This window comes from Drosophila virilis, chromosome X, assembly GCF_030788295.1.
Source record: "Drosophila virilis strain 15010-1051.87 chromosome X, Dvir_AGI_RSII-ME, whole genome shotgun sequence".
NCBI classification, from domain to species: Eukaryota; Metazoa; Arthropoda; class Insecta; order Diptera; family Drosophilidae; genus Drosophila; species Drosophila virilis.
Window position 1 is genome coordinate 19,729,749 of NC_091543.1, and position 568,810 is coordinate 20,298,558.

Consider the following 568,810-nt stretch of genomic DNA (forward strand, 5'->3'; position numbering starts at 1 on the left):
CAAAACTCGAGCAGAGGTCAATGCTGCGTATACTTAATATACCAACATGTGGATATAACCCATAAGACACGTGCGGGCGAGCGCAAAGCCCCTTTATAAATATGTCCAACACATTCTAATTAGCCAGATTGTTAATGAACTAGGTGTGCATTTGATAAACAGCCAATCACCTGATAGACGACTTTTTAATGGGGCTTTTCATCATAATTAGCACAACATGAGAACAGTTCCGATCGAGCTGCAGCCTGAATTTAACTAGTTGTCATTGTACTTGTTATTATTATTATTATTATTGTGGTCTTTAATTGCCTTTTGATTGCTGGCTTTTAAGCCAGCATTTTTTGTGGCATTTTTTTCTGCTGTGATTCGATTTGCAGCAATTTGTTGCAGCCAATTTCAATCGATATCACTTACAGCTGAAGTTTTTTATTTATTTTTCTTTTTTGGGCATTAACAACAAATTTGTCGTCAAATAAATACTTTATTGTAGACTCGTGCACAAGCAAGCCGTTTTGTATTGACGTCTCGAGCGTTTAAGAACTGTTCTCAAGTGCTCGTTTCCTATAAACTTAATTGCATTTAATATCCGTCTTGGATTGTCATCTGTATGGGCCGTACGCCCGACCCTCCTGCAAATCACCGCGCTCTCAATTTACCCAAATGTAGTTGGCATACTCTGTTTTTAGCGGTACGAAGAGCATATTAGGGCTTGTGTAATATTCCTAGATTCCTATATCTAGTGAACTGCTTATTTAAAACAGAACCCCGAAGTATTCCAATATATAAGCCACACCCACTCCCCCACTTGCGCCCACACAGCTACAACTGCACTGTGAACGTTCAATTGCCTCGAGTTTGTTTTGTGCCAAAGTTCTTACTCGTATTTTTTTAATGTGATTTGTTTCTTTTATTTTGTTTTTGGCAGCTCTTGAAAAACCGTTTTGCATGTTACCTTGTGGCAAGCATTTGTCAACGCGCCTTACTAAGCCAAAAATAACAAATTTTTTGTGGCATAGGGTTGTCGGGTTGTCGGGTTGTCTGTTACTTGTTGTTCGCCAGTTTGGTAACAACTCAACAGAACGCGCAACTCGAACACCCACTCGGCAGTCAGTTGCATGAAAATTCGCGCTGTTGGCTAATAAACTTCAACAGCAAAAGCTCAGCTTTGGGCCAAGCGCAACTGAAACTCAATCACACACAGGCAGAGACACAATCACATACAGAGACAGAGGCTATATAATAACGCGCAGTTACAGCAACAACTGGCAAGCACTTTGGATAAGCTCCAAAAAAGGTTTACATACTTCACACACACACACACACACACACACATGTATGCACACCCCTTGGTGTGCTTTTGCTTTTGGTTATTTGCCTTTCGTGCCGCTGAAAACTTTATTAATATACAAATCGTGCGCTTAATTGAAATTTATTGTTAATGAAAACAAAATTATGGCAAGAAACTATGGCCACTTGACACGAAAGAACCAAGATCGGCCAAAGAAAACGAAACTCTTTGCCAGTTCAGCAGCCAAAAAGTCAACAAGGTAAAAAGCAGCCCGACAAAAAGAGCAGATTTTGTCGCCCACATGGAACCAGAGCGAAACCAAAAACCGAATCAGAAACTAACAACAGATACAGTCGACCCCAAAGTATAAACAGCATTTGAGTCACGGTCCCCGGCCAAGGGCCTCCGTTGGCTGGCTCTGTTGGCATTAATTTGGCATTTAAACGCTCATTAAGGCGACAGGCCCGACATCATGAGTGACAGAATCTGTGGGTGGATATCTAACTGGACTCCATACTGCTGCTCGTAAATATCTGTTATACTCGCAGTATACTATGCTAGGAAAAAAACGTGTTGACAGTCAACTTAATTTGAATGTTCTGCTGTTAATAGCTATTGAGGCACGCTGAAAATTTGGCTAATTATTTTTGTGATTACCGCCATTAAATGCCTCAACTGCAGCATTTACTTTGTATCTGCTGGTCTCCTAAGTATGTCATCATAAGCTGGTTTGCACTGCAGAATATATCGATATCATGTGCACGCATTTCGAGTCTTTGACAGGAATTCACAATCTAAGTTGTGGTCAGAACTGAATTTATAACCCAAATTTCATCAAGTTCTTGTGTTTGAATTTAGTTTCTAAGGTCAATTTGATAATGACAAGCAAATTTCTTAATATAGCTTATAATTATTATTGTTATTAATTATGTTCATAAAATATATTGTATATAAGGAGTGTTTGTATATCTGCCACTTAGGGTATATTCTGGTCAAGGATAACAATAACTCTTCACATTTTTAATTATTTTTTTTTATTATCAGTTCTGATTATGACGATCAAAACCAAATATTGTTGATAGGAATATCGAACTAATTTTTGAAATATCAATATCTTAGCTTCATCTTAAAGTGAAATGGCAAAGATCGCAATTTCACATTTCATCAAATATTTAACATCATGTCAATTTTCTCTTATAAACGTTAGCAAAGGTAAATAAATATTCACCCTTCGAGATACTTAGTTGCAGCTGCAAGACCACCCAGTTGACTGTGCTGATCGCTTCTGTTTTAACTGGCAGTTAATAAAGCTTCTTAGAGGCATTTGGCGCACTGATATCAACAGCTTAAAAATGTAAATGCGAGAGGTGCTGCTCTCAGGTAAATATTGAAATGTCTCAACGAGCGAGGCTCAAGGCGACTTTGTTGGCAGCGGCTTCTGTTTGTTTAGGCGCCTCCAAGCTGCTTTTATTTTGTCTTAGTTTGTTTTTGTATTTGATTTTTTTGTATTTTTCTTCGTATTTAAGCCTTTCACAGTCGCAGTAGACATTGTGATGGGCTACCCTGGCAGCAGACATATTTAACATAGCCCACAGTTTGTTGCCAACTAATGCAAATAAATTGTGAACAATCACTTGCTGGCAAGACAAAAACACGCCGAATTGTCAGCGTGCTCATCATCCCGAATCGTTGACGTAGTCACAGTTTAAGTTGGCGACGTCTTCGTCTCGGTCGTCATCGTCATAGTCAATCCACAATCGTCATCCCCATCGTTGTCATCATGGGCTCAGCGAAGCAAGATTTGTGCTGTGCATTTGAACAACGCTTAACAAATGATTGCTGTGACATTATTACCCAACAAAAACAACAACAGTAACTAACTAAATCTAAACGAACTGCGGACACCCTTTTGTAAGCACAAGCACAAATCAAGTTAAAAAGAAGTCGTTAGTTCCATTCAAGGTCTTCGACCCAAATCCTCAAGCTGGGTTTTCATATCCATATACCCAACTTTCAATTATAAACTTGATGTAAGCTTTATATCAAAATAATTCAATTTTAATGTACAATTATACGTTTTACTGAAACATTACAGGCCATATGCAGCTCGTTCCTGAGATGTGGCCTCAATTTATTCTCCACACAAAATTGTCAGCTACTAAATATAGTTATTTAAATCAAATTGTTGGATCCCAAATAACTTATGCATTTATTAATCTAATAATTTTTTAATTATAACTTATTCGTTACTTATTGTTTATTTATTAAATTTACTTTTAAACATTTAAGTATTAATTGTTTATAATAAACTTTCTGTTGTAATTTATCGAATATTTAGTTAATATTTCTTATTATTTATTATTGATAATGCATTATTTACGGTTCATTATTCATTATTCATTGTCCAAAATTCAGTATTTATAATTTATTATTTGTTTATTTATAATCAACAGAAAAGCTTTTGCCAAACTGATTTTACTTCGAACCGAAAAATTCTTTTTTCGTTTTTTAGAAAAATATAGCTTGAAAAATAACGGGCTCGGTTCGGTTCGGTGCATCCTTGATAAACATAATTATTTGATTATTAAAAATTATGAAAATATTTGAAATCGGCAGTTCCAACGATATTTTTATTTCGTGTTAACCAAAAAAAAAAAGACATTCATCAAATGTGCATTGCACACACTGGCCGAAAGATGAAAAAACGTAGGCAAGTGCATGTAGCTTATTTAAAGGGTATGTGAAGCTGTTTAAATTGTTGTTGTCGATTTGCTGTTGCTGGGCTACCGTTCGCTGTTTGTTGCTGTTGTTGTTTCTGTTACTGATGCTGTTCTCGTTTAACTCTTGCATGTTTCCTCTTTGGCAACTGTCAATGTTATGCTGGAAACTTGAAAATTTCAGCAACAACAACAATATTAAACTAGCAAATTTAAATGTTGTTGCCGTTTTTGTTGTAGTTCGTTTTTGTTGTTCCTTTTGCTGCTGCTGTTAGCGTTGTTTGCGTTTGTCGCTTTGTAAATGATTTTAATGCCAAGCATAAACAATTATTTTCAATTGCAACACATTCTTATTGTTATTTTTACAAAGGCAATGGCCGCCATTTGTTGCTGTAGTTGCTGTTTGCTTTAGTTGCAATTGGAATTGTACATTTTATCTGTGTTTGTTTTTCGAACGTTTTCTGCCATCGATTGCAGATGCCGCAGATGCAACAGATGTTCAGTAGATAAACTCGCGCTCACGAGCTGCCAGCTCGGCCGTTGCGCACAATTAGCGCAGAACTGCAGCAATGGCAACTACTCGGATTCAGGCCTAGTATTGATAAACTGTCAGTCACTCAATCACTCAGTCTAAGTTAGAGGTACAGACAGAGCGCGTGGCATGCCAAAGTTCGTGGCCCAAGTCTTTTGTTTTTGATTGAAAGTGCTTAGCTAGCTGACTATTATTTTGTTCTGCTTAACTGTTTGTACTGGCGGCCTCTGCCGTGTGTGTTAATTATGCAACCGCTGTGCCAAAGACAAAATGCGGCTGTGTCAGCGCTCAGAGTGCCGCATGCCACACGCATGCAGAAAACGCTTTTTATGACAGGTCATGCAGCTCCCTAACAACTACAGGAACTTGAGCAAAGCTATGAATATGCGCTTGAATACGAATATTAATATGAATATGTATAATACTCGTAACGGACGACACAAAGGCAATCGCCCGCATTGCAGCGACCGGACCAGCAAGTACAAAGAATACCCATGCTGCAACAGCAACAGCAACAACAGCAGCAACAGCATCAACAATGCTGACAGGCAGTCTACTCTTGCATTGATTGAGAGCATGCTGCAAGTGGCAGCAGACCAGCTCGTGTTCGTGTGTGCGTGTGTGTTTGTGTTTGCGTTTGCCAAGTCGAATTCTGCATATACTCTATAATTGTTTGCGCTTTAGGCCCTGTCACTCTGTTTAAACAAGGCCCGAGAAGTGTATGCTGCGCATTTTTTAACCTTGTAGAGGGTATTATAAGTTTGTTATGAAATGTGTACCGCATGGCAGGAGATACCTCTGAGCCCATAAAATATATTCATATATTTTTGATAAGAATTACCGGCTGAGTCCGTGTGTCCGTCCGTCTGTCTGTCCCTTTCTATGCGAACTAGTCTCTCAGTTGTAAAGTTATTGCCTTGAAACTTTACGTAGTTCCTTCTTTTTGTCACAGGCAGATCATATGTCAGAAACGGCCGGATCGGACCACTATATCATATATGAACGATCGCTCGAAAAGCAGGTTCTTCTACGAACAATTTTTTATATATCAAAATATCTTCACCAAGCTCGGCAAATATTACTTTGATATGAGCCAAATCTCTTTAATATAGCTCCATGGGCAGAATCAACCGAAAAATTAGTTTTTGTATGGCAATTCTATGTATTGTGTTTTTTTAAAAATATTTTTCCTAAACTCAGAATTTACGAGCTTCACTACTTAAACATATCTGCAACACCATAAGGCATTGAATGTTCGGCGTACCGAAGATATCCTCACTTTCTCGTTTTACAAAATAATCAGCAACATAATTTAATTTGCTCTGTGTATATTGTTTTATGTTAATACCCTCAGCTTAAGTGTTTAGTTCTAAGTAATAGATACCAAGCACATATTCATATATATGTATAGTATATGTACAAATATAAACACACACGTATTTTCATGGAATTGTCTACTTGGGATATAATGCAAACAACATTTTGCTTGGCTCTGCATAGGAAATTCAGGCGGCGCTCATTGTTTGCAATGGCCGCAGCTGATTATGACGATGATGGCGATGATGCTGTTTATTATGATGATTACTCATGTCAATTATTATATAAGACTATTGCACGGTCCATCGCTGTTGCCGTTGCTGCCGCAGCCGCTGTCGGCATCGGCACAGAGCGAAAGCCTCAAAGAGATTCAACAACAACAGCAACAGCAGGAGCAGCAGCAAAATGTAAACGACGGCAGCAAAATGCAATTGATTTTGTTGTATAATTTCTACAGCTTTATCTGTCGGCAGCTGCATTCAATTTATTGAAGATGCGCGGTGCTTTATTGCTGCCAGTTGCAAAAGTGCAGAGTCCAGACACAAAGCTGTGAGTGCCGAGAGTCAAGTATGGAGAGTCAAGATTCGAGTTGTTTAACGAGCTAAAAACAGCGACACAAACACACACTAACACACACTTTGACACATCAGCTTCTCAGGGGTTTCGCAAACGAAAGACTTAAGACACGAACTTTTTTTTTGTCATTTTTTTTTTAAACGAGCCGCGGCGGCAAAAATAAATTTATAGGGCGCGCTCGTGTCATAAAATTTATCAACCATGATCTAAATTACAATGTGAGCTTGCAGTTTTTCTCTTTCTTCATGCATACACTTACGGATTGGTAGTTGTATATATACTATATTGCATATATTTGCACATTGTTGGAATTTTGCGCTTGTTATTTATTGTTGGCTGGCAAAGGACTTGCCGTGAATAAAGCAAACAATAAATATGTCTGCTTGTCTGTCAGCTGTGGCAATGAATTGCTTTAATCAGTTGTCACTTCATGACCAGCATACTCTGCCCGACAAACAGCAGCAGCAGACGCTCGTCGGGGTTTGGATGACAGCTCAGTCATGGTCAGCTTTACAGGCAGTACTCATATCCTGTTCTAGGTGCGTCTTCTTGAAATTGCACTGCACTTCATTTCTTTTACACTTTTGTTAACATAGATTTGCCTAACATTTTTCTTATTTTTCAATTGAGACATTTTTTTATGGTCATAACTTAACACAAAACTTTAGAGACTTGCACTTTCTTTCTCATTATATTTAAGTAAAAGGACAAGGAACAGCTGTCAGCTGTCAATTTAAAATAGAAACTTTCAGGCCTGGTGAGAGTTTTCAGCTAGAGCGAAAGTGAAATTGTCTGGATGATGTTGTTGGCGGTGTTGTATGAACCGCATGAGGCATGCAAATTGAAAAACTACAAAAAAGAAAATACTCGTAAATGTTGACAATTTTGCATAGTACCCAAAATAACAACAACTGGCAACACCAACAACAACAACAACAACACAAGCAATAACAACTACTTCACGATTTGCTGTGGAGCAGGAAACATTTTATGCGACTGCAAATGCAGGCTGGGACTGAAGCGGCGCAACGTGGCGCGGCACTGAACGAAGCTGAGCCGATTGCAACGTTAACCGGCCATGAAAGAGGAAATCAATGTTGCTGAGAAAAGCCGCACGACGGCCAAAAAAAGAAAAGTCGCACGCTTTTACTGGAAAGCGAAAACAATTTCACTTGCCGGCCACTCAATTGCGTTAGTTATGAGTGCAACAAGCAGCAGCAGCCGCAGCCGCAGCAACAACAAGCCAGAGACAACTAAGCAGCGACAACATAATCATGCCAATTGACAAAATGTGTCAACCCAAATAACAACAACAGCAACAATAACAACAACAAAATAGAGACGAAAAGGAAAGCGACTGTATTGCACTTAACTGCATTGCAATGCCCCAAACAAATTTCCTGTTGGCCAAAAACGCGTAAGCTGCCCCTCGTGCTGCTGCCGACGCAGTTGTTGTTGCTGTGGCTGCTGCTGCTGCCAGTTAGCAATTTTTCACAATTTGCAATTATTGAATTTCTTCGATGACATCAGCGAGACTTCCTGTCATTTGATTTTGTTTCGCTAATGCGCTATTAATTTGCATTTGCAATATGTCGTAGCAACAGTTGCTGTTGCTAATTAGTTATTGCTGATGTTGCTGCTGTTACAACACGATAATGATGCAGTTGCTGCTGTTGTTGCTGTTATGTTATAATGTGCAAGCCAATGGGAATAAACGACGCTTGATTTGCACAACTTTCGATTTGGGGTTTAGTGTGTGCTGAGTAGAAGATGTCCGTAAACTGGCTCACAATTGGTTCACAGTCATAATTTGAAAAGTTTGTTGCTGTACTTTTTATTAAGCAATCTGAAGGGTTGGCGGCTTATGTATATCTGTGCTCATCATAAAGGATTAGCCTTTTTGAGGAATCTAACACTATGGCACAGTATTCCAAATACAGAAAATTATATATGAGGTTCGGTTATTTTGGCTAACTTTTCACAAGATTTTTGTTTAAGCCTTCACTTGTCATATATTTTTAAAATTGTTCGCTACCAATTTAATTTTATCTGTTCAATGATCTTTTGTACTGAAAATATTGCCCAACATTCTCACATATAAAATGCGGGATAGATTTAATCTGTAACTCAAATTGGCATCTACCAAATATGGTTAGATAAATGCTTCTATTGGAACCCAAGCAATTTATGCCTATGGGCTGGGTCTACCTCAAACTTTTTGGATTTTATTTTGAATCAAACCATTTGCGAAAATGAATATAGTTTGGTTCGGGCTGTTTTTGGGTACGCAACCTTGAAATAGTTTGAGGAGTAGAAACGAAACCAAATGTATTGAAAATAAGCGAGCTATTTATTTTATTTATATTTATAAAATCTTATCTCAGAGTGGAAACTAAATAGTTAATTTACGAAGTTTTAACACATTTATACAACTAAACATTGTAAACATAAGTTGATTAATCCTTACATATATTTAAATTTCTGTTGAAATATCGTTGAACAACTGAGATTTGTTTAGGAATTTTCTAATATTATATGTGTTACCTAAATAAGGCTTTTCCAATGCTACTGAAGGCCGAATCCTAATATATACATTTGTTTTTTTAACTTAATTATTATTTGCATTTAAAATCTGCCCGATTTATGGGCAATAATTAAATGTTTTCTGTGAACGTTGGCAGTTAAGTATTGCGTGTGTCTAGTATATGTGATATAAAATACTTTCATGCTACCAAAGTTGGTTTTGTGTGTGAGTTGTGTTTTTTTTACAGTATTGATGAACTGAAATGGGTTTGCCGAATCATTTGACAAGGCATTGCACAAATTCGGTAAACATAATCTTGACGCAAGTTGATGTTGCAAGCAGCACTCACAACAACAGCAAGTGTCATTGACTAATGTTGCATGAAGCGCATAAAGCAAGCAAACCACAATAACCAAAACTTAAAACCAATCTAAAGGCAAACAAAACAATAGAACAGCTTCCAGTTGCCGCTCAAAGTTGCCGCAACCGTTTCTGCGGTTTATGATGCGGCCCAGGCCCAGCCCCAGCCCCAGCCCCAGTCGCTGTTGCCGTTGCTATTGCAGTTGCAGTTGCAGCTCCCCCCAAAAAAAAAAAAAAAAAAGACGACCCAGCCACTGAGTCACATTGAGCCACTGAATGGCAATTTTGATGGCATGCCTATAATTTAATGCGGCTTTGTGTGGCATGCACCCATACAAAGTCATCTTTGCCGCTCGTAGCCGAAATGTGAATAGGTTGGCTGGGTCAGCTTTAACTCATCAGCTGTAGAGAAAAGCGGGTGTGGGGGATAGGTGCTGGGTGGGGGGGAAGAGGAGGGTTACTTGCTGGCTGCTTGAGGCATGTGGCAATTAATTTGAGCAGCTGCCACGGACTGACATTTGCGGCAAACGTGAAAGGGCGCAATTTTTACAATAGAAACATTTGTCGCAAGACACCTCCGCCCCACAGCCTCCCATCCAGCACCCCCTGCAAGCACCTTTGTAAGGGGGCCACCAATCACCGTTGCCGATCAATTCAACGCAGCCAATGTGGCAACATGGTAGGCGGCTTCGATGCGCTGCGCCGTGCCAAAATGTTAAATGGGACAAGACGACAACAGCGACGGGTCGGGGCACGGCTTTGCCACGGAGATGGAGTTGGAGTCGGTGTCGACCACTTGCCACACCAGCTGCAACAGACAACAACAAATGCAACAAATATATATAGATATATAAATATATATGTATATATATTCGACTGCTGCCCGAGTCCGGGCATGTCTTAGACTTTGTTTCTTTTTTGTAAATGTCAGGAAAAAATATTTTTCTGAAAATCTTGGCAACGAAGATCGCGCCAGCAGCTGCATTCCTCAGCGGCAACATTTAATAGGCAAAATGGGTTATTAGGCAAAAGTCCCGCCGCCTACCCACACAAACCAACTCTCCAATGTGGCAACAAACCTCGCCAATGAAGAAGTTGTAGATTTGTTCACACTCGGTTCACAGCGGTTGCAAATGTTTTGTGCAATGTTTATTGCGCAGAAATTGACCTTTTTTCTTGTGACTTTTTTGTATATTTATTTATTTTTTTTTTGAGCCCTCCCTCATTATTTTTTGTTCAAGGTTTGAGCAATGAATGGGAATCCGCAATAGCTATACAAAACGCTAAAGAAAATTTCATTTGCTGCGCTCAATGCCAGCACGACAACAACAGCGTACTCCACGCCTCAAATTGATCAGCTTTGTTGGGTCTTCAACCATGGGAAATTTGTTAGCGCAGCAAATTATTTTGTTTTTTTTTTCATGTAATTTCAAGAATATTTCAACCACAAAGCTTAGGTAACTCTTGGCAATTGTGAAGAAGTTATTATCTTTAAATATCAGCTCTTACTATCTACATAAATTATACTACGTAGTAGAATTCTAATCAATTAGCATTTTATCACATGAAACTTCATTTGATTAAGTCCAATTAAAATTATTCGGAAAAGGAACATCAATCAATGGCAATAATCTTCAACTTAGACTTAAGTCACACTTGTTTGTTAATTACTTAATTCTTGCAAAGATTCGTCCGAAATGTTCAGTGTGAAGTTGGCCACTTGCCTTGTAAGTCCTTAATCCCTTGAGAATTGTCACTTAAGCTGAAGAAGTCGTTCGAAATAAAAGTAAACTAAAAGAGTCGTCTGAAAATGTGTCAGATTTTGAGTGTGAAGTTGAAAGACTGGTCACTTGCTTAGTAAATGTTCCTGTATCCTTGCTGAGAGTTTCCCTTAAGCTGAAGCAGTCGCTCGAAATAAAACAAAACCTGAAAGAGTCGTCTGAAAAGGGAAATGTGAAGCTGAAAGACTCGTTACGTGCTGCTGCTTCCTTCTAGAGTTTAAAATATAAATGGTTTTGAATCCTTGCAAAATTTTCATGTAGGCCGAACTTGTTTAAAATAAAACAAAACCCGAATGGGATAATACAAAAAGCCTGTAGAGCTCGCAAACAGAGAACATAGAACATATGATTAATGAAATAATTATAGAAATACGTTTGAGTTTGTGGTGCTTAAATGTCAAAGGTATACATATTTATTTAGTTATAAATATGATAATAAACTATAAGGACTAGAATATTGAACAAGATAATGAAAAAAGTTGCATTGACAACATAGAACGCAAGCTGGTCGTAAATAAGAAAAATAAGTAAAAATAATACGTTCCATCTCTTGGTCAATACATTTTCGATCTTATACCATGTAGCCAAAGAAAATTGTTACATACATATTATATTTTCAACTGCAAATATATTAATATTAAGCATTTATTTAAGTATTATACAAAGAATCTATTCTCGACCGTTTTTTCTATGGTGTCGCTCAGTTCAGTAATAATTGTCAAAACAAATATCGATCGGCTTTAAGCTATCAATTTTGACATTCGACATATTAACAGCGCAATTGCTGTTGGACATGGACAACAACAATTCGGTTGTCGCACTGGATGCCATCGGGGAATGTGGCCAACTGGCAAATGCATTATAATAAATGTCCTATGATTGTCACAGAGCTGTCAAATGTCAGCGAAATGTCAGTTACATGGCCGCATGGCATCGATAGCGCTTCTAGCTGATCAATGATCAGCTCAGCGATCATTGATCAGTGATCGATGAATGCTAGAAACCAAACAGACACACGACTAAGCACAAACGATTGATCTTATAACGACCTTGACTTTCAAGCGACAATCCAGTGAAATGTCAGGCCAGGCAGGCAAGCAGACAGAAATAGAGAGAGAGGGTGAGTTCAGTTGTGCCCGGGACAGTTAGAAAGAGACACTGGAAGACATAGAAACATAGTCAAGTACATAAAGCCCGAGATTAGGTAAAAAAACAAACGTCAACTTAATGAATAGGCAAAACAAAGAAGCGAACAGTGTGAGATACCATGAAAGTTGAGTCAAGTCAATCACTTGGACATACCGTACAAATTGTGTATTTTAAGCGGATTTATCCGGTTCGACAGGGACATGGACACAGAGGCAGACACTGACCATATGCCAAGTGGGTTCAATTAAAAGCACGCAGCAGCAACAATCGATGATCTCAAGGTTGTGGCCCCCGCAAAAGCGATTCTAACAATCAAAGAACCAAAAAATGTATATCCACATATGTTTATAGTATATTATACGTTCATGTATGTACGACGGCGATATCGATATGAAAAATTAATACTTATCAAACACGACAAGCGAATAACAAACAAATTACCAACAATTGCCATTAAAATATGTTTTCATTAACGTTTAATTGAGTCGAGAGGCCGAACGCCAGTAACCGTCAGTCGGCGGAGGGGGGGAGCTCATAAGATTTTTGCTCATGCCATAAGCCAATGGCCAATGATTGTCAGCGTCGACGAGTGTGATTGATTGATGTACGATAAGCGGCAGGGCAGCCAGCGACAGCCGAGATTGCGGGGCTCAGTTCATTGGAGTGTAAGCCCCCCACATAAGTCACAAGCACACACACACACACACACACACACGCACACACACACACACACACACACAACACACAGTCACATAAGTAGAGTAGCTGCCTACCCTATTGTACGCTATGGCGCACCCAAATTTGGCGATTCTAAAAGCAACAACATTAACAACAACAACAGCAACATTAACAAAGACAACGACGGCCACTTAAGCGCCCGCCGCTAAGATCAATTTGAGGCGATAAGATTAGAGGGCGGCCAAACGAATTGTGTATGGAGCCAATTGAACGCCCACGGCGTCGCCACAGCAATCCCCAAAACTCGCTACATAGAAGCATCGGACATTTCTCAATATCGCTATGCACCGTGGTGCGAATAAAAGGAGAACATATCGATTGGGTAAATCTATCTTATATTAAACTGGAGGTCTCTACAGAATAACGACAATTTTGAAAATTTTATATCATGCTCAAATAATTTTCTTTTAATCTTGTTAATATAAAACATAAATTTTGAATATTAGAATAATTTGTAAGAATATAAATAATCCTGATGTTTATTGACGGAGTATATAAAATTATATACCTCAGAGAAAGACTATAATTATATTCATGCAGAATTAAAAATAAAAAATGATTGAACGTAATAATTATTTATAAGATCATAGTACAAAATAGTTAATCAATAAACTATACAAAATCATTTCGATATGTTTGAACACCCTAACTGTGATAACCCTGTTAAGTCATACTCAGCAATCAAAGCGTCTTCAAGCCATCTGAATGATTCTAATTATCGATGGTTCATAAGCCTTGTCTGAAAGGTCACATGCAGCAAGATGCCTTAGAACTGACCACTGGGCGTCTATAAATCTCGCAATTTCAATAGCTTATGTTTTACCTGGTCATTTGAATTGATATACACTGCAATGAGAAATAAACATTGAGTATTTTATTTCGTCTTCTACACTTTCGTACCACTATGCGGCTTAGAGATCAGTTTAGCATTAGTACTTCTTTATGCCATAAGAAACCCGCATATCTCTCGATGTATGTGTGTACTTAGTTGGTTGTTTGCTTGGCTGGGCGCACAAAAAAAAAAACGAAAAACAGAAAAAAAGCTGGGGTTAGGTACAATGTACATTCAAATAAGGAAGCAATTTGCCATGGCTCTGGGCTGGCGCGAGTAGGAAACGAAATCTAAGCCAAAGCTGCGGACAAATTATGCGCGACGCCAACGCCGAACGGCAAACGTGAACGCAATAATAAACGAAAGACTTAGGCAACAAGCTGGCTGCTAAGAATTCTTTTTCGGCGCATTCATTTATTATTTAACCCGCCTGCCACACATACCAAAAGACAACCCCTTATAACAGACTCTCGACAAACGAACCGATTAACTGTATTCAAACACCAACGCAGGTTGTCACAAAAGTTGCGGCAACTTCAGCCTCAACTTCAAAATGAAACTGAAACTGAACTGAAGCGGCGCATGTCAAGGACATTGACGTGAACGCTGATGGGCCGGCGTGGGCAAAGGTGAGGCAAGAGCCAAGTCGCTGCATTCATTTGCATAACAAGCGACACGGTTAACGGTCAAAATGCCTAAGCAAACAATTGCAAATCACTGAGTTTCGAGCTTTGAGCGAGTTAAGCATTGTCGAGCGGCAGCAGGGCAGATCAAGAGGTGCGGCTAGCTGGCCCAGTCAGTCAGTCAGTCAGTCAGTCAGTCAGTCAGTCAGTCAGTAGCAACAATAGCAGCTGCATGTTGCATGCCTCAGCGCTGCTCTTCATATTTATGTATCAACTATTATTGTTGTTGTTGTGGATCGCTTATCGCGATTTACTGACCGTTTCTGACCGACTTTGTTTGCATTTTGAAACTACATCAAGTTTTTCGTAAATATTTGCCATTTTTATCGATGCGCCATTGTTATGCTCAAAAGAATGAAACAGAATGAGTTGAGGGCACAGGGGCACGGCCTGCCATTATATAAATGTTTAGCCAGTTACATCACAGATTCACAGACTCGCGTCGTGAGTCAAAACAAAGCCTAATGAACTTCCGTTTTGTCAATGATTTTCTGTGTCAATTGCCAATTAATGCTGGCAACTGAGAAGTGCGCAAAATACACAAAGACACAACAACGACAGCGACAGCGTCAGCGACAAAAATCTGATGTTAAAAACAATGCAAAGACAGGCCACGCAGCAATTAAAAGTTACGTGAGTTGGATAAAAGACGGTGATTGGAGAGGAAGATACAAGCTTTTATTACAGAATAATTAGGTTAGGCGAAATTCAAAATCTGAGCGCACGATATAATAAATTGTATACAGTAGAGACCCGAATTCAGGGTTTAAGAAATAAAACCGGCCCCCTTTTAGAAGGTTCTCATAAATTCAAGTACGTCCATTTAATCAGTTTTGTTGGCAATCAAATCATACTCTCACACTGACTCTTTTGAAAAACAATAATCTGACATTAAAAGTAATGCTAAGATAGAAGACAATTACTTAAAAGGCAGACAGACAAAGGCAGGTTAACATGTAAGAACTGCTAAGTTTTTGGTAAATGGTATAGCAGTTCACAACTGACAATTCGCATAATCAATAATCAAGTTGCTTGACTTAACAAAAGACCTAAAAAAAAACTAACAAGATACTTTATAATCAATTCATTTGTGCACATATCACATTTAAATCAAGTGCCGACTACTGAAAAACCATGAATAATTCTTCAAGTACGAAATTTGTATTTGAATTTGAATTAAATGCAGCATTTGCATACATTTAACGAGCGAATGATGGACATAAACATGAGAGCTGCTAACGCTGGCAACTTAATTATGCAGTTTACGGGCAACAAGAACTCGGCAACGGAGATCGAACGCCTACGCAGTTGGCGAAAAAACGTAGAACTGCATTTGAAAATGTGTCTCGCCCACGGCAATTGGCAGGGTATCAATTTACACAGTGATGCGCCTGCTCGGACAGCTGATCCAAAAACGAATCAAGTTCTTCTCAATTACATGCAATGTCTTTCGGCTTTTGGGTATACGGCGCTCAAGTGCAGCACTTGACAACGCGATTAACTCGCTCGAGTGTTGAATGTGGCTTTGACTGCGGCTGCGACTGTGGCAGCCACTGCGGCAATCTGCCCTCCTGGCAGTCAAGAGAGCCCCCGTCCACATTGCAGTGATTGTTGTTTTAATTAACGAGCTCGGTAGAAAAATCAATTGGTTCGCTCAGTACGTATTCGCAGTCAAGATCTTTCTTGAGCCATGTTGCTTCAATGCGCCGCCACCGCTGGCCCACTTGAGCATTCGATTTCATCTCTATAGCATGTGTATGGTGGAAGACATTGAGGCATTGAATTGCTGCTGCTCCAAATGCTTAATACACTTGCAATAAGTGTATTTGTCTTATGACTGCCGTTTGTTTTGGCTTCTTTATTAGCACAAATGAGCTCGCATTTGCTATTCGTGTAGTTACTTCATAAAGCCAAACATTCTCATAAACATGCCAAGCAAGCGAGGCAGTTGCCGTTGCCGTTGCCATTGCCTTCGCCTCCAACTCCGCCTCTGCCAACGCCCCGGGCCCACAAATGAGCGGGTAGCAAGGTTAGGCGACTGTGTACATACTTATTTGATTAAATGTAAACACATATCAAAATATATGTGCGTACTTGAGCTTGGGATGAATACAAATTCAAATACCGAAGAAGAACCCTCGATCAATGTATGTGGCTCTCCTTCATAAGCACATGAATATGTAATTCCCAAAGCTCAAATATTCGAAGAATTCTTTAAATGCAGTCAGCTCGAAAAAAAAATTCAATATATAAAATACGAGAATTACCGATCGGCCTAGCTGTTCATTCCATGAACTAATGTCTTGCCCTTTATTCTTTAATATAGAGCTAATAAGCAGCTAAGGAGCATGATGAAAATATTAACTTGGAATCGAATCATTACGATGACTATATGATTTAGTTCTCTCCGACTACCTTTTGTGGGCTCGCTGACTTACCCTCCTCCTTAAGATACCCTCAACATGGATATAAGAAAACGTATCAAAATTTTGAGTTGGTTCAAAATAAATCTTTAATTTTTTTGATTTAGAATAGAGCGTTGATCTGGTTAGCCGAGATTGTGCCGGATTCCGGGAGGTGCCAAAATATCAAGACCGTTGGCAAATGCATGAGTATAGTTAGTAGTCGTTAAGTTTGTCTTCTTCTGCCGTGTATTCTACGAGAAGCGCATACATTTCGCCTTCTGAGTGTATGTAACGGCGCCGTACTCTTCGACTATTTGATCAATGGCTATTTTGTTGAGATTCTCCAAGTACAGACGCGTTTTGCGCGATTGTATGATATAGCTGATGACGTCATGCATGTTGTTGAAGAAAAGGAAGCCGGCAGTGCCGCAGCTAAGGTCCAGATAACGGAATCGGTTCACATCGCAGGTGCATCCATCATAAAGGAAGTAGATGAAGTCATTGTTATTGTGGAACCGGAATACCACATAATTGCCCCATGGCGCCATCACAAAGACACGTTCCGCACAGCGAAATCCGGCGCGCAGTAGCTTACAGATGCTATCGTAACATCCATTCTCGGAGCCAACAACGGCCATTGTTTCCGGAATGCGCAGCAAAGCCGGGTAATGATTGGGCTGTGCACGGAGCACATCATGCGGGCCGGTGGACTCGGGACATGGATCCAATGGCTGTATCTGTTTTGGTGGCTCAGGACATGGTGGACATTCTTGAACAATAGCGGCAGCTGGCGCAACAATAGTCGCCTTCTTCTTTCCCTTCTTTCCCTTCTTTCCCTTTTTACCTTTTCCCTTACCCTTTCCCTTGCCCATCCTGCAAGGTTAGCAAACAATCTCTATCTAGAACGTAGCCTGCAACGATATCCTCCTTCTCATATTGTCCGGCAACAGTCTTCTATTGGGAGCTTAGCACCCATTGTGTACTCACAATTAGGAATCGTGGTTTTGCTACTATTGTTTAACTTACCTGAAACTGGTTGAACTCCACGCAAATGCAACGTACTATTCCAATATTTTATTTTTGGGTTATATTAAACTGGAAGCCAAACCAAATTTTTTTTTCCGTTGTAAATTTTTTTCCGTGAAAATTTTTTTTCCAAAATTTTTCCGAGATTTTTGTTTTTGTTTGTACACATGTACAACCAGTTCTGATTCTGAAATTATGAGGAATGCCATTAAGAAGACTATCCCGAATAATTACAGCTATCTGCCCGGCTACTTTGATCCATCGAAATGTACAACAATCAAAATTTTGTTGACCACTTTAATATTTGGAATTTACGATTACAACGAAAAGGTATGATACATTTTATTATATTTTTATGTGTTCTTCCCAAATGTAATATTTTTGAAAATGCTATTTGGCAATTGAGCCCCTTCTCATTTTTATAAGGAACTTTTATTTTTACATATTAAAAATGTGTAAGAGGGTATAATATAGACAGAGGGAAGCATCTCTGACCCTATATACTATATAAATTCTTGATCAGCAAAAGTTGAGTCGCTCCAGCCATGTTCGGCTGTCTGTCCGTGCGTCTATCTGTCTGCCCGTGAGGACGGACGCCTCGATGTCAAAGCCTCGAAGAGTTAGAGACTCGATATGTTGAACGTAGGCCTACCGTAGTGCCCGCGCAGTACGCTTTTTTTGCCGATAACCGGAAACTTGCCCCGTTTTCAAGCAATCGATAAGTATCGACATCGGAATCCAGTTTTGGGCAAATCTCAGCAAATTTGACATTTACGTAATATGATATTTTTAAAAGTATTTTTAAGTGGGTGTATTAAATATTTATGATATTCGCAAAGTAATGCAAAATTCTTCCTTGCCGACGGTCTGCTTTCCAGTCATAGTAAAAAAGCAATACGAATTCAAACTTTTTTTTAAATAAATACGGTAATCTTTTATAATAAGGATTCCAAAATTTAAATTACTTAGTAGCAATCATCGAGATAATTACTTATTTAAGCTTTACCTATTTGCATAGCTCAACTTGTGCATACATTCTAATTGATTCTGTTTAATAAACAAGAGGCTCACAATTGTTGACTTTGAGCAGGCGATTCGACTGTCTGCTTGGCATCCAGTGTCTGCCAGCAACTATGCAACTTGTCGTAGACGCTTGTCGGCGCATCTAACTGCATGTAGAAGTGCAATTTAGCTGCTTGTCAAACTGATAACTCACATAGTGTGGCAAGCAAATGTAAATGAAGCAATTGGCAGCCGAAACCAGCAAATGACCAAACACGAAACGCCAATTAATTAAGCTGTGAGCTAAGGAGTTAACTTGTCTGGTGTCTAGAGCGGACACTGCCGCAGGCAGACACATTCTTGGGCAATCAAACTTAAAGCACGATTGCAAAAGGATCCTCCAGCAGCAGCAATAACAAAAAACACAAAAAAAAAACCGGCAGCCACTGCAACGCAAGTGACATCAAACACGACGGTACTGGGCACTAGCAAAAGTGAATGGCTGCCAAAGCAATTAAAAGTCGTTGGCGTTAAAGACCCTTGCCGTAGACCAAAACAAAAACCCCTGAAAAACAACATGAAAATAATTAAAAATCATATGCTAAAGAAATAACTAACATGAAAGAACAGCTGCTATTTGTCAGATGCCGACGAACAAGTACACTTGCCAAGTCCACCCTCGAGTATGGAAAATTGGTGGAAAACGTTTGTTTGTTATCGATTGCAAAACAATCGACTTGTGGCTGTGGGCTAGAAATGTTATTAAATGTTCACGATTGGCAAAGGGCTGGAAGTCATGTCTGTCATGTCATGACAGGAAAGAATTTTGGCTCGGACAAAGCCGGGTAATACTTTATGTAAGCTGTGCCGCAATTTTATATTGTCCAAGGAAAGAGTATAAAAATAAATTAAGAACCTGTTAGCTGGGCCGAGGCACTTGTACAATATGAAATATTGAACATGCAAATTTGCTCACAATGGCGAAAAATTATTTATTCAATTACCAATTTGCAATTACCGAACAGCTGCTGACGCCGCACAGTGGCACCAAAATCACTTTAATTGTGAGCAATAATTAATGTTGAAAATGAAAATAATTATATTGAAATTACATATTTTTGGGGGAAAATTATATAAGATACACTCACCTAACACGAACTTAAGCTTTTTAAATTAAAATTAATTATAGTACATTATTACAAACTTCTCTTACTAATTGATGGATTTAAACCTCTTTTTCATACGTTCAAAAGAGCTATTCATAAATATTATTTTATTAGTATCATTATCATCATCAATATTGCTCTCAATATGATTATTATCATTTTTACTATTATTATTGTTTTTATTATTTTTTTCTTTAAATTATTATTATTATTATTATTATTTTTATTATTATTATTATACTTATACTTATTATTATTATACTTAACATTCTTATCATATTTTTAAAATGTTTAATAATTACATAAACAAAATAAATAAACTATTTAATAACCAGGGTTTCGCTTAATTTTATATATATTTAATATATCCGCTAAATACTGCAGTTGCATAGCCTGCTGTTCATATGGCTTTAACCATATTTCGCTTATGTTATAACTGTAAAAATATTGCTTCGACCATCATAATACTATATAACTGTCCACAATTCAAGTTTTCATTCGCCTACCCACTGTGCAAGTAAGCCGAAGTATTTGCGCACATGCGAACCTGCAATGTGTTTGCAGTATCAATCCCAATCCCAATCCGAATCCGAATTGCAAACCCAGTTCCAATCGCTGACTAAGCCTGAAAACGTGGCTCAAACATTGCCTGCAACTTGTCTAGACGAATCGGCATCTGCTATCGGCGCTTTAAGCCGCCGGCTTCAATGTTTTTATGACTGTCCGATTTGGTTTTGGGTAATTTCTTATGCACAATTTGCATCATTAATTTGCTTGGCGCTTGAATTTGAGGGGGTGAGCGGTAATTGGCAAGCGGCAAGCGGCCAGTGGCGACTGCTAGGCGACAGTTAACCACAGCCAGACAGAAGTTCAGAGCAGTTTTATGGATTAGCATGTTGATGGTGCATCATATGCTTGCCACCGGGATAGAGGCAGAGCTACTAGCCACTGCCAACTGGCAGCTCAGCTTGCCTCACACCTTGCAACTTTACCGCAAACAACTCGCATTGCGGCATCGGGTTGCCATGTCATCAGCTTGCAACTTGGCAAGCATGTGCAAAAATGTTTAAGCAGCTGGAATCATTGGAGTCATGTAGCCACTGCCTGCCACATGGCACCCACTGTGCTGCAATGTAGCATCGTCTGCCTGAAACTGACACGGCGAACATTGAAAGCCAAAAGCCAAAAGCTGAAAGTTAAAAGCCGCAGCAGCTGCAATGACAAAGCCGCCAGTTTTCGCTGAATTTTGCTTCCGCAAGGGCCCCCAACTTGGGCTCGGGTTCAAGCGCTCCCGCTCAGGTCGGTTGAGGTCTTCAGCGTCTGCGTTATCAACTCTGGCTCTGGGTTAGCTCACTAAGCGTCGACTTTATTACTTCATCTTCAACTTGATGCCGCCAGTTAGACAGAGCTTGGCTAATAGGCAGCTGCAACCGACGCCTCGTTTATGCCATGAATCTGTATTTTGCAGAGTCCGTGTTTATTTTCGTTCAACTGAAGCGGCACTTGCATATGAGTAGGACTTCAACTACCCAGTATTTGTATATCGAAGTGCGCCAGCCATTATGTAAGCGGTGGCTGTTGCATTTCCAACTGCAGTTGCAGTTAAGCCCAGGCCATTGTGGGCGTCAAAGTGTGTGTATATAACTTCCACTTTCTTGCAGTGATGAAGTCAAAGAAATGCCCTATCATATAATGCTGTGTAATTAATATCAATACTATGCACCCTGCTGCACTCGAATCTTATATATTATCCCTAAGAATAATATATGTTTCTTGACTAACTGAATGAGTAAATGTCAAACGACGCACATACGAAGCTAAATTTGTAGTTAAGTTTCTATTTGATGGAAAAAAGTCTTCACTTTGTATGGAAAACTTCAAGAAATAAGCAGCTATATAAGATATGGTCCAATTCTAGTCAGTTGCTATTTGTTGTATATAATTTGAAGTTATTTACGAAGATAAAATCAAAAATAATAATTTTATAATAATAAATGAATGTGAGTCAACACCAATAACAATAACAATAATGAGATGTCTGAAATATTCTTAAGCAGTCTCCAGCAAACACCGGCGACAATTTTTTTTAAGCTGCGTTAGTTTTCAAAAAAAAATATCGAATTGCTTAAATAAAATTAATTACTTAAAAAATATATATTTATATATTCGTCGCGTTACTTGTGAAAGGTGGGGCAAGGCAGCATGCGATTGCAAAGATGAAAATTAAACAATTTCTGAAACTAAAGAATTGGTGTACTTTAAAAAAGAAATTCAGCATAATGTTTGGGTTCAATAAGCGCTAGCAAGGCCTTTTATTGTGGAAACAGAAATGTAAATAAGACTTAAGTCTTAAAAGCTCCAATACGCATTCTTCTCAATATCTAATTGATGTAAGCATTTAAATAACTGTAGCTCAGCTTTAAGCCATGTCTCGCACCCTGTTTAGCTTTAAGCTAATGCAAAAGCTTTGTCGAAGCTGGTGCTGAATAAGTTTACGTTTAGCTTTTCGCAGGGGACACACTGCAATTGACCTACGTTTGTGCATGTGTAGATGAATGTTTCATCTCTCTCTTCATCCATCTCTCTCTCTCGCTTTCTCTCTCTCTCTCTATCTGTCTCTGTCTCTTTCTTTAACTCTCTCCCTCTTACACTCTGTCTGTCTTTATCTAACGATTGTGCCCTGTCATGAACCGACACTTTGAACTTGCTGCAATAAGAGCATTCGCAGTGGCGCAGCCAAAAACAGTCGCTCCAATTGCCATTCGAAGATGATGAAAATATGCACAAGCAGCGGGCAGGCAGGCAGAGTGCAGCGTGCAGCGGGCAGGACGAGAGCACTTTACGAGTTAGTCAACCTCATCATTACGGCGACACATTGCCAAATACTTGCCAAAAAACTGGAGCAGCAGCCAGCGCCATGGAGTCTGTGCCATGCCACAAATATAAAAACGGAGTCATTGGGTCAGGCCTGCGCGAAAACGAACGCTGCGAAGGACACAACCCATCCGAAATGCACTGAGTGCTCGAAACCCACTGCAAAAAGAAAAAAAAACAAGTACCAAAGAAGTACAAATAATAATATGGCAAACTCTGGCGCCAACATTTATATTGCAACCATTGAGTGGGTCTGGTGGGAGTGGACGGGACGGTAATGTTGGTAGGTAAGAATGAATGCTTCAGGTGGAAAAAAACGCGAAATGCAAAATGCGCTTGCTTCCAAAACAAACATCCGGTCTGGCAACGGGCTGCCTTTTGGCCAGCAAAATGGCCTACCATATTAGAAAACTTTCAAGTGAATGCCAGGCCAACGAATTGACGGTATCTGAGCTGCTTGCGGCGCATACGCACGACTCTCGCCTTAAGCGTGCTTAATCCTAATCCCAATTCAAACGCCGCTCCTACCAAATTGTATCTTTAAGTACGCATTGCCTAGTATTTGTATCTGTTTGTATATATATATCAATCTTTGTGTGTGCGTGTGTGGGTGCGTTGTTGTTGTTGTTGGCGTACGTTTTTTGGGTTTTACCGTTTTACGAGTTTCCTGTTCAATGAAGTTGCACGTGGGTGGCCAAGGAATTGTTTGTTATCGTTACGCAGCATCAGCTCTACATACATAATGTAGGTCCTGCCCTGGGTTAGCACACGAACCAACCTGACCCTAGCCGTGCCAACCCCAACTTAACTCCCTTCTCATCCGTCTGCCAGCTGAAGTTGGCCCCATGTAAGCGTCTGTTAATGGCAAATATACATAAGTCTATATTGAAAAGGGCATTCACCAAGTATAAACGGCAAGCAGTCCAAGCCATTCGGTCCCTCAGCGTCTCAGCGCCACAGCCCCATCAAGTGTGCCATATTAAAGCAGAAGACCTTGGCCAGGTCAGCAAAATTAAACAATATACACCTGAGTTTCTCATCAAGCAGATACCCTAAACCAAGTGAACATTTGGTTAATGCTGCTCTAATTTATATGTTTAAATTTAGTTTTTAATTATTTGACAGCTTTTGGACGATAGTTTGAAGAAACTAAAACATTTCGCAGCCAACAATCAGCATAGAAAATTATATAACACCATTAGTTAGGATCACGCAGCATGATATTTGCATCAGTTGGGATGGTCCGCAGCTGGCCAAGTTAAAAGTTTACTGCCTTGATAAATATAATCAAAGCTTGACGTACTCTGCTTAGAGAAAGTATAATAGAAAAACAGAAATTTCCGAATTCAGTCAATTTAATAGACTTAAATTACAATCCCATTTGCGAGGGCTGAAAATTCAAATTGTATCCAAGCCGCAGACAAATTGTATTGTGCCCAATTGCTTGACGTCATCTCGAATCTCACTGCCTTCAAGCAAATTTGGCAAATCGCTTAAATTGATGCGACAGCCACAAGTGCCGCATCGCGCAATAAACTACTCAAAGGCTTTGGCTGAAAGCAACAAGCTAAATAAATATAACTCTCGAAAAATTGAAAGAAGCGAAGGAAGGAACAATCGAGCATGTTTGACTAAGAGCTACCCTGTAGCAACCTTTAAATATTCTGCAGTCATTCAATTTCTTTTCAACTAGATTATTCCAAGCTCTTCTTTTTCATTCATGATTGGCACACTTAAGTCTCGCACACATTAATATACCATTTCTGGCCCTTGTCTTGGGTATAGGGTATTAACATGAAGCGCAGCAAAATACGCAAAAGGGAAGCCATGGAAGTATCTTCATGTACAAATAAATGATAAAAGATGCCAAATTGCCACCCGTTGCCTTTAGAATATGGCAAAAATCAGCGCACAAAAACAAATTGAAAGGCTACAGTACACAGTGCTCTGCTACAAAATACCCTAGCATCTAAATTTGCGATTGGTTTGCTTAGCTTAGCGTTTCTTTCTTAGATACATCAAAAAACAAATTGCTTAGTTTTCAGAAATACTTATGTGTGAAATACTTAAGCTAATATCTAATGAACTTTATTACAACAAAGTCCAACTGGCACAAGTTTTAATAGGCATTAAAATATGTTTAATAATGCCCATATATATGTGAAAATATTCCTGGGTATAACAACAGGGAGATGATTGGAAACTTGGCATCACTTTGCAATTTCTCCGCATGCAATTTACCAGTACGCAATATACAAGTGTGTGTGTGTGTGTGTGCTAGTGTGCACACACATGTGGTGTTATTTTAGGCGCAAATCCGTTGATGCGTAGAAATGCGCATAAGAAATAAGCAAACAGTTTGCGCACACAAACAAACAAACGTTGGTCTCAAATAAAACAAATACCAAAACTGAACCAAAAACATGACGAAAGAGAGCCAAGGCCAAGGCTGACAAGCGTAAACGTATCAATGGTAATGCCGCTAAGGGACCCATATCACTAGGCCATCAGAATGCATAAGCAGGCAAGTTTCTCAAGTCACCGCGGCACTCAGCTGTCCGCAACCCGGCGCCGCACCGATCCGCCCCAAATACAGGTGTTGATGATAAAGTGATTTGCGAAAACGCCAAACTGCTTGGCTCAGCGCAAAACCAAACGCTTCGAAATGACCCGAAATCCTCACGTGCAGTGCGTTGGCATTTTTCTTTTCTATTTTCTCTTTTTTCTTTGGTGCTTACTGGGTGGTATGCGGTGGGCGGTGCACAGTGCCCCTTGGCTGAGCAACAAGAGGCAGGGCCCAAAAAAAAAAAAGAAGGAATATACAGACGTAAGCAAAAATTGTTTGTATACGACCCGAGGGCAATTGTGGCAGGTGGTGCAGTAGGTAGTGGCTGGCGGTGCAGGTGAGAGCACAACTGAAGCCGGAGGCGATAAACTGAATGACATAAACGAAGCAGTCCTTTGTGTGTGCGTTTGCTCAAAGTAGATACGCCTGCTTCTGCCTGCACGCCTGGCCTAACAATAACTTTCATTTTCACAAAAAATTGCGCACAGAAACCGAGACCGAAACTAACACTGAAAAACGCACAGTGGTGCATAGCTAAAGTTATTGTAGAAGAGTATGTTGAGTATGTGGTAAAATAAATATATTCTGACTGATTTTAGTCCGCTGGTTGAAGCTCGGCTAGCGCCTGCGCTTGGCTTGGTTAAAAAAATTAAAGTCCAGAACTCAAATCGATCTGCAGCAATTTCTAATGCAAATTTATAAGCTGCTTTTAATGAGCAGCATCGTCTTTTTACACTGTGCCACATGAATGTGCCCATTTCTAACGATGTGACATTGGCAACAGTTTCAATGTCATTTACCATGGCAAGCGCTTTGCAGCTAATGTGTAATTAGGCTGCCAGGCCCACAGCCACTTGAGCTGGCCGTAATGATATCCTGTGCCGCTTCCTGATTCCTGACAATGCCAAACCCAAGCCCACAATCTTCCTCGATACCCACACAACAGGTATGCCAAAAAAAAAAAAGAAGAAAAATTGGAGCAGTGAGGGCGCCCGCAGAGCTGCCGACAATTAGGCGTAAGCGTCTCGATTATTTATAACATGGTATTATTATCGCGCATACGCCGAGTGCGCCACATTCAACTGCTGCCTGGCTGCGCGTCCTGATTGATGCAGACCATTTGGCAATGTCGCCACCCTTGGCTGCGCGCTTAGCCATGTCAGCCATTGCGCTTTGTTGGCACGCACCGACACACACACACACACAAACACACAACTGGCAGACGCCTCGCTGCCATCCGCTGCGCATTAATCATACGCCGCGTATGTCGCCAGACAGTTGATAAATGGAATGCAACTTAGCTTGCTCAAAATGCAACGGCTGCTAGCAGAAGCGCCATTTCCGGTGATGGCAACACACTTTCCAAGCAATAAACTACAGACCATTCTAGGAAAACAATTTGCCAAATTACAAGTACACCAAAGATTAAAGCTTACCACATTCAAGGATAAGCAGGTAACCCGGATGCTCTGACTGCTGTTGCATCTCAATACTGATTATAATTTGTTTCCAATTATTTCAGTCCTTAATCCGATTAATGGCTATAAATACCGTCAAAAGTTTCATATCACTTTAAGCCAGGGATCTAGTCTGGAGGGCACCAGAGAGCACGACTGGGGGACACTCTACGCGAAAATTCACATGCATATACACACATGCACATTACATGTAAGCTGTGCTGCTTCTTCTTTTAGCCACATACTAAGCGAAATGCATTCCTAAATTTCTTTAGTGTTACTTTAGTATAGAGTCCAATAATAATATAGATTTAGATTTTCAATATGTTGACTTTTATGATGGCTCTTTAAAAGGAATGTACTAATACAGGGTATTAAGATGTAATCCGATTAAAAATATTTTGAGAAAGCTGTGTCCGTGTTATAGAAGTGTCTTTTAGAAGAGTTTTAACTGTACTATAAATTTATGTGCTATATATGAAATCCACGTAATGTATTTCTTGTTTTCAGCTTCAAAATATGCATAAAAAACAACTTAAATTTGATATTCATTCATTTAATGGACATATCTCCTGTATTACAGCTTACTTCCCTCGCAATTGCTTTGCATTAACATCCAGAGGATTCCATGCATCAAACACCCCACCAAAATTAAGGGAAATTTACTCAGCTTTGGCTCCGGCAACTGGCAGGTCGCTTTTCCAGACCGCCCTTCCCGCCGCCAGCCCCCCCTACTCCGCCCAGCTAAGTAGCCCATTGCTCAAAATACAGAGAGCGACAGTCTGTGATTCAATTGCAACTCGCATTGCAATTGCAACAGAGTGAAATGCACATTAGCCTGGGCCCAACGTCAGGTTACCCAACAACAACAACAACAACAACAACAACAACGGCAACAGCCAGCTGTAGCGAATGTCATTGGCAGTGCAACTGCCAGAGTAACTGCAACTAATTAGAGGCGCGGGGTGCAGTAGCTGCTGCAACGGGCACAAAGTCAAAGTAACTCGAAGCTGCCACTCGAGAGAGTGGCAAGCAACAAAATGATGTTCATGTTGAGGCAGTCAAATTCAGCAGGTGCGTATTTGTGTATTGGAGTGTGTGTGTCGTAATTAGTGTGTCGATGTGTGTGTGTGTGTGTGCGTGAGTGTGCACGCAGCTGTCACAACCAGACCTCCGACGCATCCACGTATCCCGAAAAAGAGATGAGCAACCCGTAACATGTAACGAATATCTAAAAGTAGCAGTGACAACAAAAAATCACACCCTTACAAATTGTCAAAGCTATTGTTATTAATTTTTAAATATAGCTAATGATCAGGAGTTTGTCAAAAACGACGCAAGGTACCAAATATTTTAAGTATAAAGTACATTTTGTTGATAATTAATTATTACAGTATAGTTTTACCATATTTGATTTCATTAATGTATCAATTCATATTATGCAAAGCACGATTTAACAATTAATTTAAGAGAACGATTACCGATTATTTAATCATAAAAAGTCTTTTAAATTATGACGGCAATTGAATACCAGGATCCCGCCTAAATCAATTCATTGTTCCTGTACACATATATATTTATCAAACTCCTTCGATCATCGCTTGAATGTAATCCAGAACAGCTTACAATCAGTAAAGTCACCTATGTCAGCTACTTTCTTATCGGCATATTTGGTACATGTTAGAAATTATCGTGGAAAGAATTTCTTGGGTCAGCTGTAAGCCCCGTACAAAATGTCTTCTTCAGGTGCCAACATCCTACAAATATATGGCTTTTTCTGGTATCTGGGGAACTTCGAAAGAGTTCGCCACAACAATTAAAGTAAATCAAATTAATCGGCACTCCAGTCGATACAACGATCACCTGCTCCATAATCCAAATGCCCTAGCAGGAGGGCTAAGTGTGACCTCACGGCGCCGCAAACTGAAAAGGTTTCACCCTCCTGAGCTTACGTCCATATGGACATGACTATCAATATTAAACAATCAACTTTTAACTAGAACATATATTTAATTCTAGTCAAAAAATTAAATTTGTGATTTAATTTGAAAATAATTTAAAAAATGTCACTTCGAAAATTCCCGAAAAAATAACAGTTATATTTATTTCTAAAAGTACTTGGCCATTTGCTGGTCAAGGTATATTGTATATGCATAAAATGACCTAATTCTTACAAGTAAACTAAAAATGAAGAAGCTTACAGCTGCCAAGAAGGCCTTTACACATTCCAAAACAAAACATATTGAGTTGACTTGCACACATATATATAAAATACTTCACAATTTGTGCTCACACCAACTAGTCGCAATTATTAGTCACTAGACATCTTCACAGTTGTCACATTGATTTACAAATCACTTGATTGATCATCTCTGCCTTGAACCGCATGCACACGCACCCTTTCGCCATCAGCCCCTTCCACACATCCCCACACAACAGCTAGTCACACCCATTTGGCGTGCACACGTGTCTAACTACATGATGTTATTAGCGTTAATTGCGCCTAAGTGGATTAGGTAGATTTTATGAGTTGAAGCCGAGCTCTTGCTTGTCGAGCCAAGGACTAGCGACAGTATGAAGATGAACAAGAAAGAATGGCGACGACACACCGAAGATTAAATACCCTTGCGCGGCTTATTAATGGTTTTAGACATCAAAGTGGAGGTTATGGTATATAAGCCAGTTTTGTTGCATGAGTAATGAAGCTGGCAGTAGCTGAGTTTAAGTTAACACGAAATAAAAGCAACCTTTTCCAGACAAAAACTAAACGGGATTTTCTCTTACGGATCTATAGTGATATAGTTGCCCGATGTGGATACGATTTTGCACTTATGAAAGCAGGTTCGTAAAACTAGCAAATGCTGAATATGGGCAATATATCTTCAGAAAAGATCTTAAATTTTCAAGAATTCATTCCTGTTCCAGCTATATGATATGATTTTGCATGCATGTAAGAGTGAAAATGAAACTAATTAATGCCGAGTTTGTTCTAGATATCATGAATAACATATATCTTATTTGTCACCCTATTATTTATCGTTGTACAATATAGCTATCGGATCAAGCTGGCTTGAAGCAGAGAGACGGTAGCTTTAAGACTGAGAAACTAGTCCGCATAGAAACTAACAGACGAACAATATATATGTGCTTTATATGGAATCCGAGTCGTCAATTTGCATACCTGACAAAATTTGTGACATAGTTTTAATGCCCACCCAAAAACGGTATAAGAACAACAACATCAAAAGGCAACGGTAACATTGTTGCCTGTTGCTGCTGATATTGCTGTTGTTGCTGCTGCTTATGACAGCCGCTTTCTGATGTCGTTGACAGCGCTCCCAGCGCCGAGCGGCGTCTTTACAGCGTCCATAGCCTACAGGTGTTGCTGTGCAGGTGATGATGAATGCTGAGGCGCCAACAACGCGTCATTAATGTTGTTGTTGTTGTTGTGATGGTTGTTGTTGTTGTTGCTATTGTTGTTGCTTGTGGTACTTCCTGTGTGTTGTTAGCGCTGTTTAACTTGTGACATTGACGACATGTCTACGATTTCCATGACGCTTCCGTTTCCTCAGGCTTTGCACACACGCACGCACACACTCACACACACACACACACACACACACACACACACACACACACACACACACACACACACACACATACATACACACACACACACACACACACACACACACACACACACACACACACACACACACACACACACACACACACACACCACACACACACCACACACACCCGCACAAGCACGAGCACTCGCATACACACCCGCACACGCATACTCACACAACGAAGCAGACACACGCACAAACACGCACTTGAACCGAGGACACGTGCCCATTTAACTGCTTTTCACACAGTCACACACAAGCCCAGCCATCATTTACCCATCCCGGAGCGTTTCGGTCCGCTGGGCGATATGTTTAATGAAATTATTCGCATGCATTATAAATAGCTTTTGATATTTTACGTTTAATTTGGCAATAATTAATTGAATGCTGGCTTACAGTCACGAAATCTGGCCAAAATCTGTTATGTCTATTTCTATTTTCGGTCCAAATTTTATCCGGCTTTAAGCAGCCCGCAATAATTCTGAGCAACTCGGCGCACAGCTGTCTAGCATTCCAGCAAATGTCTGCTGTATGTGTTTGACTGTGTGTGTGTGCGTGTGTGTTTGCTGTGTGTGTGTGTGAGCTGGTGCGTGCTACCATTAAATGCCGCTGTGATTTCCCATTTTTTCAAGCTGCGCCCTGAAACATATCTCCAGCGCAATTGCTTTCAATTTGGATTTGGATTTGGATTTTGATTTCTCTGTCACATTTGGCTTAGTGTTACCCTGTGTAACTAAGGGATTATAAGGGGTATATGCAGTAAACACAAGTGTTCGACTTGATGTAATCGCTTACAAAACTAAATTCTAAGCGACTAGAAAATGCCCTACATAAGTTTATTGCAATCGTGAATACACCTAGCTGTCGGACATAAAACGGCCCTGTTCGCAGGCTCCAAAACTCTGAGCTATCCAGGTGAATAACGTCACAAGAGTTTGTGCAAGCGCAATTATTAGATTTTTTATACCTTATACAGTTAACATATTTCATTTCCTTTTTCGAAAAACCTCAAATTCACATTGTTTAAAATGGATGAGATCTTTGAATCACCAAGCTTCCACAATAACTGTTGCATGTTTAGGAAGAGGAAACGCTTTTTACGAAAGAATCAGCGCAGCGTGGCCACCCAATGCCCAGCATGCGTTAGATCTGGCCTGTCGACGGCAGAAGACCGTTTTGAGAATCGAAACATTGAGACGGCCAAAAAGGCGCTAACAATTCACCATCTGCGACGCGCTCATGTGCCTGTCCGACGCACACCTTCATATCTCATTCTGTCGTCAACATCCTCGGAAAGCAACGAGGAGGATCCGCGCAAAAGAAAAGTGCCGCCTGTGGCCTATCCCAGTTATATAAAGCGTCGACCACCATGCGAGTAAATCAACAAATCTTGTGGCATTATTTCATCCCCTATAGACTCGTTATTAAATTAATCGTGCTTGAAATATTTAAAAATCTTTTTGTTAGGAAAAATGCCTTTAAAAATTTGTGCAGGATTATCAACAAGAAAAATTGATCGGTAGTACCTGACTTGGAAATAGGCTAAGCCTAAAGTCGAACTTCCGTTGCAGACACACGAACTTCCTTTTGTATATACACCTAAGAACAGATATGCGCTCTAAATGCAGAACTTGTTCTTTATCCTTTCACTAGCAAATGCATTCTTGCATAGCTTCGATGCTTATATTCTGATTCTAATGAAATGGCATGTGTGTAATATACACATAATATCCAACAAAAGGCTCCATCTTTAATATTTTTTTAATAAATTTAATTAATGCTTTGTTTCTGGTTCTAAAATTGATATGTTTAGAATATACCCATAAGGAAATTTGGGACTTTGTCGTTTGACAATGAATAGAGTTTAATAATCTCGCAGCTCGCAATTGGTTAGTTTGGCTTGGATATAGCAGCTATTTGCTATTTGCAGCAATATCTGCGGAGCTCTACACCGAGAAACTCTATGGCAGCTATTTAATAAATGGGTCGCATCAGACTTAGTGTAAATTTTAGTACCGCCTGCAAGATAAATTGACCCCAATATATGGTTCGACATTGACAGATAAGTCTATTGGCTCAGCCACAAAACGATGGACTGAGAAAGATTATATTACATGCTCTCAGATATAGCCAAGTATGTGCATATATACATTTCTTGTTATGCTTTTCGTTGCTTGGATGGCATTTATTGATCACATATACGTTGCCCTTGTGCTCAAAATACTGGCCAATGTTTTCTTTTTTTTCTTTGTTGTTGTTTTTCTCGTTGTTGTTATGTTGTAGATGCAAGGGCCGCGATGGTTGCTGCATTTGAATGCCAATAAATTGGAACTGGGCCAAATATATGTGATATAAAAGCCAGTGCCAAAATAGCGGCCCACATTGATTGGCAATAACAAAATAAGCAGAGCTACTGTGCCTAGGCGCCTGCTCCTGTCCAACGTGCTTGTGCATGACGCATATCACGTATACGCAGCGTGGGCTACGTCCTTAATAAATTGCGCATGCAGCACGAGCCGTGCACTCTTGTGTGCGCGTTCATTTGCCGCTGACTGGTCGATGATGATTTTTCATATGTTTTCCACATTTCATTTCACCAAGCACAACCGGTTGGCGGGGGCAACGCCTGTGCCTCCATCCCCATTGCCAGTTCCGCTTATTATTAGCCATTACCTTTTGTTGCTTGCAACATTGATAAACAACTCTTGATTGAAAACTAACAAAGCACATGGCTCAGTATATTTTCCGAACGTACCCAAGGGTTTACCACCGCCCCACCAGCATCACCGCCCAACATTGACGTCCTTCAAGCGCAACACTAAGGCAGAAAACAGCAAAACAATGGAGGCGTCTAAATATTTTACACTGTGGCACAAGCATCCAGGCAAACAGACTGCATTCGGTTGAACGCATTGCACTCTGGGGTTGCTAATACATTGCCGCCCATACTCTCACTCGAAGATCGGCAATGCGCCTGCCCCCTCCACTCGAACGGGCCAATAGTACTCCTTCTGGCCAATCCCATGGGCAACTAATCGGCTTTCCCAGCTAACCATGCACCGCAGCGCGTGTGTGGGCGCATTTGTGTGTGTGCATGTGTGCCTGTGTATGTCTGTGTGTAAGCATTCTATTGACAAATGTGCCAACAGCTGCCTTCTGCTAAGCAGCTACAAGAACTTTGAGTACTTTCAAGAAGGCTTCTGACGCGATTTCAATCCCCATTTGTATCCTATTTATTATATCTATTTATAGCTACCTTTGAACCCCCTGAAAACCTTTAATGTGTGACGGGATATGTCCTTTACCAATTCGTAGATAGTTATAGTCCTTAAAAGGTTTTAACATTCTCATTATGCAGCTTAATATGTATTTATTAATAATAAAACAATGACAAAATGCTGTTGTGACCTGTTTAAACTCAATTTTAAAAGATCTATATTTTTGTTACTTTGATTTGTTTTGATTCCTTTTGTTCCTTTTGTATACAGTTAGCATAAGAAATAAATAAATAAAAATTGTTTAGTCTCATGTTTGCTCATTTTAGGCAAAATGCTTGATTAATAGATTAAATGTGATAGATAATTTTACAAAGTGGCTCAGTTAAAATACTGTTGATATTTTGTCAAGATTAAATAACAAACATGAGACTTGGCTCTTAAATTGTCCAAATTGGCAACACAAAGTGTCATCAGTTGTCATTTGATACTTTTGCTGGAAGAAGTCGGTTAGAGTACGCCGAACGTGACTTTAAAAATTCATCAGTTACAAAAAAATTTAAGAAAGTGCTGAAACATTTCATGCAATAATTTATAATGTTTAGCCAAGAGTTTTTTTAGCTTGCTCTGACTCGACGCAAAAATGCCCAGCCACATGATTGTGCTTTTGATAAAACTGCTTAGCCCAAGATTTGTTATCCACTTTGAGATATTTCCCCATGATATCTATGTTAATCACACAAAATTCAATTTTAAGCTTAGATACAATATATTCAAAGTTATTTATAGTTAAGTTTATATGTATTGACACGTGCATTTCAAGCTGTCCAGCTATTTATTTACCTAGCTATCTAGTATTATTTGAAAATTGTGAATTTCCACAATTGAAATAAGTCTCAAATGGGGTATAATATGATTTTGCTAAATATATACTATGTATTTAAATGGATTGTCCGTGCATACAAATACATCTATATATAAATACATTTAGTCCAGCACGTTCCGCAAACTTTTCCTGTTGCTGTTGCAGCTGTTTATGCTCAGTTAAAGATGCTGTCAAATATTTTCATAGCCACGACAGGGGACAGAAATGAAAACAGAAGCTAAAATTGAAATGTAGACTGTGTGTGCGTGTATCTTTGTATCTGTGTTTGTTTGTCTTTCTTTGGGTGCGTGTTTGTGTGTATCTGTGTGTGTGATCTCTTGTATCGGGCGTGTCCTCTGAAATCCTCTGGCGAGTGCAAAAGCTTAAGATTATGCAAATCGAAGTACAGTATGCAAAATGCAACAAAAGGCAAACAAGCGAACTCACAGCCATGATGCGAATGAGAATGATGATGAGAATAAGAATGAGAATAAAGATGAGAATGAGAATAAGAATGAGGATGCAGACGGCGATGACGATGAGGCATATGCAAACATTTGATGCTGACTAACACCACCAATATTGAGGCTGGGACAGCCGCAACAAACTGTCAGGCGACGGCCATTCGAACCGGTAGAGACAAGGACAGATGCCGAAGCAGGGGCACAGGCAGCGGCTTAGAGGCTGGGCCCTTAATGATGTCAGGGATTTAGGCAAGAAGGCGAGCCGATGCGCAGTAAAGTAATCAAAATGCAAAATATGCAGTCATAAGGGGTTCTTGGCAGGACCGGGGGTACTGTGCGGACTGGGGGCATCAGCTTATGCCACCATTGATGACTAATTTTCGAAACGCGTTCAATTGCGAGGCGTATACTTGATATCAAAAGTATACTTGATATCAAACGACAGCCGCTCTGGCTTAGACAAAAAAAATCTGCCCAATTTTCGATTCTTCTTGTTATCGACATGATGGCGGTTCATTAATCATGAGATTGGCATATTTATTGAATTTAAAGCGCCCAGCGCAAACGTAAATGCCAGCAGATGCCCAAAAGATGTCAAGATGCCAAAATGTGGGCACGACCAAAGCAGCCAACAATGGCAACCACAGCGATAATAACAACAACAGCGGCAGCAACAGCAACAAGCCTCATTAATGTTGCCCCAAAATGTCAAATAAGTGAAGGATATTGCTTTATTTTATGCGATTTTATTTGCACGCACACTCCCACACACACACACATACGGCTAGCTGTTGGTTACATACGTCAAGCGCTGCCAACGTCGCTGCCAGCAGCAGACGGCGACAGCAGCTGAAGCAACAACTACAGCCCGAAAAGGGACAAAAGCAGCGCGTAAATTGGAGCAAAAGCAAGGGCAGCCGGCAAGAACGGGAATGGTATAAGAGAGAAAGAGAGAGAGAGAGAGTGTGTGTGAGAAAAGGAAAGAGAGCCTGGGCAATAGAAAGAGAGCGAATATGTGTGTATTTGTGTGCGTGCGAGCGAGAGTGCGCGAGTTGGAAGCAAGCAAAATACAAATAATAATAAAAGAAGTTAATGAGATTGGAATACAATAAAACTTAAGCGCTTTTTTTTAAGGTTGAGTTTTACTCGACCTAAGCCAAGAAAATCGATTGTTACGTAGCTTTGCTCAGCCCCAGCCATAGCCCATGGCCATAGCAGGCATACAGAGGGATACAGAGCTCAAGGAACAGGACACAGCAGCAGCCATTGCCCCAGTGCCAAAGTTCACAGAGCAACGTAAGAGGGCTCTAGTGGGGAGTGCCCGACTAGGGTATACCCTCAACCCTTTGAGATACTTCATCTGAATATATTATTCTATAAGCAACATGTCAAGTGTAGTATCTCTTATCCATAACAGCTAAGTGACTAGCTCAAATAACACGATACCGATTTTTATCGATTGGATGGAAAGGAAACAATTAATCGATTACCAAACGGAATTAAACTCGTGCCGCGCCAGCACTGGGAGGAACTATATATACGTCCAGACGAAAGGACACACTAACGGACATGGCTAGATCGACTTGATGCTGACTGAATATATATGTTAGACTTAATGGGGTCGGAGATGCTTCCTTCTAACTTTTACGTACATTTGCACAAAAACATTATACCCTTTTAACCCACTGTTAATGGGTTCAGGGTATAAATAAAGTACGCATTGTGTTCATGCGTCTAACTTGTTGATAACTAGTTAACATGGACTTTTATCAATGCACTAACAATTCTTTGGTATTATAATTGTATGTTTGAAAATTATTTTATTTATCTTAAATATCATATTACTTTTATTAGCCAGCTGGAATAACAACTCGCACTGCAAGGACTTTTATCCTTTTTACATGCAACTTTCTGCGACTTGTTTCTGTGCAACTGTCCAAATATTGCAGAGAAAACTTAACGAGCACTAAAGTTTGACAGCTGCCTCCACATGTTAGCATATTCAAAAGCATTTCAGTTATAAGCCGTCTAAGAAACGCATCTCATAAATTGTTAGTAGTTCGTAGCAAAACATTTCTCTCTGTTTTTTTTTTTTTTTTTTTTTTTTTTGATTTCCAATTAAAAGGAGGAACATCTTTTGGCTTACTTTTATTAAAGTCTTGCGCCTTAAATTAGTATATAATAAAAGAAAATAAATTTAATTTTCATTTGTAAATAGAATTTCGCTTGGCTGCTTTATGAGTACTCAAGAGACACGCATAAACCCGGCCACTGCGAATAGCCCACAATCACTTGCACTTGGCGCAAAACTCTTAACGTGAGGAGGCGCAGGATTTCGAGCTCGCCTTTTGCCGTAACAACTGCTTGCCCTTCAACAGCAAAACGCCACCAACTTGATGAATCATGGCACTGAATTTCATTGGCAACGTTGCTAACTTGAACACTGAAACGCAGGCACTTTCCCCACGCGTCTGGAGTCCGTTGATGGGCGCATTGCGGGCTGGCTGTGCTCTCATTAGAGCATTCAAATCACATCGATTGTAACTACAAGTGACCGGGAAGTCCGGCACGGTATAACCTGGTGTTTCTGTGGTCTACGCCCGGGCAGCTGTCAATCTTAAACAATTTGCTTACTCAGTCAAGTATGCCAAACAATAACAAGCGCAGATGAGAAAAAATAAAATAAATAAATAATAATACAAATAATAAAAAAATGCAAATACTCCCGATTGCCGAAGATTGAATGACCTTCCAACTGTGTAGAAATGTATCTCTTTCTTTGAGAGAATTCTGAATTCTAGCTAGAATTGAAGATTTTGTTGAAGTATGTGAAAAATTTGTTTCATAACCCGAACCAAACGAGAGAAGGTGCTAGTTCGAACCATAAAACTAGCCCGCTGATAGTTTCATTACGTATTTTCTGCTCTTATTTTCATATTACGTCCCTCTTAAAGTTCCTGATAGGTGATAAGCATTTAAATCGTGGGTTCTACTAGTCTTTCATCATTGAAGCTTATCAAATTTCTACCTTAACAAAGCTTCTCCCACGAAAATACTGCAAATGTTCTCAAATTTGTATAGTACCCCAGCAAGCGTATCTATAAGGCAGCGGCAAAGTCAAAGAAATGCGTACAAAGTTATAGGCGTGGCACAGGCAAAAGAAATTCATTGCAGATGTCGAAACGACAGCATCAGAGCCACAGATACAGCTAGCTCTCTCCAAGCTAGTGGAGCTTGTGGATGCTGTTCTCCAAATATATGAGTGTCTGAACGTTGCTGATGCTTCTTTTTGCCGTTGTTATTGTTGGTGTTGGTTTTGGTCTACACGTTATTGTTGCTGTCGCTTGGGGTGTGGCAATAGTGGCGAGTGAAATGAAATGTCAAAGTATTGTTAGGAATTTCAGTAGCTTCCTTCCTGATTTGCTTCCGTCAGTGTTTCCGTCCGGCTAACGTTTCGATGACATGCTCAGCTAACAGACAGCTTATATCGGGCCGCCTTTTATAACCGGTCAATGTGGGCACTTGATAGACGCTTTGGCATGCGTTGATTGCCTCATGGCATTTAATCTCAGCCCCATAGCTGCTGAATAGCAGACAAACTTTGGCATCTCAAGCGTCATTTGACGTTGGGTTCTTTCTAAATATCTAGCTTAGTCATCACAAAAGAGTGTTAATATTTTCAGCTAAGCAATGCTCCTTAAAACACCCTTCATTAAGTATTTACCTTTAACGGCTGCCAAATGCAATTCAGCCCATGTTACGTACACTCAATCAATGTGTTTTGAAAAACTTGATTAAATTTCTCAATAATCGTATCTAATACCAAACAATCAAATAGTAATATCATTATCATTATCATTATCATTATCATTATCATTATCATTATCATTATCATTATCATTATCATTATCATTATCATTATCATTATCATTATCATTATCATTATCATTATCATTATCATTATCATTATCATTATCATTATCATTATCATTATCATTATCATTATCATTATCATTATCATTATCATTATCATTATCATTATCATTATCATTATCATTATCATTATCATTATCATTATCATTATCATTATCATTATCATTATAATTATCATTATCATTATCATTATCATTATCATTATCATTATCATTATCATTATCATTATCATTATCATTATCATTATCATTATCATTATCATTATCATTATCATTATCATTATCATTATCATTATCATTATCATTATCATTATCATTATCATTATCATTATCATTATCATTATCATTATCATTATCATTATCATTATCATTATCATTATCATTATCATTATCATTATCATTATCATTATCATTATCATTATCATTATCATTATCATTATCATTATCATTATCATTATCATTATCATTATCATTATCATTATCATTATCATTATCATTATCATTATCATTATCATTATCATTATCATTATCATTAGCATTAGCATTAGCATAAGCATAAGCATTAGCATTAGCATTAGCATTAGCATTAGCATAAGCATTAGCATTAGCATTAGCATAAGCATAAGCATTAGCATTAGCATAAGCATTAGCATAAGCATAAGCATTAGCATTAGCATTAGCATTAGCATTAGCATTAGCATTAGCATTAGCATTAGCATTAGCATTTGCATTAGCATTAGCATTTGCATTAGCATTAGCATTAGCATTTGCATTTGCATTAGCATTAGCATTAGCATTAGCATTAGCATTAGCATTTGCATTTGCATTAGCATTAGCATAAGCATTAGCATTAGCATTAGCATTAGCATTAGCATTTGCATTAGCATTAGCATTAGCATTAGCATAAGCATTGGCATTAGCATTAGCATTAGCATTAGCATTAGCATCAGCATAAGCATTATTATTCTTATTATTATAATAATTGTTGGTATTATTATTACTATCATTATTATTATTATTATTATTATTATTATTATTATTATTATTATTATTATTATTATTATTATTATTATTATTATTATTATATAATAATTATTACTATCATTGTTTTCATCTTTATTATTACTGTTGCTATTAGCTTATTATATTTAATATATATAATATAAATATATATATTTTTTCATTATCGTTGAATAAGTCAACCACGATCCTTGAGGATTAGTTTCTCGAAGACTTGTACAGCTCTCCTAACGATAGGTTTTCTACATATAACATCATTTATTTTCATTGTTAAAGCTATGCCAGTTGTCAATGCAAAAAATGTCAAGTATCTAGCAGTTTTAGGGTTTAGCATGGCAATTGAATCAAAAAAGAGCAGGAATAAATACCTGTGCGAGTGCCCGAGCATGGACAATTTGTAAATGAAAGTTTCAAAAGCTTGCGCGGTCAGCAGCCGTCCTTTCAAAGACAAAGTGATAGCACTTCCACTGCTTTCTGCAATTCCAACTATGCAGACACCCAGAAGTCTGTCAGAGGCGGCTGAGATAGCACATAGCCAAATAACTAGATAGCCAGATGTCCAATGTACAAAATGGCCAGATAGCTAGCGAGTGTGAGAGTAGATGGAAACTTCAGAAGTTCCTGCCAAGGGCACGCCCTGAAACTTGCCGAACAACAGATTTACATTGCCCACATGCTGGGCAATGTACTAAGGCAACAGAGCAACAAAGTTTTTAATTTCTCGCTCGTAATTGTGCAGTAGACCATGAGTACGACAATTGAATTTAACCACAGTGAAAAACCAAACAAAAAGTTTATCAGTCCGCACATAGAGTTTACCTTTTTGGGCAGAGCCAAACTTGGCCCAAATTAACAGCTACTTAAATTTACTGGCAAAGCTAATTACTCCAGTGACAGCCATTCGGAGAACCAAGAGAAATAATTTGGGAATGCGATGCGAGAAAAGTAAGTACTCTAGACATTAGTATAATTATTACATTTGCAGAGTCTAACACAATATTTGCTAAACTTTGACATGTCCATAAAGAACAGAGCATAACATCATATCATAAAAACAGTCTTCAGTTTTCCAACTTTAGTGAAAAAAAATCCTTAGACCACAAAGAACCAGTCAGACAAATCCATTTAGTTTTAAGCTACACCAGCAGGATTCCTGGGTTCATTACAGAGCTCTTTTGCAGCAGCACGCACACCTAACTCTATTGGCATAATGCCAACTGACAATCGCATTTAAGAGAGAAACGCAGACCCATAGCTGGCAACTGGCTCGTTAATTTTATTTGGTTCTCAGATGCACTGGCTCTTAAAACACCTAACTCAAATCTTATTTTCAGGCATCTGGTGACACACACTTTGCCCAAGCAACATGATTGTAATACCAAATAGTTGAAAAAATACTGCCAGCCCAGAAACGGTTTTTATCAGCGTTTCTTTTGTCTGAGGATGTACCATGCTTAAGCCATTCCCTCCTTTGTCAAAAGATGGTTCGCACTGACAAAGCACAACAATCACATCCGTTTACATGCAAATCAATGTAGGCTGCATACATGCATATGAATGAGTGTGTGTGTGTGTTTGTGTGAGTGTGAGTGTGTGTGAGTGTGTGTGAGCGTGTGTGAGTGTGTGTGTGTAAGCTGCGAGTATATGCATGACATGCAACATTATTTCCGCCTCAACGCCCAGAAGTAAAAGATGCCCCTGCGACCACCAACAAGAATGTATGCCAGCAGAATGCAAGCCCACATCTTGCAAGAATTGAGTAAGGTTTTGCTATTGTTAAAATTTACTTTATATTAAATATATATTATTATATAAAATTATTAAAATTGAATTCGCATGCATTTCAATACGCATTGAGCCTAATCCTTTCAAGTCGCTGTATTTATATAATACACCATAAATTACCGAATAAACATAAGTCAGTTTTAGGCATATTAAAAAACCGAGAGTCTTAAGGAAACTCTAGAGACATATTTTTCAAAGTAGATATAAAAAAAAATGATCAGAAGAGATTTACTTATCTTAATCTGGCCAGTGGAAAAAAAACCTATCCCAGCATAAAACTAGGTTTCCAAAACGCATTCAGGGTTAACTAGTCAGTAAAGGTAACTGTGCAAAAACAATTTACGTCTACTTGCTGCCTGTCTGGCGTTTTGCTCGCCCTCTTTCTTGCCCTCCCCCGCTCGCCCAAGCCCTCTCAATATATGTCCTTTTTAAAGTAGTGGCGAGACTCGTTTGCTTCGTTCTTTATCTTGCCACACTCTGCCTCTGGCTGCCGTTGTGTGCAGCATGTAAATGAAGTCTGCCATTGGATGACTCTATCCATCCATTCAGCCATCTATATATCTATCCATCTATCTATCTGTCTATGCATCTTTGGCTATACATATCCATACATAAGTTCATCCGAATCGGACTGTCTGCTTTGCTCTGCTGTCGCTTTGTGTGAGGATTATATTAATGCCGTGCGGGTGCCACATGCCAAGTGAAAACAGTTCAATCATAATAAACTCTGAGTAAATTTTAATGATACAAAATAAAAGCATTTCTCACACACATATATAATATATGCGTGTACGTGTGTTTGTGTGTGTGTCTGTACGGTTGATAAAATGATATAAACGGTGTTCCAAGTGTAAAATTATTTCCGACTGCGGTTAAGGCGGCGGATGATTAATTTTTATGTGATTTAAATGCTTTGCATTGAATTGTTAAGGTGAGCCCAATTCCCAAAAACACTTCCCCCTCTCTCTCTCTGTCTCTTTCTCTCTCTACACACCCACACACACACACACACACACACCAGAGACCCTGTTCGTACAGCTGGTCTGCTTTACAATAATTTTATAAAGCTCACATAAAAATTTCATTGACGCTCGTTAAATATTGCGCATACGCTACGTATGCATATATATATACATATATATATATATACATATATATATATATACATATATATAGATATTTGCGAGCATATGTGAGAATATGCATTAATATATCCATTTGTACGTCGTATACGTATAAAACTGAACGCTCAATTGATTTCGATTTCATTTAATGAATTTTGCAGGCTCAGCGCAAATTGTTGCCACGCCTTAACAAACGAGGGCAATGAGCATAATATATTTTGTCATGCAGTTGGCAGCACGCTGAGCTAGGATAATGTATACAGGCTCTTTAAAACGTATAATTAATTATTTTTGGTACCCAAATTGAATTCAACAGTCTTATTCGAATGCTTTCCTTTATGCAAGCGTTTCCTTTTTAATTTACTGCAAGCGTAAGTTACTTTGAGAATGTATTAACATTAATGCTAGCATTTGCTATAATTTAATCCACTACCCTTTGTATATTATAAGAGTTTTATAAATCGAAAATACAAAAATTAATCAATAGCAAAGTTGTTTAACTGAGCCAAGCAATGAGATTCAGGACTCGAATCCCAGGGTATTGTATGCATATGGTATTGTGTTCGCCGTAGGGAATAGTAGCCAATGCGTCTTAAAAAAAATATGGTTGATTGCTTTAAGTATATCCTATACATATCATAATTATAATAATAATAATAATAATAATAATAATAATAATAATAATAATAATAATAATAATAATAATAATAATAATAACAATAACAATGACAATAATAAAAATAATAACAATAATAATAATAATAAACTATATTATATTATAATAGTTATAATAATAACAATATTGATAATTAGATTAATAAAAACCATATATACTATTAATAAAATTAATATAACTAATTGTGTTTGCAACAATAGTAACCATAACAAAAATATATTGATAATATTAATTAATTGATAATGAATAATGAAAGATTAAAAAATTTAAATTTTAACTTAACGAATTAATTATTTATCTATAAATACATTTTTTAACATTAATATTTTCTATTTGGCTTTATAAAATATCACTAATCGATACCCTAAGAATTTATAAAAATTCATGGGTATATTGTGCATCGACAGGTCGAAAAGCAGTTTCTTGTTTATTTATGCTACTGCCGCACCACAAATTAAAATTTCAATTATTAGCTGACGCACAAACAAACAGAGTGGGTCGCCTGGTCGTTTGATGGGCTTGTGGTTGGACACAGCGTGTGAGATACAATTGCCCCAAAATGTGTTCCAAGCCCTCGGTTAGGTGCGAGTCGATGTGCGAATTTTAATATGAGTGATTGGATGTGGATGCGAATGTGGATTCGGATGGGTTGCGGATTATGCTTTCTGCAAGCAGCTTGCCTGCAAATCCAAAGTCAAGCAACAGAAGGGACCGACACAAACAGACAGCAAGGCAAAAGTGAAATCTTATTTTCAAAAAGACAATAACAAAGAAAACAAGCAATAAAAAAATGAATAAACAAACTCAAAGAAACGAAGTAAGTAAAATAATTATGGGTGAAAGCAGGAAAATTCTGCATACAAAACGAAATAAGAAATTCGCCAAAATTTAAGAGCTTAAAGTTTGCCACGTGCCGGAAATATAAAACCTAGTTCGTTCAATACAAGGTCTAAAAATATCATAAGTAATAGGCGAGCAACTCTTAAACCTGATACCTTTCATAACATACACACATATTCTACATATGTACATACGCATATCGTATGTGTATTTTGCAACAAATCAAATAATAATTCTTGAGTCACAAATGAGCTAATGCTCTGTAATTTGGTGTGTTATACTACTTAAGTGATTTGCAGCTTATAAAAAATTAAAAGCGCTTAACTTCAGATGTGGCAGGATATTAGATAGTTCTTGAGTATGTCTGCCAATTACAATTGGTATATCGATTGGCAAAGTTAAAAGCTATTTTATATTAACTAACTTAAAAAGGTAACTCAGACTGACTCAAGCACGCGGATGCTGTGCTCACAGGGTATAAAAGCAGTCATTTGAGCTTTGCTTAATGCAAGTTTGCTCGGACAGAATAGTATCGCATTTAACATTTGTGTTTGGTATGCTCGTGCAGGCAAGTGCAAGTGCGTATATTTGTTTTATGCAATGCCAGTCTTGCTGGCCTTGAACTTCAATTATATAGTTGTGTATACTTGCACATATATTGTGTATCAGTTAAAGTCTTTAAACCAGTCAGCTATGCCCAATAAAGGCGTGCCAATTCTAATAAGGTAATCTACATCTGCAACAGCCTTACTGCTGGAATAAGGAAAGGTAATGTTAACCTTGTCTGAAGATCTCAAACTCTTTGCCTAAGCGTTTTATTGGACTCTAAATGAGTATTTAACAATCTTACTTGTTGAATTGGGAAAGCTTATCTTTTGACCAAATTAATACAGATTTGGCTAAAATAGTCAAATTATATATAACTACATACACAACACACTCACATCCACAAACATGTCAAATAAGGAAACTTATGTTATAATTAACATTAACATTCCTTTCTTGATAAAGCAAATAAAATAAGGCAACATACAACAAATAAATTTAATTAAACAATCAGACAATTTACTAAAAGCTTAGCTTAGCACTAAACAATTGGCATTTGTAAGAGCCAGCATATGTTGCTCACTCAGATATGCCTTTAGGTGAGATTAAATACATAATATTTGTCATGAACAGGACATGGACGTACAGTTCAAATCCATATATACATATACACAGGCATTCGGTTTGGTATTGCAACCGTGCCACACCGTTCTACGCCGTTAGCTCTGCCAACTCTGTGCCTTATAATTGCAATTTAATTTGCAACAAATTCAATTATGCTGCACAAATTTCGTTTGAAGCATGCAATGTTGTTCATTCAATTGCTGCACAGTTTCTCTGCGTCCCTCTACCTGAGTTGCCCGTTCGTGCAACAGCAGCCAGCCAAGCAGCCTTTACATGCTACTTAAGACTGGCTACAAAACTGGAATATTAGATAAATATGTTAGGACTTTGTGTAAAAACAAAGGACAGATCATAACATTGCAAAAGTTTCTAGCATAAAATTGGGCTTAGCACAAAATGAAATTATGTAATTTTAAAGTTTTGAACACATATGTCAAGCGGAAAATATTTTAAATATTTTTATGATAAAGCAAAAATGTAGTATTTATAAAATAATACTTATATTATACAAACTGGAAACAGTGCTTAACAGAAACCCCCAACTGCCGTTTAATAATAAATGTGAAAAAATTGAAATCAAGAGCAAGGGCAAATGGATGTAAAGCAGGAAAAAATCATTTAATTAATCGAACTATCACATATTTACGATAATATATGTCTATATAGAAACACAGGTTATGGTTGCCAACGAGGCTCAACAGATGTTCAAACTCGAATGCATTAAGAGCCGACTGCCCGGCAATGGGATCAACAAAAAGCTGCAAAAAAAAAATACAAAAATGTTAAACTGCTTTATCAAATTACATGGCTGGCTTGCTATTGGCATTCCAAGCATGTGAGAATCAAATTGAATTTGTTGTTTCAGAAAATAGAAAATAACAAAAAATTGATATTTCAAATTGTATGCAACTAAAGAAGGGCGATGCCCGAAGTTGATAACCAATTCATTTTCAATTGAGCGGCTATTCAATTAATGTTCAGTTGAGCACAAACAAACAAACGAAAGTCATACGTCATATATAAACAGATATACATATATAAAAATAGGTCTGGAGAGCAACATGACCAAAAGCAATTTATAAATAATCCAATTCAAATATTAATCGACATTCAACATCATTCAACTAACAAATTTGTATAGATAAATTCAAAGGTTAGGGCCCAAGTTATTTATGCTGCGTCTTAGTCAAATGTCTTTTATTTTAAGCCAAAACATTCGATTCAACCGGTTAGACTTATTTTGCACGTATTCAAAACAAGAATTCGATTAATACCTTGTTTTATCCCAAATTTCAATAAAATAGTTTAATTATAAATTGGTCTAAAAAACTAGATTTAATATTTTCAAAGTGTAATTCTCAATTGTCGTCTATCAAAAATAAATTCATTTGTTCTTTATGCTCTGGTGCTGGGTCGCCCGAAAAAGTTGTTTTACTCAAAGCCAAACCATTTTGGCAACGAGCCGGTTCGGCTTAAACAGCTTTAAAATAAATATCCATTGTCTTATGCTGAAGATATTAACGCTGCACAAACAAGGCGCAAGATCAACTACAGTCAACGGCCTGGCCGAGACAGTGTCTTGTGTAGAAACTCGCATCAATTACAATAACCAATGGCATATGAATGTGTACAAGCACACACACACACACACACACACACACGCATTTCGCATGTACACAATTACGTATGCGCGTGTCTGTGTGAGTGTGCATGTGTGTCGGTGCATGGACATTCGGTAAATCTAATTTAAAACGAAGCTGGCGACATTTTGAATCATTGGACACGTTGAGCTGCCTAAACGTGATCTATGATATCGCCCACCTGCTTGAATATATGTACATACATATATTCGCATGTCAAGAATATGTTTTCATATTTTATTAAATTTAGAAACTAAACAACTGACTAAAATATACTACAATATGCAAATATGCAAGCATGCACCATTTGAGCCTAAGAGAATGCCAAGTTCGACGTTAACTTAAAATAACTTTGCACAGAACAAAGGCTTCACATCCAACAATTGTTTTCGGTGGCCTGGCTCTTGTATGGACAACTTTTGCGCAGTTTTTTTTTAGACTAAGTTACTTTTATGTAGATGTGCTAGAACTTACCGAAAACCTACTACTATATTATCCATATTCATAGGAAGATTCAGTCCAACAAATCAGTTTTGTTATATGGTTAACAATCGTCTTTTCCAAGAACGGTTCATCAAATGCAGCACTTTCTATTCACTGTTCAGACACATGTGCAAAACACTTAAACAAGTCTGTACAAGGGTATAAAATCTTCGGAGTACTGAAGATACCCTTACTTGCGCGATATACTTTAGCTCAGTGCGCGCTTAAGGTTTTATTTTTGTTTTCTTCTTTTTGCTTAATGTTTAACACTTGCATAATTTAAGCAACAGCAACAGTAGCAACAATTGCAATAATCACAAAAACAACAATTCAATTCCCAAATTCGATGTTATTATTTGTATCACACTACATTTCATATTATTATATTTATAGTTATAGTTGAGCCATTTCGACATTTCAACAATTAGACGTTGTTCAGATATTATTAACTATTTCACTGAAGAGTGTTTTGCTCTGCTTAGGCCGAAATTTGCTTGAATTGTGACTAAGCAGATGGCGTGACAGCGCGGTCAGCGGATAAGTCAAAGGCAGATAACAAGAACAGTTAGTTTTTATGTGACTGAAAAAGTGCCAAGCTTTGGCGCAGGTGCAGCCACACACATTGTTATCTATATGCAGATCTGCATTTATGTACAGACTTAGTTAAGTTAGGAGAAGAGCGTAAGAATGTAACAAAACTCTCACTCTCCTCCTCTCTATACCATTTACATATGTATGTGAAAATTGTGTTGAGAATATATGAAAGGCTGAAGTAAATTTCTTTATGCATTTAAATGGAAAAATAATTATTATAAATTAATAAGGGTTTAAGTGTTTACTTCTTGATTTAATATTACTTATAGAATATTAAGATACATACGAATGTCCGACCCATACTCTAGGCCCCTTGATAGGGTGTTCACAGTTCGATCAACTTAATATCGATTTATTGTTTTCCACTTAGCACTCGTTAAACTATTTCGATTTTCATCAGCTGAATGTTCTTTTTAAATTAATAATCAATACACTGCACTTAAGAAATGAAGAGAAACTTTTACTGTGCTATGCCCAAAGTTTGACTAAATGAATTTTGGGATGGCGTGACAATCAGAAGTAGAGAACAAGAACAGTTAGTTTTCAGGTTCAACACAGGTAGAGCGGCACACATTATTATCAATTTATAGATCTCCGTATGCGGCTTTATGTAAACTATGAGAAAAACGAAAAGCAAATAGCAAAAATAAAGATGTCTTACTCTTTCACAAGCTGTCGTGCCGAATTTCAATACCACTTAATTATTATTCGTATATTATGTGTATTATTCTACTCTATAGCTTTTGTAGGTTGATAAAACAATGGGCATTATTAAGTCATCTTGCCTTAGGCTCATCTTGAGCTACGCATACATATCCGAATTGTTTACAGTTCTTTGCATAATAAGGTAAGGCCTTAATCAGGCCAGTTCTAGCAACAAAATTTTGATTAACTCCATTCTGTCTAATACCCTATACAAGGCCATAGTAGAGGGCATTTTAATTTTGTCATGAAATATGTAACGCATAGAATGAGATATCTCCGAGCCCTCTGTCCTCTAGCATTTGCTCGTCTGTCTTTCTATGACAGGCAATACATATGTTTGTATGTCATAGAAAAAATCGGTGGTAATATTGTTTTTGTATGGTGAGCTTTTTTGTTTTTCAAGATATCTTGAGAAAAATCTTCGGCATGGAGAAGATATCCTTACTTTCTTGTTATTAATTGAAATTAAGCAAGGTCGCATATTTAAGGAACGAAACAGAAACTTAAGAGATTTGCTTGGTCTTTAGTGAAATGATATTTGATTGGCTAATGTTCCACTGCAATAATACAAGATATGGATCAGGAAACAGGACACAATTGACGAATCACAATTAGTAGTCAGGTACAAAGCTGTTCAGCTGCCTACACCTTTGCCACCTACTCGACTCAGCTCCTTGCCGCCTGCTGCTGCTGCTGCTGCTGCTGCCGACGCTGATGTTGCTGCTACTGTTGCTGATGTTGCTGCTGCTGTTGTTTGCTTATTATTGGATGGTAATGAAAATTTTATGATGGCGACGCAAACGACGATGGAGAGCAGTCGTCGGCGAAGGCGGAAGCATTGTGCCAGCCTGTGCTATGTTTATGTGTGGGTGTGTGTGTGTGTGTGTGTGGGAGCCAGGGCCAGAGCTCGAGCACGGTAATGATAATGAGACAATGACGATGATTGATTGATGAGTTCTTTTGGTGGTTATTGTTGTTATTGTTGCCCACAGCCGGTTGCAGCAACAACAACAGTTAATTAGTGCACACGTCTTGACTTGGCTTTTGCATATTTCAGTTCAAAATATTTCAAATGGAGCGCGGCATCAAATACAGCCAAAGAAATGAAGGCCTTTCATTTGATTTGCTGTTGTTTTCGTTGATGTTATTGTTCTCGTTCATCTGCTTTAGATATTTATGAGCATATAATAACTCTTTCAACTCATAATACGCCCACACACACACACAAAGGCGCATGAATATATAATTTCACACACACACACACACACAAATATACATTAATAGATACTTTCAGACAAAACTGGCTTTTATGGCTGCTTGTGGCTTTTGCTTTTTCACCAGGCACTTTCACTTCAAGGCGCAAAGGTTGCTGCGAAGTGGCGGGTTGCCCGGGTAGGTGTTCGGGTTAAATTTTACTTGTGTATGTAACGCACGCACACACACACACACACACACTCTCTCACACACACAGGCACACTTGATATATGCTGTGGCTGCGAACTGAACATTTAAGCAAACGTGACCTTTGATCGCCAGCATCTCCATCTCAACTTCTGTCGCTTGCTGCTTGCGCAACCCAAATCAAAATTTTTGCCAACCGAGTTGAGTAATTTATTTTATTGTTGTTCAAATTAATTTAAACAACAACAGCTACAACGTTGGCGTGACCCCTTTTCTTGTATTTTATTTTTCTTATTGGTTTTGTTCTTCTTATGTTAACGTCGTGTAGCTCACAATTTCCGGCCACGCCTTACAAGGCGAACAGCCTGCTATCTTAACCACAGCTCCTGTTGGCCTTTTTTACCCAAAAATATGCCAAATTAGAGATGGTCGGCATATGCTTTAAAGCTTTTATTAGGAAACTTTATTTGTTTAGCTATGAACAGAGATCATCAAGTCAATGAATAAAATTGCTTGGAAACTCTTTCTATCTGCCTCTCGCTCATTTTCTCGGAGTGTATTACATTGTATCAATTTTTAATAAATATATTTATTAACTTACTTTCCCTCAAATTGATATGGAAATGTCACGCACTCATCTCCAAGTTCAACTCTCAACTGGCTGCAAACAACATCAAAATTTGCTATTGTTGTCAAATGTCAACAGTTTAAAGTGTTCATTGTTGTTGTTGCTCTTTATGCGGCTCTTGAATATGGCCTTTTGTGTTCCTTTATATGCACCGCACATTGTTGATACATAAGTATTAATTGAAATTTTAGTGGCAGACCAGGACAAACATACAGGCGCACACGCATCAATACGCGCACACGCGCACATGTCCGTCCTTTAGAGACACGCTGCGCTGCTTTCAACCAGCTAACCACCCACGCACCACCCCACACAGCGAGTTCCCATTTTGGTAGCAACTTGTTATACAGTTTGTTTGACTGGCGGCTTTTGGTTTGTCTCCCATGTTGCATGCGGCATGCTAAGTTGATGCTGTTGTTATTGTTATTGTTATACCCTGTAGCTGTACAGTGCGCATGCATAAAGGTTACTTCGATCCTGCAAGCAGAGTCTCAACGATATGCCTATGCCCATCTCACTCAGAAGCCAAAATCTGTGGTTTCATCATTTCAACTTATTGCAGTTTGCTCAGACCAGTTCTTAAGATATAATATCTACTACTAAAACTAACAAGCACCGAACCTCTGGATATATGTTCACATTAAACTGACATCAATCATAATTGATAAATTAAATGCGCTCTTCTTGTCTGACATACTTATAATGCTAGAGTTTCAGCATAATTTATTAAATATTTGACATGCATCTGTATGTTTATTCCGCTCGCTTCTAAGATTGACCTAGCGTATGTTCTGGCCGATCACATTTATTGTCACCGATTTTGGCTGCTGTTGTTGATGGCGACGTCGTTGCTGCAGCGGTTGTTGTTGTGCCTAACTGCGTGTGACTAAAATCGATAGTCTATTTACCTATTTGCTCGATTTCCACTGACAGTTGGCACGTGCCGTTGTGCGATTTTGTGGTGCTGCCGCGCCGCTTGCATTTGGCACCTGCAACCAACAACAATTAATGTTACCAGGCCTTAGTCAGTTTTAATATTTATTATTGTGGCAGCTATTTCTGTCAATTGTCGTAGGCACCTCTCATGTCGAAACATGCTATTTGATTTGTCGCACATAATTAACGCCGGCAACTGTTTGATTTCAGCTCTCTTTCCGTAATTAGAATGGATCATATAGCAACTGCGCATTGTACTTTCTGCCTCAAACAAGAGTCGAATTTCGGGAGCCCGCAAAAACCAGTTTGGGTAAAGTTCTGCTGCATATGACAAGCGTGCTTTAAAGCATGGAAGTGGGGCCTGTTGAAGTCGAAGTAAATAAAGAAATTGATCATAAAAACAGTATTCACACATTTTCCGCAGTTGCGGATGGAATTTCCGAATTGCTGAATTGCCGGAAAAACTATTTAGGTTTTTAGGTTTTTATTTCAATTTGACAATAAGCTTCAAGCTGATTGTGCGAAACTTAAAGCTCCGTCCAAATAACCTTTGATTGTCATTTTCCACCCATAAAGGCGGATTTCACGAAAAGTGTGATATAAGAAATTGTAATAAATATGTCAACGCAATTCAAAACTGTACGTGGCCGTGCAATAAGTAACTAGCGCAGTTCCTTCTCACCCCCTCACTATCCTTCGCTACGGCCTCTGTCGCTGACCACATCGTTGCAAAAGCAAAAATTTCAATATTCGTCTAGAGCTCAGACAAAATGTTATTTATGAAATCAATTTACTGAGATCTAAGCCAGCGCCATTTGTCCTTACTGCTAACAAAGTCCGATAGCTATTTGGCATATAAACAGATTCCTGAGAATCTAAGACTTAGTTAACTTATGCTCGTATCAAAAAGTTTGCTTTTACAAACCGTAGAATACAGATATACATACTCATTAAAACTATTTTAAAGGATAAATTCGAAAGTTTGCAAATTAAGCACGCTGTGTATGTGACCCAAGCCAGCAGCAACGCAAAGCCCACAAAGCAGATGCACTTTGTGTTTAATTCCAAACAAAAAATATGTATATATAAATATATATAAATCAGCCGCTCCCAGTTCCATTTTCATATTAATTTCATAGAAACTGACAGAGCATGCCTAATGGAGAAAAAATAAAATGGAATAAACAGCTCGGCCTGCAGCTCTGAATTTAAAAAAAAAGTACTTAAGCCAAATGGTAAATAATTTATTATAAATACATCACGTTATGATAGTATTATTGTGTAAAAAATATTAATCAAAAAATGATTATAAGGCGAGATTGATAAGCATATTAAATCAATTGAATTATATTTCAAAATTATTATGAAAATATAAGCAAACTATATAAAAAGTTCTTCAATTCCGCGAACCAGCTGAATAAATATTTAAAAAATGGAAAGCTGACAAACATCCTTATTGAATATTTTTCCCTTCTAGTAGAAGCAATAACAAATGTTAAATGTTCTTCAATACTTGTAGAACCAATAGCGAAAATTAAGAAAATCAAATTTTACTAACAACATCTTCGAGCCATGCTTTAGACAGCTCGCATTCCTTTCAATCAAATAGTGCTCACATAACAAAATATCCGTATCTTGATAATAACAAAATATAACTTTCACATTTAGTTTTTCTGCATAATAAAGACCTGTGCATGGAAGCTGGACATATGCCCATGGAATTGATACCAGAATCGTGTTCAGAGCATGAAAATTGTTTTGCACATCGAAATTCCGAGCTAAGGGCTGATGGCCATTTCCGTGGAATCTATACGAAAGTCGTATTCAAAACATGTCTGTTGGGACTTCCTATGAAATAACAAAACATGCTAGCCTAATTATTTCCAATTATTGGTAATAACTAATGCCCACAACTATGATCCAAGCAGGGATTGGTTTTTCCATGCATATACATGTATATGTGTCTACACAATAGCTGTTTGTTTGTATTGAATGAAGCTGTTGCATCTGCAAGCACGCACGCACGAAGCCAGGCACGCACGCAGCCAGACACGAGAAGCTTTGCGAAAAGCTTTTGCATACTTTTATGCTGGTCGCTGTGCTCAGCGCCAGCATTCAGCATTGAAACAAGAAAAGCTTTCACATTGTCATTTCCCCAGCCTGGTCACAGCTGGCAACTGCCAGCTGCCATTTGAATTTTGGTTTTCTTTTTTTTTTTTTTTTGTTGTTGTCGCACTCGCCGACTGACTAGCTAAACTGACTGGCTGACAGAGCGGCAGGGTGACAAAAGCGCGAGCATGCCATGCACTTGTGGCGCTTTTGTACCGCCCGCCCGCCAGCCACCCACAGACACCCATCAGCCCGCGCCACCCACTGAGCACCTTGGCACACTCGTTCGTTTTATAGTGCGCTGCGCTTCGGATTTCGCTCGTGCGGCGTCTGCGACTGTCGGTTGTCGACAGTCGACTGTCGTATGGCAATAGCATTGGCGTTGGCTGTGGCTGTGTGGCTGTGGCCCTGCTTGAACGCATGCATCAAGTGTAACAACAGTTTAGTTTTTCCCGGGAACCTGAAGCAGCGTGTTGTTAGGCGCTGCTGCCCAGTGCCAAGCTTGACGTACACAACAGCAGGCGACGCAGCGACAGTAAAGTCAGTAACTGAATTTTGAATCTGAGCCTTGCTCAAATCGACGCTTTTGTGTGCTTAACCTTTTACTCTGTGCTCTTGTTATTGTTCATTTTTTTTTGCTGGAATTTTTTTTTTTTTTGTTGTTACGCCTAATCCGAATTTAAAATCTAAAATTTAAATTCGTTGCGTGCATTTGTTTTTTTTTTTTTTAATGTGTCATTAGAAGCAAGCAAGAACTCCATCAATATCAAGCAAAATAAACTGTTTTCGAAATTCAGCTGGAAATAAAATAACAGGTATTTAAATTTGAAATCAAGTTACAATTTCATTAAATTTACAAGCTCGAGACTTTTTAGTAATTTGCTTAAAATTGTTTTATGCTGCAATGTTAATTTACAAAAACTATGTCAAATGTGTGCATGTTGTTTTTCTGTTTGGTTTTCAACGCAAAAGTTTTTAAAAAGTTTGAAGTGAACAAAAATAAAAACGCATGAAGCTTGTGATAGTTAACTTATTTAAAAACGAAATGCAAATAACTAACTGTCAACAAGAATATTTTGTGTATGCTGCATTTGTTTTTTTCGACAGTTTCATTTTAATATTTTGTATGCTTAGTGCGACTGCCCCAAAAGGTATGCTATTAAAAATTTAAAATAAAATTTAAATAGAATTTTAATAAGCACAAGTAAACCGCATTTATAAAAACAAAACCCGTTGAAGCTTGTTAAAAATGGCAAGTTCACAAAAGTTGTATTTGCCTGACATGCAAAACCTATTTGCAAACTTGTGCTGGACAACCAAAGCAGGGCAATTAAGGGTAGGGTTTACTATAGATTTCTTATTTATTATTTAAATGTATGCACATACATATATGCACTGTGTTTATAAATATGCCAAGCAAAGAGTGTGGCCTGGTCAAGGCATAAAGTTATTAGCTTAACACAAACTCATAAACCTACCGTGTTTGAGTTCGACGGCTTTCTTATTTGGCCGTTATCATGGCGTACCATTCCGGAACTGTTAGATAGTAAAGCTCTGGCTACCCCATAATCGAACTAATCACCTCGGCCAAAACGATAATGTATTTGTAATCTACATTGATCGTAAATAAACTCATGGCTTGTCATAATTAATTCAATGAATTTCTCTGCATGTGTGTGAATTCGTGTCATAAATAATAAACGCATCGATGGTTCGATTACGATTCCGATTTCGAGTGGCCTAGGGCCAATACCACATTTTCCCCTGCAATGCATAATGTGCGCGATTCATTAAATATGCAAAACTTCGGTTTAGTTCTTTTTTTGTTTAAGCGTATTTCTCTAATCCACCTGTGCTTCAGTCTTTGTGGGTGTGTTTGTGTGTGTGTTTGATGATTTATTGTTACGTGGTTATTGCTTTACCTTATATCGCAAATGGAACCACCCTATTTTATACATTGCGCTCCAGGGTGCCTGTAAATGGAGCATAGTAACTCATCAGGCAAACATTTTGGCTCCACTTGCCCATTTCTAGTTCTTCCTTTGACAGAGACTTCACTCAATCTTCCTTATAGAGGTCAACAGCAGATTCGCAATATCACCTAGCTAGATCGTTATAAGCTCGACTTCTCTTCGAGCAGCGCGTGAGGGTATTGCATCTTCGGCATTATTAGAAAATACATAGAATAACCGCGCTGATATTTCTTTGCATTTGTTTTTATGATGCATTGCTCATCTTTTACTTTTAATTTATTTACTGATATGCCAAACAGTAATCGCAATCGATAACGTAATAAAAATATTTATACAATTTTTATTTTGTTTTGTATTGTTTTTGTTTTTGTTTTTGGTTTTGGTTTTGGTTTCGTTCCCCTCTCACACTTATTGGCATCGGAACGATAAGGATAAGCGAGGCGAAAGCATTAACACAGCCATTGCCATTGCCATTGACGCTCTGGTCTATTACTCATCAAAAATAATCATCAAACGCCCCATTGTCATGCTCTTGACATTATCATTGGCATTGGTGCATAAAAATTGGCCTAAATTAAAGTGTTGCGCCTCGAAATCGGCACTTGTGTAGATTTTTACAGAGTTCGCTTGGCTCAGTCGATAAATATTTACGTTTTCTTCAAGCACGCCCCAAAAGTCGTTGTCCTTGACTGAATCTGATGAAAAGCAAGATCATGATCTCCGCTTTGTCTCTAAAACTTATTTCATGATATGTGCTATATATTCCGCAAAGCCAATAGCTTGTACACCTCCGAATAATGCAAAACATTTCGCCTCGGTTCAACCTGCCTATTGCCAATCGTTAATTGCCCAAGCGCGTCGAGTGCTACGCTTTGAGATATGCACAAAGAAAAATTAAATGTTCTTTTGCTTTTTTATCTTCCATTTAAGAAGCCTTTTGAGGAATTCGAATTAACACAATTTGGATTCATTGCAATCCGACTTAAGATTGGCTTGATCGACGAAAATAAAAGTATCTGGTTGAAACCTGTTCCGTTTGCCAGCTTGGGTCTAGGCAAAGGCATAGAATCACCTTCAACCCTGACATTTCTGTACCTTCTCATTAATTTATATACTACGCACACACATTTTATATTGTCTTGCAACACTTTTCCTCAGCCCCAAAATGCTTTGTTCGGTTCGGCCGCTTTTAAGGCCAAAACTTCAACTTTGGCTTTGTTAGTTGTAAATAGAAAAATACACAAAGAATCCAATTTTAAAATTTAAAATTAACTAACAAATGTATCCATATTAGTCCGAGCTGTGGCTGCCTCGATAACTTTCTGGCCACTTTACGAGCACATGGCGCATGGCTCACATCAACATGAATTGGTCATGTATACAGAAAGTTTTAATCTGTTGGTCCCTGGAGCAGGCTTAACACTGAGCCCCCAGCTCAAAGATAAATCTGAAGCGCAACTTAAACAACAGACTCATATTTATTTCGGGCATAAAATGCTTGGAAGTGTGCGTAAAGTTCATATATTCATATGCATTGTTAAAGAGTTGGCAACTTATATATATTCATGTGTATGAACATAGAAAAGCCTGGCAAACAGACACTTGCCTTTGGGTAGGGGCGTGACTGTTGGCGGTTAGGGGCGTTGTAGTTTGCCAAACACTAATTGAAACGCTTACAACAGCCACAGACACACACACACACACACACACACACACACACACACAGGCGCGAGCACACAAACAATAAAGGCGAGCTAATGTGACAGCTGAAAGAGAGATGAGTACTCGCATGCCCAGAGACCCATGGACGCATGGACGCGTGGACTTGGAGCTGGGCATGAGGTCTACTTTTTGTTGCTGTGGGCAGCCGCAAAGCAACAAGTCAGAGCGACAGTTCATTAGGGATCAAATTTAAGTCAACACACGCACACGAAACTAGTGAAAATTGTCTCATTAGTACAAGTATGCACACACATATACACACACTCTAACACACACACACACACACATACACACACACACACACACAAAAGAGGCCATAATTTTCAGCCAGTCGCCTGCTAATAAAAATGTGCACAAAGTTGTCGATGTAGTCGTTGTCGTCGCCCTACACTCCCAGCCCCTCTCAATTATACCCTCTCCACACATGCCAATGGAAACCGTTTTTCTCACCAAACACACCCAATGTAAAGAAAGTGTACAAAACTATGGAAAACTAGCAAGAAGCAAAAAGAACATACACATTTTCGGGTACTGTGGTACGCAAAGCGCCAAATATGCCTATGCATATATTATTTATAAAGAATAGTTACCTTTTATGTCCAGTGAATGTTAATAATTTAATTTTTATAAATATATATGTGAAAATGTAACATTTTTAAGTAGAGCTCTGTGCCCATATAATGTATGGGTATTGTAAAATTTATGCAGTAATTCAGGCGCGCTCTTTTATGCCACTGTGCAGTGCGGTTGTCTAAGTGTAGCAACAGCCCATAAGTGATAACGGTCTACGACTGTGTGTGTGTGTGCGTGTGTGAATTTGCTGGCCTGTCATTTGGCCGTTGGGGTCGTTGTCTCTTGTAACTGCTGCTCGACTGCTTTTTTGCGGCCCGCTCCGCTGAGCTAGCTTGCTGCGACTTGCCTGGCTGGCTGGCTGCCTGCCTGATTGTTGTAGCCACTGATAAGCGCTGCCAGTTGTTGTTGTTGTTGCTGTTGTTGCTACTATTGCTTATGCTTGTTGACGCGCCGGGTGGCGGGTGGCGCATGAAATTGTTGTAATGCCTGCGGCGGCAGCGTAGCAATGTCGTCGACTGCTCTAATGCGAAACGTCAATGTTTGTGGAGCAGCACTCACATGCTTAAGTGTTTGTGTCCGTGTGTGTGTGTGCATGTGTGTGTGCATATGTGTGTGTGTGCGTGTGTGCAGTTTAAATTGCCTTTTTCGTGTCATTCACAAGGCAGACACGAATTTGTGCCAACACAAATGATAAATTTGCATGTGCCCATGTCTCCAATGCCTCCGACAACAACAGCAACAACAACCACGACAACAACAACAACAACAACAACTGCCATACGTAAGTGTATTCATGTGTTTTGCATGCGTATTTGTGTTTGTTTTATGTGTCATTCGAATTGTCTTTTGCCGCCGTGCTGGTTGCGCTTATCGCCCATGCCATGCCACAGAAAAACAAAAAAAAACAAAAAAAACAAAAATACAAACAAAAAACAATAAACACATACAAGTACAACAACAACAAATGGCATGCATAATTACTTAAGCCCCTTGGTTTTAGTGTGTGCGGCTTTCAGATTAAGCCCCGAAAATACTTGGCTATGGCGGCATAGCGCCCGATGGCCCTTAAGCCATCACATTAATTGCTTCAGCAAATAAGTCAGGCAGCACACACACATAGACAGCACACACACCGGCACAAAATATTGTATTCAGTTTTGCAGTTAGTTGACATGCATATTTTAAATCGTTTGCTTGTGGTTAACCGACAAAGCAATCAAGTGAATGTGCTCCAATCGGGCATGCACAGCTCGCACATGCTCTGTTTTTTTTTTTCAACTAATTTAATTAGTTATGCACAGCATGCATTTTATTGTACCTTAGATAGAAAACTAATATACATTTAAGTGAAGCCCAAGGCGTCTTCAGTTTAGAGGAATTATTTACACACTTGCGCTCAAATTAATAATGTATGATACACATTAACCACATTTTATGCATTCAAGCCATTCAAAGGCCAATGCATCTTTATTAAACTAGCTTTACGCTTTTCACTTGACATGAAATCAACATATTAAAATGTCAAAAATAGAGTAAAAACCAGACAATTGAAATGGCCATAGCCAAGATCTAAATTTATATCTTTTAGCTTAACGTTTTAATTGAAGCAATAATAACACGGAACGCCATTTAACTAGCTCATGCTGTTAATAAATCAAAAAATACATGTATATACAACAAAATATAATTTAAAAACATAATACAATTATAGACAACATATACAAGATATATTAAGGAGTTCTTTAAGAATAATAATACAATTCTTTATGCTGCTTTCTAGGCTCACATTTTCTAGAACATTCTATTGCTTACCACACATAGTATCATATAGAAAATAAAAAACTTGCTCAATAACTAAATCTAAGCTCAACAATATAGCAACGAGTCCAGCGAAAATGTTGATATCAGAGTACACATTAAGTTTGAAAAAATATTTGGCTTCAAAATAAATATGCAAATTTATGTGAGCTCAAAAGTCCTCTAACAAAAAAAGAAAAACTGATGCATACGAAAATGTGTGAAATGTGCATGAAAAAACTATTCAAGCAAAAATATGACTAAATGTTGCTCAAATAAAATGAAATACAAGCTGCTAGACAAACGCGAGAGCAGTGCGAACAATTTAAACGAGCCACATATGGTTTTTATTTCTCCGCATTTGTTACCTTTGTCCGCTGCGCAATAATATAGAGAATTTTTTTGTCAGCTTCGCGCTGCGATTTCTGGGAAAAAATACATTGGTTTGTCATTCATGACAAGAGCGATGCTGGACAATAGCCCATAGACATAGAGATGAGCGCGTGACACGCGTCGACACAGGCACATAAATTCGTTTGAGAGTTTTACACAACACAACTTTTCTCAAATTGTCGTGTCTTAGATTGTGTTTCGCCACATTTACTTGGCTTCCTTCAGATGATATGTGAAACACACATGCTAGCTTTTTGGACACCAGCTGAGCACACGAGATGCGCATCTCTAAACCAGGATACACATAATCCATTGAGCCAGCGTAAGCGCCATTGGGCTACCATGTGCACAGCGATTGGAATTCAAATTTGGATCCCCATTGAGCTACTCCATGAAGCAATTGAGCGTTCATTTTGTGCTTTACTCCGTGCGCGTGTGTTTGTGCTCGTGTGCGGATGTGCGGGTGTGCGGGTGTGCGGGTGTGTGATAGTGTGCGTTTGCGTGTGCTGTTTCCATTACCTTTTTCATTTTCATTTTCATTCTGATTGTCTGTTTGTTTTTCATCAGATTCCTTTGCTCTCTGATTCATTAGCATTTTTGTCGCATTAAAAAATATTTGTCTGTGCCCGTCGCCCCAAAGGCATTTTGTTTATCTTTGTTTAGTTGTTGTACTAGCTGTTGTTGTTGTTGTTGTGGTTGTTGCTGCCCGCCAGCCTGTTGCTATTATTATTATTATTATGCATTGTTGTTGCCTGTGTTTTGTTATTTCTGCCAATAATTTTGAGGCCATGTTTTGTGCGGCTTTTGTTCTGTCTGAGATTTCTCATTTGGCAAGTTTTTCTCAGCTCTTTTTTACATTTTGTTTTTGGTTTTTTCTTTTTTCGTTTTTCTTTGTAGTTATGTTGTTCAGTCTGCTTCTTCTGCTACTTCATCATCTTTGGCTGCTGCAGCATTGGCCAGGGTCGTTTTTCCATTGTGAATGCGAGTACCAGGCCGCCATAATTGCACGTAACTCAGACCGCAGAGAGACTTTCAGATATTGTGAGCATGAAAGGAACACTTTTTAATAATAAAAAAAAAAAAAAAACAACAACAAATAACGGCTGTCTGCGGCAAGCCAAAGCTTGAATACCCTTGCAGATTTGTGGCTCACAAATCCGATTCGAAACGGTTGTGTATATGTAAATATATTAGATAGGAACAACCAAATAGCCACCGTAGAAAAAAAACCTGCTTGCAGTCAAACAACGAAGCAATAGCCAGCTAAAGATCTAGAGCCAGGCAGTGGAACATGGCAACATATTAGCCCACCTATTGATACTGCTCATGAATTCTGTATATGCTTTGATTGGGCTTGAAAACCTTCTCTTTTTTGATTTTCATACTTTGTGAAAAAATCAAAATACCTTTACATAGTAAGTATATGAAGAACTATTCCTCTCTCTCTCTCTCTCTCTCTCTCTCTCTCTCCGTCTTATTCCATCAGTGCTTCAATAGCCAGCCCTCTGACCTCTATGTACATCCATTTCGTGAAAAGGCCAAAATACATGCGATCCCCTAGCGCCCAAATCCGAAACCGGGCCAATTTCAGCTTCACGATGACGCTTTTTAAGAGCGCCATTAAATTCTTATATAAACGTTTCCACATACATATGCATACACATTTACTGTGTGTTATATGCTGTATGTGTAAGACCGCATAATAACCTTATGTTCGCGGCGTTGTGCTATACATATTTATGCTTTTCAATTTTGAGTCCTGCACCTGACTCGCATTTTTCGACCGCTTTTTGCGAGCGAGCAATGAAAACAGATGTGTCAATGCATTTAAGCACACACACACACACACATTCATACACAGCTAATCTGGTATTTAGCAGAAGAAAAAAAAGAGAGAAAAAAACAAATATGTAAGCATGCTCGTGTCGAGATTACTCGACACGGATATGACCTGCATCGTTAGGCTTATCAAACTTCTACCTATATATATATTTATTTGTTAGTATTCACACACTACACACATCTAGATAAATACTGTGCAGCTGCTGCGTTAGGGTGTATAATCCAAAATCAGTTATACCTTCGTTGTAATAGATTCTTTTGATACCGTTTTATTAAACTATATAGTACAAAAGTTTTTAAATTAAATAAACTTACCATTCAAAATCGCGCCTATTTTAAGTGATATATTATGAATATGAATATAGATGAGTGGGCATGTGGTTTGTGGGCTTCAATTGCCGTCTATTAAAGTCCACAATCCACATTAGACTGCCTAGGACATTTAAGTGTGTTGTTTTTTTCTTCGAAGATTCTGATCATTCTTTAAATTCATGAAAAGTCAAAACAGCTTTAAATAATGCCAATGCAAAAAATGAAGTACATTTATGTTACAATAACTTCATCGTCAGCTGTGTTTCAATGGGCTAAGATTTTGTATACGAAATCTCTGCTTTATAATAGAGTACTCTGATCCAAACCACATCACGTAGATGTCACCTTCAAAGCAGAACAAAACTAAGCTCTCTACCAGATTTTTTTACATTCCAATTGCCTTGCCACGAATCGGCCAGATTTTTTTTAATAGGAAGAAATGTTGAATTGAATATTTGTCTTCTTTTTTTTTTATTTTTTCATATATTTGATCAACTTATTCTATTTTTTCCCAAACTAATAAACCTTATTATGCTTTAAATATATAAGTTTAAAAATATATGTTAAATGCAAGCTTGTAAGGGTATTTAATGTTTTAGGTCCCTCACTGTGTTTGCTGTGTTTGTTATCACTTTCACACACACAATCGCTTGCTCTCACTCTCTCTCACTAACTCTCTCTTTCACTCTCCCTCTCTTTACGGAAAGCTATCGTTACTTTATTATGTTCTCTTTTTTTTATATAAGCACATATATATATATATAAATTATTTTTTTTTTCATTTTCGCTTTCTGTTCTCACTTTACGATTGCAAGACTACCCGCCCATCCGCATTATGATTATTATTTATTATAGCCGGTAATTTTATGGCGCGTGGCTATTTATCTGAAAATTGCATTAACGGAACGAACCAAGTTAATAAATTATCCTCAAATTGGCCAGCACGCAACCAAAGGCTGCACGTAATAAATGCGAACGCCAAACACCATCAGATAGTCTGTTGTTCCATACAAATCAAGATTCAGCTGCAACTGAAAAGTTTACAATGTGTCGCTAAATTTTATAGCCTTTGTGTGTGTGTGTGTGGAGGTGTGTGTGTTTAACAAAGGACTTCTTCGAACCCAAAAGCTATATATAGTGCTAAGCAGCACGTCGTGCTGAAACGATAAGGCCAAATCCGTCTGTCAAGTTCATAGCACATAACAAAAGCTAAAACGAACATCTATTATTTGATTTGTTTATATAATACTTATTTGTTCACAAATATGAAACGCCTTGTTATGCGATTTTCTTTCAGCTTAGGTGTAAACGCATATAAGACATTTATATCTATTTTTAATAATCGGCATTCATTTATTAATATACGAATATACGAAACTTTCTCTGACATCCTTTGCAACATTTATGCTGAAAAAATGGTTTTGCTTAACTGGAAAGCACGCCAAATTCTTTCCGGAATTAATGTTTATTAATTGAATGCCAAATTAATGAAACGTTATAACGCGATTTTCGCATTAATTGCCATAATTTGGTAATTAAAATGTATAACATTCTTCAGGTTCAACTCAAAAGCATACGACTTTTGCTTTAATGTGTCCGTTTGATTGCTGCCATGGCAGATACAAAAATGTCAATTATTCGCACATGAAAAGGCATAATTTCAATCAAGCTGCATCATTGCAAACGGCATAGGTTCAAATATGCGGTATTTTCCAATAAAAAGTTGCAACCTGCTCACATTGATTTTTGCCATTTAACTGAACTTTATGCCAAAATTGATCCCAAATTTGCTGTAAGAGAAGCCGCAAAAATATTTGTTGACCATCGGGAATGCCATACATTCTTTCTCTTCAGCTATCTATCTGTGTCCAGCAAGCAACTATACTCTATATCCAGGTCCGGCAAGCTGTAATCCATTTACCCAACTGGCTGCAGTCAATATTCCTCAACTCGTTTAACTTGAACAAATTTTTGCGTCTAAGCCGCAACGAAAGTTACCAAGAGCAGGGCGCGGCGGGCAGTGGAGCAGGCCGGAAGTGGAACAGCAATGCTCGCAAAAACGTCTTAAGACGCACACACACACGCACGCACACACACACAAACATCCCCTCTGCCCCAAAAAGCCGAAACTTGGGCATGCCTAAGCGCATTTAAGCAACCATACCAACCAGACTCAAGATTCAAGCCTCAAGCCTCAAAATGCTTCCCTCGGCGACAAGCCCACAAAAAGCCAAGAAAAAAACATATATATATATATATATCTGTATATATATAAAGAGGAAAAACAAGTATGGCATAAAAGTTTCAATATCCTTGTGGAGCAATCCAAAAACAGTTCCCACTGGTATTCCATGCCGATTTCTCTAATACAATTATGAGCGTCTGTCAGTGACAGCAGATTCGGAGAAATGCCCACAAAAGCATGCTATGAAAAATACGCAAAATATTCTCTTAAGTACGTTCGTTCATATTTATTGGCCAAAAATTGTATGACAAGCTAAAACCTCTAATTTGGTATGAAAATGTTAAAAGCATAAACTATTTCAACAAAAATTTACAAACATTCTTTTAGTTAGGGATTACTGAAAAATTCATAGTTTAAAAATTAAATGAATAAATTTATGTAATGTAAACTTTGATAATTATATTTGTTTCAGAAGACGTTAAATGGGTCTAAGCGAGGTAAATTGTGGGTAACAAAGTTGTGATAATAATTAAAAAAGAATATGTTTTCAAATATATGTCGACAATTTATACGAAGTTCATGGGGTTTCACTCAGTTTCGACTTTAAATATATTCTTACTCTTTTACAATACACTTTTAAAACACATGCGGGTGACATATGCAAACATGAGAACTAAGAAACCAAATACTGCATATTTTGGACATTTCTGTTTGCGCTTCGTAGGCCACAAATATGCCCAATACCCAATAATTTGAGCACTTAGCAGCTTATTGGCCTGTTATCTGCGAGTCTGGTCGGGATTTGGACTGAATGCAATTTGCAGGCATTTGAATATTTTGGTCTTAAGTTTTTGTCAAAGCAATTCGAAACAACTTTTCGGATGCCAAAAGATCTTGGGACGCGTTTAATGCAAAATTAAGCTGTATAATCGTTGTTGTTGTTGTCAAAGCAGAGCAGCTGGCAGCATATCTATACAGATATGTATGCATACGCATACGCACATATAGATTTATATGTAGGTATGTGTGTACATGCACGCATGTATTTGCGTTCCGTTTTCCATGGAATTTTTGAATTTAAAAGCACCTCAATTGCTGCTTTTGATGTGACCCCCTGCTGTATGCGGCATCTGACAGTTGTGGGCGTGCACAATGGGCGTGAATCGTATGGTTCTGTATAGCTCACATTAGTCGGTTTTAATGAGTTCAATCGTTGACACGAACAACTCGTGCATATGTCAGCCAAGCAGGCTTTTCACTAACAAACACAATTTCCAGACGGTTTGCAGTGTTGGCTTTTCCAAGGAATCAAAAGAAAACTGTCATTAAAAACCTGATGTCTATTCGATTTAATACGCAGTTCAATGCTTTTTACCTATTACAACTATATGTGTGTATATAAAAAGTGCTTATTTTGAATTTTATACTTTTAATTTGTCACTTTATAGGTCTTACTTTAGAAATTCCAATTAAAGTTTTCAATGGAAATACATTTGATTGCATCTGAACAAAATAAAAGTATTTGACATATTTTGTACCATATCTGTTTTCCATTACGATTCATTTAATTAAGTGTAGGTCGTTTTCGAAGAGCTGAAATTTCAGTATTCACATGTGATTTAAATTAGAATGAGATAATTAAAATAAGTCACAATAATTCAAATTAAATTATTGTTTTACGACAAAGCTTTTCTTTACAAAAGTTTTAATTTAAATACACATATTTTCTCAAGTAATGCTTTAATGTTGCTTGGCTCTTTAATAAAACATTAGTTAAGCCTCTGAACTTTACGAACTGTTGCTTTTTGCTTTTGTGCCTTTTGCAAACTTTGCATTAAGTTGTTTTAATCGTAATATGCCGCTTACACCCCAACTAAAGGGTATGTTCAACTAATGAAAACGGCATGTTTGGCAATTTTGTTATTCCTATTAGTTTAATATTACATTCCATTCGCTCAAATACATACTACCTAAAGAAAATTCCTAGATTTAAAAAAAAAAAAATATGCTCGTTATCGCTAAATTGTCTTCCATAAGAACTCGGTGCGGGTGTGCTCCAGTCGGGTTGTCTTAATTTCATTGAAACGCGAAGAAAAAAAGAAAATGATGTCTGCAAAGCTGGCAACTGGGTTTTGTTAACCATGTGCTACTCATTTGTGCCGGATTCTCGGGGCTCTCACCCCCTCTCACAGAGCTCTCGGCAGCTTGGGTGTCGGCTTTCAGCTACTTTTGCTCAGCTTGGCAGCAAACATAAACAAAATTAAGCAGCAGCATCAGCAGCAGCTTTCAGCTGCACGCCCCACATAAATTTGTCTAATTACTTTTCGCACAACTTCAGTGCAGATGCCAACTGTTAAACTTTCGGCAAATGGTTGCGTTTTAAGTTTAATTATCTTAGTTGGCAACGACAATAATGCTTTAGCCTAACACAGGGTATTTGCTCCTTTATCATATATACAGTCCCTGGCCGCCATGCGTCTCTGCATGTGTGCATCCCATTTATGTATATGGATATTAAATTTATTAAATTAACAAATTTTAATTTAGAGGATTTAAATATTTTATATATATTCACTATCGCACTGGCGCAGCTTGAAAATATAAATAATTTTCCAAAAATATTTGCCAAATTAAAAAAAAATAATTTTTTGAACAAAAATATGCCTTCAAGCTTAGCTGTTTCTTACTCAACTTTGAAAGTTCAATATCGGCTGTTTGTTGAACAGAAGTAAATTTATAACAGAAAACAACAAATACTCTAATTTAATTAAAGTCTTTTGTAATCAGCACATTTGTATTAAGTTGTAGTTAGTTCGACCCCCTCAAAAGTTTTGTAAAGTTGAAAGCACATTTCATATCCAAAACTTAAATCTTTGCAGCTCTGTTGTGCTCTCCGATTTTTCAAGTGAAATTCAAAGCAAAGTACATGCTAAGAGCTCATGAATTTAACGTGACAACCGGCTTTAGAATTTAGCCGGAAATCGTATTTGTTGATTTAACACAGTTTTCGGAAATTGCGCTCTAGCAGGGCAAATAAATTGCTGCCCATAAAGTTGACTTTGGCAAAGTTGACAACACTTTTACGCCGATTTTGTTACACTGCATTTAATTTATATTAAATTGTGCCCGGGTATTTAATCTTTACCATGCCAAAGCTAGACGATTTTTGAAAATTCCAAAAGCCTGGCCGTCCCCTCTAGATAAACAAAACAGTTTAATAGAGCTTCGGCACAGGGCTCTGCCGCCGCCGGCCCTATTGCCATCTCTGTCTAGACACTGTTGACGGCCTGCACAACACTTAAACAGTTTGTAATTTATGGCTATATTCTTATATTTTTCTTATTTTTACATTTCTCGCACTCAACTTACGGACATTTTCAATTTGCAGGTACATTTACATTTTTGTGGAGCTGGCTGGGGCCACATAATTAAAACGAAACGAGAGCGCGCTACAAATATTTGCATAAAACGCTGTCGGGCTAATAAGTAATGAACTAAGCCAACTTACAGAGCCCGCATCGTCGGCCGCCCTCGCAAACAAACCTGACAGTTAGCCAGCACCACACAGATGCGAATTACAAAAATACATTTACAGCAACAATTACAGCAGCATTCGTGGAAAAAACGCGACAGCTTAAAAATACTTAATAAAGTGCAGCACGTCTTTTGAGCGGCTCTGGCAATTCTATGAAATTTATGCAACACTGACAGCAAAGCCACAAACCAAAAAGAATACATCAAGGAGCAGACAGACAAGCCGAGCAAAAAAGAAAGTGAGAGATAGATAAAGAGCGTGTGAGAGCGAGTTAGCAATCAACGGTGGCAGGTCCCACTGCCATATAACGGGATTTTTCGCCTGATTTACAGTTACCAACGCACATCACTCCTTTGCCAAGCTAGCACCTTTTACAACACTAACAGCAGAGAGCAACACCAGCAAAATGCGTGGCCGTCACTTGCGCCGACGTTTCAGCTTGCAGCCCTCGTTCATGAAGGATGACAGCGCCGAGGATAAACCCAAGCGTGACAAGTAAGTTATGGCCTCAAATACATATGCAAACAAACCGTATACGTGCCTACACACACACACACACACACGCACACATACACACAAGTAAAGATAAGTCGTGTCATGTCATGCCGATCGACATGAGCAACAGAAGCTAACCACGGTCTGCGGTTAAGCCGTTTGGGAATTATAAGCAAAGTGCTTGCTTTAAGTTTTTTAGAGAAATGTATTGAAGGAGTGAACTTTAAACTTCTCGCATGCATTCTTTTCTAAAAGATGGAATGAAGTGTATATATAAATGTATGTTTTGCATTTTGATTCCTAAATTATGATAGTTTATTTTATTTCGATAACCGAGAAATCAGTTCAATGCAAATATCTTGATATTATCATTATGATTATATTGTCTCTAGATATTATTTATGAGCTATTATCACACCAGCAACATGTTTAGCATAGGGTATTCAATGTTCGTTAAAGTAAATCTTTCATTTATTTTCTATTATGTTAATTAAAAACAGATTTCATTTAAAATGGGAATTTAACATTAAACCGCTGACATATGTAAGTAGGTCTGTAGGAAAATAAATAAAGCGTGGATTGTATTTTAATTATCTCCAGATTTCAAAGCATAAAGCTTGTGATTATTTATATATTCCGAGTAAATATTCCGATGCCGCGTTATGCCTGTGAAGTATTTATTGGAAATAACAGATGAATGGAATAAGCTTCAGCCGGTTTAAAAAAAAATTAATCTAGAACAGAAACGAATATTTATTTAATTATAAACATAAAATCTATCTACAAGATGCAAGTACTTTTGAAAAGCAATGTCAAATATTAAATCTATATAAAAAAGAACTATAAATACTGTTTTGTGTTTTAATAAAAAGTTTCATGGCAGAATATTAAGTCACGAAGGGCTTGAGCAAGTCTGCAATTGTGTAGAGCAGCAGCAGTAGAATCATTTTTGTAATTTCTTGTCATTTCTGTTTTCTTACTTTGTCACAAATTGTAAGCAAGAGTGGTTATAAGACCAGCTGTTGGCCAAGAAGTAGATGTCACCTGTTATGTCCGCCAACAACATGGTGGGGGCTGGCTGCCCAACGGCATTTGCCAGATTAATTTTTTTTCCCACAACAATTACCTTTTAGCAACATTTCAAGTTTTAAGGCACTTTCTTGTTGCTTATTATTTGGCCACCAAGGCGAGCCCATACCCATACCCACAATGATAAGACATTTCTCTGGCTGATTTGCTGTCCGGTGCCCGGACACGAAAGTGGACAGAGATTTGGACGCTGGCGCCCGCATCGCCGGACGAAGGGACCATCGTTTGCATACTTTCCTTTTGTTTCGTCAGCCAAGTAAAGAATTTTATGTTTTGTTGCTTTTACTGCTTGTTTTTGCTCTTGCTCTTCATTTATTCCTTTGAGCCGCATATTTGCGCTGATTATTTTCAGTTTTTTTTTTTTTTATTTATTTTTATTTTTATTTATTTTTTCTTGTATTTACTTCAACGTGCTTCAGTTCGTTGAAGAAGCGAATAATTTTATAAGTTGTTTAGATCAAACTGCCGGCTGCCAGCTGCTCTGGGCCCCAGCGAAATTGAAATTGAAATTCTATTGTCCCTTAGCCGTTCAATGCGTTGGCCAACCTCTGAAACTGAGCTGGGTTGAACAATTTTAAATTTGCAACAAACCGAAAGCTCTTTACCAATTACAGGTAAAATCAATCAATAGGTAAAATCCTTGGCAATGAAAAAGTTGAAATATTTGTCAAGCTCAAAGCAAAATATGACGATGACTCAGGGGCGAGGCGGCCCTCAAGCTTAGCAAATATAACTATCAAAAACTATCGATAATTATTACAATCGATTAGCAACATTGAATATTTTCAAAATGGAAGTATTAAGACTTACAAAATGATCCCATTCAATTTAAGGATGTCTTATTAACTTCTATACTATCGATAGCTGTGCAACTTTTCACAGTACTATCGAAAGCTGTCGATAGAGAGAGGGCACCGGACGCCCTAAATGCTGACGCATTTCCCGCGAGATGACCTGGTGAAGCTTTGGTCAAAAAGAAAGCTTTACGAATTCTAAGAATTTAACTGAAGCGAAGCGCTAATATTGCCTAAAAAGTTTAAATTATTGTCAGTATATTGCCGGGCCTGTGAAACGTTGACGAAGTCGACACAAAGAGGAATTAAAAAGAATTGAAAAGTGAAAAGGAGGAAATGAAATGGGCTCATTTGTGTGCCACAAAGCTGGTAGCTCGTTGAACACCTGAATAAATATCACTCATTATAAAACGCTGCCGTTTCAGGCATAAATCAGTCTGTAAATCTATATGCATATAAGTATATTTATGCATGCATATATATATATTTATCTCCTTATACACAGCCATACACATTCCAGTAGTCTTTGGGCGCCTCGTCTTTGTCCTGGCGGCAAAATGATTAATTTTAAATGTAGCGCACAGTTTTAATGAGTCGCTGTGGAGATTGAAGAGTTACAGCCCCCTCTGTACAGTCCCATGGTTAATTATTATGCGCCACACAGTAGCCTACGCAGTCATACATATGTATGTATGTGCTGTATGTAACTGCTGCCTGCGTATATACGATTAAATTAATAAACATGAAAAAACGCAAAAATAATTCAATTTAAGTTAACTCAACTTGCAAGTCAATACTGTGGCACTACTCACTTATTCAGTCTCGCTTCTTCCTGCTCGAACATCAACTCTGACTCACTTTCACACTAACTCGCACTCTGTCTGTCTCTCCCACAGAGTGGGCCGGAATAATGCAGTGGACGATGCCATTGGACCGGCAAATGCACGTCATAAAATTGTGGTCATGGGCGCGGCTAAAGTGGGAAAAACTTCGATAATCACACAATTTCTATACAACACATTTACCACCAAATATAAAAGGACCATCGAGGAAATGCATCAGGGGAACTTTTCAATTGCGGGCGTTAGCCTAACACTGGACATACTCGATACGGCCGGCTCCTATGAGGTAAGAATTTATATAGTTTATATACAACCCACAGTTCACAGTCCGCCGTTCCGTACTGTACCATGTTGGCTAAGTGAGTTCATTAAGTAATTCAAATTGTTTGGGAGCAGCTCGACTTGCGTGTAAAGGGCTGTGTGGGCGACACGGATTGCTTGGACTTCTACTCCGACTGTGTATGTGTGTGTGTGTGTGTGTGTGGATGTATATTTGTGCTGCTTTTAATTTTTAAATACCTGCCACTAATGGCTTTCAACACACAACACCACTGACATTTAGTTAGTTTTTAATATTTCAGAGCGACGCTCTGGCGTCGTCTCTGTATTCATGTATCCACTTGCACCCTGCCCCTGTCCCTGCGGCACCCGCAACAGCCTCGTGTTGCCCAGCTTCTTCTGCTTTTGTGTGCAGCGGAAATTACAGCCTGCGATTCAATTTCGCTGCCACTTCCGCTAAACGCGAATTGAAATGCTTGTTCATAAAACTGAATGGCAAGTAACAAACGGCAACAGCAGGTGGCAAATGAAAAGAAATATGAATGGGCATGCATACACACACACACACACACACACACACACACACACACACACATACAAGCTATAGCCATCCATTGAGTGCAAGCCAAGTCAACTGTGACTGCACCAAAAGGATATTCAGCAGCTGGATATGTCCTTGATACAGCCGCCTTGGCTACAGAAGCTGCCTCCAACATGTTTTATCATCAGTTTAAGTTATTTCTCAGCATTCACTCTAATATCCATTTTTATTTACGTATGTGAATGTCTACAGTAATACGACGCGGCATGGAACTATCAGGCATTCTTTCGCAAATTTAAATCGCTCAAATTCTCCAGCTTCAAATGGAAATTGACAAGGAGAACAAACGTGAGGCGAAGTTTCGCTTGAGAATGTATTTACTACATAGGAAAAGGAATTAGCTAGATGATAACTATTCGGCTGCAAAGCCAATATTTGTATCTCTAAAATATGACTAGATAAATCAAAAAGCATCTTTTAACAATTTATGGCTATTTATTGGTTTGTTATATAAAGTAATAAATAATATATAATATAATAAATAAATTAATAATATAGCAATGAGCATGGTCATAAATTTAGATTGAGGCTTCGGGAAGTAATTGGAAACTTCGCGTCCATCGGATTGTCCTGCATTTTAGTCTCTAAGCTCAGAGAGCTGCCCAATATATTCTAGAAATCGCTGTGAGCAATCCTAGTTAATGGACTTTTATGCAATATTAATTATATAAACAATTCGCAAGTATTATGCGGCTTTGCCCGCGAGTTCCATTCGGACTTATTTCACGCTTGAAGGAGAATTAAGAGATACCCGTTTTATCACCATCCCGCTTACGCTTAGTGAAGCACGGCTCAAATGAAATTTGATATAGGCTAAATTGATCAGAAATTAGATTTCAGGTCTATCACTTGGTCGCTTATCCATAGATTGAAGTGAACAATCGCTCTAACTTTGACGCTTAATAAAAGTATCTATATTTGTCAAGTGCAAAAGTTTACACTGTGAATTTTATTCGATTTATCTTTTGGCTTTTTGAATTCCTAATTTTTTCTGCAAATTCGCCAGATTACAATATTTTATATAATAGTTAACACTTAATAGCTCCCATACTATCTACTCTATTTATAGCTAAAGTGCGAAGAACTTGTAGGCCTATCTTTTAAAAATCCTTATTAGTGAATATATTTATGTTGATTATATTAATAAATACATATTTTTGGCCTCTCAAAGAATTTTGAAATAAAAATCCTAAAAACCTTTTTAATAAAAATAAAATATGTAATCGAAAAATTTCAAAAGGTTATGATGTTTTTTGAGATCCAAAATCAGAACACAGTTCAATCGCGCACAAACTTTACTTAAATGCAAATATAATGTTGAACCTGAAGATTCAACAGAAGTTTTTGCAATGGGCTCCATGCACAAGAGAGCTTCAATATGTGGAACGTATGCTAGTAAAAAATACAATAACGAGTTGTTGCAAGTACTTATGTATATTTCGATGGCGTAACTGTTGCCTCACGAACACCATCGCAATATCCGTTGCCCAACTGGCAAACAGCAGGCGGTCGTGTTGCAAGTAAAATGTAACAAGTACTACATGTTGCCTGTGTGGCGCATGGAAATATATTGTGTGTGTGTGTGTGTGTTTAAGCAGAAAGTACAGTACAAGTACGCCACCCCCCCTCCCCCCCTTCGACAAGTTGCTATTACATATAGGCTGACATCATCGCGTCCAAATTGAAGTGAGCCAAATTCAAACCTAATACCCGGCACTTAACGTGTATATACATAAATGATGAAGTGCCTAAACGTCCAGGCATATCAATTGTTCAGAGAGAGAGAAATCGCCACAAGTTTTTAAAGCAAATAACATTTGATTTATTAGCAAAACTAACGACAGCGACGAGCTGTCAAGCTTGCAACCACAATATAGCTAGGAAGTTGCTGCAGATTGTCTCAAGTGGCAGGCAGATAAAGATACACATGTCAGGCCAGAGAATAAGCCCTTTTATTTATACCCTGAACCCATTGAAAATGGTTAAAACGGGTATAATGTTTTTGAGCAAATGTATGTAGCAGTCAAAAGGAAGCATCTCCGGCCCCATAAAGTGCATATATTCTTGATCAGCATCAATAGCCGAGTCGATCTAACCATGCCCTATCTGCTTGTCAGTCCCATGAAGTAATATAACTTGTCCTGTTTCCTAGTAAACGATAAAAATCGATATCGAAATGCTGTTTTTTAAGCAAATCTTTTTGGTTTGAAGAGCTTGAGTCATTACATTTAACATATGCATATGTCGTTTGTAGAAGAAGGTTCAGGGTATCCCCTAGTCGGGTACTCCAGGCTAGAGCACTCTGGCTTGTTTTCTAATGCTGCACCTGTCAAAATTCATGCAACATGACAAGAAATTAAGTGTCAGATTATTTTTGGATCAAGTTATCAAATTGTGTACAATTGTCGATAGCTTGACAGGAGCATCCAGGAGCTCTGCATGTGATTCGAAAAATTGTTATATTTTATATTCAATGTGTCAATTGCAGCAAAGATTTGCTGCTACTTTGTTTATGTCAAAAGCTTGTGTAGAATAAGTACCAATAGCTTCAATAACACATGAAGTCAATTTGGGAGGCATCAAAATTCAAGACATTGTAATTAGGCCTGTGAATGCCATTATAAAAAGCAATTTAACTACATATCAGAAATGCTCGAAATGGTTACAAAACCCTTTCAACACGCACTGTTACTGATACTTAACACTAACCGCAAATGATAAAAAGTTTAATTTAGTAAATTTATTGCATATTTTATGGAACTAGATAATACATGAAGCCCACAGATATATCTGCAAACACATTTATGTGTTCTTTATAGATAGAGTTGAATGCGAATTGGTAGTAAAATGAAAGTAAACACAAAGTGTTTAATTCTTTCTCAGACTGTTAGCGCTCTAATGAAAATTATTGAAAGGTTTAGGGGCAAAGTAGTTTTTCGACAAATACAACCAGTATATGCTCCGTTTTGGCAAGCAATATAATCTAAATTATTCTCAAAAGAAATATTTTAAAACGAAAAACTAGAGATATCTTCGCCACGCCGAGGATTTAATACCCTTGTCGACATTCCCTTTTCGCAGATATGTAAGAAGCGTAAAGCTCGTTAATGTTGAGCTTGTTAAAAATAATTTTGAAAACAGAATATCTTGCCATAAATATTCCTACTACTTGACCGATCTTTTTTTTGTGCATCTATATAATATAGTAGTCTGATGTTGATAAGTTTTTGCAGATATATAGAGGGCATAGTAAAACTTTTAAATGCAAAGTTTGGGTAAGATATCTTGGTAAGGGAAAAAGTTGTTCATATACGAACCTACCTATGGCAGCTATATAATGTGGTGGTCCATTCCGGCCTGCTCCTGCTCAGACGGAGATTGCTAAATACACTTGGCTGTTGATGCTGATCTAGAATATATACATATGCTTTATGGGATCGGAGATGCCGCCTTCTATGCGTTACATATTGCATGCCAAAATTTTAATATCCTCTACAAGGGCATAAAAAGCGTTATCATGCGTATACTATGCTACAATAAATGATGCAGCAGCTTCATGGTTTCTGTGCTGGGTATTACGAAGTTGAGCACTCTATGCATAAATATTCGTACTTTTGCACTGTCTTGGAGTGTAATTCGGTTGCCTAACTTGAACAACAACAACCACAAAATGGCATAAAATTTTAACACATTTACGCAGTGCTCATAAATTTTATGATGTGTGGAATATTCCCAAGGGCGTAGACACTCGACGACGAGCGCCACATAAATCGCATAGTGCATATATGTAAGTGTGTGTTTGGTGTGTGTGTGTGTGTGTGTGTATGTATGTATGGCTAACCCCTTGCGAGTGGCTAATAATTTAGTTACTGTGCTGGGACCATGCATGGGCAGTGGCAAACAAAATTCAGCTGCCCGAATGCACCACTAAAAAGTGATGAGGGGATGGAGGGGGACATCCTTTGTTGGGATCAAATGATGGGATTGAAGTGCCCATAACCAAAGCAATGCCATTGAGTGTATGCCATAAATACTGTCTCATAAAAATGTATATGGGACAAGAGCCTAAAATCAATAATTATTACGCTTATTAACCACGAATATAAAGTGCAGCTAGTTTGAATTTTCATATTGTACTTTAGCGTGAATTTAACGATTTTTGCATTAACTAATTCTGCATTTGTGCTGACAAACAACATTATGGCCAACGACCAAAATAATATATGTATTGATAAGAAATTATATTTAAGTCGTTAATTCAATTTTGGTTACCCAAAATGGCAGCGTAATAGGTTTTGTTGTTAATTGAAAATTCCAATCACGGTCATAAAATGTACGGAAACTGATTATAAATTGAATGACAAAAGGGCACATAGCCCGCACAAAGCCGGGTAGCGATAACTAGTTTTGACAGAAAATGACAATTAAATATAATATGCACTGAGAAGCTATTAAAATAGTTAAACTCCGCAACAAGCTGGCAAAAGAGACCGAAACAGAATGAAACACAGCACGGAATTTAATTCCGTTCAATAATTTTTGTGTGCTGGTGAGGGGCGTGTTGACGGGGGTAGTGTAAGTGAAACAGGACATGCTTTCAACTGAGCCCACTTGACAAGCATAATATTTGGTGAGCGCAATGAATTTCAATTTAATCGCTGAGGTTAAACTGCTAAAAAATCATTTGATAGCTGAAAAAAAAAAAAATAATAATAAAAATATTTATATATAAATGAAATTCTTGTGCACATATATATTATACAGTTATCGTGTTGGCGGTAAACAATCATCCGGTGACCAATTGGACCAGAGCTGTGAGCATTTTCCCATTTCTGCGTGCATAAATTCGAGTTTTCGCTATGTTTGTATTGTCGCGGGCACACAGCGCGTATGCGCAATCATTTCCAGCCAAGTAGCCGCAATAAACTGCATTGTGCGGTGGCATCTAGCAAACATAACCACGACCACACAAGCACACACGAACACACACACTCATGCGACTCAGGTTATCAGCTGCTGGCGACGGGTCTGCTCTTATCACCACAGCAGCTATTGCATCTGTTGTCGCCGGACCAACGTTTGTGGGCGACTTGGGGCGTGGCATGGGCCAGGCAGTGGCAATAGTTTCCACTGGCTTAGCGCAAATGCTGCCGGGCATTGTGCAAAATGTTGCACGGGCAGCCACAGAAAACAGCGCACGGTGCACGGTATGAATTATTTCATTTTTTTTTTTTTTTTTTTTTTGCTAAACCAGGCACACAGATAACATTCGCAGGATATTTTATGAATGGCGCATTATGAGCCCACGCAACAGAATTCAATTAATAGACTGTCATATTCTTTTATATGGTGCATGGTCCATTGTTTCAAAACAAAATTTGTGGGCAACATGACAAGCGGCAGCTACCGACCGCACAATACTTTGTTTACAGTACTAAAGTAGCACAAAGAGGATTTTCTTTTTGTTTGGGCGTGGCAGCACCTGCTGGTTCCGGTTCTGTGACGTCGCCTGAGATTGGTTAGCAAAGCTAACGCTGTGCTACCTACTCGCAGACGTGTGTAATTATATAAAATTGCACGTGCTATTGAGAAGTCCAATTGAATTGCATAAGAATAAGGTCTTTAGGAAAGATCGACAGAATTATTATTGCTTGATATAGGGACAATAGCTGTTTTTGTTGTTGGTGTTGTTGTTGTTGTTGCTATGCTGCTCCCCACCTTACCTAGTTTTATAAAAAGTTTGATAAATAAATATACATAAAGAAATTTAAAATTTTCAATTCTTAACATTCTTCATTTGTCTACGACAAAAAGAGCATTAGAGCATTAGAGCTTAATTGAGCCAAGTAGATTGTTCTTTTTTCTCATTCTCCACACTATTCCATTTCTCTTTAGATCATTCACTTTTATTAGACCATTCTCTTTATACCATGAATCACATCGTATCATGAATTTCAATTGCACCAACAAAAATTTAAGAGTCAGACTTACGTGCACTCGCTCCATCTCCGACAGCGATTTAACGCGAACAGCTGCTGTTGTCAAAATTCACTACGAGTTGCACACGAAGAGAATTGACAAAATAAAGAACGCACTTTTTTTTTTAACTTTGTGTGAGTTGCATTCTCTCTCATTTTCTTCTTTCATTGCTTTTTGAACTACTTGCTCACCGGCAATATGGCGATCCGAAGAAGAGATAAAGAATGAAGAATTTAAGCCAATTGAACGAGACAAAACTTAGCAAATTAAATTATATCATGCGATTTCATTCTTTTGCTAAGCAGAAAAATAAACCAATATAAACACTTATTAAAAAAAAAGAAGACACAAATGCCGTTTCGCATTCACTTGGCAAAAATTGTTATTCGATAAAAATAAATGCAGCTGCGACTGACTTTTGGAATTTCGGCGACGGCGATCGGCTCTCCCTTATTCCACTTTCGAGTTCCAATTTTGATTTTTGGGCAGTCGAAAACGAAATCTGTTTCTCTGTTAATTTCTGTAAGCCGAGGGCATACGATATAATAACATTCTGATATTAATATATTAAACTATCGATAAGCGCCACACCTACAATAGACTTATTAAAATGCAGTTCCGATAACAAAAAAAAAAATAATCTTCAGAGGTTAAGCGCGATTTTAAATTGGCGCACTTCGAAATTACTTTGGTTGAGTCAACCTGTTTTACTTGAGCTCCGTTTGCCTTAGGGAAATCTACTTACAGTGAAAACAGGATCTTATTATCTATGCCTTTTTCTGTTTTAGTCGACACATACGATATCACGCCAATGTTGAGCCGTAGATGGCAATATCTACATTTCGATTGTCAAATAAATAATAAAAAACATTTTCTTTTAACAAGCTTCGGGCCTATAATACAGACAGCCAGACAGATGGGCACGGCCATTTCAGCTCGTCTGTTGATACTGGTCAAGAATACATATACTTTATGGGGTCAGAGATGTGTCCTTCTTTGCGTGACACATTTCTAGACAAAATAATAATTTTTTTAAAATTATTAAACACTGTTACGATATTTTTCTCATCGCTGTAATCCGTTTAAAATACCTTATCTACATTTTTTATTGCCTACTTTTGGCTATTTATTCAAATACAAATAAAATTTTCCGGCTACGTGCGCCACAAAGTTCAAGGTTCAACTATTCTTTTCCCATATATTCCATTCAAAGGTCAGGTTCATGGCATATCAAAAGTTGGCATTTCAGCTTGGGTTCAGTTCTGGTTAAGGCTGGTTTGCTGCATTGGTTGACAGTTAAATAGCTACAACTCAATATCATTCGATATAATACCATACTATATCCTGTTTTAAATAAGTTTGCTGCCCCTGGTGGCTGGCTTAACCCAATAGAAAGGGATTATTACATGTGAGAAGCTTTACTATTCGGTATAATTTAACAATATTATATTCTGTTTAAAGCTGCCTTTCTTGACAGATTGCATATAAGAAGCTATATCAGTCGATTATTGTCTATAATAGCTTCAGATTAATCAGATTACCTATAAGAAGGTATAACGTTCGATAAATGCCATATTATATCCTGTCAAAAATCTGTTTTGCTTTCTTGCTCGACAGACTAATAATAATAAAAATGTTTTAATTAATTATTTATTCCTAAAGCTGCTATTGTACGAGGCGAATTCCAAAAGTAGAAAAATATAGTCGAGTTGGTCAAAAAAACTTCTTTTGGCAGTTGAGAAAGAAACGCGTAATTTTTCAATCGCACCTCGCTGACATTTGCACTTGCAGTCATTTTTTTTTTTTATATGAGAATTGCATTGCAGCTATGTAAATATTTATTTTAATACATTTTTTTTTCTCTCTTTTTTATCTGTCTGTAGACATACTTATCTGACTCAATATTTACTTACCTTTGAGTTGTTGTTTTTTTATTTGCTTTCGATTCATTTCACATTTTGTACGTGTATTTTGTATTTCATTTTTATTTTGCAGTCAAATCAAATATGTTCTTACATTGATTAATTTGCAATTGTTTTTATTTTTTTATGCATGCTTCGTTTTCTACATCCTGTAAACGTATCGTTAAAGCGGGTAGAGCAGGGCTTTGCTTAATTTCGCATAAGGCATAGGAAGATTTAGAAGATTTATTCAAAAGTTAGCCGGCATTACAGATTGTGAGCTCTTATATAACATGCAAAGATTTATATATTAAAAATATATACCATATATTTTCGAATTCAGTTTTATATATTCATAGGCAAAAAACGTTCGGCCTAAATACAGGGTAACTCCTAGTGAAGAATTCTCCACTTTCGCTTGTTTGCTTGTTTTTAATTAATATCCATTTGATAATTTGTTGTTTATTTTATTTTCGTTTGTTGTTTATTATTTCGGCGCCGTCATTATGTATAATTTATGGTATTTGCACATTTGTTGATTGTGATTAAAGGTGTTAAGTTAAATTTAGCATACATAAATTTAGCTAATATGTTGAACTTTTAATTGTGATTTTTTATGCCATACTTTATTATTCAAACTTTTTTGCCTGTGCTGATAAGACACCAATTGAATGAGATTTAGTATGTTCCCACTTAACGATATTCCGCCTGGAATGGTACAACTTTTACAGAAAACTTTAAAAACGAATTGAAGACGTATTAAAAGAAAAGTCTAAGAGCTTGCCAACATTTAAACCTACATCAAAACAAAAGGAAACAGATCTTAAGGTCAGTACAAACAGTCGTTGGGATAGATTCGAATTAGACCTCATCAATCATTTTATGGCAATTTTATAAGACCTGCAACAAGGAGCAGAATGGAAGAGATGAAACTCAATTTTGCCGCAAAGAAATTTATATGCATATGTGTGTATAAAGCCACATTCACACACACACACTCAGGTGGCAGCTGTTGCTTGGTGTTAATAAAATTAGAAAATTTTTCTTAGTGGCTCTTGTAACATAATTTTGCAAGTTTTTGAATTTTTTTTTCGTGTTTGTATATGTGCAGTTTGAGGTTTTATTTGAACCTGCTTTTAATTAAATGAAATAACAGGGCTCAAGTCTTAAAAGCCAATAAGTGAGTTAAGCCAATGGCTAACTTTGAGACAATCGCATTTGGCTGCAGCCAAAAACATGCTACAGCAGCCGCTGTTGTTCTCTATAATCCAATTGAATGGCTGCCACCAAAATAAAAAAAATAAAAAAACAAGAAAAAAAAAGACAGTCGCAACGAAAGAAGAAAGAGTAAATGAAAGGCACACACATACAATCAGCACGACAAGTGGCAACAATTTCGAATCCATTGAGAAATCAAACAGCAAAACACATGCACAATGCGAAAGGAGCAGCAGCAGCAATTCGGGCCAATCTCATCCCTGCGGTCTTGTCCTTGGCTTGCCAGACCGTCAGTAGATGTGTAACAAGCGGAAACCGCAGAGAGAGAAAGTGGGAGAGAAAGTGACAGATGTAGAGACAGAGAGAGAGAGAGAGAGAGAGAGCGGTAGAAGCTGCGTTGATAGGGCCCGGATAGCTTTTGGCATCGCCCTGCCACCTGACTGTCTGCCTGCTGCCAATCGTCCTGGTTGAGTGTGCATAAAAATGGGTCATTCATTGACAGCTCTGTCAAGCGCTTGCTCTGCCACATCTTCCACTGCTGCTGCTGCTGCTTCTGCTGGTGCCGTTGTCGCTCCTCCAGTGGCGACCTTTATCATCCGCCTTGTTTTCCAATACAATAATATGTAATAATAACAATGGCAGCAGCTGCAGCAGCAAAAACAACGTCTTGTTTAAAAATTCTGCACTCGCGAATGACTGACTCAAAGCTACCCTGTAAGACAAAATTATATTATATCGAACATAAGTCTGCAATGAGTTCAATTTTACTTATTTTTTTTTGTCATATGCAAAAAAAGAGATTGCACAATTCACATTTAAAATTGCATTAAAAACTTGCAAGGAAAGTTAAAGTTTTACAGCATGTCTAAGTGGCTGTCAACTTTAACAAAAAGCTTCAGTTTTAAGAAATTTTAATGCGTACAGAGCACAACAATAACAGTTACATTTCGAGCACACAAATATCGAAGCATACAAAAAGCAACATGGAACGGCCCTAGGCTACTTCTTATCATGGCTGAAAACTCAAGAAACATTTTCGTTGCCTCACCTGCCGCACCTTAGGGTGCGCTTCGTGATAAGACAAGTCAAAAATGTCAATAATGCCGATGGCACAGGCGCTGCTAGATCTGTATATTCCTATAATATATGTATATTCATATAATAAGTAGCTTAATAAACACATTGAAATATTGTATTATCCATATCTAGTGAGAGATTCGTGCCTTTCAGTGATGTGTAGCTATAGGTATTATTCTTCACAATTTAATTCACATACCCGAATTAATATCTACAGAAGCCATACAGCAACTACAGCTTCCATTTTATGTGTAGCCAACTGGGCTGGGGCAAGGTCAAAGTTGATGATGACGTCGCATGTGGCATTATGCAGCGTATGCAGCAGATATACGCAGCTAACCTGTGTGCCTGACGCTGGGCAGATGTGGCTAGCGCTATTATGTGCCATTGTTTGGGCCTCCATTCTATTCATTTGGATGTGTTTTTTTGTGCCGTGTCTCATCCATTTCGATGTCTGCCTTTTTATTAACTTGTGACAGCTACAACTGAATACAGTCAGCAGCAGTTCGAATTTATACTGCAAGCGGACACAAATGCTAACCCACGCTGACACACTGCTGGGCAGAAGATTAGACTTAACTGGGTGTTATGGGTGGCATGGGTATGGCTGTGTCTCTGCCTGTGACTGCGGCCGGGCCAGTGCGCATTGAATTTGAAACCAGCTGCTGAGCGCATGATTTTGAAAGCCATTAGTGTTAGATGAAAGCAAACAGCAGCAGACGCCAGATACTGACCAAAATGTTGCGGTTGTGGCTACCAGACAGCCCTGTCACAGGGCGAATGAGAGAGAGCCGGAGACACCAGCCAGACATCAGACACAGCACCACAAACAATTTTACACATTTAAGCTCCCAACTCTTTCTTAAATTCCTATACCTTCTCAAAATATGTTTCTATAGTTCCATTCCATTTGAAGCTCTATTTTCCTTTACACTAGGTATTCCAATTTTCTCATCAGTTTTAAAATTCATTCAGTAATACGATTTATTTATTCGTAGTTCTTCATATTTACCAGTGCTCTACAATAATAAAAAAACATTGTCATTGTTTAATAGAATTTCTACATAGCGTACAATACACTGCAAGTACTAGAAGAAAAACTATGTTTTTGTAATGATGAAAAACTTTAAATTTATTATTTTGAATGCGAATACACAATTAGCCGCTCACAGAATTCTAGCAGTGTTGCAAAACGTTAAACAACTCGATAGACTCGATAATTTCTATAAACGATATGGCCTATCGCCTATCAAGAATTTTAAGTTCCAATTAAAGTTATGTTTACAGCAATTCATCAACTTTTTTGCATAACTACTTGTTGTACTTTTTGCCTTTTATGATCAAGCTACTTTACATCTCTGTTTGCCAGGGTACATGCCCTTTTAGGGAAATTTTTGTGTGTCGAAAATTTACTTAATTGAGTCCTGGACATGCGTTTCAGCTCCCAGCTGACATAGCCCTGTTTTGTTCGAGTTCATTCTGTACGTGTGCTTTGGACCGTCGGCTGCTGCTAAAAGATTCAAAACAAAATTCACAATTTGGGCGGCCAGTAAGGCATTCGGATTGACCATTCGGCCTATGGAGCTTAAGGCCAGGTCGGGTCAGTGGGTCACACAATGGTAGCCATATTAACTGGACCTCCACAGAATTTACTTCACGATTTTTTAACCGACTCTGACTCCTATTGAAAGCATTTACATCACCTATCAGACAAAATGGTATAAAAAGAAAATAAGTACATTTCTCATAAAGTTCAAATATTAAAACAAGATGCACAAAATAAAAGTACATCGATATGATCAAAACAAAGTTGCCAAAAAGTCAATATTCAAGAAATATTTAAGTGTGCATTTGATATGGAGAAAATGGCGATTTAAAAAATCTGTTTCTGTGCTTCTAGTACATGAAATAACATGGCATTAAATAGATACAAACCTATACATATTCACACACTCACATATACGCTGAGTCGCCCAACAACAATGAGAAAAGTTCCTTTTGCAACTTGACAACGTTTTAAAGGAAGGGTGTGGGGCACAAAGGCAACGCGAGGCTGCAACGCCCTGTGAAAAGCAACGAAACGCTTAACAAAATTTACATTATTATCTGTCATTATTAAAATATGTGCATAAATGTGTGCGTTGGCGTGTGTATGTGTGCGTGTGTATATGCAAATACAATAATATTATGCAAATTTTGTAACAGCATTTTATTTGCAATTTAAGCCGCTTGTTCAACACTTTTTTAACCATTCTCTTTCGCTTACACAATCCCCGCTCCTCCTTCTCTCCCTCTCCCGCTCTTACTCTCTCGGTGCCTCTTCTATCTATTAACTGTAATCTGGCTTGGTAAAACTGTAACGCCCGCATCTTGCTCTTCCAGTTTCCAGCAATGCGCGCCCTATCCATATCATCGGCAGACGCGTTCATTCTGGTTTACGATGTCACCGATGCGTCCACTTTCGAAGAGGTGCGGGCTATACGAGATCAGATACATGAGACAAAGGCGACCACAGCGGTGCCAATTGTGGTTGTTGGCAATAAAGTAGATCTGCTCGCCGAGGATGGAGAACTTCGCGAGGTGAGTGCCGACTAAAGGTCGTCGATTATCATTATTTTTATTAATATTATTATTATTATTAATATTATCAATGTTATTATTATTATCATCATTATCCTTATTATAATTTTCATTAATATGATTAAATATTATTATTATTATTTTTATTATTATTATTATTATTATTATTATTATTATTATTACTGTTATTATTATTATTATTATTATTATTACTCAATCATTGTATTTTCATTATCAATATTTTTACCGTTTGTTTTTGTATTATGTTATCATTATTTTGGAGTGTGTTTAACATTTAATTTTCAGCCGCGCCTTGTGGCCCAAATGACAACAACAAAAACAACCGCAATTTAACTGATTTAATTGTTGTTGGCAAAAGCACTCAAAGGAGTGTTTATACAACACACGAACAAACGCACCAAAGCACACACACACGTATACACACCAATACACACTCACACACAGACAACCCGTAGTAATTCGTAACCCGTTTATAAGCTATGCAAATTGCTTTTGTTTCGGCCCAAGCAATTATGTAAAGTTTGTCAAGCGTGACCAGCTGCGTTGATGGTGGGATGATGTTGGTGGTGGTGGGGGTCGTGACGGGGTACAGACTATGTCGATGGGTATAGCGATTCCATCGGGTGCCTAGTCTACACGCCAGGATCGGCCTTCGCCTTTGCGGCCAAGTCCCAAATTGCAGCGAAACTCAAATATTTGCGCCAACAAGTAGCCAAAATCATATACATTTTTTTCTTTTTACTTGCCCGCAAAATTGGTTAAACAATTGGCTGGAATTACAAATGGCGACAGATTTAATGGTATTGCTATTTTTAGCAAGGAATTAAACTGGTTTGATTGTTCGTTTGTTGCCCTCAAAGTGTCCCGAAATTGAGTTTTAGGCACGTAGCTTATAACGCACAATATTTTGGATAGTAAGTACATTTATGTAAATATTTGCATACAGTGTTCCCAAATTAATATTGATGTTCGTCTGTCCAGATAAACTGAACTGCGATGCCTAGCTTAAAAGGCTCGTGCATGCCAACAAGTAGCCAAATAAATAATAAATAAATTACTATGCTTACAAGTTTCTTAAACATACGTTTAGTTAATGCTTAAGTAATAAATCAAGCTGATTATATAAACAGATAATATAAATTGACTAGGCCACACTCAACGACTCGGACTGCTGTGAATCAGCATAAATCCATGTACATCGACTTCTAAAGAGGTCTATATGTATAGAAATTATATACTTTTTGTATACCAAAGAAATTAATTAGATTATTGGTTTTGCCGCATTCAAATGAAGCGTAAATTGAGCGCAAAAGTCACACAAATGAAATCTCACAAAGGTGCTGTCCAGCTAAACGCGCACAAAAGTATGCAACACGAAACGGAGAAGAAACTTAGCCGACTGCGTTGCACTGTGGGCAATATTCACACTATTTTTGGTCATATGTTTCTTTTTTGTGGTCAATTGTTACGATTTATTCTTTGATTTATGGTAAAAAACAAAGAGAAAGTCAATAAAATGTATTAATTATGGCAAACCCTATGAAGCAGACAAAGCTCAGGTTTGCGTTTAAAGGTTAAGCGGAAACTGTTCAAAAAATTTCGTTATTTGCTTGGGAATAGCAAATGTTCACACATATATTTTAAGAAAAATTAAATGAAATTTGTATTTTAATTAAAACAAAGCAGTTGCTTGAGTTGTTAAACTTTCTCATTCCGCTTGACCACAGTGCAATGGTTAAACTCACAATTTTGTCATAAAGTTGCCTGACTGAAAGTTTTTCCTCTTCCAGTCCAAATGCAAAGCAACACCATGTATACATATGTATATATACATATATATGCACATATAATTGTTAGCATTTAGTATATATAGAACATATTCGAATGACTTGTTTAATGTTTCAACTTTTCCGTGCGCTTTTTATCATCTAACGCCAACTTTTACCAATCGCAGTTTATTGCCGTTTTGTTTCAGTTGACAACAAGCGCTAGAAGCACACAATATATACTTATACATACATATATACTATATGAAATTCCTAGAAATAACGTTAAGTTGTGGACACACGACTTGTGCCCTGGCATATCTTTAATGATCATCGTTAGGGTAAATGGCCAAATGGAATTTTGTATTAGTTTATGCAAATTCAGGGCGGGCCAGCTGCGTTGTGTGTTTGCCTTGCGGCCAGTTCAGATCTTAAACTCAACTTAAAGTACTCAAAGTACACAACACACACACACACAAACACACACATACATCTTAAAGAACAATTCGCATTAAATGGATTTTTATAAGACTCTAGAAGTTCGAATTGAATGCACATTTTTTGTACACAACTCTCCTTGCTCCATGCAAAACGGTGCCGCGGAAAGTTTCTTAAAATTATATGACACAAACACAGCTCGAGTCCAGCAAGTCCAAGTTTTCGAAGTGAAACCAAAAATGACTTACCTTTTCTTATGCTGTGCAATTAAATAAGCTTGCAAACTTCTACGATTCAACAATGCAGCAGTTAAGCCAAAACAAACAATCTCTAATCCGGCGATTTATAGTCAGCTTTATAGAAAATATATCATATATTGACTTGGAATCTCGATTGTGTGTAAAAGGCACAGACAGTCCCAGATCAAATTCATAGTCGCGAGAAAGACTTTCTAACTGCCTGCAGTTGGCGAAAATTATTTTGTTATAATATGATGTTCAGCAACATTCTAAGACTTGCAATGCCTGGTAATTTCGTTTAGTAAGCTGTACATATAAAACTGTTGTCCTTACGGACTGACCGATTGATTGACTGATTGATAATCAACGTACATAAAAAACTAAACTAAACAGAAATTCTCATTGTGGTTATGTGCTGAAGGTGCACGCTGAGACTATGTTTTGGGTTATTCCACCCGGAAGTGTGCGAAAATCTCAAAAGACATTTGTATAGAACATTTTTGCTTATCATTCGATCGGCATTAAAGTCATTTGAATGCATTTAAGGAGTGTGTCACACATTTTGGATACATGTGTATATAAAGAGTTTGCCCGGATACAAAGTTGAAATTTTGACTGAAGCAAGACGGGGTTTTTTGGTAGTGGACGAAAAGGAAAGCAAAGTTCAACTGTGCCATGAAAACATCTAAAATAAGTAACCTCATGAGCCTGTAAGGCTTAGGCACTTTTAATTATTGTTTATTTAATTTGGTTATCATTCACAAAGCGGACACGATAACCTTGATTTTCACAGAATCATTTTTAATGGACTGTTAATTAGCATAAAGAGTGCGTAGGCACGTATTAGGCCTGAAGATGGCGAGAAATACTAACAACAATTTTGGTAGCATTTGCATTCTCTCATTTCTTCCTCTTTATATTTAATGTATGTATACAATCGTTTAGATGCGTGGTCGACATTTTACCAATATAATATGCCAATTACTACTTTGCCCGCAAGTTGAAAACATAAAATAATTGTACCTAATTAATTATAAAATGCTCATGGTAAAAGTGCACACACGACAACAAAAAGGGGGAGCAAAGGCTTTATTTGCTTTCCTCTGACATAATCATCGTCGAGTTTTGTTTGTCGTTGTTTTTAAGCCCGTTTGCAACTTTGACAGACACAACTATTCTGTAATGGCAAAGCATATATATGCACATCTATAGCTAATATATATACATATATTTACATACATAAATGTCATCCTCTATGCATTGGCCTCTATGTGTACTTGTGAACTTCCAAGTAAGGGCTTATTAAAATTCTCTGCTCAACTTTTGCTTTGCCGGCAAATTGATTTTGTCTTATGGCCATTGAAAGTTGTTTGCATAATTTTATTAAAAGGCATAGCAAAAAAAATGAAGAGCCGCAGATTAAATATACTTATAAGCAAAAATTGATTATATTGTCATTCTATGACCATATTTTGCGCTCATTTTTCAGTCCAAATTGTCAAATTGCAAAACAAATCCTCAAACATTTCTCAATTCAAACAAAATGCATGCGGGCTTAGTCAGTTCCGTGCCCAAATTTGTTTCCAATATTCGAAGTTTCAGACAACACAATTGATTTAAATGCAAAACAAAAAAAAAGGTACTTAATGTAGATGTAGCATTCGCCTGGGAACTCAGGTTGTTTGGTGCCGAGTAAATGTGCCATAAGCATTTGTAAAAAAGAAACCTACCCTAGCTTTATGTTCCACGGTGTGGAAGGGGCGGCGAGGGGGGGCTAAAATAAATCACTCTCAACTGTCAAATTAAATACAAAATAATTTTAAATTACTTTCAAATATAATCGTGCGACAATTTGCAAAAAGCCAACCCTTTTTTTTCGTTTAGTTTGTTGTATTTTTTGTGCTCCTTTTTTTGCTGGGCAGCTCTTTGGAAATTTCAATTTTAATTTATCTCTGCCTTTGTCGTTGTTGTTGCTGTTGTTGCCGTTTGGCACCAGCAGCGTTTGGTCCACTTGGCGCATACTTGATATTTCATTGTGCCCCCTTTTTTGTGCTGCGTGCCTTTTTTACCGCACCCAGAAGGAGATTTGGTTGTCTCTGTGTGTTTGTATGCCTTTCGGTGTGTATGTGTGTGTGTGTGTGTGTGTGGATGCGGTGTGTATGTGCGCAAAGCCGGCAGTTTATTGTCAATTTCAATAGTCGAGACAATGCCCGCTAAAGCAAGTGTCTTCTTTTTGGGTGTATTGACTTTAACCGAGTTCTAATATAATAAAAATGCAAATTGCGCACCGCCAGCAGCGGCAAACTGTCGCGTTTTTTCATTTTTTCTTTCATTCTTTATTTTTTATTTTGTATTTATTTTTTTTTTTTTTTTTTTTTGCTTCATTCTGCTCGCCTACCTTGCCTGGCCTGTGCTTCAGAGTGTCTTCTTTGTTTAACGAAGTGAACTTAACTTTTTGTTGGCGTTTTAGGTTTTTACTATGTATTTAGGTTAGGCCAGCATACACGCACACACACACGCACGCACACACATACTCAGTTTGTTGGCCATTTGAAAGCCAATGTTTGCCCCAGTCCTGGCCAATATGTAAAGCCGACATCTGGCCCGAGCTGGGCAGCAGCCACGCACGTTTTGCCATTTTATGCTGCTGATGCTTCAAATGCTTCTGCTGCTCTTTGGGTTTGTTCATTTGGAAGAATTTGGTTGTTCGTTTGGGCTCGAGCTTAGTTTCGATACAATTCGGTTGGTTTTTGGTTTTTGTTTCGGGCCTTTTACTGTCATTGCTGTATCTCTCCCCATCTAACCATCCTGCCTCAAAAATATATTTCCAGTCAGCAGTTTCCCTTTTCTTTTTGCTCCTCTCGGTTGACTATTATTTATTTTCACTTCATTTTTTTCCACACTTACCGCCGCAATTTAGACGTCTATGTGCGTTTCTATGCCGATAAGAAATAATACTTTTACGCAAAATGGACTCGTTTAATGCTCAATCACTTTGGGTCGCCGTCGTCTGGCATTGTCAGCCAAAGGGTTTCCCATGCCATTTACACTTCCCCGCTATTGGAGAACACTTTAATTTATATATATGTATATATAAAGTTATTTTTGTACCTATTGAATCACGAATCACTACTATTTTTTATATAGCCTAAGATTATGTAGCTTATTATAGATGTGAATCTGCAATAAAACACTTTCGGATAATGATGAAATATGCTTTGAACGGGCAAAGCTGGACATAATTCTTAGTCTAGCTTAACTTCAAATCTAAGGCTTAACTCAGGAGTAAAACGAAATAAAATACAAAAAATGTCAACTCAAATTTGATTTGTTTTCCTTTAGAAAACTACGTGCCAAGCCAAAAAATAAACAACGAGAAAGCAAGGATATCTTTGGCAGGGCGAAGACCAAATACCCTTGTGGTTTTGCTGATGGTATGATAAAATTGATATATGTTTTCCATACAAAAGTCCATTTGTCAACCGATTCTTCCTTTAGTACTACTTATTTTAAATGGTAATATCTTGATAAAACTTGGTTCATATGTGCGCAGCATAGTTCAAAGAGTAAAGATACCTTAATAACCAAAAAAGTTGTCCACACAAGAACCTGCTTGTCTTGGTCTCTTAAATTCAAAATCAAAATTGATACCGAATTCTGGTTAAATTTTCTTACTGATAGTTGAAGCACAACTATAAAATAAAAGCGAAGATATTGTACTAGAAGTATTCAGTCCATAATGTTACAATTTCGCAAGCTCATTACGTTCCAGATTAAAAACATCTTGATGCAGTTTGTTCCACGGGTCAACATTTTATGAACATTATTTAATTGGCCTTTTAAGTTACTGCCAAATTTAATTTCTTTTTTTTTTTTTTTGTTTTAATTAGCCACATATCTGGCTTTACAAAACATGTAACAAAAAGCGTGTCTGTTAAATGGATTTCAATTTGGTTTGCTTATTTTTATCTCTGACAAGCCTCTTGTTCCTATGCATGTTCTGCGCTCATTTATCGTGTATTGTTCGATATCTATTTATATATATATATTACTATGGGCGGATATGTACGTGTACTTAAATATATATTTGTTTTGTGCTCAGGATGTCCCATGCCTACACCCTTGCCCCCTGTTTCAAATGTAGATGTTTCTGTTAATTTGGCTTGACGTCATTTGTTTTTTTTTTTTTTTTTTGGATTTTGATTATTGTTGCAATTGTTTTTTTTTTTTTTTTTTTGTTTTTAGTTTGTGTTTATTGGCCAGACGGGTATGTGTCTGCTGCTGCTGCCGCTACTGTTGTTGTTGTTGTTGTTGTTACTGTTGCTGATGTTGCTGCTGTTGCTGTTGATATTGTTGCTGTTGTGGTTGTTATTGTGGTTATTGTTATTACTGGCTTGAATGTTGCAGATGATATTGTTGTGGTTGTTGTTGTGGTTGTTGTTGTGGTTGTTGTTGTGGTTGTTGCTGTGGTTGTTGCTGTGGTTGTTGTTGTGGTTGTTGCTGTGGTTGCTATTGTGATGGCTGTTGTGGTTATTGCTGGCCTCATTGTTGCTGTTGTGGCCGCTGTTGTTGCTATTGTGGTTTATGATATTATTATTATTGGCGCTAAAATAACTATTATTTTCTGGTTGCTGTAAATTCCAATGATTGGCCGCCAGCTCATGGGGCAATGCATTGTGTGTCATATACCAAATGCGAAATTTGCCAGCCTGGGCCGCGCCCGGTGGCACATGTCCATTATTGAGAAAGACGGGCGCCTTGAAATTGAGTCCAACGCACGGCTGCAACTGTTGCAGATGTTGCATGTGCTGCATCTGCTGCATTTTAGCGATCTGCTGCGGCGGCGGCGGCGGCAGCTGCTGTGACTGTGCCTGTTGTTGCTGATTTATCTGCTGTTGCAGCTGCTGCTGTAGCTGCTGCTGCTGATGTGATAGTTGATGCTGATGCTGATGCTGCTGCTGCTGCTGCTGCTGTTGCTGCTGCGGCCATGACTGCTGGCCAGGATGTTGCCATCGCTGCGGCGCATATATGAAGTGCGTGGCTGCTGGTGCTGGTCCCGGTGGTGGCGGCGGTGGCGGTGGCGGCGGTGCTGGTCCTGGACCAGGTGCCGATGCTGCGGCTGGCACAGCTCCATTTTCCAACGACTGTTCCATCTCTCTTTCTGTCTGCTGAGCTCGGCTTAGATCCTGTTGGAGCTGCCATTGCAGTTGGCGTTTCAATAGTAAATGCAGCTGTCGCAGCTGGAGCAGCGTCTGCTGGAACAGCTGACGATTGGGCAGCGCCGGCAACATCTGATCGATGCTCTGCACCAGGCGACGCGTCTGTTGCTGCGCCTGCATCAGCTGTGCGGTCAGATGCTGCTTCTGGCCCATAGGCACCTTGTCATTTTCCAGCGGCGATTTCTTCTCCACGATCAACGCTTTCTGTCCCGGCGACTTCTTCTGCTCAGCCTGCGGCTTCTGTTCGTCTTCGGTGAAACGCCAGGGCTCGAACTGCTGACGACGCTCGCGCTCAAACTGGCGTTCGCGCTGCCAACGTAGCCAGGCTTCGAGTTCGGCATTTGGTGGATCCTCCTGTCGCCGACGCTGTATGCATGGACGTATTCACCAGACTTTTTCAACTGACAAGCAAGAAATAATAATAAAATACTTACAAATTGCGCTTCGCACTGCCACAACGTCGAGCCATTCTTGTGCTCCTTGGTTGAACTGAGATTGATATTTAGGCTGTTCATCGCCGCCAGGCGCTCGGCCCGCTCGGAGCCAATTGGTGCCAGCTTGTGCCGTTCATCCATTATTATTGGTTGATTTATTTGTGCCAGTTTCCGAGTATTTCAAAACTATTGCTGTCAGAAGAAGTTGTAATTGTAATTAAATTTCCAGTGCCATGACCAAAATGAATTTAAACCCATAGCCAACTTATGATTCAAATACACTCAGGCCCACAATTTAGGCAATCGCTTTTTAATTTACTTACGTGCATGTGCTCCTCTTTATGGCTAGCACATGTTATATCTCAGTTCTCAATTAGGTTCTGTCACTCATCCAGTTTAAAAGTCTTGCAATTTGTGAACTGGGATACATTCAAGCAAGGAAAAAACCAGTTATTGATATATTTTTGCCATATGTCGAAAGCGTTTTTAACATATTTCCTATTATCTCTTCCTCTCTTACTGCCTTACACACAACTTCACTCACTCACTCGCTTTAAAAACCGCCTTTCTATACGATTTTCAAATTTTGCTGCAATGCCAGTTATTAATTCATTTGTGCCGCTTTAAGAAAGCTTATGTAATGTATCCCTTCCTTCCCTACTCTCGGTCATCCCCCCCCCCCCCCCCCCCCCCCCTCTTGAATTGACACACAATTTAAATAGTTTTCAGTGCTGTTTTTTTCTTTTTACTTATTAAATTAACTGGCCCAACGCTGGTTCATTTATAGGAGATATAACGTATCCTCTCTTGTGTTTCATTAGACCTATTTTTAATCGGATATAGTTTCTTGATTTACATCACAGCAAATTTTAAATTTATTATATCTCAAGCATCTAATTACTCTATTACCTGTTGAAAATGTTTATATTTTTACAGGTGGAATATGCCACAACCGAATCGGTGGTAACTGTTGATTGGGAAAATGGTTTTGTGGAGGCATCGGCGGCCAATAACGACAACATCACGCAGGTAAGCATTTGGCTCATTTGATTGAAGCGTTGTTAACATAGCTCTTCTCTTTCTGTTGGTGTTCTCGTTGTTTGGCAGGTTTTCAAGGAGCTGCTCGCCCAGGCAAAAATTACATACAATCTGAGCCCGGCGCTGCGCCGCCGACGCCAGTCGCTGCCCCAGCAAATTGGCAACAATGGGCCGGGCACACCGCTGCACCACCATCACCATCATCATCAGGGGGCGCACGGACAGGGGACGGCGCACGGTTCCGGCTCTGGTTCGGCCTCAACATCGGCTGGTGCCGCCGGCGGGGCGCATGGCTCGCACACACCAACGCCGGCACAGCTGCAGCATCTGCAGCGCATCCAGGAGCGCAGCTTGGGCGCCAAACGCAATTCATGCACAATTTCCTAAGCCAATTGGCGTTGAATAACAAACCTAAATGAACCTATATGCAACTGAAACTGAACAAACGGTCTCCTACAAATGGTTTTCAATGTTTCACAAATAAAAACGATTTATATTTATGTATTTACGATCTTATATAGCCTCGACTCAATCGTACCTCTTGCTAAACACTTTAGTACCTATCTTGAGCAAATTTTCGCTCTGTCTTTCTCTCACGCTACCCCCCTCTCTCTCTCTCTCTCTCTCTCTCTCTCTCTCACACACACTCTTTCTCTATGCCCCATTTCCGACTATCCATATATCTAAATCTCAACACGCCCAAAAAATGTTTGGAACCCAAAAAGATATAAATAGGCATAAGCCGTAACTAAAAGTCCCATTATAATATAAATGTTAGTTATTTCTACAGATATATATATATATATACATATATATTTACATTGAAATATGTATACATAACGATTAACAGATATGTGTACTATCTATACAAATAACTAAAGCGGAAATCCCAGCAAACTATGCACAAAGATCTGTAAATACATGACAATATCTGAAGCTTAACGCAAAAAAAACTTGACCAAAATCACAAAATTACAATTTATCTTCTTCTTATTACAAGACAATTACATTTTTTTTTTAGTTGCTTTAAAAAAAAAGTAATAAAACAAAAGTTTAACGTTTTTCGCACCTAAGCAATATTCTAATCCCGTTGCATATAAACACAGTTACTGTCCGTAGCTTAACACAAGAACAAAATGCTTAAACTCTAGAAAAACCGCAAGAAAGGCGCCCAAAATATAGACAGCTGTTGAACCGCTCCTGTGTCTAATCACAAAAGTGTTACAGACGTGTCTGTGTATGTATGTGTTTACCTAACCGAAATATAAGTAAATATGGATTCTATTAGTATATAAATATATGTATATGTACGTTTTTTTTTTTTTCAAGAATAGAAGCAAAACTTGGGCTGTTAGGCCTCGCTGCTAGGTGAAGAACAGAGCTAATTTTGCAACTTTCGCCAAATAGCTTTGGCAAGCTCAAAAGGAGTATGCGACTATGAGATACTCTGCACACTATCTATCTATCTTCAACGTACAAACTAATTTTGTAACTACCAATTTAAAGGAAATAAGCAAAATGAATGCAAAACAAAACTTAAATATCATAATTATATCTAATATGTGCACGAATATTCCCTTTAAAACAAAATTAAGTTCAATATACAAACAGCCAATTCGAAAACTTCTGTTCGTAACCGATTAGCATCTGGTTTCCCTGTGCGTGTTTTTAGATTGTGAGAGTATATATAGAGTAGTTGATGTATTCTCAAAAAATATTCGTGATCGTATTTTGTCTGTGGAAGATGGAAGCAAATGCATAGTAATTAAAATTGTTAGGATTATTTTTAAATTTCATTTTCTTTATGTTTTATCATAATATATTATTAAATGTTAGCGTGTATCGTAATGTAGTTGGTTAATTATGTGAGCTAGGCAAGCATAAGAAGAAGCAGAAGAAGAGGAAGAATAAGAAGAGACGGTTTAAGAATGAAAATGCAATGAAAACACCAAAGAAAATCAAACTAAGGCCAAACATAGTAAGAAAAAGCAACTAGAGACGAATGGAAATACCTATAACTACTTATATAGTATATATATATATATATATATATACACACACATATATAAATGGGTACAAGAAACGACTATTATGATATGATGATATGTATTGTATGCAAGGGTCTGTCGCAGCATGTTAAAGCTAAAATACTTGGTAAATATACAACTAATATTTGGTGTGTCTGTGTTAAATATCATATAAATAAATAACTAAATACATTTATTGGGGCGCCAAGCCGAATTTTCTTGCAAGCCTGAAAAAAAAACTTGCTGAGCTTAAATTGCAGGCCCCAAAGACAACTACCATATGTTTTAGAAAGCACAGTATTCAATGGTATTTACAGATTCCAGAGAGAATCTTATCAAATTAAGGACTTACACTTACTTTCAGTATTCGCTTTATTTGTAAATTTCCCTGTCTACGAATAGACATTTACACAACTACCTACTTATATATATATAAACATATATATATATATATGTCTTGATGATAACCAATTGAATGGCCAACTGATCAAGCGTTAATCTATATATTTAACATATATTATTATCTGTGCAAATAGTATGTTGTACAATGACAATTATCAAAGTCAAGCAAGGCTCAATTGAATATTATTTGAGTGCAGAGTGTTTTATAATTTAGCACGATCAAGAACAAATGAAAAACATTGAAGAACAATGAATAATAAGTATTATTATCGATATGATACAATAAAAAATAACTAACTGAATTTATATAATTACTGAAAACAGTTCGTATAATACTTATACAAAGTAGTGCGTATTCGTGTGACATTTTTGTGTGTATTTACAAAATAAAATAAAATGAAAAAAAAAAAAAAACAATATTGAATACATATATACATTATAAACCTACATATATCTATTGAAAAGAAAATGCATTAAGCAACAACTTGACAAAGCCAATGTTCTGTGTATTCTATGTAACTAGTAAATTATCAATATATAATACTTACTAAAACCAAAAGTTTTCCCAGAAAATTATAGCTAAATTTTTGTGATTTATTTAGTTAGGCAGCACACTGTGACTGAACGCATTGTAATAGATATGTTTCAACGTTTTTTACAAGATTTTCACATTTCATTTTTAGCGAATGTCATAAAATGCTGCGATGCAGCCAGGTTGGTTAGCTACCAAACCAAGCCAAAAGCAGCTGGTTATTTTTTTTTTTTTATTTGATAGTTTTTGATCCATAAATAATATTCAAGCTTTTCAGTTCACAGTGCGCTGATTAACAATACCCATTTTGGATATAAAAGCAAGGCCACATAGAATTGACTAGAGCGCCAAATGTTGGCGCTACATTAAGGCAAATACCAAATAATTTTCACGATTGGTTGGTTCTTCAGATACTTGCTACATACTCGAAAATACATACACCTATTATATATATATTTATATGTATACCTAGATTTGTACTTTAATCTGGAGCTTAAGGTTGTGTCCGATGTATACGCCGCTGCAATTTCAAATTACATTTTATTGATGTGAAAACAAAGAAAAATATTTAACACAAAACACAAAAGAAGAGGAAACCCCAAACAGAAAACAAATAATATATATATATACATTCTTATATATACATATATATATATATCTAAAATATCTTTATCAAATAACTCGTGCGCATCGTTCTCAAAAATAGTACACAAATTATTATGTTATTATGTCAACGTTTACGCGGCTTTTTTTTGAGTTTCGAAATTTTCCTAAGTTTTAAAGTTAACAATTTGTACGTATGTTAAGTGTGTGCGAGTAATTACAAAATTATGTAGCAGAGCCCAATGAATGTCATAAAGAAGTAGTAAACACCAGCAGAAGGTATCCTTAACAATTATTAACATAAATACCAAATACATACACAAATATACATGCATAAATATATATATATACATATGGTGTATACATATACAAATATATTTATAAATGTAATTAATAAAAAGCAAAACCAAAACCCAACAAAAATGAAACTTAAGTAAACTGAAACAAAATACAGAGAAAAAAAATACATTTTTTGTGCTTGTGTAGAATGTAAAAACAGAAAATCGAATGAGTTTTTTATTGGTTTACCTTTGCGCTTGGATGAGCCTTGTTGATCAATCACTTCTTTCAATATCGCACGGGCGATACTAATAAATGCCGTTGCGTTGGGTAGATAATAATTCAAATTAATTATCAAATTGTATCGTTTAATCGTATAACGATGACTAAATGCCAGCTCCTTTGCTTTGCGCATGCCTCGAGCACCATTTATCGGCAATCGACAACAGGATGTTGGCATCCTTAAAGCCGAATGCTATATATACGAAACTAGGTCAGGCTCGGCAAGCGGACGCCAGCTGGTTGCTAGAAAACTCAAGTTACATGCCCGAATGTCCAGTGCTGCCAATTTCGCTTTAAAGAAAAACCAGCTAAGATCAATGATAAATTAGCTAAAACTAGCTCACTTTCTGAGTACAATTATGCGGGTTAAATTAGCTCGGATTAAGTGCAATGTGTTGAAGTCTTCAGTATCCACTCAACCAGCTTGCAGCTTTTGTGCTTTTTACACGGTTTTTCAGATTGAATTTGCACACCGTACAATTTTAGCGTAATTGGTATACGTTTAGCTATTGTTAACAAAACTTCAGATTTCGTCAACAATTGTTGTTAGTACTCGATCAAAAAAAGGAAATGTGAAGCGGGTTCCCGTTATGCAGGCACCTGCTCTTTCCGTTAACAGTTGCGACTGAAAATAGCCACATTTAGCTAGAAAAAAGCTGAAATGGCAACACTGTTAATGTCTGCCAATGAATGCATCTCAAACTTGCCACTAAATGCGCCAACAGAATCCCACATAAACAAATATATATACATCTATAGATACACTATGTACATACATATATATATATATATATATATATACATATAATTAATAGAATGTATATTTATCTAAATATATATTTTGTAAACGGAATCTGCCCCAACTGATAACAGAAAACTTAACGGCATAGCAAGAAATTAAAATCACAACGGCATAAAATCAATATGAACTGTCACATAGTGGAATAATAGGATATTTTGGGGGTGTGTGCATTTATATATATGTATATAACTGTGTGTACGCCAGAAGCAACAATAACAGACATGAGCACAAGGTCAAACAAATAAGCGTAAAATGTGCAGAAGGACCAAGCTCAAGGTAACAGCAGATTTTGTGGGGCAAAGCCGAGCAACCAATACCCTGCAATCAACCAAAATACACAAATTTTACAACACTGAATGCTACGCTAAATATAAGCCTTGCTTTGAAATAGTGTGCTCAGTTGCACTTTGATTAGGTTCTGTTTGCGGTTCGAGGCAACTGCCTGGTTCAAGAATGTGGTGTACCACGTTCATAATAGTTCAAGCCTTTGGGGGCTTGCCACATCTTCGAACCAACCAATTGGTTCATAGCTTGCTGGTTTGCCACATCCTTGAAACAATGCATTGGTTCAAACCATGGCTTATGATATAGCTTCCAAATTTGAATTTAACAACTTAACCTTACTGTACTTTACTTTACCCAAAATCGTCCACTATAAATATAATAAATAATATAAATAAACTTAGAAAATAAGGCTAAAGACTCAATGGTTTCTTATGTGAAAGAAAAGCATTTCAAAGGTTTCGATTCGTATATTTTTGTTGATTTTTTGCCATTCGATTCCTCGAAGCGGTTCGGTTTTTAAAGAGTCTCACTTTCGTTCGTAGCTATATTCAAATATATTTATATAACTGATGCGAGTCATGCAAATGAATGTACCCTTACCCCATGCTGAGTAACAAGAAGAAAATAAGAGGCACATCAGGATATTCTATTTCAAAACAGACGCAAGCGCACACGAGGCCACCTTGCGTGCGAGGCACGTGTGAGTGAGTGTGCCACGTTGTGCTCACGTTGCGCGACTCGTGCCACAGCTGATGGTGTTTAGCGGTTGGGCCATCGGCTATTGGGTCGCTGGGTCGTGTGCACATGTCTGTGTGTGTGTGTGTGTGTGTGTGTGTGTGTAGTATGCTGCTGTTGTTTTGCGTCCGTGGGGCCATGGCCAAGCTGTCAGGCGGAGCCGAAATCGAAACCGATATCCCAAAGTTGTAAACGGATTCTCGGCGCCCGGCAGCCTGTCATTGTAATCTGACCAGCGAGCAACTCGCAGCTCAGTCGCAGCTCCGAAGCGCAATTTACTACGCAAAAAAAAAATTGTGTTCTTGTTGTTTGTTGCTTTTTATTGTATTTTTCCCCCCTTTTTTTTTTTTTGGTTGTGCTCGCGTTTGTGCGCCCTGAAGCTGTTTATTGTTGTCGTGGCTTGCTAAACTATTTTGCGCCGCCTAAAAGTATGCAGCTAATAAATTGCGCGTTATTTGCTGCTTGTGTTGTGGCATAGTCGAAACGACCGGCCGGTAAATTCTTAATTTGTTGTTTTGCTCTTTGATTACGTGCACAAGACGCAAAACCCGCCAGCGACATGGCAACAACAATTGGCCAAGTTACATCAACAGCGCAACCGGAAACCAATCAAAATCCCATCTCCCAGCACATCTTGCCTTTAGATTTATGGACGATGCCAACTTGCAAAACTGCCGTCCATGCATAACGGGTAAGCATCCCAAATCCGCAAGATCTGCGGAGAAACATGATGGGTAAGCCTCCTGTGATAAGGATTTCAATTTCCTTTATCAATTTATATATATATATATACATATATATATATTCTCCCTTATCTTTATGATAGCACAGCTCAATTAAAGATCAATAAAACAGGTATGTATGCAAATTCAAATAAGCTAAGAGAAAAGTGTGTATCTTTTGAACTTCGAACCATTCTATAAAAAAACTTTGCCATTTAAAAGTTTCGATGGAAGGTTAAAGCATATTCTAGGCCAATGATTGCAAATAACATAATAATAATAAAAGCTATTCTTATAGAAACAATTTTCTTTCCTTAATTATAATTTCTTTAATTAGCTCATAATCAAAAATAATAGTGGAAAATGGATTTGCTACATAAGAAAAAAAATAATATTCCTTTGAAGTCTTAATTTAAACATTATTCGATACATTTCCAACTAATTTTCATTCTACAAAAATAGAAACATTTTGTTTGTTTTATTAACAAGCTTTCCATACAAAGTTTACGGAGCAAAAAAAAATCTATGTTGATTATTTTCATAAGGGTGTATATGCATTAAATCCATCATTCAATGTTTTCCCGAAAGCGTGCTTATTCATTGCGATATCGGTTCGAAGATCTTGACATTTTACAGCATATATTGGTTTAGTTGTACAAATTTGCGGCAATGCTTGTGCTAAATATGTGCATTATAGGGGACCATGTTATGGAACCCACATGAACCGACCTAAAACAATTTTATAATGGTCGCCGCACACTCACAATGTCGATAAGCATCCGATCCAATGGAAGCCGGCCAAGGAAGCTGTGGCGTCTGGTGAGGCGTTGATAACAGCGACCAGAGAACCGAAACCTAAGTGGAAATGCTCACTACTCACAAGCAATATATATATAGTGACATATCCATAGTCGCACCCACCCTTTAACATAACTTAGCACATAAGCATAAGCACAATTATAAACATTTCTAATATTGTAAACAAAGAGCCTGGTGATAACATCGACATTGGTCAAGATCAAACTGTCCCCCTTTGGTAGACATAAACAATTCACCCTAAATATCACGCCACTGTCAATGTTCCCATCAGAGTACTATCCCACGCATAATTGCTGACGCAGCTCAAACTTCACTCAATTTTGACTCAAACTCTCTCAAAGCGAAGTTTGCTAAGCGACCGCAACAGTTAGATAAATCAGTTCATATTCGGGAAGCAAATCTGAATGTACTCAACAAAAGTAGCCGTTAAGTGAAAATAATAAATTGAAATATATTTTTTTATAGTAACCTAACGTGCAAAACTTAATTGGCGCAGCCGGTAGGATACGTCGGGAAAAATTAAAGATCGCTAAAGGATAATTAATTCCCAGATCTAACGCACAATCGCGACCGAAAGTGTTGTCGGAGTGTAATAAAAATTTTCTCGAATACGTATCCGCACAAGAACCTTCGGGTCATTAGTAGCTTAATAATATTGACCCTTTGGGCAATAAAGCTACTACAGTTAATAACGACTGGCTTTGCATATCGTTTGATCCCTGCAATACGTTATTACTGAGTCTTTTTAAGACACACACACAAAAAAAAAAAAAACATTTACACAATAATCCATCACAAACTTTAACTTAAAATAAAAGTGCAAAATCAAAGAACAATAAAGTTCAAACCTACAAACTCAAAACTATTCAAAAAAAAGTGTATTACACCAAGATGACAATGGAATTATCAGAACAACACCTCAACCAGGCCCTTTCACAACTTAGACAGGTGCCAAGCTTTGACGGATCAACGGATCAACTAAACGCCTTCATTAAAAGGATAGATTACATCCTACACCTGTATCCAACCCGAGATGTTAGACAACATAGCATCTTATACGGAGCCATCGAATTGCAAGTCACAGGAGATGCTCAGAGAATATCACAAAGGACAGCAGCCAACACTTGGCAGGAGCTGAGAAACGCATTGATTGAAGAATACAAAGTGCAGACACCATTTGAAGAACTCCTTCGACGCTTATACAACACGAATTACCAAGGAAACGTCCGTAAGTTCATCGAGGAGCTCGAGAATAAATCTTTTGTTATTTTAAATAAGTTAGCACTAGAAAATATACCTAGCAATACAACCCTTTATACAAATGCTATGAATAACACAATCAAAGATGTTATTACAAAAAAATTACCAGATAGGCTTTTCATGATGTTAGCCAGACACGACATTACGTCGACACAAAAACTAAAGCAAGTAGCTCAAAGAGAGGGATTATATGAAAATAGCGTTACTGAAAAACCTAAAAATAATAATGTTCAGGGAAATCCAAATAACAATCGTAGGAACATGGGAAATTATCAGCAAAATGCTAACCCAACCACCATTTCAAGTGGCTATTCCAACACGAATCAGAGTTATCACGCACAAAATAAACAGCATAATAAGTCCGAAGACAATCAGAAAGCTCACCACGAGTTCCAACAGAAATTAAGTCAAGGTAGATACCAAAATCCCTTAAACTACCAAAATCAGTCCCATTCACGCTTGAATGCACCAAACCCTCCGACTAAACGTCAAAGAGATAGTAACAGTGGGCAGATGAAAATGGATACATCCGAAAATTTTCATCAGCAAGCCTCGGAACAAACAGAAGAAATCCATTCATAAAATTGATTATGAATGACGAAGTTCTAAAATGTGTCATCGACACAGGTTCAACCATAAATCTAATGAAAACAAACCGCTTAAATTTTCCAGTTTACAACGAAACATTAAAGGTTCACACCATAAATGGTGTTATTGAATTAAAACAAAGTATACGATTAGGAGCAAGCAAAATTTGTCCGAGCAAACAAAAATTCTATATTCACGACTTCTCAGAGCATTATGATGTTCTGATTGGGAGAGAATACCTTGAGGCATGTCAAGCAAAAATAGACTATGCACAAGGATCCGTAACCTTAGGAGAATTTAACTTTTGTTTTAGATATAATGACGAAGAGGTCGAAGAGGACATGACCGCACAAGAGTGCCTTGATCCACCCTCAACAGAGGACAGACCATTTAACTTCGCTATTAATAATGAATTAATAGAAAACAATGAGTTTAGGCTAGAGCACCTAAACTCAGAAGAAAAAGAAAAAATAAAAAAAGTTTTACATGAATTTCGTGATATCCAGTACCATGAAGGTGACAATTTGACTTTCACTAGTACAATTAAACACAAAATTCTAACAAAACATGAGGACCCAATTTACAAGCGTCCATACAAATATCCTCAAATATACGATGAGGAAGTAAATAAACAAATAAGCGATATGATAAAACAAAATATCATACGTAAATCCAAATCCCCTTACTGCTCACCAGTAATAATCGTTCCAAAGAAAAACGATGCATCTGGAAAGCAAAAGTTCCGGTTAGTCATAGATTACCGCAATCTCAATGAACTAACTATTAATGATAAATACCCTATCCCGATCATGGATGAAATATTAGACAAACTTGGAAAATGTCAATATTTCACAACCATTGATCTAGCCAAAGGCTTCCACCAAATCCAAATGGATCCTGGTTCAATACCCAAGACCGCATTTTCGACTAAACATGGCCATTACGAGTACACTCGCATGCCATTCGGTCTTAAGAATGCACCTGCAACGTTCCAACGTTGTATGAACAATCTCTTAGAAGATTTAATTTTTAAAGATTGTCTGGTCTACTTAGACGACATTATTATTTTTTCCACTTCATTGGAGGAACACATTTTGTCGCTACAAAAGGTATTTAAGAAGCTTAGAGAAGCTAACTTAAAACTACAGTTGGATAAATGCGAGTTTATGAGAAAAGAAACTGAATTTCTCGGTCACATCATCACAACTGAGGGTATAAAACCAAATCCCAACAAGATACAAGCAATTGTCAAATTCCCAATTCCAAAAACCCCAAAAGAAATTAAATCATTTCTAGGATTATGTGGTTTCTATAGGAAATTTATACCAAATTTCGCTAATATAGTAAAACCATTAACACTTAAATTAAAAAAGGGAGCAAAAATCAATATAAAAGACAGAGACTACGAACTAGCGTTTGAAAAGCTAAAAGTACTCATAACATCCGACCCAATTTTAATATACCCTAACTTCGAAAAACCATTTTCATTAACTACAGACGCAAGTAATATGGCAATAGGGGCCGTCCTTTCGCAAGAGCATAAGCCTATATGCTATGCAAGTAGAACTCTCAACGAGCATGAGTTAAATTATTCAACGATTGAAAAAGAATTATTAGCAATCGTTTGGGCCACTAAATACTTTAGGTCCTATCTTTTTGGTCGACAATTTCAAATCCTTAGTGATCACAGACCACTCGTCTGGTTAAATAATATGAAAGAACCTAACATGAAATTACAAAGGTGGAAGATCAAGCTAAATGAGTTTGATTTCCAAATTAAATACGTCCCAGGAAAAGAAAATTATGTGGCAGATGCTCTGTCCAGAATTCAATTAAACGAAAACTTCTTAGGCGAAGATACAATTAGCACAAGAGCAACAATACATAGTGCTCAAGAAGACAACAGTAACCATTTACAAATCACAGAAAGACCACTTAATTATTATAATCGACAAATAGAATTTGAAAAAGGAACCGAGAACGAAACAAAAGTTACGAATTACTTTCACAAAACCAACATAAAAATTACGTACAAAGACATGACTAATACGCATGCCAAAGAATTAATAACAGAATACTTATGCACAAAGAAAAGTGTGCTATACTTCCACAACGAAGCAGATTTTCCAATTTTTCAAGAAGCCTACTTAGAAATAATAAGTCCGAATAATTCAACAAAGGCAATGAAAACTAGTACAAAATTAATAGACCTTCAAACATACGCAGAATTCAAAGAATTAATATTAAAAAAGCACAAAGAATTATTACATCCAGGAATTGAAAAAACTATCAATTGGTTCAAAGAAACCCACTATTTCCCAGATTATCAAAATTTAATTCAAAATCTAATAAATGAATGTGAGATTTGCAACATCGCAAAAACAGAACACAGGGATACAAAATTAACTTTCGAAATAACTCCGGAAATCGCTAATATCCGAGAAAAATATGTAATGGATTTTTACATAGTAGGAGATAAACAATTTTTATCTTGCATTGATATCTATTCAAAATTTGCATCATTAATAGAAATAAAAAGTAGAGACTGGCTAGAAACCAAACGAGCTATATTACAAGTGTTCAACCAAATGGGTAAACCCATCGAAATAAAGGCAGACAAAGACTCAGCTTTTATGTGTACAGCTTTACAATTATGGCTAAAATCAGAAGCAGTAAATATTAATATAACCACTAGTAAAAATGGTATATCCGACGTAGAACGATTTCATAAGACAGTTAACGAAAAACTAAGAATCATTAACAGCGACTCAGACGTCGAAAATAAACTTACAAAATTTGAAACTATACTCTACACGTACAATCATAAAACAAAGCACAAAACGACTAACAGAACACCAGCGGACATATTCATATATGCAGGTACACCAGAGTATGACACTCAAGCTAATAAAGAAAAACTAATAAATAATCTCAACAAAAAACGAACAAATTATGAAATTGACACTAGATACAAACACTCACCGTTAGTTAAATCAAAGACGACAACCCCGTTCAAGAAAACAGGAGAACTAAGACAAATCGACGACAAACATTTTGAGGAAACTAACAGAGGCAGGAAAATAACACATTACAAAACCAAATTTAAAAAGAAAAAGAAGACTAATCAAAGCAAATATAACAATTACAGGTCAACAACAGACAGCGATCAAAACATACAAGCACCAGCTTAAATTAATTATTATAATATTACTATCAATAACTGTAAACCATATAAATGCACAGAGTATTGAAATTAATCCTATCAAAGCCCATAACGGATATCTCATATTTAAAACAGGAACCATAGACATTCCGACAGATTACGAATTCCACTGTTTAACGGTTAATATAACAAAAACCGAAGAAACTTTTAACAATTTAATTGAACAAAGTAAAGAATTCAATAACCTTATACAAATCGAATACCTAGTAGAAAAATTAAACAGAGAAATAAACGGCTTAAAAATAGCCAAACGCAGCAAAAGAGGTTTAGTTAACATAGTAGGAACAGCATATAAATACTTATTTGGAACATTAAATCAAGAAGACAAAGCAGAAATTGAACAAAAAATAAGCAACTTAGCAGAAAACAGCGTTCAGGTTAACGAATTAAATTACATAATAGAAGCTATAAACAAAGGAATAGAAATCATGAACGAACTAGATCAAGAGAAACAAAAAGGAAAGAAATTAGATATCCTTATATTTAACTTACAACACTTTACAGAATATATAGAAGACATTGAGATGGGAATGCAGCTCACAAGATTAGGAATTTTTAACCCAAAATTACTAAAACATGACTATTTGTTGCATGTTAATTCTGAGAAATTGTTGAATACAAAAACTTCCACTTGGTTTAAATCAGATACAAACGAAATACTTATAATATCCCATATTCCTCGAGAAATAATAAAAAGCCCGGTATTCGAAATAATTCCATACCCGGATGAAAATAATAATATTTTGACAGAAATAGCTCATGAAAAATATTTTACCCAAGATAAAAAAGTTTATAGCAGAGAAACAAAAAAATTAATTAATAATGAATGTTTAACAGGAATTTTAAACCAAATAACATCAGAATGTAGTTATACTAAAATTTTGCAAAATTTTCAAATCAACTACATAGAACCAAATATAATTTTAACTTGGAATTTACCAAAAACTATATTAAACCATAATTGTATAAATAACGAAATAACAATAGAAGGAGACAATATAATAAAAATCTTTAATTGTTCATTGCAAATTAATGAAATTTCAATTTCAAACAATATGTTAGATTATACTCAAAGCATTTACGTAAGCAATGATGTTATAAAATTAGAACCACTTTCGTTTGTACAAACGAAACAAATTATAAATGCACATACAAAATTTAACAATGTATTCCAGATAATTACAATAACCATATTTGTAATCATATTAATAAGTTTAACACTGTATTTGACATATAAGTTCAAAAGCATACCTAAGAAATTAATTATAAAATATAAAAAACCCAAAGTAGAAGAAACACCTACAATAATAGGAGATATACCAATTGTAAAAGAAGAAAATGTTACACTATATCCAAACTTAAACACCTGAGGACAGGCACTTTTCTAATGGTTGGGGGAGTGACATATCCATAGTCGCACCCACCCTTTAACATAACTTAGCACATAAGCATAAGCACAATTATAAACATTTCTAATATTGTAAACAAAGAGCCTGGTGATAACATCGACATTGGTCAAGATCAAACTGTCCCCCTTTGGTAGACATAAACAATTCACCCTAAATATCACGCCACTGTCAATGTTCCCATCAGAGTACTATCCCACGCATAATTGCTGACGCAGCTCAAACTTCACTCAATTTTGACTCAAACTCTCTCAAAGCGAAGTTTGCTAAGCGACCGCAACAGTTAGATAAATCAGTTCATATTCGGGAAGCAAATCTGAATGTACTCAACAAAAGTAGCCGTTAAGTGAAAATAATAAATTGAAATATATTTTTTTATAGTAACCTAACGTGCAAAACTTAATTATATATATATATATATATATATATATATGTAGAAACATATATATATATTATAATTGAAAGTACAAAATGATAAATTTAATAAGAAAAGCAACTTAATTTTATATGCAAGCAGCCGGAACCAGACTCAGAAACATAAGCGTACATGTATGCGTGTAATGTAAGAATGTGGCTGTTGTTTTTCTACAATGGGTAGAATTTGCATAATACATTTATTAATTTAAAAATATATATATTTAATTTTTGAATTTGTCTTATCGATGCTATCAAAATGTGAAAACATTTTTGTAACTGAAATGTTAACATAACCAGCAGCTGTTAAGATAACAGATTCAGTACACAGTTAACAGTTTAAATGCGCGTACTTTTGTGCGAAAACAACACTTAAAATACATTCTACACGAATTTTCCTAAATATAGTTATAAATTTAATATAATAACGTGTACAAAGGAACCAACCAATAATCTCACCATATCTTGAGTTAGCACTTTATGCCACGAAATATGCCCATTAAACCCATTGTAAATTGGCGTCGACTCAAAATCTTGTTGTGTGGGTGACTCCTAACCGATAAGCTAAATGGAAGGCGATTTCAGTTTGTATATATGCATACATATATTTCTCTCTTATTTCTGCGGGCGATGGTTCCACGACAAGCTGAGATTTTCGTTGAAACATTTTGTTGCTTAGCGTTCTTGCTTGAATTTTATCAGCCTTTATCCTAATCTATATATAAAAATGTGTAAGTAAAATGTATGAAGCCACAAGTCAGCGTTTGCCGGCTGTGTTTTATAAAGCTGTAGTTCGCCTCAGCTGGCAGCAGTTCACATCGGATTGTCGCCACACTTGCTCGACCGAAGCAGCAGCTAAAGAACAATTTTTTTTTATTATATTATATTATTATATATTTATTGCCCTACGCAAGTGAAAAATAATTGCATTTTATTTATTTATTTTTTTTTTTTTTTGAGTGCTTAAAAGACGCTGGGCTATAAAATTTGGACCAAATGTGAGAGCGCATTGCATGTGAGTCCCTCATTTGGCAGGTTTAGCTGCTTTTAATACGATATTGCTAGCTGCCTTGTGAAGGGCTTACGTGTGATTGTTAAACAACTTAAACAACAAATAAATTAAGTACACCCATAAAGGATAAATGGAAACCGTACAATTTGATAAACGAATATTCAAACCTCCGCGCCTAAAACACATTGGTTTCAGCACTGTCTATTAACAGATTTGCTCCACATTGATAAACCTGGCTCCACAATGCAAAGAAATATCAGCATAACAGAATCTGAATAACAGAATTATCGATAGCATTGACCAGTGACATCGATTGTTGTGCAGCACTGGCTCTTAGAGCTAGAACAAAAAATTATATATGTACATATAAAACAAAAGAATACGAAAAAACGAAGCAACAGCAGTGCGCAAATGTAAAATGCCGCTGTGATAATAAATCTGGACGACGCAGCGGCAGCGGCGACCCATAAGCAATATCCACAACAACGTTGGCGGCGGCGTCGAGAACGCGACTCCTAACGCGCGTGTGTGTATATTTTTGTTGTCAGTTGCCAATCTTTGAATGTGTTGTGTGAGTGTGTGTATGCGTGTATACATGTGCATAAATAATACATACACACATATGCAAATGTGTATGTTATCAATAGAAAAACTCAAGCGTACCTAACTCTGAATGTTGTGGAACAGCGGATTGAGAATACATTTTACACGCAGGTGCGTACCAATTAACAAGTACAAATATAAATATATATTTATATATATACGTGTGCCTGTGCCTGTGCTTGTGTGGGTCTGTGTGAGCGCGACGCAGACGTGAAGAATTTTCGATTTTCCACTGCAATTTCGCACTGGGCCTGCTCCGCGCCAGCCAAATGCACACATACATAACATACACACAAAAAGTGTGTGTGTGTGTGTGTATATGTGTGTTTGTACACGCGCAGGGCAACGCAAAAGTTTCAGAACAGACAGCCGCAGTAAGCAAAAAGTTTTTCACGCAAAATCCAATTGACATCAAACAAAAACGTATTGCTACATAAATTTGCATGCGCCGCGTCTCTGTTCGTAGATGTCGCATCGTATTTAAGTTAATTGTGTGTAAAACTTAATTGAATAAAACAGGCGCATTCGCACAAAATGGCGTCGCGATATACATATGTATGTGTGTATGTTACAGTGGCAGACACTTTGGTTAGATAACCCGTTGTAGCCTTTGTGTTGTCTAACGGTAAATGTCGTATGTACAGGCATACAAACATAGCTGTTGTTGTTATTGTCGTTGTTGTTGCTTTTGCCCACCATTGGCAGCGGCGCTGTAGCCATAACATCAATTCCTACTGCGAGTGTCCGTAATTCAAACATGCGCCGTTCCCTGCGCAACGTTTTTTTTTTTTCTTCCGTTACCTCTTTTTTAAATGTTTGTCTGTACATGAACCGAATTCCATGTAAAATGCCCATAACGATGGTTGGCAGAGGTGAGGAGGGTGGGCATACGCAGTGGAGCCAGCATACATGACGTATACGTAATACTTGCTTTCATTTAGTTACTGCTGGATATTTGCATCTTCTCTTTTTTTTGTGCTGCTCTTGCTTCTCTTTCAGTTTTTCTTTCAATTCCAATTCCAAGTACGAATTCTAATTCGAATTTTTTCGGCTGAGCTTGGAAGAGTACGCCTGCATACATGTGACTGTGTGTTGGTGTGTGTGAGTACGCTTGGGGGTTGCTGGGCACAGCCCACCCTTGAATTGAAGGGCAGATACACACAGCAGCCGTAGCAACTGTTTATGCGCATACCATGCACTTTGAACTGGACACCACTGTTTGCAGCTGAGCATAGTCTCTTATTGGTGTGGGTTCAACAATTCTTAGTAGAACATTTCGAAGCGAGTACAGTTCCAATTGGAAACGCAGCGAGTTATTTTCGCTATGCTGTTCTACCTTTAAACAAAATTATTAACACGGGGCATGCGTTGGCCATTTGCTGCTGCTATTTTTCGGCTTAGCGTGCTGATCTGCGCCGTCGCTGTTGCCACAGCCACAACCGCCGCATGCGTAACTTAAGTTTGTTTTTTTTTTTTTTTTCTACGTATTTTTCATTTTTTGTCATCACTCTTTATCGCCATACTGTTATTGTAGACGTTGTATATGTATACAGAGAGAGAGAGAAAGCACAAAAGCGCCAGCAGCTCGCTGGCGAGAGAGTAGGAAAACACAATAGCTATCGATTATTTATAATGTGTATGTGTGTACGTGAGCATTTGTGTTGGCGGTGAGCGCGCTGACGCAGTGGGAGATATGTGCACACATACATGTACATACACATACAGCCACGTATGAATGTATTAAGAATAGATTCTAGGCGGCGGGCGCATGCACTTACAAACACAAACAAAAACACGCGAGACAAGCAGCGCAAGTCACTGAAAGAAGCAACAACAGCAACAAGAACAAATGTAGTGTAAAGAAAAATTAAAAAAAAAAATATCAAACAGCAAAAAGCAGAAAGAAAAACAACACAGCAAACGCGCGCGCTCTCTTTCTCAATTTTTCTAATATACATAAATAGCCAGCCCGATTATAGAATAACCGCAAAAGTGTGACCATAGCGCAGGCGCCAAGTGTGACCCTCATATGTATGTATGTAAGTACTTAGCTAACTGTACAATCAACTTTGAGCTGGCTGTATGCCATATGGGATGTTTACATTAATAGCTGTTGTACAATAGATCAAATTAACATAAAACAAAAGTGCATTTGTTAATTATACTACTTCTTACATATACACAAACGCACATACTGATTAAATTGGCGCTGGCGCATTTGCAGCAGTCGCCTTTACGCATTGCTGGTCACACTCACGCAAACATATCATATACAAACACAATTATCTACATGTGTATGAGTGTGTATTTAACTGCCGTGCCAAACCTTGTAGCATGCTTCTCAGCGCACTAAACCCAACTTTGTGCCGTTTTAACACACGTGCGTATATGCATATATACATTATACATATATCTATATAAATAAGCCAACTAAACATTGCGCACGCACCACCCAACAACAGTAAAGTCGAGCAGCAGACAGTGGCGGCCATAAAAGTAAGCGCAGCTGAAATATCGGACGTAAATACACAAAAAACGCAAACTAGAAGTTTAATTTCCTTAACAAAATTACAATTATGAAATTCGCTGCATTATACATTTTTCTTTATTGGTTCTTAAATCAATAATTTTATTCAAGTGTAAAAAAAAAAACTGCATTAATGCCATAATATCAACAGTTCTTATGTTTTGTAAGTTCTCATTTTCGATTTAAGCATTATATGTACATTGTATATTCCCACTGTTCGTCAAACCGCTACCGATCATGCAATACTACCAATCAAAACGATTAATGTATCGATTTAAATGTTGTATTCGATACGTAACCTATTTTTTCGCCCAGCACTGTTCAAAAACTTGCGGCCGACTGTCGGCCTGACACGCGCAAGTGAAACGAGCTTACCGCATGAACTACCCCGCATGTCTGGTGTTTATTTTTTTTTTTTTATATATATATATGGCAGGGGGTTGGTTCCAAGGGTGGTGTGCTGCTGGTGTTGGTGGTGGGTGGTGCAAGCAGTGCATGCGTAACACGTAACCATAACCATATGGGCATAATAAAGAGCATAGCACGTCAGCATAGCACAGCGTCAGCCTCGATGCCAGTTGGAAACTTCATGATTAGTGCCCAAGCGCAATGCGTTTGCGTGCCCTGTTGTTTTTGTTGTTGGTTCTGCTGCTGTTTTAGCTGCTGCTGCTGCTGCTGCTACTCTGCTGGCAGTGCTTGCGTGGGGGATGGTTCTGATTCGCTTTTGGGGGTAGCTGCGCGCAGCCCTTTTTGCTAACTTACGTCTCGCATACAAACACAAGCATACAACACACGCACACAACACAATTGACGCCCTTGCCGTTTGAAATCTACATACATATAGCTAGCTATCTCTGTTCGGTACTGGAAAAAAGTATTTTGGTGGAAGGGGTGTTAGGCTGGGTACGCATGCAAGTCACAGCTTTTGACCTGTCAAGAGTAGCTTTCGTAAAGCTTTGAAATGCGCACCTCTACCTCTGCTGTTTTGTCGCAAGCACACAAATAAGAATCCACACAGCAAGGGCAAAAACAAAGCAGCACAGAACATAACACACACACACACACAATCGCAATCACACATGCACAAACTGAGCACGTTGTATGGTCATCTCTGTCGCACGCTCGGCCTGGCAGCTGGCTGCCGTCTCACGCGTCGCAAAGCGACAACGTCGACGCATGGGCGCAGTATTGATTTTTAACTGCGTCGACGCCGCCGTTTGCGTCGTCGCTGCCGTCGTCTCCGTTACCGAAAATGAAAATGCATGCACACGGCGTCAATCCGTGGGGTGGTTTGGCGCAGTGTGGTCGGTAGCTCGTTGCTCATCTTGTCGTGCGAGTCGTTTGCTCCTCTCTTCTTCCTCTATATTTTGCTATTGCTTGCTATTGTTGTTGTTATTGTCAGTGTGCGCCGCGTCGTCGCCGTCGTCTGAGCAAACGCAAATAGAACTTCAACTGGGCAGGCGGAAAAGGCAACGCAGAGCAATCGCACGCAGTATCAGCCGAAGCAGCGACAGCGACAGCGGCAGCAGCGCCAACCTAAAGATACACAACTGCCAACAATAACAATCAACTTCAGCTCGAACTGTAACTGTAATCATATTCTCTTTACCCGTCGTGCAGTGCGTTTACAATTTTACAATATTTCGGTATCGAATTTAATTTCTATATACAACAAGAACAAAAACAAGAAGCTGATAAAATCAGCCAAACGGTTGTTGTTATTTGTTTGTTGTTGTTGTTGTTTTTTTTTTTTTGTTTTTTCGCAAAATTTGTGTGTGTGTTGTGAAGTGCTTTAAACTCGAAAATCAGCAAAAGGCAAGCATTCAAAAAAAGTGTTATATATATGTTTGTTATAAATTTCATTAATCGCAAACGAAAAAACGAAAAACTGCAAACTTTGTTAAAAGTTAAAGACCCAAATGAAAAAAGCTCAACGCGCACGTGCAGCGACCGCTTAACATATTGAAATTATATACACACATATGGCAAACGGTGGGGTAGAAGTGGGCCGTATTTGACTACAAAATAAACTGTGTTGGAAATTGCTTTGAGGAATTGTAAGTCTTACCTGCTGAGTCTGCGCATTGTGGGGTCAGCTTAAAATGTTTAAAAAGCTTGCTTAACATTATGGCTCTTGTATTTCTTGAAATCAAAACAAGAGTAAACGAAAAAGAGAGAATGAGAGCGAGAGCGAGAGAAATGTATAAATACTAGATAAAACACAATTCAAAATCCAACTAGATAGTGAGCGGCATATTTATATCGTATTCTAATTTGAACACCAACTAGAATGGTTACCTGCTCAAAGAACTACAATTGAAAACTTCAAGAGGGCAAATTTAATGTGAAAAAACCTGCCCACCCCAGGTTAAGGGGCGCCAAGTTCAAGCATTAAGGGTTGCATACCTAAAAAAAACGCGTTTCTTTAAAAAAATGGAAAAATCGGTTTTTTTTTAACTCCTGCTGCTTTTCACTTTCAATTATTGTGCAAAAAAAGAGCCAACACTCGTTGTACATATTGGGAATCCATGTTCTTATCTTTGAGTACAGTGGGAACTCACTAAAGTGAACTTTTCCGACTATATGTTCTTGGGTAATATGTGATTAATGAAAGTTTATTTTTGCTTTGTATAATTTATTTATTTTTTATGTAGTCACTAAATACAGTAAAAGCTCTCTAAAATAAACCTATCCTACAATTGGTATACATACATATATATAATTTTTAATTAAGTGTATTAGGACATTACAAAAATATCGACTGTTGTCAACTGTTCTAGGATGTCTTATTCTTTTACAAATCAAATTTGTTACGTTAGAAAAGATACTTGTCCACTTAAGAGATAGTTTTTGTACACAAAAACGTTTTTGTGTAAAGGAGACTTTGTCTAAAAAAGCAAAGAAGAAGATTGAAACTATACGTAAATGGTGCGGAAGAGAGAGCATTATTAGATAACAGAAAAAGAACTGTTCGTTAACACGAATGCCAACTGTATGAGGTGCTCATTTCACGTTTCACTCCGTTTCATTCCATTCCGTTCCGTGTTGTCGTGACCTCTAATGAGGTATTCATCAGCTATACTCGTCTCTGGCGACCGACGTACGAACTATTGACTGCGATATATAGCACACACAAATTGTTATTGTTTGTACTAATTCATTAAATATGTATATAGCGCATTTTGTTGTTTTTGTGCTTGTTGTTGTAGTTGTTCTCGAATGTTGCGCATGCGCGCTTTTGACCTGATTCATTCAGCGCTTATCAGTAATTGTTTTTTTCTTTCTGTTTTTTGTCGCTATCAAGCTCTGTACTCAGTGCAACGCACAGCACACGCCATGTGCTTAGAAACTGTGTCAGACTGGGCATATTATGGCAACAAATGCATCATCTTGAACTTTTTACAATACTGAAATGTTCGAGCCTTGAAATTAATTATTTTTGAATACATTTTTATTGGTTTCTGTGAGGTCTAAAAATACGTTGAAAATTGCATATTCCTTTTAAACGTGTTGCTAACTATTATATGTATTTGTTGTATATGTAGCAGAAAAAAAAATTAAAATCATCTCAGGAAATCTTTACATATAACTAGCTAAGTTAACAATGCAGTATGAAGTATTCCCTTTCTTTTTAATATTAAACTATAAATATATATTTGATAAAACAAAAAAAAGTCTCTTGACAGCGTGTTCTATGGGTTGTACCTCCGAAAATGCAAGAAATCGATATTTATCGATTTTGTTTCAAATCAGCTTGAAATGCATAAGCAATTAAGTGTTTGGCCATTGATATTTATCGATTTTGGGCGAGCTTGAGTAGCTATTGTTGACTTAAATATAGTCTCAGGTCGCAAAAGAGACCTTCATTGGCTCTTAAAGATTGAGAGGGCTATAAGGCGTAGAACGTTAATCTAGACGAGGTCTTCTTTACCGGGTCACTGGACGTTACTTATGTGCTCTTTCATTAGTTAATGAATAATATAAACCATTTATAATGTACCAGAAGCGATAGCTATTCTGAAAGTTGTTAAATACTCTTCAGATTTTTTTTCAAGTCCTTGAATCAGGCTTATAACTCGGCACGTATTTCAGCTATTCAGCTGAAATCTAGTATGTAAGTTGGTGGAGAAAACTTTAATGAGCTACTTAGTGACAGGCGGGACTGATTAAATACTGTGACATCTCATCGGCGAGTGACAAATTAATGTTATTTTCTTTTAAATTTTTCTCATTTGCAGATCACATCACACATTCAGATTGCGCATGCGATTGGTGTCACATAGCTTAGGAGCCGAGTCCACGTTCGAGTTGCCAAAGAGGAGCAACAGAAGCAGCAGCATCAGCACCACCACCTCGAGCAGCCACCAAGCTGGCCACCACAAGCTATCGGCTGGTTGTGGCGCCGGCTGGCAGCCAAAGGAGCGCTGGGAATGTTGTCGTTAGCACCGGCGGCACGGTTAATACGACCGTCAGCACTGGCGGCGGCAGCAATAGCTCCAACAGCGGTGGCCTTAATGTGACCACAATAACAACAACCAGCAGTGGGTCGCAGGCGCAATCGTCGTCCGGTGGCCATAGCAATGGCACCACCTACAAAATCGAGATGCTCGACGACGATATGCAGAGTTTGGCGACGGATGATGAAGACGATGATTTGATAAGCAGTGAGGGCAGTTTATATGATGGTGATCTTAATACATTAGCCAACGATGACGTTGCCCATCAGCTGGCGGCTGCTGGGCCAGTGGGCGTGGCAGCGGCCGCTGCCATTGCCAGCTCAAAGAAACGCAAACGACCGCACTGCTTCGAAACGAATCCATCGGTCCGTAAGCGGCAACAGAATCGTCTGCTGCGCAAATTGCGCGGCATCATCTACGAGTTTACCGGTCGTGTGGGCAAGCAGGCGGTGGTGCTGGTGGCTACGCCGGGGAAACCAAATACCAGCTATAAGGTATTTGGAGCCAAGCCGCTGGAGGATGTGCTGCGCAATCTGAAGAACATTGTGATGGATGAGCTGGAAAATGCGCTGGCGCAACAGGCGCCACCGCCGCCGCAAGAGGATCCGTCACTGTTCGAACTGCCTGGCCTTGTTATCGATGGCATACCGACGCCTGTGGAGAAGATGACGCAGGCACAGTTGCGCGCCTTTATACCGCTCATGCTGAAGTATTCAACGGGACGTGGCAAGCCCGGCTGGGGCAGGGAATCAACACGACCGCCATGGTGGCCCAAGGAGCTGCCATGGGCGAATGTGCGCATGGATGCCCGCTCTGAGGATGACAAGCAGAAGGTGGGTGGGGTGGGTGTTCAAAAGCCGCCCCAAAATGATGAATCGTGTCTTATTAATCGCCCCATCCTTCCTCCTTACCCATAAAAAACAAAAACTCACAGATTAGCTGGACACATGCGCTGCGCAAGATTGTGATCAATTGCTACAAATATCACGGACGCGAGGATCTGTTGCCGACATTTGCGGACGACGAAGACAAAGTCAACCAGCTTATCTCACAGTCTGGCGACGAGGATGAGGACATGGAGCAGCTATCCAACACGCCCACCATACAAACGGTGCAAACGGTGACACCGGCAACCAATACAAACACCAGCCAAGTAAGTATACGCCAAGGTGGCAGGCATAGTTAGGGGACACTAAGTATTTCGATGCTTCTCAAACAAAAAAAAAAAAAAAAAAAAAACAAACGAAATGTTTAATTAATGTTTATACACGGGATTCCATCATAAACACACAACACATCTTCACCCTTTTCATACTTAACTAATACACACAACATTACATTTGCACAACAACAACAACAACAACAACATCAACTGCAGCCTCAACAGGTGAACGTGGTGAAGATCAACAGCGCTGGCACCGTGATCACAACGCACACGGCGCAAACGAATACGCCGGCGCCAACGATCATCCAGAGCACAAACAATCAGCATGTAACCACAACAGCCACGTTGCCGGCATCCACAAAGATTGAAATCTGCCAGGCACCAGCGCCACAGCAGCAGCAGCAGCAACAACAACAACAACAGCAGCACCATCAGCAGCAACACCATCAGCAGCAACAGCACCATCAGCAGCAACAGCAGCAGCATCATCAGCAGCATCAGACAACCAGCGGCAATACGGTGCACATACAGGCAGTTAGCCACAGCTCAGCACAGCCGCAGACCATACAGCTGACAACGGCAAGCGGCACGGCAACGGCCACAGCTGTGCCAACAACAGCAGCCGCTGTAAGTGCATCAGCAGCGGCGGCGGCTGCCGCAGCGCAAGCTGCACAGCAACAACAATCGAATGCAGCGCAAACCGTCACCGCCCAACAGATAGCCAATGCCCAAGTTTGCATCGAGCCCATAACGCTGAGCGACGTTGATGTTCGTACTAATCTGTCTGAACTTGTAACTAAACTAGTCAATCTTCAAATTAGCGGCTCCCCGAGCCCCACCCCCAAAAGCGGCTGGCTTGGGTATTATGCGCGTGTTTTGCTCTAGCCAAAGCTAAGAGTTAAGAGCACCAAATCGAACAAAAACTACATCAAAGATTGCCTACATATGGCTTAGCAGTTGCTTTATCTAAAAGCCCCAATTCCGGGCGATTGTTCCCATAGGCTTGTTTCATAAGACAGTAGACCTATTAGGAGAAAAGTGAAGCTAGCAATTGCAGAATATGTCCAAGAGATCTTAAAGATAAAACTACTTTTTCATACAACAACTTGTTTTCGATCAATATTTCCCATGCCATCGTCAGATCCAACCGACTTTGACATTTTTAACAGCCTGCAACAAGCATATCTTCCAGAAAGTGAGAAAGAACCCTTCATGTTATTATCTCAGTTTTCTATTCTCGGAACGTATCAATCCACCATATTTTGACTGTGATGTTTCAAATGTATCACATTTTGTAGTTTATTGATAAAACAAAAAAAAAAAAAACATTTAAGAAGTCGTCTATAGACACTTGGTATCCAAATTTCTTAAAACAAAATATTGCATGCATTCTATTTCACGTATTTTCTACAGTTGTGTGTGAGATGTTCACTACTGAAAAGAAATCAGCTTGCAAGCTTTTCAGTTCCAGTCAGTCGATGATCAGTTTTCAAATTTTTCTCAATATCTTTCAACCGTCAATTAAAGTTTTAGGAATCGAGGTATTTGCCTATATACCTTATAGGGACACTAATTTTCAATAATTGTATGACGCGCATAATGCTCAAACCCAGCTATTTCGTAGTATGTTTTTTTACCCTTTGATTCATGTTATTTATTATTATGTTTTCTTGCTTTGTTAACTGCATTTTATAAATATTTATTATATTATATGTAAGCAAATATAATTATTACTTACAATATTTTTTTTCCTAAAAACCTTATTTTTTAATATATTTTTTTTGCTATTTGTTGTTTTTTTGTCTTTTCGTTTGCAGCAACATTTAAATATGATTTTTATGCCATGCGCCCACAATAAAACCCAATCAAAGTACACACACATGTAAATACACTACATTCGGCAACTCGAAACACAATAACAGCAACGACCAACACACACACACACACACAACAATTAACACTTAAACAAAAAAAAAGATAAAATATCACTTTATCATATTGCATTTCATTTCTTTTTCAATGTGTTTTTTATAATTCTCTTTGCATATTCTGTTTTTGACTTCTTCGTTGTTTTCTGTTGTGCTGTAGCGCATCCTTAACATTGTGCTGATAATTAACATGTTCTTAACATTCTACTTAACAGTACACCACACAGACTGTGTTGTCGCAAAACGCCGATGGTACTGTATCGCTCATTCAGGTGGATCCTAACAATCCGATCATAACGTTACCGGATGGCACAACGGCACAGGTACAGGGCGTGGCAACGGTAAGTCTTGTAACTTTCGGAAATTAAAATTATTTTGGTGCTGTTGGTAAACATTTTTGGTATATTTTTGCAGCTGCATCAGGGCGAAGGTGGTGCCACAATACAAACGGTGCAAAGCCTTGCCGATGTGAATGGCCATGAGAATATGACCGTGGATCTAACCGAGGCGCAGGATGGTCAAATCTTTATCACCACCGAGGATGGGCAAGGTAAGTGCAAATAGGAGCAGCAAGCACACATCGGACATAACCTAATGGTTTTTGTTCTAACACAATAGGATATCCGGTCTCAGTGAGCAATGTCATATCGGTGCCCGTCTCCATGTACCAGTCAGTGATGGCCAACATGCAGCAGTTACAGACGAATAGTGATGGCACCGTGTGCTTGGCTCCCATGCAGGTAGATAACAGCAACTCATCCAACAGCTCCAATAGCGTAACGCGCAGCAATAGCAACAACAACAACAACAATAACTGTAGCGTCGGCAGCGGCAGCAGCAGCACGGCTGCTGCGCCAGCTCCGCTGCTGGGCATCTCAGTTATCAACGCTAACGCGGTGGTGGGCCGGCGTATCGCTGCCAGCGGCGCTAGCGTCTCAGCAGCAATAGCACCAAATGCCGCCCAACAGCAGCCGTTTACATTGCAAGCATTGCCGGGCACTCGCTTTTACTGGACCGCAAGTCCGGCAGGCGGCAGTGCTAGCAGCAGTAATATGAGTACCGGTGCTAGCTATAATCTTGCCAATAACAATAATAATAGCATGCTTACTAATAACAATAATAATAATAACAACAACAATAACAACAATAGCATAAAAATGCCGATGCCCATAGTTTTGACAGCACAAGCGACGTCGAGTACGCAGCGGCGTCATGAAACAAACACTTCGCGAAGCGCAACAGCAGCGCAAAAGCGACGAAAGCTTACCAACAGCAGCGCAAGCGCCAGCAGCAGCAATAAAGTTGCAAGTTTTCGCAAAAATGCAAAGGATGTAACGGTTGCTGCTGCTGTCGCTGCCGCATCGAGCAGCGCTGCTGCGGCCATACGTTGTGTAGACAGCGCCAGTCTGACAAATGCGACCGGCGCGCATCTGCAGCTACCAGCTAAAACCATTAAAGAGGAGCATTTGGAATAAACTTACATTAGCCACTGTAGCAACACGCACGCACACACACGCACGCACACACACACGCACGCACTTGCCACATACATCCCCTTCCTCAACCCAAAGCTAGCTACTATTGCACATATCTAATCTAGTCAAAGCGGCGCTGCATGCACACACACAAACACACACACACACAAGAACCACTTGCCATTTTTACTTACATTTAAACAAACAAACATAGCTGTACATACAAACAAACACACACACACACACACACACATGCATACAAACATATAAACAAATGCAAACAATTGTGAATGCCGACAAATACCAAAAATCAAAAAGAAAACAACATATTAAGCTTGCAATAATTTGCCTTAGTAATCGATATGTAGCATAATTGATAAGAATAAAACAAAATATATATTTAACACCGTACTAACAAAAGCCCCCCACACTGAATTTAAAGTGAGCCAAAAATCAAACATGTTTAATATTGAAACACTGAAACCAAAAAGTTAAAAAGTTAAAAAAAAGAAAAACAATCAAAAATGTTGAAAAGAAAAAGAAAAAAAAGTATGCATAAAATTGAATTGCCAAGTTCCTAAAACACAACAAATAATTATGCAAGAAATTAGATTTTGTTTATGTTTATTATTTATGTTTTTTAATTTGTAGTCGCGTTCGTGCTTCAATCCAAAATGTATAAAAATAAAATCGAAACACAAGCCAAATATTAACGTATTGAGTTCAACAATTGATTTCATAATTATTTTAATTATTTTTATTGCCTTTTTTTTTGTGCAATCCATGGAAAATGCTATGCAAATATTTGATTTAGTTTGTTAATAATTATAAGTAGTTGGATTTAGCAAACAGGGAATTTGAATGCTATAGTTTTTAATTGTGTTAAAAAAAAAATGATTTGTGACGTAATCAAAATTTTAAAAATTAAATACCCATAACAAACCAAAAATCATAGTCATATTGTTGAAATCGTCCAACGTAGCCAATTCGCATTCAAAATGTAGCAATTAATTAAACAAAAAACAAAAACAAAACAGAATTAAACCGCCCACATGCCATTTGAGCTAGTTTAAAAAAGAAAAGAAAACAAATTTAAAAGAATATCTAAATAGAATATTGTGTATATTATGAAAGTCATGTGGCCAAAAATGTACGTGCATACAATAATTTTATGTTTATTACAATTATTATTATTACTATTATTATTATTATTATTATTATTATTGTGTTTAATGTTTTTATTACTGATTATGTTTATTATTATAATTGTTTTAGAGCAAATTTTAATTACGTGTAAACCAATGCAATGAAGCGAAAACAAAACAAAAATCAAACAAAATTATTGAATAAATTCTTTGTTGTTGTGATTTTATAATTTCAATTTTCCCTTTCTTTTTATTTATTTAAATACTCTATTTAATTTGTCATATCATTTTCTTTCTTAGCAGGTCATCAATTTTGTAATAGGTCTACAAATTTCCTTGCTTTTTTTTATTTACCTGATTTTTAAGTAAGTATGATTTATCTTCATTTTTTTTTGACTGTGTACAAAATAAAAACGCCAGCGACGAAATGATTAAGACTATGTTAATCAAATAGTAATTTGTAAATATGTTTAATGAAATATGTATTTAAATCGTTATGACTTATGTGTATTTAGCATGATTTCAATATTCTGTCTCTTCCTTTTCGCAGGTGGAAAATGGGGATCAGCTGGAAACCATTACCGTTTCGCCAGGCATGCACCAAATGATGATCCAGGGCGGACCTGGCCAGGAGCCGCAGCTAGTGCAGGTGGTCAGCCTGAAGGATGCCACGCTGCTTAGCAAGGCCATGGAGGCCATCAATTCGGGCAATGTCAAGGCCGAGGACACAATCATAATGGAGCAATAGACAAATTGAAATGGAACTAGCAGCGCAATTGGAACTCAACACGAGCTTCAATCATAATCTAGATTGATCCATCACGCATGTAAATGCTTGACTACACACTCATAGATTTAATGCATTTTTTGATATGATTACGCGAATATATATTCTATATAATATATATATATATATATATAATAAATAGTTACTCAAATGATTATATATAGTACATAATCCACGACGCATAAACGAAAATATTTTAGAAGTACCTGAAAGGTGTTGCTAAAACAAAACAAAAAGAGAAGCAATTTATAATTTGATTATTTGTTATATTTTCATACCCCAAACCCAAGTTATTTGTGTATTGATCTAGTCTATGCAAACAAATGAACAATTCTAGTCATCAAATATCCAGTCGTAATAAAAATATAAAAAATTATATATTTCCGTTTCTGTATTTGTACAAACAGTTTTAAATATGTCTTCGCATAGAATAATATTTGAAGAACAAGTTATCTTTGGTATACATTTTTTTTTTTAATCTTATTTCGTTTTAAATCAAATTTTCGTCGGCTTAACAAATAGTTAAATTAATATCAATGGAAAACTCTTAATTGAAATAACAGTTTTTGGGGACCCTCCCCACTAGCAAAGGGTACTGTACTTAACGTTTCTGCAAGTACTCATATACCTATACATATACCTAAACAATTTATATATATTAAATATAAATAAAAACTATGCAGAGTTACTTGTACGTATGTTATGGGCTTTATCACATAAACTCACTACAATAAATTCTCATTTGCATTCATGCATTAACATCTAGTCATAAAGTTAAATTAAATATATATTAAAACCAAATTATAATTCATCTTAGGCCAAACAAAAATTAAACAGGAAAGCCAATGCAATGTAAACAAAAACATCACTTTAAATTTAATTATTAATATTAATAAATAAACTGTATACAAAATGTACTCAAACTTATTATGTTCATTGGAAAACTCTTGACCACAACATACATATATAGATGCATCCATTACCATGCAAAAACAGATGCCCAATCCTAAGATGCATTCTTTTAAGACTAGTAAATACATCACTATAAAAGCAGAGAAAGCGCCAATGGATATACCCTGGGATCTTCCCGATCGTTCCAAAGGAACGTTGGATTTTCTGCAGCTTAGTCTTATGAATATCACAAGCGTAGCCTTAGAATGATTCAAATGTATACCAGATATGGGGTCTCAGGCCTATATAGATGGTTGGACTTTGATCACGATTAAAATAATCATTTTTCCGCTGGAAACAGCGAAAAAACCCCGAGAACGGGTGGTTTTCACAAGGACATCACTCGTTTAAGCTGTCTCTTCTTAATGTAATGTAAGAAATTTGAAGCTAAAAACGAATAATTGTTCAGCACATTTCAGACAGATCTTTTCTTGCAATTTTTTTGTTTGTTAAACTTGTTTTGGAATTGGAATAAAAACAAATGTTTGTTTACTTTATTAACGGTATTTTCATTAATAATTATTGTAATTTATTAATAGATTACAGGCTATGTAGTTAATGCTAACATCTGTAACGCATTATTATCATTATTTGTTTTTAAAAATTAAATTGTACAAAAAATCTACACAACAACGCAAAAAAGAACACGAAATAGATATATATATGTATATACATTATACAGGTGTATGTATAGCATATGTACATATATACATTTATGATGTACGTATGTATGCATGTATAACCCATAAGTGTTTTAAGAGCACAACTCGTCCTAAAAAAAAAAAAAAGGAAAACAAAATTTTACAATTTTTTTCTTAAATTAAGATTAAAGTATATTACGCACTAGAAAAAAAAACCGAACAAACGAACGTAAAGTGTGAAAAAAAAAATAAACCAAAACAATAGCTACGCAACAAACATACAAACAAAACTTATATTAAAAAATAATTATAATAATTATGGTTAATAATAGCTACACAAAAATTTCGCTATTAAACAAAAGGTGCTAACTGATAAGGCAAACCGAAACATGGAAGAGGCGACATCATCGTCGAGCACAAACAATGTTTGCCCGAACTTGTCGATGGGCGCGGGGGGAACTGGGGGTTTGTAAAGAAACTTGACTATACTTGTTGGAGCGACGTTGTCGACAAAAATAATATGTATATATATATATATATATATATATATATATATATATATATATATATATATATATATATATATATATATAAATAAATAATAAGATAAACAGTGTGTGCCCTATAGCTCAGAGTGCTCAGCAGAAAAACTCCAGTGCGCCTGCCTGGCTGGGATATTGAATAGTGGATTTAGTTTTAAATTGAATATAACTGCTATTGTGTGTATTATATAATTGAGTATTAATTAATTACATTAGCATTGTATTTTTGCTTTCAACAGTTTGGTTATTGTTTACTGATTATTGTTCAGTCGCCAAGTTTTTCCGATTTTGTTTTGTTTTGTTTTGTTTTTTTTTTTTTTTACAATATTTTAAAGCTAAAATCTCTCTTCTCTCTGTCTCTCACTCTGTATTTCTGTCTGTCTCTTTCTGTGTTATGCTATAATTGTGTGTGTGTTTTTTTTTTTCGTAGTTTGCAAAAGTTAAAACCTGCTAAATTTTAATGAGTAGATGTTCGCTTAAAAGAATATATGATTTTGTACTCTGATCGCACTGGGTCTTCAAATGGGTGGTTTTTCTTTTTCTTTTTTTTTGTTTTTGGATCGTGTTGGTGCGGGAGGAAGGTGGGGTTGGGGAGTCAAAGCTTCAGCGGTGCACTGAATACTGAGCTAAGTGGACTAAATAAATAAATTTTGTAGCTAATCCGAAGGCAAAGGGCGTTAACTTCTCGCATTTCGCAACACTGGCATTCTTGAATTCCCACACTATTTATCGCCGCTGCTCTCACTGGACGTTGTCGTCTGTTTGGTTATCACTGAAACCGGCTGATGCGCCGCTGGCACTTCGTTGGTTGCTGCTGCCGCCTTGTACTCGCTCTTGATGTTGACCAGCAACTGTTTCTGCATCTGATGCTCCAGCATAATGGCATCCATTTGCCGCTCAAACTCGGGCAGGAAGGCGCTGTGCTGCTCTTGCTGTTGCTTGTAGAGCGTTTGAGCTTCCTCGCCCATCTTTGACAGCTTGGTGTCCAGGCTACGCAGCGAATTGGACAAAGCTGCTTGCAGCTGGGTTGTCGGCGACGGCAAAGGCGACGGCGACGTCGCTTCTGCTGCTGCTGCTTCTGGCACCTTTGGTGTTGATGTCGGCGACGGTGTCGTCGTCATTAGCCTCTGCAGCACACTGACGCGCGGCGTTGCTGCTGGTGGCGGGGATGCATTACTATTTGCGTCGTCCGGTAGCTCCAGGCTGCTCGCACTCGCCGGCGACAATGTGGAGCTTTCACTTAAGCTATAGCTCAACTGGCGTATGACGCCGCCATTGGCTTCGCCTCGCTCCCGTTGCTCCTGCTGCAGCTTTTGCTGCTGCTGCTGCTGCTGGTACTGAAGATTGCGCGCCGATGTCACGTTAACGACATTGACTGATTTGGATATTGAGTTCTTGACGTGACCTGGGGCCGGCGGTACTAAAGCCAACTGGGCCGGCGATGGCGCCTGTTCGTCCAATGTCAGTGTCGTGTTGCTCGAGGCGGGCGAACTGCAGCAGATATCTTCCATGGTATCCATGTTGACATCACCATTCGACGAATCCGCACTGCCATTAACACCGGCACTATTCGCGCTCTTTTGCAGATTCTCAATTAGATACAGCACAATGCGCTCCAGCTGTTGTGGCGCCCTCGATGCAGGCAGATCGGGACTGGTATGCGTAGGTATATCGGCCTTGATAATGGTCGAGAATTTGTTCTTCATCTCCTGCACCTTCCGCTTGCCGGCCTGCTCGTCCAGCAGCGTATTGACACACAGAAACGAGTGCACCTTGTTGCTGCTCTTGTCAACCTCAAGGAAACCCTTCGATTGCAGGTATATGAAGTGACCATTCCGGGACAACAGGCGATAGCAGCTCTCACCATAATCGCTATTGCAGTCATACATTTGTCTAAGCGCGACAATTACCCAGCGCACATCATCCAAATGCATAAAGCTGAACGGGCTCAAGTTGCGAACCTGGGAACAACAAATGCACACACATATACATAAATTAGTTTAAACAAATGCGCAATAAATTATTATAGTTATTACTAACATGTACTAACTATAGCTATATAACTATATATATATATATATGCTGTAAGAAATATGAATACATATGCATGGATTATTCGCCCCTCCAAATGCGTATATATACACATGTACGTATATATTCCTGTTCTGACCTCGAGCTGCGTTTATATAGTCATCTATCTATGTATGTCTATTTGTTAATCAAAAATTGCAACACAGCAAGTTGCATGCAGATTCTCTGTTCAGATGCACGCACATCAAGTTTATTTAACATACATTATCTCAAATCCCTCCTAGATTTTGACCTTCCATGCAATTGTCACCAGTTTAAGTAATTCAATGATATATTTGATAACTGTTCTCACTGCCTCTCTCTCGCTACCGTTCGCTTAATTTACTTTTATCTCTCTTGCCTTCGAGAGAAGGCCTTTTATTCCATCGCTTCTCACATTTAAATATCGCCTTTCTATGCGATTTTCATAAGCTTTAGTAAGCACTTTTCGATGTCATTGGCATGTATTTTAAATAGTAATATTTATAAAGTTTTCTTTTATACAATCGATCCTAAAAGCTTCTAAAAAAGATGAACGTGCATATGTATGTATCTGTACGTAGATGCTTGCAAATTAGAATGATTCCGTTGCCAGAGTTGATTCTAATGTGCGAAAAATACGAATTTCACGACCTTCTATTCATCTGCACGACAAATAATAATATAATGCATATAAACAATAATTAATATTTAATGAATTCGATTGGCTAATTTGATGGGGTTTTTCAAAAGTCTTTAAATACAAAAAAGCGAGCTTACAAACAAAAACGTGTTCAAATTTAAAGTGTAAGATGCATGATTAGTGGAAATTATAATGTCAAAACTAGAAAGTTCTTTTCCAAAGTTCTTGTTTGCCAGCGGATGCAAATATACTGACAGTGACATGAAATGAATAACACAGTTGAGTAAGTTACACAAGGATAAGGGGGGTCACTCACCTCATCCTTCATGTAGCCCGCCACGATGCCAATGCGCTGATCACAGTCAATGATGCTGCCGTCGATGAGATGTCGCGTGCGGTACTCCAGCTGATACGGCTCCGGCTGGCGGCACAGGAGGCTCAGGCAGTTGGACTCCTCACGCATTACGCGTGCCATGGCCACCAGGACGATGTCGTTGCCGCTGATGCCGTGCAGCGCCGCCTGGGCGATCGCATCGTGTTGCGGCAGGCAGGGCGGCGTCAATGTCGCTGCTGATGTCGTCGATGCTGGCACCGTGCCTGCTGCCGCTGCTGCTGCGGCGGCGGCTAGCATATTGTTATTACGCGAGCGCCTTATCAGCTGCGATACGATTGGATAATTGGCGGCCGCCCCACCCGTAACCGATGAGTCGCTGCGCCGAAAACAACCGTCAATTTTGACCACCTCATAGTGACGCGTCGCCTCGGCCCGGGTCGAAGCACGGGCCAGCCGCACCGTGAAGCAACGTCGATCGGCACGCAGACGCTCATCGATGGCGGCCATATGGGCGATAGTTTGGGGGCTGGGCGTGCGTGTACGCTCCAGATCCTGCTCCAGTTCATCATCACCATCATCATTGTCATCATCATCGCTGGCCGACGTTGACTGCGACTGTGAGTGCGACTGCGAGTGCTGTTTACGTCGTTGCTGATAAAAGAGCGTCTCGATGTCACGTGGTATTAGCTGTTGACGCAACAACGCCTGATCATCGGGATGCGTTATCTGCAGCAGATTCTGTCCATATAAATCCGACTGGCAATGGCCCAGCAGCTGTTCCACGCTCCCAGACACAAGCACTATCTGCCCATTGCAAGTGAGGGTGAGAAAAAAGCTGTCGAGCAACTGCATCAACGTATCCGTTAATAGCGGCGTATCGCCGGCGATGACACCGTTACCATTGCCTCCACTTCCGCTAGAATCTCCACCTCTGCCGGCGCCCTTCACATTCAGCCTGCGTCGACGTCGTGTCGCCGACTTGCCAAATACGTACTGTAGCCTGAGGCCGTGTGTGGCAAAGCGCAGCACCGCGGTCTTATCCAGTCGCCGCGTTGATTCGGCCGCATGCGGCACCATTGTGGCCAGCTCCTGTATGCTGGCATTGAGCTTGTCCCGCCGCTGCTTCTCGGCTAGGTTGCGCGCCTCCCGTCCATTTGAAGCGCCGCTGGCGTCGCTTGTCTCACTATCGGCGACGGATACTGTCATAACTGCGACGCAGCCGCTGCCGCTGCCGCCGCCGCTGCCGTTTGCCGTGGCTGCAACTACTGCTGCCATTGTGTTTGTGTTTGTGTTTGTGTTTGTGTTGGGTGTGTGTGTGTGTCTGTGTGTGCGTGTGTGTGAGTGTAGGCGCTGCTTTTGTTATGGATGTAAATCGTTAGCTTGTTTTGATTTTGATTCTTACGTTTACGTGTTAAACGGCTTCCCAATTCGCTTTTCTCCATGCATTTGGTGTTTTAGTTTATTTGTATTATTAGTTTCTTCCTATTATTATTTTTAATTGGCGCGCTGCGGAAAATTGTCACTCTCCATAACTTAGCGGCCGATGCCGATGCCGTTGCCGTTGCCTCTCTGCACTCGGCTCTGTTTGCGTTTTTCGTTAATAATTTTGAGTTCTTTTTGTTGCTATTTCTTTAAAGTTTTCAAGGTCTCGCTTGTCGTGTTGTTGTTGTTGTTGTTGTTATTATTTTTGTTGCTTCTCTTGCTGCTGCTGCTGTTAACCACCTTTGGGCTATGCGCGCGGCCCCCTCCCTCTGTCCGCTCACTCTCTGGCAGCGTATGTTATTTTCCGTTTTATGGAATTTTTTTGATTGCGTTGCGAATCTCAATCTCCTTTGCGTTGTGGCTCTAGCTGCGTTGTTTTTGTTGTTGTTATTGTTTTCGTTGTTGTTTTTGTTATTGTTGCTCTTACCGTGCAGCGCAGACTAGTTGCAAGCGAATCAATTGAAGATACGTACAATTACATAGAATATCGCACGCACTATTTTGTTTATATTAGTGATTAATTGTTTATTAAACAATTATGTAGCTCGGCGACATTTGGGGCAAAATATATACATATCGATATATCGATAAGCGCACACTTCTATCGGATTCCACGACAGGACAGTTCAAATAGTTCCGTCTGACTACAGCAAGCTACAATTATTTCATGAAATATACGACAATATTTAAAAAAAAAAAATTCACAATTATATGTATGTATACTGTACATAGTTAAGAAACCATTTCAACTAAATTTAACAATCACGTCATAGGGTCAGATCCGTTTCACCTGTGAACCAGCTCAAAACGATGACATCACGATTCCGATAATAATTCCAATGAACACGAACACACACACGCCCAATCATCGTGTGTAATTCTTCCTCTTTCTCTAGCTCCACACTTGGCACATTTGCCAGCTGTGCACGTGAAAGCCGCCGCCGCAGCAGCAGCACCGACAACGCAAACGTAAACTATTCAAGTTTGCTGATCATAGTGCTTGCGAATTTTAGATAATTTTGGTCCATTATACAGCAGGTCACCTGTCACCTACACCCTACACAGATATGTCCAAGGCCAAAGGCAAGAAGAAGGAACGCTTCGATGAGGAGGAGGAACAGCCAGAGAAAGTGAGTGCAAACGAAAAGAAAAATGCGTCAAAGAAGGGCAAAAAGGGAAAACGTGCTGGAGGTGGCGGCGGCGATTCCAGCGATAACGAATCCCTAACTGCCAGCAAGTTATCCAATATTGACGCAGATGATCTGGAAAGCGTGAAGTCCTCGCAAAGTAAACAGCAGCAGCAGCAGAAGAAGGCTGGCAAAAAGGGGAAGAAGGGGAAACGAAACGACGATTGGAGTGAGGATGAGCAACCTGGGAAGCCCCTGTCAAAAGCAGACAGCGATGGCTCCGATGAAGAAACGGCGCCCGTCGCTAAGCCAGCACCCAAGAAGCAACAGCAACAGACCAAGAAAAGTAAAAAGGGCAACAAGAAGAAGGCGAATGATGGTTTCAGCGATGATGATGATGATGATGATGACGATGATAAGGATAATAGAAATGGTGGTAATGATATAGAAGATGAGGAGGAGGAAGAGGTGGCGGTAGCTATAGCCAAGCCGGCGTCCAAGAAATCTAAAAAGAAGCAGCAGCTTAAGAATAAATTTGCGATGAGTGACGATGATGATAATGATGACGATCTGGACGAAAACAAGTATGCAGAAGATCTGGATGAGGATGAACCAGAACTTGTGACGGCCAAGCCAGCAGGAAAGAAAACCAAGAAAAAGAAGCAAGAGCAAAAGAACAAATTCGAAATGAGCGACAATGATGACGAAGAGGAGATTGAAGATGTGCAGCTACTCGAGACGGAGCCAAAACCTGAACCTATGAAAGAAGAGAAGCTAACTGAAAAGATTGCTGCCATTACGCTGAAAGAAACTGAACCCGAACGAGAGCCAGAGGAGCCAGCGACCACGCCCAAGTCCGAAGAGTCAACGGAAGCAATTGTTGAATCCAAAGACAGTAAGGAAAAGAAAATCACGCATAAGGAGAAAAAGAAGCAAAAGAAACAACAAGAATACGAAAGGCAAATGGAGCTAATGACAAAAAAGGGCGGCGCCGGACACTCGGATCTAGACAATAATTTCACCATGTCGCAGGTGCAGAAGAGTGCTGGCCAACAGGCAGCCCTCGAGCATGCCGTGGATATCAAAATTGAGAATTTCACGATATCGGCCAAAGGTGAGTACATTTCAATTTCACAAGTTATGCAATAATTCTTAAATGAATCATATTTCCACGCTCTTGCCAGGCAACGATCTATTTGTGAATGCCAATTTGCTGATTGCCCATGGACGTCGCTATGGCCTGGTGGGTCCCAACGGTCACGGCAAAACAACGCTGCTCAGGCACATAGCTACACGCGCGTTCGCAATACCGCCCAATATTGATGTGCTGCTGTGCGAACAGGAGGTGGTTGCCACTGACAAGACCGCCATTGAGACAATCCTGGAAGCAGATGTGAAGCGTACCAAGATGTTGAAGAAGAGCGAAGAGCTGGAGAAGCAATTCGCCGATGGCGATATGAGCGTTCAAGAGGAGCTGAACGATACATTTGCCGAGCTAAAAGCCATTGGTGCCTATTCGGCCGAGGCAAGAGCGCGTCGTATTCTGGCCGGTCTGGGCTTCAGCAAGGAGATGCAGGATCGCCCCACAAATAAATTCTCTGGTGGCTGGAGAATGCGTGTCTCACTCGCACGCGCCCTCTATTTGGAGCCAACTTTGTTGATGTTGGACGAACCGACCAATCATTTGGATTTGAATGCGGTCATTTGGCTGGATAACTATTTGCAGGGATGGAAGAAGACATTGTTGATTGTATCCCACGACCAGAGTTTCTTGGATAATGTATGCAACGAGATAATACATCTGGACCAGAAGAAACTGTTCTACTACAAGGGAAACTACTCCATGTTTAAAAAGATGTACGTGCAGAAGCGACGCGAGATGATCAAAGAGTATGAGAAGCAAGAGAAGCGACTGCGCGAGCTGAAGGCCCATGGCCAGTCCAAGAAGGCGGCTGAGAAGAAACAAAAAGAATCGCTAACACGCAAACAGGAAAAGAACAAGACCAAGACTCAGAAACAGGAAGAGGACGATGGTCCTCAGGAGCTATTAGCCCGACCCAAGGAGTATATTGTCAAGTTCCGTTTCCCGGAACCATCGCAGCTCCAGCCGCCCATTCTGGGCGTGCATAATGTGACGTTTGCTTTCCCGGGCCAGAAACCTTTGTTTGTTAAAGCTGATTTTGGCATAGATCTGACCAGTCGCGTTGCTATTGTGGGTCCCAATGGCGTGGGCAAATCCACGTTTCTCAAGCTGCTGCTCGGTGAACTGGAGCCGCAAGAGGGCGAGCAGCGCAAGAATCATCGCCTGCACGTGGGACGCTTCGATCAGCATTCGGGCGAGCATTTGACTGCTGAAGAATCGGCTGCTGAATATCTGCAGCGTCTATTTAATTTACCTCACGAGAAGGCCCGCAAGGCGCTTGGCTCCTTTGGCCTCGTCAGCCATGCGCACACCATCAAAATGAAGGATCTATCTGGCGGTCAGAAGGCGCGCGTTGCTCTAGCCGAACTGTGCCTTAGTGCGCCCGATGTCCTCATTCTCGATGAGCCGACCAATAATCTGGACATTGAATCGATCGATGCCCTGGCCGAGGCCATCAACGAGTATGAGGGCGGCGTCATCATAGTCTCTCACGACGAACGTCTCATACGCGAAACAGGCTGTACACTTTATGTCATCGAGGACCAGACAATTAACGAGATTGATGGCGAGTTTGACGATTATCGCAAGGAGGTGCTCGACTCCCTGGGCGAGGTGGTTAACAATCCCAGCGTGGTAGCCAATGCAGCTGTGCTGCAATAGCCAACGAATGAATTTGTCTCGTTCTCTTTAATTGTTGAAAATCACTTCACTAGATAGCCTTTTTTATATGTGGGCCACAGATCCCAATAAAGCAAGTACATAATGTTGAACTATTTGGAAAATAATTACGTGTTTATTTATAAAAAAAAAAAAAACATGAAAAGAATGGACTTAAACCTAGTTGGAGGCTGAGGGCTTAGGGCATACAGCATGACGGAACTTTTACTTAGCCATGGCGATAGAACTGCTTCACATTGTTCAGCAACTGGGTCATCGCGTTGTAGCTATCCGTGTCAAAGTCAATGTTGTCGCCGCCAAATTCAATAACCTGTGAATCAATTGAGATTATAGCGAGAATTTCATCAGACATCAGATTCACTTGCCTCTTTGGCGCGTATGGCGTCGCCAGCATTTGGAATGCCTATAACCTCCACCCAGGCGCCCTGGGCAGCGCCTAGCTCGCTGGGTAGGCTAATGCGCAGCTTCTGGTTATCCGTGCTGAGGCCCATTAGCGTTGTCCCGGCAACGCTCTCCACGCGCACCATGATGCTGACGGTTTGGCCGGCAAACTGTTTCAGCATGCCGCCATTAACCAGAGTACGGGGCTCAAAGGGAACATTCATGTTTGCAATCACAATATAAGTTTTGATACAAATTCAACGACCAACAAATGCAAATGCGTCGCTCAGCAAGAAAATAGCGCGTAAAAGTCAAGGAAAGGAGCTGGGACAAGGCCAATTTCGATTGTGTTTCGATTACAGTTCGATAGTTTTGGCGCACTATCGAAGTGTGGCATTAAAACCGAAAAAGGTGGCAACAATTTTAAAGTTCTAATTGGTTTTTTTTTCTGTAATAAAATGTTATATTTCTAATTGGCAGCCATTGCAAAATATATTTAAATATATACTATATAAATTAACACTGTATGCTAATCGGACGCTCCACGTCCAAATCTCAACAATGTTTAATAAATTTAAAAATAGCATTTATATATATTTAAAGCAAAATCGATTTACAACACAGTTGACAAAAATAATACTCTTAATAATACTCTTAATTTTTTGTTAAGTAAGGCCCCCATCTGTTGATTAAATCTACAAACGCTTTCGCAGCTTTAGGCTATGGTAGAACGAGCCGACCTCCTTTGGCAGAATGGAGGAGCGTGCTGCGGGCTCAATGGATTTCTCAAATGTATTGTACGTATCATCATGGGCGATCTCAACGACCAAATTCTCATCGTTATCGTCACTGGACGGCGGCTCTACGTAAATATCCGGCGGTGGCAGCTTAGTGCGCTCCCTTTTGGCCGTGTGGCTCATGCTGCGTCTTCCCAAGCCCGAGCTGCGTCGAAGCGTGGTTTCCAGCACACGCACCTTCCTGATATGCGTCTTCAGTGTCTTCTGTGTAACAGCCACTGGACGTGGAACGGACATTCGCAATGCCGGTGATGCTTTCAAGCTGCTCAACGTCTTCATCAGATTCCGCTTGGCGTTTGGTGTCAACACCTTACCGCCATTACCAGAAGGGGGCAACTTTCTCTTGTGCAAGTTGCCGGTGGTTTTCGCCGCCGAGCCTGTCATAGAAGACATCTTTATATTGGACGGAGTCTTGCGCAACGACATCGTTGATGCGGACAATGCTGATGTGTTTCTTAGCGACAAGGGCGTGCGTGGCGCCATCGACCCAGGTGCAGCCGGTGGCAACATCTTCCCTTGGGTTGATGAGGCTGTCCCTCCCTGTTTGCGAGCAGAACTCTGCAGCTCTTTGGCCTGGCGAAGGCGCACCCAATCGTTGGCCATATGCTCCAATATGTTCTCCCCATGGACCAGAAACGGAGATTTATGGCGCATCTCATAGGCTTGCACCAATTCGGTAATTTGCTGCTCTATCTTTGGCAGCTTAGTGCCTATAGCCTTGCGCTCGCGTTCCTCCTTCAGAAGCTGTCCGCCGCGATTGTTGAAGCGATTGGGCTCGTTCGCCTTGGCCTCTAGCGCCTCCATACGTGCCCAGAACTCGGCGCGACTAGCAAACAGCTCAAATATCTCCTTGTTGCTGTTATAAAAACTCTTAAGATCATCCAGTTCCAGCTCATGCAGCTCCAGTAAATCCTCGTTGTACCACTCATTGTAAAAGTTGGAAAAGCGTTTGCGCTCCTGCTGTGATTTCAATGTCAAATCCCACCACTTTTGAATCTCCACTCGCAGCTGCTCGATGAAGGTCTTCAGGTTCTGACGACGCAGCTCCTGACAGCGCTGCAGTTCCTCTTTGAGCACATCATAGGTCGCTTGTGTGTACTCTTCGGCCTCGCGTACTCTGCGCATGGCAAACTCGTCCGATTCCTGCAGACGCTCCCAAAGCACGTGGATCTTCTCGCGCATATCGTCGATCCGTTCGCGCAGTTCTAGCACCTGCGCAGCGAATTCTTTCTGCATGAAACGCAGCTTTTCGAAGATATTCGGAGTCAGGCTCTGGTTCGCCTGGCTGAGCAAATGCTCCTCGGCGGCTGTGTCCGGCCGTATACCGAGCAGCCTCATGTCCTGCTTGATTTGGCTGCGCAGCTGGAACAGTTCTTCCAAGCGGCGCGTGCGCTCTGCTCGCAGATGCTCGAGGTGTTTACAGAAGGATGACATTTCTTCCGGTTTTGGCAGTGGATCGGCCAGCAACGGCAGCGGCAACTCACCCAGTTCTTCGCACAGCTGATCCTGCTGTAGAAGCAGCTCGCATATCTCCGCGCGACGTATGCGCAGCTCCTCCCGCAAATGCTCAATACTCTTGTCCAGCTTTTGCAGCCAGACATCCAGCGGCATATCCTCTGGTTTCTCGCCAATCTCCAGATTCCTGTGCAGCAGGCGCCTTAAATCTGCGGCCTCTGCTTGCAGTCCACTGATTTCATCCTTGATTAGCTGCTCCTTTTCATTTGATTCTGTCAGCAGGTCGCTGTAGAAATTTTTCACGCGGTCTCCCAATTTGCTCTTAAGAATCAGACAATATTCCTCATCAAACATATACGACCACTTGCTGAATAATCGATCGACATGATCGCTGGTAACAGCCAGAATATCCGATTTTTGTGTTTGCTCAGTCATTTTTATAAGTCATCAATTGTTATGAAAATTGCAAATTCAGTCAAAAGGAGACGCCAACATCAATTGAATGTTTCGGTAAATTTAAAACACAAATAAATGTTGCCACCTTTTCAAAATACTATCGGTTAGATGAATTGACGTGGAAAATATCAACAGCGACATCTGGCAACCGCTCACGGCTATAAAATGAACAGGTATTGTACGAGGGCTGACAAGAAACAAACAAATTGCGTAGAGGCTTACTTGTTATATCTGCCAACCTTACATAATGAACAAAATAATATCAATCTGAGCAGTTGGTATTTATAAATGACAATGACAAAAGGAAATTGAGAAAATGATAATGAATTAAAAAATCGTTTTCTAACCATCCAGCGCCATCCGGCGCTGCCAGCTTCTCAAACTTTAGAATGCTGCGCCTGACTTAACATACAGTATTTTTAAAAGGTGGCAACGTTTAGATGTGTTTTAAATTTACCGAAATATTCAATTGATGTTGGCGTCCCTTTTAGGCTGTATTTCGTAATTGTAAAAGAGATTAAATTTTTAAATACGTAAACATGGCCGAACAGCCATCAACAAAAACAACGATCTTGGCTATAACCAGCGATCATGTCGATCGTTTATTTAGCAAGTGGTCGTATATGTTTGATGAGGAATACTGTGTTACCCTTAAGAGCAAACTAAACGACCGCGTGAAAAATTTCTACAGCGACCTGCTGACAGAATCAAATGAAAAGGAGCAGCTTATCAAAGATGACATCAGTGGACTGCAAGCAGAAGCCGCGGATTTAAGGCGCCTGCTGCACAGGAATCTGGAGATTGGCGAGAAACCAGAGGACATGCCGCTGGATGTCTGGCTGCAAAAGCTGGACAAGAGTATTGAGCATTTGCGGGAGGAGCTGCGCATACGTCGCGCGGAGATATGTGAGCTGCTTCTACAGCAGGATCAGCTGTGCGAAGAACTGGGTGAGTTGCCGCTGCCGTTGCTGGCCGATCCACTGCCAAAACCGGAAGAAATGTCATCCTTCTGTAAACACCTCGAGCATCTGCGAGCAGAGCGCACGCGCCGCTTGGAAGAACTGTTCCAGCTGCGCAGCCAAATCAAGCAGGACATGAGGCTGCTCGGTATACGGCCGGACACAGCCGCCGAGGAGCATTTGCTCAGCCAGGCGAACCAGAGCCTGACTCCGAATATCTTCGAAAAGCTGCGTTTCATGCAGAAAGAATTCGCTGCGCAGGTGCTAGAACTGCGCGAACGGATCGACGATATGCGCGAGAAGATCCACGTGCTTTGGGAGCGTCTGCAGGAATCGGACGAGTTTGCCATGCGCAGAGTACGCGAGGCCGAAGAGTACACACAAGCGACCTATGATGTGCTCAAAGAGGAACTGCAGCGCTGTCAGGAGCTGCGTCGTCAGAACCTGAAGACCTTCATCGAGCAGCTGCGAGTGGAGATTCAAAAGTGGTGGGATTTGACATTGAAATCACAGCAGGAGCGCAAACGCTTTTCCAACTTTTACAATGAGTGGTACAACGAGGATTTACTGGAGCTGCATGAGCTGGAACTGGATGATCTTAAGAGTTTTTATAACAGCAACAAGGAGATATTTGAGCTGTTTGCTAGTCGCGCCGAGTTCTGGGCACGTATGGAGGCGCTAGAGGCCAAGGCCAACGAGCCCAATCGCTTCAACAATCGCGGCGGACAGCTTCTGAAGGAGGAACGCGAGCGCAAGGCTATAGGCACTAAGCTGCCAAAGATAGAGCAGCAAATTACCGAATTGGTGCAAGCCTATGAGATGCGCCATAAATCTCCGTTTCTGGTCCATGGGGAGAACATATTGGAGCATATGGCCAACGATTGGGTGCGCCTTCGCCAGGCCAAAGAGCTGCAGAGTTCTGCTCGCAAACAGGGAGGGACAGCCTCATCAACCCAAGGGAAGATGTTGCCACCGGCTGCACCCGGTTCGACGGCTCCACGCACGCCCTTGGCGCTAAGAAACATGTCGGCATTGTCTGCATCAACGATGTCCTTACGCAAGACTCCTTCTAATTTGCAGTTATCTTCCATGACAGGTTCGGCGGCCAAAACCACCGGCAATTTGCACAAGCGAAAGTTACCTAATACCGATAGTAGCGGTAGGGAAGAGACCCCAAATGCAAAGAGGAGCCTAATGAAAACATTGAACTCTTTGAAAGCATCACCGGCGCTGCGAAAGCCGATGCAACGCCTAGCGATTGCCCAACAGAAGTCAATAAAGTCGCCGCTTAAGAAGGTGCGTGTGCTGGAGAATACCTTGCGTCGCAGCTCCGGCTTGGGCCGACGCAGTATTGGTCAGTCCAACAAAAAGCGGCGCAGTAAGATGGCATCGCCAGGAGGAAACATGCAGCCGTCCAGCGATGAGCAGGAGCATGAGGACATCGGCAACTATAATAAGTTTGAGCCACCAGTGCGATCATCCGAGCTGCCGCGCACGTTGGCCTCCTGTCGTCAAATGCCCTTGGCCAGCAATCGACTCCGCAGTAAGGGCCAACAGTATGCGCAGAGGCAGTTGAACGATGACCATATGCATCAGATAGAACTACCCGAGCCACGACGCAGCAGAATGTGGCAACATAAGCTTAAGAAATGAGATTAGCCAACAAATGTACTTATTTTAACTTGAAACTAATTAATATGCTTATTTTTATTTCATGTATTATTGTTTAAAAGTTGCTGTGCTTTGAGATTTATATTAGTTATACATTGTCTGTGTATTCAAACAAACTCCTTGCATGAGGCACACACGTAAATTTTAGATAATTGTGAAATTTGCTTATACCAACGCTGACAGCATTATAATATCGCGATTCATCAATATCTTCAATGATTATAAGATAAAGAAATCAATAATAACTCCAATGCTATATGAGTAAATAATCTAAAAATCTCGTTAAAAATGTAGAGGACAGTGTTAAAATCAAATTCATATACTTTAAAGTGTTTACTATTTTATATAATGAAACAGACTAGATTATATCGACTTGCCTTTCTGATCAAGCATATTAATATAATTAATGTCGAAAGAAAAACAACACAAACTACCCCAAACCTCATTTGCATATCACAGCCCATCCATAGTATACAGTTTGGGGTTAACTGGACAACAGGAAATCGGGTGCCAATCGCGGGCTAGCATATGGATGCTGTGATGTCTAAGCCAGGGCAATATTGCATAGGCCGTTTAAGTTAGTAATAGGAAATTATGCCAGTAAATCGATGTACGCAATTAGTTATAAGAGCTTGTTAAAAATCATATAAATAAAAATATTATTCACGCTGCTCGATTAAAACCACATTATTTTATTCGTCGCTTCATTCGCTTTATGAATATGTTGGAATTTATTTACATGGTAGGTTACATCATAATATGATATAGGTATTCGATATCTAAAGTTATACAAATTTCATTTATAAAACAAAGGGTTTGCAATTTAAGGTTAACAAATCTTTGAACATTTGATATACCTTAACGCATATTTTATATTAGAATTAATAATTTAGTATTGCTGGCTTACAGAACTTTATAACGATCTCACTGGTAGAAAATAGTTTGCTCAATGCTTAGATACACAGTAGAAATCGCTTAGTCTACGTATATTTAACTGTTTTTTTTTTTTTTTGCAATACAATGAAAGTTGCTGTTAAGCGATTTTTACCATATACATACACATTGTTAAGGCGCGATTTAATATTGTACATATATACAAGATCAACTTAAGATTAGTTTGGAATAGCAACTGAATAATCGGCTTGCGAATTTCATAGGGAAACTTCGGTTATTTTCCCGCCTCGCTGCCGCTGGCATTGCTCTGCTGGCTACTTCCCCCATGGTTGTACATGAGATGCGCTGAGAGAACAGGATAGATAGAAAGGGATGGCATTAGTTGGTGCGTTTGCTTGGCGGATGTATTTAATGAAACCTACCCATTACAACGGGCGCTATATTAAATGCACCAAAGGGTGCCGTTGCAGTAGCTGTTGCGTTAGCCGCCGTACCCACAAATCCGGCTGCATCCGGCACTGGAACGGATACCGATACTGGCGACGATGTATTGTAGGCGACCGGCGAATGTAGAATGGGCGTGGCAATTGTCGCAGCCACAGTCGACGGCGGCGGTGGCAATTGCGTGGTCACGGTGGCCATAGCATGCGTATCTGGTGTCGTTGTTTGCTGAAAACGTGCAGGAGGCATTACCACAGTGGTCAGGTGGGAATGATTGGGCTCGTCCAGCAGGCCGGTGCGTTGCAGCCGACCAGTTTTGGTCTCAATATGCTGGTTGTGGGCACTGAGGCAATGGTTGCGCATATGGTATAGCTGCAGGAAGTAAGTATCACAGTGCGGACACTTGTAGCGCTCTCCAGTGTGCCGTCGTATGTGCGCTTTCAAGTCATTGCTCTGGCTGAAACTTTTGTGGCACTGGTCGCACTTGTAGGGACGCTCACCTGTATGGGTGCGCATATGTATGGTGAGATTGTAGGCGCGATGGAAGCTCTTGCCGCACGTGTTGCACAGGTTGGGTTTTGTGCCCGTGTGATAGCTGAAAATATGGCATATAAATTACAATTGAAAAAACAAAATGGGCTGCATTTTGGATCAGGTCACGCAGTTGGGTCACTTACCGTTCATGTACCTTAAGATCTGTAGCGCGTGGAAACGCCTTGACGCAATAACGGCACTTGTATGGCTTCTCGCCATTGTGTCTTCGCATATGGACGCGCAGATAGTCGTTGCGAGCAAAACTGTCGCCGCAAATGCAACAGAGGAAATTACGCTGGCCGGTGTGTGTCTTCTCGTGGCTACGCAACTGTTGGCGCTCCTTGAATGTCTCGTCGCAACTCTTGCATGCATAGAGGAATTCAGTATGGAGCAGTGTGTGCTTGCGCAGATATGTTTTGCTAGAGAATCGCTTGGCACAGTATTCGCACGTATGCTCGTTCATTTGCAGCTTAAGCTCGCTGCTGGCGTCCAGGCCCTCGCCATTGTGTTTGCTCATCTTGTGCCGCTCGAGGGCATCGAGGCGGGCGAACGCCGCATCGCATAGCACGCATTTGTGCTCCTTATTGCCGTGCAGGCTCTGCACGTGCGCCTTTAAATGATCGCTGCGCGCAAATGCTTTGGGGCAATGCGGGCAGCTGTGCGGCTTCTTTTCCAAATGCGACAACTTGTGGCGCAGCAAATGGCAATGACGGGAAAAGGTACGCAGGCAGATATCGCAGCGATTCTCGGGATTCGGTTCCGCTTCAGTTTGTTTTTTGCGTCGACGACGTCGCTGCTTGCCAGTTGCCGGTTTCTGCAGATACTCGCGCACAATTTCCACTTGGGCTACCTGGGCCAGCTTTGATTTGTGCACGGACTGTGTCTCCAGCTCGTCATCCGGTTCGTCTCCATCTTCGTCGTCATCGTCTTCATCAATGTCACTCTCCGCATTTCCGAACTCTTCCCCGTCTTCGTCCTCATCTGCACTGTGCAAAATGTCTGCTGTTGCGGCCTCCATATCGTATTCCTCGTCCTCTTTAATGCTGTCAACGCGTTGGCGCTCTTGCTTAATGGACAACTGCTGCTCACCGCCGGTAACCAATGGCTCCTCTGTATAAGGAAATGAAAAATTAGGGATCTTTATGACCTAACGGTTCGTGAACACTGACTTACCTTTTACCTCAGCCACTAATGCACTAGCCGCAGTTTTCTGTTTGTCTACGCACTCATTCTCATCCTCCGTGTCCGTGTGAGCTGCAACCTTTAGAATTGCTCTTTTTCTGCGCTTGTCGCGATTTACTTGCGACCCTATTGTCTCCGGGCAGTGTTCAAGTTCCGGCTCCGGCTCTGGTTTAATGTGCAGCCAGAGCGACTGTTTAGCCTCGGCATGTACATCTTCGTCTTCAGCTTCCTCGTTGCTTGATATGGGATTAGTGTGGCATTGATAGCCACTCCCGTTGTTGTCGTTCTCATTATCATCAGGATCATTAAATAAAACGGCAGCCGACTCCAGTTCATCACCGCTATGCATGGTCGCCTCATCGATGGGCCGCCAGGCCACCTTAGATTGCACTTCCTGCTTCTCGGCCAGCGTCCGGTCCAGCCGACCCCGGCCATCCGCATCGTGCACAGAGCGCATATGGCGAAGCATATGATCACGTCGCGAGAAGGCGCGTTGACAGACTCGACATTCCAGACGCCGACGCAGCAACGGTGAAGTCGAGTGCTGATCATGCTGCATGACGAGATGGTTCCGTAGCTGGCGCAGCTGCTGGAATTGTTCGTCGCACAGCTTGCACTTAAGTTCCTCCATATGCATGTGCTGCCGTTTGCGATGCACGCGTAGTTCAAGAATGTTCAGAAATTTATCGTTGCAGATGCCGCACGGCAACATCGGCACCTGCTCCGTCTGTGTGCAAACATCACTGCTGTTTGGCTTGGTAATGGGTGTGCGCCCCAGTATGGCCACAAGCGAGCGATAGGCCTTCTCTGCGTCCTGCTTGAAACGATATGCCTGACAGGCGGCTTTAATGCAGGTGTCGCACATATGATGCGGCATCTTGTCGTAACGCTCACAGGTGTAGCGCGTGCACTCGTTAAGTATCTGAGCGATGTTCGCGCCCTGCTCCACAGGCGCCTCATCGTAGATGAAGTAAAATTCGCCCACCTCTCGCAGGCACACGCGACAGACGCGTTCCGCATCGAATTGGCCGTAGGTGTCAGGCATTGCAGCAGCGTTGGTGTTCGTTAATATGTCTGTTACAATTATATTTTTGATATTATTGTCGCGGCATTGCGTTTTGTGGGTAGTTTGTAAATGTTTGTGTTCTTTTTTTTTACATTTTCACTTGAATGGGAATTTTGCACTGGTCTGGCAGCACCCTCAACGCAATCCAGTGGCAACATCATACGCATTGTTAGTGCTGCATAAAATCATCATGGCGCGCGCATTTAAAAGCAAGTTTGCTAAAGTTAGTGCAAAGAAAATCAGCATTTTTTATTATATACAAATTTACATAGTTAATTAGCATTATTGATAGGCTGAATTTAGAAATGTTTCTCCTGCGTCTTTGTCTGCAATCAGTGTTAAGTCCCCATGTGTGGGCTCTACCCAAGCAGAGGGAAAGTTTTTGTCCTTGTCTGCAAAAACACGCTGTAATAGAATAAATAGTAAATATAACTGCTAATTACTTTATTACCAATCGATTGCTGTTCATACCTTAACAACATCAGATTTACTGGCACCTGTTACAACAAAGACTACATCTTTGGCATTATTTATCAGCGGCAGTGTAAATGTGATACGTTCTGGCGGTGGCTTCGGTGAATTACGTATCGGAATGACAATACGTCTGCTTTCCGACAGGGCAATCGGTTGCTCTGGAAACAAGGAGCACGTGTGTCCATCTGGTCCCATGCCCAAAAGCAACAAATCAAACTCCGGACAACTTGTACCAAATTCGTCTCTTATGCATGCCGCATATTCGCTGGCGCAGCTATCCAATGATATTGTCGTATTAGGCTTAATTAGTTGACTATCCGAAATATTGGGTAGTTGAGTTAGCATTTGTGTTTTGTACGCCCAGAAGGTGGATTCGTTGTGATCGTCTGGTACATAGCGTTCGTCGCAGAAAAAGAATTTCCAACATTTTGTGTTCAGATTACTGGATACTAGGGCACGGGTCAAGAGCTGCACAAGCGAGCCACCTGTTGATCGTATACATGAATGACCTTTAATGACTGACTTTGTGAATGAAAGTGTGCGGCGCAAGGTCACCTCAAGTTGAGCTTCTCACACATACATGCACACACCATATATCATGTGTTTATGTGCATATAAAAACACGCACCTGAGAGCCCGACCCGGAAGGTGCCATTACTTTCGAGAGCCCGATTCGCGCAACGTTGCAGTACATCGCATAGACTTTGCACTAGCTTGGCCTCTGTTTCGGCTATCGTTGCATGGAATGGGCACTTTCGTTGTGACGACATGTTAATGTGAAAAGAATTCAGCCGGTCCACGCCAATAATGTTTTCAAAACCAAATGAGCAAATTATAAGTCTGGCTATTGTGTTTTTAGCTGACAGCGTTGCCACATCGAATGAAGCTGCATTGGCATTGCACAGCACTAAACGTATGTCAGGCACCAGTTAGTGCTGTACAACACCAGCACGCCATTGTCATGACATCTGTCATCTACACAAATACAAATACATAAAGTCTGAGAATTTCATAAAATTGCGTTGCAAATTCGCGCTCTTTAAATATTTTGTCGTGCATCTCAGTTGCTTGCGACGTCTTGTAAATATATTGTACACAATATCTGTGGTAGTTTTGTTATTGTGGCAGTGCATTTTTGCGCATTTGCCCATTTTGTCGGAATATAAACGATTTAACAATTACAACAACAATTGCAACGTGTGCGCGCACCCAGAAGACCTTGTTTATCATTTCTGCGGTTGGTGCCATTCCCTTAACTCCTGTTCCGTGTGCGTGTGAGCAATGCCTAAGCGCGGCGGCGGCGGCGGCGGGCCACGTTACAACAACAACAATGTTGGCAATGGCAGCGGCAGCGGCAGTGCTGGCGGCGGCGGTGGAGGATCCCGCTTCTCTGCCCTAAAAGACTACGATGGTAGGCTGTCTGGCATTAGTTCAGACATTAATTACTCACTCAATCTTGGCTCAATTGCAGATGCTGACGACCACCAACGCCGCAAGGATCGCAACAAGCGTCGCGTCAGCTTCAAGACCTCACAGTTCCCGCACAAAAGCGATGTCAAGCTGCGGCTGCAGGATGTGCGTCGTTGGGATGAGGATGATGACATGAGCGAAATGATAACAACCATAAAGGTATGTTTAGCCCGGTCTTTCTGCTCATTCAATGCGCCTAATAACCTTTTGTTTTTGTTTTCAGGACCGTCCCAGTTCTCGACGTCGCGGTTCACCCATTCCACGCGGCAAATTTGGCAAACTGGTGCCCAATGGAGCTGGCTGGTACCAAGTGACGGTAAGTCCGTCTTTAAATAAGCCATTTCAAATAGTGTACACTAAACCAATACAGTGAATGCTCCTAAAACGGGCACCGACCATTAGCCTGTACATATTCCCAGCGTTTTTGCAAAATAATACTCGTGGAATTAATGTAGAGCTGTGCGGTAACATTCAAGGAAGAGGTATCCTTTCGATTGCACACGCTCTACATATATCTAGATAGTTAATTTGATGGTTCCAATCTTTTCCTTTTGGATTAAAACAGCCAACAATTGCTAGAACAGTTTGCTTAGATTTGACTTGGCTGTTAATACGGCTTAAGATTATAAGATTATATATCTATATATATTTCATTAAGTCAAAGTTTTATCATGCAATCTGCTACCAATTTCGTGCAAGCGACAATAATTTTTGCAAGCGTAAATTGGGTATATTACAATCTCCTTGAATGCAAGAGTTAAACTGATTGCATTTGTTAAAATTCTATCTTTGTATAGCAAAACAATTTAGTCGAATCTTGGGCTTGTTTGGGTTTTACTATCGACATTATTATTGTCCTGTCCATAAAGGATTTGACACTTAAGATGAAATGTCAAGGATAATATGTATGGACATTATTATGTTTATTTTTCTCATATATGTTACGTATGCTCAAACAAAAAAGTGTCTGCGGCAGTTATTTACCAGAAACAGAGTGTCTTAAGGTCTACTTGTAATTTGTTTAGCACAGTTTACCTTTCGTTCGCTTATCGCATAGCGTACACGTTTATCGTCATGTAGAAAGCACATACTACAGTCATCTGTTCCTGGCGTCTATATAGATATACAACAGTCTGTGCGATAAACCCCAAGACTTTGGCATTAATATTAATAAAACTTAAAATCACATTTATTCTTGGCACAGAACTCGTATTACACTATAGTTATAGTGCCTTAAACGGACTGTTTCCATTTCAATTATGTATTATCATTTAATTGGCAGCAATAAAACAAAGTGACTGTGTCGAAATTTCTTTACCTAGCAATGGTGCTAGGTTTTTCCGAGAGCCTAGATAGCATAAATACAAATGTGCTCACGTGATTTAACTAAAATACCCTGTAGGGATCAAAGAGGCCAACTTCAATGCATGACAAAGTTATTCAAGCGATTGATTACATCTAGTGCAGGCTGGCAACAGTTTTTGAGTTTATTAATTCAGCTGAATCGTAAAATTCGTTAAGTAAACAGTATAAGAATAGATCTATACCAGCATAATAATTACAGTCTACACAAGCAATTGATTACATACTATATATGTATGTGGGCGACAGTGCATCTCCTACGTTTTGCTTGGGTTTTCATGAGAAATTTTGGACAGGTTGAAGCTGTGTGTTTAACGGCTAGTAACATATATGTTAAAGTGACACTGTTAAAATGACACACTCTTTATGTTATCTATTTATACAAAATATGGTTACAAGCAACAGCCTCTTAACTACCTCTAACGACCTTGTTCGCATTATAAATAGCATTTAAAGTGGATCTATCAACGTTTATATGCTAGCGTGGATTTGAAGCTCGATAGTAGCTTTGCAAGCTGGTATTTAATAATAACATTAACGTTAATATTCATGTTAAAGTTACCATTCATATATATATACGGATTTTATTATATGCGTCTGCTAAATAGTTGAATTAGTTGTGAGCATTGTCCTCATGCTAATGTCTGATCGTGGTGCCAGAGTCCACTGTACCGCATCGGTCACAGCGTGTGTCCCAAGTGCTGGTAATGAGTATTGTCGCCAGCTAAGCTGCTATCTCTCAGCGGCGGCCCGATGAAGCTATAAAAATTGGCAGCGCAGCGCGGTTTCCTTTTAGCCGCTAAAGCCGTGTAGTTTTGGTTTATTGTGCACTCGTTGGCTGGGTATTTGGGTCATTTCATTGACGGCCGGCAAACGTTAAAGACGCGCGCGTATTCGCCAGCGCCAGCAGAATCTCGAGAGCAAGTTGGACTTGCAGCTGCTACTGCTACATGTATTTGATATTGTTGGGTATTATCGCCGGCGCTTATCAAAAAGCAAATATTAGTTGTCTGTCGATTAAAGGGCAAGGAAATTAACAGAATTGTGCACGCCCCATTAATACGGTGACGATCTGCAGTGTTGTGAAACGAGGAAACGCGCGCATCGCTCTCTCTATCTCTCTCTCTCTCTCTCTCTCTCTATCTCGCCTGTAATCGTGCTGCCAACCCGTCGAAAAAAAAGAGTAGCTGTTATAATGGCCACTCTTGGAGCCTGGGACTATGCCATCCTGGCGGTGGTCCTGATCATCTCCATTGTAATCGGGATCTATTATCGCTTCGTGGGCAACAAACAGAGCAACACAACGGAATATTTTCTGGCTGATCGCTCCATGGGCGTTACGCCAGTTGCATTCAGTTTAATGGCCAGCTTCATGTCGGCTGTTACAATACTTGGCGTTTCCATGGAGATGTATCAGTATGGCACCATGTTCGTCATCATCAATCTCTCCTATGTGGTATCAACGCCCATTGCCGCCTATCTGATACTGCCGGTATTTTATCGCCTGAAAACAGCCAGCGTTTACGAGTATCTGGAGCTGCGCTTTGGCTATGGCACCCGCTTGGCCGCCTCGCTGGCCTTTTCGATACAGATGATACTCTACATGGGCATTGTGGTGTATGCCCCGGCACTGGCGCTGGAGGCAGTCACTGGCCTGAATCAGATCTTCTCGGTGATAATTGTTGGTGTGGTCTGCACCATTTATGCCACATTGGGTGGCATGAAGGCGGTGCTCATGACAGACATATACCAGTCGATCCTGATGTTTGTTGCCGTTTTCAGTGTCATCATCTGTGCATGGATCAAGGCTGGCAGTTTCGGTGTCATCTGGCGTACGGCATTGGAGAATGGACGTATCGAATTTAATAACTTTAGCATTGATCCAACTACACGGCATACCTGGTTTACGCAGGTCCTGGGCGGCTCCGCCACCTATCTGGCCATCTATGGTGTGAACCAGGCGCAGGTGCAACGCCTGCTGGCCGTACGCAATTTGCGCTCTGCTCGTGCCGCTCTCTGGTGGTGTTTGCCCATTCTGTGCCTGCTTAGCATCAGCACTTGCCTATCGGGCCTGTGCATCTATTGGTATTATCGGGACTGTGATCCGTTGCTGGCGGGTCGTGTCAGTTCTCGGGATCAGATTATGCCGCTGTTTGTCGTAGACACCATGGGTGGCTATGAGGGCCTAGCTGGCCTCTTTGTATCCGGCATCTTTTGTGCCAGCCTGTCGACCATCAGCACGGCCATCAGCTCTCTGGCTGCAGTCACGCTGGAGGATTACCTAAAGCCGCTAATGCTTGGCTGCACGAAACGCTCGCTCGACGATCGCCAGACCATGTGGTACTCAAAGCTCTTATCTGTCTTCTATGGCGCACTTTGTGTGGGCATGGCTTTCTTGGCTGGCTCCATTGGCGGACTGCTGCAGGCGGCGCTGTCCATCTTCGGCATCATTGGCGGTCCACTGCTGGGTCTCTTCACGCTGGGCATGTACGTGACGTCGGCAAATCAGAAGGGCGCCATTGGCGGTCTGTTATTATCGCTAGCCGCATCCTTCTGGATTGGCTTCGGTCAGCCGAGACCGCCGATACCCAGCCTGGACATGTCTACTGCTGGCTGCCCCGCTCAACGCAGCTTTGCCCGCGACATACTGCTGCAAACGGATGCACAATTCACAGCTGCTGCGGACCCTGAACCGGAGTCGTCATATTTCTACCTTTACCGCATCAGCTACATGTGGTATGCCCCACTGGGTTTTCTCATTGCTTTCTTCGGCGGCTGGCTGTTGTCCTCCTTGTTTGCGGCTTTCAACTGGGACAGCAATCGTCACATTTATCAGGATGCGGACTGCACACTAATCAAGCACGATCTCTTTGTGCCGCCTATCGCCAAGCGTTTGCAACGCCGCCAAATGCCGCGTGTTGTCGTGACCAACACCAGCAGCTGCAGCCAAAGAAGCAGCACCAGCAGCAGCATTAAGGAGCAGAAGCCTACGGCACCCCCGCCGGACTGGCAGGACACATTACCAGCGTCGGTGGCGGGTGCGGGAACGGGGGCGGGCAAGCAACGTACACAGGCATAAAAGCACAATATTAATTTATTTAATTTGTTTTTTTTTTTTTTTTTTTTTTTTATTGTTTTAATAAGTGCATCACATTTTACATGAACCATGGATACAGCTTGGTAATAAAGTTCGTCATAAACAACATACGAAATGGATGAATCGCTGGCCTAGCTTGAAATGGGCCGTGTTGTGGCTGCTGCTACGAACTGTTCCGCATCACGGGCATGTTCTCCTTCGGCCTCGTAGAAGTTGCGGCCCTGCGTCATGTGCCACAGAGCCAGCAGACGAGCCAGCTCCTTGTAGCTGAGCGTTTGCAATGGCTTCTGTTCCGACGTTTGTACGCCGGCGGCGCGCAGCTCCTCGACTATGGTATCGTAGACGCCAGTCCGCTCCTCAACCAACTCGGTGTCTGACTGTTTGGGCGCTATTTTCAAGATATGCCGCATATCCTGCGGCTGTTCGACCTGCTCAACAGAGTCCAGAGCCACGAGCTCATCCTCATTGGCCATGGGCAAAGGCGTAGATACGGCTATGGAAGCCAGGAGCACCATGGCCAGGCATCCGCTAAATTGCATGATCACTTTTGGTCTGCAGATGATTAATTTGTTGTGATTTGATTTGATTCTTTGGTGCGCGTTTGCTGATCCGTCTGGCTGCCTACTTGTCGGAGGGTCGCGTTTGCACTGACAACCGCACACAAACTTAACATTTGCTGCCGTCTGCTGATCGCGCCGAGACCGAGACCGAGGCCGGGGCCGTGCCGGGCCGGACCCGGGACCCTAACAATCGGCGGGGGCGGCGGTGCGCTCCAATTTCTGTTTTCTATCATTTGCCCAGCTAACCCCGCCCCTCGCAACCCGTTCACAATCGACGATCCATGGTTCGGTTTTGTGTGTGGCTTGTTCCTCGTTTGACTTTAGGGTCGTTCTTGTTGATGTTCAAATTGTTTTATCTATATAAATGCGTATACATGTACGTTGATATGTATATGCATACACATGTATGCATGTCGTTCCCTCGTTTTGCATTTTCTTTAATTGCCTTTTCTGCGTCGTTTAGTTTGGTTTGGTTCGGTTTGTGTTTTTTATTTTCTTGCTTGATTTACTAATACAAAATTTCTGTTCTATATGTGGACATTGTATATTCTGCATTTGCTCAAATGTACATAAATAAATACGCACAGTAATACACACATTTATAAATGCACACGTAGATATGTTGGCAAATTCTTTGCTCTCATCTAATCTTGTACTCACAAATATATACTTATATATATATATATATATAATACCCATATGTAATAATTTTTTGTACAATCTTATCTTTAGTGTGCTTCTCTTTTTTTTTTTTTTATAAGTTTAACGCAACGCATTTAGTCGTTTTTCAATTCGAAAACGAATTTGTTGCATGCATTCGGGCTGAGGTTTTTTTAATGATACGCTACGACATGCATGACATGCAAGCCGGTTTTTAGTTAGATGGCAACGCGGCAATACAAAAAGTAAACGGCTTTAACCATTTCAAATATTAATTTTAATAAATTCATAAGTATATGTAGTCTATTTAAATTCTGTTTATGTACAAAAAATAGATAAATTTGTGTTCTGCTTGATTTTTTTTTTTTGACATCTGCAAACATTTTGAAACATTTTTGCGCAATAAGTGCGCATTTGATTTGAAATATAAATCATGTGCTTTTGATTGAACAAAGAGGAATCTTTGTACTATAAGATTGATTCAATTATATACAAATATAAATTTATAGAATTTCCAATTACTGGTTCACCATTTGCATACTAACTGGCAGTACATGTTTTACATCTAACATTGGTTAATTAATATAATATGTAAATATGCGAATGCAAGCTATGGGGATGTAGCTGACGTTGAGACGACAGCATTTCGACTTCGATTTGGCATTGTTTTTGTTAGTATTATAATTGTTATTTTTATTGTTAATGAGTGCAGTGAGAGCAACAGCAAGTGCATTTATAACAGAACGCACGTGCAAGGTGGCGGCTTAGTCACCATTTTATTTATTTGTTAAATGTATTTGTGTTTTGTGTTTTGCTCTAGGCCAAAACCATTTGCGCGAAAAATCCCAATGCGAGTATTGGCACAGAAACTCATAAGAAACTGAGTCACGAAGCGTCCAGAATAAGCCCAAAGCCACTGCATGTGTGTGTTTTACCTTGCATGTGTGCGTGTGTGCGTGTGTGGGTGTGCATGGGCATGGCTATTTCCTGCGCTCTCCCGCTCTCTTCTATTTGCTCTTTTGATTTTGTTCTCTGTGCATCAACAGGCGGCATCAGACCCTGATGTCATCGACTAGCAATGTGCGAATGCGTGTGCAGCTGAGCTTTGTTGGGCGGTTGGTCGGTGGGTGGGCAGCAGGGTAACGGCTCTTATCGCGCCGGCAAGTTTCGGTTCGATTCCTAGCCCAATTTCGTTTTGGATTTCGTTTGTTTTTTTTTCAAAAGGTTTCTAGGCAAAACGAAAAACACGCTTACAGTTAAATGTTTATTACGCGTTTTAACTCTCTTTGAGCATAATAATAACAGTACAACGTATTCATCACTGTAAATATATTCACAGACACACACTCGCACGCACTGGCTCTGGCTCTGGCTCTGCCTCTTGTCAAGCAAACACACATGTCACAAATGTTTTAAAAAAAAATATTATTTATATATATAGTATATGTGTATATGTATATATGTATGTACATATATGCTTAGTTAACAAAATTATGGAATTAGGTAAAAAAAAAAAAAAGAGAAGGCAATTTGAATTAAGAGCTTTTGAAGTGTTGCAGCTTGTGGCTACTGCTTAGCCTCAGGATCTGCATCAGGATCAACTGCATTTGCTGTTATGTGTTGCTGTTGTTCTTGATGTTGTTGTTGCTGTTGCTGTTGCTGCTGCTGTTTTGTTGTTGTTGTTGTCGTTGTTGTTGTGGTGCGCGTTAACGTAAAAACACCCGTGCTGCCCACATCATCCATGGGCTGTGCTATGATAGTCGATGTGGTGCTCTGTGTACGAATTCGCAAGTGTTTGGTTTAACATGAAGTTTAAATGCTTTGCCATGGACTTACGCCATTTTTGGTCTCCTCGGGACTCCAGGAGCGCTTATCATCCAAATCCTTTGAGCAACAGCTGCCCATTTTGTTTCTGTTTTGTTGTGTGTGTGTGTGTGTGTGTGGGTGTGTGTGTGTTTTTGTTTGTTTTTTTTTTTTTTTTTTTTTTTGTGAATTGTGGGTGGGTTGCCGTGTTGTTGCTTTAACCTCGCACGGCTGTTAACGAATGGCGCTGCGTTTGCCGGTGCGCGCTTGTTAGCCAGCCCAGTTGCCGTTGCCGTTGACGCTACGTCGCAGTAGCAGTCGCAGTCGCAGTCCCCATCAGCGTCGGCGTCGCAGTTGACGCGTCGGCGTCATCAGTCATATCAATTCTGGAAATACATGTGTCTCGGTGTGCGCTCGTATTTCTCATTGTTGTACACAAAAGCGGCATTTATATACTCATAGATTCATACTAACCAGCCCATGTACGCACTCATTCACTCGCCAATACACCCAATCAACCGACCACCCATCCAACCACCCATCCACCCATTCATCCTCTCTCAATCTCAGTCGTCGCAGTCGTCGTCGCAGCTCAACTAATTTCCCATTGGAGTCATGATTCTTTTTTTTAGCAAATGTTTCATAGAACCGTTTCGGTCTCTCATATCTGATCTATTCTTTGAGCGTAAACAGCCAGCCAGTATGTCTTACAAATATTTATTAAAGATTCACAATTGTTTAATTAAATTCTATATAACAAGCTAATTCAATGACTAATTCAGTAGGTGCTCAAGTACCTTAACATATTCATTTGAGGCTTATCAAACAACTCAAGAGCCCAGCCCGCCCAACAAACAGATAACAGATATACCCAACTGCATATAAACGGCTAGCAAAACTTAACGCTAAGCTCTTTGATTGAAAAATTTTAAGGATTTTAAGCTACGCCCAAATGAGGGCAGGCAAAATAGCAGATTGGCTAGAGTGTCTATCGACACTGTCCGAATGGCATAATCAGTGGTAAACATAGTAAACAAACACTAATGCCTCATAATAAATAAATTTATCGCATAAATGCGCAGCAAAATGAAAATGAATGGGACCGAGTAGTAAGTGGTCATAGCTATGCCCATCTTCTTTTTATTTATTGTATACCCTGTGCCCATTCAATATGGGGGAACGGGTATATTGCAGTTGACCAGACCCAGATCCAATCTATTAACATACCTGATCGGGACGAGTTGATTAGGCATATACTTATATTATATCTGTGATGTGCAGAGTATTATATGTTACAGAGTATTTACTAGCCGATCACACTCAACTGGAGCACTCACCTTTTTTTTTATCTAATGAGCACAACGGATTCATCGCCAGAATGAGTGTGACACAAATACGTACGTAGTATATAGAGTACATAATAACGGTATGTGATCTAGTTTGAGCTTAGTTCAACTTAGTTAAAGAATTATCCTCTGCACTAAGGAAGCGAATTGAGATTCTAGACAAATCTAAATATACCCACAATGGAAGAAAGCTAAAGGCACTTGAAATCCGCTTTTTTTTAGTTCGTGAACACAGTTCTACATAGGAAAAACTAATGTGTATGTGTGTGTGTGTGTGTGTGTGAGTGTGCTTGGTGGGGGTGGATGTATGTGTGTGTATGTGTGTGTGTGTGTGTGTGTGTGTGCCTGTGCGTCATAATCATAATCAGAATGCTCATAATTAAATCATAGACACTTGAAGATAAGCGCACCCAAAAGTAATTAAAACACAAAGAGGCCCCAGGCCAGTCACCGAGTCAAAATCGTTTCGAATTGGTATGCAAATATTGGGTAATTGGGAGTGTAGCGTTTAATGAGCAACGGAAATGCAATAAACACAATCGCAACAGAAATATAAAGCCCAAAAAATATGCGACCAAAACAAACGAGCCGATAACTGGAAAAGTTCAATTTGTAAAATAAGCGCATTTCAGTTTTTCAGCTATCGAACAATTGACTCATTTATTTTGGAATAGCTACAATAATCTCAATAAGAGAGTTTGTCCTGTCTGAGGGATTGACTGACTGACTGACTGATTGATCACGGATGACGCATAGGCTAAGCAACAAGAAGTTGCAAATTCTACAGAAACTTTCTAACGAAAGTCGATACTGAGTCGGAGGAAGAGCAAATGCCAGCTGCAAGTGTGGGAAATGTATTGCTGGCGCGTTCCTATGATGGCAGAGAAGTTCTTTATAGCAAATCTCTAAAAGTCGCCAATCAATTAGTTTTAAATTATACTTGAATTTGTGTTTAATCAGCGACATATCCTACGTTTTTTTGTTCGCATGTCTACTGACGAATGGATAATACAGATACACAATGGCCAGATCTATGAAAAGGAGACGCTGTTGCGTGCCTTGTTGGCGGCAATGTCACCGCATGTGTTTGTACCGCAGTATTGGCGGTCGGAGCGCCATTGTGCCGTCTTCTTTACGGATGACTTTGAGGTGGCCGAGCGTATACAGCAGCTGGGGCGGCATGCACAGCTGCCGGATGGCTTTCGGCTGATGCCACGTGTGCGCAGCGGTGTCCCATTGGTGACCATCGATGAGGAGTTCAAGGCAAAGATGAAGGTCGTCATGGCCAAGCGTTATAATGTACAAACCAAGGCGCTAGATCTGTCCCGCTTTCATGCCGATCCCGATCTGAAGCCCATCTTTTGCCCGCTGTTTCGTGTTAACGTTATGACTACAGCGCTGGACATCATTTGCGATAATATTCCCGATCTGGAGGCCATCAATCTCAATGATAACAACATGTCCACCATGGAATCGTTCAAGGGCGCCGACAAGCGTTTGCCTCATCTCAAGATACTTTATTTGGGTGATAACAAGGTGCGTTATTAGTATTCAAATTGTTTGTCTTGAAATTCAATGATTTGTCTGTCTTCTGGTCTTTGATAATAGCTGCCTTCGTTGGCCCATCTTTTGGTCTTTCGCAATTTGCCAATTGTGGAGCTGGTCTTGCGCAATAATCCGTGCCGTTTACGTTATAAGGATCCTCAGCATTTTGTCAGGTATACTATGGTGTGATTTCCTTGTTCCTTCTGCATTCTAGAGGATGTGGCAGCGCAGACAGCGAATCATCAACGTGGGAACTGGGCTAGAGAGATTGTCAAAACTGTTGTGGATCTCGTATCCCATCGACAAATGCCTTGTTCTTAGTTAATCCTATTTTCCTATTGTGATTTGCTGTGTTCAGCTGTTGCAACTGTAATTTGGAAACTGCAATTGTCCGTACTCCTCGCTGCTTCAATTTTCAGGCATTTTTAGTAAGCAAATGCATCGGTTGGCATGGGAAAACTAATTTAAAATTGTTGTTGCCGTTTTTATGATAGAAGCAACTAAGGCGGAACCAAGCTTTTGACAGTAAACAGAAAAACAAGAAAATAAAATCAAAAAAAAAAAGAAGAAGAAGAAGAAGAAAAAACAAAATAGAAAAGAGAAAAAAATAATAAAATACAATGAAAGAAAAAAAAAGAAAACCCAATGAAAAGAAAAAATACAGGCAAAATTCGAAATGCATCTGAAAAGCAAACACAACACTGACTGTCAATTCGACGATATGGTAACTCCGAACAGACTGCATACGCACATACACAGACACACACATACACACACGCACACACACACACATACAGACAGACTGACTGACTGACTTAACTACGCACTGGCATTTCCAGTATGTAGGCAAGCATGCAGCTGCGTTTGGATGTCCTGTTATCTTATGTGACGGACAAGCGCATCAAACATAAATCCAAACAAAGCAACCCACGTAAACGCACAGACGCATGCGCGCGCACCGCAAACGCACGCATTGCAAACACACGCACGCGCGCTCGGCCGACTCCATTGTGAGCTGTTGCCATTTGCAAATTTCTAATTGCGCTGCGCTGTTGTGTTGCTGTTGTTGCACTTGCGGTTAGCGGCAGCGTCAATATCGTCGGCTTCATTTAACGGTGGAGTGCGCGCGCCCAGCAGACAAACACACTGACCCCCAACCCCTCAGACGTTCAGACTGCAACACATTCCCGCCCCAAAAACAAAAAAGAAAAAAAAAAAAAATAATAATAAAAGAATAACACGACTTTACAACACTCGCTGGCGCTGGCGGCTCCGATAAAAGCTTGTCGACTGCGTTTTTATGCAAGCCTTTCATTTGTGTATTGATTGGCGGTGGGCGTGTGCTTTGCCTGCGGATGCTACGCGCAGACGACAACGACGAAATATGCACAAAAACACGAAACGATATCAAAGACAAACTGACAAAACTGATCGGATGCAGCGAGCTTTTGTCCTACGCTTTTGGGTGTCAGAAAAAATGAACAAAAAAAAAAATAAAAATAAAAAATAAAATAAAAAAAAAAAAAATACAAAAAATACTAAAATAAAAAAAAAATTACAAATAGAAAAAAAAACAAAATTTGCTGCCTAAAAGTTTGGCTCTCCTGAAAATGTATCAGTCGCTGCGAAAATTGCCCAGCCGCAAGCGCAAAGCAGTCGCTGGCATAAACCAGATGCATCTGCTTGTTCAATAGTTGCAAAAAACAATATGCCATAAGTATAAATTAATTAAAAAGTATCGATAATGAGAAAGTGTGGCGAGGCAGGAGCAAATGCAATTCGAAATGACAATGCAACATGATGCAACTGCAACAGCCACACAAATATGCATACATATGTGTGTGCGATAGCTTAACATATTTAACAAATATACGTGCATATGTATGCATGTGTGTGTGTGTGTGATGTGTGATGTGTGTGTGTGTGTGTGTGTGTGTGTGTGTCGCACATATATATGTATGCATGCGCGTGTGTGTGTATGCCAACTGCACAATACTAATGCCACAACAAAAAACGGACGCATATCCAACTGCAAACTATTTACAGCGAAGTACGTCGCAAGTTTCCCAAAATTTTGAAACTGGTAAGTTGAAGATTTCAAGAAGCCAGACACTGCTTAAAGTCTCACTAATAATAATAACAATTATAATTTAGGATGGGGAAGCATTGCCGCCACAGGTGCATTTCGATTTGAACGAATCAGCCGTCCTGCCACCGGCAAAGGCATCCTTTTTGTGTGACAGCGCCGGCGCTGAGGTGGTTCGCCAGTTTTTGGATCAATACTTCAACATATTCGACTCGGATAATCGCCAGCCACTGTTAGATGCATACCATGAGCATGCCCTGCTCTCAATGTCAATGCCCTCGGTCAGCCAGGCGGGCAGGTAAATATGCGCTTAGCCTCGTTTCAACAGTCCAACCGCAAATAAACTACTTGATCGTAATGCTTGCAGGCTAAACAGCTTCTGGAAATTCAATCGCAATCTGCGCCGCATTGTTAGCACCGAGCGGGAAGATTTGCGTACACGCCTTCTAAAGAGCGGCCGATTGGCCTGCGTATCGACCTTGGACGAGTGGCCACGCACATTGCACGAGCGTCGCACTTTCACCGTCGATCTGACAATATATAATGTAAGCAGCAGCAGCAGCATTAGCAATTGCAACACCATAACACATGCCCAACTATTAATGTTTGCAGCCCCAGATGATGGTGTTCACCGTGACGGGACTATTCAAAGAGCTGACCGGCGATACTGGCAGCTCGACTCCCAGCTCTATGCAGGCCTACGAGCTGCGTCACTTTGTGCGCACATTTGTGGTGGTGCCGCAAAACTCTGGCTTTTGCATTCGCAACGAGACAATTTTCATAACCAGCGCCACGGCGGAGCAGACGCGCGAATTTAAGCGTTCGCAGCATCAGCCAGCGCCGGGCGCTGTCAGCCTGGCACCAATCAGCTCGTCCATTGCCGATAACTCGGTACAGAACCGCCTTCAACAGGGTCAGCCCGTGGCTGGCGGCGCCGTTGCCTTGTTGTCGCCGCCAACCGCCAACATGGCCAGCCCGACTGCTGGCAGCACAGCCGCACTCAATGATTCCACAAAAATGCAAATGGTGCAGGCTATGAGTGCACAGAGTCAAATGAATCTGGACTGGAGTCGCAAGTGAGTAGCCAGCCCCTTGACATCCATATAATATATTATAAATTATAAAAAATATATAAATATTTGTATTGTAGATGCCTGGAGGAAACGAATTGGGATTTCAATCATGCCGCCTTTGTGTTCGAGAAACTATTCAAGGAGAATAAAATACCACCCGAGGCCTTTGTCAAATAATCGGTGCCGCGAAACCCCCGCTCCCGCTGCAACAACATCAAACAACTTCAACACAACTATCAAAAACAATAGCTTGAACATTATATACAGATAAATCAGAAAAAAAAAGAAAGAGAAGAGAAGACGCCATTCTTGGCGTGCAATTGTTTAAATGTGTCGCCTCAACGTTTGTTTCTAAGACACAATAAAATTCAAATTGTGCTCATTTCTCACATCTAACATACACGTTAAGCGTTTACACTAATCTATTATTTTTTAGTAAATTTGTTTTTCATTTTTTTTTATAATTTATCCAATAGTTCTTAAGATCGGTTTTATGCGCGCCCCGGCAAGGGCTTGTTCCAAAGCTAATAATCATATCATATGAGCTAAACACCACATACAAACCTTTGTGTATACGTAGAACATTATATATATATATATTATATTATTTTGATACACCTATTTTTAAGTGTACTCAATGTTTCTCACATTGGCATTGTCAAAGCCCTCGCCAGGGCATCTTAAGCTCGTACACTGCAAGAAATAAAAAACAAATCAATACACCATCAAAACAAGCAGCAATCAAAATCCAATGTCTGGCGGTCAAAATGGACAAAAAGAAAATGTAATTTTTTAATTAGCAACTTGTACAAAATTATAGAGAATCTTTGATTATTTACACTGAACAAAACATTACACTGACAATTGTAAATTTCAGCTTCTGGCCTAAGTGCTGTACACACACACACACACACACACACACACACATACAGAGTTTTCTTGCTTAGATTTTCTTTAACAACTAGTTCTTGTAAGTGAAAGTGCATTAACGGCATTGTATCCATAAGTTAGTAGGATTAACATGACCAGACCACAAACGATCTAGCCTGTAAGCATATATATTTAGCTTAATAATTTCATAACAATAAATTACCTAAAAGTACAGGTTTATGTAATGAACGAAACATTTTAATTAATGTTTTTTAGAATTCACATATATATATATATATATATATACACTCTTATACCTGTATCGGATAGAGTATAAACATTTCCTAAATCGCCAAAAATTTATAGCTCTAACAGGATATTTGAAGATTGATCCCAATCGACTTATTACAAGTTAGAAGAGAAAAAGCTCTTGATGTAATACAACTCATTCTTTGCTGCGAATTTGTTACGAAGTTCGAAATTCGAATTTTGGGAGAGACAATCGCCATTGTCAAAACGGCGAAATCAGTTGAAGCCCGTTCGCCGTTAGCTGAGGTCGTCGCAGCAGCTGCATTTTAAATTCGGATAAAATGGCAAAATGGCGACGAAAAAGGAATTTAATACGCCATTGGCAACAGCTAAATTCGTCTTAAAATGAAATTCATTAAATTCATTCAAAACAAGCTGATAAATGCAATGCAAATTATACGAAGTGCTTTTTTTTTATTTTTGTTTTGTGTTTTTTTTTTTACCGTTGTAATGTAAAGAACGATGGCAACGCTTTGAAGGAATGGAGTATCTTACGTAAGTGGAATAATTCTCTTTAATTTGCGCAGAACATAAGAATGAAAGTAATTTAAGAGAATGGCATACCAAAAGAATTATGATCTCAACATCCAGTCGGAGAGAAAAAAATCCCTTCGTGTTAAGGGAATTTCTTAAGATGGGAACATAATTCAAAAAGTCTTTAATGCTTTAGACCTACATTTATTTTGTTTTCATTTTTGCCATGTCTCTTAATCCTGCCGGTCATCAAATTATTGTGACTATATTTAATATGTTTATTTAAATATTTATATTTTTGCTCCCATATTATTTAAATATGATATATTTGCTTGAAAATTGCGATGCACTTTCAATGTCATAAATTTGACTCGGGCAATATCACCTAATTTCTTCCAGAAATCAGTAAAAATCTTTTTGGCCTGCTATAAGAAAAATAATTAATCAATTGCACACTCCATTTACCGTTGCACTAAGGAGCAAACTTAAGTTGCATTACGAAGCTTATCAATTTACCCAACCATATTTTCGTTCAAAAGCTCATTGGTTGCCCAGACAAGCACTTTTAACGAAAGGATTTAGTGATCAAATGTGTTGATAAAAGCCACCAGATATCGACACCTTGTCAATCATAGCTATCCATGAAAAAGCTCTTCTGCCACTTAGTAAAGACATGTACCATTTTAACGAACTAACTCGGTGATCGAATGCTAAAAAAATGTGCAGACAAAAGCCGCCAGATGGCGAGACGTTGCCAATCATAACTTCCGTTGAAAAGCTCTTCCGCTTTTAAGTCAGGATATTAACCATTTTAACGAACGGATTCGCTGATCAAAGGCGAAGCTTATGTGCTACCGAAAGCCGTCAGATGGCGAGACGTTGCCAATCGTTACTATCGTTGAAAAGCTCTTCCGCTATACAGCCATGACATGAACCATTTTAACGAACGGATTCGCCGATCGCATGACAGGCACATGTGCAAATAAAAGCCGTCAGGTGGCGACACCTACTCTAACTGCTGCTGAATAAAACAAAAGTAACAGTTATTTGGCATTTGAACGTCCGCGAAAGAAATTGTATATAAGCACCCTAATGCTTAGACAAATTCACGCACACACACAAAGTTTTGGTCGCTGGGCTATTTGGCCCGGCTTAACAAAAGAACTCATAACAAAAAGCTTTTCTAGTTTCCTGACGCCACAGCTGTCAATAGGACAGGCCGGCATTTGGCAAACTGGTCAACTGGTCAACTGGTCAACTGGTCAACTGGTCAGCCGGTCGGTTGACTAGTGCTTGGGCAGGGTGTGAAGCGCCGGCCGCACAGCATCCCAGGCGCAGGCGTCCTGGTTCCCATTGCGCTGGCAGCTGTCGGCAATCTTCGGGCATCTTCGACAATGGGCATTGAAAGGGGCTTTCGGGCCAGCTGGGCCGTGGCAAGATGCTGACCGCTGCTGGTTGGCGCTTTTGTTATTCATAATTAGCCAACAGAAATGTCTTTGTTGGCGGGCATCTGGTTAAGATTTCAAAACGGTTTTGGGTACAAGTTGGGCCGGCTGAACAGCTGCCAAAAAAAAAAAAAAAATCTAATAGAAAATTGGGCGCTTGAAACGAAACAAAAAGAACAAGTCTATCTTGTTGTAAATAACGGTCATCATGCGATTTCATTAGACAATCAGAGCATTCGCACAACAACACGCATATGTATGTATGTACATCCATTCATACAGCTTGCACACACACACACACACACACACACACACACACACACACACACACACACACAAATGCACTTATGAAGAATTGCCAGCTTAAGCGCCAACCAACCAAGGCCCGTTAAGCTGCACTCACACACGCACCCACGCCCACACTTCAGACTATTTTTCTCTCTTGCTCGCTCTCTTTAGCGATAAGCACATGCACACACACACATGCACATGCAGTGAGCGATAGAGAGGCGAGCAGTGCACGTGCTTTTGCTTTTGCGTTTGTTTTTGGTTTTGCTTTGCTCTGCTTACAAATTGCATTTTGGCTTATTGCTGTTGCTTTTGTTGTTGTTGTTGTTGTAAATGGCGTCGTTGCGTTTGCCGATTGGACATTGCCGCTTTGTTGTTGCTGCTGCTATTGCTGCTGTTCGTTGCCACAAAATGGCCGCTGCTATTGCCTACGATTGTTGCTGTGCTTGCAAAAGGTAGCAGAAAAGTAGTAGGCGCCAATGTCAGAGCGCCAATTGTGCCGTGAGAGCGCACAAATGCAAAATATTGCCTGCTCTCGCTCTTTCCCACTCTCGCTGGCTCACTCTCGCTCCCTTGCGGGCTCTCTTAAACAACCAATCCCATGGCTTGTTGTTGCGCTGAGCTTAATGAAATTCATTTTTGTTTGGTTTTGTATTTTTTTTTTTTTGTTTTTTGGTTTTTTATATTTAAGCATTTAAATTTGTTGCGCATCTGCTGCCCCGCACACACACACACACACACACACACACACACACACGTGAATGAGTGAAATGCGTGTTAATCTTATTGTTGTTCTTGGAAATCGTTGATTTTTACGTTTTTGCAAATAAAATTATTGAAATTGCGACAACAACGAGCGCAAATAAATACTAATGCCAAAACGAGCTGCAAACATGTGTGTGTGTGCGTGTGCGTGTGCGTGTGTGCATGCATGTATTTGTTAGGGGTATTCAGACAATGCACGCAATTTTAGACATTACGAATTCCTAACAAGTTTGATTTTTAATATAAATACGCACATGTAAGTACCTAAGCTGCACACATACATATTCATATATTTACGCAAACACATATTAAACATTTCTGTCATTGCAATGAAATTCGCCTCCTTGAGCTGTAACGTTATCCTTGCAGATACTGCAGGGGAGCTGTAGGGGGAGCTGTAGGGGCAGGGGCAGGGGCAGGGGCAGGGGCATTGCCTGACAAAAGTCAATGATCGCACGGCTGTCGGGGCCGCAAATATGCGAACAGCCAAAATGGGAACGGGAATGGGAATGGGAATATGTGAAATCGCAATCAAGCGCTAAGGATCAGCGCTGTCGTCAGTCCTCCGTCCTCTGACGCGGGGACGGGCCGTTCCATAATCCGGCTGTCGCAGGATCAGAGCACACGCAGCGCAAACCGCGAGTGGATTCGCTCGTTCATTCGGAACATTTTCGGCAATTACCGAAAAATAAAGAAGCGAATTAATGCCAGCACGCGCAGCTAGAGAGAGTGTCAGAGAGAGAGAGAGAGAGAGAGCGAGAGAGAGAGAGTGAGGGAGAGAGACGTCAGCTAAGGGACAGACATGCCGAAAAGCACACACAGGACCAACGAAAACAAGAAGGAAAAGAGTTTGCACCTGTCCAGCAAAATGCAGAGGAACGTCAACGGCAACGGGCAACGGGCAACGGCCAACGGGACAACAGCCGGGCGCAAAAAGTAAACGAAATTAAGGATAAGCAGTGCAAGGATCAACGGCGAGGACAGCGCGCGCGTGCCAACTCGGGGTACAATTAAGAGGCTCCAGTCGGGAGTTCCCGACTAGGGGATACCCAGCTCGCGATACAAGCTTGTTTACTTAAGCCAAGAATTGACTCTTAATGGGAAAAAAACGAATTTAAATACCAGCACAAAGACACAGCTCAGAATACAATACAATCGCAGTTGTAATGCTGTTCATAGAATTTCATAATGTGTGTCTGCATGTATACAGAACTTCTTGCCGGGAAATTTTCAATAGTAGATCTTATGGTGCTATAACATTTTTGTATATTTTCAAAAAGTCAATTGCATTTAAATTGTGTTGGACTTATTTACTTGATTTATAGCTTTGATATGGCAGCGGGAAGGTGTAGATAGCTACTATTCAAGAAGCTAAATGTCAAATTTGTTGACTCTAGCGAAGAGATTCAATTTTGATTTTTATCGAATGCTTGCAAATGGGGCAAATAATCGAGTATCGCAAGCTATCGATTATCCAAAATTCTCTAGTCTGTAGCTCTTATAGGTTATGGGAAAAGATCAACTCGGCTATTAATCCGGATCAAGAACATATAAACATATATTGGCTCGCAGCTGTTTCCTTCTGCCTGTTACATACCTTGGCACAAACACATTTAAACCCTTTTGGCCATTTTGAATGGGTGCAGGGTATAAAAATGCCAGCTTAATTTCGCAAAAGGTGCGCACTAACAGGCGCCCCGATCCTCAACTGTCCCTTGCTTGTGGGTGCATACGGTCTACGTGCGCCTGCGCCTGCGCCCGCTCCCGCTGCTGTCCCTGGCCGCCTAACATTGTCTAAGTTTTGCGTGCCGCTTGCTTTTTGTTCTCGTTCACGTTCCTTATTCGCGTCTCATTGTTATGCATTTTAAATATGAATTTTTTATTGCCGCCAGACATGCAACGCGGCGCAACGCGGCGCAGCGCGGCACAGGACAAATGTCCTGTCGCTGTCGGCTTGCCTTTGCCAGCTTCAGACATCGCCGGCGATCCCTGTGCCCAGCTCCTTTATTATTATTATTATTTTCTTTTTTTGTTTTGCCCAACTAAATGCTTGTTAATTCCTGGCGTTAATCAGCACGAGCGCCCGAGGCGCTGAGCACTTGGGTGGCCCGCAGATGTCCTGCTTGACGAACAGGCAGGCGCCCAGCCGATCGAACTCTTCATGGAGCCTGCAATTGGCCTGGGCCAATTAAAAAAGACCTCAATTTCTTTCGCCCATTTACGGCCCCTAATTAATTGACATTAACACTCTGTGGGTATTAACTGAAGGAGTATCGAAAATATGTTTCACAACTTTTTCACTTAACTCGCAACTGGTTTTGTTCTTGGAACAGAACATTTGAAATTAAATGCAGCCACATGAAACTTGCACAGTGCTGAAGCCATTCCCGTGTCAGCTTAGCCTTTCAAACTTATTCATTTGCTGTGCTCAGTGGAATTATTTAAATGACTAAATGAATCTCATCAAGTCTCAGCTGAAAGCCATAGCCAGGTGTGCTTAAAAGTTTTGTAATAATAACAATTTCAGGTAAACAGAATTTGCTTTTCTTGTATTTAAATCATTTTGTTTCGTTCTAAAAGCACGCCAAGTCGTGATTTTGGGCAAATTCACTTGCAAGTGTGAAAAATGCGCGGAAACATTCGCATGATACTTTTCTGTTAAGCATCCAAATAGAAACATACGATCTAAAAATGTCGTGTTCCAAGTAGTTCTACAAAAATTCATTTAAAACGTATTTCACACTTTTCCCAAAATCCGCTTCTCCGGGTGAAAAATGGTAAATGAAAGCTTTACATTAGAAAAACTTAAGCTTGAGGCTTAAATAAGTCAGGGCTTATTATAAGTTGGATTGGACTTAAGCGCGAGACACATATTCACGAATCGAGTGTATCTTCTTCTTAGAACTCTCTCTCTCTTATTACAATCTGATAAACTGTAACTGTTGTCCAGCAACTTTTATCGGAGTAAAGATCGAAGGGGTGACAGTTTGTGGCTTAAGCTAACTTAGTTTACATATTTGCATATGTTCATTTTGTTTAGTCTAGACTAGGTGCTATTTTGCTTGGCTGAGGATCTGCTTGATTGACTAGATCTTTTGGGTAAATCCTTTCAAGTCCTTCTTCTTCCTCTACTTCTTCGCTTACCTTATAGATATATAGTAATTCTTCTTTATGTGCCTTCAAACTGGAGCATCTTTATCTTTATCTGCAGATTCGCTGCAATAGTTTATTTCGTTGAATGTGGTTTTAATATTTTATATGAAGAGCCTAGTTTTTTAAATGAAATAAACCCTTTCTTTTTTTTTTTTTTTTGTCACCCAACTTGTTTGGCCGGGCCCAGCAGATCGCTTTGCGTATAATTGAACGATCTGTTGATCGGCATTTTGTCTGCTGTCTCAATTGCTTTATCACTCGATGTACACGTTAATTGGGCTGCTTCAATTAAATTGAACGCTGCCTCAGACACGCCCAGTGACCGCCCCTGTTGCCCCTGCTGCTGCTGCTCACCTGCCCATATCTGTATATATATATATATATATATATATATATATGCGACGAGTAGCCGGTTCAGTTGCAGCGCGTGCTTCCCCCCAGATGAGGAGCGCAGCTGCAGTCCTTTGCCCTGCCCCTGGCCTCGGACCCGACCCTGGCCCGATTATGTAATCACAACACATTAAGCGCCGTTTAAGGCGCAATATGCAAAAAACAACACACACTCGACAATAAAGAGAAGACGCTCGCTGCAAATCTCAAGATCAGATTGCACATCGTCCTGCATAAATTGGGAACTGGCTGTGGCACGCGCTCGTAAGGAGGCTGCACTCTGTTGCAACAAGGGGTTGAGGCACGCTGCCGCTGCCGCTGCCGCTGCAGGCACGCTTTATGCATTTTATACACAAAATGCAATGCCTGCCCCGATTGCGTCGAGTTCCCTGCTCTTCTGATCTTCAGTTGTTGTTGTGTTGTTTTTTTTTGCTGTTCGCCTCCTTCGCGTTGTCTGCACTTGGTATTGTTGCTGTTGCTGTTCTGCTCGCCTTTTGGCTGCAACTTTTTGTTGATATGATAATTATGAGAAACTGGCGCAGGTATCAAGTTGCATGCAACGAGGAGCAGCAGCAGCCGTCGTCTTCCTTTTGACTCCTGTGAGCTGTGAGCTGTGAGCATCGGCTGGATTCCGCTGCATGCCACATGCAGCTAACCGCTGTTGCTGCCGCTCGTGAAAGAGAACCGAAAACAAATACCAGTTGAAAATGAGCCGCATTACCGTTAACCGTTAACAGCTAAAAGGGTCAACCCCACCGACAAACAAAAAGCCAACGAAACTCGCGTGGCGCGTCGTGTGCTGCCGAGCGATTGCGCAGGTGCAGCTGACGTCGCAGATACCCGATGCTGACATTGATAAGTAAGCGAGCACTTGCCCCCGCTACATGCCTGCGCCCCCTATTTCCCTCTATCCCCCCCCCCCGTTTGACACCAAGCGCAGCGGCATTATTGTATTTGAATTGAGTACAATGCAGCATGATGGGGCCAGGGGCCAGGGGCCAGGAACAGGCTTGCCGAAATATATACTTATTTGCGCATATTGCATGCAACACGCTTTCTTTTTCCACCTTTCCCCGACAATCTAACAGACTGCTCTCCTGGTCTCCCGCTCTCTTGGTGTCCTGGTGTCCTGCTTCCTGTTTGCGTGAGATTGTCATCATCCAATCAGCCGCGTGTCAGTCGACAGCATTAACTAAATATTCATAACTTGAGCAGAAGTTATTAAAAGCACATTGAGGTCAGGCACATATATATATATATATGCATATGTATATATACATTTATATAGCCGATGATCGATAGCACTCAAAGGATCACTGAAGGATCTAATGCAACTGATTGCCCGGCGATCGTCTTTTTGCTCGCGTTTTGATCGTTAATCATGCTTTGCCTCAGTTAAGTGAACACTTTCTCTCCAATCCACCTTTTGATTCATATGTGCATTATATAAACCAACTCGAGATCATTAAGCGAACCGTAGGTATATCATATTAATGATGCCAATGACATTCACGTGTCTGATAGGCGATAGCCTCGCAATGGACAGATCATTTCTCTGCTAACATATTTTGAGATCTTCTAAAAACCTGGTCAATAAAAACTTTGTCTGCTAACAACTTATGGGTCTGGTTTAAGTCATGCTTCATCCATGTTTAATGCAAATTTGATCTATGTTTGATCTATTTTTGATCCATCTTTGATCAATGTTTGATCCATTGTGTGTTTGATCTACCTTTGACTCATGTTATATCTATGCTTGATCTATGTTTGATTCATGTTTAATCTATGCTTGATCTATGTTTGAACCATCTTTGATCTGTGTTTGATACTAAGTTTATTTTTGTTTTGTGTTTGATGCATCTTTAATCTATGTTCGTTTCATGTTTAATCTGCGTTTGACTCATATTATATATATGCTTGATCTATGCTTGATTTATAATTTATCTGTGTTTGTTTTGTGTTTGATCTATGCTTGATCTAAGTTTGATTCTTGTTTAATCTATGATTAATCTATGTTTGATCAACCTTTGATCTATGTTCGATTCATGTTTAATCTACGTTTGACTCATGTTATATCTATGCTTGATCTATGTTTGATTCATGTTTAATCTATGCTTGATCTATATTTGAACCATCTTTGATCTGTGTTTGATACTAAGTTGATGTTTCTTTTTTGTGTTTGATGCATCTTTAATCTATGTTCGATTCATGTTTAATCTACGTTTGACTCATGTTATATCTATGCTTGATCAATGTTTGATTAATTATCCGGCATTAGTCAAGCAAACTCTCTGCTATCATCAGGTGATACTTATACTATATACTAAGGATCTAGGGAGCTGAGCTAGATCTGTGTGTGAATAATAAACATGAATATGCGAATGGTCTATAGATTTCATTAAAGATAAAGATAAGCATGCAAATCGATTTAGCTCGACTCAATATCAATATTTATTCTATATTGTAATTAATTTTGATAGTTATTGCTCTGGTAGACGCTGTCCTTCAGATGGGTCTGCTGGGCAGCATCCGAGTGTCCTTCGCCGTGACGTCAGCTGCCCAGGTGCCCAGGGAACGCTTCGAGTTGAGCTGAAAGCCAGTTTGGCTAATGGTGAATGTTGGCAAACATTTTTTTACGCACTTCCGAGGGCGACGGCACGGGACAAAGGACACGCACAGTAGTCGTCACATCATGAGGGTTGCAATCTAATGAAATAATAATAATAAAAAAGAAAGAGAAAAGGAAAAAAAATCAAAGGCTCGCACAACAATGCCGCAGACGACGCACAACCGTGCCGCGGTGCATGGGGAGGGGTGGGCGGTAGCCAAATACGGGACGTCGTCCACGAAAAGCCGCCAGCACGTTTATCATCTGCAGCCGTTCCGATCCTGGCCATGGCCAGAGAGTGCGACAGAGATGGCAGCCAGCGCGTAACGGGATACTCGACTAGTTTCTTTTGGTTCGTGGTGGTGGACTAGACCGACTAGACAGAGAGAGAGAGAGAGAGAAGCAGGAGAGTGAGAGGGGGCAAGGGAGCAGCACCCCTTTCAGCTGAGTAACTGTAGTCCTGACTAGGTCCAGGATGCTCTCCATAATCGCGATGCGTTTCCAAATTCGAATCCAACTACGCACTATGCACTACACCCGGGGGTGGGTGGTTGTTGTTCAGTTGCTTCCCTGCCTGCTGCCCTGGGGTAGGGCACAGGCACAGGCACAGGCAGAGGCAGAGGCAGAGACAGAGGCCCAAGCCCGGACCAGGGTAGCGCCGGCTGTAACATTCCAGGCATACGCATCAGTTTTCTACCCGTTCCTGGGGGGTTGAAAAACTACGCAAGACGCGCACGAAAATTCGGAAATGGGACGTGTTCAACGCGTACAAACTGGAAAGGGAATGTCTACAAATTTATGTGTGTGTGTGTGTGTGTGTGTGTGTGTGTGTGTGCGTTTGGGCTGTGTTGGTAACAAACAACAGCACATCTAGTGCCACGTTATTGGGGTGCGCATCCGATTTAGCAGGGCGTTGTAAATGAAAATGTGAAAGAAGCAACCGAAACGTTGCAAGGTCACAATCCAAGTCTCTGGCACCAGCTTGAACGCATTAGAGTCCAAGCATAACAGAAATATCATGGAATATGTGTCCAGTGAGTGAAGTAATAGATCTCATCACTGAACAAAGCAAATGGTTAATAATATTAAAAAAAATGGTGAAAATATAATGAAAAATGCTACAAAATTCCATGAACAATAATTCTCATTATTATGATATGATTATGATGAAATTTATGTTAATGGATTTCATTATCAATATTATTATTGTTCTTATTATCATTATCATTTTTGATATTATAATTATTATAATTATTGTTCTTATTATCATTATTTATTATTATTATTATTATTATTGCTATTATCATTGTTATTATTATTATTATTATTATTATTATTATTATTATTATTATTATTATTATTATTATTATTATTATTATTATTATTATTATTATTATTGCTATTATCATTGTTATTATTATTATTATTATTATTATTATTATTATTATTATTATTATTATTATTATCATTATTGCTATTATCAGTATTATTATGATTTTCAGCATAATCGCTCCTCAAACACAATACTTAATTTTCAACTATCTATATTAGATGTCATGACATGCAACTAAGTACCATATTGAAAGTGATCTTAACTAATCCAAGTTTAAATAAATGCCCTGCATTTAACATTATGCTGAGCCTGATTCAGTTCCGTTCAACAGATGCTCGCCAAATGGGTTTTTTACTGGCCCTCAAAGTAACTGAAATCTGTAATTTAACGAATAATTGAGCTTAAATTAATTCAATTCATATTTTGAATAAATTCAAAGCGGGACTCGAACGGCGATCCTCGTTGATCAATTGCCTCAATGACTGAAACACTTTGACAGCTACTCTTTTGAGTAAAATCGAACCATGATTCGAACTGGGATCCTTTTTGTTCAATTGCCTTAATTACTGAAACACTGTGACTTTCATTTTGCTAGTGAATTGAGAATTGAGTAACTTTCTTGGCCTTGAATGGAAAACTTAGACAATTCATGTTTTACGAACTGTGATCCATCTTCTTCGATTGCGTCAATGAGTGGAACATAAAGACATTCATCTCTTGAGTAAACTCAAACCAGTATTCGAACCAGGATCCTTCTGGTTCTTGACTAGAAAACACAGAGAATTCATATTTTAAACGTATTCAAACCCTGAATCGAACCGGGATCCTTTTGCTTCGATAGCCCTAATGAGTGGATCATTTAGATTAGTTCAAATTTAAGGTACATTAAAATCAGGATTCGAACTAGGATCCTTCTTCTGGCTGGATCACTAACGACGTTTGTTTCGAGTCTAGAAAACACAGACTTTTCATACTTTAGGCAAATTCAAACCTTGATTCAAACCGGGATTCCATTTTTCTGATTCCCTAAATGACTGAAACAATTCACTTGTTTGTTGAGGACTGCTATTAAATGATATATTAAAGCAAGATTAATCATAAATTTGCATTGTCTAGCGCATTTGTCTGAGTCTCAACGTTCTTCTTGAAATTAGTAGCATTTTGCTAAGCGCTAAGCCGACACTTCAACGTGCAGTGCACTTTGAGGCAACTAATTTGTTAGCTTGTTAACTCGAGGACCAATTTGGCGTGCATTTTGCTAATGGGAGGATCGTTAATGGGCATTCAAAACTAGCATATGCTCGAGAGCTGCTTCAGAGTACAGAAATGGTTTGATGGGCTCGGCAAAAGCTTTGGCTGGCAGCTGGCGCTAACACAGGTAAATCCACTCAAAGACGCGCTGCCTTTTCAGAGCAGGGCCGTAAGCTCCTTTGAGTGCTTTGATGACTTTTCACATAAAATCATAGCGGATTCGCGGCCAGAAGCAACCTTAACTCAACAGTCAACGTGACTGTCGGGCGCAGGCACTCACGCACACACACACGTATATACAAACACATACACACACACATACATATATATATATATATAAATATATATATACGCTCTCGCGCACACACTTAAGCGCATACATAGACAGGCGAACGAATTTTCCGTATTTTCCACAACCGCTAAAGACTCGTCGCAACGTCAGAGAGCGTCAGACGTCGACGTCAACGTCGACGTCGACGTTGCCATTTGGCTTTGCCACCCTTGTAGAAAATGCCAACGTGAGTTTTCATTTTTCCTGCGTTGCTTTTCATTATTTTCTTGGAGTTATATTTTTTATTTTGTATTTTTTTTTTTTTTTTTCGCCACGACAAACATGAAATGAAAATTCGCTTTTCACGCTCTCACCCTGGCTGGAGAGCTCCGGCACCCGCTGTCGAGAGCTCCGAGAGCAACGGCGACCGCGACGCCAATGTCAACGCGTCGCTGCCGACGTCGCTGCCAGCAAAGACCAAACCACTCACTTGGAAAATATTCGGTTATCCGTTTGGAACGTTGGCGGCGTTGTTTTTATTTCTTGTTATATTTTTTTTTTTTTCTATTTTTCTCTTCTTCCTCTTCTTCTTCTCCTTTATTGCTCTCAATGTAGGAGCACAGGTCAATACAGCTGGAATAGCTGGAGCTAAAAGTATGCGACAGCCTGTAAACCCATTCGATGTCCAGCTCAGGGCAACTATCTTTCACGTTGCCTTCGGATTGTGCATGGCAGGAAGATAAATCTCTTATCTTCAAGTCACACGTCATCATACTTAATGCGCCTCTTCGTTTCTTTTAGGAAATCCATTCGAATTTTCTTTAAAACGAGTTCTTTATATATACGGCAAAAATCTAGCCTTTGCTTGATAAAATGATTTTTTTTTTATTGCTTGTGAATTGAAAGTTAGTTGTTCGATTGAAAAATGAACAGAAATTGAATATGATAAATAAAAATAAATAATAATATTTATTTTAAACAATAATGAAAACAATTTTGTTTTAATATAAATTTCTCCTCCAATATATTATCTTGAAAAAATCTCGAAATTTGAATGTTCCAGCAAACAACATTCATTGATGCAATTGATACAATGTTGCATTTTTTATTGATATTATTTTAATTTGAAAATACGGGTTCAATATTAAAAAAAAGCATTTTATTATCATATTATAATATAATGTATATACATTTAATATAGTTACATAATATTTGATTGTTTAGCGACTCTTCTTATTATTCTTTCTTTTTTTAAAATACACTTTAAATTTAAAAATAATGTTATTATTCAAAACGTAAAGCCATAATTCTCTTAAATATCCACATTTAGTTACAAACATATGAGAGTATTTTAATGTTTCTTCCGATTCCTATATTATTTTAATTAAAACATAAATTGAATATTAGAAAATTATATATGACGAACTCTTTAATATATCCAAACATAGTTAAAAACATTTGAATGAGCATTTGCATGTTTAATTAATTTGCCAACTTATTAATTTTTTTCTAATCTGATTGCAATCACTTAGTCTGGCAACTGCTTGTAGGCACTGTGGGATAGGCCGAGTGCAACAACAACAACAACAGGCGAGAGCAACGCCTGCTCTGCGACTCGAACTGCGACTCCGACTTTGAAAATGCTCGCTGTAAGCGGACGGACGGATAAACGAGCGGATAGACGCCGTTCGCACACACACACACACACACGCACACGTGCATACGCACAGTTGCACATACACGTGCCAGCCATTTTGATTTGACTCCGCCGCAATAGCAACAACAACAACAACAACTACTACTACTACTATTAGTAGAAGAAGAAGAGCAACTCACGCACAACTTTCACTGTTTCTGGATAGGAAAAATGCGTCGGCAAGCGCTCTGCCAGCGGCAGCTGCTCGGCTGTTAACGCTGCCGCTGCTGCTGCTACTGCTGCTGCGTGAATTTTCCACAGACATTTTCATTGCAACATTTGAGCGTCGTTGCCAGTTTACTCGTCGCCGTGCCGCGCGTTCGTTCGTTCGTTCGACTCTCAGCTCTCGAAACCGAAACCGAAATCGAAACTGAAACCAAGCCAAAAGCAAAAAGATTAAAATTAAAAAAAAATAAATAAAATATATATATTTATATATATATTTATATATATAATAAGAAATTGGACCCGATTTCGTTTCTGGACACTAGCGTTGTCCATCGCCGCTGTCGTCGCCAACGTTGTTGTGTTTTTTTTTTTGTCTGGTGGTTGAGTGAAACAGTGAAAGAACGGCAAATCCAGTGGAAAAAGTACGGCCCGATACCCGATACCGATACCAATATCAATATCAGCCATACAAATATCGATAACGATACCGATGCCGATAACAAGCTACGAAAACCCAAAGCAAAACCAAAATTAAACAATTGATATTTTGTAATTGTAAGCAAGCATTTTCCAGTTTTCCGTCAGCGTTAGCGTCGACGTCGACGTCGACGTCGCTGTTGCCGTCGCCTTCGGCGTCCTACGCACTCGCACGCATCTGCTGCTGTCCTGCTCGCACAGCTAGCCTACCGTATGCCCAGAGAGCATCGCTCTCTTTCCCATTCCCATAGCCGTACCCTGACCCGTACCCTTACCCTTACCCTTACCGCTGCCCCTGCCCCTGCCCATAACTTTTCTGATTCTGTTGTAGTGAGCGGTCCGTCGCCGTCGTCGTCGACGTCTTTGTCACCTACGCAAAAATCAATAAGCCTCCCAAAAAAAAAAAAAAAAAAAAAAAACCCCGAAAGAGAATTTCCAAATTTGATGTGTTTTTTTTTGTTGTTTTTCTTGATGTTGTTGTTTTTTTTTATTTTTTTTTTTCATAGGGGAAGGGGGGTACCCGAAAATCAATCGAATTTCAAATTGTGACGACGCGCTCATTCGTTTTCCAACACTGGCCGGGCGCTGTAATTGGGTATTCGATAGTTGTTTACGAGAGAGAAACTTAGACAGCATTTGCAGTGCTGTTAATTTCAGTTTTCATAACGCTCTGGAACAATTCATCAACTCATTTCACTCGTCAGTTTCAATTTTTCTCCCTCAACAACAAAAATTATCCAAAATAAAAATCCAAAAAGTATTTAAACACATCATAAAATCCAAACCGAGCAATTCTATCATCATTTGTCGTTTCCCCACAAATTTTCGGCACTTAATTAAAATTCGTCCATATAGACAATATATATATGTATACATACACATATCTATATATATATGTTTATATATACAGATAGCCACAGACAATTTTCGATCAAGTCCATTAGACGACGCTCGCATTTTTCACATGCATATCTACTGATCCAGCCATAATCAACGCAAAATCGCAAGTGGGCCCCTACCAACTAAATCAGAAGAGTTACGATCTACCATATAAAACCATCCAGAAACAATCGAGTTGACAGTCAGCAAAAGCTAAAACGAGCAGCCGAGCAGCAGAGCAGCAGAGCAGCAGAGCAGCCGAGCAGCCCAGCAGCAGCTACAGTGATCGATATTTGACTCAAGAGGAACCTTCTTTGCCGTACCTAAACAGGCTGCTCTTCGTTTCATACCAGATAATCACTGACACAGCTGACGCCGCATCGTTATCATAACTCTAACAACTGAATATTGGGCCATTGACAACAACAACAACAACAACAACAAAAACAACAAAAACAGCAACAAGAACAACAAGAAAACAATTACCAATAGCCAGGCCCAAACCGTAACAGTCAAATCAATCTATCAAAGCTAGCAGGAATCTGTAAGTATCTGTTCTTGCCGCATATCTAGATGTACTTCATCTATACTCCATATTGCCATATCAATCAATATCTCAATTGCGCTTCAATCAAATGCCAACAGCACGCATATTGAGCTTATGTCTACAATTTATGTACATAACTATTAAGGATCATATTCTGTCGAAATGTCTGCAATGTCCAATTTCCTATGTGCAATGTTATCCCTCTGGCTAAAGATATACTCTATCTACAGCACAATCAATCATATGTTAGTTGCGCTTCAATCAAATCCCGTCTTATGCAAGCCTATATAGATTATATAGAAAACATGTCCAATTATAAGTGTACGATTTTAACTAGATTTGAGTAAGAATCAAGCAGAACCTGGGATATACTTGCTTACAGTCCCCAAGACTATCCCGACTAATAGAGAATAACTCTTATAGATTTGATTTCTGGCAACTGTAAAAGTAGGATTCTAGGCGATATAGATAGATTTGATTATAGCAGTTATTAAAGAGAGTTTCTGGGAAAAGCAAGCGGAACATTCTTGGAGCCCACATATATATTATAGTTGAATGTCTAATGTAGAACGTCTAACTCTTTTAGATTTAATTTAAACAAATTATTAAGAATTGTATCCAATGTTTGTTTGTGTGTCGTATCGAATATCTAATATATAGAATATATGTGCGTTATTAAAGTCAGTTTCTAGAATTCATTTATAGCAATTATCAAAGTAAGATACAATCAATAATTTCTTTTGTTCCTTTTCTTATAATTGTCTTTTCCATTTCCTCATAATTCGATTGAGCTGCCAAATCTTGGAATCTCATCTATGTAAGAGATCAACTTGGTTTTGGTTTTTAAATAAAGCTTTGCATAAACTTCCAGACAAGCAACTAGTCTGGAATTGTGCGTATATCCGATTTAGATAAAGGGAATATTTAGTTTTTTCTAATTCTTGAAACGAATTTCGGCAAACAGAGAGAGAGAGAGAGAGAGAGAGGCGATAGATTTAATTGGACTATGCCAGAGGTATTTATGAGATTGAATTTATGTAATATCTATGGCAACAACTGCAACTTTGCATCGCTGCTGCAGTTGCACATTTGCCGTGGCAGTTTGATTGCCTATTTTTAAGTCAGTTTGGGGCGATGCATTCGGGAATTGTGTCTGTCTATTTTAAATGCCGAGTGGGGCGATGGCGCGTGGCATGAATGAATCTGAAGCTGTCTGGCGTTTGCCCCACTCGCCTCTCTCCACTCACTCACTCTCTCTCTCTCTCGTTCTGTCTCTCTGTCTGCCCCCCGACTCAAGCGCGTAGATCGCTTGTCTAATCCACATAGCTGTGTCTGTGGCATGGCTAAATTTAATGCATTCATTCTCAAGTCTTCTTCATGCAGACGCGCAAAATGCTTTCAAATCAATTCAAAAGTTCAACAGCCGCAAAATCGCAGAGAGTGCAAGTGAATGAGAGCAATTGGAAATGGCCGTGGGAGTGCGAGTGAGAGAGTGAGAGAGAGGAAGGGGGCAGAGAGAGCGAGAGAGTCTGCTGCGAGCGCAGCATAAAATTAGAATCAAATTTCTCAGGGGGCGCGCATTCCACAGACTGCGGAAATCGCGGCAGCCAGTGTGGCCAGCTCTCAGCGGACACAACGGATTATGCAACACGCCACCCCCCCCCCCCCCTTTTAGATAACGCCCCTGTGACCAGCACTAATGGGATCAGCGCGAAAAAGCTTTCAGCTAGCTGCATAACTGTACCGACGGAGGAGAGCGCGCGCGCGCGCTTTATGTGATGCGGTTGTCCTTGAGCCAGGCGCGTTCGCGTCATAAGCTCTCGCTCCTTTCCGCTCTCCTCTCTCTCGCTCTCTCTCGCTCTCTCTCTATATATATATATCTCCTTTCCTGCATAGTTATATAATCTTTATTCGCATACTAGTTCTATCAGCTATGGCTGCCCCCCCTTCGCTCACACCATAGACCTGCCCCCCCCCCCCATCCTCTTTCCCTGGCCCGTTTCAGCTTATTGAATTACTCGTCTGCACGTGTGTGTGTGTGTGTGTGTGTGTGTTTGTCTGTGCCATTTGCTTTTTGCTTTCTTGATGCCATTTCGTGCATAATTGTTTAATGTCCTGTTTTATTCAGTATTTGCCTTGGCAACCGGCAACTGGCAACTCGTCCTGGTTTCTGATTGCTGATCCTTCGCTCTTGCTCCCTCATCCCGTTGCTGAGCTCTGGTTCTGTTCACACGACACGCACAATAGACACAACGTTTGTTGCGTTCCCATTGTTCGGCGGGACACTCGTTTTAAAAGTTGTTCCTTTTTTTTTTCTCAGTTTTTTTTTTTTCATTAATTTTTTGGCTGCTTTTGCAGTATTATTTTGTCTTTCTTTCAATTTTTGGCCGTTGTCCCTGCTGCTGCTGCGGACAGCGTGTATTTGTTACTGTCTCCTGCTTTCTCTTTCACTCTCTCTCTCTCAGGCATTAGCTTATGCTGATCCTGTTGCTTTAAAGCTTTTGCCCAAAACGCGGCCGCCATTTTGCTGCACCAGACATATATACTAATACATGTACATATTCAAGTCTATCTGTTGCATTTCTGCACGCACGACTGTTGAACCTCTCTCTCTCTCTCTCTCTCTCTCTGTCTCTGCCTTGCAGCTGATCCAGCTGAGCAAAAGCTTTGCTTGGCCCCATAAACTTGTGTGTGTGTGTGTGTGTTTGAGTAATTGCATTGCATTTTGCATGTAAATTCGCAAACACACACATGCATACACACGCACGCGCACACACAAACACACACACACACACATAGCTATGCGCGCTGCCATTCGCTCTCAATTAACGCTGATCGACTGCCTCGAAGCTCTGCTTGCCCGCCTCCATTTTGCTAGGCCTGACATACGGACATGCGTGTGTGTGTGTGTGTGCTTCGATAACTGCAATTCGCATTGCAATGCGCACCCACACACACACACACACACACAAACACACACGCACAGCACGTACTTGCACACATAAATATGCCCGCTGCCATTCGCAGGCTGCTTTGTCAGGCCTATTGTTGGCTCTCTCGCTCTCGCACACACGCACACACGCACACACACATGCACACACCCACACCTAGACAATCGGCATTTGCCTTTTATTGCATACTTTGCAGGGTTGCTGCTGCAGTTGCTGCGCGCGCCATTTTTGTGTTGCACTTGTTGTGCAAGCACACACATTTATGCACATACTTGTAGAGGACACACAGGAACCCTTCGCTGGCAGCCAGTGCAGCCGCTGCCGCTGTCGCTGTCGCTGCCGCTGCCGCAGTCGCTGCAACGCGCAGCAGCTGTGAAGCCGCGCTCTTTGCATTCGTCTGTCATTCGCTGCCGACTCCCGTCTGCCGACTCCCGACTGCTGGCTGCATGCAAATTGCACGCCCACTAACCCAGCGGGCCAGCAACTCTCCTTCCCCTCCTGCACTCCACCCCCCCTCCGTAGGCTAACCCCTCAAACTATGCGCTGCAGCGTGTGCAGGGATTTGTATGCGAACAACAGAAGCTGCAGGCGCAACCCCCTTTTGGTCGCTTGCGGCAACCTTTTACCTTTAACCCCTGGGCGCGAGGCTTTTGTATGGCAGAGGATGCACTTTTTGTGTCTTTGAATTATTGGCAAATAAAAAGGCATGAAAAGCTTTCGGCTTTAATTGGCTTGTCGCCTGCTGCAATAAAATTCATGCGCTCTCGCTCGCTCTCTCTCTCTCCCTCACTCTGCCTCTGTCTCTCTCTCTCACTCTCTGCCTCTCTCTCTCTCTCTCTCTCTCTACTATCATTTTGTGGCTTGCATTTGCTGCGGCCATCCCTCGTCTTTTGCTTTTTTGCCCATTAAACGTCAATTAATGTCACCTTCAACAACTGCAATTGCAATTGCGACAACAACAACAACAACAACGCGGTCCCTGCTCCTGCTCCTGCTCCTGCTCCTGTTGCTCGCTGATTTTGTTTTGATTGCGACGCGTGCGTTGCTGCCACTTGGCCTGCCCCTTCGGCTGGCACATCTTCTGGCCTGCACCTGGCTGCGACTGAGACAAACGGACAATCTGACAGACAGAAAGTGAGAGGCGAGCGGAAAGGCAACGGTGCAGCGGTGCAGCAGGGCAGCGGGGCAGTTGCATATGCAACAAGTGTCCGGCATTTTGCTAGCGTCTGCCCTTGAAGTTCTTCGCGTGTGTGTGTGTGTGTGTGTGTGTGTGTGTATGACATATGGCTGCGGTAAAAGTTGATATTATTTAATTTGTAGCACAATTGCAAAAATGGTCAAAGATGCAAATATGTACGCATATATCCCCACTGTGTACACACACACACACACATATATATATATATATATATGAATAAATATCGACTGCAGTTGTGTGTGTGTGTGTGTGTGCGTGTGCCAGCCCAGCAACTAGTTTTCTTCTTGTTAATAATAGAAAATATTTAAAGTAAAAAGTTGGGCTGCTTTCAATATTCATTTTGATTTAAATTACAAACTAATACTAAGAAAATCAATTTAGATTCTATTTATATTCAGTTAACGCAGGCATTAAATACTTTTTATTCTTAAAAACTTCAACTCATATTATGTTCATATTAATACCTGTTTTAGGTGTGTTGCAACAAATAGACACAATTAAACTGAATTGGAAGTTGGCTTCACATATTTCTAATAAATTAACTAACTTATAGAATCGGTTATCAAGTTTAAACAGAACTCGATTTGATCTATACGAAGTTGGCTCTCTTGAGGCTTCGCAACGTCTTATGAAGCTTATGCTAACTATATTAAATATTCCACAGAGAAGAGATAATGGGAATGGGAATAGGAATGGGAATGGGAATGGGAATGGGAATCTGCCAGCTGCTTGGCTTATAAAGGGATAATGATCAAAGTTGAAGTTGCGCAATCGCAATCTTATCAAATACTTGACATGAGCTTCATTTTCCATAAAGTTTTGTTTTGTCCTTGATTTCGATTCAGTTCTGCTTAAGTGTTCTCTTCAGTTCAATTGCAACAATTAAAACTGAAAACTGCAAAGTCCTTTGGCTAACAATTACTACAAATAATCTATATCTAATTGTGGCTATATTTCTATTGCTTACCAAACAATATTCAGTTAACTAAAAGCTGCGACTAATTGGAGCTAAACTTTTGATGCTGTGCGCTTTTAAAGTGCTCGAAGGATCTCTTTGCAGCTAGCTTGAGCTTAATTAAATATAGTTTTAGTTGCTTAACTTGTCAATGTCAGCTTTAGAACAAACAAAATTCAATAACTCATCAATTAATATAAATGTGTGTGCGTGTGTGTGTGTGTGTGTGTAGATAATCTCTTGAGGTTGCGCCTGCTGCTGTTGCTGCTGCTGCTGCTGCTGAGGAGCTGTCTTCAGGACTCACATGGATTAGTTGGCCTTGCCATACGGCGCATTCGATACAGGAATACCCTGTTGCCATCTCAAGCAGTGTGTATCGGCGCGTATACTTCATTTGCTGCAAATTGTTGCTTGAGTCTGTTGACTTACAGTTTAAAAGCTTTTCATTTGTTAAACTTCGATTTGAATTAACACTCACGTATGCAACGCATTTTTGGGGGATATCTGGCCGTCGACTACACTCGACCAGGGACACACTTCATTTTATCTCATTTGCTGTTTGCACATCGCGGACACATACATACATATGTATGTATGTATGTATGTATGTATGTATGTATGTACATATGTATGTGCACATGCATGTACATATATTTGAGCTTCAATTTGCCTTCGGTGCTAACAGCCCGGAGCAGAGTGTTCGCAGTTCACTTCCTTTTCTGCTTCCTTCTTCCTTTAAGCGCTTAAGCGCCGCCATCGTCGTCGTCGTCGCCGTCGTCGTCGTCGTCGCCGCATTCAATTTTTGGCAACGCCAACGTCGACGGCGACGCAGCGCAACATTATCCTGGCATCTGCTTACTCACACAAGCACACACACACACACACACACACACACACACACACACGTACAGGCGCACACACAACACAGTCACACTCTATTCCCAATACGGCTGTGAACGTAGCCAAAGCTCCCGGTTCCAGTTCCAGGCTGTTTTTTGAGTCACAATTCGGCTCCGAATCCCGAGTCCAACTCAGCGTCAACAGTCTTGAGTCTGAGTCAGAGTTCTAAGTCGCGGTTTGAGGTCTGAGTTTCGACTTTTGCGCTCAACCGGGGGGCCGATCTTTTTAGCAAAATAACTTTAATGGGTTTTCGCAGAAATTTTTTATATCATATGCATATTTACATACATCATATGCTCACATGTATATACATATGTACATAGATTGTTTTACTCTTAACTATTTAATGCGAACTATTGCTTTTTATCAAACTTGCGTTCAAGTATTTGAGTTGAGTTTGCGACTCACTCGGTTTGCTGAATTGGCGGTGCTTATTCTCTCATTCCACACTCACTCATTAAATTTCGGCAAAAGCGGCGAACACGCACACACACACACACACACAAACACACACTAGCACAGTGAGGGGCAACACGAAAACATCGCACATTGCTTTTGTTGTGTGCTGTCTTTCGCTTGGCTGCGGTCGCGGTCGATGCCGTCGCTGCCGTTGTCGCTGCCACTACGAGTGCTGCTTCTGCCGCTGTGTGAATATGTATGTGTTTGTTAGTGCTGAGTGTGTGTGTGTGTGTAATAAGCATAGGAATTTCGGCTAAGGCGGCAGAGCGTTGGCGGCCGAAAAATACTTGAGTGGAACTGTTAAGTGATAAATGTTACGCACTCTGTGCTCTGTTAGGCAGCGCTAACTAGCGCGTTCAGCTCTTTTTCTCTGTCGCTCTCTTTTCCTCTTACACTCTCTGGGCTCTGCTGCTGTTACTGCTGCTGATGTCTCAGTCGCCGTCGCCGTCGCCGTCGCTGTCGCCGCTGCGGCTGCCGCCAGAATGCCGCATGCACGTCGGTCGGTCATTTTAGTATTTGGAAGCCCAATTCCTTTCAGTCATTTGTATTTGGAACGCCGCAGCAGAAAGAAGGTCGTCAAAAAAGCATTATTGGCAGAATATTTTCGGCATTAAGGCAAAGCATTCAAAAATAAAAATAAAATAAAATAAATAAATAAGAAAGAAACGCAAATAAAAGTTGAAATATGCATTAACGTGTCCGTCGCCGCCGTCGTTCATTGTTTTTTTTTCCTCTGTTGTGTTTGTTCGTAAATAGTTTTTATTTTCAATTTTCGAGAAACCGCAAAGTGATCTTGATCTGCTGTTGTTTCTTCTACACTCGTTCGTTCGTTCGTTCCTAAACGTAAGCAAGCAAAAGAAGAAAAAATGAAATAAAACGAAATAAAATAAAGAGCGCGCACAAAACGTTCAAATCAAACGAAAAAAAAAAAAATCATAACCGAACATAAAATAGAGAAGCAAAATCATTCAAAGCCAATAACACACACACACATATACACATGCACATGCACAGGCTTGCATACTAATGCATAGCAATGCTTATTACAATTTGCCAAAAACTGTGCACTTAGCAGAGCTGTAAAAGAAAGAAATATGATTACCGTTAAACTCGTACTTGTCTGTTACATTTCATAATTAGCAGCAGCAGCAGCAACAGCAAGCACAACATTGAGTTAATAGTTGTCGCGTTGGCGGGGACAGCGGGGATAGTTGACGGGCCGGCCAGCATAGGAGAGGGCGGGGCAAGCAGCTTTTGCTTTTTTGATGTCGTTGCTGCTGCTATTTTTCGTGGCATATTTTATGTCTATGTGTATGTGTGTGTGTGTGTGTTTGTGTGCGTGTGCGTGCGTACGCGTGTTTGCCGCCCCGCACTTTGTGTGTTGTGTGCCTTTTTTTTTTTTACACAGCACGAAACTTAACAACTTGTGTTGTCTTCTTTTAGTTTGTTGCGCTATTTTTTTTTATTGTTGCTGTTTTTCAGTCAGTGCCAGCGAAAAGCAAAAGCAAGAAGCAAGTGACAAACAATTTGAAGCAAATAAAACAAATTAAATACACGTCTTTTTTTATTTTTTTTTACATAATTTCTCAAAAAGAAACCGCATGTTTATTGAAGCATACGCTCGCTGCAAAGTCAAAAACAAATGCAAAATACAAAGTCAACGCAGAAATAACAAACACAAAAGTTTTTAAACGAGCTCTGACATCATCTGCGCAAAAATTACAACAAACATAGCAGCTGGCGGGAACCAAAAAAATATATATATATATATGTATATATATATATATATAATAAATAAATAAAACAACAGCAACAACAACAACTGCAATCAGCGAAGTAAGCAAAAATCAGTTAAACATAGAACAATATGCGTCTTCTAATCGCATTTACAACAAACAAACAAATTAGAGCACTGATTTTTACTATATTTGGGTATTCGTTTTGTGAAGTAAATTGTATTTTTTTTTTTTTTTTTTTTTTGGTTTCTTCTTCTTTCGTGATTTTGCTTTGCGCCTACTTATTCACCACACAAACAAAAAATGCCAACAACAACAAAAACAATTGCCAAAAAAGCAACACCAACGCACGCACACAAATACACGGCCCAAGATCAAAGTCAACATGACGACGACGACGACGACGACAACGACGGCAGCAGCAGCAAAGCTCGTTCTCTCTCGCTCTCTCTCTCTCTTTCGGTTTCTCTGCTTTCTGTTCACGCACTGCTTAAATCTCTTCTAATGCGAATGCGGCACCCGCTCTCGCGTCGACGGAAGCGTGCGCCCACTCAATGGCGTCGCTGCCAGCGCCTGATGATAAAAGCAATACCAAAAAGCTTTGCAGGTCGCTCTGCTCGCTGTTTGGTTAGCAACATGTCGCAACGTGTTGCTTGCTTGCTTGCCGGCCGGCCGGCCGGCCGGCCGGCCTCTCCTCGCCTGCCTAACTGTGATCACTGATTGCTGTAACAGCTGTTGCGCTCTTCAACGGCACTCACTCTCACTCATTCGCACGCTAGTTGCAAATGGCGCTAGGAGTAGGGGGCGGTCAAATGGGTTCATCGTTGAACTTTAACGAAGCGGCCATTGTTTTTATTTTTGCCATCGCACTTGTATGCATTCAGACGCAACTTGTGCGTGTGTGTGTGTGTGTGTGTGTGTGTGGCTGGCCTTGCCAGCTTGTCTGCCATTTTAGTATGATGATCATTAACTGTTAAATGTAACCTTATGCATTTTCCGCTTGCTAAATTGAATTAATGTTTATGTCTTTCTTCCTACGTTGCAGGTTTTCACCTAATTTGGCCAAATTGACGCATTTAACAGGGTTTTTTTTTTCGATTCGGACAACATTTTAACATCAACAGTTTTTCTTCGAAATTCACTGAAAAGACATCAAAAATAATCAAAAGCAAAAAAAAAAAAACTATAAAAAACATACAAAAAGGTTTCAAAAAAAAAAAAAAAACAACAACAACAACAACAAATCGAACGCGCAAAACAAGAGAAAATAATTGAAAAAGATGCAACAACAATAACTAAATTAAACAACTGTTAACGACAATTTCTCTCGAGTTCAAAAAATATACAACAACATTTGTTTGATAACCAAACGAGAAAAACCAAACGACGAAACAAATCAAAACTAAAAAAAAAAAAAAAGAATATAAAAAAAAAACCATACGAACAAGGACATGAGTCAATGCAAAAACTAAGCGCCAAAATTCAAACAGAGAAACGTCCTTTTGAAGCATTCCACGACCCGAAATCAAGCTGCGAAAACTTTTCCCGGAATACATATATATCAAAAAAAAAAAAAAAAAACAAACAAACCCCTAAACTAAATCCAAAAATTTCAAGTGTTTTCTAAGGCGAAACGTGACTCCAGAGTTGCCAGATCAACAACTACGAGATAATTGCTATTATACAATATATACGTATATATATAATCTTTTTTTTTTTTTGTCGAAATACCTAAACAAGACACGACCCCCCTGCAAAAGTAACACCCCCTCCCAACCGATCCCAGAGAAAAGTCAAATACAAAAGAAAATCAAATTAAAACAAGAAACCAATTAAAAAGTGCTCAAACGCGCCGCCGCAGCAATTAGAAGAAGAAGAAACAGAAGAAGAAGAAAAAGGAAAAGAAGAAAAAACAAAGAAGAAGCAAAAAACCAGTAAATAGAGCTTTTAAAGATGGCTTCCGAGCTGGATCAATTCGCCGATTTGGAATTATCGAAAGAGGATCGCGAGCAAATCTTCGATCCGCCATTGGATCGGCAGCAATTGGAAGGTGCTGGCACCTCAAGGTATTTATCCAAACCAATTTCTACCCCTACTTCTATAACTGATTATAAAACGCGAGAAACAACTCCCAATACAACCCCCCCCCCCCCGCCCCCACTCCACCAACCATCAAACCCCATAATTAACCATTTTCTACGCCCTTCTGTAATTTGATCTCATGTGTCGTCTCTCTCTCCTCCTCCTGATATACATACATACATATATATGTAGTTACTTGTGTATAAGCTTCTAGTAGAGTCTTTAGTAAAATGCCCCCAACACCCTACCCCAATCCCCCCACCACCACACATCCCCATAAACCACAGCCTACCCCCCTACCCCCTACCCCATATCCTTCGTAGTTGTTGTGCAGCTTTGTAGAGCTTTGAACATATATCTGCGTGTGTCTATAAGGAAGACAGCTCTCGAGCTCTTCAGAACTGTTTGTTTCCCTTGTCCTTGTTTTGTTTTTCGCGTTTCACGGAGCATTGTCTGGGCTTTAATAGGTTTGGCTTTCTTTTAAAGTAGCCAAACATCAAGCTAATATTTGCCTACAAATGCTAATTGTCCGCATTGAGCAGCTCTTGTCTTTCCTAAATGCTGTCTGTCCTTTAGGCCTATTCTATTTGTATTCCTGCGATACGTTAGAAACACGGTAGCAAATTTGAACATTTTAGATTAGTATAAAGAGGCGAGTTGATTGGCTGGATCGGACTGCTATATCATAAAGCTGCCATGGGAAGGATTGTTCGACAAGTAGCTTCTTGCTGTTTTTTGAAGATATCTTAAGCATGCTTCTGCAAAGGTTCAATCTGCAAGGGTATTAAATCTCCGGTTTGTCGCAGACAAATTATATTTGATTCATTTTCATTGATAACTTTCCTTTTTTTTTAACCGGGATTTACTCAATGCTATCTTGATAGAGAGAGAGAGGGAGAGCGTGTCAATTAGTTCGATTTCCTGTATCAGCACACACACACACACACACACACACACAGAGAGAGAGAGAGAGAGAGAGAGCTCTGGAAGCTTTTCAAAATGGCGGCATAACATTTAAGCTACGCCTTACTCACGCGCTGTGTCAATGTTGTCTGTTTGTCTCAGCCGTAACCCTAAACCCCCCTTTGCTCATCTTGCAAACCAGTAGGGCCAACAAGGGGCTGTGGGGGAAGAGGAGGGGGTAGGCAGCAGCATCATCTCAGCAGCAGCTCATCTTTGCTAGCAATCCACAATTGCACAAATTATCACGCCAAATAACAAGAAACTTGCCTTTGTGTGTGCGAGTGTGTGCGAGTGTGTGTGTGTGTGTGGCACACCCGCTGCCTGAGAGGCTGCTGCGGCAACTATTTGGCCTGGTGGCCGCCTACCTTCCGCTTCCTGGCAAGCCTCCGCAGGCCCTGGCCCTCTTTTGAGCATACAACGTTGCTAAATAGCAGCTAATTTCCTGTGATAAATTGGGCATATCAAAAAAAAAAAAACAAATCCAAAAAAAAAGTCCAAAAAAAAGCTCTCAGACCCAAAAGGCGAGCCCTGAGATGCTCACAAACCAAAACCCAAAACAAGAAGTAGAAAAGGAAAAAAAAAAAAAAAAACCCAACTCAAGCGAATTCGACCCTCATCAACTTCCGGCCGCGCCGCCGAGTTAAGCTCAAGTGGTGTAAGTAAACACTGAGCCAGATCAGATCAGAGCAGAGTAGCGAGCAGCTATTATCATTGTCACATGGCAGCAGCAACAGCAGCAAGAACCAGGGCCAGAGACAGCGGCGGCGCTAGGATCTACCAGCTAACCCGCTAACCCGCTGCTACCTGTGCCCAGGGGCAATGTTGAGTGCCTCCTCGCAAGGCGGCAACACCCCTCGATGGGCACACACAATGCGCCAGGATCTGTCACACTGCGTGTGACACGGCCAAGCCATCACGGCAAAGATCGCAAAGATCGTATCGCCTCCGGGTTGCCTACCCAGCACAGCCATACAACACACTCGCACACACACGATGCGTGTGTACATTTATCTGCTTGTCAAAACTGGCCAACTGGCATCGCTCCTTTTGACTAGTTTCAGCTTTAAAGCTTACGAATCTTTTGCAGCCGAACTGCGATCATTTTTCCATCAAATGATCACAGTCCTAAATCGCCGGCATATTGTTCCATCAGCTTTAATATTTGATTGACTTTCGCTTTCCGAACCGAAATTACATCCATTGATGTCTCCTACTCCATGATTAAAGATCAAAGTTCTTTCACTCAATCAATCTCTGTGCTCTCCATTTAAACTCCGTTTTTTGTTAATCCTTGATTCATTTTCTAATCAGGTGAAGCTTGTGAAATTAAAACACTCCCTTTCCTTAATCTAATTCTAAACATAGTTTCCTTATGAGAGACTTAAAACAATCTATGTTCGACTTCCTTTAACATGTAAACACTTCAAGCAAAGACTCATTTATTGAAAAGCTTTAAGCGACCTGTCTTCGATATAATGTTTAAATCTAATTGAATTAGGGTGAAAACTTTTAAAGATCTTTGACAAAGCTTTTGCTTTTACACTCTATCTTCCATATAACATGATATTTTTTGTAATCGCATGTTTAATATTCATTAAATTGAATTACGGGCAGAAAGTTTTTCAGTTTATCTTCGATATCACATAATATCTAGAAACTCAAGTGCATAATACAAATCTGAATCAGAGGAGGAAGAGCTTTTAAAGATCACTGATAAAGCTTTTCCTGTGAGAGATTGTCAGTCTATCTTCGATATAACAAAATATCATGCCAATCAAAAGCTTCGTGTAACTCTGAATAAGGGGAAGAGCTTTTAAAGATCACTGATTAAGCTTTTCCTGTAAGAGATTGTCAGTCCATCTTCGATATAACAAAATATCATGCCAATCAAAAGCTAAGTGTCTAACTTTGAATAAGGGAAAGAGCTATTAAAGATCACTGATAAAGCTTTTCCTCTTCACGATCAACGATATTTTCATGTTGAAATGAGAAGCTTTCAACGATTCCGTGATCTACTTATCTTTCTTTTGCCCATAAAGCGTTCGGCGCTTGAAAGCTTTCATGGCCGAAGCTTTTGTATGCGTACGCCCGGACGCATACGCAATATTCGCGCTCGTTAAGCCGCTTGTTGCGACAACGGCTAAGCTGCGCGTCAACGTCGACGCCGACGTCGACGTCGACGTCCGCTGCACACATGTATGTAAATGTGCCCAGGAGCAGCGCAGGGCAAGGGCAACATACAGCAAATAAAAGGGGGAAAAAATAATTTACTAATTTCTAATAGAAACCAAAAGAAACACACATAAAGGCAAAAGCAGCTCACACACACGCACACACACACACACACACACACAGACACACAAGCTTAGGCAAAGGCAGCAGCTCGAAATCTTTTTCTGTAGCCTCTTCCGCTTAATCCGCCAAAGAAAACATGCCGCGGCGTTGCTCAGGAGGCTGCTTAGAAAAGGGTTGCCACTGCCACGATCCTATTGCCGTGTTTGTATGTGCGTGTGTGTGCGTGTGTGTGTGTGTGTGTGTGTAATCAGGTTTCGTCGCCTGAGTTGGCGTTGAGCCTTAGATACTTTTGGTGCCCTCCTCTTGCGTTTTCTCCATTTCCTTTGGGCTGTTCAAATTGTTAAACAAGTTTCTCACATTTCCGTCAGCTCGTCAACCAAACAACCAACCACCCTCCCTCCCTGCCTGCCTGCCTGCCTGCCTGCCTCCCCCCTCTGTTAGAAATTGTGCCATGGAATTTTTTAATTATACGCGAGGATTTGGCTGCCCTTTTTTTTTCTAATGTTTGTTCACTTGCAAAGAAAAGGAAAAAACAACAAAAAAAAAAAAAAACATCTTTAAGATTGCAGATTGAAGATGTGAAGTAACTGAGATCTGAGCCGCGGCAACCATTCGCCAATTTGTCTTGTATGTTCGAGGAGGGGGGGGCAGAGGGCAGAGGGCGGGGCAGTAGGGTAGATAGCAGCGAGCAAAGCACCCTTTTTGTTACCTTTTGCCGCGAGCTGTGGGCTGAGTTTCTAATCGCAGCATTCACCCTATTGAGTTGGCTTTCAAATGTCATTTTGGCTGTCAAATGCATGTGTGTGTGTGTGTGTGTGTGTGTGTGTGTGTGTGTGTGTGCGTGCGTGTGTTGTATCTTTGTATCTTTTGTGCCTTAGACGTATCGCATTCTAATCTGGCGCGACGATCGCAGCTCCAGCTTGATATTGCCTCATATTTGATTCCCATCGATTCGATTATCTGATCTTGCGACATGTCCTTGCCGCATCCTTGCGATTGACACTCAAATTAGTAGGCAGCAAGCAGGCAGAGGGCAGGCAAAGGACAGGCAGAGGCCAGGCGCACAGCAACTGCTGGGCTTTCAGTAGATTTGCTTGACGCATCACGTATACGCCATGTGTGGCAGGCAGCAGCTGCTGTTGTGTGCGTGCGAGTGTGAGTGTGAGTGTGAGTGTGTGCTTCATTCAGGCTACACCCCCGTAGAGCCGAGTCGGTCATCCTCCTCACACCCGCTCGCTCTATCCCGCCCCCTTCCTCTCTCTCTCTCTCGCTACGTTCAAACCAAACTCGTTTCGCGTTGATCAAACACCGATCGGCGGTTAAAGCGGAGGGAATTGAGCATTATAGAAAAATATAAACGAGAAAACAAATCCCATCAAATGGGCATTTGAATGAAATCAAGTACAAGAGGGGCAGGTCCAGTCAGTCCACCGGCCAGGGGAGGGGGGTGCGGCAATGCGCGGGCGCGGTCAAAGAGCGTGTGGCCCAGCGGAAGAGTAGAAGGACGTCGAGTTTATGCCCAAACAGGATGCAAATTTTAAAGACAGCTCCGAAACAGGGCCACAGTCCAGAGACCAGGTAGTCGTTCAGTGTGTGTGTGTGTGTGTGTGTGTGTATGTGTGTGTCAAATTGCAGGTACAGCAAATGCAAAGGCAAGCTTAGCTTAGATTCAATGTGGACCCTGCCCTGTCCTGCCCTGCCCTAACGCATCCTGCTTAGGCGCCTCGGCACACAATTTGTGGGAATTGTCGAAAGGTCCAGCCCGAGAGCGGGTCAACAATAAAATTGAAATTGAAAATGAACCAAGCTCAATTCTGTTTTTATTGACATCTGGTTAATTATATTTGTGACAACTCTTGAACTTGCCTGTTTCTTGTTCGAACCGAGTCTTAATCCCAAAAACTCTCTATTTCCATTAACAAAAAGGACAAATTTGTATAAAAATTAAATAAGAACTTACATAATTAAGAAAGGTTCAGCAATTAAATGTAAATTATATAAAAAACAGATATATTTGAATGAATTTTTGACGCATCAAAAAATAGGCCACATTATTCGGCGGGATATAAGCGACATGGGTCACACTGTCATCTGAAGGCCATTGTGTCCCATGCATATGCACACATGCACGCATGCGTGCATACATGTATGCATGCATGCATGCATGCATGTGTGCGTGTGTGGAGTAGGCCGATGCTGGCAGCAATCGTTTGCATGCATACTTATTTTCTTCTAGGCGCTGGCGCTGCATCTGCCCCCCGCCCCCCTTCCCGCTCCTTCTGTTCGTCTCCCTCTCTCACTTTCTCTCTTGCTCGTGCATTTGTTTCCTGTATCGCGCTCTAAATGCCAAACTTCTATGCATATGATGCGGCGTCTTCTGCGTCGGCGCACATGCCCTCATCCATATACCCATACCAAAAGCCATGTGCCTGCGAGTGTTTGCGCGCGTGTGTGTGTGTGTGTGTGTGTGCCTTACTTGATTCTCATGGCTCTTCTCACGTTCCGCTTGTTTGTACTCATTTAGCGTGCGTTTGATCCACATTATTTCGGTTTCGTTTTTTTTTTCTCTGTAGTTTTTGTTCATCTTTTTTATTTTATTTTTTTTTTTGTTCTCTACTACATTTTTGTGTGCTCCTTTTTGTGTTTGTGTTCATTAGAAATTTCCAAGAATTCAGCGACACGACACAACACACACACACACACACTCGTACACACACACACACATACACATGACGAGATTCGTGTTACTGCTGGCTTAGTTTTTCAAGAATGCTGCTGCCGAAAGCCGAAGCCTGAGTGTGTAGAGCTGAGAAATCCGGGCAGAAAAATCTCATGACTAGCGAAGGCAAAAAGGAAGCGAACGAGAGAGTTTATGTGCCTCGGTCGCTGCTGCTGTCGCTGCGTCGACGGCGGCTGCTCTGATTTGGGCATCATTATGATGTTGCGGAATCGGCTTACGAATACATATCTACACACACATGCATGTACATATGTATATGTACATCTGTGTGGACAGTGAAGGTTCGATAAAATTAACAAAAATAAAACAAATTTTCGGTGTCAAGAAATACAGTAGCTTATATGTGTAGGTGTATACATATACAAATGTATGCCTCGATGAGCGTATAGTATGCATGTGCGTACGTTTATATGCATGCATATATGTATGTGCATGTACATAACATACGATGTTTGTATGCGCGTTTAGCGTAGGACAAACAATTATTCTAGCGGAAAAATTGTACGGAAATTGATTTTTATATAGAAAACATTTTTGAATATTTTATTTTCATTTACACGGGAATAATCATAAAAAGTATGCAGGGCACATCTGTCTGTGGGTGTCCGCTCAACAGAGCATTCCCTGTATGCATGCACATACATACGTATACATGCATACATGTATACATGTGTCGTCCTCTCTCATTCACAATGGCAATGTTGTATTTGGCGCGCTTATTGACCAACTGTCGCGCGCGACACGTGCAGCGCTCAAGAGATCCGCTGATCGTATGCTGAGCGGCGCAGGCGGGCGATTGAGCGAATGTTCCTCCAAATGTTTCAGAACGAAGCTCGAACCGTTGGCTGTTGGCTGACGACTTTCTTCTGCCGTTATTTTACCGGTTGAGTGGCGATCACTTTCTTCACTTGGCAGCAGCAGCAACAGCAGCTGCATTCGCGTCGATCGGCAACCCTTTTTCGCAACGGGACAGTAGCGAGAACGGGGACAGGAGCAGAGAGGAGCAGGTAGAGCAGTTGCTCGCTCGACCATCCTTATTGTCCTTGCTGCTGTTACAGCCTAGCCAGGGCCGGGGCAGCCTCTGATAAGGGAAGAAAGCATTTCACTGCACACGCTGCGAAATGCAAAGAGGGTTGCCGCACAACAGCAAAATTATTTGCTGCTTGGGGCTCAACTTGGCCAATTTGCCACATTTCCTGGCACGCTCTCCTCCACCCGCCACCTTTCTTGCCTAACAATTGTTCTGAGTTCTCTTTTGTAACAGCTGCCGTTTCGATAGCTTTCTGCACACTGTAGAAAGCTCAGCAGTGGGACACCCGAATATCTGGCGCTCTGCACACACATACACGCACAGGCAAAGCTATGTTTGCGAGAGCGCAAGAGCAGCAAGAGCGTCAAATTGCATTGAAATCAAAAGCAAACCAACCCAACCCAATAACAGTGCTGTTAGTATTCCCCTTAACGCACACATGCAAACATACGTACTGATCTATTATAATGTTAGGGAGGAGCTTTAAGCACGCGTGCGCTGGCAACGCTGCTCTTGCTCTTGCTCTGTTTTAGGCGACGTCGCTGCGCTGCTAGCTACTGTTGCTGTTGCTGCGCCGCGCGTTATCAGCAATTTACGATCAAAAGCTAACCAGGGCGGCCGACCGGCCGGCCGGCCGGCTGGCTGTAAGCGTCGTGCTGCTGTTGCTGCCGCTGCTGTTTATTGAGGCCATTGAACTACCGAAATGAAGTCGAAATTTGTATTAACCTTAAGCGGCTGTTGCCTGACCGACTGCTTACAACTGTTTTTACCGTTTTTCTTTTATTTACTTAGTTGCGGAGTTTTGCCCGCTTTTGCGGTCAACATACATACATATGTATTTATATACAAACATATGTACATATGTACTTGCATGCATACGTATGTATGTGCCAAACTTTTCTTTTTCCATTATAATATTGTTTTCTGCTGCCAGTGTTGGAAAATATACCAACAAACCGGCCGGCGCCTACGACGACGTCACCGTTAACAATAATGTACATAACATAACAATTGACCGGAAATAACAAATAGTTGAGGCGTGCACGCTGCCGCTGTCGCTGCTGCTGACAACATACACGCACACAATTAAGCGCATATCGCTACGCATGCGAACGTGTGACGTAATCGCGGGGTAAATTGTTGCACTTTTTTTTTTCTGTGGCCGGGCAGAACACGAAAATACGTAATAAAACCACAGAGCAAGCGCGCAATAACAACTTGTCTTGCGAGAGATCTGCATGTACACTTGCATGCACACATGCAAAAGCACATGCATGCGTGTGTGTGTGTGTGTGTGTGTGTGTGTGTGCGTGAGAAAGCGCAACAATTTAAAAAGAGCGCGAGAGTGCCGGTTGGTGAAGCTTACAAAGACTGCTGCTGCTGCGTTCTGTGTATTGAGCTTTTGTCGCGCTACACTTGTTAGACGTCAACAGAGTTGTCGTATCAGTCAATGTTAGCGCTGCAAGATTAGTTGCATGCTATACATACAATAAGTATGTATAATATTGCATCATTTATTTTTTAAATTAAAAACTTCACGTAATTACATATATTATATTATGCTAAATTCGAAATTTCTTCGGGAAATATGTTTACTTTTTGAATAAGGGTAAACCGCATTGTTTCTTTCTAAGTGCAGTGTTTTAGGCGCTGCCAGATGGAACTTGGGGCTAACAACTGTTGCCCCTATCTGGCAACACCGCGTTCGCATTTCTCCTACATTATGCCCATTGCCGCTGTTGCTTTTCGTCGATTTCCCTTCTTTTTTTTTTTTTTTTTTTTGCGCAAGTGTTGCGCGCTAATCATGAATTTGCCTGCCCTGCCTTCACTTCACCAACACAACAGCACATCCCAAGTAAGAATAACAACAGCAACGGCGACTACTTTTGCGTTTATTGTCGCTTTGCAGCCGCGTAGCCGGCTGCCTGCTTCTCGCTCTTCTCCCTCTCTCTCTCTCTCTCCCCCACTCATTCTGTCTCTCTTAACGGTGCTCCAACACGCGGCCACTTGCGATTTTGCTTTACCGTCCCATCAATTCGCCGCTGTTGTTTTGCGCCTTGCTCTTTGTCGTGCCTGTTTCAGTTTCAGTAGTTAAATGCTCTTTGCATTTTGCGGTCGTCTTTTTCGGAAATACGCGACGTAGTTGGCAAGCAACAAATACAATAAAAAAAAAAAGAAAGAAAAGAATAATAATTCAACGGCTCGGCAACGCAAAGCAACAGCAAAAATTATAAAATATTTTACGCCTGCTGTTGTTGGTGTCAGTGTCTGCGTGTTGTTTTTACTTTTTTTTTTTTATTTTTTTTTTTGTAATAGTCATCGGTCGCTGGTCGTCGTGGGCGCAAAAAAAAAAAAAAGAAACCAAAATTGTGCTGCGTTGCGTTCTTCAAAATTAGCTTAAAGCTTTAAGTGATATTCACATTAGAGCAACAACAAATAGAAACAAGCTGTGAAAATGTGAGTGATGATTATTAGAAGACCATGAAAAAGAGTAGAAAATAGCAACAACAAAAAAAAACTCGCTCAAAATTATATGTATGAACATACGTAGACGACAAAAAAAAAAAAGATGTGTCGAATTGGTTTTTTTTTTGTTTCTCTCTCGTAGATTTGCGTAGTTTTTGCAAGTCAACGATTTTGGTTTTCTTTTTTTTTTTTTTTTTTTTTTTTATTGTTTTTTCGTTGTCGTCGTTTCCTTTATCTATGCAAGTACACATGCATGTGTGTATGCGAGTGTGCACAGTGTATAGAGAGACAGAGAAGAGAGACAAACTAATGCAAAACTAACATACATACATATGCATGTTGTACCGTTATGGCGATACGACTAGCCGGCGTCTGTGTTTGTAACGGTTTTTTTTTTTTTTTTTTCTGTTTCTGTTTTCATACTCAGCCCTAACGAGTAGCTTTCTAGTTCGCCTTTTGGTTTTGCATTTGCAGCGACTGACGTCGGCAATTATTATGGAACGCGCTTAAATCAAACAACCAATGACATTAAAAATCAATTAATGCAAGCAACACACATAAACATGAACACAAACACACAGACACACACACATGCATACATGTGCACTTAGACACGCACTGACATGTGCGCCGTTCTTAGACTAGTTGCGCCCAGCCCAAAAGCAACACCAACAACCAAGTAAACTGACCTACTTTGGTCGACTCTGACTTGTGTAGTCATTAATCGGAGTCTGTGCTCTACTGTCGCTCCGGCTTTGCCTCTCTCAAATTTGAGAGAGCAGCAATGCTAATGTGAGCATGTACATACATATATTGTTGATCGGCTTGCAGCTTTGTTTTTGTTTTCAATGCAGTAAAGCTCTTGTGCTTCGGCAGCATTCGGTTGAGCCGAATTTTGAGCACTGCATAAACGACAGTTTTTGCTCGGGCGCCAATGCTGCCCATGCGCCTACATATGGGCTGCTCATACATATGTACATACATGTACACTCGCATATGTAGATATGCGTATGCTCATATGCATACATACATATGTGGAAGAGGGGCGGCAACAGCGTGCCTGTTGTGCGCTAATTAGCCAGACACGTATCACATGCACACATACATATGCGATTGTGCGTGTACAAATTGAAAATATTTCGAACTTTGCAATTTAAATATATGCATGGCTTTCGGAAAGGCAGCGACTCGACTATCGATAAATTTAGCACGTGGATGCATATTGTGAGCATGCGCAATTCGCTCATTATTGCGTTTTATTTGTTTTGTTTTATTTTTCGCTCATTTCTATGAGTCAGCGAATGCCTTAGAATTTTGTGGCTGCGCCTCCTCCACAAATTGGTTGCACAAGACAGCGAATTAAAGCTCATACGCGTGACTAAAAAATGAATCAAGGGAAAGCAGCAGCGACAAAAGATTAACAACAACAACTAGAATGAGAACGACACAAAATAAAATCATAATCATATCAGTAGCACAATTTCTGCGTGTGATTAACAAGTGAGCGAGACTGAGGCAAATGAAGTGTTCGCTCTCGCTCGCTCGCTCGCTCTCACTCGCTCACTCACTCACTCACTCACTCATTCGTTCATATGCGCGTGTGCATGTGTCGTGTGACGTGTGTATATGTCGCGTTTAGCCTACGAAATGAACGAGCGCTGCTGCGGCGCGGCTTGCGTCGGCGTCATGATCGCGACGTTTTAAATTGTATTTGTAATTCCACTTAACGCGCTCGCGTTCTCTTATACTTACGTGTGCGTGTGTGTATGTGTGTCTCTGTATGTTCATTGGTGTTGCTTCGTCTCAATTTTGTCATGTGTCTCTTTTAGTTGAGTTGAGTCTTCTATGAAGTAAAGAAACGGTGAACGAAAGAACAACAACAAATAGAAAAGTGAGAGCAGACGTATTTTTTTTTATTGTTAAGCGAAAAAGTGTTGGTGTGTGTCGAGAGTAAGATAGAGAGGGCGTGAGATACACACATCCAAAAAAAAAAAAAAAAGGAGGAACACATAAACGAAATTGCAGCAGCAGCAAAAATACAAAAAGAAAACAAAAACAAAAACAAACTTAAAATGCACAGCAGCAACAGCAGCAATTACCCCAACAACCACAACAACATCCACCACAACATCAGCAGCAGCAATAACAACAACAACAACAACAGAATCAATATCAACAACAATAACAACAACAACAGTAGCAGCAACAACAATCATCATTATTATAACCATCATCATCAACAACAAAGTACAAAATTAGTACGTTTTTATGATCGGTGAGTGTCTTTTTTTTTTGTTGTTGTTGTCGAATGTGTCTTTTACTCTGACTCGCTCGCTCTTGCGCTTGCCCCGTTATAAGGCGAAAATGTGCGGGTGTGTTTTAAGTGTTGGTAAACGTCTAAGCAGCTTAACAGCTTGATAACTTGCCGCACATGTTGTAGATCATATTGTTGTCGGCGTTGCCAACTTTTCAACAGCAAGATGTAAGCTTGTTTTAGACGGGAACAGAGAGGATTGTTCATAATACATTCCAAATGTATTATTAATACATAATTATTATTGAATACATCCCAAACATAAACCTTTGCTCTACAAATTGTTGCTGCAAAATTTGCCATATTGCCTGTTTCTGTAAATAAAAAATTGTACTTTCCATTGCGAGCAAGACAACAGCGGAGCCCTGAAGGGATAATTATCTTTAATTCCGCCAACTGGGTGGACGAACAAACAACTACATTCAAGAAGTGTGTCAACATATACATAGATCTATAAAATGGAAAAAAAAAAAAAAGAAATTAAGGCTTATAACTGCAATATACCCTATCTGGGTCGGCAACCTCTTGAACTCCCAACTCTGCATTTACATTTACAAAAAAAAAAAAAGAAAATTAATTAAGAAGCCTCAAAATGCAGACGTTCTCTTAAATATGCTATTGATTACCCTTTCCCATTAACTGCATATATCCCTTTATTTGGAAGGTTCTTAACAAAGTAGAGTATTGCATAGTCGGTTGGTTGCAAGTGCAAGTCTTTCAATTTGTGGCACGATTACTATGGCTTGCCATATGCCCCCCGCACCCCCCCCCCCTCCTCCTCCCCGCGACAAGCTGCATTTGGCAAGCAACCTATTTTGATTTTGCTTTGCTCAAGAGTAGAAAGAAAGAAACAAGAAAGAACGATAATAATAACAGCAATAGAATTACATTTGCAATGCTGGAGCATCAACGATGTGGGTGGGGGTGGGGGAGGGGGAGTTGCAGACGGCGGCTAGGAAAACGCGTGTGTACATGGACACACACACGCACGCATTTACACACATGCACGTTATATGCGTTTTGTTTTTTTTCTTTTTTTTTTTTGCTGTTGTTTGCCGGCCAATTTAGGTCAAAACGGCAACAACAACAACAACAACAACAACAACAGCAACAACAAAGCAACTGCTGTCAGAAAACAAGTTTGCGTATATACATATGTATGTACAGTAATGCATACATACGTACACAGAAACGTATATGTATGTATGTATGTTGACAAAGCCCATATTCTATGACTGGCTGTGTGTGTGAATAGTGTGGGCAATAGATAAGCGGTGCGAAAAAGAACTAAAACGGAGAGCAAGAGAGAGAATGATGCAGACAAATAGCTGCAACAGCAAAAACTAACGGTTGCTTACGTCGTCGGCGACGCTGCGGCGGCAGCAGCACCGCAAAATGAGCAATTGCGGCGCGAAAGCAACATGTGGAATGCTTTGGCAATGGAACGGGCAAACCCAATACATATACATGCACGCAACTATGCGTCATGGAGTGCGACGCGCTCTATGCACATGCATGTATATGTACATGTACATGTATGTGCGTATATAAGACTTAATCATTCATATGTAAAAAAAAAAAAAAATAACTGCAGCCCCACTACAAATACAAATGCAAATACAAATACAAAGAGATATACACAAATACAGCAACAGCAGCAGGCGGCGGCGGCGGCGGTGCAACAGATTTCTGACTTTTTCATTCATAAAACGCATCAAAAAATAAAAAAGAAAAGGAGAAGCAAATGAAACGTGCACACACATACACAGGCGCACATGTATTGTATGTACATACATGTACGCACCTTGTTAAAAGGAGCAAAAAGGTGAATGATGCAACACGTGCGTGTGTGTGTGTGTGTGTGCGTGTGTGTGTATGTGTGTGCATTGGTGTGAATGCAACGAGCAACGCCTTTATGTGTTGATAAATTGAATACACATGCTGCATGCATACTAAAATATGTACACACATGCACATGCATACATAATATGCACACAGCCTTACACATATGTACATATGTATGCATGTGTAAATTAATGCCAAAATAAACAAGCAGCACTGCAAGCAGAGCAGAGCAGAGTAAACGTTGACGTCGACTGCGCTGCCAACGTATACTCACATACATACATTTATGTATGTATGTATATGCATCGTGTGTATATTGATTGCGAGGCGCAAAAGGGCCGCGTGCATTGATAACAAAAACAAACGCGAGCGCGCTCAGGTGGCTGTGTGTGCGTGTCTGCCTACGTTTGTGTGTGTGTGTGTTAATGTGAGAGAGTGCCCAACAGAGGTCATTGCTTAGCTGAGGCGCCTGAGGCGCCTCAGTCTGTCACATGTCCAATACAAAAAAGAAGATAAATATTAAAAGTCAAAGTCGCAATCTTACCGACTGCACAATACTCTATTTATCACGTTCATATTAAAGAATATACCGACTGTGGGGTTAATTGCGCTTAAACTGTGACCCTTAAGCTAATCAACTGTCAAAATGTCCAATTTGATGACACTAAATGCTAGACTAGAACAACAGAAGAGTTATCACATACCACAAAACCAATTAACTCTACCCGTTTGGAGCACAGTGTATATTTTACACACATGCAAACATCATGTATGTAGGTATTTTCTCTCACGCAGAGACTGTTACAAAGAGAGTGAGCAATAGTGATAGAGAGAGAGAGAGAGAGGAGAGCGCGCAACAGAGTAGGTGCAGTCAAAGTCCTATTGGTGCTTGTGCACGAGGCGACGTCAACGAACTGCAGCAATGACATTTACATATTTGAGGCTGTGGCCATGGGCGTGGTGGGCGCAGTGTGGCCCTGCTCATAGCCCATAATCTCCCTGCCCCCGCCCCCAATCCTGCACATCCCATAAACATCAGAGTCTGCACATGTTGTGTTGTATGTGACGCATGCGCAATGCTGTTCAAACTGTGCGCAACAGTTACACAGTTTAGGAAGCAGCTCAGTGAAAAATGCAAGACAAGCCAAAACACAAAACACAACTCCCCAGCAGCAAATCGAAAAGGAAATAAGAAAAATAAAAAATATAAAAAAAAAAAGCGGCGGCGGCAGCAAATTGTTCGTTGTCGTTTCGACTTCAATTCCTGGAAAAATAAGCAGCAAAAAAAAAAAAAAAAAAAAAACTGAAACACATATATGCACATATAAACATATATGCATGCATATGTAAAAGGCGCAGACACAAACAAATATGGCATGAAGTGCTATAAAAGCAATAGCAGCAATAGAAAGAGCAACAGCGAACATCAAACTAAAAGAGAGCACACACAGAGACGGATGAGAGACTAACATAAGTGGCAATGGAATGTGTCTGCCGCTGCTTCTGCTGTTGCTGCTGCTGCTGAAGAAGGCGGCCGGTATGTGAAACTGTTGTTGCTGTTGTTGTTGTTGCTTTTGCAGTTTGACAAACTCAATTCGACAACGCGCGCACACACATACGCATACGCCGCTTCGCCTTGTATGTGCGAATTCGCTTATGCGCTCGCTCTCCAACACTGTCGCTCACTCTCTTTCGGCGATCGGAAGCCGCGCGCTTTCATTCATAAAATAGAGTTGCCACACGCTGCGATTTTCGCTGGAATTGCTGAAAGCCTGTTAATTAAAAACGAAAATAATACAAAAGTAGATAGTTCCTTTTTTTTTGTTATATACATACATATGTATGAATGTAATTGTGTAGGTAATAATGCAATATTTTTTAATCAAAAGCAAAATCGTCTACAAATTGTATTTATCCCGCTGACAAAAAGCTACTATTAAAAATTGTATTTTATAATATGGTTGCACAAAATTTATATTTTGCTGCTGGCTTCTGGAATCGCCCATATTGTATGCACATACACATACATACATACATACATACTTCGGCATGCCTTGCTCTCTTATTTTTTTTTTTTAGTTTTTTGTTTTTATTATTTGCTCTTGTTTTTGGGTCTTTGTGGCGACGGCGGCTTCGGCTTCGGCTGGAGTGAAATTACTTCCAAGAAAAATAAACACGATATTAAATGTGCAACATTCCAGTCGACGGTGGCGGCCGTCAGCAGCAGCAGCAACCGATCGAGATTTTTGCAGTGTTGCTGATCTTGTTGCTGACCGTGTTGTTGTTGTTGTTGTTGCTGTTGTTGTTTGTCTTGAAGCGCCAAAAAGCAATGAACAGCAACTTTTAGTTGCTGCCGTTGTCGTTGCTGTTGTTGTTGTTGTTGTTGTTGTTGTAGCTGTTGTATTTGTTGTAGTTTGCAGTTTGCAGTTTGCTTAAGATGTCTGCAGTTGGTGCCGTTATAGCAACAGGATGTTATCACCCTCTCCTTCCCTCCCACTCCACTATTTGTCTGTCTGTCTGTCTGTCTGGCATGTGCATACATAGACACATGTGTAGTTACATGGATTATAAATATACATAAATGTACATAAATGCCTATGTACATATGTAGTTCTCTCTGTCTAACTGTAACGCTTATAAACTAAGTATATTTAAATAATGTATGTATGTACATATGATAGAAAATAGGGCCCCTAATCAACGAATTATGCCCCAAGATATTTGTTAGAGTATTGAAATAGTCACGTGAATGCGTTCGGTCTTCTGCACAACACTCGCACCTTTATTGCTTTAGCTCTCCTGCTCCTGCTCTCTCTCGCTCGCTCGCTCGCTCGCTCTTACTCTCTTTAGTATAACTCCTGCGGGTGCACACATTCTCTCATCTGAAGCTTGTTGCATTTTCATTGCCACACACCGACAGCACACAGCCCCTACCCATGCCCCGTAATGCAAGAAAAACAAAATGTAATTATTAAAAATAAATAAAATATAAATTACAAAAAAAAAAAAAGCAATAAGAATCCACGCAGTCCTTTTTCCACGCTCGCTATCTCGCTCTCTCGCTCTCCTGCTCTCTTGCTCTCTTGCTCTCTAGATGTTAGTTGCGCTGTTGAGTCTTTTACTGACATTCTGCTCTCTTTTTTTCCTTTCTATTTCTTTATTTATTTTTTTTGTTATCTCGTTAATTTATTGGAAAAAAAAATGTTTTCTGTTTCGCCTCTATTTTTTTTTTTTTTATTTCTTTTTAATGTTTTGTTTTTGTTTTCCTTTCCGTTCGTGTTCTTTTCTTTTTTTTTTTTATTTCTCTTTGTTTTCTATTTTTGTTTTGTGTGTGTTTTTACGCTATTTTCTTCACAGTGTTACGACATCAAAAATCTTAATAAGCGGCATACCGCTGCAGACACGTTTCGAAGACATCGAACCGCTACTGAAGCCCTATGGCATCGTCAAACAATGTGAGGCTATTTCTAGTAAGGATCAAAATACTCAAACAGTACATATAACATTCGAAAATCCTGAGCAGGCGCAAAGGTATATACATTAAATCCAACCAAAACCAATCTATGAACAATTCTGCTAAAAAAAAGATAACAAATAATTATTTACCTAACACAAGATTTCACTTGATTTGAAAAATTTCCCTTCGTGGTTCTAAAAGCTGTGTGAATCTCGTGTTAAGTTCAAATTTGATGCATCTATATATATAAATATATATGTATACATAAATAATTATATATCATATTACAAATCATGTGTACGTATATAATGGATGGAAAACTATCGATAGCATAAATATCGATACCATTGATGGTGCTATATTAAGGGTATTCACACGCAGAACATACGCATAGGGTGCACCATGATACCATCGACAGTTATCGATACTATCGCTGGTTTTTCAGCTATATTTCAGTACTATCGAAATTCTAACCTCAAATATCTATATATATATATGTATATATATATATGCGTATGTATATGTATATGCGTATGTTTGTATGTTTATGTATGTATGTATATGTATATGTATGCATATGTATGTATATCTATTACCGATTTATATTTTTTTTAAATTAGTAATTAGCAGTTTGACATTTTGAGTGCATCGCATCTGTGGCTGTCTTTGGGGGCGTGCCGGTGGGGGCGGTACTTGGCTGTGACTGTGGGCGGGGCTTGTGTGTTGTGCTGCTTACATAGGGCGTGTTTTTAGTAGCTATCTTTTGCCTATTGCACTTATGTATGTCTGAGCTGATCTGATCCGATCCGATCTGATCCGATCTGATCTGATCTGATCTGATTTGATCCTCCAAAATCGTTTATCAAATACACATATCGTAAATGTTATATCTATACACAACACTATGCATACATATGTATATCATCAGAAACTATATTCTTTGTAGAATTATATTTCTCATACTGATCTCTAATTTGTTCTCCGTTTGTTTTTCTTTGCGCTCGCGCTCTCTTCTCTCTCTCTCTCTCTCTCTCTCTCTCTCTCTTGTTGTTTCTTACCCTTCTACCCATAGAGCTGCTGGTGGTCTAAACGGCGTCGAGTTCGAGGGCAGTAAACTGCACGCAGAGCAATTGGACAAAAATCAACGTCGGAGCATACGCAATCAGCGCAATCCGTATCCCGGCATGCCGGGTCCTGGACGCCAGGCGGACTTTCCGCTGCGTATTTTGGTACAGAGCGAAATGGTGGGCGCGATCATTGGACGACAAGGTAGTACCATACGGACCATAACACAACAGAGTCGCGCCCGGGTCGATGTGCATCGCAAGGAGAATGTCGGCTCCCTCGAAAAGTCCATTACCATCTATGGCAATCCGGAGAATTGTACCAATGCATGCAAGCGCATATTGGAGGTTATGCAACAGGAGGCACTGTCCACGAATAAGGGGTAAGTTAAGTTAGCTAGCAGTTCATTTATCCATTCCGGTCGATATTAACATGATGCCCCCTCCTGCCTTTCGTCGATTCTAGTGAAATCTGCCTGAAGATACTCGCCCATAATAATTTAATTGGTCGCATTATTGGCAAGAGCGGTAACACTATTAAACGCATTATGCAGGATACGGACACGAAGATAACCGTTAGCTCAATTAATGACATTAATAGCTTCAATTTGGAGCGAATCATAACGGTGAAGGGCTTGATTGAGAATATGTCACGTGCGGAAAACCAAATCAGTACCAAGCTGCGCCAAAGCTATGAGAACGATCTGCAGGCAATGGCGCCTCAGAGCCTTATGTTCCCCGGTCTGCATCCCATGGCAATGATGTCGACACCGGGCAACGGCATGGTCTTCAACACGAGCATGCCGTTCCCCTCGTGTCAAAGCTTTGCCATGTCCAAGACACCGGCCAGCGTGGTGCCACCGGCCTTCCCCAACGATATGCAGGAGACGACATATCTGTATATACCGAATAATGCCGTTGGGGCAATCATTGGCACCAAAGGATCGCACATACGCAGCATAATGCGCTTCTCAAGCGCATCCCTCAAAATTGCGCCCCTCGACGCCGACAAGCCGCTGGACCAACAAACGGAGCGCAAGGTCACGATTGTTGGCACACCGGAGGGTCAGTGGAAGGCGCAGTACATGATATTTGAAAAGATGCGCGAGGAGGGCTTCATGTGCGGCACCGATGATGTCCGCCTTACCGTTGAGCTACTTGTCGCCAGTTCTCAGGTGTGTATATACGTCTACAGGTGTCTATAGATAAGCTAAAACTTTTGATTGACCAACGCACGATTCTTCCAAGCACACGGTTGAAAAATGGGTGACAAGTGACCCATTTTGGTCGGTTTCTGGGCAATATTTGAACCTAAACCTGTGTTCAAGGATGTGCAACAACATTTTCATGAACTGAATGAGATACAGACGCTTGCTTATATCGTCAAATTTGACTTATTAAAGATAATTGTATTTCACAGGTCGGACGCATCATTGGCAAGGGCGGACAGAACGTGCGTGAGCTGCAACGTGTGACGGGTAGCGTCATTAAGCTGCCAGAACATGCGCTGGCGCCACCTTCAGGCGGCGATGAGGAAACACCTGTACACATCATTGGGCCATTCTACAGCGTTCAGGTATGTGGCCCGGCGAACTAACTATTCTTGTCAACTGTTCGTTCCATAAACTGATATTAACTAATAATTGTTTTCACTCTTTTTGTAGTCCGCACAGCGGCGAATTCGCGCCATGATGCTATCGACAAATCCGCCACCAGTGACCAAAAAACAGAAAGCTGCCAAAGAACAACAATTGCAACAACAACAACAACAACAACAACAGCAACAGCAACAGCAGAACCTAGCCGGCGCTGCGCCAAGTGGGACTCAACAACAGCAGCAACAGTCGCCGTCGCAGCAGCAGCAGCCGCTGCCGCCGCAATCGCATCATCAATCGTCGGCGGCGTCGTCGTCGGCGCCACCTGCGCATCACCAGCAGCAGGCGTCGTCGACAGCGTCCTCACATCAATTGCAGCAGCAGCAGCCGTCGCCGCCGCCCGGCAACGCATCGGCCGCCACCCAACAGCAGCAGCAGCAACAACAACAGCAGCAACAGCAGCAGCAGCAGCAGCTGGCGAGCTCCCAGCAGTAAGCTGCATGCATGGGGATAGGGAAGGGCCAGACGGGGGGGGCAACCCAAATACATCAGCAAACAACTTGAATAACAACAACAATAATACAATACATTAATAGCAATAGCAACAACAGCAACAACAACAATAATAACAACAACATTTGGATTTGCCGTGGCAGTTTTCCATAAACTTTTATTCCGCTTTATATAATCAGGCAGCAGCAACAACAACAACAACAACAACAAGAAAGAAAGAAAGAAGAAGAAGATGAACTCTCGTCCCTCAACTTCGATAAACTCGTAAACGCGCTAAATGCCTGCCCCTCGACTGCTGGCAAGGGCAGCAGCAAACTAAATTCAAAAATATAACAGAATATAACAGCAAATCGCGACCGCAACAACAGCAACAACAACAACAACAATAACAGCAACAGCAACAGCAACAGCAGCAGCAGTAAAAGCAACCGGCAACAACAAGGCAGATGCGGCTGAGAACTCGCTCTTTCCCTCTCTTGCAAGTTAGTTGCAGACGCCCAAAGGGGAGAGCTACCAGATTTTGTGTACAACAATTAAATGCTTGCTTATAAAAAAAAATCATAATAATAATAAAACTCGGCGCAGTTCCAATAAATGGGCTAAACTGTTATACGGCAATGCATTGAATTGTTGTTGTTTCTCGTGATGTGACTGCGCGCTGCCTAACCTTTGTTATAATTTTAATTTTACACACACACACACCACACAGATACAGACACACACACACACACACAGGCTATTATTTAAAAAAAACTTGCATTAAGCCTGATGCAAAGGAAAAGCTACATTAAACCAGGCTTAAACACAAAACTGCAACAGCCCCCGCAGCAAAAACAATTATTCAACATTTTTGCAACATGAAAAGAAATTTACAAGTAAAAACAAAAAGAAATGCAAAAAAAAAAAACACAAAACAAAAGCGAAAACAAAAAAAAAACAAATGCAAAAAATCGCAACAGCAGCAAATTCGTTTTTTTTTTTTTTAATATATAGAAAACATAAAATTACAACTTTTTAATGAATTATTTTATTTTTTTTAATCAACTTTAGTAAGCGTAAATTAAGTGAACACAAGAAAAAAAAAAACAAAAAAACAAAAGTGAGATAAACAAGAACCAAACAATCAATTGGTTTGTGTGTGTGTTTTATGATTGTTTTATATATATATATATATATATTTATATGTATATATATATCATTTTTTTTATTTAAATTTTTTTAAGCGTATTTGCATTTGAAAATTTGAAATTTGTAACAGTTATTAATTGTATGCAAGAACACAAATCAGATGACGACAGCGGCATAAAAAACAGAACAGGAAAAAACTGTATGTTAATTATTATAATTACTAATATTATTTTTCGTATTTCCTAATTGAAGAAAACCCAAATTGCAAGCAGGTGTCAACTTTAGCCCACCTCAAAGCAAAACGAAAAAAAAAAATGCAAGAAAAAATAACAAGAAAAAAATGCAACAAAAAAAAAAACAGAGTAGTAGAAAGCTACGACTAAACTATAAAACCCCTTTAAACTAAACCAAAACAAAACAAGTGAAAACCAACTAAAAACAAAAACATGTAAAATAAAAATAAAAAACAAATCTTTGTAGCGAGAAGCGTAAATACCACAAAAATACAACACACACAAGTGTTCAATGCGCGAGTCAATAGAAGAGTTTTCCATAGGAGCATATATGTCTACATACAGTATATATGTATATAACTTATCGTATATATGTATTTTGTCTGTACTCTTAGATTTATCAGCCAGCAGACAGCGCAACCAACTCTTATACGCGCCAAGTCGACAGTTAGAGTTGAGTCGCGCAGCACATGTATGACAACTATATAGTATAACATAACAGAAACATATAACAGTACACTCACACACACACACACACACACACACACACACACACACACTCACACACATAATTATATAGGCATACGAATTATATAGTTTATAATTTAAGTTGTGTCTCTCACCTGATGCCAAGCAAGCAATGTTAGTGTACAGCTGTATAATAGTTTTCGAGAATTGAGAATTTGAGATTTCGAGAATGCGTATATAACAAAAAAAAAAAAAAAGAAAAAGAAACTGAATTGTTAATATTGTTTGAGCGAACTAAGCTAGAGAGGGAGAGAGAGAGAGAGAGAAGATAGAGAGTCGGAGCGAGAGCGCGAGCGAGCCAGAGTTATTTAGAGAGAAAGTGAGAGAGCATTGTAATCTGTTTGCCTTGAAACAAAAACAAAAACAACGGTGCTGAAATGTTAATTTTTATATAACGAAAAAAACGAGCAACAAGTGTTACATAAAGTGTTATATTAAAGCAAAAAAAAAAAAAAAGAAGTTGAAATGAACGGAAATTGGAACAAAACAAGCTGTTATATAAATCACAACACACACACACACACACACACGACCTACACTATATTACACATAGCTTTCAATATGCGGACCCTTTCAGGCCTATCCGTGCGGATCATCATATATATTTCATGATCAACATGAGATCGGCCGAAAAGCGGACCCATGGTTATATAGATTTTTCATAGTTTAAATGTTGTTTCGTACATACTCAAATGTACATATAACAAACTTGTCATTCTTTTAAAAATACTTTATTTAAATTACATAAAATAAAAGAGATAACACATCAAACACATACATGCATAAGATCTATTATAGATCATAAACTATATAGATATTTATAGTGTATAACAGTTTTTTTTTCCATAGCTGCTAAAATCGTAACTGAAGTAACTGAATCGGAGCAACAAACAATCAAACATACCCAAGAACCAAGACAATAGCCCAATTTTGTTGAAATATACATAAATAGAATATAACGTGACGATTTATTATTACATTTTTTTTTTTTCTTTACATACTTTTTTGTTTTGTTAACATTGCATTCACATGCATACAAGCATACATAAATACATAACATGAATACATATTTACACACACACACATATATATATTTATATATATATATTAGTACATAATTTCCTCTTGTTTGTTTTCTTACTGCATTAAGTTGGTTATATATACATAAATATATATATATATATATATATATTTATATATATATATATATAGATTACAATAGAAAGTTAACAGCTCGGGTTTTGCGTTAAATTTGCCTATATAACACTTGCATTTTAAACTGTTATATTCGTGCATTAAAAACGAAATAGAACAACAAAAATCAACATTTCGGCCAGAACACTAAAAACAAAAACAAAAAAGAAAAGAATGAAAATTCAAAGTTGTTGTTTCGCGTAAACCAGAAAAACGAAGGAAACTCAAATCAAATTCGAAAATTGTCTAACACAAACATTGATCAACAGCAGAGAAGAGCATATACAAGCATTTTAGGGCAGTTTTAGGACAGTTTAGGACAGATGTTTTTTCGGCATACCCATTATATTAACAGGAAAGAAACATGCGAAAAAAAAGATCTATTGATGAAGATTGAAAAGTAATTAAAATACCTCAATGTAAGTGCATTATCTTGTATGGAAAAAAAAAAACAAAAACAAAAAACAAAAAAAAAACAACAAAACAAATTATAAATGTAAAAGAAATAAAATGTTAAAATAAAACTTAAAGCTAAACAAAAGAGCAACCTAACGAATATGTAAAGTGTGAGCTAAGCAAAAGCAGAAAAGAAAAACTAAAAACAAAATATTGAATGAAAATAATCATAAAATCTAATTTATGATAGTTTTTAAGCAATGTGAAACCTGAAGAGTTCATGCAACATTTAACTCAACAGCAAAATCAACTGCAAAAACCACTACAACAAAATCAACAACAACTACAACTACAACTACAACTGAAAGGCATATCAAAGAAGAGAGCAAAGTTAAAAGAGGGAGAGCGGCGGGAGTACAGTTTAGACCAAAGCATAGTCGATTTCGCAATTTACCAACACTGTTTTGGAGCCACAGTGAAATCGGATACATAAGTGCACAGGTGAAAAGAAAATATATAAACATATATATATATATATATATTCTATATATATGCTAGTGAGAGATGCCCCTTTATTTTTATATGCCGAAATGACAGATCCAGATACAGACCGAAACTCAGACTCAGACCCAGATCCACCAGACCCATTAAGGAATTAACAAAGTGAGAAATTGTTCAAATTATGCTATTTCCTATTTAATGAAAACTTAGAAGAAAAAGAAGAAGAATACCTTTACAGACTATATAACTGAACCTTTTGTGTAGCTTGACGACGACGACGAAAAAGAAGATGATGAAGTTGGGGTTTATTATCAAGTGTATATAAAAGGAGTTTTTCTAGGCATATATAACATTTAATATTTATAAATATTTATATATGCATATGTATGTGTATATGTTGAAAAATGCGTAATAATGGAAACTTGTTTTGTTATAATTGAGAATGTAATCTTTTTTTTTTATTTTTTTTTTTTTGACTATACATACATATATATATAAAAATATATATAATTTTTTTTGTGTGACGTCTTGAAAGTTTGCGCAAGCGCATAGGAAAAATGTCCAAAGTTGTCAATACAAAGAGCATATATACTTATGTACTACTATATATAGCGAACTATGACCTATGACCTATGCATGTTTGGCGGCGATGTCCAAGCATTTTATTTAACTATATATATAATTATATATATGAGATGAAAAAAGAAGAAAAAAACGAAACAAAAAAAAAATAACAAAAAACAAAACAAAAAAAGCGTAAAACGAATTTTTATAAAAAATTCCAAAAATGTAAACTAGAAAAAACATGGCAATGTTTTTGAACACTTGCATTGTTTTTATTTTGCATAGAATTCCAAATGCTGAAGAGAAAAAGAGAATAGAGAGAGAGCGAGAGCGATAGAGCGAGGGAGTGCGAAGGAGTGAGAGCAGAGTGGTTGAGTTAACTAACTAACTATTGGCTATTAATTGCTCTGTTTAAGAAAATAAAAATTAAAAAAAATAATAAATGAGGGGGGCTTACCAAACACTATTAAGAAATAATATTAAAAATAATAATTATAAACGATGAAGCATTTTTTTTTTGAAGAAAAAGACAAACGATAACAAGATTACGTGAGGTTGAAGCGTGCGCGTTGAAAACGACAGCGAAGAAAAGAGCAAAGTTTAGAGAGCAGCAAAGAAATTATTTTTTAGTATTTAGAGGCTATTTTATATCGTTATTAAAGGCAGGTGTAGAGCGAGCGAGAGCTAGAGCTAGAGAGCGATCAGCATTAGGAGCATGATGATGATGATGATAATGAGACCCAGTAAACGTGGTTAAAAAGAAGTTAGCAGAAAATTAAATTTTAACTTGCAACTTGGAAAAGAAAAACAACAGAAAAAGAACAACTGAACGCTGGTATGTGAGATTGTTTGAAATTGGCAGTGTTGCAATGTGCAGTGTTGCATAACGACAGATCCCAAAGTGGGTACAGTTGCCAAACTCAAAACGAGTTGCGATATAACAATTAGCTTAGGAATATGGCAGGGTGTTGGCTTTTACATTTCAAAACTTGATTCAATGCCTTTCATTTCAAATATACAGCTTTGTTTTTTTTATTCATAATTTGTACCTTTTTATTTTCCACATAGAGACACACACACACACAAACACCCAGACAAACAGACCAGGACTTACAGTTTCACAAAGCAAGCGTTTCACTTTTTCTTTTCACACGATAAAAACAACATCCACAAGCGAAAGTTAAAATTTAATTTATCTAAAAGTACTTTTTTGTGTTGTAAGTTGTGCCAAGTACTGATAACGTTTAAGGTGTGATAAACTCGTTTTAAAATTTAACAACTATTTAAACTATTACTAAAAACAAAACAAAAAATTAAAATTAAAAAAAATTATTATTTTTATAAAATGCTTTCGATGTACATTTTTATACGCACACCCACACCCACACGAACACACACACACACACACACACACACAAAGTATATCGAACACACACACACACACCAGACTTCAAAAGTACTTCGACATTTGAATTGAACAGCAACAACTTCAACAAAAAAATTTATTTTGTTCATGTACACACATACATATATATATATATATATATATATATATATATATATATATATATATATATTATATACGTACATATGTATATGTATTTGTGTATATCTATATATATTATTTTTATAATTTCTTAACGTAAACCTTTAAAGTTTGTACTCTTTGAAGAAAACGAAAATTGATTTGAACTTTAAAAAACAAAACGAGAAATGAAAATTCACAGGAAGAAAATGCAAAAAAAAGGAAGAGGGAAAAAAACGAAAGGGAGGATACTTTTTAAAAGGGCATATTTTTTTATATACATATATTTACATATTTACATAAAGTTTTTAGCGGTACAAACATCGTGAGTACAAATCAATATTTATTTTTTTTTTGTTTTTTTTTTTTTTTGTCTATTATAAAAAGAATTTAGGGATTTTCTTAAACATAAAATTTGTTTTCAATTGTTAGGCGAGTGAATGTTTGAAAGGGGGAACAGTTGATAACTGAAACACTTTTTTATACGATGATACGATGAACAATAACGATATAAAGCGAGTTTTTAAAGTTGGCTTAACGAGACAAGCAAAGCAAGTTAACAGCCGAGCAAAGCAGCAAATAGCCCAAAAGCCGTCACTCACATTAATAAAACACAAGCAAGTGAAATACTAAAAAAAAATACTAAACGAATAACGATCCAACAATGGTATTCAGATGAAACTCTAAGCAGCACGCCAGAAAGTGAAGAATTCTTAAAATTTAAACCTTAATTATAAACCAAAAATAACAGTTTTAACAAAATGAAAAACAAAAAATGGGGGTTAATTTTGTTTCAAATGGTTTTTGTTAACAGAAAAGAATGAAAAAATTTGGACGCAAAACTCAAGTCAGCAGCAGCAAATACAACGGAATGAATTGGAAATGAAACAGTAACAATACAAATAAAAAGAAGAAGACGAAATAACGTACATAACTGGACAAGGTCAAAGTTAGAACAGGTTAGAACAGTACCAAACCGAACCGAACAGAACCGTTATAAACTACTCGGATACGACACAACTGTACTAAAATGCACACAAACTAAAATATTGAAACGCATGGCATGAAACATGCACATAAACAACCGTTGCCCACACATGCAACAACGACAACAACAACAACAAGAACAAGAACAACAATATGACTATTCAAACTATTAAATATGAAATGAAATGCAAGTGAAATAACTATGAAATACTATTAAACATATATATATTTTTAGCATATAAGAGCATACACAAGCGAAAAGTTAAAAAAAAAAACACATACGAGAAAAATATACCCTACATAACTGAAAACCAATTTTGTCAGCCGTAAGCTTTTACATGTACTAAAAAAATTTAATGAAATATGGCAAAGAAAAACACTAAAAAAAAAAAACAAAAAAAAAACAATTCACATGCATACTATATATAGATATGATTATATATTGTACACACGTATATATACACACATATATGAAGCGAGCCCCAAGCTAAAATCTCTAAAAAAAAAAAAAACAAACAAAAAAAAAACAAAAACTTAAGAAAAAGATTGAATTAAAAAAAAGAAAAACTCAATCGAAACAGAAAAAAAAAAAAAAAATTTGGCATGCTTTTTTTAAACTTTTTGTGTAACTTCCATTTAAAGAATTGGCTCTATAATAGGCTTATTTAATATTTAGCAACAGCGCAGCACCAAACTCTAGAGTGCATCGAAACAAAAGTTTACGAAGAGAAAAACAAAAAAAAAAAAACAACAAAAAAATGGAAAAACGTCGGAAAAACCAGATTATTATTGAAATTTTTGTGTTTCGCTTATATATTTTCCCTTTGTATATTTCGCATTTTTTGAACACATTTCTATATAATGTATTTATATTGTGTTTTACTATTAAATTTTTTATTTTTTTTTTATTTGTAATAAATTCATGCGGTAATCAACTGGAGACTGAGCTACAACATATATTTAGTTACCGTTATGTTTATTGCATTTAAAAAAAGAAGAAATAAACTATAAATAAATGGCGATTGGCCAATTAGTTTGAGCATCAAAATACCCCGCATACACAAAGAGACACACACACACACAGACACACACACACACACACACAGACACACACACACACAGACACAAAACCAACAATTTATATACTTGCATATATATATATATATAAAAAACATACAATATGATAATTATATATATTTATATAAATGTGTATATATATCCAGAAATTTCATAAAATTATTACAAATTAATTGGTTTGCTCTATTCGTCTATATATATATTTATATATAAATATATATATTTATATTATTTTTTTTTGTGTTTAATGCAAATTCATTTATTAAATACGCCATTTTGTTGTGCATTTTACTGCATCCCCAAAAGAAAAAAACCTCAAAAAAAGCAAAACAATTAAGAAACAAATCCTGCGAACGGTTTGCCTGTGTGATAGTAGTTTATAATTAAAGCTGTTCGCAGGATCTTTCACCCATTCACAAACCCAAACAAGATATAGCATTTAAATGGCGAGATATCTGCAGAACCATAAATACATAGTTGCAAAATAGAACTATATATATATATATACATCTATATATATATGTATATGAAAATATAATAAAAATACAGATAACTTGAGGAGCAAAAAAAAAAAACACAAAAACAAATATAACACTATAATATTTTTATTTTTACTTTAATTATTTTTAAAGTACCTATCTATAGTTAAACGTTTTTTTTTCGTCGTCTACATATTATTTGTTAAGTTCATTAATCTACATAAATAATCTACACTAATGTAGACGACATAATGTATCTACATTGTACATTATATCTACATTATAGAGCTAAATATCTATAAATATTTTAAATATAACAAAACAAACACACAAAAAAAACAGTAAAATATTATTAAAAAAACCAAAAAAAAAAAAAAAAAGCAGCTTCCATTTTTTTTTTTATTTGAATATTGTTTACTTTTTCTTTAGTTGTGGTTCAGGTTTTGGGTTTTTGCTTGATTTTTATTTTAATTTCTATGAACGTTTTCCGTTTGTTTTCCGGCGTGTTCCATTCCGTTCGTTTTCAGCTCGTCGAACAACCGACCGACCTCCAAAGAAAAAATGATGCCAACAAAATGTGTGTTTAGGGCCAAACGCTTTCAATATGATGCATACATATATACATATGTATGTGTGTATGTATGTATGTATGTGCCCGTATGTATCTAATTATGTGTATGTACTGCTGTTCCAGAAAACCCAAATTCAAGTCCTCAATCTAAGGCAAACTTGTCTAAAATATTATGAATTTAGTACATGTGTAGTATGTGTATCTGCAAAGGCAAAAACTACAAATTAAACAAGAAAACAAACACAAAATACAAACACAGAAAACACAACCAAATGAAAACGAAACTAAACTTAAAGAAACCAAGAAAAAATGCGTGTAAGTACATTTATATAGACATTTATACGATACATACTAACTATACTAACTAAACTACACAAAAAAAAAAAAAAAGCGAAAGTAAAAATCTACAAAAACAAAAAAAAAAAACAAAAAGAAAAAAGAAAGAAAAAAAATTAAATGAATTAACTACCTCAGCTTTGAATATTTCTATAGAAATGTTATTAAATGTATTTGAATGGCAAAAATGAAAAACAAAACCGTAAAGGCATACAAGTTTTAGAGCTGCATTTATATACATACTAACTGGTAACAATACTATTTATACTAAGTGTACGTTTTGCATATTCCTATATAGCTAAATAAACATAAAGGCAAAATGGGTCACTAAGCAAAAACAAAATCTATGTATGAAGCAAATCAAAGGAAACCAACAAGGAATTCATATACTATACATACACACACTCACACACATATATATATATATATATATATATATATATATATATTGAAATTTAGAAAAACAAAAAACAAATAACAATAATTTTGCGTCCATTTTTGTTGTTTCCTATACAAAGAAAAATTCTATAAATGAAAAAAAGAAAGAGAAAAAAAAAAAAACAAAACAAAAACAAATCATATTTAATTACATATATAATTGTTTTAATTGTGAACGTAACCAAACTGCAAGTAAAGCCAGATCAAATGTTTTATGGATGATATACATATACATAACTACGTCTCTATTACTAACATATATCCACTCAATTGATGTTTGCAACTGTCATTTAAACCAGACGAAAACTAATAGGGAAAATAAACAAAGACACGCAAAAAATAATGATAATAATAATAATGAGAAAAACATAAATGCAAAAAGAAAGAAAAAAAAAAAATAACAACACTTAACCCATAAGAAAGCTTTCTCGGTGTCAGTTGTGTCATAGTTTAGATTCAAAGCTAACCAAATATTAACAAATATTGATAATGAAATTAATCGTTTATTTGCAAGATTTGCACGAATGTGCGAATGTGTGTGTCCAAGAAACATTTTCGAACCAGTCCCAAAGGTCTGCGTCTGCTTATAGTTATGGCAACAAGAAAAGAAATGTGCATTTCTGTATATTTCGTCAACTAAATATTTTTCCCTTTTCGGTGTGTAATTGATTGTTAAACACTAATACAAAACGTGAAAATCCAATACAAATACATACAAAACAACAAAATTTAACCAAACTACCTATGTACATACCTACATACATATATAAATTCAAGCATATGAGTAAACTAAAAAATGTACACCCACGATTACACAACATCCCAACATCAATCTAAAGGCAAACCCTGCTAAAATGTTGATAACAAAGAAATTTAAACATAAAGTAAAATTTTTGTGAACATGTGAAAAAAAAAACAAAAAACGAAAAGAAATTTACTCAATAAATGAATTTTTCGTATACACATTTTCCAAATTAATTTTCAAATATGCTGCCATCTAAGGCCAAATTATCGAATAGCTATCGTTTATCAATGCATTTGACTGTTCACACAGGCTGAAGTATGCACTGCCATGCTTGTCTCACACATTTAAATGCACTAATTACGATACGCATTGAATTTTTCAAATTTGTACCTACAATCGTGCGTAACGACATTCTCTTTCTTGCGTCAATTCAACATTGAACTGTAACAAGAAATATAGCTAGTGGTGGCACATATAAAAAAATCAAGGCTTGCAATTTCGCAATGAGCGAATTTTATTCAGCCCTGGTTGTATTTGGATAACCACTAATTCAAACTTAGTTGGCGTGCTTGCGCATAGGCTGCAATACGAAAAGCGAATGGAACAGCACATTTTAAGATTTGTATATTTTTACGCTTAAACTATCGTGAACTTTTATATTCGATAGTTCTTGGTGCTGTGCAGCCAACATTTTGCGATATGCGGTCACCCTCTTCAGTATGAAAGAAATTCTTATCGATTACCGGACCCATCGATGACCGCATTAATCGTCCCAAGGAAAAAGCATAAAAGCATAAATGTATTTACAGTTAACAAACAGAAACAACTATAACAGCAGCATAAGGTGCAGTGCCTTCAATTTAGCGCAACCAGAAGTGCCAATAAAAACAACAGCATTCTGTAAGCTGAACTAATAAAGAAATTCACTTTGATTTTAATTGCGCGCCCTGTAAACTTTAGGTTCCCATGCATTTATCTTCAAATGCAGAAGGAAACGTCGCGGTCTGTCGGCTTATAAGCATGTGCGTGTGTGTGTGTGTTCTGTGTTGTGTATGCGCTTGGCTGTGCGTTCGTGTGTGTGTTACACCTAACAAAAATTGTCATACTAACACTGCCATAGCGACGCTTAACAAATTGAATTAGAAGCTTCGCAGTGTAAACAATTGTGACGCACATAGAACTGGAAATATGTCCAGCTTTGTCTGTCTAATCCCCATTCAAAAACAGTACGAACAACACGTCTAGGCTCGTCCCGCCTGCTGCCTATTGGGCTATTTATAGACTGATTAGCATGCTCTGCTTTAGGAATTAATTGAAATTGGGGTGGCTGCTAGTGGGGGCGTCCGTTGCCGGGCGAGACGGCATCGACAGCCAAAAGGCATTACATCTGCAATATAGTGTAAGTGTATGTGTGTGGGTGTGTGTGTGTGTGTGTGTGCATTTCTATGCATAATTTATAATGAGCATGACGAACTACAGAAAACAACTGTTGCCCCGTCGTTGTTACTGTTCCGCAAAGAGAAAGAGTGCGACAGAAGGAGAGAGAGTGAGAGAGAGAGAGAGAGAGAGGGGCTGTGGGTGGTCAATTAGCTAACAACATTCAAGCTGTAACAGCGGGCGGCGCTGTCACGGGCACAGGCTGACCTTGGAGCAAGTGGCGACTTTGTGTGTCCGGTTTATATAAATGTACATCAATGTATTAAAAAAAAATCTCTAGTCTATACAAGGCTTCCGTTGCCCCGTCGAGCGATTGGACTTTGAGCCATTATTAAGTCCCAGAGCGTGTCGTGTCTCTCTAGCTGACTTGATAAGACGACGACAACGGTAATTGAATGAAATGCAATGCATAATATATATGTACATGCAATGTGCATAGGGAGAGTGACCAGCACATATGTGCACATAACCTCTTAAAAGGCACTATTAAACTGCTCTGGATATATATGTATATATACATATATTGGCGGGCCTTAAAGCGGGGCTGTTCGGGACAAGTTGGTGTCAATGCCCTATGCTTCGATTATGGCAATTGTTATTAAAATAGAAATTCCAAAATCCTAATTAAACCATATATATATAAATATATATTTAAAATTAATTTTGAATAGCCCTCTGGATCTATTCATAAATACAAGAGAAACGAATAGATTATAAGCTTGTACTAATTCGAGCAACGGCAAGTCCAGCTAAATATGAGCTGTTCGAACAGATGAAACGCGTTCGTCCCGTCCACTTGTACACAAATCAATTAGCCAGTTGGACAAGGAAAGGTAGACACCAGTTGATGAATATACCTATCAAATACCTATCAAATTCTGTCCAGCTAATCCGCAATCAACTCGACACCGTCGCTAGTTTGTCGCGACATGTTTGATAAGGCGAGCAATCAAAACAATCAGGCTATAAACATAAAAGAACAATGCAACTTGCTATCACTGGGCTATCATAAAGGGGATTGGGTTTGGCTTCTTTATCAGCGTCTACTGTCAATCACTCGAGCTATTATATTAATCAATTTATCAATGTATATCATATATGCATGGAGTAATCTTTAATAATAATGGCTGGTGATGCCCTTTCACAGTGTAGCGAGCGGGGGCCAGCTGAAGAGCGGGCTGTGGGAGCGGACGATGAACAATCTTGTGCAGGATATACAAAACAAATACTCATTTCTGGACAATCTATTCAGTCACGTATGGAAATGCATTATCCGATCGAATCTAAAGCTAAAGCTACAATTGCGCACTATTCAATGGAAGAATGCAAAAGCCAAGCCCGGCTGTGCCTACCAGCCCACAGAGGTAAGTAATATCATATACGCACATGTTATATACATAGTTATTAATATCAGCTCCTTTACAAAGATCGAGCAGGTGGCTAACGTGATAACTCATGGTATTTGGATAGTACCCGCCGTGTTTGCAGTCATAAAGCTCTTCGAGCGCTCGAACAGCTCTAGCCAGTATCTGGTGTCCTGGGTCTATGGCACCACGCTCTGTATGCTGTTCACAGTTTCCACATTCTTCCACTGTTCTTGTTACTGCGCCGAACACAAGTGAGTCTACAAAATGTAGTTGCATATGCTGGCTTGACTACAGCGTTATCTCTTTTTAGGCCCCCCAAAAACTATGATGCTTGGCCCGCATTTGGCTGGAAAACGTATCAGAGTCTCAAAAATGTTTTGCATCGATGCGATCGTGCCATGATTTATGTTTTTATTGCCGGCTCATATTTTCCCTGGCTGACGCTAGAGAATACGGACCATTCAGCGATACTGTTTTGCATGGAATGGATTATTTGGCTTATGGCGGCTATTGGGATAGCTTATCAACAGGTAAGTTTGTTGCTGTGCGTCTGCGTGTGCCTATCTCAGTCATCGTCATTTTAATTGATTGCAGCTTTACCACGAACGCTACAAATGCCTGGAGACATTCTTTTATATTGTAATGGGTCTGGGACCAGCGCTAGTTGTAATGCTTACCGGACACCATTTTAATGGCATGATGCAGCTCAAATTTGGCGGTGCCTTCTATATATTGGGCATTATCTTTTTTAAGTCAGATGGTTTGATTCCCATGGCTCACGCCATTTGGCATCTCTTTGTGGTGCTCGCCGCCGGCTGTCATTATTATGCGATTTTAGTAAACCTATATCCAAATGACTCCAATCATTTACAAACTAGTAGCTAAGTATAGCCCAAGTCGTCGCGAAGCTTATGGCTGTAAGAACATTATCGTTTAACGTACTTAACTGAGCCACGGATTCATCAATAGATAATTGTGACCCACAGAAATTTAAGTTAGTGATTTTAAGTTTTCAGTGTTTTGATTTTTTATTGTTAAATTTTGAGCCAGCCAGAATGTATTCCTTCCTACCTACCACCCATATATATAACTGCTCCAGAATTAGCCAAATTTTGTACAAAGTATATAGATTTATTTATTTTTATGTTTTACTTGACTTCATCAAACGGATTTATGTACGATAGTTATAGTTGTAGAATATTAGAAAATTTGTTAGAATAAGGCAACGGATTCTTAAGATAATCGATAAAAGGAAACGTTTCTTGTGATCAATATCTGCGGTCTTGCCAACGATTCAAACAGAATGTATGAATTCTCAATTCTCAATTCGCCTATACCATGGGCGGTGTGTAGTGCGTTCCTTGTTTTAGGTAGACCAAGCAGGTATATACATATATATTTTCTGTAACCAATATAGAATATTTTATAATACGATACGCTATACTAACGTATGACAAGCTCACAGTAGGCAAAGTGTTTCTTAAAGACTAAAAAATTGTACAAAATCGAATAGTAGAGCATGTCGATTAAATTCAACGCCTTTCAAATTACTGGAAGCCCGCCTAAAATAACATATACACGCATAGGTATATGTATGAATATGTATGTAAACATATATATGATTAGTTATAAGAAAAAAGCTAATCACGAACCAATGTTTGATGTGTTGGTGTTGGTCTGTTATTTAGCGTGTTACGTGTGCTATTGCTCAGGGATTACTTACATGGTGCGGTCAGTCGTGATGTATAATGTATTATGTACGTGTTAGCAATGGATTGGTTCGTGATTATTGCACTTAACTTGTATACAATTGTTTTTGGATGCTATGCGAATTTCGAAATGGATTATACAATGAATTATTGCTAAGCAGAACTTATACAATGTAAGAGTATGAAATGAATTATACATTCATAAAATTACTTAAAAACATATACCATCTATACAAATGCTATATATATACATATATGTATAAATGAATACCTATGAATCTATACAATAAATTACATATACCAGGTACTCAGGTCTATTAGCTCTTAATAACTATCTTAAACTCATACAAAGATTAATATTTTCAAAAAGTTCTGCAAATAATTATACTATGTCGTGGGAAATAAGGTACACATTCAAAAAGTGCGCTATAGGCGAGAATAAATTTGCAGTGCTGTAAAGTGCGCATTTCTAAAAGCCTGCGAACGCCGAAACTATCGTACGGCTACTATCGATAAGAAAAAAGTATTGGAATTGAGCAGCAATAATATCTTGATGTAACTGCTTGCCAAATGTAATACTTCACTAACATTACATTTTAACAAACTTCTATCGAAACAGAGTTTTGAGAGATGAAAAACTGTTTTCAACAAACATTTTTAATTCCGCTCATAGCCAATGAAAATTGTGCCAAAATCGTAATTTGGTAAAACATCAAAACTGGCTCCCACTATCGATATATTGATATGTTATTACCACTCTTGAAAGCAAATGAACAGTTTTATTTAATGGACAAGGAGAGGAAAGCATATGATGTGCTTCTACAAACAATAAACAGTCGAGCGCGCTGCTCTTCTTCAGCGGAGCAAGGACTTTACCAGCGGCAACTGCAGTTCCTGCGCGACATTGAAATACAGACGCCTGCAGGACCATATGGCGCAAACACAGCGGCCCAGCTTGCACATCTGCTGACAGAGGAGACGCTGGTAAGTGGTGGGCTTGGCGATGACTCATTGAACCTGAGCGCATGGCTGCTCTGGCTAAACGAGCTGCTCTTGAGCCGAAAACAGCAGCTTGGCGAGACGCAGCCGATGCTCGAGTGGCTTTTGCAGCGTGTGGAACACAAATGCGCGGTTGATGCACTGCGCTGCCTGCTCTCGCTGCTGGAGTCGCTGCCAGTGGGTACAGCGTCCACGTACTTTTCACGCTTGGTAGCTATTCAGATGCCGTCCAGCGTGGAGGCAGCGCTGCTGTTGGTGCTGTGCCAGGATAAGCTGTTCAGCACGTTGTGTACCCCAAATGCGGAACTGCAGGTGCAGGAATTGCAGCAGAGCAGCCAGTTGGCTAACTCGTTGCTGCAAATGCACTACGATGGGCGCTGGACAAGGATGACAGCCGCCGAAACGAGGCAGCAGGAGGAGCAGTTAACGATGCTGGTGGCGCACTCGCTGCAGCTGCTGCAAAAGATTTCGGCGCAGCATGCGGACTATGCTCAGCAGCATGCGCCAGAGCTGCTCGGCATGGCTCTAGCGAATGTGCGATGCAGAACCGATGGAGAAACGGTGAAAGCAATATACCAATTGCCACATCGGGTGCATCCTGCCCAACAATCAGCAGTCTATGGGCAGGACGATGAGGATTTGTCAATTGGCAGCAATCAAAACACAGCTGCAGCCGGAAGACGCGTCAAGTCCCGCAAGATGCGCTCACTGACCAAGCAGCGAAACAATGGCAATATACAGGAAAGCACTGGCACAGCTGGCCACGGCGATCGGATGCATCTGCTGCTGCTGGGCAACAACGACTACGGCTGTCGAACACCGAGTGGCGGTGACTCTGAGGGCGGCTGCACTCCCACTTCGGACGGCGCTGGGCAACAGTTGGCGGGACAAAAGCAGCAGCGCCAATGCCTAGTTAAGGTACGCGTCGCAGCCCTTCAACTGTTGGGCGCAGTCACCAAACAACTGCCTCGGCGCACTCTCTATGGCTACTGGCATGTGCTCTTTCCCAGCGGAAGCGGAGGTGCTGCTGCTGGCGGACGCGAGACAAAGGATCACTTGCTGTATATTGGCGCCAATGATGGCAATGTGCGTTGCCGAGCCCTGGCGCTCCAGTTAGCTGCTCAGCTGCTGTACGGCTCCAAGCCATATCTAAGCCAAGCGAGCTGCGCTTTGGCGCCAAGCAACTACACACCATTTGCAATGAGCCTGGCCAGCAGCGTGCTGGAAGCGTATCGTCAACTGACGGGCATACTAGAGCGCGAGTATGCGCCGCCGGTGCTGACGCAGTGCCTTAAGTGTCTGGCGGTGCTGGTGCAGGCGACGCCTTTCGAGCAACTGCAAATGGGCATCGTCTATGAGTTTGTGCCGCATGTGAAAATGTTAACGCGGCATGTGGACACCAGCGTAAAGGTGTCTGCGCTGCTGGTCATGGAAATGCTGGTGGCAACGCCACGCCTTACACGGGAGATGGCCTGTGCCGTGGGTCTTCCGCCAAACGAACGTCGGGCTGTCAACATGGTTCATGCGTCGCCGCGCCTCAATGCCCACCAGGATCCGGAGCAACAATTCCAACAGCTCTGTGACTCCGAAGAGGAGGAGGGAGAGGAGACGGAGGCGATGTCGGAAGCGGCGGCGGTCCCATCAGCAGAGCAAGAGGTGCTGCCACCCTCCATTGTGTTGCCTTGGAATCGCATTCCGCGCAACTCGTGGCTGTTGCGTTTGGTCCTGCGCTATCTGGACTGCCCGGCGAGCGCGGCGCCGCTGCGTGTCGAGTGCCTTCAGGTGCTCCTGGCCATGGCCACGCATTTTGGGCTCTTACGCGAACATCTGGGGCGCCTAGCTGATGTGCTTTGCAGCGCCTTGCAGGATTCCTCGTGGGATGTACGCTTGTATGGAGCACGCTGCCTCGACGCGATCGGCTTCCAGATGACTCGTCATGCAATGGAGCAATCAGACCCCAGACCCGAGCTGCAGCAGCAGCATTTGAATTTCTGGCTACGCATGCTGCCTGCCATTTATGGCGCCTACACGGATGCAGGGGAGGCGACGTTGCGCAGCTCGCTATGCGATGCACTTTCCAACATGGGCGGCAACAGTTTCGAACGCTTGCCGCAGGCACAGCGCACCGGTCTGCTGGCGTTTCTTTTGGGCTGCAGCAGCGACGACGCCGCGGATCATCTGGTGCGAGCAGCGGCCGTGCGAGCGCTCGCAGTTTATGTGCTGCATCCCACGCTGCGGGACGATCTAGTATTTGTGGAGCATGCAGCTGAGCTGGCGCTGCGTCTCATCGGCGACAGTCAACTGGCTGTGCGGATCAAGGCCGCGTGGGCGTTGGGCAATATCAGTGATGCCCTTGTGGCGCCCATCCATGCAGTTTCGGATCCGGAACGACAGGAGACGCAAGAGAAGGAGCGCATTTCGCAGGCTCTGCTCGGACGACTGATCGAAGCCGCTGTCGGGGCGTGCGGGGACCATGACAAGGTACGCGCCAATGGAGTCCGCGCTCTAGGCAATTTGCTGCGTCTGCTGCCTGGCGATGAGCATGCACTAATGCAGCGGGGGATGACCAAGCTGCTCGACTGTGTGCGCGCCGCGGGCAGCGCCAAAGTCAAATGGAACGCCTGCTATGCCATTGGGAATTTGGTGCGCAATCGTGCAGTATTCTCGACTAGCGCCAGCTTGGCGGGCACACTTTTTGCGGCACTCAGTCAGCTGATTGTGCAGCACTCGAACTTCAAGGTGCGCATCAATGCTACCGCCGTTCTGCTGCAGATCGAGCAGCGCGCAGACATCGGTGTCCACTATGCAACCATGTGGCGCTCACTGCTGGCGGCCATCGAACGCTCCAATGCTCTGGACACTTTCGAGGAGTACAACCATCGTGACGGACTGCAGCAGCAGCTCTGCCTGGCCCTGGCACATATGCTGGGGCGTGCGCGTCCCGATGATCTGTTGTCCTGCCGTGACGCACTTGAAACACACCTGGATGTAGTCAGCGGCACCTGGCGTCGTGTTGCATATCGCATTGTCCCCGAGCAGGCGGCACCGCTGTTCACATGCGGTTCCTTGCTGCAGCAACGCCTTGGTGCCCATTCGCTCACCGCCGAGCAGCGAAGCGCACTCACATTCCTCGCCGGTGCACTGCGTCTGGAGAGTTAACCTTGCTGCCAACAAGGTGTGTTGCAAGCTAATGCTGTTTTATAACATTTATAACACAATAGTTCAGCTGATTGAACGACTTTCGTCTTTTTTATTGCTCAAATTCCGATTGAGCCTCGCTAATTCTAGTACGTGTGTACATTTGGTCAAATCCTGGAAATCCTTGAGTGTCAGTCGATAGTCTGCTTCTGCTTTTTCAGATCCTCCAGGATATGACCGAGATCTGATTAAATTACGAATGTGTTTTTTAAGAAGCAGGATTATCGATTAGCATTTAAGGATTTCTAGGGGTAATTCGGAAAATTTAGCCAAAAACCACAAAATCCGGATTTACTTGGCCATTTTCAGGACTATGGGGATGCCCTTTGGCCAACAGAATATACTTGTGACTCTGATTCGGAATATACTTAAAAAGGACGAAAGTCCTTCAAACAGCTGACAAAATGTGTTAACTTTGCATATAGAAATACCTCGATTCTTATATTACCCCATATTATTTAAATGTAGTTCGATGCAGTTGGTCCCTACGATTCTAACACACCAAGTCCTTTGAAAATCTGCTAGGATTTGGCCGAGTTATGACGGTTTTTCTGAAAAGGACACTCGTTTTTTAGTCATATCTCCGCCATATCCTTTGGCATCTCGGAGGGTCACACCTTTTTGAACTCGCAGGAAGCAGGACAAGCGATTAGCATTCAAGGAATTCCAGGATTCGACAAAAAATTTCACCGAAAAATTGTTAAGGGGGTTAGTCGCAAAATCGTCACAGGCCAGGCTAACTTTGCCATTTGAGGGACTATCGGGATGTCCTTCGGCCAGCAGTTAGTCCTCACTCTCACATTTAAGTATTTACAACCCAAAGGACGAAAGTCCTTCAGACAAGAGAGTTTTAAGGATACTTTAGTCTACAGAAAATAGGCCACAACTCTGTCATATCCTTGCGTATCCTTACGAGTCATGTCTCAAAAAAATTGTATTGACCAGGACTACCTACTGGCAAAATTGCATTAGAATCGTCCTCGTAGTTTTTGAGATATTATTAATTATGTGTATTTAGCCCATTTCCGTGCGTTTCGCGAACGAAATTTTACAAGTCAAATTACAAGTCATATGATTCTTAGATGACCCTATATTTTTTTGATGCACATCGATGCAGTGGGTCTATAGCATCCTAACGCACCAAGTCCTTTCAAAATCTGCAAGGATATGATCGAAATATGACTTATTTTCATTACATTGTATATTTTGGCTTTATTAAATTCAAATGTGTTTTTATTTTTTCAGGCTAACCAATCAAGGACTGCAATAAATCCCAAGGACCTCTACGAGTTACAAGCAACCAGGATCGACCTTTAATTAAGCCATTTTAAGCCCAAATAAGCTACATTTATAAAATATCCTTGTTTTGCATAATTTTGAAGGAAAATAACATTAAACATAAACAATTTTGTAAAATAAAGCATAATAAATCAGCATATAAAACGAATTAACAATGTCTTTTTTTTTTTTTTAAGTCACATTCAAGCCCCGAGATTTTTCTAAAAATCTGCTGAAATACCAGGCGAACAGAAATGGCCAGAAGGTCGCCAAAACATTTTTTGGTTGACGAAAAATTGCATTGCATACCCGAAAGGGGCGCCGTTGTCGGCGGCTGGGTCCCCAATTTGCACTAAAATTTGACTGAAATACCAGGCGAACAGAAATGATCAGAAGGTCGACCAGATCGAATAAAAATTTTCATTGCATACCCGCACGGGGCAAAATGTAACTCATTTCAAATGAGTGCTGTTAAGTAACAGGCCATGTAAAAGGAGTGCTGTAAAGTCGGCTGTTAAGCGGCAGCTAATGTACAAGGGCTGCTGAAAGAAAAACATACATATTTTTGGACCATTTCAATGCACATTATGCAGGCTTCTGATCCTTTAGGTTCACAAGGACTATATCGATGGTATGGTATAACCAAGGATATGATAGTCAACTAGGAACCATCCAGGGGACGGGGCTTTTGCTGGGGTTGCTAGCCGGCTGTAAAAAAGTAGCATACATATTTTGGAGCTATTTCATGCGCATTTTGCAAGAAATTGGTCCTTTTGGGTTCGCTAGGACTATATTCATGGTATGGAATAACCAAGGATATATAGGTCATCTAGGTACCAACAATAGCGATTCTTTGTCGATCCATCCATGGGCGTGGCAGATTAGGCTGAAAATATATAATGAAATATGCATTAGTTTTTGTAGACTAAAATAAATCAGTTAAGTCATTAAGTTATTCAATTTTGGAACGACATACTATTTAAGATCCTTGAAAATTTGTTGATTTAAGAACCAATCCAGAATTCGGCAAAAAGTTTCAATATTTTTTAATATCTATCTATTGTATGAAATAACCAAGAACATATTGGTCATCCAGGTCCCAATAATACTGTTTATTTTCCAGTCCATGTGCATGGCAGATGCGGCTGAAAGACACAGAATGAAAAATGAATTAGTTATTGTACATTCAAATATATCGGTTAAAAGACGTCCCAGTTTGGGAAACTATACCTTTTAGGATTGGAAAATCCTTTAAAGTTGACAAAACTCTACCGCCGCCCAGATGGACAACAACTTTAATGTAACAATTGCCATTCTGATCAAAATTTAGAATAAGGTTTTGTTATACGTGTATCCATGGTGCGCCACAGACAAGGTCTGCTAGGTACCAACGATACTGACTATTTTCTCCTCCATGGCAGTTTTGGCTGAAAAAGTCAATTTACAAAATTATGAATTAGTATTTTGTATGCTTTGCATGGCTCTATATCGGTTTCAACTCCGGGAGGATATCCCTTTTCGAATTCCTAAGTCTTTAAAATCGATCGAACATTTTAGGTCAAACTTTGCTCCTATATACTTACGTATATATTATCTGTAATGGCATACGAGTTTGAAAACGTACGCCATTACAGATACGGACGGTATTAATTAAGAATTAACACTTTTAACATGTTTAATGAGCTTCACACGACTGAAGACTTTCAACTAAAACAGAATTATGTTGCGCGGGCGTAAACTGCTCAAAAATCGGCGCACAGCAAATTGAGCAAGCAACCCATAAACTTGAGTGAGCGCCATTCAAAGGTAGATAACGCATAGGCAGGCACACACAAGCGGACCAAAAAAAAAAAAACGGGCGCTCAGAAGAGAACTTCAATGCAAGCAATTATTGGTCGTGAGTGCAATAGGCATAGGTAGATAATGGTAAGCGAACACTCACACAAACGGATGACTGCTTGGTTATCTCTGGATTTGGTGCGTCTCTATGTGGGTGTGGGAGTGTATGCAGGTAAATGTCACTCTTCACACTTCACACTCTCACTCGAATTTTGATCGTTCGCTTATTTGCTGTGCTCCGGGTTTTTTTCGTTCGATTCAGGCACTCGTAATTTAACACTCTGTTAGTTTGATCTCAGTAGTCATTGTGAACGCCTTTTCGGTTTTAATTAGAAGCTCCTGGTCCGGGGAGTCTGAAAGGGTATATTTCATGAGCGCCCACCAAGTAGCTTATTTGATAGTTGCCTTCTAAGAAATTTCTTTAAGCAAAAATGTAACTAAATTAAAAGAAATCTTGGCCTTAAATGCGATGAAAGGCAGTCGCACTAGTACAGCAGATTTTTATGCCTTTGTATTTTCGTACCTAAGAGGCGAAAGTATTGACGAATGTTCAACGGAACCAAAACAAAAGGAGAGTTACAGTTATTGTGGCCGGCACAATTGCGCATATACAAACATACATATTTTTTATACCCTGAACCCATTAAAAATGGGTATAAGGGTATATTGTATTTGTGCAAAATCCAAATGTGTGTTACAGGCAGAAGGAAGCATCTCCGACCCCATAAAGTATATATATTCTTAATCAGCATCAATAGCCGAGTCGATCTAGCCATATCCGTCTGTCTGTCCGTCCGTCCGCCCGCCCGTCCGTCCGTATGTGTGAACGCAAGGATCTCAGAACCTATAAGAGCTAGAGACTTGAAATTTTAGATGTAGGTGCTTCTAGTGCCTACGCAGATCGAATTTGTTTCCGATAATCGATAAATTACTCCGTTTCCAAGCAATCGATAAAAATCGATATCGATATCCAGTTTTTTGGGCAATTTTGGTAAATAGTAAGAGCTAGAGTCACGAAACATGATACGTTGCTTATAAAACAGAATATATATATCCATTTGATGTTTGAAGAAGAGGGTTCAGGGTATCCCCTAGTCGGGAGCTCCCGACTAGAACCTCTTTCTTGTTTTATTTTCACTTTGTCTAACACCAACAACATATGTATGTATGTGTATGCTAATACATACACAAATGCACAATTGTTTCCCGGCGCACAGAAATTCGAGCAGGCAAATGATCTTAAGATAAGTTTACCTTTGGAGCAATTGGCAAAGGTAGATAATGCATGCGCAACCACACAACACATGCACAAGTAGATATGACTCAAGAAATCACACACACCCAAACATACCTGTACATATGTAGAGAAGTTCACCAAATTTATGCATACATATTTATGTTTGTATGAATGTGTATAATTCTGCTTGTGAATTATCTTCTTTTTCATCGCGCTCTCACGAACATTTTGCGAAAGAACAGATAATTATTATTTTCCTTTATGTTGGTCCGATATTTAAAAGACGTACTTTTTTGGATAGGCGAGTCTTTTAAAACGACCAAACTCTTTAAATTTTGATTCCATGCACTCGAATAAGAATTTACGAATCCGACAACGTATACCATTAGAGACACTTACGGAATTTACAAGACAGTTTCCACTTACAAAATTTTACCTCAGCCTGCAGACACGACTGCAGACGTTCAACTAAAAGAGAATTCGGCGCATGCAAAACACAAACTAGAATGAGCGCTATTCAAAGGTAGATAACGCATAGTCGCATACACACGCACACAAGCATAGGCGCCAACATGAACGTAATATGTATGTATGTGTATGTGTATGCGTGCTAGTGCATTATCTACTTATGCATCACATCCACACGAACTTTTTCTGCTAACAGGCCCGGGCAAGTCTTGCGTTGTTTTCTGTGCACCTTTGCGCTCACGCAAATGAGATCTATGCGTGTATGTATGTGTGTCACTTTGACCGCAGTAATCAATTGCACATTAATATTTAAATATTTTATGTATGTATATGTACACATACATTTTAGTCTGTGCGAGTCAAAAAACTTACTTGAACTTACCAAAACAATAATAGGTTTAATAGAAATTGAATGTAACTCGCAGCATAACATCATGCCATATTGACTAAAGAGGCCACACTAACACAGAATGAAGTTGTGCAGATCCAGCGCTCAGAAATTGGAGCACGCCAATGCCCAGAAGAGAGAGCAATTGTGAATTGGGCCAATGAGCGATCAGCACAAAAAAAAAAAAAAAATCGTGAGTGCATGAGAATTAAGTAGATAACGGCAAGCGAACACACGCACAACAGGCGACTGACTGCTTGGTTATCTCTTTATCGCATCTCTGCGCATACACGTGTTTGTGTCGGTGTGTGTATGCAGGTCATGCTCTCACTCAAATTATGATCGCTTGCCTATTTGCTGTGCGCCGGTTTTTTCGTCCGATTAAGTCACTCACAATTTAACACTATTGCACAAGCGTCTGAGATAATTTTATAGTATTTTTATTTAACGCATATGTTTGTATACATTTATTATGTATATGAACATAAATATGATTCTTGACACAAAAATGATATTCTACTTGTTCTAGTTGTTGATTTATAGTGCGTAAGCTTAAACTAGCCTGATTGTTGTTGTTATTAGATCTAAACATCAGCACCAAGAGCTGCCAAATGGATGTTGATGCCAGCGTTTTGTTAAGTTTTTGCTAGTGCCTTCAAAATGGTCTATTCTCTAACATACATATACATACGAATATATATATATATATATAAATATATGTATATGTATATATATATATATATATATATAGGTATAAGGTAGTATGCATACATGGTTGACTTGCATTAAAAAAATATAAAAAGATGCACAGGTTATTAAATTAAAATGGCAGGCTAATGATAAAAAAAACAAGGGAAAATTAAACAATAAGTAAAATGATAAGCGCTCGCCGCTGTCAATTAAAATAACATTGCATATGCCTCCAGCATGAATTTTATATTCTGTGTGCCTTCATGTCGACCCGGATGCGCATCGACTGTTGCGGCATATCAGAATGAAAACTCAACCCCCCATCCCCCTGGCCCACTCACAAATTCTATATCCCCGCCCCAGGTTCCTGTCTTGGTTTTTGTCTACTTTCGTTCGTTTTTGGGATCATCCAAGCCAGCCTTTATTTGACTGAGGCGTGAGGGCAGCTCAAGCATTTGCCGCTTAGTCTCAATGGAATTAGGACCGTCATCATCTGTAAAGTCCAAGACACGCTTGCCGGAACCAAGCACTATTTTGTTCATGTCGTCCAGTTTCTGTCGCGAGAGAGGATGTTAAGAAAAGTTTGAGTTTGGTCCTGTCATATTGTTCCTGCAACCGCTTACCTTGGCCGGACTGGCGCTGATTATGTAGACAACCTGGTCTGGCGACTGTTGTATCTCATTCTTGGACATTTGTGTTACATAGAGCGAGTGGTTATGTATTAGCTTCTTAGGCAGCATTGTGCGTTCGATGGGATGTGGCGACATCAGTAGATTTACATTCTATTTTGAGAAAACAACGATTTCAGGCATATCGAGTAATATGGTTTAATTTGGCTACTCACGTCCGCACTCTCATCAAGATAATTAATGCAGAATTTCGTCATCTCGGGTACATACGTATAATTGTAAAAGTGTATAATATCTTTGTACTTGCGTTCACCCTCATTGACGCTAATGAGCACCTCGCGATAGACACTATTAACCGCCTGCGGCTGGTTGCGATAGGCCCGCATAATGTCACTAAATTTGGTTTCCTCCATTTTCGTTACCTGAAATATATACAAGCAAAATGAAGAAAACTGAAGCATGGATATGAGGAGAGGCGCAACATCCACCTATCTATACATACTATTTGCCCAGCTCATATGAACAACGTGTTAAGGTATGGATTGTTGCAAGATCAAATTTGCTTATAAAGGCAAAAAGCCTTTCAGTTTAAGCAGATTATAATCCGAATTATTCATAATATTCTATTGAAGCTAAATGTATAGATGTTAAAATATGTATCCTGTTATTGTCATACTTACTCTAATATAAATATATATTGCACACATTATAATTTGGTCGAGATGGCGATCTTGCATTAGATGAGTCTTGTGTGTTATCGAATGCTCGAATATGGTCCAGATCTTTTCAGGCTTCTTCTCCCCCAGCTTTAGTTCCGAGCACAGTTTCCCAATACGCAGCCAGCCAAGCAGATATACCTTGCGCAGAAATATCTGCAGTGGCCCAGCGGCTCTGTCTTCATTCACTTCAGTGCAGGTGGGCAGCGGCTTGCCCGTATTGCCAATCATCTCCCAGACTGGGGAGATGAGTTGCCAGGCCAGGCGCTCTAGGCACGTCTCCTCAATGGAATTGAGATGCTTTACCAAGCTGCGTGTCAGGCAGCCCTCGCGACTGCCATGGCGTACAACAATTTCAATGATCTTGTGAAATTCGAATGCATTAATACTGAAACAATCCAGAATCCAGGGGAACTTGAGCTCCGTGATGTAGGCCTCAAGCACCAGTTCTAAGCAGCAGGCCATCAGCGTCTCGTTGAAGATGTCCAATGAGATCTTGTGTACAATCTGCGGCTTGTTCTTAATCTCGGCCCGGAGTATGTGATCCATAAGATAGTAGTAAAGTGATTTTGCCATACGGAATCTATTCTCAGCCTCGCTGCGGATTGGATACTTGGCGAGAAACTTTAGTTCCATTTGCTCGATAGTTTTCATCATTTTCGCAAGTGCTGCTTCGCCAGCCTGTCTGCAATGTAAATCTTGTTGTAAAAACTGTTATTGCGACCAACTGTTTTGGGCAACTTACTTTACAAAATCGGTGGGCTCGGTTATACGACTGATGGAGGCGCTCAACTTTTTCACATTGTTGGTGGCATTGGCCACTGGCTCGGACATAACAGGCTGGGCGGGTAACTCCTGTTTGCGTGTCAGGGGCGTAACTGGCTGACGCAGGGCCTGCTCGTTTAGATTGCTGTGATCGCTGGCGTCCAGCTGGTAGGCAGCCAATACGCGCTCATCAAACTCACCCACACTCAGCACATACTGCTCATAACTTAAGTTCAGAGATTTCAGATTTCGCTCAAAGTTGTTATTGGCTACCAGGCCGAGCAGCGTATCCTCATTACCTACGATTGTCTGCAATGCATAATAAATTGTTAGCCATATTTGGGAATATTGCTGATTGGCAGCTGCGTTACGTTCGTCTGAAAGAAGCTGTGAATAATCTCGATGAAGCCCTTCGCCTTTATTTCTTTGGCATCGGCCTTCATGTCGCAGAAGAAGTCAAGTATGCAATGTTTGCGGGCTTGGGTCTCGTCAAAGTCCGGCGTGTTCCAATTCGGCGGCAGACCCTTAAAGTTCGGGTTGATGAGATCAGTGCGTTTCTCGGCCAGCACATTGGCGTAGATGAGATCAAGACAGCATATCATTAGATTGAACGTTGTGACCAGATCAAGGGTCCTCGTTGGCTTCTGATTCTTGGCGCATAGAAACAGACGCCAGGATATATTATCCAGCTTAGAGTAGGTGCATTTCGGGCTAAAATAGACAGAAAGGCATGACTAAAGACGCTAGCTACTGGCATTAGAAGAATTTTTGCACAGCACACACCTGTTTCTCGAATGTTTCTTCTCGTTGGGCGGACAGATAAACAATTGCTCGAAAATATTTCTGTATCGCTTGTAGATTGTGAATGTGATGCTAAACTTGCGCTCCAGCTCCTCCATTTGCTGTACAAATACTTGCGGCAAATTGGCCATGTCGCACCATAGTTTGATCTTTTGCTTAAACTCGTAGATGCTAAAAGACAAGGGAGTTCAGTGAGTGGTGGACTGGTGGACTGGTGGCTGGTGGAGTGTGGTTATGCCACACATCATTTCCATTACGCACCTCATATGACAGCTGCGTAGCAAATTGTTCAATGGCACACAATTGCCCATAACGACTGCATCCTGGCCACCCACAGTGGGCGTTGTCGATTGACGACAGGCCGCGAACAGAGCGCAGCAGAACCAGTGCATGTTATCCCCCTGCAACGCAAACAATAATATATATATATATATATATATATATATACATAAGTATACAAATGCAATTCGTGTTAGTGTACTGCGTTATGCGCTTATACATATGTACATACTTATGCACATGCACACATATGTATGTAGTTATGCACGTTACGTACGCACCTCCAATGAACAATGCTCCTGCACTTCGTTGAGCATCCTAAAGGCCTCGACTTCGGTTTGACGATCCATATTTAGATCACGGCACAGATTCTCAAATTTACAGCGCATCGTCTCCAGGCCATCGTCAACTGGAGCGCCGGCGCTGGTCACCACCTCAGCGCCGACCTCCTGCTCTTGCACATCGTTGCTCATGTTGCCGCCTTCGACTTTAGCTTAAACGCAACTGCAGCTGCAAATGCAAATTTTTCACTATTCTTTTTTGGCTAGAACTAAACGTTGCTGCTGACGGCAGCAGCAGCAGCGGGCGCGGCCGCGGGTTCCACTCGGCAAATGAGCGCGCGACTGCAGCAACAACAACAAAGGCGGAACGTCGACGACTAAACTTTTTAATTTTTCGCAGCGCAGCGGGCGCATTGAATTTGTTAGATTTTTCGTGGCACGGTGATTTATTTTAATGAAATACGTGGATGTGTTTTTTGCTTTCTATTAGTTTTATTTTTATATCTGCTGTTTGTAAAGCATGCACGACAACACTGCGACGTATTTATTACAATACAATAAAAAGGCGGGAAGTCATGAGGTTGCCAGATAGCTTTACATTGTGTGCGGGGTAGAGCTGTGTCGTTTAGTTCAGACCAAGTTCGATTGAGCGGGACATTAAAATGAACTACTGAATTTATTCAGTGATTAGTGAACTAAAGCGGTTTATGACCGACTGAATAGCTGAACAAGTGAACTAAATGCCCGATTAGGTTCATGGCCAGAAAATGAACGAGTGAACTAGTTCAACAAATTGAACTAGAAATCCCCACTCTAGTGCGGAAAAATTTTTTTTTGGCGCCAAAGGTAATGTGATCCGAAGCCGTATCAAAATTTCGCATTTGTTAAAGTGTAGCACACAATAATTAATAGAGCACTCAACAACATTAATAAATCAATGATTGCTGTTTAAATGCAAATTAATTCCAGTTTTCTTGCTTCTGTCGAACATGTGGCAACGATACGCTAAGCATCGACAGCTGTGCGCAGCAAATGGCGGCAACACCAACGCAAACAGCTGTCTAAAGACGGCGACCGAAAATCAGGTTATAACGGACCGATCGCAGAATTCTGGCAAAAGCAAAAGCGCACAAGAGCCGTAGTAAATGAAACAATTTCATTCGCTTTGCTCTTATCTCGCTATTAGTTTTCGATTACCGCTGCGGCTATTGCTATAGTCAATGTCGGCGACAAAGCTACAAGCAGAGCAAGGCAAATGCTTTTTCATTTTTCGGATCTGGCTCTGCTGCGGCTCTGTTCAAAGAGAGAGCGCTAGCGAGAGCAAAATGAAATACTACGGAGTAGCGTAGCATTTTCAAACGCTGCTACACATTAACAGGTGAATGTAGCGAGCTTTATGAAAACAGTTTACATTTGGAAATGAAAAACAAACACTTTAACATAGTAGCACAAAATGTTCCATTGATGCAAAGCAATAAAAAAAATATTTGCGCATTTTATTTTGAATCCATAGAGAAAGGTATCAAATAAAGTCTAGTCTTTTGTCACGAAATGTGCAACACAGAAAAAAAAAATATATTTTTGACCAGCATCAAAAGCCGATTCTAGTAACCATGTCTATCTGTCCGAAAGCACATTAACGATCATTTACCTTCAGCTGAAAAGAGCTTAAACTTGGATACACGCGACGCGAGCACTGCGAACATGACAAACTATGTATTGTCAATATAACTTCATGCCTGTTATACCACTAACCAAACAATATACATATAGACTGGACAATCAGTGGACGGCGATGGGGTATCTCGTCGTCTGTGCGGCTGGTCCAAAGTCGCCTTCGTTTTTGTTTGGGTTCGAGACACGTTCGCGCGCTCAGACAGCAAGAGAGTAAGAAATACATATGACTTGTGCGATAGAACGGCATCGCTGCTTCTTTTATTCCCTTGCACTACAGCAAACTGCTTTGGCTTACTCTTATTGCTCTTTCAATTTTTGTATTTACCGTTGCACTGTCTGTGTGCATACTTGTCCGCACGAGCAAAATGTATTTAGTTATTACTGTTGGGCGAGTTACATATATTTCCTTAATAATTCAAGCAATACACATATTCGCCGGCAAACGATGCGCTGCACAAAACTAAGCCGACTAAAATAATATAAGAGCCCGTCCTTAGACCTGCCTGAATGAACTAAACAATACAATTACCCATTATTATCATCCCTTCTCTTTGGCTTTTTCACACAACATTTCTACCACGTTTACCATTTCCACCACAGCCTTTCCCCAGGTGGTGGGAAGTACGCTAGCGATCCATTGCTAAATGTTGTGACTCTTTTGTTTAATACAACGGTCAGGTTTTGTTCCTCATTGCAAAATTAACGACTATATTAGCGTTTAATTAATTTGAAATTTATTTATGCCGCTCCGTGCGATTCAGACTATTAACTAGCTTAAATTAAAATCTTTGCGCTCCTTGCGTCTAATCTGCTCTTACAACTTACAACAAATAATTATGCAGCGAATATTGGGTCACATTATTATGTACATACATTCATACATATATATCCCATTTGTACAAAAAACAATTGGATTAATGTAATATTTACGTTTTATAAATATGCTTTTATTAATTTATTACTTTGTTTTGCAGGTTGTTTATTCATTTTTGGCAACATGTTAACAAAAATATTTTGTTTAAATAAACATGTATATGGTATTATTAAAGTGTGCGATGTGTCTGTTTGTGTGTGTGTGTGTGTGTGTGTGTGTGTGTGTGTGTGTGTGTGTGTGTGTGTGTGTGTGTGTGTTTGTGTGTTCTTGTATATGTGTATGTTAAATGGAATGCTTGGGTTATATTCTTGTTAAATATGTATATATTGATTTTTTGGTGGGTTTCTATAATGCGGGCTTTAATTGTTTAGCAGTCACTTGACCTGTGTCGTTGTGCATTTGATATGGTTAGTTGTATCTTAGCTGCATATAGTTTAATTCCTTTGCTTTGGAAACAAGATAGAAGAGAAGTATTCTTTATATAGTATAATTGTGGCTGGGTGGTATCGGGGGCTAAGCATATGGAATGTATTGGGCGGTAGGCTGTCGGCTGTCGGCTGTGCCAGCGACTAAATGGACGACTCTGTCTATGATTCTATATACTGATCTATGGATATACATAAGTATTGATGTTAAAATCAAGGATCTGATCGTATTGCATTTATGCTGCTCTCGTGCTGCCTCACAAACCAATTGAATTTAAATGTCTTCTCGCTCATATTTTGTTGTTTTATTGTTTACAAAATTGTAAATGCATATGCTTTTGATTTACATTCACTTGTAAATATGTTGTTCTTTACAAAATGGGTAATTGTTTGTTGTTGTTCTGTATGTGTGTGTGTCTGTGTGTGTGTGTGGGTGTTTGTGTGTGTGTTTTATATTCTGTTTAATATATATATATATATATATATTTATTTATTTATACATATGTATATATATATATATTTGATTTGATATATTTAACTGCAGCTCTTCGCTTGCCTTCTTCGTGTGTGCAAATGTGTACAATTTACAGCTAAGTATATTCATATTTCTTGTTTTCCATTATTAATTAGATTATATACATTTAAAGGTAAACAAATAAAAAAAAAGTTTTGTTTATAATTAAGCAACAAATACAAGCGTACAACAATAAATTAAATAACTTTTGCCGTTACTTGGGGGTTCTTTTCTTTACTTTTCAAATGTTATTTCATAGTATATATATGTATATATATAGGGTAAGCATATAGTTATATAGTTATAGTTATAGTTGCATATCGATTAATTTACTCTCAGCTTTGCCGCTTTCTGTGCGTCTCGTTCGCCAACTTTAACATAGTTTTCCCCTTTCTTCTTTTAATTCTTTATACAATTTCATATTCTGATTGGTAAATCGAATCTCTCCGAACAAGCTAAAGCTTGGTTGAAGCTACTTTATAGAAACACAATCCAGGAAAACCTCCTTTGCCAATCCCTAAAGTCGGTTCGGTTACTTATGAGAGTCTTTGTCCTTATGTATAAGGAGACAAAATCCGAGGAGACGCACCCCCCAGGACGATAATTCAAATTCCTTTATCAATTCGCAAAAAAAAAAACCCTTGACAGAAGAATTAACAGCCGAAAGGACCACGTATTGAAACAGTATGTCGACCGGTACTGTATCAGAAACTGATCTGATCACATTTAGAGAAACTGTTAGACCATCGCTTCCTGCCCATTTCGATCTGGTCAAGACTAGCTGTGAGAACGATAAATGATTGGCTTTGGCATTGATACTGATCAACGCTCGGGAACTGTGATTCTCCGATATGATAGTCTTGCTAGTTTGATCAATGTGGATCAACAGAATTCTATGCTTGCATTGAAATGACCAGTTAATACCCTAGAATGGGTATTCATTCCGGACATTAGCTATGCAATCGAGAACATGTTTTCTGGGGATGACCAAACGATTAAGGAGGACTCGCAACTCTCATTTGTGATGAATCCCTTATTCGGCGTCTGCAAACCGTCTACCTCATATGCCAGTGCATATCCTAGGTTCCTTGATCGGGAATGAAAGATCTGGCAATCTTTTTGTGGGTCAAACAGACTCATTTCCATACCATGGAAACAAACGAAACTGTATGACGAAAAAAAGGCTGCAGATGAATCTGCAGAAACTAGAGATGTGGGAGAGGACGAGGGGGAAGGAATGGTATGGATAAATAATGAACCCAAAGGACACTTTAGCCTGGATTGAGGCTTAGAAAAAAATCAGGTCTTCACAGTGAAGCAAATGGAGGTCTTGAAGCAAGCAGTGGCAAGCATTTAGAATCCACATGCTCTCTCAATGGCTGAGTGGGTTGAGACTAACTTCATCAAGCAATTCAAATTCGAAGACGTATTAGATGAAGATTGGTAACGATCTCATTTGTTGTTGTTTGTTGTTGTAGTGGTTGTTGTTGTTGTTGTTGTTGTTGTTGGTTGCAGTAAATTACTAAAGTAAACTGGTGGCTTTTATGGCTTAGACTTAACACTTCACATAAGGCTTAAAGCTACGATTAAGATTAAACAATAGAATAGGCAGACTGCATACATATATATATATATATATATATTTATATATATACTTGATATATATATGCATATACATAGATATAACTATACCCATTTAAGCATCAGTTATATTTGCGCCGCTGTTGCTGTTTCCTCTCTCAGTTTCATTTTTATACAATTTTACAGTTGTGATTTTGGATGGCGCCCCAACTATGCAGAGCTCTAGGCTAATGCGGACTTACAATACTAGGCTAAACGCAGTTACGGGTGGAGGAGACGTAGGAGTAGGGTATCGGGTTAAGAGCGGCAAACAGACTGCCAACTCTAGTGGTATGGCTTCAGATGCTCCACATAATTCTCGGGTATGAGACCCGTCTTGCCATTCAGCGTGCCTTGCAGCCAGCCCGGTTCGTGTGAGAAGCGCACTGAAAATTGGAATTGGTAATTAGTAATTGGTATTACAATTGGTAATTGGTAACACATGGATCCCCACTGGATATATTATGCTCTTACCATTGGTTATAATCTGATTTGGCTCAAAGGATAGCTCGCCCTCGCTCTCGCCCATACAGGCATATAAAGTACGAACGCGTCTGCAATGAGATAATAAATATGAGTAAATATGATCTTAATTGGGTGTTTGAGTTACATATGATTAGTCGGCTTTGTCCGGCTCAAGTGTTTATAGTTTAATTTGAATTCTTTGTTTTGAACAAGACTCGATTTAAAAAAAAAAAAAGAAGAAAGTTGTGGAAGATGCTTTTTGGAGCTGCTTTAACAATATGAACTTACGCTGTGCCTGCGGATAGATCCCGCTTGATTTGGTTAATGTCACGGTTGCGATGCATTTTGGTTGGCGCATAGTCGGCGCTCTCATTGGTGGAGCCGCTGCCACTAAGGTTCCCCAGGCCGCTGCCACCGATCATGGATGGCGCCGCGGTGGCCGTCACAATGTCATCACAGGTGGAGCCAAGCAGCGTGGAAAGTGACGATGCCTGCGATGTGATTGGCGGATAATCAATCGAGCTGCGCGCGTTCAACAGACGCGTCACATTGGCACTGCTGCCGCCAGAGATTAGAGCCGCGCCTCCAGTGCCGCCTCCGACTCCGCCCCCACCGCCGCCAACCAGGCCATTGTTGGAGGAGAGTGAATCGCAGACGCTCTCATTAGAGCTGGATGTGGAGGCGGCTGCTACGGGCGAATAGTGCTTCGCCTGGCCATAGCCAAAGTGGCTGCGCTGCACGGGCGGATGCTGCTGGGGGCCACTTCCAACGACGGCGCTGCTGCTGCCTGAGGTCTGCAGCTGGCGCTCCTTGCGCATGGCGGCCGTGGGCGGGGAGACATTGTTTAGGCTGAGACGATTGCTGCTGGCGTTCGTATAAATATGGCTGCTGGATGCAGACTGTGCCACTGGCGTGGCAGTGGCCATTAAATAATCGGCATGCCGCAGATTGCTGCTGGCCGTTGCCGGCGTCGCATGATGAGCCTGCAGCCCCGCGCCCCCATTGGTATTGGCGCCGGCGCCCAGTATGCCATAAACGGCAGCTGCCGCATCTGTGGCAGCGCCGCCGCTGCCGCCGCCGCCGCCTCGCCGTCCGCTGATGTCGCTTTGCGTCATGGCGTGCAGGTTCTTCATGCTGCCCATTTGGGCAGGCCGTGCACCGTTTGTCGCATGCGCTGAAACCGTCAACGTGGATCCAGTGCCTCCGCCATTGGTGCTGCTGTTGGTAACGCCACCTGGCGGAGTACTGCTGCTTGCGCTGGCCGGCCCATGCGCATAGATCATGCCATTTGGAATATTCTGCAAGCTGGAGGACATGGTGGGCTCCGGATAATTGGATTTGGCCACCACACGGTACACCTTCTGTTGCGGCGAATACATCGAGCTCCGACCTACACTGCCGCCGCCGCCACCGCCGCTGATACTGCCACCGCCCGTCGAGGCAGCCTTGCCCACCTGCGAGGCGCGCGGCATTCTCGTTGGCGGACTGGTGCTGCTGGGATGCAGGTTGGCAGCGGTAACAGCAGCATTCACTGCAGTCGCAACTCCGCTGCTTGGATCATTCTTGAAGATGCGCTCATAGTTCTCGATGAGTATGTTGATAACAATATTGTTGAACTTGATGTCCAGTATGGCGGCGACCGTCTCCTCCAGCGGACGCAGCAAGGTCGGCCCAAAGACCACGCCCAAATTGAACACAGACATTTTGTTCTTCTCGTACTTGCGCGAGACTCTGAAAGGAATGGAAGCAATATGGTTAATAATAGGCTTGACAGGTTTAGATTATGCTGAATTTATAACGCATATAAACGCATAGAAGAAGGCATGAGCCAAGAGCAAGAATGTTTCATATAATAGGCGAAACATCTTGTTAGATACGAAAATATGGTAAATAGATAAGCAGACACGGGTTTTCGTCTTTCACTGATGAGTCACTCGTTAGAAGACTCAACTGAAAATAGGCAAAAATAGAAGGAACTAAGGTTCGACCTAATATCTCGATTCATGTATGGGAAAAACTGGACTCACAAGCCAAATCTAAAGAGTCGAACCCGTGGAATCAGAACCATTTTCTTTCGAAATGACCCTCGTATACAAATAACATTTGTATCGCCAATAGAAACAAGTTCCTTCTCTAATGTTATATCTAAATGATGTTTTACTCACTCAGTCAAATGCCTGATGACCATGTCCAGCATTTCAAAGTTTGGCTGCGGCAGTTTGTAGACCAATTTGTGCACCTCGTTGACGCGTTGATTGAGGCTCTCTTTCTCTGTGAGCGGTAGGAGAGACGGGCATGAATAGGGAACAAGGTCTATAAAGTTTGAACTCTTACTGGCTGCCTCGATAAAGCCGCTGTGATAGTGATAGGTCATGAGGGGCTCGTTCAGATTGCGCAGATACATTTTCAGGGCGCTGGCAATGGTGTTGCTCTCCATGAGATCACGATATTTGTCATCGGTGAATACATCATCCGTTTCCTTGCGCTCCATGCCGAGGGAGAGCAGTTTGTTGATTTTAGTGCCAACGCCGCTCTTTCTATAAATGCCCTCATCCTCGAGACCACGGCCCTCCAGAACTTGAATACACCGACGCACGAATATAAAGCCAGTCTCGTCCAATTGATAGGCCTCGCTGGCCTTCATTTTGCCGGGCACCAGATATGTCTGCAACAAGCGATTGAGATTGTTTGAATGATTGATGAGTGCTGTATTGGGGGTGGGGATTGGTTATGCTTACCGGCTCCGTGCCATCCATGGCGCTCAACCAGGAGCGATGGTCCTTTTCGCTTAGCGCCTGAAATGTGTAAACAATGCCCGGCTTCTCCTTGAATGTTAGATCGAAGCAGAACCTCTTCTCAAACTCGGAGGCCCGACGCTGGCACGAGAACAGTGTCAGCTTCTCGTCCTCACGCGCCTCGGGTCGCGTAAAGCTGTGATTCATCTGATTGAACTGGAGCATTGTGAATTCGCGCTTTTGCTTCTTGAATGTGCAATAGTATTTCGTCCATGTTGCTTTAAAGGGCTCTAAAAGTGAGATTTTCAGAAGGGAACCTAAGAATCGTTTGCAGTTTGCAGATTGTAGTTGACAGGCAGTTGATATCAGTGTGTGGTTGTGGTTGATTGATTGATTGATTGATTGGTTGATTGGTTGGGTGGGTGTTGGTTGTTTGGTTGGTTTGTTTGGTGGATTTTTGGTTTGCAGAGTCACAATTACAGTTGATACCAAAAGCACACGGATTAGAGATCACAGAATTTCCCAAATACAAAGAGGATTTTTTTGGTAAAAAAAAAATGTTTGGGGGTAGAAAATAAATAGAAAACAAAAATACACACAATAAGAGTAGACCCATAAATTAAATTGGCATGGTGTTAGTGCAAAAAACGGGTTGTTGTTAATATTTCGAAAATAAATAGATCGTTAATGGGCCGATTCGATAGTTTTCGATAGACGGGTAAACAGGGAGGAGCAAAACATTTATCGTTAGATCGAATTAAGCAACAAGCATAAGACAACATTTAACATTTAAATGACTCACAGCTAATGTCATTGGCAATGAGTGGGCAGGATTAAAATAAATGCTTCTGTTTCCCCCAAGGCTAACAAGCAGTTTAACATGTTGATAAATTCACTTGCGACAATTAGTTTGACAAGCAGTTTGCTTTGTATATAACAATGCAGTAGAATTTCAATTAAAATCGTTTTTTTTTTTTTATCAGTTATTTCCTCAATGCTCCTGTTTATCAAACCGTATTTAAACTTTCTGTTAGCTAACATGAGCTTCATTTGATCTCTGCAAATACGTTCAAGCCCTTTCGTGGTTCTTGATAATGATATAATGCTAGATGTGCCACACTTGACAGTCGCCATTCTGTTTGTTATGTGCATCAATATTGTTTTTAGCCGAATTGAATTGTAAATCAACTGGCATGCTGCCTCATTGCGAATGACTTAGTCTTTTGCGTATATTTTGTGTGATTGTCACAGTAAAAAAACTCACTTTTTTCCATCAAAAACAAATAACCGCGTTTGGTGAAAATCTCTTCGGACTTCTGTGAATGAAAAGGACAAATTAAAGCTTTTCTAACATTTTGACAATGTATTCTATGCCATGACTTACCGTACGCTTTTCCATGTACTTGGTCTTTAGTTCGGTGACCTTTTCGCGAGCTTCCTCAAAATTTTCGCGAGTCTGTGAAGAAATGTACACAAAAAAAAAAAAAAAAAAATAATAATTTAAAACAATTATTTTGCAATTTGGGTATAGATGGAGTTACCTTTTGGACTTTGTGCCTCAGATCCTGCAGATAGTCGCGATGGTCTTCGGCTTGCTCGTGGGCGGTGTGATAGAACACCAGCCAGCCGGATATGAAGGCCAGCAGTATTTCGACGAATTCAAATTTGATGCGTTCCTGCACTTCCTGGATGCGCAGTACATAGCTGAGCGACTCCTGAATGTATTCGCGCTCATGCATGCCCAAACTGGCATCGGCCTGACGAACGCGATGATGTTGAAGGCGCAGAAGAAGAAGGGTGCAAATGGATATTCGTTGGTATTAAAATACTCATGGAGTTATTTAAATATAAATATTATATATACGATAATATGTATGCTCAAATGCTACAAATATAGTTGACCAGAGAGACAATTGGAAGTGTTGCACTCTGACCTTTCCGGCCGGCATTTACGTCTGTTTATGGCTGCATAGGTGTGTGTGTAGGTGTCATTGTGTGTCTGTGTGTAGGTGTTTTAATTACGTCTACGCCCACACACACACATAAGTTGGCCAAACTTTTCACTTGCCCAAATTGAAACGACAACAAGCATACACAATGACCCCTCCCGCCAAAATTGCCAACGCATTTGCACGCAACAAATGACATTTAGCATTTCGCAGCTTCCTTATGTACACATAAGTATATACATACAATTACGTAGTAGTGTGTGTGTGTGTGTGTGTGTTTATGCAGATTGGATTTCAAGTTCAATTGAACTTTGATATTTTATACTGCTGGCCAAGCATAAATGCAATCGCTGTGCACACAATTTCGTAGAAAACATCTGACGTTTGCAAAATCTCTAGAACCCACGCAAAATGTCATTTGACAGTTTTTGACCTTTATGGAATGCGGAATAAGAATTGATATTTTACATGCGACATGACACAAAAACCAACGACAGATTTATTCGGAAATAACTAGCCAAGATCCGGCATTATTTCAATGGAGCCCTCTCTTGACGTTTCAGCCTAGAGTATTCGAATTGTATCAGCAAATATTTAGAATATGTTAGGGTAATCTTGATTTATAGAACTACATATGTTCTATCGCCAGTATATTTAGATTTTATCATTAATGTAAACAGACTTGTCAGGTTTCACAGATCTAAAAATGGTTTAATAGAAGAATGCTTGTCATTATCAATAAAAATAAGAACTGCAGCGATTTCCGTGTATATAGTTTACAACAATTTGATTACATTTCCTCTAAATTGTGGAAGTGAATTAATATCAATACTTAAAAATTGAGATTTGTAACGAACGCTGTAATATGAGATAACATGCATGTTAACTGTAATATAAGATAACATGAATGTTAACTGGAACAGAAGATAATATGCAGATTAACCGTAACATAAGATAACATGCATATTAGCTGTAACACAAGATAACATGCATGTTAACTAACTGTAGTATAAGATAACATGCATGTTAACTAACTGTAATATAAGATAACATGCATGTTAATTGTAATATGAATATCATGACTCTCATGTTGTTCTAAATATCTCGGCTATCTCTTGGGCACAAGAACACTTCATTATTAATAAAACAGCAGCGAGTCAAAGAAAGGACAAAGTTGTTGTTAAGATTTGTAAGTTGAACGGAAAAAATGTTTCATGTTCTTTTTAAGCTACACTCAGTGGCACACAAACACCTGTTAGTGGCCACACACACCAACACACACACACACATACACTGGCAAGCTTGTCGCGCGCACAACAGCGTTTGATTAGGCGGTTGGGCTAGGTTTTTTTTTCTTTTTTGAATAATACTTTGCGACGCTTGCAGGATTAACGCAATTGCTGTTTAGCGAGGACACTTACCACAAATGCAAACTGCCGCCGCGCACTGCATTTTCTCAAATGAGTTTGAGCTCTTTGCTGCAAAGGCGCGACAGTTCTCTTAGCGTCACTTTTGCGTAAGTTCAATCAAAATATGAATAATTTGAAAATTCGTAATTAAATGACCAAAGCGTGGACTTTAGTTTAACTAAAAAATAGGCAAAGCCAAGGTCTACGCCTTTGAGAGCTTGTTTGTGTTTCGCGAGAGCTGCGAATATTTTTTCTTTTTTTATGGAATTTTTTTTCAGCACGCTTTTAGGCGGCCACACAAAAACTTTATATGTTGAACGCACTTCCTTGTTTTGCATTTATTTATTTGTTGACGTTCTCTTTGAAATATATTCACATTTATATGGTTTGTCTATTTCTTATCAATTTTTGGTCAATTTCAAGTGAGTAGTTTTTTGGACATTAGTTTTGGCTGGACTGATTGGCGCTGCGCGGCTGCTGCTGCTGCGTGTCGATTTAATTTAGTTTTTAGTTGTTTTTTTCCACGCACTCCTGCCGCACACACACACACACACACACACACACACACACACACACACACACACACACACACACACACACACACACACACACACACACACGCACAATCACGCACTCATTCGGTGGAAGCTGAGCGTGCGGCGCGCACACGAAAATGCTGCGCGAATTTCGTTGCTCTCGTTGTTGTTGTAGCCGCTGCTGAGTATTTCGCATTGGATTGCCAAAAAAATCGGCCACAACGTAACGAGAAGAAGAACAACAACAACAACAACAGCTCGTCCACAACACCAGCAGCTCCAGCTCCAGCTCCAGCTCCATGACCAGCAGCAGCTGTGCTTTCCTGTGCGTGGGAGAGCGCCTGCGCTTTTCCTAGCCTCCTTTGGACCCAGCTGAGCAGTTTTTTTTTTTTTTTTTTTTACAAATAACAGGGTATATGCGCTTTTTTGCTCATTTCGAAGTTAAGTTTTGCAATATTGCCATGTCTAGCCTTCCAGGTTAAGTTTGTGAATCATTTAACATCCACAAATCTAGATATTGTTTTTGAAAAGATTCCGTTTAAGCTTAAAATGTTAATAGTTTAGCCGCCTTGAGGTCTAGGCTTTGGACTGAATATTACAGAAGAAGTTGGCTTTCTCTTTTGTTTTTGAATTAGTTTCAGTTAATTTATAGTTATTCTTTAATAAACTTATGTATTTCTGTATGTTATTAGTTTTGTATACAAAAATTTATTAAAATTAAGTGAACCCTCGAAAATATTTAGTATAAATAAAAAAGAATTATTAAGATAGGTTCCTCTTAAAGTTTGACTACGGAATATTGAAACGCTATAGTTAAAAGTCTCACGAAAGGTAAACGAAATTAAATGATGTTGCATATAAGATGCTTTTTCTTTAAATGCGGTTCGGTTCAGGTTTAGGTTCGGTTTGGATTCGGGTCAAGATTCTAAATCTAAGTAAATCTAACTCATCTGCATGGATAATTAATGCAATCTAGTCGGCAGAGTGGAAACCTCATATAACAAATATGAGGAAACAATTTTGCACTTGTGTTGCACTTAATAAAGTGGCAAATTACATGCTGCAGCCAGAGTGTGGCAAGTCTTGATGCTGTTGCCGCAAGTCTTAGTAACTGCAACAAACGACATTTAAGGGTCGTTTGTGTCAACAATAACAAACACACAAGCGCACACACACACACACACACACACACACAGGGCACCAGCTGCACACACTCAATGTAGCATACTTTTGAGCAGAATGTGCTGAGCGCGACCTCGCTCTCGCCCTCCCTCTCTTTCTCTTGCTCTCTCTCTCTCTCTCCCTTGTGGAAAGCACACGAAAGCTCTGGCAAAATAGACTGCTGTCTACTTATCGATTTCATTTATTTTCAAATGTATCGATATATCGATTACACAAAATTTTAAGAAAACTTTCAACTTTTGTGCAGTTATTAACTTTGTATGAAAATACAAATCAGATGCATCAATAACTAAGCGATTTTTTTAGATATTGGCTTATATTAATATACAACTTTATCACTTTCCTCGATTTACACAATTCTGATTTAAAAATATATCGATAGGTGGCTCAAGCACCGCAATTAATTCACGTTTTGTGCTTGAAAGCTTTGCTGTCTTGGAATGTCAGCTTTATATATATATACGTTTGCCTCTTGGCCATGTATATGTATTGTATGTACGTGAATTGGAAACAACCCGCAACCTCCCCCTCAACAGAAGCGCATCGCTTTGGCATTTTTGCGTGGGCCAAAAATATTTTTGTTACTGTCTGAACTTTTCGCCCACATTTGGCGGCCGGCAAACGTGGTTGTAACTAAATATAGATGATAGCTGCTATTGTGCCTGCAGATACAGATACAGATACAGATACAGATACGGATAAAAATACACAGTTACAGCTATAGATACAGATACGCAAGCTGTATCCTGGCTGCAGACTTGCTGTTGTTGTTGTTGTTTTCGTGTGTGTTAAAATTAGCCGGTGTCCAACGCGAATGTGCGCCAATCCTGACATTTACGAGTGGCTGCTGCGTGGGCAGCCCCCGAAAGGTGGCCCTAAAGCAAATGCGAAAGCTTTTCTTATTTTTTTTTCAACAATTTCCTTTCATTTTGCCCTGCTGCCAAAACGGAAATTCACCAGAGAAAATGTTCGCAAGCCGGCGCACAGATGCTTGCACCTGCAGCAGCAGCTTAAGAAAATGCTATTCCAGTTGGCAGACGACCCACACAACCACCCAATAATCGACCCCACCCCAACCCCCCATTGAGAGCCGGGCAACGGCACCGGCGCTGGCACCGGCACCGGGCAACCCAAGACGCATTTTCGCACCCTTCTGTTCTGACAATCTAACAAAAGCCGGGCAGCCCACGAAAAACTGCACGAGTAAAATTTGATAAGGAACAGACAACATTCACATCTCGTTCACATTCATTTCTGTGCGAGACGACGCATTACCTTAACGAGCGGGCGGGCGGCAGGCGGATGTCGGAAAAACCTGGGGGGGGGGGGGGGGGGGGGGGGTTGTCAAAGAAACATAAAGTACAGTTACTTAAAGACAGTCCAGATGAAAAGCTAAATAAAGCATTTGCTAGAAATCTATCAGGCAAATTAATACTATTTTCCAAAGATAGGTTTAGGTTTAGAGAAAAACTGATGCAGGAGCAGAATTTGATGGCAATAGTTATGAGAGATTGATTTGACCAAAGTTCTTGTAGAGGAGTCTTCACTGTATTGGCATTTCTAAGCACTTGGAATAAAATAAAAGAAAAACAACAGGATTATGAGAGCCACTGATCCCAATTCGGAGTTAAACTTTTCCAGTTGTAATTTATCGGCTGAATTCGACAAACTTGGCAATGAAAACATTCCATTAAGTTTTTTGTTTCTTTTCTTTCAATTAATTCCACTAGAAAGGTTCTTTAATATATTTGATTTGTTCAATATAATATTGTATAGCATTGTATTTCAGAGAGAAAATATTGTTTTTTTTTAGGAACTCAAATAAAGTACAATTTTTAAGGGATTAAATTTGACCGACTTTATGTAGTTTGTTTGCCTAAAGTCTATTTAAGTTTCTGCCTGCCTCTCTGTTTTGCCCCAAGTAATTGCTATATTATGAATATATACGTTTTTATATTTTTAAATTTCATATTTTTTATATTTTAAAGTGTAAGAAAAATATTGTGTATAAAGAGAGTCGCAGACTTGTCTTTCTATAACAAAATCAACATATTTACAGTAGTTTAATAAACAATTTGGAAACCAAAAAGTATCGGCAATTCTTCTATAGCCAGAAGCGAATACATGTTTAAGGCCAAAAGCCCAAAGCGCATAACTTTCTAAGCCCTTGTAGCTGTAGCTGGGCTCAGTCAGTAGCCCATAATAGGCTTTACGTGCTAAACCCTTCTGGGAGACGCTGGAAAAGCGCATTAGCAAACTTTAGAGCGTAAAAATGTTTGAACGGAAAAACACAAAAATAATGGAAGGAAAGCAGAAAATATCATAGCATAAAGGGAAAATAATGAGTGGCAGACAGAGAGAGAGAGAGAGAGAGAGAGAGGGAGAGAGAGGGCGATGCCTTTGGCGGGTAGAGATTGCGGATGAGGGAAGTGTGTGTGTGTTGGGGGGGGGTAGATGGTGTAAAGTGTTGCAACAATGACAACGAAGCGTGACTGATAACAAATTGTGGTGCTTATGCAGAACAGTCCGACGGCCAAGCGGCCGGCATAGAAACTGTCGCAAGGCTGCCCAAGGGTGGGCAGGGGGTGCCAGGATATGGAAACAGGTACATATCAGACGGCGCTGGCCAGCTTAGTGGAGGCCGCATGAAAGCGGGCTACGTGACACGCATGCCAAGCATAGAAAATCAATATGACAGCCGCCGCACATTGCAGCACACAGAGCTACAGCAAATATCTCCTTCCACCACCATGTCCAGGTCACAAATCCATCGGCAACTGGAAGCACAGTTCCAGTTTGGAACAAATGCCGGCAATTGGGCAGCCGGAAAGACCATTGATTGATTTCAGTTGCCGGCCTAACCCCTTTTTTTTCTCAAGCGGTTCCAGCCATTTGGGGCTAACCATGCCCAGCGACCAGCTTGTGGGGGGCAACGCGAATCGGCCGGTCAGTCAATTAATGTTGTGGGCATTAATGATAAGGTAAATTGTAACCTTGTAACTTTAATGGGATTACAAAAAAAAAAATAAAAAAGTTTATTTATTGATTTGCATTAAATTGCAACTAATTTAACACTACGAAGTGTAATGGGAGGAGCTCATGAGCACAGAGAGCAGGATAACTTTTAATTGTTAACTCATGTCCTCCATGGTCACTTAATTTGCTTAATCTCTTGGGCAGGCAATCGAGAAGAATTTAAAAGCTTAAACAGCCTCCCTTAAAGTGTCATGAAAGCAGCTGATTAACAACGGTAGCTAGTTATTATTGCTAGAGTATGTACTATAGTCCTCCATGGTAACTTTAAATGATTAGCCTGCTAAGGCCCAAGGGAGAGGCAGCAGTAGCTGCAAAATGAAAGATACCTGATGTGTATATACTATTCTGAAAGATAAATGTCCTGTTTGGTGACTCTCTAGCTCCTAAAAGCCAAGAGATTTGCTCAAAAGAAACAGAATTCCAATATCGATTATTATCGATTGCTTGGTAACGGAACAGGTAATCGATTTTCGTAAGCAAACTCAATCTGGGCGGTGACCAGGAGAAGCTACATTTCAAAGCTCTAGCTCTAATAGGCTCTGAGATCAACTCGTTTATGTGTACGGACAGACAGGCAGACAGATCGACTCGGATATTGATGCCTGCCAAGTATATACCTTATGGGATTGTAGATGCTTCTTTTTGCCTGTTACATACATTTGTAGAAAACCATAATACCATCTTTAGCCCTTATCAATATGCAGCTCTTTGGCAACGTGAGCCGTTTAATTCGATAGTTTAGTGTCCTCCATGGTCACGTTATTTGCATAGCCAAAACGGCCAATTTAATTAGAGATGCATACTTGTGGTAAATAGTAAATTCTAATGAATGATAGGCTATTAATAAGTCTCCACATCCATATATTAGCTTAGCTACATTTCATTAATGAGTATGCTGCACAGAAAATCGACCCAGTTCCGTTTGCATCTGGCTAGTCTTTCCAAGAACGCGTGCCAATTGCAGAGCAATTACATTAATATGCAATTAAGCGCTGTCGATGCCGATGGCTCATCCCAGCGTCAATGCCGTCGCTGCATGTGGCATCATGGAATTGGCTAGGTTGGGGATGAATGCATCATTAGTTTACGAAGCACACCAGAGGCCAGCAGCAGCCAGCAGGCAGGCAGCCTGTTTACATTGGCCGCTTTTCGAGAGGAGCAAACATTTAACTGTGTTTACTTTGAAAAGTTCAAAAGCATTGCACGAGTGGACCAGATGATCCACAAATTGGACTTGTGACCGACCACACAGCACGTTCCAGTTTATTGACCCCCTCAAAAAAAAAAAAGAAGAAGGTGTTCGTGGGTCAACAGACATTCGATTGGTCAATGACTTTTTCGGTAGGTCCTCATTCACATTTAACTATTTCGTCAAATGCTTAATTTGAGAAAAGCTACTATCTAATTAATATAACTTATTGTTGCTCTCTGATTGTTTAGCTGGAATGTCTGTTACTTTATAAAAAGGTTAATTTAAAAGATGTTTTCATGGAAGAAAAATATTTAATGCAAATAGAATCGTGTATTTTTTTTTTAGAGTGTACATACTTTAAAATGCATTACCGGAAACGAGCTGGCCACAAAATGGCGGCTCGGTGCGCGCATGTCTGGCCGGGGCAATATGTAATAGTCAGTTTCAGCCAGGATCAGGATCAGGGGCAGGTCAGGGATGCGGACGTGGGCCATTTGTGGCCAAAAAGAAAATTCTGTTTTTTTTTTTTTTTTTTTTTTTGTTACTATTATTGTGCATGTAGCTGCTGTAGCAACCAAACGCCCACCCACACACACACACACACACACACACACACACACAGGGACACATTATGTGGTGTGCCAGTTAAAGTTGGCAGCCAAACCAACCGCAAAAGTCCAATCCACCCAGCCAGCAGAGCCCGCTAGAGGGCAGAGTAAATAGCAGCAGTAAATGCAACGATTGCATGCCACAATGTGTATACGAATTCGTAGACTATGTACAGTGAAGATTGCCTAAGGGAGCACAGCTGCTGGCTGGCTAAATTGAATGCGGCAAGTGCAAAAGCGAAATTAAAGCTCATATTTTTGGGCAGGTGTCAGGTGAATATTGATATAAAAAGCGCAAGCTTTTAGTGCAATATAATGATACTTCCCGTATTTGATTAGAGTCCTATCCGAATTGCAATTCGGAAAAGCCATAAAAGCTGGTTTATATTCGAGTGGGAAACAAAATCTTCAGATATAAGTTTTCTACCTACCATATTCTTCGGAGTCGGAATTCGGAATGGGGCTAAGCCCGAATACCTCAAGGCATATTTGGGTGTACCATTTTGTTTGACTATATTTGGAGTTCGATATATCGCAGTAATAATAGGAAGATTATAAAACTCAATAGCGTTTGTAGACTTCTAAAAAGATATCTATTAACTTATTCATATTATTGCGGTTTTAAGTTTGATTAGTGTTTCTTTTATGTTGTTTCTTTCGAGTAGCTACTGTACATTATATTGATGCAATTTGACGTAGGTCATGGAACTTTGCCACGTTTTTTTTTTTTTTGCTTTTTTTCTAATAAAACTCTTCTATATGCATTGTGCGAGTAGTGGAAATGCGACCAGACGAAAAACAACTGTTGGGACTCACAAGGGTTGGGGCATTGGGGTAGGTTTTAGGGTTGACTGGCAAGCGCCCGACGAGGGACACGCTAGGATCAAGTGCAGAGCCATGGCAGCTGGTTGGGTTTGGGTTAGATTTTTGGCACAACTTCAAGTTGCAATTTGGGCAAAAAGGAAAAGTTGAGCGCAATTTGATTCCACTTGTCTGCCGGCAGTTGTGAATAAATGAAATTGGGAAATTCAAGACCTGTGCCTGTACTCTGCCGTGCACTTACCTCTTGTATCGTGTTCTCTGGCTTTTTGGTTGACATATTTAGGAAGCGCTCCTGCGACTGACAGAACTTCTCTGTCTTCTTGTCAAATTTCTTTTTGTTCTCCTTGACACCGCCAATTTGTTTCTTGCGAAAGTCCTCCAGCGATTCAATGATATGCTTGTCCGCCAGAGTTAACTGCAACAGGCCAAATGGCAAAAAATTAACCAAATCCTTATATATGGCATTCAATATGTCAACCCACCATTTTCTCGCGCTCATCCTCGATGGTGCCAATGATCGCACCGAAGCGCTTTAAGCTCTCGCAGATGACGTTCTCGTCGTCAGTCTGTGCAGTGCCAATGCACTCGAAGTTGAAATCGTTTAGCAGAATGGCCAACTGTTTCATACGTGTGGAAAGTACTGCAAGAAAGTTAATAATATTTATGTAAAGCAAATTAGTAAAATTCTCTCTCTCTCTCTCTCTCTCGCTCTCTGGGCAAAACTATAAAAAGCATGCAACTTAAGACTAAAATATATTGTACGTTAAAGTTCATGCCCTTGTCAGATATTTTCGGCTTCAAAGGCACTTTTCAACTTCAAACGTATTTATAATTATGCTGGATGAGTTGGCATATTCGTAAGCGATCCATCTATTCGCATTCAAATTGGGTCGATAACTTCAGGTTAAATGTATATGGGGCAAAGATATATCAATTAATTTTTGCCATATGCAAATCGTATTATAGCATATTTTAAGTTAATTAAAAGACTTTGATTAGGCTTAGACGAACAGCACATATATATTATATATGGAATATCTATTTATTCATGTCAGACTTTGGGTCAACTTTTTTCATGTCTCTGTTCTAGCTGAATATTTGTAAAATAAAGCCAATGCCAACTGGCAACATTTAGCTTTTAGCTTTGCCCGCGTCAAGTCCTTTCAGCTACTTTTATTTTGATATAGCTTTGCTTATTATTTTCTTGTTTGGCACACATTAAAGTTTCTTTCACTATCCTCATTACACATATTCCTTGCCATTGTTTCCTACCCACTTTCACTTTCATTAATTAAGCATTGCTTTTCGCTCCGCTATTAGCTTATTGGCTGGCTGTATGTTCACTTTCTTTTTCACATATGTAATTTACAATATTCGCCAACCGATCATTCAGGATCTGCGGCATTATGCGATTATGCCTGTGTGTGACAATGGTCATTAAAACGTCACGATGTCTGTCGAGACGCCTTAAGCATGCATATAGAACGGCCAATCGGTCGGTTTGATGAACCTGGCTTGAGGTGTTGCTGGATATTTGCGATTTGAATGGCCAATTAAGCCCGCTGATAAGCCACACTAAACCATAAAGTCCGATGTCTGGCAATAAGCACACACATATTTATATGCATGGCTTATGGCCAGTTCGTATAGCCTGTCAGCTTTTGATGGGCATACAATTTTTAATAGCTTGTCTTTTGATTAAAAACCATAAAAAAAAAGTTTAATAAGCCATAAACCAAATGAGTGGGCCGTTCAGCTCAGAATAGCTGCTGTTTTTTCTTTTTCTACTGCGTCTTCTTCTCCTTCTTCTTCTTCTTCTTCTTTATCTCCTCTCTTATTTCTTTATTTTGTCGGCTGATAATTAAAAACTTCTAAACTTTCTTTGGTGCTTTCATACGAATTCATTTAGTTTCTGATTTGTAGGTGAAAGTTTTATTGTTCGGAACATTTACGAACCAAATCAAGTAAGGGGCTCTCTAATCGGGATTTCCCGACTAGGGGATACCCTGCACCCTCTTCTACCAACACCAAACTACTTTTCAAATTTGTTGTCTCTAGCTCTTAAATCTTACGAGATTTGCTTAAAGACTGCATTTCGATATAGATTTGTATCGATTGTTTCGAAATGGGGCGAGTTATCGATGATCGAAAACAAACTCGTACTGCCCCGGGCACTGGGAAGACCTACTCACTAAATTTTGGTCCAGCTCTTATAGGTTCTGAGATCGGTAGACGGACATGGTTAGATCGACTCGGCTATTGATGATGATCAAGAATATATATATATATGCGATCGCAGATGCTTCCTACTGCCTATTACATACGTACGCACAAATACATTATACCCTTTTTAACAATTTTTAATGGGTTCAGGGTATAAAAAATAATAAATAAAAATAAAAATATAAACATTTCTCGTTTGGGTCTCAGCCTAGCGAAACATTTTTCATGCATATTTATTAGGATTTTTATTATAAAAACGCTTATAAAATTATGAATCGTTTTCACATTTGTGATTCTTCGACTTTTGTTAGCGATTAGTCTAATTGTATATATATCGCATATAGAAGTGTACGAATGTAAGTATTACAGCTATTATCTAGTAGCTAGTATATTGAAGGTCATCGAAATATCAAACTAAAATAATGCATTTTATTGTTAACCGCAAAGACTAGCAAAACGAATAGCCGTCCCTATATATACAAATGCATTAAATATATATATTTATTTAATGTTTACTTTTTTTTTTGCTAGTTTCGTATCTCGTTAAAGATTGCGTGCAGTTAAGCGTTGGTATTGTTAAGAGACTACACACTCATATAGATATAGATGGAATTTGTTTTTAATTATTTGTCTGTTATAAACTTGTAGTTATCTATATATAGCCATACATAGGTTTCTTATTTATTAACCAATGCTTATAGCTTACAGGTTAAGGTTAAATTGAGTAATAATTAGATTTTAAATACCCCTTAATGTTCATAGCTATACATAACAAAGGTGGAAAGCTTCAATAGTTATCCTCGGCGAGCAAAATATTTAATACTTTTGTATACATTTCCCTTTTGCAGATATGTGACAATAGTAAAGCTCCCAATTTTGGAGCTGGATGAAAATATCTTGCAAAACAGAATATATTGCCGTACAAGAATCTACTTTTCCATCGATTGTTCCTATGACATCTATATGTTATAGTGGTTCGATCTGGCCCATTCTGACATATGTACAGAGAGAAAGTTTCAATACTAAAGTTCGCATAGAAACAAAGAGACGGACAGATGGATAGAGGGATATGGTTATAACAACTCGGCAGTTGATTCAGATTTACAATATATATACCTTATGGGTTCCGACACATATCATGGGTATACAAATTAGGAGCCCCAAATTATTCCTTCGAATAATATTTAAAAAATTTAAGATGAAAATGGAATTAAAACAATTGATTAAAATGTCTATTAAATAAGAAGAAAAGTTCGCCTGATAAGTATGAAAAAAATATGGTATATATAAGTACAAGCATTGGATACAGGGTATCTTCCACATGAGCACTCTTGCTTGTGTTGTCCTAAGTATTAAATATAGGGTATCTTTCACAATGTGCTCTCTTGTTCACGTTGTTATTTATTGCCACTTTTCAACGCGATTTTTTAGAATTTATTACAATCTATGTGAATACTAATGCGTTGATAACGATTTCCGATTTTTCCAAGTCAAAACAGTTTTATAATGCGTTAATTTGTTGTTTCACATGGCTATGCTAATTGCCAGCTGGTCGGAGTTTAATGATCTCCATCGTTCAGTTTATAAGCATGTAAATGCTGTGTGCTGCTCTAACTATTAGTTCAAGGTATTAAAAATTGTGTCAATAGCGGCAATAAACTCATAAATATCGATTCAGAAGTTTCTGTGATGTATTAAAATTAATTCGTTTGAAATCAGGCAGAGCCTTCGAATATTAATTATATGCCTTTGGTAATATAATTCCAAGCAGGACTACAGACTTAAGCTAAATTATCCTTCTTATTGGGGCAGATCGGATTTGAAGACCTAGCTTCTGGCAGCGAATATCAATTAATGTCTCCCCCATTGGATTTGCCTTCATCGACCTGGACACGCATGAACTTCAGCGCCAAGAGAGACTTTTTAACATTTAAATGGGTCAGGCACGTACACATACGGCTAACTCCGAGTCAAAATCCAGATTTTAGCATACGCAGCATCCCAAACGCAGAACCAACCGAGTCTATATACATATCTACATATGTATACACACATAAATACACAACAATAACAAGAAGTGGGCAACAAACGATTCTTTGGCAAGTCAAAAAGAAGAAAAAATGAATGTGAGAGTACGACGAAAAAATACCCTACAAGACTATATGGTTTTGAGAAATATTTATCGATGTGTGGCGCATGGGGGAACTACTTTTTTATACTCTATACACATACATATTTAGGCAGCGTTTGCCTTTCTAGACCCGATTTATGTGTATTGAGTAATTTAATAAGATAAATAAGGGCAAAGGTATAAGATATGTATATCCATATGTATATACATCTGATATACTAAGCCCGCGTGTTCAGTTATATTGAAAGAAAGTTTATATCTAATTTATAACTAAACAGGTAGCATATAGAAATGATAATATAGTCATCCATTAGTTGTGTACTCAGCATACCCGGCGTACATCTTGTCACAGAGTATAATGGCTGTAAAGAACTCGTCGAAGAAAGCAGCCACTGCCTTTGGCTCTGCCTCAGCCCTCGCGTCTCTCAGTTTTAGCAATTGCGCAGGCGCAGCGCTGCGGCAGAGTCTGTGGCAGAGGCGTTGGCGACGTTGTTGTCTTTTGTTATACCCTAGAAGCGTACTATGTTCATATTCGATCTCATAATAAATATATATATATATATTATTGATCAGCAAAGTTTTTCAATCTAAAAGCTATTAACATTTCCCTTTACATATGTTCGTATTGTTGTTGTTGGCCCGATCGAACTTCTATATCATATAAAGGTTGAGATTTAAGTTTTTATTTGTTCTCAAATAGTGCTTTCTTGACCAAACTTGTCATTTACGAGCTATGCCGTGTCTTTCTTGGCCATACATATGTCTGCAAGGGTATTCAATATTCGGCGTGCCGCAGCTAACTCCTCTTTCCTGTTTTTATGTTTGTTTTTTGTTTTGGCATGGTACAAATCTTTCGACATGGTTAAGGTCATTTCTCTTATTTTGGCCTACATTAACATTATGCACATATTTTTGGTTCGGGGGGGATTTACTCGTTATTTTTACTGTACGCTTCTTCTTGAACCCACAACAACAACAAAAACAACAAGAATCACTGAAAGAGTAGCTTAATTCGTTTATGGATGTTTTATGACATCAGCGGCCAGCGGTGCCGATCGTGGCTAAGCTGCATCGCTGGCCAAGTTCTGTGGCTCGGGCGCGGCTCTTGATTAATTGCATAATTTCAGTTTAAATTACACGAAAAATTCATAAAGCAAAATTATTAATTTCAGCGCACGCCCAACGAGTAAATGCAATTTTCTTCTTCCATTTTTATGCATGCATTTTTTATTGCTCGTTTCATTAATTTCAGCGTATTTATCACACACACACACACACACACACACACACATACACAGAGAGAGAAAAAGTTAGTCAATCCAGAGAGCTGGAAATAAATCATTGCGGATTTCTTTCTGGCTAGCATTACAATACATTTAATTATACATTTGAATCGATTGAGCAATCGTTGATAAAGCGCTGCCACGCAATTATTATCGCTGTGTTTATCAACATTTAATCGCCGTGTCACTTAACCGCAATTTTGTTTACATAACCAACCGATTAACCAATACATTAACCCATACATATCGACTTGTATTTCTAATGGCAAAATGTTGCTCATTATTAGTTGCATTTAGATGAAAAAACAGCTCTAAAGAATCAATCCTAATTTAGCATTTGCTTTTAGTAAATAAGTCTTTAGCTATTCAAATTTCAGAATTGTTAAGAGATATAATTAATTAAAAAAAAATACAAGTCTTTCTACAAATGAAGCACAACTAATGAAAGCTTCTCGATCATAGCTCTGCCAGATGACAATAAAAAATAATAATGTTGAACGATGACTAATGATTCGGAGCATGGAGCGTGGATATACGATGATCCATCCAAACTAGGCCAAAGTGGGTTATGTCAGACGTTTACAAAGAGAACAAGTCAATGCACTGGCTAAGCTTTGAGTTCTACGTCTCGAAAAAGCATCTAAAAACAGTCCTCAACAAATGCAAATTGTCTACAATGTAAATTCCAGACATTATTGCGCTTTGCATGCAAATTGCAAATGTGGCGAGTTTCCCCGGTAGACATTGATGTTTCCAGTTTTAGTGCCAAGCAACAGACGTAGTTAAAAAGTCATAGTTATAAAAAAAAAAAAAAAAACTGAAACCCTGCACAATAGCAACAATATCCCAACGAACGACGAACAAAGTAGCTAATGAAACATTTTCGCTCTTTCTTCTGATTATCGCGGCTGAAGTTGTTTACTTAATATAAGATAGTAACTTGTTATATTAATAAAGTAATATTTGTGTCAATTTAGGCGAGTACTACACAGCTTTCCGAGTCTAAATTGAAGTTAAAGTCAATTTAAGCCACCCCCTGTCTGTTTTTTTCTTGCATTTTGCACCCTTCGCTGCATTTATTGTGTCTTATGCGCACTTTGTTTATTTCTTGATTTGCAATGCTTATTAGTTTTTTTTTTCGTGTATTTTACACACTGCGCTCAATTGGGTATAAGGGTATAAATTGTATTGTTAATAACTAGAATAATACAAGATACTTATGCCAGGCATTTGGTTATTGCCAGTAATTTGGCATGCAATCGCGTTGCTTTAGCTCTTAGCATGACGCAGTGCATGACTTGTCATTGAGCTCGTCTGTGCGTTATTTCAAGCATCAAATTTTTGCCAGACCCGATTACAGAGTATCTCCTAATTCAGCACCTTTGAATAGAGCATTCTTGATATTGTTTTGCTGTTTGCGGCTGCTTAACGCATCGCTGCATCGCGTCGTCGCCGTCGTCGTCGTCGTTGTCGCTGTCGTCTGATAAACCGTTAGCTCGACTCTGGCTCTTTGCTCTGCTCAGTGTCGCTGCCGCTGACGTTGCTGCTGCTGCTGCTGCTGCTGCTCCCTCTCCGACACTTTGCGTAGTCATTGCGAAAGTGCAGCCGCCCTCGGGCTGGGTCCAACTTTCTGCAACGCCAGCCGAGACCAACCGTCAACCGTCAACCGTCATTGTCATTTGTCAAACGCCACGCGGCGTTTTATGGAATGCACATATACACGTACGCACACACACACACACACACACGCACACACACACATATACACACACACACAGATACAGACATGCACGCAGCAACAACTGCAAGCACATACAAAAAGTAAAATAAGAGAGCGTACCTTAAAAAATATAGCAGCAATAAAAAAAAAAAAAACGAGAAATAACAACAACTTTAGCGGTACCTTAATGCAAAAAGGGGCGTTGCCGCACTGCCAAAGTGATTATGAAAAATGCACAACACGCGCAACGAGCTGTACGCAGCATCAACAACAACAACAATATGAAACAAGCTTAAGCCCTGAATGAACACACAGAGAGAGAGAGAGAGAGAGAGAGAAAGAGAGAGAGGGAGAGAGAGAGAGGGAGAGAGAGAGAGAAAAAGGCACTGTGCAAACCAGGCGAACCAGCAAAAATCCTTTTGATCGATCTGCACGCTTTGGCCCAAGTCAATTCGCATTGGCCAACATATTATTCAAAATGATGCGAATTGATGATGCGCACATAAATAAAACCATTAACGAACAGAATAAATACGAAATCCTTTCGATTTGGGTAGCAGACTAAAATCATCTCTGTTGCCTGAACATACAATATAATATAAAAACCAAATTATTTAAATATATAAATATGTACTTACATAATTAACTCCATGACTTAAGTTAACTTGTTATATAATACATATACATCGTAAATGCTGTGTTTGATGAAAATATATATGTTGGAAAACGGAATATTTTGCCATATAAAAACATACTTTTCGACCCTTGGCAGCTACATAATGTTTATGATATAGATGTGCGATATTGATAGGGTTTTGCATATATATAGGGAACTCAGTTTTACAGCTGAATAGACAAAGAAGTTTTCCATACAAGAATATACTTTTCGATCGATCGTTCCTGATTAAGAAAAAGCTACGTTATTTTAAAACAGATTTCCATGTTTATAGAGCATAGAGTATTTCATGAGTTTCAAAAATTTTCAAACTATGGATCGCATTAAATGAATCCAATTTCACTAAATTTGCTAATTTTGCAATATGAATACAGTTACACAGGCATAGGCATTATGGTGAAAATTATTCTAAGCACACGACTTGATTGAACAAAGACAAAAATGAAACAACAACAACCTACACTCTCGAGTTTCAAGACAACAAGAGTGACAAAAACAACAACAGAAAATAAAAAAAAAAAATAAAAAAAAAAACAATTGTAAAGTTTCATTGAACTTCTGTTTGAGATATTTTGCTTGAATGTTTCGGTCAAACCAAACGAAGACTATCTTTAGATTCCGTTTGCCGGCAAAGCATGTGAGTGTGTGTGTGCGTGTGTGTGTGCGTGTGTAAATCACAAGTGCACAACATGTCAAAATAATAAACGAAAATAACTTGTCACTTCTTGGCGCAGAGTGAAAGAGCGACAGTTAAGACAGTTTAGACAAATGGACAGATGGACGTATTGGGCTAGCGCATAGCAGGGGCTAGGGGGTACAACAAATGGGCGGCCGGAGCGAGGGGGAATGGGCGGGGGGGGGGGAGATGAATGTTCATATGTCATTGCTCCCGGTATTATTAAATGGACACTGTGACTGTCTATCTGTGTGTGTGTGTGTGTGTTGTCATTCGGCGCTTGTCAAATTGTAGCCCAGATTTGATTTTTATTTGTTTGTTTTTTATTTTCCAGTTTGACTGAGTGCGTGTGCATGTGTGTGCGTGTGTGTGCGTGCGTGTGTGTGTGTGTGCGTGCGCGCATTTGATTGACGCGTGTAAATTGACACCAAAAATTAGATGGAATTCAATTTCTGGTACCAACTGCCCACTGCTGGCATTCAAGTCGGATGCCCACTTGTTTGCCACTTGTCTAATCGTTTTTATCATCAAAATTTTATAATTCTGTTTCCCTTTTCTTTTCGATAATTATCATTAGAAAAGAGCTAGCGAATCAACGGTTATTTTGTAATCTACTTACATTAGCGGTAATTTTTTGGGTTCATCAGACAATGTGCTCCCCACATACATACATACGTGTGTGTGTGTGTGTGTGTGTGTGTGTGTGTGTGTGTGTGTAATAGTGTAGCCAAATTTAATGAACTTTTCATTTTGTTGCAGCGCTTTTGCAGCCCATTTTGTTGTTGTTGCTGTTGTTGCTGTTGTTTCTTTTATTTTTAAGAACTTTTAATTGGATTTACCTATTAAGCGTCAAGCGCCGCGCAGCCCGCGCACTCAATTGATGAAAATTGTTAAGCTCTGCTCTAATTGGTTTCGGCTACCTCCATTCCATTTTAGGCCAAACCGCGATATTAACTGGATGGGCTGCGACGCGGGGCGGTGCTGCTGATGCGGAGGCATAGCTAATTAGGCGTAATTAAGTACGGCACAATGTTGCGGCCCACAAAACCTCTCTGCCTCTCGCAGCACAAGAACTTGCAGCAAGCGCACAAAGGCCAAGCCGAAAAAAAAAAAACAAAAAAAAAAAAAAAGCAAAGAGCGAATTCTGCAGTTGAGGATCTAATTGAAAGATAGAGACAAAGTGCAGCTAAATTTAAAATTAGCTATTAAAAGAGCACGCGAAAAATGCAACTGGGATGAGTCATACAGCCAGCTCCCTCTTCCCAGAACTATAGACATTTGATCTCAAAGAGATTTTGCAGTAGTCGAAGAATCCAGACTTAATGGGACTGGTTTTTTTTTTTGCAGTTGGAAACAGCAACAGGAGAGTATATTTTCATAACATATACGGATCGCTAGGGATTGAAACAACTAATGCATAAGACATTCGATCCGCCAGGAACCACAGCTAAATCTTCGATTCTACTACGATTAACTGTCTCTCTAATCCGGTGCTATTTCATTCGCAAGTAAGAAGGCAAGCGAATCTATGAACTCGCTAAATTGCTAGCTTTAAAAAAAATCTGTTTCAAGACATTCAAATGCAGACATACATATATTTATTGTTGTTATTTATCATAGCATGGCGATTTGCTAATGGAAAATATATAGTAGCTAACAGCTCTAGACACATGCAATTTTAATAACAAATTAAAAAACAACAATTTACGAAACTCTTGTTGCAGGGCCCAATGCACGGGCAACAATTTTCACTTTCTTTTAGCTGATTGCATAAAAGTGGCACAATTTTTTTTTAATTGCCCTTTCCAAGTACAAACAAAGACACACACCCACACACACACACACACACACACACACACACACACACACACACACACACTTGCATAACTACATATGTATATAAGTGTGTTCTGGCATTTATCTATAGATGTGTTCGATGGGGCGTATACATGTTATTTATTGGTTCCGGATAAATACATTGCACGACTTGGCGGCTACTTAATTTTTGTAATTGCCCTGCACTGTCAATGACGCCAGCAGCAATGGTAGCAGCAGTAGAGACAGCAGCAGCAGTAGAGGCAGAGCTGCCCACGGGCCTAAAAGGTTGGCTGGTTGATCCACTTTCTGTTCCGTTTCATTGTTGTTGTTGATTTGGAAGAGTGTTTGCAGTCAACAGACGACGGCGTCTCATCATCAGTGTCAGACTTAGCGACAGTCAAGAGTGACACACAAGTGAAGCAGAGTGAAAGAGACAGAGAGAGAGAAAGAGAGAGAGGCAGGGAGAGTGCAAGAGAAGTCATCCAGTGCTGTCACTTGGTTGTCAACGGCAGACAGCAGCAGCCACTGCGCCTAGTCTGCCCCCTTATACATAGGCTAATATAGGGCATTACAATATTTCTGCTATGTTTGTAGCCATTTAGGCAGTACTCACAGCCATTAAATTAAATCACAAGAGAAAGAGAGAGAGAGAGAGAGAGAGAGAGAGGTCTTTTATAAGCTCTATAATTCTCAACTGATTCAAGCGAAAACGAAGTTCAGCTGTTTCGATTATAATACATAGTTTCGATAATAGCTGCAAATAATAGCACTGTCGATATATTTTGTGAATTATCAATCCAAAAGAATTTAAATGTAATAAAAGAAAAATATATATATTGGATAAGATATATTATGCCTTTTAAAAATGTATATAAAAATAGTTTTAAAAAAAGTATTTTCTTGTTAAGTTAAAATTCAATTAAAAACAGTCGATTATGAGCAAACAATCGATTGTGGCAACCGTCAAGCAAGAGTTGCCAAGCTCTACAAGAAGGCACAAAAATGTTTAAAATGAATATTAATTCGTGATACTTATGATCTAATGTAATTTATATACAAATTTGAGTATTTTGACAAACTACTCAAATGATTCATAGCTGAACAAGGAAAGCAGCGCGGCGATAACCGATAACATTTGTGTTTCTTAAATATTTGAACAGTGCATTTTTTTTTGCGAATTTTATTGTTTATGCATTGTAAGAGCATTCACGGTTCAGTGTGATGTACGATGCATGGTCGGACAGTCGGAAAATAGCTTTCTAGTTGTTATTAGCTTTTGAACTACGAGCATTGTGTATTGTGTAGTATATTATTGCCTGTTTCCGTTATGAGGTGCTCCGAACCTGGAGGTTGAAGGTGTAGGCAGAAGGCAAAAGAAGGCAGCCGCCAGTCGCAAGAGACGATGACAGAAAATAAAACTACAGAAATTAAATATATATATGTATATATATATATAAATATATAAACAGCACACACCAAGTTGATTGGGGGCAGACGTCGATGACGTTGACTTGACGATGATGATGTGGATGTGGATGTAGATGTGGATGTGGATGTGGGTGAGAATGAATGTGGTTGTTGGTGACGCTGTGAACTGCACTTCTATGTGAATATGTCTATATTGTATTATATTTTGCGAGCACTTAGACAGTTGGGCGTAGGTCGAGCACACCTCTCTTTACTGTTGTCTTTTCCATACTCAGCTCAATTAAAATGTGTCATCTATGGTGGGGGTTTGTCAGGCCATGTGCAATAAAACTGATGACAATTATGGCATCTAATGGAGTGCGGATTAGGTCATGCATGGCAAAATGTGGCCAACGACTCTAACGGAGTGTGTTGCCAACAAGCAACAACTGTTGCTGCTGCTGCTGCTGCTGCTGCTTCTGCTGCCAATGACCCGAACCGTTCAATGAACGTACGCAACAACAACATAATATGCGGCAGCCATTGACATTGTGAGAGCCGACGCATTGCGTAAAAGATACAAAACTGCAACTGCGACTGCGAAATCCAAACGACGCCTCGAGGCTGTGTTTTCATTTTCAGGCGAATGTCAAAGCCACAGCCGCGACAGCCCCACCCAACACCCAACATTCGACATTCAACACTAGCTAAACTACATCCCAAGCCGACACCGTGCCCCCCCCCACGCGCCATGCAACCATTGAAGCGGCCAGCGCCGACATCCCCCTCCCTCCCCACCCCTACAAGTCACCCCTCTCACGCTAATGTATTGGCGAACAAAATGCGCCAATGTGGAAAATCGTTTTTGATTACATGCTGATAAAACGCAGCGGCTTTGTGGGCGCGTTTTGAGGGGGGAGGGGCCGTTGTTGTCAAAACTGGGCATGGCACTTTACTGAATACACCCGCGGGCACTCATATTCATCTTTGTGTGCAACTTGTTGTTGCTCTATATAAAAACCATGTTGTTTTTAAAGCTGACTCCAGTAACCTTGCATAAGACAGAATAATTGAACTAAATAAGCGAGATATAGCATATATTCTCCTAAAGATTTAATATTCCTGCATATATCTTATCGCAGTTGTATATGAAAATATATAGAGCCTGACATGTTAAATAAAGTGTTTTTAACTGTCTGTTAATTATAAAAAAAGTCTATCACAGAGATAATAAAAAAGATTATTACTCTTTTTAATTAAAATAGTCATATAATATTTAAAAACAATTATATTTAAAAACAATAGGGCTATACTATATAAAAAATTACAAGCCAATATTTTTAATACAATCAGTTGTTTTTAGCTTTTTCAACATAGCTTCAATATTGCATTGCTCTTAACACTCTCTCTCTTTCTCTCTCTGCCCGTCTCCTGTCTCTGTCTCTCGCAATGCGCCTAAAAATCGCCGGTAAAAGTGAAACTTAAAAACAAACAATTTCAATAGAAAAACTGAACAAACAACAACCATAAAAATTGTCAACGCTTCTAAGCGCCCCAAACAATTAAAAGTGAAAATATTACACACGAGCTTTTGGCCAGTTTTTGTTCGTCTCTAATTTGAATATTAAACAAAGGGCAGCAGCAAAAATGCAACAAAAAAAAAAAAAACAACAAAAAAACAAACTAAGAAAAGTTCAAATAGAAACAAATATATAAAATATGAAAAAAAAAAAAAGTAAAAGTGCGCTTGTGGGCAGTGCACGACGAGCAGATGCCCTGACAACCCAAACGGGGAAAGGTATCCGAAAAGTGAGATCTTCTAGATCTTTATATACTATACGCAAACATACACACTAAATTTGGTGTCTCTAGCTGCCAAACTCCCCGAGCTATGCTAAAAACCCTTTTGTCAAAATCGATATTTATCGATTTATTATGAAAGGGGCCCCAGCTACTTGACCGGATAGACTAAGTTCGCTTATTACATCAAGCATACATATAAGTAAAAGGCCGGAGTTAACACTAACCTGTTAATTAACATTTGTCCAACTACGTTCTATCGCTTATCGATAGATAGATCGATATACATAGAGATGTGCAGTCGTCTGTTATCAACATTTTATTATTATAAATCTTACATACACACTACCACTTGATGTTGAATTTAGCTTTATCTGGCTGTCCCAAACACTGGCCATGCACCAGTATACCCTATTAGTGACCCGTTTTCAACAGCGGTGCTGGGTATCAAAATATGCGAGCCGCATAAAATGAACTTGCGCTTTTTATTCGCCCATTGGCTTTCTCGACAGCGACTCGCCGTTGGCTACATTGCCGGTTCGTGCGGCACTTTGACATTTGCACACATGACCGACACCGCACTGAACCGTGTGCAGCCCCTTCCCCCCTGTCCGGGGCCTGGTCCGACCCCGCCCGGCGGCACCTCTGTCCATAGCCGAACTCGGCCAAGCCGACTAGACGGCTGATCGCCCCTCTTAACGCCCCTTGCATTCATATTTTGTTACACGCATCTTGCAGATACTTTTGTATCTTTTGTATTTTTCTTGCCGCCGTTTCTTCTACATCATCATTGCTGCTTCTGCTGCTGCTTCTTCTTCGTTATCGCTTGACTATTTCACTTGGCAATTAGTCGGCCATTTTCATTCATAATTGCCACATGACACGCATAAGTAGCTGCCTCAAATGGCGTTGCGTTCCATCTCCCAACTCCCGTCTCTTGTCGCCCATCTCCGATCTCCCCATCATCGCCAATCTGCAATTCAACTCAGTTCATCTCATCTGCACCTCATCATCATGGAGGACGCCACCGCTAAACCTCATTATGATCATTAGCACAGCTCTAATGCCATCAGTCGGTCCGTCTGTCTGTCTGTCGGCCGTCCAGCCTGTCATTCGGTTGATTCAACTGTTTTGAATGTATCTGTAGCTATGCACATGTATCTGTATTTGTATTTGTATCTATGTAGCTGCATTCTAGCCTCTTGTCATGGGTTTTATAACATTATAAGGAAATAGTTGCCCAGTTGTGAAGATATTGTCTTAAAATCAGCATAGATTCGTCGGATCGAGCGTCTATAAGATATAGCTGGCATAGCAACGATCGGTCAAGGGTTAAGTTATTATTCTTGATCTTCACTATTCTCTTTGTTCATCTACAAATCTAACTACACCTACTACTAGGTTTTAATAATAAACTTTTAGTTTAAAGAGAATCTAAGCCATATCACCGCAAGAGTATTAAGCTTCGGCTTGCCGTAGCTAGCGTTTTGCCTTCTTGCTTTTGTTTAATTTTCTTATATTGTGGTTTTTGTCTTGTTATTATTTGTATTCGATTTGTTGTTGTTGTTATTGTTGTTGCTTATTATCATAATTATTTCGATTGCATTTGGTGTGCTCATTTTAACAAATTGATTTTTCTATTGTTTTTTTTTTTTTTTTTGTTTTGTTTTGTTATTTTGTGTAATTTAGTTTGTTTTTCGTTTTTAATTCTTTGTTTCTGCGGCCTTTGGCGATCGTGGCGCAAAGTGTCGAAAGAACGAACAAATAGAAGCCAAGGTCTACGGCTCAATTAGAGCATAATCATGTCAAAAAGGAACTAGCCAAGTCAACTGGAAAGGGACAAACGTTGAATACCCTTTCCCAAAAGTAACTGGCTTTATATGTCCGATAAAGGAACACATTTCTCCAAATGAGTATTCCACAAATTGCAATTTAGCAGAGTTATAATATTACGATTAAAATTTGCTTTAAATAAAATATTTAGGATACAAATAGGGAAATTAGGTATTTGAATATATAAAAAATAATTGGAATTTGTGCCGCTAAGCGAATGTTTTTTTTTGTATTGCCAAAATTAATGAATCAGTTTATATTGGTTAATTACTTTAGTTTTCAGATAAATACATAAATAAAGATTAATGATTAATTTAATGACTGACTGAACAAACCACAATATTATATCTTATTTTTAGTTTTCTGTCCGATTTGTAATTGGATTAACATTGAATAGAAAATTCAAGTAAAACTCTAGCGACAATTGTCTAGGCCTTTGGGTCAAGTCAAAGGCTAATCAAATGCGAGACGCAATGCCGTAGGGTGCTTTTGGAGTTGATCGGCGTCCCTAGTCTCCATTTCCCTGCCTTGTCCCCCATATCTGCATACATAATAATAATTTCCATTGTCAATCCCAGCCCAGTAGCAAGTTTCTTAATGATGAAGACACGCAGAAGGCTGCGGACAACAAGGTTGCAAATTTAAATGCTCAGTTTTGCATGGCAATTGCTATTAGAGCGAAGAGCCAGAGAGTGCAAGAGAGAGAAAGAGAGAGAGAGAGTAAAAGAGAGAGAGAGAATCTGAGAGAAGGAGATGGGGATGGAGTACATGTGGGTGCGTGTCTTCGATACACTGAACTAAATTTCAATTAGTTTTGTTAATTGTAACTTAAATTTTGTTGTTGTAAATTTAAAAATAAATATTAATAAAGCAAAAATTCTTCAAAATGACTTAAGATTCCAATATCTACTTTGTGGCAACTACAGACTAAGAAGTAAAAATTATAAATATATAAAATGATTTGAGCTTTTAATTCATTTCATCTCAATCTTAATCTACTTTTTCTGTGCAGAAAATATAACTTTTTATTCAAGAAATTTTTTATTAAAAATCCAACTTTAGAATTTCTGTCGAACATGTGGTTATTTGTGGGAATTTTGCAAGTATACAGGAATTCTCAATTTTGTAATGTTGCAACGTTTTGTTGACTTTTAATGCAAAACACCGGCTCGTCGTTCAACCTTGGGCCTTGGGCATAACCCTGATAAAATATATATGCATATATATTTTGATCTATTTGAATTTTCTCAGTGCATTTGAATACAGCTCTCAGCTGGCCCCTGGGCCGCCCTTTTATTGACGCTGTGGTGTGGGAAACTGAAATCCAAGCATGGCCAATGTTTTCCATTGTTCACTGTTGTTGCTGCTGCATTTTAATTAGCAAATGCAACTCACACGACAGCGTCACACTAAAAACAGATACACACAGATACGAATCCGAGCGTTTATATAAATTATAGTGTATATAAATACACACACATACACACACACAGAGAGAGAGAGAGAGAGAGAGAGACAGAGACATGAGCACAGTTTTAGCCACAAAACGCAGTTTGCAATTGTTGTTGTACATTGAACTTTAAATTGCTTGCCACACGAAAATTGAAACGCACGTAGGACCCGACCCGGCAAATGTTGAGGCCGGCGCTTGTTGCAACATGTTGCCGCCTGGCGTCTGGTGCGGCAACATTTGCAGCGGATCGTCTGAAGGCAGCAGCAACAATAACAGCAAAAACATCAAAAACAGCAAACGGCAAACGGCAAACAACACAAAAAGAAATTGTAAATGGTAAGTGGTAAAATGTAAATGAAAATGAGCTTGTAATTTTCAAGCAGGAAAACAATTGCAGCAATGCAGGCAGGTACGGACAGGTAAACGCAGCAACAACTGCAACAACAACAGCCGAAACAACAAGCTTGGAAATCAATTAAAAAAATTGCGTAAAAGCTTTGTTGCAACCAAAAACGCTTTGAAGCTGCAAGCCTGCCAGCCAGCCACTCGATCAGCGACCCAAATTATGTACAGCCCGTTTTTATGAACTCCAGACAATGGGCACTGCATTGCTCGGCCCTAACCACACCATACCCTGCCCCTAGCCATTCCACAACCAACAACAACGACTGCCAAAATGTAGCAATTGTTACAAACAAACCAGAAAAAGCGCACTCCACAAAATCAATTTGTCATAAATATATTACTGAAATAACTCATAAATCAATCACTAAATGCGATCTCTTGGTCTAGCTAACCATACTATGTACTTCCAACCACTTGAAACCACTCCGAAACACTTCAAGTTGAAAAAAAAACCAAAAAAACCGCAGAACTTGCGCCAAAAAAGAAATAAATAAATAATGTCCACCATGTTGCCACAGCATCATAAAAATGTCAATGTGCCAGCAGTTTGTACTTGAATTCGTGAGAATCGCATAGTAAGGCGATAATTAAATAAACTTATTGTTTTCTTGTTGCACCGCAGTGTCAATCAGTCAGTCAGCCAATCAGTCGGGACTGTTTTATGAAAACATAGCTACACAATCTATCTATCTATCCATCATTCATCTATCTAATGATCCATCTACCCATCTATTGATCCATATCTATCTATCCATCTATCTTTCTATTCATCAATATATATATATATATATATATATATATATATATATATATATGTGCACTTCACTAGTTTATTATTATATAATATCATTTTGTGATATATCTATTCAATATATTGCCCTCTTCTTAGCTCTATTCTCTCTCAATTTTCCCAGCATTTCCGTTCTATATCTTCCACAACAATATTTTCATCAAGCCGCAGCCATCAAGTCTACTAGAATGTTATTTTTAATAAGTAAACATTCCACCACAAATATCATAACATGTTACTTTGCATAAAGTTAATAACTTTGATCATTCAAAAGTTGACTAGACACAAGTTTTTTAATAACTACTTCCACATTTGTATGTGCACATACACGCATATATTAACACATTTGCAATGTGATTGTCTGTGTGTGTGTGTGTGTGTGTGTGTGTGTATATTTTATGTGCTGTTGTCTGGCAATGGAACTGGGAATATTAATGTCTACTGGGAGAGCTCGGAACATTTGCATGCAAAGCGCAATAATGTCTGGAATTTGTATTGTAGACAATTCGCGTTTGGTGAGGAGGATTTTTTAGATGCTTTGTCCAGACGTAGAACTCAAAGCTCAGCCAGTGCAGTGACTTGTTCTCTTTGTAATCCTAATGATATACCCCAAGACGGAATAGATCTGATCATAGTCAACTCTCCAAACTACGAATTGTTTGCCATCTAGGGCTCCTTTTTTTTTTAATTTGTCATCTACAAGAGCCGCTATTTTGAGTATTTTCGATTAGTTGAAAAGATTTGAACATTGCGATTTGTTATTGTTAATATGTATGTTTAGCATTTGGCTTCTTATCAACAACTGTTGCAGTCGCAGATGACGCAAAGTCGAGTACTTCAATTTCACTTATGGGCTAACAATAGCAACAAGAAAAACTAGAAGTTGACACGACTAGAAGCATACCCTACGCCATGGGGTAAACTGATCTTTACAAATGGTTTGGCATATGGAACTTGTTGATTGTTCAGCAAAATGTGAAGCAAATAACGGAAATAAACATGTAAATGTAACAACAAAAATATGGAATATTCTTAACTAATATAACTCTGACTTTAAATATATTTTAGCTACAAGGAGCTCTGCTTATTTTTATTATTATAATTTATAATTTTAAAAAGTGACCTTCTATTCACCGTTTTTTCGGAGCTTATCACATTTTTTGTTACCTAAAACTGGTAACACTATCGTATTGCCAGATCAGGGTAGGGTATTTAATCTACGGCACAGCGCAGAAGACAGCTGTTCTTTGATTATTTTGTTTTGTGCTCTGTCAGATATCTGAATGTCCGTCCAATGTCTGTTCGTCCGTTCGTCTTGGCATTCCGACAGCGAGTCGCATTACGCAGATAAATAAGCAAACAAACAGGCAAATAAGAACAGCAACAACAACAACAACAAAAGGCGTAATGAAAACGCAATGCGAACGTCTGATAAAGTCAACGCAGAAAGCAGACCAAAAGAGCTGCAGTACATATATATATATATAACTATATATATATATGTTTAAGATATAGATATATAGCATGTATAGTTACTATAATCTTTGTAGAACAATATTTTCAAGTAGGTTTCCCCTTGATTTTTATGGCCAAATAAAGCTATTCAAGGCCACTTAACAGTCAATTGGAAGATATTTTCGAGGCTTATCTCGCGTATACAAAACGTAAATTTATTCTTAATCAGGAAAAGAAAATCTTAAAATGAAACCCCTAATATATAACTTATTCAGTTTTAATTGAATGCGACATATACTATCTACAGCAAGGAATATAATATTGATATAAATAATATTTTTAAAATTGGTGGCAATAATGATGTAATACATATATTTGTGACCACAAGCAGACCATGGTACATTGCTAGTGCAAATCATTTTACAGGGTATTTACTATGCGTACGACTTCACCACTTTGCTTGCTTTGCATAACTTTTGCAGTATTTTTCTTTTCCCTTTTTATAGAAACATATTTTTACAGGGTATCTTTTATGCGTATTTCTTCATCTGGCAGCTTCATTCTTATATTCCATACATATATTTTTTACAGGGTATTTACTATGCATATACCTTCGTCAAGAAGAAACTGCCTTTTTTTTGCGAATCTTTGGCTCTATTTTTTTTTTTTTTTTCTATATTTTAAATATATTTTCCCAGGGTATCTTCTATGTGTATACCTTCGTTTAGAGCACACTCTTGACTTGTTTTGCATATCTGGTTGCTCTATTTTTCTTTTCCTTTTTATATAAAAAGCAACGTTTTGTTTATACAATTAATTTCAAGTTAATTAAAAGTTGTAATTCGCAAAGCAAACACCTGCAGCAGAGTGCAAAAAAGACAGATAGACTGCGAGACAGAGAGGGAGGGAGAGAGCTTAAGCAAGAAAATAGCCAGAGACAAAAAGAAGGCAACAGCAGACACTTGACTGACAACCTGTTGATCTTTTGTAGTATTTGGCGCAGCAATAGATACATACACACACACACAGAGTGAGAGAGAGAGACAGGTACACACACACACACACAAGCACAGCTGGGCGGACATGCGGCATGCTAATTACTTGTTTTTGTTATGCTTGTTGCCGTTGCAAAAGTCTCAATAACAAAAGTCAGTCAAATGTCAAGAGTAGCAAACAAAACTAAACTTTATCAAATTGCAACAATTTTGCGCCAAATTAAAGTACAGTAGCCTCAATGAAAATTGTTCAATTAGATATATATAAACCATTAAAAAAGTTAAACATATTAATATAGTATAATAATGATATAGATGTAGAGGAGTGTTTCATACTTTCGATACAAAGATATTTTAGGCTACATTTTAAGTTTTGTGCGATTTGCTGCAGATATTTTTTTTAATCCCTAATAAGAGCTGAAAAAATGCGTATTTTAGCGATTTTGCAATTTCCACCCAAAACTGTGGAAATTAGGCGAAAAACTTATAAAATTGTTGTTATTCAAAGATCTGTTAGAAAATGTATTTGATACGTTTTTCGAAAAGCTCACCGCACTTGGATGGAAAATTTGTATCCAAGGTTTATAAACTAAAATTTATTTCCGGCTTCAAGATATCATACCATAAGACTAACATATGAGGAACCCATTGATTGCATCATTTGGTTCCTTATTCGATATACTTTAAACATATATTTTAGATAGAAGACGATTCCACGGTCATGGAAATGTAAAGCCTAAAATTCTTTGCACCAAATTTTTCTCAAGCAAGTACCCGTTAATATAAAATATAAATATATAAGCAACATCTTGTTAAAGTCTAGTACTTGCTTGATTGCTGCGTTTATAAATTCAACAGGTTTGTCACCAGCTTACCTGAAATCAAAAAAGAAATAGATTATCATATCTGTATCGAAAGATCAATATACTACAATCATATACGACTTGCTATAATACATATATACCAAAATAATATAATCTGCAGAAAAACGGAAAAGGAGCTTCACAGAGTTGAAGCCGGCAAGTATCAAAGGCATGTAGAAGGAATACCTAAATCTAATATGGACACGCTTTGATATGAAAAGAAAAATATATATGAAAAAAGTTCAAAAGATAGTAAACACCTGTTCTACATCGAACATGAAAACTTAAAGAGATATCAAAAAGATTTTTTGAAAGGAATTCGAGCATTTCGCTAAAATATTTCGCTTCTATAATTTCTGAGTTCGCGTCTTTATAATCGATCCCTATAGAACCAGTCGATAACTTTTGAGTCAATATTTGCACCTTCAAGTTCAAGTTGAGTTTAAATAAAGCAAACTTGAAGTTCGACTGAATTTAAGCGCATTATTTTCTCAAATAGAGTAACGTTGCTGTGCTCTCTTTCTAACACACACACACCCATACAGGCATGCTTTCTCTCTCTTTCTATGAGACAATGCTAACCACAACGACCTTGACAATGCCATTTTTATATAGTATTAATATGCATGCATGTATTATTTATAAAGGCAACAATTAATTTATTATTATTATTTAGTTTTTTTTTTTTTTTTTTGGACTATGTATTGTTTTATGTATGTATTATTCATTATTTCGTTGTTTTCATTTCGTCTGTTGATAATCAAAGTAAAAAATAATATTTAAAAAAAAAAACAGTTGATATGGCTTATTTATACATATGCACATACATACACACAGTATACATGCATGTGTGTGTGCATATACATATGTGTGTGTTGGCGCTGTGTCTTGATGACTGCGTCACCGGATGTCATACAAAAAATTGCCAAGTGCTAACTGCTGATATTGATGCCCACATATAGAAATTAAACGGCATTTCAAAAACAAAAACCCAAATGAAAACGAAAAGAAATTAGTAAGCATGACGGTGTGTGCGTGTGTGTGTGTGTGTGTGTGTCCGTTGTGTGTGTACTGTTCAGGGTCATCTTATTCTGTCCATTATCATTTCGCCAGCGCCACATACATACATACATGCATAGATACATACAAATATGTACATCTTTATATACTACTTATCTACATTGCGTTATCGGCTGACCAGCCAGAACAACTCCCAAAACTCAGCACACTAACAAGAAAAAGAACCGTACGCTAGAAAAAGCCGAATGGAGAAGAAACAAAACTACAACAACAACAGCAACAGCTTGCTACAACAACAACGTTACAACAAAGCCGCTCAAAAGAAAGTAAGAAATTACAAATTTATGGCGCGTTCATTGTCATCGATCGGCGGCTGCTTTTTTTTTTTTTTCTTTTTTTTTTCTTGCATCTCAAGTCTCTTTTTTCTCCTTCTCGCGATCGCCAGCCTCAGCTGCGTCTGTTCGGCTTTGGTTTCGCTTGGTATCGTTCGCATGAGTCATAGCAAAAACAACAACAACAACAACAACAATTCACAATTGTTTGCAACGTCGTCAAGTAGCGCTGTTGATTTTTCAGCTTTATATACCCTGTAGCCAATGAAAATGTTGGGCATAAGCTAGTTTTTTTTTTTTTCGATCAGCCTTAACAGACGCAAGGCTTTGATGCATGATTAATTTTATTTCGATTTTATGTTAAGCTATCGATAATCAAAAACTATCGATAGTTTCGCAGCATTAACACGTACAAACATGTATGTATGTATGCATGTCTGCATGTACGTTAGGAGACACTGGGAGCTGCGTACGTGGTATCTTACGATTCAACTCTCCACTAAATCATACTGACTTGTTTTTTTTCTTAACTTCTTTTTTTTTTTTTTTTTTTGGTGTTTTATTTTGTTTTTGTAGTCAATTGCCGTAGCCGTTGCCGCTCGATCAACCTTTGCAAATGACCCAAATTTGGCGCAATATTCACAATCGCTTCGGTTTGGCATCGACTTCGACTGCGACTTCGACTTCGTCTGCGACTGCGACTGGAAGCTTGGAACTTGGCACTTGGCGCACTTGTCGTGCAGCAGCAGTTGAGCGTTGCTTGGTATTTGGGTTTATTGGGGGTTCGGCTGGGTCTCTGTTGCGGTGTTTTGTTGTTTTTTTTTTTTTTTGTATATACCCTTGCGAAGGGTATTATCATATTGTCACAGAACGTGTTACGCACAGACAGACTGAACCAATGTTCTTGAACATAAATGTAGTGTTCTTCCTCTTGAAAACTTTTCTGCTTTCTTGACCAAAATTGGCATTTAGAAGCTTCTTTTTATCAGCTTGTAGCTACTTTTATAGAAACAATCAGTCGCAAATTGTGTTTTTGTATAAAAAACTTTTTTAGCCAAACTTTGCATTTGGCAGTTTCACCATGTTCCCTACATAAATCCCATCAAAATCGGAATACTATATTATATAGCACATTTTGGTGTTATATTAGTTATTGTATAAGCAACTTTTCTATCTTCAAAGGTATCTCGAGCAGACTACACAGACTACTTAATTTGACAGGAGGTCCCTGCAAGGGTATTGTGCCTTCGGTGTGCCGCTCTAACTTGTTTTGTATGCTTTGGTGTGGTTGTGGCTGGTGTTGCGACTTGTTGTATTTATGCCCAACGGCGACGGCTTATACAAAATTCTGTTATAGTTCCATTGCTGTTGTTGTTGTTGTCGCTGTTGTTGTTGCAACTAATTGAAAGTTAATTTGCACATGAATGCAACTGTGAAACTTTTAAGGTACGCTTTGAATGTTAAGTTGGCTTTTTGTCTTGACTGGTTTTCTGTTTATTTCTGTTTACTGTTTGTTTAGCACTTTTACTTTTTCAATTTCATTTGCAATTATTTTGGTCAACTACCGTGGCTGCCCTTCACCCAATCGAAGGTTGTGCCCAAACCTAAACCTCCTCAGGCCCTCTCTCTACTTCAGCCAAACCCACCCACCCTCCCCTGCTGCGCCACCTCTGTTCGTGTTACTTTACGTATGTGCCGCGTCTCTTGTCGTTAACTTGTTGTTAACTAGATTTCACCTTAAACGTTATTTGGGTTTATGCATTTGCCTGAATTTCGTATGCAGCAGAAGAAAGAGAAAGAGCTACACGACTTGACAGACAGCAAAAGAAAAGGGCTTACAATTCGGCCATGTTTAAGCGTTAAGAGTTCACTTGAACTTTAGAGATTCATAAATTTGAGATTTTTGGTAAATAGATTTCTATAACTAAGTATATAAACCAACTATTATCAATTTTCTTGGTTTGAAAATGGAATTTAAAACAAGCACATATTTCCGGCCTTCAATTTTTCACTCATTTTCCGCCTTTGTGGGTGAGAAACGGCTTAAGCATGTATTCAGAGGATGCAACATTTGGGATTCATCATAGGCCACAAGCTTTTATTATTATTTTTTTTTTTTGTTTGCTTTCAATTACCGCGTTTGCGGTTGGAAACTAGGAAAATGCTTGCCGATGTGTAACTCTTCAGAAAGTTTCAAAAAGATCTCTAAATACAATGAAACGTTCGTTTGGCATTCAGGTTATGTTTGCGAAAAGAATTCGGCCCACAGACTTGTCGATGGCTGTCCTACGTTGCCTTTGCCTTATGCAAAACAGTTAGTAGGTCACATTTTAGCCAAAAGCCAACCAAATGTGGTTAAACATGCCGATGACATTATCAAATGCGTCAGAATTCAAACAGATATTAAAAGCTATCTTTTTACCCAGCGAAACTCCGGTTTTTGCCCAGTTAGTTAATTGACTTTGTCTTTATTTGGCTAAGATTGAATATCTACATTGACATTACCTACGCGCCGTCTGTTTCATATGCAGCTCACACACACACACACACACACACACACACACACACACACACACATACATACACATTTGCTTATATAGAGTCGCCTTTCGACTGGCCAAACAATCAACGCCCATACAGATGAGTGTTTCTCTTGTTGTTGCCGTTTCTCTTTGATGTTTGCCAAGGATTTGCCCAATTCAGTTTTGGCATATATCTACAGCATATGCAGCAGAGATTTAAGCCAAGCAGAGTACATTAGTTAGTATATGTATCTCTTGCCTTTCTCCCACACTCTCAGACTCCCAGACTCTCATAAAATTGGTCTAAAGATAACGAAAATGCCATTAATATTAGGCTCAAAGCTGATGAGTTGCCGGTTCAAAATAATCATAAAATTGGGCAATGACAATGTCCATAACACATATATAGCAGAGACTAGGAACCAAGAACTCTTATTACAAGATAAGTCGAAATCAGTTTAAAACAACTGGCATTAAATTGTTAGAAAACGTGGCTGAAAAATGGGCACATTGTTTTATAATTTTATATATATATGTATGATCAGTCAGATACTAAGAACTCAGAACTTCTATAACTGGTTTCTTTGCAGAAAACTTAAGCTCTTCTAATGCTGAATTAAGTAACTTTCCTAGAATATTCAATTGTTCAGCATTCGTAACTACTGTATTTGAGGAGTATTATAATTTTTACGAGAAAAGTGTAATGCATACACGAAGACATGTCCATGTTTTCAAAATTCTCAAGAGTATTAAACATTCGCCGTGTCGAGGATATCTAACTCTATGTAACTCTCACTTTTGTGTGCACAATTGATATCTGCGTAACTCATAGTTCAGTTTTATAATCTTTATTTTTATACAATAAAAGTCATGGGCATTTTGATGCCGTGACATCAGCGTCATGCCCAAACTAGGGCAATCTTTTGTGATTGTTCTTGTTGTTGTAATGGTTGTTGTTGTTGTTGTTGTTGTTGTGCCACTGTGTGTGCAGCGAACCAAAAGTAGTAATATCAGCAAATTATATACATATATATATATATATATATTTAATTTGTATATGTGTTAGCATTTGGCTTTGGGGCACAGCAACAATCGTATTTGAAAGATATGCGATTCTTTTGGCCATTCATTGATATGATGAGGGCATGAGCTCATAAATGAATTGTTTCATATATAAGTGTTTGAATATTTATTAACAAAAATAAAAAACCCTAACATCTCTCTTTGGCACACCGCAGACTAAATACCCTTGCAGTTATGCCGATCGATTGTTCCTTTAGAAGACACAGTCTCCGATTTGACAGAGTTAAAAACTTAAGATATCTTGAAAATATAATATAATATATGAAATTGATAATATATGAAATTGAAATTGAAATTAACCCATCTTTCGGCTGTTCACAATGTCTTTTTAAATGCGTTACACATTTTGCCGCAAGCATTATAATACCCTCTATAAGGGCATACACATTTGCATCATCATTTATGGTTAACAAATTCCATAAGCAAATGTTAAAGATATATATTAAGTATTTTATAGGTTTTGTATGTGCGTCTTCTTAACCAAACAAGCGAAAACCAGAAAGAACAGCTGTATGTGGCCAGAGAATGGGGCAGCATGTCGAAGATTGAATACCCTTGCTGTACACTACAACAAAGGGATGTCTAAAAAATAAATACATAACGGAAAAGAAAAAAAAACAGCTAAAACAAAACCCGAAACAAAATTATTTGTTTCGAAATAAATAATTTAAATAAATCATTTTTAAAAAAATCATTCAAATCAATTATTTAACAAACTTTGAAAACATCAATTTATAGACTCTTGAAACGGTGCCTGAAGCTGCTTTAAGAGTTTATTAAATTATCTTCGATTTATTCAGAAGTCACATGCACATAAAGCTCATTGATCTATTCGAAAAATGTATCAAATTGTTACAGCTATGTAAGAAGCTTAGGCCCTTTTAAAGCAATTAATAAAAAACAAAAACAAAACGAAAAAAAAACGTTGCCTAAAGTGTGAGAAACTGTATTTTAGTTTTTAGACTAAAAATAGCAATACGAGCAGTGCCCCGTGCCCACCTGGGAGCAGCAAGTACCTGGTACACACTACCCCGCAACGCCCACCCACCTCAAACCGCAAACAGCTCACAGGTTCTGAACAATAGCACAGATATACATATATATATATATATAGAGATATAGATATATATAGCATACATATGCAGGTATATCTAAGAGCTTTTTCGTATTTGATTCTGGCCCAATGTGTGATAAAAGAATGCCGCCAAACGGCAACAAGAGATGAATATGTTAGAGTAGCGTGTGCGTGTGCATGTCTGTGTGAGTGTGTGCGCGCGTGTGTGGGAGGGGGGTATGTTGGGGGAGTGTAGCTAGTGCTGCTATATCATATCATGGCATAACGCTAAACACTTGCTACACATTGGGAAAAATCTATGAAGCGTACGAGCTGAAAAGAATTTCACGTCTGCTCAAAACCATTTGGTCAGAGGCGCTACGGCTGCTGCTGCTGCTGCTGCTGCTGCTGTTGCTGCTGATGCTGCCCCCGCCTTTGGGGCAGACCCGGAGACGGCTGCTGCTGCTGCTGCCGCTGGTTGTTGTTGTTTTTGTTGTTGCCACACATTTTGCGCCAAATTTGAGTCGAAACACATGCATGCAAGACGCGCCGCTCGCCTCGCTAGCGGCACACTTAAATTTAGTTTAGATATTCTCGCATCTTAGTTTGTATACCCAGTAAAAGTGTGGTAAAGCGGCTATGCCTGACCACAAAGAGTCAAGCAAGTTGCGTTTATGGGAAAGCTTCAATTACAAATGTAATTTATTTGTTATAATGACATTATTCATTATTATTATTCATCATTAATCAGTTTAATATTTTATTATAGGATATCTATTAAACGGTGAGTTCTTTTTATTGATTTTATATAATATAAATACATTTTAAACCTTTTTTTTTTTAATATTTAGGCAAACGATTACTTTTATTGTATTCATATTTCATTATTATTATTCATTATTCATTATTCATCATTATAATATATTATCACAACTGTGATTTTTTATTTTGCTTTATATAATATAAATGTATTTTTAATTTTCTATATGCTCCCACTCATGTTTGCATTCATCATTTATTATTATATTGATAATTCGTTCATTATTCATCATTATAATTAATTATTACAGGGTATCGTTTAAACGGCGCTTACTTTTTAATGTCTTTCAGAATCGTGCTCTCTGCTCAACTTTTAACAAAGCAAATATCTACAAAAAAAAATTGTTTCAATTTTTTAATTTCCATTTTTTGGTTATATTTTTTGTTTTATTTTTGATTTGATTTTTCTTTTTTTTTATTTTGCATGTTTATTTTATGTCTATGCACATAAAGAAATGCGAAAGTGTTTGTTGTTGTAAAAATTGGCCTGCTTTCATATGAACTAATTTGAAAAAAAAATAAAAAATAAAATAAAATAAAGTAGACAAATTGTGTTTGTTATTGTTGCCTTTGCCATGGAGCGGAAATATGGCCATTGAAGACTTTTGTTTGATATTGGCTTTTGGAAAGAAGGCGAAGGCCGGCGAAACCGAAACCCCGCCCTCCACATGCAAACGTTACTTAAATGAAGTGTTAATTGTTGAAACACTAGAACATTTAGTTTGTTTTATTTGCATGTAGAGCAAATGTGTGCGTGTGTGTGTGCGTGTGTGTGTTTTCCCTTCTTACGTCAATTTCATTGCGGCTCTTGTAGTTGTTCGTATTCTGCATGCATTTTGGACACGATCTTTGAGCACATTTCATTCTTTTCATTTTCATTGATTTTTTGGTTTTTTTTTTTTTTTTTAATTTTTTTCGATATGAGCGAGATTAAGTATTTGTTGCTGGAGGCTAGACTTAAAATGCATTTGTCTAAAAGACTTTTAGGAGAATCAGAGTTGCCAAAAAAAAGTATCCTATATATCACGGCCATCAGGCAACTAAATACTATTCCGATATGTACATCGAATAATTACATGTATATATCTTTAATAACTATATTGGATTACATATTGCTATTGCATTACCGTAACACATACGTAATAATATCCCCCATTAGGGAATTTTTTAACGATAACAAATTTCATAGGAAAATGTGTTCTTAATGGATTATGGTCACGTATAATCGATAATTATAAACAACATGCGATTTCTTAAGTTTCTATTGATAAGTCTGATAAAAGAAAGTGTAAACAGAAAATCAGTATGAAAGAAAGAACGAATGAAAGAACGAAAAAAGTACCGAGTGAATCACGCAACAATGTTTTGCGACTCAACTGTTACAAGCAATCGTAAAGCCATAACTAAATTTGCTCGCTGTTGTGTGTTTACGAAACCAGATAAGACTACAAAGTCCACAAGATGATGATAACAAGTTGGGCTACAAGAGAGCGGTAGCCAGAAAAGGGGGGGGAGAGAGCGAGAGGCAGCAGGCGTTAATGTGATAAATCCGCGGTTCACATGCGGAGACATCAACAAGCGAAAATATAGAAAATAAGAAAAAGAGAAGAAAACTAAAGGAATATTAAAAAATACAAAATAAAAAAAATGTATAGCATATATGTATATACATGTGTATGTGTATATAAATACATGCATGAAAATAAAAGAGAAGAAATCGGTGAAAACTTTGCATTTTGTGCAATGGCACGTATTGGGGTACAACAATCGCGCAGAAGCGCTGACTGCATGTAGTTGGGCGAGGGGGTTGGGGTTAGGGGGGTAGCAGGGCTGCTGCATGCTGTGCAGAGGAAGGGGTACCCCTTGTTGCTGCCGCACCCACGTCGATGCTGCGGTTCTGACATGTTTGTGTGTAAGCAACTGCACTTGCGATTATCAGGCACACACACGCACACAGGCTATGTGTGTGTGTGTGTGTGTAGGTGTGCGTGTGTGCGTGTGTGCGTGTGTGTATGCGACTGGAGTTCGTGATGAAAACAAGCTGAGAAACAAATAAATACGCGACAAAATACAAATGCCGACAAACAAGAGGCTGCTTCTCTATACATACATATATACATACATTTATATGTACATAGATATTGACATGCATATATATATATATATGTATGTGTGTATATATTCCAGCTAGATATACAGCTGTAGAAACTATTCTACAATGAAATTAATTACAATTGTCATTCGTTTGCGCCATTCAAAAATACATACACATATATATACATATATATATATGGTTTGGTGGCCGTTGCAAACATATTCCAAGCCGGCAATTAAACTAATTACCTTTATGTGCCATTATTATTAAATATTATTATTATTTGCATGCCACTCGACCATTTCAACAACTAAATATACTTATATTATTTATATATTTGCATTATTAAAAGTGTAATATAATAAATGTAAACAAATGTAAGTTGCCGACAATAAAAGTCCTTCTATTAATGTAGTTGTTTTTTGTTATCGATTTATGTCAATGATGTATCGATAAATGTCATACATTCGATTTCTCATTATCCAACACACACACACACAGCCCTTTAATAAACCGCATTAATATGTCTTTGACTAAAGACTTTATTGTTAATTACAACAATCTAATTGCCCACAATATGCATATTGGCCAAGAAACAAAATGGTTTCTTGTACCTATCAATCTATCAATTCGACTATCACGTTAACACTTTATCGCTGCAATGAAAATTGATCACATAATCTATGACCAGAAATAGGCGCAGCGACAACTCATAAACTCAAGTGCTTTTAAGCTAATCAAAAATTAATATTATGAAGAAGCACAAAAAGGGGATCACACATTGATAACAATCTATCAAGAAATCACAATGAGAACCCCTTAAAATGGTTATAAACAAAGTTTCGCTGCGTTTCTCAACACTGGCATTTTGTAATTTCTGCTTGAAGAGTTTTATTTTAGAATACAAAACAATTGTTTCACATTGATTCCACGCTTTGCTTTGCATAAAAATGTGATTTATTTATAAAAATTGATTCGACTGCATTTGCGTCAGCGCCCTTTATCGGCATATTTGGAATTCATGCTTGTTGTTTTTACAAATGATTTTTGTATACTTTTATACACATTTCTGTTCTGTTGTTATTATTATAATTTGTTTCTTTTTGTTTCATTTCAAGTGCTGAAACATTCATTCATTGGCACGAACTGCACGCATCTGTTGTTAGCCTTCTAGCCATATCATATTATTTACCAATGACCATTATTAATAAAAATATTTCATCTGGCACAAAAATTGTTGCTAGCTTCGAAATATTCGAATAAATGTGAAATTTTAAATTCACAAATGCCCAAAAATGACACAAAAAAAAAGCAACATCAACAACAGCAACAAAACATTCAAGTTACAACTTACAACATGGAAAGAGATACATGTAAGTACAAATTCCCAGAGATTTGTTGTGTGCGTGTGTGTGTGTGTGTGTGTAGCTCATGCGGAAATGTTGTAGCTTGTTTACAAGAAAATTGTTTTAACATTTTGTTGTTGTTTGCATCGCTCTTCTTTTTCTTTCTTTTTTAAGTACATGCCCTTTTTTGGAAGCTGTAACTTATTCTTTCTGTTCGTTCAACAAAAAAGTTCTCATGATTTCAACATCAAAGTGTGTACACACTTAAACTGCTTAAACAGTTATGTTATCGATAACAATACAGCTGTTAGCGTACAATTAACAGCTGTTATTCGCAACTTAACGCAATGTTATTTTTATTTTGATATTGAATATTTGATATATAATAAGTATTACAAATGATCTAAGAAGGGTAAAGAATGGAGCATATATTTATGGAAGATATCTATAGCAAAAAATTATGCAACCGTTAATAAACAACTTAATTTGTTTGCGTTGCTCATAAATAAGTTAATATGTGTTTTGATAGAGTATCTCTGTTTCGACTTGCTAGCTTGGATGTTGCTTGTAATTTTTATAGCTGCTTTTGGCATATGGCTTACGAAATCATGTTCAGGTATTTGTTCGGCTTAACCCTTGTGCTCGCTTCGTACACTTTCTTGACAAGCCGACTAACTGAATGTCAGTTGTGCCACAGACGCAATCCGTTCGCATGTCATAATTAGCTGTCGCTCTCTGCTCTGACTGTAATAACAATTTGTGCCCGGTAGTCAGGTAAATGTCATCACATTCGTATAATAAATTAAATTGTTGTTGTTCAACAAATTGAAAATAAAACAAAAACTGAGCAGTTAGTTAGTTAGTTATTTAGTTAGTTGCTTGGCTTGCTTTGCTAAGTTGACTGGAATTAAAAAAGAAAAATCAGAAAACCCAAAAACTTGATCGCTCCAATTGACGCTGCGCGAGGCCACTGAAATTGCGGCTAAACGTTTGTGAACCAATAAAAAATTTATAGATATATATAGAATAGCGAAAAAGTAGTTATATATTCGGCACACCGAAGATTAAATACCCTTGTGGACATTCCCCTTTTGCAGATTTGAGCAAATAGTCAAGCTTTTTTGGCAAGAACCTTATATTTCCAGCGATCGTTCCAATATTCCACTATATTATCATATATTGATCCCATTCTAAAGAAAACGGAGAGACAAGTTCGCATAGAAATGGACAGACCGTCATATAAAGAGGGATATGCCCATATCAACTCGACAGTTGATGCTGATCTAGAATATAAAAAATGATGGGTTCGGTAATGTCTCTTCGTAAGCGTTAAACACTATCACTATCCACACGCTACCAAACCCACGTCAAAACACGACCAACACGAAAACTCGAACAACACGACATTCATGAGTACTCAACACAATCACGATAGGAACTCGAAGAGGATCTACACGACACCAAAAACGAATCAACACAAATAAATCAATACTAAATAATTGATTATTTACATAAGCAACATATTTTCTGTTTTCACAAATTCTAATTAATCTTTCTTGTCTTATTTATATAATAATATATATGGTATATATTACTTATTTTCATGTTTTCCCAAAATGGAATGCTGACTAAATTCTTAATATCTTTTAATTTTGTATTAATATGATTATTATAATAAAATAGTGTAGTTTATTTATGTTCACTTTTAACGAATTAACTTATTTAACGTTAAAAAGCCAACTCGGCGAAGAATCATGAATTCTGACCTTATGCCGAACATTAAATAACAAACGCAGACCGTAAGTTGAGCTGCATTTTCTGATTTTGGGTCTAATGCTCATTTGTCGTCTACAGTTGCCACGCCCCAAAAGCCGCTTGGGTCACGGATCAACAAATATTTTATACGTTTTAATTGCAACAAATCGGCTTAAGACAACTCCGTCCCCGTCCCCGTCCCTGTCCCTGTCTACCTTTCCCCTTTCGGCTGCGGCAGCTCGTGTTGGGTGTGTTGCATGCGCTCAAAAGGCAGGGCCCAAGGCACCAAGGACAAGGCAAAGGGTTTTTGGTGTTATTGACATTGGTTGGGTTTTATCATTCCAACAGTCTGGCCGGCCGGCTGACTGCCAGTTTTCAGTTTTCTGTTTATACCCCGTACCGATTGGAAGTGGGGTATAACGCCTTTTGGGCAGGTTGGAGAAGGAGGAGACGGCTCCGACTATATAAAGTATATGTACATATTCTAGATCAGCATTATAAGTCGAATCTGTTCAGCTCGATCCTTGAGGCAATACGATCTAGATACTTGAATATGGGTGCAGTGTAGATGCTACCTAGATCATCGAAAGATCGAGCCATTTCATTCAAAATCGTTATGTATCGAATTAAAGATTTGGTTTTTAAACCATATCTCGAAGATTAAAGATCAACTATAGACATGTTATATGGCATGCAGCTTCACATATGCTGGACACAATAATTTTCTCGTAACTCTTCCCATTCTCCGGTTAACATTTTAGCAAAGGCAGCTCAACGCTGGTTACAGGGTATCTCCCAGCCGCACACACCCGACTAGAGCACTCTTCATTTGTACCTTCTGTTTTGGTTTATCTGTTGTTGTTGTTTTTGTTGTTGTTTCTTTTTATCATTTCTTTCTGTGCCTTTGTTCGTTGCGCGGCAGACAGAGATTGTGGAGTCATATGGTTTTTCTTGTTATTTGGCTTTAATATTTATGAGCCAAAGGCTTTTGGATGCCACTAAAGATGATAATGATGATGATGATCATTAATGAGCATTGCTCGGCTGTTTGGTATTGGGTGACGATGACTAACACAAGATCAACATCGTCATCGTCATCATCATCATCATCATCATCAGCATCATCATCACAATGATCACCTCGAAGCAGGTGAAGCTCAACTATGCCCGGCTAGATTCCAACTCTTTCTCTTGCTCGCTCTCTCCTCTTGCTATGTTTCTCTATGTCCGTCTGGCTTTCCGTCCGCAGTATTTGTCACTTTCACATTAAAAAGAAGCTGTTGTCACTCTCAGTTTTGATTAGCTCTTTCATTGGGGGACAAGGTGCTGGGGGCTTTGTTTTTATTCCTTTTGCGTAGAGCGCATCGTTAACAATGCGATGGATGAGGCTGAGTCGAGCGCCGTGGAGAAAAGTGTCTGCAAAGCTAAAATCTAATCGAAAGTGAGATGTGATCAAGCAATACAAGAGTTTTCTTAGAGCTCTGTAGCTCCCATCATCAAATGTCATATTAGTTAATTATATAATTTCATAAATGCAAATTTAAGAAATTAACTCTTTAATTTATTAAACAACAACTAATTAGCGAATTTTTAAATAGCGCTAAATTTATATGTGAGCTTAAAATGTTTATCGATTCGTCTAAAACTGGGTTATTTTAATTTTTGTATCTTTTGCTAGCACAATTTCTATCTTGTTGCTTTTTCAACTGTTTTCCGTGCGCAACGAATTAATGAAAAATCAATTTTCCACGTTGCATTTTCACTGCGCTATTTTTCCACAGCCAAGTTTGGCAAATAAACTTATTTGTAGATCTAAAATGTGTGAAGCGCACAACTTCGAAGCAAACAGGACGTTTACGAATACAGCACAAAGAGAAAGAGAAGAGAGACAAAGGGGGATATCTTTCGTAAATGTTTCATTTATAATAAATTGATCTTATTGCTCAGTCTTTTCAGAAATATCTCCCTAGTAGTCCCTAGTAAAAAAGAGAAACTAAACAAACGTTCACGAATACGAAGCAAAACGGAATATTACAAATTCCAGTCCAATGGATCATTGAAAGACGTCTGCGTGCTATATCTATCGTAAATATAAAGAAACATTGATTCCATTTATAACAAATTGATCTTATTGCTCAAGCTCTTCACAGATCTGTCTTTTATAGTTCTCAGTAGCAAAGTGCTAGCAACTTCAAAGGCAAAAAGATACATTTTATCGTTTCGCAGAAGCGAGTTTTTTAAATTGTTGCCGGGTGAACCGAGTGACCGAATGGAATTCTTTTGGCCAAATTCGGTTGGGTTTCTTTTGAATGCCTAGAAAATTGTTAAGGTTTAGTAGTTGTAATTATCTTATCTCTTTAATGAGATTACATTTTATATACATATTTATTTGGCTTTTTTTTATAGCGCTTAGTGAGGCCTGCCAAATGTATTGCAAAACCAAACAAAACAAAACAAAACCTGCGAACAGTTGGGCCAAATAGCTTTTGCAGACTTGTCATATGAGCCAAGAGTGGTTTGTCGTTATGACAGAATCATAAATAATGCTGCCGTAAGGCAAGTGAAACTTTAAGCTCAAGTGATACGACTGTGCAAGTGCGAAATTCGATAAGTGCAAAAATTAAATAAACATGGACACACACTCTCACAAGCTCACACACATCTATATATATATATATATACATTTTCATATGTGTATTTTATACATATATTTTCAAATATTTGCATTTGTATTTGTATGTGGATCAGACGTCAAAGTAAATATTTAACCTGGCTCTTCGCCAGCGCAGAATATCAATGGATTCGCCATTCCGCTTTGAACTGCGATAAGTGCAGTGCGAAAGCGTGATTTCTTTTCAAGTGAAATCCTATATGAGCACGAGTCTTGCAATGTTGTCTCAAAACTGAGCCATCGATAAGGAATCAATAGCAGAAACTAAGTACAGCTATGCACAATGCAAATGTAACCCTGACAAATCACATTTAAATCAATCCAGTATATCAATTAGCGCTGATGAGCACCAACAAATCGATCGATACCGATATGTGTCTATCGATATGAATCTATCGATAAGAATTGCTTATTAAAGACAGCTAGCTGCACGCATTAAGTAAAAGACAACTAAATGCTAGAACAAAGCTTTTCGAGAAATATCAATATATCGATAACACTCGATGACTTGTGGAAAGCACTCAAAGCCAACCATTTATCGATATTATTGGCATATGCACTGCCGCTTTCTATTGACACTCTGCCAAAGCTTCAAGTGCAATGCGCAAAACTCAATAAGAAAAAGGGGTGAAAATAGAAAAGTAGACTTGCTATCTCGGTACTCGCCGTAGAACTCGCACCTCAAAAATTAACCAATTCAAAAACCAAAACGAAGAAGTAGACGGCGTCCAACGAAGCAAACAATCGGTTTGCGTGTCTGTCGCACACTTTAAATAGTTGTGTCCAAAGCAAAACAGGTAAAAAGTAAGAAACATCACATATACGCTATTTGTCAGGTGTGGGTAGTAACTTAATAAACTCACAAATATCAAAATGAAACAAGAGTGGTGTGTGCTCGACTGCCAGATACCACACATACGTGCTCGAGCTTACCTCAGCCGCACCCTATGAGCTTGTCGGGGCAGAGGCAGAATTCGATTTAAATCGACATAAAATGCCGATATTCTCTTCGGTATAAAACTTCTTTGTTTTTTGGGATTGCTGCCCCTTTCAGCAACTTTTAAAATAACTTTCAAATGTAACCTTTCTGTTTTGAAAATAGATACTCAGAACATACGTTTCTTTAAGATTGCGTTTTGCACACACTTGTAGGGTAGCTCGGTGCGAGGCATATTACGTACTATCAACTAGCTGGCACTCTCTCGACTAGAGCACAATTAGTTACAGGCTGCTTGTTGTTAAGTTTTAGCTGGTTTATAATGTTTGTTCGTTTTTCCAAGAACTGGGTTTCTATGCAAAGCCACAGAGCTACCAACTAACAACACTTTTGACAAATCAGTCAAAAAGATGGAGAAAAAAAAACACAGAGCCAGAAACTGTGGGACCAAAACGCCAAACATGGTAAACATTACGAATGGGTAAAACGATCGCGGGGGTATGGGCCAAGGGGCAAGGGGAATGGGAAATGGGGAAAGGGTACCTCGTAATAGTTAATCGACTAATGCGCTGATTAGCTTCGCTTTAAGAGACAAACACGTTGCTTAGTATCCAACAGAGGGATTGGGTTGGGGGGGGGGGGGGAGGAAACATGGTGATCGCAGCGTACCCGCAGTCAGACAAGCCGACGGCTAGCAATGGGTGCGTCATATGCTTCAAAAGGGGGCGGGGCAAGGGCGGTAGGGCTGGTTAGAGGCGGCAGTGCTTGTCAATCAACAAGCAACGCCACTTCTATGGCTTATCTAAAGTAACTAACGCGCCGCTAATCGATCATTCAGTATCTTTCTGCTGTCTTTCTTTCTGTCTCTCAGCTGTCTCTGATGTTCTGCGCCAAAAAAAGAGACAGACGTAGAGAGAGAGAGAGAGAGGGATAGCGAGAGAAAGAGCCAGTGTGTGAGAGAGAGAGAGATGTAGAATGCGGCTGATAAGCTGCGGCATTTCGAACTGAAACTGGTTTTTTGAGCATGCGGCAGGGGGCGGCAAAACGATTTCACAAGCCGAAAACCCAACAACCAACTAACAAAACTGCTCTAGTCGAAAATGACCGAATGGCAGATACCCTATACCCTATATGCAGCAACCGACCCTTTTCTATTTCAGCTCTAGACTGCACTAAATGCAATTCCAAATAACTTCTGTCTTTATAGTCCGCCTTTGTATAGACTTATTAGCTCTAGAGTTGGGAAGATTGTTTTTCATTTAGAAAGTATATTTTCAACTTTATTTAAAACAGTTAGATACCAAAATTAGTATCTCTAGCTCATATTATTGCCCAGTTATAATTATGATATTATGCCCCACAAGCCCAACTACAAGCTTATGTAATCCCTGATGGATCAGGATAAAGATAGCTTCTCGACGCATTGTCTTGTGCCTTTTGTGCAGATGATTTCACAACTTTAGGTTATCCTCTGCTTGTTTTATACATTTTTAATGGGTACAGGGTATAAAAAAAAAGCCAAATGATTCATGCCAAATTCAAATGTAAAAACGATGCGTTGTTTAGTTTCGGCGCACAAACACGCCGGATATCACAGCTATGCGTATGTATATACAGCATACATACACACATGCATGTGTGTGTGTGTGTGTGCATACATATAGCCAAAAAAATTGTTGCTTTTGCTGGCCGAAAGATTGATCGCATTTCAAACAAGCTGGCGATCAAATTTAATGCACACATAACCCCAGCGCTGAAAAGCCGTTAACATTTTGCACACACACACACACACAGCAGAGACACACACACACATACACTCACTCACTCACACACACTTGTGCAAATATTGTTTACATTTATATTGAATTGCTCAGCGTCAGCGTAAAATTCATTTTTTTTTTTTGTACTGTTTTATTTTTCAGTTCTTTTTTTTGCAGCTTTGCATTTTGAAGTTTTGGCTTAAACTCGAGTTTGAAGAGCCGCTTTGGCATGCGGATCGCGTTGACATTCACCCGCAGCATTTGGAGAGCACTTGTTTATTAACCGATATTTTGGTTAACTAAATATAGAAACGCCAACAGCAAGCAGATGGAATTGAGTACAGGCTTGCAGAAATATACAGCATTTCCACTTACACTATGCTACAAATGAGTTCTTTTTTTGTTTTTACTTTTGTTGACATTTTGAAAGCTTTTCGAGAGACGCGATTTCATGCATAACTTTCATCGTAGCTAGCATAAAATATAATTGAATTTCAATTTAATATATTTATATTAAGACTGTTCCAGAGTTTTTGAATTTGAATGGACCGCTAAATATTTATATTTCGCTCTACAAAAACTCGAGAGCTGAGAGAAAAAAACATATCCTTCTATCAAGATGCCAGCTATACGATTTAGTGTTTTGTATCGGAGGACTTCCAAGCAAAAGAACAAGAATAAGATAAGCTCAGTCAACAAACAAAAATAAAGCGAGAATTAATGCATGTCATTTATCTGATCTTAGCTTTGACAACCAGTTAATGTCAGAGATTTCTACAGGGCTTCATCCCCACTAAATACCTAAAATATCAATAGATGCTACGATTCTGATCAAATAACTTTCATAGAAAATAAAATTTGTTGATTCGCTTGAGAAGGCAGCACGTAATATTTATTCATATGCAAATACCACTTACTTTTGCTCTAGCCTTAGCTCTATTCTATGCTATTTCTTTAAGAACTGGAACACTTTCGAGAACTGGCTTTTTTGAGAGTCTCGGCCACGCCTAATCAGACAAACAGACAAACTAGACAAACAGACAAACAGACATTCAGAGATCAACAGTTTTTGAAGGTCGCTTTGAGCTTTTGCATTTGAAACTGGCCTCGCAGTTTGATAACTAAATACAACTGATTCGACTGTTTTTGTTGCTGCTGTTGTTGTTTTTGCTTCAATCAAATTTGTCACATTGACCCATATATAGAGTCACATACATGTACTCCAACAACAAGCACGAGAGCTCGAGAGCTCTAGAACATGCCTTCGTATTCGATTGAAAATCAAGGGTTCAAACTATTCACAAAAAAAACGCCCGAGTTGAATTCGCCATTGTGAATTTTACTTGAATGTACGCATACTCTGCATTGCAGTACCAAAGGTTGAGCCAGTGTTGTAAAACTGTCGCATGCACAATCGATAGTACTTATATTGTTGTTGTTGTTTTTATCGATTGATTAATAGTTATAATCGAACTCTTTTTATCGATAAACGCCTTGGTTACCGTATCAATGTAAGCCTTAAATATCGATTAATATCGGTCTACACTCTTATGATTGATAAATAGTACATCAAGCGATTCTTGAAGTATCACAGGGTATCTTCCAGTCGTTGCGTCAAATGTCGCAATTTAAGGCTCATGTCTGATTCGTATTTACTTTGGCTGTCTGTCTATTTGCTGGCGCAAACATGGAAAGGTGACAAACCTTATGAAGCTAATGAAGCTGACAAAGCCGAAAACAAAATGAGCTACAACTACAAAACGAGTACCCGCAAGGCAACCTGAATAATCACGAATACGAATACGAGTACGTGTGTCTGAGTGGCTGTGAGTATCTGGGTGTGAGTGTGCGCGTTCGAGTATCTCAAACTTGGACTTGGACTGTGATTTTGACAGTGACGGCGTTACACTTTTGGTGAATGCGTTCAATGGCATCCGAATGTGTGAGGTGCTGATGTGCACTGTCTACCCGCTGTCCCCAACATAGAGTTGAGCTGTGACTTTGAGCAACAAAAGTTTTGATTTGTTTACAATTTTAGTTACACTCAATTTGCGACTGTCACTCCAACACTCCATCAATCACTCAATCAACCAGTCAGTCAATCACTCAGCCAACCGTTGAGTAGGACTTGTCAAGCAACAGCGACAATATTGAAATAGTTAAGAATGATCGCGTCAAGAGTCAACGACTAACAAAATATTAAAGATTTTCTTATACAAACTTGAAACTGTATTTTGAGCCAGGATAAATGGAATTATTAATGGAATACGTTTTGAACAAAATTTCATATAGATCTTCGAAGTGGACCAGCAAAACCAATTATCCCTAAGCCAAAGTTTTCCACGCTTTTTCCACTCTTAAGGGTGGAATTTAACAGTTATATATGATTATGTAATTCTTCATATATTTAAAATTTTGAACGGATTTTCATATAGATCTTTGAAGTGGACCAGAAAACCGAGTATCCTTAAGCCAAAGAAGATTTCATCCACAAGTTTTTCATATTTCATATTTATCGTTTTGGGTATACCAAAGGGAGTAAACGTAAAGCTTATCTGGAAATGGCTTTCATAGTCCCCGGAATCGGCTCGTTCATATGGACAGAGGGTCGGGCATGGCTCGTACAGGATTTAATTACATTTTGCAGCTGAGTTGACTATTTATGGTCAGTCCACAATGCGACTCGTTGTTGCCTTATGCGAAATCGAAATTGAAAACCAAATCCAAATAGACAGACGCATACAGCCCATATTCACGCCATATTATTGAGTGTGTGTGTGTGTGTGTGTGCGTGTGTGTGTGTGTCTGTGTGCTTACATAATTAGTCGTCGCCAAGGTTAACGTCAACGTTAACTAAATGGTCAAGTGCTTGGGGCGTGCTTATCGTGAACACACGTCGCCCGTCACGATTCAATTCCATTCGATGCCTTATTGTGATAAGCGTTAAAAGTACAGTGCGCAATCGTATGCAAAAAGGTTAGTATGGACATCGATAAGATTGGCCCGACTATCGATATGGGCAAACGCTTCCACGATCGCATTGACTTATTGATCAACTTGAACTTGGACTTCTTGGGTGTGGCCAGTCAGTGGGCCATAAATTAGCTGTGAATCATTGATTCAGTATGCGTGCGCGCACAAACGAAGCATTCGAGATCACACTGTGCGGTGGAATGTGCTGAATGCAATCAAGTGAAACCTATAAGGATCTAAATGCTGATTAATTTATCTAACGAAATAATTTTCTATATGTAAAATATATTGTATTTGGACCAATGCTTATTAATATTGGCGTATGGTGTATGCGAGAGTTCCGCGCCAAAGCGTGGAAAATAGGTGGAAAGCTATTGAGTCATTCTTCTGGCTTGTAGAAGAAGAAGCAGAATATCAATTTGCGCTGATAGAAGTTATATAAATTTCATTAATTTCTTTGTTACACACATGATTTTCCAAATTCATTGCTAATAGTTTTATCTTATGAGGGACTACTGTACATTGTGTTTATTGACACTTGACTACAATCTGAAGCTGGAACTGTGAAAACCACATTGGCTTGACCAACAGGCAAATAGCTTTTTATATTCTCTGTTAACAAATGTTCATACACATGTAATGTATATGTATATGTATATATATATATGTACACCTGCCTGCACCTGTTGCTGTTGTTGTTGTTGTTGTTGTTGAGCATTTGTTTTGTATTTTAAGTGCTGCGGCAACAAGAATAACAAACAATACACATGCAATAGCTTCTCGTCTAATAAATTATATTACGCTTATACATACATACATATGCATGAACATACATACATATGATTTCTAACTACACACACACACACACACACACACACACAGTAGCATACGATTGTTGTTGCACTTAGTGACAAGAACAACAGTAAGAGTGAAACTGCCGTTAAAAGGTGCATGCTAAAAATTGATTCTATGTACATGCGCTCTTTCTCTCTCCTTCTCTCTCTCTCTCTCTCTCTCTCTCTCACTGTTTCCCTTTTCTAACTACTTGGGAATTGTTGCTTGTGTATTGTTTGTTGGTTTTATTTGCGCTACTGGTTGACCTTGACAGGCGTCGACACACACAAGCACACACACACACACACACACAGGGTGAGCAGCGCGGTCTCACGCACGAGAGCGCACGTTCGCCTGACTAACAGAGAGAGAGATAGAGAGAGGGAGCAATAAAGAAAATGAGAGAATAACATTAACTTTGGCGTTTCTGTGTGTGTACTCACCTTTAGCGGCACTCATTAGATCTTTAACCTCCTTGATAATGCGCTTGATCTGCTGACTAGTGTGATCCAATTCCTTCTCGTGACGATTTAAATTATCACGAAATTCGGGACTATCGACAATGCATTCCTCAAACTCCAATGGCTCCAGGCCGCGGCGTATATCTTTGCCGCCGCCCATTTTTGTTTTTGTTCTTGTTTTTGCTCCTGCTGCTGTTGATGCTGCTGTTGTTGTTGTTGCTGTTGATTTTGCTGTGCTGCTGCTGAAATTTGTTTTATGCTTAATCTTATTGTTGATGTTGTTGCTGCTGCTGTTGTTGCTGTTGTTGTTGTTGCTGCTGCTGATATTGATTTGGGAGGCGTTTGAATTGTTGCGCCGAAAGCGACGACGCACAAAGTAAATGTGTTTGTTTTTTAATTTGCCTTTTGCTGCAGCTGCTGCTGTTGTTGTTGTTGTTGTTGTTGTCGAGGCGGCTGCTGTTGTCGCCGTTTCGCTGTTGCTTTGCTGCTGCAGTGGTAGCTGTTGTTGTTGTTGCTGTTGCTGTTGTTGCTGTTGTTGCTGTTTATTAGTAGCTGTTGCTGTTGCGTTATAATTGTTATATTTCTTTTTATTAGTATTTGCTGTCTGCGGCTCATTAGTATTTATATTTGTATTTGTGTTTAAATTAATATTATTAATATTGTTATTATTATTGTAATTATTTTTGTGTTGCGTCTGCTTCATAATTTTAAGCAAAACAAAATAATTGAACGAAATATTTATATAAATATATATTAATATAAAATTAATATGCACAATTTGTTGTGTTTTTTTTTGTTTTGTTTTAGAGCATTACAATTTTTAGTTGCACTTGATTGAATTTTTTCTTTTCTTTTTTGTTGTTGTCAAACGAAAGAAATGCAAAACAAAATTTGCGGCACTGCAAAAACAAAAGGAATTTCAATTAATACTCACACACAGCACACACGAAAAATGCAGTTACATGCACATGTGCATACATAGAGATATGCGTACATATGTATGTATGTCTGTACATATATGAGACAATAATAAAAATGATAATAATAATGATAATCACAAATAACGCCTGTTGTTTCGTTTCCATTTTGGTTAAGCGCACACAAAAGCCAAACCAGCCGAAAAAAAAATCACATTCAAATACACACAAACATATGTATGTATGTGTATTGTATGCATGTATATGCATGTTAAAAAAAAAAAGAATAACAAAATATGCATGTATGTATGTATGTAATTATGTACATGGTGTTGGGCGACTGTGTAAACAATAACAATAACATTTAACATTAATAAACGGCTGCCGTCTTTATTATTACTCGCAATACACAAATAGCAAACACATTGAAAAAGCAGGCAAAAAATAAATAAATAGACACACACACGAAAAGCAAGCCACATACATGTGCATATGTAGTAAAATAATTACTTGTAGTACTAACTTTTTTTTCTTTTCAAATGCTCAATATGAAGAGTGCAGCTGCAGCAGCAGCAGCAGCAGCAGCAACAGGAGCAGCAACAGCAACAACAACAACAGGTTATTTAGCTAAAGGCGCAGCAGCGCCAGAGACGCAAGAGCGAGAGAGTGCGCAGTCTAAGCAACGCAAAGAGCGGCTCACATGCTCACTTGCTCGCTCAGTTGCTCAGTCGCTCACGCACTGATGCTGCTGCAGCAGCCGAAAACGTCAAGTCATAATAACGTTTATGCGTCGCACGTAGTCGCCAGCTATTGTTATATTTTTTTTTGATTTCATATAAAATTGCAGCCAAAAGCATGCGAATAGTGCAATTTTCTAAATATTATTGATAATTTTGGAAATTTTTTAAATTATTGAGCTTTTATGAAGTCAATAATAACTAATGAAAATATTAGCAAGGGCTGATCGTACTATCGGACACTGCATAAACGCAAATATTTTTTTTTTAGCGAAATTCATGTGGCGGCCGCTATTGTTGCCCTGCTTTCGTTATTGTTGCTGTTGTTGTTGTTGTTGTTATTATTGCAGTTTTTGCTGTTGCGGCTGCTTGCAATTTGACTTTGGTTTGCAGTTACTTTTTGGTTTCCGTTTGCTGCAACTAATTTCATTTGCTAAAAATCAAATTTCGCTCAAGTACACACACACACACACAAAACGCTCTGACACTCGCACACTCACACATATACATGCATTCGCCGCCGTTTTTAGCAGAAACTTGTTGAATATGTACGTAAAAACTGGTTGCGCGACATCAACTACAAAGGCGCGTTCAGTTCGGCACATACACAACACACACACACACATACAAGCACATACACACACACAAACGCACGCACACTTTCAACAACTGAAACTGCACTGCATATTTTCGTTGTTTATATTTATATTTTTTATGATTTAAGCTCTTTTTGTTTGAATAGTTTTTGCCAATTTGCAAACAAGCACTCACACACACACACACAGCAGCGCACACTCACGCGCGCACTTGGTCAAAAAGTGCGGAATGAACTTTATTTTCCCACATGTGTATTCCACAAAACGAGAGAAAAAATGCAAAAAAAAAATACAAAAAAATTGAAAATAATTAAAACAACAAAATTACACACTTCATTGCATAATTTCAGCTGCTGTTGCGGCGGCTGCTGCTGCCATTTTGATACGCGCGATCAAGTAAATACGCGTATTTCAAACGCAACACCGCGGCACACACGAAAAAAAAAAACAACAAAATGCAATTGTTGGCCGTCGGTCGCGCGACGTCGTAGTCCGTTCACGGCAAAAATCCAACAAGACACAATCGAAAAACAACAAAAAAAATAACAGCACACGTTGAAAGTCAACCAAGGTATGACGATGCGCCGAGCCGTTATTTAGCGTTCTCTGAGAGCAGCATAATATGCGCATGTGACGTCACGTATGATTATTATTAAGCTTGTGCATACATTAATTCGATTTATAGCTGCTATCTAAGAGTTTTAAACAACTTACACATTTACTTGCCACTAGACACTAAATTATTTAATTGTACAGTTACAACAGTTGAAGCCATTTAATGTAAGTGTGTGACGTCACGAGCATGTATGTTACTCTCCTGTTAGCCTCCTGTTACGGCGCTGTTTTCATGTTACTGTCAACATAGCGCGCATTCGTCGTACTGTTGCATTCAAATGATAAATTACAGTTTGACAATCAACGTATTTCCGGAGTATAATCGAAATCTAACCATTTATAATCGTATTTATTTAAACTTCGACGAATACAACGAAGTGTGCGTCTTTTAAGTCTGTTTACTTGGCAGCCGGTTTTCAAAAGTGTTGCTTTGCCGATTTATCGATAACGTCATGCAGTCATACGTTAACGTTATGCTTCCTGCATTTGCCGCTAGATGTCTCCACAAACTTTTTGCTCAAATTGCCGCCGAAGCATCCGTTAGAAACAATTAATAATACTAAGTTAGTTACTCTAGTTAATACCCCCAACCCAAACATACAGCAGACTAAATCACGAATAAATGCAATGATTTAGCGGAAGACCATTGAATAAATCGGGTTTTAAATGTAATTTATATTTTGTATATTTTCAATATGTATATAATAATAGCAATTACACAAAATAATATTAATAGACAATAATAATAATATAATAATAATAATAATCATAATAGTACAATAATGATCGGTATATATTTATTAATTCATATCATTATTACATCGCCTCTCGACGATCTCCAAATTAATTCATACACTCAACATGCAAACATACAAAAAAAAAAAGAAGTTTAAAAAAAAAAAAAACAATACAATATAATGGAGAGTTTTAAGATATAATCAGTGACACTGCTAGTTTTGATTTCAATCATAATTATGAGTTATTCAATTAGGAATTAATGGATATCATTTACGTACGGGAATGAACCTCCACAACTGACGATCGCGCTCAAGTTTTCTGGAGGACGCCAGTTGCAATGTTCAAAAAATATATTTTTATAAAAAAAAAAAAATAAATAAAATTAATATACATATACAAATACATATACATATATATATATATGCGCATGAGGGGAACAGAAAATATAGATACATAAAAATGAAATATGCTTGCAGTGGCATGTTTTGAATATTCTCTATTTATGTTTATATACCGTTAGCATAAATTAGTTCGAATTGAATTTTGCCTCAATATGTTCTGGTTGATTCGTTATGCGAATTGGAAAGTTTTCTAGTGTGTTTGTGGATCGTCGAACGTGTTTGTGGAACGCAAAAAATTTCTAAATTTAAAATTATCTGTTAACGTTGCATTTTTATTATTATATATATGTATATATATATATATATATATATATATTTTATATATATAATGTAATTTTTATTTCTTTTTTAACGTGCTACGTTCATTTTTTTTTTTGTTGTTTTATGGTTTTTTTTTTGCTTATTATTTTTTTTTTTATATAATTGTTATGTTTTTATTTTCACATAAATTTAATATAATTTGCTTTAAGTTAAAATCTTTACTTCTTTAAGTAGTAGAATGTTTCGTGAGTTTGTGTTCGTTTTCATTCATCATTTTTTATACAAACAAGTTACAATTTCATTAAATTTCGTTTTGTTTTTGTTTTTGTTTCTTTTATCAGCAGTTATATTTAGTGTTTGTGTGTGGTGAGATTTGGCAAAAATGGCATATATTCAACTATGGTGAATTTGCTTAGTTTTCACCTCGTTCTCGCTTTCGCTCTTTCGCTCTTAGCTCGTTGCTGCCAAATTTGCCATTTTAATTAAATACATTTTAAACATTAACTGTGCCTTCTGTTGCATTTTAATAAACATTTTTAAAGTTTCCTTCGATTGGTTTTTTTTTTTTGTTTTTGCTAATTGCAAAAGTGCTTTACGTTTTGTTTATTAGATGTTACGTGCTTTATATAATCATATACACGTGTATATAATTCTCCGATATTGTTTTTTTTTTATTTTATTATTATTATTTATAATTAATAAATTTTATTTATTTAATTTGTATTTATATTTGCATTAATGTTTATATATTTATACGTGTCTGTGTGTGGGGTGTGGGTACTTGTGTGTGTGTGTGTGTTTTTTATAATGATTTCTTTTTGTTTATTTTTTTTTATGCTTAAAATGTAATAATTTTAATAATAATAATAAACTACGACCATTTTTTTTTTTTATTTTGTTAGCTGAACACTAGAGTTTTTGTTGTTAGCGTAAACGTTTCTTTGTTCTTGTTATTCTCCTCCTTTTCTTTTAAGCTTATGTTCTTGTTGTGGTGTTCGCTCTGACTAAGCTGTTGTTGTTGTTGTTGTTGTTGTTGTAGTTGTGGAGCTGTTTTGAGGCATTCGCTTAGTTGTTGCTTTTGTACCTGTTGGGTTTTTGGACACAGAAAGGGAGAGAGCATGTATTAGAAAGAGATAGCGTGAGCACGGCATCACATAAAAATTTCAACTTTTTAAATGTTTAGCAAATGCATTCGATAGAAATAATTACGAATGAAATATTTTGGATTGTGAAAAGTTGAAAGATTTACAATAATGAACAAAATAGTTATAATAAAATATTAAAAAAAAAAAAAAAAAAAATGGAAAAAAAGGAAGCAAGCAACTAACCGAATTATTGTTTCTGTCAAAGGCAACTTTTTTGTGGCTCAACATTATGAACAAAAAAAATGGATATATATTTATATATATATATGTTATATATATATGGTTATACATATTTTACTACGCGTGTTGTTGTTGTTGTGTTGGTGTTGTTGTTGTTGTTGTTGTTGTTGTTGAATTGGTCGTTTTTGGCGCTCATGCAAAGGAATAATGAATGCGGCATTCAGTTGTCATTGTTTATGTTGTTAATGGTGTTGTTGTTGCTGTTGTTGCTGCTGATTGTTGTTGTTGTTGTTGTTACAGCTACAATTGTGTTGTTGTTGGATGCCTACATATACGGATAGCCCATGTTGCGTCCTGCCGCTGCTGCAGCCGCTGCTGCCGCACCAGGTGGATAATTTGTGGCATATTGGGGCGGTATACCCATTGCTGGACCAGCTGTTATCATCAGCTGCGGCTCCATTTGTATTATGTTTTTATGCTCCGTTGTGTCGTCTTCCTTCTCGCGTTGCGCCTCGTTCAGCTCCAGTTTATCCACCTTGGTGGTGTACTCGCGCAGCACCTGCAAATTGATTCAAATATAAATCAATCCGTCTGTATTGTATTTGGCATGTCCTTCACTGCAGTTAATTAATTACCTGTATCAAGTAGGGCATGGCAAAGTCCATGATTTTATGTTTCCATGCCAGTTCCAGGATAACATCGGGACGCAGCAAATCGTAGCACTACCAGGTATTAAGATAAATATTTGTTATACATATAGACCTAAACAATGGCAAAAATAAGACTTGACCGCACCTGATATAGACATGCCGCAAAGCAATCGTGTGCATTGCGCTCCAGGAACCAGCCCAACAGTTCCTCAGCGATTTCCTGTTTGCCAGACTCGGCGGCATATTCCATTGCATCCTTGTACAGTTTGTCCTTTTTGCACAGCTCAACGCTCTGCTTCCAGCGATTGTTGCCTGCATAGTATTTAATATTTATTAAAGAATCAGATTAATGTAAGCATGAGCATGAGCATTGTCCCCAGGATAATTACCCTTGTAGAGATAGGCTGCAATGCGACGGAATTCGGTGAGCTCGTGCTTCTCGAGCTTCTGCGCCAGCGCAATCGTATCAAAGTTGTCAAAGCCATCGATGGAGTTGCGCAAGCCCTGGTAGTCCTCCTCATCGATGAGCAGCCCATTGAGCGCCTCGTTGATTGCCTTGTTGTTCAGCGATTGTACGGAGCGCAAATATGGTTTCACCAGCGGCAGGTAGCCCGTCTTGGAGAAATAGCTAACGGCACGGGTGTGATCCATGCGTGGCGCTAGCACGAGTAGCATATCGTTGAGGAGCAGCGGCTTAAAGTCCAAATAGAATTCGATGGCCTTGTAGTAGAGCTCAATGTTGGCCACCTTGGTGATAATGTCCTTGAAGTGGCCCTCGCGCCACGCCTCCGTCGGATGGGCCATCATGGCCAACACAGCGTTATCATATTCCTCATACTTGTCATAGAGGAAGACCAGCTCGGACCACAGATGCGCCGATTCGGCGGCACGCAATACCTTCGGTATATTGACACGCGACCAAAACAGCTCCAGATGCTCGCGCATCTTGGATGGCTTAAACTTGGAATAGAGTATTGCCAATTCGCTGAACATGCCCATGTGTGCGCGTTCCAAACCAAGCGCCGATTCCAGCAGCGCAATTAGCTCCTCGAAATAGCCACGATTCTGATAATAGTTAATCAAATCCTCGAGCTCATCGGCATGTACAACAATATGCAGGCCGCACATTTGCGCCAAACGAAATTCTTCAGCATCGACACAGGCAAAACAGACCTCCTTCCAGGTGCGCGTCGAGTTGGCTTTGCGTGCCGAATCGACAGCGCCCTGGAACTCCTTCAGATAGACCAATGTAATGGCCAAACGTGCAAAGTTGCTAACATTGTTGTACAACAATTTGGCGGCATCGTACATGCCATCGCTGAAACAGCGATCGCCAATCTTTTGTATGTCCGCATGATTGGGACCCGAGATGAATTCCTCAAGATCGGCCAGGCGTCCGGTGCGGGCATACGCATAAATCAATTCGCTTTCAATGTAGGATTCGCGTGCCTTCTTGCGTGCCATTTGCAGGTAGCGCACCAGATCATCCCAGGATTCCACTTTGCTGGCAACATCAACGACATCCATATAGGCACTGGGATCATCTGCCTTGATGTATGAATCGATTGCCTCCTTGACCAGGCCCTGTTGCAGCTGAGCCTTGGCCAGCTGTGACCATACTGCCGGCTCGTTGCAGCGCTCGGCAAACTCGTTGGCACGCTCCAAATTGTTGACCTGATCGATTAGTACCTGAATGGCCGAGGTGTTCACATCGAATTTCTTGAATATGGCGAACGCCTCTTCGTACAATTGATTGCTAATCGCTATGTTGGCAATGTCCGGTGCATCGTAGTTGTCCAAACGATTGATGTAGTCCATGACGCGTGTGCGATCCGCCTTGATGGCGGTCAGGATGAGCAGATTCTGTAGATTGCGATGATCGCTAAACACGGAAGAGTCCAGTATGATCTTTTCGAGCAGTTCGATCAGCTCGTTAGGCAAATCGGCGGTCATGAACGCCTTGACCGTAACAGATATATCATCCGGATCCTGTGTCTCGGACAGAGCTGTCTGCACTACCTGATCGATAAGCTGACGCTTGTAGGGATTGGCCTCCGATAGAACCTCAGCCCACAGTTCAGCATCGCGACGTCCAACCAGATAGCGTGCCTCGCTCTTGAACAGCGAGTTCTCATTGCAAACGGCGATCAGTTCCCGATCGCATTGACCACGCTCGTAGGCGACACAGGCCAAGTGCGGATCACGCTTCTCGCAATAGCGGCCAACGACGCGACTATCATAGTATTGATTCTCTTTGAGGAAACGTTCCGGATTATTGTTGGAATCAATGTAGATCTTGGCCAAGGCATTGTGTGTGGCCGGCTCAACGCAACCTTCGTGAACGCGCGATTCCAGCCAGGGCAACAACAGTTTTAAGCGATTGCGCTTCTCCACCTCCTCAACCAGCTCATCCGTTGAGAATTGACCCTTGACAACTAGTATGAGGTTCTTAATAATATCCTCACTGCAGTCCACATCCAGAAGACCGCCAACAACGACCGGCAAACGTGATGGATTCACCTTCTGCACATAGATCTCAATATATTTTTGGAGATTGTTGCGGTATAGATAGAGCACCAGATCATGCACGAAATCGAAACGATCACAGACAATTATCAACGGCAATTGGTCTGTCAATTTGGCCTCCTTTAGGAAGTTCTTGACACGCTCCGGATTATAGCAATTGGATTCGCGACAGATGCGCTCCACCTCCTTGATCTGGTTGGTCTTGCAGGCGGCCTGGATATACTTGAAATGCACCTCTGGATCCTGTGAGAAGTTCACAATGCTGCTCAAAAAGTAAAAGAGACCGTCGTAGCTCTTAAAGCTCTCGAACAGATCAATCAGCGCCTTGGTTGTTAGCTGTTCGTGATATTTCGTTGCAATTTGTACGCAAATCTGCAAATTCTGGCGCAGATTAGCCGTTAGCATGGCCTTCAGGCACTCCAGCGAATCCTCGACGGACAGTGTACCAAAGAAACTGACCAGCCATTCGGCATTCAGCATATGTGTGTGAACAACGGCACGCTTGATGTCATACAGATCCGTATAGTGTTCCAGGGCGCGCTGCAATAGGCCGGCCTTCTCGCACAGCTGGGCAATGTGGGCGCGATCGTAGTGGGTGAACATGGCGTTGCCCAGTATGGCATCCGCCACCTGCGGCGCTGACATCAAATTCATTTCAAGCAGACGCGTCTGCAGTGCACCCTCAGCGGGACGATTATGCTTGAGTGCGTCCAATAGAAAGGCTGTGCATTGTTGCACCATTGAATGCTCCATAAAGATGTCGACAATTTGATTGATATCGGCCAGGGGCTCCTCCTCAGCGACCAGCATGGAGGCAAAGCCTGCGCCCTGTTCCGGATTGCTGCGCATCACGGAACGCAACAGGAATATATAGTCGGGTGTATAGTTAACCTTTTTGGCGTAGAGCACGATCTTTTGGAATTGACCCGTTTCGGCAAAGCATTGAATCACCTTGTTGGGCACATTGGCGCGCAGATAGATGGACAGAGCTAGTGTCAGATCCGATGTCTTAACAAGATCACCCAATTCCTCGCTGCACTCGAGCTTCTCCTCCTTCAGCCACTTTTCGCACAGCTGCTTTTTGCCCTGCAGCAGCACTGGACGGCACAGTTCCAATGATTCAAACTTGTTCAGTTTACCCTGATCCAGGAGTATGCCAAAGTATTGCAATAGCGGCGGCGTCGTTGAGCCCGCCGGCGTTTGCACCTGCTGGAAACGTTGAATCGTTTGCGGTGTACGCAGAATGGCCTTTGGGGCCAATGCAGCCACCTTGGCGGCTTCGGCATATTGACCGGCGCCAAAGAGTTTATTGAATTTACGAACAAACAGATCCTCGGCACCAGCCAAATTGTTGCGCACGGCCATGCGCAGTGCGAGATCGGGATTTTGGAGAACTGTATTAATATAGGGTATTATTTGCTCCTCGTCAACGGTGACGGAAAGCACTTGACCCTTGCGATTGACGCCAATGATGCCGCCGCTGGCCTCGTGCGGTGCGGTCACAAAAATCGTATCGGCCGATATGCGATTCATGTAGATGCACGTGGCCGTTTCCATATCGTACAGATGGATATATCCATATTTGGTTATCAAATAGATGGTATCGTACTTGGCGGAAACTTGCATCGCTACCGGAAAATCATTTTGCGCCTCTGGCGGAAAGAATACATCGACGGCCTTCTTCGGGAACGGCTGATTGCCATTGGGCGGCGTGCCGACCTCAATGATGTGCAGCTTGCCACCGGTTGCGGTGCGTACGGCAAAACAGAAAAGCGTTGTCGGCTCCTTGTTGCCCTCGATCTTGAAGGTGGCAAAACTGGCGGCATGACCCTCAATGGCCTGCGACACCTTACGCTCGACGGAATACAATTGCATGGCGCCAGCGACACGACTGGGCAGCGCCGAAATGCCAACAAGGAGCAGCCATTGCTGCGAGGCATTGCATCGGTAATTGATTATCTGACAGCCATTGAGCGAGGAATGTCTATCGAACATTTTCTGTGGCATCGAATCGCCCTCCATTGACCAATGAAAGACGCTCGTCTCGGTGACCAGAGCGAGCGTATTCAGCGATATCCATTTCCAGAATACCACATCCTCGTTCATCGTGTGCGCCTTCATTTTCGATTTCATCTCAATGTTGAAGATCTGCAGCGTCTTTTGCGCTATGAAGAGACAAACAAAAAATTAGGCAAATCTTCAATTTGTATGGGATAATTGCTCAATTGTTTACCTTTCAGCGCAATCACCTTGCTAGCCGGATTCATAATTGCCGAGTCCGCTGAAATGGGACGGCGCGTCGGATTCGAGGAGTCGTTCATATCAATGATGACCACCTGGGCGGTATCGTTCGTCTTCTCGCGCACACAAATGAATTTGTCCGATTCCATTGTGAGCGTGCTGAACGAGAAGGAGTTCGGATTGATGCCGACATTTGTGAGCTGCAGCGATTAAATATAAGCAAACAATAAGTTACGCTGTAGAAAATTGCACTAATATACATATACCTATTAGCTAGTTGTTCTTCTAATACCAACAATTTCAATTAACCGGATTTTTACCCAATTCCCATGCATGTGTATTATATCGGTTAGGTCTGAACAAGATATTAAAATAAATTAAAGGCCGATATGAAAGAGGGTTTTCTTTCAGATATTCTAAGACCTTAAGGATAGATTTAAAAAAAAAATGCGAAAATATTCAGATCGCAATTGAAATTCCCTTGAAGATACTTTATCCATGAAATTTCTAAAAACAAAAAAAAAAAAAAGTAAGAGGTCGAGAGCTCCCGACTAGGGCATACCCTGAACCCTCTTCTTCCCACATAAAAAGCATATATATATTCTATTTTAGAAGCTATATGTCAAGTCTGGTGACTCCAGCTCTTATTATTTATCAAAATTGCCCAAAAAACAGGAAATCGATAATGATTTGTATCGATTGCTTGGAAACGGAGTAGGTTATCGATTATCGGAAACAAACTCGATCTGCGCAGGCACTATGAGCACACACATCTAAAATTTCTCTTATAGGTTCTGAGATCCTTGCGTTCATAGACGGACATGGCTAGATCGACTCGGCAATACAATATACCCTTATACCCATTTTTAATGGGTTCAGGGTATAAAAAAAGAAATCTGTGTGAGCTTGGGGACAAATGGAACCTCCTCATTTTCCACAATCTGTTCACACTTGTGGGTGAAATATATCTTAAAACCCCAACTACCAAGGCGACTGCAATAAGATACATATATCCATCTAGCTGAGCAGCTGTGCATTTAGAACACTGCTCCGTTTAGTTTTCTGCCTCGCCCAGCTCTCACGTGCATTGGTGATTTGTGCGTTAAACAGTAATCGTTCAGGCAATCTGTTATTCAGTTTAATACTTGTGTGTACATGCTTATATAGAGATATAGTCACGTTTCGCGTTTTGCGTCTAGACGTACAGAGGCTGAACCCAAAGATCATCATTATCGATAATCGTGATCAGCCACCCTCGTCGAAATCTTTGAACGAAATCAAGTATATGAAACGCAAATTGTCACAAAAACATTCCCTCTACTAACAGACCCCCCCCCCTCCCGCTACAGCCCGCACCCAGTAGCTGATCGTCGTCGTCGTCTGGTCAATACTTATGGTAAACAGAGACGAGAAAAGTTCAAGGTTTTGCGATCGATTAGGCACTCTCTCTCTCTCTCTCTCACCCTCTCGGTCTGTCTCTTTCGCTTGCGGGTACATAAAAACAATTTTATCGTTGATAGAGCCAAGGCAGATTTTATATATTTTCTGGCGCCTGTTGTACAAATAATATATATGTGAACGCGCGTGTAAATGTAGTATAAATGCAATGCACTCAAACAAAGAAACTCGCTAATGAAACAAAGAGAAAATACAGAGAAAGCAACAATGTGAAATTGTTCTTATATATATATACATATATATAAGAAACCACCCCAAATGGCGTTTTAACATTATATATTTATTATTATTATGCTATATACGAATTGAACAATAAAGATAACACAGATACAGAGCAAATATGTTCGATTGATAAAGTCACAGCACATAGATTTAATCAAAGTAAACTTTTAATAATAAATATATTTATATATTTATCTAACACCATGTAGATATGCATGATATTAGTATATAGCTAGAAATTGTTGTTATCTCAGGTGTGCCGACATTTAAATACCTCTGCAAACGAAATGAAAAAAATTGCCATGTACTTGTATTTGGCGACACAGCATGCGCCCTTCTCTGCGATTTTCATCAATTCAAATAATGCACCCAAGCCCAGGGTAAAAAGGGTATTTTTTATTTGTGGAAATGTATGAAACATGCAGAAGAAAGCATCTCCGACCCCATAAAGTATATATATTCTTGATCAGCATCAACAGTCGAGTCGATCTAGCCATGTCTGTCTGTCAGTCCGTCCATATGTCCGTATGTACGAAAGCAAGGATCTCAGAACCTATAAGAGCTAGAGACTTGAAATTTTAGCTGTAGGTCCTCCTAGTGCCCGCGGATGCGAGTTTGTTTCCGATATTCGATAATTTACCCCGTTTGAAAGTAATCAATAAACGTCTATATAGAAATACTTGACATGTATTGCATTTGGTGTCATAAGAAGAGGGTTCAGGATATCCCCTAGTCGGAAACTCCCGATTGGAACAAAAGTTCACTAGTAATGAAATATGCTAATCCCATAATCTCTTGTACATGATGGTGGTTTGTTATACTCTAACCATTGGAACGTATGTCTAAAGCGCTTTCCTTCCGTTTCTGGCCTTATATCTTGTCTAGCTATAAATAGTGGAGTGTAACTTTCATATTAAGTCAATATTACAGCATAAATTTAACTGTCTGTTGGAAGAAACTGGATGTCAAGCAATACGGAGCAACATTTTTGTATGCATCGCTGATAAGGAAAAAACAACAAGAAATGCCTACTTATCAGTTTAGGCTAATCGTTTTTACTGCTGCTGAAGCTGTATCGGTGCCTGGCACATACACCCCATAAAAGAGCAGCAGAAGACCAACAAAAACAATCTTTTAAAAGATTTCATTTTTATATAATATAATATATACAAAAATTGTATATGCACACATGTATATGGATATATCAGTATATGTATATTCTTTTAATCCACGAGTTAATACTAATCTCGGTAGAAATGTGTAGCAAATAAGTTGTTTGTTCCGACGAAATGCATAAACCACTAAAGGAAATGGTTTCTCAATTGCTTACTGTTTAAAATAGTCTTAATCTTAGTCTCAGAGCAATATCGATCAAATTCACATAACTATTAACAAGAGATATGAGAGCTGGTTTTTAGCATTGAATAGCATGAATAATATGAATCATATCTATTTGGAAAAGTAAGTACCAAACAGATAACCAATATATGTATGTGTGTATATCGAATATAACAAATGTATGCCCTATTATTGCAGTGGATTCGATCTTGATAAGAATAAACTATATGCTGGAAGTTTTATGAGAAAAGTTTGATTTTTGTGGCATTCTGACGAAGTATTCATATAATTTGCTCTATGCTAGCGTAAAGAAAGCAAAATAGAAAGTTGAAGCTAACAAATTAACAGAGAGCCAGAGAGAGAGAGAGAGAGAGAGAGAGAAACGCAAAATGAGGGGCGTTAATTGCTTAAATGCACATACATACATATGTACATATACATATGTACATGTACATAGTGTGTATGCACAATCTACATATCGATTTGGTATGTAATAAATGTGAAACTGTTTTGTGAGAATCTATGCGTAGAGCGATTATCAATCGATAACTGCGATTGATCTTTGCAAATAATACTGATAACGTTCATAAATATTAGATAGATACGATATTTGGGTTATTCGCAATTGTTGCTTCAGTTTTTCTATGCCGCGTTTTCATGTTATTTATGTCAATTACAAATTAACATATGCTCGTTTTGCACTTAGTTTGAGAGGCGACACACACACGCAAACGCGCACACGCACAAGCACACACACGCACACACAGAGAGAGAGAGAGAGAGAGAGAGGCATGCATAAAAGACGGTATAGTGCGTGCTCCATAATCAAATTTAGTTTACACGCCCCGCTTAGCACTTGCGCTGCGAGCCCAGTGGACCACGATTTAAAGTAGGGTGTCTCATGCGCATAAAATTAAATAAAATTAGGTACACAGGAAAACAAGAAAATAGTCATTAAAATAATTTATTTTGCAATAATAAACAGTTGTAAAATATATTAATTGGCATGTTCGAATTACCAAAACCAAATTATATATATATATACTTATTTATAAATTGAATATTATGCATACTGCAGCCCAAGTGTTATATTGTAGCGAAAAATATTGATATGCATAAAATCAACAATCCCGTATGAGAAATATAACATTATATAGTATAGATTTAATTGTATACGAGTCTGGGCAAATCAGGCCAATGATTAGATAAACAGTTCGCCCACAGAGTGAGTCGCCCTAATGCGTTGAGTCTGATATTCTGACTTGGATACAAGCGAAATTTACAATGCCGTTCGACTGACGACATTATGGGCAGCACCATACATACATATGTATGTAAGTTTGCTTGTACATGCAAGCACGCACATAGTTACTGTAAATATTACTGCCTTCTCTGATTACTTGTGCATCTCTCTGACACACACACACAGCAACGAGAAGAAAACGGTTTAAAAAAAATCTTTGATTTATTCAATCAAAACGACAACAGCGAGGCAGCTAAGCTTGAGTTACAACATGCTTTAGTGTGGTGAATGTGTGATGTGTTAGTGTGTGTGTGTGTGTATTGTGTTTGTTTCCCCACACCTTCAAAACGCATTGGAAGAGTGGGAGTGGTATACGTATGTAGGTGAAATGCGTAACATGTTGCTGCTATAAACGCGGCTGCACAATGAACTCCCACCTGCCTCTGATGCACATTGTGCTATAGCAAGAAGTTGAAAAAAATGGACCTCAGTTTATATTGCTCCACTTGAAACGCTTAAGTCTACGCTACGATGCAGCCAGCATTCCCTTTGAATCAAAAACAGAAACAAAAAATCAAAGAGTTCGTCATTACAGAGAAACCGGTTTAGCAATACACCAATACAAATGTCCGACAACTTCACCTCATGCAGGTGTGCGTTAGTATACGTGCATACATGTGTTTATGTGTGTGTGTGTATCAGCCGGCATTTGTCACCGGCAGAAACTGCTGCTTCTGTAAGCTCTTTCATTTGAAACCTGCATATGTAGTATATGAAACCAATACATGTATATATGTAACATACATGTATTAGTAATTTTAAATGACAACAGTTGCATTTGGCATGCAGTTAACTGTAAAACAACAGCAATCCACCATAGATAAAAACCAAGCAAAACGGAAAGAGAAAGAGCGCGAATCTCCCAATTGGAGCAAGTGCCGCCTTTTCAGTCCGACTTGCCATGGACGAGTTTATCAGCAACGTTCACCCAACTCAGCACTCGACACGACACAGCAGCGAGAGCTTGAGAGTAAAGAGAGGCGACAGGCAAAGGGGTCTGCCGGCTTGTGTGAGCGTGACTCATTCGACCATTTCATTTCGTAAGCCTGAAGAGTCAAACAAGCGGAGAGCAAAACGTTTTGACTAGTTTTTTTTTTTTTTGTTACCAAGAAATTTCATTAAGAAATGAATGCGTACAGTGGTTCACAATTTGCTTCCAGGTAAAATTGAGAATGTTAAAAAAAAAAAATGTAACAACTAATGTAAATGTTTTTAGTTGCCTGTTTAGTATTAATTAAATTAAAGCTGACCGAAGCGAAATTTAATTCATATAACAAATATATAAAAGTGCTAAAACAAACTAGAAATTTATTTTGAGATGTGATTTCATAAGGCATAAAATGCTGAGATTTTTAAACATGTTTAAAGTCGATCATTATTAATATGGACTTGAACCAGGGTAAAGTGTGTTCCTTTATTCTAATAAGAATGTGGTAAGCGGTGCTTGGGCGGGTCAACAAGTGGTTTTCCCCACCACACAATCCACTTAACTCACACTTGCACAATAGGACCAGAATCTGACTAGCTGCCTCATTCAACAGAAATATAGGCAACCAAATACCCTTACCATAAACAAGTCAGAAAAATGCACTCACCTGTAAATGCTCTTGAAAGCGTATGGGTAACGGTTGCGTCATCTTGACGGACTGCTATTTTGGCTCTCTGCTTGGGAGTTGCGAGTTGTTGTTTGCTGCTCCTCTGCTCTCTACTCACTGAGTTGCTGTAGTCTCTTCTTCTTGTTGGTTTAACGAGAGATAACACACGCACTTTTATTATTGTTGATAAAAGTTAGTAAAAAAAAAAAAGAAGAACGGGAGAGAATACGAATACTGTTGTCTGCGTCAACGTTGACGTTGACTTTTGTTGGTTTTTTTTTTTTATGCTTTTGATCTGCTTCTTGTTTGGTCGTTCGTTGTTTTTGTTGGTTTCTTATGCTGATTCGTCTCGGTTTTAATTTTTAGCAATTTCGTTTCGCGTTGCTTGTGAAGACACACCAAAAACTGCGCAATGGAGAAAAAGACGAAAGACAAAAAATGTTATATATATATATATATATATATACACATATATGTAAGTATTAATTGGGATGCAAAGTATTTGTTGCTGTTGTTATCACTAGAAAGTAAGCGGTTGTAGGCCGAACCGCCTCTTCAAGCACGAAATAGGCCGCAACAGAAGAGCGACGTTTATCCCCACACTCCTATGCACACACATACACATGCACACACACACACACAGACACACACGGACACGGACAACCGAAATGTACCGAAATACTTTCTTGCTAAATGTTATTTTTGATTAACAGTCAATCAATAAATGTACGTACAATTTGTAGTATTATTCACTTGAAATTTCACATATTACTTGCGCACGACCGTTTGTCGGCAAATACAAAAAAATATTAATGAATCGACACGGCCGACAACACTGACAGACACAATAACAAGTACGAGTCAGTGACAGAACGGCCCCTATGGTGTGTTACAGCGAAACCCACCACAGCTGCGATTTGCCGTTTGTGCTTGTATTGGTGCATGACAAAGTCAAATAGTGAAATGTCAAAATGCGCGCCGCATAAGTGTGACCATACATTTATTGCACAAAATTTATACATATAATACAAACCATTGACTAGGGCAGTGTGAAAGTATAATCGTAAAATGCGAGGTAGTTATTTTCATTAGATAAATCTGCCCCGCATTCGTCTTAACATGGGGCAACACCGCTGCTTGCTCATAGCTCACCACACTGTCAGCCATGTTGAGTTGCGCTCTGACACACTTACACACACACTTGCATGCTGCTAGTCGTACTCATGCACACACATACACAACACACTTGCATATGAACGTGTGAGCAGTGAAAAAATTGCTTTGCCATGTACATATGTATAAAAAACACTTTTTGCATTGATTTTTGCCACGCAGCAATATCCACAAGAACTTCAATACTGAAGTTTTGGAAATATAAATGTTAAAGACCCCAAATTTCGCGCACATAACACGACAAAGCAGCGCATTTGCTTTGAACACGTATGCCACATAAACAAAAAAATTTGTGTTAACATGAAAAACACCGCCCACTAACACTTTGACATACAGGCATAGGGCCAAAAATACAGTTTTTTTTTTTCTGTGCAAACGCCGTGACGCCTGTCGGTCCGCTATTTTGCATTGGGATCGGCACCAGTGAGATCTTGCCAGTGCATCATATAATTTTTATGTATGTAATTTCTTATTTAAAGCCAAACGATGTTAAAAGGTTGATAATTTTGATGTTTTTGGTGAGGAAGGCGGAAGCGTACCAGTTTATTGCTGTAGTTTAACAATTGCACGTCTGCACGAACACACGACGATACGATTCACATTGAACTTTTAACACATTATTCTTATTCGTTAAAAAATACACGAAAGAGCAAAAATTACATCGAAAAAAAGTATGAATGAGACAACGTCGGTCACTGCAAGCTAGGGATGTACGACAAAAATATATCGATTCGAATTTGCTTCGGCAGTAATCGAATGCTTTTACTCGCATCGGGCCTTAAAAAAAATATCGATTGCGCACTTAACAGAGCATGTTACCTACTTGTAAATTTACAATTACTTTACGCTTAGACCACTAGTGCTACCATCCAAAATCGAATCAACTAATTATCTCGCTGCTAGAAAATGTATTATTGCTACGAGACTTACCATTAACAGAACTGCTCCGCAATTTAACAGAATTGCTCCACAGCAAACTGAAAAACTCGCTTCTTTAAAATACGCAAAATATCGCTCATCTCTAAACTCCCCAAGCCGAACAGTCAATGAAGTTGGCGGTGCGCAAAGTTAATTATACTTAAACTTTCAATTTTAAAACGCATTTTAAGAACAATTCCGCATGAAAGCCGTGCACGCGATGTGCTAATGAAGTTAACTGTATTCGTTATACCCATGTTATTGTTAAAGCGAGCGCTGCCATCGCTTTTCCTCTGCATTCGTTGGATGTTTTAAAAAAAAAAACACGCGCGTTGCGCGTCGTACGAAACATATTCAAAAGTTGTTTGCTACATATGTGTGTGTGCGTGTGTTGTATGTTTGTCTGTATGTGCGTATGTACTGGCTTTATTAAACATTAACATTGCGAAAAATCAATACACATTGTGTTCGCAAGTCTCTCAGTGCTTGTGTGCCGTGCACCGTGAGGCGCATTTGTGCAAGAATTGTGTTAAACAAAAAGCGACGCACGCAACGCAAGGATAACGCCAGCAGAAGGCGTCTGGCGGTAGGGGCCCAACACGCACCCAACACATCTAAAACGAGGTAAAAACATTGTAACTACATATGCATGCGCACGTGTGTGTATGTGAACTATTGTGTGTATGTGTGTATGTACATCCTTGCAACTAAATATAAACAGTCGGCGATGTCGGCACCACAAATAAATAAATCGCATCAAACAGAAACAAATATTCTCTGTATATATACATATATATATTTATATATATATATATATACTTATATGCCTGTGTGTTTGTTGGATTTGTGTTTATATTGTTGTTTAATTGATGCCTTTGTCTCCAAATGAATTGCCAACTTCATTTCCAGCAGCGAAATATGCATAATTTTTGCCTGACGCGACGCAGACGCTCGCCCGGCTTTTTATTTATTTAGTTTTTTTTTCTGCCGCAGCAGCAGCTCTTGTGATTTATTTTGCTCATGCACACACGCAAGCCAGATAGAGAGAGAGAGAGAGACACACACACACACACACACATACGCACGCAATGCTGCATGCGCCTGTGTGCTTCCTTTTTCTGCTTTGGCTTTGTTATTGTTGTTGCTTTTGTTTATTTCTAAATGTTCTCTCGCTCCTTTAACAAACGCACAGCTCAACAATCATACGTGTGAGAGAGATAGCCCACGCTAGCTCTTTTCATTTTGCTTGCACTTTGCTCTCCTGCAGCGTTTTTGCATTCACGTTTCTTATTGGGATGTGCGCGTTTTGCCTTTTGAGCGGCAACAGCAAAAACAAACAAATATTAGGGATATTCCTGCAATTGCTGAGTATGTACATATGTGTATACATATGTGGGTATTATATACATATTATAGCCGATCAGATCTTATAGAATTTCCTCTATAAATCCTTAACCAAACAAGAGTATTATATCACAGAGCGTAACACTATTCAAGTGTGTGCTGCAATATATGTAAACATAAATTGGACATTCTGCTTATAAAGTCGCACACACTTAACAATATTTAAATTTCGCGCGAATGCTTAACGCTCAGTTAAATATTTGTACTTGCGCAAATTTGAAATTAACGTCTCGTAACACCAGCCAAGAGCTGATTGCTATGACCACAATCATCTACATATGTATTAATGTATCGATAATTTTTCGCGGTCAACAGTGGCAAATCTTGTTTCTGCTCAACTTTTGGTCTCCCGCTGCGTCCGTTTTTTTTTTGTTTTTTTTTTTTTTTTTTTGTTTGTTTTTGCTGCTGCACATGTCGCAGACTCATGTTTATTGCTCTTATTTCAGTTAGACTGCTTTTGTTAGTGTTTAAGTTCATTTTGACGGTTTGATGGTTGTATTTTCTTTTCAGCAGAAACGATTAAGACATGTAATTTTTCCTTTTTTCCAATTGAATTTATATAGCGGTTTTTTATTTATACCGCACACACACATACACGCACGCACACATTATCTCGCTCATCCATTGAGGATTGTACACATGCATATGTGTGTGTGCAACGAAATGTTTTGCCGTAGATTGGCAACGCCAAGCAGGCGCGAAAAGTTAATTATTGAAATAACTGAAATAGAATTTACACAGTAACTACATTAATTCATGCGCTACAATTGCACATGAGCATATATTTCCATATATACATGTGTATGGCAAAATTGAAACAAGTTTTCAACCCCTAATTATTAAAATGTTTTGCTGCAAATATTACAACTTCTTTCTGTTCGCTTGTCTTGTGCTTTGCTTATTTTTTGCTGTCAACTTTTGCGCATTGTTGTTCTACTCACGCTTTTAATGCTATTTTTGTGTTACTGTCTCCTTTGTGCTGCCGACGCGGCGTTGTCTTCTCCTGAGCAACATACATACATATACATATATATATATATGTACATATATGTATATAATATTTTTTTATAGTTTCCTTTTTCTGGAAAATTTGTTGTTTTTTTTTCTTGTTGCCAATTTTGCTTTGGTCTTGTACCAGAGAGCGCGCAAGCAGGGGCTGTTCTCGTTTGTGCTGTACGCTCTCTCGCTCTCGCATAAGAACAAGGAGTTTGTTTTTTTTTTTTCTTCTTTTTACTTTTGTTTCGTCTGCACACTATTTTTGCACTATTTGCAAGCTTGCAAAGTAAGTTCTAAAAATTACTATTTCCATGTGTAGGTAGATACGTTTCCGAACAAATTATATGCATATAGTCTAAAAGTTTATAGATTTATATTTAATGTTAGTTTTGTATTATTAGCGGCGCTGTTTTTGGCAACTGTCTGATTGGGATATGTTGCAACTCTCTCGCTCTCTCCCTCTCTCTCTCGCTCTCTCAAATGCACCCAACAACAAATGGCTTGTTTTGCCGCTTGCGTTTTTCGTTTCTCTTTTTTTTTGTTTATCATACAAACGTGTACGTATATATGTGTATGCGATTTGTATCCCTACTTTTTGTTTGTCCTCGCATTTTCGACATTATCCGGCAAACAAACGTGGAGTGAGAACCAAACAGGTGCAATAACATTGGCACACATTTAATGTTTGCAGTTAAGTGTGTCTTATTAAAAATAAAACCGCACTCTTAACATATTATATGTAATCATATTTTTTGCAATATTATTATTGTAAGCCTCGAAAGTGGTTCATGGGCATAAACAAAAATGTGTATAAAACGTCATAAAATAGTGTGAAATATTCAAACAAAAAGATAACTACGTTAAAAGCAAACATTCAATGCAATTAGCACAACATTAATACAATACATACATAAGTCATTTTAAATTGTTTACCTTTTAACGCTAGCTTGAACCACTATGCTGCTGGCTTATTCGACTTCCTTTGCACATTTCCATGCTACTGCGCAGACGCGTTCTTTCTCTCGCTCTCGCTCTCGCTCTTGCTCTCTGCGTTTGAGTTTTTGCAATTGTGTGCGTGCCATGGCTCCCTTGTTTTTTGTTGTTCCTGCTTTGCTCGCTGCTTCCTTTCTGCCTTTGTATAATTCGAAAATGCTAAAGTAAAGTGCTCAAAATTGCTCTGTTCTTTAGCAGCAGCAGGCAGCAGGCAGCAGCATATTTCTGCGTCTCTCCCTCTCGCACTGCTCCACAATGTTGGACTCTGCTCCTCACGCCGTCAACCACAAAAGCAGCAACAACAGCAACAGCAACAGCAACAACAACAAGAACAGGCAGCTGCCTGTGTGCTTTCCTGGCTCGCTCCGTCGTCGTCGTCGTCGTCGTCGTTGTCGTCGCGTCGTCGGTTGTTGTTATGCTTGATTTTTATTACTTTACTTTTTTCAGTATAATTCTTTGTCTTTTGGCGTTTGTTTAATGCAAAAAAAAAAAAAAAAAAAAAAAAATGAGAAGACCAAGGCAAGAACCAGCAGACACACACAGACACACACACACACACGCACACACAACACACACACACACACAAACGCAATAACTGAAGATACCAAAAAGGAAGAAGCACAAACTACATTAAGCACAGACAGGAGTCTGTACAAAATACAATTTTTGCGCAACGCGCTGTCAAATTGCAAAAAGGAGCGAAGGCGCATTTAACAAAAACGAAAAACTAAAATCACCAGCAAAATTTATAAATCGTGTAAAAGCAAAATCAACAACTTTTAAGCAGAGCAAAAAGCAAAAAAAAAAAAAAATCAATTTTGCCTAATTTCGATTGTACAATTCTAGTTATTTTATTTAATTTTCGCTGTTAAATGCACGCTTCATGCTCTTAACTCTTGCGTTAAGTTTAGTTTCGATTAGGCGCTCGCTTGTTGATGCCAGTCGCAAGAAGGTGCACAGGAATCGGTCGGAGACTCGCTTTCTTTCGGTAATCATATTAAGAAGAAAACCAAATCAAATAACTAAACTATGCTATTCAATCATGTGCTGTGTTCGCGCTTTATCTAAAATATTTGCATGCAATGTCCTTGATAGCGGCTATATGAAGTGAATCATGTGAATGAATGCACAGTTCGAATGGGTCTCGAGGTGTGAATCAATCTCCGGGAGTGCCTAGAATGGGTTGAGTGAATGCATCTGAAATGTTGAAACGATTGTATTGAATGAACTCAGAGTGAGTGAGTTTTGAATGGGTCAAAATACTCACATTAATTCGTCTATTCTAATGAATGCATTCAAATACATAGAATTGCAAATGCAAAATGAGTATTGAGTGAATACCTGAATGCGAGTGCGTGTTTTAAAGTAACTGAATGAACATGAATGCATTCAAATACATAGAATTGCAAATGCGAAATGAGTATTGAGTGAATACCTGAATGCGAGTGCGTGTTTAAAAGTAATTGAATGAACATAATTCATGTCTATGTTATTTGCCCATACAAATGCATTCAAACGAACACTGTGAGTATCGAGTGAATGAATTAGGTAGCTACTGATGTTCATGATTCAATCAATGCAATGCATCAATGCAACCGAATCGAGTGTCTGTGTTGCGATCGAGTACTCATTTAGTTTTAACAATAGAGTATTCATTGAATAACTTGTGAGTTTCTATTCACGTTGAAATTTTGACAAAAGCTTGTTTTTATTTTTTAATTATTGTTATTTTATTTTTATTTTTAGATAATAAAACACGCATTGAGCTTCCATTAGAGCTTCCATAGGATCTGGAGTTGGATACTGGTTACGAATCGAACGTGGACAAGGCGTTGTTGCCTACAACAGAATGAGCGCCACCACACAGGAGTTTTGCGTGCGATGGAACAGCCATTTGGGCAGCATTGGTGCGGCCTTTCCACAGCTGTTGGCCGGTCAGAGATTTGTGGATGTGACACTGGCCTGTGAGGGGCATCAGGTGCATTGCCATCGCCTGGTGCTGGCTGCCTGCTCCACATACTTTGAAGCCATATTGGCTGAGAATCCGTGCAAGCATCCGGTCATCATATTGCCCAGCGAGATCAAATTGTGGGAGATCCAGGCGCTGGTCGATTTCATGTACAAGGGTGAGGTCAATGTGACGCAGGCTGGATTGGGCCAGTTGTTGCGCTGTGCCGAGCAGCTGCGTATACGCGGCCTCTATGGCTCCGAGGCGGCCATCAACTACAAGCAGCTGCAACAGATGCGTCAGGAGGCAGCGACGCAGGAGTCGGCAGCTCCTCTAAAGCAGGAACAGCAGCAGCAGCCGCAGCAGCAACAACAACAGCAACAACAACAACAACAACAGCCGCATCAACTGGACAGCACTGAGACGGATGACACGGCCACCAACTCGACGACATCGACAACAACCACAAGCACAACGGCGCTATCCGCCAAGCAGCAGCAGCAACAATTGCTACTGCAACAGCAGCAACAGCTGCAGCAAAAGGAGCAGCGTCAGCGTCAGCAGACAAATGGCAATAATACGCTTCAATTGCAGCTGCTGCAACAGCAGCAACAACAACAACAGCAACAACAGCAGCAGCAGCAGCAACAGCAGCAGCCGCAAACAAATGCTGGCTCCTCGGCAGCTGCTTCGAACAATTCAAATGCACCGACCGAAGATGATTCGGCTGATGATGCTAGCAACAATTGGAATGTTTATAGCGAACACTACGAGGACTTTGCCGCGGCCAGCGACAACAAACTGAATGTGCAGCTGGTATTGCAACAGCAACACCAGCAGCAACAGCAACTGCAATTGCAGCATCATTTGGACTCCACCATTGAGGACGATCACAATTATGTGGCCGCCCATGATGAGGATAATGACAGCAGCGGCTTTGCCGGCACTATGGGCAGCTCCGGCGGCATTGTTAGCAATGTTGCTGGCCTCTCGCTCAGCATGGACGCTGATTTGGATACCTCGGCAAACACATCCGGCTCGTCGCTAATGCACAGCTCCATCGATGGCTATACATCGTACAAGCGGGTGCGACGCTCAGAGGCCTCGCTCGCCCAGGCCGCCAAATGTGTGTCAAAGGGCGAAACATTTCAAACGGTCAGCAACATGTTCAATATACCCGTCTCGACCATACGCTTCTATATGGCACGCAAGGGCATATTGCCGAAACGGAAACGCGGACGTGGCGCCTCCCATGCGGGCAGCACCATCACCACAACCAGCACGGGTAATGCAGCTGCCGCTGCGGCAGCAGCAGCGGCAGCGGCGGCCACCATGGCAGCGGCCACCACATTGGGCAGCTTATCGACGGCCGGTGCGCATCATGTGTCGCATCACTTGCCACTGGATGCCATACAGCTGAAGCGACTCACAAATGCCAGCAGTGGCGGCGGCGGCGGCGGCGGTGGCGGTGGCGGCGGTGGCGGTGGCAGTGTTGGCGCTGCCAGCCCCTCAGGAGCAACTGCAACAGCAGCGGCAGCAGCAATGGCAGCAGCAGCAGCGGCAGCAGCCGCCTCCTCCTCCTCGCCACGACTGGAGGTTGCCACAGCGGCAGGTGTGCCCTTTCATCTGCTAAGCGATGCGGCGGCCTTCAAGCTGAGCGAACAGCAGCAGCAGGCGCACATAATCTAACCATGAGGTTGGCTTCGCTTGCATTTAAATCCACATGTGAAACGAGAGAGTGAGCCAAACATTTTACCAAGCTCTACGCGGCGATGCAGTTCATCCAGCTATGTGGCATCTACGGTAGACAATGGACAATCCAAGCTCTCGCTAACAGCCGGAACAGGCCAGAAATGTGTCTGTTGAGACGTTAACTCATTGCTTAAATGCATCGCAAAATCACACACACACACACACACACACACACACACACACTCATATCCACACACATACACACACCTGCACACACCTGCATACTCATTGCGTAGTCGCTTTAAAAGCAAACCCCTCCCTTCCCGCCATTTGTTCCTCCAAATGCTGACGTTGAGCAATGAATGATCTGCAACAGTTAAAAGCTATGCATATATACGAATAATAATTCTGAACGTATATCCTAGTTATACATATACATATATACGTACATATATGTATAGATAATATATACATATATATTTTTTTTAAATCTAATATTTTGCCTTTAGTCAGTTACATATATATATATATATATATATATATATTTATATATGTGTGTATACAGCATACGTGAGCACGCGTATGTATTTGGCAAATTCCTCTGCTCCCACCCCCCACAACACCTTCCACTAATTGTATGTATCATCGCTTATAAGATTAAGGCTTAGTTTAACATCTGTAATATAGTACATGAGTTAATTCATGCAACAATCCCTCAAACCCAATCAACACACAATTTGTTCATAAATCAACAGCATTAACAAACAAATGTAATACATCAAATTTTGTGCAGTTAACAGACAGTACAATAACAATAAGTTAGAAAAAACAACAACAAACAAACAACAAACAACAAACAACAAACAAACAAACAAAAACAGTTGCTATATATACAGTACATTTATTTTGGGCACAAATATAGAGTGGTGTTTATCATTTTTGTTCTTCATTTACTGTTAAACAATCTTCAAGTCATAACTTTTAAAGAAATATGTAAAAAGTCAAGCAAACATTTTCATTTAACAACAACAACAACAACAACAACAATCACTAGCGCTTAAGGCAGCAATTTAGCTGTAAAATAAAGAGAGACAGAACCCAAACACACATAAACAAAACAAACAAACAAGCAAACAAACAAATTACATACATTTAATATACTTTATATAAGTTATTACAAAAGATCAACCTTAATATATGCATACTCGATATTCATTTTAAGCAATTTTCAATTAAATGTTTCTAGTGCTGGCAAGATATGTCAGTTGCTTATATTCGTAAGATCCATAAAGACTTGAGAGCGAACAACAATATTATTAACGGAATAGCTATTGAAACTATGTATTGGGCCCAAACAATGCCCAACTTTGGTACTCGAATGTGCATTTAAGCTGTGTAAAGACTTGCAAAAGACTTCATATTTGTTTTGTTCGATTTAAGTTGCTTTAATATCCAAACTTAAGACTTATATATATATATATATATAAACAATTTTTTTTTTTAAAAGACGTTTTTAATCGGTTATAGATATACATATACACGATCATATATATTTATTTCTGTTCAGCGATTTCATTATACAAATCATAAAACATACACTGTCTCAATTAAATGTTTGCCATAACCGTAATTTTAAATGTATTTCTGGTTTGTTTAATTTTTTTTTTTATATGAAACGTAAAGCTTTTGTTTTTTATTTTTTTGGCCATATATTTTAATTTCTTTTACAAACTCAAGCTATTTTATTAAATGCAGTTTAGCACGTTTATCTTTGGCGAATTTGTCGTAGTCGAAGTCGGATTCGTGTCGAATTTTCGTTATGATCTCTCGAGAGTCGTAGACATGTATGTATGTATATGTTTGGGTATGTTACACAAAAGCGATTCATATGCAACATATATTATTTGCAAAAGAAAACAAAACAAATACCTCGTATACATTGAGCATTAAATAAATAATAGTAAGCCATATATATACACACTTAACAACAAAAGGCAGACAAAGTGCATTCAGCATTCAGCAAACAATAAACGATAGCGAATAACGCTTATTTTACACATAAAAACAAACAGCTGCAAAATAACATTTATTAAATTGTAATTTATAATTAATCAAATGTTGTTACAATAGTCACGCGAAAACAAACAAACAAACAAATAATATTAAAATTGAGCCCATAGCAGACACTAAATATATATTTTTTAAAAAAATCAATTGTAAAATAAAAAAAAAAAAAACAAACCAACAAAAACAAATACGAAAACAGAAAGTTGTGCCGCGCAGCTTGCTATTAAAGAACTGTATCTATTTTTATTAAAACAATAAAACAAACAACAATTTTTTTTTCTGATTTGGCTTGTAAAAACCTGTTGAAATCTACTAAAAAAAGAAAAACGAATGTGAAAAACGCAAAAATAGGAACTAGTTAATAACAAAAAAACAACTAATTGAGGGACTGCAGAGCCCAAAAATATTTAAATAAAATGAAAGTATTATGTATCAAACACAAAAATGAAAAACGGCAAGAATATAAATATAAATATATATATATTTATATATATATTAATGAATATATATATATGTATACATACTATATTAACGTACATATATAGAATGTATAACTAAAAGAGATAATTCAACACGATAAGCCAGCAAGCGCGAATTATGTTAAAATGCAAAAAAAAAATAAATAAAATGAAACAAAATTTAAAAATAAAAACAGTTAACTTTATGTATAAACTATAAAATGCGACAACAAAGCAGATGCAGATGGTATTTTAAATAAAAATTGAAAAATTATTTTGCAAATTGTTCTTTTTATTCGACTATTTTAAAGCACCTGGCAGTCACAAGACGCGCATTCAATATTCAGCCATGTATATGGACAATGAAATATTACCATGTGGTAAAGTAGGCAGTAAATTTGCAACGTACTTCTAAAACAGGGAAAGCAAGCTTTTAACGTTTTAACTGGATTACTTTCTATAGTCTATAGTCCAAAAGTTAATTAAAATGCACTATAGATCTATACCTAGGCGCTGATTTCTCAGAGTTAATGTGATTAATTATAATTTTATTTATTCATATTTAAATAAACGAGAAAATATATTCTTACCCAAATGTGCGATGGTTTTGCCATCTTTCTATGATAGAGAGATTTAGAAGTAGAAAGCGAGTAATAGCTGGATAATACAAAACTTACAATTAAAATCAATGCAGGTAGACCTGCATGGGATGAGAATCGCATAGTAGGGCGGAAGGTACAAACAAGTACACAAATAAAGTTACCTGCGTGACGGAACATAACAAAACAAAATCTTAAATTATAATGGATGCAGGAAGACCCGTACGGGCTAGTTGCATTCGTGAGAAGCGCATAGTACGGCAATAGATTGGCTTCATAATGTATGTACACAAATTAAGTGTATTTTCGGCCGGAACACTATGAAACAGAGATGAAACCAAAACAAAATGTGAGCTCCCATCAACTAAGCGCTCAGTTCGGATTTGTTACAAATTACTCACCAGCTGGGTCCCTTATAAAATCATATTGATGCGCCAAATTTTTTTGTTTTTTTGTTTATTACATAGATATCATTCGCTTTGTAAACATACATATTTATGTAATTAGGTTTTTGCCCGAATAATTTTACGAATATGTATTTCAGACCATCTCTATAATTAGGGCTAGGGGTGCAGGGTTTCAGGCGGCTTGTTAAAGGAGTGGTAATTTTGCGTGTGTATGTGTGTGTGTGTGTGTGTGTGAGTGTCGCTTAATATACGTAAGATAAATTGGATACATTAAGTTTTGCATTATTTTCTTGATGCATATGTTTAACTCGAACTGGACATCGAATTACATCAATTAAACCGACATGCATGTACATATGTATTCATGAGTACAAATACATAGGTTGTATATATATGTATGTGTATGTATATATATGATATATTATATATCATATTAATATAATAATTTTTGAATGTGTGTGCATTGTTTGTGTGTGTGTGTGTGTGTGTGTGTGTGTGTGTGTACTTAAGCTCTAAACATTTTATTTAAATAAGTAAGTTTTTCTTTAGCATGTTTACAATTTCTTTTTTTTTCGTTTGTATTTTTATATTTTTATTTTTTTTCGAATTACATTTTGTCCACTGCATACGTTTCCAGCGTGTTTAATACACAATCTTTGAATCAATCTTTCGTTAGTTTTAGTTAACATCTTTTCATTGTTTACATCTTAAATACATCATACATCAATCATGTATGTATGCATGTGTGTATGTATGTTTGTTTGTTTGTTTGTATGCATCTGTATATGTATGTTTAAATGCACGCTCGTTCGAAATGGCTAAGAATCTGCATTTGCTTACACAAATTGTATTTGTTTTTGTTATCCTTTCGTTTTTTGTTTTGTTTTTTTTTTTTCTTTGCTAAGACAACAAATATATTAAAAAAAAAAAATTCATTTGTATATATATATATATATAAAGAAAATTTCTCATACATATGTTATTCCCCATACAAATTAACCAAATAGCTTATACATGTGACAAGAGGTGTATCTGTGTGTGTGTGGGTGTGTGGGTGTGTGTGTGTGTGACTGTTAGTGTGCGAGGTTTTAAAAACTAGTTTGTATAAATTGTTGGCTTGCTTTTTAATATTATGATTTATTAGAAGTATATATTTAGTAAGTTCATATATTGAAGTATTTAGAACGTTCTGCTCAATTTGTTTGCCGAAATACAATATGATGACAATAATAAATATTTCGTGTATATCGATTATCGTCAATTGTCATCGTCAAATGTCATTGCCGATATAAGTATGCATGTATGTATGTATGTATGTACGTATATATGCATACATATGTACTTATGTTAAATTGATACACGAGCAATGTTAACATTTAACGTATGTATCTACGTATTTCTACACATGCCTTTTTATTATTTTGTAACTGTATCACAATTGGGTTTCACGTTTTCTGCCACGTTCTCAACTTCTTACTGTTTCCTTTGCTTTGCCATTTTGTTTTTTGTTTTTTTTTTTTTTTTTTTGGTTTTGCTTTACTCTATACCTTTCATACCATTTTAGCTATTATGCGGCCAAAATTTCAAAATTTTCCTTATCACTTACAATGCTGCCTACGTTTTTTTTTTTTTGTTTGGTTTTATTTAATTTTAACAGTTTCTTTAGGTTTCGACTTTGCCAATTTGTTGTTATTTTTTGTTTTTGTTTTTTTTTTTCTTTTAGCTGTAATTGTTTGATTTGCTTGTGTGAAAATTGTTTGTTTTTTGAAAAAAGGTGCATTTAACCTTGGCGCTTAAAAGTATGTCTGTAGTATGTATGTGTATAGTGTGTGTGTGTGTCTCTGTGTGTGTGTGTGTCTCTGTGTGTGCATTTTTGGCAATTGTGCGCTGTCAATTGTTTTGTATAAATGCATTTTCACTCACTTCATAACCAGCGGCTGGCTTTTGATAAATGTATGTATTGTATTGCATGTAGTTCTAGGTTTATATACATATGGTATGTATGTATATTTGTGTATATATATATATATATATATATATATAAAGGTATATAAAAACAAAATGAATGATATTTAAAACAAATGAAGCAAAGTAAATACACAGAAAAATCATTTACAGAGAAATCAATTCGATCATACAAAATACATATATTTATAATAACGGCATATTTTGTTTCATCGTTTTTTTTTTTTTTGGCTGCTTGTTGCGTTTTTTTTATTTTTGTTTTGCTTTGTTTCTTTTCTTTTACTAAACAAACACGAATCGAAACGTCAGCGATCCGTTACGTTACGTTACGTTGCAATTATGTTACGTTACGTTGCGTTGCGTAGTTTTTGTTTACTTTTTGGTTTTTTTCAAAAGTTGCATTTTTCATACTTTCAAAAATATATGTTCTATATCATTTTTGTATATGTACATATATATATATTTGTAAAAATATATACATATATATATATAATTTTATATAGATAAGAGAGCGACTGAGACAGACACAGTAAGTTAAATGGTTTAAGAGACAGACAGAAAGTGAGAGAGAGAGAGACTGAGTAAAGTTTAGCAAAATGTTTGCCTCATCTTTACAAGTTGCGGTAAATTTTCATTAACTTTTTTTTCAATTTTTTTTGCTGTTTTTTTTTCTTTCTTCGTTGCATCTTTTCAGTTAGTTACGCTTAAATTTTATCAGTTTCAACTTTTTCTCTTTTTTTTTTTGTTTTGTGTTTTTGTTTCGTTTAACTCTGTATGTATATGCGTGTGTGTTCTTGTGTCTTGGTGTGTCTGTGCATGTGTGTGTGTGTGTGTGTGTGTGTGTGTTCACAACAACTTATAGGTAATACAATACAAATATCGCACTTTAAAGGTTTTGTTTCTTAAATAAAAAAAAGAATGTGTGCCTCATATCATCCATAATACATATTTAATAGCCATAAAGCATTGGCTCTGGTTTAGCCATCAGACATTGTCTATATATATATATATAGTGTGTATATATATATATATATATATGTATAAATATATATATATACATGACAATAATACAAATACATAACATATATATTCAGCCTGTGTCGGGGCTTGGGCTGTTACTTCATTTGTTTTTTGTTTTTTTTTTTTTGTTTTTCGCTTGTTTTTCATTTTTTTTTTCTTCAACGTTTTAAATTGTTTATTAATTAGTATTTTTTATAAGTCTATCACATCATCACAATTCGGTTGCATAAAAAAATGCCTAGACAGCCGGCGGGCGGGCGGTTGGGCGGGGCTGGCCGGGAGGGCGAGTTCTAACTGGGCCAACACAACACCGGCAATGCCTGGGTCGATTTTTTCACTTAGTAACATTGTGTATACATATACATATAAAAAATAATATAGTATTTAGTTTTCAGCTTCTAAAACAACAAAATGAAATGAAAACCAATTTAAGCGTATGAGAGTTCAATAGAAAAACTAAAAAATAAAAATACAAAATTAGAATTATAAACAGAACAAAATGAAACAAAATAATTATCATAATTATAATAAACAATGTCTTCCACTTATGGTATTCGCTCACACACACATAAATATATATATATACGTATGTGTGTGTCTGTGCGTAAATATGTATGTATTTTCTCTTCTTTTAAATGTAGTTTTTGTTACAAGGAGATCCATGTGGTCTGATATATACTTTTGTTGTCTTATATTTCTTCTATATTCCTAAGACATACACATATATGTATATAAATCATTGCATATATATATACATATGTTATATATATATATATATATAAAGAAAGAAATTTCGCTGTGTTACAACAACAACATACTCTACGTACTTTTCCCTTGTGTCCTGTCTCTCTTTACTGCTTAACTTGTTTCCTTTCTTCAACTGATATTTTTATTTATTTATTTATTATTTTTTTTTTTTTTTTTTTTGCTATTTTCTCTGCTTTCGCTAGCTTTGTACTGCTTTTCCGTTTTGAGGATGAACTTAGAAAATTGTTTAATACTAAAGATTTTACCTGCGATTCGGGCAGAAGGTAAAGCAAACATATTGCGGTTCCAACAGGTTTTTCGTTTTTGGGCAACAACTTTCGGACCAACATGGCCTAACTAATTAGCTTCTATGTTGGAATATCAAGGGGAGGGGATAGGCGGAGGGGAGGGGGCTTCTCGATGAAAACTTGTTGGCTAACAATATGAAAAGTTGCATACATATGATACATACTAATATGATGTAAGAATGATGATCAATGAAAATGAAACCTCTGGCAACTACGCTAAAAAAAAAATATGAAATAATTCGATATATGTATATATATATATATATATATATATGTATATATGCATTCCTGTTCTGTATTGTTGTTGTTGTTGTTGTTGTTATTATTATTATAATTGTTATTTTTTTTTGCTTTTGTGAATGTCTGTTGGTTGTGTTCTGCATTGTACATATTTAATTAACTTATGGATGAATGTGGCGTATTTTCTTTTTCTTATAATTCTTGCATTTTGTTGTAAATATTCTTATTGCCTTTAAATTAATTCAATTTTCAACATTTTTCTTTTCTTTCACTTTTCATTTCTCTCAGTATTTGCATAGAACTTTTGAAAAAATAAAAATAATATTAGCATTGGCTTTTTACGAATGTGAATATATCAGCGTGAACATTTTTCATTTTACGCATACGCAAATTGGTTTACATCAAAGAAGAAGAAGAAGAACAAAAAAAAAATCATTTAAAATCGCATTTCGCCTTTTTCTTTTTCAACCTCAAGATACGCATACCAAGCAAATATATGCATGATTATATATATATATATATATTAAAAATAAAAAAAAAATATATGAAAAAAAAAAGTTTATATAAATATTACTCAAACATTAAAGTGTTTTTTTTTTTCCAATACATATTTCATTGTATTTGTTGTTGTTTAGATTCGTTTACATACTTCTACCAAAGCAGCGCTGCTTTTTTGCCCTTTGCTGGGATTTTATGTTTTTGAACATTTACGAATTTCTAAATATTCCATTTTGAATTTCCGGTGCGCTTTCGCAATTTTACTTTCATCGAAAAACGATTAGCTGCATTTCTCTCTTTGTGTGCGGTATGTGTGTGTGTGTCGTATGTGTGTATGTGACGTGTGTGTGTGTGTGTGTCGTGTGTGTGTGAATGTTCTTGCATGTGTGTCTGTATATTAATATTTAATCAGAATTTATATGTTTTCAGCTTGTTGAGTATTATTAGCTTAATTTGTTATTATGGAAATATTTTGTGTTTATCATTTTTGTATATATTATATAAGCAAACCGTTAATTTCATACCAACCAAGTTAGTGAAAAGGTTTTAAAAATGTTCTTTTCTCATTTTTGATACAATTTTCTGTTAATTTTCGTATGTGTGTTTGTTCATGTGTGTGTGCGTGTGTGTGTGTGTGTGTGTGTGTCTTTAACAAATTACTAAAATATCTTGATGTTGTGGTTTATCTTGTTGATATTTATGTATACGCTTTTTGTGTATAGCACCTTAAAAGTATGATTTGACAATATGCATAACAAATTTTGTGATTAGTAAAAAATGTGGGTGTGTGTGTGTGTGTGTGTGTATGGGTGTTTGTGCTTCGTGAATGTGTGTTTGTGTGTGTGTGTCGTGTGTGTGTGTAAGTGTTGGTTAACAAAAAAAAAAAAAATATTTAGCACATTTTCAAAATCAAATGAACAGAAAAAATCATTATAATCACTTAACTCTTTAACATTCGAAGAACATGCAATTTGCTGCTCGCGAGCGGAGATTGCTTAAAAACTAGATAAATATTTCTAGTTATTAACTGTTGTTGCAGTTCTTTTGTACGGAGCGTTGCATAAATGTTGTGGTTAACAGCAAGGCGACAGTTATAACGGCGCTGTTATCGGTCTCTGCAGCTATTCCGAATTGTCCATGAGAGAGAGGGAGAGGGGGAGAGAGAGAGAGAGTGCAGTTAACAATATTGATGCTCGCAATGAAGCTCAGCTTTGGTGTCTCTACTTACCTATACGTTTGTTGTTGTTGTTATTGTTGTTGATATTGTTGATGTTGTCGCTGATGCAGTTGCCGCCATGCGAATAACTCAAGCAGTCTGTGTGTTTGTTTGTATGTGTTTGTGTTGCACAAAAAAAAAAAAATAATAATAATAATAATAATAATAAATATCAATGGAAATGAAAATCCACGTATCTATATATGTATAGTTAGGATATATGTATATGCATATATACGAAAGTTCTAAGTAAAAAGGGAGTAACTTGTGCTTCTGCAAATTTGTTGTTAATTTTTTTCATTGTTGGTTTTGTTGTTGTTGTTGTTTTCAAACTCGTAAATTGTTGCCATTTGTGTCCGCGTTGTTGTTGTTGTTGTAGTTGCTTGCCTGCCCATTGGAACGTTGCTGGTGCCGCTGTTAATTAACAGCGCTCAGCTTTAACAGTGGTGTAATAACAGTTGATGTAAAATTGAATCGATTGAATCGTACCAGTTTACATTATGTATACACTGCATATATACATCATTATCGAGCAGACACAAGCAAATAGACATCCTCTACATCACATATGAATGCTCATTAAATAATTCATTTAAATATATGCATATAGAATATGTATAACTTGTATGATTCGAACGACTCGAGTCGAGTCACTCTCTAGTCGATTCACAATTATGACTGTTTATTAATTCGTTATGCGTGTTCAAGTGTGTTTTGGGGTGTGCATGTGTGTGTGTCTGTGTTTTCTTTTCTTCTTCTGCTTCTTCTGCTTCTTCGGCTTCGTCTGTTGTTGTGGTGCATGTGTCTGTTGTAATTGCGCTTCATTTTGGGTGTTGCAGTTGTGGACTCTTGGAAAATAGAAAGACTGGTTTTTGAGCCATCTTAATGCTGGCCAGCCTGCTCAATGGCAGCGCCCGGCCCGGGCCCAGCCACGGCTGGCGCAAACTGATGATGCTGTGCCGTATAATAGGTGGCCGGCATATTGAACTGACTGGCATAGGGATTGGTGCCAGGTGCTGCGGTTGTTGTCAGCACGCCCGCCGCATCGTACATATATGCGGTGCCCGGTGCGGCCGCAACCGGTGCGCGTCCAGCGCCACCGGCAACAGCAGCCGCTGCAGCGGCCGCAACAGCCGCTATTGGCGGCGAATTGGCTGGTGTATAATGCACCATCGGTGTGCTAACACCAGCCGGTGCATATTCCTTAAAGGTCTTATCATCGCCGCCAGGATGTTGCTTTGGCTTTTGCTGTCCTTGCTGTTGCGGCTGTTGATAGTGTGGCGGTGGCTGTTGCTGTTGTTGTTGATAGTCACGTTTTGGGAACTGTTGGAAACGTGGCATGCCACTGCCAGCGGCCGCTGCATTCGGTACAAATTGTCCACGTCCCCGATAATTTGGCGGCATAAATGCGCCGGCCTGTTGACCCAAATGCGGCTGACCGGCATTGTGGGCACCAGCTGCACCTCCAGCACCGCCGGCAGCACCATTATGTCCCATTATGGCACGCGGTCCGCCATTGTTGAAGGGCGCACGGGGGCGATAAGTGGCGCTGCCATTGCGATTGGCGCCATCGACACCCGGCTGCTGGTTAATTGCGGATCCAGCGCCGCCGCGATTCCAATTGCCAACGTTACCGCCAACGCCGGAGCCGCTGCCATTCGGCTGATAAGTGTTGCCGCCAGCGGCATATTGCTGCTGATAGCTGGCGCGATTATTGTAGCCATTGTTGGGTCCAATGCTGTTGCCCGCCTGATAGTTGAGCGGATTGCTGCGCTGCTGATAGACGCCGGTCGCATTGCCGCCGCCATTGCCATTGTTATTCCAGCGCTTATTGCCGCGATAATTGGCCGAATTGGGCATGGCACGTGCCAGTTCGAGCAACGCCTGTGACGGTGTCTGTCCAGCCTCCTCCAGGACCGAGATCAGCTCGCGTGCCTGCTTGGCATTGTCCGGTGTAAAGAATGTGTATGCCGTGCCCAGTTGCTGGCAGCGTCCAGTGCGTCCAATGCGATGCACATAGTTCTCCGATGAGTTCGGATAATCATAATTAATAACAAACTGCAAATCCTCCACATCCAGGCCGCGCGATGCCACATCCGTAGCAATCAATATGTTCGACTTGCCGTTCCGGAAATCCTTCAGCACCGAATCGCGCTCACTCTGCGACTTGTCGCCATGTATCGATGTGGCTGTATAGCCCTCGCTGCGTATTATCTGCAATATGTCCTCCACCTGCGAAAAGGCAATTGTTTAGTAAGGCTTACGACTAATCCAATTATGTATGGGTAGTGCTACGATCACATTTTCTACCAAGTAACTAATGCACCTCTTCGTCTTCGTCCGTCTGTCTATTGAAGCTAGCATATACATATACCTATGGATATCGGCGTCAAATAACAGAGTATCGCAATGTCGGTTCCACCCAATAAGATTCGTGTGAAGCTTTTGACAATTGCAGCCACTTACGAGCTAAGCTCAGATCTGTCGGGATATGGGCTTACGTTAACATTTCCAAAAATAGTAAATACATGACTAAATCCCGAAATATAAAGCATCTGCATTAAAGTCTAATAACCGACTAAACTTAGAGCAAGCTTTAATTCGATTAATTGCCTTGCTGGAATCGTATCTTCTAAGCTATAAGAAAATTGGAGTGTCTTTTGCAAATATAATCTTCGAGGAATTGTGATTTTGAATAGACGCAACTCACCTTGATTTTGGTCTCCACAAATATGATGATTTTGTTGCCATTGTTGGCAGCATTGTTGGTGGTTGGGGCAATATCTTTAAGCAGTCGCACCATGCGCTGTGGCTTCTCGTTCTCGTTGCAGATCTCAACGATCTGTCGTATATTGTGATTGGCCGACAAATTCATTGAACCGATATTGATCTGGATGTAATCGTTGAGAAAATCACCGGCCAATGCCTGCACCTCCTTGGGCCAAGTGGCCGACCACATCACAACCTGACGATCCGGACGTATTTGTTCGATGATCTTGCGTATTTGGGGCTCAAAGCCCATGTCAAGCATGCGATCGGCCTCATCCAGTACAAGATATGTGCAGCGCTGCAAGTTGGTGTTGCGATTCTCAAGGAAATCAATCAGACGTCCTGGCGTGGCAATAATAACCTCGACGCCGCGCTCTAAATCACGTGCCTGCGGCACCTTTGAGGAGCCACCGAAAATGCATGTGTGCCGTATCTCGGGCTTGCACAGATGTCCATAGTCTCGCACCACCGACTGAATTTGCTGGGCCAGCTCGCGTGTGGGTGCCAACACCAAAGCAATCGGTCCCTCGCCGCGCATAATGGGCGGCTGGTTGCCAATGTGCACAATGGCGGGCAGCATATAGGCCAGAGTTTTGCCGGAGCCCGTTTGGGCAATGCCAACAAGATCACGTCCGCTCAGGGCAATTGGCCAGCCTTGTGCTTGGATGGCTGTTGGTTTGGTGAAGCCCTGGCGCTTCATCTCATCGATAATGTGGGGCGGGAGTGAGGACTCCTCGAAATTGGCCACCGGATGTGGCAGCTCATTGCCCGATACGGTTATCTCCAGCTCGTGACGCATCTCGGCCACAGCCTGTTCGCTGCGATTCATTGTATTTGGATGCATAATATAGAAATCCTTTTGAAATGGCTGCAAATTCTCCCAGTGTGGCTTTACCAAATTACGTCCTGGATTTTTGGCCTTCTCACGCTGCAATTCGGCGCGCTCCTCCTTCGACAACATGCCCAATGCGGCTGCATTATAATTGGCACTGCCGCCGCCGCCCTGATAGCCGCCTCCATTGCCCATGCCGTTGTGAGGCTTCTGATAGCGTTGCGTATAGTTTGGATTCTTGGCACGGGGTCCGCCCTGAAAGGCTATGCCATTGGCGCCAGCAAATGCGCCATTCTGCATGGCATTGCCACCACCGCCGCCGCCGGTACGATACGGATTGCCACCGGCGCCCATGCTAATGCCATTCTGAATACCATAGGTCATGACGCCATACGGCTGGCCAAAATGCATTCCTCCAGCTGCGGCGCCGCCGCCGGCACCATTCAAAGCCGCCGCATTGCCAGCAGCGCCGGCAAAGCTATTGCGCGGATAATATGGACGTTCATGGCGCGGTCCATTGCCGCCGCCAGCAGCTGCACCGCCGCCGCCGTTGCCATAGTAGCCGCCCGTGTGCTGCTGCTGGACGCCGCCAGCGTTTGGTGGATATGCGCCAGCGTACATTGTTCTTCCGATCACTGCGTGTGGGTTTTCCTTTGATTTAAGTGTGTGTGTGTGTGTGTTGTGTGTCTGTGTGTTGCTTTGCCGTCTACGCTTTCCTTTGCCGCTTTTTAAAGTCCGCCTGGTTAGGACAAAAAAAAAATAAATTAGGAAAAACAAATAACAATCAACATAAATCCAAAAAAAAAAAAATATGAAGCACAGAAAAAAAATCCCTGCAATTAAGTTGACAGCAAAGTATTAACAGTGCTATGTTAATAACATTTATTGCAATGCCCAACTGTCACACAAATATGTGAACTTTGTTCGCTGCGGTTTACTCTCAGCATACTTTAGAGTTTACTCTTATGCCTCTTATTTGTTTATATGCAATATATACAAAATAGCTAAGAGTACCCCCCATCCCCCTGCCTAATCAATATGAAACTTTTTGAATATGAGATGGTTTAAGCAAAAGTTGCCTGGCTAATATTACTTAACAAATATTTATTTTTGAATATAATTTTACTTAAATATTTAATTGTCTATCATGCGCCAGCATTAAATAAATAATCTAGAAACTGCATAGGCTTCAGCCGAAGCCAGGCATCAAATTTAAGGAATTTCACATATACACTTTCAATTGGAGTACCAAATAAATTATATGAAAAGTTTCTTCCTTTTCTTTTTTTTTTTTTTTTTTTGTATGCAACATTCTGATGTTACCCACCTGATTTGTTGCTAGCTTTTGTGCCAAAAATGTAAGAAGTGCACGAACACAATCGCAATTTGTAAGTAGGGTTAAGATGTTTTTTTTATTTTTTTTATTTTATTTATTTGATAAACAAAGTATTCCTATCAACTTCTATCAAAAACTGAGAGACTAGGTTTTTGCATAGAAATTGACAGACGGACTATCGGCTATATCGAATTTTCTGTTGATGCTGTCAATATCATCATACTCCATGGATATGTCACTTTAAAATGTCAAAACTAACATACTCCTCTGCAACGTTGACAGAAACTAATGTTTTTCTTTTTTGCATTTTTGAAGTCTGTATGTATAAAAAATGACTGCAGACTCGATGCTGTTAACATCACAATAACATGTGACATGGCTACCACAAACACACACACACACACGCACATACACATGAGCAGGTGAATAACAAACACTAATGCGTACACATATGCAACTATGTACATATAAAAAATATATACAAATTACTATTGTGATTCGACTGAGCCAGGGTTCAGGATCAAGTCGTCTGGTGGCCGAACAACCACATGCAGACATTTTATACAGCATTGATAAATATATGCATATATGCACATGCATACATAAGCATGCATGCATGTAAAATATACCTTTGTCGCGGAATTGCACTTAAGTGTTGATTAGTTTAGTAACGCCTGCAATTGAAGCACACAGCGGCGAGAGCATTCGTTTCTACTGCTTAATTCCATAAACTGCATATAAAATGTACCATAACAGCGAGCCCCTTGGCGTCTGCTCGCCCCCTTCGACAACAGCTAATGCGGCACACCGCTCGCGCAAAAAAAAATCAATACAGCATCGCCAGCGGCCGACCAAAAGGGAAGAAAAAAAAATGAATAGAAAGAGAGCAACACGCAGAACTGCACACACGCACACACACACACACACACGTAGGCACAAAGTATTCATATGTATGTATATACACACACACACATACAGAAGCACAAATCGTAGCACATTTACTTACCCTTTATTTTCGTGTTAGTTGTTAACTTTGAATAATTTTGATCTACTTTGAAACGTTGAACAAAATATTTGTCGTTTATTCGTCGTACTTGATGCGGTCGCGTGTAAATCTTTTATGCGGATTTCGAGACAATTTGTTTTTTTTTTTTGTCGATTTTTTCGTCGTCACGCCTAGTGTAAGAAAACTAGAGCTAGAGCTTGAAATTAATTGCCTTTAACACTGAAAACTAACTTTAAAGCTAACTAAAAGTGTACTTTGTTTTACACTATTTTATGAAAAACTAATGCCTATTACTTTTCTTGTGTATTTGTATATATATTTTTACAACAAAAAAAGTTTTGCAAGATGGTAATTTCAGCAATTACCACCAATGTGAGAAGAGAGTTGCAAGCGGATTTTGTTATCGTATTTGCATGGGAGAGTAATCGATTGCGCGATAGCTATCGCATACCATCCGCTGTTAATTGTGAATGCTGTAGATTGGCCTGCCTGTAACCCTAATCGTTACTAGAGCCAAGCGATATTATAAATTGTGACTTACCGTGCCAAATAACTGACTGCGATATTCAAAAGAATCGAAATATATTTCAATTCAAAATAAAACATTTTCTGATAATGGCCATGCGTATATATTAATGGCAATTGTATCTGGCATTCATCAAACATATTGTCAGAACATTCACCGGCTGCTTTGAAAGACTTGTATCAAGTAACAGGTACACGAATTTAAATTATTTACATTTAATTTATTCCCCTATCACAACAATAAACAATTCGCCTGGCATTAGTTGGAAGCCAAGGCAATCAATAGTTTCCGACGATTGGCATCCAGCTTAAGCAGAAATTTCTGAACGCGCAGGCTATAGAATTCACTGGATTTGGCCAGTTGTACGCTATGCAGCCGCTCCCCACGCCTGTAATCCTCCAGGCGGCACCTGTCGCGCTGATAGGCAACAATGCTGGCCAAAAAGTTCCATATGGTTATCTGTGGCCACAGCACATCCGTAAAGTACAGCACAGATGTGCTCAGCTGAAAGACAACAATAAGATGTTCATCGTTACTGATGCTGCACCCAATATTATAGGCTACACACCTGCCACATCATAAAGTCACTCAGTCGTGTCTCGCCGGATGTGCGAAACACCAGATCCGGTGGCGGTGAGTGGCGCGTGTATAGGCACGCCTCCAGCAGTCGCTCATTGATATCAGTGGGCTGCAGTGGATCATCAGCTTGCTCGTCCTCCCTCAGGACAGCTTCCACGGCCTGTGTGATTTCGTCGCGGGAGGTGTACGCAAAGGCGACATTTAAAAATAGCTTGTCGTTGCGTTCAGTGCGCAACATGGCAGTCGCGATGAGCCGCTGCAGATCTGCCGGCAGCAATAGAAGGTTACCAATCACTCGGATTCGTATGCCGTGCTCATCTAGGCGGCTGGTCTCCTCCAGCAGCTTGGAGAACTTATCTCTGGCCAGATTGAATAGACCTTCGACCTCTTCGTTGGAACGTTTGAAGTTCTCAATGCTGAAGGCGAACGTGGTCACCTCTCGTATGCCCATATCGAGGCACCATCGAAGCACATCGGCCAGCTTGGAGAAGCCACGCGAATGTCCCTCAATCTTATCTAGTTGTTTGGAGCGGGCGAATCGTCGATTGCCATCCATAACAAATGCAATGTGGTGGGGTATGTGGCCGGATAGTTGTAGCGCCTGGAACGCTATCTTTTGTATAAAAGTATACTGGTAGTCCGAAACCCACGACATCGTTCCTTGTCCGTTCCAAAGATACCTTGTGACAGTCAAAAAAAAGTTGACTTCTATCGAATGCACTAGTTGCAGTTAGCAGTTATCGAATGTACAAGATTACGCCATGTTAGTTTGGCTATCATTCACAAAATGGAAGAGCTTGCAAATTGACATTTTAAGTAACTAATTAAGCTTATTAAGCATTAAATTAATTTACAAAATCTTAAGTTTATGTTTGCACATCTATTTATTAAAATTTATAAATACTAATACGGTCTGACGTCACGGACTCTTATTGCAGTGGATAAGCACCTATCGATAGCTGCGTGTATGGTGTGTTTGCCATTGCAACCATGGGCATTTTGACAGCTCACATGCCTATTGTGAATTGAGTGGCAACCCCCCAGTGACAGCTGCTACATAGCCTTCTTTTTTAATATCCGGTTCACGCAATTGGTTCGTGTTGTGACATTCTCTCGTTTTTTTAATACAAAAAATACGTTTTTAAGCCATAACTTCTAAACAAAAACATGAATTATAGAACAGGCAATAAGCGCAATATATTTAAAGCAGATTTGCAGCAAGTTTTCTTGTTTTTGTTTCGTTGTGTCCGTGCCCCAATGGCAACTTTTTGTTTTGTTTTTTTTTTTTTTCTTCTATATATTTTTTTGTATGTGCCTGTGCGAAGCTGCCATGTGCATAGCTTGAAAAATGTGAAAACAACTTGTTGAACTGTGTACATACTTCTTCCCAACAGTTGCTGATTCGTCTTTAATTGCTGCAGAATGGCTCCCAGGAAGGCTAAAGTTCAGAAAGAGGAAGTGCAGGTCTCGCTGGGACCGCAGGTGCGCGATGGCGAGAACGTTTTCGGCGTTGCCCACATCTATGCCAGCTTCAACGACACTTTCGTGCACGTTACCGACTTGTCCGGTCGCGAAACCATCGCACGTGTCACCGGCGGCATGAAGGTCAAGGCCGATCGTGATGAGGCTTCCCCGTACGCCGCCATGTTGGCCGCTCAGGTTAGATTTCCTATTGACAGAATGAATGTCCACATCATTTATGCTAATAACTGTTCAATTTGTGAACGTTTCAGGATGTGGCTGAAAGGTGCAAGGTCCTTGGCATTACTGCTCTGCACATCAAATTGCGTGCTACGGGTGGCAACAAGACCAAGACCCCGGGACCCGGTGCCCAATCCGCACTGCGTGCTTTGGCACGTTCATCGATGAAAATCGGCCGCATTGAGGATGTCACACCCATTCCATCCGATTCTACACGCAGGAAGGGAGGTCGTCGTGGTCGCCGTCTGTAAATTTGGCAACATACGATGCACAAAAAATGCATATTATGTTCATGTACTTGTATGTTTCTAATTGATGAATACATTGTAATAAACCTAAAACACGGATGTAAATGCGACTTATAAGAAAAAGCATACAACAGGGTTTGTGACTGGAATAGAGTAGACTCATTACTAGTTATCAATGTCTGCATATTATAAATAGTTAATTATTGGCAAATTTGAATACTAGAGCTGTGATCCATTGCTTGGACACGCGCGCATAAATTGAATGAAGCTCGATGTGCCAGCAACATATTTTCCTAAGAGTCTAGTAAACTGCCAATAAAAGGTTGCATTATGAGAAATCGCACCTGATGGTGTTTTAGTTAAATATAAATATTGTGTGAGGCGCTGTTCTATTCGTACAAAACAATATTAAATACTCATGCAATTTATATGTTAACACATTTTGCAACACTATGCTTCAAGTGTTATTCCGCGAACAGTGGTAATCGATACTCATCGGAATATCGATAAAGTGTCAACAATCATTTATTCTCTAATAAGCAAGTCAGCACGTTGCTTCTGCCGGCAATTGCATTTACTTAGTTTGTCAAAATGAATGACTTAAATTTGCGCGTGGCCGCCCTCAAATTGTGCGCGCATCCCAAACGCTTTGCCGAGATGCGCGGCGCACTTGTCCCGCTGCCGCCAAAGTGGTCAAATTGTGAGTACAAGTATCTACACAAATTGAAGTCATTTTAAATGCGAGCTTCTGGCGTGTTGTTTAGCACAAGTCGACTACGTGCTGAAATTCGCGGCAGCCACAAACTGTGCCAAACAAATGTCTATTGTCAAACAAATCTATGAGGAGCCACAGGCCTTTGGCTTTCTTGCCGATGTGCTATTCGTGTGCCCCCTAAAGCATCCCGTGCGCGGCGTAGTCACCAGGTATGAATCCAATGTTTATCGTTGAGGCGAGTTGCTTTCATTTTACCTGCGACTCCTTTCGGCCAGGCTCTTCTCAAACAGCGAGTGCACCAAAAGGGGCAAAACAACACACACCAAGGAAATTTTACTGAGCGCCCTGCGTGCTGCACTGCGCTACCTCGCGATGAGCATCAATAATAGCACCGTGCACGCCGACTTCCTGAACGATGTGTTCGTCTCGGTTAGCGCTTGCCTGCACAACTTTCCGTTTGGCCGCGATGCGCTCGCCCAGGAGATATACTGTTTTATACCGTTGGTGCCCAAGGCATTGCGCCTGTACTGGACGACCATCAGGTAGGCAAGCGTAGCTTAGCTTTTGGTAAAGTTAATACTGATTCCTGCTTGAATCTAATATGTATCACTAATTGATTCTAATTTGCAGTGAGCAGGGCGCGGAGCTATCGCCGACACGTCGCAATGAGTTTTATTTATATATACAGAATCTGTTGCGCTTCCATGTCAACTTTATGACTGAGTACAAATTTCAGCTGGTAGTGGAGCGTTGCCAGCAATTGCGATTCATCGATGAGGTGGCCGAGTGCGTGGCCCGTAACGTGGACACGCCGTGGGATGTGCGCGCCATAGCCGGCCTGTCGATCGGTCACAATGCGCGACTGTTCAATGATTTTGATGAATACCTGACCAAATGCCAGGAGCTGAACGATTTTAACGAACTGCCCATTAAGGCAGCATCGCTGTTGGTGCTGCAGAAAAGCGACTATGCCAGCCGATCGGCCCAGGCATTGGACATATTGAAGCGTGTATTGGATCAGGTCAAGGGCTCTGCCAGTATTACCAATTTTTTGGTTTATTTATCCAAGCATCTGCACACCTATTCAAAATCTTTGGCATTTATACAGCTGCAGGATCGTGCACAGATCATGTATTGCCTGATATTGGCCATGCTGATGCGCTTCTCCCTTGAGCACATCTCGAGCAGCGTCGAATCGATTCGCCACATGTGTGCCAATATGCTGCATCAAGTGCTGCAGCATGCCAATGCCGCCGGACAGACGAACATCATTGGACAGGTCTATGCACAGTTCGAACGTCATCGCATGCCACTCCCATCTGTCTGTCTGATGCTGCAGCAGCTGGTCGAGGTGATGGGCACCAAATCGGTGCTGCAAAATTGCCCCAGCATTTTTGATAAAATGTTTCCCGCCTATCTGGGGCTGGAGGATAGCGTAAATTCCCTGTTCAAGTGTAAGTCTTTTGCGATTTTTACTTAGTAATTGTCTTTGATAATTCTATAAAGTCTTGAGGCCATGTCCAAGCTGCTTTATCGATTGACAAGAGAACTAGTTAATATATAATCAGCATAGCTTGATTCAAGGATTAAAACTTTTTGTCGTTTGCATTGAATAAGAAAAGGGAAATTGCTTTGCGTTAAATGATTTAGCTCAGCCTTAAAATGAAGTTATCTTAAATGTTGATAGATGGACAAGAGGTTTTTATTTTAATTGAGTTGCCTTTAAAATACGAAAAGATATAGTTAAAAGTTACCTCGAGCCAGTCAGATTCTTTTAAACTAAAGAGGTTACTAAAACTGATTGTCACTCCATTATATTTCTATTATATATTTATTCTTTCAATTAAATTCAATTCAATGAGAAATAATTGTCATAGTAAAAGAAAATTCTGTTAAATGTATTACAGGCATGATGACCGTTGCACACAGGGAAGAAGAATCGAAGGATTGGCTAAATGTGTGGTGCACGGCTCTAATTAAGGCGGCACAGCCGTGCGATGATCGTCTGGCGGCGATTGAGCGGCTTATCAAGGCCGCGGTACAGCTGGAGCCGGATGTGCTGCCGGAGATGCTCAAGCAGCGTAATTTGCCATTTAGCACCAAATTGGCGGCCCTGTTGACGGCACGCCGTCATGGCCAGCATCGTCTTGTCAAATCGCTGATGGCGGAGCACATTGAACAGATAAGTGCGGCCCTTATTGGCGTGGATGACAATACGCGCCTGCTCGCTCTCTGTTTTGTGGTGGAGACGCCGCGCCTCAGCGAGCCGTACACACGCTTCGAGCTGGATTCGATTATCAGTTATCTGCAGAACAATGTCAACAATCCCAGCGCCCATATGCGTCAGATTGGGCACGGGCTCATGCAGAAGGCGGTCAAGCGTTTGGAACACAATTTGGCCCAACAGATCAAGGAGACGACGATCGTTAGTGAGGATCACATGTTGATTAACTTTTTGAACACACTGTTGAATATGTTGGCGCTGAATTTGTTTCCCACCGCCAACTATGGACGTCGCTGGCTATCGATGCGCATATTGCGCGACTGCATCGAAATGCTGGAACGTCTGGGTCTGCCTTGGCTGGAGCGAATGCCGCCGCAAACGTTGCCCTTTGTGGATCATTGCCTGCGCGACAGTTACGAGCACAACAAGCTGCAGGCTGCCCATTTGTTGGCCAAATTGCAGAAATGCTCACGACATCAGCCCGCTGAAATGATGGAGCTGCTGCTATCGGCGCGTCCGCCAGACTCCGCCACGGGCGCCTATCAGCTGCAGGTGTATTGCAAGGCGGCTGAGGTGGACACACCGCTGCCAGACACACTGGAGCTGCCCAAGCATCATCCACGCTATTATGCCGTCCTGCAGCTCTGCCTGCAGCATCTGCGCGACGGCGTTGTCCTGGCACAGACCGATCTAACGCTGGCGGCAAAAACGAATCCATTGTATGGCCTGCTCTTCGCTAGTCGCCATTTGCTGCAGCAGCTGGAGCTAAAACAACTGGCCGAGGACATACTCTGGCGTCAGTATGTGGATCAGTTGTTGCATCTCTGCATAACGATCAGTGACATTGTGTTGCCCGTGGTGGGCAGCGAGTCGCCGGAAGGCCATTTGCCTGGCGACAGGCCCACAGAGGTGGAGGACCCGAAACTGGAGTCCAAACAGGAGCTGGATACGCTGTCCATAGTGCCGCAGCTGGTGTTGTTGTGCGCCTGGCGCAGCATCAAGGAAATATCCCTTCTAATGGGCGAACTGGTGCAGCGTGCACCGCTGCAGCAGGAGCGCAAACAGCACTATCTGCTCAGCCAGGAGCAGGTGGCAATCATTGGCGAGCAATTTCTGTTGCTGCTCGCTGATATCAAGCACCGCGGCGCCTTTGAGCAGGCCTATGTCGGCTTTTCGCTGCTCTGTCGACGTTTCTGGCATAGCGATGAGCCGGCTTTGAATCAATTGCCGCCCGTTTGGCTGGACGAGGCCATGCAATTGGTTGTGGGCGATGGCGGCAAAGATTTGTGCGCGACAAGACGCAGCGCCGGCATGCCCTACATGCTGCAGGCGCTCATCTGCACCGAGCTCAAACTGGGCACCCATCATACGTTCAGCAAGAGCATGTCCCTGTTGCTCGATGTGTGTGAGCGTCGTGGACCCGGTCCCGATGCGGCCGTTGCCCGTAGCCATGCGATGAACATAATGCGTGCGCTCTTCCGCTGCAGCGAACTGGCCGAGCTGGTGGGTGAGTTTGTGGGTCGTGGCATTATGTGCGCCTTGGAGAGCCTAGTCGCTGTCGAATGGGCCGAACGCAATAGCGCCACATTGATGCTCTCCGCGCTGATGGTGCGCATCTTTGGCGTGGAGCGTGCACGCACCGATGTGGGTGAGCTGCACGTGCGCAATCGCATGACCGGACGCATCTTCTTTACGCGCTATCCCCAGCTGTTCGATTACTTTCATGCTGGTCTCAAGCAGGCGGCGGAAGCACAGCAGACATCGGGTGGCCAAACAGTTCAACTGGAGGCCACGCTCCAGCTGCTCAGTCGCCTCTATCCATCCTCCATGGAGGGTGCCGAGTCCAGTTTGAATGTGAGTATTTCTTCTCGCTAACTGTTTAACAATATAATTAACCTATTGCTCATATATATATGTATGTCCATTTAACAGCTCAGCGAATTTGTGCCTTTCCTGCAGCAAATCGCATGCGTGCACGATAATACGACACGCTACCGCGCCAGCCAGGTGTTGGCCAACTTCGTGAATGCCACCACGGCCATCAAGCGTATACGCCGGATTGCGATGGTCTTCAAAGTGCTTAACTTTAAGCACAAGAAGGTAGGCCGATTATTTACTTATATGAATTGTCAATGTGCTCAATTGCAGGGACAAGCACTCGATAGCAGTGGGTGGTCAGCATTGGGCAAGAAGACATATGCATATGCAACAATGCATAGAAGAAGACTTTGTCAGCTTTGTAATTCATATTGATTCTTGAGCAGTATCAAGAAGCGCTTCGATTTAGCCCATCTGTTTGTGCCTATGAGCTCATTGAGCTCATTAAATCATGTTTATTTCAACTTATCGATAAGTTGTCTTGCTATTTCACGAAATCGATAAGAATCGATTTCAACATTCTCTTTTTCGACCATATCTCGGAACTAGGTGGAGCTACGAACATCAAAAATTATATTTAGGCTCTCGTATAGAATATACATATACGAAATATTTCACTTTGTGTATACCCCCTCTTATTCTTCCGAAATTTCAAAAATCTTATTGTTCGAGGAATAACCGACTTTTTCTTATGTACAAACTCAACGATCTCGTGGAGTGAAAGAGTTGAAGACTTGAAAATTGTAACTTATGTCTTCCCGGGGCGCCAAAAGTTCGAGTTCATTACAAGCCATTGATAACTCGCCTCGTTTCTCCACGAAATCGATAAGGATCGATTTGTGCATACTCTTTTCGACCATATCTTGGAGTTTATAAGAGCGAGAGAGTTAAAATTTGATTTAGAATATTTCACTTTTGTGATACCCTCACCCTGTTCTTGCCAAAAATTACAAATATATAGATATATATCTAATTTTTTCGAGGTATAACCTTCTGCCTTGGTATTACCACATATTTCAGTGCTTTATAGTTGTAGTGAAAGTTTCATAAAAATCGTATAATATGCACCGAAGTTATTCAAGAATGGATAACCCATACGACGTGTAAGTAAAGGGAGGAAGCAGCTCGGCGAATCGTGTGATTGTGTGTGTGTGTTTTTCTTGTGAATGCATGGATAGCGAGAAGCTAGACTGTTTACAAAAGCAGCTAGGCGCTGGGCTCAGGATATCTTCCAGTCGAGCACGCCCGACTAGAGTTAGTTATTGCAAATACGCAAAGTTTTCGCTTTGGCTTAATTTAGTCTTGTGAAGAGTATAAATATGGTTTATTTCTTTCTTATTTTTACTCAACATTTGATTAATATGATATTTACTTTCAAAGCATGGCACTCTTCCGAAAAATTTAAATAAACTGCATGGCATAACGCTGCAATTGATGGAACTGTATCGCATCGCACGCTGGCAGGATGTGAGATTGATCAGCACAACGATGTACATGCTCTCGTTGGCCGCCATAAAGATATATGAGCACAATATGTTCATATTTAATGCCATATTGAATGTACTGATTGCCATTATGCAGGATGCGCAGGACGGCAAATACTTTGGCGTTGCGCTGCTCAACGCTCTGCTGGTGATCCATGAGCTGGACCATGAGGCTGTTTATAAACGTTGTGAGCTGCACGCGATTTCACCGAAATTCTATGTGCTGTTTGGGCTACATTTGCAGCGGCTGACACAGAAGCCGGCAAATCTGCTGGAGACCATGCAAAAGTTGTTGGTGCTGCCGGAAAATCTGCCATCGACATTGGAACAGTTGAAGATCGATTTGTGGCTGTATGTGCTCATCCAACAATCAAATGGATGCAGCAAAACACGCGGCCTCATCGAAAGCTACGAGGTGAAACACTTTCAGTTCGATCCGGATGTGATGCTCTATTATAAGTCGCTGTCGCCAGCTCAACGTCTGGCGCTGGCAGCTCAATTGCGCGAATCGGACGATGTGCAGCAGCATGTGATGAAGCTCGCTGCGGTGGTTGAACGCGGCCCACGCTGGGCGCCCGGCATGGCCGGTCGTGTCTATGCCCTGCTGGCCATGCTGAATAAACTGGAGCTGACCACCAAACAGCTGCTCGAACGCGGCGGCTTCGATGCGGAGCCGGGCGTCGTCATCTGCATAACGCGACACATCATGCAGAGCGGCATGCGGCAGCAGTATCAGCCATTGTGGCTGCCACTGATACGCTATGCGCTCCACATAGCGGCACCCAAAAAGAAGTCCTATCTGCGCTACAGAGCTGCCCAGCTATTGGATCGCCTCACCGTGCACGTGCAGCAGGTTCTATACTCGGACGATGCGGACATCATTGGCAACTATATACGTCTGGTGCTGCAGCTGCTGGTGGACGAGTCGGAGCTGGTGCGCAACTATACATCTGAGATGGTATCCAGTTGCATGGGCCTCTATCTAGCCGGTGATTTGGCGCTCGGTGATGTCTCAACCGTTAGCCTGCTGCCCATGGCAGCTGAGAAGTTCTTTCTGCAGCACATGCTCGACGGCCTGCAGAGATATAAGACAAATGGCAGCTTTCTGATAGCCATATTTAATCTGATTGTCGAGCCATTCGTTAGCTCCGAGCTGCTGGCCAATCGCACTGTGGATGAGGATTCAAGCAAGGCCCAGAACGGTGACGATGACGCTGAAGTCTTCGATAAGCAGGAACTCAATCTCTACTGTGAGGGACTGCGCGTTGTATCGCATGTTGCGAAGAGCTTTAAAATTGCATTTGCTAACAATAGGGAGCTGACCATCGCTCTAAACGCCTTGGAGAAATTGTGTTCATATAATGGATTTGGCGATCAGCCCATTCCTCCCAGAATCATATCCTAGGCGTAGGCGTATTGCTCGATTGATGTTAGGAGAGAGCTAAAGAGGCTTCACTATTAGTACAAAAACAATTGTATTTTATATCCGATTGGATTTTCCACACATTAAAAGTCATGTACTTATAAAATATATACAAGCTTTATTGGAGCTGCAAATTAAATTGAGAATAAATTTTGTATTATTAAAATTGATTGAATTGAATATTTTTATGAAATATTATCAAATTAAATGTGGAACTTTCATTATAATTGTCTCCCTCTCTTTCTTCTTCGGACTTTCCCATTTTCTCACTCGCGCTATCTCTTTCTTTACAAGCGTCGAATCCTGTTACTTGAATTTATGAAAATCGCATAGAAAGGTGCAATTTAAGGATGTGAACGGGTAAGTAATGAGTTTTACTCTACACTTTTGTGTTATGTGCTATTATTACTATTTATTATGCAGTCTATAAATTTACCCTTACTCCTTGGACCCCGGTTAAATATGTATCGCCTTTCTACGCAATTCTCATATATATATATGTATTACTGACGTGGTTTAGTGGTCGCTCTGTAAGGAGCATTTTTAAAGCAGAGTTAAGTATTTTCTATCCAGTTTATTATTCTTCTTATTTTATTACTTCGGGTTTTGGCTTTCAAAATATATATAAAAATAAAATCGAAATAGAAATTATTGAATTTTAAATATTCTTTAAAATTTACAATAATTTTTCATATATTTTATAAAAAACCGACTACCAAAAGTTTAAATCATGTTTATACACCCTAAAAAATATCCAGCACTAATTTTAATCTTTTCAAATTTAAATATAAAAATGTGTACAAAGAATTGTCAAAATGCAATTTTAACATTTTCTCGAAACATTCTGGCTCGATAGTTCAGCTAACATCAATTCGTGCTAATGTTAACAACCACTATCGATAGGTGCGCATTGACATCAATGTTAAATAACAGCCCAAATGTTTAGCGATATATCGGGACGTTTAGCCATCACTATAGAGAGCGCCAGTCTGATAAGATGCTCGTGAGCGTGTGTGTCGAGTGTCCGCGTTAAAAATTTTTTTCGCTGCGTGTGCGTGTGCTTTGGCAACGGCAGCTGCTGCTGTTGTTCTTTTATTTTTTTTTGTTATTTTTTCTAGTTTGTTGAGTTTGAATGTGCATATGCCACTAACATTAAATGCAAGCATCTAAAACGCAAGGCAATTCACTTCCAATAAGAGCACTCCTCTGCATCATTAAATTGTGTACGCAAGCGGGCGGGCGTTCGCCCCAATACTCGAATTGTGTACATAAGTGTGTGTGTGTGCGTGTGTGTGTGTTGATGTTGTTGTTGTTGTCAATTTGCTTGGAAAATACAAATCCCAAATTCATACACTTTATAAGTTGGAAAAAGTGCGCCCAGTTTTTAATAGAGTTCTGCTAAGGCACCTCCTTTGTGTATCTCCTTGTCGTTAGTGCGTGTGTGTGTGTGTTGGTGCGTTGTTGGCTATGTTAATTTCAGTTTTTCTTTTGTTGATGTTTTAGCAATGTGCCCAATGCCCAGTGTGTCTGTATATGTGTATGTATACGTGAGCAAACTACGCACAGTGTTGCCATATCGTCACAAATGAGCGAGCGTAAACAAATGTCTTGTAACTTTTTAACTTACATCCATATGTGTGTGTGTGTGTGCTTGTGTGTGTGTATCTGTGTGTACGTGAGTGTTGGCGCATTTGCATAAAACGCTTGCAACAGCCGCCGCAGCCGTTGTAATGCATAAATTATGATGAAATCTGCTTGAAATGCGTGTTAACCGTTTTGTTTATGTTCAATTACTAAATAAAAAGTGTTGCATATTTTATAGGCTAAAACAGTGCAAAAGCACTAAAAACAACAAATCAAAAGACAACCTAATCAAACAAAAACAAACAAAATAATTTGCATTTAAACTCGCAACAGCGCAGCGCCTACGCTAGGCGGCTCATCACCCAAATGGCGCTGCTGCTGCCAATGCCCAGGAATGGCTTTGGCTTAAACTGTTACTGGTACTCCCAGCTCACCTAAAAAAAAAAAAAACAAACACTGCTAGTAAGAGCGAAAGAGAGAGAGCGAGAGCGCGCTCGCGCGCCCGCCCGCCCGCCAACTGAAAGAAGGCGCGAGTGCAAGCGAGCGAGAGCGTAAGGTAAATATGCATATGTGTATGTATGTATGTGCATGTAACTGTAGCTTAAGAGCTTGACTTGGAGTCTTACACATTAACCAACACTTGCATGTGTAGTATGTGTGAATGTGCTTGCGTATTGGTGTTAGCTGGAAAAGAGATCTTGCCTAAAAAACATTGAATTCGAAGGTAGACTATCTAAAACTATTGCTCAGCTTATGCTGCGTTTATTATATAATCATGTATAAATCATTCTTGTCTAAATCATGATTATACCTTGTTATGAAAATGTATTGATCTAGGCTCGTCTGCCAATGTGTCCGTTCAACAAATCTAGAATATTCGCAAATTTTCTTTAAACCTATCGATTTCTTCCCCTATTACATGTAAATCCCTGTGCTTTTTTTGTATATATTTTCCGTTATGGGTAAACTTTGAACTTTTGTAAACACAAAACATTTCAGTGCAAGCCTTTAGTCTTCTAAATTGGCTTACAACTTTGATAATCCATAATACATGGCCTAATCCCAGCTCAGCGAATATTCTAATGAAAATCTTGAGAGCGAAGCAAGCGGAGGGCCTATTGTGAAACCCAAAAAAAATAAAATATGTATAAATATTGAGTAACATTTTTATCAACTTATATATGAGCAAAAAGTTGTGAATTCCAGTAACTGCATTTTTAATTCATAATATAGAATTTTCATAAATGGGATACTTTTGTTTTTAACCAGCCTTAAACAAGGCTTAAGTAACTTACGTTGCCTAAAACATCCAAGTAAAAAATAAAGATTTCTCATTTGTCGGAATATTCCTTTGACAAAAATTTCCCTTAGCTCTTGTGTCTGGTCGGCTCTCTAATGAAGAGACGCGATGCCAAAGAACTGACGGGTAGAAATTGCGACTAAAATTTTCATTGTTTGTCACGCGCTGACACTTGAACCAGAAAAAAAAGGGAAAAGAAATTAAAAGTGAAGTGGAAAGTCGCTGAAACAACTGACTCAGCTGTTTCCTCTGACATGCAAATGAAATATCGAGCACATGTGTACATATGTATGCAATGTAAAAGATAAAAATGTGTAGTCATCAAATTAGAAAGGAATAGGGAACGGGAACTGTGCACGATGGGAACATTATTATGATTATTATTTTTTTTTTTTTGGTTGGAATAATCAATTGGATTCGGGAGAAGTATGTAAGAGGCGGTCGGAAGTATTTACGCTAACATAAAGTCTATAAGCTCTTGATAGAGACTATAAGCCGAGTCGATCTAGCCGAGTCCCATTACCTTGCAATATGAACGAGTCGTGAGTCGAGCAAGAGACTGGAAATATATATGTTCTCGTATACCGTTATCATGACGAGCTTATCAATTTTTCGATATCTTCTTTCATATTATATGTTATCGATAAATATCGTTATCATGACGAGCTTATCAATTTTTCGATATCTCCTTCCATATTATATGTTATCGATAAATATCGTTATCATGACGAGCTTATCAATTTTTCGATATCTCCTTCCATATTATATGTTATCGATAAATATCGTTATCATGACGAGCTTATCAATTTTTCGATATCTTCTTCCATATTATATGTTATCGATAAATATCGTTATCATGACGAGCTTATCAATTTTTCGATATCTCCTTTCATATTATATGTTATCGATAAATATCGATTTTGAGATATGGGCTTTTAAGCCAAACTCAAAAAATTTAAATGCTAGTTGCACGAAACAAGATATCTAGGTTCTTTTTATAATATACACAGATATAGGCACAGACAAATTTACAGATAGAAATTCAGATGCAGATGCAGATACAGATACAGATAAGGATACAGATACGTTTAGCTTTAGGGTATCTGCTAGTGCGGCGCCTTCGACTAGAACGCGCTTACTTGTTTTCCTTCAATTCTTACCAACGTGGGCTAAAATTTATACACTTTTCCATTTAATTTGTGTACAAAACAGTTTTGAATGAAGCTAAAATGGTTTTTTAATGCACAAATGACTTTTTTATAGTGTATCGTAGACGTGTAACTAGCACATGTCGCGTGTAGTACAAAAAAAAAACACTCTTAGCATAGAGTATGCATTTAGCGAGTACATGTAACGATATTATTCGCCTTTATGTTTTTCCTGGCTTTCTGTCTCTCTTATGAGCTTTATCTGTCTCTCTCTCTCTTCCCTTGCACACACTAGTCTCTTGGCTGGGCAGCGCACGGAGATGGGTCCGAAGAAGCGTTCCAGCGTCGCCGAGCGACAGCAGCGCGCGACAGCTGCGACGACGGCAACGTCTGCCACAGCGACGACGTCGACGTCGACGTCAAAGAAGCGCAGCAGTGGCAAGCAGCAGAAGCTAACGGACGAGCCGGAGGATAAAAGGTGTGCCAAATCGGAGGCAGCACCAACAGCAACAACAACAACAACCGCCACAAAGCGACAGCAACAGCAGGCGACGGGGTCCAGTGCAATAGCAACAACAACAACAACAGCAACAACAACAGCTGGAGCAGCAGCAACATCCGCTGCAACAGCAACAACAACGTGCGCCAGCACGGACAAGTCTGGCGGATCGAGTACGCTAAAGCTGTCGCCGGAGGAGCGTCAGGAGGACGGCAAGGCGCGAGCCATAAATAAAATGCTCAAGAGTCTGGACATCAAGATTCATGGCTTTGACAATCTGCTGCCCAGCGGCGAGGAGCGCATGAGCGAGGGCCTCAAGTCCTCCATATCGGAGAATGTGAAGACCAAATCGCGTGCAGCAGCTGTCAAGGTCATAGCCAGCCTGAATCCTGGCAAGCCGCTCAATGTCAAGCGTCAGCGTGTGGACAACGAGTCCAGCAAGTTGGACAGGGAGCGCGACAAGGAGAAGGAGAGGGAGAGGGAGAAGGATAAGGATAAGGAGAAGGATAAGGAGAAGGAAAAGGAAAAGTCCAAGGAGCCGGAGGCAGTATTAAGCGAGCCAAAGGATGCTCATTGCGATAGCAAAGAATCTCCTGGTGCCAAAGGCGCCAAACAGTCCGCGGCCAAAAAGGCCAAGCTCGAGCCGCCGTCCACATTGGCAGCCAAAGCGACAAAGGCGGCGCCCAAAAAACAACAGCAACAACAACAACAGCAAACGCAGCAACAAACGCAAAAAGACAAGGGCAGGGGCGGTGTGACAGCACCCAAGGGTGGCAAAAAGGGGGCGCAAGCAACAGCAACAACAACAACAGCAGCAGCAACAGCAACAGCAGCAGCAGCAACAACAACAGCAACAGAGTTGGAGCAGAGCAAAACGAAGACACGCGCCCAGCTCGACTCCAACACGGAGCTGGTGCACATGGACTTGGAGGAAATCAATAGCATGCAAACACCGCCAACGCCAACGGCGACGCCAACGCCAACGCCAACGCCGGCGCCGACGCCCATAGAGTCAACGCCCACGGGCAGCGGGATAATAACACCAAGCCCCGCAGCTGCAGCAGCGGCGCCCGCCAAGCAGCGCCCCAAAAACAAATACAGCAAAACATCAGCGGGCAAAGCCCGACTGCAGCAGGCCTGCAGTAAAACGGCGCTGAGCTCCTTGAATGCGGCGAATGATATATACGACTTTAAGAGCGGCTCCGAGGATGAGGAGCCCATCAAAATGGTGCTGCCAACGCTGAAGGAGCTGCGCGAGTTTTCCGACGAGGACAACAGGCCGCTCAAACAGCTGGAGCAAAAGCTGCTAGCCAAGGACGAAAAGTTCAAACAGGAGCAAGCAGCTGCAACAGTTGCTGCTGTGGAGCTGTTGGCCAAAGGCGGCGGCAAGAAGCAAATCAAACGCAAGCTTAATACGCCCACGCTGACAACAGCAGCAGCAGCAGCAGCAGCAGCAGCAACAACAACAGCTGGCACAACAGCAACAGTTGCTGCTGGCAAAAAAAAACAAGCGGCAGCCAAATCAAAGCTGCCAACGCCGCCAGCAGCGGCGGCCAGCGATAGTTCGCGCTCCGATAGCAGCGATTCGGAGGATGAGAAAAAGCTGAGCAGCTATGGGGCCAAGCGGCATCGCATGGCCTCGCTGAATGCGCTGGCCAAGGTGCAGTGCCTCTATGAGAATGAATCCCGTACCGCCCATGAGCTGGGGCTGTCCAAGGCGACGCAGCAGCCGCCGCGCATACGCACGCTCGATGGCAGCGACGATGACAACAACAAAAGCGAGCTGCCGTCAGACAGGGACAGGGACCGGGATAGAGACAAGGAAAAAGACAAGGATAAGGATAAGGATAAGGAGAAGGAGAAAGCAGAGGCAGAGATTGTCGTGGAGCCGCGTCGTGAGCTGCGCTATGTGCCCGGCGGACGCGGCGTGGGCAAGCATTGGGAATTCGATAGCGACAGCGAGGCGGAGGAGTTGCAGTTGCAGCGCTTACAACAGCAAAAGAAGAAGAAGCTGCAGAAGAAAACGCCCGCCAAGAAGCAAACGCCAACAGCTGGTGATGGTGAATCCAAAAAGAAGAACCATCACAAAAAAGTTCCGGTCGAGGACAGCGATGGGGAGACGCAACAGCATGCCCAGCATGATACCGATGCCAAGGACAAGGATCGTGACAGGGAGAAGGCAAAGGATATGGATAAAGCTAAGTCCAAGCCGCCGCCCAAACAGTTGCCCAAGAAGCGCAAAAGCGCCTTCACCGAGGAGCTCATTGGCGACTATAAGGGCATATTGGCGCGCAAGCGTATGGCCAGCCTCAATGCCAGCGCCATTGTGGCGGCCACCTACGAAGTGGAACGGCATCTGGACAAGAATTTGGCCAGCGATTGCAGCAGCTTTGAGAGCTACGATGAGCTGGAAACCACAAGGCCGACGGTTACGAAGGTCACCAAGGTTACGAGCGCGACCAAAGCCCAAGCCGAGCTGCACATCAAAAAGGAGCCCAAAGAGTGCAAGGATAAGGACAGCAGAGAGTCCAAGGAGGCCAAAGAGCTAAAGGATCTAAAGGATGCGGCATTGAGTAACAAGCCGCAGAGCAATATGATCGAGGAAAGCAACGATTCCAAGTACTCCAAGGAGACCAAGGAGACGAATACGGACACTACCATTACAACAACTGGCTATCGTGGCGATTCGAGCAGCGCCAAAGATGCCAAGGACTGCAGCCGTCCTACGTCATCCAGTGTGGTCATTGTTCAGGACACGGATGTCACCATTACCGGCGTCTATGTGAATGCCAGCAATGGTGCTGCCCAGGAGGCATACTGTAAAATGCAATATCGTGTCCAGTCCAGCGTTACCGAGGAGCGCCTTCTGCGACCCGGCTCCGTCGAGCCACCCAAATCCTATACGCCACTCAGCGCTCTGTCCAGCATGCTGCCACCTGGTGCCAGTTCCGGTCTAAGTGAGGGTAAGTTACAAATTCAAAAAAAAAAAAACCTTTTCAAACATTATAATTTTTAAATTTTAAGAATATGGCAACATTGATTTTTTTCTTTCGATTAATTGACCTAAGAATCGAATATAAATTTATATTAATTTTTTTAATAATAATAATATAATAATATATATATATTGTTTCCTCCTTATAGGAGCTCAGCAGACAAGACTTCACGTTTCAAGTTTTATGTTTCAAAAGTGGCGAATAAAGTGCGTTTATTCGAACAGAATACGGATATATGTATGTCCATATTCCCTTTCCACTTTGTCTATGGAGTATACTATTTCAGTATCTATTGGTTTTATTCCGATACAGCGATAAAATTCGATGTTAAGTCCAACATATTCGATTCTTAAGAGTATGGCAACGATGACAATTCATTTGCCGTTTGTTTTGGCTATTTCCAACTATATGGCAACGCTAATAATTACCAATTGGCTAAATTACTTTTCGATTTATATAATTTTTTAAAGCTATTTAAATTTTATATTGTTGATTTTCCACTTACTGAATAATGTCAATATTGGTAGAATGTGATCACATTCGAGATCACATACTGTTATTTTAGCCGAATATATTTATCGATTTGTTCAATATTGTCAACGAAATGCACTCTATTCAACGATTCATATCCAGTAAAATTCAGTTGTTAGCTGCCATTCAATCCTGGTTGACAACATTCTTTATATTTCCATCTTTGCCGCTTGCAGCGCACAGCTCACCGCCGCTGCCCGTGCAGCCGCCGGCGCCGCACGTGCTGCTGCCGGGCGAACCGCTCAGCGCGGGCATGTATCATGCCCCGGATCTGGGCCTGCATACGGAGCATATGCCGCCGGATCATCATGGACCGCCGCCGCCATCTTATGCAGCCGCTGCGGCTGCAGCTGCCGCGGCCGCTGCCGCTTACCATGCCCATCAATTGGCGCCCGCCGGCAGCGGAGTGCTGCATATGCATCATCAGCATCAGTATGCGGCTGCCCATGCAGCGCATGCAGCACACGCGCATCATTACCAGCAGGCGGCAGAGTATCATGGTGGTCCGCCACCGCCGCCTCATCATTATGGTGGACCGCCGCCGCAGGCCCATTACGGTCCGCCGCCGCCGCAGGGTGGTCCGCCCACGGTGCCGCCGGATCGTTGCGATGTTGGCTCACCGCCGCCTTCGTATAGGGCCAGCGCATATCCGCCACCCCCGCCCGCCGGACCACCGCCAACACTAGGCGGCGGCTCAAGTGCATTCTGTGCGCCCAATCCCCATCATCATCATCAGCAGCATCAGCCACAGCAGGCGGGTCTGCCGCCACCACATCACGATCCCAGCGGTAAGTCGCCGGTTCAAAGAGACCAAAATATTTTACATAACAAACTTTATCCTTGGTTGGTTGGCCCAAAACGAAATTTTTCCTTTTGTTATGCTCCCTGCACAAGGAGAGGGTATTAAAAGTATCCGAATTATCTAATGAATCGCTTGGACATACAGTTCATCTTAAAATATATATTATTTGAACGTTCCATTCCAACGTTCTCAATTTGAAGCAACAATCTATAAAATCTAGCAAAAATTTGAAGTACATTATACCAAAGGACGCATAAAATATATAGTCTGTTTTATTTCCATTTCGTTCCACACGCTTTAAGTGTAAACGTAGATATAAAGTGTTTCAATTTCAATTTGTAGCACTTCTGAAATCTTTTCTTTAATTTTGAGTGCTCCGATTCCACTGCAGTGTTCCAATTTATATAGAACACGCTCCTTTTTTTTTAATTTAAAGAAAATACGAGTGTTTAAAGTCTGTTCTAATTCCAATACGTTCCTTTTTAAATTGTCGTTATGTCTCTTCCATTTCATTTCGTTGCACATGTAGAAAATTTGACACAAATTGCACTGACACTGTCCAAAAGCCATATAGAACTGGTCCCATTTCGTTAATCTTGTGGACATTCTATAACTAAATGTCTTGTAAATGCTTTTCTCATGACCTTAATGATGATAGAGCATTTGATGTTCGATAATAAATTCGAAATGAACATTTTATAGAATTTCATTTCTTTGGCAATGGGCCAAAACTTGAACACTGACTTGCCACGCCCCCTTTGCAACGCCTGCATTGATTTCAGTTATCTGCAAACAATAAGCGGCAATTTCTGCTGTTTCCAAAAAGTTCTCAACACAACGGATAACTTGGCGATTGCCCGCCAGGCAGTGCCCACTTTTTGGCTCTGATTAGTTATTAAAGAGCTTGCCAAAGCTGCAAACTTCAAAGCGTGTGTGTGTGTGTGTGTGTGTGTGTGTGTGTGCCGCCCTCATATGCAGCGTTTGTGCAGGCTGCTTAAAAATGAAGAAAAAATCATTGCATACAGTTAGGCGCGCGCATAGAAACTCAGCCGCTGTGTGTGTACAGATGTATGTGTGTGCGTTTGTGTGTGTTGGCTAAAGCCGGAAACTGTAAGCAGGCAAGCAGCAAACGGAAACCGAGACCAGCGACCAGAAAATGCAAGCAAAAAGTAAACACGCTGCACTCGCACTCGCACTCGCACTCGCAGTCGCAGTCAGCGCCCGTTTGCGACTGAGCAGCCAGCCAACCTCCATTGATGTCATTTACCTTTTGGTACAGACACTCACACACACACACACACACACACACAAGCTCACAAAACCACACAAACACACATGAATATGTACATATGAATATATATAAGCACAAGGAGGCATGTTACACAGACAGACTAATACATATGCAGTTTACAGAAAGTTGCCGCTTGCAGGCGCCCAAAAGTGTGCTACATAACTTTTCAGAGTCTGTAGATGATTTAATAACGTGCCAAGCCCAAGGTTAATAATGAAAACAACGCCTAACTATCGATACTCCTATGCATAGACACACACATATATATATGCATCGATTTTTATTGAGTGCATTTGTTAATTAAACAATAACATGAAATTATATTGAATTGGCGAAATGTGGTAGTATGGTGTAGAAACATATGGAATAGTCTGAATTAACACTAGGAATTCTTTTATCGATATATTTACCAATCGAGATAATGTTTTTAATAAATATAGCACATTAAAGGATAGCGTTAAAACCTTGTGCTCAATTAGGGCTATGAGTTATTCAGAGGCCAAGATCAAGTTCTAAAGTAAAACTCCCTTGAATAAATGAACTTAAGCTCTTGTTATGATATATACATATATTGCAATCAATTTATCGATTCACAGTCATTTTGCAAACAGTAGTCTCTTATCTTCTGATCAAATAAGTCATAAGCTTGCAGCAGCTATAGTGTCAATTGGTCTAAAAATGGATTCGTGACGCGTTTACGTTGCGTTCAGTGTGAATGCACTCATTCATTAAGCTGTTATTCATTTGCCGTTGATTGCAGTGTTCTCTCCCTCTATTAAGTAGGCTACCATTTGGATTGTCCCACATACAGTCGCATGCCTTCACCCATTTATATATATATATATATCTATAGATATATATGTACTAGTTATTTGTATTTTTTTTTTTATTATCCCCTCATCCATTCATTTATCCTTGTCCATTCGTCGCCGTGTCCGCTATAACGTTTACGCTGTGCCGACAGTTGATAATTCATTAGCACATGTTCTATTTGACGTTCGTTCATCCATGCTGAAGTGCACACATACCAAGGCACACACATACAAACACATAAGCGAAATGGAGAGCGCGCTGCTCTGCCTTTTGTCCTGACGCCTTGACGCCCCCAAAAGCTGCGGCCGTTGCTTCTTTTGGCTGCTGCGTCTCTGTTACAAACTGCTGATAAACGTCAGGAATGCGCGCGCGAGAGAGAAAGAGAGAGAGAGAGAGAATGAGAGCGAATAGAAAGCGCGCAGAGAGTGCAGCAAGGATAGTTTTATATGCTGCTGTTGTTGTTATTACTTTTTTTTATTTAATTTTTTTTTTTTTTTTTTTTTGACTGTGCCGGCTGCCCGGCATCGTCTGCGTCGTTGAGTTACGTTTTAGTGCTCATTTAGACGTCGGAACGACAACGTAACGTAACGAATCGGCGACGGCAACGATGCCGACGACGTTTGTGGTTGGAATACGAAGATGATAATGGCGACATCTCATGATAATTACGTTCATGATGATGTTGTTTATCGTATGATGAGCGGGCTAGCCATGTATTGCGTATACGTAACGTGTGTCGCGCGTGCTGTTGATAGATAATTGTTGTTTTTTTATTATTCTTTTTGTTATTGTGCTGTGTTGTTATTGTCGGCATTTCGTTTCGCATGTTGTTGTCAGCAGTCAACAACAACTGGCAATTATTGTCATGCTTGTTCGCTACGTTTGTCGGCGTGTTTCGGCTGCCGTTGTTATTGTTGTTGTTATTGTTGTTGTTGTGACTGCTATTATTTTAATTGTTATTAAACAAATGCCGCATCGTTTTTCCTGCAAATTGTAAATCACACATATGCGTACATACAGACGAATGCTTAACAAAAATTCGGTGCCTTCAAGCCATGTCGCGCCGCGCCGCCCCGCCCAAATGCCGGCCGGTTCCGTGCGCCGTGTGATGCAGTCCGATTCAGGTCCAGGAGCAGTCGCTGCCGCAAACGTAAAGTGGCCCAGGCATAGTGCTGACCGCAGATCTAATTAGCGTTGCATTTTCCAGTTAATTTTAATTGAGACTGATTTATGAACAACGCAATTTTTTAACTGCGCCGCGTTGTTTTCCTCCCTGCCCCTTTGCGCTGATACTTTCTCTCTCGCTCCTTTCTCTCTGCTTCTTTCGCACTCGCCTTTTTTGTTGCTACATGGTATTTTTTTTTTTGTTTTTTGTTTATTTTCTTTTTTTTTTGCTTTTATTCTTTTATTCTATTGCGAAAAAGCTAGCTAAGCATCCGGCTGACGACATTATTGCGATTGTGACTCAAAATTCTCTTTGTGTATAGAAACAGGCGACAAAAACGTCTCTCATGAAAATGTTCGGAACAATAAAACATAATTATTAATTACCAACAAAATAATTGATATTTGATAATTATATGTTTTGTAAGGCAACATTATTATGAATGTTAAATGAAAATAAATTTTAAAATTTTATATTTATCTGAATAAAAGAAAACATAGATTTGTTAAATAGTCAACCTTACTCGCATAGCTATAACGTCGCCTTTGTTTACGAACGAATTGTTAATATTTCAAGAGTTCAGATTTTTGATTTTCTAGTCTCATACTGATTATACATAACTGTTTTCCTGCTTTTGTGAGCTAGTATTGCGCAATTGTGCGATAATAATGTTCACAATTTAATGGAAAAATGACAGAGATATTTAATATTCTTCCTATTATACTAATTATGTTGTTATTAAACACAATGAATTCGTCTCATATACAAAGTTAATCCTTAAAAAAGTTATCTTGCGTCGCAAGTCAAATCATTTGCGATGCTTTTGTCGGGTGACATTGTGACTTGTTCGCTGCAGTTTGTCTTCTTTAGGAAGCGCTGCACTAGCAGCAGCAGCAGCAGCAGTGAGCGCCAAGTCGCGGCTCGTGCTGCGCTCTCCATTCCGCGCGCTCTCTTATTCGCATACCGATTTTACGCTCTTTATCTTGCACTCTCTGAAATGGCACGGCTCTCGAGACGTTGAGCTTTACGCTGCGCGCCGCATAAAAAGCTAACGGCAGAAAATCGCAACGCTGTCGTCGTTTGTTTTAGTTTCAGTTTTGTTGTTGCTACTGCTGTTGTTTTTGCCTTTTCTTTTTGTTGTTGTTTTTTTTCTTTTTTTTTTTTTTGTTGTACATCTTTTTTTTTTTTTTTGCTAATTTCTTTTAAGAATTTTCTTGAACAATTTTCCTGCTGCAACGCTTTCGTTGTTGCCGTCCCGGTTTTTATTAGAAGTCGTTGGCTGCGCTGGCAACTCGTTCGAGTTTTTTTTTGTTTGACATTGTCGTTGCTGCTGCTGTTGCTGCCTGCAACCGCTTTTTTTTTTGCTGAGTCTGTCACCGTTTAACGGTGCTTGTGCGTGTGTGTGTGTGTGTGTGTGTGTGTTTAGAATCGTTTGCAAGCTTGCAAAAAGTTGCGCTAGTGGGCGGTGGCTTTTGCCTGCCCGTCGCCTGTCTCTTCCAGTCCGCTTCTTGCATCGCTTGGCTCTGTTTGTTTGGGCACTCGCTTGGCTCTAAGCTCTTAACTGTTATCAGCTATCAGCGCAAGCCACACACACACACACACACACTGACACACACACATACATTCATGCACAGCACGTCGTGCAACATTCATGTGGCATGTGCTGTATACAAATCGACACACAAAGCCACAAAGCCATACATTTGACTAGAGCGACAGAGACAGCGCGCAAGGCTGCGAAAGCGAGAGCGAGAGGCCAAGACAACAAAGTGGAAATTGTAAACAGATTCATTGAGGCAACTGGCGCTGACACATTGCAACAACCAATCCTCAGTCACCCATTGTCGTCCCCCATTCCGCCCCTATGCCAACCGTCTGCATTTAGGCCACAAAAATGCCATCGCTGGCAGTGTCCAAAAAAGCAAAGCACAAAATGAGCATAAGAAACAACAACAGCAACAAGAAAAAACAAAAAAAAAAAAAAAAAAAAGAGGCCCCCCCCAAAAAAAAAAGAAGCGCGTATGCAATAAGAGAAAAGCAGCGTCAGAAGAATGTGAATGCGAACGGGAATGCATACATACATATGTATATCGAAAAAATACAAATTCCCTTCCCCTCTCAATGCTGCCTCGCCCGCCTACCGTCTACCGTCTACCGCCGCCCGCCGCCCGTAACTGCATCAGCTGGTCACAGGCGCAGCGAATGTTCGACAAAATATATTTCGAAAATTCGCGTTGAAAATAACTCAATGTGACACATAAAAAAACTGAGTGTGGATTTGCAACAGCCGAGCAGCAGGAGCGCAGGAGAGCGTGTATGCTCAGCGCCGAAGTGGGGTGGGGGGGGGTGAGTCTCTCATGAAACTGGGAGAAATTTAGGAGACATGATAGCCTGGCTACCAGCCGAACGTGACCTGCACCATGTGCCCATGTCGAGTTACCTAACTGACACAATGATTAGCTCTGCTAGTTTATTAAGTCCACAGCTACAAGATAAATACATGCATATACATATGTATGTGCATATGTATACACATGCACATATACACACATACATATATGCATGCACACAAATGTGCGCATAAATAGAATACATGCGTGTGTGTGTGTGTGCGTTTTCAAGCAGAGAAATTTAAATTCATGCGAATTATCATTAAATCAAGCACTACCAAAAAAATGCATAATATCAAGTAATACTTATTTCAATTACGACTGTTTCTTATTTTATGTGTAATTCTTATGGCTTTAAGCGATTTTCTAAAAATTAGCACACGTTTCAGACTGAGCAGCAGATACGTTAGAACCACAGTGCTGTAATAACTGGATATACCTCATCGTAGGGGCTTTAGGAACTCCATTGAATCCATTTCCTGTGCAGGGTATTATAATTTTATCATGGAATGTGTAATGCATTGAAGAAGGAGTCTCGGAAAATCATAAACTATATTCTAGATCAGCATCAGGAACTGTTTTTTCAGTTTTAAAGCTATTAACATCAATATTCTGTTTTCAAACAGATTTTCATCAAAGTTAGCTTCACCATTTTCACATATCTGCACATGTTTTCGTACCTATGACATTGTTAATGATAATAATTGTTATGTACCCATTTGAGATTTCAATTATTGGAATTATTTAAAAACATTACAGACTTAACTTAAGGGTTAGGTAAGCACAGCAAACGAAGCTCAACGTAAATAGAATTGAAATGTTAGTTTCGGCAACATTTATTATAAAATGTGTGTGCTCGCTAACAAATGGGTTACATCGGATTATGCAAACCATCTTTGAGCTTAGTTAAGCGTAATCAATGTTTGATTGCAATTTGAAATAGCCAGAGTTGGGCCGGTTGCATTCCATTTAACTCAGTCATACCTGCGCCTGCAGTCAATTTGAAATTTTGGTAAATCTGCGATTGTATGATTAACGCACGTGAACAGGAACAGGACGAACGGCTGTGCTTAACACACCGCAGATTAAATACCCTTGCATACACTTGGCTAAGATGTGCTTTTCTGCGAAAGCCTGTCCGATTTGATAGGGTCTGGTTAATAATTTTCGGAGCAAAGTGAAGCTTGTCATTGCTGAGCTTGGAAAAGATTTCTATTACAACTCATTTTTATATCGATTCTGCCTTCAAATATATATGCTCTATATAGTCATAACAAAAATAATCTCTGTCAAGCTCAAGACTGTGATATAAGGGTTAAGTTGTAGCTTATCTAAAAGCTAGGCAAAAGTCTAAGGACTAAATGATTCGTGTCGTAGAAAGGTTGCTGGCGTGGAGGCGCCTCCCTGTGATGGACCCTGAAGTAGTTGATCTGACCTTTGCTCTAAGTTAGGCCCAGATCGAGTTCGCATAAAAACGGACATGGCTCTATCGACTCAACCGTTGATACTGATTAAGAATATATATGTAGTATTTGTATGTGCTGTATCTTATAGATACATATCTTTACTATTCGGCGAGGGCATCAAAGGCAGGCATATAAAAGCCACAAGCCCTGTTCGATGGGATGCACTCAGAAACAACGAAATCGAATTTGCATTCATTATTCACTTGGGAGCGCGTCGGGCACAAACCTCATTCAGGATGATGGCAACAGCAGCAGCAACAATGGCCGCAACAGCTGACCTTTGGTGTATTGTATCCAACGGGACACCAAGGACACACACACACACACACACACACACACAGCACTAATTGGGCCAGTGGGTATCCTTGTGTATGCGCATGAATGTTTTCCCCCTTCGAAAACGCAATTTCAGTGCACGCACATTTCAATTTTGCGGTTCATGCTCGCTGTTGATGGCTGCGTTTCCGTTTCCTGGCTTTGGCCATTTTGTTTGCCCTGTGCACCTGTTTGATTCGGCACAGTCTGTGGGAATTTTCATCAAGCTCGCATCCATTTTCAGTCGGGCGCTCTGCAAAGGAAAATGAATGTGGCTCTCAGTTCGTGAGCAATTAACTTGCCATTTCTCGATAAGAATCGAACACACACTCTAACGCACACACTCGCACACACGCTGCAAGGTGTTAAGGCCGAAAGAATTGTGCACAGAAGTGTTGTGGCAACAACACAAAGTTAACAAAATCTGATTTGACACGCAAAGCCACGGCAAATGCTGCTGGCAAACGGGCAACAGCACAGCTGAGACAGAAAGTACAAGAGCGTGCGAGAGAGAGAGAGAGAGAGAGAGAGAGAGAGGGAGAGAGTGAGAGAGTGTGGGGAAAGGGAGATGACAAGTGCAAACCTGTACCGACAATAATTGCCGTGTTAATATTCCAGCTTACTTGGTCGTGCAGATTGGACAAAGTATTTTTGTGGCTGCAGCATAATTAAGATGCAACGTCTATAGGGTGGGAGAGGGAGAATCAGAGGGAGGCAGACGGAGGCAGACGTAGATGAGGGGCGGAAGGGAGGTTGAGTCTCTTAAGCTTGTTTTTAAACAAATTTCAAATAAATTGATTTTAACGAAAATTGAAGTTCTGATAAGTTCGCATTACGTTTCGAGCTAGATTTCTGCCCTAAGGTTCGGTTCATGAACCTGGTTTTTCACATCCATCTACGTAGGTTTTGCTGCAAACCTTGGTTTTTTTTTTTGTACTTTCAACATTCTAATGGAACATTTAACTTTTCAATTAACCGTCGCCTGTTGTACTGAAAATATTTTAAATAAATCTCATAGTTAGGGCCCGAGTTCTGTTTGCTTTTGTGCTAGATTTCCTTCCGAGCGAAACTAAGACATATTTTATATTATCGATTAAGCTGTTTTGTTGGAAAACAGTTTGACACTCGCTTATTAGTATTTTAAAAATCAACATGGTGTTTCCTACTTTTTCACTTAACCCGAATTGCCTTTTATATATATTACAATGGGAGACATCTCCGATCCCATCAAGTATATATAAGAACAATTGGTAGATAAGTAGTCTCTTATAGGGTCAATAGTCTGTTTCCCAAGATATTTGTATCAAACTCAGCATTTGGGAGTTTTACTACTCTCATCTAACTGCAAATGGGCATTAAATCATCGCTTTCACCCGTTTTCCGCCTGCTTGGGTGATTTTCTAGAAGAAATGTGTAAAACTTGTTGTTTTCCTCTTAAGTCATAATTAATTTTGTTTAGAAATCACAAGAGCTGACGAGTCTCAATATTCAAAAGAGACAAATATACTAATATCAAGATTTGAAAATGTCTTAAGAATCTGTAAAAAAATTGCGATTCCACTCGTTTCCAATCATTTTCCAGGAATTTTCGAAAACCCCTTTCTGAGCGTTTACAAACGTCGCCTAAAGGAAGCTATTTTAAAATAGGTTCAAAACTTAAACCTGGCCAGTTTTAAACTGGTTCATGGCCGTTGCATAATTGGTGCAGCATGAAAAAATAATGGTTAGGTTGGCTTGCATTTTATACGACAAACAATTTGCTGGTAGGATTTTTTTTTTTTTTTTTTGTTCATGGAAGGAATTCGCAATTCAATGAATCTTCAGGTGGAGACGAGGACGACGATGGCGTTTGGCGCTCGGCACTCGGCGCTATTTGCCATCGAATTTTAACTGGATTGTTATTGTCCTTGTTTAGCGTTTGGCAAAAGGGTTGCCAGGACCACCAAGCCCCAAGGGCCTTGACATTTTTGAGCCCTGCTTGGCCTCGTTGGCGTTTTCGCCTGTTTCGCGTCCTTGTTGCTTATTTGCGTATCGCGCTTGCAGTCAGGAGCCGCATCGAATGGCGCTTGTCGTTTTGGGTTGGGTTCGGTTGCGTTCGGTTGGGTTGGGTTGGGTCGCTTTTTAGCGTCCGCCACGTTGACTTTGTTTGGCTGGCATCTGCTATGCACATCCTTCGGCTTTTCGTATACACGTACCTCGTTCCGTGTTCCTCCTCCTACCCGAAAACTATTCTTTTGCCCATTCCCGCACTCATCCATTAGGGCTCATTGTCATCTGCAGGTTGTTAAGCCAAATACTTTACCCTCCGTTTGCTTGAGTTGACGCGGCAAATACGCGGAATATGCATGGGAATTGTGTCTGCAAAAGTGCGGAATAATTGCGCATTAGCATTTGCTATGTGTAAAACATGCAATATGGAACCTACGTACGACTTATGCCAGAAACTATAGAGATTCCTATGGTATTTCACTTCGTGGTCTTTGCGGATCTTGTAAAGGATGCTTGGGCATTTGATAGGGAATCAACGTGTAGCTTATGAGGCAAAATATGGATTCTATGTGGGTTTTATGTGAATATATTTCCCATTAAAAAATATATGTATCCAGTAGGCATCGTCCAGTTTCGAGCTTATTTCTTGTCTGATATGCCTGTAGAATGTCATTACATTATTATTTGTTTTTGTGTGCACATTTTCTAGAACATTTTCTTGAATTTCGAGTCCTTTGACAATGGCTCCATTTTTAATCACACTTTTCGTAGCATTATTTCTGCACATCGGTGAACTCCTGTGGCAGCCTTCGGATGGCCACGAACCGGACTTAACCTCCATACTGTTTATTAGCTCCGTGTTGATGCTATTGATGCATCCAACGATGACCAAACAGAAGAGCCCTTATCGCATCTGTCGTTTCTTTGGCTTGCTGCTATACATGGCCGAATGTCTGGTGATGCAGTATCTGGCCGTAACTTTCACCTGGATCAGCTTCAATAGGCTGTTTGCCAAGTTCTCACCTGGCGATGTGCTTGCCATTTTCTGCTGCCGCATGCTACTGTCCACGCCCATGTTCGCTTTTTCCATTTGCCGATGGCGCCGTAAAACCAGAGATGCCCTCGAAGATGCCATGCACGCTGTGTATATGGAACTGCTTGCAGGCCAAATATTTATGCCAGTCGAGGCTCCAATTTCGCTTCATAGCGATCTACATATGGGCCGCTTGGACGACAGCGACTTGGAGATCATTAACGAGGTCGAGGACATCGATGGGCCGAATAATGGCAAGCGTCATAGCTCCCAGCAGACCATCTGTAGTGGCCTAAACCAAGGCAGCCCATACGATTTTGGCTCCCAGATTGGTTTGGATCCGCGTGCGCCTCACAAGCGAAGAGGTCGCTTCTCCAAACACATCTCTGCTTAGGGCTCGCCCAGTGGCCGGTTAGTTCAGTAGAATGGGTGGATTTTAAATTTGTGTTATCAAGTTATAGTTTTAGGAGCATACGATTAAATATATGATGGTCATGCAAACAGTATTGGTAAAACTTTTGCCGATTAGTGAGTGGGCAGCAAGTTCTCATTAATTTGTCGGATCTTTCAAGCCCGCCATCTGCATCTGTATCAAGTCTATTCCAATTCCAAACTCTTACTCAAATTGTTTAAAGCATTTCATTGTTTTTCGTTCCTATTTCGACGAATCCATTTAAGCTTCCGCGGTTCTTAGAGGGATTTCTATAATTGTCAAGCCTAAAGATCTCTACTAGGTTTAGAGATGGGATTGGAAAGTTTCCGCTTCCGCCGCTCCTATTACCATTTGAATTCCGGCCGTGGACGTCGCATGAACGAGAGAAGAGCATATATATTTTGCAAGAGGTGTTTTTTTTTGGTACACCCTAAAATAATGGAAACTCTTTCGAACTGGAAACCGGCATTCTTCGGCGCTGTGAAGCTCAACTATCCTATGCTATAGTATTTATAAAGCCTAATTGGATCGTTATCAATCCTATTCCACTTCCTCCCGCGTCCTGTGGTTGGATCTTTTTTTTTTTATAAAATTTCTATATGTGTATTCATTTAACAATTTTGAGTTCTGAACCTGTTTCAGCTTTTGCTCTCTATCATAATTCTCGCCATAATCATCATCATCATCATCATCATTAACGTTATCATTAACGTCAGCATTATGAGCGAGTGTGAGGTTTATGTAACACCCCATGCAGCCTGTCGTCAAACTCAGGTAGGCGTCGATAATTGTTCTTTTAGCCAAATGAGCCTCTGCTAGTCAAGCAGCAAAAGTCAGAGAGAGGAGCGTGGACAGAAGCAGTTGGCAGTTGGCAACTTGACCATGAATGCAGTTGGACGAGTTACACGCCCACAGGGAATGTGAGCAGTTGTTTGAGTTTCGTCCTTGTCAAAATTTTAATATTGCGTGTCACAAGGTTGACAGTCGCTGTTAAGCCTGACAACCATTCGACAATTTTTGCTCTGTCAATATAAAGGGAACTTGATTTACGTACGTCTTACCCGGCGATTAGCCTTGAAATTGTGTGTCGGTTATTCGCCTGCAATTGATTAAAATGTTTTTATCAATAAACAAATACATGTTCTGCATATGTATATATACTTCTAGTTGTGAGAGCTGATTAAATAATAAAATATATAATTATATTAGTTTAGTTAGTTTTAATATAAAAACTCGATAGCTTGCCCCGTTTCCAATCGATACAATCGATAAAAAATCGATCTCGAAATACTGTTTTTGAGCAAATCTCGTAGGCTTGTAGAGCCACAGCTACCAAATTTGACAAATAGCTTCGAAAATTGTATTTACAGATCAAGCTTAGTTCATTTTTTAGCTATCGAGCTGCATGTGGTGTGTCTAGAGGAATGTTCAGGGTATGCGCTAGTCCAGCACTCCCGACTAGAGCACTTTAACTTGTTTATTCTGGCAAATCCTACCTCTAGCTGAGTTTCTTTAGTTCCCCATGGGCGACTCTTACAGGAACTTGTCATTGTCATTCATTTTATTGCAAGTCGACAAATTTGATTATCAGATCACTTAATCATTTATTATGCCCCTCTCTTTCTTTTCCCCTATCTCTCTCGCCCCTCTCTCTCTCTCTCCCCCTCTCTCCCTCTCTCTCTCTCTCTCTGTCGCTCTCATTCTCTCTTTCCGCTTTCCTCTCCATTTGCCCCTTGGCCGGTCTTCATGGTCAGCCCTTGCATGCTTGGACGCTCTCTCTTTCTTCTTGTGTTTTTTTTTTTTTTTTACTCGTTCACAATGTGGCGATGGGTATATTAGCTGTCCGTCCGTCTGCCTGTACAAAGAGACTTGGATATGCTTACAAGCGATAAGGTGTTAAAGTTTCTTCTTCAGCCTGAGAGCTAAACCAAAGACTGTTGAAAAAACACCTCGAAAGATATATTCTGACTATATGATACTATTCTGACCATCGTCTTAAAGCTAGAGGGACCGAATCGGGGACCAACGAGTGCTTATGGGATCTTCCAGGGACTGTCTGATGTCTCGTAATTAATTTTGTGAGCGTGTGTTGCGCAGTCGCTTATACCCAACTAAAAGCTTGTCTTTTTTATTTTGGTTTTTTTTTTTGGTCTCTTTCTGTTGTTCCTAGACGCGTTCGTTCTCACGACGCTCCTCCGTTTGCGAGGTTCACAATTTTCTGCCTATGCGCACGTAAGCGTGACCGTTTTGACATTTTTATGCCCCCCCCCCCCCCCCCCCCAACGAATGGCCCCCTTTCTCTCTATCTTTCTCCCTCGGCTGCTCGCCACATGGCTCGCTCAATTTTCTTTAATTTGTGCTTTGTCTCAGCCTTTGGCTTCGTGTGCGTCCACTTTTCATTTCCGTTCTGCTTTGGCTTTTCGGCCAGAAACATGTGTGCCAAAAATCTCACGATGCTCTCCAAAGTCCGCGTTCATGTCCACTTTCAAATCTCGCCAGTTGCAAGTAACCGTTGCACTCACAGATCGATGCAACTGTGGCTGCATCCGTAGCTGCATTTGTATCTGTGGCTACATTTTTGTGTTAGACAATGGCAGGGCCGCTCAACGGGGCGGCGGGCTGTCGTGTTTAGGCTTTCAAACAAGTTTGCCAACATGGTCAAGAGCAAAAAAAAAATAAATATATAAGAGAAGAAAAAACAAAACAAAACAAAACAAAAAAAAAAAAAAACAATATTTGGCTAGCGAAACGTGAGGCAAAGCAGCAAACTATAGAAAAATAGAAAAGAAATTAAACATTAGCAACATGCACTAAAGATACTCCCTATCGTGCCCCACTGCCTTCCCCTCTCCCACTCACTTGACAATTACAAACAATGGCGTGTTGGTCGCCGACGAGGGGCGTGCGGGCGGGCGGTGAGGGGTTGCATACAAGTTGTGGGCCAGCATTTTCACACAAGCATCGCCAGCGCCGCCGACTTTCACCATGCATTTCGGCTGCGCTGCCCTTAATGTCCGAAATTGCAAAAGATACAAAGATACAAAATGTATCTGGCCAGAAACGACAAAGAATGGCAACGGCGTCGGGTCAAGGGCGCCCCAGATACCCAGTTACAAGATAGATGGACAAATGTGCAAATGCGATGGACGGCTAAATGATTCACCTTTAATGGACCTGTCGTATTCATGACTCATTCACTGCGGCTGGTAAATCAACCCCCTCGTTCTCCCTGGCTTCTGCCCCAACCGTTATCTATAGGGGACTGGGCAAGGGAGGGGGCTGGGGCTGGGGCGGTTAGCAAAGCAGCGAACATGCGGCACGCGCGCGCTCATTTAACAGTATTTGTTAAACCATTTCGTATGGCTTCTCTTCTAAGCATGGCCCAGCCGTCAGAAGGTCGCTTATCTTATCACCAAAATGTGCAAAAATAAAATCAACGAAACAAAAAAAATAAATATACATAAAGAAAACGCGCAACAAAATTTGTAGCAAAAAACTCAACAAATTTCAACTGAAAAAAAAAAAACAAGTGAGAGGTTCTAGTCGGGAGCTCCCGACTAGGGGATACCCTGAACCCTCTTCTTCCAACATCAAATGCATATATATATTCTATTTTAGAAGCTATATGTCAAGTTTGGAGACTCTAGCTCTTATTATTTACCAAAATTGCCCAAAAAACAGGATATCGATATCGATTTTTATCGATTGCTTGGAAACGGAGTAAGTTATCGATTATCGGAAACAACCCCGATCTGCGCAGGCACTTCGAGCAGCTAATTCTCTAGCTCTTATAGGTTCTGAGATCCTTGCGTTCATACATACGGACAGACGGACGGACGGACGGACAGGCAGACGGACATGGCTAGATCGACTCGTCTATTGGTGCTGATCAAGGATATATGTGCTTTATGGGGTCGGAGATGCTTTCTTCTGCCTGTTACATACATTTGGATTTTGCACAAATAGAATATACCCTTATACCCATTTTTAATGGGTTCAGGGTATAAAAAAAAAACAGCTACAGTTTCGTGGTTCGACGAAAAAGCGCAGTTTATCTTTATCAAAAGCGACAACAACAAAAGCAACAATCAAATGATATACAAACAATTTTCGCTGATTTGTGACAAAAGTAACAGAACAAAAAGTCAAACACGTTAAAATGTTGCAGTTGTTGGCAGTTACCGACTTCACAATACCCTGTTCGTAATGTATTAAATAGGCAATAGGACGCAGCTCCCTAAAATCTCTGCCTGTTGCGTTTTATTTTTGAGCGAACAAACAAAATGTGGTCCATGTGTAACGGCTACAAAAGAAAACATCTCCGAATCTATAAGGATATACCTCATATAAATATACTCTATGTATAATATATGATATGTATATACCCTATAAATATTTAAAAAGGGAAAGGACGCCAAAATCAGCATTATATACCCTATATTTATAGCCACATATATTTATGATCATGTTCATAAATATATTCATTTATATTGAAAACCTTTTCATTTTCTTCAAAATATCTTGACGAACAACAGTAATTACGAGCTGTACTGGCCTAAATTAACTATTGAACAGAAAAATTTAAAAGCTTATGCACTTTTAAAGGGTATTTAGTGTTCTTGTCTATTGCTCAATAATCAATATTGTTTATGGTCTGTGCCTTAAAATATAACTCCATAAAAGTCATTAGCATAGCTCGATGGAATATTCTAAAAAAATATGTTAATCTTTTGTTGAATCTGGATAGCTTCTCTAAAGTTATAGCAATAATATAACTATATATGCATAACTGTAGCTGTGACTTTAAATCTTCTATTGCTATAATAATAGTTATTTTTCAATTAATAATGACTACAAATTCTGATAATAGAGTCTGTTTGAAGATGTTACAGCAATACTTTTGCCTATATCTTGCAAGAAATCATCTGGTTTTCTAAATGCATTTTTTTGGACTCAAAAACGGAGTTATTTCCCTTGGCTTGATATTTTGCCGAAATTGATCAAAATCGGGTATGCACGATCATATATTCGAGGTGTAAGTTCTTTAGCTTCAGTCCAATATACTCTTTTATTCCTGCAAAACGTTTTAAAAAGTATTGAAAATACCTGAAAATAACTGAAACCCAACTATATAAAAAAAAAAAAAATAAATAAAAATTATAGTCGCTAATTGTTGCTGAGATTTTAATTCTTGTAGTATCTGTTGTTAATGTTATTAACATTTGCCTGTCGTAAATTGTAAAGCCGTTATTTACACATAGATCCAACTTTATTACAAACTTTGGTTTCTCATTACTTACGTAGAGCTCAATGCAGCACAAACTATCTTAACTCAATAGGCATATACTTAGTACACAAAATGAGCTTATCGTTGTAAGTCATTCCAATATAAAAATGCTTGAAAAGGTGTGCGTATTATTTACGTCTAAATTTACAAAGTAATACTTGTAACATGTTTAAAACTAAATTGGCTTCAAAAGGAAAGGATAATGTGTTTGAGCAAAATATATGCAAACATTTATTGGAGTATGTTGTGCATATGGGCTTGATAATATTAGTATATATAATAGACTTGAACACAGCTATAGGCTTTCTATAATCAGATATTTTCGACTTGTATCCTTATTTATATCTTAAAATAATTTGAACTTTGTCTCAAAATACGCAATTGCGTGTCGAATTAGATTTGAATACGTGTTATATTGTTTTGTATTTGAAGACAAGTTTAAACAAATTGAAATACTTATTATGCAAGAAAAAGAAACTTGGCTAGAAAGCTTCAGTTATATTCAACATGGCCTCATTTCTGTTGAATATGTAGAATATTAATTAAATTTGCAGTAGACAAAACGAAAATCGATCACAGATCCTTGTCAGCTGATGATGTCGATAACGACAACGATAACGACTACTCGATGACATTTTGGTTGAGTTGTCGCATGGCGACTGCGACTGAAGCGACGACAATGGCGCTTCCTTCCTCTTGGCAACTGGCCTCCCGTAGCCGCAGCCACAAGCAAAGCGGCTGCTGATGCTATTTTTTTTTTTGTTTTACGCTCAATTGCTTGACCAGCACACGAGAGCGGCCAGTGCTGGTTTTGCTGTGGAGTGAGAGAGCGAGAGCGTACGCTCGGCTCGTTGTGATACGGTCGGGTACTCGGGCGCACGTCCTGCTACCAATCAGAATCGTTCGTGTATTGTTGTCGTTGTTGCATAACGCGGGCAACATTTACAGTTGCCTGCCCGACTACTCGACTACTTGTAGTGGACCACACAATGTAAAAGATATTACAATAGCAGCAACAATACAGCTGCTCTCACGATGTGCGAGTCTCGGTTTTCTCTGGCTCTCGCTGAAAAGTGTTGTCGGGTCGCATTCTGCTTGCTTGCTCTGCTCTGCTCTCTCGAACCACTGTTGCTGCTGCTGCTGTTGCTCGTCGTCGTTTTTGTCGCGTCGCGGCGTTTTTAGCCGATGCGCTCAGCGTGAACGTTTTCAGTGCTGCTCTACCTGTCGACTCGCTTACAACGTGCGGACGACACCGCTTTAAAACGCGACGACGACGACGCCGCCGCGGCCGCAGCAGCAGCAGCGACGTCAGTGTAAAGTTTTGCGCGTTACTTTGACGTTTGTGTTTCGTTTTTTGTTTTTGTTTTTGTTTTTTTTTTTTTTTTGCGCGTTTCGTTGTTTTTGTTTAATATTTGTGCAGACAACAGCAACGCAACAAAGTGGCAACGTTTTCGCCTCAGCCGTTGCTCATACGCCCCGTCGCACAACACACATGCACACGCACACGTAGCTCATAGACACACACATACGTTTACATATATAAGCGTGTGTGTGTGTGTGTCCATATATATATATATATATATATTTGTATATATATATGTATGTATAGTGCTTTTGACGACGGTGACGTGCAAATTCATTTCGAACGCGAACGAAAAAAAAAAAACGTTTGTTTTTGTTTTGTGTGTTTTGCTTTTTGTTTTTGGTGAAAAGTGCGCAACAAATGAAAATGCGCAAGCAATGAAAAAGTGCATAGCAAATAACAACAACAAAGTAAAACAAAATAATTAATAATTAAAAGTAAGCCAACACACATACAAACATACCAACACACAAACACACACATATATATATATATTCACATGCAGAGCTTCATACACACACACAACACACACACAACACACACACACACACACACACACACACATATGCAGCGCAACAAGTTTGCGCCTGACAAAATTTCCATCGCTTATTTGGCAATTTTATTTGTTGGCTGCTGCAACAGCAACAATAAGTTGTATAAATAACTGTACACTGTTTTGCGGCAAAGAAGCAACAAGTTTTTTTTTTTTTTTTTATTTTAGTTGTTGTTGTTGTAGCATCCAGGACAACGTGCTACATCAATAACAAGCGGCAGCTGCATCTAAATAATTGAAATGAGCTCAATCGAGAATTCACTTGAAAAATTCAAAACGCAAAATTAAACGTCAAGAAGTACACATAAATTATGTACATACATATGTAAATAAATATGCACACACACACACACACACACACATACACATACACATGCACATATATGCAGGGAGACATTCAAACTGTGTGTGTGTGTGTGTGTGTGTGTGTGTGATGTTCGCTGCTTTCTGATAATGAATGGAATTTCAGTTTTATTTCTTTTTTTCCCGCTAAATTTGACGCGATATCAGCCAAAACAAAAACAACAACAACAAGAACAACAGCAAATTCCAAAGTGTCGGCGAAATATGAATAGAGCTTAGTTTTTAGTTAGCAGTCGAATCCAATACATACTAGAACATGCATAGACTCAACAAGAAACTGTATTCGAATTTCGAATCCCCTGAGCTCAATAGAAAACATTTCCAATCTCAAGTACATAATCTTTAAAGTATGAGTCACTCGTTATTTCAAATGTTGAATGTCTTAACAATAAGGGATATGTTTAAGGTTATTCTTCAAGCAAGCCTAAAGTGTCTCAAATATTAATATATATCATATATTTCTGCATGTTCTGAATAGAACAAATAATGAATGCATTGTTCCTGATACATCAACTACTTGCCATGAGTCATTTTTTATTGCAAATGCAAACGTAACAAGAAACATTTATTGCTGTAATTAATACTTGTTACAAGAATTTGTCAAGTCTCAATGTGAAAGTATTATATTTGAGACTTGTATATATCATTTGTGCAAGCCTTTTGGTTGCAGTTGCAGCCTTATCCTGAGCCTGATTTTCACCCAGAGGGTTAAATTCGATCGATGCAACATGTTTGGCAAAGATCTCTGATCGAACTTTGGATCAATTGATAAAACATTTGCTCATCTTTCGAGCCTATTGTGAGTGTGAGTTCGAACGGATCGTTGTGATCGTTGTGACAGTCCGTTAAGAGAATTTCTAAAGTTTCAAGATTTTGAAAAAGGCAGAAAATGAGCATACATATGTACCATATACTACATACATTTATTTAGAACAATCAATTGCACTCATAAATCACTCTCAAGAACTATAAATATTGCATACTACTTATGTACACATATGTACATACATACATATATAAGCCTGCATTTCCAATTAGATTTTTGAATAAAAAATAAGCATTATATGATTTAATCAGACCTCGACACATGCAAAAGAGAAACAAAAGGCGTGATATATTGTAAAAATTATATGATTTATTTGCCAGCTAAATTCAACAAGTGTTCACATTCTGAATTGTGAATGTGAGTGTGAATGCAAATGAATTTATTCGTTTCATGTGAAGGAATTGGAACTTCTGGGAAAGCAAATCCAACAAAATGCATAGTTTACCCAATATATAATCTGTTAAGATGTGAAAATTTAATGAATTGACTTTTATGTATGCTTATTTATTCTGGAACCGTAGTACCCATGTAACTCTATGATATCAGAACTATCCAGACTTATATGCAGCTCTATGATATTATGAGAATATTTGAATCCATAAAAATGTGCTCAGATCCTATAAAGAATCGTATCTGATTCTTTATAAACTAGTTTCTCTGCCTTTTAAGATATTGTGTAGGAAATCTTGGTTCTATTGCTGCATTCAATGCCATCAAAGATAACTCTAGGATCTTGTTTTTACTCTGTTCGGCATTTAAATGTAGCTGCGTACTAGCCTTGGTTTGTGAAGATCCACTCTTTTTCCACCCGAAAGTCGAGTCTACGAAAAGTGTGCTCTATGTGTCTTCAAGGAGTTTTCTTTCGCAGTTCTTTGCAGTTCTTCTGCATCCTTTATGTCTAGACATATCTGTATATCTTTATATATATATATATAAGTATTTGTTAATGTATATATGTTTATTTATATATAGTACTTGGTGGTTTTATGTTTGCACGTATATTGCGAGTCTCATGCCTCAAACTCCTGCTGCCTACTTTACTTTACTTCTTGTTGTTGTTGCACACCTTTGGCAGGCTTGCTGTTGTTGTTGTGTGCTTGTGCCTTTACACTTTAATTCCTGCTTCTTATTTAGCATCTGCGCCGGGTGTTACTCGAGCCACATGGCAAACACAAACGCAAAGGCAACGGCGAACGGCAACGGTAGAGGCAGAGGCAGAGGCAAAGGGAACGAGAAGGCCTCCAATGTCAATAAGAAGCAGCAGCAGTTGTTGCCAGTCAGTCAGTCAGTCAGTCAGACCGCCCGTCCGTCCGTCCGTCCGACCGTCCGCCTGCCTGTGCACGCGCGCAGGACGTGCACACACAACCAAAAAAAAATACCCACACACGCAGTGTGAGTGAGAGAGAGAGAGATGGAGAGAGGGAGAGAGAGAGCGCATCAGCAAGGCATTCTTATGCTCATCCTCATTCTTATGTATTCATTCTTATCCTTACGACGGCAATTCCTGTCGCCATTCCCATTCGCATTCGCATTCTTCCCCTCCCTTCCCATTCTTCGTATTCTCTGTCTGTTTCTTGCACGGCGCTTATCCGTTTCAGTTGCTCTGCTTATGAATGGATTGCACTTAAGCCGGTCGCTAATATGTTTGCCAGCCGTTTTACCGTTGCTTACTACCTGCCCTCTCTCTTAACCTCTAACCGTCGCGCGCGCGCTCTCTCTCTCTCTCGCTCTCTCGCTCTCTCTATCTCATTGCCTACCCTTTGCTATTATTGCGTATGCGTAATCGAGAAGCGGCAAAAAGCTGTTGCTTTCATTTCATGAGCTATGACGCAGCCGCGTAGACTCTAGATAATCATCTTTATATTCCTGATGATAATCCTAATGCTGATCATGATGACAATGATGTTCATTATTGTTAATAATTGAGTGAAAAGGAAACAGAATGCTATTACATTCAGCGGATACCCTGTACTATGTGCTGCAGATATTTGTGAGTTTCAAGCGGGAATAGATTATAGTTTTGGCTTGAATTTCAGTTTAAATCAATGGCAGAAATTATAGTCTCACCTTCAGTTGGTGGTTTTAGCTTCAATAAATATATAAAAGTGTATTTACATCTACTTAGAGATGTGCTTTGGAAGTTGTTTGAATAATGTTTGCTGTTGCAGGGTAGCAGTTAGTCACACTTAAAAAAATTACAAAAATGATCATTTTATATTTGGTTTTTTTTTTTAAATTGGAATTTCCCAATTCTTCAAATTGCCCAATCAAGATTTTCTAAAGATCGAAGAAAGAAGATTTTATGCCCACAAATTGAAGAGTGAAAATATTGTTAGACCACACAAGCCCAACTAATTGGTATATTAGCTACAGGGTATTGAGCAGTCGCTTACACCCGATCGCTGCGTTCTTACTTGATTTGGTTCATCAGCTAGTTGGCAGGCTTAAGAACGTTTGGAAATTAAGGGTTGTCCCGTTCGTCGCTGCTCAGTTATTCATATTGCCGTATTCGAATGGCACTCATACACTCACAGCTGTCAGCTGGTCTTTAGGGTTAAGTTTGAGCTTCTTTTTGCTTGTATTTTGTTGTTTTTGGTAAGACATTTGAAACTCGTTTCTCGCTCACATCATTTGCGACGTAGTTTAAAAATGTCCTTGAACGGCAGTTTATTGTTGTTGCTAGTCGCTGTCTCCTGGCACAGCCCCTAGGCTGATTTTATTATTATTAAGTTTGTTTCTTTGCTATGGGAACTGCCTGAAAATTTGCATTTTAAGCGCAGCAAACGCAACTAGCCGATCAACTCGGTGGAGCCCGTTGATATATCTACTCGAAGTTGACTCGAAATCGACTCGACTCGACTCGACTCGCACTGACTCGCATCGACTCATAAATAAACATGCAGCCATGCCATTCAGATCCGACTTCGACATATCTGTGGCAATACTGGAAATGCAATTAAACCGTTTTTTTTTTCTCTCTCGCTCCATCGTTGTTTTTTTCTTCTTTTTGTGTGCTGCGCAATTGCACGGCAATGTCAGAGCTGCAAGTTGAAGCCCCACTTCAACTAGACCCACACCCCACACCTCACAACTCACACCTCCCCAGTTGCCTACCAACAGCCCGGCAAAATCGTTAACTCTATATAGGGGCATGCAGGCATATATTTAGATGTTATCGGGAGTCGTAAAAACCGTTTGGCTAACTCGCAACTTTGTGAGCATTCGCATTAAGATAAAACACCAAAGCGTTACCAAGTATTTAAAATATTCTATTCTATTTACTAGTTTGTAGAAATACAAAGCATTTTTCAATATAGCTGAGTTTATTTCTTTAATGAATATATTGTTCTTTTACGAATATTGAAGCATTATGTTAAGAGTCTATGTAGAAATATGTAGAGTATCTGTAGAATAGTCTAAGAGCATATGTAGAGTATACTGTAGAAATGTGCACTTTTCTGTATACATGCAGATGCTGTTCCAAGTCCACCTAGAACTCAGAAATTAAAAAGTTAAGATTTAAATGTCATAATCAATCTAATCTTAAAATACACTCAGTTTCGTCTGAGAATTTACCTGGTTTTTAATAATATTCACATTCAACCAAATCACACAAGTTAAGCGATTCAAATATGAAAACATTGGAGTATTTAATTAAATATTCAATTGTCATTCATATTTGATTCAGAAATCATTAACTTCCTCTGAGCTGTTACATACCTCATTGTGAATTTTGCTCTCACTAAGACCATTGAACTATTATGAATAATTTTACGAGATTATCACACTCAATGCTGATATACGCATAGTTTGTTAATTGTGAATGATATTCATATTCATTCATTCATATTGAGGGTCTCATATGCCTGCAAGCTTTTTAATTTTTATATCGAATAGTTTAATTCATTGAGGCGCATAAGTCAGAATGAATCTGTGAAATTCATTCGCATCGTACCTAATTTTATGACTGAATCATCCTTACTATAATTCAAGTCATTTTGAGCACCCATAAATATTTTCAGTACACCCACTTGATCTAACATACATTTTAGTTTTAAGTTGTTTCGTCTTCGCATTATCAAACCCACGCGTATTTTTCTTACTCCCAGTTCCTTAGCCTCGCCTTCTGCATTTCTCTCTTTCTTCGTGTCTTTCTCTTTGACTGATTACAAATTTTCCACTGTGGAATGCAAATCAACTCTCGCAGCTCTCGGCTCGGCGTTGAGCATTTTGTTAGCGCCTTCGTCTTCGACTCCGCCCACGTCTCACGCCCCCTCAAGCCAACTATCGCCACCGGGCAGACACATTTATTGCTGTTGCTGTTGTTGCTGTTGTTTCTGGTGTGTGACCTTCGCATAGCAGCGCGTCGCCACCAGCTTCGCTTATTATGAGCATTACACCGAGCGAAAATCTATAGTAGCTAGCAATAAATACGAGCTTTAAATATAAATATATAGATTTTACAGTTCCAAAATATTCGCATATTTTGTTTAATTAAAAGTTAACTACTTAAAATTAACATTTATTTGTACAATATACAGTAAACAGACTGAAGTCTTCTGTTAGGAAAACATTCAAAAGGACTGCAATTGTCGTGCAGAGGTTGTTGCCAGTTAACAGCTGTTACATAACATGCAAGTGCACTGTACACTATTGTTTGCAGAATACATAGAAATGTTAAGCTAAACAGCCTAGAGCTATTATTGTTTTTTTTTTCATCATTTGTATTTTATTTTTTTGAAGTGTACCGCAGCATTTGCGGCTGCTATCGAAGCAAGTCCACGCTTTATCGCATAGTTTTGTATGTTAATTCGCTTACAGTCGGCGGCATCGCATTCGTCAAATGCTACTTTACGCTATGAGCCACAATAATGAACCACTCGCCGCCGCCGCCGACAACAACAGCAGCAGAAACCGGAAGCCAGCGCAAAAAGCGTCGAACGGCGACCCAAACATGTTTTCCGTCAGCCGGCACACACATTCCCCGCACACCCCCTCTGCCCCACCCCAGGCATTGCCATAGAAAGTAACTCGCTTTAAGTGAGTGGCCGGTCAGCCAGCACAAAGCTGTGTACGTGTGTGAGAGAGTGTATCTTCAAAATATGAAGTGCTATTAAGAAATATAATTTTAAATTTCGCTCCGCTAAAATGCTATGTACAAGTCGATAAATATGTGTAAATACATACATGTGTGTGTGTGTGGATGTTATACAGAATTCTTGTGCACATCAGACAATTCAGCCCAAATGCCAAATACAATGAAGTTACTTCAAGATACACTGCTGTAGGTACAGATACAGATACAGATACAGATACAGATACAGATACAGATACAGATACAGATACAGATACAGATACAGATACAGATACAGATACAGATACAGATACAGATACAGATACAGATACAGATACAGATACAGATACAGATACAGATACAGATACAGATACAGATACAGATACAGATACAGATACAGATACAGATACAGATACAGATACAGATACAGATACAGATACAGATACAGATACAGATACAGATACAGATACAGATACAGATACAGATACAGATACAGATACAGATACAGATACAGATACAGATACAGATACAGATACAGATACAGATACAGATACAGATACAGATACATATACATATACATATACAGATACAGATACAGATACAGATACAGATACAGATACAGATACAGATACAGATACAGATACAGATTCGCAAAATATTGCTTAGTGTTCCTTTTACGCCTGGCTTGAGGTTAGGTTTGTGAATCTGATTCTTCTTGAAATATGAAAACGATTTTGAAATAATTTTGATTTGGTTTGGGTTTTGATTAGGCTGTTTTTAGGAAACTTCTTTGGATAGGGTTGTGTTTATGGCAAAACATCAATTACAGCTTCGGGCCTCAAACAGTTCGTTTTAAAGCTGGTGTGCAGCCTTGACAGCAAACTTTATCTACAATGTAAACAGAGTATTGCGCAGATGTCAAATGCCAAACGCGACTTTTCGAATTGTTGTTGCGAGCTGTAAAAGTATCTTAAAGATTGCTGTGTGTTTATTGTTTAAATGTTTTGTATAGACAGCTATTTTGGGGGGTGTCCAATAGTTGAGTGAGCGCTCCAGTGACAACAGCAACAATAACAACAACAATAACAACAACAATAACAACAACAGCAACAACAACACCAGCAAAAGCAAATACAACATGTGATAACAATAACAAATCAAAACAAAAGCAAACAAAACAAAACAATGTAATGCAACAAGCTCCAAGAAAATCAAAAGAGAAACTTGAAAACTTCAATCAACAAACAGCAAGAACAACAAACAGCAACAACAACAACAACAAGAAACAGAAGCAACTACAACGAACACAAATCAAATTTTTGCCACGCCCAACAATGCACGAACATTTTACCATGTGGATTAACTTTGGATTGCCCTTTTTTAAATGTTTGTACACTTATTATTATTACTATAATTTTTTTTTACCTTAATTTTTCCGCCATTTTCCTGTCTTATTTTGTTTTTAAGTTTTCTTGGGATTTTTCTTGTCTAGTCGATGCGCTGCTTCTTGTTGTTGTTGCTGTTTTGCTAGGCCATAAAACACCTAAACAAATATTAACTCTGCACCAGGCTGTCGTTAAAAAATTGCGTGTGCTTCGGTTTTTGGGTTTTTGTTTTGTTTTTTTTTTTCTCAAAACAACCTTGCATATTTTTATGTGTTTTGCTCTTTCTTTTTAAATAAAAACTAAGATAATAAATACAACTAAAAAACGAAAAAAATAAAATAAGTGTCAAATTTTATGTTCACATGCGCATAAATAGTTAGTTGCTGTCGTCATTTGGACTTGTTGTCTTAACTATTCATAAGCTGATGCAAGTTTAAGCTTGCAGACAGCCTTGTTCGATAAACAGTTTGGAGTTATACAGACCAGAGTATGGACAATTGCTGCGGAGACAAAGACAAATAAAAGCCATAGATTATAATATATAACAGTCATTTGTTCGGTGAAGGATCGGTTTCTTCTCTAATCAAGCATCTAAGCCTCCAAGTCAGCTGCCTTAGCAAATCCTCTCCTATAAATTGCACCAAACAATTTTTCTATGTTGCTTGTTCTTTGCAGACTTTCTTTGCACTCATGAAGTTAGCATTTGGCAATTCCGTGAAATATCATGCCAAGTTGACGGAACATCAGCAAATAGGCTAATTTATTATTCATATTATGTCCAAAAAAAAAAGATATAAAATATATAAGCCAACTGTTAGTTAGCTCTGGGCTTAAGTGCGCAAAACTTGCATTTATAAAGTTCTCATTTCGCACATCCTTATTTAACGAAACTGAGAAAAGATTTAGTTTTCAATAATTTAAATATGAAGTTCTTATAAGAATGACAAAATAGATAGATAGCTCATATTCAATTTCGTTTAACTATTTTTGTTAGTTGTGTTAAGTTGGCTGCGCTTCAGAATCTGTTAATGAACATTGATAACATATGTTAAATACATTATGTTACTTTTTGTAAATTAGATATGATTAAATTTGAGATATATAGATTTATCGATTAGATATAATAAAGAAAGAAAATTTACTGAAAGAGGCAAGTTTTGAAACACAATTCTGTTCATTTTTTGTTTATTTGACTGTTAAACAAACTGTTTGTTTTTTATTTGTTAGATAAGCGCTAGAACTAATTTGCGTTGGGGCGTTGCACTCTCAACTGTCACGTTAACTTCGTGCAGTTGATCGATAAAATTAATCGCTATCGACACTTGAGAGTTTTACCGTTCTAATTTGCGTTTGGCGTTAACTTTTAAGGTTTCTGTCGAAAAATTGTTGTCAAGCCAAATTTTGCGGTTAACTTGGCCTAAAGTTTGCATCAATTCAATTAGGTATGTGTGTGTGTGTGTGTGTGTGTGTGTTTGTCTGTGTTAACTTGTGTGCGCGCAAAATGCTAATTGGAATGTGTTAATTTGATTGGCAGACAGTTGATTTCTGAGCGGAGTTGACTTTTTAGACCATTTTAAAGCAACGACACCTTGTATTTCATTTTATCCATGTTTTTGCTTCTTTCTGTAGTATACATTTATTTGTTTTTTTTTTTTTTTTTTTTTTTGGGCATAGTTCAAAGCACATGAAATAACTTGAAGCGACGACAAAGCTAATGAATAAATATGAGCCATAAACGGACAGCAATAACAAATACAGCAACAACAAATAGCAGCAACAATAATAAAAACTAAGGGCAATAAAAGCGCGCGCATCGAAATGGGCAAAATTTAGATACCCTGTAGCTAGTCAATCGAGGCATGTGCGACTGTGTACAAAGCATATTTTCAAACTTAGCTTGAGAGACACTCAATGTCGCTTTATTTGGCTTTTGGCTTTTGTAAAATGTTTTAATTACATTTTTTTGTGTTTATTTCTGGTGTTCATATTCTGTATAAATAGTTGCAGGGTATCTCTAGTCGCGCAAGCGCTGTCAAAACCTTTTTTTTGCGTTTTATTTGCTTTTGTTTTTTGCGTGTGGTTTTTACCTAGCTTACAAGTCGCACTCACACACACACACACACACACACACACACACACACAAATCATGCAATCTATTTTACTACTTTTGCAGCTTAAAAACTTAAATAAATAAAATTAAAAATTCCAAAAGAAACCAAAAAATAAGAAGAAAAAAAGAAAAAAACAACCTAAAAGTAAAAAATCGCGTGTGTGAACAAAAAAAAAAAAACCCCAAAGAGAGCTTTGTAGAGTGGGCTTAAAACGAAGACATCAAAAAAAAAAAATTATAATAAAAAAGAGAGAGTAGGACACCAAGAAGAAAAAAAAAACGCGAGAGAATGGGCGCGGGCGTGTGAGAAGAGGGTCGAGAGAGGGAGAAAGGGAGAAAGAGAGAGAGAGAGAGACGATCTGCTGCTGTGTGAGTATTTTGGTCAACGTAACAACGTTTCTTCGTCTTCTGTCTCTCAGTGTTATTGTTGTTGTTGTACCTATTCTTGATGTACCTTGCTTTCTTGTTTCTACAGACTTGTATATGCATAGATTCATACATACACACATACATACATACATGCATACATACATACATCCATACATAAATGTTGTCTTATCTGTGCACATTTCTCTCAACTGTTAATGCATCTATTCTATTGCGTTCATTTATCTCCCTTCACCTCTAACTGGCTTACATCCTGTATTCAGCCACGCCCCTCTCACGCCCACACGTCCTCACGCAACTGTTGTATTACTTCGACATTCATTTTTTTCCAATGCCCTCCACTCATTTGGCAAATTGTTTCTGTTTTGGCCAAGCAATTTTGCACCTGTCTGCGTTAAAGCGGCGCGCAATCATTTAATTTCGTTAGGCCAAAGCGGGGAGCAGCAGCGGGATGCGGCAGGAACTCTGGCAAAAAGGAAAACAGATTATCATGATTGCGATTACATTGATTCGATTGCAAAGTGCGCAACGAATGAAGTTGTTGGAGGAAAGATGTGTTTTTCGTTTGTTTCGATTTTTATGTACACAACAAATATATTTGAGTACGTTTCAACAAAATGGCTATTCAGGCCATTTCTAGTATTTATGTGCACCTTTTTCCAATTATTTTAGAACCTTATTGGTCCAACTTTCATCTATATGTCTTATATGTTTCATATGAAACCTATCGATAAATCGATATAGTCATTAATCGATACTTGTTTTAATCTGTCAATTCTTTTGAACGTACATTTTTCAATATTAAATGTCTGTCCACTCAGAAATCGACTTTATTCAAATATCGATGCATCGATATCGTCGTTAATCAATAACCTGTCAATTCCTTGACACATACAAACCATCATTTTTATTAGCTAATTTCCATTCATTCATCAATTCATTTTATGTAAATATCTATAAAACGATATAGTCATTAAACGATACTTGTTTTAATCTTTCAATTCTTTTAAATCTACTTTACATAAATGTTTTGTGTGTTCGAGCAGATTAAGCATATGAATACTTTCGTAATTAACAAACAAGTCTTTACTAAATAATATAGTAAATATTCTGTGTGTCGTATGTTATATGCAAATATTCTTATCGTTTCGATACTACACCTCTTAGTCATATTTTGGAATTGAATTTTTATACAACCCTTAACACGCTTATATGATAACTAAGATATATATATATTTAAGAGTTTAAGATTATTATTGGAAGAACCTTTTTTTTAATTCTTGCATTGGACAGACTAATTAATTGATTGATTAAGTCAATCTAAAAGTGAGACCTTGCTTTCTGCTAATGGATGCCTTATATATTATCTACGATTTTTGGTATATGTGAGTAGTAGGACAAATATTGATATAAATGCGAATACAATTTGTTTGTCCCAACTGTGGCTTTTAGCTAAACTCAAACTTCTTATTGGGTTTCAGTAGGAATTTAATTAATATATAAAATAAAATCAAATAAAATTCAAAGATTGTGAATGTCTTATATAGTATACTATATAATATAAAGGTCAGGGCTACTAGAGCCTATTTTGGCTTGTAACAGTAACAGGTTATTTGGTAGAACATATCGACTCAGATTTAATGGTCTTTTAACGGCTTGTCTTGGTGGACAAAGGCCACTAATAACTAACTAATAACCACCTTAACCTCCCTCTACTACTTAAGAGGGAGACGGGCCTGTAGGCTTTGCGCCTACAATAATGTCACTGAACTGAAAGGGGTGTCAAGGTGGGCATTCGAACCCTTTTTAGATGAACCATTTCTGAGCTTGCTCGACGAGCAAAACCCAATAGCTGCTTGCCACAGAAACTACTCTCTAGAAATAAACAGCAGAAATCTTTAGGAAGCAAACGTTCTCCGTCTGGAGAGGAGATGTGCTTCATATGCCTACTATTTTACAGGTCTGTTATAAACACGAATCCCGTTGAAAATGCAGATACGGGGGCTGGTAAATTGGATCTAGATTCAAAAATACAATAGCGATAGTTTAATCTCCTGATATTTTTGGTAAAATTGGGCAAAGGCAAAGTTTCTTAAACCCGACAACAGTTGTCTTAAGCGGCTTATTAATCCCTATAATAATTACATACGTATCTTAAGAGGCTGTTTCATCAGACTTTATAAACGGAGAGATCACCTGACAAAAGTTAAATTTATCAGTTATCGATAAATGCTGATTCCCTGAAGGGGATCTGGCGATATCGGAATATGTTAACTTTACAGTTGTAGATCTCAAATTCATAAACACAAAATATCAAATAATAGATAATAACAAAACTTGGTTAAAACATCAAGAATCGCAGTTGTCTGAGAACTCACAATCAACTCATGAAAAATTGCAGATTAACTGAAAAATCGATTATGTTCGATTGATCGATAGATTACTAGAAAGTATCGCAGCAATTCTCTGATCTGTTGCAGACGATTTATTCGCATTTGCTAATCGAGTGAATAATGAGTTTGGATACGCCCACTTCTTTGTATTATGTTCACCCTACTCGTTTTTTTTCGTTTTATTTTTTTTGGTGCCACAATCGCAGCTGTCTGATGATGATGAAGCTGCTCCCGCTGCCGCTGCCGCTGTTGTTATATTTGGCTCTGGGCTATGCCCGCCCGATCCTCGCACATGTTTCAGCCGGCACAGCTGACAATGTTGGCTTGTGGCAGGTGCCATAATACACACACACACACACACAGAGCACACGGAAAGAGAAGAAAACCGCAAGTGAGGCAGACGGATGGCACTCACCTTTTTTTTTTTTTTATTTTGTATTTCTGTTACCTGTTAGCAGTTTACCTGTTGACCGGCGAAGCGTTGCGGCCGGCCCGCTTGCAATTTAATTGAATTTTATTTCAGTTTCTCGAGCGGCATTTGGGCAACGCCTCAGTTGCTTGCGGCACAACCCCCCTTCCCATCACCATGCCCCGGCCCCAGCACCGAACTCTGCTGCTTATCTCTTGCTCGATTTCAATATCATTTTAGGCCGCAGCTCCTTCGGACGCTTCGTTCTGTTTTTCATTTCTTATATTTTTTTTTTCTTGCGCTTCCTTCGTTTTCAGCTGTTAATTCAAAGTAAATTATGTATTTTGCATAATTACAATATTTGACTTTTACTGTTGACTGCACGCCAACGTCTGCAGCAAGTTTCCCGGTGGTAGGGGGGCAGCGGTGTGCGGTGTGCGGTGTGCGGTGTGGGCTACCGCCTGCTGTTGCCGCTGCTTACTTATAACCAAGTTTAGTCCGCTTTTTCTTTTGTTTTGAAGCCCTGCACTCATTGAATAGGGCATAATGGAAGTATTTTACATTTGAAGTATTTTTAATCGTATCTCATACGCACCATAAGCTGATCGTTTTTCGATAGTCCATTACGTGCTTTATATATCGATATATATATCGATTTATTTAAATGTGGTTAGATAATTGCCGATTAGTACACACAGATTTAGAATATTTTACCATTTGCGGCCATTTCCATCTTTTTATCAGGAACTATAAGACCTAGTCTCAGGGAATTTTAAATATTTATAATAGTTAACCGTTTTTCGATGACTCATAACACTTCGCTTAAATCGATAAATATCGATTTTAAGTACATTTGTATTTAGGGTTCTCGTCTACAGACAAAGAATATTTTCCAGGTTAGGTCCGTTATCCCACTCTTGAAAAATTAAAACAAAATTGATTTGCTTTATGCTGGGCTTAAAAAGGAAGATCGAATCGTTTATAAGGCAGTCCAGAGCTGGTTACAGGGTATATCTTCGTCGAGCCTTGTGCACTGAGCATGCTTATTGTATTTTTTGTGTGTGGACTATGCGAGGCCTCCTTTGACTGCGGCTTCCGTTCATTTATCTTCTTTATGAATTGCTGATGTTCTTGTTCTTGTTATTGTTGTTCCTGTTGTTGTTGTTGCTGCTGCTGTTTTTGTTGTTGTTGCGTTCTCTTATTGTGCGCTGCCTAATTTGCTTAAGAAATTCGCAATGCCAACTGTTGTGTAAAAACGTTCTCATGGCAAACCGGCGGGGAAAAATTCAAATATTTCTTAATCCTAAGTTAATTAAATTTACTTTAATTATGTCTTGAATGTCATTTAGTGTCAAAATGTAGATACAGGGTGTCTGCACCTCGGACACTTGATTGTATTATATGTCTGAAAAATACTAGAAAAAATGATGACAGGTCCTTCGATGGCACGGGCCGAATCAGGTTTGTTTCAAATCTTCGATAGCTTCGCTTTTTTAGGGTATCTGCTAGTCGGACACTCCCAACTTGAGCACTCCCAATTGTTTGTTTCTATTGTTTCGCATAAGTAATCTATTTTAAAACGAGTATTTCCGTTTTAAAAGAATTTAAAGAGTTTTCTTAGAGTATTTTATTTATGAAATTGTTCATTCATAAATGGAAACATTTCTTCCACAACTACTTTTAAGTTTCTGCTGCACTTGAGCTTAAAATGTTGCCCAACATGATGCAGATGATAATTTGGCGCTGTTTCAATCTTAAGAGGGGCACTCATAACCGATGAGTATCCAATCAGCGCGACGGGATTCGGTTGAGCGGGTGCAGCGGGTGCAGTCGATGGAGCCCCTTTTACCTTTCACCCAACAGTGATCGGATCGATGCATGCTATAAATCCCAATGCTTGTCGTTCGATTGCTGTGAAAGGAGAAAGTTGCTGTGCAACAGTGCCACAAGAGGCAGGAACGCAGCGTGGATGCAACAAAAGGCGGTGGCTTTCACACGCCGCCGCCGCCGCCGCCGCCGCCGCCGCCGCCGCCGCCACCGCTGCCGTTGCCTATTGATGCAACAGGTGCAACAGCAGCAGCAGCAGCAGCTGTGCAGATTGCACTGGCTCGTTGGCCAAGTGGGCGGTTGCGCCCACTGAATGTGGGCAATGGACCGAGTGGCGCAAAGGGGACGAGCGGCGTCACGATTTTGTGTGCATTTAATTGTGCGTAATTATTCACTTTGGTTGTTATGCCAACAACTGTGGCCCTTGCGCACCATCCACGGCTCTTAATTGGCTAAGCCGTCGCCTGCTAATTGCCCAACGGTCAGACCGTCCCGTCCCGTTCCGATCCCCTCCGCCCCGTCCCTAACTCTTGTGTACCATTCGTACCGTTCCGTCGCGTTCAACTTTTCCATGTAATAGGTGTCTTACATGTGTTGCCGCCTAAAGTGTTTGCTTACATTACGTTTTCATTATGTAGTTCTCACGTGATTCATAATCGGGCTATTAGCGATAACTAACTAGCGAAGAGAAACAAATTACAGACAGACTCCAAGGGTTAAGTCTTTGCTGGAGCCTGCTAATTGAAAAGGCTGTCTGTATAGTTTTTCTTTAATTAATGCGAAAAGATTACTTTGATTGCGTTTGTTAAGGAAAAAAACAGGAACTTCAAATGGGAATTCATTTTATTACAAATAAAGCAAAAGCCGCATTAGCTCGCATAAGTCTGTCTCAAGGTTTCAAGTACGCATCTTAAGCAATTCACAAATTCTCGCTTAAAATTCAAATCGATCCCAGGACATCTTAATATTACATTAGAGGTGTTACCAATGTACAATGCATTAGATGTATTCCCTCAGCGCGTTTACTTTTCCATATTGTCGCTTTTCCTGATGGTGATAATCGCAATCTTAAACTTAGTCGATAGAATTTAACAGAATCCGTGCATTGTAAAATCATAATATTGTTCTGAGTAAAGGAAAGTGAAAAGGTGAAAGAGTTAACTTGCGCAACGTGCTTGCTGTTTACAGCCGTATTATTATTATTTTTACTTGACAGTTATCACTCTTCACATTCTCTGGCTCTCTCTTTAACACACACACTCTCGGGCTGTCTTGTAGGTCAAGTGCAAGCTTTGACAAATTGTTTATACGCGTCTTATACAATTTAGTTGCATTTGAAAGGCGCTGACATTAAATAATAATAACACCTGACTGAAGCACTCAAATGTCACGCCCCACCCCCACCCCACCCACACACCCTATCAGCTAGCTTTGTAACTCCCCACACAAGTGTCACCATAAACGATTGCTCAATGACGCCAGAGCTTTCGTTTGGCTGCTTTCTTTCTCTATTTCCCTCTCCCTCTATTTTGTACGGTCTGCATGAGTGTCCACGCAGCACTTACATTTATTCTCAGGCTCTTTCTCTCTCTCTCTCTCTCTCTCTCAGTGGCTTAGCACTTTCTTGCTTCGGTACCCTTTGGAACTTTCCAGTTGAGTAAATGTGTCTCGGAGTGTCAAAAGCTATATTTATATATATACAGACTTAAATATGTACATATACATACATATCTCCATAAGCCGGCAGCTGTTGGCGTTGACAGAACATCATCATCAGCATTGCCGGCAGCGCATCATTGTAATTTGGAATGCCATCGCTGCCGTGACGTCACAGCGCAGACAGCGGCGGCGTGGGAGAAGTACAAAGCGAAAAGCACTGAGAACCGAAAACTGAGCGTACACTTTACGTTGATAGGTTGTTGTTATATTATTATTTTATCTATTATTTCTTGTTTCTGCCGGTTGTCTACGTGCTTTTAAACATGCCGCTGCTATTGCACACTGGACAAAATTCCAATAAAATGCAAGCGCTCAACAGAATAAAGCTAAGGATTTACAAAATCGGCTGTGCAATAAAATTACAAGATACATATATATATATACTTATACATTTAAATATATATATATATATATTTTAATTTTATGTTGATATTATTACTCACCAGCTCGTCGTTTGAATTGAACTTTAAGTGAACTCTGAACTTTGTTGCGTTTACCACTGTGCGATGCTCGCTTGGCGTCGTCAATGTTTACACTTTGCAGCTCGGGCAGTTTGTTGTTGTGAAGTTCTGTTTGTGCTATATGCGTGTGTATGTGTGTGTGTGTGTGTGCATGTGTGCGTACGTGCGTGCGTATTTGTGTTATTGGCTTCTCGATTTTTCTGTGCAGAGAGAGAGCAAGCAACACAATGAAGCGACGAGAGCTGAAAAGTCGACAGCTGTTTGTTGTTGTTGTTGTTGTTGTTGTCGGCAAAGAAGCCTTGGCTGCCTGTGCGAGTCAATGGCACAAATACATATACACAAGCGCACACACACGTACACGTGTATGCATAGGACTGCAGTCAAGCTTGTGTTAGCGCCACCTGTCGGTGGTTTGATGATATCCTCCAATGTATTTACGAACCCTTGACCGACCGACCGAACACTCTTCTTAACCCCCCCTGCAATCTAATCAACTATGTATTTAACAAGTGGGTGACTTTTGCACCTTTTCCCAGGGGGTGGGCAGGCAGGTATGGAGCAGCAGTCCGTAGAGGCATGGTTGAACGCCTGGGGTAAAACACACAACACTTTATTAAAGTCAAAAAAAAAAAAAAAAAAAATGTTCGTTTAAAATTGGAAATGCGCTTTAAAAACCCGAAACAAGCAAAATAATATAATAAATCGATAATAATCGCAAACAAAATTTAAAACCAAGGAAAAAATACGCGCGCGAAAAACGCGTCATTAGTAAAAACGCGAAACACCAAAAAAAATATTTTACCTTGTTGCAAGTTTTACGAGCCGCTCGCCTTGTGACCTCTGCTTAACGAATAAAATTGTGTTTTTCTCGTTGTGTTTTTTATATAGCAAAGGAAAATGGAAAATAATTAAAAAAAAAAAAAAAAAACAAAATCAAAAAAAAACGCAAACATTATCGAAATAAATAGTTGCCTTAACAATGAAACTTCCTTGTTGACATTATAAACATATAATATATACAAAAGTAAATAACATATATACACCACAAATATTATACATATATACAAGATTATATAAATCTATATACAAGCTATATTTTTAATACAAAAATTAATAAAAAATATTAACAAAAAAAAAAAAAACAAACGCAATGCGCCTAAAAGAGACCACAAAAAAATCAGCAACTCTGCTGCCGCTTTCAGGCGAGCTGTTCAAAACGCTGCGCATATCGCCGCCAACCGTTGCGCAACAGCAGCAGCAGCAGCAGCAGCTACAGCAGCTACAGCAGCAACAGATACAGCAGCAATATCTACAACAGCAGCAGCAACAACAATTGCAGCAACGTTGCAGCAGCGTGGGCAGCACCAGCAGCAGCGGCACCTGCGAAACGGAACGCTCCACGCAATCAGCATCGGCGTCGACGTCTGCTCTGTCGCCGTTGGCCGCGATGGCAGCGATGCCCACAATGCCAACGCTGCCCGCCGGCGTTGATGAGGCGGCTGCCGCGGCAGCGCTGGCGGCCAACATAGCCGAGTCGTTTACGTTTTTGCAACAGCATGCGGCGCATCATTTTCGCGACATTTTGTATGCGGCCCACATGCTGGGAAGAGGTAAAAACCACAGCGGTGCGGGTTGGGTGGTGCGCGGGGTGCTTGCCGGGATATTATACTAGGCTAAGATTGTTGCACGACCAGCTGTATGGCTTGCTTAACTAGTTTTTTTTTTTTTCAACTGTTTCTTCTTTTGTTAAGTTTTTTTTTTTTTTGGCTAACCAACCGACCAACTTTCACTTTATGCTTGGTTGCCGCATTTCACTTGGCTCAGGCGGCAGCCTAATAAAAATTCAAGCATTTACTGATTGCTGCTTCTTCCTTTTGCTTCTTCAAATCTTCTTGCAGGCTACTATCAGCCGGCGGGTCCGCTGATCTCGCCGCATGTCATTGCGCCACCGCCACCGCCAGCAACAACAGCAGCAGCCGCCCAGGCAGCAGCAGCAGCAGCGGCGGCAGCAGCCGCAGCAGCAGCAGCAGCTGCGTCCACGCCACAGCCAGTTAAGAAGCTACCCGAGGACGAATCCCCGACCCATCCATCAAACAACGCCGCACAGCAGTCCCAACAGCAGCAGCAGCAAGTTGCTGGTAACGCTGAGGTTGAGCCGCCAGCGTCCGCCCAGCAGCAACAGCAGCAACAGCAGCCGCAGCAGCCGCAGCCGCAGCAACCGCATCCATATCCCGGGGCAAGCGCTGTGGCGGCTGCTGCAGCGGCCGCTGCTGGTCATCCGGGTGTGCCGTATCCGCGCTCCATGCATGCGGCCCAGATGCACTATTCGACGGCATATCCGCCCAACTATTATTCACCGTATCCGGGCGAGGTCATGTGCTACTCGCCACCTGCGTATCAGCCCTATTTCTCGAGCAAGGTATATCAGAGCGGACCGCCGCCACCGCCAGCACATCCGGCTGCACATCCACCGCCGCCGCCACCGCCGGGCGCCTATCGACGCTATCCGTATTATCAGCACGCTGGGCCGCCGCATCCACCGCCGCCCGAGCTTTACGAACAGCAACCGCCGCCGCCGCCACCGCAAGGGGTGCCGCCCCAACAGCAGCCGGCCTCGATTGCAGCAGCCGCCGCTGCCGCAGCCGCAGCAGCAGCTGCAGCCGCAGCAGCTGGTGCAACGCCCGCACCAGCCGGCACACAGCTGGTTCCCGCACACCAGCAACAGCATCTGGAACATTATCCGGGACCGCCCAGCTACTACGCCGGCTATAGTCCAGGAGGCGGCAGCGCCGCCGGCCAGTGCTACACACGCGGCCTGCAGGGTCCGTATATGGGTAAGGAAAAGTATGGTTCTTATACGGATGCACAGATCCTTAGGGATAACAAGCACTCCACAGCAGCAGATTCCTTAGTTGTAGATCCCGCCGGAAATCCTAGAGTTCAACCAATAGACATTTTTAGTTTTGCGACAAGCGCAATAACTTTTTATCTAGACAATTGACGACATTTTTATTATGACACATTCATGGACATTTCTTAAAATGATTCTGTACGATTCTTCTTCATTGTATATAATTATTGAGAAGAAGTTCGATTGAAGGACTATCAAAAACGCGCACGGATATTTTTTCCTTAATTTCCATTAACAAATCTTACAAGTCCCGCTTCTAAAAGTGTAGCCTTATATGGTGGGACCTATATTAATATTAGCAAGTAAATAAATAAATCTTGAGCTTAAAGTTTTTGAGATCCTTGCAGGTGTATGTAGAAATCAAGTCCAAAGTCTCAGAAATACCAAATATCACATAGGAGCACTTCCCAATTCCGTTCGAAGAGGTGGATGCCAAGTCACAGGCTAATCTTATCGTACTCTCTTGTGTTTTCGGTAGATCTCTGTTAATTTCCAATTGTCAGCAAAAGGAGTTTTATGAATGCGGAGTCTTATGAATTTATGAGAAAGGTTTTTATTTGTTCAATTACAGTTTTGAATCTAGAAGTCATTTGCAGTAAACAAAAAAAGTGTATAGGATCTTACTATGAGTCCTTTAGTCATCATGTATATACATATATATATATAATATGCATAAGAGTAAATCCCCTTCATAACTAACATATTTGTATTATATTTTCATTTTGTGCCGCCACAGAGTATCCGCCGCAGTGTCCGTGTCCAATGCAACAATCGTGTCCAAAAAACGTCCATACTGGGCCTCATATTGGTAGCAACAGCAACAGCAGCAGCAGCAGCAACAACAGCAGCAGCAGCAGCAGCAACAACAGTTCCACGAGCAGCCATAGCCAGAGTTTGCTGCTGAGTGCTACGAGCAACAACAGCAGCAACATGCCTGTGCATGGCAGCCAGTCGAGCATCGATGGCAGCTTGACTGCCAGCAACTGCAACAGCAGCAGCAACAGTTTAGCAGTGACAGCAACAGCAGCAGCAACAGAGACATCGTCATCAACAACAACAACGACAACGACAACAGCGCTGACTACCAGTAGAGGCCCAGTTAAAAATGGCATCAATAACAATAACAAATGCAAAGACACGACAACAATGACAGCAACAACACCAACGGCGACGGCAGCAACCAACACAACAGCAACAGTTGCATCTGTTGCCACGTCGGCAACAACAACCACCAATAACATGGGCACCCAGTGCCAAATGCTGGTCAAAACGGAGCTCAAAAGCGACGTCGAGTGCCAAGTGACCAAAATGCAATACGAGGCGCATGTAATGCCGCCGCCAACGCCGCCCGAAAGCTACTGTGCTGGCGATGATAAATTGCTGGAGGATCAGGATCAGGAGCACGAACAGGAGCAGCAACAGCAACAGTTGCAGCTGCAGCAACAGCCAAAGGACATCGAGTCCTATGATTTGACGGGCAGCACTCCACCGCCGCCAGTTGTGATGCCACGCAAGGCGCGCATTGGCAAGAGCATGGCCAGGGAAATGGTCTATGCGGCACAGCAGCAACAGCAACCGTTGCTGCAGCAACAGCTCCAACAGCACCACCAACAACAACAACAACAACAACAACAACAACAACTGCTTAGCAAGCACGCAGAAGCAGAACCACAATTGCCTTTTGTACTTAAAGCAGAAATCAAAGCAGAGACCAAAATCAAAATCGAGCACGATGAACTAGCAGCAGCAGCAGTAGCAGCTGCATCAGTTGCTTTAACGGCAGCAACATGCAACACACATATCAGCAAACTGCCGGATCTGAAGCCCACAATCAAAACAGAACCAGAGCTTGACTTGGAGAAGCCAAAGCCGCAGCAGGAGAAGGAGCAGCCGCTGCAACAGGATCAATTGCCGCCCACCAACAGCAGCAGCAGCAGCAATGTTGCCGCTGGCAGCAACAGCAACAAGCGCATCAATTTGCTTGCATCGGCAACGCAGGGCAAAAAGTCAAAGGCGCACAGCTACAAGAGTCTCATCAAGCAGGCGGAGCCAAAGAACTATCTGTGTACCGGCCGCAAATTTGTGCAGCGCTATGGTCGAACGCCGGCCAAATATGTAAAACGGCGGCAAATGTTGCTAACGCAGCAGCAGCAACGTTTGCGCGCGCAGCGACGCGAGCAACTGCATCAACGCAAACAGCAGCAGCAACAGCAGCAGCAGCAGGAACTGACGGCGACAACAGCAGCACAACCAACAGCAGCCGCAGCAGTTGCAGATGAGGCAACAACAGCAAGCGCAGCAACAACAGCAGCAGCAGCAGCAGCAGCAGCAGCCAATAACTGCTCGCCCAGCGCATCGCCAAAGCGTGCGCGTCCACGTAAACAGGCAATTGCAGCACTGCATCTGCTGGAGAGCCTGGACACGACATTGACGCGCGGCTATTTCAGCGATCCGGAGCTGAACAGCAGCAGCTGCAGCAACAGCCGCGGCACAGCAGCAGCAACAGTTGGCCTGTACGCGCCGGCAATACCATCGCCATTGCTGGCGCCGCAGCCGGCGCTGTTGAGCGAGAAGCGCTCCAAGTCGGAGACGAAAAAACCGCTGCTCGCAGCAAACTGTGCGGCGAGCGTTGCGTTGGCATCGCTGGCAACAACGTTGCCCACAAAGTCTACCTCAGCTGGCGTCGAGCCGCCGGCCAAAAAGCCGCGCAAACAGCCGCCTAAGGCCAAGGCCAGGCCGACAACGGCCAAAAGCCGAAAAGCAGCAACATCAGCAGCTGTAGCAGCTGCAGCAACTACAGCAACTGCAGCAGCAGCAGCAGCAGCAGCAGCAGCTGATGCCGAGACCAATAACAATGAGTATCAGATGGCAGATTTGCAGGCGCAAAAACTAAGTGCCACGCCCACAGTGCCAGTTGCCGATGCTGTGCAACAATTGTTGCCAGACGCAACGGTAGCCACCGTCGCGGTCGCAGCAGCAACTCATCCGCCGCAACATTCCGATGAGCAACAACACAAGTTCCTGGTGCCCCACAAGCCAATCGAGACACCTTCAACGCCCACAGCGATGGCAACAAATGCAACGCCAGCGTCCTCGGCGCGTCACGCCCCCACAACAACAAGCACAACAACAACAACGCACACAAAACGGGCGCGTTCCCGCTGCAAATTTGGCAACCGAAAGAAGCAACGCCATCGTCCCGGCGGCGTCAGCTACGAGCTGGACGAGACGCAGCCGCCGGCAACGCGGGCGAATGTGGTGCCCAAATGGAACAACGGTTGGATGTGGGCGGGCAAGCCGTTCCAGGGTCCAGTGTTTCTCAATGTGAGTCACGAGTCAATTTCTATGCACAAAAGTCAAATGTTAATCTCTCTCTCTCTCTCACTCTCTCTCTCTCTCGCTCGCACACACTTTCTTCGTGCCTGTAGAGCGATGATCCGTTGGTGCTGCGCACTTGCTACCCGGCCATGCGTCATGTGGAGGGGGACATCATTCGTACACGTGACTGCGTCCTGCTGAAGGCCAACGAGGACAACGAGCTGCCCTATGTGGCCAAGGTAGCGCATCTCTGGCAGAATCCTGAGGACGGTAAGCACTGCGACTGCAACTGGACAGGTTCCAAAAAAAAAAAACAAAAATAAAAATAACACAAAGTAGGGCTAGAGATTTTATTTTTATATTTGGCCTAGCTAGTATACAAGTATTTATGGATCTTTCTCGCTCATAATCTAAATCCTTATATTGAAAATCATCGAGAATCAAGGGTCGAACTGATCCTAAGGGCGAGATATTGATTCGAACGCGAGCCGAAGGGCAAAAGTTGTTGGTTTAATTAATAAGATACATTTTTCGAAAACTGAACTAGTTCTTTGACATATTGTGAACTCGTTCTTTAGCATATTGTGCACTAGCTCTTGAGCAAAAGGTGTTGAAATAGAAAAGTCTTGTGTCCAGTTCATTAAGTGAAAAAAGAATGATAAAAGAATATTTTATATAATAAGAAACTTATTAAAAGAAAACTAGTTCATTAGTGAGCATATGCTTATTTAAGGGAATGTAAATTCTCATATTAAAAAGTTATTCAACTGGTTCATTTTCTCGAGAAAAACGTTTACTTAGAAAATGAAAGGTAGCATAGAAGTTAAAAATGGCTAAAAATACTTGAACGTAAATAAGCTAACTGAGTCAGTTAATTTAGAGTGAGTAAATGAACTAGTTTCTTTTGGCGAATACTTAAATGAAGCACTTCTAATTATTTGGTCACTATTCCAGGCGAAATGATGATGTCCCTGCTATGGTATTATCGCCCCGAGCACACGGATCAGGGCCGCCAGTGCAATGACTGCCCGGATGAGGTGTACGCGTCGCGTCATCGGGATCACAACTCGGTGGCCTGCATTGAGGATAAGTGCTACGTGCTGACCTTTAGCGAATATTGCAGGTAAGTTGGCGCTGAGTGGACATTTAAGTTGGATCAGATTTACTAAAGCCAAGTCCGAACAATTCCAACAGATATCGACGACGACTGCGCGCGGCCGAGGAGGATGTGGAGGATGTGAGCATTGTGCCGCGACGCAGCAATACAAGCAATTGTTTTACGGTACGCACCGTTCCGGATCAAACGAATCCGGAGCTGGTCATGTTCTGCAGACGCGCCTACGAATTTCGGACGCGTCGCCTACTCAAGCTGCCGCAGAAGAACGCGCTGGTCTGCAGCTAGCGCCGGGTCACTTAGGGTCTTGCCCTAAACGAAAATCAAAGCAAATTTAAGAATGCGCTGAGGAGAGACAAGTGCGGCATGGTTCAGTCCAAGCCATGTCACAAATAACAGCCTGGGCTAACGAGAACGGGCCAAGACAAAACACATAACACACACACGCAAACACCCAAACAAACACACACACATACACACGCGCACACTCAAGCAAACACATACACACGACCAAAATGGGGAGAGCAAAATGAATGGAAAATAGAAAATGTAACTGGAAAAACTACGCAGTTTTTTTTCAAGTAATTTTTGTATTACCCAACTTATTATTTATTATGTGCCCAACAACAACACACACACACTCACACACACACTCTCACACACACACACACACACACCTTGTTATTAAGTTAAATGTATTTATTACTCTTAAGTTTAGTCAGCAATCTTTTTTTCCGCTCCTTTACCCTATATGTATATGTTTTTTTTCGATAATATATATATATATATATTACTGACTCTACTCTCCAAAAAACTTAATTAATGCTCAGGCAAACACTTTGCGCACACTCTGCTCCAACTGGCAAAATCTTTGTAAAACGACTTGGAAACATGCAGAAGGAAAATGCTTTGAAGTGAAAAAACTTAACACAATTCTACGCGCTGTTGGTTTTTTTGTTGTTAGTTTTTGTAAGCGAGAAAAAAAGAAGAAATTAAAATGAAAACAGCAGAGAAAGCACTTTTTTTTTGTTTTTAATTTTATATATTTGAGCAAAATACTTTGGGAAATTTGATTTCTGCAACAAATTAAATATATTTATATATATATTTAGTTTTTATATACATGCATAATGTAGACCAAATTAAGTACATATACTATTTTTTTTTTAAATATTTTATAAATGGAAAAACTTAAGCTACGTGCATAATTTATACATTTGATGAAAGCATTAACTTTAAGTACGAGTTACACAAATCCTTAATGAACAGAAAAAAAAAAACAAAAACAAAAACAAAACAAAATAACAACAACAAGTCACATACATTAACAAATGTACTTTAAAAAATATATATATATATATATTAAATATTATTTAATTTTAATGCCTAAGCTCTTAGTTTGAAAGCAATTGAAAATCATTTGTTTTATACCAAATACAAAATAATTTATGCACCTAATTTAGAAACAAACACACACACGCACACAAACACATACACACACACAAAAGCAACTACATATATAAATATATGCACTTGTGTATTATCTATATATTATAAATATTATCATTATTATTTTTTATTATGATTTTGATTATGATTTTTTTTTTTTGTAATATTTTTGTTTGTTTTACTATTGAAACAAAAGCTCATAATAAAAATACATTTTAATCGAGCCAATGCGTCTTACCTTGCAGACCTCAGATCTAGAATTTACAATGATTAAAAAACCTGTAACTTTTTATGTTTTAAAAGTTTATTCAAAGTTTTAGATTGTTTTCCAGTTAATGCGACATGCTGTCCTGAGTTATGCTCTGGTTAAAGCCAGTTGCGAATTAAAGAAGAACTGGGGTTTTAACTCAGGATATGGTATGTTATTTGAATAATACGCACACGGCATTATGGTCGAAATTTTTTCTCTTAAATATATATGACAGAAACAGATTGTTTCTAGAATATTTTAAAAAGGAACATACGTACTTTAAGAAGATTAGGAAGCTTATGTTTTTGAAACTCCTTTAAGTATGCAATTTAAAATATATCGAAAGTGTATAAATTTCGGCGTATTTGATGAGAATTCGAAATTTATAATATATCTAGGCGTATGTATATCAACGTCTAAATTCCAGTTGACAAGCAATCATACAGAAATATGCAATAATATATACTGACCAGGATAAAATTAAGAACCATTTGTGCTGTGGTAGTTTTATTTAATGTTTACATACTTCTAAACAAAAAATGCAATGGACATTTCTGTGATTTTCATGCGAAAATGAAACTCGGAACATAAACAAAATAAGGAATATCAAATGTGTTCTATATTTGAAATATTTGAGTTCTACAAGTCAGTTCTTTGTAAAAGAAGAATGTGTTTCTTCTTTAGGTATGTTAAACGATATAAACATTGAATAAATTTCGTTTCAGGTTAGGGAAAAATTGAAAATTTTCCAGTATTTCAAAATAATATTAGCATACTTTTAGGCTGCAAGGATTTATGTTCAATTTTGTAATCTGATCGTGTTCATGTTGGGCATCTATTTAAGCTGGTTTACGGTGTGCAAAGCCAAAGCAATTTAGTAGCAGGCATAGAGTATATATATCTATATAAATATATATATTTATATATACGTAAATACATATTAACAAGTAGGCGCTGCAGTAGGCGTGTCAATGAGCTATATGTGTGTAGCGCAGTAGAGAGCGTTTAAGGTATTGCAAAGTGAAAAGTGTGGCTTAGACAGGTTAGCAATAGGAAGCGTTATAAATATATATACACACACACACACACACACACTCACATACAAACATAATATATACAGATATACTATATAGGGAGCATTGCAGACATATGAAACATGTATACCAAAAGCATATATCAAAATAAGAACACAGTTTACAACTCGGGGCCATTCGGTTATGGGTATGAACCGAAGCAGTGGTCCAGCCCAATGTATTCAAGTGCAGGGGAAATAATTCAATTACCGCCATTTATAAGGTATACAGAGAGAACCTAAATTGCGAATGATATTTCTATATACCCTATATACATAACACAAACATAAACATAGCACACACACACACACACACACACATTTATGCATGCGACTATACACACATACACAGGTACAGTTATTGGGCCACAGTTGCAGAGCTGCAACCAAATTCTACAATACATATACATACATATACAATATATATATATATATACCTATATATATATATATAAATTTACATATATATTTCTATAGACAATGGGTTAACAAAAACTAAAAAAATAATAAAACTCATATATTTGTACAATAGAATGTAAACGAAAGCAATTGAATATTCGCACAAGAAGCTAACAAATGTTGGTTAATACCAAAAATACTCAGTAAATACACACACACACACACACATACACAAACACAGAATGCCTGAAAAATAACAATATATAAAATGTAACGAAAGCAAAAACAAAACAAAACCAAAAAAAAAAAAAAAACCATGAGTAAATGAACAAAAATTTAATTGATATTTTTCTTGAAACAAATGTTATAAATTAATTGTAGCCCGTAGCCAAAATTGAACGTCAAATTTGTAATTTGTTTCCAACTCTCCAAATAGTTAAATGCCTGTTCTATATTCTATACACACACACACACATACATATATATATATACATATATATTATATATTTCTATATATATATATATGCATATGTACAGTGCATATGTTCCAGTGTATGTGTGCATGCGTACTGCATAAATATTATTGAGTAATTATTATTGTATTTAAACAAGTTGAATTTTTGTGCGTCGCCCAATTAATAAACACATTTACGAAGGGCACGCTGTTCGTTTACTCGTATCATCTTATCGAAAAAAAAAAAAAAAAACAAAGCCCAAGCCCCCATTTGTCTAATGGGGGAGTCATTTTTTTTGTCTCAGCGAAATGTTTCAAAATGCTAATGAAATACAACACTTGGCAATTAAAATCATAACACGAAGAAATGGTCAATAAAAATCAAAATATTGTTTATTAGACAAATAAATGTATTTTTTGGCAAACTGGTTTTAATGTGGGCATGGGCTGAAACAACAACTTTTTTTTTTAAATCAGAGTTACGTTTTATATTCTAATATATTCGTTTATCAATCAATTCTGCTCTCATGTGAAATTCACACGATGCACTATAAATACTTTTTGGAAAGTCTGTGTGATTTCGGATTGTGTATTCGGAATGTGTCTGCGTGTATGTATATATGTATCTTTGTAGGTATGTATTTAAGTAAGTAACTATGTATGTGTGCGTGTGTATGTATGTATGAATAAATGTAAATATGCATGTAGCATATGTATGTATGTATGCATGTATGTATGCAGCAAATGTAGACAAAGTTAATTTAGAGCTGAATTTGAGAACAACGTACTTAAAGTGGTGCCTTACTCCTCGATTCTCATAAATTCAATTAGGCCAGGCAGGTTTCCTTGCTTGACTATATAAAGGTTTGTACGTATTATAAGACTACCAATATGTATGCATGTTTTAATGTATGTATGTTTGTGTGTATGAATACATATATGTACTTTTTTTGATTAAAGTATGTACGTTTTTTTTTTTTGTAACTTTATGTATGTATTTATCTACGTATGTATTAATGCGTGCTTATGTGTGAAAAAATGTAATGTAAAGTAAGTAGTGCCTTACTATGCGATTCTCATGAATTCAAGTAAACCTCACAGACGTTCTTGCTTTTCTAAGTGTTTTATTAACAGAATGTGCTGATAATTTGTGGTTTTATTATTGTTGTTTTAATTTGATTTTGTATATATATACAACAATATTATAATAACAGAATTAAATTAGTTTATATCAAACTCTTATTTGAATTAATTTAGCCGTTAATTGTTTTTCAGTAAGTGTTATTTTTTTATCGAATATCATGTAATGCACTTGCAGCTATTTCAAGTTCAAACGAACCAATTGTAGCTTTGGAGTTGAAAACCGCTTTCATAGGTCGAGCCGAGATCCATTAGCACTTTGCACTTCAGGCGTCACGCACGCCCACAACAAGTTTCCGTGGCGTCTTGGCCAAGGCTGATAAGCATCCAAAACACGTACTGCTCAGGGGTTATATTTGCTCCACGTACAGTTTTGGGCGGAGGGGCGGAGGGCTGTCTTGACATTGATGTGCCGAGTGGGTCGTCTGACGCATTTTGCGAAGCGCAAACCTCAAGCTCGAGCCTCAAATTAAAATTAGTTGCGACCGCAATTAAGTTAATCGTTGCTGTTGTTGTTGCTTCGTTTGTGGCATGTTCTCATGACTGGGCAAATTGCTTATTCATATTTAAAGAAAGTCAACAATTCGTTTTTATGTTCTCACAAACGCAGCCCAATTACCTCTCTCGTATACGAATCAGCATTGGGCCCGTCAAGTTAGATACGCGCTCTGCCCCTTCAATTAGTATCTATATACAAATACATAACTCGCCTACAGATTCAGATACCCATAGAGCGTACCTCTAAGGGCGCTCAGTTCGTATACCCTGTAGTCTGAAGGCTTGAATAATGCGATATTTAATTGTAAGAAATGATTTAATTAACTTTAAATTTAATTTGCAATAAAATTTTTAACAATCGCATTTCTCTCGCGAATACTTAAAAGTTTTTATAGTCTTTTTTCTAAGTATAATACAAAATGTAATAAATAATCCCTTTTTATATTTATATGTAGTAGACATATATGTACATATAAGCCAGGGCCACAAAGTTCTGGGGTTTGGGCTCTAATTTTCGACATACCTAAATTACAATGTTCTGCTCGAATATAGCTTTGTCATACAATTTACAATTTAATAGCATTTATTATTTGTTTTTATTAACATCTGCCCATTGGTACTGAAAATATTGAAATCCGTAAATATTTTCATATACAAGATATGGGCTACATCTAATGCCAGCCATTGGCAATCGACATGTATCAGTTAAGATTAGATAATTTTAATGGTTGGTGTCAAAGTAGTTCCGTTTGAATCAATCTATTTTTGCTTTGATATTCGATTTGTAGTAAATAATAATTTAATTTTGTTTGTTATCTTGGTATATCAAAAATGTTGAAACAAATGGTTTAAAAAAACTGCCAAGTGTATTGATTAAATGGTATATTTATATATACACGCTTGACATACATCAACATACATACATCAACATACAAATATTAAAATACATGCTTTAACATATAAGCATTAACATGCTTACATTAACATACATTTAGCACTATTCTTATAGGGTATTTCCCTAAAGCACATTCTTCGACTCAAATATTTCGACCTGTTGTGTTTTGCGTTCGCCTAAGATGAGCTCATAACTTTTGTGACTCAGTGTTTGTGGTCGTGTTTTTTATCAACAGGTGCTTGCTACAGTTTACAACGCCCCCCTTTTGGCGGCATTTGAATATTTTATGTGTGCCTGCTTCGTTTTTGGCTAATTACATGGGCGGTACGACTTACATATATGGAACTATATGCTGTGCCTGTCGCGTTGACTGTCGCTTAAGTCGTGCAGCTGTCTGGGAAATTGGAAAATCTGTTGACTAAATGACAAACATGCTTCTAGCCCGTCAGGTAAATATACAAAAATTACTTGCTAAAAATTGTACAAACATTAGGTGTTTACAAAAAACAAGCACTTAATATAATAACCTTTACATATTACTCGTCTAGTCTACGTTTCTGGCATGTGATAACATCATTATTTTTGCATGCTTGGCAATTTGTCATCATTTTTTTTTATCGGAAATATATTTATTTACAACAGATCTTTTTAACCGACGCGGTTTGTTCATTTACCTGTTTGTTAATTAATAATTAATTATAATTTGAAGTTCTAACAGTTGTTTAGCTTTGATGATGATCTTTTGATACGTTGGCTGTCTTCAATTTCCAGTTTAGATCTCAAGTCACGTACAATGTTTGAGCATAGCAAACGTATTTTTTTTAAGTGTGTTAATTACCTTGAGACTTCATTTAAGAACTTTTTATTTTGCCTTTTTTATAGACTTGCATAGCAAGTGTCTCTCTCCAAATTGTAACGCAGTTCTTCTGAACACTTTCGGTGATAAAACTAAGTCAAGTATATGTTAAAGATTTTCATTTACTGGCTGAAATTTACTTACAAACTAGAAAGTATTTTTAAGCTGTATTATTTGCAATACTTTTCCTTTTAACCTTTTACTTTTTAATTATTTGCACAATATTCCTTTCGATGCGTCTTTATATAACATATTAGTGGCCAATTCCCGGCTTTGGCACTCATAGGTTTTATTCTTCAAATTTAAGATATTGCTTTTCACCCACTTTTCAACCCAGAGATTGCTTTTACACGACAAAGCCTGAGCCCCGCCAATTTAATCCCATCGGATTGTCAGCAAGAAGATTGTCATAAAAATGTTTTCCATTAATTTTCCATACTTTCGCGTATGTCCGCATGATCACAACTGTTAATCCTAAACTTTTTAAAATTAGATTCATTCAAAGATATATATGTTATAAATATGACTAAGGCTATGACTAGCCTCTTGCTATTGTTTCGACACCGATTACAGGGTATCACACAGTTGAGCGGTTTCGTCTTACTTTTGCTTTAATTTATGCACACATCAAATGAAAACAATTGAAATGTGAAAATGTTATATGATATATCCACTGACAAATGCGGCCTATCGAATCCATAAAGCGCTGAACGAGTAAACAATGCTTAGATCACATGTAAACCAATTGAAGGCATCGGCGTTTGCTATTAATTTCAGTTTTTCCAGTCACACCAGTCTATAATCTATTTGAAATTACGTAGTTCCGATAATTGTGATAAACTTAATTACTCGCCGTGACTTTTATATGAAGAGAATATTATAATTTTGTCGTAAGCCTTCTTCAATCATACAAAGTATTATATTGAACTGAACCGATAACCATTTCTGTCCGTCAGTCTGTTCAGTTACAAATACTATAAAGCACAAATATAGAGCTATATGTGCCTGAGAGCACAATATTGAAAAGTCATATCGCAATGCCATCTGATGCCGGGCTATTTTTTACCCGATGTTCACATTAGATATTAGAGGTTATTTGTGCATCTGAGGGAACGGAAATAAAAGAATACCGGAAATGCTTAAAATGTATCCAATAAACGTATTTTTATTGCTCACTTTACATTTTGGTATCTCATTTCTATAAATAAATCTTATGAATAACAAAAAAAAAGCGTTAACAATAATAACTTATTAATAAAAAAAAAAAATACGTAAAATTTATAAGAGGCTTTAAGATCTCGCCGCCAGCATAGCCAGCGACAGAGCCACGCCCACAGAGGCAACAGCAGCGCCAGCACTTGATCTATATCCATAGTTGTTCGGATAGCCGGGCGGTGGGGGCACGGGCTGGCCGCCCATGCCGCCATTATAGGAATAGGGTCGTCCATGCTCGTCGGTGCCGCTGACATAGTAGCCACCATTGCCGCCGACGCCACCGTAGGGACCACGCGAATCGATGCCCGCATAACCGTAGCTGTACTGTGGATCTGTACTGCCTAGGCTGCCCGGCGGATGCATGCCGCCCGCCTGCGCGTTTGACCAGGCGCCGGTGCCCGCACTGTTGCCAGCATTCCAGTTAACGCTACCGCTCTGGGCATTCACTATGTGGAACAGAAGATTCGAATGGTTCACATATCAACAAAAATTTTCGGGCACTGATAATCCACATTTCGGGGCACTGGCATCGAGACTTACCCGCCGCCGCCAGGTAAGCGATTGCACATATCCAAATCACAACAAAACTCCGACGATCGGTTAAAGACATGTTTAAGGTCTGGCCAACTAGCTGCAACTAATTCGCTGGCGGCATCACGTCAACGGTTTTAAACTGGTTCCCAGGCCGCGCACTACCCACGTTTATATCTTCAAACCCCACTCCCCCCGTTTGGGGCGACCACTCCAGCTTGTTTTTTAAGCGCTTGAACTGCGACTGCAAATGTTTTTGTGGTGTTAGCGAGTCAGCATTGTTGTTGTCATTGTTGTTGTTGCTTTTAATTGTTTAGTGGCTCATTGCTGTGCCCTTACGGCGGGTATAATCGAATTGTGACGGCTCTTCAATTGGCTATATTATCAAAATAAACTTGCAAGCGTCCAATCATTCAATTTGTCTAGATACGTATAGATACGAAGTATCGTATATATCGATCAGAATGATCAGACACTTTATAGCGTGATGGTATAATGGTATGTTTTCTCATAGAGTACATCAACTAGGGTACTTAATCTTCGGTGTGCCGCGTGAAGCTGTTATTTCTTGTTTTTTTTTTTTTTTTGTTAATTTCATTTTATTTAATTTTATTTTATTTTTGCAATACAGAACACGCAAATTTGTGTAAGTCACCTCTGTTGTTGTAATTTGTACGAATTTACGTGAGAGACGCGAGTTTTTTTCCGGTATAGAACACGTTAATTTGCTGGGCTCATTAATGATATGCATGACGAGACGATGGGCTGGGTATACTGTATGGGCCCAGCTGCTGTTGCAGTTGGCCGTGTTGAGGGGCTTAGTCGACAACAACAGCGGCAATCAGATGCGTATTTCATATAAGGCCGATAAATATGGCGGCTATATATGAATAAGAATGCGCACATATGCTTCTGTATACAATAAAGAAAAACAAATAAACAGCAGCAACAACAATTGCCAGAGCATTACTTTTACTTTTATTTTCGGATCGGGCAGCGACTTGTTAACACATTTCATTTATTATCCGGCCCGGAGACTCCGGGCTGAGACTATCCAGAGACAATGCAATCGCGTTGTATTGTGGAGAAGTCGCATCGACAATGACAAATATTTGTGGCTTTGCTCACTTGCAACAATTGTCGAATCACGAATATTGTTTTCTTTCCATCTGGGCTGTTGTTGTTACAGGTATTACATCAATTTCAGTTGAAACGACGTCATAAATAGGTCAAGCCATATGCTAACAGCTACAAATTCGCAGCGAGGTTACAACTGATCGCAGCCAGTCATATAGTATAAAATAATGAAGGAACGTAATATCATTTTTTGCATTTATTTTAAGATAGTTCTACACAAAGAATTGCTCATCTAAAGGTATTAAAGTATTTATTTAAATAATTGTTTGTCTTTAAATGATTAAAAGAAATAAAATTTGTAGTATGATTCATAAGTATATTAATAGATAATGTTTCTATTCTATTTTGTGTTTAGAGCGCATCTAAAATACATACAACAAGTGGCGCCACCTGGCGTGCAGATTGAAGTTGCAGATGTGGCAACGCTGGCAGAGTGGCCACTTCTGTGTTTACTGCAACTGCGCAGTAGCAACGCACTGTGAAGCATCGAACTGGTAATCAGAAACCCCAAAATGGCCATACTCCAGTGGGGCAGGTCTACCCCAACCCCTCAGGCATTGCTGGAACTCGGCAAGGGTAAGTCAGTTTGTCTGTGTGTGTGTGTGTGTGTGTGTGTGTGTGTGTGTGTGCGTGTGTTTTGGGTTTAACTACTCTTTTTTGTTTTGCTTTCTTTTTGTGTTTACTGCCGTTATTCCAGCAGCAGCTTTTAGCTTTTTACAGCGTCGACTCTCGCCGTGTGAATTTGATGAGCGTGCGTGTGCGTACTGGTGTGTGTGTGTGTGCGTGTGTGTGTTTTGTTGTTTGCGAATGTTTGCGCGTGTATTTGTATCGGTTGGTTTTCGCTTTTCGCTTTTCGGTTTGATAGTGACATTGCTCGGCTCGGCCAGCCGCTAACTTGGCTTTTGGAGGCTTCAGTCGCCTGGATCTGGTGGTGGAATTTCAGTTGCAGCCCAAGCGCCAGCAGCGCCAGCCAAAACAATAAGCATTTTTTTTTTACTATTTCGGCTGCCAATTGAAAAATTATAAACAAATGTGGCACACATAAAATAAACATCAATTGCCAGTGGCTGCAGGGCCAAAACAAACCAAAGAAAATAACAAAATAAAATAAAATTAAAATTAAATAAAATAGTGATAATTCAAATACGAGAAAATAACGCACAAATAAAATAATTTAGGCTAATTTATTCCAACTAAAAACAATTCAAAGCAAAAAATAAACGAAAGGCAGCAACAGCAAAAGAAAAAATTCATTGCATCAATTCAGGCGCATAAGGAAAATGAGCGCAAAGGTAGGCCAAGAGCGCGCGCCGCTCTCTCTCTGTATGTGCCTCTATGTGTGTGTGTGTGTGTGTGTGTGTGTGTGTGTGTGTGTGTTTGTGCATGTGTGCCCTGTGCTCGTGCTTTGTTTGTGTGTGTTTAGCGCTTATGTTTATCGCAATATCAACATTGCTGTAGGCCGTTGCTTGGTGCCGCTTTTGTCTGACAATTGCGCAAATGAATTTGCAGTTAATGAACATTTTAATTGGCTTCCCAATTTAATTAGCGTTGCGTATGCCACGCCCCCAACTGCCAGCCACCTCGACCCCTTTTAGAGTTTGCTTTTGTTAGGTATACATAAATTGCATGGCCTGCAATGGGAATTGGGCTTGTAGCCTTCTGAGCTCAAGACATATGTCTAACATATGTCAGACAAGCCTTCAAAAGAGCTAGATATAGTGAGCGATAGAGAGAGAGATAGGTAGTGAGAGAGGGGAGCGATGTGTGTGTGTGTGTGTGTGTGTGTGCGAGCAAGAGCGCGCCTGTGGGAGAGCAGCATTGTTTGTGTGTGTATGTCCTGCGTTTACATTCATATGATATGAACCAAAGTCAACTTATGATACCCTTGCAGAGGCTTATGATGCTATACGAATTATCGGTCAGACATTTAGATAAACTTTATTGTTTTTCAAACTATCTTGACAAGTTCAACGAGGCTAACTATTCTTTAAGCATATGTGCAAAGCCGTATTAAATCGGTCTTCTTAAATAATTTTATGTACAATTTGTGTATAAAAGCACTTCTATGTCAATTGTCTGGTAGAGCATTTAATATTCGTTGTGCCGTCGATTGTTGTTCGTTCTTTTTGAAATGCAATTTAGCGCATGAACAGCGGCTGCTGTGGTGGGAATTGCATTTAAAATCCTATTCAGTCACTTGAACATTGACCTGCCCCCTCCCACCAACGTTCACTACCTTACCCCTACCCAGGCGACTGTCTGCCCAACTACGTAACTACGCAACTAACCGGATCAGGAACCAGCTCCAATTAGAACGCATATAAATGCGTAGTTGCGTATGCACAAGTGCATGTCATATTATAAAGTGCGCAGTTTGCCAAACCGTTGGCTATTATTAATTTATCTATTAAATGCACATTGAAAACTTTAAGGTATACTATAATATATAGAGACAATTAAATTTCGGCACTAAGTTGTGTTTTTGAAGTAAACTTGACTTTCTTTAAAGTTGTATTTACTTGATTGCATTGGAAGAAGTTAAAGGCTATTTGATAGTGAATCTGTGAATAGTGAATATTGAGTAAAGCTGCCTGTTTTTCAATATTTCTAGAGCTTTTAAAGCAACTGAAATAATGTATGCATTTGAATGTACGCGTACTTTTAACGTATGCATCAATACCCTAAAAAAAACATTTCACATTCATCTCATTTGGATTTTCACCGATTACTTATAAATAGAAATGCGCTTTTTGAAAATGTTTGGGATGCTATCTGAAATAGCCTTTATACTGCAAACAGAATATTTGACTGAAATTAGGTTTGGAAATAGGTATAGGTATAGGTTTAGGTATATATATATGTGTGTATACATTGATTGAATATCAAAGCACATTCTAGGACTTAAGAACTTGATGGCAGCACATATTAAAGTAGCTTTATAAATCGCCATCGCCAGGATAAGGTATTGATGGAAAACAAATGTAACAAATGTATTCAGTTGTTGTGAAAATTTGCAGCAGACGTTTTTTGCACTTGTCAACATACGTCAACCCTCTTGGTGAAAATTGTGAAGCTTCCGCTCCATCGAGCATCATGTGCGACTCAATTAGCGAAAATTCAATTGCTGGAACATAAGTTGAGTTTGGCTAAAATTCAATACGTTGGGTTGAAATGATGAAGATTTGGCCTCAGAAGTTGAATATCAATTCGATTAAGTGAGTAGCAGAGCATTATAAGTATTTTGTTCAGCTAAGCAGCTGCTTCCGCTGAATATATACTATATATATGCGTATGTTAATGGCTCAAGATTTGCGAAGAATATAACTTAAATTATTCACTTCCGTTTGCAGACTGTCATTCGCCGAAGTCTGAGTGTCATTTAGTCGCTGTCAAAATTTCAAATTTCTTGTTTGGCAATTTCGATTTAATTTATGTTTACATTCAACAGCGGCATATTTTCTTTTTGCTCTGTTTACGCTATGGAGCATCTCTGCTGCACGTCGATTAGCTTTGGGCAAATATTATCCCCGACAAGGCAGACCGCCCACATACCCTCCCCGGACTTGGTAGGCACAAGACTAACAAGAAAAGGCGCAAAAAAAAAAACTGCGCAACAGTTTTCATATGCGCTGCGTGTGTATGTGTGTGTGTGTGTGTGTGTCTGGCTGATGGCGATGGTGATAAATGGCATATTGTAAGTCGATACAAAATAAATACAGTAGTTACTGCCAAAGTGATACGAAGAGAAACCATTCAAGCATTGACATTATTTTTGGAAAGAATATTCTTTCAACATGTTAGAACTTTTCAAAATACTAAAGTAAACGCTTCTTTTATATAACTTTCTTATGGATTAATGTCATTCATAGATTTTGATGTAGTATTTAGTAAAATATATGTACATATATTATAAAAAGGTGTTGATTTGTCGAAGACCAAAGGCCTTCGATTCTTGCTTCCCCCTCTCTCTCTTTCTCTCCATCTCTCACTGTCTCCTTCTCCCAATTGGGCTCTAGCTTTTAAATCACCTTTCTATGCAGTTCTCATGATCACAAACAATGATGATATGACAAAATATGTTAGTAAATTATAGTGCCAGCTGCGCTAGGTTATTTTTTGGAGAGCTCACTGTAATCCATACTTTGTTGTCCTGGCCACTGTATACGTGCGAAAAGATAGGAAGCTCGATAGACATATTGTGTACAGACATGCATATACATATTTGATTATTGAACATAAAATTCGAACGTTGTCATTTCAAGCACAGAACACACGCCCACACACCCTCACTAATCGGGCAACCTATTTGAAATATAATATGCATACAGACGAGTGTTTACTGGGATCGTATGTAAATACTAGAAGAGTGTTTGGGTATTTCCGTACTATGTGTTAAAATATGGTATAAACAATTGACGCAGAACATAAAATAATAAAAGCTGCTAGCTATTTAATTGTCGGGCAATAATAATTATTATTTTGCATTCTTTTGGTTAAAAAATTCCTACGAGTATTTATGCAGTGCCGAGAGAGGGGTGAGAGGGGGACACTCACAGTTACACTCACGCACACACTCGCTTACAAAATTGAGTCAATTAATTTGTTTATAGTGCAAAATCATTTGAATGTGAGAAGCGACCCAAAAAGCCTATGAACTCGGTATATTTGAACACACACACACAGAGACATGCATATATATATATATATGTATATGCATGTATATGGTGTCGCTGCGGGTATCGGCATCGCCATCGCCATCGCCATCGCCTTTGCCATTGCCATTGCCATTGCCATGAGCATCGGTATCGAAGCAGCTCGGTATCGCTGTTCGGCATCGTTCAGTGCACATTCAACGGTCATGGGATGAACATCGGATATCGTGTATACGCGTTATCTCTGGCGCCCCCTCTCTCTCACACACACGCTCTCTTTTTGCCACTCTCTCGCAGACCAAGATCTAGGCGTCCAAAACTGTCTTACGCGCGCCCAGTAAATTAACAATAACAACAACAACAACAACAACTACAACAACTACAATAACAACAACAAACAACAACAATCAAAACAACGGCAAATAAACAAATACAAATACCACGAGTTCCGAATTCTTACGAATTAATTTTCAATTGTTGGTTTGTCTTAGCCGTCGCCTAATTGCTGAAAATGTGGCTCACCGATTGCCGCTCGGTAGGTGTGGGTATGGGGTGCCTATAGCTAGGTGTGCGTGTGTATGTGTGTGTGTGCTTGGCTTATGGATATTTGGCTTATCGCTCTTCGAATTCCGATTTTTTATGAACAAACATATAGCGATAAAATAGTAAGCAATGTATGTTGTACAGATGTACATATTTAAAGAACGTATGCATAGAAAGTGTATTATTGTTGCAGCCTTGAATAACTTTATTATTTCTATGAATATGTTTATTATGTTAACAATTATTGCTGCAATTATTATGATTATTATTATTATTTTTAGTATTTTTATTATTATTATCATTATTATTACAATTATTATTATTATAATTTTTATTATTACTTTTGTATTACTTATTATGCTTATTTTTATTAGTTTACATATTATTATTACTTTATATATTATTTTATAATATATAGACAAACTATGACTGTTTTTGTTTAGATTTATATATAATTATTTATTTTTATATGGTTTCGCAATCTTATATATATATATATTTGCTTTTATTAAAGTAATATCGGCACGGTTATAAAATACATTATACGAATCGAATTAATGATTTTGAACGTATTTAATGAAATATATAGATTATAATAAACAACCTCAATTTTCGCCACATCGCACTTTATAAAGTTAAATTTGAGACCTTAATTCAAAAACATTTCTGGCCCCTAGGCCCCCTGGCTTTGGTTTGCTGATGCTTAGAGCGTTGGATAAATTTGAGTGTATAAATATTTACGAAACAAAGTTAAGTTTAATATTTGACAAAAAGATTGTATGATATTATTCTTACCAGCACGCCCATTCATTTGAATTCACACACACATATATGATTATCTTGTCAAGTTGAACCAAAGATCTGTTGCTTTCCTTTTGACATGCAAAACACTTCACACAACAAAGGGTTAAGCTATATACATAACAAATGCCATATCTGAACAAGGCAGCCGGCTCCTTGTCATGGTAGGGTGCTTTCAAATGAAAGTGGGGCACGGGGCAGCTGCCAAACGAAATGTGAGAAAAAGCCCCAGCTATACAAATGCCGGCCGTAGAGGGCATCCGAAAAGCTCAACGTAGACGGACGGGCGCGTGTTTGGTGCAAAAGTCTTGAGAATTTCAAATTATTATCAGATGTTGTACAATAAATAAACAAATAAGCGCTTACATACACCGCTGGCCACTTGGCTAAAGACAGGGTAAACTGTAAATTTCTAATAAGTTGAAACAAATGTATTTGGCTCGGATTTCGGAAACTTTTAAATATATGTGTGCCCAAAAATAACATTTTGGTGGTTTTCAGTTTAAGGCAGCTTTGGCAAACTGGCCTTCCATGCCTAAGCCATGTTTTTGATTAAGCCCTGTGAGAGGCTGTTTTCCTGGCTTCAAACTGACTCAGACTTCAAGCAAGAACAAAGTAGTTTACGTGTATATGATGTGAATGTTTTGTGTGGATGGCACTTGATGCTCTGATCTCTGATCTGTATAGGCACAACAATGAGAGATGACTTAAATAAGGTCGTCTCCGAGTGTAGCCTGTTTTCGAAACTAAAGCGGATCATAACTAACCGTCCGGCATTGTATTGTATGCATCTTACAGATGACACGCTACAAACAGACCGAATTCACGGAAGATGATTCAAGTTCAATTGGTGGCATACAGCTGAACGAGGCGACGGGACATACGGGCATGCAGATACGCTATCACACGGCTCGGGTAAGTACAACTACAATACACGTGCCCAGGCGGCAAAAAAAAAGAAGGAAAATCTACACCAAATACACTCGCACATCCGCACACCCATTTGCAGTTTGTGTTGGGCAGAGCGTGTGTCGCTTTATGACAATGACCCAAAAAGACGCGTCGGAGATTTGATTAGCTTGAAGGTTACCACGCTTGTGTGTAGTGTATAAGAAGCTTATAAATTTAAACTTTTTTTTAATTTCTAAAAGTTCCACTTGGCTTGACAAAAGAGATATGGTAATGCTAATACACTTTACTTTAAATTCCAGTAAAAAGTAAATGGTTTTGTGCCAATTCTTGATCAGCATCCAAAACAGACTCGATCTATCTATGTCCGTTCTTCCGTCAATCCATCCGTATGTATGAACGCTTTGATAACTTGCCCAGTTTCAAAGCAATCGATAAAATCAATATTAAAATTTTATATCAAGTATCTTTAGTTTACAGCTACCGCCGGCCAAGGTATCCACTAGTCGGGCATACCCGACTAGAGTACTCTTACTGCTTGGAATAATCATATGGATTTCTGAGCGTAGAAGAGCTTACAAAACGTTTTCCTCTTGCTTTCATATACTAGCTCACAAGCTTTAAAATTTGCCTTGCTTTCCGGATAAATACAAATAGAATATTAACTATTATTCGTATTTATTTTATAAGAAACTTATTTAATTTAAATAACTTAAAAATTGAGGCTCTCATATTGTCGTCTACTCTCGACTATACCATTGTTATTTCTTTAGTTTTTTTAAATCACAAACTGTCAAACAGCCTTAAAATAGCCTAAAGTAAATATGCCGTGAAGTCGCGAACATATTTTTTATAGCATATTGATTTTCTTTTTCGACAGGCTACATGGAACTGGCGTTCACGGAATAAAACCGAAAAATGGCTGCTCATTACCACATTTGTCATGGCTATCGTCATCTTAACGCTACTCATTATGCTATTTTCCAACAGCGCCGATAACACCAATCATGTGGTACACGTTCAACCGCATAAGAAGGGTAAGTGGCATGAATAAGTGTAGTACGTGAATGGACTACAAAATACATAAATATATGTATAAATGTGCGTATGCATATATTTCAGATTGTGTGGATGCCGATAAGCTGCCCTGCTTAAACGAGCACTGCATTTTTGCATCAAGTGAGATTCTGAAGTCCATCGATGACAGTATCGATCCTTGCGATGATTTCTACGGTTATTCATGGTAACGTATGAACATAAGACTGGGATCAAGAAGATGTGAAGAATATCGATCTGCATCAGGGCAAAATGAAACAAATGGTTCCGATCAATTTTTTAGATAGTCCGTGCATATTTTTATATATAAATAACAGTTTTCTGTATATCTCTTTGATCCCTTTCCCATTTACAAAGATATTACGTGTCTCAGATTCTTTTGTATCTTGTATTCTATCTCAATGTTACTGTTGCATTAATTTTCACTGCATCTATCGTATTATACCTCACAAATATTGTGGTATTGTATCTTAAAAATACAATTATATCTCATTGATGACCTAATAGACCTAAAGATACATATTTACCTGTAAGATACTATTGCATTCCAAAGACCTCTGGTATATTTGATGACCCGGACATCATAGAAAATGTACTGGACAGAAAAATGTATTGCAGATACATAAGTATCTTTGTAATATACAAGAATTTAATTCCCATTTGTTAAAGTTTTATTGGGAGTTATCTTGATTTAAGGAGCTTTTAAATGCACACGCGATAAAGATTAGCTTGAATTATTTCGCTTTGTTAATTTTAAGCAATCAATGGATCAAAAACAATCCCATACCGGAGGGAAAATCCACATGGGGTACATTTGGAAAATTGGAGCAGATGAATCAGCTAATTATACGCAACGTTCTGGAGAAGCCAGCCAAAACCTTTAAGTCGGATGCGGAACGCAAGGCGAAAGTGTACTATGAGTCGTGCCTGGATGTGGATGAGCACATGGAGAAACTGGGCGCCCAGCCAATGAACGATTTGCTTAAGCAGATTGGAGGCTGGAATGTGACGCAGAGCGGTTTTAATGTGACCAAATGGAAACTGGGCAACACGCTCAAAATACTACACAACAAGTGAGCACCTCGTATTGCTTCAACTCTGGATGTAGACATTAATTCAACTGTTCTTATCATATCTCAAACCCATTTTAGATACAATTTCAACTGTTTGTTCGGCTGGGCCATTGGCGAGGACGACAAGAACTCCACGCGCCATGTCATACAGATCGACCAGGGCGGCCTGACGCTACCCACCGCTGACTACTATAACAACAAGACGGACATTCACCGCAAGGTGCTCAGCGAGTATATCGAGTATATGACCAAGGTATGCGTGCTGCTCGGCGCCAATGAGACCACTGCTCGCATCCAAATGGAGGCGGTCATTAACTTTGAGAAGAAGATAGCCAACATTACCATACCGATGGAGGATCGACGCAATGAGGAGGCCTTGTACCATCCGATGAAGCTCAAAGATCTGATTAAGCTGGCACCGTTCCTCAATTGGACCGATCACTTTGACAATGCCATGCAAATGGTCAACAGGCGTGTTACTGATGAAGAGATCGTTGTCGTCTATGCGCCCGAATTTCTTAAGAATCTGTCCAACATCATTATGAGCATGCAGCAAACAGATGCTGGCAAAATGTAAGTCTCCATGAATATTTGATTGGAGGATTATTCATTGGCGTAGCATAGGGCGTCTATTTGCAGTTCCTTAGGCTTGGGTTTGGGCATCTGAATTAGCTAGCACATCTAGAACAACAGAATGAGTCATGAGCATTCATAGCATTGCACTCTAATCGAAGCATAGTACACTTGACTAAAATCAGGCTAAAAATTGTGCGTTATGTCAATGTTACAAATCTAACCATCTCTAACATCTAATGGGTTGAAGCATGCACTGAAATAGTTTTACAATTTCTCTTAATGTAGCTCATAAAAAATTCTGAATAATTGCTGGCTAGTTTTTGTTGCTTGACGCGTTACAATTCGCAATAAGTTTAAGCAGCGAAAGATTGATAAGCTGTTACAAGCTTGCAGTCGATAGCAGGGTTAGACGCTTCTTCTTAAAAAAGCTAAACGGACAATATATCCAGCTGAATGTTATCAGTGTTAAGCTGAATAGGTCACCCATTTGGGACCTACTACTTTGCTCTTCCAAAACTTTAGAATCTGGCTTCGCTATATGTACTATGTATACCATGCCCGGAGCAAGTTTTTTAGAATTCAAATAGTTTCGCAGGTCTTTAAATTTAACAATATATATAAGTAAGCGTATAAGTTAAAATATTTAATACTGGAGCCTGCAGCTGCTGCTGGGTGGTCTACCTTACGACTATGTTGAAAATTGTTGTTGTATGTTTTTGCAGAACGCTGAACAACTATCTGATTTGGCAGGCAGTGCGCACGCTGACCAGCTGCTTGTCCAAACCCTTCCGGGATGCCTACAAGGGCGTGCGTAAGGCGCTGATGGGCTCCGATGGCGGAGAGGAAGTGTGGCGGTACTGTGTCTCCGATACGAACAATGTGATTGGGTTTGCAGTGGGCGCCATATTTGTACGCCAGGCATTCCATGGCGTCTCCAAGCCAGCGGCGGAGCAAATGATCAGCGAGATACGCGAGGCCTTTAAACTGAATTTACAGAATCTCAGCTGGGTAGATAAGCAGACGCGTGAGCGCGCCATAGAGAAGGCCAACGAGATCTCAGATATGATTGGCTTCCCGGACTATATACTTGATCCCGTGGAGCTGGACAAGAAATATGTTGAGCTAAATATTACAGCAAACGCATACTTCGAGAACAACATTCAGGTGGCCATCTACAATCTGAAGAGCAATCTGAAGCGTCTCGATCAGCCGGTGAACAAGACCAATTGGGGCATGACGCCTCAAACGGTGAATGCCTACTACACGCCCACCAAAAACCAGATAGTCTTCCCCGCTGGCATTCTACAGACGCCATTCTTCGACATCAACAATCCCAAGAGCCTGAACTTTGGCGCCATGGGCGTGGTCATGGGCCACGAGCTGACGCATGCTTTCGATGATCAGGGGCGTGAATACGACAAGTTTGGCAATATTAATCACTGGTGGGATGCCAAGAGCATCGATCGCTTTAACAAGAAGGCCGAGTGTATATCCAACCAGTACGGTGGCTATAAGCTCAATGGACGCAATTTGAATGGCAAGCAGACTCTGGGTAAGTGTGTCAGATTAACCTTATATCCTGGTATATATACATATGTTAAACGCACCCACTTATACGACAACTCCGTGAAGGCGAGAATATAGCTGACAATGGCGGCTTAAAGGCGGCCTATCATGCGTATCTGCGCACCAAGCTTGACAAGGATGCGGATATTCTTAAGCTGCCAGGTCTAAATTTGACGCATCCGCAGCTCTTCTTCGTTTCTTTTGCACAGGTAAGTGTTTAATGAGTAATGAGATTTAACGTTACGCTATCAAATATGATCTGTTCCGGTTTAGGTCTGGTGCTCCAGCACCACAGACGAGACAAATTTGCTGCAAATGGAGAAGGATCCGCATTCACCATCGCAGTTCCGTGTCATCGGCACGCTGTCCAATATGAAAGAGTTTGCCGATGTATTCCATTGCAAGCCCGACACACGCATGAATCCGACCAATAAATGCGAAGTCTGGTAAAAACAATAATAACCAATACAGATCTCATAACCTCTGCGAAATACCAAATATAACAAATTCTTAAGCCAAATAATTTATCAAATCGACGCACAAAAACAAAACCAAATGAAAAAAAAAAACAACAACTATTACTCGCGAAAAAAGTGCTATAGACAATTCGTATTCGTTTGATTGTCTAATTAGCTTATAGAGAAGTTCGTTTCAAATGTGTGCTATATGTTTTTGTTGTTGCTAATTTAGATATATACATCATAAATATATATATATATACGCTTGCAGATTGATATAAATCTATGGGAATACCATAAATAACTAGTCTGTCTAATATTTACACATACTTTTGTGTACCTCCCCCTCATTATTGAGCGGTTATTTTCGATACTAAGGAATGTTTCAGCTATCTGTCTACTTTTGATTAGTTTTGTTTTCCAATCCACCGAAATCAATTACTTCCGTGAGTGATAAATCATTTACACACACATTCACTTATCATGTACACTCAACTATAGATTAATTGCATAACTAACGATAGATATAATTACTTAAGTAATTGTAACTGACGCGTGTCAATAATGAAATATTTATCTTTGAAAAGTAGCAACAACATTTTCTCGACTAATTACAAACTACAGCAACTTTACAGCTACGAATACGTTAGTAATTGTAATCGTAATCCTTTAATAATTGTTGTTAGGCATCTTTATACATTTGAAATCTTTCAATTATTAACGTTATAACGTAACTGTTATAGGAAGTTCGTCTACAAATTGGAACAGCAAAGTTCCAATCTTTCGCTGCTATCATTTCGCATTTACAAATTGCTCACATAGGAAAAGCTCAACTAAGAAATTCTATTATATTTTTAGCAAAGTGTTTGATTATTTTATACAGAATATTTTTAATAATATTCTAGTCTAGATGAATTTGAAATACTTTTAGCTTTTCCAACGATTTGTCAAATGATATTTTGCAAGCTTATATAAACTGTTTCGGCAAGCCGAATTTTATTTCAATTGTATTTATTTACTACAAAAAAAAAAAACAAAAAAAAAAAAAACGTCAGTCATTGTGCCTAAGGAAAAGTGAAAAACTATCTGACGATAAACCTATTGCATACTTTTGGGAAACGGGCATTGATCGACTTTAAGCCGCGCCTGCACCAAAGCCGAGACTTAAACAACAGCAAAAACAACAACAAAAAAACAATTTGGAAAACTGCGAACTAAGAAAATGAACGCATTACACGAATTAAATAAAGATAAAAAACTTCGATCGTCTTAAGATATATATATATATATATGTATATGTATGTAGTAGTTATTAACAATTTGTAATTGTAAACAGCGGATCGGCGTCGAGATCCGCTCTAGATAAACGTGGAACTAGCTATTTGTATAACGATTTATGTTCTTGGTACATTTGTACTGGAACTACTTTGGAATCGGCAAAAGAAATAGGCGTAGAGAGTGTGTTTGCGAGTGATTGATGCGAACAAAATATCTAAAAAATATCTACTATCTTAACACGGATATATATGTAAGTGTGCAACAAAGTCTCCCCTAACTATAGTGTGTATCTGTGTACGAGAGTGAATTTGTGTGCGTGCGTGTCTATGTGCGAGTGTGTGACGAGATGAGCGATACTTTGCGAGCGAGATAGAGAACATATTCGTGTAGTATTTGATGCAGTTGCTTCTGCCGTTTCGTTGCCAAACTCCAAAGTGCGAACAAAATAGCAAAACGAATCAATTTTTGTATTTTGTACATACCCTTATATGAATATATAAATATATATATATATATATAAGGGTAAATATATATGTATTTATATAGGTACGAATTAGTTTGATAAAACGATACACATATGTTTTTTTTTGAGATTGGAGCGAACCAAACAGCCATGGCTTAAACTTAAGGAAATTAAATTAAAAATTGTCGTATGAAAATATTAGTATGTGTATTATCCGTTTTGCCTTCGTTTTGTCCTTGATTCAACTAAAAGCTGTGTTAGTTTTTTGACACCTGGTATGTGTATGTGTGCGTGTGTGTGTGTGTGTTTATAGATTTTTTATATCAAACGCGACCATAGAACCAAAGACAACACCAATCAAATGCACGTGCATTTTAGCATAGATCAGTCTCAGACATGAAAGTCAAATAGCTCAAATAGAAACGGTATACGAGAATAGATGCAGATCTTTGAGCAAGCATTTGGCACATATCAATATTTCAATGGAAACGTACAAGAATGATATGTGTTTAGTATTATATGATGCGATACTGTCATACAACAATCTATTGAGAACAAAACACCAAATGTATGGAATTTATTTAATACTAAACTAGCCAGGTTGCGAATACCATCTGGCATATAAGTAAATTATATGCATATATATATTTAATGTGCTCAACAGTACCAAATTCCACATATTTCTTAAGTATAACACGAAAATACAAGAAGAAATACAAGCAAATACACAATAAATAAATAGCATAACAATATATTAAATATTTGTCAAGATCTGTCTATAAACGGGTTCCTTAATTGAACAAACACTCGAAATGGACATAAGCAACTAACTATGTGAATTGCACAAATCTTTAGAAATCAATAATGTTTTCTTTTATGTCACCGATCAATTTTTTTTTTCTGAGATAACTAAAATATATATATAACGAATGCATTTAATTTTTATTTAATTGTTCTTATTTTATGGAACTATGTTGACACAAGCTAAAGCTAAACAATTTTAGAGTCCAATAATATATATATATATATAAATAAATATATATACACGCGAACATAAATAAACAAAAATATATACATATATATGTGTACCGATAAGTAAATAGAAAGAAATCATAACTATACTAATAACTTTACAGACATACATACCTACGTGCTTGTATGTGTGTGTCGAGATACAAATTATTTTTATTGTCGAAGAAAAAACGAAAAAAAAAAAAAACAAAACAAAAAACAAAACAAAACAAAACAACAAATATTGTATGCATATAAAAGCGTAATAAATTCAATAACTGAGTGTATTATACAATTCTATTACTGCCGCATGCATCAGAGCTTGAAATTATTCTGAGTCAGCAGCGTGGAGCCGCACAGCTGAAGAGCGGCTCCCATTTTGGCCAACTCTGTTAGCCAGAGTCCTAATTAGATTCAAGTGGCTCGCCAGCTTTGACCCATTCATTTCATGGCCGTGCTGCGACTATTATCATAGACATAATTACCTGAAACCATTTTATAAATATGCTGAATAACACAAATTGTAATTTAACGCACCCGACCACGCCATTTGTTGCCGTGCGGAGACAGTTATCAGCCGAGACTTTAAATTCATTTGAAATGGAAATTGAATAAGATATGAATTCACTAACTGGAGTCTTCTTTAACGATTTAAATTTGAAACTAAAGTATAAATTATAGATTGCCTACACAATTGCTTTTTATTTTTACAATAATCTGTGTTTTCGCGCTTTGTCAAAATATAGCAACAAAAATCTACGGAAACAAAGGCTTCGCGGCATAAGCTAAACAACATATATGTGTATAAATTTTTTATTTTTATTTATTGACAAGATTTCTGCTACTTAGTTGCTGATGATTTTCAAAATAGGCAGGCAAGCCCCAGATAATTGTCGTTCTTTTTGCTCACGGTTCGAATTAATCTTTTCTATTGGGGTTTGGTTTGGTGAGGCCTTTTTTGCACATTCTGAACCAGATTTTGCTTCAAGCCTTGCCTCTTAGATCTTGGAAGTGTAAGCATGTTATTAGTATTTAAAGCTTGGCATTGGCATCTAACAAATATAGTTAGATAAATGCAAAGATCGGGGCCAAAGTTATTTATACTTATTTTTGTGCATTTTGTAGTCTATATACGCCTATAAGTATGTTCTGTAGGATTGTTACGTCAGGTCGAAAAAATTAATCAAGTCGATTAAAATATTGAATTCTTTATTGACTTGATTAATATTTTCGACCTGACTTGAACTGACATCGCATATATATACTTATTTATATATTCAACCTGTTGAGCAAAAAAAATGTACAATGACTTTTACTTGCTGACATTTAAAATAAACGTTACCAACTAATTTGATTGGACAATTGAATACATAAATTCATTGAAAATATTTCATTTTTATTCCCGAAGTTTTGCAATACAAATTTTAAGCCAATAATAGCTTATATTTGTTTAAATTAACTTAAAAACTAGCAACAAAAATTGTTTGTCTCAGCACCAAGATCGAGTGAAAAAATGATTGGTATATTTATAAATAAAAAAACAATCCCAACTGCTGCACAAATAAAAATTTCACAAATGAAATTTTATTTCTGGTCTGAGATGCCTTTCAAATGCCAAGGGATGTTGTTTAAATACATACATGTCTTTTAAAGGCTTACACAATTTTGGGTTGTTTTCTTTTTGGTGTTCTTTTGTAATATAATGGGCTATATTTCGTATTTTGGTGACTGCAAATCTTTATTATTATAATTAGTTGACTGTTTCCAGAAAGACCGTGTTCCAGCAGCTGACCCCGAGCCTAGCAATTTTCGTAGATACAAAGGGCACTGCGGGTGCAGAGTAGGGCGTCTGGCGCTTGGCGCAACATTAAATTGCTTAAAGCTGTCGAATGTTGATTTTGTGACAAAAGTTCTAATAAACTTTGTCCGGTGGCAAGCCCAAGGATACACACAAACACGCACACGCACACACATACACATACACGCACACACACATACAAATGCCTGCAAATTGCTTACATAATAAATAATAATAATAGCGTGCGATTTTTGGCGCAATTTAAATTTATTTATGGTCCTTGTTGTGGTTGCCTTCGCTCGCATATTGGGCTCAAGTTGTGCCAGACTCCAGTGGCTGACGGCCACGCCTCCGGCTATTGGCAGCTTAGACGAGGCGTGCGTCATGCTTTCTGCATGTAGATGCCACACCACAGCATATATTTATATATATATATATATATATATACTGATATATGTACATGCCCCCGCACCTATATATGTACATACCTGTGCTGCCTGGCAGCCAAACGCGCCGACATCGCCATCGATTTCGTGTCCTGGCGGACATTCTATTCTTATCATTGCGGCTGATCCTGGTCGCCAGGCAACCTGCGCAAAAATCATTTAATCTGCTTAGCTGGGAAGCCGACCTCGGCCCTGGCAAGTGGTTGGTTTTTGCACCTCCGCATTTGCTAGTTATTCCTAAAGTGGTAGGGTGTGGAGCGGGAGGGTGGGGGGTAAGGTGGCTTGTTGTCAACCAAAATTGTAATTATACAAGGCGCACTTACTGCCAGCAGTAAATCCATTCTGCTGTTTTATGATGTCACTGCTGAGCCTACCGATTGCCAATTTGCTTGCTTTTATTTCGCATTTTCTGCTAAAGTTTCCGACATTAATTTGCCTTCATTTGCATTTGATTCTCAGCGTAATTACGACTCTGCTTAATTCGGAATATCGTCCCCAACTGATTGACAAATTTCCTTGAAAATCAAATTACTATAAAATGTCAGCGATCAGTTTAATACCTAAATCAAAGTCTGTTTAATGTTTAATTCCCACAATCCAATCGGAATGCATGTGTTTTGCGTCTGAGCTTCGTTGAAATTACAAATTTCTGATTTAGACATGCGATTGACATATGCAGGTGTACAATATGGTATATTTCACATCTCATTTAAAGATGATACTACTTATGTAAAATTCCGATTGTTGTTATGGCAGCCATAAGAAGGCTCATCAAAGTAGCTTCAACACTGAGCGAAACAGCAAATCGGCTGGGATAGCCAAATGGGGCTAAGGATGTATCCTTCAAGGCAAAAGAAAGCAGTGCGCATGGACATCAAATTTGCTGAGAAGTTGTCAATGCAAATATTGTTTATTAATTTCTTGAATCTGTGACTTTGCATAAACCAAATCGAAATGCAAAATTTGTTGACTAAATTAGCACCAAGCTAACAAATGTGTGGAGCATTCGCCATTGTTTTGCATAACAGTCAGCAATATGCGTAGCTAATTAATGCAATTGCAGTCCAAATTATTTGCAGCCACACAAGTTGCACAGACAGCAGCTCGATCGGCCACAAGTCCGACAGCAAACTTGCAACCGTAACTATAACCGAAACCAAAACCAAAGCCAAGTCCAAACTCAACCAAAGCCAAATCCAAATCCAGGCTGGGCATTCGCCAAATGTGCTGAGTCAGACGCCCAACCGCTTGCCGGGCGACGAACCATGCCGGTCGGCAATCAGGCGTGCATTATGTTGACACGCCCACTCGTCCAGCCTGTCATCATGTTGTGTGTGTGTGTGTGCTGAGAGGGGGAAGGGCTTTGTTTGGGCCAGAAATAATGCCCCTCGCCAAGTGAAATAATTTGCCAGCGTTGCGGCATTTCATTTAAATATGTTAATCAAGGGCCAAGTAATTAAGTAAATTAAATGTCCTCTTCCTTTACCTCTGCTAGAGTCGTATAGCACAAAACTTGCCACGCCCCAGCCGCCAGCCCCCAGCCACCAGCCGCCAGCCCCTTTACCCTTTATCATTCTGCTAGACTGTCTGTCTGTCTGTCATGTCAAGTACTAATTTTTGCATGTTGATTTAAATTAACATAAATAAACGCACATTGCGGACTTTTCTGTATATATAATTTACACATATATTAAATAAATATAGATGTACATCTGTGTACAAGTATGTGTTGTATGTGCTGGACATATGCATATATAAGTCTCATTTGAAAACACATTTTCGAGTGTGTTAGAGCCTTGAACTGATCTGCATAATTTTAATTGTCAACAAGTTGTTATGTAATGCCCCTCGGTGTGGCGCTTGTCCGCGTGGACTCTTCAAATGCCATCGACATGCTTCCATTTTTTTCGAATGGAAGAGAAATGAGAAATGATTCGCAGTCACCGAAATTCTAGCGAGAGAAACTGATTTTGAAACGAGTAAGGTTTGTGCAACATTTTGATTTTTGATTTCTATTACAATGTAACAAAATGTAAGTTTCATTGAAACAATTATGGTTCGGTTCGTGTTCTGGTTTGGCTTCCTCTTGGTTAAGAATCGATTTATAGTGAATATGACTTGTAATCCCTGGCTCGAACCGGTTCAGCTGCGAACGGATTGATGCCTGGACTCGAACGTTCTTTTCCGACAAGATCTATCTCTCTCTCTCTCTCTCGCAGAACATAAGTTTCAATCAATTGGCCGAAATATGACCCCGAAGGGAATCCTATAAGCTAATAGTGCGTTATCAGTTTCTGTTGACCCGTATTCCTTAGCTTATACAATCAGCAGCGAACAGTTATAAATTGTGTTTCGCGACTTTTGTGCTCACATTTTAATTGCAAAACCGTTCGCCAATTTTCGAGCCAAAGGCGTAGCTATTGGATGCTGGGTGGGGAGGGGGGGGAGGGGGTGGTGTCATGTAAAAGGGGTATATATTGTGGTGTTGGGGCTTGCACGCTGAAATGAGATTTTAACCGCAAATAGCAGCAAACAATTTCTGTTTTGGCCCGTGACGCTCCATGCGCTGGCAATAAAATAACAATCAACGCAAGCCGCGGCCGTTCCGCGGTTAAGGAGTGACCGTGGGGAGCGGGAGTCGGGCTAAAACTTTGAAAAGCTGGCAGGAGCAGGAGGAGGAATGAAAGCTGCCGCAGCAGCAGCAGCAGCAGCAGCAGCAGCAACCGGTAACCAACATAGTCGGCCAACCGACAACAATGTTCGGCAACAAACCCACCCATAATCGAGAAGAGCGCACTTTATTTTGACCCAGCAAAAAGCACAGGCGCTCAACCACCCCCTGTTCCTCTTCCCCACCCACCTCAACACAGTCATAGCCTGGACAGTGTTCTGTTTCAGAATTTGTGATTTTCAGATTTTCATTGCAAAAGTTTTTCAGTTCTCTGGGCTATTGTTTTCGCAAATTAATGAAATAATTTCAATCTCTTAATTGAAGTTAATTGTCCATGGTGCTTAAAAGTTTCGAATAGTGCGGCGAGATATGATAATATACGACATATTGTATAGAAGAAGCTGGGCATTAGAGAGGGGCACGTGTTGGTTCGGTAAGTTTCAGTCTATCCAAAACGAGCTGCTATAAAGGTTCGACTTTGAACACACAAAACTAATTCATTTTGAACATCAAATATATTTCAATAGTATAATTATTCAAGTGATGCACATGTATTATTTTTGCTTATAATCAATCAAAAGATTGTTTAATTCTGGAAGGATTCTTCTTCCGTTTCCCTAGTTTCTTCATAGCTTCGATAGCTTTGACAGGCTCAGTTCGTTCGGATTTTTTACGTTATTTCTTTCTTTTTTATTTTAAAAAGTTACTTTTGTCATCGTATCAACTTCGCCTCTTAAATATTCTTGTTCGCGCAGACTTTGTTTCGACTTCAACTTGAATTTTGATTATGTTTTGAAATTAGTTTTTCCATTTTTCAGTGTTTATTTACGCCTAGAAATAAAAAAAAAAGTTTAGCACATTTTAGTATGTAATTAAATTTTATTTGACATGTGCCAAGCTGTCATTGGATTGTGAACGAGTATAACGCAGTTGGTTGTGTTTCCTCAAGTAAATTGATACGTATACAGTGTTAGAAGAGGTCAGACAAGCAGATTGGTATAAAATTAGGTGTACAGACTCATATATAGAGCGACAGACGGACGGGGCAACATTTGAAGCGGTAAGGATAAAAGAGTACAGAGTTAAATTTACTTTTTTTCCTGTAAAGGCTGCTCCGTGGCAGCCCCATCCTGGCTAGATTTATGGGCGGCTGGCTTCATGCGGCGAGCGTTGCGTTTGCGGCGAACTTTACCGCGTTGGTTGTTTCCATCCTCGTTTCTGTTCTCATTGTTACTGTCATTGCCATTGGCACTTCTAGTTCGTTTGCCATTTGGTACGCGTTCTTTGTTGGGCGTCGATGTTTTTGGCGCTGAGTCTGGCTGAAAGGACAGATTCTGGTCAAGAGTCTCTTTCCCACCAGTTGTGGAAGCTGGCGAATTATTGTGCCTACGACGGCGACGCGCAGCCTTGGCCACAGGCTTAATGTCGATCTTTTTGGGATCAAAATAACTATCCATTAGGATGACAAGCTCAGTCTTCTCCTTGCTGGTTAGACTCTCAATGGGCGCCAACGTTGAGATCAGGCCTTGCATGCGTATCTCATTCCAGATTTCGTTCAATATGCCCAAGTCAAGACCATTTTCGGCCAGTAAAATGCGAAATTTAACAGCACGCACACGGTGCACCGTGGTCTTGAAGTAGTTTAAGAATAGTGGGCGGAACGAGTTCTGGCGCTTCAGATTTACGTTTTCCAAATCCAAGTCACGGATTTCAATGTCCATGGTATCGATGTATGGGCTTAGGGCTTGGCATAGGCTGCCGGAATCCTTGGAGGACCGCGGCTCCCGATCGCACAGCTCGACGGCCACATTGAATGCCAGCCTGGCACGTGCATTGGCGCTGCCAACAAACTCCTCTGGCGCATTGTCCTTGCTGCCTTTGTTGAGGAGCTTCGATAGGTTGCGCACATTGAAATACATGCGATCGGTACCGCCCATCGTGGCCATGGCCAAATTATTTGTATTGACAAAGCCTTTAACTAATTTGGCGAATGCGGTCAGCATATTTAAGTTAATAAGCGATTGCACTATCATGAGGGGTATAAATTTACGCTTCTCATGGCAAATGAACACAATGCCGTCGCAATTGGAATTCTGCTCTTCCAGCCAGCCAATTAACTTCCTAAAGCCAGTGGCTTCAGATTCTGTTTTAATTATCTATATATCCAGTAATTGGAGTATATTATGAATATCCCAAAATTAACATATATTCGATTTCTAGATTCACCTTGTTCGATTGCATCGACTTCAGCACACGATGGCCTTTCACTTTAATAACACAAACCTGATGGCGCTGTCGGGCAGCCGAGTTCAGATTCACAGATGGCATTATGTATTGCTCGAAGTGTTCAGTTGGCGTGAACGCGGCCAACTGGAATATCTAGAAAATTGCAGCTATTTAGTCGGTTCTGCAGTCGAACTTATGCTTAGTATACCTTGTCACAAAGGCGACGTCCAGTTGTGTCTATGTCGATGGCAATTGCCTTAAAGTTGGCGCCCTCCGGATTGCCATGCTTCGTATCTGCATTTGCTACACTATCTCCAATGATATCGGGCAGCATTGTGCTATATATAATATGAACACACTTCTCATCCAATCGTATTTGGTAATCCTAAGGATCCAAGGATAGAGTTTGCTATGCGAAAAGGCTTTAGCAGTAAAAATGAGATTGTTTTTTTCATATACCTTGACTTTCTCTCGTTTGTGTCCAATAAAATGCTTTCTGCGATTCCGTTCGACAAGCTTTCAATAAGCACAAACAATTCGTACGACTATTAGACACGAAGTGACTTCCTTTAGGTCTGAAGCCTATAGGTAGGCTTATGAAATTAAAAGCAGAGACTACTTCGATGTAAACGAACTATTTATTGCATAGAAGAACCATAATATATATAAATACATATATATAAAATACAGTTTCGAGTATTCGCTTGAAAAGTAAATAAATTTAATGGCTTCAATAATAATGTATAATTAAATTTATTCACTTTATTTTATTTATGCATTTGGAATTTATTTATTCTACGCTTTATTATAATATCACGTATCAATGGAGATCCAATTTAATAGCTGCACATTTGTAAAAGCATTTAGTAGAGATATAACAAAATTGGTGTGTAAATTTATACGTACCATGTATTAAATTGTGTATAAAATTGCTTTTAATTAGCTGCAAGCGCGACTGGTTCAAGTGAATCTGTAATTGAGCCATAAATTTATATATTTATTACACTGGCCAATTTTACAAATTGGGCTACCATTCAACCCGCCCCTCGAAAGGGCTCATTTGGTTTGGGGGCAAGTGTTAAGTGGCTCTCGCTTCCCCCGCCGCCTGTCCCTCGGATGGGTTTCGCTTCTGTCCGGCGCTGACAATTTCAATTAAGTTCGACTTTGGCCCAAAAGTATGCAACACATGTTTGCACTCAGCTGCGCACAAGACGCCAACTATAGTCGTAAAGGACGCACAACTGTACATAAATATCGCATGACTTTGGTGTAAGTTAAAGCAATGTGCACTCAGCACTTAAGCACACTTCTACCCACTTACACACATACACGAACACACACACACACAAGCAGACACACAGAGCCAGCGAGATGAAAAGCGTATGTAAAATATATTTTCACGCGCCGCAGTGAATAATTCAGCAGCTCTGCCAAGCCCATCATCAAGTGCTCCGCCCGAAAATGAGTTACTTTACATAACTAAGTAATTGGCGGGCCTCAGTGACAGCGGCTCAAACGTGAAATTATTATAAACAAACCATTTGGCAGTCGTAAAAAAAAAAACAAAAAAAAAGTGACAAGAAAAAAGAGAACGCAGAAAAAAAAAAATGAAAATTTTGTTGCTCACATAAAAAGCGGCGGGAAATTTCTTCATTATGCTGAGACGCGCCCGCAAAAAGCGCCCGAATTGCCAATAGGAGCAACAAAAGTATAAAATATAAAACATATTTAAATGCAATAAAGCAACAGCAAACATCAGACACAAGAAACGAGATACCAGACGGCGGGGCCAATATATCCATTCCTCGTCATTCCCCTCGACCAATTTTTTATATGGGCACATGTAAAAATTTATAAAAGTCGTATCAGATGGCGCAGCCATGTTCACACTTTTAAACATTTTTAACTTAAATATTTTCAGACTGTGAATTGTTTTTGATTTGTATTCTAAGTCAGGTCATTCTGAAGTCAGGCATTAAATCAATTTAATACAACAAATATGAATAATTCCATACAAATATTTGTAAATTAATTGTTAATTATAATGTAAAGAGAATAGCCAGAGGTGAGCGTGGTGTAGGTCACAATATTGATTTATATTTCAAAGCTTAATGATAAAACAAGCTGGTATTACTCGGACTTGGCAGGCGCAAATGTATTTTGTAAATATAAGTTTACTTCACTTTTCTGCTAACTTACCCTACTGCATATTGCCCCTCTACGTGATTCTAATGAATTCGAGTAAGTCTCGCAGCTTTTCATACTTTGAAGAAGTGAATATAATCTATTTCATATTCTTACACTATCTAATTAATTCTATATTTTTTTTTTTTTTAGCAACTCCCTTCTACTGACAGAAGACCAACAACTATATGTTCGTGTGGATTTGAATGTTTGGGAATATGTATTAAGGTAAGTTAGTACTGGACAGGGGTTAGCAATCTTTTAGTTTAATATATATTGATATAATGACTTTCCACTATGTCAGTTCATAACAAATGTCACATAATCAAAGGCACTCATACAGTGGCTGCTAGGTTCAAAGAAAAATATATAAAACATTGAACAGCTTATGGATATGCCAAGAGATTAGAGCACTGATCCAGGAACCTGCATAAGTTGGTTTTTCAGCCGCGGCTGCTTTTGTTGTCGGCGATTTGTAAAACGAATTTCATCCGGCCGCAGCCGCATTCAGTAGTCAATCCCGGAGCTTCAGTTTCAGTTGCGGGGCGCTCAACCAAAGCGCCATACAATTTAATATAGTCCTCAGCATGTTCACAATGGCGCAACGAATAGGCGGCCAGGCGTGGTCATGGCCAGCGGTTGAGACATAAAAGCGCGGCTAGAGTTCCATAAGGGGGATGACGGTTGCAAGAGGTCAGCTCTGGGTCTAAGCTGCTGTAGCATGTCAACTGGTTGCATTGGTTGGGCTTCTGAATATGCGGCTGTGTCTGTTGCTGCACTTTCACCTGCCTGGTCCAGTCTATCTCTCTGTCCGCAATTGAAATGCACTTCAAGTGAATGACGGCGTTTAATTTGCTGGCCATTGGGGCTTAAGTCTCGCATTAACTCAAATTGAATGCCATGCATTTTTGATTAAGTTGAAAATGCTCTGAAATTGCCTCTTGACTGCTTTATCTATCCATCTCTATGTCTCTCTCTCTTTCTCTCTCCCTCTCTCAATCCCACAATTGTGTATCTTTTGCCAAATACACAATGGTTCTGCCGCAAAGCCTTTGCCCCCTGCCCCTACACATAATTGTCGCAACATTTCTTGCTTCAAGTTGTATCTTCTTATTCAATGAAAATCGATTGTACAAATATTTCGCTCATCAAAAACTTCAAACAACTTTCGGCACTAAAAAGACTCCACACTCCGCCGCAGTCAGACACACAGACAGTCCTTTGCTTAAATTTCTGCCTGTCCATTGTTGTTGTTTTTCTTTTTCTCTTAACGAAAGAAATTGTGTGTGCCACAGGCATTTTCCAGAAAATGTTTGCCTTACGGTGACCTTCAATAGGACTTTACTGATTTGCGGCTCTTCAATTAGTAAAGGACCGAAAATGTATGTCGTGTCCCCACTTCTCCCTACAATTTGACTGGCATCCGCTGTACATTTCAAAGTACTCATGCAAAATATACCTCGAATAAGTTAGTTAAGTAGAATAACTAAATGTGCATTCAATATTTTTTACATTTTTAATGATTAATTTGTTTTTATTAATATATATAATTATTAATATTTATTTATATTTATATATATTAATTAATATATAATTATAAATCAAGGCTGCGAGATAAAAAAGTTGGAAAACGTCAATCTGTGGCACGACGAACAATAAATACCCTTAAGTCATTTGATTGATGGTTGCAATATTTTTCACAAAACAAAAAAAATAAATTATTTATAAACCTGTTATTCCTATAATGCTCTACGATATAGTCGTCCGCTGTACCTAAAATGAGCCTAATATGTGTGAATGTGAGGACTTAGTTTGTACAGAATTAGATAGACGGACAGGGTTGGTTGGTTCCTTCCTAATGTTACATACAACATGACCAAATTATAATACCCTGTACAAAGGTATAAAACCAATACAGAGCAGACCGTCTTAAGAGTGTCGAAGGTTTTTGACTTTCTGTAAATAATCTGGCCAAGCTAAATAGTCGTCTGTTTGTTCCTGTGCAGACTTATCTTAAGAGGATAATTTTTTGTAATTCGTGAATGCGGTCAAGATATACAAAAAGGAAAAAGTTTTCAACACAATGATTTAATGTGGGCTATAAAAGCTTAAGGTTATAGCGATCCGATTTGATTGGCTCCACTATATTTAACTCTCAAAAATGTTCAACAATGTATTTAAATAAAGCATTTTCATAGCAATTAATCATTTAATCGACAATGGATTTCCGGAATTTTTACAGCTGCGGTTGCCAAATCCCCAATCCCAGCCCCTGGCTAAGCAGACGACTATTATTTAGGTTTGTGTTGGCAATTATGGCATTCAGTTGTTCGTCGGTCTGACTCTGAGCTGCCCACGTTAAATCAAGCTAATGAACTGTTAATTGGACAAGGGTCGGGAGAGGGTGTTTGTGTGTGGGGGGAGAGGGTGCATGAGAGCTGCCAGCATGACGCACTTTCTGTTGGGATACATTTTTGAGTGCGAGTATTTTTGGGAATTCAATGGAATCAATTTTGTAAATAATTAATATGCCCTTTAATTACGTGTGGCCCAAGGGAGCTCGGCAGGGGTATTGCCGTGGGTTGGGCGCCGCAGACAGGACTTGTATATATTTGTTCGGGGTATTTATCAGCCTAATTGCATAACACTTTTGCGGTTTTATAGCTAAAAATTTGCAATTAAATAATAGCAAAATGGCGACGGAGTGTGTGTGTGTGTGTGTATCTGTCTGTGTTCTTTTGTCTGTCTCTATATTTCTCTCTAAATGACTAGTAGAATTAATTAATGTTTATTCTACCTATACGCAATTATCCATTATCATATCATAACAGCATACTCAAATGACTGTGAAATATGCGAACGCCCATTGACATCATTTTGATATTTAATTTTCAAATGACTAATTGATGTAATTGATGACTGGCCTGATATTAAAACATATCAAGTTATAAATAAGTTGTCAATGGCAGCAGGGTGTGAAAAAGGTAGCCTACACAGTGAACGATCTCTGTGACACTTCAAGGTGACAATTATTTTTGATGGATCAAGCAATTTGGGGTTGCTTATCGATTCACCTGGTCGCTAGGTTTATACGTAGTTAGTAGTTCTGTATCGATCCTGTTTGAATCATTTGGACCAAACGCCATTTACCTAGCTACAAACTAAAAAATATCTAGTTTGCATATAACCCTATAATGCGATCCCCATGAATTCAAGTAACTCTCTCACCTTGTCGTGCTTAGAAAAAGATGATGTTGGTCCCATATGCTATAGTTCGTTTATAACATAGATCCCATGTGATATAGGTCCCATCTAATATAGATCCTATTGGTCCCATAAAAAGTCAAGATATCAATTCGTTCAGTAATATGGGCGAAGCAAATGATAAATGTCGATGCGTTCAATAGTAAGTGTTCATGTTCAGCTAATCGATTACTAAAGCAAAGACAATCGGTTTGAGCACAATTGCTTGTGATATTCCGATTGACTTCCGTAAATGTGTGTACATATGTATGGAGCCATACGCCTTTATAGAATGCTGATGGATGAACGATTTATCAATCCGAGCAGAAGCAACACGCATTCACTTGAAAGTGTTGCCGCTCTAATGACCCCAGCTACAAAACTGCTGCAACTTTAATAGAAGCGAAACTTTCCCTTCAGCTTTCAACGTTGATGGATCGTCTGCACTTTGTAGAACCGGCAAAACATGTTGACGGGATGTCCGCGTTCAGCTCTTCTACACCCTCGTTCCACACACACACACACCGTAGTTAGGATAACTTGCTGCATTACTGCCTGCTGCATCCTGATGCTGCAGTCGCACAGTCGTTGTGAAACATGCTTGAAATCCTCGACTAACAAGCCATATTAAAAAGTTCCGAGTGCGAACGCAAAAATGTAGATCCAAACACACACACATACGGACACACACAGCCACACATATGCATATATCAAATCGCACTGGCAAAGATTAACAGCATGAATGCTTGTGGGACTGGGGCGGGACACAGCACCAAGACATCTTATTACGTTGTTTTATTGGCAACTAAGAAATCAAGCGGCAGCAGAAGTGGCAGCTAACCAAGCAGCACGAGACACTGACCCCTCTGAGCCCTCTGTGGCAGATCTTGTCCAGCTTGTCCAGCTTGTGCAGCTTGTGGACCCTCTTAGCTGCAAAAAAGATTAATGACTTTTATAAAATTTATTATTGCTCTTGCTGCCACAATGACGTCGCTGCGTTACCTACCTGCCCCGCTCCACTCCGCCCACTAACTACTGCCCCACATCGCTCTGTTGCTGAACACATTTGAGAATCGTTTGGAATTTTCAATAAGGCTATAAATTAAAGAGGCATTGCAGTTGCTCCCGCTGCTGGCACCCTTTGAAGTAGCTCACTTATTATGCAATTGCCATTGCACTGTCGCACAGTACCAACACCCACATCAACACACACGCACACACACACTGGAGCAAAATAAAGCAAATGCCCTGCCAGACATTGCGTCCTCCAAACTGACATCCAAATTCAACACTTAAGCGCAGCGCGCAATCCCCCTGCCGCCCGGCACACTTCCAGTTGAAATCACGCCCTGTCACGGCTGAGTCAATCCCCCGGCTATAATTTATTTTAAAGCATCAGCTAAATTATCACCGACCATATTTTATGATACTTCTCTGTTTTAATTTGACGTTTTTAGAATTTTAGTTTTTGCCTAATTGTATTTTGTTTTGTTAGCATGATTAGAAGTTGATCAAACGTTTTCTCATATAAAGCACTTTGACGCTGTAAGGGTTGTCGCGATATAATTATGCCACTTTTAGAGTCCCACTCCAAATACCGAATCAAGGATATTTAGGTCATGTCTAGTTGCTACTCTGAACTCTGATTTTGGTTAGTCGGTTAAGCTCGAGTTTATCGTTTTAAAGCGTATATTATTGTGCTATGCGCAATATTTTGATTTTAATTCGCTTTGGGTAAACCTGTTTTCAAATGTTTTAAATGTGTTCCTCTCGAAATTCTAGTGAAAAACACTTTTTCTCGCATACCGAATGGAAGTAAGCTAAGATAACTTCTTTTTTTTATTAGCCAACTCGGATTGCGGTCAGGTGCCAAACCTATACGCATCCTGGTGGAAATATTTAATTTTTGCATTTTTGAAAGAAGTTGGGTGAATTTGTTGTTGCCGGTTGGAGTTTTGGCATCGTTCTGTATCTCGGAACGAGTATCTCGTTTCTGGTATTTGCTCTGCGCTGCTGCGCTGCATTAAGTGGCTGTAGGTCTATGTTTAGGCTACGCTCACTCACACTTGCACAGACACAAACCAACACAAACACACACACAAACGCACACACGCACACACGTACACATTAAAAGTGCGCTTCGGTGGTGTTTGTAGCACACTTTTGGGCTGCGCCAAGGGTTCAACGATTTTCAGTTAAAAATCATTCGAGTGGATAAACAATATTTATTGGTTTCCATGTCCATGTTCATGTCGGTGACTATTTGTGTGTGTGCTTGTATGTGTGCTTGGGTGTCTGTAGTCCGAGCTTCCGGCTTCGTAGTGCCAGCCAATACATATATATATATATATATATTTATATTCCCGACATACACACACACACATATCATGCCTACATGCCTGCAAAAAAAAATATGATATTGGAAACCCTTTTGCAAACGTGTTCTTCTAGCCGTGCTCATTTAACGCATTCGTGCATGGTGTATTAATTATAAAAAATATTTACATATTTTATAATCAGTATTTAAATTAATACCAGTATTTGTGGCAACTATATCAATTATTTAAAAGAATGGATAATTTTTATATATTATATCTCAAAGCAAGAATAAAACTGTGCGTACTGACTTATTTTTAAAAATATACATTTAAAGCGCTCCACGATCTTCGTGCGGAATATGGTCGAATAGTTAAATGGCAATCGACTGAGTTAATATTTATTGTTAAAGTTACATATAGTTCAATGCAAGATGCATGCTTAAGACTCATTACCAATTATCGATGTAAAAAGACATTTGAAACGTGATTCACCCGTTAAGGGAAATCCATTGGAATGAGTTGAAATGTAGGTTCACGGCAGTGCCTATGAATTTGTATTTTATCAGAAGGGGGCTTGAAATCTTGATGATAATACAATACCTGCTTAAATACGTCTCTAGAGCCGAAATATTTATATTTTATTTGGACTATTTGATAAGCTTTTTATAAGCTTGCGTGCATTATAGTTGGTTGACTAGCACAGTTTAAGGTCGGTAAGTGAGATAAGACTTGGAAAAGAACTTACAAACGGAGAAACTCAAACTCAATCTTAATGAGCATTATTTTTGTGTGCTTGCCAGCAAATTTGATGGCTTATTCGACTCATATTTCCGATGCTGATGATGGTGTCGATTGCGGCAACGAGGTTACTGCTGGCAATCCCGTCAAATGCCCGAAAACTTATTTAAGTCCATCTGAGAGGTAATTTCAGCGATTCCATGTGGGCGGACTGTGTGAAATTCTCTTGCTTCTCGCTTGCCATTTGGGCGAATGCAATGTCGGCTTTGTGGCTGCGTTTTTTTGTGGAAATTTCTCGTAACAGCCTATTCGTTCTTTGTGTTAGTGTATGTGTGTGTGGGTGCGAGTGTGTGTGTGTGTGTGCGAACGGGTAAAGGATGGAGGGGGAGCTGTTTTATGGCTTCCGTCGGCGTCAACGACAACGGATTGAAGCTAGCAGAACTATATAAAAACACCACCCTACCACACACACACACGCTCCCACACACACGCATCCATAAAATGTAGGCCAAGAAAAAAAGCGAATAAAAAACAACACAATACACACATATAAAGTTCAATCGAGTCAGTCAACAATTGGCACAAGCACACACACAAGCAGAAACACACACACAAAAAGTGTCTGCTGCATGTTTTTATACCCTTGTAGAGGGCATTATAATTTTGCCATGAAATGTTTAACGCATAGAAAGAGAATGCTCTAATCCATGTGATAATAATGTTCTAAGCCATGTGATAATGTAAAATTGTATTTATTGTTGACCAATAGTAATAGGCGAGTCGATATAACAGCCCGTCTGTCAGTATAAAGTTATAAAGTTTTAAAGTTTTAGTCATAGAAGCTTTGCTCTTCGTGTAAGAGGCGATCGGATCGCGCCTCTTTATAATAAAAGCTATAGCCAGTTAAATTATAAGTAAAATATAAGGTACATAAAGACTATATAGACATTATTATTTTTCTAGATATCATGACCAAACTTGTCATTTTGAATTTCTTCCCACATAGCTTCCAAATTTGATCAACATCGGATTGCAATATCATAAGCGCCAGGGTATTTTGTGTTCGACATACAAACGATAGCCATTTTTTCTTGTTTTTATTTCGGTTTAACCAAAGTCAATTGGGTGGCTCTCTCCCGGCTTTTGCTCGTATGTATCTGATTGAGAGTTGTGTGCGTCTGTGTGTGTTGGTGTTGGTGGTTGCGGGTGTTTTGGCAGCTGGTAGAGGTGCAGGTTAAATTTTTGGTCGGCTTAGTGCTTAAATACATTTGATTGTAATTCGCTTTTAAATTCGATTCGTTGCGATTTTGTTGCGATTTGTTGTTGGACGTAATGGTGCGACATCTGAGCTCCTTGGGCCGACGAAGCTTTCACCTAACGAATTTGGGTTACAGTTCGAGTTGAGGTTCGGGTTCAGATACGAATTCGGATATGGTTATGGGCCTGGATGTAGGTGTGCGTTTACGTGATTAATGCGGGTCACACAAATGCAGACAGTATCCAAATATAAACACGCACACACATATTACACAAATGTACATGTATATCAAGTCTGCATTTATTTCAACTAGTTTTTGGTTCTGGATTTGCTTATATGTTGACTTGGTCAAATTGGGGCATCGAGCTCAACGGTTGCTTTGTGCTGTCTTTGTATATCTGAGAAGCCATACTTTATTTAGGAGCTCTGCATATAACCAAAGGGCTTCTTAAATGCCAAAAAAAAAGTAACCCAAAACCCAAGAAGCTGCTTGCCTAAAAGCTTTGCTATACTAATACAGGTCGTCTGCTATGATACTTACTCAACCTATTTGCCCTATTGCCCAGAGGAAAATCATACTCCTGGCGGCTTTCAAGCTGCTTTTGTTGTGACAGGCTAAGTGTTTATTATTGATTCCCGTGCTAATTTGTGTAGCCAAAAATATACGATCGACATTGTGAAATGGCTTTAGTAATTACAAGACTCGCACGCGATCTCCGTCTTTTAAAGACCAGAGATCTTCAGCAGCCGCTAGGTGTGGCTCGCTTCGTGAAGTTAATTTCTAATATCATCGAGTGAAGGCTTTGATTAAAATCTTTAAATTTTAATTTATAGCTTACCGTTGAACTAAAAATATTGCCAGCCGTAAATCCAATATTTTCATATACAATATGCGGGCTAAATTTTATCTCTAATATCTAATATCTCTAATATATAAAATGCTTGGCAGTAAAGTTATTTATATGGCTGGGTCTCCCTCGAGTGATTTATCTTGATCCAATCTATTTTTTTTTTAATATAGCATATAGTTAAAATAATGTGAATTGGAACTAGTTAGGCCAAAGATAATATAAAGACTGTGTTTAGATTGTCTTTGGTTAGGCTCTATCAGTTTGCAGCCTAACTAAATCGGCTCTGTGCATTTGTCCCTCTGTTGCCTGTGGATTAATTGCCGTGTTTCACTTCCCCTTTCCCTCCCTATTAGTCTGTCTCACTTTCGCGCAGGTGTTCGCTGACTTCGACACACCAAAAACTTTCGATTTGTTTAATTTGTTGTTGCAGTTGTTGTGCATGTTATCGATGTGGCGTTGCTGTTGTTGTTAGTTGTTTTGTTTGGCAACCAAGTTTTACGGCATGTCGCACTCATCGGAGCCCGGGCACCCAGCTCCAATCTCAATTTGGATGCCCCCGCCGTTCCTCTCCGATTTTGGGGCACAAATCATTTTCGAATACTAAACTTTACCAAGTTTTCTCCAATATAGTTGTTGCTGCCACACCTCCGTGTGCCCCCGCACCGTTGCTGCCACAGCTTAGCCCTTTGCACGCATGCAACTGTTTGGTTTTATGTAGCAGGCAATTTGTGTTTTTAAATTGTAAAACGTAAATTTAATGGAACGTTTAGGTGTTGTAAGATGGTAGTTGCTGTTGTTGTTGCTGCTGCTGTGTTTATTGTTATTTGTTCAACTTGTTGTTTTTAGTGGCGCGTGGCTTCACGTGTGCCAATAAATTAAGCACAGGATTTGTGGAGCAGCAAGCATTGGAATTGAATTCAACTTAACTGAAAGTGCAATGAGAAATATTTTAATTTTTCACTCTGGGCGTATTTTATATATACGTTTTCAAAACATATTTCGATTTCGTATGTCTTACTCAATTAATTAGTTAATTTAAACTCCGCGCATATTTTGAAGGTACATTTCCATGTAGTTGTGAGTGCGATGTCATATACACAACTATTCTTACATATACATTAACATTATTTTAATGGATGAACATTTAATTAGTCTTAGCGGAAATTTTGCCCAGGCTACTCCACACTTTAAATAGCTCTTACGTACATTGAGGTCTCATTCATGTATGGATACATTAAAATGCGCTTTGGTGGCTTCACTTTTAGTTCCAGCCGTTGGGTAAATCTATATTTCAAATGCTGTATGTATCTGTACCTGCGATTGTGGCTTTTGCCTAACGTTCGCCATTGATGTCTTGCTGCGTCAAATTAATTTGTGGCTTATCGAAGCCATAAAAATTTTCTAATTCACTTTGCGTAAATAATCATGAGCGCCAATTCAATGCCTGTCTGTGCGTCTGTGTGTGTGTGTCGCACATTAGGCGTAGCATATTTACTTATTCATGAATGTGGCTTGGGCTATCATGCGTTGCGCTGTTGCTGCAGCAACTTTGCTTTTTGCTAGGATGTCAAAGTTAAAAAGATATCTTTATGTGCCCATTGGTGATATTGGTCGGATATGGGATTGATACATTTGTCAGTGCCTTTAGGTTGCAGTAGTAAAAAGCTACTATATTATCGATAATGTATCGATTAAGTAAAAGTCTTAAATTGTAAGCTTAAAAATATAACACGATAATTGTATATAAGTATGCACAGCATTATTCTCAGACAAGATTTCAAAGTGATCAATATGCGCGGTTAGCAAACTGTATAGAATAAAAGATATTTTAAAAGTGACTGAGATATTTGATAGTCGCAGAATACCTCGTGATAACATTAAGATCATATATACATATATTTATAAGTTATGTTATTTAATCATCAAGAAAGCCAACCATTCAATTGGTAATTCCAGCAGTCAAATCAGCTTAGTCTGAGAGACGAAGGGTTGAAGCTTGCTCTATTTACAGGGTATTAATAAGTACATTTACCATTAACAATGTTGAGTGTTTGTCTGTGTTTTAGCTTGGCCAAGCGCCACCACAGTCAACACCGTAAGCGATAACCAGAGTAAGAGAAATAGTCAAAACCCACAGACAATATTATATTTGTTGTGCCTGCCGTTTGGCTAATGCGGCCGCCAGCGAAACATGAAAAGCGCTGGTGGCAGACAGCAATACATTGTTGCCAGTGGAAATTGCAACAAAGTTCGATGGTCAGGCGTAAGCAAAAACAACAGAAACAAGAACAACAACAACACTAACGACAATATGTGGCGCTCCAAAAATATTGCAAGGCTGCCAAAATTTTTACCACATTTGTCAGCATTTCGTTAGCAAAGAGGAAAGAAAGAAATCGTATCCAAGCAGTACTGGGCAACATACCCTATAAAATACATTCGCTATCAGATATGCACGTACCCTTCGTTTTCTTCACTTCTGCAAGTTATATGATCGCCTGCATGAAAAACCCGATATCGATATGTATCGATCGATCGACCTGGTAAGGCAATGCTTATCGATAAGTTGAGAGGCATTTGATCTAGTTACTGTCTCTAAAGTGGACGACACACGAATATATATAAATACATACATTTGCACAAGTTTTCTTACCCTTCTTTATTCAATTTCAATGACTACAGGGTATAAAAAAAACTCACGGCCTCTTATTTGCTTCTGTTAGGATGTATGAGTTAGTGTCGGTGTCTGTCAGTTGCAGTTGCCATGAAATTAGAGCCCAAACTCAATCAGCAGACGTGCCTGCGAAAGCGCCAAAACCGGATTGAAGTTTAGAGATGAAAACAAAAGTGCCAGAAAACAAATGACAAACTTTGGTCGAACTGTCAACTTGGGTGTATTACAAGGAATCTTGATAAAGCCAACGATAAGGCAAGCCAGGAGCCACAAAAACTTTTAACCTAAATATATTGATATTTTTACTATATGTATGCTAAAAAAGCGACTCTGCAAGTACATAAATTATTTTCCGATAAATTATAGATCTTGGTATTATAGTTATATTGATTTAATATTCTTGTAATATAACAAGCAATATATTTAAACTTTTACAGACATAAAACTTTACCTTACAAAGGCGTGCACAAAATTTTAACTAAAAATTTGTGTGTATGTAGGCATATATGTTTTTATGTATGTATGTGTGTACATTTCATACATATGCATGCACATACATATGTGCACAACCTAAGTTCATCCAAATGCAGACAAAGTTTATTTCTCGCTGCTTTGCAAATTAAAAAAAAAATAAACGTATTTTCCTACTTCGCCCTACTACTCGATTCTCATGAGTTGAGGCAAACCTCACAGGCTTTCATGCTTTGATTATAAGTGTTGTATTAACAACTTCTACTGGCATATAAACTTTAATTTTGTGCGTGTCTATGTATATGTATCTCTCTCACTAATTGCTGGCAATAAAATAGACGTACGTGTGTATGTGAATTTATGGCACACCTACATATGTACTTATATATACAGAACAATATATGCTCAGACCTCCACATCTTATTGTGTATGATATAATTATGTGTATATAAATACGTATGTTTAAATTGAGGACACAACACTAGAAAACACTATTAACTTAGTTTATATAGAATTGTAAGCTGCATAGGAGTTTAAATTAGCATATTATTCTCAAGTTAAATATTTAAGTTTATGATCCTACACTTTACCAAAGCGCATGTCTATAACTTTACTATGAGTTTTACCTAAAACTCTTGCTATATTCAGATATATTTATGGTTAAAGTAACTGCTTTATGTTAAACCTTGATTGCGTCAAGAACTCTTTGTTCATACTTGCCTTTGGGCTGGTGCAAGCTCTAGATAAGCCTCAATGAGTGTCAATGCCACAAACACACACACACACACGTGCACAAGTAAATTTGCTTGGTTTATTTTTTGACAATTTCCTGGAAAAGTCCAAATTTGTATTCGCTTTAAGAGAAAGGAAAATGGCATGAAATGAAATGCAAATTTGTGGCATTGGGTAATTAAATTCAACAAAAATTAGATGCACACACCTAAGGGCTGCCACAAAAAATCACACACGCAGACGCACACACACACACCTAGGGTGAAACCACAGTCATATTGTATGACACACATGTATCGTGTGCAGGCATTGGAAAAAGATTTGCATTTTAGCCGAAAACTTTTCAAGGCAGAAAAAAATATATATGGATACGCATACATATTTATTTGTGTCTGTGTGTATGTATGTGTGTGTGTGTGTGTGTATATATACAAAGATGTTGATGTCCTAGCAAAGTTTACAGTTTGCCAGTCGCAGGGGCAAAAACAAAAGCAAAAACCCCGAATAAATTCTTTAAAAGTTTGCCTTCGTGCCGTATCTTTGCATTAGGCATAGTTTAAACTTGTGGTAGTTAGTTGTTGATTTTATTAGACCAAAATTAATATGGCGTATACGCAATGTAATAAACTGTAATTGGTCTGAACTGAGCCGAATCCAGAGCGACGCCTGGCCTGCCGATAGGGCCTCACGTGGCCATAAAATGTCGAGCCAATTATTTTGGGATTAAGATTTCGAGTGTGTGCTCCTTTTGCTGCTGTCCAGGTCTTGGCTTAAGCTTTCAAAATTTCATGTCCAGCCCAGAGGCAGATGTGAAGAGCACTTCAAAGTCATCATTTGCCCCACTAACACTGTCCCATCGGGCACCCACCTGCCCCCTGCCCAATGCCTCATATGCCGCTCTGCACCATGCCTAAGTCTTCTAATGCGTATCAATTGCAAAAGCGTCGAACTTTCCGAAAACTTGCACACTTCATTAGGCACATCATTTTGTAGTATGCTAGGGATAGTCAGGACGAGCGCCCAAACTTTAATCAATTTGAAAGCTTGTCATTCAATCAGAGATTATGCATAAACTCTTCATGTTAGCATTGGCAACGATTTTAGTATAGGTCCAGCTCGCGTACTAAAGAAAGCGCATGATTATTTAATTACTGTTTACTTTAACAATCTGCTAAATAATTTAACTAAGCATTTCAAGTTCTTGACTTGTGTAAAATTTAAAATAAAACTATAAGCTATCACAATGATTAAGTAACTCTTTTTAGCGGCAATGCATGCCTCGATTAAAAATCTATTTGTGTCCATCAATAGTATCGGTTGACGACTATCGCCATATATAGCACACAATTTTCTTGAGTCACCCTAATGCGTACATTTAATGGCCCTGCATTTTTGATAATTTTCGGTCTCTTCGGCACGGGCGTCTTACTTGCCCCAGTTCCAGCTCCACCTTCGTAACATATTTTACAGTGTTTTATCAAAGTGCAGTCCTCATTTTAACATTATTATTTCTTTTTTCTCTCGTCTTTTTTTTTTTAGATTTTTGTTCCTTTTAGTAACCAAACTCAAAAATTTCATTAATGGCAAACTACGGTTGCGTCTCCTTTTTGGCTGGCTGCTCGTGCAGCATGCGCCGCGTATCTTTGGCTCTTATTTTTGCTGGGCCGGAAAAAAGAGCAAAAGAAAACTTAGTTGATATTCCAATCGTGTTTGGCTTAACTTTAATAACTTTTCAACTTTTTCCAGCTCGACTTCCTTTTGTCTACTCGGCTCGCGACATGCTTTGATTACTACTTACAATGTGTGAGTTCCGTCCGAGTCGTGATCCAGAGTCACTTGCCACGCCCACAGTTTCGCCTCCTTCTCCAGCAACGAAGTTCTTGCTGTTGCGTTTGATTGCCGCTTGTGACATTGATGGTTGCTGATGACTCCGACTCAGGGCCTGGGCATGATTTGTGTGCCCAAAAAACAAAAAAACAGCAAAAACTGTGCAAAACTTACTGTTGCTCGAGCGAAGCGGCAAGTGAACAAAAACAATCTGAAAAGATATGCCACCGATTGCTGCAACACTGCAAGAATTGCTGATTGAATTCAAATATTCCATATTCATGAGCACACAATAAATCAAATGCACAACTCAGGTAACTCGAAATCTTACATAAATTTTAATTGTGTTTATTTACTGCAATATTCCTAAGATTGTAATTTAAATTTATAGCTCACTTATGCCCATGGTGCTGCAAATATTACAAGCCATTGATATTTTCAAATGCAAGATGTGGGCTAGAGTTTATTTTTACCTAATATTGACATCTGCCAAATACAATTGGTTGGATGAATCCAACAATTGGGGCCATGTTATTCATTTATTTAAGTCTGTGTTGCCTTTCAAATTTTTTGGAAAATAATTGGTTCTGTTCTGGCATCAACTTGGTTGTTTTCAGGCAACTGGTTCGTGTTAGTGTTCGATTTATAGTACAAAAAAATATTGGATTTGCGGGCTTCAACCGATTCGCTTTCCAGCCTTGTTCAGTGTACTACATAATATTTTCAGGCATGGAGTGCATTTTTCATTAAGTGTAGTAAAAAATATAGAAATTTTAATAATAATTTAATAATTGTAAGAAGAATTGAAGAAAACTAAAGCTATGTAGCATAGTTTGGTATTCATATGGCAATTTTCAGTTGATGGCAATTGATTTCTTGCAGTGTATTCGAATCCGGATTTTCTATGAGCAAGTTGGTCAAGTATTAAGCGATAATGAAGATAAATAACTCCAAAAGAAAAATACCTCAATTACAAACTTTAAGCGCACTACTTTTGTAATCAAATGAGCGATTATCAAACTTTTCATGGCCGTCGGCCGTGGGCAGTGTGCCGCAGCAGCTGTCGCCCAAACCCGAAAACTAAAAGTGACAGTCAAGTCATAAAATGTAAAATGGCCAATGGAAGCAGCACGAAGCACTAATACTGTGGAGTAGGTACAGCAATTGCTCAACTAACTACATATACTACACTCTATCTTTTGCTCATCATCTACGCAGTTTTTTTTCATTTTATGCAAAAAGCAGAAAAGCCACTTGCTTTATCTGAGTTCATCTGGGTGGATAATGAAGAAGCAAAAGATTACTTGCAGCAGCCTAAAATAACTTGAAGGGTTTATTTAACTGCAACGTATTTATATTGTTATCTTTATTTTATTTTCAACAGCATTGTTTTTTTATCTGTTGCTTAAGTCTGTGCATTTAACAGAAGGCCAAGATGTTTGCATAGGTTTCTGCTTTTGAATAAATGAAATTGATAATTCATTAATTGTTCTTAACAATATCTATGTTTCTTATAATTTTTATATATATTACCAGAAGTATATGGAAAGGCGTGTTATCATTGTGTTTTATGTGTGTTACATGTAAGGTCGTAAATTATTCAAGAATCCTTCCCAAGAACGGCACCTATTCATTCAGTTTGAAAGTTTCAGACAGCCCGTGAGTGTGTGAGGTGTTTGCGTTAAAAGTTCTCATAGCTTGACTAACTATCTTTATACAATCTGTCACTATTTATTAGTTACGCTCTAGCTAGTTGTAAGGCCGCGCGACTTTGAGACATTTTCAGCTCGAGTGCCACTTGCAGCTAGTGCCATTAGCAGCTTCTTGAACTCATTCGCCTACTGAGCCCTCAGGCTGCTCGCCAGCAGTTGCTTGACGTATCAGCGTGGGCCATATTTTACGCAACGCTTAGTTGTAAGTACTTGAACGTGGCAGTGTTGTAAGCTGTCGGCGCAATCTAGTTTTGAGCCAGGTGATTCGTTTTGCAGCACACACACAGACACATTGCACAGCTGCCTAATACAAGTTTCTGTTTCGCCGTCTGTTTGCTTTTCAGGCTATAGTGCAGGCCAGTTTCGTTACTGCAACAAGAGCAAAGCTCGTAAGTGTTTATTTTGAGATACATTTGGCCTGGCTAGTTGCTGTTGCCGGCAGTAGAAACTTACACAGCTGTCGAAGTCGGGGCCAGAGAAATCTATTACCTGTGTTTAACAACAACAATAAAATGCTCCGGAGCATAAACAACATCTCGATGCGATGGTGGGGCGATGCCTGCGGCAGAGGCACAGTCACAGGCAGAGAGACTGCAAATGGCAGGCCATAAAAATGTTTGCAATAGGTGGCAAAAGGTGCTAAGGGTGCCAAAGGGGCAAAGATGCCGAAAGCAGTTGTCGAAACGGAAACAGAAGCAGAAACAGAAGCATCGATAGAAAAGCATGGCCGTCGCGAGCAGACAGCAAAATGCTCATGACGGATATGGCTGGGGGAGGGGATAAGTGGGCGTGGCACGCCAAAACATATTTAAATAAATTCCAATTCACACACCCAAAAGCAAAGCCAATAAATAATGTTAGCTGCGAAACGGGTAAACTTGTAGATACAAAATTTCATCCCATCTTGCAGAGCCGCCAGCTGCCGCTGACAAGCAGCCCCCTTCCGCCGGTTGACACCGCACAAGCATCCAGCACATGATTGCCCCTATTTTCTCCACATCTTTCACATCTAGCATGTGGCACCTGCTGTATAGCTCCACCTGTCTATCCGCATTTGTATACATTTTTATTGCCAACAATTTTATTTTGATAGTTGCTCGAGGAAGCAGCCCGCAAAACTCAAACAAAATGGTGTTGCAAAACAAATGGCGTCTTTTACAGCAACTTTGAAGCAGTCAGGTGATGCAGGGCAGGCCCAACCTGTGCACTGGGGTTGGGCCAGCACGATGTGGGGCAAAGTTGGCAGTAGCTGCGACGAGGAGTCGGTTGTGTGCCTGTGTGCTTTTTGCGTTGGAGAAAACATGCATGACGCTGCAACTGCGCGTTTCTGCTCATAATTTGGTTATACAGGAGTATCTGAACAGCATATTTTATAGCTCTGTCCCCCCCACTCCAACATTCACACACCGTTGTCACAATGCCCCTTCTACAACCTTGATATATGGCAACGCCCTTGTGGCAGCATATTGAATTCCGTGCATAACGAATGCAATTTATTTGATTGACTGTTTGATTGAATGCAATTGCAACAAGCGGCAACAGATGATGTGAACCTGCGTGCACTTTATACTCTCCGCAAACCACAAAATATGCCACGCCCACCGCAAGCAGCGCCTTTACCATACATATTTAATACATGTTTGTGCTATGCAATGCGAAGCCGAGCAGAGTGTTGCACCATGCACAGTGCCACACGATGCGACGCTATTTAATTAGCAGAAAGTGTCAAATACATACACTATTTAAGTAACCACATATATGACAAGTGGTTCAAGTGAGCACCTCAATGTAATATTAACATCAACCTGAATGGTGCCAAGTCAATGTTGGTAAATATTCTACATAAGGGGCAGTTCATGCGGTCACAAGAGCAGCACCTTGTTACTCTATTGAAACTTTAACTTTCTGTGAATTTTAAAGCGAGCAAATGCGTAATCTGTTCTGCAAAAAAGTAGACGTGAAAAATGTGCAGATGACCAATTGTTTACGAGGTTAAAACTCAAAATATGTTCTGCAACCGTTTTCCGTCCGCTTTTTACTTTCAATGAAACGATAAAATATTTAATAAATTTAATTAATTTATAGACTAATCCATGATTAATAAGTTACTGCGCCTGAACTTCAATGATGTGTCGACAATTTTAAACTTATTTAGTGGGTGTTAGACCTGATTGTCAATTCGAGGGAAAACCTATTGCAAAGATGACGAATTCCAGCAGAGAGTTGCAAATTGATTGATGTAGTTGTCTCAGGCATTCAGCCTTTGAGCGAGGAGCCAACCTGATGAACACACAGCTCAATCTGCAAGTCTCAATTGGCAAAGCGAATTCGGCAACCAAACACCAATTGAAAGCCTGACAACATGCGCATCTGGGGCATGCATTTAAATAAATGTATATACATATATATATATATATATATATATATATATATAATGTATAGTTCGGTCTTCTTGGGAATACTCGCAAGCAAGTGCACGTGTATGTATATATTTATATTTATTTGTGTTTGAAATGTGCTTTGGTTTAAGCTGCCGCACCAGAGTAGAACGCATTTAGTTTGCTTGGCTGGGTTAATGTGTGAGCCGGATACGGTAATACTTAATATTGCATCTAGTATGCATTGCAATTTCATTAATTTAATGAATTACGCTTGGGTTAAGCTGTCAGCGTTGCTCCGCAAAGCAATTGCAATTTGAACCACAGTGTGCCTTTGGCATAGGCGCCTTTTCATTATGATATTCCATTTAATTATACCGAAGCATACGCCTGCCCAAGCCGAATGGGGAAATGGACACACACAGTACAACTCAGATTATGGCTTAATTGTTATTTAAGGCAGGCTCTTAATAAACACCCGATCTTAGTTCAAGTTAAGTCTATATGTGGCTGTAGATTTATTTTTACATGACTTTTTGTTCTAAACGAACATAAAGAAAGTTTTTTATTTTAAAATTGTATTTAATTACTTTAGCAATTACTTAAGCAATATTTAATAATTAAAATATTAAATATAAGCTGCTAAAGTAAAGTATGCGCGGTCATTAAGTATATATAAGTATATTCTTGATTGGCAGTCTATATAAATCAGACAGTTGTAAAGGCAGAAGCTCTATGTTTGGTATGAATATACTTGTACTAAGTATATACATATATTTTCTTAAATATTTGTCAAAATTGGACCTCTAATAGGTAGTATAAATCATTTTTCCTTTGGTCGGGTACTTTTTAGTCAGGCTGTCTTTCAAATTTTCCACTTCCAATGAAAATGTATTGTTGTTCGGCACACGCAAGTATATGCTGTGCAATTATACAAATTTGTGCTTTTGTCAAGCTCCAATTCAATGCCAATCAGAGCTCTGAAATAGTGTTCAATGGAAGTAATATTAATAATTTTGTGAATTGATAGGCTTACAATTTAGGGAGATGCCTGCCAGGCAACTGCATTCGAGAGTGCCATATCCTTCAATTTAATTGTATGTGTTGAAAGAGGACGTTACACAAAATGTAAGCATGTTTTGCTCAAAATTATTTCAACTATTCAAATGGAGAAGAATGAAATTAGTAGGATTTAATTTGAAGATGTTGAGCATAATATTCTTATAATAATGAGGAAAAGAAGAACATGTAAAAGCATTGTATGTATATACAAATACACAGGCTTGTTTCCTCAGAGTTTCAAAATCGATTGTAATTTTTGGACTATAAACAGAACCCTTAAGAACCTAATAGAGCTTGTTAGCAAAACAAACTTATCCAACTGTTGAAAAGAAGATAAATGAATGCAACAAGATTTATCTAGATAAGTAGATGAATATAAGGAGTACACAGATGTTCACTTCATTTTTCAGACTCGACTCCATATTTTATGCACTTTCTGCTGCAATGTATTCGACTATGCTCAGACTCTTTTGACAACACTCGTAACACACACAGAGGCACACACACACACACGAATGCAAGTGTAAACATTGCTGGTGTCCAAATGACAAAGCAGCAGCCCCAAAGTGGCCACACATTGAGGTCGCTCCGGCTTCAGACTGACCTGATCCCGCCCTGACCCCACCTCAAACACATCATGTTTTGCCTGCGGTTGTGGCGAGCTGCTGGATTTGTAGCGATTCAAACTGCCAACTGGCAGGCTCTCTGCCCTTCTCAATCCACTTCACGGCCGCATCGCTCCACGAAACTATATTAAATTAGTCAGATTACAAAGCCGAGTTGGGCCTTGATTTGAGGCAGACTTTGTGCCCCGAATATGACTTGCTTACCTGGATAGCCTTTTGATTAGATTAATTAGCTGCATACATGTAAGTGGAAGCTAGTGCAAGTCCGTAAAATGTACAATGAAATCCGTGCGATTCACTGGCAACAAAAGAAAGCCATAAATGCTTACACAACCCAGCAAGCTGTAGGCAAATGTTATGGCTCAGTTTAATTTGTCATATTTTATTTATTGCTGAAATGAATTGTCAATTCATTCTATGTATCGGCCGTACAGTTGTGTTTGGCTTGTAAAGTACACCCGGCAATTCAGCTGTCAGCTCTGAACAGGTAATAAACCTGTATGTATATAATATATGCAGATGCGAATTATGTGGAGCCAGAAGATGAGACTTTGCTGCAAATGTGACAAAATATAACTGACAGTACTGACTGTAGCTTTTTATCATCATGCCATCACCATCATCATGCGAAGTTCATAGTCAATATTTGATATCATTCTTAAGAATCTCAAGCATTTAAGTAATTGCACAAATGTATGTATCGGCCTCATTGTTTGGACCAGCACTTTCTTTTAAAAGTGTTTTATTGTGCTTACAACAAGGCAATTTTAAATTAAATATGTATACTATTTACTTTAAAGATAAATCTGTAAAACTCCCGTAAATGGTTACGCGAGAAGTTCAAATAGTTGGCCATACTAGCTATGATTTAAATTTTAAAAGGATGCAGTTGTAGTTCTTCTGTTGTTGTTGTAAGCTGTGTGAGTTTGACAAATTTATTATGCCGCCTGCGGGCGGCCAAACAACAAAAAGTTGCATCCAAACAAACAGCGAGCGTGTGAAGAGACGCGCTTGTTGCAAGAGGGAGTGATACAGGGGATAGGAACGGGAGTTAGTTGGGGACTCGACATACATATACAGATGGTAAATATGCTGTACGATGTGTGTTAAACTAACGGTTCTGTTTGTCACTGTCAGGTTTATTAAAAGGGAACCGAATGCTAGCTTGTCTGCGTATAAGTGTGTGTGTGTGTGTGTGTGTGTGCGTGTGCGTGTGAGTCTTTGCCTGTCCATTTAATGTATTCATATGCATATAAACAAATATAAATTACACAGACAGTCGCACACGTTTTTGTGTTTTATGCAAATCTGTGAGCTGTGACAAAAAGCAATTAGCCGCAGTTTTTACAGCTGCAATAATACACAGCTGTGTGTGTGTGTGTGTGTGTGCCTGAATTCACAGGTTAAAATGTCACAACAACAACAACAAAAACATTCGCATGCATCATGTGTTTGTGTGCATCTTTGATCAGACAATGCCCAGTAAAATGATTGCAGTGTAGCGCAATGGGCGGGGCGGCGTGTTGCAGCAACCATTTGCCGTTTGCCATTTACCAACCTGGGGCAGCTGCCTGCCTGCTGTATAAATGCTGCGATTTAGCGTATTTACAATTTGACTCTGTTCAGTTGAAACCGCAAATTCCCATTTGCTGGCAGCCATTGACAAGCGATTGATCACGAAATGAATGCCATAAATTTATCGAACCCTGTTGGCTGTACACCAGAACACACCTCCCCTTGGCTCTATCAGTTCCACTAGATAGTTGGACTCATTACGGCTTAGTTTGATTTCGGCTCTCGTTTCAGTTATTTATCTGTGTCGTAATAAAAGTTATAGAGCGGAATGTAGGGCCCATGCAATACTCTGTTTTCAGTGCAAATATGTGTTTGACTTCATCAACATCCATCATTAGTTATCCATATAGACTTTAGCGGATAAAATACTTACCCATAATAAACTCTTTTTGTTGTCAAGATAGAAAGAGAGTAAAATAGAATAATTTCTATGACGAACATTTTATGGATATTTTACTTTTGAAGTCGTTTAGACGGACAGCATGTAGGCAATTGCACAAAACCTATAAACTCGTTATCAGTTTGTGATCAGAGTATAAAATCAAAAACAGTTCCGCTCGTATAAGTGCCGTTAAACTACGCAAAATAGTTTTCATTTTTCATTAGCAGCGGCATCACGTATACGCCGCGTTGCACTGTGCCGCGTCCAAAGTCCGACGTCCAACGTCCGACGTCCGACACTTTGGCGCCCGCCATCTGCCAGCGTCACGCGATCAAATAGTATTTTGTTAACAGCTCTCAGCTATGCAGATGTTGGAGGGAAGGTGGAGTGAACTCGTATGTGCGTGCCTGGTGCACTGGTCTCGGACTGGGTCTGGGTTCTAAGTTCTGGGTCTGGGTCACAGGTGGATTTAGTTGCGAACCGACACGCTGATTTATGCCGCTCATTAAGTGTTGGGTGCGCGGCGGGGTGGTGGACGGTGCACGATGTACGGCTTGGATGCCTCAGGGTTATAATAAGCTTAGCCTTAGCGTGCAAGGTGAATTAAGGAACACGATACGAGCACAACAAATTTGCCTGGCAAAGGCCAAAAGGAGTGGCGTATATTATGCGCCTGGGTCAAGGTTATCCGCACGCTAGGAAAACGGCTCTCTTTGCTTATGGCTGTGCTCCGTCTTGGATTTGGTCTTGGTCTTGGTCTTGGGCTTAAAGTCTGACTAATGTCAGCTGCTGTTTGGCTCTAATCATCACACCACATCGCGTATGCGTAATATGCAAATAAATGCAAGCTAATGGCTAACGGCTAATGGCTAATGGCAGGCGACTGTCAACTGCTGCAGCTGCATGCTGCCATATGGCGCCATCGCCTGGCAACAATTTTACTTAAATTGCACTCGAGTGCAAGCCAAACAAACGACATATTTTGCAAGCATAGCACCAAGGCAGCCCCAAATGCATGCCTCTTCAGCCGTACTCTTCAACTGGGTGCAGAGTCAAAAAGTTGCCGTAATTAAAAAGCTGACTTCAAGCAGCCTCATCGACCACATCAATAATCACTTAATCGTTGTGGCAGCCTTTAGCAACGACAATTATTGATCTTTAAGTTGGCTAAGCAAATATTTTCACAACGCCCTAAGTACTTGACTGTCTCTCTTGCCCTCTCGCTTCGGTGAAACTTTTCTAATGAGTTAATCCAAGGCAAATATCGTTATTTCAGGGGATAAGCTGATGTCCGCCTGTCGTCATATATGCTCTTAGAACGGAGTAAGCACTTAATATATTGGCTAGTTTTTGTTTCGCCCAACCGCGTTTTCCTTAAAGACTTTCCCATGGACACCATGTATTGAGTCCTATCACTCACCGACGTAATCTTATTGCCCAGTTCTGTAAAATTGGCTTTCTATTGAAACTATTTTAGTTGGTGAAATGCATTCTATAAACCATATATACAATGGCCATGGCCTTCCTCAGTCCTGGCGCGAAGCACTATCTTAAGCCTATGTGAGATCTGAAGTTTAAACCAAATTCTGTAGCACTTTTTAATAGATGCCTAATTTGATATTCAAGGCTTCAAGCGCAACCGGTTAATTCATGTTAAACTAATAATAGTTATATTGAAAATGAATGAAGTTTGATTAGATTAGGAAAGAGATTCAATTTAAATTGAATTTATTTGCACATAGAAATAAATGCGAAACGGCTGAATTTGTCTTTTCAAATCAAATCCATCTTAGTTGGCCACAAAAAAGGAAAAACAAATAAAAATAAATTCGGTTGACAGTTTCAGAGCATCACGTATATTCTATGCTCATTACAAATTGAACACTACGACAAGTTGGAGCTGCAGAATTTTAAAATACAACAACAAAAACAACATAAATTAGTTCAAATGATTCGTTTGCCCTTGCCCGAAAACGAGGATGAGACGAAGCGCCGGATTACCGATGTACGCAGTACATTCATTCTCTTTGGCGTCATGGTTATCATCATACGTTTGAGTGAGTAAGGATTAGGGGTCCATCTGTATTGTCTGGGGGAAGGGCGACCCTTAGGCATAGCTATAAATAATATGCAACTTTTTGCTAACATTCTTCTGGTTACAGTGCCGCCTGTGCTGCGTCTCATGAATATTCATTAAATGGCGTCCACTGTCCAGCTTCAATTTATCCCAATCAAAATTCTTGTGCCCAAAGGACCGACTGGGTGTGCTGTTAATCATAGCTAGCTTAGCGATGTTAGTTATTAGCAGATGTATTATCGATGCGTTTAACGGCCGGAAAGCGTTATTTATCGCGTTGACACGGAGTCTTTAGCTGAGTTAAGTGTGACGTCATTTGGAAACTGCTATGACGTCATCGTTGAAGCCAGTTATTAACTAACTTTATATTAAACCAAAGCGACGGGCAACGAAATTTTCTAAAACGTTTATGAGCAGCGCTTTTAAAGGCCATGAAAATGTCATCAAGTGGTTGTTGTTTCCCTTATAGCACGTGCCCTTACGAGGGTACATAAACAAATTTCCTGTGCATCGATTTTTGTATACTCTTGGCAAAGCTCAAGTGTCTACATTTGCTATACCGCTCCAAATGGACTTAATTGCTCTATCGTTTCAATGTGCAAATATATATCTATTTAAATCTATATTGTTTTTAGTTTTCGCCTTTAGTTCTTTAAGATATGCTTGCTGTGAATCGCATTTAGACACAATGGTAAATTATAATATTAATTGCTTATGAATCGGATTTTAGTTGGTTCCGAGCCGATTTGCATGAAATGTGAATAAAATAAAAACAACTATGGATTATAAAACGATGGAGTTGTAGGTAGAGTAGTTCTGTTTACGGCTCAAACAAATGCCTGACTGCAAGGTTTGATTCGTGAACCTGCTTAGGGTTTCGGATGATCCTTCCCTTTTTCTAATAGTCCAGCTTAAGGTTCGGTTTATAGTAAATGGTAAATATTGGAACTCGGTCCCCGAAACGGTTTGATCCAAAGACAAATTTGCGATCTTTGCCTTTGGCCTTTGGTTTTGCGGCACATAGCTTAAAATGTGACTTGAATAAAAAAAAATGGTCCACATTGCTAGAGAAAATCATTTCCATCCTCGCACATTTTCTCGCCACGCACACTTATGCGTTATAAATTCAAATGCTGTGCTATATACTGAGGGTGTGTGTGTGTGTGTGCGCGCCCTTCAGCAGGGGGCAGTAAGAAGTAGGCATCGCCTTGAACGGCAGTTAATTTTACGCACTTAGTCAATGACGCTGCGCTGGGCACCTTAACGCGTTTTAAAACTGGGCTAAAAGTATGCCACTTGCTGAAATGGGGGCACAGACTATGGCTCCTGCATAGTTGCTAAGGATAACAAACATGTGCGCTTATGTTCACATCCATATATGTGTGTGTTTGTGCCTGTGCCCGTATGCGCTTGTGCGTGTGCGTGTTTGCAATGTCGTTTGATGTATGTCGCCTTTAAGTTGTTAACGTACTGCGGCTGAGTGGCAAGTAGGTTTGACGGAGAGTTCGAGGGGTGTGGCTGCCATTGACTTGACTGTCATATAGCCAGGCCTATTAAGACCTAGAAGCGCGCCAAAGTAGCGCGCATCAGCACCAACCGCACAACAACAACAACAATAACAACTGTGGAAAGAACAAGAGCAACAACATTAACACTCGCGACACATTTGCGTTGGTCTATTTCTTTAGGCTTTCAAGTTGAGTGCCTTACATTGTCAGCACCGCCCCCACCCAGTCATCGTTCCGCTTAGACCCATTTGACAGCACTCATAATCCAATATGAGTGCATATTAACTTTAATCAGTTGGCGCACGAGTAAGTTAGCAACCTGTGTGTGTGTGTGTGTGTGTGTGTGTGGAACAGACGTTCCACTTAGGCATTTTTAAATATGCGTTGCCCTGCACTTCCCTTGCCAGGCATTTGTTACTAAATTTAAAGTCGCGTCAACTCATGCCTTGTCAATAACAAACCCCATGGAACACACACACACACACACACGCACCCCCACCCCCCACGTACCCCCACCGCACCGACATTGTGTGCACAGTAGAAGCAGCAGTAGCTTTCGGAATGCTGCTTCAGCTGCGCTGGGCTAGATACACGGGACAACAACTTCGCAGTTTATGTTGTCGTCGGGGACGTCTTGAATATTTCAATTTTATTTGGCCTACACGTGACAGGTGTGTGTGTGTGTGGGTGTGCGTGTGTGTAGGTCTCTCGGGCAACTGTGCATGCTCTGCTCAAGACTGACGTTTATACTCGTATTTGTCACATGGGCATTTCATTTCATTTGACACTTTTAGCATTAACTTTTTGTAGGCTTTCATTGCTGCATTTAACAACACGTTTTGTCGTTTTAATGGCTTCATCTGGAAAAACACAGAACATTCAAAGCTCTATTTGAAAGCTGTTTCTTTTAACAAAATGTCTGTTTCGTAAAGGTATTATAAAAGTTATTTGTAGTTAATTATAGTTTAATTTAATTATTGCAAGTAAAACAAGTAAATATATTAATAAAAGTTGATAATCGTGAACTTTTGGTAAACACAAAGAACTGGTTTAAGCGTGGGTTGTAAACGCTTCAATAGACGATTGATACGTGGAATAAGTAGATAAGTAGACAACAAAATACACCTATACTCATAAAGAATCTGCTCAGGAATAGTGTGATGTCGGCTTAATGGACGATAAATATCGCAAATAGCACAGAACTTATAGCAGACTTAGTATCTTTATACTGTGTGAAACGCTGATATAGATGAAACGATTAGATACTAAGCATTAGATACTCATTGCTGACTCTCTTAATTTACGATCTAATTGATGTTTATTAAAGAGAAACTTTTTTTGTAATGGCATTCACACACCAAGTCATTTTTAATTAGCCCGACGTTTATTTAATATAATTTATGCCTATACCTGAGCCGTTTTTCAGATGCAAAACACAACTCGTAGCCAAAATTATGGCAAGTTTTGTTTATGTTTCCAACAGAAAATCAAAAGGAAACCCTTTGATATGGTTGAAAACTTGGCTCAGCGCAAAATGCGAGCAGCTTTTTCAGAGTTGGCGAAAAATAAACACAACAACAAAAACAACAACAACGAAAAGAACAAACAAACTCAACAGAAACAAGAACATCAGCCAGCACAGCAAACGCGTTGAAATGAAATTTGGGAACCCTTTACCACGAAAAAAAAGAGAAAATAAAATAAAACAAGTAAGCGTGATATGGGGTACTACTCACTTGTAGATACTGTGTACTTTTGCGCATGCATAGCCAAAAAATGCACAGCATTATTTAAAATAACTAATTTGTATGGTTTAAGTTTGTATTTCATCAAAATGGCATGCAAACGCGATCAGATGCGAAAAATGCGGTTATTATTGTATTTATTATAAGTTTAACCTGCATAAACTTGCCAAGCCAACTCACCTTTTTGAGTATAGGGTATAAACTGAAAAAAAGTATTTAACTTGTGATATATAGACGAAAAAATTTTCATTTTCATTTTGGCTAAAATGTTTAATTAGTCGACTTTGGTGCAATGTGAATTCGAAAGCCCCTCCCGTTATCCCCATTCTCCAGCACACTCTATCAACAAACAGAAAGACAAACACTACGCATCAAATTCGAGGAATATAGGACATGACGAAAGCCAGACGTTAACTATACGAAAGCCACGAAAATCACAAGAGTTAAAAATGCTACTAAAATGGAACTAACACAAGGGGCAAAAAAAAAAAAAATAGCAAAAATAAATAAAATTTTCTTTGTGGGTTTGGTTGAATGGTGAATACTCTTTATTTCGTACGTATTTATATTTATAACTATTACTATTAGAATTATTTTTGATATTAATATTATTATTATTATTATGTTTATATTAAATATTATTTGAATAAGTACAGGATATAGTTGAACAGTCCAAATTTTACAAGTGACTTTTTCACTGAGACAAGATTTATGAGTATATTAGTTATGAGGGTTCCACTAATAATTAGAGGAGCATGCTAAGTAAATGAACATTCAGAATTCTTCGATAGTATAAGACTTCGTGAAACTTGGGAATAGATATCGACCTCGCGATTCGAGCTGAAAGCCTTGTGCCTCAAAGGGTATACAAAATATGCTATGTATATATGAAAAGTTAAACAAGGAATAAACATAATTTTGTGCAAGTTTTTCTTTAATGATTTGCTTTTGTGTTTGCGTAGCCATACACAGACACACACGCACACATGCGCGTATTCACGTGCGAGTGTGTGTGTGCTTCCTCTTTTGCCCCAGCTCCAAGCCCTCTTGGCTATACGTGCCCACGTCCTGCTCCGGCGTGCACGCCGTACATGCATGCAAATCCCCTTTTTGGATTTACTACTTTCGGCTCGTTGCCTGGCTGTGAGTACCCGGTAGTCCCATATCCCTTTGTGTCCGGATCTGTGTATCCTTTTAGCCATGTCACGTGCAAGCAGCGCATGTAAAAATTCCAGAATCGCACCTACCCGATGTGAAGCGGCAGAATGTTCAACGTGTATCTAAATAGCTTTAAACGAGTGGCAAGCGGGCGGCGTGGCTCGGCGTCGGGTGGGTTGGGGGCTGTGCTGTGGCAAATAATCAGCGGCACATTTTTTTTTTTTTTTTTTTTAAACTTAATTTGGTTTATTTTGCGCTGGAATCGATCAGTGCCTTCTGATCTCTACCAAGCGGAGTTAAGGGTATAGTGTATAGTTATTATTTAATAACTTAAATGATAATTACAGACTTAAAAATATATAACAATAATGGGAAAGGGATGTTTAAGTGATGTGCCTCGTTGGTAGGTCGTCGGGGTGTAGCCTTCGGAGGCGCCTCTCACTGATGGGCTCAGCCAGGGCCCTTGCGGCCGCGTTCGGATGCTGCACCAATTTGTCAGAGTATCGGCTGCTGAAGAAGTTGAGCTGATCTCCGACCTTTGTTAGGCGGAGATCGCGTTCGATGGCGTCTGTTGTTACGTACCATGGCAGGCCAGCAACCTTGCGTGCTGCCTTGGCTTGGACCACTCTTATGCGACGGAGCTGGTGTGCTGATGCCGTGCCCCAAACTTGGATCGCATATGTCCAGATAGGCGTTACCATCGTTTTGATAAGCAGTGTCTTCGTGGATATGTGCAGCTTGCTTTGAGGCTTTAGTAGCCAATCGAGCTTTTGAAGTCTTCTCAGGCATTTTGCTCTCGTTGCTGCGATGTGAGGCCCCCATATGAGCCTTCGATCCAGGTGGACACCCAAGTAGCAGAAAGAGTTGGTCTGCTCAATGGTTCCTCCATCGAACCGTAGCCCCTGGCAGCTGTATGGGCGCAGCGTAAAAGTGACGCAGGCGGACTTGGCACAGTTTATAGCGATGTTCCACATAGCTGTCCAGGTTTCGATCTGCAGCAGCCAGTCCTGCACTGCACTTGTAGCAGCTTGCAGATTTTTGTGGGAGGCTAGGAAGGCAGTGTCGTCCGCATATGTTGCCACCAGCAGTCTCGCAGGGCTGAGGTCTTCGTTGCTTTGTCCTTGTGTGGGCAGGTCCGCCGTATACAGCGTGTACAGCATCGGACCGAGGACGCTGCCTTGTGGGACACCTGCTCTGATGCCCTTAATTGCCGACCTTTGGTCTTTAACGGCCACATTAAAGGTGCGTCCTGCCAGAAAGGAGCTAAGGATGCTGAAGTATGGCGCTGGGAGTATCAGTTTGATCTTGAACAGAAGACCATCGTGCCAGACCTTGTCAAACGCTTGTTTGACATCGAGGAAAACGCCGACGCAGTATTGCTTCTGCTCAAAAGCTTCTAGTACGTGTTTTACTGCCCGGTGGACCTGCTCGGGGCAGCCGTGAGACTTTCTGAAGCCAAACTGATGATCCGGGACCAGGCGCGTGACCTCGTCGAGTTCTAAGAGACGGCTTAGCAGAAGTCGCTCAAAGACTTTTGAGAGCGTCGGCAGAAGGCTTATAGGGCGGTAGGACTCAAGTTGAGTTAGCGGCTTACCGGGTTTGGCGATCATCACAATTTTCGCATGTTTCCATTGCTTCGGAAAGTGGCCAAGGCGGAGCATGGAGTTGAAAATTGTGGCGAGCGCCATGACTCCTTTGCGTGGGAGAGCCTTAGCTGCTCTGTTGTCGATTTCGTCGCATCCTGGGGTCTTCTTTAGCTCAAGCATTTTCAGCTGTGTCCCGATTTCCGCGGGGGAGATGCTTCTTATCGGGAGAGCCATCTGCAGTGGAGCGTCCAGTGACTCGGCTACTTTACGGCGCTGTGCAACATCTGCGAAGTCGAATGGCTTGAAGGTTGTCTCCAAGTAGTCAGCAAACGCGTTGGCCTTTTCCTCGTCCGATCGGAGCCAGAGGCCAGAGTGGTCCGTGATCGGGGAGGTAAAAACTGGTTGCCTCTTAATGCTTCTGGTGAGCTTCCACACTGAAAAGGTGCTGTTGCCGTCATGCCCAGTTGTTTCGAGGAGGCTGTCTAGATTTTCCGTTCGAGTCCTAGCCAGCAGTCGTCTGAGCCGGTTGGACGCGCTTACCATTTCTGCCTTGGTAGAGGGGTCTCCGTTGCGGATGTACAGCCTCCTTAGACGTCTTTTGTCGGCAAGGAGACTCCTGGCTTCAGGGCTTAGTAGGGACCTTCTGAAGGTACGAGAGTGAGGCAGGGTTTGCGGGGCTGCACGTCTAGCAGCTTCCGTAATTTTCGCTGTGAGGTGGTCAACGTAGCTCTCCAGTTCACTTGCCGTATTTATGGTGACGTTGAGCTCTAATGTGTCCTCGAGGCAGGCCCGGTATACTCCCAAGTTAGAGCGCGGCGGGAGCATTTTGCGGATTCCAACTTCCCACTTGGGAGTCTCCTCGAGCTCAATCAGTAATGGGAGGTGATCCGACGTCAGGTCAAGGAGGCTTCGTATTCGCAGCTGTTCCTGTCTGAATCCCTTGTAGAGCCCGAAGTCAAGTGCACTTGGTGTTGCAGTAGCCCTATATGGGTAGCACGTTGCCTCTCCAGTGGCTATGACTTCGATGCCTTCATTCTCAATGGCAGAGAAGAGCGTTCTCCCTCGGGGGCACATGCGGTAGTTTCCCCACCAGCGATGTTTGGCATTCCAGTCTCCTCCTGCCAGGAATTTGGGGCCAAGCTGGTCGAAAAGGGCTCGAAAGTGTGCCTCAGTCACTCTCAAGGCCGGAGGGCAGTATACAGAGGCGAGATTGAAGTCGCCTCTGCTGGATCCGAATCGGATAACAGCAGCTTGCATATGCCAGTGGCAGGATGACTCAAGTGAGTGGTGCGACAAGGACGACCTGATCAATATTGCTGCTCCTCCATGTTGGCTGTTGTCTGGGTGGTTGGCGGTGTGGAGAGTGTAGCCTGGCACTCTGAGGGTGATTCGAGAGCAGAAGTGAGTCTCCGTGAGCAGAAACACATCGATGTGGTGGAGTTCGATGAAGGCTGTGATCTCATTCGCTTTCGAAAAGACTCCGTTGGCGTTCCATAGTGCTATCCTGAGGGAGCTCATTTTAGGCACTGTTATTTTTGGCGCTAGTGTGCATTAGCGCTTGTAAAAGAGTCTGTATGAGAGACATCAGTTGGTCGAATCTGGCGAACATTTGCTTCATCATGAGCTCAAGGGCTGAGTTGGGGCAGTTGTCGGCAACAGGTTGCGATTGGCTGTGAGTACTGCCAGTGTTCCTTCTGCGAGACGATGAGCGGGCACTGCGCTCTGCGGGCTGGGTACCGCGGAGGACGCTGGCAAAGGATTGTTGGCCGGGCACGAAGCTGCAGGCAGGAGCGGCTGTTTTGGGGCGGGGATCTCTGGAGCGGCTTGCATCTCTGCCATTTGCCTTGTGCTGGTTTTTCTGCTGGAAAGCATATTGCAGGTACTTCTTGCAGCCTTTGAAGTTTGCTGCGTGTGCTTCTCCACAGTGGTGACAACACCGATTCTCGTCCTTGCCAAGTGTGCACTCGTTGCTTGGATGGTTGTCCCCACACTCCTTGCACACATAGTGTCTCGAGCAGTAAGATTTTGTGTGCCCGTACTCTTGGCATCTGTTGCATTGTACAGGGCCCGACGTCTTGCGAGGCTTCTCCCACGAAACTTTGTGCCTGCATAGTACTGTTATTGATTTGACAAGGTTATTGTTCTCCGCTTTCCTCAGGTCAACAAATCTCATATTTAGAGGTTCGTTATTGACTCTGCTACGCGGGGTATATATGCGGACAACGTGGTGCCCCTTTTCTGCCAATTGCGCTGAAATATCTTCGGATGCGACCTCGTGGTGGATATTTCGTAGAACTATGCGGTACGGCCGGTCTTCTGCAAGCTGGTGGTGGTGAAACAGGCAGCCGTTCTCGCGAAGGTGCCTTGCCAGCGTTCGGTATTCGTCTGGGTTGCGGCATTGGACGATGCAGTCGCCAGAATTAAGCGATCTGACGGTGTAAGTGTCCGCGCCTAGGACGCTGTCTAGTTCCTTGCAGAACTTGGTGAAACTGAGGACGTTTGGCACAGTTATTCTCGGCACCTTAGAGGCAGGCCGCTCATTGGGAGGCGCCGTCTGGGTGGGTTGCGGGTGTGCGGCAAGCTTTTTATTTGCCGTTTGTTGCCTGCTGGCCCTTGCGCGAGCTGCGTGCGAGGTGGATGGCCTATCATCTACATCCTCGTCGGCGCAAGCTTCCTTGTTGGTGGCTAGCTCTACTTCCGTGTCCATGTCGCATTCCTCTTCGTCACAGAGGGCCGCAAACCGGTTTTGGCTGGCTTTCTTGGTTTCGGTGGTGCTCGCCTTCTTACGGACGATATGGGGGGAGAGATTGCCACCTTCTCTTTTTGTGGCCTTAAACCATTGACCTTGCCAAGTACGTGAAGTCTTGGGCGGGTAATTATTCAAAAACGCGTGGAGATCCGGGCTTGTAGCAGGATTCGCGCCAGGAATGGACGGGATTGCGGGGCCTTGGGAGCTGATGCCATGTGCGAGGGACGACGTTACCGTAGTCGTTCCTAGGGAGCAGGCAGTTGTGGTGATGCACGACGTGGTGAGTAGCGTAGTACCCCCGCACAGCGTGATGTATGGCGGTAGCACATTATCCGACGGGTTGTATATAGGTGACGCAGGATAGTCGGGGATGAGTGGATTCGGCTTGTTGGACGCCATTAGGTGAGATGTAGACCAAAATTTACTAGCTGCACTTATTTACAAAAATCTCCAGTATTTTTGTGAAAAGTGACTTTGGTGAACGGGGAGCGAAACGGTGACTGGAAAGTGTCAGCACTGTCACGGTCAGTGACTGACTTGCCAGCACTGATTGTTCTCCTATTGGCTAGTGCTTTACTTGTGTTAGTGAGTCTAGGCAAAAGCTCTCTCGCGAAAGCTCTGCTCACTCACACGCACACACACACACTACAGCTGAGTTAAGGCGATCAGCTGAGCGCAGTTTGAGCTTAGCAAAAGCTTGCTCTCTTACGCTCGCACGCGGTTGCACTTTTGTGTAAAAAAAAAAAAATTTAAATGTTTATATATGTTTATATATATATATAGTTTAGCTGCCAGAGGCAGCACAATTGTTTTTTTTCGCGCTCTGCAGGCGCGATTTGTTTGTTAAGCCCTGGGGCGGGCTTAGTTAGTGTCACTGTCACTTTTTGTTTGTTTTTTGCCTGGGATGCACTGAACATACACACGCACGGGAATGCACAGAAAACACGACCGATCTCCGCGGAAGTTCAAGGCGACTCAGCGGCACATTTTCCATTTTTAATTACATTCTAAGCCAAGTCAACATTTGTTTGTCTGTCACTTCCGTTGCCGAGCCTGCAGCTGCCTTTGCCGCCTCCGTGTCTGTGTCTGCAGCTCCGTCTCAAATTTGGTTTCTGTTTGTTCTTTGGCTCGAGTTAAGCCGGCGTCGGGGCAATTTTTACAAATGCCAAAACTAAGTACATGCTAATGTCACGCCCCTTGTGACGCCCACTCTTTATGTTTTTGTTCTCGTTGTTTTTTTTACTAATTAACAAAGGATTTCTGTTTGCGCAACGTCGCTTTCATTTTCTTTCGATTTGCGACGCATTACAAAATGTAGCATAAAAAAGCGAAAACACAAAAATAAGTAACAAAAAAAAAAATAGGATAATGTGGATTTTCACAGCCTTACAGTGGGGCGTGGCAGGCCCCACACAAATCGCGAATAGCACTGACAAATTGAGTTAGCGATTGCCCTAGAAAAAGAACAAAAATATATAAATAAAAAAGAGAGCAAAGCTTTTAAGGCTGTTAAGCTGATATCTCGGTAACATCAGTGCCATTTGCAGCGGCAGCAACAGAAGCTACAGAAGGCCGTTGGGGCACAGACCTGTCCCCTCTCTCCTGCCTGCATACACCATTGAGGGGCGCCTCAATTGTCAGCATGTAGACGCAACAGGCGCCCCCCAAAGCGGTGGCAACTTACCTTTATGAGGGCGGAATCACAGCTGATCGAGTTATACACAAATGTTGATTGCGAATTCATAAATTCCGATTTTGAAATAAAATTAAATGAAATAGCTTTTTAAGTTGCATTATTACTATAATTTATAGGCTATCGACCGAATAGTTTTCAATAGCATTGCCAATTATGTCCTTTGGCGAATACCATAAACTAGCCTGGCATTCAGGCCCTGCTTATTAAAGTGTATTTTCTGTGTGCTTCTTACACTCTTCCAACTTTTTCTTTACTTTGCAGTAACAAAATATTTGTATTTGAGGTTTACAACATCGGATTGATAATTCTTCTGTTTAAAGCACGGCTCTGATTGATTTATAGCCAAATAGACATAGAATAGTCACATAAGCTAGTGGTTACATATCCATAATTAAAGCAACAACAAACGAAAAGCAATGTCAACTCAACTTTCGTTGAGTTGAGCCCAAGTGAGTTTAAGTACTGAGATTTGCCTACAGGACAAGTCAAAGTGTATGTAGGTGTAGTGACATTTGAGGGAAATGAACAAAAATTTTCTCATTTCCTTTTGTGAGGCTGTCGCTGGCCCATTACTGTCCCCTTCCCTCAAACGCCACACGTCTCAAATAGGTAAGCATTTAAATTCTTTAATGTCATTTGGGGGGCATTACATGTTAATATTTGTGCGACTCTTGCATTGTAATTTCAGGCCAAGCCAAGCGAGTGATGCGCTAGAGTATGCAACAGTTTCGGGTAACTTGTTACCATTGCTCCTCCTTCTCTTGCTTCTATTAAGCTTAGTTACCAATTGCGGGGACAGTGCCTCATGTTGCCACTGCTGTCAACAGAGTCATTATTGTCATATTATTGCCAACTAAAGGCTGCGACCGGCTGGGAGGAGTTAGCTACCCCTCCCGCTGCCCTGCCCGCTGCCACTCTGGTTGAAAAAGTTTAGCTTATATAGTGCAAAGTTTCCTAAGTACTTGGAATGAGCGCAACGCTGACACTGACGATGATAATGATGTTGATGATGGGAGAAGAAACCCATTGCCTACCACACAACATACTTGACGCTCGCCTCATACCCTGCCTCGCCTCGCCTCGCCACCTGTCAGCCTGTCACTCGCTCACCTTAACCGCGACATGTTCTGTCTGCAGTTATGTAGTTAGTTGGTTGACTATTACCATCCCTCCCTGCTGGCAAAACCAAGACCGCCCCTGGTGCTTGCTGCCGCTGCTAAGTAGCAAAAAGTTGTCATGCAAAACATTCACCCAGTTACAGTGCCACTCCCCTACCCCAGACACGTCTCCGACCCCGAACCCGACTCCAACTCCCAACTCCAGCTGGCTTGTGGTAGCTACCGACTGGGGCGGCGGCCTTGCTGGGCCACACGTACGTAATTGTTCGCAAAAACTTTGCGTTAAGAAAATTTTGAAAGAATGTGCCTGAAAAACCTGATGGGTTGGCCAAAACTTTCCTACATGGTAGCTGTAGCCAAGCGCCAGGTATCAACGTCTATTATAGCACATAGTATACATCAAGCCCACAACAATTGCAATGAAAATGTCAAGTAAAAATAAAAGTAAGATGTAAAGAGAAACTGGAGAACTGAAAATTAAAACTTTGGCGAACTGCAAATTTAATAAGCACATTCTTCACAATTATTCAATTAATAATTAATTAAGTATTTCGAAATGGCTGTAGAAGTTGCACTGAACTTAAGATTTCCTAGAGGAGTGTTGAAAACAGCTTTAAATTCGTCTTTCGACTAGAAGATACTCAGTATTGAAGTATTAAGTTTTAAGGATAGTGTGGCCTGTGTGTACATTTCTGGCGCGGAAATGGGCTATAAAATTTCTCAAATTATTTTGGCCAAATTGAATCTCTCTAGCGCTCTAATAGTATTAAGCAAATGGCTGGCTTATGCCATGGTCCGAAGAAGTCGTTAATGCCCTGTCACACATGCATTTGCTCTGCGTTTTTATATCGATTTCCATTTTGAATGGGTTTGAGAATAAAAAAAAGAATAACGTTATAAGCTCTAGTTTAATTCTAATTCCTTCGATTCAGCGCTCAGGAGAAAACAACCTCAATTCTGTCACTCACCTCAACGAGATTCACGCAGCGAATACTTGAATACATCGACCGCGATTACGAGTACCAGTTTTTGACTTTCATGTAGCCCGCGGCTTAAGCACAAAGCGAGTGAAAAATTGTTGAAAAAGTAGCAATTTCCTTGATTGACGCTCATCAGCGGAATGGGTGGCAGCTACATTGAAGCAGACGGAGAGAGAAAGAGACAGATAGAGAGTGCGTTGCAAATATATGTAATTGTATATAAGCGATGGAACAAAAGCAGTTGAGTTTTGAGCTCAGATGCAGCACAACGGGGTTAACCAGTTGGGAATCGCAACAGGATAAACAGACGAACGGAATGGGGAGTGGAAATTGGGCTGCTTGAACTTCCAGTTGCGCAAACATTTCCGGACGCCATTTCGCATCTTTTTGTTAGACTTTTAGAATAAATATATATATGTATATATATATATATATAAATATACATATGTCTATGTGTGTGTGTCTGTCGTATATACATATATATATAATTTTTATTTTTTTTAGTGACTTGGTTGCTTTGTTTTATTTTTACTTCGTTGTGCTTTTGCTACATTTTTGTCTTAAATGATTGCTATAAAAAATAAGTGCACATTATTGTAACAGCGAAAGCTACACACACACACACACACACACACGAACACACATATACGCACGCACACACCCTGCGAATGGCAGAAAGGCACTTTACAGTTATCCATACGCGTAGTGTAACAAATGATTTTCACAGCATTTTTGCTTTATGTGCTTTTTAGAGCAGCTACGTGGGGCCAGTCGCGAACCATCAGAACTCTTAAGTGATTTACATGGCTTACTTTACGGAAATGCAATAAAAACCAACCAGAAGCAGCAGCGACAATAACAGCAACAACAACGATGATGACAACAACAAAAGTGAACCAATAGCTGTGCAAAAGTCTAGAATATGGTCGTGTATTTTTGGGGCTTTCAAGTTCTCGACTTGCTTTTTATTTATCGTAATTTAATATTCATTCATTTTGCTATTTTTAAACGTGCTGCCCCCATTCTTATATTTTCGTTGGCTCTCTTTATTTTATTTTTTTTGGTTTGTACGCACGGTGTTTGGATGAGAGAAAGAGACAGCGGGCGTCACGTATTTTTAGCCTGGAATGAGCTTAAATATTTGCTGATGCGGCTTTAAAAGGTTGCCTCAGCCATCTGATTTGTGAACGATACTGGCATTGGGGCTGCTCCCCAAAAAGTAGGCTGCGACTTCAGTTTTCCATAGCTGACGGTATTCAAATAGGGTTGCGCGACGGCAACCCTCATTAGGAGCAATATTAGAGCTTTGCTGTCAGTGAAGCCATACGATTCGTTTAGGATATGCATTAAAGACCCTTAAAAGCGCCAGTTAAAGTCTGCGGGCTTATATCTGCTATAAATGTATATTAAATATTATATATTCTACAAATATTAATAAACACTAGCATACGCTACTAAAGGCCTTTTAGACGCCTCTTTTCTTAAGTAAAAATGCGATGAAATGCGTTTATTGTTTAATTCATATCTATAAGCCTAAAATCCCGTTAAGCTTTCGCTAACAAAGCTTTAATTCAATTGACTTTATTGAAAATGTGCCTTAAAGCACATAGTTACTTGCATTCTCATTTATTTTCAGTGTAGGCTTCAAGTGATCTATCGAACAAATTCAATATGCATTTTAGCTCTGAAGGTTAAAGGTACTGTGGATACTTTGCTCATTAATTGGCTCGCATGTTGGCTTGTGATTTAAGAATTTCGGGTCATAAATGCACGAATGCTTCGAGCCAGTTGTAGGCTGTTATTTTGTGCCGTGCCAGACTGCAGGTGAAGCTGCAGCAGCTTTTGGCATTGGTTTTGGCAACAACTGCTGGTTTGTGCGAGTCACTCAATGCTCTCGTAGCTAGCCAAATGAAATGCCTTTTCAACGGCAAATTCTGGGCATTTTCTGGACTACCCAGCGAAATTGGACTTTACCTGCTCAGCACTGCAGCAACCTTTGTAGTTGGTCCCTTGTCCATCAACTCGTTATGGCAGACTCGATTTCTGCTAGAGACTGTCAGCGGCGCCTGCTTTAAAGAGCAGCAGGTCATTAAATATTAAGTGTTTATACAAATGGTTTCAAAAATCCAAATTCAAATTAAATTGAATTTATAATTAGGCTGTGCAGTATTTGCGTATATTTATGTGGTCAACAAATGCAATGTGCGGCGATGACGCACGCAGCGTATGCGCAATATTTAGCATACGCCTCGTGCCCAATGAAAAATCGAAAATTTAATAAACGAAAAAAAAGGAGAAACCAACAATTCGACCGAAAATTAATTTACAATTAAAAGACACATGTATGCACTGTGCATAGCAAATAAATACTTGCTGTGAAAACAAATCATGAAATTAAAACTGAATTAAAAGCAGCTCTAACATTTAAAATTTTAATAGTGTTAACTGCTTAAATCAAAAGCATATTGAATATGAAAACAAAAAATCGAAAAGGTTAACGAAACAAAGCAATAATATTTGTATTATTTAAAAGTTTGCATAATGGCTAGCAGCGCAGTAGAACAATCGATATGCGTTAATAAAACTGCCACACACACGCACGGACTCATACACACCCACACAGACAAACACAAGCACAAGCAAAATTCATTTGTATGTGTGTGCATAAAAGCAAGAAACGTGCAAAAGTTTTCCGTGGGCAGCCACACACGCACTTAAAAGCATCAACGTAACGCACACTAGACCACATACCCAGCTTTTAACCTGATTCACAATGGTACTAATACCCAACTTCAAAATCAGACAATTTTCTGAGCATTCAAAACGTCAGCAACATGCACCAAAGTTTAGCCAAATATATATCTATGCTATACGCATACAGGAGCGCACCTGTAGACGTCGGAACAGCCAAACATTTGATGCCAGCTCAAGTTTAAGTGAATTGCATTTTTTATAGAAAATAGACGTGCAAATCTTTTAGTTCAGACCCGGAAGATATGTAAGAAGGTATTTTGAGTAATTTATCTATAAGATTTTAATCTCCATCTGTAGTCATAATAATACAATTAACATATAAAATAATAAAATTAATAATAACAAGAATAAATTTCAAACGTGATATGTCCTGAAAGAAGCTTTCGAAAATAATTTGGCCCTGCTCTTGGCCGAGCAAAGAGTCGGATCTGAGTCCAGTTTTATAAATATATTCTATCAACTGATTGCCTCGGGCTTGCAAAGGAACGAAAGACACACAAATGGATCAAGAATATATAAACAGGGATTTCTACTCGAATGCGTTACACATTGCGTGACACAATTATAAGACCCTCAGCAAGCGTATATTAAAAACAGAGTCTGCTATTTTTGCTATCTATTTCACTCTTCATATATTTCTCTCTCACTCTAACCAAGGGTGCTGTTTTATCCAACTTTCTGTTGCTTCTAGCGACCACTGCGACGCGTCGTCTACGTGTCCTTCTGGCCACTGCCTACGTGTGTGCATTAGTATTGGTATTGCTATTGCGATTGGTGCGTGCGTGTCTGTGTGTGTGTGTGTGTGTGTGTGTATGTGTGTGTGTGTATGCAGGCGGGTGTGCTTGGCTCATGTGCAGATGTATGGGTGAGCTCGAGACTGAGCCGCGTGCGATCACGAAGCGCATAAATGGCGTTTGACACGTGACAAAAATTTTGAGTTTTAATATTTTTCCCATTGTGTTTGTCTATCTCTAGCTATATGTGTGAACGTGTATGCATGTATGTGCGTTGGTTTGGCAGAATTTCATTTGGTTTTCTAGCCGTCATTGTTTCTTGCTAACATATCGCACATACACATGCATATGTACATATATAATCCATACATATGTATATTTATATATAACAAGCCTTGCGGTGCGAAGAGCCGAGCTCGTAGCCCGAAATGGCCGAAAAATTAAACTCCATTCGCAATTCACAGCGCGCTCGAAATTTGTTTGCCTTGCATGTGCCGCCACTTTGTTGAAATGATGCGACATAATAACTGCGAGGATCTCAACTGGCCATAGATACCCACTTCTTGCCCCACATTTGGGCGCTTGTCAGCTATTGGCTGCCTATTAAATGTTATGGCAATGCAAACCAAGCAATAACAACAACGACAACAACAACCTACCTAATCGCCAAGTTTTGGCATTTGGCAACGTGGCGGTAAATAAAAGTTGAATGAAAATGAAACTATGCAAATGCAAGCAAAAAACGATGGTGGCAACAATTACAACAACAACAACGACAACGACAGCAATATTAGTAGCAGCGACTCATACAATCACGCTAACAACAACAACTATATATGTAAGCATGTTATAGTACAATATCACATTGCTTTTAAATATTTGTGTAATTGGCCTTGGGCTCAATTTCAGTCTGTAGCCCAGAATCTGTTTTATGTGGTAAACCTTAAGCCAATAAATTTTAGATATTAATTTGAGATTCAGCAACTTTATCATTCGATTATTCTTCATTTATTCGTGAGACAAATACAGTTTAGAAATGGCAAACGTATAGTGTAGTAGGATACAAATATAATACCTATCTCGAGTCGCTACGTTTAAACCAGTTCGGTCCACAGTTGAGTCTAGTCGTGTCCTGTCTAGTACGGTTTCGTCTATTTTTATTGCCAGCTTCTGGTATCTCCGCTACGCTTCAAATTAAGTCTATTATCTCGAGAGTGTCTTTTACCAGCTTCCATTATTTCAGCCATGCTAAGCACCTTTAGCTCCTTTTCGGCTTTTTCCGGCGACTTCAATTGCGACTTTGGCTTGCTGTCCTTGCCGTCTGTCGAGTTGCCGTCGTTGTTGCCAAAGAATCCTTCGAACAGGACATAATTGTTGGCCTGGGCAATGGTGCGCACCAGTCCGTAGTGCTTGGCCAGAAAAGCGGTCATCATGGCCGAGGGCCGATCCACCGCGCATTTGCATAACTTCAAACCGAGGTCGGTCAACATATTATCAAAGAGGCGCTTGCCCAGACCGCGCCGCTGGTGCGAGCCATGCACAAAGAAGTCCAATACGGCAGGCGTGCCTATACGGCTGCGCAACTGTCCGCGCTCGTCAAACAGATAGAGGTCCTTTGGGCCCATCTTCAGGAGACCAGTGACAACAAGCTTGCCGCTTTCATTGGCCTTGGAAGCCATCAGGTAAATGGTCTGCTTGCTGCACATTTGCCGGGCGCTGGTTACTGATGTGTGCAGGCCCTGTGATGCAGCGGACTGCAGGCCCATCTTGTCGATAATCCAAGCCATCTTCCTCTTGATATCCATGCACTGCTCCGGTCCACCCTGAAAGCCCTCCGGCAGCAGATCTGACTGTACCTTTATTATCTCGCGTTCAAACAGCGGCCTTATGTCGAAAGCGCACTCCATGCTGGATTTCAACTTAAAGAAACACAGAAAGTTAAGTTCAGTAAATTTAAACACAAAATCGAAAATATATTCAGTTTGTTATTGTTGCGAATTCAAAAGGAAAATTTATTATTTTAGCTTAAATTTTTTCAACTGAAAAATTAAAATTGCTTGCAGGCCGAAATCAAATCTGAATTAGATTCTATTTTCTTAAAACCCTGCTAAACAATACCCCTAGATAATAAAGGACTACTAGATTCCTAGAACTTGGCATGGGCCACACTTATAATATTAAATACAATGCTTACTCGATCTCGGAGAGGAAAATAAAAAGAGATTGCTTTAAGAGTGGTTCGAGGGCCAACCTATGTTGTGATTCGTTAAACAAGGATAAAACTATATCAATAATAAGCACCATAATTTAAAAACAACAACTAAGAGGTTCTAGTCGGGAACTCCCGATTAGGGGATACCCTGAACCCTCTTCTGATCATACCCTGAACCCTATGCTTATCAAGAATATATACACTTTACAGGGTCGGAGATGCTTCTGCCTGTTACATACATTTTGATTTTGCACAAATACAATATACCCTTATACCCATTATTAATGGGTTCAGGGTATAAAAGCGAATTGTATTAAAAAAAAATAGTTCTTGTTTATTTTTTAATATGTTCTTTTTATATTATTATTATTTCATTATTTTGTTTACTAATGAAACCAAGTCTAAATATAATAGTCTCCCATGACCCGTATTCGTACATATTCTAGATGAAGAAGAATATTTGAATATAGTCAATACGCTGATTTGTGTCAGACTACAGGGTATGCGAGTGTTGCTTAAAGTATTAAAACCGCTCCATGCTGGATGCGTGCGAGTGTACTAAAATAAGAAAAGCTAATTGGCAGAATCAGTTAAATAACACGGCTCTCGTAGTGAGAGTATCCTTGGAAACACTGCAGCAGGAAGAAGCTGAAGTGCGACACGAACAAAAATAATCATAATAGCTCTGGTAGGTAATATGCAAAATTAACGTCAACGTTTGTTTTGCTTTATTTTAATGGAACTGTGGGTAAATGGATATATTTTTCAGACAGCGCAATTAATGAAGTAAATAGTAGCTCTCCATCCTTTGCTGTTTGGTGTGCGTGGATATTATTTCTATATGTTTATGTGTGTGTGTGTGTGTGTGTGTATGTGGATTTCAGCTAAATCTTAAATAAAGTGCAACAAATGAAATTAAGAAATTCTCGAAAAGGAATTGTATTTATTTGCCAAGCGCTTGAAACAGAAAAGTCCACGAGCTTACGCACTCAATGGAGGCGCTTTCTTAAATGGAATGAGTCAATCCAATGACCCCACTCCTGCTCCGCGACCCCCCAGCCAGCACTTTTGATAGTCAGTGTCTTCTTGCCAGCATCAATTTTCAATTACTTAATGTGTGTGCCGACTGCCAAGTGCCGCGACGAAGCCCCATCCAACGCCAAGTATGAGAGAAAGAGTGCAGAGTGCTCAGCCCGTAGATACCCTGTACCCATTTGCACAACATTGCCATTTAAATAAACCAAATATATAATTTAAAACTATTAGTGCTACTTAAATGTACATAAGCCCTATCGGAATTCATTAAAAATCGCATAGGAAGCCGACAATGTTGTTTGAGCAGGAAAGAGAGATAGGTAGAGGCTGAAGAAGTGGAAGTAAGTAAAAGAAAAGGGGGATTTATGTCACCCATGTGCTACCCTTCTTAATAGTTCTTAATGGGTAAACGCTATAAAAAATATAAGAAAATAACAAAAATCTCACGAAACAAACAAAATTGTAGAGCAAGCCGAAGTGAAATAAAAAAATCAAATAGAATTACTAAGCACACATTATTAAAAAGTAAATACGTTTTGCGAAAGGCAACCAGCCGCAGCAGTAGCAGTAGCACCATGGCAAATTACGAGCGGCAGATGAGAGTGCCATTTTCGGGGCAAATTTTGACAGAAGAGTTGGTGGCGAGCATGGCGATGGGCGGTGGGCAGAATATTGGGTGTGGAACGTGGAAATGCTAACAAAGCAATAAATTGCCACTAAATCTAATTTGTGGCAGTGGCAGCAGCCACAGAAAAAAAAGGAGCTGCTACCAACAGCAAACATGATACGACAAGGGGCACAGGCAAACAGGCGGGGTGCCCGTCGAGTTGATTGCATTAAAAACAACCCAAAACGTGCCGTGAAATCATGTCATGAGCATTGCAGTTCGGTGCAGGGTGGTTGAGTGTTGTGTGTGTGTGTGTGGTGGTGGTGGGTGGTGGGCGGGGAGGGGTGGTCGGGGGAGGCGTGATACGGGGTGGCCTGGCCCGGTCTGGCCAACTGATGAACACTTAGACGCACACTTTGCCGACTTCCGGCGGAAGTGAGCGCAAAAAGTTGCCACCGCACCGAATTGCCTCGCCGCAAACTTTTGCACTGCCGCAAACTTTTAGCGCATATTGCAACGTTATTTGGCGAGTTGCAGGCGCGCACTTTGATCGCGCTTTGAAATACACACCACATCCACCCCATACGCCCCCTGAACATGCTCTTGGATTTTATTTACCGTTTGGTAGCAGTTGCATATATTTAAAATGTTTGTGGCAATTAGCTAGCAATTAGATAAAAAGAAATCCTATGCAGCTGTCCTTCTACGTATCTCTCTCGTATCCCTGATATGTCGGGCAAGAACTTAACATGGTTACCTGGCATCTGGCAGCTGTTGTTGGCTATAATTGTTGCCATTGGTCCCGCTGGCCGGCAATTTGCATTAACTTTTTATGCATTTTTAATGCAATTGTGCCTTTAAAGTGGAGGCCAAACGGGAGTGGGCAACAACTTAAAACATTTCATTGTAATAAATATTTAAATGGCCTCGCGGTTGGCATGGGTTTGAGGGGGTGGGGATGGGGAGCAATTGTCACGACTGCCGTCGTTGCTTTGCCTGAATCAGCGATAAGCGAGCGCCAAAATGACAACCCCGAAAATGCTCAAAGTGTCAACAACTTGGCAAAGAGGCTGCCGGGGGCTCAACGGCCGAAATACATGCCGGCAAATCAACAAAAGCAGGCCAAATAGAAAGAGGCACAAAAATAAAACAAAGCAGCCACAACAACAACGGGAATAAGCGTAAAAATGTCAGAGTTTCTCTGGCAGTTGAAATAAGGGTTAGACACCTAATTCAATGCGATAAGACAATCTGGGGGCTTAGCTTATTTGTTGCATGCGGCTGCCTCGGTCTCTCCATGTTTATGTGTATGTGTGTTCCTGCCTGTTATGTAACTGTTTTATTTTGCATGTGCCTTGCTGATTTCTTGCCTTCCACACACACACACACACTTACACTCATCCCTATCGCTGAGAAGCGTCGTCCTGATTCCTGTCCTCGGCCTCGGCCTCGGGTTCGGGTTCAGGTTTAGCTTTCGATACGGGCTTGGACTTGAACTTGAGTTGGGTTCCGCTTGATAGCGAATTCACGCTAAATTTTACTCACAGCAACTGCTTTTTATGCCCATCCTAAGCAGTTTATCGACCAGAAAAGACAGAGGAAAGCTAACAAACATCCGCACAGGCCATACTAGTAAAATCTGACTTGAACTCTAGTTTCATTCCACAAAATTAAATAGCTACCCAAGCTCAGATTTACGGTTATTTAATTTCCACAACAAAAAAATCGCAATATATATAAATAATTTAGATGTTAAAAGAATCAAGAAAACATAAGAGACATTCCACAAGCTTGTTAGGTTTTGGCAGAGCAATAGCAATGGGGAATTTTATGTAAATAATAATTGTCCATTATTTAACATAACTTATTGTCAGAATGTAGAAAAAAGTCCTAAGGATTAAGTAAAAAATGTATATATACAACTTGCATGCAAATAATTTAACTACTTACCAGTTCCTTGAATTGGTTAAATCTTCGTTGGAAGTCAGGTTAAGGTAGAATAAGCCTTTTCTTCCTTAGTGCGCATATCCGAGCATTTTTTATCATGTAAATCCGTAAATCTCAGCGAAACATGCGTGATATTCGGTGGCCAATCAAAACTGCATCAGAAATGGTGCAACGACAGTGTGATTCGCAAAGAGAGCGAGGTCGAACCACAAATACTCTTATAATTGCAATCTAAAGATTATATGCCAAGCGAATAGACAAATGAGCTTTGAGAGCGGGGATAAGTGCTAGACAGATGCAATTTCTGTGGCTTTAAAGCTATGATATGGAAGAGCTGAGCCTGTGTCATGCGTCATGACAAAATCGTAATATACCAACAAAGGCAAGGGAATAAAAAACGTAATGCATTTCAAATGCCTCTGTGCATGACGTAGCTTCACTTTATCCTACTGACGCTCAGCCAGTGATGGGTTACCCAAGCGTGATTTGGCGCACATTTCGATTAGGAAAAGGAAAGCGCAAGGAAAAAACGGAGTATATAGTGGTGGCTGTGGTGTGGGAAGGTGTGGTGGGGAAAATGCGTTCCAAACGTAAAGTCGTGTCGATGCGACACGCTGAACGTTGCGTTGAGCGTCCTATGTCCTGTGGTCCTGTGGCCATGCGGCCTGTGGAAATGCTGATAGGATAACAACTGGCGACGACAAGGATATTAAAATTAATAAATAATAGTTCGCCCTACTCCTAGTTGAACAGCTGCAGCACACAAGCGACAAGATACGACAACAAGATACTTGTAGCTGTCACATCAAAATGAAAACAACATCGCAACAGCGACATCTTTTGGTTTTGGTCAGCTCTCGACCCTGCCCCAAACTCATTCAAAATGCACAGCATGCGGTTGCCCCATCTCCAACCGTATCCATTGCACTTGTCTGGCCACAAAAACATTTTGACTCCAACTCGGGCAGAAAGTCGAAATCATGACATGACGACTTGTGTATTTTTCATGGCATCTGACCTGCGTCTTGGAATACTAGACGAGCACTCATTTAATACAACCCATTTGGGGGTAATACATATATATTTGATAGTCCGACGATCGATTAGTTACACCTATTGGAAATTGCATACGGCAACAAGCGTGAAATTTAATCACAAAATATGGAAAATACAAGTACATGTTGACGTTAATAAGAGCTGACATGACTTAGTCTGGCAGCTATGTACATGGACACAAACAACTTTATCATACTCTCCAGCATCTATAGTTTTGGTGTTTGTGTGCCAGCATAATGCTTATGGGTCAGCAATCAAATACCCTGTATTCATTTATTGATCAGAAATATATATATATATATATATGTATATATATGTGTCATAGTTGCATCCGCCTGGCAAATAGATTTCTTACAACGATGCCTTCTATTATCCAAACTTCATTATAGCGCATATCCACGCAACAGCAATATTGCTCATACGCCGCATGGGCTCTGCGTAAGCTGGGGATGTTGCCTCGCAGCAGCCACAGGACATCAATTCAAGTGTGTGCAAACAGCTAGCAAATGGCAAACATATTTGCAGCTCTTCATATGTGTGTATTATATTCGCTACACTCCCAAATACACACACACACACCTACTTACACAGTTACAAGTCGAATAGGAAACTTAATTAATTATACGCAGCGTATTTGGCTGGGCAGCAAAAGTTTTCTCTGACCGCATTATACACAAACTTTTTGGCATGTCTTGGCTGAAGCGAGCTGTGGCAGGGAGTGGTGGGCCCAACGACTGTTTGGTCAGGTGTTGCTCCTGCTGGCCAAAACCTGACACGGACAACTCTGACGGGTGTTGAAGCATAATGTATTGCATGTCTGTTTTTAGTGTTGTTGCTGCTGCCTTTCCTTTGGTATCCAACTAAGTTGTTCTGGCTTTCGATTTGTCGCTGGTTGGCCTGTGTGTCGGTAAAAGCTCTGAACATAAGCGAACACTTAGCGAGTTGGATCTATCAATGCCACAATACACAATAACATTAGATAAGCTACTGACACTATCAGTCAGATCAATCAATCATTGACACGGTCAATCAGCTGCCGTGATCACAGTGTCAATCATCAATGGCGATTAAAAATCAATCAACTGGTCAAGCATTCAAGGTGCCTCAACCTGTACGCATAGTTAGAGAACACATTACAATTCGTATAAATACTTCAATTAGGCACTAAACATTTGGATTAATCAGCATGTCGTGGAAAGCAGGTGGTATAAGCAGGCGTTGAGTCACCTGAAAACTATCTTGTGAATAAAGGCTTTCGCTTTTCGCTTTCAAATCAATCAGATATCAGTTCTTTCAACTGAGGCTTTTATATGCTTTAATGGTTTAATTAAAAGCTTAAGAATTCATATGTAACATTTCATTTGTTACTTGCGCCTTAACCTCTATTTAAGATAAAGTATGCTTTCAGTTTTTCTTGATGCCGAACAATATATAAAAATGTTGCTCTCATGTTAGACACTTACAGCAACAACAATTAGGTATTTGTAGCTTTTTTCCCAAGCACATAGTTCTTTGAATTTATTTGTACATAAAAAACAAAATGCTTTTCCATTGCCATACTTTTGCAGGCAGTGTGGCCGAGAGTATACCACATATGTGTACCTACATATTGCACTTTGGCAGCAGTTCATATTCACGCACCACAAAGTCAGTCAAGTGGTTATCTTTGTTATTGCTGTTGTTTTTCGTATATCGCCAAGGGCGAAGCAGAAAAGAATCCTTTCATATCTAGTGTGACTCGACTGTAAGATAGCCTGTATTTAATGCACACATATGCCTGTGTATTTATACAAAATATAAAGTAAAGAAACTACATATAGTTACAAATTTCAGTTCAGCTTATAAATAGTAATAGTAATTTCGGGCACCATATTTAAATAGACAGTTGGAAATAGTATTTATATTAAAAAAATTTGTGTTTAGATAGTATCTGGATATATACATATTACAGGGTAAACACGCTGCCAGCTGCTGCCGTAGTTAGCCAGCCGAGCACGAAAATATTGAAATACATACTTTGTTAACTCCGTGCTGTCCGTTCTCATATGTTACCTTAAAGTCAAAAATACACAAAGCACACACGCACACACACACACACACATACATATGAATATGAGTTTAAGCTGTGCGTGTGCGTGTGTGTGTGCTTTGCGGCAAGTTAAGATGAGCTGGCAGGGCAATGAAGTAGAAAGACAAAAACCTTTTAGGCAATGGATTCTGTTTTTTTCTTTTTTCATTTTAATTTTATTTTTTTTTTTGTTTGACTGTGAAATTTTATAAATTTGTTGGGTGTGCAGTTTACCGGGCGTGAAGTTTTTAAGCGTAAAGCTGAAACGACTGGCCTCCCAGTAATCCACATCCCACATGGAGCCATGCTTGATTGCACCGCGGCCCACTTGGTCCCTAGACCCGATCCGCTGGGACCCGAAAGTCGCTTGTCAGCGTAGGCTGAGTGCGAGTAGTTCAACGAATTTCGAAAAGGAGTTGTGCCGGGCTTGCTGGCATGCTGCACGCTGTTAAAATATTTGACTTTTATGAGGGAAGCCAACTCGACAGGAGATGCCAGACAGACACATGCACACACACACTCACACACAGACGTACTATATAAATATGTGTATAAAAATGTTTGGGTTCGATGCATAGGCTTCACTTTTACTTTTGCGCTATTTTGCAGAAACATATTAATATTTTGTTCTTAACATAGAAACTATTTTTCGATTTGACTTTGGTTCGCTGAAGCTAGCTTCCGGCCAGAGGTCAGGGGCCAGGATGCGGCTCAGGCTCTGCTGCCCTTGTTTGGTTAGGCATAAAATTTTCAACTTATGGCCAGGACTGGTTTGGCCTAATCAAGACCCAAAAACCTGCGGCAAATGGCTTCAGCAACAGCAGCAACAGCCGCTTATCGGGCATCAGGACTGTTTAATATTTATGCGGCTCTTCCGACAGTTATCCTGGCGGGGCAAAGGCAAGCATCCAGCCAGGCATCCTTCTAGCTGGAATGAAATGCAATCAAAATAACTGCCAGCAAACAAATTTGACTCGTTGTATTTGCTCCGTGTCCCATCTGTGCGCGTTGACCATTTTTTTTTTTGTGATTGTCCCGCTATCCTCTGCTTTTCCTTCTCCCATCCGTTTCCGGTTGCGCCCTCTCCCTCAGTCATTCACCCTCATTGTCAACGTCGCCATTTTGCACCTGTAATGCGAGACGTCAACAAAAGTTTTTTTTACACCATTTTGTGAAACGCATTCTAAGTTATTTTTTGCCATTGCTTCATCTCACTCGCTCTTGTACTTTTCACGCTTTGCACCTGAATTCTGGCTGCTCTTGCGGGATTTTCCTATTTTGTGTTGCGGCATGAAACATTTTTTTGATAATGTCACGACCGTGGGCTAAGCAGGCCAACCTGCGGCGCTTAAGCCGCACAATTGTCGCACTTGTGGCCAACTAAATGCGAAACGCAGCTGCTTTAATCATGATCCCGACTATGAAGAAGACGATGATGATGCTAATGCTGATGCTGATGCTGATGCTGTTTTTCTCTCTTTAAACAATGCGCAACTGTTAGCTTCGTCAAGTAGACAAGCATTCTTTGTAAACTAGGTGTGAATTGTGTACACCTCCAAAAAGTTGGAAGCTGCTTTTGCATCAAACTTTTGTTTAACCTAACTGCGAACCGATGTTTCATTGGGCTATTTAATGATCCTGCTTACTTTAGTCTATAATATAATAATTAAATATTGGTTCTCTTTAATAATGCACTCATTTTAAATATAACACAACATAACACGATAAATGATTAACAAATAGACGTATTAATTTTAATATAGATTCAAGCAGATTCGGTACTAATTCGGCTAATTTGGAATATTTAACTTAGCAGACTCTCTTGCTGCCTGTGGAATCAGAGTATGCAAAAGTAATAAATAAGCAAATTGTTTGAAAATCGTCCTTTTAATTATCCAGAGCTTAATGAAATTTGTTGTCACCTCGGTCCGTCACACTTTTAATTATTTTTGAGTTTATTTCTTTGTAGTATTTGGTTTCATTTGTTTGGCTATCTTTCGTATTGTTTCTTTGTGTGCGCTTGTATTTATTGCACACATTTGTACTTGTGGTGCCACGCACTGGGTTTGAGCTAAGCTGGGTATGGTGCTGTTGATGAAATTGCTTTGATAAATTATTTGGCAAGTCTTTTTCTTAATAAATTAAATTGTTTTTTGCTGTCTGTCGCTTGCTTTGTTATAATTTGAATGGATAGTTTGAAGCGTGTTTTGCTCTCTTGCCCTCTCGCTCACTCACTCTAGTCACTTTCTGGGAAAAACCAAACGGATGTCTCGCAAAGTATACTTGCGTACGGCGACAGACAGGGCCACAAGCTCAACAAAATGATTGTGTAAGCGTGTGTGTGGGTGTGTGTGCATTTCAATGGCTTTTCTAAATCAATTGCAAAATCCCAAATCACCAGAAGATGTAGAACAGCAGGCAAAACGATAGCTGAAACGACCAGAGGCAGCTAAAGTATATTGAAAAAGACTTTCAGACAACTCCATAGAATGGGGTGGCGATTCGATGCCTGGGAATGTGGGAGGGCGTCGAAGTGGGTTATGGTTGCAGTGCAGCCTGCTGGCCTGCTAGCCTGTGTGTGGCTGTAGAACTAGGCCGCTGGATGGAGTGCCTTTAACGGCTTGGCTATATACTTGCCATGCATATTTGCTTGAAACTAACGCCTGGTCAGGGTTGAGGGGCGTCTAGAGTGTGTATGGCATTTGCTACTTTAGCTTTTAGAGTCTAAACGTTAATGGTCTGTCAATTATCGCCACCCAGTGAATGTAGCGATAAGATATCGCTCCAGGCGCAAGACATTGTAAACCCCCACACATGCATGTGCGTGTGGGTCGTGAGGTTCGAGTCTAGGGTGACGGTTACTGGAACACTTTAGTACATCATTTAGTGAGAATTAGTTATGGACAAAGCCCCCCGCACAGCAGACTGCCTGCAACTGGACGGCGTCTTGGAATTCAATGCTTATGAGTAAGTGCCCGGGGTTTGGGGTGGCCGCAGCGTCTGTTCCTTGCCGTTGTCCATTGGACTTCTTGGCTCTAGGGTCGACTGCTCCGTTGCCCTTTTTACATTTGTATTTATGAGCAATGGCTGGGCAGCAGTACAGCATAAAGTTGAGCGACACGGCGGGTCCGGGCAGTCGTTAAGTACACCATAAAATGGTGAACTGACAGACACTCTACACTGGCAAAAATATATGATAGGCATAGTTAAGCATATATTGTCAGGCTTGTGCAATAATTTGCCAGCAGAATTGATTTTCAAAGATTTTAATTTGGCTATTGAAAAATACGTTTAATTTAATTTAATTTACTGTAAATCAATCTTTTTAGCTGTACTCAAAAAGTGTTTGCTCTTTATCTTGCAGCGCACGCTAGCACGTCATATAATAGATACATGCGTAGATACCCGTAGATATACACGCACACATACTCACACGTGGCCATTTGAATTCGGCTGCTAAGTATCCATTAGAAGCTGACGACGTTTGGGGCGGCAAAGAAGGTGGACCATTGCGTGGCAACAACAAAAACTACTAAGCATTTATCTATTTAGACGCTTTTAGTTACGATTTGGTTTCGGGTTTTCCTTCTTTCTCGCATGGGCTCAATGGGCGGGGGGTCTTGAATTGATTTTGAGCAGCCATTTGGGCTTGGCCTTCGTCATTTTGCCAGTTACTTAAAGCTTTGCTCAGCCTTTGCCTATTTCCGCCAAGTTCGATTGCCATTGTTGTGCTTGTTTGTCTTGTGTAAGTATTTTTATTTCGTTTCATGCTTATTGGAATTTTATTATCAGCTCATATAAATGCTATATAATGTTGATATATATGTACAACGTGTGTGTGTACGTGCGTATGTGGCACATACAGCTCGGGGTAAATACCAAAAATTCCGTCATGTACTGCCAATCGACACCGAATATGCCTGAGAAATCTTTTCATGAAAATGTAGGGTGGGCAAGGACTAAGATTACACTTGACCCATCTTTAACACAGACTGGATTTGACTTTGTCAAAGAAGAGATGTTGAATTTCTGATTTCTGAAAGCTGAAACTGAAATTAAATGTCTTCACAAGGAGTTCCAACTTAATAGTAAAATAACATGTTTTTTGGTTTGAAATATTTTCATTTTTATGTTTATTTAATGTATACTTTTTATATTTTCTCCGTGCCTTTCATCGCCTCTCTTTCATTACGTCTTTTTGCTATAGTTAATGCTATGGTAATTATGCTTGCATAAAGTCGAAATAGTTTGCTTTTAATTTTAATTCGGGGTCTTTTGCAGCCCTTTCACGCTTATAAATATCCTTTTGTTTATTCATTTAGATTTGATTTAATTCTAAAAAAAAAAAATAACATTATCATTGCTTTAAAATAGTTTCAGTTTTGTCTATTCTTTTTTATTTCTCGATTTATTTATTTGCCTTTATTTATTTTTAATGTTAATTGTTGTGCTTTTTATTGTGGTCTTACTGTACTACTTAGGTCTTTTGTTATATGAGAAATTTTCACTATTTTGCTTTAGCCTCTTTGTCATTGCAGTTGCCTTTAAGGTTGCATTACATATTACACAATTATAATCATAATCATGGTTATGGTCATAATCATGGTCATGATAATGTGGAAGGTCCTTAAGAGTATGATCTTAAATACTTATGTACTGACGTTGTAACAATTAGAAAACAAATGTAACAATTGGTTAATTGATTTATATAGACAAATTTAAACAAATTGAAAACCCAATAACACTCGCAAGTATCTATATAATGTACTTACTTAATGATGATTAACATTACCCAGCTCGAATCTTTTATGTGGCATATCCATTCCATCTATCAATCATATAATTTGTGTGCCTGTTTAAAACCGAAACTCTCCGACCATTCCACTTTTCTATAACTAATAAGCGTTTTCTTTGGAAGAGCTTAACTAAAGCATTCGATTGGATGCTCCGTTTATGTTTCTGCTTTTCTTTGTTTTTTTTGAAATTGTTGATTTTCACTCGTGCAGCCACACTTTTTCTTGCCATTTTGAGTGCTTTGATCTATTAAACTAACACACATAACGCCCCTTTAAGAATCTCGAGTATTTTAGGATTATTTTTTGCTAAGATTAAAAAAAAAAAAAACACCTTTATTTTCATTAAATTTTCTATTTGGTTTCCTTATCTTATTTCTGTATGGAAAAGTATAAAAATGTTTTGAGCTTTTCCCATAAGGTTCCATTATTACGATGGAAACGTTTTGCCTACATGCGAGTACATACATGTTCAAATGTAATTCTCTGCGTATGTATGCCTTACTCGAGGACTAAGTACTTAAAATGTATATTTTTAGTTTACCATTTTTTAAATATTTTTTTAATGTTTGACTTTTTATTGATTTTTACATTATTTGTCACATAGAAACAACGGAGAGGACGGTTATTGAAATCGGGGACCAAAATCTAAGTATGTGTGTATGAGGTATGAGATGTGTTGTGTGTGTGTGTGTGTGTGTGTGAGTGTGTGTGATTGTGTATCATGATGCCGATTTAAATTCGTTTCCATTTGTTTATTTCTTTGGTTGTGAGCAAGGGGCGTACTCAAAGTAGTTCGAAATTAAGACTCTTTGCTTGCATATTCTAGTACATTTTTTTTTGTATAAATTCTTTCCAACTGATTTTTAGTGTGTTCGTGGATGGGTTAACGCACAGCCGCACTGTGACGCTTATGTCTAGTATAAATATATAGTTAGTGTAGTAGTGTGATCTTGTTCTATATACTGATCCGTTCCAAAGCCAGTTCCACATGGCACTACAGCATAAGCAAATTTAAGACGGCATCTGTTTTTTAATGGGCGAGTATTTCGGTCCAGGTTTCAAATCAAGTTTTCATGCTATTAAAGTTCCTTAGCTAGTTTGGTATATGTATTTTTTTCTATAGGTAAATAGAAATTATGCGCTAGCTTGTGCTTATCTCTAGTAATTTGTACGCCTACGCTTTAGATACCCTGATGCAACTTATGGTATAATTCTTTTTAAGTACCATTTTTTAGTACGTATTAGCTTTAGATTATTATTATTAATATTTTTTCTTCCAGTGCTTATCTTATGGGTATATGTCTAGACATGTCCATACAAAAAATACTGAATGAGTATTTTTTCGCGCACTTACATAGAACGTTATTAAACAAGTGGCTTAAGCTAGTTTTAAATGCTCTTACATTTTACTAATGACATTTTTTATTTTTATGTATGTCTCCCACATGGATATATTTTGTAGAATCTGTCATTCTTTGAGAATACAACCCAAGGATGTGTTTCAAGCAGTAGAGTCAAATTCAGCGCCGTTTTTAAATATGTTTTTATATTTTTTTTTTTTTGTTTGGGGCTCATTTGTTACAGTGTGCGTGTATGTGTGCGTGTATTTGTTGCCTGTTTGTCAAGTTTCATGCTGTACTTCTGTTTGATGTCTCGATCTATCGATAAGCGTTGCAGGTCGCCAAGTAGCCATGTAACGATGGATGAACGAATTGATTGCTTCTAATAGTTGGGCATGGATAAAATTGATAGTCTTTCATGGAAGTTAGGTAATAAAAAATGTAAGGACGGGTTTTATACAATGTCAATTTGATAAGCCAATTTATCGGCTAACTAAGTGTTGGATAACGCTCATTCGCTGCAATATTTCAATTAACATATCGTCATCGTACCACGTTAGAAAGTAATCGAAAGCTTAGCGATTACAGCTTGGCTACTTGAACAGCCCGCTTATCAATTAACCTAATATCTCTTTATATCTCTTTTGCTCGATGAATTCGTGTGGGGCGCTGACTTTGAGCCACTGCTTGGTACTAATTTAATTAGCAATAGAGCATAATTTATTGAATACTTTGGATACCTTAGATGGAAGGAACACATCCCATCTATAGGATGTGTGCCGTCGTTCAATATTTTGTTTTTGTTTTCTTAATATTTTAACTAGGGTAAACGCAGCATTGAAGACAAGTATCAAAAGGGGGTGGGATTGGGGAGGGGTTATTTCAAATTTAGCATCGTGGTTATAGTTGCTTCTGGTAAGGATATGGTCATATGTTGAATTTGCTTAACAGGTTATCAAAATGTCTTGTTGGGGCAGTACAGGCTGTAGATGCAAGCTGTGCCTAGTCCCCAAGGTAAAAACGTACACAAACTGAATGCGTGATATGTAAAGTAAACATATATATACACATAGTATTATATAAACCCATGTTTTTCTATAGATCATGAAAGCGGAACACATCTTAGAGGCTAAAATGATCTCACATCAAGTAACGATACAATATATATATATATACATATATATATATTATATGCTGAAATTAACTACAAGTTTATGTTAGACATTAGCTAAATGTTTAAAATTTGTGCCTAGCCTACAGCTCAGAGTACTTAACGTATAACTACAATAGAATACAAGACATATAACAGATTGGATCAAATTTAAGACGTTATTTACAGAGCTATATACATAACGGCTATATACTGTATATATATTTAAATATACAATATATATATAAATTTAATATGCTTATTGAGTTGAGACTATTAACAATCTTACGAATCTAATTGAGTTTCGAGCTTTGAGTTCAATTTCATTTTGTTGCTTTTGGCACAGTTTCGAGTTTTGAGTTATCGAACTAATCGACTTCATCGACTTGACGATTGTCGTTAATCGATTTTCGGGAACGTACATATTGATGAGCTTAAAAGAAAACAAAGCTTCATCTAATTGCCTTGCTTGTTGATTCCTGCCAACTGTTGTGGTTGTTTTAGTAGTTGTTGTTGTTATTGCAGAAGTTGTTGTTGTTGTTGTTGTTGTTGTTGTTGGTATTGTTAATAATCACCCCATGTGCATGATCTTTTTGAATGCTTTGCGAAATTCTGGATTGAATATCGTATAGATAACCGGATTGACAAAGCTATTGATATAGCCCAGCCAAGTCGTCAGCATAAAGGCCGTCAGACCCGGCCGGCAGTCTTCATTGAACTTGGCGCACATGGCATCCATGATGTTGCACGTGAAGAATGGCAGCCAGCAGAAGAGAAAGACGCCTTTTGGAGTACACACATACACATACACACAAAAACCAGATTGTTGTTAGGGTATCAATTATTGTAGTTAAAACGCAAATCGTGGTCAAAATTGGCCGCCATTTAGCTTCGACTTACCCAAAACGATGGCCAATGTTTTGGTGGCCTTGCGTTCCTTTTTCGCCGACGATTTTTCGCGTTTCTTTTTCGAGGCCTTGTGAACCTTGTATATTGTGAATCTACGACCCAGAGCCCACACGCAAGCGGCAGCAACGTCAGAATAATGAGCCATAATAAATTGCATTTAAAGTTGCATGCAGCAATGAGTTAGCAGGAGAAAGAGAGACAGAAACAAAAATATAACAAGGGAGTGAGAGAGAGAGAGAGAGAGAGAGTTTTGTGAGTGCGATGGCAAGTTGAGTCGAGCTATTAGCCAAATCAAACTAATAACTGCAATTTGGCAATTTGTCGGCGTCGGACTGTTACTCACCTTGACGCCTGCGAGTTTTTCTTATCCTTGCGCGAGGACGTCTTCGATGTGGTCGATAGCGTTGAGTCGTTGCGTGCCAAAGTCATGGCCTCCTGGACGCCGTAGCGCACAAAGGACAATGGCTTCATGGCAACGCTGCTGCTGCAAAACACAAGAGCAAAGCACACAAAAGCATTTGGTCAGCACATAACTCGAATAAGCACAGCAGCTAATGCATGATATATAGTGTATTTACTAAATGTCTACACTGCACTTATTGAAAAAAGTAAACCATGTTTTGACAATGACGAGAATTATTATCGTCACTTTACTTTCAACTCGGTAAATGGGTTGTCCAAGTGACCCAGACACTTAGGCAACAGAACATAGAATAATAATAAGAATACAAATAAAAATTGTGGAAAGTTCAAAAGTTCCCCCCGTGGCGGTAGAATGGCTACAGTCCTATATCTCTATATATCTCTATGTATATATACCTAATAAATTTATATCTTCATATATAAAGTAAAGCAAAGTATAAAAAACCTAGCGTAACAGTTTTGTTATTTCAATATTTGTGTGAATTGCAAAAGACTGTTTAAACTAATATTTATAATCAGATAAAAATAAATTATGATTTTCATTCACTTCTTCGACATACGAAGGCAAAATTATGAATTAATTTGGCTGCTGTTTGTAGTTTAAGGCCCGCGGAATGTTTTTTAACGATTTAGGAATGATTTAAATAATTGTATGAACATACCTGAGGGCTGGCTCGCCGCGCTTGGGCGAGTCCTCGGCTGTGTTGCGCCGGCTGCTGACACTGGAGCGCTGCAAGGTGGCGCCGCTGGGAACCGGACTGTCCGGCGGCGTTGTGCTGCTAACGGCGGCGCCAACGCTCACTCCTGCAAGGACATCGTCAACGTTTGATGCTGCATAACCAGAATCATGATTACCATTCGGATCGGCAACAACCAGCTGCGGCTGTGTGGTGATCTGTGCCACAACACTGCTGTCACGAGGACCAAGGCAGCAGCGGGAACATGGGACATGGAAGTGCAAGGAGCAACGTCCACAACGACGACGACGATTATGATGATGTTAATCATAATGATCATGAGGATGTGGAAATCATACGCAATCCGGCAATGGCAATCAATCAAAGACAGACCGTGCAGCCAACGGCAACATCCAGAGGCAGAGCCAAGTGTGACAAGCGACGCACGGCGAGACGCAAATGGGCGAGAGCAAGAGAAAACGAGAAGCAATGTCAATTAAAAACAAGGCAAAAATTGAGTTTTAATTAAGTGACGCATTAATTGAATTATTGAGATTTATTTTTCTCTGCCTGTCTATCGGTCCAACTCTAGGCTGGGCGCGTAGGCGGATGTAGAGACGGAGATGGTGTCGACTAATTAAACAGCAAGCGGTCAGAGACCGACAGGCGGAGGTTTCTTTTTTCCCAATTATGTTCGGTCGCGACAGCCCTTTGGTAAAAAGTTTTCAATATGGTTTGCTCATTCCATCGATTGTCGGGTTGACCGCTTCCAACTCAGACCGCCCGCCTGCCTGCGAAACCAGCCGCCTATCAATAATGGTTTCATTTCATGTTCTTATTGGATTAAAGAGCCCATCAGATCGCTAATTGACTGTGCTTAACGTTCGCGCTGTGTTATGGCCAATATTTATCGGCATCTCTTTCACTCACCTACCAATTGCTTCACATTTTTCCCAAGCTCGTCAGTCAGAGCCCAATGCAACTGATAAAGAGGATATATTCGAAGCCTGTCTGTTAGCTCAGACAAATACACGGAATGATTATTCTTTGTGCCTACTGCAATAAATTTACAGTGTCTTATATGTGTTGTAGGCTTTTCAAAAACTTTCTTCCATGAGGGAGTTTTTTATCGCGTGTCGTTTTCTAGGGTACCGAACCAACATTCTAATCAAGACCTGCACTTGTGCGGAGCAAGCCGATCATTAAGGTATTGGTTAGTATTTGTTTAACACTCGAACAATATGTTACCTTTGGTGCATTGACATAACAAAGATCTCCAAAGAGTATTAAAAGCGCAACCGTACTTTTGGGTTCTCTATCAATATGTCCATGAATATTTGTCACACGACAAGTGGACTTGGCATTAATGGAGTATGTGTGGGCCATTTAGTACATATATGCCTTCCTCCGAGCACTTTACGTTTTTCGATCGGTTGGACCGGGCAAATAATGAAGAGCCCCAGATAGACCACATTGTCTCTTGTCGAACGCATCGTTCGATTTGACATTTTTTGTACTAATAAACAAGTTAAATTAAACCTACCGGTCCTTTAACGTATTAAAATTTATCAATTTAGTTTTATAACTGCCCGTGTTTGATACTTTTTGCGGAACAGGTAAGTTGGCGGTAATCCTGCGATGATCGGAAGCGTTGGAGGATATTTTGCCAAAATTCCGATTAGATAGCTTGTATTTCCTTATGAACCACAGTAGCTTTTCGCTTACCTCCAGTACAAGTTGTAGACTTATATTTGCTCTAGTACGCTTTTCAGCTGTCATAGATAAATCAACATACCATCGCCTTAGCCAAATATATTTAAGTTACCTAAGTATGCCGAGTAATTCATTTTAAAATTATTTTATAAACATTACGAACATATTTCTCACGTAATATTTTTTAAATTAAACAAACTTTTGGAGCAAGACTTAATTAATTGTGTGATCGCTGCCGCGCGTTATTCGAAAGAGATTTTTTAAAATTGGATTCGACTGCCAACGTGAAATGCTATATTTTAATACTGTCTAAATCGGTTCTGCTTAAAATATATATTTTTTATATACTTATTTACGGTATAGGCAGAAAGCAAGAATCGAGCAATGGATTCCAAGGGCTCTTCACCAAATGGTTAAATCACAATCGAGTCTTGCGCTTAGCGAATACTGTGTTCATAATTAATTGTGTGCTTCTTTCTCTACCAACAGATTATAATAAAAGTTGTGATGACACCCCGAAGCGTAAGGTATCCCAGTCGCTACATGGACGTTCTGCTCGCGAGCTGGATGAGGAAATTATTAGATTGCGTAATGAAAACTTTAACCTGAAGCTTCGTCTTCACTTTAAAGAGCAGGTTAACGAAGATGGCGCACGTGCCAATACTTCCAACGAGGCATTGGCTAACGAGTTGGAAGACGCCAAAACTGTGATCCATGCGCTGCGCCTAGAGGTCGGCGAGAAGACGCAACTGTTGAAGGATGCTGCAGATGCAATATCCGAGCACGAGGACAAGGAAAGGGAGTTCGTAATGGAGAGTCAAGCGAAAATTGCTGAACTGGAAGGCTACGTAGCACACTTGCAGGTAAGAATAACGCTTCTTGCTATCAGGGATAGGAATACTCGTGGATTGCCTTTCAGGATGAGAAGCCTCTAGAAGCGCTCTTCGCCAAAGATCTGAAGCGTATGGAAGAAAAGGTTAGTACGCGAATCCATGTCCTACACATTACACGGGCTCACATGCACTGTACAGCTGTCTCGACAAGCCGATGATCTACATAAGGCTAAGAGGCAAATTGAACAATTAAAAAGGGAACTGTCCGAACGCGATAAGGAAATACTCTCCTACGAGGAGAAACTTAAGGAGAGTACCGCCGAAAATTCCGACATGATGAACCTACTCCAACAGCATTACAGGTTCAGCCTCATGGCGAATGTAAGTACTTTAAATGTAAGATTATGCGATTGTGTGCAAATTGATCGGAACTCTTAGCAAATGATGGAGATACAAAAGAAAGAACTAGATGCATGCTTGGTTGAGAAACTGGGCTTTATAAAGAAGATGAATGACATTCTTCCCGAGCTGAATTGTCAGAATGAGTTGCTAAAAGAAGCGACAATAACTGTGCAGAACCTCTTAGTAAGTGCTTATGCTATAGAGCCGATAGTTTTAATACCCCCTCTATTTAATGCTGAATACATTTATACCATTCAATGTATTTAGTACCGATCATTGCAATCCCTTAACCCCTAAAACTGTCGACAGATTCGATCGTCTCACTCTGCTGAAATTTGGCTAATTGTTTCTAATCACTCCCAAAGGACACGACGGACCTTAAAGAGAGCTTCTCACGGGAATTGCTTGCCAATTATAAAGCTGCTATAATAGAGTCAAAAGTAGAAATTCACAATATTACAGAGGATATCATAAAGTGGACGCAATCGCATGGACTGGACTGTACCAGCAATATTAATGTTGAGAGTAGCTCAAGCAGCTCCCAAATGAACTCTGAAGTATCATCGCAGGATCTGCCAGGCTCTTGCTCAGCCGAGTCATCACGGTTCTCGCACTCAGCGCCAGTTGAAGAGGTGCTCATCGATCACTCCACTTCATTCATACACACAGTTAAATATAGTTTCATTCTTGCCTCTAGGATGACAGTCCCCAACCTGCTAAGGTACGCTCCTCAGGTAAACACTTGCGTGGCCACGCCAAGTCCAGTTTTACCGGACTTCGTCAATTTGTTAAGTGTTGGGGCCGCCAGTACTCGAAATAATCGTGCTACATTTCGAAAGGTCCAATATTTTAGTTATTTCAGTTGTTGATTATTGTGGAATAAAAAAAAATTACCGAAACGACGGGCTTAGATTGCAAAATCTAAATTAGCTCAAACATAAAAGTACAGTAATATAATATTTTTACCCTACTCGCGGTAGTTGTATCAACATTATTATTATGTACTTATTATGTATTATGATTTGTCTCTCCCTTGATCGTGAAATATCCCTGCAGAGCTATGCAGTTGTTTGGTTCGTGCTACTAATTGCAATTGCCACACAGTCGCATGTGGCAATTGGTATGTAATTCCCCAAGCAGATTTTAAGATTTCCCAATGTGAAAGCAAATGCTGTGGCAGACAATCGGTAGTTGCAATGCAATTGCTCCGAAAAGCTGCAATCGCCTGCCCTTGCCGGAGCCTTAATAAGAGGCCAAATCCTCTAAGCGCGACAATTGCAACAAATGCCAACAGACCCAATCCCAGTTCCAGATACAGTTCCAGATACAGATGCAGACCTGTTCGGAGACTTGGCTACCACGTTTGCTCGATTGGGATGCTAAGTGCTTCGCTTGGATTTTCATTTTATTGCAGCGCGTGTGAATGTAAATGAACAAGCTGTGAATTGAGTTTTGCCTGCCAGACAGAAGATGAGCTAAGCAGGGCCCAGTGCCAAGAAGTTGCAATTACGAATACTTTGACAATTTTCTTTGGATGCCACTAAGTGGAAGGTGCCGCTAAATGCATTTGGGAGTGCTTCGAGTCCGTGCAAGCGAAAGCGGCAGCCGACCTCCAATTCGTTGTGTCAGCAGCTGTCCAATGAGCCACTAAGACTCCACTCTGCTTATCTTTTACGTGCCGCACGTGGCAGCAATGGCAACTAAAAACTTAAAATTGACCAGCAACTAGGTGGCCAGGTGGCTAGGTGGCAGCTGGCGGGAATTACAGGAATTACAGCTACGCATCCTCACATTCTCTTTCTCAACGTGAAATGTAAAACACGTCCAGAAACAAAATCAATAAACTAAATGTCAACCTGGTTAGTATGAAACATGAATGGGTATTTTTGTTTTAATTCAGAATGTGATTTTTCCCTTTTTATGTAATTTTACGGCCAAAATGTTGCATTACTTCGGCACAGACTAGCAGATTTAATAAGTACATAACACTTGAAATTTTTTTTGTCTTCGCTTTATTAATTTGCAAAATAAGTTACTTTGAGGCGTTAAATGTTGATATTAAATATGATTTTTAATTAATTTTATGCTCGGTATTATTGATTGAAATTCTCAACTTTCAATATTCCCCAACATATTCACCGCTCGCGAAAACTACCTAGTTTTCCTTAATGCTTATGAGCTTTTCCTTTTAAGCAGTTGCCAAAGCCAAGCCCAGCTCTCGTTCCATAGCTTCACTGTGCTTCGCAGCCCTTAAATTTTCCCTTTCTCCACGCATTTACCCAGTTACCTTTCACACTTTCTATTTTATGGCTCGGGCAGTGACAGGAAAAGTGCTGGCAACACAATTTCAATGGAGCGTTGGGTGTCCTGGTGGTGACTGGGAGGGGGGTTTTGGCCACTTAGTTACTTACTTGCCGGTTTCCTCGACGACTGTGGCCAGCATAAACTCAGTCGACTTATCGTTCACAATGACGTGGCAGTCGTCGATATCGGGCGATATGGCATTCTCATCCTCCTCCTCGTTCGAACCGCTGGCCGTGTTCGTTGCCGGCTCATCGGGCATGATGCGGCTAGCGTGCCGGCTGCTATCCAATGCCGTCTCGGCCAGGCGGCGTGTCTGTGCAATGTTCTCGATGACACTGCCGCCCGTTAGCTCCGACAGATGCGGCTTGCGGGCAGCACGTTGTTTCCGAGCACGGCTGCGCAGCGCCTGGCCAACAGAAAGAGATGGGAAATTGTTCAGTAAAAGCTTTGCCTGCTGCGTTTGCAGTATTGAGCTGCATCCCACAGTCCACAGCCCACAGCCCACAGCCCACAGCCCATATCCCATATCCCATACCCCAACCTTCCGCCTCATTTCATAAGGCATGCCAACAGCTAATGTACGTGTAAACAAATCCGATGGGAAATTGTGCTTAAATCAGCAGACTGAATTCATTGTCAACTGCATGAATATCTAATGCAAATTCAAATGCAAATCCGTTTTTGATTAGCTCGCGGCTGTTTGCTCACCTTGAATATGTTCCAGTAGAGAAATACCATGATGATGCATGGTATATAGAAGCTGCTTAGCGATGAGTACAGTATGAAGTCAGCATTGTAGAAGGCGCACACATCCGGTTCCCGATTGGGCGTGTTGTTTAATCCCAGTACTATCGGAGATCCAATAGCAGCCGATATCGCCCACACCAATAGTATCGTAAGGCAAACTCGGCGACTATTTTTGTGCTTCGCATACTTTATTGGCTGCGTCACAGCGATGTATCTGCAAAGAGCAAAAATAGATGGAATGTCCACCCAGTATAAGTGAATGGAATGACAGAAATGCTGTTGCTGCAGCGACGGAATGTCTTTTCATACCTGTCTATTGAGATGGCGACTAAATTAAATATCGATGAAGTAGAGCATATCACATCCATGGCTATATAGAAATCACAAACAACATTAGGCAATGCCCATGCACCATTCACCTGTAAATATACGCAAGAGAGAGACGTTCATCAGTGTTGTGTAAGGGCTCAGGTATATTTAACTTTAACCAATATAAACGACACTCTTGCGGCACTCTTCGCCGCCATATTATCCGGCATTCTAAAGTACATACATATAAATGTAATATGCAAGTAAAAAAAAGACTGCTGCGGTTACAATGGTATAATGGTAGGCAGGGCTTTCTTGACAGCAACATATCGCAAGCCAAAGTTTATTTATCACACTTGCCTGTGAACTTCTAATTTTTTTTGTAAATATTTTCCAATGTCTCTACCAAAAGCAATTGAAATTTTTAAATATTATTACAGTTTGTCCTCAAAGCGAAGAATATTGTGAGATAGTTTCTCAATATCGTACATTTCCATTATACCGTCTACTTAGAAGCCGAATAGGTCCTAGAGCAGTCCATCAGATCGTCGATAATGGCAATGGCCTTTGAATGTTAGGTTATCTGCTACGGATGCCTGAGAAGTCATTTTAAACTATTATTTTTGCATCATTTGAGTGAATAACAATTTTTCTTCAAAAGACATAAATTTCTATTGACTGTCCTTTGTTATGCCGCTTTGGACAGAGAACCAAAGATGAATGGATTCCATTTTGCAGATAGGAATTGCTATCGCTGCCAATACAAATACATTTAACGATGTCAATTTGATCCTAAGTGTCATATGGAAAAGCAATTTAATTTCCAATTGCCAACCAAGTGTCTGTGTGAGACTGCGTGATTCGTTGTTTGCAATAATCTCATTGCTTCAGAGCTCAAGACCTTTACAGTTTCACAGCTCCGCCAGGCTCTGCCCGAAGCCAGATGTGGAGAGAGAGACAGAGAGTCAAACATAAATCCTGGACGGCTGTCGACCATTGTCATCTATCAATAACAATATTCTTTCGTGCCCCAGCTACAAATTAGTTTTTCGAGTCTATCTTACGGCGCGCATCTATGAGTTTCAGTTTACTTGCAGCCGCACCGCACCGCACCGCACCGCACCGCATCGGACCGCCTGTGCCGCAATACCGCGCCCCGCCATCGTGCCGCCCATTCAAGTCCATAAAAACCTCAACAATAACGCAAGGAATTTCGAAAGCCAAACAATTTGTAGCACACAAAGCACATAAAAAAGGCAGGAGGCAACCTAACCAAAGGATGATCAGGCCTGGTGTGTAGTACACGCTGCGTATCTGTGTGAAACTGACAGGCACACACACACACACACACACACACACACAGGCGCACAAATACATTCTGGCATCCATTTTTCCCGCATTCCGGACAATGTGGGGGGGGGTAAATAAATAGAAAGCCGATCGGTTTATATTTAAAGTAGGCAAACAAAATCCACAAAAAGTGCAAAATATTTGATAGAAAACACGCACACACATACACACACACACAGCAATACACATTAGAGCGAAAGTGAAAGTCAGGCGAAAGCATCAGAGAAATGTACGAAAATAGCTGAGCTGAGCTGCGAGACGAGGATAGAGACGCAGCCTGGGTTTAAGCGAGCATAACAAAAGTTGAGCAGCGCTAAGAAAGTGGCAAAAACTTTTTGATATAAAGACATACGCACGAATGCTCCCTCACACACACACACACATAGACGCACACACACGTACGCACACGTACACACACTTATAGATATATACATAATGTAACACGTAAGCTGCTCAAGAATTTTTACAGCGTTTATTTGCTTCCTGTTCTCTATTGTCGCCGCTGTTATGGCACACCCCCTTCTACAGCCCTACTACCCTACCACTCGCCCACCTCACACACTCACACACACAAATGGCCTTTTTGCTGGCATTGTATGGCAGATTGCGTATACGCCGCGTTAGATGCCTGAGAATTGCTGCCCCGCTGTAACTGAAATCCAACTATAATTTATAATGTATTGGCATTTTGGTTGGGCATAGAAAAACTATTTTGCCATTCGCATATCGCAGACAGACGCCTTTATTTGTGGCGCCAACTGAAGTGTCCCCAATCGATTATTTGATCGTCTAAGTGAATCAAATGTGGCTTGTGCCCTGAGCCATTGCTTTAATCTAAATTTTATAGCTCCACTGCAAATAGTCGAGGCATTTCAAAGCAAGTTCCGCCCATAAATATATTTTACTTTCGATTTAAAGTTGCTCAACTGCATTTTTATACAAAAGCCCAGACAAACACGTTGCTTACACCCCAAGTGGGGGCTTATGGCGGTTATCTCTTTTTCTAGCGGCGAGTCTCAATCTGACTAGCAGGCTTTCCATGTGTATGTTTGTGTGTGTGTCAGTGTCCTTTCAGAAATGTTCAATGCCTTTCAATTTATGTAGATTGTGCGCATAAGTAAAGGCATTTCAAGGTAGTCGGACCTTCAATTTGACGGTTTAGCTAGCGCTCTACTGCATCTCTCTCGCTCTCTCTATGTCTCTCTTTCTCTGTTTTGCTTTCCCTCCATTTCCCTCGGCTTTTACAGCAGCAGTTCATAAAATAAATAAATTTATCTATTTGTACAGTCAAAGGCGACCACAGATACAAACCTAAAGGGACAAAGCCCTCAAAAGAGACGCTAGCGACAGCGACAATAAGAATGGAAATGCGTATGCGAATGGCTATAGAATACTCGCCACACACACACACACACACACACACACACACACAACACACACACAAACAACAAAGCACACGTAGCATTTTGATAATTGAGCTTCTGGTTTTTATAGCTTGCACGCAGATAGAGTTCAGATGTCTGTGTGTGTGTCTATCTGTGTGTATGTATATGTGTGCCTCACTGGGTCTCTGCCGCCCACACACTCTCTCTTTTTCTCTCCCTTTCTCTTTGTGTCCCCTTGTGGTAAGCAGCTGAATGCCTCAAGAGCTTGTTGCCGCTACTTGATGTAAGTAACTACTTCTATAAATCGGCAAATCCAACAACTTGTTCAAGTACACAAACCCGATACTATGTAGAAAAAAACCTTGAGTCCTTTCTCGATGGAATTAATTTTTATAGAAGCAGTCAAAATGTATGCAAAATTTAATAAGAAAATGCATATCTTTAGGCAATATCAATTGATTAAATTAAAGCCGTATTAACAATTGAGGTTACTGTTTAGAATAGAGAAGACGCGATATATATCAAAAGCCAAGTAACATTTATCAAAACATAATATCATGATAAATGAATACCAAATATTTTTACAAATTCAAAATAATTTATGGTGTACTTAAAATATGGAATTCAATATATTGAAGCACTTGCAGTAACAACCTGCCAACCTTGCCTGGCTCAATTATCTTCCTTCTGATACGAGTAAAGCCCGTATTCTTAAATCTTTGCCCTGCAAATTAGATCTAAAGAGTTGGCACCCTTCAGTACATATTTTAGCATGTTTTATTAAACGATGCTTAAATTTTGAGTCCATAGTCCGAAAATTAGTTTCATCTGCAAATGTCTGGTGTTTTGAACTAGTTTTTGACTCACTTTGCTTTAACTTAGCTCGAGCATTTCGCTACCATCTTAAAATCTTAGGTTGGTTTATGAACTTTCACTAAAATTCTAATTAGCAATTAACGATTGCAACAAGTGAGGAATTAAGAACTTTAAATGAAAAATAAATACCAACAATATATAAAATACTTCGAAAGCCGCGGCTGATGTGTCAATCGATGATTAAGGCAAGTCAACCGTAGCCTATATTGGTTACGGTTGCCGTAACAATTCAGTCGATCTGCCCCAATACGTCGATTTAAATTCACAACTTACTAATAGTATACTGTGTGTTCCTATACTCTTGTAAAGGGTTTTGTTATTTTGTAACGACGTGTGTAATTCATAGAAGTTGACAAATACGTCACTAGAAAATAAATTGAATACTGGTGCAGGCGTTACATCTGGATCAGACTACTTTATGCCTATGGCATAGTAACATAGGTCATAAAAAAAGGCCTAGTATGACAAATTTTCTTGTTCTTCAAGATATCATGACCAAAATGTCACCCAAAAAATATATGTCGAAATAATAGTTATTGTCGGAATTCTGAACCAAACTCTATACGATTGTCTCCACATATCTGTACAACCGTAAGCCAAATGTCTACAAGGGTATTTGATCTTCGGCATGACTTTACCGTTTTTGCCTTGTTTTTTAATATTTTTATTATTACTTTTTTTTTTTGCTGCTGTTTTTGCCGCGGGCATTTTCAGTGTCCAGTGAGCAAGCCGGGCAGATGGAAAAGCTTTTAATTAAATTCTACTGTCGGAGCCAGCGATGTTTATTGTAGCTGTTGGCAAACAGAACGACGAGGAACACGCGCAGATTGAGCTGCGGCTGGGTAGGTCGACTGGATGGAGAAAAAGCGCGGCGAGCTTGATGCCAATTTGTTGGACAACTTTTGCATATTTTTCTCACATTTGCTAAATGTTATTATTGCTGTTTCTAATTGTGTTTAGGTTTTGTTGCTGGCGTTCATTGCCACATTGTTGGGGCCATTGTTGCTGCTACTGTTGCAAACAGATTGGTCACCTACTCCTATAAACCTGCATTGGGCTACTGCTCTGGCTTAGGTAAGAATTTATAATATGCCTGCATTGTGACGTAGGCAACTATATTTTGCCACTGACTCTAATCCGATTTGTCATTAATTAGTTCCAATTACACGAATGCAAATATAGTGTGTCCTCTCTATCCCTCTCTGTCTCTCTCTCTCTCACACTCTCTTCCGCACTGTGTTTGTGTATTTGTGTTTGTATTTTTTACTTGTTTATCAACATTTATCACGGCCAATTGGCGCAGCAACGCGCTTGACCATGATTAAATATAGGTCTGTAAAGCACTGTTTACTGTTTGAATGTATGTGTACGTGTGCTTGTGTTTCTCTGTGTGTGTGTGTGTGTATAGATGTCCTCGTGTTGTTTTCGTCTGCGGCTGCTGGCATTTCCTTTTTGCTTATCTGTTGCGCAGCAGAAATTTCCCATAGGTGGGTGGCACTTTAATGTTGTGCTGAGTGGACTATTTAGAAATCCAAAAAACAGTTACTGCAGCTGTTTTTCGCTCATTTTCCGACCGTGGGAGTGGTTTTCCAAAATCACTTTTTCTTCTACTCTCTCTTTCTCTCCCTCTCTGTCGCTTCATTTTGTTTGTTTGGTTCTTTGATTGCAAGCAGGATATGCCAGGATATGTGCGTGTTTTCAGCTACATGTAGGACTTCCAATCCCTCGGGACAAAGTGCACGTGTCACACGCTAGAATACTTGTTTTGTCGTTGTTGTTACTCTTGTAGGTTGTGCGTATTAAAACTTCTATAGCCCCGGGCGTCTTCTCTAGTTGTTAGTGCCTTACTTACGCGTGCGTAGCAAATGCGAGATTCTGGCATCAGCAAGGCAAAACTTTTTAAATGTTAATTTTTTATTGTTCTCAAAGCAAAGTACTTACGCTTTGTTATGTCGTTCGTGACAACACAGATATATGTATGTATTCCATTTAAATTGGTCAACCCAGCCAAAGGCGATTATAAAGTTGTTAAATGTCAGTTTCTAATAATTCTCCGTTTTGCGCTGCAAATTAAAGAGTAACCGCATTTTTTGGCTCTACCATCCGATTCTCAGGAATTCAAATGTTTCTCTCGCAGGCTTTTACGCTTTGATAACTATCATAAGTGTTATATTAATAGGTGGTTTTGAGGTTGTGTGTCTGTGTATAAGTGTGTGCTAGCTTGTGTAGGTCTGTGTAGTTCCTAATAATAAATGTGATTTAAATAATGGCGCGTGTGTACATTTTCGGTTTTTACATATATTTTAATATATAAAAAGACAAAAAGCTATTCAGCTTTCTTGGATATAATCTTGAATATATGTTTTCACATAAAAATTTTTTTTAAATTGTATATAGATTAATTTCGTCTATATTTTCTTTTGAAATCATTAAAAAAAAAAACCTCTCTACACACAGTACTGGGGTGCCCCTCTCCATAAATCATATTATAATTAGCTAGGATTTGACAAACAAGAATCCGCTTTCTAAGATCTCATTCTCTGTCTTAACTTAAAGATCACTCAAGCCAACTTCTGAAAAGATGATTGGGCTCGGGTATGATTACACAATCATCTCAGCTCCAGAGCCAGCTTAAGTCCAAGTCAGTCAGGGTGTGACTTTGGCCAACTATCCTATAGATACATACAACATTTACGTATGTCCTCCATACTAAGCGAATAGTTTTCAGAATTAAAACTATTTGAATGCCAGAGTTCTTTAAACTTACGACTGGTTAAATTCATTGGATTATTTGAATACCCGAAGCTTATTCAAAGCTGTGCCTGGACTTTGTTTTTGTTTAATTGAATTTGCATTTAACTTAATCTTTGCCAAAGCATTTTGCGGTGCCTGCGGAGCGTGCAAAAGTTGCGTAAAAAGTACAAAGATGGAATTTTAAGGCCACGATGGAAACTTTTTCCGTTCGGGGTTAGTTCATTAGACTGATTTTGCACTGTGAGTTGAGGTTCTGGCAAAGCGTTTAAAAATAGCTCAGCCATAAGTCTAATTAACTGCCAAAAATATGTCAGGGAGTGTGGATTTGTGCTCTAGACTACGTGCCGCAGCCAGATCCGGCGCAGGAGGGCACGCCCACATGGCGTGTAACCACGTCGTTTGGCCAAGCAGCTTGGCTGTGGTTGGCACGAAGACTGAGTGAAAGCAACAGCCTCGAGTTGTAATCGTGGCACTTTTGGGCCACGTGCCACAAGTCTGACCACACACAGACACAGACACAAAGACAGACGTAGCACTTTGAATTGCTGACATGTGAGCGTAAATTGAAGGATTCAGGCGAGTGTAAATAAAATCAAATTATACAAAGGCCGCCGCATTCGAAACTCAAATTTTTGGCTAAAGTTTTGGCAGTAAAACCTCAAATAAAACTAGAAAACAAAACAAAGATGGCAAAGCGTTTGAGGATGAACAACATCTTGATGATTCACATCATGTTGATTTTTATGCTAATTTTGCTGTTGATTTTGAAGTTGATGCTGCTGCTGCATCTTGGACCCAAATCAAAAAACTTCGCCAGATTGGACGCGGCCTTGGCTGGGTCATCGGCTGGGATTCGGCCATGAGCCTCAACTATTTTATGCGGCGCATAATGAGCATAATTTGTTACGCATGTCCAACACTCGCCCCTCACACTTTTGTTTGTACCGCCTGCGGTCGCCCACTAGGGTATCAAAACTCAGTTTGAAGTTGAAAGCGTTTTTGGGCAAAATTTGCAACAGAGTTGTCCGAAGCAACTAGACTTCTAGGGCTGAAGCGGTTTCGGGGGCCGATGATGTTCCCCAAAGGGTTGTCAGTTTGTTATGTTCGCTCGCTGGTTGCTTTTTTCTTGGAAAATGTTTACCTACTTTTGGTTTTATAATTAATTTTAAAAAGCTTTTAATGGCTGGCACGCGTTGCCCAAGATGGCCAAGCAACCGTCAAGCCCCTGACGACGGCAATTGTGTGTGCGTGCGAGTGTGTGTGGGTGTGTTAGTAAGGGGGTGTCAGACCATTCCTCTCGCACTTTCCGTCAGTCACCAACAACTGCTGCTTGATCCTTGAAGCAGCTAATTGGCTTGCCAGTGCGTACATCTCACTCAAATCGTCATTTGGCTGGCTCCTAGGCAAAGGAGGGCATGGGTTCGACTTTGGTATGCAGATGAAGATATCAAGGGCAGGAAATGTGCTCACGCAGAAATTTGTGATATACCTTAACTGGGCACTACCAACACGACATTTATTAAAGTTTCTAACTGGCCTGTCAGCCTATTCAACATTGATCATATTATTTAAAATGATTTCGCTATGGATTTTCTAGCTAGTAGGTAGATTTAAAAGATGTCTAGCTTGCCTGTGGGCTTTGATGTACTCAATCAATTGAACAATTTTGAAAATTTAAAGGAAATGTAAGAATATAAAATTTTATAGATTGTTAATTTTAAAAACTATTTATGGTACGGTGCCTGGCTACAGCATCCCATGCTGGCCCTTTAGTGGTCGCTCATTGTACTTCCATTTCGGCAGCTACCTCACGCCTTCTCCCCTGTTGGCGTCCATTTTGCGACAAAGGCGGCTGTAAGCTGCTGCATTAAGCGTCAAAGTCAACCACTTGTGCGCTCCTCGCCTCTGCTGCTGGCCACCTTCCCCCCGGCGCCGCTTTCGACTCGTTTAGCAGCTGTTGTCGCTGTGTGTTGTCAGTTTTGTTGATGTTTGTCGCAGGGAAACGACATGATAAACGAGTCAGCGTAAACGAGTTTAGTTGGCAAGTGATAAACCAAGAAAGAAGAAGAACAGCTGAAATTGGCAACACTCGGGACACTAAGGACACTGCTGCTGCCGCTGCCGCTGCTGCTGCCTTTGTCGCTCCCGCTGCCGTTGCTGCTGCTTCGGTACCGAGCTCAAAGTATGCCATAACATTTGGCTTTTTATGAATTTTCATAATTTGGCGCATTCGCTGTAATGCCCTGATGCGGGGAAAGAAAAGCCGGGCAGCCGAGCAGCTGAGGAACCAACTCGCCGGGGCTGCTTAGCATAAAAATGTCACAACAGCTGCATAAGAATGCTGTCAGGGATTTTGTTGGCATTGGCGCTGAAGCTGGAGCTCGAGCTGGTGCTGAAGCTGGCTGCTTTGCTGCCTTGTTTCTCGTTTTTATGCGGCAGGCGTATTATATATTTATATATGAGTATGTGTGTAATGTTCGGTGTATGGATGCGAGGATATGCTTTCCATTTTTTTTTTTCTCGTTTTGTATTTGTGCTTTTCTTTGGCGGTAGATGGGCGCGACTTTTGCCTATTTTATGAGCGTCATAAAAGTTTACTTAGTGGCCAACCATGCAATAGCCGCAGCCATAAGGTGGGGGCGCCACCGACAGCAAAACCCAAACACTAGCTGAAAGCCAAGCAAACGCGTAAGGGCCATTAAATAATTTGTTTATGTTCCAAAATTCTGCAGGGCGAAAACCCAGCTAGCTGACCTGATGAGCCAGTTCCATGTGTAACGCTTTCCTTTTTTTCTTTTCTTTTAATTTATTTAAAACAAAAACAAGTAAGACGTTCTTGTCTGGAGTTCCCGACTATGGGATACCCTGAACCCTCTTATTCCAACACCAAATGCAGCTCGCGCTACGCGCTCGTTTGTAGTAATAAAGATAAATAAAAATAAAAAAATTTCCTTTGCCAGGGTCCGAACTCGCAACTAAACGCACTACTTTCTATAGTATATCTTTTGTACCGTAGAATTTTATTGAAAACGGAGTAAGTTATGGACTATCGGAAACAAACTAGATCTGCGCATGGACTAGAAGGACCTACAGGTTCTAAGATCTTTGCATTTTTACACACAGGCGGACGGACAGACAGACGGGCATGGCTAGATCGACTCGGGTGTTGATGCTAATCAAGAATATATATACTTTCTGGGGTCAGAGATGCTTCCTTCTGCCTTTTACAATCATATGCACAATTACATGAATCCTTTTTTTTCCGATTTTCAATATGTTCAGGATATAAAATGTAACCAAACTGTACAAATTCTGTCAGCAGCAGCATCAACACAACACAGAATATGCCAATGCATCTGCACTATCTTCAACTGCTGCATTGCAAGATATATTGCATACTTTCGAAGCTATTACCCATCATACCGCGCGGAGTTATGTCGTTTTGGAACGTCATATCTCCCCGCGGAGCTATTATCCATCATACCGCGCGGAGTTATGTCGTTTTGGAACGTCATATCTCCCCGCGGAGCTATTACCCATCATACCGCCTGGAGTTATGTCGTTTTGGAACGTCATATCTCCCCGCGGAGCTATTACCCATCATACCGCGCGGAGTTATGTCGTTTTGGAACGTCATATCTCCCCGCGGAGCTATTTCCATCCGAGCGGAGGGAGTTATGTCGTTTTGGAACGTCATATCTCCCCGCGAAGCTATTACCCATCATACCGCGCGGAGTTATGTCGTTTTGGAACGTCATATCTCCCCGCGGAGCTATTATCCATCATACCGCGCGGAGCTATGTCGTTTTGGAACGTCATATCTCCCCGCGAAGCTATTACCCATCATACCGCGCGGAGTTATGTCGTTTTGGAACGTCATATCTCCCCGCGGAGCTGTTATCAGTCATACCGCGCGGAGCTATGTCGTTTTGGAACGTCATATTTCCCGCGGGGCTATTATCCATAATATCCATATCGTTTTGGAACGTCATATCTCCCCGCGGAGCTATTATCCATCATACCGCGCGGAGTTATGTCGTTTTGGAACGTCATATCTTCCCGCGGAGCTATTTCCATCCGAGCGGAGGGAGATATGACGATCCAAAACGACATAACTCCGCGCGGTATGATGAGTAATAGCTCCGCGGGGAGATATGACGTTCCAAAACGACATAGCTCCGCGCGGTATGATGGATAATAGCTCCGCGGGGAGATATGACGTTCCAAAACGACATAACTCCCTCCGCTCGGATGGAAATAGCTCCGCGGGGAGATATGACGTTCCAAAACGACATAACTCCGCGCGGTATGATGGGTAACAGCTCCGCGGAGAGATATGACGTTCCAAAACGACATAACTCCCTCCGCTCGGATGGAAATAGCTCCGCGGGGAGATATGACGTTCCAAAACGACATAGCTCCGCGCTGTATGATGGGTACTAGCTCCGCGGGGAGATATGACGTTCCAAAACGACATAACTCCGCGCGGTATGATGAGTAATAGCTCCGCGGGGAGATATGACGTTCCAAAACGACATAACTCCCTCCGCTCGGATGGAAATAGCTCCGCGGGGAGATATGACGTTCCAAAACGACATAGCTCCGCGCGGTAAGATGGGTAATAGCTTCGCAGGGAGATATGACGTTCCAAAACGACATAACTCCGCGCGGTATGATGAGTAATAGCTCCGCGGGGAGATATGACGTTCCAAAACGACATAACTCCGCGCGGTATGATGGGTTATAGCTTCGCGGGGAGATATGACGTTCCAAAACGACATAGCTCCGCGCGGTATGATGGATAATAGCTCCGCGGGGAGATATGACGTTCCAAAACGACATAACTCCCTCCGCTCGGATGGCAATAGCTCCGCGGGGAGATATGACGTTCCAAAACGAAATAAATCCGCGCGGTATGATGGGGAATAGCTCCGCGGGGAGAAATGACGTTCCAAAACGACATAACTCCGCGCGGTATAATGGATAATAGCTCCGCGGGAAAAACGACATAACTCCGCGCGGTATGATGGGGTATGATGAGTAATGGCTTCGCGGGGAGATATGACGTTCCAAAACGACATAACTCCGCGCGGTATGATGGGTAATAGCTTCGCGGGGAGATATGACGTTCCAAAACGACATAACTCCGCGCGGTATGATGGATAATAGCTCCGCGGGAAATATGACGTTCCAAAACGACATAACTCCGCGCGGTATGATGGGTAATAGCTTCGCGGGGAGATATGACGTTCCAAAACGACATAGCTCCGCGCGGTATGATGGATAATAGCTCCGCGGGGAGATATGACGTTCCAAAACGACATAACTCCGCGCGGTATGATGGGTAATAGCTTCGCGGGGAGATATGACGTTCCAAAACGACATAGCTCCGCGCGGTATGATGGATAATAGCTCCGCGGGGAGATATGACGTTCCAAAACGACATAACTCCCTCCGCTCGGATGGAAATAGCTCCGCGGGGAGATATGACGTTCCAAAACGACATTACCCATCATACCGCGCGGAGTTATGTCGTTTTGGAACGTCATATCTCCCCGCGAAGCTATTACCCATCATACCGCGCGGAGTTATGTCGTTTTGGAACGTCATATCTCCCCGCGGAGCTATTATCCATCATACCGCGCGGAGCTATGTCGTTTTGGAACGTCATATCTCCCCGCGGAGCTATTATCCATCATACCGCGCGGAGTTATGTCGTTTTGGAACGTCATATCTCCCCGCGGGCGGAGGGTGTTATGTCGTTTTGGAACGTCATATCTCCCCGCGGAGCTATTATCCATCATACCGCGCGGAGCTATGTCGTTTTGGAACGTCATATTTCCCGCGGAGCTATTATCCATCATACCGCGCGGAGTTATGTCGTTTTGGAACGTCATATCTCCCCGCGGAGCTATTTCCATCCGAGCGGAGGGAGTTATGTCGTTTTGGAACGTCATATCTCCCCGCGGAGCTATTATCCATCATACCGCGCGGAGCTATGTCGTTTTGGAACGTCATATTTCCCGCGGAGCTATTACCCATCATACCGCGCGGAGTTATGTCGTTTTGGAACGTCATATTTCCCGCGGAGCTATTATCCATCATACCGCGCGGAGTTATGTCGTTTTGGAACGTCATATCTCCCCGCGGAGCTATTTCCATCCGAGCGGAGGGAGTTATGTCGTTTTGGAACGTTATATCTCCCCGCGGAGCTATTATCCATCATACCGCGCGGAGTTATGTCGTTTTGGAACGTCATATCTCCCCGCGGAGCTATTTCCATCCGAGCGGAGGGAGTTATGTCGTTTTGGAACGTTATATCTCCCCGCGGAGCTATTATCCATCATACCGCGCGGAGTTATGTCGTTTTGGAACGTCATATCTCCCCGCGGAGCTATTTCCATCCGAGCGGAGGGAGTTATGTCGTTTTGGAACGTTATATCTCCCCGCGGAGCTATTATCCATCATACCGCGCGGAGTTATGTCGTTTTGGAACGTCATATCTCCCCGCGGAGCTAGTACCCATCATACCGCGCGGAGCTATGTCGTTTTGGAACGTCATATCTCCCCGCGGAGCTATTTCCATCCGAGCGGAGGGAGTTATGTCGTTTTGGAACGTCATATTTCCCGCAGAGCTATTAGCCATCATACCGCGCGGAGTTATGTCGTTTTGGAACGTCAGTTGTGAAATGTGCTGCCTACTTGTGTGGGCAGCCAATAAAGGAAACAGTCGAATTGCATTGCCTACTTTTGTGGGCTATCTGTATAGACAGACGACAGTGGGCGGGTAATCAAATCAGGTCCCTCTTACGACAGACTGAAGATAGTCTGAACCTCTGAGCCTCCCCCCACCCAACACCTTTTCAAACCACGCAAGTCGTAGCCCAACGACTATTAAACGAGTTTCGCATACATTTTGTTATGCCAAAGACAAAGTTAATTGAACTTGCTGCCCTAATAGAGTAACATACACTAACTCGTACAGTAGAGTGAATGAGTGCAAGAGAGAGGGAGAGGGAAACATAACGCACACAAACACAGTGGGCCAACGCTGTTGCTGCCGCTGTTGTTGCTGTGATATCATATCAGGCGCGCAGGGCAATTAATTGACTTATTTATTAAGTTTATTGTGTGCGCCGGGCTCAAGAGTGTGCGTTAGTGTGTCAGTGTTCGTCTGTGTGCGAGTGTGTTGGTAAAAGTTCCATCCGTGACTGTAACAACTTTAGTGTGCTATGCGGCATTTTTAATAGCCTCGGACGGCCCCAAAGGCGATGTCGAGGGCAATGCCTGTCTATATATTATTTACATACACACATATGTATGTATGTATAAGAAGTGTGACTATGTGGATGGATGTGTGTGTTTGACTGCTGCTGCAGATGTTAGCTACCGTGTGTATTGAGATTTTAGCACAAATTAGTTGTCATTAGCGCCGAGGGAAATTTTATTTTATGATGACATTTCCTACACACTGGCTCCATATTTTACTTCCAAAGAGCTTTTACATGATTCGTGCTTGTGTGTGTGAATACATTTGTATTTGATATAATGAGAGCTTTGCATAAGCCTGATTGCGTTTAGATGCTGTCAACTTTTGTCATCGAATTAGCCATTATAGATTATAAATGGCTAGGGAATCAATCAATGCAACGCTCAGGTTTGGGCTGGGGTTGAGTTTGCCATAAGTGTAATCGTATGCTCAAAATTCTATACAATTAAATAAATGACTACAGTGAAAAAAGTTTATAATTACAAGAACAGAAAGAAAACGCATAATGGATGCCCAAATGCTAGATAGTTTTAAATAATGTGCCAGCCTTTGGCTTTTGCCCAAACGGCTGCGAGCAGTAGCCACAATCTAAACAATTTTCAAGCTAAACAAAGCCTGAAAACCGAAAAGTTTTTTGATTCGGCTTTTAAGCTGTGCCCATCCGTTGGAAGACCCACGGTTTGATTAAATGCCACGCCTCTGTGTCGGAAGGGGGGCTATGGGTGCAAATTTAAAGCATTGTTAATTATTTAAGTTGTAGCTGCCCTTGGCAAAGGGGCATCATAGTGCCATTAAATTAGCTTAATAACCCAGGATGGGCTGGCAACTCGTAAACAGGAAGATACGCACCGCTAAACGCACACACACGCGCGCGGGCTGGCTGCGGTTCGGCAGGAAGTGCGCGCTTTAAGGCAACTCGCATATGTGCTGGCGCCCGAGCAGGGAGGGTGGTGCCGTGGGTCATGGACGCCGAGCGGCAGCAACTGGCGATAATTTTGATAGCAGCCATTTAGCTGGGACCTTTTGCACCCACAAGCCCGTGCACTCGCTGAGTTTTCGTTTCTTTTTTTTCCACTTTTGGCCTTGTGGAAACCTCAAAACGTTGCAGGAAGATGGTACAGGAAGGGGCTGAGCAACCGCTAAGCGTGTGAGTGTTGAAAACTTTTGTCGGTGGCCAATTTCATGCTGTTGGATTATTTATTTGAATTGATATGCGGCCTGGCCCTGACTCTACATCTCGGCCTGGCCCTGGCTTTGCTACGGCCTCTGGTTCTGGTTCTGATTCTCGTTCTCGTTCTCGTTCTGATTCTGGCTGCTTGCCACGGATTTATATAAATTTTCTGGTCGCTCAACTCAAGTGGCTGCCATTTAAACTTTTTGGCAGTTGAGCCGGCTCCATCTACTTGGACCGACGCCTCCTTTGTGCACTTGCTCGCTTCGGCTCGTGCTAACAATTTTCCAGCTTGCCGATTGCAGCTGCTCCTACTGCAACTGACACAGATGGTGCCATTGGCCTCACTCGCACTGCATACATAAACAGTTGCAACATGAACAACATGCACTCCAATTGCGAATCATAGCCGATTTGTATGGTTGTTTTTTTTTTTTTGGCTGACCAACTTGTTTGTCGAACCACTCGCCTCGACCTCTTGACCCACCCGACGCTCTGCTGTACACCACGGCGCATGCATATTGCATTTCCACATTTAAACTGCAACCAGGTGCCGCTTTGTGTCTGATGACTGCCCCTGACATATAAGGAAAACAAACCTGATGACTGAAAAGGACCTAACGACCCGATCGACTGCTCCTTATAGAAGCGTAAACACGGCTGTCACTTGAGAAAGTAATTTTTATGAGACATTACAAACAAATGTAATACATGTCCTGAAATTATACTATTTTATATATTGATCCTTTTGAAACATATATGATCTTACATAATACATTTTTAGGTTACGTTTTTTTTTACTACACTCGACAATATCTATACTTACAATATACTACCGAAGACACAATCTAAGCTTTTTATGCATAAGTAGATTTAAGCTTCTCATGCATTATTCTAAACCTATTCTCCTTGTACTTCATCGTATTGCATTTATGTTACTATTTGTAATATTTTAAATATACAATTTCTTTTTTTTGGATGAAATGTTCATGTTTGTCCTAAGGGAAACATGTGCGCCCGAAATTGTTTCTTCATGAACATGGAATAAGTTTTAAGCAGCTTTATGAAATGTTCCCTTTTTTGCTTGTTAGATTAACTTTGCTTTAAGCTGTACACTCTTAGCTTTAATCTTTAATCTCTGTGCTTGTTTTAAATTTTATTTTTATTTATGCCTAAGTCGTTGCCTGAATTCGACTGAGCCATGCCGGAGCAGCACTTGAATTGAAGCTACCAGGCATTTGCCAGCAACCTTCTAAATGGCCATTTAAATTAAAAAACTTTGAGCTCAACATTTTTGCTTGCAGTTAGCAGCGAGCAGCTTGCAGTGTGCGCCTCAACTGGCAACCGGAGCCACAAACTCAGCTGAATCCAGTGGTCGGAGCCAATGTCAGAGCCAGTGCCAAAGCTGGAGCTAAAGCTGTAGCTCAACTCGACCAAACTAAGCAAGTTGCAGCTGGCAGTGTTTTTATTGACCGCCACATAACACAGTTTTGAGCAATTTGTGAGCTATATGCCAGAGAATCACATCCCAACAACCAGTTAAAGGGTCGAACCAACTTCATGCACTGAGGATCGGTTCGTGAACCTTGATTTCCACTAAGATTTGTTTCATAATTTTTTCAGAATTCTAATGGAACAGTATAATTTGTCATTTACGAATGCCTGATGAACTGAAATTATTGCAAGCCGTAAATATGTTCATATAAAAGTTGTGGGCTAGATTTTATTTAGTTTTCTGCTAAATTTGATTAGATAATTGTTATGACTGGAACCAAAGCAATGTATGCTTTGGGACAGCGTCTTTTTCAAGGTTTTTGATATTAAACCGCATCTTTGCCGGAAAAATAATTTTTTATTTATTTGCACTTATTTTGGCTTAAGGTTCGTTTGACAATCAAGAATAAATAAGATTTTGTAGCCTTGCTAAGTAAAACTATTTTTAAATTCATTTTTTAGTGAAAACCCCAATAACGCCATATTGCGAAAGAATAGACATCAATTTTGCCCCAAAATAATATATCATATTACGGAACAAACTCAAAAATTCCTTGTTATCCGAGCACTCTCGTTTTTACTCGTCTTGCGCTCCAAGAGTTGCCGCAGCACTTGGAGAATAATTGGCTTAGAATTTCATTAGAAATTATTTGGAAAGAGTATGTATATGTCGAGACGTTGTTACAGCTTTTGCTGCAGAGTCAAGTTATGCGTCCGGATCGTATATCTGATACCTTAGAAATACGTTTTAATGGGTCTTTTTTTCAGCTAGAATATAAAAATAGGCTACTGGTCCCACGCTCTCGCACCGCCCGCCCTGCCCGGCCGCTGCGCATTGAGTTGACGTCTTTGTCGACCCTTCAGTAGCTGCTGGCCACTTAGCTCCTGACCCCAGTGAACCTGCTTAGCTCTGCTGCCTGCTTATATTAAACAAATCCAATCCAATAATTTCGGCTCATGCATAATAAAAATGCGACGGACAAGCGAGGGTTTGAAGAGGGTCACAGGAACACAGATACAAAGTGTGCGAGAGAAACAGAAAGGAGAGCAAATATATACACATATTTATCTCTGAAAATGGAATCAAAATGGGGAATGGAATCGTGGGGATGGTCGAGCTCCAGAGTGCGACACTTGGCTGTCACTGCCAGGCGACTACGCGACTATTTTTGCAAAAATATTTTTCCTTTTTTCAGCACCAAATGCTGACTAAGTGCCGCTGCCGACTTCGCTGTCGCTGTCGCCGTCGCTGTCGCCGTCGCTGTCGCTGTCGCTGCTGCTATGCACCCTTTTTACTTTCATTGGAGCGCAAATAAATAAATTTAATGCGCCAACTGGCTAAAAATATTTGTTGGCTCCTTTCGGACACTTGTGGCGGTTGCAAAACACAGAGCAGAGCGAAGTTGCTGGCCAAAACCGCCCAACAGCCCGACCCCCGGCACCCAGCGCCGCTTACGCATCCATCCAGGATTAGGTACAGTGCCAATGCCAGGACATTGACGCTTCTCTTACATTTGGCCCGGGCTCAAGTGTCACTGCGTGTGTGTGAGTGAGCGTGCGAGTGTATGCGTGCGTGTTCCTGTTTGTGTACATTAATCAGTTTATTTATTTATGTGAACAACTTTATTTTTGGCACGTTGCACGAAGCTGCTGGCTGCTGGCTGCTGCCAGCGAGCGCGCAATTGAACTAGCTTCAAATTAAATGGGGCATGTGCGCATATTGTGAATAGCAGCAAAGTGCATGTCTGCGAATTATTTTCTTGAGCTTGTGATTTGTATATTGCCAATTACAAATACTTCTGTTCGATTGTCACACACATTTAAGGCTCAAGCTTATGCACAGTGCGAGCTGCGTGCAACCAGAGCAACCGCAGCAACAAAGCCGCCGCAACAACAACAGCAGCAAGCTCAACACTGTAGTCAACTGGCGCATAGGAAAGCAATTAGGAGCGTCCGACACGTGTAAAGCACAACCTCACACTCACACTCGCACACACCCACACACAAACACACGCACACTCGTGACATGATTATAGCAATGAACATGAAGCGAACTTGAGGCGAACGTATACTTTGAGTTTGGTGCTAGCCACGCCCAGCGTCGCCCACTGTCTCCCTGACGCCCACCACGTTGCACGCTTTTACACTGTCAATGGGCACTTGAATGTCGACAAAAGCTTTCAACTGGCATATACAACCACTTAAAAAAGAAAAGCACTGCCCCATCACACGCACACACACACACGCACACACACACACACCCATACAACCACACACAAACACACATCTGAACTTGCTTTAGCCGCGAGTTGAAATGAGCTTAGCCGCCAACCGCCAGCCGCCACATGGCGTATAACACGTTGAAAGACCACAGCAGAGTCGCATTCGCTGTCTCAGTTAGCTGTCTGTTTGTCTAGTGGTCTGCCTGTTTGTTTGTCGGTTCGTCCATAAGAAATGCGCCTGACAATAATTCTCGGTGTTGGCTGAATCGCCAGCTCGGGCAACGCTTGTCTCTTGTTGCATTCCGAGTCGTAGTGGCAGCAAGATCCCGAGGCTGCGTCAAAATCTTTCTACCCCAGCTCAAGCACACCCACATACACACACAGTCACTCATTTTTATGAGTTAAGTGCTATCCACACAGCACCCAAGCCCTGCGCTGAAACAAACTCCAAGTTGGCCCCAATCCACAGTCGCCAGCGCAGTCGCCGTTGCCCAGTGCCCCGTGTTACTGCCCACTTATTGTGCTGTTGTTGACGCAAATCCTCTTAACTAAATCAATTTTCATTTGTGTTTACGTGTGTGCCTGCCACTCACCCGACCCCCCTCTGTCACTCCCGCTCGGCCCCCAGCTCTTCACTGTGTGTATGTGCTCACAGACACAAATACCCATGGAATTGGCCAGGCTAAATAACTGTGCGTGCATTTCGGATCTCTTTAGCTGCGCTAAAAAGTATACTATCATTTTTTATCCCGCTTCCACCGTGCCTCAGCAGGGCCTCCGACTTGGACAAGGACTTTTAGTTATGGCTTGAGTCAAATCAGTTGACCTTTCTTAATCTGGTCAACACTCACATCCAAGGCCCACACATCTGCAGAGATTGCGAATGAGAGAGCCTTAGTCTACAACTTTATCCTTGTCTACAACTATATCATTGAAGCTTCTCGGAATCGAATTAATAGTCCTTACAATATTAAAAGAAATTTTAATTAAAAGCTAATTTATGAGCTTAATTATTCAATTATACAATTATTGTGGTCGACATCATTTCGAAGCCAACTGCATTGTGTATGCATGACTACGCGAATGAGTACATTGGGCACTGCTCGATTGTGTCACGCCCTTGGCTAGTTGACACAATTGTGTCTGTGTATGCGTGTCTCAGTGTGTGCTCGCATGTGTGTTTGGCAGTTGATTTGTTCGGCACAATGCAGCTGCTGTAACACTTTGGCAGCAATGCCTGGCGGCGGTGTTCACAATGTTCTCTGAATGTTCAGTGAATGTTGTCTGAATGTCGTCTCTGAATGTTCTCTCGTTGCTTTCGCCACTTGTTGTAGTTGTTGCTTGTTGTTAAACGCTATAATTGATACAGTGTGCTGCACCTGACACGCCAACATGACTCGATTTATGTGTGTGAGTGTGTGTGTCAGTGCATGTGTATGTGTAAAGAGCTTAATTAGCACCTGACACATGCACACAGGCAAGTGCAGGAGCATCACACCGTCAGAAGGGAAGGCAAAGCGCATTTAATGACAAGTTAATTTTCCTCTGTGCGTGCGTGCGGGTATTTCTATCAATGTGCCGGTGTGTGCGGGTGTGTGCAGGTGTGTGAGTGTGTGGTCGCCCTTTTGGTATTAGAAAATCAACACAGCAGGCGGCCGTTTGACAGGCAATGCTGGGTGAGTGTCAATTTAATGATCAAATTGAAATTAAATGAGCTGTCATTGTCGTTGACTGAAAGACTGTCTGAATGCACGTGTGATTCTATGTGTGTGTGTGTGTGTGTGCACGTGTGTGCATGTGTGTATAGGTGCGGCAACAGGCTGATTTGCTTGTGCCCAAATATCTTGAATGTGATTAAGGGAAAAAGCTCTTAGTCAACAAATAGATGAGTTTAATTTTCTCATTACTTTCAACGGGGGTCTCTCTACCCATCTCTCTCTCTCTCTTTCTCTTTTCTCGCTCATTCCCACAATTCTCCATTACTCTCCCATTCTTTTTTATACTCTTGCCTATCTCTATCTGTCTTTCTTCATATCCATTGACTGCCTTGCACTATATATAACTCTTTATCTCTCTTCATTTTCATACAGTGCTCCTTAACCAATAAGAAGCTAATTGGAGTCAAACTTCGGGTTAAATTTCTCCCTGTACGCATTGTCAGCATATTTGTGTATTGTGTTTGTAAGGCTTTTCTTTTAATATTTCGCTCCGACAGGCAGTTTATCTTTATATTCATCTGGCAGTCGCGACAATTATGCAAGAGCTTTTTATAAATTTCAGCAGGTTGTGCAACTTTTTATTTTTCGTGGCATTTAACAAGTTTGCACATTAATTAATGCCAACGGGCAGCCAATTACCAGGTGACCCGCCCCATAGGAAAGCCACTTGCTGGTCAAGGGAATGGCCTTCCAGAGAATCTGTCAGTTGGCGCTCAGTTTTTGTTAATTTCGTTTGACTTTCGAGCATTTTAATTTGGCCAGACGTCAGTTAGTTTTTTACGCATGCGACAAATTTCGCTTTTCAAATTGCAATTGCAATATTTATTTGACTTTATTTACTATATAATATTTCTTTCATTTTACAACTACAGCAAGCATGGCTGAGATAAAATAAACACTCACTTAATTGTGGCCAACATGACAAACGTTGACCTGTCTGTGTCACAAAAACTGCTAGCAATTAAAAATGCAGATTTCAATATGCATTAATAAGTGCATACATGTCACATTTATATGCACACGCATACATACAGTTGGATGTGTATATCGCTTAACTGATGACAGCTGACAGTGTATTCCACAGTTCACAAACTCAGCAATTCCAAAGGTTGTCCACAGTTATTGTGAACTTAAACGAAAGCTTCAACTTTAACCAAATAATAGAGTACACCTTAAAAAAATGTTCATAATTGATTGTTGTCTCATCAATTAAATCGATAACTACGTATGCATAAGTACTTGTAAGAATGTAGTTAATGATTTTCCTTAATTATATGCCCAAGGCTCTTTACTTTAATTGAGGTATATCCGATAATTGACATAACCTGCGAATATTCGTTAGAAGCTAACTGTAAACTTTTTCCTTTCAGCTGTTTATAAAAATCAGATCAGTGCTATCGCCGTTCGACATAATCACACAACACTGCGTATTGTCACAGAAAGTTTTGCAACACTATTAATTATGCTTATGGCGTGGGGATAAGCGGCAAATGTCTTTGGAATTCAGAGCTAAATGCAATCTTACCGGCTAATATGAATATGCTCCAAAACCATTAATATATATATATGTAATTTAATCTAATATTAATTTAAAAATCAATCGCAAATATATTTTTTACTTCCCCTAACACTTAAGGTTTATGTCCAAAACATTTCAAAAACAATTAATACTGGGCCAGAAACGTTTCAAGTCGTTCAATGTTAAAAATGAACCACTATACGAAGCTGGCAATTGCAATCGATGGAGCGTGCGTTTCAGGAAGCGTGGAATAGGGAAATTTTTTCAGCCAGACGGACTGCCTACTAATCGGTTGGGGCGTGAGGTAGTAGAAGAAACGGCGAGAGGCAGCATTCAGCTCAGCTGTCTGCCAGCGGGTAGCCAAAAACCAGACCATTGCGTTCGGGCCACAGGCAGCAACTGGAGCCTCAGTGGCAGATTGAGTGCGGGAGACACGAGACACGAAAGGCAGGCAGACAGATGGAGGCTGGGGAAGCAGTCAGTCAGTCAATCGAACAATCAATCATTTGGAATGACAGCAACATCGACTTAAGTCAAAGGAAGTACGTGAAGGCAGCAGCTAGACCTGTTCTCTGTGTAGCTCCCAGTCTCCCTCCCACTCTCATTCTCTTTGTCCCTCTCTCTCTCTCTCTCTCAGTCTCCTGCTCATTCGATTTACTGTGTTGCCTTCTTCTTCTCTTTTTTTTGTTACTTCCTTACTGTGCGCACACATGCATACATTGATTTATAAGCTCGGGCCACCAAAAATTGAATGTTATTGCTTGAATGGCCGCAATTTACTAAAAAGCCTTGCCACGCCCCAAGCTTCTATAGCCTGCCGGTGCCCAGCATACACTCTTTAAGCACACTGCTCGCTGTTATTTATGTGCATGTTTATTTATTAGATGGTCCCCAGACACTTGATAAAATTAAACGCAAATGGCCGGCAATTTTGCATTTGGCATTTTGATTTTGACACCGTGGCCGGGCCACGACTTCCGCCCCCGTCCCCACCCAACCAAATGGTTGGCTATATATCTTAAGACTTACCAAAAAATAAACAGCAAATGGCATTACGACTACGGCCACCAGCAGATCGGCTATGGCTAATGAGACTATAAAATAATTCGTAACCGTTTGCAGCGACCGCTCGCGGCAGACGGAGAGGATGACGAGAATGTTGCCGAAGAGCGTCAGGATCGGGAACAGTATCAAGATGAGCGCCCAGTAATTGTGGTCCACTGCAAAGGAAAAGTCAAAATGTGTTAGCAGAATCGAAAATACTTTAAGGTAACTTAAATACAATATATATTAGAATATTGGGGTTGCTTGTGATATACAAAGGCACATGGGAATAATCGGTGCGATGTGACGTGGATACTTACAATAAGTCGTAAGCTTTCATGGAGCGGGCAGATTTAAATGTACTTATTGTAATCTGTATTCATTGGAAAAGGCTAAAAGAAAAGGTTAGCACGCATAAGAAGGCTTCTCCGACACGTTGGAACTGATGCCATCCAATTGCAATCCCAATCAAATTGCTTGGGCATATATTTTGGAGCTCAAAAGTGCTAGGTTCACAGATCTTGAATGTTTTTCCATTTAGAAACCTATCACATTGTCACCCACACTGGAGAAGCATAGCCTTGGGCTTTTATTAAAGCAATCATTTGAGTGTCGCATTTAAGCTTCGAAAGTTATAATATTAAGGTCTGATTAAAATGATCGAAGCTATCGGAAATGTCAGCGTTAAATATACAGAAGACAAATGCTTGTAATGGCATCTTAGTGCTGGATGTAGGACGTAAATTGATTTCAAATAATTTGAGCGCTACCCCAAAGTATCGAAAGCTACTTCAGCTACTCACCGATTCGCAGTTCATGACAGGATTCCGTTGTTAGATTTAGCGATGAATTCGTGCAATTAGTTCGATAGTTTTCAAAGTAGATGCTCGTGACGTTCTGATCGAGAAGAACGCTGCTGGCCGTTGTCGTGCTGACTGTTGTGCCCGAAACCGTGCTGCCGTTATAGTTGGGAAAATAATCGTTAAAATTCTCTAGCAGCAGCATAAACGAGCTGCCACCCGTGCCTGCACCGCCACCAGCAGCGGCACCGGCACCGGCACCACGACCTCCGACGCCGCCAGCACCAGCGGCATCCACACCCGCACTGGCGGCGTGTGCTCCTGCACCACTCAGCCAGACGGCGTTCGCATCATAGCTGGCGCCAGCCGTCGTCTGATTTGTTATCGTCGCCGCTGTGCGGTGCAGGAGTTCACTGGTGGCATCCACATCCGCCTCGAGGGGGGCTCCATTGAAGCCGCCGAGAACGCCATAGTCCGCATCCCCGTCGGCGACATTCTCGAGTGCGCTCTCCTCCGCGCTGTCAATAAGCGCTATGTCCTGCGCATCCTGTGCCGACTCTCCATTCAGCTGTTGCTCCACAAAGTTGCGCAGTGCATAGAGCCCACCGCCGTCACCATCCAAGTCGTTGCTGCTGCTGCTGCTGCTGCTGTTGTTGCTGCTGCTGCTGCTGGGCAGAGTCAGCCACCTTAGGGTCTCATTAAAGTCGCTGGCGCTGGCACTATTGGCACCGAGGCTTAGGGGCGTCGCCTCGCTGCTCAGGCTGAGGTTGTTCCCACCGGCTGCACCCAGCAGCCATTCGCTGATGTCATCAATTAACGCATAGCCAGCTTCTTCCGCCGCTTGCGTCTCGTCAAATGCGCTCGCCACATCGTCGTACAGGGACAGGTAGCTGGTGGGCGTCGAGGAGCTTCCGATGCCCATGCCATCACCTCCATCCCCGTCGCCCTCTCTGTCACCGTCTCCATTTGCATCAACGATCCTGGGGCCAAGACCCGTCTCTGCAATGCTCTTCACGTTCGCTTCCGTCGTCCGGTTGTGGATATGACCGAGCAACTTGCTAGCCAAAGTGGTTGTTGTTGTTGTGGCTTTAGCAATTGTTGCGCCTGTGCTTGTTGCTGCTGCCGTTGCTGTTGCTGGCACCGCCACAGCGGTGGTGGCTGCTGAGGCTAAGGCAGCCATCATTCCGCTTTTGGCCCCACCCAACGTCGCCCAGTTGCCCTAGTGAGGCTGTGCTTGAGGCAGGGAGCACACCGCTCGCTGGGCACCAAGGCAAAGCATCCACTGCATACTGCCAGACACTGTAAATAAAAAGGAAGATCACAAACAACATTAGGAATTTCACCGGAAAAGTTGTGCAGGCATATGCCGTATTTTGCAAAACTTGCAGCTTTAAGATTTTAAAAACATAATATGAATCCATCGGATCTTGAAGGAATTACGTGATCTTTCCTCATGAACTTTGACAATACAAACGCACAATCTTATAAATAATCATGCGTTGTTGGGTTCACGATTCGAACCAGCACCCAGTTTCTGGTCATATGTTTTTCAAATATTAACCAAATGCCCATTATACTAAAAATATTGCAATATTTATTATTATTATTTTCATATGCAAAAAACGGGCTGAATTTGATCCTTACCCAGAATTGGCATCTGCCCAATATGGTTAGATAAGGCCAATGTTTGGGGCTAAGGTAAATTAGACTAGAAATTTAGTGCACAATCGCTTTCAAATGATAACATTTGGCAACCAAAATTGCTAAACATTTTGATTAAGCTCATATAAGAAAAGCTCAAATGTATTCAGGAAACCTGATGAAAGAGTTTTGGCAAAAGATAAAAGTCGGTTTTGTTTTAGGATAGATTTTCAAAACTACATCATTTGGCTTAATATATATTTTCTATAGTTTAATTTATATAAATATATGTAGCTGATTATTTTTATTTATATATTTATTTCCCTATATATTTATTCCCAGTTTTTTATGCAGTTATTTGTTTATCGAATGGATTCAATCAACAACTAAAATTAGTTGTAAATAAGTAATTATTGTGAAATTTAAATGATTGTTATTGCATGCGATTGATTGATTGCTGTAAGCGATTTATTTTAAATATGCATAATATTTGCATTAAGTACAATGAACACAGCTGGAGGCGCAGCTCGCGCTGCACAAAAGTTTAATTGAAATTGCATTTAAATCGCAGCATACTCACACACACACACACACACAGATACACACAGGCACACACATAGAGGAATTCGCTTTAATTAATGCTGCTTTTTGCGCCAATGCAATTATCTATCCATCTATGTAGTTTGCCGGCCCCCGCACGTTTAATTACCCTTAATCAATTTATTGCCAATTATTCTACAAAAAGCGCCAACGAAAATTGTATAATTTAATTAAGTTAGCAAAAGGTTTTTATGTGTCGCTTTGCCATCCGACATCCACCCCAACATCTTAACAGTCTTGACTGTCCTCGTCGACAGCGTCTTATTTTCTCTCCACAGACCCAACCAAGAAGTTCAGGTTTAGATTGAACGCTTGCCATAGTCTATTTGCTCGGCTTCGTCTTGTTCCTGCTCCTGCCTTACACATTTTACAATTTACACATTTTCGTCTTTGTATTTGCCAATTGGCGCTGATTAAAGCCTTCTAAGTCATTGGCCCATAATTAAGAGATGGCTCATTGTGCCCTAATCAGAGCAAGCATCGAATGAGCACCTACTCGGAATGTGACTTCCAATGGCTAGCCAGGGGCCTTACAGTTCAAGTTGAGAGTTTCTCGACCAACCGATTCCAGGTATCGAGGGGCAAAACCAAGCTGAAGTCCAGTCAACTGCATTGATCGAATCTTAACACTCTAAAGTAAATGAGCTGAATCTGATTGCCCCTTTGCTACACTAGCTGTTGGCTGATATATGGGATAATATGGGAGAGAAAGAAAGGCAAATTGTATATAGGTATAATTTGTCTTAGCTTACAATGTATTTTCTTTGTTTGCAATATTGATCACATTGAAATTTAAATTAAACACTTTGTTTTTATATTTGCACAACGTTTTCAGAAAAAAACCTAGGCGGAAAAATGTAACAGCTTGCAAGGAAAACATGCCGGTGTTCAATTGAATTAAAATTGTTTTTCCTTCTTTAGTGCAGCGACTGTTACTGCTGGTTGTGTAAAAGCCAGTGCCGTGTGAATGCAAAGACACTATTAAGCCCATTTAATGCTGATACTGCAGTCACGTTCATGACAATAAAATAAAAGACTATAAATTCAAATAGATTCAACGATATGGCGATACGCATGTATTCGATAAATAGGGCAGATTAACTGATTACTGAATAAGTGCCAGTTAATTGGACTGTCAAATTCCCAAGCCTCAGTTCAGAGAGAGGTTAGCCATCAAATCTACCTGAAAGTGTATTTTGGTTTAGTGTGTAAGTCAGTCTAACTTTATTTTTAGATCGATGCCAAACATTCCAAAAAGTCATTATATTCTCTTTAGTTGTATGATAAGAATATATAAGGTATAAACACCCACACGGACATGGCTATATCAATTCGACTATTGTTACTGGTCAAGAATATATGTATGTACTTTGGTCAGAGACGTCAGCATCTATGGGCTGCACACTTTAGGACGACATTATAATACCCTTTGGCAAGGGTATAAAAATAAAAATAGGTCAGAAATTGCCATTCACAACGTATTTAACACATGCCTAGTCTGAAGCGGACTCTGTTGACGGACTCGAGAAGACGTCGAGGCCAAAGTTAATACCACAGCAGCCGAGTGTCAAAATGTCTCGTCAAATGCTCACATAATGCGATCGTAAACGTGTCATGATGTGCGTGCCGCTAGTATACGAGTATATTTGTCTGTATAGTACAATTTTGGCCTTGTTGCGGCTCACATGCAGATGCCACAAGATAGTGGATACCGTTACGGCTGCCGCAGAGACGTGCCACTCAAAATCCGTGCCAGCTGCCAGGGCCACAAATAAAGAAATGAGCAAATTGTTGGTTCTAATGAAATTCTGGCGCAATACGCCAAGCAAATTAAGAAGAAGCAAACAGGAAGCGGCAGTGGATGATAGTTGGGCAATGGAAAAAGGAAGCGAAAATCTAAAATACACAAAAAGAAAATGACGTCCCAATCAAAAAGACGCAAAGCAGCGCTGCAGCTCTCTCCTGTGTGTGTGTGTGTGTGCGCGCGTTTTGGTTGCCTTTTTCATTAATTACTCCAGCAAATGGCAATAAGAAGAAGAGGCAGGCGAAGGCAAAGGCGAGGGTTGGGGCGAAGAAGAACCAGGCCCAACAATGCCGAGGACTCAGCACAATTCAACTTCGCACTGAACTGAACTCAAGTCGTATAATTAATTTCACTTTCGCTTGAGCGATGATTTTGAATATGCGACGACCGCACGCAATCCATACAATACGAAAAATACTGTGAATACCCCGTGGACTCCGATACCGACCGCATCCCTTGCCGCGGCTGAAGCCATGGCCAGCAGTAGAGCGGTGGGAAGGTGTAACTACGTACCGCTCAAAAAGCAACCTCAGCTCTGGGCTAAGAAACTGCGAGTGAGAGTGTCATTTCCTGTCGCTGGCACCCCATTCACTTTTCCCCTCCTCTAGCCGTATCCGTATCCTATCCCATTGCCCAGAGCCAGATCGACCCGGCCCGTCAGCAAGGCTAAATGGCATGCGACCACATAATTTGGACTTGTTTGTTGTTGCCCTGGAATTGTTTTGTCTCTGCCATACTAATCAGCATTGTAGGCATACTAATGGCATTATTATGGAACTCGGCCTCGGTCTCGGTCTCGTTCTCGACCTCGGCAATGGCAAAGACCATTGCTAAATCATATAAGTATATAATTCACCTCCATGTGAATAAGTACAATCCAAATATATTGCCTAAATATTCGCATATACATATTCAGTACCAATTTCTGTTTTACACAATTTCTGTTTTCTGCTTTACACAGATATGAATGTTATATTTTAAGGCGAATAAAAATTGAACTATGCTTTTGTATTTATAAAATTTATCATAAGATCACATTTGTATATATTGGCACACACCTATTATTTATATGAATTGAGATTTATTAATGTTGCTGATATGCACAACGTTTCCCCTAACTATTTTTCAAGTTACTTTCTGCGACCTCCTCTACTTGTGGGTAAACTATATATTTATTTTTAAATGAATTCAAAAAATACAATCTTCCGGATTCAAGCCCCTCTTGTTATCATTTCATTTGCCCTCTTGTCATTAAACCACTATCCAAACATTAACTCCACGAAAAGCTGTCTCCAAAACTAATTGCTAGAGACTTGGCTCCACCTTTTAGCTCCATCGAGTCGCTGGAGTATGACATTGCTGCAGTCGCAGTGTCACGGCTCATTTACAACATCCTCTAGGTAGACGGATGATGGTGAGAAGCAGGTCTGTGGCTGTGGGGAGGACTTCCTCTTTTGCTAGCCGCAATAGCCACGACACTCAATAAATCAGCAAGTGTAATTATTTTCGACGCCATTGGCGGCAGTCGGCGCACGCGACTTAGCACAGCAACAACAACAACAAGAACGCCAACAGCAGCAACACACACATCTAGACACATGCACAACAACAAATGGCAAAAAGTAAGCCAAAACAATTGAGCCAAAGTTTCTCAGCAAAGAGCAAAAAACGTTTGCAGCTGCCTCTCGTGTGGCCGTGGCCCAAGGTTACAGGTTACATGCCATGACCCCTCCCAATCTCACACACATACACACAAATTCCATTGCCATGGCCCTTGGCATTTGTTAGCAATTAATTTGATATATTTTTGCCGCTTTTTGCTGCACTGCGTCGCGTCGTGTCGCATTTCGATGTATTTATTTATGATGACGTCGACGTGCGACATCGTCTGCTTGGTTTTTCGTAGCACGATTACAGCATTTGGCTGAAATTGAGTTGCCACTCACAGATACATACACACACACACATACACGCACACGTACCAACACATGCTGATGGGGTTGCTGCGATAAGCAAATTGGTTTCCGATTTAGTTAGCGCGTGCATGCGACTGGGACACATTTAGCCCAAAGGCGCAGGCGAGTGTCCTGGGCTTAGTATTGGCCAGTGTGTTGTATGTGTGTGGTTGTGTATGTGTGTGTGTATGTGTGGAGGTGCCTGCGGGCAGCGAGCAGCTGTCGCTAAATAAATTTTATGGCTCTTTGGCACTGGATGCTGTGGCTAGCAGTGGCCCCTGGCATGCCCATGCCATATGCTCGTTAACTATGCAGCTAGCGCCAAATACAATCAGCCATGAGGAAAAGGAAACGCAGCGGTATTGGCAATGGCCATCGCAATGGCAAAGTTTAAGCTCCTAGCTCAAAAACACCTGACAACTGTCAATAAACACAAGCCGCAGAGAGGCAGCGCCACGGGACAGACACCTCTACCAGCAGCACGTTCTGGCTCTGAGTCGGGCTTCATGTCCCGCTGTCCAGCTTTGACAAGGGGCCAACGTTTTATTGTTGTTGTTGTCGCTAGTGGTTTTGTGACTCAGCATGACAATTGGTTATTTCCATTTCTATTAGCCACATGTCCCAGGAGTCTGCCGTGCGAACAATTTAAATTTATTATGATTTTAGTATTAACTTTCGGCAAACGCTACGTATGAGTAATGCGACCAAAAGCGGACGCGTTGCGCATACGCAAAAGTTGCGCATGCAGACGAAAACGATCAACCAATTGAAGTGTTCAGACTCTTTTTCTCTTTTGATTTCGCTCTCTTTGGTTTCTTATCAGCATGTCTCGCGCTTTATTTAAATGCCTCAACCGAACGGCATCACTCACAGCGGCTCGTTGGTCTAGGGGTATGATTCTCGCTTCGGGTGCGAGAGGTCCCGGGTTCAACTCCCGGACGAGCCCAAAGGCTAAACACTTTTTTTTAGGTTGTAGGAATTGCGAATGTGGGTGGGGTTAACGGATGCGCGACTAGAGCAAAATATATTTTTGTATATGGAGCAAAAACCGCTTATCGCTTCAAGTCTACTCAAGCGTCAACGGAGCGATTCATTCGAGAATTTCTTATGCTTCAATGAACCAGAAGTGTCATCGTCGGCAGCATTCGCGCAGCGTCCACATTGATGTTATATATACACATATATAATGCATACATACACAGACTTACATAAACATATATACATGTTTGCCCTATATGAGCTGTGGCTTTTTGTGTATATATGCATGCATGCATAGAACGATATGTGTGTGCATGTGTGTGTCTGTGTGTGTGCTACGCGCAATTTATCCACTCCCTTGGCCCTTTTTGCTGACCCCTTTTTTGAGCCATTGTCGCGCTGTTCGTTGCCCGTTTTCTTGTCTAATGGAATATTATTGATGAAAAAGCCAGCGTGGCCAGCGTTGTCTGCGCTCTCGTCTCGGCATCGTTTTAAACCCTAAAATTATTTTTATAAAAGCAATTTATTTTTACACAAATGCAAAAAATAAATCTATATGTACATATATGCTTGAAATACCAAAAACAGACGCTGAGCAATTTTGGCAAGCAGCAGTTCGTACATTGATCTTTATGTCTCGCTGTCTCCCTCTTACTGCCTTAACTGGGCTTTTCTTCTATCTTACTCTAATCTATGCATTGGTTGTTTCATGTGTGACAATCCGCGATCGTGTGGAATAATGTGAGAATAACCGAATGGCAGAAATGCAAATATTACTATTATTATTATTATTATTATTATTATTATTATTATTATTATTATTATTATTATTATTATTATTATTATTATTATTATTATTATTATTATTATTATTATTATTGTTATTAATATTATAATTATTATTATAATTATTATTATTATAATCATTATTATTATTATTCTTATTATTATTGTTATTAATTCTGAATATTACTACTATATTGTTTTGTTGATCGGCTTTAGAATCGAGTCAGAATTTCATACTCATTCTATTGTCATACTAGTGTCGGAGACCAACAAAACAGATTATAGGCAGGAATCGTCTTCAAGTAAATAAACGAGAAGAAATGACTGCATTGCAATAAGCATTTCATAACTGAATAAACATGAATGAAAGATCGCTGAATCAAAAGTATGTAATTATTTATTGGCTTGGCAGCACTTTAAAGCAGCCAAGAAAGCAGTCCTGGCAAGGGTATAAGGGGATGGGCTGGCCCCTTAAATTTATAATTTATTCAAGCAAAACATTTTGCATTACAAAAGGCTGCAGCCAACCGCCGTTGACCACGCAAATGAGCGGCGAGAGAGAGAGAGAGAGAGAATGAGAGGGAGGGGGAGCGAAGTGGAGAGAGTACAACAATACAAAGAAAGGGAGGAAGGGCGCAGCGAGTGGAAAGACGCTGCGGAATTATGCAGCAGCACTGCCGCTACTGCTGCCGGTGGTGGCACAAAGAAAGTGGCATAAAATGAGCAGCGAACGGCAAAATTGGCAAACAAAGGCCAACACGATTGACGTGGCAGCTGCCCGGCATCGCGGTGGGATTGCTGGATGTACGGGCTGGCGGAAAGGTCACAATTGCCGGACAATGGACAATGGACATGCAGTGGATGTACTTTATGTAGGGACTGGCTCCGTGCCCCAGCCTCAACAGCAATGCGAGGGATGTTGTAAAAACAAGCGAGTGTTGGAGCCCAAAAAGGATTAGGGCACGTTTGAAGGGACATTCTCGACACATGTTGCTTGGAGCGAGCCATCTAATCAATGCTTTGGCCAAGCTTCTACATGTTGTTGCGATTTTTGCTTAGTTACGCCACAAGGTGCCACGTCCCGTGCGGAGCTGTGTGTATGCCGGAGTAGACAATGGAAAATATCTTTCATTAACTAATTAGCTTACTTTTTCATCTAGCTGCCTGGGCCCTGTGCTCTGTGCCCGGCGCCCTGTGCCTGGGCAAACTCTTCGACAGAGCATCGTTGCGCTTTTGTTTAGCGCCGTTCTACGCCAACCCGCTCCCTTAGAAACACTCACACACACACTAACACAAACACAGGCAGAAAGGTATAACGTGTAAAATACATCTACTAATACACTTTTAGCCTCGCTGCTGCCTTTACTTTTGCTCTTCCTTGTCTTTGTTATTTTACGCTTTACAATTCTTTTGGGCATGGCAGCAAAATTTGTTCAGCAAACGTTGGGCCAGCCGAGCTGCGTCCTGTGCCCGGCATCGTCGACAGTTGGCCGTCGACGGTCGACGGTCGACGGTCGACCGTTGCCCGCTGTCCTTGGCGTTCGTTCGCTTTGATTAAAGTGAAAATAAATGAGGGTCCTAGACAACTGGTGTTGTATGGCGCCCCCAAGCCAAGCTCAAGCCAAACCCTTACCCTTACCCTTACCCTTACCCTTACCCTTACCGTTGCCTAACCTCCATCTACACACCCACTGTCAGCATTCGTATTTTTCAGCCGTAGGCTGCCTGCTGCCTGCTGCTTCAGCAGCAAGTGGGCAACTTCATTAGATGCCACTAAAAATACAAGCGCCCACGGCTATGCCCTGTGCCCTGTGCCCTGTGCCCTGCCCCTCAGTCCGTGCCCCTATGTACGCTTTAGTGTTCAGCCTACAATTAAATGTACCACTATGACGCCAACGGCCCTATACAACAATTCACGTAATTCTCTTCTATCGACGTTGCCATCGTCATCGACACGGCCAGCGTTGCCCAACTAATCAGACGCAAATTAGTCGAAAGGTGCAGGTTACAGCCCCCATTCAACTAGGAAGCGGGCTCAAATAGCCGTTTCGGTGAGAAGCGCAGAGAAAGTATATCCTTTGTTCTACGATTCGCAATAAGAAGCAACTGTTCTATAAGATTAAGCTTCGACATCTTTGTAATATTTTGTATTATAGATGTTGAAATATGGGGTGGCCACTTTCGTAAAGTTAAGACTTAAGAACTATCCTTGCTTTAACTATTGCTTTTCTGGCCCTAATAAATATTAAAACGGATTCATATCTTGAAACTTAATTTTCACACAAAAATGTGTATTTTCTGCAATTGGCAAGAACACTTTTCGTATGATATTTTACATAACTTATTCCTTAAACGTAATTTTCCTTCATTTTCGCCGATCAAAGGTGACACAATAAATGTTAATGCAATATTATCCACAGATTTTTCACCGATGACAATAGAATTTTAAAAATTCAATATTATTTTGGGAATATTTGTAGTTATTATAAAATAAATATTGATCAAATGTTGTAGACACTTAGAACTCTATTTGATTGGGTTTCGTGTCAGTTAAAATCTTTGGCCATGTGGTGTCCATGAACAGGTTAGTCTAGTAAGGATTTATTCAAATATTCAGCAAATATTTGCTTCTAAGTGCTTGGGTAGCACTGGCAGGTCATTTGTTGGCACGGCCTCGGCTAATTTATCGGCAGGCCATAGTTGGGGCATTTAATTGACTGGTGGTGCGAGCGTTTTGGGCCAATGAAACCACTTATCCAACTAATCAAACTTATGCAATTATTGCAGCTTATTCAATTTAACGCGCATTTGTCTGGGGCACACTCCGACGCAATGGCAAAAACAAATCCAGCAACAAAAACTCCAATTAAATGCGCATAATACGTAAAACTCATTACGCAATACAGCCCGAGGCGTGTTCAGGACTGTGGGTGGTGCGCTGCGGTGCTTTGGGGTTTGGTTACCCAACAATCAAAGCAAGTTGTTTATATATATATATATATATATATGCATGCATATGGCATTATGGATATATAAATTAAGACGAGTATATATATCTTTATTGTCCCTATAACATGCTCAACACACGCGCACCCACACGCCAGGCCCACGCCACATACACATGATGAAACCGCATGTTAATTTCCATGTCCTACGCTTTTCCAACACTTTGTGATGAAATTCGCATAAAACTGGCTAATTGCATTTGTACAGCTGCCTCTTCTGGGTGCATATTGCAAATATATTTATTTTTACATAGCATTTTATAATTTTAGCCAGATATATTTAAGCAACATTTTCCATGATGAACATGCTGTGGTCGAAAATAAGTATGATATTTTTCCGATTGGCTTCAAACACCATTTAAAGCTTTAAATTATAAACAACCCAATTGGAAATGACAGGTAAATTCTATATTGCAAAATTAGTTATTTATTAATTGGCGGAAAATTCTCTTTCTGTCTAAAAAAGGAATGCAAGTAAACATTATATGTAAACAATATACCGAAAGTAAATTTTGACAGCGTTTGATTTGCTCTTTTGTATTACAACTGACAACAAGTTTAAGCTTCAAACGAGTGACAAGGTGCCTGGAGTTGATATAGAAAAAAGCCGCACAGACTAACTGGTATTTATTGTTAAATTGATTCTACATTTTCTTATAATTTTACAAAACAATTCATTAGAGGTACAAGAGTTTGTGTGTGGAATCTGCAAGTGTATTCAACTGTGATCAAACATAATGTATATGACTTGACTGAATCAGCAAGTTTTGTGGAAATTAAAAAATGAATACGCAAATTTGCTCGCAGGGAATCAGAAAAGGAACAATTTCAACAATAATATAAGCTCACAAAGGCAAATATTGAAATGAATCAGGACAATAAAACAGCAACAAAAAAGCAAAGAAAAGCCCGAAATTAAATAAAAATCATCGCAGCACGTCAATGGAGCAGCTATGTATGAAAAGAGCAGCGCGCCGAAGGAGTCGGATCAATATGGGTGAATGCGTAACAATACCCAAAAAATGAAATGAACTGTAATCAATCTCGAGGTCGAAAAGTCGGCCAATGGTCAGCACTAGAGCTGCCTAGCGGTACAGCTGTAATTTCCGAAACAATTTATGGAATGCACCCTCCACGTCGCCACCGCCTGCGCTTCCGCCCTCGCCTCTGCTTTTCCGCCCGGGCACCTACTTCTTCTATCCGTTACAGCATCCCACACAGTAATGCCAATTATTAACATTTTGAGGCCCAACAAAAAATTTCCCAACCGCAAGGTAGAAACAAAACAAATTATTAACACCGGGCCTCGTCGTGGGTTGGGGTAGGGGGCACGGGTGTTGCTGTTGAAAAATATTTTCAATATTTTGACCATGACCAGCCGGCTACGGGCGGTCGTCGTAATTCTTTTTCGCTTCCTCACTCGCTCTCTTTGGTTTTTGTTTTAAATTTTAATGCTTTTTGCGAAACTTTTGCATACAACAACATTTTCATTTTTTTCTCTTTATTTTTTGGTTTTTGCCTTTTTGGCTTTTTAACGATTCAACTTTCTGTTTGCCTTACAGTGGCTGATATTTCATTCACATTTGGCCAGGCAAGTAAAATTTATGAAATTTCGACAAGCTACTGATAAGAGGGGATGCGGGGGGCGTGGCAATTGCCAGGCAAAGTATCTTGTGGTTGCAGTTCTAGTTATGCGCCCAAACTGCTAATTAATTTTTGGTCGCTTCGCTTTGAAGTGTGCTCCAGTTGCCGGTTGCAAGTTCTTGGCTACCATTCTGATAATTGACAGCCTACCAAGCACGGAACAAAGAGGCCCAGGCCCAGTTACAGACCTGACTCAGCCACTGCTCTTCATTGGCTGCGACATGCAGCGCACTTTATCAATTTTATGTTGACAATAATTGCATTAAACGGAGTTTGCTGCCAGCTCCAGCTCTATTGCCTGCCACACAATTTGACGGGCATGCATACATATGTATATAGACACACCACATATATATTTCCACATGCATATGCATATAGATCATATTAAAAAGTTGTCTGCAAATGAAGCTGTTGTTTATGCTTGAGGCAGGCGAATAAAACAGGTAAGTGCGCGCCATTGCCTGACTACCAGATACTCTTTACACACACACGTAGTCATCTTTACTTAAAAACAATGTTTCGACGCTAAAAAAAAATAATACTGTCGATGGTTTTTTACAGGGAATATTTATAAGCTGAAGCAGCCATGAAAATTCTGTGAAATTCTCATTAAACAGAAATAAATTGGTGCTGGTGCAAACTGTTGCCTAGTTACTTCGTTTAAGGCTTGGCGCTGGGAAAGCACACCAAAATGAAATGATTGACTTTCCCAGAGAGGCAAGCAGAGTGGGCAGCAGAGGGGGCGGGCAGAGTGCGTGAGACAAGCACATGACACCACATGAAAATGCGACAACAGACGAGGAAATAAGAAATTGAATGCCTCGACATGCTCGAACGCGTCAAGTCTGGAACATGAAAATGAAACGACAGACGGCCCAACAAAACCCAAGTGGAAAACATTCCCATGTCACATACACACACACACACACACACACACACACTGAGAGACACACATACACACATACACCCAAACGGCTGCAGCTGAGGCTGTGTTTGGTCCTGGCGTGTCCTGTGAACAGAACGATTGCACGTTCAACGCTCGCTGTACCTTTTGTGGGCGTTATAGGCGTGGTAAACGAGTTGCTGCTGCGTTATTGAATTAAACGTAAAGACACATGCACATAGCACATACACTTACACGCACACACAAACACACATACATATATGAAGCCGTACTTATATATGCATATTTAATGAGCGAGGCGGTTCAGCAATTTATTGTTGCTCATATAGGGCCACGACAAATGTATATCTATATGTATATTTCTTTACATGTGCATGTGTGTGCGTGTGTGTATTTGTGTGCCATAAGTGCGGCCATTGTCCAGCGCGAATGCCATTCATTTGCACAGGCTTAAGACAGTTTTATAGCACTTTTCCGTTTCACAGAGTGGGGAATGGCATCTGTTAAAAGTTGAGCAGCAATACAATAAATACATTATAGTTAACCAATTTAACTCTGGCATGCAAATTCGAGTTCAAAATTTATGCAGTGCCACAAAACATTCGATTTTATATATTTATATAACATGCGAGTAAACATACATTAACACGGCCAAACTTTTGGTAATCGATCGTTCCTTTGAGTGATATGTGCTATTTAGCTCTCATTTTCGAAGCGGAACGAAATATTTATTCATTTCGTAAGTTTTAAATATCAAAACAACAAACTATTTTATGCAAAAATTTTGTATTTAAAGGCGACAGTTTATGTGGCAGCTGTAGCTTTATCATAGGGTTTCAACCGATTGCGACATATAAATACTTTGTGGGTCGGTTTCCGACTGGATTCAGAGCTTTCTAATACTATATATATATATTTTAATTCAATGAAGAAATAAATTTGTTTATTTACGATTGCCCGTTGTACTGAAAATATAGCAAGCCTTATATATTTGCACTTGCAAGATGCGGACAAAATTTGATTCATATCTACAGCAAATATGCTTAGATGAAGCCAATGCTTCGAATCAAAGTTATTTCTACTTGAGTGCACAATCTTACTCAAAAGTTTTTATTGTAAATCAAATAGTATGCTAAAGTTGATCATTTAAATGTTAGGCCTATAAGGTTGTCAGATCGAACCGGTTATTTTTCCAAAACGACAAAATGTCGTATTAATATTTCTTTTTATGCGAATAGATTTAAGCTTGGTTATTTTACATTCTTTAAAAACGCATCTTTAACAATGAAACTGCGCAATTCTCAACACAAAACGAATGCAAATATATTTTAAATAAATATACCCATATTTAAGCTATATGCCTTTTTATGTATTTTTATCATTTCTGAATAGCCGCACACTCTCTGAATATTAATATCGTGAATTGCGAATACTTTTACCACTGAGTACCTCTGCGAGTATTCTCGATTCGCGATTAATCCTCGGGCAGAGTCCGTGATTTAACGCCTGGAAATTATGCGGCTCAGCGGACCATTTAACACTGGACCCCACTGGAGCCCCCTGCACCTCGCTTGACCACACTGGACCTCTGGAGTGGCTACTGGCGGCCTTCGGTCAGCAACTGATTAGAGGTGGATTGTTGTTATTAATAGAGGGTTAAGGGTGCTTGCCAGAGTTGCCACGCAATATGCGGTAAATGTCATAAATGGCGTATTCGAGTGCACCAAAATATGCAAATCAAAGTGAACCTTTTTTCTTTCGTCTTCTTCTCAATCATTTTTGCCCTTTTTTGGTGTTGTTGAGCCCACAAATATGCGCATAATTAATTTGCCGCCTGGATCTTTTCTGTACTTTGCGAGCTCGAAGCTGAGTAGATTAAATGGAATTTTGTCAAAGTGTGTTGCTTATTTTAATTAACACCGAACATTAATTCTTTGGCTGCACAGTACAAGTTGTTTTCTTTATCACCATCTGCTTGGACAACACTTAATGCAGTCGATGTAAAGGCTTTAGCTATTCTAGGCCGATATCTAAACACTTATTGCTTTTACTTACCAATTCTTGATTTTCGACTCTAGACGATCAATTCAAAGTGAGTAAATTCCAAAGTATTTAGTCTGCAAGTACAAGAGTAATAAACGAATAAATCTTACAATAAACTTTATTTTAAACCGGAAATCGTCTTAACCAAATGCCCATGCAAAGTTTTATGACTGAGCTAGGGCTCAGGGAACGAAGGCTCCCCCCTTAAAAAAAGAACAAGTTTGAAATTCAACGTACTATATTTTTACGGCCCAGCATTCAGCAGCAGCAGTAACAGCTACTGCAGCAGTTAAATCATAAATATAAGCAAAGCAAAATGTTCATCATAAAAACAAAGAATACACATAAGAGTGCTCTAGTGCTCTCTCGAACGTGACCGACTAGTAGATACTCTAAACATGCATAAAAATCAAATTCAATTCGGATGAGAGTTGTGGGAGGTATCAAAAACATTTGGTATTCATAGTTTGTGTTTACTGTACGAGCATTAACTTACTAAACTAGAAGTCTTTACACTCTACGATATTTGCAGCTGATTTTTATCGAATTTTGTCGTTTGCAGTAAGTTATCGATCATTTGAAATAAACTATACACATAGAGCTCCGACTTATAGTCGGACTGGGAATATATATATCATGTTACATGTCACGCATGAAAACAGCATACCCACTTGTTTGCTTACCCATTTAATGGATACAGAGTATGAAAAAACAAAGAGATAACAACAATATCAATGTATCTGTCAGCTATTTGCATAACCACCGTGTTGCACTACGTACAATTGTACGGCATATAGTATACAAATATAGCTGCGTGGTGTGTTATATAAACTGGCATCTGTCTCTCACCGCCCCGCTCCGGCCCACTCCACTAACAGCTTGAGCCTCAGCATGCCTTCACGGAAAGAGTTCTTTCCTTCTATCACGAAACATGTTACATACTAAACTCAATGTTCTCTTTGGAGATTCAGGTTATATAATAATGAGGACAGCCAAACCGATCGATATATTTATCGATATTTTCTCTTGCTAAGCAATATGATGAGCTCCCAGCTTAAAACTTTTCCAATTCTTTTTACTGTTTTTGGTTCGTCGATTAAAATGTTTCATACTCCAAATAAAAGAGGCTATGTTGGTTATGTGCAATCGGGAATATCTGTTTTAGAGCTATATTAGATTCAACAATATTGCAACTCCTTTCAAAATCAAATATAAATCTTTGCACAAATTAACCTTTAGGTTAGTATCAGTCTTGGTCAATCTAAAGATTATTGATAGCTGTATCCGCATATAAATTCAACATAGCTGATGCCTTACATGAGGTTCATGATGAATACCCTTATTAAGTACCACACCAAGCTAGGGCATTTACTGTTCGGCAGCTCAAAAACGAATATTTATACGTATGTTTTTTCAGCTGTTAAACACATGTATTGGCATTTTGTGTCTGCTGGCGCCTTTGCACGATAAAATAATAACGATAAAATATTTGAATAATAATTGTCTGTATGATGCGACCTTTATATTTTTTGTTAAATTCCTCATAAATAAATAAATAAATAAACAAACAAACAAACAGAACGACAAAAAAATAGAAACGCGTTTCAGGAAAACATGTTTCATAACACACACGAAATTATTCGACAAATATATATTTAAAGCGGTCCTAAAATCGACGAAATGAGACACTCTTTCCGTTTTAATCTGACCATACTGTATTGCGAGTGTGATGCAATCGCAAACTCGTAATTGATAACTAACTTTACAGCAAGGGGATTTGTATTCGACTCTTAACCACATCGCATGGACACAACTGCTGCAATCCAATCAACTTAGTATAGTCCCTTTGTTCCAGGGCCCCAATTGAAGCATTATCCCCCACAGCTGTGAGTGCAGTCAAATTTTAACTTCGTATAGTCGAACGCCTTTTTTGAGTTGGTAAACTGCAGCGATAAACATAAAACAAAACCAAAGTCAACTGCTAAAAGTGCGCTAGATGGGAGTGTCTAACTCCCAGATACCCTACATTCAAAAAGCGCAGCATTATCAACAAAATGACTGAGTATTGCGGATATATACGGTTATGTATACCTAGTTTCAAGTCTCCAGCTTTAATAGTAAATGAAATTAAAAGAACATACGAATATTATGTACTCTTTCTGAATTTGTTAAGCGAGTATAGAAGGATCCTTTTCAAATGTTTCCAGCTGAATATAATCGTAATGTTTTTAGGTCTTTTTTTAGCAAAATGGGGTATACTCAAATATTAAAAGATAAAGTAAAGTAAATTGCTCTTGTCGGAAGTACCTGATGAAATATCCCTAATGGGGAACATGATACTTTTGTTTCTTATTCTTACATAGACACTTACAAAACTCCTCACTCGTTGACATTTGCAATGGGCACAGGGTATTCAAATGCGACACACAAATGCTTCACGCATTTCATGAAATGCGATGTGTACAATTCGGCAGAATTTGTCTTTTATTTTTGTTCAATTCTTTTGTGATATATTTTTTACTTTTATTTGGCAACAATTTTGTGCCACATGCACAGTTGTTGTTGTTGGTTTACACCGCCCGAAGTGCGAATTTCGCGTAAATAAATTTAATATCTGACACAATCTGCTCGAAGCGACAAAAACAAAAAATATAGCTAAATGCATGTGCACATTCGAAAGTGCCTGACCTCGATATATCCTGTATTTCCAGGGTACATAAGACGTGTACTGTGAAAAATATCTTCAATAATTACTTTGTAAGCCGAAAATCAAAGCTGATCTCTGATACTGCACTTTTTGGTAGAGCTCGGAATAGTATTTTGAAGTTTAGGTAAACGGAATCTGCGGCGTCTTTCTGCTTGTTTCGTATGCACTTTAATAAAGTTATGCCTTTTTCGACTTGGCTTAATGGGTGCATGGCATGGAAAAGGCGAAACCTGGCAAACTGTTTGCTATAAACAACATTTTCCAGAGACACACCAATAAAATCACCTTAACTAGATTCTGTATCGAAACACCGTAAACGAATTTGTAACTCGATGATGTTGTTGACGCGGCTCGCTTTCTTTTATGTAAATAAATTATTTTCCCTTATATCTTATGCATTTTATTATTTCGTTTACAATAAACAAGGTCACATTTCGTCCCTCAACTAGTTGTTGTCTTATAAAGTACATGTACTGGACTACATGTAACTTAAAATGGTTAAATCTAAGTCTAAGAAAGAACATTTAATGCTTTCTTGATGGTATTCGATTTTAGTGAGATTTTGTAGGTTAATTATTAAGCTATACTTTAAATGTTCCTTTAACTAATAAGTGTACAAGTATATCTATGTAGAAATTGAAGAAGAGAGCGAGAGATGACAGGGAGTAGACGAAAAGTAGGTATGCAATTCTTTGATAGATCGAACGACTACAGTTTACTTTCCTCGCATTGCCTAACTTTCATATCTTTTTTTTCCTCTCTCTCTCTCTCTCTCTCTCTCTCTCTCTCTCCCTCTCTTTCCCTTATTATCGTACACCTTTGCGCAATGACATTTTAATGCTAGTGAGGAGTCTGCCCCCATGGGGCAAGAGTGCTACTGAGATTGGCTGGCTGTTGGCCATTTTAGTATGGCATCTGCTATTATATAAACTTTTTGTTTCCTATATCTTTTGCTTGTCCCGTCTAGGGGTCCGGTCAAGTCTGGCCTGGCCTTGCCTGGTCTGGAATGGCTTGGTTTGGTTTGGTTTGGTTTGTTTCGCTCTGTTCTGTTCTGTTTTGGTCGTTTAGCTGCTGTCGCTGGTACTTTGTACTCTGTTATTTGACTTCATTTCATTCAGCTGTAGCTGGCTTTTATGGCACTTTGGTGCTGCTTGGCTCCAATATGCAAATGCGTCATGCCACGCCCATCAATGTTGTGGCAGGGCGGCCAAAAGCGTCCAAAGCCAACTAAATTTATATGAAAAATGTCATGTTTCTCTTTCAGCCAGCTTTTCACGCGCTCGCGACACTGGCACTGAAAATATTTATGCATTTGGCCGTGAGGCATGTTTAAAAACTCGGCTGATGATATCCTTGCCCGCACTTCCCGCTGCCACTCCCACTGCCCCAGTGTCGTCTGCCTTAGTTCTCATTCTCGATTTCGGTCGCTGTTGTTGGGCGCCAGTGCGAAACTTGCGCGTAGATAAAAGTCATAAAGTTTGTTCAGCACCCTTGTCCCCCGGCAGCTTCACCTGCTCCGCCTGCCTCCATTCCCCTTTCCCATGTATTTTATGCTATCAGCCAGCAGATGAGGCGCGGCTGTTGCTTTCTGCTCGCATTTAAATAAATACGAAAAAAAAAAAAACACTTTTAGTGAGCGTCATTAAAGCGCTCTGCTCGTCTTTGCCTGTGCCCCCACCCATTTTGGCGACCCTACGGGACTTGGTGCTGAAACGCCCTTAAAAATAAATGGGTATAAATTTGACTGAGTGCATTTAATGAGCAACAAAATGTTTGCAATGCCAATGCCAGCAGCCACCGTCGGTACTTTTAATAGGCGCGAGTAAACGCTACACACATTTAGGCAATATTCGTAGTTTTGTTGTGAGAAATCAATGTTCATGTTCTTTGGCTAAAATTGGTTGGGAATTACTGTAAAATTAAAGTTTAAAGTGCTGCCCATAAAAATAGATATACAGCAGCATCGAGCGGGCGCTGGTTACAATTTTCGAAAAGCTGATTTACATTTCGCTTAGATAAAGTCTTGGGAGTGTCATTAATAAGTCTGCTCAATGTATCCAAATCTAAGCAATTTTCATGAAATGCAAAACCTAACATTTATTTTAGGTATCTTTCAACTTGTTGAGCGAGGATTGCGTGCACCATTAGTAATGGCACAGAGCGAATCATTCTTAAAATATACAGACCAAATTTTGTGACTATTTCTTAATGTTTTAGAGATGTGTTTAAGAGGCCGACCCAAACAATTGTAAAATGTTGATTTAGGGGGAGGAATTCAAATATTTGAAATAAACTCGCATGGTAAATGGTATTCAGGAATTTATGTTTCTAACTTTCTAATATGCTTCAGCATTTTTAAAAAGATAAAAGATAGACAGACAGATGGACGGGCATGGCTCAAACAACTCGAATATGTATACCTAAAGGGGTCACGGAATGCCGCCTTCTGCCTGCACAGGCAAATGTTTATGCATTTCACCCGTTTCGAATGGGTACAGGGTATAAGCACGCGATCTCATTAAATACGACAATTGAAAGCATAGCGAGGCGATAAAGTCGCAAATTTATTTGTCATGTGGCAGCACGAAAAGTTTTATATTTGCTTTGGGTATCTCGCGTCAAAACTTTCGGCATTGAGCATGCGATATTGAGATGTTGTGAAGAAGTGGCAAGCATCTTATTTGAGATGCCCCAACTATTCGACCTCTGTGCGGAAACTAAGCCCAAGACACGGCCTCAAAAATTGTGGCTTTATGCAATTTTCAGCATTTGCCGCAGATACAACAGACGTCGGACGCGGCAAAGTTTTGCCCAAAGACAGACAAAAGCAGCGACTGAAACTTTAATTAAATATCAATTTCCGGTAAAGCATCTGCCGTGCACGACTGTGCTTGTGAGTGTGTGTGTGTGTGTGTGTGTGAGTCTTTGATCTAACTGTTAGCAAAAAGCATATCCGAGGTCCGACAAACAAAAGTGGGAATAGGAAAGCTCATTTATTTGACCAGGCACGCAATTTTTAAGATATGCCCAGCAAGCGAGATGGATTGACATATGGAAAGATAGAGACAACGGCAGGCAGAGGGAGAGAGTGAGATAAATAGGGGAGAGGGAAAGAGAGAGATGTTCCTGTGATAATATATGCAGCTATTTAGTATACACATATCACTAACTGACAAGATATATGCAGGCAAACTTTGCGTGTTTGCTTTGCCCTTTGTCGTTTGCTGCCTCCAAGCAAATGGCAAAAGTTTTGTGCCAATCCCCAACTCACCCTCGAGCCCGCAACAAAGCCCTGCCCCTGCTCGCCCCACCCGCAGGGACTAAAGCTGAAACTGGAGCTTGGGCTTTGGCCGCTGATGCTTATGCTAGCCGTTGTCTTTGCATTGGAAATACCAATGCCAACAGGCACAAAGAGATAGAAAGAGGGAGAGAGAGAAAGAGTTTTTATGTTAGAGAAAGATAGAGGGAAAGAGAGATCGAGCCCTTGCTTCATAATTGAATGTTTGTTAATGCAGCGCCGGCTTTGTGTTGCCTACTTTTTGGAGTGCAAATTCACAACGGCTGCGTTTGATGGCACAAACACACAAACACACACGCACATACACAGTCGCAAAAAGGGACAAACTGCTCGGCAACTAATTTAAATACATGTCATGAATTTAACATAAATAAATAAAATATAAAGAAAAAAAAGTTGCCCATTTTTTATGACTTTTATGGCATTCGAGTTGTCGTTGTTGCTGCTATTGCTGTTTGCTGTTTGCTTTTGGGCCAAAAATGCAAAGCGCAGACAGACTTTTACATGGGCAAATAGTGTAAAAGTTGCTTAACATTGGGCTTGTCACTGGGCGCCACACGGTGGCGGCAGCCGCCCATTGTGTGTGTGCCTTGTGGGCGTGTCATTGTACGTGCCTGCTGCGCTGAAACTTTCAATGAACTGGTCACAACTTTCAAGCTCAAAGTCAAGGCAACCCAGGCGACTAGTAAGGGGCAATGAGTGGACAGCCTGTAGAGAGTAAGGTCGACATATCAGCAGCAGATAATATCATTCAACCGGATTTTTAATCAAAAGCAAAACGATCCCAATGACCCCCCCGTGAGCTACGTCAGAGGTTTTTGAAATCATTTTTGTTTTTGTTTGTGTGAGCATTGGCAATCATTAAAGAGTATGCATGGCAAGGGTATCAGTATGTCGGAGAATCCAAAAAGAGAGCGCCTTTTCCAGGCACTAAGTCTCGAGTAGACAGACATATTGTTTTCTTTTTTCTCAGAGCTCTATTAAGAACTATTATAATTATTATGCAATTAATTCTTGCAATACAAATAATCACGATAGCAATGACAACAATATTTTTAAACATTTATAAATATAATCTTTATATGAAGTAGATAATTTCTATGCTTGTTTCTTCTCGTTTTTTTAGCATTAAATATATTCAAAAGCAACATTAGGGTATTCCGAATGTGGATGCAAGATCTCTAACATTTATTTGCTCACTCTTCGTATCAAATAAATAAACTTTTGTTTTTGCTGCGTGGACTATTTTGTGGCGACAAGGGTATCTTGGCAGGGCGGGGGGCACTAGAACTCACTGGCTGTGGGTGGTGGGGGCACAGCGATGGGTGGCTTGTTGCCTTGCGCCCACCCGTCAACATGAATTTTATTTTTTGATTGCCAGTGCTGGGCCAAATAAATAATTTTGTCTCTGCTTGCGCTTATTGGGTTTGTAATAAATTTAAAGTTATATTTCCCTTCTCTAGCGCCCTGTCTATCTATCTGGTTGGCTGACTGGCTGGCTGGCAGTCTGTCTTTTGGTCCATTTGCCCACTACACCTAATTTCATTTCAGTTTATTTCATCGTGCGCTACTTTTAGACCTAGCTAAACCGGAAGGGATCAAATGTTTTGCATATTCCGATTTCAGTGAATCCGACAACCAAAAAGGATAGCAACTCACCTGCTGCCGGTGCTGAGTCTGTAGTTGGAGCTGCGCTCAACCAGGAAGACCCTGGGTCATCGGGCAGCAGCAGACTTCATAATTTATGAACATAAATTGTGGGCGTGGCGCGGTCATAGGGCATAATATGATAACTAACGACTTTTGTTACTACAAATGCATGCAAATTGTTCGCATTTACGCAAAGCTGCTAATTTGAAATCCGATTTTTAATTAACCGACCGGGGCCAGAGGTGTGCGTATATACATTGTGCAGGCAAATCCGTTCAATGTCGGCAATGTGACACTCCGAACTTTTCACTTTTCCGACAAGAGTAGAGTATACCATTAGCAACTGCATAGAAAATACAGCAGATAGACCGTAAAGGCAAGACACTGAGTCAGCCGTTGAGCCCTGAGCTCACAAGATTTATCACACATAGCAGAAAGTCGAACTAAGAAAAGATTATAAAGGCTTTACATTGACCTAATTAGGCTTTTGAACTAGAATGCCACTTGAACTGATTAATTTAACGAAAGGCAGAGCTGCAAGCCAAAATGGAATTTGTCAGTGGATCGGTTTACAGTTCAAACCAACTCTCGTTTTGAGTTTCGCTTCATAAATCAGGCTTTTAATGAAACAATTTAAGTTTTAACTTGCAACTCCGTGTTGGACTGAAAGTATTTCTGAAAGCCTTGAATATTTTCATACACTAGATGTGGCTATATTTGATCTCTAACCTACAAAATTGTGATTGGAAAATTGCATTGGCTTGGACTCAAGTTATTTGAGAATCAGCTCTTTGGATAGCTAAGATTGATTTGATTCAAGAAATGTTTATAAATTTTAAAGAAATATACATACTGAAGCCTTTTTACATTAATATCAATTTAACTACTTCATCTCAGCTGGAGAGAGCCCTGGAGCAATAGCCTCTGCATGTACGCGGAGAGTAATGTCTGTAATCGGTTTATTTAAGTTCGGCCAAGGGAGCCCAGCCACGCAGCTAATAAAGACTAATCGCATGGAGCTGCCGCCGGCTATTTTTAGTACTGTTCCCATTCAGTTGAAGCCAATCAAACGCGTCATTAGGTTTCAGTTTCAATTACAGCGCAGACCAGTGGCCAAAAGGGTTTTCCACGCATTCTCTCTCTATTTCGCTCTCTCTCTCTCTCTCTCTCTCTCTCTCTCTCTCCCTTTGTATATCTCTGAGTATCTCAGACTTAAGTCTACATAATTTATATTATTAATACAAAGATTTTGCAGCGGCCTGAGCAAATTATAAATGCGCCTGCAGCCATGACGAGCTATTTGCATAGAGATGAAAACGGTTGGTGGCGGTGTGCGATGGCCAACAAGGGTCAGTCAGTCACTTGTTCGACGCAGACGACACACACTTCAAATGGAGCCAGCACTTCCACTCGGTCTACGTTCTAAGCCTACGTAATGGTCGCTTAATTTGCCGACTGCTGGCCAAGCAGTTGCTGATTCGATCAGTGGCCGCGCAGGGAATGCTCAGCAAATTGATGCTGAAATGTATTTATTCCAGCCAGATGATTTCAAAAAGCGATAAAGACTCCGGCAGCAGCATCCAGCAGCCAGCAGCTAGTGGCAGCCGCAACACAATAAGCCGAGGCACAGACGCGCGGTGAGACGAGGCAACTGCAGCTAAATTCTATGAAATATACTGCCTGTCCATTCACAGTCAGCCGGGCGGAAGCAGCTTCAGCGCCTGGCTGGGCGTCAATTGACAAATTGTCGGCCGGCAGCTCCAGCAACGTTTCAGCTACGCTCCGCATTGCCAGCCAGAGTTGCCACCAGGCCAACGGCGTTGTCGTCAACGTTGGCGTCGTCGTCGCCATCGTTGGCGAAAGTCATCACAACTTAAAGCTAATTTTATTTCGTTTCACTTGTGCCAAAATAAGCTCAAACCAATTTGGTTATTATTATTCATACTTCTCCCCCTCTCTGCCCCACATTTTGCTTTATGTACAATTTTTTCTTTTCGCTACTTTTTACAGCTTTCTATTGTTTATGTGCTTGTTTGGCTGTCGTCTCTGTGGCACGCATGTGCGCGCAAAAGTATGCTGCGTTTTCTTTATATATTTTGCGTCTTCTTAAAATAAATTACTTATACGCAATGCTTAAAAACGAACGTAAAATATGTATATATGTTTTCAGTGTGTCTTAAGCACACAATGGCCGTGCAGAGCTTTTGTTTATTTTGCTGTATTGTTGCTTTTAGGGCTCACACACACACAGGCCCATCCACACCCACACCCACACACACAGGCACACAGTCTGTTTCCATTGTGCGTTTGCTTTTTGCGGCTCATTCGCAGTATATTTTTGGCAACACTGCGGAAAATGCTTAAAAGACGGCGAAAACACTCTGCCACACAATAATAATCAGGCACAAACCTGACAGCAGAGATATAGCTGCTAAGCCTTAATGAAAGGACCTCTGTCAAAATTGTCAGTCTCGTCGTTTATTTTTTTTTTTTTTTTTTTTTTGCGAAGAATAAATATTGTGTAGCTGAAAATAAACATGGTTAAGAAAAACATGGCAGAGCGGTCAATTGATGAAATACAGGTACAGCTAAAATATATATGCGCAGATATAAAACATACTTCTGATCTCAGCCGAATAATTAGATTGTCTTATTTATATAATATTGTGTTATATCATACAGTGCTTGTAATTGATATGCTTCGTAAAGAAACACCTAGGAGGCAGAAGGATTTAATCAATCGTCATTAGTTGCTATGGCAAACTATATATATTATATAGTTAACCAATCCGATTCTAACATATCAACTGTAAAAATAAATACTTAATGTCAAGGTTCATCAGGATGATGAACGCACAAGTTGGTATGGAAACAGACCGACAGACAGACAGACGCGCACGCTTGTGTCAACTCAGTTCGCAGTGAGACGGAAAAATCTTCTGCTTCAATATTTCTTGAAAGTATTATGTGTTTTTCCGCGTAAGCATATTAATAAAATACGTGGAAAATGGTCGCGCATCAGAAAAAGTATTTTAATTGTGATTCAACTACAATTAGATTACACAGAATGAGTAACAGTTCTGCTAGTCGGGCTCGTCCTCGAGCTAATTATAACTTTTTGCCAGAATATGAACTCATGAGCTGCACCTATACCACATGAGCCGCTCTATGGGAATTGCGATCTAATGGCATGCCAAATGCGACAATAAAAATGTCACTTTTGCGTGTTGCGAGAGAGAGCTGCGAAGCATTGTTTCGCACAAAACTACAAAGGCCAGTTGGTAATCCACAATAAATCACGCGCAGGCCACGCCCATAGCTCATTGAAGGGCTAGCAAGTGGGCTAATTAATTAATTGGCAACTCTCGCGCAATCGCCATCGCCATCGCAATCAACGCTGACGGATCTGTTGACGTTCTGGGCAACATTTGCGTGTCACTTTTGTGTTCGGCACGACATTTTTCGACCAAAAACGAATTGTCAGCAAAAACACAGCAAACAATTAGCGCCAACTGCCCCTCATCCTGGCCCTGCCCAGCGCTTAGCTTATCTTGGGCAATCGACGGCACGCACTTTCCAACTCCCAATCTAGACTTTTGGGGATTTATGCATGCCGCTCACGGTACTCGCCTCATAACTCATAAGTTACAACTTAAAACTCCCACGCACTCCTCCAACCACGCTTCCGAGACTGGCCCATGTCGTGCTGGAAGGCGACAAATTAGCGCAAATGTTTGCAAAATGTTGCCAAACGCGAATATTTTTGGCCATTCGGCCAGCAGCAATAACGACAGGTGGCTCAATAAAAAACACCTTGTCATGATTAGCCGAATTCTCTGGAGTCGCTGTCATAAATACTAAGCAAAGGAATGCCAACATAAAATGCCAACAGCAAATATAATGATATCTTCATCAATCTAGATGGATAAAGCCATAAAAAGTGGTGCTTAGCGCAGCAAGTTCCCAGCTCGTGCAAGAATACGATATAAGAGTATCATCCAATTTGTGAACACCTTTATTATTGACATCTGCCTGGCAATCGGAGCCAATATAGCAATTGTGCTAATCGTAGTTAATATTAGTGCACTGCGTAGCTCAAATGCTCTCTGTAAGTCTTATCTATGTTTATACAACTGTTTGCCAAGGAAGGCCTTTTACGGCAGTTTTCTAACTAGTTAATGTTGAACATTTTGATGATAATTTTGGATTATCTCGGGTAAATAATAACAGATTTCTTAAAGAAATACCTTTTTAAGTTCGTACCTTTCCAAGCAATCGATAAAAATCAATATCGACATCGGGTTTATTGAGCAAATTTTATAAATATTAAGAGCTAAAGTCACCAAACTTTATGCTTTGCTTCCTGAATTTGATTCACTTTCGTTCTGTCGTGAGTTCGAGTCCTACCAAAAACTTTTTTTTAATTAACTTTTATTACTTCAAACGAGCGCGATGCGAGAGCTGCATTTGTTGTGTTGAAATAAAAGGATTCAGGTTATTCGATAGGCGGGAGCTCCCGACTAGAACCTCTTACTTGCTAAAGATATTTGTGTCAATTCTTTGAAGACGTGTTTCACACATCTCAGATAATCTACCCTTTCTACTTCAAGCTTCTTTTAATAAAGGGTAATATATATACATTTGAGACGATTTAGAAATTCCAGCGTAAGATCGGAAAATACTTATGGCACCCTATTACACAGAATGCGTATCAAAATGAGTGTACGCATCATAGTCTTTTCCATTTAGGTATTGTCTCGCCTTGGCTTTACAAAATGCCAAGGCAAGCCAAATAAAATACCACAATAATGCCAAAGAGATTTAAAACGCGCACAATATTTGCCAATGCCTGGGATATGCTTTTGACTTTGATGCATTTAAAAGCAATATATCTGTTGAAGTATAAATATTTCATTTTTGTTTGGGATATTTTTTAGGGCCAATATGCTGAGAATCGCATTTCGGACATAACAGAAAATAAACAATTGCAAAGGGCCTCAAAATGTATTCAAATAAATATTGTTTTTATTTCAACTTTTGTGCAAGAATTCAAACATTTACTTTATTTAATGTTTACTGAGTGTGTGTGCTGGAAATATTGTATTGTTTGGCATTGTTTGGATGCTTTATGAAAATTTTTAAGCACATTAAATTCTTTTTTATTATTTCTCAACAAGTGTGCGTGTGTTCATGTGGGTGTGCGAGTGTGCGTGTGGCGTGGGGCGTGTGAAGTGTGTGAGCAGAACTTCTTGGCAGGTTAACGTGGTTTGCCAACACGTCGACGTCTGTGGGCCTTTCTTGAGCATCGCTGGCATCTGGGATTTGATTGTTAGGCCGCATAACACACAGGCAAACACACACATATAAACGCACACGTTCACGCAGGCACGCACACACACAGACACGAGAACAAGTGTTTCGCATGTCTCTGGCTTGCTTGCTTTATTGATAAATGTTGTTGTGTTTGTTGTAGTTGTTGGCATTCGGCGTAACTTGCAGCATTTCCATGCTCTGTTCGTACAGATCTTTAAAGAGCATATAAGCTGGTATATATATTCCAATAATATCACTTATATATCTAGACCTATGAATGGGACTAGCTACTATGGCGTTTGATTGAGACATCTTCACAGCTAGCTTAGCGACCAGGCTGGTACTTAAAATCATTTTGTATTTCAGGTTCGAACCTGCGTAGCTTTAAAAACTTTACAAGCTTTGCAGCTTAGCAACACTTTAACCATATGTGTGTACGGGGTATCAGTTACTTGTGTTGTGCTTCCTTTAACTTGGTTGTCGATACTTTTTTGTCTGCCAATTATAAATTCGTCAGCATGTTTCAAGGATGACAGCTGACTTCGCTTGAGCATAATATCACAATACTGATTGAAAACTGATGTGTGTTTAAAAAATGCTTATATTGTGCCCACATTAACATACACACACATGTAAGTACAGCCAAGCATTTCAGATTGCAGCATGTTTTCATAATTTTTTTGTGAATTTCATAAGGCTTTCCATTTCACTGGGTTTGGCCTTTGACCTTTAAATGCGACTAAAGCCGGGCTCTGATGTTACCAATTTTGTCGGTACGCAAAGCCGCAGAGTATCAGGAATTTACATATCGACAGACGGAACTTTATGGCCACCAAAACTGTTGCTCACTTCTTAATAGAAACTTTCAAGAATTTCATATGTTGTTTTAAGCTCCTGGCAAAAGTTTTGGTATCGGAACCATTTGCTTCCTTCAAGTTGAGCGCACACAACTCACAAGGCATCCAAGCACATGCCACATATGGACTATGACAGCGGCACGCACTGACAGTTTTCTGGCGTTGCTTTAAGAAAATAACTTATTATTTTATGTTGGTATTTTACCTAACATTAGATGTCTACATAAGTTCTCTTTGACCCGACTGGTTGATTGATTGGTAATCGTCGATTAACCTAAGTTGAAAGATCTCGAAAGCTTTGAATTCTTTGTTATTTTAATTTTCACCTTCAAATACAGCTCTATATCAGAACATTATAAGACATACTTAAATTATTTGAAATGGGGGGTTCAAGGCAACAAGGTGACTAGAAGGAAAAGTGATGTCTGAAACTTGAACCGAGCAAAGCTGGGTAATACGAACCAGTAATTATATAACTGTTATGTTTAAATGTGATTTGATGAGAGATGTCATTGAGTCATTATAGAATAAGCTCAACTTGTGCCACTGGCCTAAGGTATAGAAAAATATTTGTACCACATAATGTATGCTGGTGCTAATGGGCTGGCCAATTGTCACGAATCGAAGCAAACGAATGAGGCGGAGGGTAGGTGTTGTGGGGGGACATTGGGAATTTACTGGTTACTGCACAAAGAATGTTTCTGACTTTTATGCCCAGCCTGGCCACGTTCAGGATCTTGACCCATGCACATAGCCCATGGCAAAAATCTCATAGCAGAAAGCCTGGCGGCAGCTGGAAGCTGTGCCAAGAGCAGCTGAGGCTGGTCGACTTGTCAGCGTAGCCTCAAACTCAGTGACATTGATTTTCATTTCGTAGTCGGAACAAGAAAAGTCGGAGAGAATTCACATTTTGGCTATGCTTTTCATCTTGTTCCTTTTCAGCATTTCTTTTTCAATTTTTTTTTTTTTTTTTTTTTGTGTACGCTTTTTGATTTGGTTGAGTTTGGGTTAGGTTTGGCTTAGCTTCGCTTGTTTTGGTTCGGTTGGGCTCCCCCGATACCCCCTGCTGCCAGATGCCTCGCTGTTCAATTTTCAAAGCGAGTTACCAACAGCTGCTACTTAATTGGAATTTTTGTGCTGCTGTGAAAAATGTGGCATGCATTGTCATTTATGTTTGCTTTGCCGTTTTGGCTTTTCAGAGGCTTCGACGGGCTCTGGAAATGCTGATCCCACTGCCAGGCGCAGCACCTCTACTCCACTACGCTGTGCTGTGGCATCTGTCGTTCGTTGAAACCTGCATATGTTGGCAACTTTTTATGGAAATTCACTCAGCATTCAAGATTGAGATGTCACAGAGATGTCCCTGTCCCCAGCAGCCATCAGTTGACAGAGCTAATTCATTCAAATCTGGAACCTCAGCTAGAAATGAATAGTTTGCATCATTTGTTCGCTTGTTATGAGATCCACGTTTCTACATTGTTTTTTTTTTTTTTCTGTATATCGATATTTTTTAAAAATCGATGATAAAATGCAAACAATTTAAAGTTTAAAAAGAACTGCCCTTCAACAGGTGAACTGATTCACTTTCAATTTTAAAATTGGTATTCCACCAAAACATATTTACTATTTACACATTTTAAAAAATTAAGAAAATGTTTTGGGTATATAGTTTTTCTCAATATTAAGCCAAAAATTATAAAAATTACTTCCTGACATATTATTTGAGTGTGCAAGGCACATTTCTGAATTTGATAGATGTTTGTTTTTGGAATTTTGCAATTTTTTGAATTCGTAAGGATCTTTACTTTTAGTTTACCAAGCCCATCAAATCTAAAATCGGAGGGTTTCACCAGAATATTTGACAAGAAAAGGTTCGTTCATTATATCAAAAATTGTTCATGTTGTCCGATTTGGGAATGATTGGCATTTAAAAACTCACAATAAAAATTTCTACCAAATTTTGAAAACTACGCATGGGGATACATGATGTTTTTTTTTTATAAAAATGGGGTCGGTCCAAAAATCGAATATTTTTTGAAGATTTTTAATGAATATCTCGGGAATAACTTATGGTTTTAAATTGTTATACCTATTTGAGTTCGTACGGATCCCTATTATCAATTGTCAATCAATAAAATCAAAAAGTAATTATTACTAAGGATTATGACTGTAATAATTATAATTATTATGAGGAATATTACAATATTTACAATCTGTTTTCTTCCGTACACAAGCCTGAGTTTCGAGCCCGCATCCTCCTTGTTTCGAACTTAAAAATTGTTTACATGGAGCCTTCTCAGCTTTGCAATGTTGGCACTTATCAGCTGGTTGTCTTCAGTTAAAATGCAAATTAAATGGAAAATGTTGCTTTCAAAATACCTTCACTGGCCTAACATAAACACGAAACACACACTTGCAAGGACACACACGCACACTCCGGCACATACATCCATATATTTACAATAATAATTATGCAAATTCAAAGCCGTAATGTTGGCAAGATTTTTTTGGTCCCATTGTCTGTCGCAATCCCCATTACCATCTGCATCACCCATCAGCAGTCTGCCAGCTACCATCTCCTCCGGCTGGCATCAGCACTTGTCTCCACTTGGTTGATTTTATGTAAACAAAATGACGTACGCCTTGAGGTTTTTAGGTTTATGCAGGATACCTGCGCCTTCAAATTCGACTGCAAATTTCTTATGCTTGGCAACGGAAAAGAAGTGAAGCCAAAGCGAATAGAAGAAGTAGAAGCCACCGCAGCAGAGGCAAACAGAAGGAAACCAAACCAAAAACTGAGCAGCGCAAATCTCTCGGCTCGCGGGCAAATGCGCATAACTCGTTTGAGCAGAGTGCTGCAGGAGCAGGATGAAGCTGAGGATGGGAATGGCAATGGGATTGGGAATGGTAATGAAAAGGGCAATTTGATGGGGGGGTTGTGTAGATGGGGCCTAAAGAAGATGAGGATGTCATTTCTGGCCAGGAAACGGCTGCCTCCTGTTAGCTGCCGCCAGCTGCCTCGTTAGCGGCTAAAATTTTCTCATTTTCTGCGAGCGAATTTTTTGTTTTTCTGTTTTTCAGTTTTTCTGCGCCGGCTTAGTTTTATGTCTTCTAACTAACCGAATTGTCGAAAATGAGATTACATAAGTAAATTCTGCAGGCAGCTGCGATTTAAAACTGTGCGCTGTCAGATCTATTATCTGCTGTGCGTCCATTGCCATAGTCAAAGCACCCCTCGACCGTCCCCATTAAAGCGCCCCTCCCTACTGGTTGTTTGTCGCCCACACAAAAAGCCAAACAGCATTCAAATGGGGAAACCTTTTAAGCACCTAAAACGAAAACTGGGTTTCCACTAAAATGCACATGAGTGCACCAAAACGCCAGAGCGCCAGAATGGCGAGCGCGCTGGAACAGCTGGAATGGAACGATAGTAAGGGTGTGGGCCGGTGCAGCAACAAGGGGGAGAGAGGGCGTAAAGGGTATGGGGCACTGCATCCAGCCAAATACAAGTAAAGTGCATAAAGCTGTTTGTCCTTTGTCCGTGTGTGCGTGTGTGTGTGTGTACGTGTGTGTGTGCCACGCGGTTTTTAGATGTATTTTAAAAGATTTAGCACACTTCCACTGGGCGCCAAAAATGGCCGGACACAAGCTGCAACACACAGAGGAAACCCGAGAGTGAATGAGAGATAGAGACAAAGAAAGAGAGAGGGGACAAACTCAACCGAGCGACAATCCAATCTGAAGGGGTAGACCACCCGGCCACCAGGAGGGGGCCGTACCACGAGCAGCAGGACAGTGACAACCGCAGATAAACTGCAGGCACGGTTCGACTTCAGTTGCCTGGACACCGCAGCCAAAGGGAATGGCTGGAGGCGGGGCAGTGAATGGGGGCGCCGGGGGCGTGAAGCAAATGTGAAACAATTCCGCTAATTGCAAAAAATGCAGGAGAGAGAGCGAGCGAGAGAGCAAGACAGGGAGAGAGAGAGAAAGAGAGGGGGCAAGCAGAGCGTGGGAGTTGCGATTTGAGTCAAGTGCGACGCTTTGCTTACCGCATGAAGAGGCGACGAGGCGCTACACTGTAAAAAAATAAAGCCAACAATGTGTAAGAATATAATAAAAAACAAAATGAAAGTAAAGCGTGGCACAGCAAGGGCACATGCAATCGGGCAGCTGTGTGTGGCACACAGAAAAGTATGCAACGCTCTTCATACAACCCTCCCCCGAGAGCAGCAGCCCCGCCACAGACCAGGCGACCAGCACAAACCTAAGCTAACTTTTACTTAATTTGACTTTACTCTGCTGATTTAATTTGGACGACGTCGACGCTGGCAATGGCAACAACGACGCTGAGTTTTTCACATTTCCACGTGCTTCAGCGCAGATTTTCTTGCAATTTAATTAATTTAATTTGGTTTTGGCTTTGGCTTTGGCTTTGGCAAATGGAAATGCTTTCCACAAGGGGCATTGCAAGACGGGCGCGTTGCACGTTGCAAGTTGCACGCTGCACGTTGCACGTTCCCTGGTCATTTCAGTTCACTCGCCTGCAGCTTTCATCTAGCTCCATGGCTCAAGGCTTACAGTTCGCTGCTCGCTTCTCGCTTTTCGCTTTTCGCTTCTCGCTTCTCGAGTGTTTCATTTCTCGCACGCTTTTAATTAAGCGCCGCTTGCCGCTCGCCGCTTGCCGCTTGCAGTGTATACCGCACTTTTATTCCATCTCTCACTCTATGTGTATGTGTGTGTGTGTGTACAATGCATTATGTGTGTTTTGTTTATATGCTGCATCCGCTGCTACTGTCACTGCTTTTGTGGCAATGTTTGAAATGGTCAGTGGAATGCGTTGATATTGCTACTTATAATATTCTTTAATAATCCAATTAAGCATAAAAAGCACAAAGGTCACTCGGCACAATAATTATTTTATGCAACATGTATCAGGGCTCCAGATCAAACATTGCCAATAATTTGACATACGGCTCGAGCTCACTTCCTGCCTTGAGACTTTGTGCATGAACCTGTTTCCCACATTTGTGAATATATATATAAGCCTTTGGCTTATAAGTATATTTGCAATATTTTAATTTAACAATTACATTTTTAATTTGCGGTACATTCTATGGAGTACTTTGCAATTTGCATGTATTTTCATTTGGAAGTTACATCAAGTTTGGATATAAAAATGTCAATGCCTTGAGCTTAATAAACCCTCAAAAAGTTTTTAGAAATAAATCATTTTAAATGGTTAGTCTGTTTTTTAAAGCAAATGCTTTGGTTTTAGGATCGGTTAATAAAAACTCCTATGGTACTTGTTGTACTTTTGTACTTCAGAGTAACCTAAGGAGACTACACTATGGATGAGTTTTTGCGAAACAACCAAAGTAGAGTAGATGAAGTTGTGAGGGAATATAATATTTTATGCCCTTAACTCTTATCTCTATTAATACGAATTATATTTATTGTAATTTCTTTATAGCAGCAGATTTTCTTAACAAGTTTAGGTTAGATTAAAATATTTTTAATACTTTCTTTACATCCGATCACCGCGACCCTATTTTAGTCTTAATGCTTAGGCCGCAATTCGCTTATCCATCATGTTTTCAGCTCTTGCGTGCCTCGAATAAATTTCTCTTTCCTGATTTATAATAACCTTTCAAGAGAATAGTCAACAATAAAGTAAATATGGAAATAACTGCTATAGGCCAATTGGCCTAATTAGGCAAATAATGAGTATGAGAACTCCCAGGAAACGCTTTAAGGGCGATATCAGACAGGCGCTAAGCAATTGGAGATATCGTAAAACGCAGGAGTCACCATGGGGGGCTGGGAGTGGGCATGTCCATGGACCCCGGCTGATTAATGGCGCACCTATTGTCATTAAGCCTCTCGACTGCCGTTAGCTAATTCGCCAATGTAAAATTGTGGCCACAAAGCGAGAGAGTGAGAGAGAGAGAAAGAGAGAGAGAGAAAATACGCGCAGCCAAAAAGCGAAACCAAGCTATGGCTTCAAGTCAGGAAAAAATATAAAAAAAAGGAAAATAAAACAAACCGAAACATAACCAACCAGCTGATGATATGGAGATGATAATGATGATAGTTGCGTTGGGCAAGTTTGGAGCATTCGATTCGACTGCACGCCGACTAACAAGGATAATTGCAAAAGGAAGTAACAATAAAGTGAATGCCATCGAATCGTATCCAGTAATAGTCACAGCTATCTGCCACATGGACTCTGTCTGTGCGGGGCCTGAAAACAAAGGCAGTTCAGTAGCAGTGGCAGTTTCGCATTGCCAGACCTGGACCCGGACGCGGACGCGGACACGGACACGGACACGGACACAGATACGAACCGAACCGATCCGGGTGCCCTGTCTGGGGGCCAAAAGCAAGCAAAACGTTTGCGAGAGCGCGCAATCAGCGTAAAGTGCGCGACGCTTTGTAAGTGAAACGATAAAAAAAAAAAAAAAAAAAAAAAATACTGTTTGGAGTGGAGGGTGGCAGTCAGGAGGTTCGGAACTGGGCTTTAAGGCAGAGCGAGCGAAATGCAGGCGAGCCCAATGCCGAGAATATAATAAAATGTCGTTTATTGGCGGAATGGGGGCGAATGATGGCGATTGTTTTCAGGTTTTCCTTTTACCAATGCCTACCTCCCACATATTCTGAGCCAGCACCCCTCTGCCCATCCATGCAGCATCTGCTGATTTTGCTGCTGACTTGGGCTGTGACTAAGGCTCTATCTGGCAAGAGCGTAGCTCAGCAACCCACAGCCAATGCAATCAGCCACTCAGCAGTGCCATCGAATAGAGTATTCTCAATTAGTAAATTAAATGTTTCCACTGAGAGTAGTTTTGCTCAAAGCAGATCTCATTTTAGTACTCGATTTGTAATAAATGCACAATTATAAATTGTGTGTAACAGTCGGATGAACTACTGCTAGCAGTGAAATTCCATATATAACATGTTCAGAGCTAGCTCTGAGGTGCAATGCTGCGAGTTTTAAGTGGATAGAATTGTGATTTGATAGCATCAAGTTAAGCACGTTTTAAATCTTCAAATGGTTTCTATGCTGCTCTCTTTTCAATATTTTTGTAATCTTAAGTTCTACTCGTGCTTCATACTTTTTAAAACTAATATAAAATAAAAATGTAGCGACAGAATTCCGCCAGCCAAATGTACAGGATGGAGATATGTCTGTTGAAAATTTGTCGCTGTGCCAGATCAAGAATATGTAAGCATGTAATTATTTGAAAGGCCCAAAGATATGTTTCCATTATTGGTTTCTTATCTTGAATCCTCAATGCCATTTCATGGAGACAGGATGTGAGAGTGGAGTTTAAACTGGGATTTGTATGATTTTTAATTGAAATTCGCTTGGAGCTAAATATATGTTACACAACAAATAGATTTGGAAAAGTAAAAATAACTACAAATTGGGTAAAATTTACAAATTCAGTTGGCGTCTTTGCGTATTGGAAATTGTGAGTGTATCGCTTGCTGTCGCTGCTGTTGTTGACTAAAACTGGAATTTCGCGATTCCGTTGTTATTTGATTGATTGATTGACTGAAAGGGATTGATGGCTAGAATTTGTAACGTTTGTCAGAAGTTAGCTGCATACAAATACAAGAGCTACAGCTGTCTGTTGTTTTTTAAGGGAATATACGCTCGGTGGCACCATCCAAATTCCAATTCTCCCGGGAGAGCAGTATGCGTGCCTCGTGCTCGTCGAGGCCCAATTCCATGAGACATAAAACCTTCGTATCGCAATCGGGAAATACATGCGGTCCGCCTGCGTAAACGTTTGTCCAGTGCTTGGCCGTCACCTGGAATACATCGGGCTTGGCCTTGAACTGGTAGGCGATGCACACATCCTGCGGATCATCTGGCTGGGCGGCGGAGAGCAGTGCCTGGAGCGACAGCAGCACCGTGCGCAATGTCATCGCAGCAGCCCAATTGTCCTTTAGGATGTCTCGGCAGATGGCGCCCGATGCGGCCGAAATGTTTGGATGCCAGATCCGTGTCGTAAAGCGGACCTTGGGCGGACTAAAAGGATATGTGTCCGGCACCTTGATCTCCAGCGCAAACCTGCCGCCTTCGTAGGGCGTGTCGCATGGTCCCTTTATCTCTCCGCGCAAGTTCGTCCAGTTGTCGTTGATGAGTTCGAGCTTAATCATGCCCTGAACAAAGTCGTCGCCCCGCATAACCTCCTTCAGTTCGCGCTTGATGCGCAGCATCGACATGTTTGCCATTTTTCGACAATTTTGGTTCTGATTGCAAGTGTAGAATATTTCTTGTGTTTGCGCGGCTGGTTCGGTGCTGCTTATGCTAGGGGTTTTCTCTTTCTCTTTCTCTCTCTCTTTCTTTTTATTTTTTGTTTTTATTTTTTTTATTTTTTTGCCTGTATTTGAGGTAAATGTTCTTGTATAACGCGTGTTATTTAAGGCTTCAGGAACATTTGTTGATGTTGGTTTTAAAAAATTTTATTGAAATGTTTTTGCAAGAATTGTAACTAAGCAGCACACAAAAACAAAGCTAAACCCCTAATAAACTGACGAACAAAACAGATGCTTACTTGTATACAACAAAAATAAAAACACGGCAAAAGGACTAAAGAACGGCGCATAAAAGTACACGAAAACGGCCAAGTGACTTATTCGAATGGACACTGGCCGACGGTTCAACTTCTTTACTTCAAGAAAATTCCAATTATTACATCCCAAGCTGTCTACCTTTCGGTTGCGCACTTGTTGTCCCTTGTCAGCTACCTAACTACGCTTACCTGTTGCCGACGCTCATTAGAAAGGCGCTGACGTCGCCATAACACTATCTTTTTGGGATGCTAGCGAAAAAGGTTTGTGAAAAGAATTTATCTATTTTTTGCTAGCTGCTAGTTGTTTAGAGGAGTCATTTATTTATGACACCTTTTGAGCGAATGAATGCAAGCGTTACTCTGAGAAGGAAATTTTACTGCGTCAAGATGTTAGATGTTTGTAAAATATAGTGGACTTTAGAAATATATAACTTTGTGCACTGAAATAATCTCGATGTTCATTAAATTATCTGGGCATAAGCAAACAAAAGTGTTCAAGTGCCGAAGCCCATGACTATACGTCTCAGCTTTTCTACAAGCATTGCTTACGCTTATGCTGATGCGTACATTTTTAAGGAATTGTTACTGTTTGTAAGACCTAACGAATATATATATGTGAACAAATTATATATTTCTGTAAAATATCTTCGTTTCAACTTTGTCATGAACCCTTCTTCAATTGTACTTTTAAAGCTAATAAAAATATGTTGCATACTAGAGAACTTATTTGTATAAATCAAACCTGTAAATTCTAATATATATCAACCAAGTTTTTACGTCGGCCAATAATAGCTAGTAAGCTTTTATGCCAGAGCCTTATTTAGTTTTGAATCGGGGCTGCAAGCCCAAAATTGGCTCTGGTTCGAATCACAGTTCGAACCTACGCCCTGCTTTGAGGTTTTGAATGTGAATGTGGTTTTTCATATCTACGAACCAAACCTACTCTACGAAAAAAACTTTCATGAAAGGGTTTCTCTTTTTATTGGGGTTTCACAGTGCTCTTCATAGTAAAAACACCCTGAAACACTTTTTGAGTTTTGTCAATAATCATGGACCAAGTGACACAAGGCCTGACAATAAAAGCCCGATAATACAGCTTCAAATTAACGGATTAATGTGGATTCTAAAATGTTCACTTCAACAATGTAGCGCTGCCATAAGTAGAAGGGATAAGAATAACAAGGGGTGAAACCATTTTCTTATCTAATATAAGATTAGATAAGAATTTATATGTATAAAATGGAGCAAGTAAAATGTAATTTAACCGTTAGTCGAATTTAACTGCTTGTCAACCAAAAGAACTTTGACATAAACACGGCCAAAATGAGCCGTGAAGTGTGTGCAAGTTGGGGGAGAAACATTGTCTAGCAAATTGGAGCCAAGCCAATGGAGTATTGTTTTGTGGCCGGTGACAAAAACGCTGCTAGGCAGAAGCGTTCAACAACACACTCACACGCTGTCACACATGCACACACAACTAACACACATACACACTGACTCTGTGCGACATAAATTTGCTCTGGCATTCCTCACGGTGAAACACACCCAATCACTTGTTACACGCTGGAGTTTCTGTTTCCCTTTGTATTGCGTTTTGTCGGCCCTGTTTTTTTTTTTTGTCTCTCTCGCTCTGCTTCTATGTTTTCTCGCTATTTCTCGTAACTCGTATCTCGTATATCTTGACAACTGGCGCACTGTGCGTATGCGTGTTTTTAATTACTAGCCGAGGCATTGTTCATACGCCGCGTGTGACAAATCAACAGGATATGCTGGCGGGGAACCATGTCTTATTGCTGTCACGGCCATTTGTTGCGTGCCAACCGCCCCCCACCACACACAGCAACACATTGGATACCCGTACCCCAGACCCGCACACCGCGCAGCACGCACTCCTCCCTGGGCCCTTAAGGCGCCCAGAAACGCCATTTTTGCTGCCGTTATTGTTGGCCCCGTTTTCATGCACATTTATCGTGATTAGCTATTAATTGATAATAATTAACTTAAGCACATGCCACAGATGCTTGCCTCAGCAGCAGCAACAACAACAACTTAAGGCCATATTAACAGCATTTGCGTTTGGAGATTTGCTGCCTGGCTGCGGCCGCCAATTGATATGACTATTTGTTATTGCCGCCTCAACTTAATTTCTCCCTACTCCCGACTAACCAAACGCCCATACACGCCCACTGCTTGAGCCTCCTTTTGCTTTGTTTGCATTAGCATATTGTGAGCAATAAAAAACATTTTTCATTTATTTAATTTAAATTTGTTCAAGCTGCTCTTTAACTCCTCACGCTGTGACTTTCACTACCAGCAATGGCAATAATTGTATTACCGAATTTCCTTGTGAAAATTGTTAACTAACTTTTGGATAGAGAGTAGTAGGACTGTAGATTTTTACAGTGCTAATACGCTCTTTAATATAAGATTTAAGCGACTCAAAATCTCTTTGCCATATAACATATTCATATTTAAACGAATAATATTAATAATATTATTAATTAAATCTATTACTAGTATTATTTTTTTATTCTTGTTCGAATTATTATTATTAAAACTATCAATGATTAATGCATGTATATTTTATAATTCAATTGAATCGCTTTTATTATTTTCATTACAACTGATGCTATTTATATTTTATTTTAAATATTAATAGCATTATTTGTGTATTATTAATAATATCATTATACTTGTCAAGCCATTATAATGTAAATTTTACATTAATCAACTTTTTATTTTTTATTTTTTTTTAGAAAATTGCATAAATAAAAAACACACTGTGTCAAAAGTGATGCTGAAATATTTTTATTAAGCACATTTATCATTTGTTATATAGGAAATATAAAAACCATAAAAATCATTCAATCATCAAACACTAATACTTACAATGCGCGCCTTGGAATTTCACTCAAATTTGAATCGATCTCCGAGCTTCCAATACTTTCGCACACATATCAATGCTGGCATTTAGGTACGATTTTTGCCATATATTTTATATTATTATTATTATCTATTTTTCACTAATCAACACTTACTTATATATTACAAAAAAAAAAAAAAAAGCAACGAACACAAAGCGCGAGTTTGAAACCAAAAAAAATAAAGTTTATAATCGCCGACGGGTATTTAGAAAACGGAATTATTTTTTTTATATACTGTGCACGCAGCTTGTTGATGGAATTGATTGTGATTTTGATTTGATTGATGAAATGTCGAATTTTGTAACGATTTTCCGAAACACTTTGAATATGGTTTTTGAATTTGGATCTGTCAATGGAGTTTTTTCTGGACTATTTTTTTTTTTTTTGGTTTTTTGTTTTATTAGTTTTTGTTGGGGGTTTTTGATTTGGAGATTTTTTTGGTGGATAGTTCTGTTTAAAGTTCTGTTGTTTATTGCGGCGGTTGTGAGTTTGTGATGTTTGCTTGATTTGATGGCTGGTTGGCTGCTGCTGCGTGCTCCGTGCGGCACGTGCGAACACGTTCAGATTTCATAACCAACTGTCGAGTCTGACTGGCAAAGTGGCCGACAGGAGCCGCGACTGCCGACAGCTGCCGAGCCGAGTGCTGTGCCCGATTGGTGCGATGCCAACTCGAAAAGCTTTTCGAATTAAAATCGGCCGAGTTGTTCTCTCTTAAAAGATGCCGCCAACGGCAGAAACAACAAGAACAACAGCACGACTCGAGTAAAAATAGCAACAATTTGAACAGGAACAAGAACAACAAAGAGCTACCCTTGGGCTTGACAGACTTCTGGGCGCTGTTGCTGTTGCGCCTTGGACAGGTCAGCATTGTCAACAACTTTGGGCCATTGGCTGATAAGCGAATCGCCTGCGCTCTCTTAAGCTGCAGCCGTCAGCGGGCTCTCCCTCTCTTTCTCTCTCGCTCTGGCTGTCTCGCTCTGTTTCATGCTTAACGCTCTCTTTCGGCCCGAATCGTAACACACTTCTAGAAGAGTGGCAACTCTTGTAGCACTTTAAGTGAAACGCGTATTAAAGCGAATGGCGTTGCGCGCTGCCAGTTGGTGGCACTTGTGGCAAGAATGCCTCAAGTGTTGCACAGGCATAAAACTTTGACCATTAGTCGCATTAATGTGCCGCGCAGCAAATTCGTCAGCTGGTCAGTGGTGCATTGATTGCGTGGTGCCACCGTAAGGCGTTGTGTGGCTTATCGCAATTTCTATTGCCAACTTTTCCGCTGCCAACTCCAAAGTGCCACATTCCGAATTCTCAGTGTCCATTCACAATTTACCATTTTTCATTGTCCACTTGGATTTCAACTCCCAGGCAAAGTGCCGCGTACCTCTGTGGGCATTTATATATTGTATTACGCTCTGCATTTAAGTACGATTTATGCAGTTTATATATACTCTCTCGTTCAAAAGAAAAAGTCAACGTTAACAAATGCATTTCCATTATGATTATTATTCATAATTCATATTTATGCACTATATTTCTAGATCAGGAATCAGGAATAATAAAAAATATATAACCTGCGAAATTTCTTTTAAATACAATTGTGCGCACGCAATTTCGCCGACGGCAATACCTAATTTATGGGGATAACAACTTATCCATATCAATATGCAAAACAGCACAGGATTCCTAGTAGTATATATAACAATAAACATAGAAACAGAAACTGAAGATTAATCTCCAATTCAAAACAAGTATTCCAAGAACTTTTCAAACTCCAAGATAAATATTATCAGTTGAATATATATGCATGAATATTTTTTGGAGGACTTCCACTGCACACAGGCTGCTAATAGCTCAAAATAAGCTCTCAGAGCAGCATGCATTAGAGACCCGAATCTGCGACAAAGCCCGCAGCCACAGCCGCACCCAAGTCCAAGTGCGATGCCAAGTGTGACCCTTCCGCACGTATAACTTTAAGTGATTGTTTTAGGATTTGCATGCCAACTGTGACACACATATACACACACACACACACACACACACACACACACACACACACACACACTCCATAACTTAAGGAAAACAGGTGCTGCCAAGACAATGAAAGGACTCGGGCTGGCTAGTTCGTGGGCGATTCGAATCGCAGCCGGCAACAGGGGCCAGCTAAAGGCAGCCTCCTGCTATTAGCTTGGCGGAATGCAAAAATTTATGCGCCGTACTTGAGGCCGTAAGTGCTGTCAACAAGCGCTGCGCGCTGCACGCCTCAAGACTAACCGTCCCCTCTCCTCTACACCCGCCGCCGACCCCTTGCTGTACATACAACCGTTGACCGTCAGTTATTGCCGCCGGAGACGCGAGTGACACATGTTACTCCAAGTGCTCCGGCGGGGACCGCAGCCAGCGCCGGCACTCATGTGGCAAGGAGCTGGGAGCCACAATGACATATTGTATCCACAGGCGGACGTGCCTTGTGTGCCAACTAAGAAAGTTTTCTTGCCCCCTCCCCTCACACACACCCACATACACATACACACAGCTCTCCTCTCTCAGTCCACATCCATAATAGCCTGCTTTTGCGGTTGTTGTTGTTCTCGGTGTCACTTGGCTTGTTTACGGCCGCGTCCGTCGCACGTTGCTGGGGCGTGGACTTGGGTTTCGGTTTTTATGCGACTCACACACATAAATTATACGAAAGACATATTAGTTGGTTGATTTTGATAGTGGCCAAACTTCTGCTAAGCAGTAAAAACTGAGCCCAAAAGCGAATCACATGATGAGCCTCCCCGCCCATTGGGTGGAGTTGGGGCTGTGAGGGTTACAGGTAAGCCAGCTGCAATTTGTGTTAAGCAAAGTGCAGGACCACTGCACACAATCCTTATGAAATTCTACTGGCCTGCGCAAACTCATAAGTTCTAATGCAATCGGACTTGGACTTGGCCGCAAATTACACAAATCACATTTAAGTTGTGCTCCGGAACTTTTGGCCACTGCACTGGCCAGTGTGCACAGAATCAATAAATTAAGCCCTGCTACCCCAAGGGGACATCATATTTCTATGCCAGGGGCTGGGCTTAGATTGTTGGCAGGGGGCATGAAGCAGAGTTTTGACTCGCCCGGGAGCGAAAAGTTTCAATAGGTCGCACAGACAGACGTACGGACAGAGCGAAACACTTCGCTGGCAGCGACCTTGAAAGCGCACATTTAACCCACAAGCAATTCTCTATGCATCCCTCTCCACCTCACACCCTCTCTCTCTCGCTCTCGATCTCTCTTGGCCGCAGCTGCTCTGCGCCTGGCATTGTCATTGTGCATCCTGAAATCCGCACAAGTTTGGCACATTTGTCACTTCGGACATGGCCACAAAAAATGTACCCGAAAAAACAACAACAACAAGTAAAAAAGCTCTCCTGACCAGCAGATACCCTACACGCAGCGCCGAGAAGGAAGCGGAATCAACGTTTACTATGCGAACATCTACATCCGTAATCCAAGATGGAGTCGAAAAGGCAAATTATAAAATCGATATACATATATCGATTTTGTAAAAGCATATTGAGCTTTCGATCATTCGCAAAGAAGAAGAAGAAGAAGAAAATACGCAAATTTCGATCGAAGATCGGACAGACAGATGGCTAGGCAGCCGCACGGACATGGCTAGATCGACTAGACTATTGATGCAAATGAACGAATTTATTGAAGCTTTCGTATACTCTTCTTTAGCCATTTTTAATTTGAGTGTGCAGGATATAAAAACACTGCAGACTGAGTGCAACGAAATGTTGCAGACATGCCACACACGCACACACTGAAATCACAGTCTTTCCACGTGTCGCATACCTCACCCACAGCGCCTTTGTCGCTCAATGTTAATAACTGCCACGGTCCAGCAGGCAGAGAAACAGAAGCACGGGCGGGAAAGAGGGCGGCGGAGGCGGTTTCTATTCGAGTGGAAGGTGTCAGGCAGCGGTGGGGGTGCGGGCGGATTGTTACAGCCATGCCATTAGTTCACCGCATTTTATAGCTTTGGTCTCGTTCGCATATGTGCAGCGTTATCTGCGCTGGCAAAGCGGCTCCTCCGGCACTCACACGCCCACGGGTCTCTCAATGGGCGTGTCAAAAGGTGCGTCGTCCCAACACGCCAACATAACAGCCAGCTGGAATAGGAGGTGTGACAGGTAGGAAGGGTTAACATGTGTGTGTATATGGCAGGACATGTTGTTGTTGTTGATGCTGCTGCTGTTGTGCGTGCGCCAAGCAGAGGGCCAACTTTTTCAGGGAACTACAATAATTTAGTATAGTTCAAAAAAGTTCCACACCTGTCTACATCCGCATATTCGCACTGGCATCCACATAGCCACACATCCGCATCCGCATGTGTGTGTCTAAAGTTTATTGGTAAAATTTTATTGCAGATTTTTGCGCTATGCCAGCCAGACGATCCATTTTTGT

At 40.0% G+C, this 568,810-nt stretch overlaps 35 protein-coding genes, 3 long non-coding RNA genes and 1 other non-coding gene across 74 annotated transcripts; 18 read left to right on the forward strand and 21 right to left on the reverse strand.

Moving 5' to 3' along the window:
- Positions 1 to 16,984: 16,984 nt before the first annotated feature.
- On the reverse strand, positions 16,985 to 18,089 carry LOC6631578 (uncharacterized). Its single transcript, XM_002055652.4, has 2 exons — positions 17,929 to 18,089; positions 16,985 to 17,866 (listed from the first exon to the last, which is right to left on the reverse strand). Exon 2 carries the CDS (start codon positions 17,772 to 17,774, stop codon positions 17,154 to 17,156), a length of 621 nt encoding a protein of 206 aa, XP_002055688.1. The 5' UTR covers positions 17,775 to 17,866; positions 17,929 to 18,089; the 3' UTR covers positions 16,985 to 17,153.
- A 13,297-nt stretch (positions 18,090 to 31,386) lies between these two features.
- On the forward strand, positions 31,387 to 32,070 carry atlas. Its single transcript, XM_002055651.4, has 2 exons — positions 31,387 to 31,540; positions 31,602 to 32,070. Exon 2 carries the CDS (start codon positions 31,654 to 31,656, stop codon positions 32,002 to 32,004), a length of 351 nt encoding a protein of 116 aa, XP_002055687.1. The 5' UTR covers positions 31,387 to 31,540; positions 31,602 to 31,653; the 3' UTR covers positions 32,005 to 32,070.
- Positions 32,071 to 54,638: 22,568 nt separating this feature from the next.
- On the forward strand, positions 54,639 to 98,687 carry LOC6631446 (ras-related protein Rap-2b). Of its 2 annotated transcripts, XM_002055648.4 has the most exons (7): positions 54,639 to 54,752; positions 54,955 to 55,027; positions 68,398 to 69,039; positions 71,819 to 72,050; positions 85,202 to 85,399; positions 94,453 to 94,545; positions 94,624 to 98,687. In XM_002055648.4, the coding sequence occupies exons 3-7, from the start codon at positions 68,951 to 68,953 to the stop codon at positions 94,939 to 94,941; spliced, it is 930 nt and encodes a 309-aa protein (XP_002055684.1). In that variant the 5' UTR covers positions 54,639 to 54,752; positions 54,955 to 55,027; positions 68,398 to 68,950; the 3' UTR covers positions 94,942 to 98,687. The 2 variants fall into 2 exon arrangements, with proteins under 2 accessions (XP_002055684.1, XP_070066106.1); XM_070210005.1 differs by having other exon boundaries at positions 54,639 to 55,027; positions 68,605 to 69,039.
- LOC138911768 (nuclear transcription factor Y subunit beta-like) lies at positions 91,664 to 93,756 on the reverse strand. The gene is made up of 2 exons (XM_070211156.1): positions 93,517 to 93,756; positions 91,664 to 93,448 (listed from the first exon to the last, which is right to left on the reverse strand). Exons 1-2 carry the CDS (start codon positions 93,655 to 93,657, stop codon positions 92,105 to 92,107), a joined length of 1,485 nt encoding a protein of 494 aa, XP_070067257.1. The 5' UTR covers positions 93,658 to 93,756; the 3' UTR covers positions 91,664 to 92,104.
- A 3,301-nt stretch (positions 98,688 to 101,988) lies between the features above and the next one.
- On the forward strand, positions 101,989 to 124,919 carry ewg (DNA-binding protein Ewg). The gene is made up of 8 exons (XM_032440363.2): positions 101,989 to 102,042; positions 117,364 to 118,365; positions 118,467 to 118,685; positions 118,911 to 119,465; positions 120,841 to 120,966; positions 121,040 to 121,175; positions 121,244 to 121,365; positions 123,796 to 124,919. Exons 1-8 carry the CDS (start codon positions 101,989 to 101,991, stop codon positions 123,991 to 123,993), a joined length of 2,412 nt encoding a protein of 803 aa, XP_032296254.2. The 3' UTR covers positions 123,994 to 124,919.
- A 1,422-nt stretch (positions 124,920 to 126,341) lies between these two features.
- Met (Methoprene-tolerant) lies at positions 126,342 to 131,271 on the reverse strand. Of its 2 annotated transcripts, XM_015171229.3 has the most exons (3): positions 131,102 to 131,261; positions 129,175 to 131,041; positions 126,342 to 128,127 (listed from the first exon to the last, which is right to left on the reverse strand). In XM_015171229.3, the coding sequence occupies exons 2-3, from the start codon at positions 130,465 to 130,467 to the stop codon at positions 126,889 to 126,891; spliced, it is 2,532 nt and encodes an 843-aa protein (XP_015026715.1). In that variant the 5' UTR covers positions 130,468 to 131,041; positions 131,102 to 131,261; the 3' UTR covers positions 126,342 to 126,888. The 2 variants fall into 2 exon arrangements, with proteins under 2 accessions (XP_015026715.1, XP_015026716.1); XM_015171230.3 differs by lacking the exon at positions 126,342 to 128,127 and adding an exon at positions 128,945 to 129,108 and having other exon boundaries at positions 129,175 to 131,271.
- Positions 131,272 to 131,485: 214 nt separating this feature from the next.
- Positions 131,486 to 134,729, forward strand: LOC6631443 (ATP-binding cassette sub-family F member 1). Its single transcript, XM_002055645.4, has 3 exons — positions 131,486 to 131,643; positions 131,710 to 132,915; positions 132,986 to 134,729. The coding sequence occupies exons 2-3, from the start codon at positions 131,742 to 131,744 to the stop codon at positions 134,602 to 134,604; spliced, it is 2,793 nt and encodes a 930-aa protein (XP_002055681.2). The 5' UTR covers positions 131,486 to 131,643; positions 131,710 to 131,741; the 3' UTR covers positions 134,605 to 134,729.
- RPA3 (Replication protein A3) lies at positions 134,716 to 135,349 on the reverse strand. The gene is made up of 2 exons (XM_002055644.4): positions 134,988 to 135,349; positions 134,716 to 134,932 (listed from the first exon to the last, which is right to left on the reverse strand). Exons 1-2 carry the CDS (start codon positions 135,225 to 135,227, stop codon positions 134,831 to 134,833), a joined length of 342 nt encoding a protein of 113 aa, XP_002055680.1. The 5' UTR covers positions 135,228 to 135,349; the 3' UTR covers positions 134,716 to 134,830.
- A 231-nt stretch (positions 135,350 to 135,580) lies between these two features.
- On the reverse strand, positions 135,581 to 137,791 carry LOC6631441 (protein regulator of cytokinesis 1). The gene has a single exon (XM_002055643.4). The coding sequence runs from the start codon at positions 137,688 to 137,690 to the stop codon at positions 135,699 to 135,701; it is 1,992 nt and encodes a 663-aa protein (XP_002055679.1). The 5' UTR covers positions 137,691 to 137,791; the 3' UTR covers positions 135,581 to 135,698.
- A 330-nt stretch (positions 137,792 to 138,121) lies between these two features.
- Positions 138,122 to 141,031, forward strand: LOC6631440 (protein regulator of cytokinesis 1). Its single transcript, XM_002055642.4, has one exon. It carries the CDS (start codon positions 138,251 to 138,253, stop codon positions 140,321 to 140,323), a length of 2,073 nt encoding a protein of 690 aa, XP_002055678.1. The 5' UTR covers positions 138,122 to 138,250; the 3' UTR covers positions 140,324 to 141,031.
- A 297-nt stretch (positions 141,032 to 141,328) lies between these two features.
- LOC6631439 (uncharacterized) lies at positions 141,329 to 144,574 on the reverse strand. Its single transcript, XM_002055641.4, has 4 exons — positions 143,384 to 144,574; positions 142,354 to 143,320; positions 141,658 to 142,271; positions 141,329 to 141,580 (listed from the first exon to the last, which is right to left on the reverse strand). The coding sequence occupies exons 1-4, from the start codon at positions 144,435 to 144,437 to the stop codon at positions 141,510 to 141,512; spliced, it is 2,706 nt and encodes a 901-aa protein (XP_002055677.1). The 5' UTR covers positions 144,438 to 144,574; the 3' UTR covers positions 141,329 to 141,509.
- A 98-nt stretch (positions 144,575 to 144,672) lies between these two features.
- Positions 144,673 to 145,811, reverse strand: Pgls (6-phosphogluconolactonase). The gene is made up of 3 exons (XM_002055640.4): positions 145,561 to 145,811; positions 144,930 to 145,417; positions 144,673 to 144,863 (listed from the first exon to the last, which is right to left on the reverse strand). The coding sequence occupies exons 1-3, from the start codon at positions 145,700 to 145,702 to the stop codon at positions 144,741 to 144,743; spliced, it is 753 nt and encodes a 250-aa protein (XP_002055676.1). The 5' UTR covers positions 145,703 to 145,811; the 3' UTR covers positions 144,673 to 144,740.
- An 81-nt stretch (positions 145,812 to 145,892) lies between these two features.
- sbr (small bristles) lies at positions 145,893 to 161,066 on the forward strand. The gene is made up of 10 exons (XM_002055637.4): positions 145,893 to 146,343; positions 146,404 to 146,561; positions 146,626 to 146,718; positions 156,245 to 156,766; positions 156,839 to 156,948; positions 158,822 to 158,858; positions 158,930 to 159,159; positions 159,229 to 159,406; positions 159,474 to 159,937; positions 160,012 to 161,066. The coding sequence occupies exons 1-10, from the start codon at positions 146,214 to 146,216 to the stop codon at positions 160,109 to 160,111; spliced, it is 2,022 nt and encodes a 673-aa protein (XP_002055673.1). The 5' UTR covers positions 145,893 to 146,213; the 3' UTR covers positions 160,112 to 161,066.
- On the forward strand, positions 146,725 to 151,328 carry LOC26531342 (putative sodium-dependent multivitamin transporter). The gene has a single exon (XM_015171315.3). It carries the CDS (start codon positions 148,960 to 148,962, stop codon positions 150,841 to 150,843), a length of 1,884 nt encoding a protein of 627 aa, XP_015026801.1. The 5' UTR covers positions 146,725 to 148,959; the 3' UTR covers positions 150,844 to 151,328.
- LOC6631437 (uncharacterized) lies at positions 150,871 to 151,516 on the reverse strand. The gene has a single exon (XM_002055639.4). The coding sequence runs from the start codon at positions 151,398 to 151,400 to the stop codon at positions 150,993 to 150,995; it is 408 nt and encodes a 135-aa protein (XP_002055675.1). The 5' UTR covers positions 151,401 to 151,516; the 3' UTR covers positions 150,871 to 150,992.
- LOC6631404 (uncharacterized) lies at positions 153,332 to 154,111 on the reverse strand. Its single transcript, XM_002055638.4, has 2 exons — positions 153,918 to 154,111; positions 153,332 to 153,854 (listed from the first exon to the last, which is right to left on the reverse strand). Exons 1-2 carry the CDS (start codon positions 153,984 to 153,986, stop codon positions 153,648 to 153,650), a joined length of 276 nt encoding a protein of 91 aa, XP_002055674.1. The 5' UTR covers positions 153,987 to 154,111; the 3' UTR covers positions 153,332 to 153,647.
- A 15,058-nt stretch (positions 161,067 to 176,124) lies between the features above and the next one.
- Positions 176,125 to 209,769, forward strand: Imp (IGF-II mRNA-binding protein). 9 transcript variants are annotated; one of them, XM_002055636.4, is made up of 7 exons: positions 176,125 to 176,855; positions 186,103 to 187,123; positions 204,150 to 204,323; positions 205,322 to 205,696; positions 205,780 to 206,488; positions 206,734 to 206,889; positions 206,978 to 209,769. In XM_002055636.4, the coding sequence occupies exons 2-7, from the start codon at positions 187,011 to 187,013 to the stop codon at positions 207,401 to 207,403; spliced, it is 1,953 nt and encodes a 650-aa protein (XP_002055672.1). In that variant the 5' UTR covers positions 176,125 to 176,855; positions 186,103 to 187,010; the 3' UTR covers positions 207,404 to 209,769. The 9 variants fall into 9 exon arrangements, with proteins under 9 accessions (XP_002055672.1, XP_015026338.1, XP_070067287.1 ...); XM_070211186.1 differs by lacking the exon at positions 176,125 to 176,855 and adding an exon at positions 183,949 to 184,164; XM_070211185.1 differs by lacking the exon at positions 176,125 to 176,855 and adding an exon at positions 185,141 to 185,157.
- A 9,099-nt stretch (positions 209,770 to 218,868) lies between these two features.
- LOC6631401 (monocyte to macrophage differentiation factor) lies at positions 218,869 to 222,483 on the forward strand. Of its 4 annotated transcripts, XM_032440329.2 has the most exons (6): positions 218,958 to 219,023; positions 219,084 to 219,125; positions 220,708 to 220,924; positions 220,988 to 221,178; positions 221,238 to 221,457; positions 221,522 to 222,483. In XM_032440329.2, exons 2-6 carry the CDS (start codon positions 219,106 to 219,108, stop codon positions 221,810 to 221,812), a joined length of 939 nt encoding a protein of 312 aa, XP_032296220.1. In that variant the 5' UTR covers positions 218,958 to 219,023; positions 219,084 to 219,105; the 3' UTR covers positions 221,813 to 222,483. The 4 variants fall into 4 exon arrangements, with proteins under 4 accessions (XP_002055671.2, XP_070067289.1, XP_032296220.1 ...); XM_002055635.4 differs by lacking the exon at positions 219,084 to 219,125 and having other exon boundaries at positions 218,869 to 219,023; XM_070211188.1 differs by lacking the exon at positions 219,084 to 219,125 and having other exon boundaries at positions 218,874 to 218,967.
- A 763-nt stretch (positions 222,484 to 223,246) lies between these two features.
- Positions 223,247 to 228,280, forward strand: LOC6631400 (HEAT repeat-containing protein 6). Of its 2 annotated transcripts, XR_004305221.2 has the most exons (3): positions 223,247 to 226,810; positions 227,302 to 227,541; positions 228,079 to 228,280. XR_004305221.2 is itself a non-coding variant. In XM_002055634.4 (2 exons), exon 1 carries the CDS (start codon positions 223,381 to 223,383, stop codon positions 226,792 to 226,794), a length of 3,414 nt encoding a protein of 1,137 aa, XP_002055670.2. In that variant the 5' UTR covers positions 223,247 to 223,380; the 3' UTR covers positions 226,795 to 226,810; positions 228,079 to 228,280. The 2 variants fall into 2 exon arrangements, 1 of the variants encoding a protein (XP_002055670.2); XM_002055634.4 differs by lacking the exon at positions 227,302 to 227,541.
- Positions 227,396 to 231,649, reverse strand: LOC116652226 (uncharacterized). The gene is made up of 4 exons (XR_004305222.2): positions 231,302 to 231,649; positions 229,342 to 229,538; positions 229,088 to 229,256; positions 227,396 to 228,997 (listed from the first exon to the last, which is right to left on the reverse strand). It is a non-coding gene; the product is annotated as an uncharacterized lncRNA (long non-coding RNA).
- An 818-nt stretch (positions 231,650 to 232,467) lies between these two features.
- On the reverse strand, positions 232,468 to 236,776 carry Rbf (Retinoblastoma-family protein). The gene is made up of 9 exons (XM_032440328.2): positions 236,205 to 236,776; positions 235,906 to 236,045; positions 235,627 to 235,815; positions 235,215 to 235,554; positions 234,824 to 235,152; positions 234,043 to 234,763; positions 233,578 to 233,784; positions 233,357 to 233,515; positions 232,468 to 233,287 (listed from the first exon to the last, which is right to left on the reverse strand). Exons 1-9 carry the CDS (start codon positions 236,394 to 236,396, stop codon positions 233,117 to 233,119), a joined length of 2,448 nt encoding a protein of 815 aa, XP_032296219.1. The 5' UTR covers positions 236,397 to 236,776; the 3' UTR covers positions 232,468 to 233,116.
- A 2,030-nt stretch (positions 236,777 to 238,806) lies between these two features.
- Graf (GTPase regulator associated with FAK) lies at positions 238,807 to 299,135 on the reverse strand. Of its 2 annotated transcripts, none has more exons than XM_002055632.4 (12): positions 298,421 to 299,135; positions 255,731 to 255,888; positions 255,490 to 255,663; positions 246,056 to 246,271; positions 245,899 to 245,970; positions 245,779 to 245,830; positions 244,518 to 244,804; positions 244,114 to 244,444; positions 243,945 to 244,050; positions 242,068 to 243,510; positions 241,789 to 241,868; positions 238,807 to 241,700 (listed from the first exon to the last, which is right to left on the reverse strand). In XM_002055632.4, the coding sequence occupies exons 1-12, from the start codon at positions 298,596 to 298,598 to the stop codon at positions 241,600 to 241,602; spliced, it is 3,198 nt and encodes a 1,065-aa protein (XP_002055668.1). In that variant the 5' UTR covers positions 298,599 to 299,135; the 3' UTR covers positions 238,807 to 241,599. The 2 variants fall into 2 exon arrangements, with proteins under 2 accessions (XP_002055668.1, XP_015026714.1); XM_015171228.3 differs by having other exon boundaries at positions 244,518 to 244,831; positions 298,421 to 299,121.
- A 4,068-nt stretch (positions 299,136 to 303,203) lies between these two features.
- Chc (clathrin heavy chain) lies at positions 303,204 to 317,238 on the reverse strand. 4 transcript variants are annotated; one of them, XR_004305151.2, is made up of 8 exons: positions 317,074 to 317,238; positions 315,362 to 315,766; positions 309,438 to 309,645; positions 305,068 to 309,369; positions 304,824 to 304,990; positions 304,664 to 304,750; positions 304,032 to 304,587; positions 303,204 to 303,787 (listed from the first exon to the last, which is right to left on the reverse strand). XR_004305151.2 is itself a non-coding variant. In XM_032440106.2 (8 exons), exons 2-8 carry the CDS (start codon positions 315,401 to 315,403, stop codon positions 303,769 to 303,771), a joined length of 5,055 nt encoding a protein of 1,684 aa, XP_032295997.1. In that variant the 5' UTR covers positions 315,404 to 315,766; positions 317,074 to 317,238; the 3' UTR covers positions 303,204 to 303,768. The 4 variants fall into 4 exon arrangements, 3 of the variants coding, with proteins under 3 accessions (XP_032295997.1, XP_032295998.1, XP_032295999.1); XM_032440106.2 differs by having other exon boundaries at positions 304,358 to 304,587; XM_032440107.2 differs by lacking the exon at positions 317,074 to 317,238 and adding an exon at positions 316,096 to 316,211 and having other exon boundaries at positions 304,358 to 304,587.
- A 323-nt stretch (positions 317,239 to 317,561) lies between these two features.
- Positions 317,562 to 326,784, forward strand: LOC6631362 (protein bric-a-brac 1). 2 transcript variants are annotated; one of them, XM_032440112.2, is made up of 2 exons: positions 317,562 to 318,076; positions 322,592 to 326,784. In XM_032440112.2, the coding sequence occupies exon 2, from the start codon at positions 322,695 to 322,697 to the stop codon at positions 324,480 to 324,482; it is 1,788 nt and encodes a 595-aa protein (XP_032296003.1). In that variant the 5' UTR covers positions 317,562 to 318,076; positions 322,592 to 322,694; the 3' UTR covers positions 324,483 to 326,784. The 2 variants fall into 2 exon arrangements, with proteins under 2 accessions (XP_032296003.1, XP_032296002.1); XM_032440111.2 differs by lacking the exon at positions 317,562 to 318,076 and adding an exon at positions 321,031 to 321,833.
- A 2,728-nt stretch (positions 326,785 to 329,512) lies between these two features.
- Positions 329,513 to 340,331, reverse strand: mahe (maheshvara). Of its 4 annotated transcripts, none has more exons than XM_070206648.1 (4): positions 339,954 to 340,331; positions 336,721 to 338,350; positions 334,023 to 336,242; positions 329,513 to 333,909 (listed from the first exon to the last, which is right to left on the reverse strand). In XM_070206648.1, the coding sequence occupies exons 2-3, from the start codon at positions 338,230 to 338,232 to the stop codon at positions 334,893 to 334,895; spliced, it is 2,862 nt and encodes a 953-aa protein (XP_070062749.1). In that variant the 5' UTR covers positions 338,233 to 338,350; positions 339,954 to 340,331; the 3' UTR covers positions 329,513 to 333,909; positions 334,023 to 334,892. The 4 variants fall into 4 exon arrangements, with proteins under 4 accessions (XP_070062749.1, XP_070062747.1, XP_032296001.1 ...); XM_070206646.1 differs by having other exon boundaries at positions 329,513 to 333,915; XM_032440110.2 differs by lacking the exon at positions 339,954 to 340,331 and adding an exon at positions 339,577 to 339,711 and having other exon boundaries at positions 329,513 to 333,915.
- Positions 340,332 to 340,678: 347 nt separating this feature from the next.
- On the reverse strand, positions 340,679 to 341,983 carry Dhdds (Dehydrodolichyl diphosphate synthase subunit). Its single transcript, XM_002055628.4, has 2 exons — positions 341,048 to 341,983; positions 340,679 to 340,983 (listed from the first exon to the last, which is right to left on the reverse strand). The coding sequence occupies exons 1-2, from the start codon at positions 341,711 to 341,713 to the stop codon at positions 340,738 to 340,740; spliced, it is 912 nt and encodes a 303-aa protein (XP_002055664.1). The 5' UTR covers positions 341,714 to 341,983; the 3' UTR covers positions 340,679 to 340,737.
- A 151-nt stretch (positions 341,984 to 342,134) lies between these two features.
- LOC6631359 (small ribosomal subunit protein uS11A) lies at positions 342,135 to 343,112 on the forward strand. 2 transcript variants are annotated; one of them, XM_002055627.4, is made up of 3 exons: positions 342,135 to 342,151; positions 342,453 to 342,717; positions 342,792 to 343,112. In XM_002055627.4, the coding sequence occupies exons 2-3, from the start codon at positions 342,481 to 342,483 to the stop codon at positions 343,008 to 343,010; spliced, it is 456 nt and encodes a 151-aa protein (XP_002055663.1). In that variant the 5' UTR covers positions 342,135 to 342,151; positions 342,453 to 342,480; the 3' UTR covers positions 343,011 to 343,112. The 2 variants fall into 2 exon arrangements, with proteins under 2 accessions (XP_002055663.1, XP_070062760.1); XM_070206659.1 differs by lacking the exon at positions 342,135 to 342,151 and having other exon boundaries at positions 342,426 to 342,717.
- Positions 343,113 to 343,529: 417 nt separating this feature from the next.
- THADA (Thyroid adenoma-associated protein homolog) lies at positions 343,530 to 350,939 on the forward strand. Its single transcript, XM_002055626.4, has 7 exons — positions 343,530 to 343,707; positions 343,772 to 343,931; positions 343,998 to 344,264; positions 344,353 to 345,176; positions 345,630 to 347,800; positions 347,879 to 348,046; positions 349,205 to 350,939. The coding sequence occupies exons 1-7, from the start codon at positions 343,599 to 343,601 to the stop codon at positions 350,711 to 350,713; spliced, it is 5,208 nt and encodes a 1,735-aa protein (XP_002055662.1). The 5' UTR covers positions 343,530 to 343,598; the 3' UTR covers positions 350,714 to 350,939.
- A 779-nt stretch (positions 350,940 to 351,718) lies between these two features.
- Positions 351,719 to 405,997, forward strand: Hers (Histone gene-specific Epigenetic Repressor in late S phase). Of its 5 annotated transcripts, none has more exons than XM_032440105.2 (9): positions 351,719 to 351,782; positions 352,554 to 352,871; positions 355,059 to 358,225; positions 358,966 to 359,577; positions 396,542 to 397,477; positions 398,291 to 400,878; positions 400,983 to 401,142; positions 401,827 to 401,995; positions 402,067 to 405,997. In XM_032440105.2, the coding sequence occupies exons 3-9, from the start codon at positions 355,084 to 355,086 to the stop codon at positions 402,272 to 402,274; spliced, it is 7,815 nt and encodes a 2,604-aa protein (XP_032295996.1). In that variant the 5' UTR covers positions 351,719 to 351,782; positions 352,554 to 352,871; positions 355,059 to 355,083; the 3' UTR covers positions 402,275 to 405,997. The 5 variants fall into 5 exon arrangements, with proteins under 5 accessions (XP_032295996.1, XP_032295995.1, XP_070062708.1 ...); XM_032440104.2 differs by having other exon boundaries at positions 351,724 to 351,954; XM_070206607.1 differs by having other exon boundaries at positions 351,724 to 351,909.
- Positions 405,998 to 410,138: 4,141 nt separating this feature from the next.
- Positions 410,139 to 410,915, reverse strand: LOC6631353 (uncharacterized). Its single transcript, XM_002055621.4, has 2 exons — positions 410,755 to 410,915; positions 410,139 to 410,660 (listed from the first exon to the last, which is right to left on the reverse strand). The coding sequence occupies exons 1-2, from the start codon at positions 410,822 to 410,824 to the stop codon at positions 410,290 to 410,292; spliced, it is 441 nt and encodes a 146-aa protein (XP_002055657.1). The 5' UTR covers positions 410,825 to 410,915; the 3' UTR covers positions 410,139 to 410,289.
- A 1,920-nt stretch (positions 410,916 to 412,835) lies between these two features.
- Positions 412,836 to 424,617, forward strand: Nep3 (Neprilysin 3). 2 transcript variants are annotated; one of them, XM_015170857.3, is made up of 9 exons: positions 412,836 to 413,174; positions 418,677 to 418,793; positions 419,668 to 419,824; positions 419,910 to 420,030; positions 420,602 to 420,916; positions 420,995 to 421,489; positions 422,215 to 423,044; positions 423,125 to 423,267; positions 423,332 to 424,617. In XM_015170857.3, the coding sequence occupies exons 1-9, from the start codon at positions 413,163 to 413,165 to the stop codon at positions 423,506 to 423,508; spliced, it is 2,367 nt and encodes a 788-aa protein (XP_015026343.1). In that variant the 5' UTR covers positions 412,836 to 413,162; the 3' UTR covers positions 423,509 to 424,617. The 2 variants fall into 2 exon arrangements, with proteins under 2 accessions (XP_015026343.1, XP_002055656.1); XM_002055620.4 differs by lacking the exon at positions 412,836 to 413,174 and adding an exon at positions 416,716 to 417,069.
- A 7,087-nt stretch (positions 424,618 to 431,704) lies between these two features.
- On the reverse strand, positions 431,705 to 433,996 carry LOC6631383 (maternal protein exuperantia-like). 2 transcript variants are annotated; one of them, XM_002055619.4, is made up of 5 exons: positions 433,869 to 433,996; positions 433,618 to 433,794; positions 433,410 to 433,562; positions 432,276 to 433,339; positions 431,705 to 432,014 (listed from the first exon to the last, which is right to left on the reverse strand). In XM_002055619.4, exons 2-5 carry the CDS (start codon positions 433,741 to 433,743, stop codon positions 432,005 to 432,007), a joined length of 1,353 nt encoding a protein of 450 aa, XP_002055655.2. In that variant the 5' UTR covers positions 433,744 to 433,794; positions 433,869 to 433,996; the 3' UTR covers positions 431,705 to 432,004. The 2 variants fall into 2 exon arrangements, with proteins under 2 accessions (XP_002055655.2, XP_015026710.1); XM_015171224.3 differs by having other exon boundaries at positions 433,618 to 433,818.
- Positions 433,997 to 459,212: 25,216 nt separating this feature from the next.
- LOC116652191 (uncharacterized) lies at positions 459,213 to 460,140 on the forward strand. Its single transcript, XR_004305190.2, has 2 exons — positions 459,213 to 459,497; positions 459,603 to 460,140. It is a non-coding gene; the product is annotated as an uncharacterized lncRNA (long non-coding RNA).
- A 9,104-nt stretch (positions 460,141 to 469,244) lies between these two features.
- Positions 469,245 to 472,856, reverse strand: LOC138911239 (uncharacterized). The gene is made up of 3 exons (XR_011416673.1): positions 472,719 to 472,856; positions 472,046 to 472,208; positions 469,245 to 469,717 (listed from the first exon to the last, which is right to left on the reverse strand). It is a non-coding gene; the product is annotated as an uncharacterized lncRNA (long non-coding RNA).
- Positions 472,857 to 476,702: 3,846 nt separating this feature from the next.
- Positions 476,703 to 477,452, reverse strand: lky (leaky). The gene has a single exon (XM_002055618.4). The coding sequence runs from the start codon at positions 477,450 to 477,452 to the stop codon at positions 476,703 to 476,705; it is 750 nt and encodes a 249-aa protein (XP_002055654.1).
- An 11,132-nt stretch (positions 477,453 to 488,584) lies between these two features.
- Positions 488,585 to 564,955, reverse strand: Dop2R (dopamine D2-like receptor). 6 transcript variants are annotated; one of them, XM_032439907.2, is made up of 12 exons: positions 564,333 to 564,955; positions 539,049 to 539,110; positions 523,680 to 524,975; positions 522,862 to 523,052; positions 500,074 to 500,183; positions 499,726 to 499,978; positions 499,125 to 499,423; positions 493,944 to 493,996; positions 493,751 to 493,892; positions 493,009 to 493,149; positions 492,657 to 492,757; positions 491,987 to 492,539 (listed from the first exon to the last, which is right to left on the reverse strand). In XM_032439907.2, the coding sequence occupies exons 3-12, from the start codon at positions 524,857 to 524,859 to the stop codon at positions 492,328 to 492,330; spliced, it is 2,682 nt and encodes an 893-aa protein (XP_032295798.1). In that variant the 5' UTR covers positions 524,860 to 524,975; positions 539,049 to 539,110; positions 564,333 to 564,955; the 3' UTR covers positions 491,987 to 492,327. The 6 variants fall into 6 exon arrangements, with proteins under 6 accessions (XP_032295799.1, XP_032295798.1, XP_032295797.1 ...); XM_032439906.2 differs by having other exon boundaries at positions 493,944 to 493,999; XM_032439904.2 differs by having other exon boundaries at positions 493,751 to 493,996.
- Positions 495,632 to 497,612, forward strand: LOC6631381 (centrosomin). 2 transcript variants are annotated; one of them, XM_002055617.4, is made up of 7 exons: positions 495,636 to 495,890; positions 495,968 to 496,341; positions 496,398 to 496,454; positions 496,510 to 496,692; positions 496,750 to 496,896; positions 497,079 to 497,345; positions 497,411 to 497,612. In XM_002055617.4, exons 1-7 carry the CDS (start codon positions 495,863 to 495,865, stop codon positions 497,531 to 497,533), a joined length of 1,179 nt encoding a protein of 392 aa, XP_002055653.2. In that variant the 5' UTR covers positions 495,636 to 495,862; the 3' UTR covers positions 497,534 to 497,612. The 2 variants fall into 2 exon arrangements, with proteins under 2 accessions (XP_032295800.1, XP_002055653.2); XM_032439909.2 differs by lacking the exon at positions 497,411 to 497,612 and having other exon boundaries at positions 495,632 to 495,890; positions 497,023 to 497,286.
- Positions 530,551 to 530,622, forward strand: TRNAP-CGG (transfer RNA proline (anticodon CGG)). The gene has a single exon. It is a non-coding gene; the product is annotated as a tRNA-Pro (tRNA).
- On the reverse strand, positions 560,176 to 561,392 carry LOC6631378 (ubiquitin-conjugating enzyme E2-22 kDa). The gene has a single exon (XM_002055615.4). It carries the CDS (start codon positions 561,100 to 561,102, stop codon positions 560,503 to 560,505), a length of 600 nt encoding a protein of 199 aa, XP_002055651.1. The 5' UTR covers positions 561,103 to 561,392; the 3' UTR covers positions 560,176 to 560,502.
- Positions 564,956 to 568,810: the final 3,855 nt, after the last annotated feature.

Bases quoted from the DNA above. Each gene is read 5' to 3' on its own strand.
- LOC6631578 (XM_002055652.4), bottom strand. From the start codon at position 17,774: ATGGGCAAGGGAAAGGGTAAGGGAAAAGGTAAAAAGGGAAAGAAGGGA.
- atlas (XM_002055651.4), top strand. From the start codon at position 31,654: ATGGATGAGATCTTTGAATCACCAAGCTTCCACAATAACTGTTGCATG.
- LOC6631446 (XM_070210005.1), top strand. From the start codon at position 68,951: ATGCGTGGCCGTCACTTGCGCCGACGTTTCAGCTTGCAGCCCTCGTTC. The intron at 72,051-85,201 runs GTAAGAATTTAT...TTGCTCTTCCAG, and splicing joins ATACGGCCGGCTCCTATGAG to TTTCCAGCAATGCGCGCCCT. The intron at 85,400-94,452 runs GTGAGTGCCGAC...ATATTTTTACAG, and splicing joins AGGATGGAGAACTTCGCGAG to GTGGAATATGCCACAACCGA.
- LOC138911768 (XM_070211156.1), bottom strand. From the start codon at position 93,657: ATGGATGAACGGCACAAGCTGGCACCAATTGGCTCCGAGCGGGCCGAG. The intron at 93,449-93,516 runs GTAAGTATTTTA...CCATGCATACAG, and splicing joins GGCAGTGCGAAGCGCAATTT to CGTCGGCGACAGGAGGATCC.
- ewg (XM_032440363.2), top strand. From the start codon at position 101,989: ATGTCGATAAGCATCCGATCCAATGGAAGCCGGCCAAGGAAGCTGTGG. The intron at 102,043-117,363 runs GTGAGGCGTTGA...CACATAGCTTAG, and splicing joins CAAGGAAGCTGTGGCGTCTG to GAGCCGAGTCCACGTTCGAG. The intron at 118,686-118,910 runs GTAAGTATACGC...CATCAACTGCAG, and splicing joins CCAATACAAACACCAGCCAA to CCTCAACAGGTGAACGTGGT.
- Met (XM_015171229.3), bottom strand. From the start codon at position 130,467: ATGGCAGCAGTAGTTGCAGCCACGGCAAACGGCAGCGGCGGCGGCAGC. The intron at 128,128-129,174 runs GTGAGTGACCCC...TGTTGTTCCCAG, and splicing joins CGGGCTACATGAAGGATGAG to GTTCGCAACTTGAGCCCGTT.
- LOC6631443 (XM_002055645.4), top strand. From the start codon at position 131,742: ATGTCCAAGGCCAAAGGCAAGAAGAAGGAACGCTTCGATGAGGAGGAG. The intron at 132,916-132,985 runs GTGAGTACATTT...CGCTCTTGCCAG, and splicing joins TTTCACGATATCGGCCAAAG to GCAACGATCTATTTGTGAAT.
- RPA3 (XM_002055644.4), bottom strand. From the start codon at position 135,227: ATGAATGTTCCCTTTGAGCCCCGTACTCTGGTTAATGGCGGCATGCTG. The intron at 134,933-134,987 runs GCAAGTGAATCT...ATTGATTCACAG, and splicing joins ACGCCATACGCGCCAAAGAG to GTTATTGAATTTGGCGGCGA.
- LOC6631441 (XM_002055643.4), bottom strand. From the start codon at position 137,690: ATGACTGAGCAAACACAAAAATCGGATATTCTGGCTGTTACCAGCGAT.
- LOC6631440 (XM_002055642.4), top strand. From the start codon at position 138,251: ATGGCCGAACAGCCATCAACAAAAACAACGATCTTGGCTATAACCAGC.
- LOC6631439 (XM_002055641.4), bottom strand. From the start codon at position 144,437: ATGCCTGACACCTACGGCCAATTCGATGCGGAACGCGTCTGTCGCGTG. The intron at 143,321-143,383 runs GTAAGTCAGTGT...TTCCTTATACAG, and splicing joins ATTAGTGGCTGAGGTAAAAG to AGGAGCCATTGGTTACCGGC. The intron at 142,272-142,353 runs GTAAGTGACCCA...CCATATTTTCAG, and splicing joins GATCTTAAGGTACATGAACG to CTATCACACGGGCACAAAAC.
- Pgls (XM_002055640.4), bottom strand. From the start codon at position 145,702: ATGTCGTCACAACGAAAGTGCCCATTCCATGCAACGATAGCCGAAACA. The intron at 145,418-145,560 runs GTGCGTGTTTTT...TACGATCAACAG, and splicing joins CTTCCGGGTCGGGCTCTCAG to GTGGCTCGCTTGTGCAGCTC. The intron at 144,864-144,929 runs GTATGAACAGCA...ATTCTATTACAG, and splicing joins GTAAATCTGATGTTGTTAAG to CGTGTTTTTGCAGACAAGGA.
- sbr (XM_002055637.4), top strand. From the start codon at position 146,214: ATGCCTAAGCGCGGCGGCGGCGGCGGCGGGCCACGTTACAACAACAAC. The intron at 156,767-156,838 runs GTGCGTTATTAG...CTTTGATAATAG, and splicing joins TTTATTTGGGTGATAACAAG to CTGCCTTCGTTGGCCCATCT. The intron at 159,407-159,473 runs GTAAGCAGCAGC...TAATGTTTGCAG, and splicing joins TCGATCTGACAATATATAAT to CCCCAGATGATGGTGTTCAC.
- LOC26531342 (XM_015171315.3), top strand. From the start codon at position 148,960: ATGGCCACTCTTGGAGCCTGGGACTATGCCATCCTGGCGGTGGTCCTG.
- LOC6631437 (XM_002055639.4), bottom strand. From the start codon at position 151,400: ATGCAATTTAGCGGATGCCTGGCCATGGTGCTCCTGGCTTCCATAGCC.
- LOC6631404 (XM_002055638.4), bottom strand. From the start codon at position 153,986: ATGGGCAGCTGTTGCTCAAAGGATTTGGATGATAAGCGCTCCTGGAGT. The intron at 153,855-153,917 runs GTAAGTCCATGG...ATTCGTACACAG, and splicing joins CCGAGGAGACCAAAAATGGC to AGCACCACATCGACTATCAT.
- Imp (XM_070211181.1), top strand. From the start codon at position 198,706: ATGCACAGCAGCAACAGCAGCAATTACCCCAACAACCACAACAACATC. The intron at 198,909-204,149 runs GTGAGTGTCTTT...TTTTCTTCACAG, and splicing joins TTAGTACGTTTTTATGATCG to TGTTACGACATCAAAAATCT. The intron at 206,489-206,733 runs GTGTGTATATAC...TGTATTTCACAG, and splicing joins TACTTGTCGCCAGTTCTCAG to GTCGGACGCATCATTGGCAA.
- LOC6631401 (XM_015170854.3), top strand. From the start codon at position 219,090: ATGCATTTATCTTCAAATGCAGAAGGAAACGTCGCGGTCTGTCGGCTT. The intron at 219,146-220,707 runs GTGCGTGTGTGT...GCCCTTTCACAG, and splicing joins GTCTGTCGGCTTATAAGCAT to TGTAGCGAGCGGGGGCCAGC. The intron at 221,458-221,521 runs GTAAGTTTGTTG...AATTGATTGCAG, and splicing joins TTGGGATAGCTTATCAACAG to CTTTACCACGAACGCTACAA.
- LOC6631400 (XM_002055634.4), top strand. From the start codon at position 223,381: ATGTTATTACCACTCTTGAAAGCAAATGAACAGTTTTATTTAATGGAC.
- Rbf (XM_032440328.2), bottom strand. From the start codon at position 236,396: ATGAGCAACGATGTGCAAGAGCAGGAGGTCGGCGCTGAGGTGGTGACC. The intron at 236,046-236,204 runs GTGCGTACGTAA...TTTGCGTTGCAG, and splicing joins AGGAGCATTGTTCATTGGAG to GGGGATAACATGCACTGGTT. The intron at 233,516-233,577 runs GTGAGTAGCCAA...TTCTCAAAATAG, and splicing joins ATCTTGATGAGAGTGCGGAC to AATGTAAATCTACTGATGTC.
- Graf (XM_015171228.3), bottom strand. From the start codon at position 298,598: ATGGGCGGCGGCAAAGATATACGCCGCGGCCTGGAGCCATTGGAGTTT. The intron at 245,971-246,055 runs GTAACTCCATCT...ATTTCTTCACAG, and splicing joins TGAGGCACAAAGTCCAAAAG to ACTCGCGAAAATTTTGAGGA. The intron at 244,832-245,778 runs GTGAGTTTTTTT...AACGATTCTTAG, and splicing joins TTTGTTTTTGATGGAAAAAA to GTTCCCTTCTGAAAATCTCA.
- Chc (XM_032440106.2), bottom strand. From the start codon at position 315,403: ATGACGCAACCGTTACCCATACGCTTTCAAGAGCATTTACAG. The intron at 309,370-309,437 runs GTAAACAATTGA...GTCTCTTCATAG, and splicing joins CAAGGTGATTGCGCTGAAAG to CGCAAAAGACGCTGCAGATC. The intron at 304,991-305,067 runs GTAATTATCCTG...AATACTATGCAG, and splicing joins TGCAGCCTATCTCTACAAGG to GCAACAATCGCTGGAAGCAG.
- LOC6631362 (XM_032440112.2), top strand. From the start codon at position 322,695: ATGAGCGCCACCACACAGGAGTTTTGCGTGCGATGGAACAGCCATTTG.
- mahe (XM_070206648.1), bottom strand. From the start codon at position 338,232: ATGTACGCTGGCGCATATCCACCAAACGCTGGCGGCGTCCAGCAGCAG. The intron at 336,243-336,720 runs GTGAGTTGCGTC...GCCTTTTCGCAG, and splicing joins TTGTGGAGACCAAAATCAAG to GTGGAGGACATATTGCAGAT.
- Dhdds (XM_002055628.4), bottom strand. From the start codon at position 341,713: ATGTCGTGGGTTTCGGACTACCAGTATACTTTTATACAAAAGATAGCG. The intron at 340,984-341,047 runs GTGTGTAGCCTA...GTTGTCTTTCAG, and splicing joins GTGACTTTATGATGTGGCAG to CTGAGCACATCTGTGCTGTA.
- LOC6631359 (XM_002055627.4), top strand. From the start codon at position 342,481: ATGGCTCCCAGGAAGGCTAAAGTTCAGAAAGAGGAAGTGCAGGTCTCG. The intron at 342,718-342,791 runs GTTAGATTTCCT...TGAACGTTTCAG, and splicing joins CCGCCATGTTGGCCGCTCAG to GATGTGGCTGAAAGGTGCAA.
- THADA (XM_002055626.4), top strand. From the start codon at position 343,599: ATGAATGACTTAAATTTGCGCGTGGCCGCCCTCAAATTGTGCGCGCAT. The intron at 347,801-347,878 runs GTGAGTATTTCT...TCCATTTAACAG, and splicing joins GTGCCGAGTCCAGTTTGAAT to CTCAGCGAATTTGTGCCTTT. The intron at 348,047-349,204 runs GTAGGCCGATTA...TTACTTTCAAAG, and splicing joins TTAACTTTAAGCACAAGAAG to CATGGCACTCTTCCGAAAAA.
- Hers (XM_032440105.2), top strand. From the start codon at position 355,084: ATGGGTCCGAAGAAGCGTTCCAGCGTCGCCGAGCGACAGCAGCGCGCG. The intron at 401,143-401,826 runs GTAAGCACTGCG...TCACTATTCCAG, and splicing joins CTGGCAGAATCCTGAGGACG to GCGAAATGATGATGTCCCTG. The intron at 401,996-402,066 runs GTAAGTTGGCGC...CAATTCCAACAG, and splicing joins ACCTTTAGCGAATATTGCAG to ATATCGACGACGACTGCGCG.
- LOC6631353 (XM_002055621.4), bottom strand. From the start codon at position 410,824: ATGTCTTTAACCGATCGTCGGAGTTTTGTTGTGATTTGGATATGTGCA. The intron at 410,661-410,754 runs GTAAGTCTCGAT...TGTTCCACATAG, and splicing joins CGCTTACCTGGCGGCGGCGG to TGAATGCCCAGAGCGGTAGC.
- Nep3 (XM_002055620.4), top strand. From the start codon at position 417,046: ATGTGGCTCACCGATTGCCGCTCG. The intron at 418,794-419,667 runs GTAAGTACAACT...CTTTTTCGACAG, and splicing joins TACGCTATCACACGGCTCGG to GCTACATGGAACTGGCGTTC. The intron at 420,917-420,994 runs GTGAGCACCTCG...AACCCATTTTAG, and splicing joins CTCAAAATACTACACAACAA to ATACAATTTCAACTGTTTGT.
- LOC6631383 (XM_002055619.4), bottom strand. From the start codon at position 433,743: ATGCTGCCCGATATCATTGGAGATAGTGTAGCAAATGCAGATACGAAG. The intron at 433,563-433,617 runs GTATACTAAGCA...GCAATTTTCTAG, and splicing joins GACGTCGCCTTTGTGACAAG to ATATTCCAGTTGGCCGCGTT. The intron at 433,340-433,409 runs GTGAATCTAGAA...CTGGATATATAG, and splicing joins AGTCGATGCAATCGAACAAG to ATAATTAAAACAGAATCTGA.
- lky (XM_002055618.4), bottom strand. From the start codon at position 477,452: ATGGAGTGCGCTTTCGACATAAGGCCGCTGTTTGAACGCGAGATAATA.
- LOC6631381 (XM_002055617.4), top strand. From the start codon at position 495,863: ATGGATTCCAAGGGCTCTTCACCAAATG. The intron at 495,891-495,967 runs GTTAAATCACAA...CTCTACCAACAG, and splicing joins CAAGGGCTCTTCACCAAATG to ATTATAATAAAAGTTGTGAT. The intron at 496,693-496,749 runs GTAAGTACTTTA...CGGAACTCTTAG, and splicing joins GGTTCAGCCTCATGGCGAAT to CAAATGATGGAGATACAAAA.
- Dop2R (XM_002055616.4), bottom strand. From the start codon at position 524,859: ATGATGGCTGCCTTAGCCTCAGCAGCCACCACCGCTGTGGCGGTGCCA. The intron at 493,150-493,750 runs GTATGTTCATAC...TGTGTTTTGCAG, and splicing joins CGCGGCGAGCCAGCCCTCAG to CAGCAGCGTTGCCATGAAGC. The intron at 492,758-493,008 runs GTGAGTAACAGT...TCTGGGTCGTAG, and splicing joins AAAAACTCGCAGGCGTCAAG to ATTCACAATATACAAGGTTC.
- LOC6631378 (XM_002055615.4), bottom strand. From the start codon at position 561,102: ATGGCAAACATGTCGATGCTGCGCATCAAGCGCGAACTGAAGGAGGTT.